Source organism: Colletotrichum lupini, chromosome 6 (genome assembly GCF_023278565.1).
Source record: "Colletotrichum lupini chromosome 6, complete sequence".
Taxonomy (NCBI): Eukaryota; Fungi; Ascomycota; class Sordariomycetes; order Glomerellales; family Glomerellaceae; genus Colletotrichum; species Colletotrichum lupini.
Window position 1 is genome coordinate 3,926,060 of NC_064679.1, and position 556,408 is coordinate 4,482,467.

At 43.5% G+C, this 556,408-nt stretch overlaps 141 protein-coding genes and 7 non-coding genes across 148 annotated transcripts, besides 1 other annotated feature; 65 read left to right on the plus strand and 83 right to left on the minus strand.

Annotated features, from left to right (window-relative positions):
• Positions 1-1,198: 1,198 nt before the first annotated feature.
• CLUP02_12661 (uncharacterized protein) lies at positions 1,199-2,341 on the plus strand (the record flags this gene model as incomplete). Its single annotated transcript, XM_049291625.1, has 6 exons — positions 1,199-1,329; positions 1,461-1,469; positions 1,845-1,992; positions 2,054-2,068; positions 2,145-2,171; positions 2,231-2,341. 6 exons carry the CDS (start codon positions 1,199-1,201, stop codon positions 2,339-2,341), a joined length of 441 nt encoding a protein of 146 aa, XP_049148771.1.
• Positions 2,342-2,976: 635 nt separating this feature from the next.
• On the minus strand, positions 2,977-3,255 carry CLUP02_12662 (uncharacterized protein; the record flags this gene model as incomplete). The annotated part of the gene is made up of 2 exons (XM_049291626.1): positions 2,977-3,046; positions 3,131-3,255. 2 exons carry the CDS (start codon positions 3,253-3,255, stop codon positions 2,977-2,979), a joined length of 195 nt encoding a protein of 64 aa, XP_049148772.1.
• Positions 3,256-30,773: 27,518 nt separating this feature from the next.
• CLUP02_12663 (major facilitator superfamily transporter) lies at positions 30,774-32,352 on the minus strand (the record flags this gene model as incomplete). The annotated part of the gene is made up of 2 exons (XM_049291627.1): positions 30,774-32,086; positions 32,157-32,352. 2 exons carry the CDS (start codon positions 32,350-32,352, stop codon positions 30,774-30,776), a joined length of 1,509 nt encoding a protein of 502 aa, XP_049148773.1.
• Positions 32,353-41,450: 9,098 nt separating this feature from the next.
• On the minus strand, positions 41,451-42,636 carry CLUP02_12664 (uncharacterized protein; the record flags this gene model as incomplete). Its single annotated transcript, XM_049291628.1, has 3 exons — positions 41,451-41,850; positions 41,899-42,436; positions 42,492-42,636. 3 exons carry the CDS (start codon positions 42,634-42,636, stop codon positions 41,451-41,453), a joined length of 1,083 nt encoding a protein of 360 aa, XP_049148774.1.
• A 1,171-nt stretch (positions 42,637-43,807) lies between these two features.
• On the plus strand, positions 43,808-44,107 carry CLUP02_12665 (uncharacterized protein; the record flags this gene model as incomplete). The annotated part of the gene is made up of 1 exon (XM_049291629.1): positions 43,808-44,107. One exon carries the CDS (start codon positions 43,808-43,810, stop codon positions 44,105-44,107), a length of 300 nt encoding a protein of 99 aa, XP_049148775.1.
• A 338-nt stretch (positions 44,108-44,445) lies between these two features.
• On the minus strand, positions 44,446-46,760 carry CLUP02_12666 (FAD binding domain-containing protein; the record flags this gene model as incomplete). The annotated part of the gene is made up of 8 exons (XM_049291630.1): positions 44,446-44,973; positions 45,033-45,381; positions 45,442-45,599; positions 45,665-45,766; positions 45,916-46,017; positions 46,085-46,195; positions 46,266-46,507; positions 46,583-46,760. 8 exons carry the CDS (start codon positions 46,758-46,760, stop codon positions 44,446-44,448), a joined length of 1,770 nt encoding a protein of 589 aa, XP_049148776.1.
• Positions 46,761-46,863: 103 nt separating this feature from the next.
• CLUP02_12667 (uncharacterized protein) lies at positions 46,864-47,136 on the plus strand (the record flags this gene model as incomplete). The annotated part of the gene is made up of 2 exons (XM_049291631.1): positions 46,864-47,015; positions 47,079-47,136. The coding sequence occupies 2 exons, from the start codon at positions 46,864-46,866 to the stop codon at positions 47,134-47,136; spliced, it is 210 nt and encodes a 69-aa protein (XP_049148777.1).
• A 120-nt stretch (positions 47,137-47,256) lies between these two features.
• Positions 47,257-51,671, plus strand: CLUP02_12668 (uncharacterized protein; the record flags this gene model as incomplete). Its single annotated transcript, XM_049291632.1, has 17 exons — positions 47,257-47,478; positions 47,537-47,583; positions 47,631-48,573; positions 48,641-48,774; positions 48,826-48,846; positions 48,899-48,977; positions 49,034-49,283; positions 49,341-49,509; positions 49,564-49,963; positions 50,020-50,028; positions 50,110-50,154; positions 50,224-50,293; positions 50,355-50,485; positions 50,555-51,065; positions 51,205-51,339; positions 51,423-51,522; positions 51,584-51,671. 17 exons carry the CDS (start codon positions 47,257-47,259, stop codon positions 51,669-51,671), a joined length of 3,354 nt encoding a protein of 1,117 aa, XP_049148778.1.
• A 1,939-nt stretch (positions 51,672-53,610) lies between these two features.
• Positions 53,611-55,830, plus strand: CLUP02_12669 (uncharacterized protein; the record flags this gene model as incomplete). Its single annotated transcript, XM_049291633.1, has 4 exons — positions 53,611-55,273; positions 55,372-55,607; positions 55,660-55,696; positions 55,766-55,830. 4 exons carry the CDS (start codon positions 53,611-53,613, stop codon positions 55,828-55,830), a joined length of 2,001 nt encoding a protein of 666 aa, XP_049148779.1.
• Positions 55,831-56,284: 454 nt separating this feature from the next.
• On the minus strand, positions 56,285-57,900 carry CLUP02_12670 (lactose permease; the record flags this gene model as incomplete). Its single annotated transcript, XM_049291634.1, has 5 exons — positions 56,285-56,919; positions 56,985-57,032; positions 57,095-57,166; positions 57,219-57,499; positions 57,572-57,900. The coding sequence occupies 5 exons, from the start codon at positions 57,898-57,900 to the stop codon at positions 56,285-56,287; spliced, it is 1,365 nt and encodes a 454-aa protein (XP_049148780.1).
• Positions 57,901-66,716: 8,816 nt separating this feature from the next.
• On the plus strand, positions 66,717-74,805 carry CLUP02_12671 (murein transglycosylase; the record flags this gene model as incomplete). Its single annotated transcript, XM_049291635.1, has 25 exons — positions 66,717-66,791; positions 66,865-67,152; positions 67,210-67,714; positions 67,767-67,883; positions 67,940-68,523; positions 68,611-68,671; positions 68,722-68,764; positions 68,868-68,985; positions 69,046-70,220; positions 70,276-70,341; positions 70,401-71,204; positions 71,271-71,411; positions 71,578-71,716; positions 71,816-71,864; positions 72,001-72,198; positions 72,274-72,288; positions 72,360-72,484; positions 72,513-72,632; positions 72,827-72,913; positions 72,962-73,031; positions 73,238-74,192; positions 74,293-74,437; positions 74,499-74,602; positions 74,674-74,736; positions 74,787-74,805. 25 exons carry the CDS (start codon positions 66,717-66,719, stop codon positions 74,803-74,805), a joined length of 6,066 nt encoding a protein of 2,021 aa, XP_049148781.1.
• A 2,136-nt stretch (positions 74,806-76,941) lies between these two features.
• Positions 76,942-78,056, plus strand: CLUP02_12672 (uncharacterized protein; the record flags this gene model as incomplete). Its single annotated transcript, XM_049291636.1, has 3 exons — positions 76,942-77,179; positions 77,267-77,895; positions 77,952-78,056. The coding sequence occupies 3 exons, from the start codon at positions 76,942-76,944 to the stop codon at positions 78,054-78,056; spliced, it is 972 nt and encodes a 323-aa protein (XP_049148782.1).
• Positions 78,057-78,831: 775 nt separating this feature from the next.
• Positions 78,832-80,189, minus strand: CLUP02_12673 (uncharacterized protein; the record flags this gene model as incomplete). Its single annotated transcript, XM_049291637.1, has 5 exons — positions 78,832-78,941; positions 79,000-79,573; positions 79,622-79,897; positions 79,966-80,028; positions 80,163-80,189. 5 exons carry the CDS (start codon positions 80,187-80,189, stop codon positions 78,832-78,834), a joined length of 1,050 nt encoding a protein of 349 aa, XP_049148783.1.
• A 205-nt stretch (positions 80,190-80,394) lies between these two features.
• CLUP02_12674 (uncharacterized protein) lies at positions 80,395-82,724 on the plus strand (the record flags this gene model as incomplete). Its single annotated transcript, XM_049291638.1, has 2 exons — positions 80,395-81,373; positions 81,442-82,724. 2 exons carry the CDS (start codon positions 80,395-80,397, stop codon positions 82,722-82,724), a joined length of 2,262 nt encoding a protein of 753 aa, XP_049148784.1.
• Positions 82,725-82,846: 122 nt separating this feature from the next.
• CLUP02_12676 (uncharacterized protein) lies at positions 82,847-83,413 on the minus strand (the record flags this gene model as incomplete). Its single annotated transcript, XM_049291639.1, has 4 exons — positions 82,847-82,977; positions 83,041-83,140; positions 83,259-83,279; positions 83,357-83,413. 4 exons carry the CDS (start codon positions 83,411-83,413, stop codon positions 82,847-82,849), a joined length of 309 nt encoding a protein of 102 aa, XP_049148785.1.
• Positions 83,414-83,596: 183 nt separating this feature from the next.
• On the minus strand, positions 83,597-84,331 carry CLUP02_12677 (glutathione-dependent formaldehyde-activating enzyme; the record flags this gene model as incomplete). The annotated part of the gene is made up of 3 exons (XM_049291640.1): positions 83,597-83,671; positions 83,731-84,185; positions 84,247-84,331. The coding sequence occupies 3 exons, from the start codon at positions 84,329-84,331 to the stop codon at positions 83,597-83,599; spliced, it is 615 nt and encodes a 204-aa protein (XP_049148786.1).
• Positions 84,332-85,070: 739 nt separating this feature from the next.
• Positions 85,071-86,258, plus strand: CLUP02_12678 (polysaccharide deacetylase; the record flags this gene model as incomplete). The annotated part of the gene is made up of 3 exons (XM_049291641.1): positions 85,071-85,280; positions 85,391-86,129; positions 86,185-86,258. Coding segments are annotated over 3 exons (1,023 nt in total), but the record flags the coding sequence as incomplete, so codon positions are not given.
• Positions 86,259-89,015: 2,757 nt separating this feature from the next.
• CLUP02_12679 (uncharacterized protein) lies at positions 89,016-90,169 on the minus strand (the record flags this gene model as incomplete). Its single annotated transcript, XM_049291642.1, has 4 exons — positions 89,016-89,243; positions 89,300-89,368; positions 89,424-90,029; positions 90,086-90,169. 4 exons carry the CDS (start codon positions 90,167-90,169, stop codon positions 89,016-89,018), a joined length of 987 nt encoding a protein of 328 aa, XP_049148788.1.
• Positions 90,170-100,996: 10,827 nt separating this feature from the next.
• CLUP02_12680 (uncharacterized protein) lies at positions 100,997-110,418 on the plus strand (the record flags this gene model as incomplete). The annotated part of the gene is made up of 4 exons (XM_049291643.1): positions 100,997-101,279; positions 101,340-103,843; positions 103,913-109,136; positions 109,190-110,418. 4 exons carry the CDS (start codon positions 100,997-100,999, stop codon positions 110,416-110,418), a joined length of 9,240 nt encoding a protein of 3,079 aa, XP_049148789.1.
• A 268-nt stretch (positions 110,419-110,686) lies between these two features.
• CLUP02_12681 (uncharacterized protein) lies at positions 110,687-116,337 on the minus strand (the record flags this gene model as incomplete). The annotated part of the gene is made up of 5 exons (XM_049291644.1): positions 110,687-111,352; positions 111,413-111,797; positions 112,238-112,292; positions 112,677-116,061; positions 116,128-116,337. 5 exons carry the CDS (start codon positions 116,335-116,337, stop codon positions 110,687-110,689), a joined length of 4,701 nt encoding a protein of 1,566 aa, XP_049148790.1.
• A 1,234-nt stretch (positions 116,338-117,571) lies between these two features.
• Positions 117,572-122,313, minus strand: CLUP02_12682 (RecF/RecN/SMC N terminal domain-containing protein; the record flags this gene model as incomplete). Its single annotated transcript, XM_049291645.1, has 3 exons — positions 117,572-117,808; positions 117,871-121,236; positions 121,285-122,313. 3 exons carry the CDS (start codon positions 122,311-122,313, stop codon positions 117,572-117,574), a joined length of 4,632 nt encoding a protein of 1,543 aa, XP_049148791.1.
• Positions 122,314-122,417: 104 nt separating this feature from the next.
• Positions 122,418-126,793, plus strand: CLUP02_12683 (fungal specific transcription factor; the record flags this gene model as incomplete). Its single annotated transcript, XM_049291646.1, has 12 exons — positions 122,418-122,509; positions 122,569-122,651; positions 122,712-122,981; positions 123,036-123,271; positions 123,342-123,871; positions 124,011-124,130; positions 124,193-124,354; positions 124,423-124,549; positions 124,615-124,697; positions 124,761-125,848; positions 125,908-126,592; positions 126,670-126,793. 12 exons carry the CDS (start codon positions 122,418-122,420, stop codon positions 126,791-126,793), a joined length of 3,600 nt encoding a protein of 1,199 aa, XP_049148792.1.
• Positions 126,794-127,634: 841 nt separating this feature from the next.
• Positions 127,635-128,152, plus strand: CLUP02_12684 (uncharacterized protein; the record flags this gene model as incomplete). Its single annotated transcript, XM_049291647.1, has 3 exons — positions 127,635-127,799; positions 127,864-127,975; positions 128,049-128,152. Coding segments are annotated over 3 exons (381 nt in total), but the record flags the coding sequence as incomplete, so codon positions are not given.
• A 1,396-nt stretch (positions 128,153-129,548) lies between these two features.
• On the plus strand, positions 129,549-131,745 carry CLUP02_12685 (endoglucanase B; the record flags this gene model as incomplete). The annotated part of the gene is made up of 5 exons (XM_049291648.1): positions 129,549-129,696; positions 129,747-130,088; positions 130,144-130,275; positions 130,329-131,503; positions 131,590-131,745. The coding sequence occupies 5 exons, from the start codon at positions 129,549-129,551 to the stop codon at positions 131,743-131,745; spliced, it is 1,953 nt and encodes a 650-aa protein (XP_049148794.1).
• A 3,689-nt stretch (positions 131,746-135,434) lies between these two features.
• On the plus strand, positions 135,435-135,644 carry CLUP02_12686 (uncharacterized protein; the record flags this gene model as incomplete). Its single annotated transcript, XM_049291649.1, has 1 exon — positions 135,435-135,644. One exon carries the CDS (start codon positions 135,435-135,437, stop codon positions 135,642-135,644), a length of 210 nt encoding a protein of 69 aa, XP_049148795.1.
• A 4,191-nt stretch (positions 135,645-139,835) lies between these two features.
• On the minus strand, positions 139,836-141,680 carry CLUP02_12687 (isoamyl alcohol oxidase; the record flags this gene model as incomplete). Its single annotated transcript, XM_049291650.1, has 3 exons — positions 139,836-140,162; positions 140,213-141,078; positions 141,131-141,680. 3 exons carry the CDS (start codon positions 141,678-141,680, stop codon positions 139,836-139,838), a joined length of 1,743 nt encoding a protein of 580 aa, XP_049148796.1.
• Positions 141,681-141,853: 173 nt separating this feature from the next.
• Positions 141,854-144,228, plus strand: CLUP02_12688 (uncharacterized protein; the record flags this gene model as incomplete). Its single annotated transcript, XM_049291651.1, has 8 exons — positions 141,854-141,907; positions 141,990-142,049; positions 142,475-142,772; positions 142,825-142,990; positions 143,056-143,403; positions 143,523-143,935; positions 144,012-144,145; positions 144,214-144,228. The coding sequence occupies 8 exons, from the start codon at positions 141,854-141,856 to the stop codon at positions 144,226-144,228; spliced, it is 1,488 nt and encodes a 495-aa protein (XP_049148797.1).
• Positions 144,229-145,499: 1,271 nt separating this feature from the next.
• CLUP02_12689 (uncharacterized protein) lies at positions 145,500-146,602 on the minus strand (the record flags this gene model as incomplete). Its single annotated transcript, XM_049291652.1, has 3 exons — positions 145,500-145,738; positions 145,806-145,881; positions 145,937-146,602. The coding sequence occupies 3 exons, from the start codon at positions 146,600-146,602 to the stop codon at positions 145,500-145,502; spliced, it is 981 nt and encodes a 326-aa protein (XP_049148798.1).
• Positions 146,603-146,725: 123 nt separating this feature from the next.
• Positions 146,726-147,304, plus strand: CLUP02_12690 (uncharacterized protein; the record flags this gene model as incomplete). Its single annotated transcript, XM_049291653.1, has 1 exon — positions 146,726-147,304. The coding sequence occupies one exon, from the start codon at positions 146,726-146,728 to the stop codon at positions 147,302-147,304; it is 579 nt and encodes a 192-aa protein (XP_049148799.1).
• Positions 147,305-157,344: 10,040 nt separating this feature from the next.
• Positions 157,345-159,357, minus strand: CLUP02_12691 (uncharacterized protein; the record flags this gene model as incomplete). Its single annotated transcript, XM_049291654.1, has 1 exon — positions 157,345-159,357. One exon carries the CDS (start codon positions 159,355-159,357, stop codon positions 157,345-157,347), a length of 2,013 nt encoding a protein of 670 aa, XP_049148800.1.
• Positions 159,358-160,235: 878 nt separating this feature from the next.
• CLUP02_12692 (uncharacterized protein) lies at positions 160,236-160,658 on the minus strand (the record flags this gene model as incomplete). The annotated part of the gene is made up of 1 exon (XM_049291655.1): positions 160,236-160,658. One exon carries the CDS (start codon positions 160,656-160,658, stop codon positions 160,236-160,238), a length of 423 nt encoding a protein of 140 aa, XP_049148801.1.
• A 79-nt stretch (positions 160,659-160,737) lies between these two features.
• On the minus strand, positions 160,738-161,597 carry CLUP02_12693 (uncharacterized protein; the record flags this gene model as incomplete). Its single annotated transcript, XM_049291656.1, has 2 exons — positions 160,738-160,810; positions 161,146-161,597. 2 exons carry the CDS (start codon positions 161,595-161,597, stop codon positions 160,738-160,740), a joined length of 525 nt encoding a protein of 174 aa, XP_049148802.1.
• Positions 161,598-162,506: 909 nt separating this feature from the next.
• CLUP02_12694 (uncharacterized protein) lies at positions 162,507-164,720 on the minus strand (the record flags this gene model as incomplete). Its single annotated transcript, XM_049291657.1, has 1 exon — positions 162,507-164,720. The coding sequence occupies one exon, from the start codon at positions 164,718-164,720 to the stop codon at positions 162,507-162,509; it is 2,214 nt and encodes a 737-aa protein (XP_049148803.1).
• A 1,048-nt stretch (positions 164,721-165,768) lies between these two features.
• CLUP02_tRNA218 lies at positions 165,769-165,871 on the plus strand. Its single transcript has one exon. It is a non-coding gene; the product is annotated as a tRNA-Val (tRNA).
• A 6-nt stretch (positions 165,872-165,877) lies between these two features.
• CLUP02_tRNA219 lies at positions 165,878-165,949 on the plus strand. The gene has a single exon. It is a non-coding gene; the product is annotated as a tRNA-Ala (tRNA).
• An 805-nt stretch (positions 165,950-166,754) lies between these two features.
• On the plus strand, positions 166,755-168,515 carry CLUP02_12695 (uncharacterized protein; the record flags this gene model as incomplete). The annotated part of the gene is made up of 4 exons (XM_049291658.1): positions 166,755-167,316; positions 167,382-167,953; positions 168,017-168,275; positions 168,352-168,515. The coding sequence occupies 4 exons, from the start codon at positions 166,755-166,757 to the stop codon at positions 168,513-168,515; spliced, it is 1,557 nt and encodes a 518-aa protein (XP_049148804.1).
• A 198-nt stretch (positions 168,516-168,713) lies between these two features.
• On the minus strand, positions 168,714-169,615 carry CLUP02_12696 (uncharacterized protein; the record flags this gene model as incomplete). Its single annotated transcript, XM_049291659.1, has 4 exons — positions 168,714-168,942; positions 168,998-169,278; positions 169,330-169,526; positions 169,585-169,615. The coding sequence occupies 4 exons, from the start codon at positions 169,613-169,615 to the stop codon at positions 168,714-168,716; spliced, it is 738 nt and encodes a 245-aa protein (XP_049148805.1).
• A 928-nt stretch (positions 169,616-170,543) lies between these two features.
• On the minus strand, positions 170,544-172,363 carry CLUP02_12697 (cofactor FMO1 FAD enzyme; the record flags this gene model as incomplete). Its single annotated transcript, XM_049291660.1, has 2 exons — positions 170,544-171,366; positions 171,429-172,363. 2 exons carry the CDS (start codon positions 172,361-172,363, stop codon positions 170,544-170,546), a joined length of 1,758 nt encoding a protein of 585 aa, XP_049148806.1.
• Positions 172,364-173,002: 639 nt separating this feature from the next.
• CLUP02_12698 (uncharacterized protein) lies at positions 173,003-173,348 on the minus strand (the record flags this gene model as incomplete). Its single annotated transcript, XM_049291661.1, has 2 exons — positions 173,003-173,155; positions 173,268-173,348. 2 exons carry the CDS (start codon positions 173,346-173,348, stop codon positions 173,003-173,005), a joined length of 234 nt encoding a protein of 77 aa, XP_049148807.1.
• A 456-nt stretch (positions 173,349-173,804) lies between these two features.
• Positions 173,805-175,514, minus strand: CLUP02_12699 (uncharacterized protein; the record flags this gene model as incomplete). The annotated part of the gene is made up of 9 exons (XM_049291662.1): positions 173,805-173,850; positions 173,918-173,947; positions 174,009-174,192; positions 174,283-174,373; positions 174,448-174,659; positions 174,725-174,775; positions 174,832-175,070; positions 175,134-175,147; positions 175,236-175,514. 9 exons carry the CDS (start codon positions 175,512-175,514, stop codon positions 173,805-173,807), a joined length of 1,146 nt encoding a protein of 381 aa, XP_049148808.1.
• A 2,104-nt stretch (positions 175,515-177,618) lies between these two features.
• CLUP02_12700 (uncharacterized protein) lies at positions 177,619-179,214 on the plus strand (the record flags this gene model as incomplete). Its single annotated transcript, XM_049291663.1, has 7 exons — positions 177,619-177,825; positions 177,884-177,920; positions 177,972-178,039; positions 178,105-178,195; positions 178,254-178,350; positions 178,413-178,676; positions 178,743-179,214. 7 exons carry the CDS (start codon positions 177,619-177,621, stop codon positions 179,212-179,214), a joined length of 1,236 nt encoding a protein of 411 aa, XP_049148809.1.
• A 254-nt stretch (positions 179,215-179,468) lies between these two features.
• CLUP02_12701 (uncharacterized protein) lies at positions 179,469-180,597 on the minus strand (the record flags this gene model as incomplete). The annotated part of the gene is made up of 3 exons (XM_049291664.1): positions 179,469-179,651; positions 179,713-179,810; positions 179,862-180,597. 3 exons carry the CDS (start codon positions 180,595-180,597, stop codon positions 179,469-179,471), a joined length of 1,017 nt encoding a protein of 338 aa, XP_049148810.1.
• Positions 180,598-187,632: 7,035 nt separating this feature from the next.
• On the minus strand, positions 187,633-188,691 carry CLUP02_12702 (averantin oxidoreductase; the record flags this gene model as incomplete). Its single annotated transcript, XM_049291665.1, has 4 exons — positions 187,633-187,641; positions 187,672-188,201; positions 188,257-188,419; positions 188,473-188,691. The coding sequence occupies 4 exons, from the start codon at positions 188,689-188,691 to the stop codon at positions 187,633-187,635; spliced, it is 921 nt and encodes a 306-aa protein (XP_049148811.1).
• A 7,600-nt stretch (positions 188,692-196,291) lies between these two features.
• On the minus strand, positions 196,292-196,429 carry CLUP02_12703 (uncharacterized protein; the record flags this gene model as incomplete). The annotated part of the gene is made up of 1 exon (XM_049291666.1): positions 196,292-196,429. The coding sequence occupies one exon, from the start codon at positions 196,427-196,429 to the stop codon at positions 196,292-196,294; it is 138 nt and encodes a 45-aa protein (XP_049148812.1).
• Positions 196,430-199,329: 2,900 nt separating this feature from the next.
• CLUP02_12704 (DJ-1/PfpI family protein) lies at positions 199,330-200,372 on the minus strand (the record flags this gene model as incomplete). Its single annotated transcript, XM_049291667.1, has 3 exons — positions 199,330-199,941; positions 200,004-200,090; positions 200,346-200,372. The coding sequence occupies 3 exons, from the start codon at positions 200,370-200,372 to the stop codon at positions 199,330-199,332; spliced, it is 726 nt and encodes a 241-aa protein (XP_049148813.1).
• A 301-nt stretch (positions 200,373-200,673) lies between these two features.
• CLUP02_12705 (fungal specific transcription factor domain-containing protein) lies at positions 200,674-203,743 on the plus strand (the record flags this gene model as incomplete). Its single annotated transcript, XM_049291668.1, has 7 exons — positions 200,674-200,770; positions 201,060-201,191; positions 201,465-201,659; positions 201,776-201,964; positions 202,034-202,302; positions 202,354-203,072; positions 203,125-203,743. The coding sequence occupies 7 exons, from the start codon at positions 200,674-200,676 to the stop codon at positions 203,741-203,743; spliced, it is 2,220 nt and encodes a 739-aa protein (XP_049148814.1).
• Positions 203,744-204,955: 1,212 nt separating this feature from the next.
• On the minus strand, positions 204,956-206,572 carry CLUP02_12706 (polygalacturonase; the record flags this gene model as incomplete). Its single annotated transcript, XM_049291669.1, has 6 exons — positions 204,956-205,266; positions 205,370-205,384; positions 205,441-205,835; positions 205,908-205,986; positions 206,040-206,217; positions 206,282-206,572. The coding sequence occupies 6 exons, from the start codon at positions 206,570-206,572 to the stop codon at positions 204,956-204,958; spliced, it is 1,269 nt and encodes a 422-aa protein (XP_049148815.1).
• A 2,452-nt stretch (positions 206,573-209,024) lies between these two features.
• Positions 209,025-210,419, minus strand: CLUP02_12707 (uncharacterized protein; the record flags this gene model as incomplete). The annotated part of the gene is made up of 7 exons (XM_049291670.1): positions 209,025-209,087; positions 209,184-209,258; positions 209,333-209,431; positions 209,499-209,586; positions 209,764-209,899; positions 210,027-210,133; positions 210,343-210,419. The coding sequence occupies 7 exons, from the start codon at positions 210,417-210,419 to the stop codon at positions 209,025-209,027; spliced, it is 645 nt and encodes a 214-aa protein (XP_049148816.1).
• Positions 210,420-210,653: 234 nt separating this feature from the next.
• On the minus strand, positions 210,654-211,894 carry CLUP02_12708 (uncharacterized protein; the record flags this gene model as incomplete). Its single annotated transcript, XM_049291671.1, has 4 exons — positions 210,654-211,393; positions 211,449-211,536; positions 211,586-211,643; positions 211,866-211,894. 4 exons carry the CDS (start codon positions 211,892-211,894, stop codon positions 210,654-210,656), a joined length of 915 nt encoding a protein of 304 aa, XP_049148817.1.
• A 311-nt stretch (positions 211,895-212,205) lies between these two features.
• CLUP02_12709 (uncharacterized protein) lies at positions 212,206-213,221 on the plus strand (the record flags this gene model as incomplete). Its single annotated transcript, XM_049291672.1, has 3 exons — positions 212,206-212,279; positions 212,312-212,555; positions 212,646-213,221. 3 exons carry the CDS (start codon positions 212,206-212,208, stop codon positions 213,219-213,221), a joined length of 894 nt encoding a protein of 297 aa, XP_049148818.1.
• A 1,504-nt stretch (positions 213,222-214,725) lies between these two features.
• On the plus strand, positions 214,726-215,589 carry CLUP02_12710 (short chain dehydrogenase/reductase; the record flags this gene model as incomplete). Its single annotated transcript, XM_049291673.1, has 2 exons — positions 214,726-214,871; positions 214,938-215,589. Coding segments are annotated over 2 exons (798 nt in total), but the record flags the coding sequence as incomplete, so codon positions are not given.
• A 457-nt stretch (positions 215,590-216,046) lies between these two features.
• On the minus strand, positions 216,047-218,007 carry CLUP02_12711 (uncharacterized protein; the record flags this gene model as incomplete). Its single annotated transcript, XM_049291674.1, has 4 exons — positions 216,047-216,205; positions 216,270-216,730; positions 216,787-217,684; positions 217,777-218,007. The coding sequence occupies 4 exons, from the start codon at positions 218,005-218,007 to the stop codon at positions 216,047-216,049; spliced, it is 1,749 nt and encodes a 582-aa protein (XP_049148820.1).
• A 981-nt stretch (positions 218,008-218,988) lies between these two features.
• Positions 218,989-219,189, minus strand: CLUP02_12712 (uncharacterized protein; the record flags this gene model as incomplete). The annotated part of the gene is made up of 1 exon (XM_049291675.1): positions 218,989-219,189. One exon carries the CDS (start codon positions 219,187-219,189, stop codon positions 218,989-218,991), a length of 201 nt encoding a protein of 66 aa, XP_049148821.1.
• Positions 219,190-222,464: 3,275 nt separating this feature from the next.
• CLUP02_12713 (major facilitator superfamily transporter) lies at positions 222,465-225,245 on the minus strand (the record flags this gene model as incomplete). Its single annotated transcript, XM_049291676.1, has 7 exons — positions 222,465-223,106; positions 223,241-223,641; positions 223,701-223,987; positions 224,041-224,279; positions 224,345-224,404; positions 224,456-225,079; positions 225,243-225,245. 7 exons carry the CDS (start codon positions 225,243-225,245, stop codon positions 222,465-222,467), a joined length of 2,256 nt encoding a protein of 751 aa, XP_049148822.1.
• Positions 225,246-228,681: 3,436 nt separating this feature from the next.
• Positions 228,682-231,358, plus strand: CLUP02_12714 (glycosyl hydrolase family 31; the record flags this gene model as incomplete). Its single annotated transcript, XM_049291677.1, has 2 exons — positions 228,682-230,286; positions 230,339-231,358. 2 exons carry the CDS (start codon positions 228,682-228,684, stop codon positions 231,356-231,358), a joined length of 2,625 nt encoding a protein of 874 aa, XP_049148823.1.
• A 589-nt stretch (positions 231,359-231,947) lies between these two features.
• CLUP02_12715 (uncharacterized protein) lies at positions 231,948-232,688 on the minus strand (the record flags this gene model as incomplete). The annotated part of the gene is made up of 1 exon (XM_049291678.1): positions 231,948-232,688. One exon carries the CDS (start codon positions 232,686-232,688, stop codon positions 231,948-231,950), a length of 741 nt encoding a protein of 246 aa, XP_049148824.1.
• Positions 232,689-233,510: 822 nt separating this feature from the next.
• Positions 233,511-233,840, minus strand: CLUP02_12716 (uncharacterized protein; the record flags this gene model as incomplete). The annotated part of the gene is made up of 1 exon (XM_049291679.1): positions 233,511-233,840. One exon carries the CDS (start codon positions 233,838-233,840, stop codon positions 233,511-233,513), a length of 330 nt encoding a protein of 109 aa, XP_049148825.1.
• Positions 233,841-234,302: 462 nt separating this feature from the next.
• On the minus strand, positions 234,303-236,137 carry CLUP02_12717 (serine carboxypeptidase; the record flags this gene model as incomplete). The annotated part of the gene is made up of 6 exons (XM_049291680.1): positions 234,303-234,547; positions 234,605-234,682; positions 234,738-235,115; positions 235,179-235,578; positions 235,625-235,827; positions 235,900-236,137. The coding sequence occupies 6 exons, from the start codon at positions 236,135-236,137 to the stop codon at positions 234,303-234,305; spliced, it is 1,542 nt and encodes a 513-aa protein (XP_049148826.1).
• A 1,392-nt stretch (positions 236,138-237,529) lies between these two features.
• Positions 237,530-239,348, minus strand: CLUP02_12718 (uncharacterized protein; the record flags this gene model as incomplete). The annotated part of the gene is made up of 5 exons (XM_049291681.1): positions 237,530-237,669; positions 237,730-238,013; positions 238,076-238,425; positions 238,475-239,145; positions 239,204-239,348. 5 exons carry the CDS (start codon positions 239,346-239,348, stop codon positions 237,530-237,532), a joined length of 1,590 nt encoding a protein of 529 aa, XP_049148827.1.
• Positions 239,349-239,496: 148 nt separating this feature from the next.
• Positions 239,497-242,453, plus strand: CLUP02_12719 (uncharacterized protein; the record flags this gene model as incomplete). The annotated part of the gene is made up of 15 exons (XM_049291682.1): positions 239,497-239,501; positions 239,586-239,788; positions 239,859-239,971; positions 240,036-240,074; positions 240,163-240,418; positions 240,567-240,662; positions 240,770-240,803; positions 240,938-241,019; positions 241,090-241,398; positions 241,460-241,536; positions 241,581-241,630; positions 241,744-241,948; positions 242,013-242,042; positions 242,106-242,247; positions 242,301-242,453. The coding sequence occupies 15 exons, from the start codon at positions 239,497-239,499 to the stop codon at positions 242,451-242,453; spliced, it is 1,794 nt and encodes a 597-aa protein (XP_049148828.1).
• A 222-nt stretch (positions 242,454-242,675) lies between these two features.
• On the plus strand, positions 242,676-243,780 carry CLUP02_12720 (uncharacterized protein; the record flags this gene model as incomplete). Its single annotated transcript, XM_049291683.1, has 6 exons — positions 242,676-242,781; positions 242,933-242,987; positions 243,021-243,066; positions 243,130-243,221; positions 243,474-243,696; positions 243,772-243,780. 6 exons carry the CDS (start codon positions 242,676-242,678, stop codon positions 243,778-243,780), a joined length of 531 nt encoding a protein of 176 aa, XP_049148829.1.
• A 493-nt stretch (positions 243,781-244,273) lies between these two features.
• Positions 244,274-246,317, minus strand: CLUP02_12721 (uncharacterized protein; the record flags this gene model as incomplete). Its single annotated transcript, XM_049291684.1, has 11 exons — positions 244,274-244,368; positions 244,423-244,462; positions 244,557-244,675; positions 244,726-244,774; positions 244,836-244,985; positions 245,075-245,104; positions 245,429-245,616; positions 245,697-245,731; positions 245,773-246,044; positions 246,141-246,217; positions 246,287-246,317. The coding sequence occupies 11 exons, from the start codon at positions 246,315-246,317 to the stop codon at positions 244,274-244,276; spliced, it is 1,086 nt and encodes a 361-aa protein (XP_049148830.1).
• Positions 246,318-248,090: 1,773 nt separating this feature from the next.
• On the plus strand, positions 248,091-249,383 carry CLUP02_12722 (uncharacterized protein; the record flags this gene model as incomplete). The annotated part of the gene is made up of 1 exon (XM_049291685.1): positions 248,091-249,383. The coding sequence occupies one exon, from the start codon at positions 248,091-248,093 to the stop codon at positions 249,381-249,383; it is 1,293 nt and encodes a 430-aa protein (XP_049148831.1).
• A 1,186-nt stretch (positions 249,384-250,569) lies between these two features.
• On the plus strand, positions 250,570-252,699 carry CLUP02_12723 (six-hairpin glycosidase; the record flags this gene model as incomplete). Its single annotated transcript, XM_049291686.1, has 1 exon — positions 250,570-252,699. One exon carries the CDS (start codon positions 250,570-250,572, stop codon positions 252,697-252,699), a length of 2,130 nt encoding a protein of 709 aa, XP_049148832.1.
• A 936-nt stretch (positions 252,700-253,635) lies between these two features.
• On the minus strand, positions 253,636-254,850 carry CLUP02_12724 (uncharacterized protein; the record flags this gene model as incomplete). Its single annotated transcript, XM_049291687.1, has 1 exon — positions 253,636-254,850. The coding sequence occupies one exon, from the start codon at positions 254,848-254,850 to the stop codon at positions 253,636-253,638; it is 1,215 nt and encodes a 404-aa protein (XP_049148833.1).
• A 2,049-nt stretch (positions 254,851-256,899) lies between these two features.
• CLUP02_12725 (uncharacterized protein) lies at positions 256,900-257,204 on the plus strand (the record flags this gene model as incomplete). The annotated part of the gene is made up of 2 exons (XM_049291688.1): positions 256,900-257,013; positions 257,070-257,204. The coding sequence occupies 2 exons, from the start codon at positions 256,900-256,902 to the stop codon at positions 257,202-257,204; spliced, it is 249 nt and encodes an 82-aa protein (XP_049148834.1).
• Positions 257,205-258,931: 1,727 nt separating this feature from the next.
• On the plus strand, positions 258,932-259,487 carry CLUP02_12726 (uncharacterized protein; the record flags this gene model as incomplete). Its single annotated transcript, XM_049291689.1, has 2 exons — positions 258,932-259,182; positions 259,277-259,487. The coding sequence occupies 2 exons, from the start codon at positions 258,932-258,934 to the stop codon at positions 259,485-259,487; spliced, it is 462 nt and encodes a 153-aa protein (XP_049148835.1).
• Positions 259,488-260,076: 589 nt separating this feature from the next.
• Positions 260,077-261,816, minus strand: CLUP02_12727 (uncharacterized protein; the record flags this gene model as incomplete). Its single annotated transcript, XM_049291690.1, has 1 exon — positions 260,077-261,816. One exon carries the CDS (start codon positions 261,814-261,816, stop codon positions 260,077-260,079), a length of 1,740 nt encoding a protein of 579 aa, XP_049148836.1.
• Positions 261,817-262,091: 275 nt separating this feature from the next.
• On the plus strand, positions 262,092-264,467 carry CLUP02_12728 (mutagen sensitive-59; the record flags this gene model as incomplete). Its single annotated transcript, XM_049291691.1, has 4 exons — positions 262,092-262,215; positions 262,365-262,502; positions 262,560-263,452; positions 263,529-264,467. The coding sequence occupies 4 exons, from the start codon at positions 262,092-262,094 to the stop codon at positions 264,465-264,467; spliced, it is 2,094 nt and encodes a 697-aa protein (XP_049148837.1).
• A 224-nt stretch (positions 264,468-264,691) lies between these two features.
• Positions 264,692-266,095, minus strand: CLUP02_12729 (uncharacterized protein; the record flags this gene model as incomplete). Its single annotated transcript, XM_049291692.1, has 4 exons — positions 264,692-264,711; positions 264,794-264,814; positions 264,926-265,901; positions 265,964-266,095. The coding sequence occupies 4 exons, from the start codon at positions 266,093-266,095 to the stop codon at positions 264,692-264,694; spliced, it is 1,149 nt and encodes a 382-aa protein (XP_049148838.1).
• A 2,352-nt stretch (positions 266,096-268,447) lies between these two features.
• CLUP02_12730 (uncharacterized protein) lies at positions 268,448-268,924 on the minus strand (the record flags this gene model as incomplete). The annotated part of the gene is made up of 1 exon (XM_049291693.1): positions 268,448-268,924. The coding sequence occupies one exon, from the start codon at positions 268,922-268,924 to the stop codon at positions 268,448-268,450; it is 477 nt and encodes a 158-aa protein (XP_049148839.1).
• A 740-nt stretch (positions 268,925-269,664) lies between these two features.
• On the plus strand, positions 269,665-270,477 carry CLUP02_12731 (acetyltransferase; the record flags this gene model as incomplete). Its single annotated transcript, XM_049291694.1, has 1 exon — positions 269,665-270,477. One exon carries the CDS (start codon positions 269,665-269,667, stop codon positions 270,475-270,477), a length of 813 nt encoding a protein of 270 aa, XP_049148840.1.
• A 131-nt stretch (positions 270,478-270,608) lies between these two features.
• On the minus strand, positions 270,609-271,249 carry CLUP02_12732 (uncharacterized protein; the record flags this gene model as incomplete). The annotated part of the gene is made up of 2 exons (XM_049291695.1): positions 270,609-270,878; positions 271,058-271,249. The coding sequence occupies 2 exons, from the start codon at positions 271,247-271,249 to the stop codon at positions 270,609-270,611; spliced, it is 462 nt and encodes a 153-aa protein (XP_049148841.1).
• Positions 271,250-271,918: 669 nt separating this feature from the next.
• On the minus strand, positions 271,919-274,884 carry CLUP02_12734 (Mov34/MPN/PAD-1 family protein; the record flags this gene model as incomplete). Its single annotated transcript, XM_049291696.1, has 8 exons — positions 271,919-271,955; positions 272,104-272,283; positions 272,336-273,678; positions 273,744-274,044; positions 274,067-274,247; positions 274,381-274,552; positions 274,634-274,686; positions 274,749-274,884. 8 exons carry the CDS (start codon positions 274,882-274,884, stop codon positions 271,919-271,921), a joined length of 2,403 nt encoding a protein of 800 aa, XP_049148842.1.
• Positions 274,885-275,676: 792 nt separating this feature from the next.
• On the plus strand, positions 275,677-276,362 carry CLUP02_12735 (uncharacterized protein; the record flags this gene model as incomplete). The annotated part of the gene is made up of 2 exons (XM_049291697.1): positions 275,677-275,698; positions 275,752-276,362. 2 exons carry the CDS (start codon positions 275,677-275,679, stop codon positions 276,360-276,362), a joined length of 633 nt encoding a protein of 210 aa, XP_049148843.1.
• Positions 276,363-276,616: 254 nt separating this feature from the next.
• Positions 276,617-277,158, minus strand: CLUP02_12736 (prefoldin subunit; the record flags this gene model as incomplete). Its single annotated transcript, XM_049291698.1, has 4 exons — positions 276,617-276,734; positions 276,792-276,916; positions 276,972-277,042; positions 277,098-277,158. 4 exons carry the CDS (start codon positions 277,156-277,158, stop codon positions 276,617-276,619), a joined length of 375 nt encoding a protein of 124 aa, XP_049148844.1.
• Positions 277,159-277,554: 396 nt separating this feature from the next.
• Positions 277,555-279,507, plus strand: CLUP02_12737 (vacuolar protein sorting-associated protein 4; the record flags this gene model as incomplete). The annotated part of the gene is made up of 4 exons (XM_049291699.1): positions 277,555-277,568; positions 277,721-278,719; positions 278,777-279,227; positions 279,286-279,507. 4 exons carry the CDS (start codon positions 277,555-277,557, stop codon positions 279,505-279,507), a joined length of 1,686 nt encoding a protein of 561 aa, XP_049148845.1.
• Positions 279,508-279,666: 159 nt separating this feature from the next.
• On the plus strand, positions 279,667-279,882 carry CLUP02_12738 (uncharacterized protein; the record flags this gene model as incomplete). Its single annotated transcript, XM_049291700.1, has 1 exon — positions 279,667-279,882. The coding sequence occupies one exon, from the start codon at positions 279,667-279,669 to the stop codon at positions 279,880-279,882; it is 216 nt and encodes a 71-aa protein (XP_049148846.1).
• Positions 279,883-280,413: 531 nt separating this feature from the next.
• On the minus strand, positions 280,414-282,175 carry CLUP02_12739 (NOSIC domain-containing protein; the record flags this gene model as incomplete). The annotated part of the gene is made up of 3 exons (XM_049291701.1): positions 280,414-280,647; positions 280,708-281,830; positions 282,006-282,175. The coding sequence occupies 3 exons, from the start codon at positions 282,173-282,175 to the stop codon at positions 280,414-280,416; spliced, it is 1,527 nt and encodes a 508-aa protein (XP_049148847.1).
• A 69-nt stretch (positions 282,176-282,244) lies between these two features.
• CLUP02_12740 (uncharacterized protein) lies at positions 282,245-283,575 on the minus strand (the record flags this gene model as incomplete). The annotated part of the gene is made up of 5 exons (XM_049291702.1): positions 282,245-282,293; positions 282,453-282,584; positions 282,699-282,721; positions 282,826-282,858; positions 283,189-283,575. The coding sequence occupies 5 exons, from the start codon at positions 283,573-283,575 to the stop codon at positions 282,245-282,247; spliced, it is 624 nt and encodes a 207-aa protein (XP_049148848.1).
• Positions 283,576-283,726: 151 nt separating this feature from the next.
• Positions 283,727-285,168, minus strand: CLUP02_12741 (TLC domain-containing protein; the record flags this gene model as incomplete). The annotated part of the gene is made up of 2 exons (XM_049291703.1): positions 283,727-284,215; positions 284,287-285,168. The coding sequence occupies 2 exons, from the start codon at positions 285,166-285,168 to the stop codon at positions 283,727-283,729; spliced, it is 1,371 nt and encodes a 456-aa protein (XP_049148849.1).
• A 975-nt stretch (positions 285,169-286,143) lies between these two features.
• CLUP02_12742 (uncharacterized protein) lies at positions 286,144-286,431 on the minus strand (the record flags this gene model as incomplete). Its single annotated transcript, XM_049291704.1, has 1 exon — positions 286,144-286,431. The coding sequence occupies one exon, from the start codon at positions 286,429-286,431 to the stop codon at positions 286,144-286,146; it is 288 nt and encodes a 95-aa protein (XP_049148850.1).
• Positions 286,432-287,201: 770 nt separating this feature from the next.
• On the plus strand, positions 287,202-288,676 carry CLUP02_12743 (glycosyl hydrolase family 18; the record flags this gene model as incomplete). Its single annotated transcript, XM_049291705.1, has 3 exons — positions 287,202-287,389; positions 287,458-287,814; positions 287,887-288,676. 3 exons carry the CDS (start codon positions 287,202-287,204, stop codon positions 288,674-288,676), a joined length of 1,335 nt encoding a protein of 444 aa, XP_049148851.1.
• A 279-nt stretch (positions 288,677-288,955) lies between these two features.
• CLUP02_12744 (ubiquitin-40S ribosomal protein S27a) lies at positions 288,956-289,476 on the minus strand (the record flags this gene model as incomplete). Its single annotated transcript, XM_049291706.1, has 2 exons — positions 288,956-289,045; positions 289,099-289,476. The coding sequence occupies 2 exons, from the start codon at positions 289,474-289,476 to the stop codon at positions 288,956-288,958; spliced, it is 468 nt and encodes a 155-aa protein (XP_049148852.1).
• Positions 289,477-290,499: 1,023 nt separating this feature from the next.
• CLUP02_12745 (40S ribosomal protein S26E) lies at positions 290,500-291,331 on the plus strand (the record flags this gene model as incomplete). The annotated part of the gene is made up of 4 exons (XM_049291707.1): positions 290,500-290,522; positions 290,719-290,846; positions 290,900-291,161; positions 291,232-291,331. The coding sequence occupies 4 exons, from the start codon at positions 290,500-290,502 to the stop codon at positions 291,329-291,331; spliced, it is 513 nt and encodes a 170-aa protein (XP_049148853.1).
• Positions 291,332-291,363: 32 nt separating this feature from the next.
• Positions 291,364-292,545, minus strand: CLUP02_12746 (methyltransferase; the record flags this gene model as incomplete). The annotated part of the gene is made up of 4 exons (XM_049291708.1): positions 291,364-291,435; positions 291,505-291,563; positions 291,703-292,279; positions 292,390-292,545. 4 exons carry the CDS (start codon positions 292,543-292,545, stop codon positions 291,364-291,366), a joined length of 864 nt encoding a protein of 287 aa, XP_049148854.1.
• A 549-nt stretch (positions 292,546-293,094) lies between these two features.
• CLUP02_12747 (cytochrome P450 55A1) lies at positions 293,095-295,081 on the minus strand (the record flags this gene model as incomplete). The annotated part of the gene is made up of 7 exons (XM_049291709.1): positions 293,095-293,207; positions 293,384-293,573; positions 293,678-293,836; positions 293,951-294,134; positions 294,220-294,332; positions 294,434-294,697; positions 294,803-295,081. 7 exons carry the CDS (start codon positions 295,079-295,081, stop codon positions 293,095-293,097), a joined length of 1,302 nt encoding a protein of 433 aa, XP_049148855.1.
• A 9,659-nt stretch (positions 295,082-304,740) lies between these two features.
• On the minus strand, positions 304,741-307,052 carry CLUP02_12748 (uncharacterized protein; the record flags this gene model as incomplete). Its single annotated transcript, XM_049291710.1, has 3 exons — positions 304,741-306,716; positions 306,944-306,966; positions 307,024-307,052. 3 exons carry the CDS (start codon positions 307,050-307,052, stop codon positions 304,741-304,743), a joined length of 2,028 nt encoding a protein of 675 aa, XP_049148856.1.
• A 292-nt stretch (positions 307,053-307,344) lies between these two features.
• On the plus strand, positions 307,345-308,343 carry CLUP02_12749 (uncharacterized protein; the record flags this gene model as incomplete). The annotated part of the gene is made up of 3 exons (XM_049291711.1): positions 307,345-307,522; positions 307,599-308,152; positions 308,188-308,343. 3 exons carry the CDS (start codon positions 307,345-307,347, stop codon positions 308,341-308,343), a joined length of 888 nt encoding a protein of 295 aa, XP_049148857.1.
• An 8,018-nt stretch (positions 308,344-316,361) lies between these two features.
• On the minus strand, positions 316,362-322,528 carry CLUP02_12750 (reverse transcriptase; the record flags this gene model as incomplete). Its single annotated transcript, XM_049291712.1, has 9 exons — positions 316,362-316,377; positions 316,634-317,271; positions 317,355-317,925; positions 318,024-318,037; positions 318,423-320,097; positions 321,589-321,605; positions 322,124-322,234; positions 322,285-322,389; positions 322,460-322,528. 9 exons carry the CDS (start codon positions 322,526-322,528, stop codon positions 316,362-316,364), a joined length of 3,216 nt encoding a protein of 1,071 aa, XP_049148858.1.
• A 1,374-nt stretch (positions 322,529-323,902) lies between these two features.
• CLUP02_12751 (uncharacterized protein) lies at positions 323,903-325,877 on the plus strand (the record flags this gene model as incomplete). Its single annotated transcript, XM_049291713.1, has 2 exons — positions 323,903-325,440; positions 325,493-325,877. 2 exons carry the CDS (start codon positions 323,903-323,905, stop codon positions 325,875-325,877), a joined length of 1,923 nt encoding a protein of 640 aa, XP_049148859.1.
• A 1,373-nt stretch (positions 325,878-327,250) lies between these two features.
• CLUP02_12752 (uncharacterized protein) lies at positions 327,251-328,621 on the minus strand (the record flags this gene model as incomplete). The annotated part of the gene is made up of 2 exons (XM_049291714.1): positions 327,251-328,253; positions 328,311-328,621. 2 exons carry the CDS (start codon positions 328,619-328,621, stop codon positions 327,251-327,253), a joined length of 1,314 nt encoding a protein of 437 aa, XP_049148860.1.
• Positions 328,622-331,307: 2,686 nt separating this feature from the next.
• CLUP02_12753 (uncharacterized protein) lies at positions 331,308-332,039 on the minus strand (the record flags this gene model as incomplete). Its single annotated transcript, XM_049291715.1, has 1 exon — positions 331,308-332,039. The coding sequence occupies one exon, from the start codon at positions 332,037-332,039 to the stop codon at positions 331,308-331,310; it is 732 nt and encodes a 243-aa protein (XP_049148861.1).
• Positions 332,040-332,071: 32 nt separating this feature from the next.
• CLUP02_12754 (uncharacterized protein) lies at positions 332,072-333,052 on the minus strand (the record flags this gene model as incomplete). Its single annotated transcript, XM_049291716.1, has 3 exons — positions 332,072-332,301; positions 332,440-332,707; positions 332,978-333,052. The coding sequence occupies 3 exons, from the start codon at positions 333,050-333,052 to the stop codon at positions 332,072-332,074; spliced, it is 573 nt and encodes a 190-aa protein (XP_049148862.1).
• Positions 333,053-333,898: 846 nt separating this feature from the next.
• CLUP02_12755 (NADH:flavin oxidoreductase/NADH oxidase) lies at positions 333,899-337,515 on the minus strand (the record flags this gene model as incomplete). The annotated part of the gene is made up of 4 exons (XM_049291717.1): positions 333,899-334,631; positions 334,706-334,789; positions 336,124-336,867; positions 336,923-337,515. The coding sequence occupies 4 exons, from the start codon at positions 337,513-337,515 to the stop codon at positions 333,899-333,901; spliced, it is 2,154 nt and encodes a 717-aa protein (XP_049148863.1).
• A 1,709-nt stretch (positions 337,516-339,224) lies between these two features.
• On the minus strand, positions 339,225-339,305 carry CLUP02_tRNA228. Its single transcript has one exon. It is a non-coding gene; the product is annotated as a tRNA-Gly (tRNA).
• Positions 339,306-340,373: 1,068 nt separating this feature from the next.
• Positions 340,374-341,612, minus strand: CLUP02_12756 (uncharacterized protein; the record flags this gene model as incomplete). The annotated part of the gene is made up of 1 exon (XM_049291718.1): positions 340,374-341,612. One exon carries the CDS (start codon positions 341,610-341,612, stop codon positions 340,374-340,376), a length of 1,239 nt encoding a protein of 412 aa, XP_049148864.1.
• Positions 341,613-346,413: 4,801 nt separating this feature from the next.
• CLUP02_12757 (uncharacterized protein) lies at positions 346,414-347,298 on the minus strand (the record flags this gene model as incomplete). The annotated part of the gene is made up of 4 exons (XM_049291719.1): positions 346,414-346,521; positions 346,583-346,694; positions 346,794-346,852; positions 347,071-347,298. The coding sequence occupies 4 exons, from the start codon at positions 347,296-347,298 to the stop codon at positions 346,414-346,416; spliced, it is 507 nt and encodes a 168-aa protein (XP_049148865.1).
• An 802-nt stretch (positions 347,299-348,100) lies between these two features.
• Positions 348,101-349,869, plus strand: CLUP02_12758 (uncharacterized protein; the record flags this gene model as incomplete). The annotated part of the gene is made up of 10 exons (XM_049291720.1): positions 348,101-348,230; positions 348,287-348,378; positions 348,647-348,676; positions 348,730-348,802; positions 348,858-348,894; positions 348,945-349,035; positions 349,086-349,122; positions 349,173-349,323; positions 349,376-349,446; positions 349,499-349,869. The coding sequence occupies 10 exons, from the start codon at positions 348,101-348,103 to the stop codon at positions 349,867-349,869; spliced, it is 1,083 nt and encodes a 360-aa protein (XP_049148866.1).
• A 5,743-nt stretch (positions 349,870-355,612) lies between these two features.
• Positions 355,613-355,690: a sequence feature (Short protein (CLUP02_12759, UQC87256.1) was converted to a misc_feature.).
• Positions 355,691-363,269: 7,579 nt separating this feature from the next.
• On the minus strand, positions 363,270-364,983 carry CLUP02_12760 (uncharacterized protein; the record flags this gene model as incomplete). Its single annotated transcript, XM_049291721.1, has 2 exons — positions 363,270-364,856; positions 364,969-364,983. The coding sequence occupies 2 exons, from the start codon at positions 364,981-364,983 to the stop codon at positions 363,270-363,272; spliced, it is 1,602 nt and encodes a 533-aa protein (XP_049148867.1).
• A 4,044-nt stretch (positions 364,984-369,027) lies between these two features.
• On the minus strand, positions 369,028-369,396 carry CLUP02_12761 (uncharacterized protein; the record flags this gene model as incomplete). The annotated part of the gene is made up of 1 exon (XM_049291722.1): positions 369,028-369,396. A coding segment is annotated over one exon (369 nt), but the record flags the coding sequence as incomplete, so codon positions are not given.
• Positions 369,397-375,260: 5,864 nt separating this feature from the next.
• Positions 375,261-375,518, minus strand: CLUP02_12762 (uncharacterized protein; the record flags this gene model as incomplete). The annotated part of the gene is made up of 1 exon (XM_049291723.1): positions 375,261-375,518. One exon carries the CDS (start codon positions 375,516-375,518, stop codon positions 375,261-375,263), a length of 258 nt encoding a protein of 85 aa, XP_049148869.1.
• A 915-nt stretch (positions 375,519-376,433) lies between these two features.
• On the plus strand, positions 376,434-377,327 carry CLUP02_12763 (3'-5' exonuclease; the record flags this gene model as incomplete). Its single annotated transcript, XM_049291724.1, has 1 exon — positions 376,434-377,327. One exon carries the CDS (start codon positions 376,434-376,436, stop codon positions 377,325-377,327), a length of 894 nt encoding a protein of 297 aa, XP_049148870.1.
• Positions 377,328-377,575: 248 nt separating this feature from the next.
• Positions 377,576-379,782, minus strand: CLUP02_12764 (major facilitator superfamily transporter; the record flags this gene model as incomplete). The annotated part of the gene is made up of 6 exons (XM_049291725.1): positions 377,576-377,875; positions 377,940-378,550; positions 378,618-378,723; positions 379,157-379,222; positions 379,285-379,605; positions 379,714-379,782. 6 exons carry the CDS (start codon positions 379,780-379,782, stop codon positions 377,576-377,578), a joined length of 1,473 nt encoding a protein of 490 aa, XP_049148871.1.
• Positions 379,783-380,131: 349 nt separating this feature from the next.
• Positions 380,132-380,220, minus strand: CLUP02_tRNA227. Its single transcript has one exon. It is a non-coding gene; the product is annotated as a tRNA-Gln (tRNA).
• A 946-nt stretch (positions 380,221-381,166) lies between these two features.
• Positions 381,167-381,238, plus strand: CLUP02_tRNA220. Its single transcript has one exon. It is a non-coding gene; the product is annotated as a tRNA-Ala (tRNA).
• A 720-nt stretch (positions 381,239-381,958) lies between these two features.
• CLUP02_12765 (hydantoinase/carbamoylase family amidase) lies at positions 381,959-384,908 on the plus strand (the record flags this gene model as incomplete). Its single annotated transcript, XM_049291726.1, has 6 exons — positions 381,959-382,756; positions 382,875-382,938; positions 383,148-383,517; positions 383,587-383,904; positions 383,958-384,785; positions 384,839-384,908. The coding sequence occupies 6 exons, from the start codon at positions 381,959-381,961 to the stop codon at positions 384,906-384,908; spliced, it is 2,448 nt and encodes an 815-aa protein (XP_049148872.1).
• Positions 384,909-385,659: 751 nt separating this feature from the next.
• Positions 385,660-386,994, plus strand: CLUP02_12766 (epoxide hydrolase; the record flags this gene model as incomplete). The annotated part of the gene is made up of 3 exons (XM_049291727.1): positions 385,660-385,984; positions 386,044-386,241; positions 386,294-386,994. 3 exons carry the CDS (start codon positions 385,660-385,662, stop codon positions 386,992-386,994), a joined length of 1,224 nt encoding a protein of 407 aa, XP_049148873.1.
• A 227-nt stretch (positions 386,995-387,221) lies between these two features.
• On the minus strand, positions 387,222-388,238 carry CLUP02_12767 (aquaporin rerated protein, other eukaryote; the record flags this gene model as incomplete). The annotated part of the gene is made up of 2 exons (XM_049291728.1): positions 387,222-387,854; positions 387,933-388,238. 2 exons carry the CDS (start codon positions 388,236-388,238, stop codon positions 387,222-387,224), a joined length of 939 nt encoding a protein of 312 aa, XP_049148874.1.
• Positions 388,239-399,553: 11,315 nt separating this feature from the next.
• On the minus strand, positions 399,554-404,792 carry CLUP02_12768 (uncharacterized protein; the record flags this gene model as incomplete). Its single annotated transcript, XM_049291729.1, has 8 exons — positions 399,554-400,182; positions 400,316-400,577; positions 400,951-401,387; positions 401,667-401,858; positions 402,301-403,136; positions 403,210-403,333; positions 403,426-403,497; positions 403,994-404,792. 8 exons carry the CDS (start codon positions 404,790-404,792, stop codon positions 399,554-399,556), a joined length of 3,351 nt encoding a protein of 1,116 aa, XP_049148875.1.
• A 1,899-nt stretch (positions 404,793-406,691) lies between these two features.
• CLUP02_12769 (uncharacterized protein) lies at positions 406,692-407,123 on the minus strand (the record flags this gene model as incomplete). Its single annotated transcript, XM_049291730.1, has 1 exon — positions 406,692-407,123. One exon carries the CDS (start codon positions 407,121-407,123, stop codon positions 406,692-406,694), a length of 432 nt encoding a protein of 143 aa, XP_049148876.1.
• A 345-nt stretch (positions 407,124-407,468) lies between these two features.
• On the plus strand, positions 407,469-410,833 carry CLUP02_12770 (uncharacterized protein; the record flags this gene model as incomplete). Its single annotated transcript, XM_049291731.1, has 8 exons — positions 407,469-407,938; positions 408,004-408,155; positions 408,234-408,494; positions 408,667-409,140; positions 409,202-409,292; positions 409,514-409,775; positions 409,835-410,434; positions 410,501-410,833. 8 exons carry the CDS (start codon positions 407,469-407,471, stop codon positions 410,831-410,833), a joined length of 2,643 nt encoding a protein of 880 aa, XP_049148877.1.
• Positions 410,834-414,649: 3,816 nt separating this feature from the next.
• Positions 414,650-414,814, minus strand: CLUP02_12771 (uncharacterized protein; the record flags this gene model as incomplete). The annotated part of the gene is made up of 1 exon (XM_049291732.1): positions 414,650-414,814. A coding segment is annotated over one exon (165 nt), but the record flags the coding sequence as incomplete, so codon positions are not given.
• A 4,905-nt stretch (positions 414,815-419,719) lies between these two features.
• Positions 419,720-421,066, plus strand: CLUP02_12772 (monooxygenase; the record flags this gene model as incomplete). Its single annotated transcript, XM_049291733.1, has 1 exon — positions 419,720-421,066. One exon carries the CDS (start codon positions 419,720-419,722, stop codon positions 421,064-421,066), a length of 1,347 nt encoding a protein of 448 aa, XP_049148879.1.
• Positions 421,067-422,424: 1,358 nt separating this feature from the next.
• Positions 422,425-423,662, plus strand: CLUP02_12773 (uncharacterized protein; the record flags this gene model as incomplete). The annotated part of the gene is made up of 3 exons (XM_049291734.1): positions 422,425-422,586; positions 422,652-422,982; positions 423,403-423,662. The coding sequence occupies 3 exons, from the start codon at positions 422,425-422,427 to the stop codon at positions 423,660-423,662; spliced, it is 753 nt and encodes a 250-aa protein (XP_049148880.1).
• A 1,938-nt stretch (positions 423,663-425,600) lies between these two features.
• Positions 425,601-425,906, plus strand: CLUP02_12774 (uncharacterized protein; the record flags this gene model as incomplete). The annotated part of the gene is made up of 3 exons (XM_049291735.1): positions 425,601-425,711; positions 425,768-425,832; positions 425,885-425,906. The coding sequence occupies 3 exons, from the start codon at positions 425,601-425,603 to the stop codon at positions 425,904-425,906; spliced, it is 198 nt and encodes a 65-aa protein (XP_049148881.1).
• Positions 425,907-426,992: 1,086 nt separating this feature from the next.
• On the minus strand, positions 426,993-429,035 carry CLUP02_12775 (uncharacterized protein; the record flags this gene model as incomplete). The annotated part of the gene is made up of 1 exon (XM_049291736.1): positions 426,993-429,035. One exon carries the CDS (start codon positions 429,033-429,035, stop codon positions 426,993-426,995), a length of 2,043 nt encoding a protein of 680 aa, XP_049148882.1.
• A 425-nt stretch (positions 429,036-429,460) lies between these two features.
• On the minus strand, positions 429,461-431,243 carry CLUP02_12776 (uncharacterized protein; the record flags this gene model as incomplete). The annotated part of the gene is made up of 3 exons (XM_049291737.1): positions 429,461-430,542; positions 430,611-431,033; positions 431,177-431,243. The coding sequence occupies 3 exons, from the start codon at positions 431,241-431,243 to the stop codon at positions 429,461-429,463; spliced, it is 1,572 nt and encodes a 523-aa protein (XP_049148883.1).
• A 1,912-nt stretch (positions 431,244-433,155) lies between these two features.
• Positions 433,156-434,586, plus strand: CLUP02_12777 (amidohydrolase; the record flags this gene model as incomplete). Its single annotated transcript, XM_049291738.1, has 1 exon — positions 433,156-434,586. The coding sequence occupies one exon, from the start codon at positions 433,156-433,158 to the stop codon at positions 434,584-434,586; it is 1,431 nt and encodes a 476-aa protein (XP_049148884.1).
• Positions 434,587-439,267: 4,681 nt separating this feature from the next.
• On the minus strand, positions 439,268-439,351 carry CLUP02_tRNA226. The gene has a single exon. It is a non-coding gene; the product is annotated as a tRNA-Thr (tRNA).
• A 2,486-nt stretch (positions 439,352-441,837) lies between these two features.
• Positions 441,838-443,007, plus strand: CLUP02_12778 (uncharacterized protein; the record flags this gene model as incomplete). Its single annotated transcript, XM_049291739.1, has 3 exons — positions 441,838-441,909; positions 442,176-442,475; positions 442,993-443,007. The coding sequence occupies 3 exons, from the start codon at positions 441,838-441,840 to the stop codon at positions 443,005-443,007; spliced, it is 387 nt and encodes a 128-aa protein (XP_049148885.1).
• A 6,968-nt stretch (positions 443,008-449,975) lies between these two features.
• On the plus strand, positions 449,976-450,589 carry CLUP02_12779 (mitochondrial carrier protein; the record flags this gene model as incomplete). Its single annotated transcript, XM_049291740.1, has 2 exons — positions 449,976-450,425; positions 450,491-450,589. The coding sequence occupies 2 exons, from the start codon at positions 449,976-449,978 to the stop codon at positions 450,587-450,589; spliced, it is 549 nt and encodes a 182-aa protein (XP_049148886.1).
• A 132-nt stretch (positions 450,590-450,721) lies between these two features.
• CLUP02_12780 (fungal specific transcription factor) lies at positions 450,722-453,927 on the minus strand (the record flags this gene model as incomplete). Its single annotated transcript, XM_049291741.1, has 8 exons — positions 450,722-451,053; positions 451,167-451,483; positions 451,543-451,855; positions 451,917-452,393; positions 452,450-452,531; positions 452,609-453,029; positions 453,144-453,214; positions 453,676-453,927. The coding sequence occupies 8 exons, from the start codon at positions 453,925-453,927 to the stop codon at positions 450,722-450,724; spliced, it is 2,265 nt and encodes a 754-aa protein (XP_049148887.1).
• Positions 453,928-459,924: 5,997 nt separating this feature from the next.
• Positions 459,925-460,086, plus strand: CLUP02_12782 (uncharacterized protein; the record flags this gene model as incomplete). The annotated part of the gene is made up of 1 exon (XM_049291742.1): positions 459,925-460,086. A coding segment is annotated over one exon (162 nt), but the record flags the coding sequence as incomplete, so codon positions are not given.
• A 1,984-nt stretch (positions 460,087-462,070) lies between these two features.
• Positions 462,071-462,220, plus strand: CLUP02_12783 (uncharacterized protein; the record flags this gene model as incomplete). Its single annotated transcript, XM_049291743.1, has 1 exon — positions 462,071-462,220. A coding segment is annotated over one exon (150 nt), but the record flags the coding sequence as incomplete, so codon positions are not given.
• Positions 462,221-463,885: 1,665 nt separating this feature from the next.
• On the minus strand, positions 463,886-464,716 carry CLUP02_12784 (uncharacterized protein; the record flags this gene model as incomplete). Its single annotated transcript, XM_049291744.1, has 5 exons — positions 463,886-464,137; positions 464,213-464,332; positions 464,386-464,436; positions 464,516-464,588; positions 464,652-464,716. The coding sequence occupies 5 exons, from the start codon at positions 464,714-464,716 to the stop codon at positions 463,886-463,888; spliced, it is 561 nt and encodes a 186-aa protein (XP_049148890.1).
• Positions 464,717-465,020: 304 nt separating this feature from the next.
• On the plus strand, positions 465,021-465,900 carry CLUP02_12785 (uncharacterized protein; the record flags this gene model as incomplete). Its single annotated transcript, XM_049291745.1, has 2 exons — positions 465,021-465,307; positions 465,402-465,900. The coding sequence occupies 2 exons, from the start codon at positions 465,021-465,023 to the stop codon at positions 465,898-465,900; spliced, it is 786 nt and encodes a 261-aa protein (XP_049148891.1).
• A 296-nt stretch (positions 465,901-466,196) lies between these two features.
• On the minus strand, positions 466,197-467,250 carry CLUP02_12786 (uncharacterized protein; the record flags this gene model as incomplete). The annotated part of the gene is made up of 3 exons (XM_049291746.1): positions 466,197-466,284; positions 466,486-466,721; positions 466,801-467,250. The coding sequence occupies 3 exons, from the start codon at positions 467,248-467,250 to the stop codon at positions 466,197-466,199; spliced, it is 774 nt and encodes a 257-aa protein (XP_049148892.1).
• A 4,594-nt stretch (positions 467,251-471,844) lies between these two features.
• CLUP02_12787 (CFEM domain-containing protein) lies at positions 471,845-472,653 on the minus strand (the record flags this gene model as incomplete). The annotated part of the gene is made up of 4 exons (XM_049291747.1): positions 471,845-472,081; positions 472,193-472,260; positions 472,341-472,376; positions 472,425-472,653. 4 exons carry the CDS (start codon positions 472,651-472,653, stop codon positions 471,845-471,847), a joined length of 570 nt encoding a protein of 189 aa, XP_049148893.1.
• A 1,704-nt stretch (positions 472,654-474,357) lies between these two features.
• CLUP02_12788 (glycosyl hydrolase family 12) lies at positions 474,358-475,289 on the plus strand (the record flags this gene model as incomplete). Its single annotated transcript, XM_049291748.1, has 3 exons — positions 474,358-474,851; positions 474,909-475,147; positions 475,210-475,289. The coding sequence occupies 3 exons, from the start codon at positions 474,358-474,360 to the stop codon at positions 475,287-475,289; spliced, it is 813 nt and encodes a 270-aa protein (XP_049148894.1).
• Positions 475,290-475,453: 164 nt separating this feature from the next.
• On the minus strand, positions 475,454-476,310 carry CLUP02_12789 (uncharacterized protein; the record flags this gene model as incomplete). The annotated part of the gene is made up of 2 exons (XM_049291749.1): positions 475,454-475,758; positions 475,830-476,310. 2 exons carry the CDS (start codon positions 476,308-476,310, stop codon positions 475,454-475,456), a joined length of 786 nt encoding a protein of 261 aa, XP_049148895.1.
• A 3,934-nt stretch (positions 476,311-480,244) lies between these two features.
• CLUP02_12790 (uncharacterized protein) lies at positions 480,245-480,403 on the minus strand (the record flags this gene model as incomplete). The annotated part of the gene is made up of 1 exon (XM_049291750.1): positions 480,245-480,403. A coding segment is annotated over one exon (159 nt), but the record flags the coding sequence as incomplete, so codon positions are not given.
• A 4,393-nt stretch (positions 480,404-484,796) lies between these two features.
• Positions 484,797-484,913, plus strand: CLUP02_12791 (uncharacterized protein; the record flags this gene model as incomplete). Its single annotated transcript, XM_049291751.1, has 1 exon — positions 484,797-484,913. One exon carries the CDS (start codon positions 484,797-484,799, stop codon positions 484,911-484,913), a length of 117 nt encoding a protein of 38 aa, XP_049148897.1.
• Positions 484,914-485,669: 756 nt separating this feature from the next.
• On the plus strand, positions 485,670-490,300 carry CLUP02_12792 (ankyrin-2 ankyrin; the record flags this gene model as incomplete). The annotated part of the gene is made up of 3 exons (XM_049291752.1): positions 485,670-486,994; positions 487,045-487,532; positions 487,833-490,300. 3 exons carry the CDS (start codon positions 485,670-485,672, stop codon positions 490,298-490,300), a joined length of 4,281 nt encoding a protein of 1,426 aa, XP_049148898.1.
• A 7,317-nt stretch (positions 490,301-497,617) lies between these two features.
• CLUP02_12793 (ankyrin) lies at positions 497,618-501,667 on the plus strand (the record flags this gene model as incomplete). Its single annotated transcript, XM_049291753.1, has 6 exons — positions 497,618-497,960; positions 498,027-499,390; positions 499,808-499,831; positions 499,890-499,907; positions 500,108-500,347; positions 500,408-501,667. 6 exons carry the CDS (start codon positions 497,618-497,620, stop codon positions 501,665-501,667), a joined length of 3,249 nt encoding a protein of 1,082 aa, XP_049148899.1.
• Positions 501,668-501,794: 127 nt separating this feature from the next.
• CLUP02_12794 (uncharacterized protein) lies at positions 501,795-502,673 on the minus strand (the record flags this gene model as incomplete). Its single annotated transcript, XM_049291754.1, has 1 exon — positions 501,795-502,673. One exon carries the CDS (start codon positions 502,671-502,673, stop codon positions 501,795-501,797), a length of 879 nt encoding a protein of 292 aa, XP_049148900.1.
• Positions 502,674-502,735: 62 nt separating this feature from the next.
• CLUP02_12795 (HET domain-containing protein) lies at positions 502,736-504,745 on the minus strand (the record flags this gene model as incomplete). Its single annotated transcript, XM_049291755.1, has 5 exons — positions 502,736-502,856; positions 502,918-503,013; positions 503,109-504,185; positions 504,254-504,565; positions 504,678-504,745. The coding sequence occupies 5 exons, from the start codon at positions 504,743-504,745 to the stop codon at positions 502,736-502,738; spliced, it is 1,674 nt and encodes a 557-aa protein (XP_049148901.1).
• Positions 504,746-508,730: 3,985 nt separating this feature from the next.
• On the minus strand, positions 508,731-508,961 carry CLUP02_12796 (uncharacterized protein; the record flags this gene model as incomplete). The annotated part of the gene is made up of 1 exon (XM_049291756.1): positions 508,731-508,961. A coding segment is annotated over one exon (231 nt), but the record flags the coding sequence as incomplete, so codon positions are not given.
• Positions 508,962-513,068: 4,107 nt separating this feature from the next.
• CLUP02_12797 (uncharacterized protein) lies at positions 513,069-514,966 on the minus strand (the record flags this gene model as incomplete). Its single annotated transcript, XM_049291757.1, has 10 exons — positions 513,069-513,224; positions 513,312-513,462; positions 513,643-513,668; positions 513,749-513,857; positions 513,920-514,038; positions 514,127-514,181; positions 514,269-514,336; positions 514,443-514,518; positions 514,579-514,792; positions 514,867-514,966. The coding sequence occupies 10 exons, from the start codon at positions 514,964-514,966 to the stop codon at positions 513,069-513,071; spliced, it is 1,074 nt and encodes a 357-aa protein (XP_049148903.1).
• Positions 514,967-515,015: 49 nt separating this feature from the next.
• On the plus strand, positions 515,016-516,263 carry CLUP02_12798 (uncharacterized protein; the record flags this gene model as incomplete). Its single annotated transcript, XM_049291758.1, has 1 exon — positions 515,016-516,263. One exon carries the CDS (start codon positions 515,016-515,018, stop codon positions 516,261-516,263), a length of 1,248 nt encoding a protein of 415 aa, XP_049148904.1.
• A 311-nt stretch (positions 516,264-516,574) lies between these two features.
• Positions 516,575-516,669, plus strand: CLUP02_tRNA221. Its single transcript has one exon. It is a non-coding gene; the product is annotated as a tRNA-Gln (tRNA).
• A 674-nt stretch (positions 516,670-517,343) lies between these two features.
• On the plus strand, positions 517,344-519,330 carry CLUP02_12799 (benzoate 4-monooxygenase cytochrome P450; the record flags this gene model as incomplete). The annotated part of the gene is made up of 5 exons (XM_049291759.1): positions 517,344-517,974; positions 518,050-518,473; positions 518,577-518,872; positions 518,970-519,071; positions 519,140-519,330. 5 exons carry the CDS (start codon positions 517,344-517,346, stop codon positions 519,328-519,330), a joined length of 1,644 nt encoding a protein of 547 aa, XP_049148905.1.
• Positions 519,331-519,695: 365 nt separating this feature from the next.
• CLUP02_12800 (2OG-Fe(II)oxygenase superfamily protein) lies at positions 519,696-521,243 on the minus strand (the record flags this gene model as incomplete). Its single annotated transcript, XM_049291760.1, has 4 exons — positions 519,696-520,292; positions 520,385-520,562; positions 520,605-520,690; positions 520,884-521,243. 4 exons carry the CDS (start codon positions 521,241-521,243, stop codon positions 519,696-519,698), a joined length of 1,221 nt encoding a protein of 406 aa, XP_049148906.1.
• A 2,953-nt stretch (positions 521,244-524,196) lies between these two features.
• Positions 524,197-525,900, plus strand: CLUP02_12801 (NCS1 nucleoside transporter; the record flags this gene model as incomplete). Its single annotated transcript, XM_049291761.1, has 1 exon — positions 524,197-525,900. One exon carries the CDS (start codon positions 524,197-524,199, stop codon positions 525,898-525,900), a length of 1,704 nt encoding a protein of 567 aa, XP_049148907.1.
• Positions 525,901-526,545: 645 nt separating this feature from the next.
• On the plus strand, positions 526,546-526,813 carry CLUP02_12802 (uncharacterized protein; the record flags this gene model as incomplete). The annotated part of the gene is made up of 2 exons (XM_049291762.1): positions 526,546-526,657; positions 526,710-526,813. The coding sequence occupies 2 exons, from the start codon at positions 526,546-526,548 to the stop codon at positions 526,811-526,813; spliced, it is 216 nt and encodes a 71-aa protein (XP_049148908.1).
• A 139-nt stretch (positions 526,814-526,952) lies between these two features.
• CLUP02_12803 (Asp/Glu/Hydantoin racemase) lies at positions 526,953-527,741 on the plus strand (the record flags this gene model as incomplete). The annotated part of the gene is made up of 1 exon (XM_049291763.1): positions 526,953-527,741. The coding sequence occupies one exon, from the start codon at positions 526,953-526,955 to the stop codon at positions 527,739-527,741; it is 789 nt and encodes a 262-aa protein (XP_049148909.1).
• A 100-nt stretch (positions 527,742-527,841) lies between these two features.
• Positions 527,842-530,725, minus strand: CLUP02_12804 (uncharacterized protein; the record flags this gene model as incomplete). The annotated part of the gene is made up of 7 exons (XM_049291764.1): positions 527,842-528,235; positions 528,296-528,387; positions 528,437-528,562; positions 528,617-529,475; positions 529,552-529,949; positions 530,002-530,088; positions 530,138-530,725. The coding sequence occupies 7 exons, from the start codon at positions 530,723-530,725 to the stop codon at positions 527,842-527,844; spliced, it is 2,544 nt and encodes an 847-aa protein (XP_049148910.1).
• Positions 530,726-546,723: 15,998 nt separating this feature from the next.
• CLUP02_12805 (uncharacterized protein) lies at positions 546,724-546,957 on the plus strand (the record flags this gene model as incomplete). The annotated part of the gene is made up of 1 exon (XM_049291765.1): positions 546,724-546,957. A coding segment is annotated over one exon (234 nt), but the record flags the coding sequence as incomplete, so codon positions are not given.
• Positions 546,958-556,408: the final 9,451 nt, after the last annotated feature.

Sequence of the window (556,408 nt, forward strand, 5' to 3'; positions counted from 1 at the left end):
TAAGATCTCAAGATTACGGCAGCATAGGCGACTGCTCACGATAGTAGCCGCCAACCCCATTCCATCGTCACCACTCGTAGTGTAGTCAGGGAACTTTACTCGTGCCACTTGCTTATTACTCAGACATCGGCAACATGGCAAGTCAATAGATTTGCGGGGCAACTGACCATAACTTTCCGTAGGGGGATAATTCTGCAGATCTTGTTAGACCTGGGCTCGCCTCGAAGTGTCTCCTTGCTAAGTTTACTTTCAGATCGGACTGAAGCCTCGAAACCAGTCGCGCAACATCCTGCTCAACTTGCACGTGTTCATCGGCTGCTAGCGGGAGAGCGATGGCCGCCGGCGGGCAGCGTACTTTACTGACCACCACATACCGCCCATGTCCTTCTTGGCACTCCAGCTAGTCCTCCAAACCTTGGGCAGATCGCCCCGGGGCTCATCTAACTTCCTAATCCAGACCAGAAACTCCAGCCGTTGGAAGCAGTTTTAGGCGGTTTGGCGGGCCGGGAGATCGAAGCTCGGCGCCAGACTTGGCCTCAGCTCTCCGCGCGCGGTTCACGCTCCCACCAGCCTTACAATGCATTGATGAAATGTTTATGGCCCCTCCTATGCCCCCTCTCAACGTGATCGTTCTCGTCAACTTTAATAAGGGTCCAATGCCAGCCTCATTATTCACCATCAGTCCAGACACTCTTGGCGGTATTGGATTCTGTATTTCCCATCCAGGTGATTCGTTCCACGGATTGTTGCATTGCGACGCCGTGTCAACTTGCTCGTGCCGATTAAAAGGCTAGCCCTTTTGAGACTTTTGGATCGGCGAAGATAATGGGCTTTGGAGCCGAGATCCGTCTGAATAAAATCTGACAAACAAAACACTTCTTGTCAAACAATGTAAACTTTGTATTTTGAACATGAGCCGTCACAGGATGGGCAGATTGTTGAGTTTGGGTCAAAAGAGGCTCTTTGCAGGAGAGGCGGGATAGAGTCCCAACTAGTTTTGGTTCTGTGTATAAAGCGGGAAGTCAAGGCAAATGCGGGGTTAAAACTGTCAGCCATCAAAAGGAAACTTATTCCGTGGTGGCCAGCAATCTACTTTGATGGAAAAGTGGAAGATAAGTCTAAAGCACGTAGTACTAGAGAGTATCATTGACGGAAATCATATTGATCTACATAAGAGCAGTTCTTGACACCGGCGAGCATGGCCGTGCCATCGCGCCGAACGAAACGGAACATGTGGCTCAACGATCCCCAACTACCAAGACAAGTCGACTTTTGCCGAGCCTCTGAGAAGGAACCCCTGCCCCCTGCCTCGATCAAGGCAGCTGTTTCGTCAAAGATGAGATGGGTGGGAGGTCCGCGGGACTATTCTTAGCCTCTCAGGTGTGCCGCAAGCAGCACCACCAGAACAGACTTCGTCGCATATGAAATCTTGACACTAAGATCTCCAATTTCGCGTATAGTTCCTACATGTAAGTATGGTTGGCTATGCTATTAGCATACTCAGTTGATAGGGATGCTGTGACTCGTTCTCGGGGGATCGCATATTGGTCCCACGCCGAACCCCTCTTCGATGTCTCCATTGCCGTGCAGCCTTGGCCTTTGAGACTTCTTGTTGAAACTTGAGAGTGAAAGTATATGCGGTTTTGATCAAAGCAAGAGGCTGTCTTAGTGATGGGCCACGAGCTTCGAACGTTCACATGCATTGAACGGTCCTGAAAGCAACATACTCTAACTCCTGTCTTCTATGAAATCAACGTGGCTGATGCCTATAAGTATTGGATGCAAAGCCGCTCCTAGGTCTAAGTGTTGGCGTGATTGACGGCTCATACAAACACAACTTTCAGGACATCGAACAAGACTTGGCTAGGAATATTCAACATGCTCGTCTCTTCCCTCAAAACCATCGTTACCCTTAGTGTTGCATTCTATGCCACCGCTGCGCTGGCGGCTCCCAACGTGCAGATGGGGGCTGATGTTCAAGAATTATCCGAGGTAAGTTGATGGAATCTATGAGTCGTAACAAAGTCGGATGCTAACGGGTCTGGGCAACTAGAGGAACGAGCCTCTTGTGAGTTCTCCCTGACGTGGAATGTACCCAGCTCAAGCCCTTTATTGGTGCTCGCAACTGACTAGGTTAACCACAGGAACAAACTGACTTTGACGCCGTCGCTGTAAGTTCTGACGCAAAGCTCATACTATGTTAGAGCACTGGCTGACTTCACCATCACAGGGACTCGGCGATACCATCGAGGCCCGTGGCAAGCCACCTCGCCGCCCCAACAACAACAATAATAACCGGAGGCCCGGCCGCAATGGAAAGCCCAGACGTCCCCCAAAATAAAGGAGATGGGCACGCACAAGTATCATGCTTCTGAGTAGGCCTCACTGGTAGCTAACGCAGTATGATTCGGGCTGGTCTCAATGAACGTCACTAGTCAATGGTCTCGGTGGACATGCTGCTATTATTGGGTGGGTGGAGAGAGAGAATTGGGGAGCTTTGACGCCACAAAGTGATTGATACAAGGTGGATTTTGTGTATATATGCTTGAGAAAGAAATTGAAGAGAGTGTTCTTCATCAAAGTCAAGAATGTTGGTGTAGGCATGGCTAAGAACGGCATCGATGCGGCCCCTCTTGACAGGTAAGTAAAGTACCTTGATAGAATGAAAGCGCAGCACACCTCACGAAGAAACTCTCATAATAACCAAAACTATGTGCATATATGTAGGATATCTGGATCTCTTGTTTCTACACTCGTGGGCTACCTATGTCCCCATCACTGCATGTATTAGATGCAATTATAGACATGAACAGATCACAACCAACACCTATCGAAACACTCGGTCACCACCTTACTCTTACGTTCTATCGCATATAGCCACGGAAGCCTGGCTATCTCGATGACAACACAAATTTGACCCTGGCCCACGTTGACACACTGGCGAGTGTCCCCCGCATCCGTAACACCCAAGGCCTGTCACACAATCGCCTCTGCCAGGATCACAACGGTCCCCTTGTCCTCTCGCTCTTTTTCGAAGCCATGGTTGCTATCATGTGTTAGCCAACTGCGACGTTTAAATTCGTGTAATCTTGAGTCAGGGGGTGGGTTTCTCACAGTCGGATCTTCTAACCAGGATGTGTGATATTCCGCTTCGAGACTCGATTCTGATACGAGGTTTTTCGGGTCCGCTGTTGGTGCAGCAGATACATGGGTGATTGTTGCCGCAACAATAAGAAGAGTTGAGAGCGCCTTCATTTTTCTAGGTGGGGAATTCGAGATGAGCCGATAGCAGCAAATCGTTAAGTTCTTGTTCCAATGATAAACAGTACACGTATCTAGAGTAATTCCGTAAAACTGATTATTTGTAGTAATGCAAGTCCTCTCTGAGTACTTAAGGCACTCAGTGATCCAGTGGGACCTGAAGTTATATAGCGACGCGCTCAAGCCTCGGCCGTGTCCGACGAAGTCTTGCTTCTGGTCACAGCGTGCGTCATCCGAACTACTCTGTTGCAGCCCATCACTTATCAACGGTGCAGTAATGTATTGCCGTTAGATTTGAAGTTCATAACTATAGCCGATTGGCCGTTGTATGAGCATTGACGCTGTGGTTATCGGGGACCATCAGATGTGTCTCCCCGGTCTAGGCATATAGAGTGGGAACAGCACGACTAGGCACGTACTCGACGCTAGAGAAACCTGCCCTAGATAACTAAAGGCGTATAATTTCTAAACGTAAAATTGCTACTACTAAAAGTCTGCCACTAAAGGCTTCACTAATGCACCGACGTAGCTCTATAAGGAAGAGGTATAAAGAAGATATCGTAGAGTCACTATAGGGGCATCGACGTATATAAAAAGAACGTTTATTTATTAAAAATAAGAAATAAGTACGAAGCTCGCTTTAATATAAAGGGTACGAGTAAAATAGGCCTTAGTAATTATATAACTAAGGTTATATAACGTATAATGAAGTTATAAATAGTTAAAGCTATTATAATATACCTCTCTAAATAAATATATATTTAAAAAAAGCGTACTTAACTATTTATATTATTATAAAAAAGTCTACTAAAAGTAGAAAACTAAATATTACTATATAAGAATTTATTTATAAAAAGAATTATAAAATAAATTGGTTTATATATAGAATTATAAGCGAGGAGTAAATTAGCTATAGATTAATATCTATATTCGTTATTATAAATAATTTTAAGGCTATATTATTAATAAAAAGTATAACTAAAGGACGGCTTTTTATTAGCTAAATAATTAACTTATAGGCTAAGGGTAGTAAATATATAAAATTTTTACTACTACTTATAGTACTAACTTTCCTTTTCTCTTTAACCTATATTTATATTATTATTATATATATATAACGTATATAATAAGTAAGCTACCTAGATAAGCGAGCTATTTACCTAACTATAACTATTTTATTTTCTACTTTCTACCTTACGTAACGCTATAATATAATTATAATATTATAAACTAACGAAACTTAGTTAAACTTAGTAATCTAAGCTATTAAAAAAACCCTAAAACTAAGTATTCGAGTAGTAACTAAGATCTATTTAGTCCCTCTTAGGACTTTAAGTACCTATTTAAAAAGTATACTTATATAATAAAATATTATACTAAACTCGTAAAAATTAACTACGCTTAAAAAAGAGAAGCTAGTTAAATATATTCTCAACCTAAATTCCTAATTATTTCCTCCTTATATTAATAATATAGAAAATATAGCTAATCGACTACTCGCTAATTACGACGTACCCCCTGTTAAGAAGTACTAAGTTTTTAACTTTATTAAGTACTAACTATAGCTCTAAACACAATTCTTTTATAAATACGATTATAAAAGGGCCTAATATAAAAACCTAAACGCAATAAACGCGTAGTTTTATTTTGTAATAAATATAATCGTAAAATACGGTATTATAAAATCTAATATTTATAACTTTAACAAAACTAGCTTTATAATAGGCTAGATTATATTTAGAATAGTCGTTACGAATATAGAAAGGCGTTTAAATACGAAAATAATATAGCTTAGTAATTATAAATAGGTTATAGTTATTTAGGCTATTAACTTATTAGGCTATAGCGTCCTACTATATATTATTATTATAAGTAAATATTACCTCTCTACTTAGTATATAGAATCCGGTTTACTATATAATTAGGTTATCGTAACGTTTAAAAATAGCTAAATAATAAATAAGAGAGGCTTAGATTAAGTAAAATATTTTAAAAAGTATATAAAACTACGTATAAAAAGTTAATATTACCTCTTTATTATTAACGGATATAAAAGTTATTACTTTACGGATTTTAAGTTATATTATAAAAAGAATAATATTATTATTTTTTATATACCGGCTTATTCGTCTTATTTACTATAGCCTTTAAATATTAAATATTTTAAGCTTTTAAAAACAGTATATAACTAAGAAATTAAAAAAAAGATATAATAAGGTAATACTTATATTATAAAAAAGGACTTCTTTTTTACGTTTTATAAGATATTTACGTAAGTAATTATAGAAAAAAATATTTAAAGAGGATTTAGAGGAGCCGGGCTTATATTTTTAAGTATAGAGAGTATACTATTTAAGCTTAATATAAAGTTATATACTCCGACGCTTCTAGGATCCCTCTTAATAATATTACTAACCTGGACTTCTTAAATACTAAATAACTTAATAGAAGTATTATTATAGTTATAACTTATTAAAAGTCGAATTACTTATTATTAAAATAGCTCCCTAACTTTAATTATCGAAGTTATTAAGTATTTATCAAAGGGGGCGCGAGGATTTATATACTAAATTACCTTATTAAAATTAAAATACTAGATCTTTTAAAAAGAGAATAACTTACTTAGCTAATATAAAAGGGCTAAGAAAATACGTCTTAGATAAAGAAGAAGTCTTATAATAGCTAATAAAAAAGACTTTTAGTTATAAAGAGAAGCGATAACTTAGATCGAAAAAAAAACGTATTAAAATAGTAGTCGTTAGCTAAGGATTAAGACGGGTTAACGACGATATAGCGTCTATAGGAATACTAATTATAATATATAAATATATTAAATCGCTAAAGAAATATCTAAAAAAGAGGATACTAAATAGTTTTAATTAAATTACTTTTCTAAGTACTACTTTTTAATTATAAATATAATATAATCGCAATCGAGTAAGTAGCTCGCTTATCTAGGTAGCTTGCTTATTATATACGTTATCCTTATTTTTTATTTTTATACCCGCATTCTTATATATACGTATTATTAAAAAAGGATTTTTATTAATAATATTATTTTTATTTAAATATTATTAAAACGATTAGTTAAAAACTATGCTTATATTACTATAATACGGGAAGTTAAGAAGTATAAGTACGAAGTTATAGCTTCGGGGGAGAGTAATAGCTCTTTTAGACCCCCTTATAAACCTAAAATAAGTAAATAATATTCCCTTATTTTATATTTTAATTATAATTCGGCCTTATTTATTTAATATTAATCTAACTATTTTATTAAATAAGTAGCGGCCTTATAGCTAAACGAGTTACTTAGGAGGGTAATAAAAATAAAGAGGGCTTACAGCCCCCTCTCTTATTCTTTTTTAAAAGTTAAAAAAACGTCCTCGTTTTTTAAAAAAATAATATAAATAAAAAGGATTTATAGCCCCCTCTTTTACTTTTTTTTTAAAAAAAAAAAGACTTTTTTTAAAAAGATTAGAGAAATAAAATAGGTTTATAACCCCCTCCCTTACCTCTTTTTAAAAAATATAAAGTAATTAACTATATATATAATACTTTTTTAATTATTATTATTTATAAAACTAATTTTTAATAGCGGACTTTTTTAGTATTATTCTTAGTACTAAGGTTTAATACGAGCTAGTACTTTTACCTCCTTTATTTATTTATAAATACCTCGGGTATATTAAGAGCGCCCTTAGTAACTATTTAAATAGTACGTATTTTTTAAGTTTACGTATTAGTAATAAATACTAATACTATTAAACTTATAAAAAGTCGGGTTATACTCCTATTTTTAAGGGGTATATATAGTTTTTAAGTATAAAGTTCTTATATTTTAAATAAGAAGTAATAAAAAAGTTAATAATAGCCGTAGCTATTAATATAGAACTATTTATATTTTATAAAATAAGTTCTAAGTCGTTCTCGTTCTATTTGTTATTTATAATCCGATATATAAACCCTAATTTATATAACGGCGGCGTTATATAAAGCCTTTAAATATAACGGTTTTTGAAGTAAATAAAAAAGTAAAGAGGTTTATATAAACGAGGCTTTAATAAGAGAGGTATTTATAAGCGCTCTCTTTATACTAAAAGCGTTATTAAAAAAACTTATTAAAAACGTAATAGTATTAGCTACTTTACTTATAAAAATAAACGGTATTTAAATTAAAATCGATACTTTTATTAGTTTATATATTAGAATAGGGTAGGGCGATTAGTCCTAGCGGTCTTTTTAAAACTAATTAAGTCTAGGGATTTACAGGAGAGCTAATTAGAGTAAAATATAAAGAAAAGGGCCCCGATTAAAAATAAGAACTTAGTAATACGGATTTTTATTTTAATTATATATATATTTTTTTAAAAATCAAACTAGAGTTTTTTTAATAATTTATTTTTAAATATAATAATATAAGACGATTAAGAAGTTTACCTTTCTAATTTAGTTAATATTATTCTTTTTCCCTCGGTTATAGCTCTATTAATCAAAACCGTATTAACCCGATTAAAAGAGGTATTTATATTATTTTTATAAATATTAGTAGTTTTTCTAAAGTACCGTACTACGAGAGTCCCTTATACCCTTTACATTTTTAATATCTCTCTAAGTATATAGCTTATATTAAAGTCTTTTTTAAATAAATATACGCTTATTCTTTAAAATAAATAGCCTCTTTTTAAATAACCTAACGGGGTTACTAAAGCGATTTTATATTCTCTAGTTATAAGCTATATTTTTTAATTCAAAACCGGGCCCCCCGGGCCGTTTTATTACTTTTTAAACGTCCCCTTATTTAATATAATTATTTTTTATATATTGTTTATATTTAAGAACGATATAAAGTACTCGAACTTCGTTTAAAAAGGTTTTTTATAAGATTATTAATTAGTATTTTATTTATTAATATATAAATTACTTAAAATAAGCCTCTCGAATACTTTTATTATAATTATATATTTTAAATATTAATATAATATAAGCGAGTTAAAATACGTTCCCCTTCTTTTATTACGAGTTTAATTATTCAATAATTATTATAATATACTTTTTATATATTACTAAGCTCGAGCGAAATATTTTTCAAAGCGTTTAAAAATAAGTATTTTTTTAGCTATATATTCTAGGCTTAGTAGTTCGGCCTCTATAATTAACGTAATTATTATATTTTAACGAGCTACTTTTTACTAAACAAAGCTATTAAAAAGGGAGATTATAAAATTTTATAAAGATCTTTAAGTCTTTTTATTATTTATAAACGAAGCGTTATGTATAATTAGTAATACTTAACTATTCCCTAAGATCCCGAAGTATATTATTAAGTATTATATATAAAAAAGGTATTATATAACCTAGTTTATAATAAAATAATATTAATAAGACGGGTTTATTAAAAATTAAAAAAGTAAAGTATATATAAAAATAACGTTAGGCCGAATTATAATTATCATATATAATATTAATCCGACCTTTTTTTAAAAAGACTTAGTCTTATTTAGGGATATAATCCCTAGGTTTTTTTTAATTAGGACTATTAATAATAGGGTTATAAAAGTAATAGAGTTAATAAGATCGAACTTCTTAACTACTCTCTCGAAATATTAATTATAAACTAAGTAGATTTTTTTATTTAATTAATTATAAACGACCCTTATTTTAAAATATTATAAAACTAGCTCCTAGTTTTTTATTTTATACTTCTTTTTAAGCCCCTTAGTTACTTAACTAGCTTTATAAACATAATTTTTATAATAAAGAACGAGAATATTATTTATATAAAAAAGAACTAGGACCTTTTTAATAAAATTTTAAAATAGGTACGGGTCCTTATTTATAAATAAAAGACTTAAATTTTTAAAAATTAATACTAGCTTTTTATATTATAATAATAGAGCGTTATGGGCGCTATATAAGGCCCGCTCGAGTTTAATATATATTCTTAGTTTATAAAAACTATTTAAAAGCTCGTAAATAATAGGGGGGTTACTTAGCTTTTTAATTATATTTAAAAAAGCGTTTATAATATTATATTAATAAATTTTTAAATCGACTTAGGTAGCGATAGCTATAGCTACCCTAAATATTTTAATAATTAGTATTACTATATATATATATTTTTTAAGGAGTATTAGTTTTAAAAGTCCCCTCTAATATAAACTTTTACTTTATAATAATCGAAGTAATTATTATTATTAAGTTTATAATTAAATACTTATTTAAGGGGTATCGGCTTAGAAGTAACTAATACCCTATTAATTACTTTTTAAGTATTTATTTTTTTCAGTTTTTAGATTTCTAACCGTACTACTTTTATAAATTAACTTCTTAAAAGTTTTAGTATTTTAAAAATATCTTTTTACTTCCCTAGAGGGGTAATTAATTAATCTATATAGATTTAGTTAAATTAAACTATAGTTAGTAAAACGTACTTCGTTTTATTAATTATAATATAAATATAATAATATAGCGTTTAATACCCCTAGGTTACCTCGTTAACTACTTTTTATTAATTAAGTATATACGTATTAAAAAAAGAGTCTTAGTTTCGTTTTACTTAAGTATAAAAAGAGTACTACTTAAGTTACTCTCGTTAATTCGGATCTTAAATAAATATTTTTAATAATTAGTTTTTTAACTTCTAGCTTTATTAAACATACCCGTCTTTTTTTTAACTATATATATTAGTTATATTAGAATTACTAACTAAGTTGTTTATTATTCTTATTTTTTAATATAGGCTTATTTATTAAAGGGGTTCGTTAGGGTTTAATTAAATAAAAAGATCTTTTTTATAAGAGCTTTAAGAAGTTTTTATTTTTATTTATATATATATTATATTTTTAATCTTCTTAATAGAAAGATCGATTTTTTTTATAACCTCGTTTATAACCTTAGTTAGCTAAGTAAGGTTCGTATTTAATTTTAAATCTTTAAAATTTAAAATTAGTTTAGGAATAAGTAGCTACTTACCTCGTTTATTTAAAAATAAACTAGGCTTTTTTATAACCTTATTTATTTTTTATAAAACGAATATAAGTAATAATAACTACTTTTTATTATTAATTAATATAGCCTCTTTTTCGTTTATAATTCTAAATAATTAAAGCTTAGGTTCGATTATTATAAGTAGCTATTAAATCTTATTTATTATAGCCGTTAATTTAATAAAACGAATTACGGTTTTAGTATTATTTTTTAAATAAAAAGCTATTTTATTAAATATTATATTCTAAATAATAATAACTCTTAAAAGCGAGGGGATTTAGATCTTATATAAGTTATAATTATTTAGTACGTAACTTATAAAGTACTTAATATATTCCCTTTATTTTATTTTAAAACGTCTCTTATTAATTCTCTTTTTATAATTCTTTTTAAGAGGGTACGCTCTATAACTATATATATTTATCTATTTTTAATAAGGACGTAAATTACGGGCGAGCTTTAGCATATTTATTAGTTATTATTATTCAAAATAATAAGCGAACTAGACTTTTTTAGTTTAAATTAATAATAGCTAGTTAATATATTACCTAGGGCTAATATTGTATAAATAAGCTATAGTTAATATAGCTTTTACTTAGAGTTCGTTTAATAAGCTAGTTATTAATATTATACTAATTACTTTATTAATAATTTCCTAACTAGCTCGTTCCCTTCTTCTATTTAGTTTTTTTATATATGAAGGAGTAGTTTCTAAGTCTATTTTTAGCTCCTATACCTAAATTTAAAAACGAGTTTTATTATTAATTATAATTATTATACGTTCTATATCTTATCGGATTTTATAAACGGCTATGCTCTTTTATATACGTACTTATTATTTAAAAAGGTATAAGACCCTAAATACTATATCGTAGGTCTTTATAACTTATAAAAAAACGAAGATCTTATTTAAATACTCGTTTTCAATTAGTATTAATTACTTATTTTATTTATAAATTAGTAAGTAATAGAATAGAGTAGGGCGATTAGTCCTAGCGGTCCTTTTTAAAACTAATTAAGTTTAGGGATTTATAAAAAAGCTAATTAAAATAAAATATAAAAAAAGGGCCCCGATTAAAAATAAGAGCTTAGTAGCGCGGATTCTTATTTTAATTATATATATACTTTTTAGGATCGAACTAAAGCTTTTTAAATAAATTATTTTTATATATAATAATATAAAACGATTAAGAAATTCTAGTACGTATAGCTTTAACGAGGTAATGCGGGATATTCTTATAAAGAATATAGAAAGTGAATATTTATATAGAAGCAAGAATATATGAATATAGGGGAAATAAGCGTATATAAAAGAGGTTTTTATAATAAAGAGAGTAATATAGTTAAATTACTATATAAGAAGTTGCTTACTTAACGAAAGGTCTAGGTAGGTAAATACACGCCTATATATAGGTATAAAAACCTCCTATTAGAATATTCCATTACTTATTAATTATGATATAATTAATAAGCGTATACGTAAGTAAATGCGTAATCGTAGTACGTAATTCCGCCTCGAGTAAATTCCAGATTATTTAGTTACCTTCCAGTACTTTTCATTGCTCACGTAAGCTTATATAAGCAGTATTGCTTACATAATCAATACCTATAATAATCTACAGAGATCGTAGATTAATATGGTATATAGTTTGCTTACGTAATATTGATAATAAGGCGAATAATAAGGTAAACAAAGTTACCTTCGTAACAGAAATTTACTTTTTTAATCTAGTTAAGACTATCCTCTTTTCTTTAGTTATAGCTTTATTAATTAAAACCGTATTAACCTAATTAAAAGAGGTATTTTGTATTATTTTTATAAGTATTAATAATTCTTTTAAAGTACTATATTACGAGAGTCTTTTATACTTTATACGTTTTTAATAATCTCCCTTTTTAAAAATCCCTTTTTTATTAAATAAGAGAATAAATAAGAAAAAGCCCGATTTAATTAAAAATACTTAAAATAATTAATTAAGGAAAACGGTATAATAATTAAGACGAATATAGATAATAGGACTCTAATTTAAAAAAAAGTAATTAAATAATTAAAATACGAAAATAAAAATATATAAAAAAGGGCTTTTTATTTAATAAAACGGGGGATATAATAAACTTTAAAAAGTAAACGAAATAAATAAGTAAAAGAAAATGCGGATACTTAGGACCGGATTAGGCCTAAGTATAAAACGCTATAATAATATAATAAAACGAATAATAAGTTAAGATTAAAACTAATAAAATACCTTAACGAGTATAACTAGTTATTTAACTAGACTTCTTTTTATTAATTGATATAGCCTAGAGATTTAATAATAGACTTATTTAAAAATACGGATATATTAAGCTAAGGGTACTTATAAAATTAGTTTTTAACTAAATTTATTAGTAATTTTAATTAGTATTATCATAGGCTTAATACGATATTTAATTAAAACTTTAATTATATATATAGTAAGGACTAAGAAAAACGGCTTAAATTACGTTAATTAAGATAATAGCTACGCTCTAGTTATTAAAACGGCTCCTCTCCTCTTTTTTTAAGCTCTATTTAAAATAAATAAATTAATATAAAATTATTAAAATTATAAATAGAATTAACGAACTATACTTTTAATAACCTCGGACCGTAAATATAAATAATTAATATATTACTTTTATTATTATTAGTACTTTTTAAGACGTCTAATTATATAAACTTAACCCTTTTATTTTAAATAAACTATTTACCGAACTAGCTTTTATAGTTTATTAAAACTTATAAGCCGCAGAGTTATTTAATAATAAAAAAGCTACTCTTTTTAACGGATTTATTTACTAATTTAATTAAAAAAAACTATTTATAGCTTAAGTTAGGATAGATACTTTAATTAATACCTTTTTAAATACTATTACTACTTAGATCTAAACTACAATGCTTTAAATTAAGGTTCTTATAATTCTTTAGCCTAATTTAATAAAAAATATAGGTTTTTATAAAATACCGTTTCCTAGTTAAAAAAGGACTATAGTTTTTAAAAATAATAATATCGTAAATTTTTTAAAAAAGTTCGAGGATTAATACGAGATTAATAAGGTCCTGGACCGATTTAAAAATAAGCTTATTATATATATTATAAAAAGAGTTTATTAAACTCTAGTTAAAAATACGATTAAAGGACTACCCTAGGCCTAAACTAAGGATTTTCTTTTATAAAAATATAGAAAATAGGATACTAACTACTTCTTAAATAAAAAAGAGTAAATTAAAAAAGTTACTAAGGGGCTACTTATTTTATTTTTTAACTTAAACTTTACTTAAGTACTATTTACTAAGATTAATAACGTAATTACTTTTATTAAGTAATAAGACCTTTATATTATAACTAATAAGAGCCTAATTAAGGCCGTATATAAGCGGTTTTATACTAATATTATAAAAAAAGTAATAGAGAAAGTTAGAGTTACTTTAGATAGTTTTATTAAATTAACGAAGTATATAAAGTTTAAAGTAGGACTTTTTAATATAATTATATATATAAAAAAATATAGCTTACTTTTTATAAATAATTAAAGTTAACCCGAGCCCTTATTACGACTCCCTATTTTTAAAAATATAATAATACTTAGTATTAATATCTAAACTATTAATAATATTACTAGCTAGTAATAGAGGTCTAGGTTACCTAAGTAATTATTAATAATACTACTAATTCTAACCTAGTTAATAAGATAAATAAGCTAAAGATTTATTAAAATAGCGTTTATTCTTAAGGCCCTACCCGTATATTTAATATAAGTACTACGTATTTTAATCGGCCCCTAATTATAAAACTTAGGGATTACTATTAGTATTACTATTAGTATTACTAAAGTTAATACTACCGAATTATTAGGGATTACAATTAATATATTCTTAATAAGGACGCTTATCTTATTATTTTAACTTAGGGAGCTTAGTACTATAAAAAGCGTAATAAATATAAACTTATAGATAATATTCCCTTTATTATAATTAAAAACGGAAAAAAGTACGTAATCGCTAATCGTATTACCCTCTTTTTTTATATAACGAATATATTAACTAAAAAAGATACTAAGTTTTTAGCTAAGTAAATTCTAAATTATTAAATCGGACTACCCTAATAAACTATACTTATACTCCTTTTTACTAATCTTATAAATACGGTTAAATATATTTACGTAATACGACCTAATCTAAGCTATTATAACCAAATAAACGTTTATACTATTTATAAAAAAAGACCCCTTAAGAATTATATTTTAATAACTAAACTATTTATTAAAAAAACGTATAGTATTAATAACCTAAGCTAGCTTTTATAATTTAAAAAAAAAACGGTTTCTTTTTTTGATTAAAAAAAAAATTATAAAGATTAATAATAATAACGAGGTTCTTAAAATAGTAAAGAATGTAACTTTTAAATTTATTTCTAAGCCCTAGCTTATTAAAGTCCTAATTAGTACTTATAATACTAATACTTAAGGAACTTAAAAATCTCTTTTTTATAAAATTTAAAAAATAATAATTATAAATTAGCCCCGCGATTTTAACCTTAGGGTCGAAGTTAAAAGGTTAATAAAAAAGAGGCTTAAGGCCCCGATTTCGCTTTTTATAAACTATTTATAAAAGATTATATTAAAATATATTATAATAATAATAATTTTAATACGTAATTAAGGGTATTTTAATACTAATAAAATCCTATTAAAAGCTCTAAGATCCTTAATTAACTTAATAAAAAATAAATAATAATAAAAAGATATTAAGAATTTTTTTAATAAGTATAATAAGAACCTCTTTTTAAAATCGAGTTATATAGTTAAGATTAGTAAAGTTAGAGGCGCTAATCTAATTTTTAAGTTTTTAACTTCCGTAATTTTAAACGCTTATTTATAATTAAAAATCTAAATATTTAGTATAAATTAGGATAATAAGGGTTCGTTTATCGTTACGATTCTAAATATTAGGGCGTAAGTTAATATTTTTTTAAAATAATATATTAAAAAAGCTAGTATTTCTTATATAGCAACGAAACTCTAAACATAAATATTTAAGTACGATTTAGCTAGCTAAATAACTTTTAATAGCTTCTACTTTACGGATATATAAATTAATAAGTTTACAATAATTACTTATTTCTTTATTAAGAACGAGCGAGAGATCTCTAATTTATTATTATTAGGTCTTCTATTTATATAAAATACTAAGCTATTTTTTAAATATAATAAGTTAATAATTACTATTTTAATTTATATTAAAAATACGAAGCTAAGGATCTCTATAGGGATAATTAAAACGAACGGCTTTTAGGACGTAAAAAATATTTTATTCTATTTCAAGTAATACGTAAAGGAAGTTTTTAAATTAACAAACTAAATATTAATAATATAATTAGGAATATTATTAGTTTTAATAACCCCTACTTAGAATCCGAATTAAAAAAAGACTAGCGTATTATAGTAATTTTAAACTAAGATTAAACTAATTAAATTATAATTATAGTTACGCTCTATACGATTTAGTTTTAAATTATATAAATTAGGAGAGTAATAGTAATTACTTACGCTAAGGCTAGAGATAGGCTAAATAAATTAGTTAATTAAAACGATTTATGTTTTTTAATGAAAATACTTATTTTTTAATAAGAGGAATTATATATTAAATAACGGATTAAGAAGCTAGGACGAGAAATACTTAAGTTATATAAAGTAATTAAAAAAGCTTTTTATAAAATTCTCTGCGCTATTAAAGTTAATATGATAAAAAAAAAAAAAGGATTAAAAAGTCTAGTTAATTAATAACGTACTTTTTAATAAATTAATACTTAATAACGATCTTTATTAAAAACTTAAAAAACTTAAGGAAGTTAAAAATAAGTTATAAAACCGATCGGGCCTTTATAAAAATATTATTATACCTAAGTTTTTAAATATAAAACTAGGCTCTAAATTAACGAACGATCGACTCTAAGCTATTCTTAAAAATTGTAACTACTTTTTACTTTCTAAATAAAATCTTTTTAAATAAATACTTTTTAATTAAAAAAAGTACCAACGTAGGACTTCTTTAAATACGGCTATTTTAACTTTATAATTACGCTATTATAATTAATTAAAACTATATTTTATAAAGCTTAATAAGTAAAAGGTATCCCTATTCTAAAGGCTTTATTATTAAAAACTTTCGAAATAATTTAAAAACGTATTACCCGAGGTATTATTAAAAAAAGCTATATTACGTATTAGAACCCCTAGTTCTTAGTAATAAAAAAAGATAGCGGTTTTTAATTAATTAACTTAGTAACTAAGGTCAACGCTATTATTTTTCGAGACGCTTAGTAACTACTTAATACTAACGAGTTCTTAAAGGAATTTATTATAAATTAGTTTATCTTTGTTTTAGAATTTTGTTTATAGTTATTTATTTTTTTATTTCTACTTTTGCTAGCTACTCGGGCGATTCTTGATATTAGTTATATAGTATTAATATATAATATTAGTAAATACTCCTACTATCTCGTTAAACTATTTTCTTTTTCAAATTTTTTACTTTTTTAAACTTTCCCTCCTATAAAGTTTATAATTACGGATTAATAGCGATATTAAGTATAATACTACTACTTTATAAGCCGTCTACTTAGCTAAATTTGCGGCCCTTTAAGTAATAGTAGCTCGTAACGGTAGTATTAAAAATACTATCGTTACCGTTATTAAAAATAGCTAGCGCCGACCTTACGTCTACTTTTTAACTTTACTTATATATATATATATATTCGTTACCTCGTTTCTTTTATTAAAATCGAAAAACGCTACTTCCCTCGCCGTTTATTATTATTATACTATTACTATTGCTATTACTATCGAATCGTTTATTTTAAATATATACTATCGAAATACTAAGACGCTAATAACTCGTCGACCTATAGGGATACCTTAGGGGATATACTTAGTAATTCGATCCTACTAGTATTATACTAAAAGACCCCGAACTATAGTAAGGTCGTCTTAAGGAATACGGATTAAATATTATTAACTTAAAGATCCGAAATATATATATTAATATAAGTATTACCCTTATTAGTACCTAACTAATATAATATAGCCTTAACGAAATACCTAATCGACTATAGAGCATAATTAATACCCTAATATCGTAGCGGTAAAATAAGAGGTTTAGAGAGATTAAAAAAGATATTTTAAAGTTATTAAATAAGTTAGAAAATAGGAGGTAGGTTTTGGCTATTCGGAGGGTAATTAATATATTAAAGCGGGATTATTAGTATTTATTTAGTAACGGCTACGGCCGGCTATAGTTAGTTCTAAGATCTTATTAAAATATATGATAAAAACTCGATATTAACCTTAATAAACTAGCTTACTTATAAAGGCGAAGATGGCCCCTAATGAGGCGGACCGGACCCCAAAGGGTTTTTCTTTTAGTTATAATTAAATCTTTTTAAATAAAAAGAGCTACGATCTAACGACCTTTTTAACTTTACTTAGGCTATATAAATACTATACCCTCTTATAGGGGGTAACGAATTTAATAGCTTAGTTTTATTAAATTATAACCCGTATTCTCTATAACCTAATTCTAAAATACTATAGCGCTTTTATTAATAATATCGTAATTAAAGGCCCGCAATCTCGTTATAATAATAAATATTTAACTAACTATCCTAAGATCCGGTAAGTCGTTTACGAGTACTTCCGGAATATTAATTAGGTCTTAGTTAATATCGAGCTAACTAGTTATACTATTTCTAAAATAAAGTCGTAATAATATTAGCTATTTGTAGTTATAATAAGCTACTTTTATAATATAAAAAGGAAACGGCCTAATTAAGCTAAAGTCCTTAAGATTCTTAAATAAATAAAATACTTAAATATCTCGGAAATTAGATCGTTTCTTAGTATTATTACCTTTTATTACTATTAAATTAAGTATTTTCTTTTTATAATAGCCCCGTTATACTTCTTATTTAATAAGAACTAATTTTTTTAAATAAGGAGCGCTATAAATTAAGGTTATAAAAACGCTTAAGAAAGTAATTATTATAACCCCTATTTTAGCTTTATTAAATTATAATACTAAAACTAGGCAGATTATTTTTATAATAGATATTAATATTAAAGAATAGGGTAATATACTTAGTTAGATTATTAATAATAAGTATATTATTACTTAATATAAGAGTAGGATATAGCGTAGGCTAGAACTTAATTATAACTTTAATAAACTTAAAATACGAGGCGTTTTAATAAGCTTAAAGCATTTTTATAATTATTTATTTAGGATTAACTTTTTATTAAAAACCGACGCCCGGGTCCTAGTTATTTAAATTAATAATATAATAAATAACTTATTATTAATAATAATAACGCGCTAGCTCTTTTAAATTAGACTTTTTAAGTTTAAAATTAAGTATATTAATAAGAAAAAGATATTATAGCGGATAGCTTTTTAAAAAAAACCCTAGCTAATTTAACTTAGTTAAAATAGAGCTTAATAAAGATATTAAGGACTTTATTAACGTACGAGTTTTATAAATACGTATTATAAAGAACTTTTTTTTTTATAATATATAGCTATAATAATACTACTATTAATTAAGTATAAGAAATAGATATTCTAGTTAATATACTAGTACTAAATAAATAATAATTAGATCTTTTAAAATAAATCGCTTATTCTTTTCTTATTTTAAAAAAGTTAGCGAGTATACTCTTTAATTAGTTTAGATATTTTAAATAAATAGTAACGTAATTTATTATATAAAATAAACTTCTATTTTAATAAGAGACGAAAACTTATCCTTAACTTACTTAAGTAATTAATAATAGGCACTACTAAATAAACCTAATTAATAAAATATATAATAAATCCGGGTACTAGGGATAAGAGGCTACTTATTTTTATTTTATAAAACAATATTACTAACTAAGAATATATACACTTAAGCTTAAGAGCTAATTACGACTTATAAAGCTTATTAAAAAGTTAAATTACGACGTTTTAATAACCCCTATATATTTACGGTCCCGATTTATAAACCCTTTTTTAAAGTCTATTTAAATATTTAATATATAAATAAATAAAAGGTTATTAAGGCGTATTATAAGTTTATAAAGTACTTAGAAGTACGGATTATAACGAACGCTACGTCAAAAAATATTATAAAGTTTATTTAAAAAGATATTATTTATTATTATAGGATTTATAGTACTCTAATTATTAATAGGGAACGAGAGAATATAGGTACTATTACCTAGCTTAATTAACAATATAGTACTTAATAAAAGGTTATATTAGCTTATAACCCTTATACTAACGGGCTCTTTAAAAAGGGTTACTAACTTATTACGTATATATTTTATATTTAGTTAAATTAAAAAAAAAGAATATTAAACTTATACTTATTACGGCCCTTTTTATAAATAGGATAATTATTAGAATATTATTAAGTTATATACCATTCTATTTTATTTATAATCGTTATATAACGACCCCGATTAAAAAAAAACGGTAATTTAGAGGGTACTTAATTAAGAAAATATATATATAACGGATTAAAAAGTCTAGGCCCGATTATAAGCTTTTACTTTTTTAATAAATAATTAAGAAGTTATAGTTAATAAGGTTACTTAATATTAAGCCTAAACCCGTAACTAATTTAACTCCTTATACTCTTTTTAATTAATAAAATTAGAGCTTAGTAATTTAGTTCTTATTTTTAATATTTAATAAAAAATCGATATATTAATTTTTAAAAAGCTCGATTATTATTAATAAGGACCTTTTTATATTTACTTAGCTATTCTAAACGGATTGTTATATTAATTAAAAACGCTTATTAATAACTTATTTATAAGGGCTATTTATATTAATAATCGGCTTAAGAAGTTTTTAAAGTCTTTAAAAAGCCTTTATTTATTACCTAACGAGTCTAATTTTTATAATAACTTTATTTCTAACTTAACTAACCTTTTATTTTTATAAAATAATATAATTAAAGCCGCGACCCTATTTTTTAATTATAACGATAATATAATAAACTTTAGGGATAAAAATACTTAATTACTTACTAAATAAACCTAATTATAAATAAGAGCCTCTCGGGAGGGGTAAATTATTTCTTATTATTACTAATCCTTAATATAAGCTACGAGTTTTATTTATTAAATATTTATTTTATAAAAATATTACTAAATCTTACTAATTTTTTAATTATCTCTTTACCTAGATTTAAAATAAAAATATAAAAGGATAATAAGAAGAGAAGAATTATTTTTTAACTATTATAATTAAAAACCCGACGACCTTATTTACTAACTATATTATCGTATTAAAAAAACCCTATCCCTCCCCTTAAATATTAAAGCCTAGTTCTTTATTTAATTAAGCCCGTTTAATATTTAGTTTAGCCTATATAGCTTCTTATTTTACTTATTTTATTTTAATATACTAATAACCCTTATAAATTATAAATACGTAGTTTTTAATAAGGTATATTAAAGGGGCGTTTTTAAAAATAAAATCGTACTTATTTTCCTTAGCCTTAGCGTTATTAATATAATTAAAAACTATATAAACTAAAATCTTAACTCTTTTAATGTTAATTGAGATTAAAAACGCTATTTTATTACTACTTATTATATAATAATAATAATAACCTTACGTAGGGTCGGCCCTAGACTATTTAATATCTTATTAATCTTAGCTCTTTTTAAAGTAGTATTTCTTATTTTTAAAATATATATAATTATTATATTAATCGTTGAAATAATTTAATAAAAAAACGTATTTAAAATAGGGGACTATTTTTTTAACTAGCTTATTAATATTAAAACCGATATATTTTTAAAAAAAACCGTATATAATAGTTATAAAATATAATATTCTAAATACTATAAGCCTAAATAAATAAAGAATTAATAATAAGGGTTCGTTTACTTAATTATTAAAATAGAGGGCTAAAAGGATTAGTATGATTATAATTAATAAAAACCTAACGGCTTTATAAAAACGATCTATTTATAATACTCCGTTTATAAACGTACTTTTTAATAACGTTCTAATTTATAATTAATTATTAAAATATCTAAGCTATTTATCCTTTAGTATACTTATTAACCTAAGGATTTATAATATAAAATTCGGTATAAAGCTCTCTAACTAATTTAAAAAGAGTTAACTAATTAATAGTTTTAAAAATCTAAAAAAGAGGAATATTAAATTAAAATAAGAATTAAAAAGATTAAATAGAGTAGTACTTATTATAGTTTATTTTTTACTAACCCCTTAGAACTTATAATCCTAAGTCTTTAAGGAATTAACTTTTTTAAAAATAAAAAAGAAATATTACTAAGGCTAGACGTTATAATAAGTAGTTTTAGTAATTTAATATACGTTATTAATAACTAAAACATTAAATATAATAAGTAAATAGATTATATTATTAAAAAAAGAAGAGAGACTAAGTAAAAAAGAATAATTACGATTAAGAAATTATTATTAAAAGAATAAATAAAAGGGATTAGAGGGATCGGGGGAAGGCCTTTATATACTCCCTCTTAGATCCGAGGTATTAAAAAGGAAAGTATTATAAGCTTCTTAACTAATCGACGCTAAATTATAATTATTATATAAAGAGAGGAAGGAATAAATTATAAAATTAGGGCCTTTTTATTATTTATAATTTAATACTTTTTTTTTTAATTAATAAAGGCTGCCTCGTAATTAATATAAAAGGGTAACTTTTTACTTAGCTACTTAACTTTTCTTTTTTCCCTTTTTAATTATTATTATTATTATTATTATTATTATTATTAAGTAGCCGTTTTTAACCTAAATATTCTTTAGTTTTTTCTTATATTTTTAAACCTAAGTTATTACTTCCCTATAACTACTACTAATTAAACCTCTTTTAAATTTTACTTCTTAATTTATTATATAAATATTAACTTAGCTATTTATAATAGCCTCTTTTCTCCCTATTGCTTTTTTTAAACTAAATAATAAAAAGAACGTAGTACGAATTTAGGGCTTAATTATAATAAAGAACTTTAAAAGCGATATTAAATACTAACTAAAAAAGTAGAATCTAAATAAATATATTATTTTTAACGAGACTAACCCTAGGATTATAATAAATACTAAGAGCTCTTAGTTCGTTAATTTTAATACGAATTACTAATATAAAGTATATACTAACTATTACTTAAGCCTAGTACCTAAATAAACTAGTTTTCTCTAAGTAATCCTAACCCCTTATAAATTTAATTTTCCTAATTAGCTTAGTATAAGGGATATACTTCCCCTTTTGAGGGGTAAACTTATTAACGGGCATTTTTAGGTTCTCGTCGAGGTAGTATTTTAACTAGCTAACCTCTTAACTAGTTATTTAACTAGCTATTTAGGTAGTAGTTTATATATTAATAGGTTTATTTAGTAGATTTGTTTAGTAAATTTATTTAGTTTAAATAGAGCTTTGGGCGATATTAGAAGCGATAAGGATAAAAAGAATCTTTATAAGCTCTAATATAAGTAGTAAATATTAACCTATTTAGCCCTTTCTTTAGAAACCTCCACGTCACTATTAAAGTTTAGAACCTTTATAATTAAGGGCCGCCTCTAACTATTATAATTAACTATTATAACTAACTATTACGGCTAACCTCTATTATTAACCTTTTTAACTAGCGCTACTACGTAATAAAAAGGGTAGCTTACTTATTCCGAATTATATAGTAGTTTTCGTATTAAAATTACTATATTACGTTAAGCGCGTACTTAGGGTATATTACGTATATTATATAATTAAAAAGTATACCGAATTATATAATTTCCCTTTAAAGCGTGATCCCGTTAAGGTCGATCTTTTGCGCCTATAAAGCTAGAAAAAAACCACTATATACTTCCCTTTTTTAATTAGCGCCCCGAGGCTTTTAAAAATTAAAAAAACGAGAAAACTTAAATAAAATAGAGCTATTATAAAGTAATAAAAGTCCTAACTAATTATTTTAACTTTTAAGGACGCTTATTATATAAAAACTAAATTTAAAAATACGAAATCGGATTTATAATAGAGGTTATAATACGAGACCTTATGTTAATACGTAATATAGTTATGATTAAAAAGGGATAGGAGAGTACTTTTAAACTAAATAAGACCTCTATTTTAATCCCTTAAACTTAAAAAACTATATAAAGAATTAGGACTTCGGCATACTTAGTAATCTTCCCTTTTTATATTAATAATCCGGGCTATTTTATAAGGATAATTATTAATTAATAAGATAGTATAGTTTATTAATACGATCTAAAATAAGATCTTAAGTATTTAAAAAGGATATTCGTTAATAATATCTAAGTACTAAAAGCCTTTTATAATTAGATTAATATACTTCTTTATATTTAATAACTAATTAACGTAAGCACTTACGTAGTCCTTATAATATAATAACTCAGTAAATAAGAATGCGGTTTATACGTATTTAAATAGTTTCGTAACGCGGTCTAATATAATGAGCTTAACTTAATTTATAACGTATACTAAATAATTTATAAATACTTTAAATTATTTAATAATAAGCTCTATATAGCTTAGATTTAGTAAATTAGCTACGAGTTTTAATATAACGGTTATTACCCTTTTAATATAATAAAACTCCTTTTAAAAAGGTTTTTTAAAAATATAATATATAATTAAGACTCTAAAAATAGGCCCTATATTAACTTAAATAACTCTAATTACGTTATAACCGATGCTTATAAAATACCGACTCTTTAAAAATCTAGTTTTTATTTATCTAGCCTTAGATTTACTAAATAAAATTTAAAAATCTATAACTTACGTAATTATAGTTATTATACTCTTATAAACCCTACGTATTTTAAAAAGACTAAGGATATAACTAAGAGCTTTAATTAAGAACTTACTATTTTTAAAAAGTTAACCCTATTATTTTAATCCTTAAAAATACTTAAAAATACCTAAAGATTTATAATAAGTAGCGACCCTAATTAGATTTTATAAATAATTAAATTCATAAAGGCTATTAACTAGTATTTAGACGCTGTTATTAATAATTAACTTATATACCTAATTAATACCCCTAAGACTTATTAAGTTATATAGTCCTTATTAAATATATTACTATTTAAGTTATTATTATACCTTAGCCCGGCTCTTAATAAAACTAATCTAAGTAACTAGGGAAATAGTTTTTTAAATATTTTAATTAGGGGCGGGGATAGCCCCGCTATAAAAATTCTAATTAAAATACTAAAAGTCTAATTAAAATAAGAAGTTATTAAACGTACCCTCTTTAACTATAATCGGACTATTTAAAAAAATAATAAATACTAATATTAAGGGCTAGCTAAATTTTATTAAAATCTCTTATAGCGTCGTAATGTATATATAAATAAAGCTAATATTAATAAGAATATGAGGGAGTAATAAGTTAATTAATATAATAACTTAATTATAAAAGCTATATATATAACTTTAGCCTATACTCCTTAAATACTATTATTAATAAAAAAAACTAAAAAGAATTAGGGTAATAAAAGTTAAAATTAGGAGATTATTAAAAAAGAATAGGATAAGAACGAAGTAAAAAAAGTAAAGTAAATAAAAAAAGTAAAAAAAATAAAAAAAGTAAATAGAGAGCTTAAAATAATTAACTATATATAGTAATTAAGACTAATTTAAATAATTTCTTTTTATAAAGAATTGGGGGAAAAAGAAATTAGGGGACGATTAGAATAAAATAAGGTAATTAGTCTTAGTAATCCTTTTTAAAACTAATTAAGTTTAGGAATTTATAAAAGAGCTAATTAAAATAAAATATAAAAAAAAGGGCCCCGATTAGAGATAAGAACTTAGTAACGTAAATTCTTATTTTAATTATATATATACTTTTTAAAATCGAACTAAAGCTTTTTAAATAAATTGTTTTTATATATAATAATATAAAACGATTAAGAAATTTACTTTTTTAATTTAGTTAATACTATTTTCTTTCCCTTAGTTATAGCTCTATTAATTAAAACCGTATTAACTTAATTAAAAGAGGTATTTTATATTATTTTTATAAGTATTAGTAGTTTTTTTAAAGTACCGTACTACGAGAGTCCCTTATACCCTATACGTTTTTAATAATTAAAGAGGTCTTATAAAACTTTATAATAAAGTCGGGTTACTCTTTATTCTAAGGTACGTTATAAAATAACCTATTTTATATTAGTAGTTATATAGTATTAATATTCTAAATAGCTTAGTCCTTTAATCCTTATTCCCTAAGTAGCTAGGACGAGCTTTTTAAATACTATTAATATAAAATATTTAAATCTAGAATACTAAAACTAAGCCGTATTTAATTAGTTATTTTTTAATTAATATAAAAAATATAAGTACTAAGTACTACGTATTAGAATTATATGAACGAGCGGAGACTAATTTTTAAATAGAAAATAGGACGAATAGGGCTTATATTTTAAAAAAACTAAATTAACCTTTTTCTCGAGCTATTTAATAATAACGTTCTTAAATTTACTACTAAACCGAAAAGTATAATTAAAACCTAAGTACTAAATACTAGTTTTTTTAGAAAAGTGCTTTTAATATAACGTTTATATAGAAGTTTTTAATAAAACCGATATTATAAAAAGTAAAGTACTTTATTTTAGGCCCCTTTAGTTTTATAAAAAATATTATATATAATCCTCGTTCCCTTGATAATAATAAAATAAGAGGCCGTTTTAAAATCTACGTTCTCTAAACTATTACTTTATTAAATAAAATCCGATTTTAAAAGTAATTAGTTATTAATAAAATAAATAGTATTATAATTATTTATAACTATATTTTTAAAAAAGAGGTATAAGTTAGTAAAGGGAATAGAAAAAATAATAAAATTACTATTCCTATTCCTTTTTATACTTAGCTTAGGGAGTAAACCGATATTAATAATTATAATTATAATATTTAGAAAGTAAGTTCTCTTAGAGTTCTTTTTATTATTTAGCTTATTAGTTTTAATTATTTTTTTAAAGCGACCTTAATTATTATTACTTTGTTTAAAAAGGGGTTTTATATAAATCTAGCCCTTTTAAGTAAGGTCGGTATAGAAATTAATATACTTTTTTTAACTTAAATAGAAAATTATTTTTTAAGCGTCGTTAGTACTTAGCTAAATATATTCTAACTTCGTTTTACTTATTAAAATAAGCTTTATTTTTATATAATTTATTAATTTTTAATAATAAGTCTTTTTATAGAGGTAGTTAGTAAACGAGTTAAGAGTCGCTTCGTTTTATTTAAAGAAATCTAAGTAATTTATTAATATTATAAATATTATAAAAGCTCGTGTATAACTCTTATTATATACTACTTTTTTATATAAAAAGTCGTTAAAATCTTAGTATAATACCTTATATTAAGGATCGCTTCTCTTTTTTATTTTAATTTAATAATTTTAATAAGCTCTTAGTTAAATTAGTTCAGAGTAAAGCGACGTATAGTTACGTAAAAAAAAGTTTTTAAAACGAGGGTATTTTAAATTTTAAATAGCTTAAGCTATGTTACTTAACGGTAGGCTAAAAAAAAGTTTTTAATTTAAGTTAATAAGTTAATACTAGAGTTCGCCCTACTTATAACTACGTTAAATTCTTTTTTTATAATTATAAACGAACTAGAGTTATTTAGTACGTATTTTTATTTAAAACCCCGGATTATAGTATAAAGGGAATAATTTAAAGAATTAATAAGCTCCTCTTTCGCATTTTTAAAAATTTCTTAAATAACTATGAAAAAGATTTAGTAATTTATTAATTTATATAATCTCTCTTTTTATAAATAAGAGATTATTTTAAATACGGTTTATTAAATAAAAAAAGCGTATTTTTTAATAAAACGTACTTAATTCGCTATTATAGTTTTTAGTTTTATTAAAATAATTAGTTACTTAATTTAAGTAATTAGTTATTTAATTCGAGCGTTTTTAATAAAAGGTTCGATTATAATCTCGCTTTTTAATTATTTAGTTTATTATTAAGTAAACTCCTCGAGTCTTTATTAGTATTTAGTTAAGGCCGTTTTATATACTTAATTCTAAATAGTATTTCGTATTTTAACGTATTCCTTAATTAAAAAAATAGACTTAGTAAAGAGTAACGGATTTAATAAAAAATTAAAGTCGTTTAGGTTTAATAAGTCCTAAACGTTTTTTAACTAAGCTTTAATTTATAAAATAAAGTATTACTTAGGCTAGTTTTATTAATAATTAAGCTTTTACTTAAAAATATTAATAATCTTTTTAAAAAATATTAATTTATTTAAAAATAAGATTAATAAATATAATAGGGGTTTAATAATATTATAAAAAAGGATATAATAAACTATAATCCTTAAGAAATAACGTTTTAATAAAAATATAGGGGTCTAAGTTAAAGCTAAGTTTATAATTATTATAGAGTTATTATAGGGGTATTAATATATATAAAAAAAACGGTTATTTATTAAAAATAGGAAATAGGTATAAAGCTCGTTCTAATATAGAGGGTACGAGCGAAGTAGGCCTTAGTAATTATATAACTAAGGTTACGTAACGTGCGGTAAGGCTATGGATAGTTGAAGCCATTACGATAGAAGAGGTGTATGCATCTTGTGATGAACTATGACTAAATAACTTCGAGCCAGTGGTAACACCGAGCTAAGCATCTGTTATGGAAACATGATTGCCGATTGATAAACCTAGTTTGGTAAGACGACGGCGAAAGTGTCGCTGCATGCAAGCTGGTAGGCTCAGAAGCATCATGCACGCTCGCTGCTACTAGTGATCCCCCGTCGGCAATCAAAAGTTCGGGCGACGCGCACATCAGCCGAAATCTTGTCGCTGAGACCCTGAGCCACTGTCATGAGGTGGTCGGCAATCGAGATAAGGAAGAAACGGCAGAGCTTAGGCTTTGGAAATGCCTGGGTATGCAGCGAGGAGGTGTCACGGCTTTTGATGATCAGCTTGTAAACGAGAGTGAGAGAAATAAGTACAGACGGACAATCGTGATCCCACGATTCTTCACTATTACGCCTCACACCGTTTCAGAGCGAAAGCCTGCTCATCCTAGTGCCACAACGCTTCGAGAAATGAATGATTGAGCGGAACATCCGTTGCAGGTAATTTGCAGAACTCTACGGCATGACGCACAGCTACGATGCATCAGGGCATATTGCAAGAAAAGATGCAAAAGACCGCTACGCCCTTACAGGCAGGTATGCCGCCACAGTATCCCTGGCAGGAAACTGAACCTAGATGCCATCGTGAAGTGGGGTGAACCCCTGGTCTAACAAACACAGAGCCCCAGTTGAAAAGCAAGAGAGCGGATAAGTCTTCGGGTTATTCTAGACCGAGGATGAATATGTGCCTTTTGATTCATAGGAACGGCTAAATTCTGATCCCATATCAGTCACAATTTCCTAAGTGCATAATTGACCAAGATCTTGAATTCCTTGAGGACTGGACCTTGCACTTGGCCTAGCAGTAAGATCAATGGCTTATCAAAGAGATTTCCGCAATTATGGAAAACCCGTGGAGGCTAATAATTTCGGAGAACCTACGAAAGTCACTCGATAAGTATGCTTTGCAACACGAAGACGGTACTCCTCGTTCAAATTGAAGGAGACATTGCCCTTTTCTTTTCTTTTTTTGAATCAACTGCTTAACACTAGCAAGCCCTGTTCAACTCCATCTTTCAGTCGTGTATGGTCAGTCAATTGAGATGAGTTGCCATCGGACAATCGAAACAACCCCTATCGACAGAAACAATGCCATGTTTGGCCATATAAGCTGGCCAATAAGCCAATGTTAGCCAAGACATGAGGCTGAATCAGCCAAGGCGCGCGTTTTTCAAAATCACATCATGCTTGTCTGCATGTGAACCGTACCATGTGGCTTCCGGGTTTAAGAAGGAAGGTGAGCCGCAGGATCGATCATCTATCAAGGCTGTCGACGGATACTCCCGGTCATGTAGCAAAGAGGGGTAAAGCATCCTAGGTTCCGTCGGCTATCAATCTAAGGGGCCTTTGTTCGGTGATCTACGTCAGCCAATGCCGGCGGGATGGTCATGCAGCATGCAAGTCATGGCCCTGTACCTCTCGACGACACTCCGAAATCGAAATAGCGTTGATCGAATGGAGCATCTCAAAGTGCATTCGCGTGGCTTGGCTGTCATTCCGGTGCCTTGGAGTTGGGCCACTGCCCCTTGAAGTGTCAAAAGGCTTAGCCTTAGGCATCGCTAGTACATATAACGTTAAGGTAGTGGGATGTAAGAACCGGCTCTAGAAGTTTCCTAAGTAGATGCGTACTGGTGAGTAGATATTTGTAACAAACACCCCGTTGAAACTTGTTCTCGCAACTGTGCCTGGTTCAAGTTGGCGATCTATTCTGACTCATCTTATCTCAAGTTTGGGTTTGTGGCTCTATTCCGGGATGAAATTCTAGTGAGGAGAATTCAGTTGCGGCATCAAGTGTTTTTGGGCAATTCCAAAGGAAACACGAAATGACTACAAACGATTATTTCAGAACCAATTGAGTCGACGTGCCGTGCCTGCTGGGAGCTTTGCACGTGAAGCCTCTCGCTCAAACGGGCCTGTCCGGCTATGAGAACCCCCTTCTGGAGTCGTGGTGTGGGCGGAAGTTCGACAAGGCCCCAGCCTCCCGAGTCCCGCGGTTAACCAAGGATCCTCACCCGAACTGTAAACCCAAGTGGGACCACGAGAGTGGAAATTTGGAGAAGAGGAGATGGCGGGGTCGCGAAAGACCCGTCAGTTTAGTTCATGGAGTAAAATCCTTGCTTCGAGACAACCGTCCGGTTTTCGTGCTCGGTCACCGTCCGAATCCTAGACGCGGGGCGGTGTGGAGGGCGTGGAGGGCCGAGTGAAGGCCGACTCCGGAATCTTCCCTCAGGTATCCGTATCTTAGTCAAGAAAAAGTGCGGGATCTGGGAAAACGCGGGGATTGGCCGGGCGAGGAGTGGGAATCGCGAGATTGGTTTTCACATTGTCGGAAGTAAAATGTGGTCGGCGTTAATGCTGACACGGAGGAAGTTGGCCATACGATAATTACTTGGCAGAGTTGAACTTTTCTCTTCTCCACTCACTTTTGCAGATTCTTCTTCCTGTGATTTGGGGAATTACTCCAATTCTACCCCCTTTTTGCAGCTTGAGTCTTGCGGCGTGCCCCGTGGCTGGAATGCTCAATCTCTTAGTGCGGACTTCACTCAGACTTCACAATAGTGGACAAGATGGTTGTGTGTTCAGTGGTAAATTTACTTGATTCGCTCGATGTGTTTCAATTCATTATGGCATTAATCCATTCTATTGACATAAGTCTTGCCACATACCGTGATTGACACGAGCCTCGAAAAGCATGGCAAGATTGTGGTTTTAGTGTACAATACGCTCTTTGGGGTATCTAACCGTATGGTTTCAACTTCACATAATAACTCGCAGCGCTTAGACAAGGTATCTGAAACCCTTGCCCAGCCTGTGCGAAGCCTCAGCCTCCTCCGCGCTGGTGTTGTTGGCGGTATCAGCCGCCTCGCTCTGCTCAAGCTCCTTGTTCAGCTTGTCAAGAATGACCTTGAAGATGTAGCAACCAACAATGGTGACACCGAACATGGCCGTAACGATACCGTAGCTCTTACGGAAGCCATTCTCCTTGAGGTTCCAGACGTACGATCCGGCGACGTTACCAAGCTGGGAGAAGGCATTGATCATGGCGATGGCAACGGCACGCTTGGCAGGGGGACGCGGGAATGAGGATGAGATCCAGGAGTAGAAGACGATGAAGCCGGCGTACGAGCTGGCCTGAAGGAAGAGAGCGACGTAGCGTGCGGCGACGTTGAGGGTCGACATGGAGATGACGAAACCGATGAGACCGACGCAGATAGGGCCGACAATGTGCCAGAAGCGCTCCTGAGTGCGATCGGCGTGCCAGGCGTTGATGAGGGAGATAAGGCAGGAGAAGGCCCAGGGAGGGGAGCTCATAAGCAGGGTGGGAACGTAGCCGAAGCCCAAGGTCTGGGTAAGGGTAGGGAAGAAGGCGTTGAAGGAGAGACCGACGACGTAGGCGGTGAAGGTCAGCATCATAATGTAAATCTTGACGTCCTTGACGGCCATGATGAGACCGTCAAGAGGGCCCATGTCATCCGAGTCGGCGTCAGCCTCACCGACATCCTCAGTCATACGCAGCTGGGCGACATAGAGCTCCTCCTCGGTGAAGCCGCGGGAGTTGGTGGGCAAGTCGGGAAGGATAAAGGCGGCGGAGATGGCGACACCCATGGTGACGGCACCCTCGATCCAGAAGAGCCAGCGCCAGGCAGCGTGGCCGAGGACGCCCTGCATGTTGGAAAGGACACCGGCGCCGATGAGGGCGGAGAAGGCGTTGGAGATGAGGTTACCGCAGAAAAGGATGGCGTTGCGGGTGGTGAGCTCGCGGCGGGTGTACCACTTTGACAGGATCATGAGGGCACCGGGCAGGAAGGCGGCCTCGATGAAGCCCAGGCAGAAACGGGTGGCGACCATGCCTCCAAAGTTTGTGGTGACGCCGGAGAGGGTTGAGATCATGCCCCAAATCAACATGGCGGCGGCGATGTACCAGGACGGGCGGGAGATCTTGTTGATGACCATGTTGGAGGGGATCTGCATGAGAATGTAGCCGACGTACAGAATACTGAGGCAGGTGGCGTATTCGTTGTTGTCCAGCTGCAGGTCATCTTGCAGACCGCGGAGACGGGCAGCGGCGATGTTGTTTCTGTCGAGGTAGTCTGAGGGTATGCCACGTTAGTTTACAAGTCCGCGATCAAGTGAGATGAGGTTTCGGTGAGTGAAACATACTCATGATGTAGATGAGCACAAACAGAGAGCATCGCATGTCAAGCTTGCGCTTCATGCTCTTCTCGACTGCCGCGCGACGCTCAGGGCTCATAGCCCGGGGCGCGTTGGGGTCGGTGTAGTTGTTCTCTACATTATCGACATCGGCGCCCTTGAAGTCGGCGCCTTGGGTGATCTTGTCGTTCTGAGTCGAGTCCATCTTTGCGACTGTCCTGTCGGATCTCTACACAACTAGGGGAGAGTGTGTTGAGGAAAGAGGATGGGAGACAGAAGAAGGAATCAAGAGGTCGTCTGGATTGACTCGAGATTGACTCGAGATTGTGTCTGGAAGGAGGATGATGGGAAAGCTATTAGTTATAAAGCGGTGGCAGGCTTCGGGCAAGTCCCGATCGTCGCGGGGAAACACTTAACCACTGCCCCTCAACAACATTTTTATGTGGGGTGAAACCTGCTTCACCCATCACAGCAAAAGTACACGCGCGTAAGAGGTAAGAATTTCGGAAAATGGGCCGGGATCTGGTACGAGTCCCCAGTCCCCCAGTTCAGTCTGGTTGCAGTCCAGATTCTCGGCCCAGCGTCGCGGCATGCGGCCGCTTGGAATGAACGCGATAGCTGCTGCATTGGACATGGAGCTTCTTCGGCCGCACCAGGATGACGTGGGGAGGGATAAGACCATCCGTGGGGAAGTTCAGGTCGGGGTTAACGGCGAAGTGAGTGACTTGGATTCTTGGAGTGGTTGAGGTTGACAACTCGAAACCCCCGAATTGAGAGAGCGCGCGCGTTACACGGAGCTCGTTCTCGCCTCCATCCGCGGGGAACGTCACCTTGCATCCCGGAGGCAACGAACCCGTCGAACCAGCTTCCAATTGCCCCGTTGCCCCCAATGGCTCGGGATTTGACGGTCAGCTGGAGTTCTGGAGGGCCCCGAAGTGGAATCTTTGGGATAATAGCGCTCCCCCAACTTTTTCTTGCCTGTACTCCAGTCCCCAGCTTCACCCCAAGGGGGAATCCCACAGTTTTCTTCTCTTGGCTCTTGGCTTTAGTTGAAAGTGGGAGAAGGCCAAAAGTCGCGCGAGTTTGGGGGTCAAATGTCTCTGATTCAAGGTAAGACCGAGGTTTCCACCGGATGGTCCCGCTAGCTAGCCACCAATTCGCGACAAGTGCCGGTTGAGATCCATCGCCTTGCGTCTGGCTGGCGTTGGAAAAGACTCAAGCGTGTCAAGCATTTTTCTCCGCGCGTGGTGGGACGGGGATTGGGGGAGGAGGAGAGATACAAAGTGGGCAGCGTGGGGAAAGGTCCGAATGAAATCGTCCAATGGAGTCCTCACCGACTGAGCACGACCTGTCTTATTACGGTCAAGATTGTCGGCGCTCTACTCCTATTCCGGGATATGTGGCCGGCAAGGGTTGCGTTCGACCAACGACGGGGCGCGGAGTCTTGCGGAGTTTAAACAATAGTGACGTGAGCGAGCCCGTTTCGAAATGTTCGAAATCTCCTGCCTTTTCCGAGGTTTGCTGCCCAGATGCTGTTAAGACTTTGACACCCAGGCAAGACACCAGGGTGGAAGAGTAGGAAACCAAGCAATTACCAGCTCACATGGTCGCAAACCTGGTCTGCATTCCTGAGGATGACGTTTCAGTGCCATTTCCTCTGACACCACAAAACGTGGTTCCCGACCGAGGACTTGGTCGAGATCCTCGTCGCAACGCTGAAGGCTGGCCTGGGCGCCTGGGGTAGCCTAAGTATTCCCCATGCACGTCAAAAGAAGATGTCGCCCAGAGACTTGGGACGAGGGTGGCGCTTTGCCAAGATTGAAGTTTCTTCCTTTCCCCAGTATATCCGTAAAGAGTGTCTTGAAAGCCGTTCGCCGAGCTTGGCGTCCTTGGCCCGAACGCGAACTCATCACGAAATTTGTCTCCTCGATTATAAATCTTTTCCGCTTCTCCGAACAAGAAGTATCCGTAGATGCTTGGGTAGGCTTGTTCGAGGCTGCAAGCCTCCTGGTTGTGTCGGCCCCCTTCTTTATGTTTCTGCTGCTCGCTCTGTATCTGGTGGGTGGCTTGAAAACCCGCATCAGCCTAGACAAGGAACTTTGATTCAACGCGCCGGGCACAATGCCTCTAGTCCGACCAGAACCCCGAATAGCATCTGTCATACTCTTGATGCGATAAAAAATGTCCGTTGCATCCGTTCACTAATAGTCACCTGCAAGAGAGTTATTCATTAGCTTCCATGAGGCATTAGACTCAGCCCTCAAAGATGAAATGCTGCACCCAGATAGAGTACCAAGTATGTGCCATCTGAATTGAGTGCAGATCTGTCTTTGTAGCTCTAAATAGTCTGTCTAAGATGGAGAGACTGGCTCAATATCAAGGGCATGTCCAAAGCCCTGGCCAATAGGTAATTACTGGGGCTGGAATTCGACATAGTCTCGGTTTGTCAGATTGGAAGTCCAATTCGACCGCGGCATACAGCCGACTGCGCAGGGGCCAATTAGGGGCCCTATTTACGATTATCGTAGCCAGCCTAACCTACGGTTAGAACCTCTTTTTTATACCTACTACGCAGATATTTATATAGTTTAATTAATCTCTTTATTACCTACGATTCGAACTAACTACCCTATAATAGGGATACTAATACTAATTAGTAATTAAACTTTACTATCGCAGATCGGTAAGGTATTTTGCTACGCAAAAGAGACGACTTTTTAATACTACACGGGATAGGAGATTCGTACTAATTAACCTTATAAAAGTAGATAAAAAAGGAGGTAATTCTCGAATACCGCACGGAATCGAGTAATTATAACCCTTTACTACTTACGAGAGGTCGACGTTTACTATATTAAACTACGTTAATTAATAGAACTACTTAAGTACCTAGCCTTTTACCGTCGCCCCGAGTAGCTTTTTTACTAAATAATTTTTCTATAGCCGGCCCGCGATTAAAAATTAACTAGTTAAATTAATAAAAATACGGTATAAAAAAGCACCGCGCGATTAAAAAAGGGGATCTCTAAACGTAAATATTCTTACTTAGTAGCAAAAGTAACCTTATAGGAGTTATTAAGCTAAGAGATCTATAGTATATAAGAAAGTCTATTATTATAAGGATCTTATAAGTACGACCTTAAGCCCGCAATTTAAACAACCTCCTCGTAGCTTCCTTAACTACTCCCCGGGTATTATTTAGGAATATAGTATAAGGGACGGTCTAATAAGAGAAGAGGGGATTTAGAGGTCCTAATAGCATCGAGCTAAGAGTATTACGGATCTTAGAAATTAACTAAAGAAGCTATTTAGAGATTATAGAGAGCACGAGGCTTAGGAGGCTAGAAGTATATAGGATAGCGGAAATTAATAATTAATAAAGATCCCGAGACTAATTACTATATCTTCTTACGGTAATATAAACGTCTACCGCTATTATTATTAAAAAGAACTACTAAAACCTACCCTTTTTTACTAAATAAAAAGGAGGATCTTAGTAAGTACGATAGCTAGCGATTTAAAAGGGTAGTAGTAATTACTAAAAATAGTAAAAACGAGAGTAATAATAAGACGGCGAGAGGAAGCGGGAATCTCCTAGACCTTAATAAATTCGTTAAGTAGTAAAAGTACGGATTTATTACGACCCGCGCGCGGATTAGATATATCCCTGTTAAGATTAAATACGCTAATAACTACTAATATAGGCACAAGCTAGAGTACGACCCTTAGCGAGTTAGGGTAAAAAAAAAGAGGATAAAACCCGATCCTAAATAGAATCCTAATCCCTTATAAATAAATAAATATTAACCCGGACTATTAAGGGACGTAGATATATAGAATTGCGGATTAGCCTAACGGCGAGTAAATTAATATAGTATTAATCTATTTAACTAAGGTTTACGAAAAAAAGGGGCTATAGGGGCAACCCCTATTTTACGAGATTGTAAACGACCTTAGCTACTAGCTAGACGAATAGTTTACGAGCGCAAGCCTAAGAATCGCAAAAGTAGTTAATAAATTCTTTTATAAGCAAGGGGTATTACTAGCGTAATTATAATCGCGAGAGCTATACGAAATACTAATAGTAATAATTATAAAAAAGGAATTCGTACTATAGAACTAGGTATAGGTCGATAAAGCGTATAATCGCTTTAACGAATTTAGAAAAAGGGTAAACGACCTAGATTTCCTCTCTATAATTATTAATAGAAATCTATCGTTATAAAAGGATATACCGGGGCAAAATATAGTACTAGAAGTACGATAATTAATAATTCCGCCTATTTCGATCTATAACTCGTTACTATTATTAATACGAAATTCGGTACCGATCGGTTAATAAAAAAGGAGGTAGACGACCCGAAGTTACTAATAGTACGTAGCGACGTAGGGTTCGTATATAGATACTAAAAATCTAGTAATAAATACGAGGCAATTTATAAACCTTAAAAAGATCTTCCTAAAAGAGAAATTATACTCTAGGGAGAAGTATAAGGTCTTATAAAAAACCCTAATAATGTTTTACGATTATTATAAAAAAGTTAAAATTAGGGAATACTAGTACTATTTAGTAATTAATATCGTACTCGTAGGCAAAGCCTCTAATTACTACTACGAAGCGGTACGTAATCTCGATTAAAACGACTTTTTAGTATAATTAACGCAATCCGAAGCCGCTTTAAGACCTATAATAGGAACCTAGAGCTCCTATTTAAGCTACGAGCGATTTCTTTCGTATCTATAGCTAGGATAATAAAAAGCAAATTGCGAGTAAAGATCCTTAAAGAGCTTATTAATCAAATCGATAAGCTAGCGAAAACTTAGCTAAATAAGGGTATAAACGAGCGGAAAGTCGAATATCTCTATACTATAGTCTAGTATATATTAGAGGTAAAGATTACCCTATACTAAGTACCTAAAGACTACGAGACGCTCTACTTAAAGCTAAGATCTAGCTTTAATATTAAAATAAGAATACCGCGCTAAACCTACCTCTAGGTATATAACGGCCCTTACTAATAATATTAGGTCGATCGAACGTATAATAAGAAAGGAAAAGAGGCTAAATACGGCAATCGCTAGTAAGGAGGCCCAGATTCGTTAAATAAGTAGAGATTTAACTTACGGGTAGGGTAATAGAAGAAGCAATACTATATTTATAAAAAGGATAGATATTAATTAAGTAACTACTCCGAGGAAAAGCGTACTAAATCGTACGAATAGTATAAAAAGTCGAGGGTAATAAATAGTAAAACTAGCCCTCGTTAGTTTAACTAATTCCTCGTTATATATAAGGGTAGATACGGGGGTATAGAACCTAGCGACGGTAGCTAAAGTAGCGGCTTAAAGTATATACCCCCTATAAGAGATTCGGAAAATAAAGAAGATCTTACCCCCTATATTAACGAATTAGATTACGACGAAATTAATAATATTAACTACTCTTTTTTTACCCCGTTAGCCTCTAGAGGATATACGAGGCTAAACGAATAGAGGGTAGTAAAAGCTCTTAATAAGCAGGCTTTTATCTACGGATAATAAGGGAAGGTCCCTTAGATAACGAATACGGAGGTAGCTAAAAGGGCGAATCTAATAGGGCCGAAGCCTATTTTCTTAACGATTAAGGAGAAGACGCTATCTCTCTTAATATTTAAAAAAAAGGAACATAGTACTAAGCAAATCTAGGGGTAGCTAGAGGGGTCCTTTTTATACTACTTAGATCCCTCGAATACTAAGCTCGTATAGGTATTCTATGCGAGCGAAAGGTATAGCCTAAATAATTTCTATAGGATTATCCTAAATACTAGGGTATTATAATAATTAACTAGAAAAAAAGGGTAATTCTAGGCGCTATAAAAGATCGCGCTAGTAACGCTTAATACGTTAATAGCGGGTATTATAAGGATTAGTTTCGGCCTAAGTAAGGAAATCGTCGCCCTAGGTATAATAGAAGTAGAGACGCACTTCGGAACGATAACTTTCTATATTTTGCCCGTTAATACCCTATTTCTCTTATATTTAAAAAACATAGATCGACTAGGTATTATATTCGATAATACGAGGAATAGAATCTCTAGTGGTAAGTACTTTGAGGTAATCGAACGACGATAGGGGTATGCGTTTATAAAGCTTATTAATAATACGAAGTCGATTAATTACCTAACGGAAAGTGAGCTTAGAAGACTATACTAGAGATTCGGGCACCCGTCGGTTACGAGGCTATATAACTTCCTAAAGTAATTAGGTAATAATAATATCGAAATAGGGGCGCTAGAGTAGTTAACGAAAGTATGCTATTAATACTAAATAAATGCGCAGAGCCTACGCAAATTTAAATTTAAATTGCGTAATAAGCTTAACTTTAACTAAGAAATCGTTATCGATATCTTCTATTTAAATAGTCGGCTAGTACTATATATAATCGACGTAGCTATATCTTTTTAAGTAGGGCAATTCCTCTGGGATTTATAAATAAAAATAGTATGGGTAGCCCTGCGAAAAAGCTAGATCGATATATACTAGGGACCGCTAGACAGTATTAAAACTAACGCCAGTACTAGCTTTAAATCGGTAGAATTTAAAAATAATACGACGACCTACGGTATATAACTAAAAGTCGTACCCGTTAAAGCGCACTATAGCATTAAAAAAATAAAGAGGGCATATTAATAATTAAAAAGGGCGTTCAGAATTATTAAAAAAGAAAATCCGGATTCTACTAACAACGAATGCCTCTAAATAGCACTTAAATATTATAACGATACTATAGGGCCTAACGGACTTATACTAACGCTATTAGTATTTAGAGCATATTTAAGAACGACCTTAGCCTCGCTACTATTACTAAGCGTAAGCTAATAAGCCCGAGTAGTTAAAAAAGTAATATAAGCACTGCGCGAAATAAATATAAAAAGGCAAGTTAACGAGGTAATTACTACGCGCAATAGGCCCGATATAGGGGATAATCTAAATATACTACTAAATTCGGATATACGAGTATAGCGCGAAATTACCTAATAGTAGACTAAGCTATATAAGTTAATTTCCGTTAACGAGCGCTCTTATATAGTCGCGAGAGATCGTAACTAACTACTCGAAGTATTAATTATAGTAGTTAAACCGTACTATATAGATCCTAACGAAGTAATTTCTAACTTATAAAAAGAAAAAGAGCTAGGGGAAACTATATAACCCGTAGTAGAGGCATAGGAAATTATCCTTAACGAAATCGTCGTAGTAATACTAATAGATAACGAGGAAAAGGATATTACTAAAAGGGTACTAATACTACTAGCGAGACGTCGCAAAAGACCACGACGGCAAGCCCTAATACGGCAATTTATTACTAATAACGAGGTAATTAATACTTTTTATATAGCAAAAGAAAAAGCTAATTTCGAGCTAGTAATTAAACTACGCAAAAAAGGCGTAATTATAACTATTAAAAAGCTATATAAGGGATTAGATCTTATCGAAGTAGACACTCTTCGCAATCGAGGGGTCTATTAATTTATCTTATACGACCTAGAAAAACATATAAACCTCTATATATTTAAATTACGAATAGTTCGTAAGATTAAAAAGAAAGGAATACCCTAGCCGTATAAGAAGTCTAAATACGCAATTTAGGGGTACGGCGACGTTAAAAAGGCGACGCTACTTATATAATCGCTTATTATATAGCGCTATAGCTAACGATTAATAATAGTACTAATAGTATTGTTATAGAAGAAGGGATACGAGATTTAGAGCCGTAATATTACCTAGGCCTATACCTAATCGGCCACAGGGCTTATAAGGAAAATCCTAGCCTATTTACTAAAGGAAATAGCTAGTAAGTACTTAGAAAGCACGATTATTAAAGTGCTTAAGCTATTATATAGGCTCGTAGAATCGGGCACCTATTAGTAGGCTACTTACTACGATTTTTATATTAATTAACTATTAATAGTTACTTCTACGTACGACCCGTGCCTATTAATTACGGAGTACGAAAGCGACTAATTTAGGATCGTCGGAATATAGACTAACGATATATTAGGCCTATCTAATATTAACTTTATAAAAAAGGAGGATGAGGAGCTTTAGAAAGCGGGCTTTATAGCGAAGCTAAAAGAGGTCCTTATAATAAATACCCCCCTAGTATTTAATAGCGGGATTTTTATAATCGAAAGAGAAACCGTCGTTTTTTAATAAAAGGGGTAGGGCGAGAAGATTAACCTCGTCGATCCGAACGTAACTAACGTTAAGAAGTAATATAAGGCTAAGCTCGCGCGAGGGGTATATATTATAAGTATTTATTAACTTAAGGTAACTTTTAATTACGCTAGGGTAGCGTAAGCTATAGATTTAACTAAATAAGACGTCGAGGTACTTAATAAGCAGCTTAAGTAATAGTAAACGAATCTTAATCGAAGTCTTATTTACTACCTAATCGACCTTATAACTAATAAGCTCTACGTCTTTATTAATAGGTTATTTACGAATAATAACGACCTTACTTCGCAATTAGGGTATATTATTATCCTAACTAACGAGAGTATAAGCGAGAGCGAATTTACTATATACGGCAATATAATCTACTACTTATTAACTAAAAATAAGTAGGTAATGAGAAGTATATTAGCGTCGGAGGTTTATAATATAATTAACGGCGTTAACCTCTCCTACGCGATTTTAACGACGCTAAAGAAGATTACCGATCGAATTAGCCTTCTACCTATTTTAATAGTTATTTATATAGATTCCTACTCGCTATATAAATGCCTTATTAAATTAGGAATAATAAAAGAAAAGAGGCTTATAATCGATATTATAGCCCTTAGGTAATCGTATAAAAGGCGCGAGATACTCGAGATTTATTAGATTAATAATAAAAATAACCTCGTAGACGCTTTTATAAAAGTAGTACTAAATAAGGGATTAGAGCAATTTATAAGTAATAAAAAAGTTATTATATAAATAGAGGGATAGGTTATATAAAAAGAGTAGAGAAAAGGGGGAAAAGGAGACGACTTAGTAGACGGGCCCGAGGTCGAATTATATCTCTAACCGTAGCGGTTAAATCGATAAAAGAAAGAGAAAGTTAGTATCGGATTAGAAGTCTAATTCGACCACGGCATATAGCCGACTACGCAGGGGCTAATTAGGGGCCCTATTTATAATTATTATAACTAGCCTAACCTACGGTTAGAACCTCCTTTTTATACCTACTACGTAGATATTTATATAGTTTAATTGATCTTTTCGTTACTTATGGTTCGAACTAACTACCCTGTAATAGGGATACTAACACGGTTTAAGTTACCTAGCAAAGTCCATCCGCTCATAGACGCGCTGAAAAGACTCCAACTTGGGCCCATTCATCTCTATGGGTCTAACGCTCAAGGCTGCATCAGAAAGGCTGTCTATGCCGTTCCCAACTCCTCCCAAGACCTCCCATTTTCGTTGGGGCTTGCCAGTTTCGCTGTGTGCCCGGGATGCTTGATTTGATGATGCCTGCTTCTGGTGCCTCTTGGTGCTATCGGCACAAGGGCCGTACTTTCGGCGTTGCTCCCGGAAGCCAAGCTTGATAATAACACTTTCCTTTTGAAATTCGCGTGCTCCTGCTTTCGTGATTCCGCTAGCAGCTAGACCCAATGCTCTTCTCAGTGTCATCCTGGCAGCTCCCGAATCATGAAGCTCGTCTTCCGCAATCCAGTGACTTTCAGCTCAGGATATCGTTGCGCCTGAATCGCCACTCATAAGCAACCTTTCAGCGGCTGCCTCATCATCCTCGTCCGACTCATCATCATCGTCATCCCCGCCCATCAAGTCAATGACCAGAACAGAACCCGAGCTAAGCGTGTCTAACTGGAAGCCAGCCTGCAAGACCTCCGGGGCATCAAAAATGCAACCGGCAACATCGAGGCTGATGTCAGCGTCCTTAAGCGCCAAGCAGACGAGTCGGAAGTGCTCGTGGTGCTGATCCGTAGCATCGTCTCCGTCCTTCTCGCCGTCAAAAATCAAGACCACATTGCGGTGGCTGAAGCAGAAGGTGTCGCTGACCTCGGGTCGAGTGACGTCTCTGAGAGTAGCCTCTAGTTTTGATGGTTCGGTCTGGGCATTGGCTGTGAGCCGTGTAAAGATGCTGCCGTTGAGGATGGCTTTTGCTGTGCTGGGTTTGGATGGGGAGAAGATTGTGACGTTTGGCGGCAGCACAGGTGCAGCAGGAGCCGAAGAAGATGCCTCTGGATCCATGGCGCCAGTTTTGAAGCTATTTCTGTGCAAAAGTGCCCTGCTGCAAGGTACTGACTGTGTTGTAGTGTGTTAGCCGTTAGCCGGTCTAAGAAACGAGGCAGGGACTGGGAGCGCCTGCAAAGTTTTCAGGGATGACTAATTTGATGTGCGGAGAACATGTGGGGTTCGCCGGTGCCGAAGAATACCGGAGGCGGTCCGATGCGGGTCTAGGAAGGCCGGCGGTGCAATTGTATCGTTCTTGGTCGTACATGCATCCTACGAATAAACGAATCAAGTAAGGCATCAGATTTTCAGATGTCGCTAAGTCTGTGATTGTCTTAAAGTGCTCTCGTCGGAACATTCTTCGGACTCCGCCTTTCCGAGTCTAGGCGACCCTAAAAGGGAACATGAAGCATTCAACAGAGGTTACTGCTGCTTTCCCTTGTTGAGTTCTGCGTAATAACGCGGTAATTTCAATAAATCCCTACGGAAGATTCAAGACGTTGGTGATTTGCCGTAAGAGAAGCAGCAATGAGACAAGGTGAGAATCATCACGTAGCACTTTCAAGGGTCTCGTAGAATTTAGCCTTGTTGCCCGCTTGACGAAGTTTTCTCACCATCCACCTTGAACCTTTTTCTAAATATGAGAATAGCGGGAATGCCATCTCACTGAGAAGTCGGATGTGTAGTGATCGGCAGAATGATGCCAAAAGGGTCCTGAAAAGTCTGGGGTTTGACGATCAGGCCGATCGCGAAGTGTATGATTGGACTGTGCCGTACCGTGTGAACATGAGTTTTAGAAAATTCCCACCATTACCGCCCGACAAGCGCTCACCCCGCGTCATCCAAAGTGGCGCAAGCTACTTTGAGCGACTCTCATGACAAGTCATGGCCTGAGGTGGTCATCTTTGGTTGCGAAAGTGATGAGGCGTGACGACATTGGGTAACTTGATCCTCGGCCAGGGACAATACAGGACCAGGCAAAACATTTAGCAGGGGGAATTATGTTCATGATCATTGCTTCCGGGAACCTGAGATGACGTAGATAACGTTGTGCTTTCGTCTGTTCCATCACACGAGCAGTGGCGGCCTTCACGGACTCAGAATCCTCAGTCTTCGAGGAGCATATAAACCCTCTAGATTTCTGTTGAAAACCTCGCACATCACCGAATTAAATTCCTCTGATATCAGACGGGAACAACCCTTCAAGTCCAATATCATCAAACGACTTAGTCGAATCGAAGAACCTACTACTAAGAACAATGGCCCCTGTTGGTATCCCTATTACAGGGTAGTTGGTTCGAACCGTAGTTGACGAAGAGATCAATTGAACTATATGAATATCTGCGTAGTAGGTGTAAAAAGGAGGTTCCAACCGTAGGTTGGGCTGGCTACGATAATCGTAAATAGGGCCCCCAATTGGCCCCTGCGCAGTCGGCTGTATGCCGCGGTCGAATTGGACTTCCAATCCGACAGCCCCAAAGTTCGTTTCACCTAGCTACCTAGTTTCATTGATAAGACTTGCACTAATAAAAGAAAGTCACAGCTCGAGCAGACGCTTTTCTTTCTCTCTTTCTCCTGCTTCCAAGGCAGCAAAGCGAGTTCTTTCTCAGCGGTCAAATAATCGACGCTCTTTCGACTCACAGGCAAGCTCATCGACGCTTGGCAATATGCCTGTCGTAGAGGTCGAAAATTACCTGACAGCACTGGCTGTCCGATGGTCAACTGCAAATCGAATTTGACTTGGATTGTCATGATTCAATATGTAAAAGTAGCTGTTGGATTGTCGCGAGAGCTGCAGGTAGTAGATACAGTGGCTGGCTTGGCCATGGCAGAACTCAATCTTGTTGTGTACCAAGGACTGCCAGGTAGGAATTGCCACATTCAAAGCCTCCACGTTGTTATTCAAATATCTACTTTCACTGAAGTATCGTATCACCACTTGCCCCAGAACCCCATCCACGTAATCATGCATTGGAAATAATTGTCTCTAACCCCTCTTGCAACAGTCTTGGTGTCATTCAGTTCTAGTTCGTTCAGTGAATGTACCTAAACTCTTCAACGTAAGTTGTATGTACTTCTAATGCTGTATATCGACATGATCAGCAATGAGGGCGACGATGTCGGTTGCGGAAGCATCTGGGCTGATGCAACCTAGAATATGCTGATCTGGTCTGACCAGAATTGCACCTCCCACAGAAAACCCACCTTTCGTATCGTACAGTTTTTGGTGACTGTCAGAAGTAAACTGGAAATCGACGTCCGCACCCCAAAGGGTAAGGCGAGAACTCATTTTGTTCCCAAGGGCCTCTTCGCAGTCTTCAAACCGTTGTTTCCAAGCTCCTCGACATGGTACAATGAGAGAGAATGTACCTACACTCGCCAGGTCAAGTGTAGAATAGCGTTGAGCTTCGATTTGCTCATTCGATAGCTCTTTCACATACGACGTGTCGATGGGCTGATGCGAAATTTCACTTTCATCATTCGGCTCGGTGAATTTGATCCAAGCATGTGGCAACCTGGCGCCAACCTGGAACTTTGGCGTAAAGTCCGACGCATTCGCAGGTGCCTTCGTGTCACCGTACACGTACCCAATGTGAATTTCAAGCTGAAGGGGATCATGTCAACGCCTATTTTTAAAATCCAATCTGGTGAAGATGCACTTACGTTGTCAAAATGTTCACGTTGTCCCTCGACTTTCTCGGCGATCAAGTTTTGCTTGGCCGGGTCGTGGATGGCTTCATACATCCGTTTCCGGGCCTCGTCGAGGTCTTCAACATCTGCCGTCCCGATGGCCTTGAGGAAAGAAAAGATAGACTTCCCATTTTTGACACTCTGAGCTGCCGCGATGACGGCAATTGGTCGTCTATCAGTCTCATAAGTGTCGAGAATCCGTGGATTCGCCCAACCCTGGTGTACGGCGGCGACCTTGTAGGCAAGGTTGTGCGCGTCCGCCAGGCCAGAGTTGAGTCCCAGGCCACCAGTAGGAGGGAATGAATGTGCGGCATCGCCAACCCTGCAACGGTAAGGGTTAGCGCGTTGTCATGGTGCAGGAAAATTCAGAGATGATACGCACAAGAACACGTTTCCACGACGGTATTCCTTTGCCACCTTGCGGCTTAATACCCATGGTCTAAAACTCTTGATCTGGATCGGTATCTTTTGTCCTATCGCAGCAGACACGGTGGCATGCGCGAGTTCTTCTGTCCATGTTTCCACCGGATGTCTTTTTGACTAGTCCAGCCAACGTCAGTAAATGAAGAGGCTAGCCTTCGGAATGAAAAATTTCTCCAACTTACATCAAAATTGCTGATCAAAACCTGGTTTCCATCTATATCATATGCAATGATAAAACCGGAGCAAGCAGGGTCGGCGATCCAATGCAGCATGCCAACACCATTCTTTACGATTGGCCGGAGATTCGCATTAAAGTGAATGGTCATCATTGTCTCATCTATATTCTCTTTGTAAGCTGAACTGCATGTCGCGAACAACAAGAAAACTTACATCCATCTTCCCCCTCAGTCTCAATCCCTAAAAAACGTCGGACTTGGCTTTTTGCTCCATCGCAGCCAACAACGTGCCTGGAGGTAACTGTCCAACGACGCTTCGTGGAGCGCTCTTCAACGACGGTCGTCACTTTATCGCCTCGCTGTACGGCAGTCGTCAGTATCTCGCCTTTGGAGTTTCTAAAAGTTCCCGAAGCTTTCTCTACTTACCTGCTCACACGAAATGAAACCAACCCCTTTTCGAATCTCAACATTTGGGTCGTTTTCTAGATGTTTTGCAACAAATTTCTCAAAATCGGGTTGCGGGATATTGTGGATCATCTTCAGTAATACACATGTTAGTAATTGACTTTGAAGTCGATGGGTGACGAAAATCCAATTACTTCCATACCTCAGGTGTACTCTCTAGGACACCAGCGTCCATCCGCTCATACGGAAGGACACCAATCTTCTCGCCCGTGAGGTTCGGCAAGAAATTGACCCAGTAGGCATCATCACGAGGTGACCCTAATTGACGTATCGCTCTTGTGTCAAGTCCATATTGTCTACATATTTCAAGGGTTCTCGGGCTCAATGCATGCGCTTTGGGTGCAGCCAGCCGTTCAGGATACTTCTCAATGAGAAGCGATTTCACTGTAAGCTGTTAGCGTTCTACCCCATCGAACTGGGAGAGCCCACAATTGCACAGGCCTACGTGCCAGTACTTACCACCATGTTTAGACAACATGTATGCTGTGAACAGACCAGTCGGACCACCGCCTGCGATGAGAACAGGTACCTCCACTGAAACATCTCCCACTTGAACATTGTCTGGTTTCAAATTACAAGATGAGAAGTCAACCTTGTAAGCGCCCTCTGGGCGTGATAGCTGGGCGATTTCAAGCATCATTCCCGCCGGCCAAACTGTTTATTATAAAAGACAGAACTATCTCTGCTGAAGAAACTGGGGAAGACGACAATACGGTCGTCTTTATTGCGGAAGACCGCCGATGGGATATGCTAGGAGGCTTCATCCCGAGGCGGAACGTTTTCCGACGGACGGCCTCCTATTCGCTGGAAGCGCTGGTCCCGAACGAGTCATTCCGATTCGTCCAATTTTCTGGGGTAAACGTCTGAGCGACATCGACGTTCATGACGCTTTGTGATCCTCTCACTGCTCAGAAACTTTGACCGAAGCTTCCTTGTCTCACAAACACCCCTCAAGGGCGAACCCCCTGCATGCCATGCCCCAGATGATCGTTCCGCTCAGCCCGCCGTACTAGTGAGCTGTAGCCTCATAGCCCCGAAGCCCCGCTCATGGTTCGCGTTTCTTTTTTTGTGCTTTCCTCTTTCAACGTTTACCAAAAGTTCCAAAACCTCTGCGCTTTTGCGATCTTATCAAAATGGAGACGGAGATCCCCACTGCAGCCTTTAGATCATCGGACAACCCGAACTCTGGTAACAATCTCAAGAGGAAGCGAAGGCCTCGTGCGCCGATAGCTTGTGGTACATGCCGGGCTCGTAAAGTCAAGGTCGGTCAAGCTCTGATGATGCCTTTAACGAACAGACATGTTGACCACATTCCCTTCAGTGTGATGGAAGTTCGCCATGCTCCAATTGTGTTCGTGAGTGTGTTGTCTTCCCCAGGTAGTCACTTTTGATGACTGACATGACCTCCCAAAGGACACGAATTCTCGTGCTCGTACAAAGAAGGACAGGAAGACCCGTATGTGAGAGGAACACGATGAGTTCTGGTTGGGGCTAACTCATCCCACAGACCGAGTAAAAGGTCATCCTCATACAATCCCACCGGCCGCCTGCAACAACGTTTGCAGCCTCAACCTCAGCTGATACCTCAGCCACAGCCATCATTGCCTGAGCATCTTCACCCATCACCAGTTAGCCTAGATGAACCAATCAAGCACGAGAACCCGATCCAGCTGAACCCACAAGAGCCAAGCCGCATGGATAGGGGCTCATCAACATCTTCGGAACAAGAAGTAGACGGCCTCGGTCAGGTCAATGAGCACACCGAGGGTGCCGAGTTTTACGGACCCACTGGGACATTTTACTTCCTCGCCCGGCTTCGCTCTCGGGCGAACACACAGAAGCAACCGGAAGCCGGCACGCACCGTAAGCAAAGCTCTATTGTAAATCTCCTGCACAGTTCGGATTACTCGACGCCTCCGGACTCTCGGATTCTCGGTCAGAACCAGTTTGCAAAGGCAAGTCCGCAGAGCAATGGCGGCAGGAGGGAGTCGTATCAGCAAGGCGTTGTTGCCGATGTCGTTCTTACCGCGGTGGATGCCGCGTTTGCGACTGAGCTTGAGCGGGAATGTGTCCGCCTGTACTTCCAAAACTTGCACAACATCCACCCGATCCTCGAGCAGATGACCTTTCTCAAAAGATGTGAGGAAGAAATATGGTCGAGGCTTTCGAGGCCAGATATGATAATCTCTGCACAAATGCGTCGGGAGGCGAGGTTTCTGGCACTGTACAATGTTGTCATTGCTATCGGCGCTATTACCGCGGGAGAGACGTCCTTACTCATGGAAGACCACACCAAAGAGTTCTTGGACCGGACTGGGCAAACCAGCGACGAAGAAGCACTCTACCCACCTATTCGCTTGGCAAGAAGATTCTTCGAAAGGTCAAGGCTTCACCTTGAAGACATTTGCGAGTCGAGTTCGCTTGAAACTGCGCAGACACTATTCCTCATGGTCAGTTCCAGGCAAAACGTTCAACGCGGAGGAATCCAGAGCTAGTTGACTGACTTGGAAGCTGCAGTCGGTATTCGGTCAAAATGCGTTGAAGCCACATAGCTGCTACATGTATAGCGGCATGGCGATAAGGACTGCGTCGGCCATGGGTATCCCAACTAATACCCGTTCCGAGACAAGCCCGGAAAGCTTGCTTTGGTGGTAGGCAATCGCGAACACGCTCGTAGTTGTATGCAGTGCTAATGTATTCAGGTCTCTTTACTCACACGAGATGTAAGTTGCGCACCGTACTCAGTTTTGTTAATTTGGAACGCTGACCATTCAGCGAAATGTGCTTTTCTGCTGGGCGTCAATCGGGACTACGTGCTCCGAGCTCTTACTCAATACCGTTCCCGAAAACCTCGGTGAGTCTGAGCCCGAACGAAAAGATCAAGTGCATGTTGCTAAGGCGATGCTAAAGCATTTTCCCAACTCGGCGTATTGTTTGATCAATCCTATGGTTGACTTGGCCAAGATCCTCATGTGGATGACGGACAACCTGGGTCTGCACAGTAGTCACACATCCTTCCAAAGGCTGTCACAGACTGCGCTCAACCTGGACAGGGAGTTGGATGACTGGAAGTCTGGTTTACCAAGACAGCTCCGATTTGACACATCATCACTGGAAGACAGCGAATTCGCCATGAAGCAAAAGACTGTCCTCAAGCTACGTATGCTTTACTCGCATGTCATGCCGATGCGCTAGCATTACTGATGTACGCGAACAGGATTCCTGAACGCCAGGATACTCCTTCACCGACAGTTCATCATCTCAAAGACGCAAGAAGCGGACCGTAACACCGTCGCGCGACATGTCACCTCGTGCGTCAAAGCTGCCACCGAGACCATCAAGTTCATGCACACAAGCTACCTTCACCGACCTTACTTCAGGACATGGTAACGTCCTTACACCCATAAGGCCTTGCACCCGAAGAAGCTAACTCGGAGTAGGTGGTACAACTGCATGTACCTTCTAGACGCCTGCATGGTCCTGCTCCACGTCCTAATTTCAAACATCTGTCCCTTCCCCGCCGAAGAGGTTATGGAAAACATCGAGCTGAGCCTCGACATCTTCAAGGCAATGAAGATGCTCGCAGTAGCCAGACGATGCGCCGATATTGTCAAAGAACTGCTCAATGTCGCCGCGAAAACACATTCAGTACAGCAGCGTCAGACGAGCGTGGCTACAGAAGACGAACCCGCGCTTAGGATGCATGATGACCTTAGCCAGATGATCCAGACTTCTCCTGCATTCATGTCAGATGGAATTGGCCTCCATCCTGGGGACACCGAGCTTGGAGACGCCATGATCCCCGGGGACTTTGATGCGAACTTGGTGGATCCGAATGTTGTCTGGAACTTTTTGAATTTTGAGCATTGGAATGCGTGGTCTGATGCAGCTTTCAGATGAACATTGTAACAACAGCATGAAATCAGGTATGTTACAGATAGCATATAATTATGGCGTGTAGAGCAAGGCTCTGCGGAAATACTTAGATGAGCAAGGAGCCCAACCAGTCTTCTAGAGACCGAAACGACCTTGTCTGTTTCCCAGTGAACCTAGATAAGCCTTTTGGCTGCATACGCATTGTATGCATGACATCGTCTCAGTGTTACGTTGGAGCATCCCTCAGCTTCCTGATTTGGGTGGGATTGGTGGAACAAGAAAGGCCGTCAGAAGGTGGGATATCAACTAGGTGCTGCATCAAGTCTTGGCAGTCCTCGATTCACCAGAATGTCAGAGTTGGACTCTTGGAGTTTGAGGGCGTCCGCAGGTCTTGGCGGACAAACTCATGATGAATTTACCACGACTAGTATTCATCGAATAACGCCAGATATTGCCACCAGTTTCGACTCACAGCAATGCAACATGGTCGCACGCAATAGCTCTTTGTTGGATCGACCAAGTCAGTCAACAGATACCTTACACGTATAAAACCAGATCCAAATTCGCGTCTCTCTCCGCATCCCTCTATGCTTGAGTCCTCGTTCTAGAGTTGCACCTATCATGCTTTCTATCACTATTCCAGGGCTAGTCGTGGCCATTAGCCTTGTTTCCGCTCAGTCGACCAAAACCACCTCGACCCGAACAACCTCAACAAGCACCATAAAATGGCAAGCCTCCGGAGGCGTATCTTGCCCACACCCATCGGTCAACACGAAATGGCCAACAGCCACTGGAAGCACCTCTTTCCCCACTGCCTCCTTGATTCCAGCCAATGCGGTATTTGATGGCAAGATGGCTCTGTTTGATCGCAAAGGTAGCTCCGGCGACTGCAAAGGACAAGCTGAGCAAGATGAGGCTGCTGCCGTCTTCATCTTGGATAGCGGGGCGACGCTGAAGAATGCCATCATTGGCCCTGCTCAGGCTGAGGGCGTACATTGCCGCGGTCCCTGTACCATTGAGAACGTTTGGTGGGAAGACGTATGTGAGGACGCGGCCACATTCAAAGGTACTGGACCGAGATACGTTAGAGGCGGAGGGGCGAAAGAGGCCAGTGATAAGGTCTCCCAGCATAACGATGAGTACTAAGAGCTGAGACACCGTGACACTTGATCTGAGCACACAATCCTAACATCGTTGAATCGCAGGTGAGGGATGGCTACACATCGACGGCTTCTATGCCAACAAATTTGGGAAGTTCTACCGGTCATGCGGCAATTGCAGCCAGCAGTTCCAGCGACATGTCAACATCACCAATTTTGTTGGAATACAAGGAGTAGTCAGTAAGTTACAGGAAGGATTAGTCTCCAGCCAAGAGCTGCGCGTTTTTAATCCTTGGAAGTTCTTCCGTGCTAACCACTATTAGTGGGGGTAAATCAAAACTATGGCGATACTGCTATTCTATCCAATTACTGTCTCGCAAAGATTAGAGTCATCTGCACACGCTACGAAGGTTGCGTCAAGCCGTGTGAAGCTGGGGAAATTGGCGAGGGAGCTCTGGCACCATACTGTGTCGTCAACGGTCAGGATTGGTCTTGATATTACTTCAATGTTCAAGTACGTTGTTGCCATGGACGTAACTGTCCAACCAGGATACTGCGTCCCATGCATCTGAAATGAAACATAAACACACTGAAACTATACTTATCGTGTTGCGCCCTTGAAAAGATTCAACCGAAGAGTTGAGCCCGGCACGACCGAAAAGGGAGCAGGACCGGACGGAGTGGGGCCGGTGCTCAGCTTACCGGGGCAATGTGCCGCGATGATCTCGGTCAACCCTCGTTGGCTTGGTCCTCTTCACCGAAACAAAGATGGCAAAGATGAACCAGCTTTTATCAGGCGACGAAGCCGCCAAAAACGAAGTCATGCGGCTGGTATAGTAAGCCCGGAAACTATATCAGGAGAACGAAAAGGCACTGATAGAGCGAGATCTCGCAGAAGCTAGAGTGACGGACCTATCTGAGGAGCTGGAACTACTACAAGAAGATCATGAACGGGATCGAAAGATTATCGCCCATCTCAGGTCCCAACGGAGGACTACAGTGGTACAACCGCCTGAGCAAGAAGGTTCTTGCGCTCTTCAAGGCGGTACGGGTGCATCCGGGGTGATATCGAATAGAACAACGTCTAGATTTGAGTCGACCGTAGTGGAGTTCCATGAAAATCCTGAGTTCCCTGACGCACCTGCTTTCTCCGGCGATGGCAATGCCTTCGACAGCTGGAAGGAAAATCTCCGCGACAAGCTGAACAGTAGCTCCTCTTCATATTCAACCGAGCCTCACCGAATCGCATACATCCGCAGCCTAAGACGGGCCGGTATAATAAAAAATACGATACCAATGTCAAACGGAACAACCTCGCAGCTTCTTAGCAATCGAGGTAGTTCTAGAGGCCCTTGAACAAGTGTACAGCGACGGAGAAGAGGAACCGAGCAATCATTTACTTACGTAAGGTAGCCTACGTATAGGAAGAAGGACTTTGAATGACTTCTATGTCGATTTTGCTCGTTGCGCAGCAGAGATCGGGTATGCGGGCGAAGGTATAATCCCACTGCTGGAGAATGCCATCCCTGATGAGTTGGCCCGGCAGGTCGTCTACTTGCGCGAACCTACGGACTATTACGACCCGGTAGACTTTTACCTGGACATCGACCACCAGGACGGAATTACGACAGAAGGTTTGCCGACCGGATAAGGAATTTCAGGGCGAATTCCTAACAGGAATAACCCCAGGGGCAACAACAGAGACCGATGGCCACTTCTAATAAGAGGTTTTCACGCCCCATAAGCTAATAAGCTATGCATACTGGGTTCTAGCCAAAGCTCACGCTACTGTGCGTGATTCCTCGGTATTGAGCTAGTAACTTGGTAACGGAAATGGGGATCTTGACGAGGTCTGGCGCGCTGCTGGACAGAGAGCGTTAATAACTGCAAGCTTGCGGAAACATTGAGGTTTCTGCTATGGTGCCACTACCGGTCTGGCCCGTCAGCACTATAACCTAGTTTGGAATTTATGTAAGGAATTTCGGTCAGTACGTTTTGCTTACTCACCACTAGCCTAAGGAAGGATCATACATAATCTGCTCGCAGTGAGATACTGGTTAGCCTGCACGTGAGGGAAGCTTGTGTTGCAGATCCGACCACGAAGCTCAAAATTGGATTCGTACTGATTATTCTGTAAGTTCGCGTCTTTTGTTATCGCCGTGAGGCACCGAGAGGGCCGAGCAGTTGTGATGTCATCAAAGCAGAAAGTCGCCGCGCCTTCGCGCCCTCGGCACCGCGGAGCTCCGTCATGGGCTTTGATCCACGAATTAATCTGAGAAATGGGGGAAATTGCTCTTTGTCTTAAGGAATACTTTCGTCGCTTTGATCCATTATGGTCGTCTCTCATCATCAGCAAAGACTATTACAACTCTCAGACTCTCGGCAATATCTGCACTTGCATTGCGCAGCTACTTAGCTATAATTTGTGGGCAATACCGTCAAACATACCATCGAAAGCTAAGGTAATCGAAAGCTAAAGCTCTCGTATTGTTTTTTTTTTTTTTTTTCAAAATGCCAAAAAGCACGAGAAATATCTCAAAAGAGACCATAAGCAGTCTCTCCGATGCGCCAACACCGCTTCCAGGCAAAGTCCTCCAAATCCGATCTGGAAAAGTCAAAACTCTCGTCGCCGAACCGTCCGGCATCTTCAAACAAGTCCAGCAAGGGCGCATCTTCATCAACGAGCACGGCATCGGCAATGACAAGCACGTCTACCCCATACACTGGAGTACCGAGCGTGCTCTGCACCAGTACGCCTCGGAGCACTATGAGTCCTGGCGGTGCGAGGACGGCTGTCCCAAACCGGAGCTCTTCGATTACGGCGCCTTTGGGGAGAACATAGTTGGCACCAACATGAGCGAAGAAAACGTTTGCGTCGGCGACGTCTACCGCATCGGCAGGGATGTCGTGGTTGAAGTGAGCGAACCTCGCAGCCCGTGTTACAAGCTAAACTTGCGCTTCGAATGGGGCAGAGCCCTGAAGCGCGTCAATCGCACGGCGCGAACGGGATGGAATATGAGAGTCAGAACGGCGGGGTATATATGCGCGGGTGACGTGATGGAGCTCATGGAGCGTCCTCATCCGCGATGGTCGATTCTCAATATCAAGCGCGTAATCCAGGGGAAGGACGTTGCCCTGCCTTTGGTGGCGGAGCTGTGCAACCTGAGCGTGGTGACGAGCATGGTCCGGGAATTTGCGTTGAACCGCTTGCAGTCGACGCCGAAAAGATACGCAGTCGTGGATATCACACCCGTTACTTCGCGAGTCAAACAATTCACCTTTCAACTCCGAGAACCTTTCACGATCAACGAACCCACCTTCAAAGAGTTCGCGTTTGCGCAAATTGAATTCGGAACGGATGATGAGAGGTATTCACGGTCATACTCGATTGTATCAGGCGACCTGAACCGGTTTTCCCTTGGCGTGGCCCACGACGATCATTCCAGGGGAGGATCGAGGTATCTACACATGAAGCTCCAAAGAGGTGATATAATCACCATGGCCCCTGGCGGGGTACCAAAGGCTGTAGAAGACGAACAGAAATGCGTGGAGGAAGGACTGGTGGACAGACGACTTGTCATAATCGGAGGTATCGGCGTGACAGCATTCCTCCCAAAGATTGCCCAGTGGAAGAAGGAGGACATCGACTACGAAGTACATTACGCAGCGCGAAACCGCGAAGAGGCTGCATTCCTGAACCGCTTCCCTGGCGAGAACATGACGCTATATGCTAAGAACGAAGGCAGACGCCTAGACTTGGATGTCCTGATTCCGGGCTCTGATAAGGATGGAAAACACACTACGAGAATTTACTGTTGCGGCCCAGAAGGATTGATGAAAGCCGCTCAGAGACGAGCTAGGGAGATGGGATATCCAGACCACATGCTGCATTTCGAAAGCTTCGGAGTGGATTCCGCATCAACGAGGGGCAAGCCTTTCACCGTTGAAGTGAATGAGCTCGAGTCACACCGGCAGAAGACATTGGACGTGCCCCCCGACAAGACGCTGCTAACAGTATTACGGGAGGCAGGCTTTGATATGACCTTCTTCTGCGAAATGGGCGGCTGCGGTGCTTGTAAAGTCACTGTTTGTGACGGCAAGGTTGATCACAAAGGAACGGCTCTCTACCCTGAAGAGAAGAAACGCAACATGCTCAGCTGCGTTAGTCGTGGAAGTGGACACATTAAGATAGAGTTAGACTAAGCTAGAATGCACATTCAATCGTAGGTTTATTTCTTGATAGTTATGCCGGCATGACTCTTCCTCGTGTAGTGCCCCAAGGTGGCTATGACATTGGTGGCGACCACATGCCAGCTGGGGTAAGCATCCCCTTGATCACCACAGCTCGAGGCCATCACGCACTTTTGAACCTGCTAATAGCTTTTGTTTTTCTTAGTCTGTCGTCGGCTTCAACCCTTGGGTTGTTCATCTTAGCAAGGAAGAGTATGGCCGAGATGTTCACGCATTTCGGCCTGAGAGGTGGCGCAAAGGGGACAATGGCGACATGCGTAAGTTTCCCTGACGAGTCCTGTCTCCAATATCTGACCAAACTCTTCATAGACCATTTCTTCTTTGCCTTGGGATCCCGAGCTCGAGTGTGCCTTGGTCGAAGTACCTAGGTCTCGCAAGCATCGAGTTCAAAGGTTCTGCTAACTCATTCGCGTAGATATCAGTCAGATGAAGATGGCCAAAGTCCGATCTCCAGACGTCCGTGACTGGGACCATTGCTGAGGAGGTGGCCATATAGCTTACCCCAACCCTCTCCCTATACTTCGATCTCGAGCTTACTAGCCCTAAGGTAATTTTGGAGGGAAAATGCTAGTAAGTACCCCACTACGAGTGATGTACTTGAATGGTTTGTTGACCATCGTTCCAGTTGGCTCGTTTCCCCTCCAGTAGTAATTGGCTCTGGGCTGGAAAATCTAAGTTCATGCCCTCATCGGGTCTGCTCTGACATGATTGAGACCTTTAATGCATCAACGTAAATCATCAACCTCATATTTAAATTGCTCAAGTTGGTATCTCATGAATAAAATTTCAAAAACCCAGTTTTGAAGGAATTTATCTCTTGTGTAATCTTGTGATCTGCTTACTCTGGCCTCTTTGCTGTCATGCCCTCATGTTCAAGTCCGTCCTCATTCGAGATTAATCACGTACCTGATTAGGTAAACAAAATCCGCTCGAACTAGACCTTTGAAGTTGCGTGCTCCGTTTCCACCACGTCAATAGGACCATCTCCCTTCCCATTCTCCGCAATCCGAACGTTCGCTTCTTCACCATCAAAGATGACGGCAATCTCCTCCAAAGCCTTGCCCTTAGTCTCCAAGAACCACCCATAAGCGACGCAAGCCTCCACAGCTAAGATAGCAACATAGACTATATAGAAGCGCCAACCAATGTTCTGGATGCCGATCGGGTTTACGTATTGGTTGACAAAGACGGCAGCTTTGGTCGAGAAGACGTATGTTGCCATGCCCTTGGCGCGGATGGAGTACGGCAGGACCTCCACAGAATAAGCGACCGGCAAGGGCGAGAAGGCGATGCAGTAGAAGACTTGGTAGATGAAAATCAGCGCCATGACGGCGATACCGGCGGAGCTGGCACTGGTTTCGGCGAATCGAGCTGAGGCGATGGTCCAACCGATAAAGACTACGAGCATACCGCAGGTCGAGATGCGGAAGAGGGGGCGGCGGCCGATGCGTTCCACGAAGAATGCAGTAGTCAGGGCAAGGCCGAAGTTCCAGATGTTGAGTAAGCCATTGACCAGAGCTTGTGTGTTCTTGTTCGTGATACCGACGGTGTCCATGATTCTCGAGAGGTCTAGTCCGCATCAGTCAACGTCCAAATCTCACTGAAGTAATGGGGAAGTTTCGTCTTCTACTTACAATAAGCAATCAGGCCGTTACCAGACCATTGGGAGAAGAATCCCATGCCTATTGTTAGCGTCAGTATGGAAATGGAACTAGATTCTTGTATGCTTGGACGCGATTCTTACAGACGACAAGAAACATGCGGTATCGGTTGCCTTTCGTCTTAACCATTGATGCCCAAGTTGTGCTTCCAAGTCCTTCAATGCGATTAGCAAATGCGTCAAGACTCCATGGGATCTCCAAACTTACTCTTCTCATTGTCGATAGCAGCTCTGATCTCTTCAAACTCCAATCTGACCAGCTCCGTCTCTTCGCCTTCGCCGTGGTATTGCTTCAAGGCCTCCATGGCCTCGTCCCCACGATCGTGTGAGATGAGCCAACGTGGAGACTCGGGAACAAACCAGATGGCTGCGAGCTGCACTACACTAGGTGCCATCTGAAGAAGAGACGGGATTCGCCAAGACCAGGTGCTAGGGATATTTCGAGTACCAAACGTGATCCATGCTGCCGCGATACTACCGACATACCAACTGCCAAGTCCACGTCGTCAGCCCTTGGTTCTTGATTTTCTCCAATTGATTGCTTAAGATGATAGTACATACCAGGTATTGCTGATGGCACTCATCAAGCCGAGGACCGCCCCGCGCGGGTTGTCGAAGAAGTCGTCAAAGTAGGAAACGGTCTGGAGGGAGTTCATCATCGAGCCATCGTATCCGCTCGTGGCGTACGAAACAACGGCGGCGGGGAAGAGGAGGAAGTAGAGCTTTCGGCGGGCGGCGGACTTGTACCATGTGGGAGACTCCTGGGCGAGTTGGGCGATGCGAGAGGGTTGGTAGCTCTCGCTCGCGGCCGCCGGTCCGCCTTGCTGGCGAGCTCGTCGGGCTTGCTGGTCTTGCCTCGGGGCAGGGAGGCGTTGGCGGAGGAAGTTCATTGTGGCAAGTAGTATCGTAGAAGAACACAGAAGTTGACAAGAACTAAGCCGGGAGAAAGGAGGCAAGGTTGGCTCTGTAGTGTAGATGAACTTATGAGTTGAGAACCGAGACCAGATAGCCGGGATCTTGCGTGTCCTTATATGCCCGTGACCAAGTTGTCCTGTCGAGGTGGGACGATGTCAACAACTCTTCTGGAACGCTTCGAGACTTTGCCAGGTTTTGCTCGTTGGATTGGTGTCAAGCAGTCTTGCTAGGTGACGGCGTTACGAAGTCGGCAGATGGGCTTAGGAGAAGAAGTATTCCGATCGAGCGATAGCACCACTGGCGCGGAAAGCTAGCCCTTCACACTCACACACGACAATGTTAGCAGAACCGTACGCTTGGGACGCAAAGGCTCTGCCTGCCGAAGAGGACTTGGGAACTATCGGGACAAAGACGGGGGTTTGGCAAGTCGGATGATGGGATGCGGAGAAGATCCGGGGGCTGGGGTAAAAGCAAACTTGGTCCCCACATCCGGGGCATCACGAGATGAAGTTGTCTGGACGAGTCTCCATGGGGAAACGAACCATTAGAAGTTGCGGATGAAGTCAAGCTCGCCTGACTCGTCCGATTGTTTCCGTAGAACGAAGGGCAGCAAACCCGTGTAAACTAGTGAGAACAACACCAGTTATGTAGCGTCGGCCGACGATAGTGTGGAGTACGTATGAGATGCCTGGCTCCTCTTTTTATCACGTAACAGGGATAGTAATCGCACCTCACAAAGTGCCCGTCACGTGCTAAATCACGTGTCTATCTTAGATATCGTATATATAGACCTTCTCCTTTTATCTATTTCTATTTTAATAGTTAAGCTACTTTTACTATACTCTATATACCTATTACTACGTGCTATAACTTATAATAGTTATAAGCCTAGCTCTTAGTTAAGACCTTATACTACGATAACGTACTTATTAATACGATTCTTACGATCTTTTTAAAATAACCGACTTACTCATACCTACTTTAGCCTAAGCTAAACTAACTAGCTACGATAGTTAGATTAAATAGTTTAACGTACTTCGTACTATAAGTAAGGGCGTTAAGGTTTAGAAGTACGTCGACCTAGACGCTCTAAATTCCGACGCATTCCTTAACCCCTCTATAGCGCTTACTTTGCCCTTAGAATTCGGACGATTAGTCGCAACCCGTAATAAAAAAGAACTACGAGCTTACTAAGCCCGTTATAAAGTATTCGAGAACGACTAAAAAAACTAAGAAATCCTTTACTAATAGCTTCTAAATATAACTCTTAGTACGAACCTTTTAACTTCTTTAAGTACGAGTAACTTATAGAACTAAGCCGGGTTTCTTTTTATAAAACTAGCTATACTACCTACTTTACGTAAATAAATCTATCTTTATACTATACCCGTAAAGAGGATCTATATACTTAAGAGTATTTAGAAATAATAGGAGCTCGATACTAAATACGAGTAACTTATAGCTTATGAACGTAATACTATTAATACGTATATTAAAGTCCTCGCCTAGTAGTTAGTAAAATTAGTTAATATTATATTATACGAATACGCATTTTAGAAAGCTATTAAAAACGGCGCTAAGTTTAGTATATAGCGAATCGTTAGATATCTAAAATAGGAATTTGCGCCCCCTAAACTAGTAGTAAAGAATGCGGTTCGAGAGGAATATTAATAAGCCCTTAATAAAGCAAGGACCGGAATTAACCCCTAATGCTAGTATAAGGAGTAGTAGTCCGCTTACTTTTAAGCTAAAACGTACGATATTTTAGAAATTAGTAAAGAGATCGCTATACTTAACTTCTTAGTTACGGTTAAGTCTAGACTTAACTCTATATAGGGCTAACGTATATATAAGACCTTTAGCGAATTAATAGCCTTCGGAACGTATACGAGGACCCTTGAGGAGATTACGTATATATTTAGCTTAGTAACCTAGGACGTATATACTAAACGACTTTTAAGTTAAAGAGGGGCTTACTCTACTTTTACTAAACGCTCTAACTTAGTTAACGACGTAAATAATAAGGGTAACGTTATATACCCTTATAATTACGCATACCCGTAGCGCCCTACGGCGTGCCGAAAATTAGAATAGGCACTTATAGGCCGAAACGCTAATAGGTTACTAATACGAATACTAAAGAGCTATATAAAGGAAGTCCTCGCCGCTATTAAATAAGTAAATAAAAATTACTCTATAGTAAGCTTAAGAAAGCTAGTTAGCTAAGGAACGATAGAACCCCTAAGAAACCTAGGTTTTTAAAAGGATCCTCTAACTAACCTATAGCGAGCTTATTAGTAAACTAGGACGAGGGCTACGTAGTTACTATACTTATAAAAAGTTAGGACTTAGAGGTAAACGTAATCTTTAGCACCCCTATAAGTAGCGCTCACCCCCTTTTTTAGAATACGGTAATAGATAGCTATAAAGTAATATATTTAGTTAACGATAAGAGCCTACTTAAACCCGAGAGTTACGTATTATTAAGTAATAAAAACTACGTTAAATTAGGAACTACTATATTACTTATTACCGCACGTAGTACTCGTATTATAAAGGGCGTCCTAGACGGACCTAAAAGAAAAGGAACCTGCGATCTAAAGCTTTAGAACGTCGCTTATATTAAGGGATTCTATATTAATATAGTCTTAGAGACTTTACTAAATAGAAGCGCACTCTAGTACTACGGTCTAGATTATACTTTATAATAGGGAACGCTTTATAAGAGCACTATTAAAAAGTAGCTTATCTAAAAGAATAATCTAGTCTTTTTTAAATATAAGCTCCTCTAATCCTATCCTTCTTTTATAAACCTTAAGCGTGTCCTATAGAGCTTAGTTAGTATTATGCTATTAGTTAGCTATAGAAAATTCCGTTATTTATATTAACGTACCCGTAAGAGGTCTAATAGCGCGCTCCTCTAGTACCTTAGAATAGGTTATCTCGGACCTAATGCTCTTTATTAATTATTATATAAGACTCGAGGTGTGCGTATTAAACCTTTATTATAAGTTAAGTATAAAGTATATATATTATCCGAAGCTAAAATAGTAGTTTTAAGAGGACTACCCTCGAGAAGAGCCTTACGGCTATAGTACTATATATACTAGGATCTCTTCTATTTCGAACTATTTTTTAGTAAACGATAATATATACTTATAGTTTTTAACGAATATAGTAAGCAGCTTAGGGGGTTCCCTTTAAGGATAAAAATAGAGGAGGAAGTGCTTTTTATACTATAGAGCCTCGAGGTAGCGATTTGTTATTAAAAAGGGACTCTAATCTGCTTTTTTAGAAGTAATAATAAGACCGCTCTCCTAATTATAAACGTTAGACGCGTATATAAGACGTAGTATAGCGAGCTAGGAATCGGAATAGAACTTTTATTTTTATATACGAAGGAACCCGTAGGTAACGCTAAAAGAGTAGGTTAACTCGTAATTACTAAAGCTCGTAAGATGCGCCTTTTTACAAACCTCCTTACGAATCTATAGGACGAAATAGTACTAGCGGTAATCTTTATTTATAATATTACCCCACGGGAGGTTAATAAAGGAGATTTACTTATTATAATAGAAATTAACTAGTAAAAGCGGTATTAACGCTAGTAGTAGACGGGTTATTAAGTACGGGATTCTAAACCGGTTACCCCGTATCTCGGTAGCTTCTATATATATAGCTACTAAGCATACCCTCTTTATAGGGATCGTAAAAGGGGTATATATTAGAAGGAGTTTAAAGTGCTTCCCCGCGGGCATATAGGATACTTAGTTAGATATATACTAGAAACGCATAACCTATATAGGGTCTAGGTACCCGCGCTCGAGTAGGTATTTATTACGAGGAATATTAGGTTTAATAAAGAAGTCTTTTATAATCCCGTATACGAAGAATAAGCTATCGTAGGTAAGTAAGTAAATCTAATAATCTAAGAGATATAAGAACTCTTTAATACTAATAATAAGTTAATTCGAGCACTCGGGGAAGTAGATCTAGATTTCGGAAATACTAGTACTTAAGATAACTCTATAGTCAAGGATAGTATTACTATTAGATTTTTAACTATTTAGGACGCTAAGTAACCGATAGACGTACTCTAGGGTATAGTAAATAAGGCTAAAGAGGCTAATATAGTCTTATTATTATTATTAACCCCTAAGATAACCCCCTTGCGCAAGCTCGGGGGTAGGGGTAAAAAAGGGGATATAATAACTAAGTTATAAACGGCTCTGCGCAGTCCATAGTCCTCCCTATAAGCGCTTATATATACCACAGAAGTTCTCGAGCTTTTAATTCCTAACGTCTCTTAGTAAAACGTTAGAGTACGTAGTAAACGAGGTACCGATCGTAAGGAAGCAATTCTTAATACTAAAGTCGACGTTAATAAGGAACCCTTATAATAAACCTCTATTATTATATAAGAATAGAGCTTATAAGAACTACCTTATTAAGTACTAAGTAAAGCTCTATTAGGTCCTAGATATTTAAACCGGGCCCGTAGACCTTTATAACGCTTTAATAGTAATATCTTCGCGACGCTCTTATATTTAAATATAAGAGACAGCGATTACTATAACCGTCTCTAGGACTACTTTTTCTTTACTTTTATACTTAATTAGTAAAAAGCTATAGAGGAAAGTAGTATAGGATATATAATACTTTATTAAGTAATAAAAAGAGTAGTTTATAGGACCTACCTAGAGCGCTCTAGAGGAGTTTAGAAACTACGACTTACTAAAGTTAACTTTTAAAGCTTACTAAAGAAGTTTAGTAATATTAAATATTTCCTACCGCAACTATAGAAGTTACTTAGGGATGCTATAGACGTAGAAATAAAAAAGCTAAGGGATATTAGTATATAAGAAGAGGTCGACCGTGATCCTAAATAAGGGATCCTACTTCTATTAAAGTGGGTATATACTTATAAGTACGACGTTAATAACGAGGTTAGCGAGGTAAAAGTACGTATATATATAAGGGGGGATATATAATTACTTAACCCCTTATAAAATACGTACGCTTCGACGCTCGCCGCAAAGGCCTTTAGGCTTATAATAGTAATAGCTACCTAATTCGATTTTAAAGTAGACTAGTATAATACTATTAACGCATTCTTTAACGCGCCTCTTAAGAGCGAGAAGCTAGTGATTATTAAACTCCTAGAGGGATATAAGGTTACTAATAAAGTAAACAAACTCTAACGCGCTCTATATAGTCTCTAAGACTTACTAATTCTCTAGTTCTAAACTTTTACCTCTATACTTTATAGTATAAATATAATATATAGCTACGAGGAGATCTATATTTACTAAACCGTAAATAAGAAAGTAATACTAGTATTCTACGTCAATAACTTTATTATTCTATACTATCGAGACGACCGAAAGGCGGCTTAGGGGATCGTTAATAATATAAAAGAATATATTAACCTTAAGGAGAATGGACCGATTAATTACTTCTTCGGAGTGCGGATTTTACGAGACCGTACTGCTCGTAAAGTTTACCTTATTTACGACGTATATATTAAGCGAGTTACTAAGCGCTTCGACTTTATAGATTTACTATATCTAGCTACCCCTCTTTTTTAAAAAGAGTTTAAACTAAACGAGGGGTAGGTAATAAAGGAGGAAATAAAGAGCTACTAAGAGAAGGTCGGGAGTGTGCTTTATATAGTTATTATAATTAGACTAGACGTCGCCTTTACTTACTCGTAATTATTACGGTTCTTAACTAACCTAAGCGTAACCTATATTAAAGTAATTAATTACTATATCCGATATCTCTATATAACGAGATATTTTGCGCTCTACTATAGTAGTATACCGAGTGCGCAATTATTATTTTTAGCTAGAGATACTAGCTTCGTAAATAACGAAGTAATACGACGATTATTTTAGGGATATATAATATTCCTTTTTAATAGCCTAATTTAATAAAAATTAGTACGCTAAGTAATAGTTACGACGTTAACTACCGAAGCTAAGCTTCTTTACCTTAAGGAAACTATAAAAGAGACTATAGCTTTAAAGCGCCTTTTTAAGGACATTGCCTTTGACCTAGGAGAAGTATAGTTAGTTAACTACGATAATTAGTAAACGATTCGACTCGTCGTAGGGGAAGGAGAAAGAATAGCTACTCAACTTTATTATATTAATATATAGAACATATAGCTAAGATAAGAGTACGCTAGAAGTAGCTTCGAGGTTACTTATATATTAATAGAAGATATATTAGTAAATAAACTTACTAAAAACCTTTTACGAGCTAAGTTCGAATATTTTTATATACTTCTTAACCTCTACGATGCGTAAGAAGCTATTATAAATAGCTAAAATAGTTAAAAATAATTAATTTGGGCTACGCTTAGAAAAACTTAATACCTAAAAGTAGATAATAGACGGAACCTAGAGTGCGGCCCGGAGGCCTAAAATAAATAAAATAACTTTACCCCGCAGGGTATATATATATAGAAATAAGACCCGGGCTTATACTTATTATTTAAACTCCTAGTTTATAAAGTACGTAATTACTAGGAATATAGCGTTACTAAGGAGGAGGGTTAGTATACGTATTAAGAAACGCGTTTTATACGCTTCGAAGTTTATAAAACTAAGAATAGCGGGGGTAGCGGGGGGCGCGGGAGCCGGAACGACTATTAAATTAACGACCTAAGGTACGGAAGCGGGTAATATAATAAGAGGTTAGTTATAAATAACTACGATAAGTACGAGAGAGGACCGGGGGCGCGCGTTAAAGAAGTCCTCTATATAAAAGCCGATATAGTTCTCGTATATCTTCTAGTTATTATATATCTAGCGGACGATACTACGGAGCTTAGTAATATTTTATTAAAACTATAGTTAGAAGTGCGCTTTTTAATAATAAAAAAGGATAATATACTTATAAAAGAGAGAGCGCTATTTATAATAGCCTTAGTAAGGGCTTAGGCTATCGGCCGTAAGACGACCGGTATATTAATATACCTTTTAGCTAAACGGCTATTAAAGTAGCGCGCATACTAGCTATTACTTCTTATAAAATAACGACTACTATCCTTAGTATTAATATACTAGAGGGCTATTTTAAAATAGGGTAAGTATTAGATCTCCCGTTCCTTAAGAGCCTCTTTTTTAAGTTTCTTAAGGACTAAGTATACGTTAAATAGGTTTAAAATAATAAAAAGAACTATACTTACCGTAGGGAGTACCTTAGCCTCTTAGCGTTCTCTTTTACTTTTTATTACCTTTTTAAAAAGAGCTAGCCTTGCGTTTTTTAGACCTTAGAATAATATTAAATATAAACTCTTAAAATAATAAACATACGATATACCCTTTTTAAAGGGCTTATTATCTAAACTAGTCTTATCCTTACTCTTAAACTCCGAGGGGGGAATAGGTAAAAGCCCGTTAAAGCTCTTATTATTACTATTTACTTTATTATTACCCTTATTACGGCCGCTAAAGAGAGCCTCGAACTTAATAAAGTCCTCGGTATCTTAATTAGTAGCTTTAATATCCTCTTAGCTAAGGAGGAAGAGCTCGGTAGCCGGGCCTTAGTAAGTAAATAAGAGGTTACGGGGGGGGGTAACGACCCGGAGGGGCTCGTTAATATTATTACCTATTTAAACTCTTAGTAAACCGTATAATATATATATAAGAGGTATTATAAAAATTGCGCGAAACTTATTATTATTTTTAAATATATTAGATATTTATATTTAGAATAAAATTAGTAAACGATTTAACGGCGTAGGCGCGCGCGCGTAGTAAACGGGGGTACTTATAGTAACTACGAAAGGTTAAAAAAAAAAGAAAAATAATAGCTAGGCAACGCTACGAGAATTTAAATATACGCAAGGCGGCTAAGTAGCCTCGCCCTTAGTAATTTATATACCGGAAGTAATAGAATATATACTATTCTAAGTTAGGATTCTATTTACTTTAAACGAAGGGATATATTTATAATAAACGCGGCTTAAAAAATACGTATCCCTTGCGCTTAATTTTCTTTTATTTATATTCGACTAAATTAGGCCTTTATAAGGGTATTTAGAGATTCTATCTTAGGTATAATAGCTCCCTAGTAGTAGTAATTAGGGGGTATGTTACGTAATAGGGATAGTAATTGTACCTCACAAAGTACCCGTTACGTACTAAATTACGTATCTATCTTAGATATCGTATATATAGACCTTCTCCTTTTGTCTATTTCTACTTTAATAGTTAAGCCACTTTTACCACACTCCGTATGCCCATTGCTACGTGCCATAACTCGTGACACTTTTCCACAAGATTGGCGAATCATGAACCTTCGGGGGAACTAGATGCTTCCCCCGGTCTGGTCTGGGCGCCATCGGGGCATCCAAAACCTTCCCCCTAGCGTCCTTTGAGTCCTGCGGCTGATGTCGTCCGTCGTCTAAGCTATGCGGGGCATCCAAATGATTCCCCCGAGTTGGGGAACGTGGGAACGTGGGGTCGGGGAAACGTCGAAGTCTGCCCCGAAGGTCCAACGCGGGGACTCTAAGTCGCGTGTTGGCCTTCGGCGGCGCGTATGTACGAGTTCGGTCAGCCTATGCTTTACTCAGAGATAATGGGACGTCATGGGGCCTGTTGTGTGGACCTAATGCAAAGACTCCGCAATGAAAGTGACGGATCGTACGAAGCTCTGGCTTGGAACCGTTGCGCGTATCCGAAGGATCCTATTTAGGAGCTGGACTTGCCGTTAGGGTCGGTTGGTCCCTGTCCCTTGATTCTGTCATCCTCGCTCATTTTGATTCAATCTGATTGCAGCAATGTCAAACGGAATCCTCAGAACGTCCGGCTCCAGCATTGTCGATGCTGAGGGCAAGCCTGTCCTTCTCCGCGGCGTAAGTGTCTACCACTTTATATCCAGAATGCAACTGTCCGAAGGCCCATTGCTGACTGCCTATCGCGATACAGACGGCCCTCGGTGGCTGGATGCTGATGGAGAACTTCATGAACGGCTTTCCCGGTCGTGAGCACCAGATTCGTGCAGCACTGCTGAAGGTGCTCGGCAAGGAGAAGTCCGATTTCTTCTTCGACAAGTTCCTCGAATACTTCTTCACCGAGAAAGACGCCGAATTCCTCGCCTCGATTGGCTTCAACTGCATCCGTCTGTCTTTCAACTACCACCACTTCGAAGATGACATGAACCCCTTTGTGATCAAAGAGGAAGGCTTCAAGCATCTTGATCGCGCAATTGAAATCGTAGGTTCCTCCAACGTTTCTCAGACTCTTCTTCCCGACTAATGTCTCTTCTTGTAGTGCGCCAAGTACAAGATCTACACAATTCTCGACCTCCACTCCGCTCCTGGTGGCCAGAACCAAGATTGGCACTCAGATAACCCGACCGGATACGCCGCGTTCTGGGACCACAAGCATTTCCAAGACAGAGTTATCAACCTTTGGCAGGTGATAGCGAAGCGATACAAGGGAAATCCGTGGATCGCAGGATACAACCCTCTCAACGAACCCGCCGACGTCGAGTGGACTCGCCTTCTCGCCTTCTACGATCGCATCGTCCCCGCCATTCGCGACATTGATCCCGAACACATTCTCTGGCTCGAGGGCAACACGTTTAGCATGGACTTTTCCGGCTTCGCAAAGGTGTTCGATAACTCTGTCTATGCGGTGCACGATTACTGTGGATTCGGCTTTCCCAACCGCATTGGTAGATACCAAGGTCTGGCAGATCAGGATGCCTATATCCGCCAGATGTACGACCGCAAGGTTGCTTTCATGAAAGAGCACAACGTGCCAATCTGGAATGGTATGAACACCTTTAGGTATGAATAGACAAATCGCTAACCGTCGAGGCGCAGGCGAATTCGGTCCAATTTACGAACGAAAGGAGTACAACCCAGACTTCGAAGAGCACAACGAGGAACGATACAAGATGCTCGACAAGCAAATGGCAATTTATACCGACGAGGGTATTGGTGAGACAACTTGCGACACGAGACCTTTGAACATTCGCTAACAGCTCCATCCGCAGCATGGAGTATCTGGGCCTACAAAGACGTAAACGTCATGGGCATGACCTACCTCTCCCCCGACTCCGCCTGGCTGAAGCTCCTCGGCCCCATGATCCGCAAGAAGCGCAACCTTGCCGTCGACAGCTGGGCCTACGACGACGCACACCTCCAGCCCAATCTCTTTGGCCCCCTACACAAGTGGTTCGAAGACAACGTTCCCGCACAATACAACAAGAAGTACCCGTGGCAGTGGCGCATGCACATGCACGTGTTCCGCGGCATCCGCGGCATCACCATGACGGAGTACATGATCCCCGAATGGGCCGATTACTTCAGGGACAAGACGTTTGAAGAGCTGGATGAGCTTGCTGCCAGCTGGAAGTACGAAAACTGCATTCAGCGAGAGAGGCTGAATGAGTTGTTGAGCCTCTATGCGCCGATGACGCCTGGGGACAAGAGGTTGGAGGGCAAGGTGATTCCCTCAGAGGTTGAGAAGGAACAAGGAAAGCCTAGAGAAACTGTATCTGGTGTTGGCGTATTTGAGCTGGCACCTGATGAAAAGAAGAAGCATCTTGCTCAGGCCAGTCTAACTCCAGTTGCTGTTGTTTCATAGCTTCGAAATTTTCATTAGCCTCGACATCATGATGAGGCTGACTGGGTTGCATACACTGGCGTTATTTGGGTTTCGTAGAATAATGACTACGGGTTCAACTCTTTTCGATTCACTTGCAATATGTACTACACCGATTTGAGTCAAGGAAGAATTGACCGTCATATTCTTCGCTATGCTTGGCATTGATAGGATTCTACAGCTTCTCAGGCGAGATCCTTGCTCTATGGGAATAGTCCTTATTTAAGGTAGTCCGCCATACGTCATCTGGGCTTTCCACAAACTTATGTTTCCTAAGCAGTCCCTCAGTCTATAGTCGCTGGATGAATCTGAACAAGCCACGAGCACTCGGCCCTCAGGCCGAACATCACGGACCGACCGGCAAGATCCCGGCGCCGCGCGGCACTAGGACAGCCGGGGAGTAGCGGGGAAGTTCCTCACGTAATGTCCCCTGGAGTAACTTGAAGCGTGGGCCTCAGCCAGTCAAATCCGCCAAAGAATTCCCCTTTTCTCCAGTGGATTTTCCAGTTCCATCTCCGCAAATCGCACAACTCACTCCCGTACCCTTGTGATCCCGATGCCGATGGGCGGCCGATCATGGATGACTCCGCGCCGTCTTCCTCCTTCTCTGCTGCCCATTACTTTCCGACACGACGCCGTGTATGGCAGGCATGCACCAACTGCCGGGCCCGCAAGACGCGATGCGACGCTGCCAAGCCAAAGTGCAGTCTCTGCGTGACGCAGAACGTGGAGTGCGTCTACCGCGACTCGAACCAGCCGCGCATCGAGCAGAATACCAGGATCTTGTTGGAGCGCATCCAGATGTTGGAAGATCGCTTGCTTTCTTCACCGGTATTTTCTGGACAACAGCAATCGCAGAGCCAGCAAGCTTCCCAACCGTCTTTAGATACGCCATCACCTCAAGCTACACGGCATGCTACAACTCCGCGATCGGCACACCATACACAGCCCGAGGCAGGTCCTGACTCAACGTCAACGAGGAACCAAACAGACGCGGTTCAGACAAGGAATGCTGATGCAGATGCTCAAATTCCAATCCCTTTATCCCATACAGCGAATGCGAACCATGTCTTTGAGTGGCCGATAGTAAAGCAGCTGCTATCAGAAACGGACTCGGCGTCACAACCGCCGCGGCCAGCTTTTCCGGGAGGGCTGCGCTCAGCGGAAGCAACTGACATCTTTTTCCGCAAAGATACAGGTACAGATTCTTCGATGTGCCCTCCAGAGTCTTGGAGATTATTCCAAGACCGGAGTCTGCCAGTATCCATCCATGCCGCTGATCGGTATCGGGAGGTGATCCATGAGTACTTTGCCGAAGTGAACATCTTCTTTCCTCTCCTCTCCCCGGAGGACATCATCAACACTTTAAATGAAGTAATAGCGTCTGAAAAGACTGCAAGTGTGGTCTCGCCCCTTACTGCGCCGGCCCGGTACTGTTTATTGCTGTTGGTCCTCTGCATGGGATCCTTCGTCTACACCGGGGACTATCGCATTTCATTGGATGAAAGAGCAGGCCGAGATGGAGGTCAACGCCAAAGACCCATAAGCTCGAGCATCATTGGAGACTTTCCGGACATCGATGAGCAGCTGTGGCGAAAAGCGCGACTTTTGCTGGGCTTCATTTCATCTGAAATCAGCCTTGAAGCAGCACAATGCACGATGTTGGCGAGGTCAGGCTCACGCTTGTATACTTAGCATTGTTCTACCTGAACTGACGGCTTGCAGCTTATATATGAATGCGAACGGAAGAGTAGCAGATTCTTTCCACTGGGCACATGCAACCGCCGTCAAGTGTGAAGCTCTCGCGAAAAGGTACTTATCTTGAGGACCTCACAAGTCCCGCCTGCAAGCAACTGGATTACTAAAACGGGAAACAGAGATGCCAGAGGCGCAGAAGGCAATGATGGATTCTCGGACGCCTTCCGTAGACTCTTTTGGGTCGCACTGATTTACGAAGGTGACTTTGTGTCCGAGATCTCAATCACATTACCCTCAGGTATAGCGAGATACGAAGAAGTCGTACCCTACCCGGCCCCCGAAACACCCAAGCAGCACAAAGAATTCACCATCAACCAGGCGACCCCGGAAGCCGAGGTGACGAGTCCGTCATCGACGTCTTTCTACAGGACCGAGGAACTTGTCGCCTTCCAAATCAGTACCAACGCGGCAATCAGGCGGTTTCTCAACCGGGTTAACAGCGTCGTCTTTGATAGCAAAGACCAGTTTCGCATGACGCGCACCAACTACGCCAACTGGCTACTGCGGATCACCGAGGATCTTTGGTCGTATCACGGTGCGCTTTACCGCAATCTCCCCGATTTCCTGCTCACGAGCCAGCCTAGAAGAACGCCTGGGCAACAGCCGGAAATTGCAACTTCTCCTATGACGCCCGGTATCATTCAAGTTGAAGAGTTGGGCAACAATCCGTGGAACGTGCTGAGGCTCAAGGGGCGGTACTATGCGGGGCAGTACATCATTCATCGCCCTTTCATCGAATACGTGATGTTGAACATGGCGCACTTCGAGACGCATCCGTGCCGGGAGGCGATATTGGAGCGGTGCCGAATGTGCCTTGAGGGTTGCAAGGGTTTCATCAATGTTTTCGACATTGATCCTGCCAACAGCATTACTGGCCTATTTGCTGCCGGAATGGTGTAAGTGCGAAGCCTTAGGCTACAGAGCACCACTACTGTAAAGGCTCGTTTCTGACATCTCCTTAGGACCTTCACCATGGTTACCATCCTCCGAGTGGCGACAATGTGCCCCGTCTTCAAAGAAATCCTGCCGGAAGATATCGAGGGTGCGATGTTTGTAGGAACGCGGAACTTGCGGCGATTCAGCATTAGCGTGAGGGAGTTTGAGTGGCACTTGAGCGTATTGGAAAGACTTGCGGCGTCTTGTAGGAATAGAATGAGTACTTAGGTAGCGGAAGACATATCGCTGCCGCATTTTGGAACGCTCGGAATTCAAAACGACATGCTCGGTGGATACTACTGTCAAGAAAAGTCTCACAAACTGTCGTTCTAGGAGAATGAAGCGTGAAAACTCCATAGAATTCTTCATGGGGGATTGCGGTGGAAATTACCTCAATCGAAGTCTTCTAGAAACCTCAATACTAAGCTTCTATCGCTGTACTGTTTCGCTTCTCAAATGTCGATCAGACGCGGTTGGTTCCATTTCCCTGGGTCAGACGGGTACATTCAAGAGTCGATTATTTGAGATGGCTGACTCAATAGACGTGAGTAAAGTTTCATCCGAAAGATAGAGCGATGTCAACGAGGATGCCATCCAAACTTGCGACGTTGCAAGTCGCTGTAAGCGAAACCAAATCCATGGGAACCGAAAGCGAATGGGCAAATGAAGATCTCGAAGATGAGAGAAAATATTCCCTACAGAGTCAAATAAAACAAGTGATGATCTTGTTGGTAAATCTACCTCATGCTTAAATAGCGACGAACATCCTGAGGATTCAAGCTGTCAAGAACAACGACTCATTAACCATTCTGACTTATCACACAAGTCATTCGCGTTGGTTTCGCATCTTCTTGCTCAAAATTCCTATCTCTTTCCTCATTCGTCCTACTCCTCACAACTTCACTAATCTACTGTTCAATCATCGATTCAATTTCGAAGCAAAGCAGAATTCTCGTCATTGACTTCAGCAATTCTTATCGAATATGAAGTTATCCGTAAACGCCGCTCTCTTGATCTTGGGGCTTACAGCGTCTGTCCATGCGAGTGCGTACTTCTTAAAGCTTTCAGCGCCAAGACGTCCATCTGCACTTACATGCTAATATAGATATCGACAGCTCCCCAGAAGAAGGGTGGTGGCGTTGCAGGCCAGGCCTGCACTGACGGGACATTCAAGGGAACTTGCTCTGCAGACGGTCGATGTGGGTTGGAAATCCCGCCCAATGAGTTGTCGAGCCAGATTGTGGCTGGCCAATGTGGCCGATGATTAGACCACTCTGCTGTTTCAATTACATCAAAGAGACAAACAAATAGAGCAAATGAATGTATTCAATGCCACATACACTGATTCCTTGAGCCGCACCTCTGAACCTGTGACTGTACTGGTGTTTGTGCGTGGCTTTTGCTAGATAAGACTCTCGGCTATTCTCGGCCAATCGCGGCTCTTGATGAGCCAATCTCCTGATGATATTGCTCAGTCGAGATCTAAGTCAGAATAATAGAAAAGAGAAAGAGCCGTTTCAGGGTCTTTGACATCCTTGCCTGTCTCATTATTGTGGTGAGTCACCTAGCAGCTCATTGGTAGAACACCGAAAGTGGCTGCATCGTTCATTATGAATCATACCTCGTCACCGTGATACTAAGAGTTCATTGGCAGACTCTTCCAGTTATAGTGGACCGTCTCAATCATGGCGTACATCCTTGGTCTGAAGGGGCTTAGTCCTGCGGCTCGGACTTCTGGGCCATCGACCACGGTGTTGAGAACCCGTGGATGTTCGGAACGCCGCCTAGTTTGTTTATGTGAATGCAAGTGATTATATAGATATGGGAATCATCCGAATGGAGCTTATTTCATTCCATCAATTCAATCGAAAAGACAACTTCAATTTTAGATACAACATCGGGATCCAGTTCCGTCCCCTCTTCCAACTAAGACCAGCCAGAAGCTAATTCCACTCAAACGACCACTTATCAATGCCGGGTGCAACAACAACAGCAACGAACACAGCAACAACTGCGCTACTTCGGAATTCGATGGACTCGCTCTCAAATCAGAACAACAACAACAACATACCACTTTCCCCGAAAGAGTCAATTGACTCTCACAGCGCGGTCATGCAACCATTCATTCCTGGGCAATGCCTATTCTGCCCCAATCTCTCAGCAGACTTCCCTGCCAGTGTAGCCCACATGCAAAAGTCACACGGCCTGTTTATTCCACATCAGCAAAATCTGCTCGTCGACCTGGAAACTCTCTTCAAGTACCTGCACCTAGTCATATTCGATTATCGGGAATGTCTACATTGCGGGACAAAGAGGACAACGGTACAAGCTGTACAGCAACACATGGTCGGCAAAGGTCACTGCAGGTTTGACCCAGCAAACCAAGACTCCGAATTTGCCGACTTTTACGACTTCACTTTCTCCGAGACCGAAGGCAACGAAGGAGGTGACTATGAGAGCGACAAAGACGAGTGCGATGTGCAGAACGAGCCGGCAAGCCCAAGTCAGCCGTTACAGGTCGATGAAGACTCTCTTCGGTTGCCATCAGGCAAGATCATATCCAAGCGGTCCTCGGACCAGACGGGGCCGTCTATCAATCACCTAAGGCGCCGAATGCGGACCCCACCTTCACGACTAGAATATGTCCAGGTAGAATCTGAAGAAGAGGAGTCCAGCGAGGGCCCGCTGCATCCTGGTCGGACACAAGCACTGTCTAAGAGAGAAAAGCGAGAGAAGGCGGTGATCGCGCATCAGCTAGCAAACATGAGGGCGAATGATCGAAGTGCACTGATGCACTTATCTGCATCGGAGCAGCGATCGCTGCTGGCGGTGCAGTACAGGAATGAGGAAAAGGTGCAGAAGGAGGAACGGCGCCGGCAGGGTAAGATTGATCGGAAGGGGAACAAGAACTTGTACGCGTACTGGAACACAGAAACGCCTGTTTACCAGTGTGGATAGATAAGGCGCTGTATTAAATCCCAATGGATGTCGGCATTGTCTTGTGCATCAATTTACCTGAAAAGTAACCATGTTTTGGTGGTTTTGCAGAATCGGAAGTGATTTGGCAAGCATTCTGATAGTCGCTGGAGATGGTCCCTGGGAGCCAGAATTAATGAACTCTGCTCGTGGTGGGCTTAACGATGTCGATGTAGGTTCGGAAATCACGCTTTTGAATCGAGATCTACGTCATGCAGTACACCGACTAGGTTGACCTTGCGTTGGATTGACGTGGATGGAGACCTGTCAAACTTCAGACAGATTGGCCGATTCCTGGATCTCCCACAAAAGAGGGCAAGAGAGGAATTCTTGTTCATCTGGCATCTATGCAATCGACTACCCTAGTAGTTGCCATTGAGCGGTAAGTGATTGGATGATACTATGGGCGGCATTCGCTTCGCACATAGTCTTGCTCGAACGCACTACATGTAGGGTTCTGTGGCCTTCTCAGCCAGATTGGAACGGCCCAACTTGGAATTCTGGGAAGAAATACGGGTGCTGAGTATTTTTTGTGAACTATGGACTTTCTCACTTACATCAGACAGCTTGGCGGCTATACCATGAGAAGACTGTGTAAAAATGTAACATATTTCGTGTGCCAATGAAGGCTAAATAAAAGATGACCTAGCGTATATCAATTCCTGTTAAGATCACGAAAAAAACTAGCGGGCAGAACGTCGCAGCTTTAGAATGTGCGATCAGTTCTCCGTGCACTCATACAGTGGAGATTACAGGGGATGGATGGAGGGGTTAACACGGTTTCTCTCCGCGTACAGGGGGGACTCCCTTGCCTTGTGGCTGCCAATTTTAAGATTGCCGGCTCCTTTCAGAGAGCGAGAGCGAACTGCGAAGTATCTCATGCATTTCGCTTCATGCATCATGAGTTCCTTCAGAGACAAAGGTTAATAGTTGTGCGCCGTGGAAACAAATGTCAGTACTCAACGTTGTCTTCCGTCCTAAGCCTTCTCTACCTTACCTTATGAACTCTATAGAGCCTTATAGAGCCAGTCACTCTGGTTTCGAGGTCAGGGGCACGAACGAGGTCCGACCAATTTGACAGATGCCGGTGTCAGCAGTAAATTGCATCGGTTGGAGTCTTAAATCCAAAAGTGGTCGATAGTAGAAGCAAGGTTACCTGCCATACTTGAGCTGTACTCTATACACACATTTCGCATTCACCATTTAACAGACTTGATAAGGCGTAGAATGTCCGACAGGCCGCTCTACTTTGTCCGTTGATGCAAACCAGTCTAGTGGATAGCTCCGTACAATCCGCAGGCCTCTATCGTTGGCCCTAATGGGTACTAGGTAACAAGGCCTAGGACAAAATTTGCGTCCCTGTCACCTTGTCAAGCACGTTTCGAATCGAAATTAAAGTCATGGGCGTGCGGCGCCTGTACCGTTCCCATCCCAAGCGCGCTACCGCATTCTAAGTACCTTATTATCGAAGAAAGTTAATTCTTTCTAAGTTATAAGTATAAGAATATAGTTTTAATAAAATAATATAGTACCTACTTAGTACTTAAATTAAGATGCTTTTTTAAGCTCGCTATAAAAGAAAAATAATTATATTACTAATTACTTATTATTAAAGTTTATAACTAGTATTATAGTTTTAATTATAATAGCTTTATTTATAATAAATAAAAAGTCTAATTATAAGTCCTTTAAAAACCTCTCCTTAAGGGTTATAAAAGCCTTTAAGTTAAGTTAAAATACTTATTAAAATATTAATAACTAAACTAACCTTACGATAATAGCTTTAATAAAAAACTAAAAAATAAATTAAAAAATAACGCTAAAATCTTTACTAATATTAAGTACGATATATAAAGTATAGTAACATAGTTATAGAGTATTATTAATATATTTTACACTAAAAAGGGTATTATTAATATTAATAAAACGAATAGGGCTATATTAATATAATACCTCGGCTTTTTCTTATAACTTAAGAATAATTACTTTAAATAGTATTAAAAATTTATTAAAAAGCTTTTTTAAATACTCTAGTATATTTATTATTATTTTTATAATAATAAGACTCCTAGTACTTACGTATAAAAGTAGGTTATTTATTTTTAAATAATAATATTAGCTTATTAATAAGCTATCGAAACTACGATTCTAGCGATCCCTTAATAAAAGAGAGGGTAGAATAGAGGAAAGGATAAGTAATTTATAAAAAGGGTTGAGGTTAAATAGTGCGGAATTCGAGGGTAGGGTAGCGTCTATATGTACTGTGGCAATCCTCTAGTAATGCAAAACGATGGAGTTAAATAGTGGCGCTACCGCATTCAGGTGGCACTTCAATTCGCTGAGGGCTTTGGAAGTGCGCCGCCCAGCCGGTCACGGCGTTTCAGCTGCCCAGGCCCGCAGAATAGGTGCATCTTAATCCTTGCAAAGATACAGCTTGCTGAGATTGACAGCTCACGGGATGCATGGCGGACCTGCTGGGGCGGCGGGGGCGGCAGTGATGGGACGAACAAACGTCGAGATCGGGCGGCTCAGGGGAGTAAAGGTTGTAGATACTAAAGAAACGCCGATGGCCTTCTTGGAGGGAAGGCTTATTGGGTCTGTCAGTGTGAGCTTGTCCTTCCCTCATCCAGTCCCAATCCCGAGTCTCTCTCCTTGACAGGTTTGGTGATATTCGTTCGTTCCATTCCACTTCTCTTCGCACTCCCTGTAAACCACTTCAAGATGCTTCCTACTACTTCACTTTTACTTGCCGGTGCTGGCATCGCCAATGCATACACCATTGCCGTGGCCGAGCCCTTCATGCGCAAAAACATCGATCCCGTCGTCATCCCGGGCCAGTACAAGAGCCACATGCACACCTTCTTTGGTTCCGACGCCGTCACCCTAAACACGAACACCTCTGCCGAGCTCCAAGCAGGTTGCTCAACTGCCGAGAACCCCAATGACTACTCTTCTTACTGTAAGCTGAAGCCCAAGCCTAGGTTCTCTTGAACCACAGCCATTTCCCCAATTTCAAGAAGATCTCTTGCTGACTTAAACTGTAAAGGGGTCCCAACTCTGTACGTCAAGAATGACACTGGCATGACCCCAGTCCCCTTCTCTCGCTTCAGCGCATACTACGTCGCCATCGAAAGCGCTGAGGTCGCCATCCCCCAAAACTACAAAACCGTTGCCGGAAACTCCAAAGGAACCACACAAGCCGACGTCGAGGACCTCGCCGGCATCCAATGGTTCTGTGAGGGCGATCCCACCGAAGAGGGCAAAGAGGTCGCGGCGTGGCCCACAAAGACGTGCTCCACGCACCTACAGACTCTCCTCCTCTTCCACGACTGCGTCAACGAGCAGACTCTCGAGTCGGCCTACTCGGGCACCCAGAACTGGAAGGACGGCTTCAAGCCCGCCAACCGGTGCCCCGGAGGCATGAAGCGCCAGCCGCAGCTTCGGTTCTCGATCCGCTATGATCTGCGCAAGGTGCTTCCAGACGGATGGAACGGCACGCCGCCTTTTGAGCTTGCGTGCGGTAACTCGTTCTGCTCGCACGGCGACTTTATCAACGGGTGGTTGCCCGAGGCTGCTACCAATATGCTCAAGGCGAACAGCAAGAGAGACTTTGCGGGTGTCGATGGGCCTGATGGAAAGTACAATGCTGGTTCCAAGTGCGGCGCCGAGAACGCGGTGAGTAATTCTCTTGACCCAATGATGGAAAGAGAGCAGGGCTGATACCAATACAGAAGGACGCCGATCCCAACAATGGCACATCCGATTACGATGAGAGTGTCAAGATGATGAGCGCCAAGCGCAGCATTGGTCAGCGCTCGCAGTCTCGTCGCGCCTAAAGAGGTATACCTAGACCTTCCTCGCAGGCAGACTATCATGAGTCACCCAGTGTGATCCCCTGGGAATACCAGTGGCCATCATTTGGGGGGTCATGAAGTGTACAAAGTCCTTCTCATTCTCCTGTACAATGTTGAGCTTTCATGTATTTATAAGTTACAAACTTCAGGTGCAGATGAATGACAACCAGAGGCCTTCTCTGTATCGACACACTTGGAAGTAATATTCCACAACGCTGGAAGAACAACAGCAAAGCATTTCTGCGATAGTGACATTCGTTGATAGCATCCATACCTCGCCAAAACCTAAGGGATGTGCAACGTTCAATTTACGGTGGAACGATCGGGAAAAGTACCCGTGGTCTCAGCCTCGTCATTGCATGTATAAAAGCTTGTCTTACAGCACGGAACGAACTCTGTGAGCTGATCACTGCAAGGGGTTAGTCTGAAAACTTTGCGTTCCAGGTCATCAGCTGGCAAAAGCCAATTCATTGGCGCAGCGCCTTTGAGTATGCTGAACAGGAAGCGATGGAATTTGCGGTAGCTTTTGATTTTTCTCAGGGATATGAGCATTCAATTACAGAGTATGGCCCAGAGCTGTCGATGCACAATAGGCTGACAGCGTGATGGTCATAGCAGAGTTTACTGATTCTACATCTAGACCTCCACGTACGTACAAGCTGTCTCTCTGCTTGGATCACCTCTGTGGAACAATATCGCGCACCCAGAACTAGAGACTGGTCAAAGACTCAGACTGTGTTCAGAGGATGTATATGCCTCATCCCATCAAAGCCGTCATAAGGACCAGCCCAGCAGCTATCACACACTTATAACTGGCGGCTGGGCCGTACTGCCTGGTAGAGCCGCTCACTGTATTGGTAATGGGAACTAGTGAAGCTGCCTGTTAGTTTCTTGACCAGAGGTTGACAACAAAATGAATACTCACGTGAAGCAGTAGTTGGCAGCGGAAGAACTACCCCCGAATTGAGCGATCCCAGAGTTGGGATCTGGTCTGGGTTCGATTCGTGCGCCGTCACTGTGCCGTGAAGGCTCGCCGTCAGTGACGTGTCTTTTCTCAGAGGCAGAGTCTCGTCGGGAGCCGAGCCGGATTGCAAAACCAATCCTTGAGGGTCTTGAGCAGCAGTGACACGTGTAGACTCGGATGGTAATGCTGCGCTTGGGAAGTCGGTCATGCTGAACAGAGAGTATTGAGGATCTATGCCAGCAGGTATGGTGATAACCCCTGACGCCCTGACATCCTGCACCACCTCCGACACCGGGCGTGTGATTGTTGCCACGACGGGGGTTGGACCACACGTTGTGCAGGTCTGAACTTCTGCGGTAAAACCGAAGGGGACATCTGCAGACGTCACCGTAGGTTTCGAGGGCATCCCACGATATGTCTCTGTGACAGCATACACCTGCTTAGCGAGGCCCGTGGAACAGAAAGTATCGTATTCGGTAGTGTAGGAGATTGTGTGCACGCAAGTATCGCATCCGCATTTGTTGCAATTTGGGGCCTATAGTTGAACGGTGACGGGCTGTCCCGTGACGGCTGGGAAGCGGACAGCGGGAGTCGCCATGCAGCTGCCGCATAACGGAGCGAATGGCTGCTTGGTGAAGCACTGGACGATGGTCGCAGTACGACACGCAAGGAGAGTCGACTGGGAAGAGACTTCCATTACCGTGATGTTGATGATAGTAATACTAGCGAAGAACGTAACGGAGCGATCCGTCCTTGGTTGCTGAATTAATGTATTCGAGTACAGTTTTTTATCGAGAAATAACAACGTTTTATGTTTGTCGTTGTAGCGGGAGGGTATGTGGCCAACAGACTTGCCAGACTTGGTTGGAGGAAGCATTTAGAAGCGAGCTGAGGAACAAGTGTGTGTGTCTTACTATTTAATATCACTGAGTACACATGCGGAAGTTCTGACAGCTTTTGAGCTGTAGCAATGTGGGAGCCGCCTAGTGGCTAGCTGAAGTATGGAATTTTGTTTCAATGGACATATCAGACTCAACCGTGATGTCGGGACGCCGACCGCCTAGGCCTGGTATTGCGGCGTTGTGTAAGACTATTCTCGGTCTAGCTACATACCTAAATCGCACCTCACGTTTCACGGCGTTCCAACTCATGCTTTTACCAATTACAATTAGTTCATTGTCTAACACTGAGGCTTGATGTCTCGTTGAAATAAGAGTTTTCTGTCCCGCGAAAATGAGATTTGATGTCTCATTGTAATATTGTGGAGTAGTATCTTCTCTTGGTGTTGATTGCTTCAATTACGAGCGACCTTTTGCTCCCCGGCGCTGAACCTTGACATATATGTATCCGGGAATCATGTCGTCTATTTTCTGCTATATCGAGGAGCTCTTACTGTCCTGTGAGTTAGTCATTAACATTATCTCAATCGCCATCATGAAGCCTCGGTCTATACTCAGCTTGCTTTTCCTTTCGCAAACCATCTCAGCGTCTGAACCATCCTTTGACCATGAGAATGGCTTGCCAGAAACATGGTGCTTCACTTACTTATCAACTTACCTGGAGCCTAGGAGTATAGCTGCTGGCTCAACAGGACTGGAGACGGCACTGAACTCAACTTCCATCGCTGACGCACCTTTGTCAACGGAAACAACCATTGGGCTTTCCACAAATCCTACACTTGGGGCTTCCGCAACGCTGAGCTTTTCTCTCGGCACCTCCCTCCCGGCTACGGAACAGATTGGTGCGCCGGCAACGACCCCGTTGACAATACCCACTTCGTCTCTACAACTGTCTTCGTTTTCGGTTGCTGCATCTGATACTTCGTTAACTTTGCTCACCACAACTTCGTCCGCCACTCTGACCTCCAGCAGACTAGCCTCACCCACTGCTACTAGCTCCGGCTCATCTACGTCGATATCCGCGCAAGCTGCTGAAACTGTGATCTTCTTCGTTGCTCCAGGCTCAACTTCGACTGTGAGACGAAATCTGAAGAAGAGGGTGATGGGTGGTTTCGTGAACCACAACACCAACGCAGATCGTCAGCTATGCAACACCGCAACAGTGTTTTCCTTGGTCGCTGGCGAATTACTAGATGGCGGCGTACCAGTGTATTACTCTCCAGGTGATAGCCATAAACCTCTCAATGCTATGGGGACGCGACCGAACAACGCCATTACAACAACATTCGACGTCCTTGATGGGGTTCTTCGATTTTACCATCCATCTCTCCCTGGTAGCCAGGCAAGCTTCTGTCAGGATGCTACTGGACAGGTCCATGTCACCTTTACGTCCCGACCGCCTGATTGCGATCCAGTTTCTCTCTTAGCATATGGAGGTAAGGTTCACCAATAACTTTAGCTTGTCCACCCTAACGATGACGAAGCTGATATTCACATGGGACAGTCGACTTGTGTCAAAACGGCCAAATACAACTTCTCGGCTTGCCTAGTCAGAGTACCTCGACATCGACTACAGCAAGTGCAACTTCGTTTGAAGTCTTGACCAGCACCACAAGTCGTTCTACCGCAAGTGTTACAAGCGGCTTATTGCAAGACACTTCTATATTTTCCCGCGCTATGTCGACAGTTTCTAGCGTCTCCGAGTCGCTCATATCATCGAATTCTGGTCCAAGTATCTTATCATTTATAACATTACCGACACGCGATCCTGAAACTCTTATCCTTCCATCACCGTTTCCTCTAACATTGTCATCGCCTTCGTTATCTCCATCATTCTCGTCATCCATGTTGTCTTCGCCGTCTCCAGCGGCCTCATTATCGCCCTCGTTATCGCCCCCACCGCCATCAACCACAACCTTCTCCACTCAGACTTCCACAAGGACAGAATCAACATCTTCCACATCGGCACGCTTCTCAAATTCGACAAGTGTTGAGGCATCAACATTCTCGGCGAGCATTTCCGACGCTTCTTCAAGCATCTCGTCCTCGCTCACAACCAGTCTGTCCTCCAGCTCATCCATCATAACTCCAATCTCGTCAACTACCTCCAGCTCAAGTTCTTCGCTCAGCAGCTCAAGCACATCTGCTACGCCCATATGTACACCTGGCGTCGAGTTCGCCGCCTACGTCTTTCCTCGAACTTCCGAGCCTTGTCAAGAGCTCCTGCGCGTGTACTCTGATTCGAGCAAGAGCGCAAGAGATCTGAACTTGACTACAGTCATGCAAGGCAGAACTCCTCTTGGCACAGGCTTTACTCCGCTCGTCTCATGGAGGACGAGCCCGAGTGACGAAACAGGTCCCACAAACATCTATGGAGTACGTGGCCCGGCGAACACGACGTGGAGCAATTCGTGTGATTTGATCCAACACCGAGGCTACCTAAAGTTCAACGAAGCAAAGATCTGGTATCTGACAATTGATGTGCCTGATGATTTCGGGTTTGTTTGGTTTTATGGTACATTCTCGTCAACTGTGCCCGGAGCTTACGGTGCCAGTGCCGGTCAGATCACGGCAGACTACTCCCGTCGAGCCAGGGTGACTGCTGCAAACGTCCTTGTACGTGACTCTGAGGTATACGTGCCTTTTCGCGCATTGTTCCTCAACGCTGGCGGTCCCGGTAGCCTCAACATGCCACTGCCGCCCGGCGTACAATTCGTATCGGGTTGTTCCGACACGCCTGCTACTCCCGCTTTCCCTCAGTGGGAAACGGAGAAGTGGACTCCGTAATCAGCACTATACTATCCATCATCTCGTCGCCTCATCCTGCGTGGCCAAGGGGCGTATATCTTTCTCAGAATCTCCGGTTTCTGCACTCTGACATTACCCTCTCGCTGCCAGGAAGCCTTCGTCTACATTCTCACCCCGATAGGCGACATGGCATAGCTATCTTCGTTAATGTTGCTTCGGTCTCTAGCCACGGATGCGGCTGGAGTGGCAGTTGTCCGCTTGCCGCTTGTGGTAGCGTTAGTCATTTGGTTGCCTATTAGTCAAGCTGTTAATTGTACTAAAAATAGAGATTTAAACTTCGTTCACTTCTGCCTACGGTGCTTTGCAAGCAATTTCGTATGTCTATTGCGCTGATACCGCCCTAGTGTGCGGCTAGAAAGGCCTTTAACCGTCGCCAAAGGAAGTCGTTTCCGCAACTGTTAGATTGCGTCAGTACGTTACTCTCAATCTTTGCGCCCCTTCGAAGTTTTGCCCCGAGATTTGGATGGAGAGCAATGTCGGTTTGATATAATTCGTTGTTGTCTATGATCAAACCGTGTATCTGTGAGATGACATCTATTTGTAGTTGAAAAGATAGTTTGTTAAAAGACGATGACTCATGGCCAGAAGTATCACATTGCCTTTTTGCTTACCATCGAATTGCTAAGGTGCTTTGGAGGTCGCAATGGAGGGAAGACCCAGATGTCCATCGAAGAAAATTTAGATAAGCATCAAACTACCTAGTAGGACCGTGAAATGTCAATATTACACACCGTCTAGTCGGTGTTACATCCAATTTACTCCAGCCGACAACACGAAGACACTAAGGTAGCAAGTCGGAGCATGAGCACCTAAATTCGGGATGTAAACATACCCTACCCGAAGAGATGAGTTTATTCAACAGCCAAACGAGGATTGCAGATGTATTTGCTCACTTTGAGGCCTTCAGAGCCTTTCAATCCTTGCCACTGTCGGGCGTCGCAGGCAGTGATTCTTTGTACCTCTCTGCATCGTCAGGAATTCTCACGACCGCGCTGCTCGTCCAGATATGCTTTCCCCTGTCCATCTTGAGTCCCAAGATCAGTCCCCCTTCGATGCTGACTGTTGATTTGGGTACTCCATTCTCATCATATGTGCGATGAAAAACCCGGCTCCCGCATAGCCGGCAGAAAAAGCAGTCCATGTGCCCGCCGCTCTTTGTGGGACGAGTCCAGACCTGCAGCTTCGACTCGAGATCATCCGAGAGCGGGAAGAGGCCATCAGCGGGGAAGATTGCCGATGTACCAAATGCTGAAGCAGATTGCTTGCGACATTGCGAGCAGTGGCAGCAGTAGATATCAAGGGGTTCAGGTGCTGGAGTCTTGAATACAACTGTGCCGCATTGACATTCCACGTCCATTTTGAGCCGAAGACGCTTGATGATGACTGACTGGATGATGTTGGAACTGTTGCGTTGCCGATTTCCTGATAATATGGTCTCGGCTGTGAGTAAGATGGATTTTAACCCATGGAAATGAAAGCTAGTCAGAACCCCAACATCAACTTTGAAGGATGTTGTGATGGTTGTTCAGGTTTGACACGCGAAGGGCGCCAGTGATCAGCTGGTTTCGCTTCACTTGAGTCATCATCGTTGATTGGCTGGCTTCTTGCATGCGCGTGAGCGCTCACTACCTTCAGCTCAACTTCTTGATTACTGAGATTGCCTAAGGTGTATGAATGTTCGCGAGGATGCGCCTCACTCACCCATTGGGTCCGTGAAGTGAGATTGAGTTTTTGTGAAATCAGTGAGACGCAACTGATGTGAGTTAGTTGTGAATATGAAATGAGTCAGCGCTCAGACATGATCTCAAGCCCCTGAGCGCTCCCTTTCGCCGGCCATGTGTAGTCTGAACTAGTGCCAACTTCAGCGCGTCAGTGATCGCTGGCGTTCAAGCTTTCTTATTTAGCCGGGACTAACAGTCGTATTGCAACATCACCAACTTCATCTGGTTAAGAATGATATCTTCCCCAGGTTCCGGGAGATCTCACCCTTGGCGACGCCCGGTGCCGCTATGCCGATTCAGCCGCTGTTAAGAAGCACGAGGACGACTTTCCCCGGCACCCAAAGAGATGGAAAATCTGGTTCTGTTCAATTTGCGGAGAAACCATCGTCGTCGGAATAGCAGCCGCCCTGATATACCCTAGTCAGCTCGGCCGGGGTGGCCCATCAGACCCCCGCCAAAAAATTCTCCCTTTTGACCGTGACCCTCCGTTCCAGATTAAGCACCCCGCGACCAGGAAAAGAGCCTAAATGAGACTGCTCAATCAATGCTGCCACCCGCTTCCCTCCCGCGCACTCATCTAGATTGCTATTGACCCAATGTAGTCGAATCGAGCCCCCTAGAGGCCCCTCACTGCCGGCCTCGCGCCGTGGTACTCTTGAATCTTGCCCCTGGGAGAAGCAAGGTTCGTCTTGAGCCACGAAGCGAACTCCCGAAGAGGTCGCACCCGGCCGTTCACCCCATGTCCAACAACCCCACAAAGGAGGTGTTCCCGTCCTTTTCGTTCTCTAGTCGTGACGAGATTGAAGTGCTTCGTGTGGGCTCATCATCGCCTGTTGAGCGCACCTGTTGAATAAGCATATATAGACGGCTGCCCAGCCAGGTCATTCCTGTTTTTGAAAGCTTGATGTCCACAACCATCGTTAGTCCCCTCGCTACTCAAAATTCTTCGACAGAAACATCGATTCGCCCATCATGCTTCTCGATACCATTGTCACCGGTCTCCTGATGGCCGCCAGCGCGGCCGCCATCCCTATCGAGAACCCCATGGAGCTCATCAAGCGCGCCCCGAGCGCTGGCGTCGTGATCCAAAAGTGCGCCAAGCCCGGCGTCTTCGCCCTCGCCTACGACGATGGCCCGTACCAGTACACTTCCCAGCTCGTCGACATCCTGAACAACGGCGGCGCCAAGGCCACTTTCTTCATGACGGGAACCCTCTACGGGTGCATCTACAACCAGCGCACCGCCGTCAAGAAGGCCTTCGACTCTGGCCACCAGATTGCCTCGCACACCTGGACCCACCCGTCCACCTTTGGTAGCTTGACCACGGCGCAGCTCACGACCGAGATGCAGAAGCTCGAACAGGCGATGGTCAACATCATCGGCAAGAAGCCTGCATACATGCGCCCGCCGTACCTCGCTACCGGCGGATCCGTGCTCTCGACGATGAAGACGCTGGGATACAAGGTCATCACTGATGATGTAGACTCTGGCGATTGGAACGGGCAGACGCCGGCGCAGAGCGAGGCCAAGTTCACTGCTGCTGGCGCGAGCGGCAACGGACATATCCCTCTCATGCACGAGACCTACGCAACCACGGTGCAGACTTTGACCCCGTGGTTGATCAACTGGGCGAAGCAGAACAACCTCAAGCTGGTTACTGTTGGTAAGTGAAGTATGTGGTCATATTCATAAAGCCGGTTAACTAACTTGTGTATCAGCTGAATGTCTCGATGATGCCAGCGGCGCGTACCAGTCTGGCTCTTTCACTGGCAACGGCGCGACAACTTGCTAGAGGGAAAGGTTATGGTGGAACTTTGACATCCTTTATTAGGGTGGCAATAGTTATCAGGAAATTTCGTGAACATATTATTCCGTACATATCTTTGATGCCTAGCGCATATCGAAAATAGGAAAAGCATCGGTTTCTTGCTACAGATATCCGGCCACCCACACTCGGCAAAGACAAGGTACTCTGGACACCAAAGTGATACGCCTGTATGTGTTTCAATGTCGCCCGGGCATACCTCACAATGACGAGTTTCCAAGCCTACCTCACATCAAAGGGCACTCCGTGCAAGACTCTTCCAGGTTTCGGACCATCTTTACTAAGTGGAGGCAAGGTCTTGCTTCCGTGAGACTTCCAGTGGGTAAACGCCCCTCAGTGGGCAAGCGTTGCCCTCAAAGTCATGGCGTGGGAGTAGAAAATGCATCTGCATTTCCTAAACTTAGCAATCTGGTGAATGATACAATCTCTCATCGGTCATGATACTCTGAACCCTATTTCCTATGTCACGCCTACATTTTCTATTGCTATTGGCGCTTCGCTGCGATGCTTTACGTGCACTCTCGGCAGTGTATACGAAGAGAACCGGATAGGAATAGTAATAATACCCATAAGAGTAAAAACACAGTTGGTTGGAAGATAGTCCTAAGAGGTAAGTCGACCCACCCCCTTTTAGCCACCCCCCCCTTTTGGCCACCCCATTTCTCCATCCCAGCCACCGCATTAAAACCCTACCCACGATTTTCAAACTACTATAATAATTATAAAAATCGTCTAAATATAATTCTTTTTTATATACTTATTTATTAATATATAATAGTCTTATATACCGAAAATAAAATTATTCGGGCTCTTAAGGCTATTAAAAGAGGTCTCTTAGTTAATCGGGCCTTAATTAAGTTCGGAGTTCTAAAGTTAACTCTTTATAACCGTAAGAGAGGCTATTAAATAAGGGTAATAGTATTCGTAGACCTCTAGAGGCTTCTTTTATAATAAGAAGACTAGCTAGCTTAGTAAGTTCGTATTTAATATAATCTAAGCGTTATACTAATTTATAAATAGTTTATAAAATTCGCTAAGTAAGTTTTAAGATCTTAAGGGGATATAAATCCTTTTAAAAAGAGATAAATAAACGCTTTTTTAAAGAGGAACTTATTAATTAAAGTTTAGAAAAGTCGTATTATCGATTCGAGGTATTTAAATAGGGCTATTATTAATGCAATTAAGTTCTAGTTTAGATTACTTAATATACTAAAGATTAGTAATATTAAATAGGCTAATAAGTATAATATAAATAAGACTAGTATCCTAGAGAGTAAGGGATTTAATAGCCTAGTTTTAAGTAAGGTAAAGACTATAGTAATATAAAAAAAAGAGCTTAGTTCGCGTACTTAGGTATCTATAATTAAATATATCTCTACTGATAATTAAGCTATTAAACTACTAATTATATATAAAAGAAAGTCGGTATAATAGTAGTAGTTTCTACTTAAACTTAACCCTTATATTAGTTAGGAGTTTATAATAATAAATAATAGCTAGACGACCGATAAGACTACCCTTAAGTAGTTAAAAGTAGTATTCTTATTATAAACTAAGACCCCCCCCCTTAGGGGGCTTAGTATACTTAATAAGCCTCGATTATTAGTTTTAAATAGCTATAAGAATTATATAATAATAGAATTTATATAAGAATACTATAGAAATAACGTCTATTTACTATTCTTACTACTATATACTTCTTATATCCTCTAGCCGTTAAATATAACTATTTTTAAACTTATTAAGTCTAAGTATAAGAAGGAGCTTAGTAAGGAGGATATAGTAAATAATTCTACTATTATTAAAAAGTAATACTTCTTAAGCTATTATTAAAAAGCTCGTTTAGCTAGTTTAACGTTATTAAATATACGAAGTAAGTAGAAAATAACTAGACTATATCCCCCTAATATAGCTAGACCACTTACTAATTTAATAATCCTACCTAACCTAGTTATACTAACTAAAAAGACCGTAGATACTAGGTAAATAATTAGTAATATTAAAAAAGTTATTAACTAGGTATTAGTAGCGTCTATTATTAACTAGTTAATACCTAAGAAGGCTAGCGAGCTTTATAATTAGTTAAAGTTATTTATAAAGCTTAGTCTAAACTATAATATTTAATAACTACTATTTAAAAAAATAAAAAAGGTATTTAGCGAGTAGGCCTACTATTTAGTAATATCTTAATACTATATTCGATTTCTAAAAGCTAAAGTTAACTAATTAAGGCTACGGAAAAAAAAGAGTATATTAATAAACCTAAATACTAAGTTTACGAATATTTAGGATATATAGAGAGCTTAAGAGGACTTTAATAACTATCTAGTTAATCCTAGTCGACTCGTAAGGGTCGAATTACTTAGGGAGAATAATAACTATATTATTATAGTAGTAGAAGATAGTTAATTAATTAAGTGTAGTTAGTAGTAATATTTTAATACCATGTTTTAATGGGGTGGCTAAAAGGGGGGGGTGGCCAAAAGGGGGTGGGTCGACTTAACACTAGTATAAGGTAAACAAAGGATTGGGTTTATCACACAGCGGGGTATTCTCTCATGCATGCTGATATATGCCCTTTATTCGATGCGTACCCTCTGCGCTGTATACATCTATATATCCAAGCTGGTCATTTGTTTCTTAGGCCCTTTATCATCCCTAACGAAGAGTGAAGAAGTCGAATCCCGATTCCTGGTGTAAATTTATACTACTAGGCTGCTTTTTTCATTGATAACACAAAGTCTCCCTCTCACACCAGTACCAGAACTTGGTTCCTAGAGACTTCTCCCCGCTTGATGGCGGCTTCATTCCCTCAGCGATGTCTCCCGGGATGCATCCAAATCTTCCCCACGGAATAATGTACGAACCAGACTTCTCCACCGAAACGTCTAGGGAACAAGCCGCGAATAGCTCACTATATGCGCCATGTCTGGGTCCTTTGAACACGACACCCTGAGACTCAATTAGCTTTATGGCGGGAACCACCATGCCAAGTACTTTGGACATACCATGATGACACTCATTGCTGCTGGAGCGTGCCTCTGCAACTCTGTTTTGACTAGTCCGGGGTTCACACTCTGTCCTTCAAGTCAGCATCCGTTGTATGTGACGAAGCGGGGAAACCAGGCTTACCACAGAGACGATGCCATCATCCTTCACTCGCTTCGCGAACTCATCGGCAAGAAAGACGCAGCCGACTTTCCCTTGCATGTAATCGCTCATAGAATCCCCAGAGAGCTTCGGCGCATCCGTTGCATCATCCCAGATTATACCACCCTTAGGTGCCCCAAGCGAAATCATACTAGCGACCCAGACCACTCTTACGCTCTCTTTTGGCATTCCTTCTAGTCGAGCGGTAGCCCGTAATCTCTCCTCCAGACACCGCGTTAAGAGGTATGGGCCGAGGGCGTTGGTGCCAATCTGGAGCTCATGACCTTGAGCGCTTGTGCTACCCTGAGGCGGCATCATGACGCCGGCGTTGTGTATCAGGACATCTAACCTCGACTCTTTTGCCAGGAAGGATTCGACGGCTGGTTTGACTGTTGTCAGATCTGCGAGATCGAGAACGAGCGGCTCGAGCTTGCCATTGCTCAATGGTTGAAGGGCTTTGATGGTCTTGATTGCTTCGGCTATCTTCTCACTTGAGCGGGTCGCGATGTATATCGTCGCGTTGGCTGCATAAAGAATCTTGCAGAGTTCCAGTCCAATGCCAGATGCTCCGCCAGTGATGATGAATAACTGTGTCTTGTTAATTTCGTTACTAACTGTCAGGGTAGTTGGTAAGTAACACGCACTCTGCCTGCTTGGTTTGGAAGAACCTGTTCTGTGAAAGTGGGTTTGGGTGGGAAAAGCTGGTTCATGTTGCGATTCAACATCATAAATTGCGGATGTGGTGATAGGGTCGAAATCAGACGTGGCGACTCAAACAATGCGGGAGGTAGAAATGAACCCCCGCAATACTCAAAATTCCCAGTTCTCTGATGTTAGAATATATCGGACCTACCTTACGAACTCCGGAAGATCGAACCGATATAATCATCTGGCTCACCCCAATCTCTACACAGCACGGCACACGTGTCGTGGTTTTTCTGATTAGTGCTTTTTCGTAAGCTATGTTGGTATCTACGAAAACACAGCCCCCGCCTTCAGGAACACCATGACCGCGCAATAATCACCGGTGCCTGAAGCCACATAAAATGCTCTGGGCGGGCGATCGGGCCAACGTCTTGGCTTGGTCCGACAGCGGGCAGAATCCGGCGAAGTTTCGAAATCGGGTGCAGGCCAAAGCCGACCCGGTTCGGGATTATGACAAAAGAAATGGCCCTGTAAATCCGAGACCACCGGATCCGGCACGGCGCCCCACATGGGAGGTCCCCGAAGGATGCGGAAGGATTCGATATTGATAATGCTCCTCACGACTACCGGCGTGCATAATGTTCCGCGAAATTTCTCAGCTAGTGGTTTGTCAAAGTGATTGCGATAAATCAACCGCCGGATTTCTTCCTAATCGAGGAGGCTATCTTGAAAAAGGAGGCCTCAGCGAGTGTCATTTATAGGCCTAATCACGGTCGAGGCGGCGAGGCCAAGAGTGGGTAGATGATGCCACCACAATGAACTAAGCTTCGGTATCAACAGAGTCTTTTTTTTATGAAAGATATTGTCATTACGGATTGGATCCATACGAAAAGCGACATGAGGATCGGTTCTGTCTCAAGAGAAGGCTTCGGACCCTACCGAGCCTCCGCCACAACTGTAATTTACAACCCGAATGTCAACTTATTGGAAGAGAACCGGAATTCTCTTGGTGTGACAACAGCAAAAGGCGAACGATCTTTCATTTGCAACAGCAATGCCTAAAAGGACCAACGGTCTTCATCCTTGCTGCGCACAGGCGGCACCGGTGATCAAGAGGGTAGGAATCTGTGGCAACGTCAGTCAGTGGTTTAGATTAGGTAGATAGGAGGCCAAGATTGTAAACTTACGGAGATCAGGTGTTCATAGTGTCCCAGACAGTGGCGATAGAAGCTAAGCATCGATGGCTTTTGCCCAAACATCGCTGACAAGCTTTACGCGAGTCAACTTCTCAAGGTTGGGTGGCGTCTCGTCGATCGTTAATGTTGTTTGGTACGTGTTCCCACGGTTTCTCAACCCGTCTTTGATGGAGAGGAGCAGCGCGTTCCTTGTCCAGTAGATCATGAGTTGAGTATTGGCCCGACCCAACCGGCGGAGTTCGTCACGGTCCCAGCTAGCAATGCAATCTTCCTTAGTAGTGAATCACGGATAGCCAAGCGTCTGCTTATATTTGGTGCCGAAGGAGAAGTCTGAACCTCTTGCGTTACAAGCCCCGAATCTCAGAGACTCGAGCTCCTTGTTAATAGGTGTGCGACATAGGGAAGAAGCTCACAGAGGCCAACTGCTATTAGGGTCTAAAAGAGGAATTACTAAAATCTGCCCTTCCCTCGAGGTATACTACTAGCGCTTTATATATACCTAAGCTACTCCTTTATTACTTAGTCCCCCTCTTTATACCTCCCTAAGCTATCCCTTAACTAATAAGGCCTAATTAGCGAGGCCTAATAGGGTGCTCCCTCCCTTAGGCTTTATCCCGAAGCCCGCTTATGGTTTATATACGCTACGTTAATCCCTTATTTAAGAAGTCTTTAAATATATAGTATAAGGGCGGGTATAGGCGGCGCCCGTCGGCCTAAGTATAGACCCCTTACTCTAGATAATAGCCCTATAATTCTATACCTAGGTTACTCCTATTTATAGGCCGTCCTTACGACCGCCGGTACTTAGGTAGTCGTCGCCCCACTTTTATTTACTAATATTAACCCCCTTCTAAGCTACTATAATTCCGAATTCCTTTTCTCTTTTTTTATTTATAGTTATCCTTTTTATATATAGTTTCTTATTTTTATTAGTATTTACGCTACTCCCTCGTTACGTAGATATTATGGCTAACGAATATCTCCTAGATCCCTATTCTCGTATACTCCCCGTACCTAAGTAAGTCTTTTCTAAAGTCGTTCCGTAGTCGTTACTAACTCGTTCTAGTATAACTATAGCCCCTAATCGTAGCGTCGCTACTATTAATAATAGAACGGTCGTTAGCGCTACGGGTGCGCTTAGTAACTATTAATAAGTATGTAATATAAAAAAGAAGCTTATAGAAGCTAATTACTATTAGGGTCTAAAAGAGGAATTACTAAAATCTACCTTTCCCTCGAGGTATATTACTAACGCTCTATATATACCTAAGCTACTCTTTTATTACTTAGTCCCCCTCTTTATACCCCCCTAAGCTATCCCTTAACCGACGAGGCCTAACCGGCGAGGCCTAATACTCCTAATTAACTTCGACCTTTAGAAAGACGTCATCTCCACGATAGTGCGGTCGACGAGGAGTTGGATCAGACGCGGCAATACTAGTATCGTCCCTATTAAGCTTCTTAGAAGGCTTGGCATCTTCTGTCAAGACTCCAATCTTGACTATGCTATCCTTGGTCTTCCTAGCAACAGCACGAGCGGGTTGAGGAACTAGTATATTAGTATCCCAGTTTGTGAACGCCAACTCCTAAATCTTGGCTCTTGCAGCCTCTTTCTCTTCCGCCGTATTAAGCCTCCACAAACGAGAACACTCGTGGTGTCTTTCCATTCAGATGTCGGGGATACTTTTCTCCGTCGCTGTCAGATCATCATAGCATTGCAATGACCACCCGACCTTGGATCTTTCATCGGACAGGGAGATGATCGGATATAGTGGATGAATGGCGTTCTCGGAAGTTGTACGAGGGGTGGAGAATGAGGGAGTATCTGGCGACATGGTGGGATTGTCGTGTGTGGTTCCGCGGAAAGCGTCGTGACTCAAAGATAAGAGGATAAGGTGCTTAAAATTGTTAAGAGGGCGTTGAGTTGTCGTGTCGAGTATCGACTGGCTGGTGACAAGCTACTCCTGCTGAAATATTTCGAACGATGCAAAAGCCGAAAATTACACCGACGGCGAGTTGGGTGTAGTGGGAGTTGAGAGTTTTGATGGAATGGAAAGAAAAGGACTTGAGTATCAGGCGTGGATAAAGCGAGGAAAGATGAGAAGAGAGGTGAGAGGAAACTAGGGAAGGTGAGAGAAGGTGAGGGAAGGGGGGAGGAAAGGTAAGAGAACACGGAAGGTGAAAGGCAGCGGAAGGCGAAAGGGAATTTATGAGATGAAGAAAAGTGAAGGCGCATCCAAGTTGCTTTCCTTCAGGAAGTCAAGCTCAACGCCGACACCAATCGTGCCATAGGCGAACTGTTGTACGAAACCGAAAGAGGTTGATAATAGGCCTTGTGAACAAGATAGCAGACAATTGCGACCATCGTGAAAAAGCTGTGAGGCGTTTGGCATGGACAACATGCCAGTCGACCCCGCCAGCATCAACACGAGTCTCGAACTCCTATCCTCTTCCTTTCTGAGATTTGCAACTTCAGCAATATCACCTGCCCGCCCTCGCCTTATCCCTAGTCTCTCATTTCATTCGTGACTCCACCGTTATCTTCGCTGCCATATCGACCACCACCAGACGCTCTGATCCCATTTTTGTCACGAAGTTATTCGATACCACTAAGGTCAGGCGACCTGATGATATCTACTCAGGATGCTGAGAGAGAGCAAGTGTGACGACCGGGCTCTCCCTGGATCCCCCGCTAGACGCGCAGAGCCATGGACCAAGGCTCGATGGTGCCTGCGAGAACGATCTACGATCCAACATCAAGATGTACGCGTTGGGTACCTTATCTTAAGAAAAGAAAAATTGTGTTTCAGGAGAAGTAGGAGGCCGACACTTCCCACACGCATCACCCGAGCGAGGCACCCACTATTAGTATCTTACCCAGTCCTATACCCTACTCCTAATATTACTTCTTATGCTTAAAACTACTACTTCTTACTTATAATAGCCTTATAGCTAAATATAAGTGCGCTACTCGTAAGGCCTTAAAAAGGCCTTATAAGCTCTTAATACGTAAGGAGCTTATTATTTAACCCCTTTTTAACCCCGTTATAAATACGTATAGCGCTATTACTATACTTATTTATACCTCTCTTAGCCCGACCCTACGCTTTATAAAAAAGTAAAGTACTTATTACTACTACTACCCTAGCGTTCTAATATACTAAAAGTACTTAATTAAAATATAATAAAGTATATTAGCTCCTTATTACGGCCTTAGATAATATTTATATTACTTATTTAAACGAGCTTAAGCTATATACCCGTATTATTATTTAAAACTTTTTTTTTTATTTTATCCCTAGCTTAGCCCGACCCGAGCCTAGGGTATAATAAACCCCTCATATTATTATAATAACTTAGGGCTAATTAGCTAATATATTTTAGTTTATAAGGGGCTTATAAAACCTATACCTAAAGCCCTTAGCCCTAGACCTCTATTTCTTAACTAGGATTAGAGCTAAGTAGCTTTTTAAAACTTAATAATATAATACCTTCTCTTTACACTAAGCTATTTCTTAGGACTTAAATCTCTTATTTTTTTATTATAGCGGACGTTAAATATATTATTATAGGCCTATTTATATACCCTAGTTCCGAGGAAGTTAAATAAAAACTCTTTTAATAAAAATAATAATTCTAGAGATACCTAAACGCGAATAGTATAAATTTACTAACTAAATAATAAACTTATTTCGTATTATACTACTTAGTTAGGGTTTTTAAAGCTTATTTCGAGCTTAATAACCCTAAGGTAGCGGATATTAATATAAGCTAAGTTATTTTAAAAAAAATTAAATTATAAATAGGGGCCGTACTACGGGCCTAGTACGTCGCTAGACCTAGCCCGGACCTTATTACTAATATATAAACTCTAATTATCTTTTTTAATTACGAGGTCCTAAAAGACTTTTAACTTTTTAATTACTTTAATAAGCCTAAGCTATTTCTACTATGCTAAAAGCCTATTACGTAATATATTAAAAACTACTTAGCTTTTTATACTAACTATTATTATACTTAGTCTCCCCGCTATATTTAGTATAGTAAGGTAAATTATAAAACTAAGGGCGCAGAGTACTTAAAACTTATTAAATATACTAATTATTATAGCCTATTCCGAGCTACGTATTAGAACTATTTTACGAAGCCTACTTTTAAAAAAAGAAAAATTATTCTTTTTATAAAGCGTTAGCTCTAAAGGGTTAGGTATATTTAAACGGGGCGCTTTAATAACCCTATACCCCCACGCTTTATAAAATCTAACCCCCCGTCCTAGCCGCTACTTAAAAAACTTAGTATAATTAGGACTATTATTATTAACTTAGACTTAGCTCCCTTAGCCTAACCGATCTCTTTTAATATATTTATAATAAGTAATAATAATATTAAAATAGAAATAAGAGAGGCCGGAGAGGCTAGAGGGATATAAGTAATAAACGAGCTATCCTAACTATATATAATATTCTTTTTACTTATAAAGCCGTAAGGTATTAAGGCCTAGGCCTAGGCTTAGTTTAAAAACGCTAAGTTCCCTATTAAACTACTATAATTTACCCTAACTTAGAATATAAATAGCTTAATATCCTCTACCTAGGTTTCTTTAAGTACTAGGATTAGAGTAATAAAATTTGAAAAAATTAACTACGATATTTAAAAATATATTACGTTTATATAACTTAATAAAAAAGAGGTATAATACCCCGAAGACTATAGAGCCTAAGCTAAATTTATTAATTACTTAGTATAATATTAATAAGGGCTTTATAATATATATTAACCTCCTTTAGGTTTACTAAAAGTATAAAATAAACGTCGTACTCGTATAAGAACCCTAGATAATAGAAAAGAAGTAAGCTAAACTTAATACGTACTTAGGCTATAATATCTTTTACTTAGTAAACTACTAGTCGGATGCCGATACTAGGCTAAGGGTATTTACTTATGCTTATAAATACCTAAACGCATAGTAATTAAAACCTGCGCTTATTAAAAATATCTTATAAACCTAAATATAAAGGTATATTATAATTAATATTTATTAGCTTAATAATAGGGTCGTTAACTTAATTATTACTACCCTCCTTAATTTTAAACCTCCCCCCTTTATACTTATTATAGGGGACTTTAATTCTTAGTACGAGATATAAGAGCTTAGAGTTTAATTAGAATTAATAAGAACCTCTATATTACGCTAAGTATAAAAATATAAACTTATTTATATTAAAGAAACTAGAGAAGTAATACGTAAAAATAAGAGAGGGCTAGGCTATATTATAAACCTAACTTTTTTTAATATTTTATTAGCTTAAGCTATAGTTTATTTATAGCTATACGTAGGTTTAGATTATAAGGCTATTCTTATAACGCTTTTATTATTATAGCTCCCTAAACCGGATTTATAGGGCTACTTAAGGGTATTAAAATAGGACCTCGTCCGCTTTATTTTTTTAATAAAATAGGGGCCCCTACTTATTATATTTAAATACGCTATCCCTGAGTAGCTTAATATTATCGTAATTAAAATCCTTTAGACCCTTAGTATTATACTAAATATTACTAAGACTATTACTAATTAATATAATTATAACGCCCTATAATAGACCTAGGATTATACCGAGGTACGCTCTAAATATTTAAAAGCTAGGTATAAATAGTAAAAGAGATACTACTCCCGAGGCTACTCTAACTATTTATTATATTCCTAAGTCCGGGATGCCTAATTAGCCTAGCTTAATATTACTAAACGTACTAAACGGGCTTATTAATCTTAGAAAATAGCGGATATAAAGAAGCTAGAGGACCTTTTTACAATTATAAAGTAATAGAACTCGGGCCTAGTTATAAAGGAGCCTTTTTTAAAAATTAATAATAAGGAAATAGTTAGTATTATAAATAAAATAGACGCTTTTTATTAGGCTTTCTTAGAGCGCTTTACCCTAAACGATAATATAAGTAACCTACACCTAATTCCTTTTATCCCATATTAAATATTACTTTAATAAATTATAGTTTCCCTCGCTGAGGCCCGATAATATACCTTTATATAAAGTATATTACTAAGTATTAATAGGATTATTATAAAGCTATTAGTAAGTTATTAAGGCTTTATTATAGAACCCGTTAGGGCCCTTTTTAAAGCGTACTTTATTTATAGCTACTACCCGGGTCTTTTTAAATAAGCTAAAGTTATAATAATATAAAAGAAAGGAAATTATAAACTCTTAAACCTTAGTTTATATAAACCGATCTCGCTACTATTCTACTTAAAAAAGGGGCTCGAGCGTATCTTTATAAGGCGGGCTACGTACTATATAGTATAGAACTTAGTTATTAATAAGTAATACTTTAGGGCTCTACTTAAGTAGAGCGCTGTTAACTTAGCTATATATACTATATATAATATAAAAGAGGTGCTTAAGAACGGCCTTATTACGACCCTAGTTATAATAAATACTAAAAGAGCGTTTAATACTATACTCTAAAATAAACTTATACTTAAGCTTTATTAATAAGGCTAACTAAAGACTTTTATTAAGTTCGTAAGGTCCTTTATAATATAGCGGACCGCTATTATTAAAATAAATAAAAAGCTTTTAAAAGAGTTTTTTTTTTATTATAGCCTTTTATAAGGCTCCCCTACGTCTCTCGTTTTATATATTCTCTACCTAACCGAGGTATTATTAAATAATCCTAATTATTACTTTAGCTATATAAATAATATAAGCTTTATAACGATCTCCTTAACCCTAAAAGAGAACGCGCTAATACTAAGAAATAAAATTATCTCTATACTTAAATAGGGTACTAAGAATAAAATTATTTTTAACTTAGTTAAATATAAAGTAGTATACTTTATATATAAATACTATAAAAATCGGCTATTAAAATAGCTAGTTATTTATATTACTAAGCTTATAATTATATTAATAGCCCCTACTAAAGCCGTACGCTAGCTCGGAGTTTAGTTTAATAAGACCTTCTCTTTTTATATTTACGTCGGGTACCGAACTATTATTATAAAGCGAGTAGCTAACTTTTTTTATAAGCTTAGTAAAGTTATTAAAGGCCTACTCCCTAAGTAAGCCCGGCTCGTAATAATAGCTCATATATTACTATTAATTATATATAGCTCCGAAATATAGTTCTTAAGCCGTACTAAGCCGGTTACTTTTTTAAAAAAAATATAAATAAGGACTACTCCCTACGCACTTTTTATAAATACTAGTTAAAAAAGATACTTTATTACTATTTAGAGGGTCCTCGCTTTTATTACTTAAATAATAACCCTAGCTTAGTATATTATACTAACGGACTTATTATTTAAAAAGTTAAGTTTTTTAATTATTATAGTTACTTTAAAGGGGGTAAAACTGCGCTCTACTACGAGGCTTAGTTATATAAATACGCTCTATTTATTAATATTATAGTTAGAAAAGAGAACCCCTTAAGGCACTAAGAGGGAAACTTATTTATAGTAGATATATATGCTCTTACCCCTATATTTATAACTAGTCCTCGTCTTCTTAAACCTACTTATATTATATAAAAATACTAAAAATATTATTATAGCCTTTTTTAAATAGATAGTTACGGAGCTTCTACTCTCTAACTTCGTAATTTATTTTAATAAGTTAATATCTAGCGAAGGGTTAATAAACTACGGGTATATAATATATTACGGTATTATTATTATTATAAAAAGCTTTAGCTAATTTAAAAAGCTTACTAAGGTTTTTAATACTAAAATAAAAAGCGCTTAATAGGGCTTATAATAAGCTTTACTTATTACTATTTTTACCCCTACCCCTATTTATATCTATTTTAATAATGTTTCTATTTTTAATTTTATTTCGGGCTATAGTAACTCTTTAACCAGCTCGGAAGTAGCTATATTAAAAATCGTTAGTACTTAATAAATAAGGGATATAAAGTATTACTAGTCCTCTATATATACCGGGATTTTTAAAAACGAGTTAGTAAATAGGCTTATTAAATAGAGCGCGGCCCGTAAGCTACTTAGTTTACTATTACCGGCCTTTTATATTAGTTTAGTAAAAACTACTTAAATACGAGCCCGTAAGTAGTATTAGTAATAATAAAAGGAGTCTAAGTAAACGCTTAAGCCTAAGTATATGAAAACTACTATAGTTTTTAAATACTCCCTAGAATTAGACTTATTATACCCTCTTTTATATTACTTCCTTACTATATAATCTAGCTATAACTATTTTTATTTTTATTATAAGTAGTTTAGTTACGAGGGTAATTTTAAATATAATTATAAGAGGAAGCTATTACTAACTTATATAATATACTATTTAAAGAATTACTAGACCTAGGCCTAATAGTTAGTTATTAATACTAAGAGAGATCTAGGTCCCTTACCCCCCTTAATAAGTTAGGCCAGAGCTTATTAATACGCCCTAATACGAGATTTAGTAGCGTTTAAAAAGTTCGAATAAGTAATATACTATTACGAAGCTTACTCTTTTTAAAAATAACGAGCCCGAGGTAACTTATTTTTATATTTTATTATATACTTACTAATAACTTCTAAACTATAGCTCTATTTTATCCCTTTTTTTTATACTTAGATTTCCTAAATAATTCGGGATAGTATAAAAAAATATAAAAATACTCTCGTAAGTAATTTTATTTACGAGGGAGGTTTTTAGTAATAACTAGGTACTATTTATAAATAGTATAGGGCTACTATAAAACCGCTACTTTTACTAAGTATAGGGACCCTTATTAGCGTACTTTTTAAAACTAAAAGGGCCGGATTAGTAATAGCCCGGCCCGGGTACGAGAAGAAAAGTATATATTAATAAATTATCTAACTTATTATATACCTATTAGGGGCGGCATAGTATATTATATGCCTTAGAAAGGCGCTCTGGTTAATCGGAGGTTATACTCCTGTTCCTGATAATGTTAAATACTACTACTACTATTACTACTACTACTACTAAGTAGGAGGCCGACTGAAGCTGTAGTTCCACGGTCAATGTCGCCGGCTTTAAGAAAATGATGACGCGAGATGCAGACATCCCGCGTGTTTCCGAGTAACATAGTTGAGGCCTACAATGATATTCGGCGTGTCTCGGACTTCGCATCTTTCGGCAGATACCTAGATGGCTCTGCTGGGCATGTGGATGAGGAGCACTAGTTTTGGACTAACTTTGCTGTGCGACCAATTGACCCCGCATACGTTACCTGATTGACGGTTGCACAAGACGGCCTCCCGCGTTGAGTTCTGCATGTTTCAAACAACCTTATCAGATTGGATAAGGCCGGTTTGCTCAAGACCGCCATTTGAGCCTGCCGGGAATCGTTCTTCGCCTGATATTACATTACAGTCTGTGAAAGACTGAGACCTACTTATCTCAGCACGCCAAAACATGTTTGGCCTAGCTACGAGCTTGTTTCACAAGCTCTGCCTCGTCTTATGATGTACATCTCCTGAGAGAATTTCCAGGCAGAGGGCTATTTGACGACAATGCCAGGAACCCCTGTCATGTCGGAGGTGGCTGATGAACTTCTGAGAATGGTTGATTTGAATGGGTTCCGAGGGAATTCTTATATTTGACGTCCCTGGACATCACTTACTTGAGCTTTTTCAAGCTCCCCACAACTATCATCTTTCAATTTCATACTGTACGACTTCGTCAAAACGTTCTTGCCAATTACTCATTCCTCTTCGACCAACGTAAAATGGCTAATCAAACTGATCTTCATTTCATCATTCAGCATGTTTTCCTGCCGCCCAAGTTGCCTCACGCCGATGACTTCAGCCCGGAGAACGAGAGTGCCTTGCTTCGAGTGGTCAAAGATTCGGCCACCGAGTTTATCGAACATGTTTCCAATAGTCAAAAGGCCTCCGTAAGGATTGCCATTGGTCTGATGGATGCCATGATACGCATTCATAAACCTTTGGGGAAGACGCTTGCAATTGAGCAGGACGGCCTATTCGAAAGTTTGCAGAATCTGGCAGATGGTATGACCTTTGGTAGTACCTGCTTGCGATAAGCTCATAAAGCTAACATTATCGAAGGAGAAATCATTTCGCTCAACGTCCGGGCTCAGAATGCAGGTGTACTCATCACCAAGGCTCACGACGCAATACACGTGGAGGCGTTCGAGCTGTCTCCAATCAATCAGGCAGTCATGTCAACCTTGGGTCGTCTTCGGCGGACTTTCCCCGGGACCGGAATCTCCATACATCTAGAGGAGTTCAGCCAGCCTGGCTGTCAAGAGACACTTGCTGACGCTTTGTCGACAATGAGCTCACAGCCTGCCCCAGGAACCCAACCATTAGCCAAGAAAGCTGGGCAGCTCCATCAAGAGCACCGCGATACCACAAGTCCGAAAATGGTCACCGAGCTCTTCATCTCGACTTTTCAAGCTATAGGGAAACCTCTTGACGGCACAAGAATCTGGAAGAATACCCGGGAAGAAGTCAACTGGAGCGATGCCCTTCTTCCTTGGCGTCGTTCCCCTACTTGGCTGCTGATTAGAGTCAGTCTGCAGCTAGCATTCGATCGCAATATCGACGGTACAAGTTGCAGTCTTTACAAGACATTTATGGCCTTTTTCATGGCCAAAGTGCTTCGTCACAGCATCGACACGGACATGGAACTCACATCAGATCTTATACTCGTCATGATCTCGAAAATATCCAGACGCATGGGCAAAATCTCAAATGGCCGGATCCACTCTATCGTTGATCTCGTACATCAGACAATGTTGCGAGCTAACCAAGTTCTCGCCGATCGTTGGAATCGCATTCAACAACGGACCTCGCCTGGTTTCGGCAGAGAACTGGCCGAACTCAAAACCTTGAACTTCGATGAAGACTCACACCTGCATCTGCCAGCTCTTGACAGTTTCCTAGCTTCTATCGACAGTCGGAGATGTCACTCGGAAGGTTTCGAGTTCATTCCGTCGTGGACTTTGATCAAGTATGACCCGGAAATCTTCCCTTCGGCCGTGCTACAACCAGACAGGGAACATTTGCATTTGCATCTAGTTGTGTTTGAAACATGGGTTGAATGTCATCTACAGGCTTGGCTGATAGGCGAGTCCAGCCAAGGCTACAATGGATCATGTACCAAGATACGAAACGTCATTGAGGGTTATCACGCTACCGCCAGCGGCCTTTACGCTGGAAACCCCGAGTCACTTTCCGTCATGCTGCTGACAATTCTCGAACTATGGGTTGCTTGCGACAAAGCTGCTGTACATCTGTTCCCGATGCTGAGAGACTACAACCCCGAAATTCCCAACGGCGTTCTACAGAATTTGCTTCTTCCGCTCAAAAGCCAGATAAAGAGACTTCACAACGCAGAAAAGTATCTACTCGATCGAAACCGCAGTTGCAAGACTGCAGCATCCGCTCCTAGCATCTACAACACCTGCGGCTCTCCACACTGTTTCCCTGTTCGTCATTTTCAGCAGTCTAGGGAACACCAGCGCCTGAAAGAGGAGATCGAGGCAAGAGCGCAACGAGACAGGGAAAAGAAAGTGGAAGAACTAAACAGAAAGAAAAAGAAGTACACAGATCTCATGGTCAAATATCGTACCAGCAATTGTGAGTATTATGATGGGTACAACCGGAGAACGGGGAGGTACTACACAAGCCACAGCGGTAGCTGCGCCCGCTGTTCGTACCACGATCAGGCCAACAGCTTGCAAATCGATATTCATGAATGGCCGCTGCCATCACGAGAGCTTGATGCAGAATCAGTCGTATTCGAGCTTTTAGTACCAGAATCATTCAGAGAATGGCGGGAGGCTGCCGTGTTCTTTCTGTTTGAGGTTCTGAAAGTTACGCCGCGAATGGGTAGTCAGATACGAGAGTCTTCTTACTCCTTGAAAGACTACAATGGTCTCTGCCAGTTCTTTCGAGGACAATCCACGCCACACTTCATCAGCTTGCTTTCAGAGGCCAAGCCGCACATGGCAACCCACCGGAAGACGGTGCATGTAGCAACTGCCACCGAAGATCAGGTCTGTCTGAGCAATGGACTACATTACGCCTACTACGATCATCGCAGGCATTGCTTCATGGAATCATTTGGAGGATCTGATATCATCCCCAAGGAATGCACTTACCAATTACCCGCGGCGTCGACGACGTTACAAAAGTTTCTTTTCCGGCCGTCAACATGCCCAAGTGGCCCAACGCCCAACACCGTCATCGCCACACTTCACGAGTGTCCTCATGATATGTCACTCGAGGAGTACAAGGCCCTAGCTTCAATTCCTTTGGGATACAATTTGCAATGGAAAAACATTCTGTTGCAACTGTTCGCTCCTTCGGTTGATTTGAAGAAGCGGGAGACTGCCCTGGTCATTCTTCAATGCATATCTCAAGCAGGACCGGGTGGTGATTTGGAGTACAGAAGAGCGCATGCAATTTGTCAAGACGAAAGATTTGCGAATACGCTACTTGACGGATTGGCCGAAGCTATCACTCGTTATGAGGAGAATTGGCAGTCCTCATCTGCCTTTGCCACTTTCACAGCCATCACTCGACGTATTCTAAGCCTTGCTTCATCAGTGAGTGTTCAGAAAAGATGCTTCAGAATACTCTCTCACGCACGGCGTACAACGTTTTGTTGGAGCCAGAGCCTGAGGGGGAAGGCTCAGGACTCTGACGACGACGATGACAAACTGGATTTCCAACGCCGGGCACTCGAAGTTGTGTTGATTTGTGCAGACACCTTCAACGTGGACAACCAATTTCAGCACGACATCTTCTCCGAAAGTTCCGCCGTCTCGACTTTCTTCCAGTGCTGCATCGCTATCCAAGAAGTCCAAATATTACTTGGATCTGTGGATGCGTTTGTTCGCCATCTTCATAGTCGTTGGCAACGAGCCTCCTACATTCACCACAGCTATCTAGCGAAGCAAATCTTGTCAGGCAGCAGTGCTGGACTTGATGATGCCATCAGTGCCAATTGGTCTAGCTACGAGCCTAGCTACCAGTGGAAGGCACTCTCTGAGACGCATAGCTCGTGGTTGACCAGTGTTACTGCGTCTACAACCAGTCATCTCGCTGTACAATTTAACCTTGTGACTGGCGAGCTCCTCGTCAATGGCCTTCCTCTCGACCATTTGCCTCAGAACTATCTCAGCCACCTGACATATCAGAATCTTTTTGGGCGGCTTTCCCTTGAGATTCTGCCCACGGCAAAACCTGGGATGACGTTTTCCTCGAAACGATACTACGCTGGCCATGCTGTCAGCCTAGGCCTTGACAATGAGGGAAATCTCTTGGTGCAGGCAACGCAGGGTCAATGGGAATTCGATCTTGTCCCAAAGAGTTGTTTTGAAGGGCTGTTCCCTACCAAATTTGCCAGCGACTTTGCTCATTGGTACAATTACGAGGATGGTTGCATCGAGTTTTGCGGCCTCAAAAAGCCATGGAATCATTCAACGTCCAATTGGAAGCTTCTGAAAGACAGATTCACCGGGACCTGGGTGCTTAGGCGTAATGAATTGTGTCTGGTCAACGTCAACAGTCACTCTGCAAGGCTTATCTCGAAGATTCTCGAGCCGTTAGAAGACCCCTTTTCGATCCACATCAATCATCACAAGGAGACTTCAATGATTTCTATAGAGCTACCTCGCGCTATGATGGAGTTCAGCCTCAAGCAAGGGGAGGCCTCCATAATGTCGAGACAATATCGTGGCATGTCGGTGGACCCAAATCAGGCAGTCGGAACTCTGATCGGTCTGAAAGACAAGTTGGTTCTCAAAGTCGACCAACTCCCACATCCTGCTCTCCCTGTCGGGCGCAAGATCATAGTGCTCGAAGGAAATCTTTCGTTCTTGAAAAAGGATGGCCATGTCGAAGTCACTGTTAGCAAGGGTTTTGCATCAAGGGTTCATGCCTACGACGTGGACGATACACTGAATAGGCTCGTGAGCAATGGCAGTCGACAGAGCAAGCTGTATCTCTGTTACCTACACTCCTTGACATCTTTTGTCATTCCGGATCCTCTTACGCACAGAACGGGTACCGAAGAGGCTTTGTCGATTCTCAGCTCTGCATCAGTCAGCTCTTTTGATGTGCTGACACCTGAGAACGCCAGACTTTTGACTGAGATTTCTCGTCTGACTCCATGCCGACGTTACTATCCAGTCAACGAAAGTGTCATGCAACAAGTTGACTGGAACTCGCAACTTGGCTCCTTATCCCAACACGGTCTATACCGGGAATATGTCGAGGCCATCTTCACGCAAAACAACCAATCAAAGTTCCTTTATCCACTACAGGATTTCGGGTCACCCGAGTTGAAACCCATGAGTTCCCGACTTCTAGCACGGGACAATATCCGAACGGCAATGTTTCGGGTATCGGGGTTTGGCGCTGAGTGTTATACTATTGATCAAGACGTTGTCTACGAACCACGGGACCGGTCCTGCTCCCCTCGAGGGTTTCGAGCATATTCGGCGTCCAAACTCGTCTTTTTCGATCAGCCGATCCTGTCAATGCCAGTGTCAAGGTCCATGGAAACCTATCTATGGAACTTCCTTTCCGAAGGAATTACTATACTGGGCCCACATTCACCTTTTTCGGTGGACGACATCACATACAATGCCGAATTACTGTCGAATTCCTATCAATTCATCGCGGAAAACTGGATTGCGCTACAGTCCAAGTTGAAGAGCATCAACAAGTATAAGCTGATGATCTGGCTGGCAACGATAGCCTTTGCAGAGAATGCAGACTTCGCGGTTATCCAAACCTTGGCTTCATTCAAGACAAGCAGCACTATCCACGCACTCTATGCACCTGTGTCAGATGGCTTTGATCTCTCGAATGGCAAGAGCTTCATGGATTCAACAGTGAGGCATGAGGTCATGAAAAATCTCAAGCCCTTCGATTCCTGTCCCGAAATGTGTATGCAGCAAATGGCCTACGAAGACGACCATTCATTCATGAAAAGGCGAGAGAGCGAATTCCTCAGCAACAGAAACATTGTTCTGGAAACCTTTCTCAACATGATAGAGTCTCAGTGGTCTTGTCGCGTTCCGAACCTGCCCGCCGGCTACAAAAAGACGAACAGTTGGCATCAATATATAGACGTGGGTAGTGCGATGGCAAGCATCAGGGCCCTTTTCCAAACCTGGTACGACAACCTTCAATTTGAGAAATACCTTCGAGAGGTAGCTTGCTTCTTGCCGACTGCAGTCAGCCCACTAGAATTGGCGGTGCCTCTGCTGGTAACAACAGACTGGCCCACATATGACCAGCCTCGGTTTCTGACCGAAAACTCTTTGTTCATGAATTCTCCGCCACCTTCACTGAGCGAGAAGGTTTGGACTTTGGATCACGATTCATTTAGCAAGCATTCCAAAAGAGGGTATAGATTACCCTCGCTGCTTTCCCGGCTTCGTGTTCGTCACCGCAAGCTCGGTCAGTACGAGAGACATTACGTGGAGGCCCTGGCTTCAAGCATGGAGGCTTTAGAACGTCGTCAGTTGTCGGAAGATCATTACCGCACATCGCCAGAAGAGATAGCGAAACTGGTGGTTTCTTACCTGTATCGCTGGCAAGCGATTGTTCAGGAGACGTACGAACTCATCGTACGCCGCCTTCTGAGCTGCGATGAAACAGGTTATTCAAGAGTACCCACCTTATTACCTGGCTTCTACCAGTATCCGAGACTCTCAACATCCACCCTTCTTCGCAGACTAAATCATCTACATCGTGACTCAACACCAACTCTTTGGAAGCTGGCATTGACGCAATTTGCCATCGCACTCACCCAGTTTCAACGAGCGAAGCGGATGCTGGGTTGCTTAGAAGACCCAGCTGCATTGGCGAATGAGTTGCGCAATCCTGGCCACACGAACTGGTCCCCTTTGAAGTACCCAGACACTCTGCTGCTAGAGATTGAGAGCGGCTTGATAGTCAGGGAGGTGCAGGAAGAAATCGCGGAAAGCATGAGAAGTCCGCCCGACGATGAGAATGCTGTCATGCAATTGAACATGGGCGAAGGCAAGTCGTCGGTCATTGTGCCGATTGTGGCAGCCTTTCTTGCGGACGGAACACGACTTGTTCGGGTTATTGTGGCAAGGCCTCAGTCAAAGCAGATGCTTGAAATGCTCGACTCGAAGCTTGGGGGCCTACTTCAAAGACGCATTTTCCATATGCCCTTTTCTAGGGCCGTCAAAGTCGGGCCCTCAGAGGCGATGGCTATTCAACACATTTTTGAAGAGTGCATGGATTCTGGAGGGATCCTGTTAGTTCAACCAGAGCATATTCTCTCGTTCCAGCTTATGGCGATTGAGACAGCCATTTCTGGGAGTGTGAGCGTTAGTCGAATGCTCGTCAGTTCCAAGGACTTTCTCGACAGAGTTGCTCGCGACATTGTGGACGAAAGCGATGAAAACTTTAGCGTCAAGTTCGAGCTGGTGTACACCATGGGTACTCAGCGGCCTGTGGAACATAGCCCGGAGCGATGGGTATGCATACATCAGGTCCTTGAAGTCATGAGGAGGTTGCTGCCTGACATCCACAAGAGATACCATGGCTCCTTGGAGGTTGCTGGAAGAAATCGTGGCTGCTTTCCTAGAACGCGAATCTTGCGCGACGACGCGAAGGCTACCTTGCTCAATCATATGGCTCGTCATCTCAGCGAATCTGGATTGACTGGACTTCCGATGGGAACCCAGTCTGCCTCCATTCAACAGGCGGTTTACACCTACATCTCCAAGACGAGCCTCATAGAGTCTGAAGTCGATGCGGTCGAAATGTCAGATATCTGGTTGCCAGCTACGCAAAACAGCATCCTACTACTACGAGGGCTCATTGCCGGCCAGATTCTCAGTTTCGTCTTCTGTCAAAAGCGATGGAGGGTCGATTTCGGCCTCGATCATAATAGGCGGCCACCTACACAACTTGCAGTGCCATATCGAGCAAAAGACAATCCCAGCGCCCGCTCCGAATTCAGTCATCCGGATGTCGTTATTATTCTAACATCGCTGAGTTATTACTATGGCGGCTTGACTGACTCCGATCTTTTCTTGAGTTTCGAGCATCTCGTTCGTTCGGACATGGCCGACATGGAATACCGCTTCTGGGTAGAGGACAGCCATCAACTACCTCTCGCATTCCATCAACTCCCTGGCATCAATTTAGAAGATCGTCCACAGTGCATCGAACAGGTATTCCCATGTCTAAGACATTCCAAGGGTGTTATCGACTATTTTCTTCATCATCTGGTATTTCCCAAGGAAATGAAGGAATTCCCGCACAAGCTCTCTGCCTCAGGGTGGGATATAGGAGAGAGGACAGCAAATGCGACGACTGGATTCAGCGGGACAAACGACTCGAGAGCCTTTTTGCCGTTGAGCGTCAAGCAGCTGGACTTACTGGATCAGAAGCACACCAACGCTTTGGTACTCGAGTATCTACTTCAGGATGAGAACTCCGTGGCAATGATTCCGGCAGCAGACAAGAACAGATTGAAGTCAGACGCCGAGACTCTCTTGGACATGGTTGTTGGGCTGAAACCCCCCGCTCGAGTGATTCTCGACGTCGGCGCTCAAATCTTAGAACTAGATAATCTCGGGGTTGCGAAAAAGTGGCTCGAGATGACGGAAGACAACGAGATGACACAGGCTGTTATCTTTTGCGATGAGCACGATACTATTTGTGCTGTGGATCGCAGGGGCCGTGTCGAAAGCTTCCAGACTTCCCCGTTCGCCACTCAGACGGACGTCTGTCTTGTCTTCCTTGACGAGGCTCACACTCGAGGGACCGATTTGAAACTTCCGGCAGAATATCGTGCAGCAGTAACTTTGGGGGCAAACTTGACCAAAGACAGATTGGTTCAAGGTGAGTTCATATGGCTTGCATGAGCTAGGATTATCACTAATAGTTTGTCCTAGCCTGCATGCGAATGAGAAAGCTTGGGAAAGGCCAGTCGGTTGTTTTCTGTATGTCCGACGAAATCAAGCATAAGATTGCTGCCCAGTCAGAAATTAGCGAGGCCTCAATTGAGGTGACTCATGTCCTGGAGTGGTCCATCTATGAGACGCTCATGGATATGGAGCGAGGCATTTGGCTGTGGGCAAACCAAGGTCGTCGGTACCAGCAACATCGAGTCCTGTGGGACAACTGCATGATAGAGGGATCCACGAACCTGACTGAAGATCACGCAGATCAGTTCCTTGAAGAAGAGGCACAGACTCTCGAGACTCGATATCGACCAGGTTACCAATTACCAGCCGGTTTGATGGGCGATGAAGGTACTGGCGATGCCATCACCGATAGGCTGCTGCAGTTTGGCCGTCACAATGCAGATTCTGCGACATTTCGAGAAGAACAAGAGCGGGAGCTATCGCCAGAAGTCGAGCAGGAGAGAGAAGTGCAAAAAGCCCCTCCTGCTTCGCCTGCGAAACATCACCTACATTCAGACCTCCGCGCATTCATTACTGGCGGAACGCTCAATTTGCACTCGGGGGCATTCATCTCTGCCTTTCAGTCTCTGTCAGAAACCAGCGCCGCTCAACGCTACGATGTGAATAAGTTTCCTCAGGGACTCTTGGTAACAACGGACTTTGCTCGAACAATCATTCCCATGGGAAAAAGTTCAGGTTATGTCTCGGATCTTTTCCAGAGACCTGTGCAGTGGGTTCTCACGAGGGCTCGTGGGACTGACACTGTGATCATCATCAGCCCGTTTGAGGCTCAAGAACTCCTAGCAGAGATACAGAACTCCAGCTTTGTTTCGCTGCATCTTTATGCCCCACGACCTAACCTCGGGTTCCGTCCTTTGGATGATCTGAATCTCTTCACCATCCCGCACCAAAGACTTCCTCAGAACTTCCCTATTCGACTTGTCACTGAGCTGAACCTATTTTCGGGTCAACTTTATGTCAAGTCAATGGATCAGTACCGGGACCTACGGCGCTTCCTCACGTTGGAATCGGATGACTCAAGGGTCGATCATGAGATTGAACTACCACAAGTAATCGATCAGGGGTACCTCGTGCAATTCATCAAAGTCGTTTTGATGAAGATACGGAGAAACTGTGAGTCAATTGACAAGACTCATGTGGGCCGAGTATTGGAGCAGAGGACTTTGGATGCTTCGGATTTCGAGGACGGCACCTAGATGCAAAAGTGCTCATTTGGGATGATAGATAGTCTTTCCTATCAAAGAAAGCATTCAGAACCTTGGTCTTTCACTAAGGTAGAAGGTACAAGTTACTTCAACATTACATTTCCTCCACTCTATCAATCAACCTATATGTATCCCGATACATAATCTCATTGATGTCCATGCAGAATGATCATAATTCTTCTTGCTTTATACAAGAGAATCTCCTCTTTCTTTCTTTGCTCGACCATCTCACTTGAGGGAACCTCTCCCCAGCCCTAGATCAAACTCGCTTTCCATCCTGATCGTATTCTTTCTCCACCCAAGAACCAAAGTCCAGCATCCCGGAGTTCTCTCGCTTCACAGCCGCGATATCGACCCCAAAGCCATCAGTGTAGAACCATCTGTACATGGCGCCGAACTCGGGGATCATCCAATGCAGGAATCTAACCAGAAACTGGAACGTCTCTGGGATTTCCGTCCCCTTCTTAGACTTGAAGATAGCACTAGCAGCTTCCAGCGTAAGCTCGTCACCAGCCAAAGGAATCTGCCTGCCGGCGAATTCTTGGGGATGAAGGAATGCCTTCGCGGCGGCTCGTCCTACATCCTTGACAGAAACCAGTTGGAGAGGCTTATCCTTGACCGCGACTCGCCATGATGTAGCCATGATCTTGATGCCCATTCCCGGCTCCATGTTTTCCATAAATGCAACAGGTCGAAGAATAGTCCAGTCCATCTTGCCGCGCGCTTTCTCAACCAGGTGATGCTCGATGCGATATTTGCTGACGAAGTGAGATACACTAGGGACGTAGTTGTCGTATGAGCCGTCTCCGCCTCTGTCGATGGAGCTATATGTGAAGAACTTGATGTTGTTGGATAGAGCTGCATCAACTAGCGCTTTGCCTTGGGCTTCTTCGAGTTCTGCCGATGCTCCTTTGCCAATGGCCGTCTATTTGTTCATTAGCAACACAAGATGATTACTACAACTGAGGTTTTCCGAGAAACTCACTTGTACACTGAATAAGCCCCAAAGCTCAGTATTAGAAGAGCTCAATGCTGCTTTGGCGTCAGAGAAGATTGCGGGAACGTCGTTGAGATCGCCCTGAATGACAATGACCCCACGAGATGCTAAGCTTTTGGCTTTAGAAGAAGCAACATTGCGGGTAACGGCGATGATCTTGTAGGTGCTTCCGGTTTCGGACTCTAGAAGTGCATCAATCACGGCGCCGCCTTGTTTGCCGGTTGCACCAGTAACGAGGATCGCCCTAGTTAACTGCGAATCACTAGACATGGTTGGAGAGATAATGTGTGGGTTCTGCTTGTCGATACTTGATAACAACACTTGCATGTATTGTCGGTATGTGATAGTAGTGGTAGACCTGTAGAACTTGATACTAGATGATGTTAGAGTTGTTGATAATCTTTTAAAAGAAATGGAAGAGCAAGGAGACATCAGCTGCTTTATATCTTTAAAACCACCAGGCATGAGAGCCAGTGTTCATCCTCGAAATAAACCAAATGCATATTCAACTTCGCCTCTTCGCTTCTCGCGACAGCTCAATCGCCGGACTTCTAAATGATTGCTCATCAATTTTATCTCGTGGTGGTTGCAAACGAAAGGATGCTACCCCTGGCCTAGTGTAGTGAAACGATAGGTCTCGCGTGCCGGGCAAACGGACAAAAGCGCGTTTCTGCAGGCTTCCTATCAGCTTAGAAATCCGCACCCAATGCTGTTATTCTATTGGCTAGAAACATCATGAGAATGACGCTGCCCGCCAATGTGCCATTCTAGGGTGTTTGGATTCGTCAGCTGCATGGGTCATATTAGTCTTACCGCATGTAGACCATGTAGCTGAGGGCTAACCCGATCGCTCGAATAGGGTATCGGTCTAGTGCCAAAAGGGTAGCTTAAATCGACGTGCATACAGGTATCTTTCTTTTGGGATTATAAGTCCAATGGGTTGGCGCTAGCCATGACAGCTCTCACGTGCAACGACATCATGAAAAGTCGATAAATAAACACAGGCGGGATAGGACTGGGTGAAGAGCAATTCCTCATGTCCTCGCTTGAAAGGATCTAGCAGCTGGGCATGTCATTTGCAAAATCAATGAGACGACATAAAATGTAGAAATATGACTAAACAATCAGAAAAGCCCTCCAGAAGTCTCCGCCCCGAACAGATTCACTCGGATCCCAGCAGCCTTTGGAGCAGAACACTCCGTCCCATTCACACAGACATTGAAGCCACAACAATTGTCAACCAGACACACACCACCTCCAGCACAGGGCGATGTCGCGTTACACTGATCATACCCAACGCATCTACCCGTCCGGAATCCAATACCCCCGCCCTCTAGAGTCTTGCCGCAGAGGCAGTCAGAGTCAGGGATGGAGGCTTCGGGTGGGTAGAACCGTTCTCCATCTTGCACGATGCAAGCGTTTGCATTCGGGCAGCATGCAAGTGCTGTCGGGTCCGTGATGTTGCGCTCGTACTCTGAGCCTGTTGAGGGTAGGGCCGTTATGTTTGCGAGTGAGATGGGTGTAGTGGAGGTTCCAGCCGTGAAAGTGAGGTTCAACGTCTCAGTCGAGATGAGAGAACGGCAGACTTCCGTCTTGATAGTTGTGACACCGTATCCCTCAACAATATCACCTAGACCCGATCCAGAGCCCGAAGTCGAGTTCTTGAACGTTGCGGCCGAGAAATCGTAAAGGTTCATAAAGCTGTCAATGACAGCCAGGATTCCCTTGCCGGCATCAGAGCCAAGTTGTAATCCAGCATCGATGAAGGGCTGCAGAAGCTCGTCGACGTTGATAACACTGCCGAGTTGCTGGAAGAGCAGACTCCACACCGACGTGAGAGGTGGACAACTCCCCACCAGAGATCCCTGCGTCAAATGATCCAGAGTCTGTTGAACAGACGTCTCACACTCCATGGAATCGCTCCCGCTTCCCGGGAATGCGCAATTCGCGACAAAGTCTCCCGTGGCATCTGGGAGAACAATGCATTGGGTATCACCTAGCGCGACTGATACTGGCAGATCAGCACGGGCAGGATTACCGCACTGGTCTTTGAGATGGAGAGTGATGTCGAATGCGTCTTGTGCCATCTCGGCCAACGTCCCTTTGAAAACGGGAAGACGGCGAGGATTTGTGCCGTTTACTGGGATATCAGTAGTGTTTGTACAGGTCGAATTTGTCAGGGTGTTCAGTTGCTGGAAGAAACCAGAGATGAAGACATCAATCTTGGGTGAGCAATTGGCCGAGGCAAAGTGCAAACCCTCGCTGTCGATGGAGAGCACGTTGCCGGCTTTGTCAAGGATTCCAAGTCTTGATGGGTCGGAGACGTCGACGAGAACTGGGTTGGTGGCATTGTCTATCAGGCGGAGGTACTGAACGGAGTGCGTAGTCTCATTGAGGTAGAACGCGTCGATGTACGGAGGAGTACGGTTAGTGACGTTCAGGAGAGACTCATGTAGCGATGCTGTAGGTGTTGGAAGGGCGTAGCACGAAGTCGCATTCTGCGCTACAATGACCGAGATACCCGTGAAAGCGGAGTCATGAATTGAGGTTGAGGTCGCCGAGGTACTCGCCGGCGCAGATGAAAACCCAGTCGTGGATGATGAGCTACCTGCTGTCGAGGCTGTACCATTGACAGTGCTCACGAACGTGGCGCCGCCGGTCAGGCTGATAGCTGTCGGTGTTATCAGACTCAAAGAGCCTGGCGTCAGGGTACCAAAAATGGTCGAACCGCCGACGACTGTCCACGTTGAAGCCACACCATCAATGACACTAGTAATGATTGTCGGAGTAGCGGTTGCCGTGGGAGACCCTGCTGTGGCGTCGGACGAAGCGAAGATGGTTGAGCCTCCGATTACTGTCCAAGACGAGGCGATGCCCCCAATAACGCTCGTGATGACAGTTGCGCCGGGTGGTAGTTCGCCCGAAGCAGAAGGTGGGCTTGCAATCGGACTGATGGTAGAGCCACCGATCACCGTCCATGAAGAAGCCACTCCCCCGATGATGCTGGTCACAACGCTCGCACCAGGTGGCAGATCAGATGAAGCAGTCGTAGCGCTTGGCACTGGACTGACTGTTGAGCCTCCAATGACCGTCCATGAAGAGGCGACACCTCCGATTATGCTCGTGACAACAACTACATCACCAGTTGTGGCCGGTGTAGGAGTCGAGCCCGTGGCATTTGTTGGGTTCACCATAGTCGAGCCTCCAATAACAACCCAGGTTGACCCGACCCCTCCTATCACACTCGTGATTACCGTGGCTGCCCCAGATACCGTCGGACTCGGTGATATCTCACTGGGGTTCACGGAGATGGTAGAGCCTCCGATGCCAGTCCACGACGAAGCAACACCGTCAATGATGCTTGTGATGATAGAGGGGGTAGCACTAAAAGTTGGAGATCTAGCGAGGGTTGAACCTCCGATGACCGTCCAAGTTGAGCCAACACCACCAACCACGCTTGTGATTACGCTGAATGCGCCAGTCTCTGTTGCAGATGGAGTCAGAGTAGGCGTTGGAACTGCGCTCCCATTTGACGGAATCCCAACAGTTGTGCCTCCAATCACCGTCCAGGTAGAAGCAACCCCTCCATTGACGCTCGTGATGATGCTAACCTCAGCAGCTTGAGAGTGGCTTGGCGTGGACGTGAGCGAGGTCGAGTTGGGAGAACCGACAAGAGTTGAGCCACCTATCACGGTCCACGTCGAAGCATCCCCATTGATGATGCTCGTGAAGACAGTGAAGGCACCCGGGGTGGTTTCTGGGGTCGGGAGTTGAGTCGGTGTGCTGCTGTTGGCGAAAGGGCCGCTGCTGGTGCTTCTGCCGAGCGTAACGACCCAAGTCGATGCCACCCCGCCGACATCACTCGTGATTGTGGTAACTGCAGGTGGAACAATGGGCGTACCGACTGTTGTTTGTTGGCTCGGAGCACCAGTAGTGCCAGAAAGCCAAGACAGACTCCAAGAAGACGATCCAGGAGCTCCAGTGATGGTCGTCGTAACCCCGTTGATAACCGAAGTGATTCCCACCATGGACCTTGTAGAACTCGGCTCAGAGGCGCTCCCAAAAACCGTCTTGACTGTCGTGTAGTTCCCGTTGGTAATCGTAATCACTCTTGGCACTGCTGCCGTCGATTCAACCGTCGTCCCAGGTTGCGTGGGCAAACTAACGGTAGAGTCTCCGATCAACGTTATAGTCGACACGAACCCAGATGCAGTCCCACTAGCGTCGCCGGTGATAGTCTTCGTCGTGGAAAGCGGGACAGGCCGACCACCGCTGTCGCCGTCACTCACGGATGAAAGACTCTGCGCGCTGCTTGGGTTTGGGATCTCGGAGCTGTAGATATAGATCGTGCTGACTTGCGTTTCTGTGACTTGAACTGTGGCGGTCACCTCGCCCCAACCACACGTCGACGCTGTCTCGGATGGGATAGCTGGGCCGGGGAAGGAATAAGAGTAACCCCCTTCGAAAGTTGCGTGGGCTGTTGGAATGGTATGGGAATCCGAGGCTGCCGTGGCTGATGCTGCGTTAGTTGCTCCGGGATCATCGACTTCAGTAGAGTAATCAGCTGCCGGCGTTGCCGTCGCATTTGCGTGGCAAGGTGCTCGAGGTGTTGGGTCGAGACTGAGAAGACAAGAGCACTGTGGCATATTAGTCCTCAATTCTTCACAATCAACAGGACTTGGCATGGGTAGAGTGCAACTTACCGCTGATGTTACGGATAGGGCGGGATAACTCGTCGGCATAGGATCCGGTAAACCCGGCGTCCCAGTGGCGTCACCAGAGTTCAGGAGCATGGAGCAGTACATCGTCCCGTTGTGCCGCTCCATAGCCCGGAGGAGGTTGTCGCCGTGGCATCCATCTGCCACAGCCATTGCCGCGCCTCCTGCGAGAAGAATGAGAGATGAGACAAACATGATAACGAATGATCTTGGGCTTCAGGCTAAAAAAGCAGAAAAGGCGGCAAGAGCGGTCAGATTAGAAAGGAGAAGAGAGTAATTGAGCGAGTGTTGAGGGAGGAGGCTGTCGAGCTTCGTCGGCCTCTGGTCCCGTTGGGGTTTCTCGCCGCCCTTACCTCCAGTATCTCAGCTCCCCCGAGACCTTTATACAGAGTGTAATGAGCTCGGCTCACGATACCTTCACTTATCGCAAACTGGTTCTCTCATGCCGCTATTCCGAGAATAGACCACAATGCCGAGACAAATGCTGGCATTGGACTCCTCACCATTTGGACCCCGGCCCAGTGCCTCGGTGAGAGACTAAAAAACAGCAATAGCAACAATACGAAGCACTATCGCTGTGATGCAATCGCTTCCAGACATCAACGATCAAAGCATCACGGTACGACTGACTAGGTGTCGTCCAACCCCGGGCCCAGCTCCTCCGCGGCGTACCATGGTGACCTCGTGCTGTTCAGCTGCATGCGCGTCCGAGACCGACGCGGTACGCCGTCAAGATCATGCAGGTACCAAACTGACATCCCCTAGCTGCACTACGGGTCTTGTTCAATCACCGTATTTTATCAAGTTTTTGGCTTCGATAGATTTTGATTCGTGTCCACGAGGGTCGATTTAATCGCTCCTTGGATCAGGCTGCTAGAGACTACTATCGTTTCAGCCACTCTCACAGTCAAGGCCGCGATTTCATCTCGTGAGAGTTCAAGAAACACTCTCGGCATGAGTGCCGTTCGCCAAGCGAATATTGCTGACTCACATCTCTATATCAAGCGGAAATTCGACCAAAACCTTGTGTTATCTCCCAGAATGAGACAGAGAAGAGTAAATGAGGGGGACAAGATCACGCACTTGAGGTTCAACAAGACCAAACCAAGAAGCGAAAGGCGACACAAACTAAAGGTAGAGGGGTTCACTCACAGCAATCACGCGCCGAGGCGAAAGATGAGAACTCACTCAAGTCAGACAAGATGTGTAGAACAAAGCCAGAAAAGCCTCCAATTTTCTTTTCAATCATTACATCCATGATGCGCCTCCCCTCGTACAGTCATTATACCGATGACACACAAAGAACCGACCCATGGCCACCCCAAGGGGCCGACAATATTAACAGGCATGATCAACTCAAAACGCGTGCAAAATAGCAATGAACCCATGATTCGTAAGACTCTCCCCTTCTCTCACTTCCCGTATTCCATCATCGCGCCATCGTCGTCTGTTGCGTGGCTTGCTGAATCTGGCCTTGACCATGGCCCTGCACCCGTGTCCGCACGATGTAGTCCTGGTTCTCGATCGTCACGCTCTTCGTCATATGGTTCACCTTGTAGACACCAACGAGACGGGCAGCCAGCTCGAACATGTTGTTTCGGAGCGAAATGACAATGAACTGGGCGTTCTTCGTGCGCTCTTTGATGTAGTTGGCAACGATTGAGACCTGAAAGTGACCATGTTAGCAAGGATGAATCGCAACAACTAATGGCGAGGGTAGGAACTTACGTTTCTGAAGTCCAAGGCAGCGTCAATCTCGTCCATGACGTACAGTGGCGTTGGCTTGTAGTGGTGCAGTGCAAAGACAAGCGCCAAACTGCTCAGTGTCTTCTCACCACCAGACAAGTTGCTGATGTTCTTCCACGACTTCTTCGGGGGCATGACACTGAAGAGGATACCTTCGCTGAAGGGGTCCAGGGAGTCGACCAACTCAAGCTCGGCGTTACCACCCATTGTAATCATTTGGTACATCTCCTTGAGGCGGAGAGAGATGGTGCTGAAGCCTTCCATGAAGCCCTCCAGACGCAGGCGACGGAGTTCGTCACAGCGCTTCTTGGCTGCGTCGCGTTGGTCGACGGCGGTCTGAAGGTCGGATGAGCGGGCGGCGTGCTCCTCGACACGGCGACGGTACTCGGCGAGAACACCGAGATCGACGTTGACGTTTTGTGTCTTCTCCTCGAGAGCGGCGATTTCTCCCTTCAGTTTCTCCTTGCTCATGTCCGCAAGCTCATCAGGAGTGTAAACGGGCAGCTCGAGTGCTTGACTGCTTGGTTGAGATGGCAGCTGAGACTCGTCAGACTCTTCCTCATCGTCCTCATCCTCGGCTTCGGCGGATGGCTGGGAGTCCTCGCCAGTGACAGCGTCCTGGGTCACTGTCTTGTCACCATCCGCTTCTGCGTCATCATCTCCTTCAGCAGCTGTCGGGGCAGGGGCGACCTTGGGTGCAGGGTTAGAGGTTCCGGTCAGGTCGTCCACGTTCTGAAGCACCAGCTTAGACAGCTTGTCGTTCCAGTACATGAGTCTCTTTTGGTTCTCAGTCAGGACCTTTTGGTTCTCCTCAAGCTTGTTGCGCATCTCGATCTCGCTGGCCCGAGTAGCATTCAACTCGGCGGTCTTCTCATCGAGCTCGGCCTTGACGGATGTCAGCTCTTGTTTCTTAGCTGCCAAACCCTCCTCGGCCTCGTCGACTTGGCCACGAAGAGACTCGGCCTTTTCGCCTTGGTTTTCTATCTCATGCTCGAGCTTCTCAAGGTCGCGAATAGCCACCTCAATGTCCTTGGTGGCCTTGGCGTGGTCTCTCTCGAGCTTCGTCTTTTGCTTCTCGGCCTTGACCTTGCGAACTTCGGCGTTGGATGTCTCCTCGTTTTGAGAGACAATCTCCTCTTTCAAAGAGTCGACGTTGGCTTTTTGCAGGCGAAGCTTCTCACCACCAACCTGCATGATCTTGTCTTGCAAAGCCTTGATCTCTTCCTCAACTCCAGATGTCTCGTCGTGGAGCTTCTCAACCTCCTTATTGAGCTTAGCAATTTCCTTGCGAAGAGCCGCAATGCGGTTATTATCCGAGGCGGAGGGTTGGTGCTCCTTGCTCAACTCCTTGATGCGACGATGGGCATCGGCCAAGTTCCTAGCCGCGCTGTTGATCTCAAGAGTGATCTTCTGCATCTTGGTGTCGAGCATAGGGATCTGATCATTGAGTTCACGGACTCTTGTCTCAAGCTCGCGCTGCTGCTCCTGGAAGTCTTGAAACTTCTCCTCGAGAACATCGCGATCTTCCTCAAGCTTCGAGACCTGTTCCTTGGAAGTCTCGGCAACAAGCTTCGAAGACATCAGACCTCGCTTGACAGTTGTACCACCACCAGACATGGTACCAGACTTGTCAATCAGCTCGCCGGCCAAGGTAACCACGCGCCATCTCCTGGCACCGTAAGCGATTCTGTTGGCCTGAGCCAGGTCGTTGGCCACAAGGGTATCTTGAAGGGCGTGGTAGAATGCTGGGCGGAACCTCTCCTCCTTGGGGTTGACCAGGTCAAAGAGGCGAGGCGCATTTTCGGGGGTTTGGATGGCATTCATGTCTCGAACTCTCAGTTTGTCCAAACACATAAAGTTACCACGACCCAAGTTGGTCTTGCGAAGGTACTCAATGCATTGCTGACCAGCTTCGACGGTGTCGGTGACAAAGTTGTCGAGGGCACCGCAGGCCGTGGAAATGGCCACATCGTACTTTTGGTCAATTGCGCCGAGGTTGCCGAGTCTTCCGTGGAACCCGTCGATACGACCGGACTCGCGCATGCGCATCAGAGCGGTGAGAACGTTGCCCTGAGTCTGCGTCTTAGACAAACTTGAGCGAGCCTCGTCCGCCTTCTGTCTGGCGTTAGACACCTTTGCGCGAATCTTGGGTTCGTGGGCATTGAATCGTGTCAACTCGTGCTCAGCCTCCTTTCTCTCTTCCTCCAGCTTGGCCTTCTCGGCCTGGCACTCTTTGAGCTCCTCAGTCTTGGCAGCGCGAGCATCCTCAATGGCAGCAATCTTTGCCTCCGTTTCAGAAATGGCCACAGCACCAGCGTTGGCCTTCTCCTCGAGGATGTTCATCTCGCTCTCTGCAACAGCGATGGCTGATTGCTTCTGGTTGATCTTCTCCTTCCAGGGCTCCAATGACTTTTGCTTGACTGCAATCTGGTCGGAGAACTTTTGAGTCTTGCCCTTGAGGCCCTCACGAATAGTCGCGAGCTCCGCCTCCTCTTCTTGCACTCTGATTTCGAGTGATGCGATTTCTTGTGCGCGGGTCTCAATCTCCTCCGCGCATTGGGCGATGGTCTCGTCTGCTTCAGTAGCGGACTTTTCGGCGTTGGCGATGGTCTTGTCCAGCTTCTTCTGCTTGTCGTTGAGGAACTTCTTCTTCTCGTCAAACTTGACGCGCTCTTGCTCGAACTTGGCCATCTCCTTAACAAGAGCCTCAGTTTCTTTCGCTTGCGCCTCAAACTCCTTGCTTCCACGAGAGTATGACTTTTGGAGCTCCTTGATGACCTTTTCGCCGCCATGATGCTTCTCCAACTCATCGTCGAGCTGCGCCTGCATCTGACTGATTGCTTCCTCAGTAACAGCAACGTTGTCGTTACACTCGCCAATGTAGAGTTGGTACAGCGCAGACTTCTTTGTTGTGAGCTCGTTCTCGTCGCGGATGTATGCAATAGCCTTGTTCTTCTTGTCTTCGAGGCCGTTCTTCTCCTTCTCAACGTGTTGAACGCGACCACTCTTCTCCATGCAGATTTCATTGAGAGTCTCAACCTCGGTGGCGGATTCCTCAATAGGCGTCTTGTACTTTGAAGTGCCGATGATATCCTCCAGGTATTCGAGAAGACCGTCGTCATGTTCGTTGGCAGCCTTCGGCTTCATCTGGGCTATGGACTCGACCTCACCCTGCAGAATCAGGAAACGTTTGTGGTCAAGGTCGATGCCGCGGTCGCGAAGGAGGGTGGTGACTGTGGTGAAGTTGGAGGCTTTGCCGTTGATGTAGTATGTGCTAGAGTTGTTCTTGAAGGCTTTGCGGGAAATGATGAGATCGGAATCGGGAATGACTTCATGTCCACCACCGGGCTACGTATGGTTAGCGACTATTCGCGCGAAACATTTGACGCAACTAACCTGATCCATGACTTCTCTGAAGTGCACAGAGACCTCGCAATGGTCCAAATTCGGGTGCTGGGCGGAATTGTGAATCAAGGCAGAAAGCTTGCCCTGACGCATCTTGCTGGCACGGAAGCCAAAGACGAACAAGAGGGAGTCAATAACGTTGGATTTTCCAGAACCGTTAGGGCCAACAACGGAGGAGAATGATCCATGGAAAGGACCGACTTCCTGACGACCAGCATAACTCTTGAAGTTGGTAAGAATCAGGTAGGAGATGACCAGGCGAGGCTTGGGAGTTGTGTCCTCGACCACCGGCACGGCCAGGGTGCGCGACTTCAAGACAATGTCCATCGGCTTCTCCATGACGGTGTCCATCGCGCGTACAGGCTTGAAGGTGGCCTGCGTCTCGTCTGCAACCGGTCTCTGCTCGTTGACTGAAGAAGCTGTGATGTCGGCGAGAGGCTCTGCATGGACCCGGGAGGGCTCGGGAGTAGCGGATGGCTTGCGTATGGATGCTGGTGTCGCAGACTTGGTGGAAGCTCTAGGCGCAGCGCTCATCCTGGGCTTTCTGGGAGACGGCTTTCTTGCTGAGGATGGCGGCTCTTTCTTGCTAATAGTTTGGTCGGGGTCGAAGATTTCGCTAGGCTCTATTGAGGGAGCGATGTCATGCGCCGAGGGGTCTTCGGCAATGGATGTCTCGTCCGCCCTCGATGGTTCCTCCACTGCTGAAGGCGCCTCTGCGATGGACGTTACATCTGCAACCGAAGCATCCTCCTCAAGCTTCGTGGCCTCCTCGGCCACGGTAGTGTCGGCATTCTTCTTAGGTCTGCCGCGGCGGCGAGGCGCTGTTGGAGCAGGCGTTGATGAGGGGGCAGCGCTCTTGCGGGCGCGTGTTGGTCGGCGCACTGGGCTTTTTGATGGCTCGGGGGCGAACTCTTCCTCGCTCTCTTCCTCTCTCTTTACGGTGGTGTTTGCGATCTCATCGTCGTCGGATGAGTCGACGATGGCCTGGCGGCGCGTCGCACGGCGTGGGCGGGCCGACATTATGCTTGTGGTAAGGTTGTAGGTTAGTCGTGTGTGAAGCGAATGAACGCAAAGGCAAAAGTGCGTGGGGTATCTCAATCAAGGTGACAAGAAGCCAAGCAAGAATGAAAAAGAAAACGCAGCAGGCGCAAAGTGGTGCTGCGGTAATAGAATCTGGTGATGTCGGATGCGAAAAGGGAAAAGGGAAAACGCAATTGTGTTGTTTGCTCCCACACTTTCCCCCACTTTGATTTGTTTGAATCGCTCACCGATTAGGTCGATTGTAAACAAACAGCCCACACCGCCCGCCCCCACCCGCCACAAGGCTGCGGAGACACGTCAAGTCGCGACTGTGGCTGGTGCTTCCTATCTTCCGAAGTGTGGCTGAAGCTCTACATCGATCTTTGCCCGGCGCAAAGCCGTCGCATTTCATCCCGCCAACTCAAAAAAAGACGACCAAAACACTCCGCCTAAACTGACAGCAAGCTTGTGGTCTCCAGTATCCTACAGAGGCATCGCTGATCCACCACACCTCAAGATGTTCGACTACACCAACTTCGATCACGTCTTTGGGGCGGAGCAGTTCCCTTACGATCGCAAGTCCGTTCAGGAAATCGACACCTACCGCAAGAGCCTCGATGGCGCCCTCTTCATCGACCGGGTCCTGAAAGCCTTGGGTCTCACCAAGTGTATGCTTCCTCCCAGTTGCTTCGAGATCTTCTATGACTGACGTTGGAAATCAGCCAAGATATATCCTCCCAAAACCGAGAATGCTCTGCGCACACTACACCAGCAATTATGCGAAGCCACCATGTCAGCGCACCACCGACTCTCGATCTTCTACTACATCCTGCTCGACTTTGACACGAGCCAGACTAGATCCCAGGCATCGTCAAAGTTCGCCGTCACGTCCGGTGTTCCCAAAAACTATCAGATCTTCATGAAGGGTCTTTGGCTTCTGGATCATCAACAATTCGAGGTACGCGCCTCTGACCAAACTATTGTCACTGGGCAACACTTCACTTACTAATTACTCGAACTACCAACAGAAAGCACTCGAGTATATTGCGCACCCTTCCCTAACTACCGACTTTGCCGATGAGATCATGACAGCGCTTGTGCGCAATGCCCCCGACGGCGACTACACCCTGCCTCTCTCATACTTCCACACTGTCCAGCCAATTCTCAAGACATCCGAGGCTCTCGAGCTTCTCTTCGACGCCATGTCAAGAACTAGCGTCACTGAAGCCCTCTACTTTTCCAGAACCCACGCCGATGCTGTCAGGGCACAGCTGTTCCGCCAGCTTGTCTCCAACGTGATTGGCGCTCCTGCGAACGAAGAGACAGCCGCAAGGTCAACTGAGCTTATTGGGTTGCCCTTTGATGCGGCAGAGGAGGCCTGGTTCGAGGACTTCCTTTCTCGCGAAGACGGAAAGAAGCTGAAGAGAGCGCGAGACACACTCCTCGTGAGAAAGCTGGTGACGGGTAGGCTAAGTGAAGCTGTGCAGGATAAGAATCATGGAGGTGGCTGGGGAGTGGTACTGGAAGGTGTTAAGAGCGGCCTAGGAGGCCGAGCAGAGTGATTACTTTTCTAACTTCTGAGATATTGACGGGTGTTCTATCCCACGACGGGGACGAGTGGTTGATTTCAGCATAGCGATGGCGTTCGGGCAATGCCCTCAAATTATACCTGGAATATCAAGTGAGACTGAAAAAAGGACTGGTCTTCATAAAGTTCACACTTCAAAACCTAATGACTTGACAAAGCGAGTTACTCCCGCGTCGGCGTCCTGCCATGCATTTGTTGAATTGCGACTGTTCACCTCGGTGACGCCAAGGTGTGATGGTTCCACCGAGATTACACCGAGAAATCCCGCGTCTGACTAAGCTCTGCGTCGAGTCACACCTTGCAGGTCACCCCCCGGCCGCCCGCACCGCCCGCCCACACCATGGAGTCCAGTCACTTTAGCTGCGTCAACCGCTTCCGCCGCCTTACGCCAAATCACCCGTCCTTCACCGTCTCTCATCTCGCGCGTTACAACTCACTTTTCATTCCCCCCTCGTGACGGCGATGTGCGGTGATGATGCTTCGCTCGCTTAACACCTCTCCATCTCTTGTTCCGTTTGGAGTCACCATTGCGTCGGGACGATGAGCAACCCCGCTAAAGGCGTCAAATTTGTCGGCTCCGACTCTTCGGGGCTTCCCTTGAAGCGGAAGCAGGTTCTGCAGGCCTGCGAATCATGTCGCAGAAAGAAGGTCCGCTCAAACCAAAAACGATTCCACTCGACTAAGACGCATTTCTTCTTACATGACAATTATAGAAACGCTGCATCCACGGGGAACCTCCGCCGTTGGAGCCCGCCCATGACGGGTGTGCGGGTTCTTCGCCGCCGGACAATGCTGGGTTGGTTTCCTAATCAGGCAACTTTGATGATCACCTTTGGCTGACTGAACCCTTTCTTCCCAGACAACATGTCATCGCCGGAACTGGTTCGCCAAGCAAACATCGTTACTCGGCGTCCGTGACCGCTGATGCCGTGCTGTCCACGACCCCTGTTCGCCGTGAATCTGCCACGGCGGGCCATTCAGAGCCAGCGCAGACTCCACAGACGCGCTTCGTTGGCGATCTTAACCCGGAGGGCATGTTCGCCGAGGCCGCCGACTCAGATCCGGCCGCTAATCCTACACAGAAGGCCGAGGTGGGTGTCTGGCTTCCGTCACTCAATGCCGCTTCGGCACAGTCGACCACCTCCGTTGTTTCGCGTCCGTCGGCCATTATCGACAAGGTCTTGCTGCCTTATGTCAAGCAGAATTGTCTCACCTGTGTTCCACCGGAGAAGGATTATAAACATCTCCACAAGGTGTACCGAGACAAAATCCATCCTATTTTCGGCCTTGTCCCAGACGAGGCTTTGGATGATGGCGATTCCCCAGCAGCTATTGTCATGCGACAAGTGGTATGCCTCGCCGCTGCCACTGACCCTGACATGAAAAGCCATCTGCGCCTCGCTACGCAAGGGAACAAGAGGCTCTCGTACCAAGACTTCTCCCAGACGTTGTCTAGCTCTATACGGGCCATCCTGGATACGAGCTTGATCTCGGACCGGACGATACACATACGTGCCTTGTGCATGCTATCACTGTATGCCCAGCCTTCAGGTGCTGATGAAGCAGATTTGCCTGCTCAACTTGGCGCCAGGGCCGCGCACCATTCGCAGACCCTTGGGCTGCACCTCTTTCACTCCAGCAACGACTCTCTTGATACCCTTTTTTGCGCTGTTTGGGCACTAGATCGTATCAACGCGGCGACCTACGGAAGACCTTGCGTCCTGCACGAGGGTGACATCGGTCCCGGGCTAGACGACTGTTTCCGCAGACAAGCGCCCTGCTTCCAACTTTTCCTATCGGTCGTGCAGTGGCTGGATAAGGTGATTGAGCTCTATCGTCCGGGTGTTATTGCTCAGTCGCTGGAAGCAAAGCCCTTTATCGATCTACCAGTCCTCGAGCCTATGATCCTCGAAGCCAATGCGTTGCAGGTTCCCACGCCGCTTCTTGGTATGTTCAAGAAGCTCTTCTCTCACCCCATGTCAGTATGCGATACTAACCCTCAAAAGCCACAATAGAGGTCTTCTACCACGCCGTAATCATCCTCTCATGCCGCTTATCCAGACCAGGACCCCCAGCACAATACGCATCATCAGTACCACCGCCCTCAGCAAACGCACGACGCTCTCTCGCAGCCGAGCGAATATCCTCCGCCATCCGCCGCGATCACCTCAGCCCGGTCCCTCTCGTCCCATATGCCCTCTCTCTAGCCCTCAGCGTCGAGTACCGCAAAATGCGACACAGTGCCCTCCCCATGTTCCGCGCCCGCGCCCGCAGCGCATTCAAGTCCAACTCGGAGCTCATGAAGCGGTTCGGCGACGTCTTCTGGAGCGCACGGGTCGTCGCGGGACTGGGCGAGCGAATCCTGCGAGAGATGGAGCGGGCTGCAAACTCCATTGCCCAAGAAGGGGGTGCGGCTTTGCCATCGGCTGCTGCTGTTGTTGACGTACCTGTGAATGGTAAAATCGACGAGCCTTTGGTGGTTGACGGGGCACCGGCCGAGCCGCCGTCGGCTCCCTTGGCTCCTGCGTCAACCGCCGAGCTCCCGGCGCTGGAAGCGATTGACTTTTCGATTGTCGATGCGATGCCGCATCTAGATGTCTTTGGCCACTTCGATCCGAGCTTCAACCTATCGGCAGTCGATAACGCTTTGGAGGCTAACCTCGATATAGGGCTGCCCCTCAACTGGGGTGAGTGGGATCAATTTGCTGGTTGAAGATTCCTCTCCACGTACCGATTCGAATGATTCCTTCTACCACACCAAGATTCAGGATTCCCCACGCCTCAGATGCATTGATGGCACAACGTTTGGCTGAGATATCCAGGCTATCGCCAGACCATCAGTCACGGCATGTTGTGGTGATTACCTACCCAATGACATCTTATACCCATTAACTCACGTGTCCGTGGACCGCGTTACAAGCTCACTCTACCGACTTGAACACTGCGTAGCTATATCACAGCAAACCAAAGGTCTAGGGGTTTTGCAGGATATGCATGGCTACTGATATCCTCCTCAAGAGGTTGGCGCACTAATACCGCCAAAGAGACTCGAGTTGCCCCGGAAGCATCGATGTGGTTTACATGTGTTCAAGACACGGAGCCCATGCAACCGTCAAGAACTTCAGTCCTTTGAATGTGGGAACAGTCTCATATACCAAGGACAATGCGGATGGCAAAATAGAATATCAATGTTGCTCCGTAGAATTCAATACCATACGATATCTGCCCTTGCATATTAAGTGTGGTTAAATCGTAAAAGCCACATCCACCAAACGATTTGCATCGTGAGGCTCCATCGAATCAAATTTTCTTTGCGTCATAGTTAATGACAGCAAGAGAACTAGATCGTGATTCGAAAGAAACAAAGATGAACTGTCTGTGGCATTATGTAGGACCACCAATCTTTGTGGGTACACTTGTACTCGAACTCGCAACCCTTTCGGGACCAATCACGCTTTACCATTCCGCCACTAGGTCATGGACACTTCGAACGCTGCTCATGCCTTTTCTCGCAATTCTGCTGCCTGAGTATGCTCGCGGCGGGAGGTTTGCGAAAATGTTGTGAATATTCCCATGAAGGTACGTACTCTAGCAGGAGTACGCAGATGCGCTTCGACCAATGAGCGGCCAAATGCATGATGCTTCCATGTCGATGACTAATCCTCTGAGATCTCCACTTTATTTTGCCGATGGTCCGGTCGCCACCATTTGCTGACCACCGGGAAAGCTTCAAAGCTCCACGAGGATTATCAATCGGCCATCTGTCGCACAAAGAGCGAGTCACTCTCGCAACCTCATCTATGAGCCTCTCGTATTGAATATCGCGTTGAATATGGCTCCGCCTTTGAACTTGCTAATCCGCGCTCTCGTGGCCTTCGAGGATGTGATTATCCGCCAAGTATGCGACTCCCTCCATCCTCCCCGCCCTACGCAGCAAGCTAACCTCGAATGTCAATCTACAGATCCTTAGAAGTCCTGGCTTCCACCGCGGCGTCGGTCGAATCCACCGATACGTCGACGAGAAGCGGAATGGGCCTATGCCGCATGAGCCGCTGCGCCAAGGACAGGCGACTGGTAGGTTCGAACTTGAGAGTCACGCTGGGAGGGAGATGGTTGAAGAGAGGGTAGCTGACGTGCTGAGTTATAGCGAATCCTGAAGACCGAGGCTTTTTGCAATATTTTATCGAGGAGCTGAAAAATCAGTTCCGGGGAACGACGAATCCGCCCCCGCCGGGACCGCCGAAGCGATGAATGAATCCATTTCAGAGAGCATACACTGCCGCGAGTTGGAAATATCTTCCGAGACAGAAGTGCACACTGTAATCTGGTCTGGTTTGGCGTCCGCGTGCAGGCCAAGTTAGTGCCGGCATCACATTATCAAAAAGCTACCAGACGAAGTCTCCGAAGCGAAGGATACAGCGATGCCTATGCGTTTCATTACTTGGGCCATAGAGGCAGCCCGGAACTCTACTCAACAAACACCTATTACGATACACTGGCCTTAGGATTGCCAGCGATATTGGGACACCCATCTTTTGGGATTACTGGGAGAGCATCACGCCGAGCCCGCGAGGCGCCGTCAGATCCCACCCAAAGATGTGGGCCAACATGATGGCTTGAGGTTGGCAGACTATAAGGTATCCATCGCGCCAGCTCAAGAAGGCCGAAGAAAGGGTAGGAGAACAGCTGCCCGCTGTGTGCCCAGATCACAACGACTCGGCGCTTTCGGGTGCGGGGCCGGCAAGTCGGGTCGATCAGCGTGCCGGGAGCCGTGTACAAAACATGAGCCGCAGAGCGCATTCGTCTGATGTTGACAAACTGCACTCCATGAGTCGGAAGAAACCGAGCAGCTCGCAGATATCCCCTCCCCTCCTAGGCGAATAATTGCCTTTTGGAGATACGTAGTAGCGAATAGCATGATGATCCGAAGAAAGGAAACAAGCTTTCCAGATCCGGGGCCCCTTCAATCTCTCCGACCCCATATTGTGAATCAAGTAAGTAGGCGACAACGGTCAAGGGTTGAACACGTCAAACCAATTAAGCATCTCAATACCCGCCCGCTTCGAAACAAGCGTAAATTGACTCCAACCGGCGACTGCCATCTGCGTAGCCCTGGCCCTGGCCTCTGATTGAGGGGTAAGTCGGAGAACGGAGGCAAGCAAGCAAAGTTGCCTCTTTCGGCCAGCGGTAGTCTACGTGATACAACCCTCCTTGGTGTCGTGATATTTCCTCTTCGGGCACTCTGAGAGCGACACTCCGCCCTCAAAAGAGAATGGTCTTCTCCCATATGCTGCAAACGGGCCCTTTCTGCATCTCACGTACCTTCCATCTTCTTGTTTCGGAGCAACTTCCGCTCTCTTCGCCGCCACCATTGCAGCTTTCAGCTCATTCCATTCGTTAAGATCGCGATCATGATCGCGTGGGATTTTCCACCAAGCGCAGTGATGCGTGTTTTGGCAGCTGGCCTGGCCTTGTAAGTCAATTTCGGTCCGTGATGATGAGTGGTTTTCTTGTATGTTTAAATGCGAACGCGAGGCAAGTGCTCTAGCATTTCGTGTAAAACCAGCCAGGCTCCCTCGAGACAATCCTGAGGGTGCATTTTTCGAAATTCTGTGAGCGTCACAACCCCATATCTTCATCTCTCGCGATGAGATCAGACATCAGCCTCACCGTGCTAGTGGCATTGGCCCAGATAACCTCCGCCCAACAAACGCCGTACGGCCAATGCGGTGGCAGCGGCTGGACGGGACCGACGACATGTACAGCCGGATGGCACTGTGAAAAGGCAAACGAGTGTAAGTCTCTGCCCAGGTCCCTCATGAACAACATCTAATTCCAGTGCCAGGGTACTCACAGTGTCTCGAGGGATCTGGCTCCTCGCCAACCACTCTTCTTACGTCAACTTCGAGGCCCCCTGCTGGAACAACGACAACTTCACGCGCGACAAGCTCATCTCATTTAACAAGCTCTATTAGATCTTCGTCTGCCAGCGCAGCGCCCACGGCTTGTTCTGGTTCTTTTAGCGACATCTCTGGGGCGGATTATGTCAAGGCTATGACCCCGGGGTGGAACCTGGGCAACACTCTTGATGCTATCCCTAACGAGGGATCTTGGAACAACCCACCTGTTGTCGAACAGACGTTCGATGATGTTAAGGCTGCCGGTTTCAAGAGCGTTCGTATCCCGGGTGAGTCTATATCCATATCTAATATGTGTCACCATCGATATTGACGGTACGGCAGTCACCTACAATGATCACTTCACCAGCGCAGCGCCCAACTACACCGTTGACGCGGCATGGTTGCAACGTGTTTCGGATGTAGTTGACATGGCCACTGCCCGAGGCCTTTACGTTCTCACAAACGTCCATCACGGTAAGAACACCCATTTCTATCCATCTATCAACAAACTGACGCGCCATGAATAGACTCCTGGAACTGGGCCGACGTGACAAAAGCGACCTCAGATGCAGAAATTCAAGCCCTGAATGACAAATTCTACAATCTCTGGCTCCAAATCGGCCGCAAGCTCGCCTGCAAGCCCAACCTCGTCTCCTTCGAATCCATCAACGAACCCCCCGCCACAACAGCCGACCACGGCGCCCGCATAAACACCCTCAACGACCTCTTCCTCAAAGCCCTCGCCGACAGCGGCGGCTTCAACACGCGCCGCGTCGTCAACCTCGTCGGCGGCGGCATGGACGCCACCAAGACGACGCAGTGGTTCAAGGCGCCCGCGAGCATCAAGAACCCCTGGGTGCTGCACTACCACGTCTACAGCCCGTACGACTTCATCTTCTCCGCGTGGGGCAAGACGATTTGGGGCTCGGACGCGGATAAGGCTGCCATGAGAAACGAGATGGCGATTGTGAGGGGGAATTTCTCGGATGTGCCGCTGGTGATTGGGGAGTTTGACGCGAGTCCGCTGAATACTGAGCCTGCTGCAAGGTGGAAGTGGACGGATCAGTTTGTGAGGACGGCGGCGGAGTTGAATACTGCTGTTGTGATTTGGGATAATGGGTTGGATCACCTTGATCGCAGTGCCCATGCCTGGCGAGACCCGACTTCGCTCGCCATTCTGAATACCGCCGTCAAGGGGGTGAAGAATTCCTTGCCGGATAGCACTACGGATGCATCAGCCACGACGCAGTCATCATCCGCATACATCTGGAACAAGGTTGGCACTGCGCTGGCGGATCAGACTCTCCCCTGGTTGTTCAACGGCAACACCCTACAGTCAGTAAAGACCAACACTGGAACCACGTTGGCTGCGAATACAGATTACACCGCATCAGCATCCTCAATAACCTTCAAGGCCGCCTTTTTGTCAAAGTATTTGAGTGCCACTGCTGCGCCAGGGAGCAAGGCGAACCTGACCTTGGCGTTCTCCGCGGGAGCGACGTCGCAGGTCGAAATCGTGCAGTGGGATGTCCCGGTGGCGAGTGCGACGAGCTCCACGGCCGTTGCGGGAGCCGACTTGAAGATCCCCGTCACCTACAAGGGACTCAAGACGGTTGCTGCTGTTAAGGCTTTGCGGAGTGATGGGGTTTACTTGTTTGATGACTGGACGCAGTATCTTGGACCGTTGCAGCAGGCTCATATTGTAAGTCATCCTTTCCAAACGGATCCTGGAAACCATGGTTCCTTTGGGTCGGGCTGTAGAAGAGCACGTACTGACATCGATGATAGACTTTCAACGGGCAGTGGAACTTTGACGGCGGCAACATCATCCTACCTTCTGCTACGGTTCAGGCTGTTATTTCCGCTGGGAAGGCGACAACGTTTACTTTTGAGTTTTACCCGAGGGTTCCTGGGAACAACATAACTTATACTTTGAACCCATGAGTAAATGTTCTGGAGCGAAGCTGTTTTCTAGGCTATGAGCTTTGAGCAAATCTGTCGGATTGGAAGTCCAATTCGACCGCGGCATCCAGCCGACTGCGCAGGGGCTAATTAGGGGCCCTATATACGATTATCGTAGCCAGCTTAACCTACGGTTAGAACCTCCTTTTTATACCTACGTAGATATTTATATAGTTTAATTAATCTCTTCGTTAACTATAGTTCGAACTAACTACCCTATTATAGGGATACTAATACTAATTAATAATTAAATTCTACTATTATAGATCGGTAAGGTATTTTATTATATAAAAGAGATAACTTTTTAATACCGTACGGGATAGGAGATTCGTACTAATTAACCTTATAAAAGTAAATAAAAAAGGGGGCGATTTTTAAATACCGTACGGAATTAAGTAATCGTAGCCCTTTATTACTTACGAGAGGTCGACGTTTATTATATTAAACTACGTTAATTAACGGAACCGCTTAAGTAACTAGCCTTTTACCGTTACCCTAAGTAGCTTTTTTATTAAACAATTTTTTTATAGCCGGCCCGCGATTAGAAATTAACTAGTTAAATTAATAAAAGTACGATATAAAAAAGCACCGCGTAATTAAAAAAGGGGATCTTTAAATATAAATATTCTTACTTAGTAATAAAAGTAATTTTATAAAAGTTATTAAGCTAAGAGATCTATAGTATATAAGAAAGTCTATTATTACGAGGACCTTATAAATATAACCTTAAGCCCGCGATTTAGATAACTTCCTCATAGCTCCCTTAACTACCCCCCGGGTATTACTTAAGAATATAATATAAAGGACGGTTTAACGAGGGAGGAGGGGATTTAGAGGTCTTAATAGTATCGAGCTAAGAGTATTACGGATCTCGGAGATTAACTTAAGAAAAAGGCAGTTACCCTAAAATAGTCCTATAACCTCTTACTAAAGTTATTATTAGCTTAAAAAAAGGCTAAAAAAGACGAGGATCTAAGGGGAAAAGAAAAGAATTTTCTAAAGGGCTACTAAAGGGCTTCTTTTTTATATTAGCTCCCGGCGCGAGATTACTAATTTTAAGAAATTAACTAAGGAAGCTATTTAGAAATTATAAAAAGTACGAGGCTTAAGAGGCTAGAAGTATACGGGATAGTAAAAATCGGAAACTAATAAAGATCCTAAGACTAATTATTATATCTTCTTACGGTAATATAAACGTTTACCGCTACTATTATTAAAAAGAACTACTAAAACCTACTTTTTTTTATTAAACAAAAAAGAGGATCTTAGTAAGTACGATAGCTAGCGATTTAAAAGGGTAGTAGTAATTATTAGAAATAATAAAAACGAGAGTAGTAGCGAGACGGTAAGAGGAAGTAGGAATTTCCTAGACCTTAATAAATTTATTAAGTAGTAAAAATACGGATTTATTATAACCCGCGCGCGGATTAGATATATCCTTATTAAAATTAAATACGCTAGCGACTATTAATATAGGTATAAGCTAGAGTACGACCCTTAGCGAGTTAGGGTAAGGAAGAAGAGGACGAAACCCGATCTTAAATAGAATCCTAATCCTTTATAAGTAGGTAAATATTAACCCGGATTATTAGGGAGTATAGATATATAGAATTGCGGATTAGCTTAATAATAAGTAAATTAATATAGTATTAATCTATTTAATTAAGGTTTATAAGAAAAAGGGGCTATAGGGGTAACCCCTATTTTACGAAATCGTAGACGACCTTAGCTATTAGCTAGACGAATAGTTCGCGAGCGTAAGCCTAGGAATTACGAAAGTAGTTAATAAATTCTTTTACGGGCGAGGGGTATTACTAGCGTAATTATAATCGCAAGAGCTATACGAAATACTAATAGCGATAATTATAGAGGAGGAATTCGTACTATAGAACTAGGTATAAGTCGATAGAGCGTATAATCGCTTTAACGAATTTAAAAAAAGGGTAAACGACTTAGATTTCCTCTCTATAATTACTAACGGAAATCTATTATTATAAAAGGATATACCGGGGCAAAATATAGTGCTAGAAGTACGATAATTAATAATTCTGCTTATTTCGATTTATAACTCGTTACTATTACTAACGTAAAATTCGGCGCCGATTAGCTAATAAGAAAGGAGGTAGACGACCTAAAGTTATTAATAGTACGTAGCGACGTAAGGATCGTATATAGATACCGAAAATCTAGTAGTAAATACGAGGTAATTTATAGACTTTAAAAAGATCTTTTTAAAAGAGAAATTATATTCTAAAGGGAAGTATAAGGTCTTATAAGAAACCCTAACGATATTTTACGATTATTACGAAAAAGTTAGAATTAGGGAATATTAGTATTATTTAGTAATTAATATTGTACTCGTAAGTAAAGCTTTTAATTATTATTACGAAGCGGTACGTAATCTCGATCGAAACGACTTTTTTAGTATAATTAACGTAATCCGAAGCCGCTTTAAGACTTATAATAGGAACCTAGAGCTCTTATCTAAGCTATGAGCGATTTTTTTCGTATCTATAGCTAGGATAATAGAGGGTAAATTGTGAGTAGAGATCCTTAAAGAGCTTATTAATTAAATTAATAAGCTAGCGAAAACCTAGCTAAATAAGGGGATAAACGAGCGGAAAGTTAGATATCTTTATATTATAATATAGCGTATATTAGAGATAAAAATTATTTTATATTAAGTACTTAAAGATTACGAGACGCTCTACTCGAGGCTAAGATCTAGTTTTAATATTAAAATAAGAATGCCGCGCTAAACCTATTTCTAAGTATACGACGGCCCTTATTAATAATATTAAGTCGATCGAACGTATAATAAGAAAGGAAAAGAGGCTAGATACGGTAATCGCTAATAAAGAGGCCTAGATTTATTAAATAGGTAGAGATTTAACTTATAGGTAGGGTAATAAAAAAAGTAATACTATATTTATAAAAAGGATAGATATTAGTTAAGTAACTACTCTAAAAAAGAGCGTACTAAATTATACGAATAGTATAGAAAGTTAAGGGTAGTAAATAGTAAAACTAGCCCTCGTCGGTTTAACTAATTCTTTATTATATATAAGGGTAGATCCGGGGGTACGGAACTTAGCGACGGTAGTTAAAGTAGCGGCCTAAAGTATATACCCCCTATAGGAAATTCGGAAAATAAGGAAGATCTTACCCCCTATACTAACGAATTAGATTATAACGAAATTAACGATATTAATTATTCTTTTTTTACCCCGTTAGCCTCCGGAGGATATACGAGGCTAAATAAATAGAGGGTAGTAAAAGCTCTTAATAAGTAGGCTTTTATTTATAAATAGTAAGGGAAGGTCCCTTAGATAACGGATACGGAGGCGGCCGAAAGGGCGAATTTAATAAAGCCAGAGCCTATTCTCTTAATAATTAAAGAGAAGACGTTATCTTTTTTAATATTTAAAAAAAAGGAATATAGTGCTAAGTAAATCTAGGGGTAGCTAGAGGGGTCTTTTTTATACTACCTAGATCCCTTAAATACTAAGCTCGTATAAGTATTCTACGTAAGCGAAAGGTACGGCCTAGACAATTTTTATAAGATTATCCTAGATACTAAGGTATTATAATAGTTAACTAGAAAAAAAGGGTAATTTTAAGCACTATAAAAGATTACGCTAATAATACTTAATATATTAACGGTAGGTATTATGAGGATTAGTTTCGGCTTAGGTAAGGAAATTATCGCCCTAAGTATAATAAAAGTAGAGACGTACTTCGGAACGATAACTTTCTATATTTTACTTATTAATACCCCATTTCTCTTATATCTAAAAGATATAGATCGACTAGGTATTATATTTAATAATATAAAAAATAGAATCTCTAGCGGTAAGTACTTCGAAGTAGTCGAACGATAATAGGGGTATATATTTATAAAGCTTATTAACGATACGAAGTTAATTAATTACTTAACGGAAAGTGAGCTTAGAAAACTATACTGGAGATTTAGGTACCTATCGGTTACGAGGCTATATAACTTCCTAAAGTAATTAAGTAATGATAATATCGAAATAGGGGCGCTAGAGTAGTTAACGAAAGTATGCTATTAATACTAAATAAATGCGTAGAGCTTACGTAAATTTAAGTTTAAATTGCGTAATAAGCTTAACTTTAACTAGGAAATCGTCGTTAATATCTTTTACTTAAATAGTCGGTTAGTACTATATATAATCGACGTAGCTATATCCTTTTAAGTAAGGTAATTCCTCCGGGATCTATAAGTAAAAATAGTATAGGTAGCCCTACGAAAAAGCTAGATCGATATATACTAGGGACCGCTAGACGGTATTAGAACCGACGCTAGTACTAGCTTTAAGTCGATAGAATTTAGGGATAATATAACGGCCTACGGTATATAGCTAAAAGTCGTACTCGTTAAAGCGTACTATAGTATTAAAAAGGTAGAAAGGGTATACTAATAATTAAAAAGGGCGTTTAGAATTATTAAAGAGGAAAATCCGGATTTTATTAACGACGAATGCCTCTAAATAGTACTTAAATATTATAACGATACTATAGGGCTTAACGGACTTATATTAACGCTATTAGTATTTAGAGTATATTTAAGAACGACCTTAGCCTCGCTACCGTTACTAAGTATAAGCTAACGAGCCTAAGTAATTAAAAAAGTAATACGGGTACTGCGCGAGGTAAGTATAAAAAAGTAAGTTAATAAGGTAATTATTATACGCAATAGGCCCGATATAGGGGATAATTTAGATATACTATTAAATTTAGATATATAAGTATAGCGCGAAATTACTTAATAGTAGGCTGGGCTATATAAGTTAATTTCTATTAACGAGCGCTTTTATATAGTTACGAGAGATCGCGACTAGCTACTCGAAATATTAATTATAGTAATTAGACCGTATTATATAGACCCTAACGAGGTGATTTTTAACTTATAAAAAAAAGAAGAGCTAGGGGAAACTATATAACCCGCGGTAGAGGTATAGGAAATTATTTTTAACGAAATTATCGTAGTAATATTAATAAATAACGAGGAAGAGGAAATTGCCAAAAGGGTACTAATATTACTAACGAGACGTTATAAAAGATTACGACGGTAAGCCCTAACACGGTAATTTATTATTAGCGACGAGGTAATTAATACTTTTTATATAGTAAAAAAGAAAGCCGATTTTAAGCTAGCGGTTAAACTACGTAAAGAAGGCATAATTATAATTACTAAAAAGCCGTATAAGGGATTAGATCTTATCGAAGTAGATACTCTTCGCGATCGAGGGGTCTATCGATTTATCCTATACAACTTAGAAAAATATATAAACCTCTATATATTTAAATTACGAATAGTTCGTAAGATTAAAGGGAAAGGAATACCCTAGCTATATAAGAAGTTTAGATATATAATTTAGGGGTTTAGCGACGTTAAAAAGGCGACGCTACTTATATAATCGCTTACTATATAGCGCTATAGCTAACGATTAATAATAGTACTAATAGTATTATTACGGAAGAAGGGATACGAAATTTAGAGCCGTAATATTACTTAGGCCTATACCTAATTAGCTATAGGGCTTATAAGGAAAATCCTAGCCTATTTACTAAAGGAAATGGTTAGTAAGTACTTAGAAAGTACGATTATTAAAGTGCTTAAGCTATTATATAGGCTCGTAAAATCGGGTACTTATTAATAGGCTACTTATTACGATTTTTATATTAATTAACTATTAATAGTTACCTCTATATACGACCGGTGCTTACTAGTTACGGAGTACGAAGGCGATTAATATAGGATCGTCGGAATATAAACTAATAATATATTAAGCTTATTTAATATTAACTTTATAAAAAAGGAGGATAAGGAGCTTTAAAAAGCGGGCTTCGTAACGAAGCTAAAAGAGGTCCTTATAATAAATACCCCCCTAGTATTTAACGGTAGGATTCTTATAATTAAAAGGGAAACCGTTGTTTTTTAATAAAAGGGGTAGGGCGAGAAGATTAACTTTATTAATCCGAACGTAACTAACGTTAAGAAGCGGTATAAGGCTAAGCTCGTACGAGGGGTATATATTATAAATATTTATTAGCTTAAAATAACTTTTAATTACGCTAAGGTAGCGCAGGCTATAGATTTAACTAAACGAGACGTCGAGGTACTTAATAAGCGGCTTAAGTAGTAATAGACGAATCTTAATCGAGGTCTCGTTTACTACTTAATCGACCTTATAATTAATAAGCTCTATATCTTTGTTAATAAGTTATTTGCGAATAATAACGACCTTACTTCGTAATTAGGGTATATTATTATCCTAGTTAATAAGAGTATAGGCGAGAGCGAATTTATTATATATAGTAATATAATTTATTATTTATTAATTAAAAGTAAGTGGGTAATAAGAAGTGTGTTAGTATCGGAGGTCTATAGTATAGTTAACGGCGTTAACCTCTTTTATACGATTTTAACGATGCTAAGGAAGATTACTAATCGAATTAGCTTTCTATTTATTTTAATAGTTATTTATACCGATTCTTACTCGCTATATTAATACCTCGTTAAATTAGGAACGACGAAGGAAAAGAGGCTTATAATTAATATTATAGCCCTTAGGTAATCGTACGAAAGGCGCGAGATACTCGAGATCCGTTAGATTAATAATAAAAATAACTTTATAAACGCTTTTACGAAAGTAGTACTAAATAAGGGATTAGAGTAATTCATAAGTAATAGAAAAGTTATTATACGAATAAAGGGATAGGTTATATAAAAAGAGTAGAGAAAAGGGGGAAAAGGAGACGACTTAGTAAACGGGCCCGAGGTCGAATTATATTTCTAACTATAGCGGTTAAATTAATAAAAAAAAGAGAAAGTTAGTATTAAATTAGAAGTCTAATTCGACCGCGGCATCTAGCCGACTACGTAGGGGCTAATTAGGGGCCTTATATATAATTATCGTAACTAGCCTAACCTACGGTTAGAACCTCCTTTTTATACCTACGCAGATATTTATATAGTTTAATTAATCTCTTCGTTAACTACGGTTCGAACTAACTACCCTGTCATAGGGATACTAACAAAATCAGTATTTATAAAAAGCTCGGGCTTGTTAAGTGTGGTTCTGTCTTCTTCGCAAATGTTCTGTAGCTTAATACATTCTCTGTAAATAGGTAGTTGACACTTATTTTCAAGCTTAATAGTATATACATAAAGGGCAAGGGTGTATTTGATCAGTTGTAATACAGATAAGTATTATATCACTACTATTCATCCCGTCTGTAGGTGGCTCAGTATATAGCGATACTCTACTACATTGGCAGTCTGCCGTTATCCAAGGCCATAGGTTTCGTCAACTCCAGAGCCCGGGCTATGTAGCCAGGTCATTGTCGTGATTCTCCAGTTTCCAGACATACAAAGCTAGGTGAGTGTCCTATGACATGCATAACAGTGCGAAGAGAGATCGGTAAGATTGTCGTCTATGTATTCGTGCACTAGAGAAGTTCACCTCCGTGCTTCAAGTGTTCCTTCTCGTTGCTGTTGTACGTTTGCTGAGCTAACACGTTCCCTCCCAAAACTTCTGGGGCACAGATGACTTAACCAAGGGGGAGATGATGTGCCTCGCGACTGAACACAGTCGCGTCGGCGGAATATCATGATCCGATGCCCAAGAGGTTTCAGTCTCGGCACAGTGTTCATCCAGCAGCTAGGGAGGAGGGATGTGGCAACGGGTGCCTCGAAGCACCCTGGTGGGACGGCTAGGAAGCAATGGTATGCTTAGGTAGCATGGAATAGGCATCTAGTCGCTCTGAAGTTTTTATCAGTACAATAACTCGATAGCGAACGGCGAGTTTTGGATTTCCACGCCACTTTAAACTTGGACGTCACAGGAAGAAATACGAGTTGCTGGTCTAGAATCCTACTTACTCAATCCTCAATAATCATCAACTAATGTCTCCAATCCGCCTCTATCCAAACACCGAACTTTACGAAACGAAGCGAGTGACCTCTGGCGGCGAGAAGCCTACCCCATGTCCCTCTTTCAAGAACCCATCATTGGCCGAACAGCCTGCCTATCTTCGGCATCACATTAGGATGACTCAGTTTGCAAGCCAATTTGGGTACCTGGAGCCGGGTAGTTAACACCAATCAACTCCAACGAGCCAAAGAGGAACTGCGCGTCTGCTACAGGATCTGCAGGAACAACTCGATCACTTGGAGGGGGAACTTCAGATGGCGTCAAAGGTGGGGGGAGAACTAAGCATGCCCGTCCATCGATGGACTGCATATAGTGAGCATTGATCCCAGGAGTTTGCCAGAACACCATGTTCGGATCATATTTCGACTTGATCATTGACAGCCTGGCGTAGTTGGCACCCCAAAAGGATTGGGTCCAATTCTTCTTCGCGACGCTTGCCTGCACAAGGAAAGTCAGTTATAGTTACTTCGTTGTCAGAATTGGCATACCTCGTTGATGTAGGCACCCATGTCTGGAGCAAGGGTTCGCAGTCCGCTGGCGCTTGGTCCATCAACGAGGTGAACCACCGCTCTCCTCCACCCCGGATTCGCCGAGGTATCTTCGCCAGAGCCTTGCGATGAACCCGGTGCAGTCATGAGTACTCCATAAGTCCCAAGGCCCCCCTTCAACGCGTTTATAATGCTTGGATTTCGAAGATGCTCAGGGGCTAAGAGGCGGCTGTCGTATGGGTATATTCCGTGATTTCTTGGCTGGGGTTTCGGACCCGTTTCGAGAACGAGAGGTCCGTATGTCGTATCGAAGAAGTTCCTATAGTTGTCGAAGTTGTAAGGCTTAGTTTGAAATGGCGTCATGTCGGGATATGATTGCATTTTGGAAAGGATTGGTCCCCAGACGGCATTAGCGTTGGCGATTCCGGAGGCATTCCCGGTATGGACGGCGTAGCACCTGACGGAGCTAACATCGACGTAAATAAAAGCGCTGATGCCCTTTTCTTGTAGTCTGGGCAACTCTCCGAATAGATATTGCATGGCGTCGCTGACTGGTGTACTTCCGGTCTCCGAGTCGAACACATCCAAACCTGTGATCGTCGAGTTGATGTACCAATTGTACCCAGTCATGGGAATATCAGCGTGTGCCTTCCAGGTGGCTTCGACAACTACACCAAAGGTCCCTCCGCCACCTCCTCGAATGGCCCAGAAAAGGTCTTGATTACACACTCTGTTTGCGATCCTGAGCTCCCCATCTGGAGTCACAATCTTTGCTTCAAGCCACTGGTCAACCCCGAGACCATACTGCGCAGTTAATGGGCCGTAGCCGCCGTTCTGTCCCCATCCCCCGGAAACAGCCACCCCAGCTGCAATTGCCTTAGTTCTCAAGAAAACATTGTCCACGGGAAACTTTCTTACCGGCTGCACCACTGACTGTGAAGAGTCCTGAGGGAGACACTGCGTAGTTGAGAGCCAGTCCGGCAACACCAGGCTGAAATGTGACAGCAGCTTGCACGCCCTGCTGGGGATTGATCACATTCGGCGCGTCGATAGAGTACTCAGGACTGGCAGCACCATCCATAGTTGGAGTAAAAGAGTCGAGAACGTTGACCTTGTTCATGAGGGATAAGTCAATAATAAGGCCAGATCCAGCATCGCTCCGGCCTAACTGATCGTGACCGGTGGTGATGACCGAAAGGCGAATGTTATGCTTCGAAGCGAATCGTACTGCTGCCTGGACAATAGATGCGTTCTCAGCTCGCACACGGTAATCAGGAAGCCTTCCATGGGCGTCACTACCATTCTGCTGGATGACGCCTGGAATGGCGGCTTCCCAAACCTCGGGAGCAGGCCAGTCGTGATCTGTACTCAGCTTTCGGCATCCTATTGGGGCTACAGTCGAGGAGATAGCACCAAAAACAAGTACCGATAGGTAAGTAACGAAGCAAGGAAGAAGTTTTGCCTTCATGATGAGGGAAATCCAAATGAGACTCAAATGTCGATAAGTGATAATGAATGCTAAAAGCGGGAAATCAACGTTCCTTATCTACTCAACTGTAGAGACAATCCCGAAGTTACCGGCAAAGCCTCGAAACATCTAACGCAGTATTTACAACACTTTGAACTTTGCCAAGGAATTCCATGGCTATGTCTCCCATGAATTATATCGATTGGGATTCTCGACACATTAGCAGCGTGCATCGCTGAACAGGGTTCTACCTCTACACTCGGCTTGTATGTACAAAATAGCGAGCCCTAGGACTAGAACGCCAGTTAGATCCACATTAGCAAAGACATATCTGGGTATCATACGGGTAGCTTGGCTATGAAAGCGTTGGTACAAAATTTATGTATATATTGTTAGGCTTCCGAACAGTTTTCCGCGCGCTATAGACGCCGCGCGCGGTGTCTCAACTCCGGACAATACTATGGTCTAACTCCCAACCCTAGACCGTTTGAATAATACCCATGCAAGTCCCTTGTCTTGTAGGACATCAGCCACTTGAACCCACTTCGCTAAACTATACCTCGTATTTCGTGTTCGCTATCCCGTATCGTATTCGCTTTCGCCATACAGGCGATTCGAAATAGATCCCTGGCAATTATTCCTTGCGTCGGCTGGCAGGTTAAAATCCACGTCAGCCGACGATTAGCGATCTAGGCGCTACTCTTGTCGCTCCAACTCCAAAGTAGGTAAGAACTGGAAAGTAATTACTACGAGTCGATGGATGCTAACAGCATGTTACGACCGAACATGCATAGCCAAGGCCGGGGATGCCCCACAGGCTTGCGGCGGCTACAGTGCGGACTCGCAACATTACCAACTTCTTCTCATCCAGCAATTCCGTTCCAAACACGGCATCTCACTCTCTCACCGGGCCCTATCCCAAAATGGAAGGTAAACATGAACGGCGCGAAGCCATGTCGGGCGTCTTTACCGCGAGAGTTGCATCTTCAGATCTTAAAGCATGTCGCAATGCCCACGGCTCACCGATCACGCCCAGTCGCGGCATAGCAGGCTACGCCAGCGTATCCAAAGATTGGCAAGATTACTTCGAGAGTCTAATATACAAGAACTTCATTCTGCGGCTCCAAGACCTCATTCCATTCAGGGAGCACATGTAAAGCCCCAGGAGGCGCGGCTATGTCCGGCACATCTGGCTTCGCCTTGAGGAGCCTCAGCCCGAAGAGGATGGCCCGGCTTTACCGTGGAATCAATCACGGAGCCCATTTGCTACAGCTGCGCTGTATCTATGGAATACTCTGGCGTCATGGGAAGTTGACCAGGCCGGAGAAGGATTAACGCTCTAGATAAGCTCCCATACACTGGCGAGGCTCATCAGATATAACAATAATACGCCAAAGGACGACGTCGATCACTATTCGAGTATCTTGAGACCGGGTCTCTTGCGTCGCATGATGAGGCCGAACCCTTCAGTCACACGAGCCTACTCTGGATTGCCCACATGGGTCAAGGTCAAAGTATCTCGATGCATTCCAGAGCTACCAAGGCCCTTTAGTCGTACGATGTCAAGCTTAGCCGTGTACGGTTATCGTTCGTGCAAGTCGTTACCAAGTTTCTTCTGCGGAGGGCAAATAAACGCAACCAGTGACCGGATTCTTTGGATCAAATCATCAAGAGTCTTCCTCGCTCAATGGAAATTCATTTTGAGAGGTGGCGGCTTTGCAGCGTAGGAGCGGAGAGACGCTGGCTTAAGGTAGGAGGTCTTCTCTACAATGCCATCTCTGCCACTCTCTTCTTCTGTTCTCATAGGATGAATAATGGCTCATGATTACATCTAGGTCTCAGTGACATGTGCCGGCACGGCCTTCCACCTTCGCTGAAGAAGTTTGCAATCTTGCACGGAGGGTCCAGCACCCCCTACTTTGCGCGTGTCTTCTATAGAGGAGTTGAAGTAGAAGAACTAGTAAGCTCCATGGTGCAAGGTTGTCTTCTTGTGGAACACTTGGCGCTCTGCTTTATCATTGATGCCGATGATTTCCTGAATAACGCACCTAATTTGCCGAAACCGAAGACGCTCACTCTAAATGCCGACATGTTTCTTGGAGAGAGCGGCGACATCGATGAAGCCATTGAGAGGCGAACAAAGATCAAGACGCTGCTTTTTTCTTTGGCTGCGTTGGCGGCTTGCTGGATGCCGAAGCTTGAGCTCATGGAGATTTGGAATGGTCGGGACAGGCAGGTCAGTATTCCGCTGCAAGGTCGACAGTGGGCTTGCTGAGATTACTTGAAAGAGTACTTAGGACGATGTTGTCGTTCATGACGATATTATAAAAGCTTGGGAGGCTACGGCGAGGATGCATGCGAGGGATGACCTGCGAAAGTCGGTAATACGGCTACCGGATGGCCCGTACACGTATTATGGTTCTGTTGTGCCGCACTTGGATTCGAAGGAGCATTTTCTTCACGAGGTCTCTGCTGCTCAGATGCAGTATAATCTTTTAAAACCGAGCTCGAAATGAGGAATTCACACGCATAGCACAATCGACATTAGTGCAGATGACCGAGAATGCGCTAGGTATTGATGCCACAAATCATCGCAGCCAAATCAGTCTTTCAGAGTCGCTAGTAGCACGATCTCGCATTTGGAAAAATTGAAAGTCACTAACGATACAGTCAGCTCTGAGGTTAGGCTCATACCGTGACAAAAATAGTCGTTGCCGGGTCTTGACCGGCATTGCCCCACATTTTCGGCTCGGGGTCAGGCCGCGTCTCGCCGCTGAACGTTCCTTCGGCTTCGCGAGTCCCCGAACGAGGCACCCGGTCAAACCTAGAAGCTCTCGGACCCCATTGCAGCTTATCTCGGGGGGCACCCTATAGCTCCTGCATCGCTTTTACACCATACGCATTTCCATCGGTGCGGTGGCCTTTACACCTCACCATTACATAATCCACAGCGTCTGGCGTTGGCATGATTCAGCGGGTGAGGGTATCATCTTTGGAACACCTCTGAATACGGGGAGATAAGGACAAGGCCTGCTGGGTTTGGTACCCGATAGCGGACGAGTTGGACGCAAAATGTATTTCACATGTCGCGAATTGCATAAAGACATACTCCTCAGTGTAATCCCTGATCGTCCTATTGATCCCAGCCTTCCATTTTATTAGACCGCCTTACCTAAGGTAATATTACTCTCAAGGTCCTCTCGATACGCCAATAGTGAAGCGCTTTTCTACAGGCGCACAACTGTGCGCTTGCGCAATAGTGCGCGACGCCATTGTCTTCCATCAGTTCCATAACCCCCGACCAACCAATCACAAGGCGACTTTGCGTACAACTGTGCGTTTGCGCACTTCTCGACGATGCCGCGTCTGATCTTTTTGCATTTGGCCTCCAAGGAGACTCCATGTAAGTGATGGCATGCCTGGCTGTACGTGGGTCGATTGACTGCGTGATAAGGAACTAATGAACTGTTTCTAATCATTTTCAGAACGCTGACAATTTTATTATCCCTCTTTTCCACTTCATCTTTCTCAGTACACACTCAAAATTCCTCAGCGTAACTGGCCCTCTTATGGCTTACACAAATCTGCCACGCTCCATATCATGTTTTCTCAAATGTCCATTCCAGCTTTTGCTCTTATTCCACGGCCTCTTTCTAGTATGCTTTTATGAACTCTTTTCCATTGAACACTCATCCCAAAAGATATCTTTCCAGCAATGCCGAGACGATGCCATTTCCGTAAAGTATACCCGAACTCCTCATCGAACCTTGGCTGTGGCCGCTCATACCCACTATCAGGATCCATTCGCCCATCCCGATGTCAGTTCATCCACTGCTCGACCCCGGCTCGAAGCTCTCGTGCTTCTTCAAGATCACTCCATGTTGGAAGATCGTCATTCTCAGGAAACACCCTTTCCTCGTTCTCACGAGGTCTACCTCTACCCAGTAGCCAGCGGTACAGTCTAGGGCACAACTCTTCCCGAACTTCCTTGTACAAAAGAGCCATACCCGGCGTCACAAAGAAGCCAACCACCGTCAGGACTTCAGCCCGGGGCCAAACTATCTCAACGATCAGAATCATGGAATGAAGAGGCATGTAGGAACATAGCCATGGTAGTAGACATACCGTTCTGTCTTTGAGATACATCTGCGACCTCACTTCGGCGATCCAGAATCATGGATCTAGACAAAGGCAGGAATTGCTTAGGGATCGGTCAGTCAGACTCCTGTCGCCTCCAACGTACGGGGTAACCTTACCTGTACCAAGCAGGCTATAGCCATCGTCACCAAGATCACTCGGAGGAAGAATCTCATCAAGACCTGGGTGGCGGTGGTCGAAGAGAGGACGTCCAAGCAAAGCACCACACCAGCTTGGATAAAGTGGCTGACTTCTTTGGCGTTGCCACAAACGACAATCAGCCAAGTCACTAAGAGAGATTCTACCGAGCTCTGAGGTCGCAGGACCGAGTCGTCGATCCCGCCGTTACTCCGAATACGAAAATGGCGTTGGGTCTCAATTCCCGCCGCAGCGGAGATGATGATCATGGATACAATATGAAGCGTCAGGCCATCAGAGAAGATGTATACTGCCCCAGGCAAGACACCCGCAAGTGCGAGGCCCGTTCTCAAGCGAGTTCGACGGTTCATCGGCAGGTAAAGGGCACTGACTGCGATGCCGTATACGATGCCAAAGACGAGCTGAGCAACCGTGGATCCAGACATCGAGAAGTTGGTCGTGAAAATTCCCACAATGAGAATGATGAGTGAGTTGGCGGCGCGACCCCTCTGCTGGATTTCTTCGTCTTGTTGCGAAGATTCATCTTGCCCATAAGCACGACGGTATATGCGCTGGAAGCATCTTCTTACTTCTTTGAAGTATGCAGCGAAGTTGGCGCTGGCGTCTCTGAGGATGTCGATGAACATTGTGTTAAGTGATCCTCTTGATAAAGTTATTGGCGATCGAGTCGATGGAACTGATAGCTGTACGGTACTAGTGTATCACCATCAGCTTCGTCATTGCTATATCGTGCCGCCATCCTCATAGCTATGTCGAGATGCGCTACTGATGCATCTCTATCATCTAGCGATGGCCTTAAGTGTCTGGGATTTGCCCAACTCACATCCTGCATGGTGGCCTGGTGCGTTTGCGGGATCACACCTTTAGCCCGCTCTGTCGGCACCACTCGGTTGCCTCTTGCTTCGGTCCACTGCATTGAATTTTCATCAAGGAAGAGAAGAGAACGCAATATTCACCTAGAATCTTTGATTTTGGACAATCTGACGATTTTGCGTTCACGTCTGGAGATGTGTTCAGGTTTTGTCGTCCTGGCTGTTTTTCGTGATGAATGGAATATGGGGAGCGTGGAACACTGGACACGAAGAAGAGAGAACGACGAGGGAACATACACCAAGCTGTTGGAGATGGGACAGCCAAAGACACCCAGACTTCGAACCCAGCACACAGCACTTGAGTCCCGTCGAGGTCACCCCGCTGGGGCGTTCCGTTGCACTTCCCCCTTCTCTCTCGTTATTGCCCTCTTAGCACCATTGTGGACGGGCTGCCTACTAACTCACCGACAACTTCGCCCCTCTCTTAGGTTAGCGATTATGTCAATAGGTGTGTGACATAGGGAAGAAGCTTATAGAGGCTAACTACTATTAGGGTCTAAAAGATAAATTACTAAAATCTACCCTTCCCTCGAGGTATATTATTAGCGCTCTATATATACCTAAACTACTCCTTTATTACTTAGTCCCCTTTTTTATATTCCTTAAGCTATCCCTTAATTAACGAGGCTTAATTAATAAAGCTTAATAAAATACTCCTTCCCCTAGGCTTTATTTTAAAGCTTATTTATAGTTTATATACGTTATATTAATCTTTTATTTAAAAAGTCCTTAAATATATAATATAAGGGTAAATATAAATAGCGCTTATTAGCCCGAATATAAACCCCTTATTTTAAATAATAACTTTATAATTTTATACTTAGGTCGCTTTTATTTATAAGCCGTTTTTATAATTATTAATATTCAAATAGTCGTTACCCTATTTTTATTTATTAATATTAACCCCTTTTTAAGCTATTACGATTCTAAATTCTTTTTTTCTTTTTTATTTATAGTTATTTTTTTAATATATAGTTTTTTGTTTTTATTAGCGTTTATACTACTCTTTTATTATATAAATATTATAGTTAATAAATATTTTTTAAATCCTTATTTTTATATACTTCTTATACTTAAGTAAATCTCTTATAGAGTCGTTCCGTATTTATTATTAACTCGTTTTAATATAAATATAGTTCCTAATTACGGAGTTATTATTATTAATAATAGAACGGTCGTTAGTATTATAGGTACGCTTAGTAATAATAGTAGTAGTAGTTTACTTAAAAAGCTTAATATCCCCTTTATTTACCTTAATTTTATATATATATTATTATTTATATATTACTTATATTAACTATTATAAACTCTTATTAAAAAGAAGAAAAAGGTAAACGCTAAGTAAATCGGGGTTAGCTAGGTACGCCCGCTTAAATAATATTTTAATTAGTATATAATCGCCCCGCTTGCGCTTTATATTCGTAGCTAATTATTTATAAATTTATTAATAATAAAAAGATTATTTTTTTCGTAACGACCCCTAGGATAATAGCTAGGGCGGCCTTTTTATATATAAAAGTAGTTCTTTTATAAATAAAAGCAGTCCTCCCGTACGTTATAAAAATTAAAAAAACGGTTTATAATTAGTGCGTTTATACTACTTAGTTATAACTATATAACCCCCTTTTTTTTGTTATTAATAACTAGTTTATTATATTATTAAGCTTATTAAGAACTAAGGTATGCTATTTAATTAAAACTCGTTATTTATATATACTAATTAACGCTATATTTTTAATATATTTAGTTAGCTCCTACGTATTTTCGTCGCTACTATATCCCTTTTACTAAATTAAGTATTATTACCTCCTCTTTAGCCCTCTATATTATATAATATTTTCTATTTTATAAAATAGCTCCCTATTTATATCCCTAATAAGTAAGGGTTTTTAAGGGGCTTTTTCGTAATATTAATATAGCTTAAATAAGGATATATAAAATATATTTTATATTACGTTAGTATATTTAGTTAGTAAGCGACCCTTACTATTTTAATTATTAATTTAATTTCGAATAGGCCTAAATACTTATTAGCTAACTTCTAGCTAAGACGCTACTTACTAATATTCTTTTTTAATAATAATACTTAATTACTTATTTTATATAATATATTTATCTTAGCTTTATTAACTTATTACTTATATATTTCGCGTACTTTTTATATAAGGGGTTATAAAGCTTTTTAATTAGTTTATAATCGGGCCGCACGCTCCTTAATTAAAATATTTTATATACTATCTTAAGCCCCTATTAAGATTAATATAGGGTATATAAATAAGAACCTAAGTAGGGCCTTAATAAGCGCTTTATAAATTACTAAGTACTAAGCGTTATTATATATAAACTTAACTAAGTAAAGACGCTATATTTAATTTAATTAATCCTAAGTATAAAAATAATAAAAGTACTATTTTAAATATTAGTTCTATCGTTCTATTTAACCGTCCGTTTATAAATAAAATATAGTACTAAAATACTTTTTATTATTAAGAAGTAATAAAAATAAGTCTAAAACTTATTTATAAATAACGACCCCCTATTAAAAACGATCCCTTTAAGTATTCTAAACTTAGTAAAGATTTTTATAAATAAAAGGTTTATAAATCCCTAAGTTATAAAAGTCGTCTTCGTAATAATATAAACGCTATATTTTATAAATCGGTTTATTATAATAAATATTATATTATAAGGGCGCTTTTTAATTAGCGTAGTTAATATAAATAAGCCTATAATAAAGTTTAGTAATATTTTTTATTATAACTTGACTAAAATAAATAAGGGGTATAATAAGTTATATAGCTTATAATAACGAGGCTTTATTTATTAGTATATTATATAAGTATTAATATAACTTTTTATATCCTTATTTACTCTATTTTAATAATAATAGCGTTTTAATAATATTATTATTCGCTTTATATTATAATATCTTACTATAAATATATTACAATATATTTTAATAACCTCTTTTTTTAATCCCTTATATAATAATATATAAACGCAGCTACTATAATATAATACCCCTTTTAAGTTATATACTTAGTTTTATTATTCTTTCTTTTTAACTAAATAAGGCCGTTAGTTCTTTTTAGTTTATTACTTATTTTTTATAAAAGCGTCCTTTTATTAAATAGCCCGTAGTTAACTTATTATTAATAACCCCTCCTTACTAATTACTATTTTAAATATTCTTATTATATTAAAATTTTATAAAACGAGTAGTTCGTAATTTATAGTTTTAATAATAAGGTTAAGTAGTTTTTTAAGTATTATATTATAACTTTAATACCCTAAGCTTATAACCTTATTATATTTCTTAAAGTACTTTTTAAAGTTCTTTTAAACCGGAGCTCTTAACCTCTTTTACTTATTTCTTTATATTATTATTAGTTCTATTTTTAAAATACTTATTATCCCTTTTACTTAAGAACCGCTCTCGTAGCTCGTCCTTATATACTTTATTATTATAATTTTAAAAAGCTTTTATATATTTTTAACGTTATAAAGGTCTTTTCTTATTTTTAATAATAGCTCTTTTATTTTATTATTATTATTATTTTTATTATAATTAGGTTTTTATAATAGTCTATTTACTAAGTTTTTTATACCCGGCTTAAACCTAATTTTAATATTAAATATTACGAGTTTATTTAGTTAGTATAGCTGTTTTTTATTTAGTTTTTTTTTTATATTTAAGAACTATAAGTTAAAATAATTTATAAATACTACGACCTAATCTTAGTTATAAGTAAAGTAGTATTATTAGTTTTTTAGTACGTTTATAATAGCTAATAACTCTATATTCTTTATATTATAGCAGCTCTTTATATCCGTTAATTTCTTTAACTTATAAATAATTAAGTACTAATTACTTTTAAATAATTACGTAATTACTAAATTAATAGCTCGAGCTAAAGCGTTTATTTATAATTATATAAATAAAGTAAGGTTAAAATATCGTAATATTAGTGCGTTAGTAAATACTATTAGTAGCCTCTTAAATAACTCTATAGCGGGTATTAATAACTTTAACTATCCCGGTTTTACCTTTTTTAATAAGTTTATTAAAAGTACCGTTATTTTAGCGTAGTTATTAATAAATCTATAATAAAACCCCGTAAATTTAAAGAACGTTTATATATTTTTAACGCTTTTTAAAAATAGCTAATTTATTATAATTTTAATACGCGCGGGTTTTATTTTTATACTTTTATTAAATATAATATACTTTAAAAAATCCTATACATAATATATAAAACTCGTATTTATTATTATTTAGATATAAGTTTTATTATTATAATTTTTATAATACGCTACGTACGTACTTTTTATATACTACGTAGTTATTATTATATATTAGGATATTATTTAGGTATACGATATAAACAGTATTAACTAGGCCGCTTAGAACGTTATTAATATATACTTAAAAAGTTATAAATACGTTAATTAGCTTAAAAGGTATAACTAAGTACTTAAACTACTTATATTTAGTATAAAAAGCCGTTTTCTACTTATTACCCTCGGTTATATATATATAATAATACGCATTTTTAAGGTCTAGCTTTATAAAAATAGAGGTATTAAATAGTTTATTTAGTATCTCTCTAATTAGTAATAGTAGCGTTCTATTTTTTTATATAATTTTATTAATCGCTTTATAATCGACGCAAAGTTATAGCTCTTTTCTTTTTTTAAATATAAAAAGGATAGGTACTCTTACTAAGCTTATAAAAAGGTATATTTAGCCCCTAGCCTCTACTTTTATTAAATAGTTACGTAAGATTTTAAGTTTATAATTTAATAGTAAGTAAATAGGTCCTTAAAGAATAAGCGCCGCGTTATTTAACTTAATATAATAATTATATAGTACTTTATTTAGTAGCGAGATAGCTTTCTTTTTTAAAAATAAGTTATTAAAATCTTAATAACGTAGTTTTTAGTCCTTAGCTATACTCGTTAGTACTACGTTATTATTTATAGCTAAGTTAATTATAATATATATAAGTATTATTAAAACTAAGTCGTTTAGTAGCCCCTTTTTTAGGGCGCTTAAGTAAATATATTATTTATAAATTAAATATTACTACTTTTTTTATTTTTAATTAATTAGTAAGTCGATATTTTCTAACTAAAGGAAACTAAGGATAAGTATAAGCGCCGTAATATTAGTTATTATAAAGCGATATAGCTATGTCTCCGTTACGTAGTTATTATTAATAATTTAAAGCTATAAGTAGTAGTTTTTTAGCGTCTCTATTTATTTACCCTTTATATTTACTAATTATAGTAATAAATAAATTCGTAAATTAGTATTAAAATTATTAAATAGCCCGATACTAACTACGTTCCTTTTTATTCTTAAATCGATAAGGGCGCTTAGCTTTTTTTATACGTAGTTTAAATATATATAAGTTAGGATATTTAAGCGCTGCCCTTATTAATTACTAGCTACTTTTTTTATTAAAATAGTATTTAAGCTTATTATTAGTCTGCGCTACTTAATTAGAATAAGGTTTAATTAATAATTAGCGGCCTTATACCCCTTTTAATTATATTTATAGTATATAACGCTCGGGTAATTATTAATAAGGTACTTAGTTTTATTATAATTATAATATTATTAATATTACTCCCGCAGTTATAAATAATCCTTTATAATATAACTAGTCTTTTTATAATTATAATATATAATATCCTTATTAAGTAAGTTATAGCGTATTTTTTATATATTTAACTTATTAATACTTTAGTATTTTCTTATTAACTCGTTTAAGTTTAAATTAAAATATTACTCAGAAGACGTTCGTAAGCTCCTTATTAATAGCAAGGATTATTTAATACGTTTTATTAGTAATACTAACTATAAATAAGTTTATAAAAGTTCTATTTATAATACTATTACGAAGTATAGTTCGGGCCGTAGCTTATTTATTAATATAGAGATCTTTTATTTTTTTATTAAAATATATTTTAGTTTTATTTCGAGCTTATTAATATAATTAACGAACTCGTTAACTTTTTATTTTTAGTTTTATAAGGTACTATTTAGTTATATATTTATTACTATTCTTTAATTAATAAGATTAAATAGGGTATTTTATAAAAAGGTCTCTAGTTCTTTTTATATAACTTAGTTTATTATAAACCCGGGGGTCTTTTAGTAATTGAAAATATAATATATTTAAAAGGTCTTTATATTACTATTTAAGTAGCTAACTATATATACTACTTTATTATAATTTATTCTTATTTATTAAGTTTATAAATTAAAATAATAATAATAATTAAAGAAGAAGCTTTATAAATCTTATACTGATTTATTAATATATAATAAGTTAAAGAGGGATAGTAGTTTAAATATAAACGTTCTACTTATAGTACTTATTTAAATTAAAAAGGAGTTAATAAATAGGGGTTTAAATAGTACGAACTCGTTATTTTATTATTACTTAAGTAGTACTTTAAATATAACTTTACTTATTAAACTATTTTTAGTCCGGGGGTTTACGTTCTCATTTATATTAAAACTAATATCCGAAGTTATTATAATTAAAACCGTAGCCCTTAGTGCGGGGGCTAAGCTATTTAAAAAGCTTTATAAGCGTTTTAAATTTACTTATTTTTTATATAAGCGCTCTTTATATATTATAATAAGGATTTTTTTTTTAATTATTATTCTTATTTTTATAATTTTATTAGCTTATTATTTATTATTCGGTTTAGGTATTAATAAGTAAGGGTAAGAGGTTTATTATTTTATTTAAAATTCGTTAATACTCTTAATAATACGGTCCTTTTACGTTACTACTACGTTATTTATCTTATTATACTTTATTTTTATATTATTTATTAAAAAAAAGGTAATTTTAAGGGGTTTAATAAAAAAGAGTCGTCTTTTTATTATTATTATAATACTAATTACGCTCTCTTACTACGTCTCGTTCTTATTAATATTTTAAGTTTTTAACCTAGTCCCCTTTATAAATAAAGATTTTAAATTATTAATAAGTATATAATATAAAAAAAAAACTTATAAAAGCTAATTATTATTAGGGTTTAAAAAATAAATTACTAAAATCTACCCTTCCTTTGAGGTATATTACTAATGCTCTATATATACTTAAGCTACTCCTTTATTACTTAGTCCCCCTTTTTATACTCCCTAAATTATCCCTTAACTAACGAGGCTTAACTAGCGAGGCCTAATAGATTAACTAAACATTAGAGATAACTATATCGCTATATAAATTAAGGACTGGGGCGGAAGTATATTAAGCCCCTTCCGGCATTATTATTAACGATTCGTTCTTAGGGAGGCCACTAGCTCTAGCGCCCCCTTTTTAGGACTTCGGAGCGAGGAGTAACTAAGCCGGGCGACTATACGTAGTACGGTACTATTAGTTTAATAGACATAATAGTCGTATTAGTAAAGAAGGTAGGATGGTTTCCTAAGCTGTCATTCGCTAGTATACGACATGCAGCAGTAGCATATTTCAGTCCTAGAGCTTACTTATATCTCTCTACATCTGCTAAGTATAAAACTACAGCCAAGCCATGCGGCAGAGTCAATAATAATCTTATAATTAGCTAGGGTTTGCGGTTTTTTTACCCAGTCACCATCCGCTATTAGGCACCCAACCGAGGCTATCCTTGATTTCTCATAGTAGCCCTTTTTCCGCAATACTTCTCCTTCCCCTCTTTTCGTCATCATCGGGTTATGACTATTCTAAACATTTGAACGCTTCGTTTGGTCGAAGATCATTGTTCGATAACCTATTATCAAAGTGCTATACGTAATTTCTCCCCTCTAAATTACAAGAAAGTCCTGCTTTTCCCGAGGTTAACTCTACTCTCTCGTAGGCATTGCAGTCTTCCACCTTAACTAACCTACTAGCATAGCCATTGCCCTACATAGCTATTAGGCTGGCTGATTTATTACGGCTGTGTGCTATATCTGATCTTATATAGCTAGTACGTATTTAGCCGACACGATAACTAAAAGGGCTATATACTAAGGACTGTAGTAAAGTAAAAGCTACGGATTCAAAGTCTAACATATACGGCCTTAACTTAATTAGCTCGGCGACCCCTAGTATAATAGCTAAATAGCTGTGGATATACTTATTAGGGACGTAGGAAGAAACGTCGAGCAAAGCGCGTAGGACTTATTACATAACTTCTCGGCTCGACTTACTAGCCTCGGAAATCTTATTAAGTAGTTATAACCCGAGCCCGCAATATCGGTTCTTTATAGACTTTAAGTAAGGTATTAATAGTTTAGCAGATTTCTTCTAAGATAATGCTTCGGACTATTATGTCTTAAGGACTCCAGCGTTTCTCTCTAAAAGTCATACGTTATAGGCTATGTCTTAACAAACTCCGAGAAACCTTCTCTAGCCGTCACCTCGAGCGGTTCTAGACCCTTTTAATCTGTTAGGGCATAGCTAAGAAAGAGGTTAAAGAGCAGCGACGATAACTCTAGCCGTAATAATAAAGACCCCAAAGCTTTTATAAGGAAGAGGACGAAGGGAGAGAGCACATAGTACTACTTTACCTATCCCTTCTAAAAACTTAATCCGAATAACTATCGATAGTATTATAGTACCAAACTCTCAGAGATCAGATACGTTAAGTAGCATTTACTACGACGTTACGTAAAGCTAATTTACTATCTATACTATATAGCATTCTTTAGTAACTACGAGGATCGTAATCATTACGTAAAGCAAAGGACATGCGTAACCTGTCACTCTTTAGAACTTAGACCTATAGGAATTAGTAAAGATCAGAAAGTGGCACTGCGTTATTAGTTAGCTAGAAGAGGTTTAACTAGAGAAGACTAGTAGTTTGAAATATGGGATATAACATTTCCTAACGTTCCCTACCCTATTTTGCTTTATATCGACGAGTAGGTCTTTAGATAGCCCTACTTCGAGCTAATCCTAGAGCGGTTGAGTATACTTATAGTCGATAAAGCGCATAGAATGCTACTCAGCCTATAGAACGTAAATAAAGACTTAATAACGTTAGGGATTAATGCTTATAAGACTCCTAATAACGAAGAACTTAGACTTATATGTCCCTATTATAAGGCGTTTCCTCAAATTATTAGCTTATCGAGATAGCGGACATGCTCTAGAGGTAGATAGACCTCGGTTTATCGCCTAAAGTAAGTCCGCATAGGCCAAATTATAAATATTATATCTCGCTAACGGTTTATCAAGGTAACACATTTTCAGGTCTTATATAGAATTGCAGCTAACCTGCCCTCGATATTACAAATCATTTAGTTCTAGGACAGATTAAATTAAATATTTAAGAGCAGATAATAGGTGCAACCCTATAGAAGCGCCTCTCCGAAATTTATTAATTAGCGAAGATTAAGAGAGGCGTCTAAGAATAAGATCTAGAGTAATAGACGAAGTTAGTAAGTAGAGAGAAATATACTTAATACTCTTCCCCGACGCGGAGGAAATACTAAATCCTTATAAGTCGTCCTAACTAAGAATATTTACCACGGTAACTTATATAACGCAGATTATGAATAGCTAGAATTCTATAAGAGCGTAAAGGCTTCTATAGTTAAGGGATACACGGAGTACTTAGATAGAGAAATGCCTCGACGTTTTCGAAGCCTACTTAATAATTCCGATCCCGGACTAGTGAAAGATAGAACAACGAGCCAAATTATAGATATTATTAGGGAAGCCTAGCGTTCTCTTTTCGAACGGTATATGTCCTTAAACTAGTTTAAAATTAACGGGGAGTAGGAGAAGATCGAGTATATGTCTATCGAGGGTTCTAAGCCTTCGGACTTAACTTTTAATGCTCGTACGGAACCCGATAAACTAGATATATTAACGACGGGGGTATTTAAAAGCATTATTCCCTATCCTCTACTATCGACGGGCTCAGGCTACGAGGCTCCATTCGAACATATCTCTTCTTTAAGAACTAACTTCTTAGACCCCGGCTAGCTTAGTCTTTTCAACCCTAATAAAGCGCCTATAAGTGGCTCGAACATCGCGAACAACCTCTTATTAGAGCTACTAACAACTAGTAGAGGCTTATTAATGTAGTCCCTAACTTTATTAGCGTAGCTCGGTTATTAAGAAGAACATAATTTCTCGTTACTACTTACGTCGCACTTCTTAGGTTTGGGATATCTATTACCCGAAGAAGCGGGCCATACCGGAATTGAATTAGCAAGTTATAGAGAGGACACCTCGAATTCGGCCGAGTCTTAACACGCTTAAAGTAAAAGATAGTAAGCTTATAGCTTAGTAGCAGGGTAGCGGTTAACACGCGGGTTGCAGTTAATAAGGAAAAAAGACTCGTTACTAGTCGTTAAGATTATGGCTTAAGTTGTGTAACAACGAGTTATATCAAAATATATAATAAGAAATGAAGTCAGGTTAGAATTCCCTTTTTATTTAAGCTCTATGCACCTTTTCTTTGTTTACGCGACTTTCGACTAAGGTAAAACCCTATGCTTAGACTATTACCACTTCAGCCGCCTCTCCTAAAAGATTCTTGTCTCCGAACATAATCTGATGAGGCTGGCCGTTTTCACGCACCATAGCGATGGCAAGGAGCGTAGTGGAATTGTCAGCCGAACTTCTTCGTAAAACGACCGGCCAGCTCATGCCGTCAAGAACCCAGACCTCATCCCCAAAGTGCGCAATACTCGTCGTCGTAATCACTCTTTGGCCGTCCGAGCTTGAAAAGGGCTTCCAAGGTAGGAATCCGTCATGGACTCTGTCGATGGCGCTTCCGAGAATATCAACCTGGGTTCCCGCAGCGACGAGCACTCTCCTCTCATTCCCGTGTCTGTCTTCCAAAAAGTCGAGAGTGGCTTTGGAGCTCTGACTTGTGCCTGCGCTGCATGCGGACGGTAGCTCCAAGGCGTCGATGAACTTTTGCCTCTCGATATCCTCCCGCTTATCCCAGTCTGGAACCCATGACGGGAGTGAATCTTTGCCTTCGGGAAGGTCTCGACGGTGTGCCGCCGTGCCTGCTTGTGCCAAGATATCGAGGCCCGCGTCCTCGTGCACCACAATCGCACGAGCTACGTCGATGAGCACTGCCTGGATGCTGTAGCTTGGCTCGTACCGGATTGGCACTTCGTTCTCGAGGTTGGCCAGTCCGACAAAGGCATAGAATTTGTCTTTTGGCTGTGAGGTCTCGGTGTTTCGTGCGTGCTGAAGAAGATAAGACAGGTTGATCTGATGTTTTTGCCTTTCCCATAGCTCTCTACCCTCGATTACCCTGTTGACGAGTACTCGACTAGCGTTCGTTGTCCTTAATCGCTGGACATGGTGTTCCATTCCTACTAAACTTGTCCTACTTCTCAACTTTTGCGTCGTCCTTGCCTCGTACCCGGGACAGCAAGGGTAGCGAAAAAAGCAACAGCCGAGGGTCCAAGGTACAGCGTACGCCGCAGCTTTTAGTACATGGGTTGTGCAAACGCATGAGGAGATGTAACAGCGGAACACATTCCAGGGTTTACCAGAGAATCGATCATCATAGAAGCAGATAGGACAGCACTCACAGGCTGCCCTCAATACGTTGCGAAGATGGTCTTTCATGGGCTTGATGCTGGCAAAGATTCTGTACCGATGCATGGTGTCATCAGCCTGATACCGTTTTTGCAGCGACTCCTTGCATGCGTTGACGGTGTCCAGTTGCATGAAAAGAGACAGAATAGGATGGAGCTGGTTCCATGGCATGGATACCTCGTCAGAAAATAGGAAGAAGACATCCGAGGCGACAATGAATTCCTGATAAACCCACGAGCGGCTCCACCAAGAATGATTGATCACACGGTAAATGGCTTCCCAGGAATCTGCTGGCCATTCTGGATTTACCCTATCTCTCCATCTTCCTGAGAGGTTTGGCTCTGGTGGCGGGTTCTCGTAAAGCATGTTTGATGATGGCTCGTACCCCTTCGTCGTCCTCGCCGCCGCAAGACCCGTCAGCCATTCGAAAACGGGACGAAGGTTCTTTTTCACCGGCATTGACACGTATACATGTGTAGCGTTCCGGTAGATCTCGCGCATAAAGTTGACTTGGTGCGACGTTTCTGGTAAATCGCTCTGATTGATGCAAATCTGGTCGACCCAGAGTCGCAGGGGCTGGTTCGGTGATCCTTTCTTCCAGAAGCTGGCAGCGTTCTCGATTCCTTTCGCGAGATTGGAGAATATGTTCATCTTTATGCCCTCGATCCAGACCGGCACTGTGTCCTTGGGGTTGCCCGAGTAGTATGAGATGGCGCAATATTTCCCGGCTTTTGCTAAAGAAATCGAATGGATCATGCGGTGCTTGTTGCCCCCAGTGAGATCAACATCGAGAAGTCGAATTTCTTCGTATTTCTTGTCCAAAGGTCGATACTTGAACTTGGCGTAGAAGTCTGAGTTTTCAGGCGTGTAAAAGTTTGTAAATGGCGCAGATTTGGATTTAGACTGCTTGGTCCGAGACTTTGGAAGCCTAGGCTCCGATCGCTCCATGTGGGATCAGTAAGGAAAGTGAAGTCTCGCTGATCATCATAAGGTGTCCAAGAGAAAGGTCTCAGAAGTGAAGGAGATCCAGAGTCTGGATCAAGAGAAGAAGGTGGTGAGCTAGTGATTTAGAAAAGCTAAGTCTGGCTGCTCGGGAGCTGTGGGGGAGCCAGTGCACTTGATCAATGCTATCATATGACTTAGTTGACTTGCTAGGTTGCATCTCTTTGGTTAATCTTCCCGCCTGTTTTCTGAACCCTGCATGATCGCGGCAAGCTGAAAGGCGGCGGCAAGAGTGAGCGGATTGATACGCTGATAGTCCGCCTCTGGAGTTAGACCAGCAGTACCCCATGTTCAAGCTAATCTTCTCTCGGACAGCCTAGCCTGGACCAATACCGATACCGCCTTGCTGCCTATCTCTGGTCCTTGGCGCGTCGTCCCGCAGCGTGGGGTCAGCCAGTGTAAAGGTCACCTTAGAGCGACACAAGAGACTGCAAGACGTTTCTTCAACTGTCGGCAGGTGATCACGCAGGTAAAGTGGAATATGGTGTCGAGAGCTGGAGCTGCTGAACGAGGATACTTCGTACCGAAGCGCTGGCACCCTGTCAATTAGCTTGTTGTGACCCCTGTCTTGGAAGCCTTAGCTTCGTTCATCGTTTGACTTGAGGTACCTATGTAGCCCAAAATGTGGCAGACCCTTGATGTCTAAATTGTCGACGAAGGGGTCGCAGGCGTATTCCCGATACGGTTAACTGCAGCGTTCACTTGAGGTTTTTCTCAAACATAAGCTACTCAGAGACATCGCTGGGGTGCGCTGCTTGCCCGTGTTCGCGTTGAAGCGAAGACCTCTTGCCGACCACGACAACGATTATTTTGATTTGTAGCTGCTAGATCTCCTTTCCAGACTCCAATGCGAGCTTCTTCAACTCTGCCACAGCTTCCTCCTCCCTGCCAACAGGGACAAATAAGTGATCATGATAATACCCGCTCACAGGGTTTACGCCCATCCCCTTAGTGGCCAACCTCGTCGCAATAACAGCCATGAACCCCACAGCCTCGAGGCTCGAGTGCACGTTGAGGGTAATCATCTTTGAGGGGAACGCATAATCCCACTTATGGGCTGTCGCGGTATCGAGAGTGGTGATGAGGGTGACGCCTTCGGACTCTCTAAACAGTAGTTGAATCTCAGAGAGGGGCGGTAGTGGGGTTTCCGCAGGAAGGGTGACGAAGACGTAGGTTTCCGGGCGAAGGACGGTGGTAAGGGTTGAGAGGAGGGTCTGAAGGGAGGTTTCGCCGACAGAGGTCGTCATTTTGAAGTTTTATGGTATGGTTTGATTGGCTTTGATGTATCCAAGGTAAGGCGAGCGAATGATTGGGCTTTATAGGCACTTAGACTGAGAACCCTTCGCAGAGCGATGTCGAAGTCTTGGCCGTGATGGTTTGGAAAAGCGGGGTGGAGGGACTATAGACAAACTTTTAGTCAGCAAGGGCGTAGGGGCTTGAAAGATGTCAAACAAAGAGCCACTAAAGATGTCAAAAACAAGCGTACGCAAAATCAATTGATTAATACAATTAAGCAAGCCTGCCAGAAACTCCAACTCCCTAATTAATAGACCGGGAACTCATCGGAGTTTCTGTTCGTTGAGAGAGACACGCAGCGCTTGCTATACACCAAGTAAAACTTTTGAGAACCTTCAACTAAAAACATAACAGATGCTCGCCTCAAACCCAAATTTTTGCGTCGCGAAACTAATACGCAGCTTCAGTCATCTCAAATGAATCGACAATAGAACAAACGCCAAGACACCCGCCCCAAAGAAAATGATCAACAACGCAAGAATAACAGCCCAAAACGTATTCCACTTTCTCTTCCTCACCCCCGCAGCCGCCAGCTCCCGCCGGTATCCCGCGACATCAAAGGATGTATCACTCTTCAGCGAGCCCCGCGAGCCGGGGCGCTCCGTGTATCGTACTTGGTAAGGCGACATGTACCCCTGCTTCTCGTACATGGGCAGCGTGAAATGACTCGAGCACGCGCCGGAGCAGGCGAGACCGTCGTGGCCGTAGCGTTGGTAGTGCAGGATGCGGGCGAAGTAGGTCATGTCCGGGACTGAAGGGGCCGCGAAGGTGTAGTTTAGGTTGTGGGTGAAGATTTTGGAGGATGGGGTTGTGGATATGGATGTGGATTTGCGTGTGAGGCTGTTGTTGCGCTCGAGTTCGCGGACGAATTTTGCTTTGGGGGGTAACATTTCTGCGGTATTGAGTTGGTTTGCGTTTGGACGATCGGTAGGAGGATGGATTTGGTATGCTGGTGAGGAAGACGTGGAAAGAATTCAGGAATTTTGTCGGGAAATTAGATCTTTTGATAGAAATGGAAACTGGTACGGATTACGAGAAGAAAAAGGGGCTGGGAGGGCCTGTTTTTTGATATTCGTGTAGGACATGTTGGCGGGTTGCGGGCTGGTGTTGCACGCATGCGGCCGTTTTTGTGTGACCTCTCGTGAAGATGTGATAATGCGATGTTGTTGCGGGTGGGTGCGGCAGTTGGTGGGGGGTTTTGGAGTTGACTGTGGAATGATGCGGATGCGGCCTGTTCATGAGAATGAATGCGGATAGCAAAGATATTGAATCACGTCAGTCACTCTTAGCTGCATTTAAAGCGTTCATCGAAGTAATAGAACTTCTGAAGTAAGGTAATCAAGGTGATAATGAAGAGATGCCTAGTACCTTAGTAGACGATAATACATCTATGACTATATGCCCTCAATTGAGCAACGTGATATGACCTAAAGTCGATAAAGAAGCGTAACGGCACCCCTTAACATTCAGTAACAATTATTCCATTCGAGTCAGCTTGAATTGTTGCCAGGCTAAAGCAAGCTTAAAGATGTGTTCAGCGAAAGTGGCCCACGTCTATGCGCATGCGTCGAGCTAAGAGATGAAATTGAATCCCGTTACATTCCAACGCCCCGCCCGTTTGTCTACCCAAACCTGGCGAAAGCAAAGATAAATCTTCAACCGACAAAAGAAATACCGCCGCGACTACCGGCAAACGACTGGAACATGCGCCAAAACGCCCTCCTCTAAATCTTGTGTGAGTGGTTCTCAAGCGCCATACACGCATGCAATGCCTCAATCCATAGCTCGCACAGCTAACTTCATGCATCAACCTCATCCTCTTCCAAGAATCCCAGCCCGCTGTCATACTTTCTCCTCTTTCTTCCCGATGACCGCCGCGCCAAATCCCCCGCAAGCAGGCCTCTCTTCGCCCCGGACTCTGACCCGCCGATAGTTCCATTATCCGGCCCCTTACCCTCCGCTCCGGCCTCATCCTCCGCCCCGGGTCCCAGAAACTCCCGGCTCATCCCAACAACCCTCTCCAGCTCTCCCCTCATCCCCTCAATAACCCCCTTCGCCGCCTCCCTCTCTCTCACCATCTCCCCCTCCAACCCCCTCTTCTCAACCCTCAAATCTTTGATCCCCTCATGCGCAGCCCTCAACCCAGCATTCACCCTCTCCAACTCTTCCCTCAACTCCCTGACCCTCGCATCCCGCACCGCCAGCGCCGCACCACCTCGCCTCGTCACCTCCGCAACCTCCTTCGTCCTCGCTTCCTCCGCCTCAGTAAGCCTCTTCCGCAACGACCGGCCCTGCGCCACCGCGTCCGCAAGCTTCGTCTCCAGCTTCGCTATGACGTCTTCCTTGGCACGCAGAACCCGTCTCCCAACCTCAACCTGCGCGTCCTTGGTCGCCATGGCGTCGCGGTTCTCGCTCTCCATCTTGCCTACGACGCCTTCCAACTCGCTGATGTCACGCACGTAGCCCGCCACCGCGCCCTTGAGCCTCTCGACGCTGACTTCAAGCTCGCTCACGCGGCCCTCCTTTTCTTTCAGTCCCTCCCTCGCTCGTTTGAGCTCGCTTTCGAGTTCACCCATCACGGCGACCCGCGCACCCAGTTGTTGGCGGAGAGAGAGCTCTAGCTCGTGGTACTCGTCTATCGACGCCTCATCCTCCTTTGCGCGTTTCGCGAGGTCGCGTAGGCGCGTGAGGAGAAGGTCAAGGACCTCTGCGCCGCGGGAGGAGAGGGGGAGGGTTATTTCGCCTGGGGTGAGGTACTCAAGCTCCAGGCGGGCGGTACGCAATGCGGCGGAGAGGGAAGTCACGATCTCAGCGCCGTCGGAGCCAGGGAAGCCTAGGGCGCAGAGGGATCCGTTGAGGTCCTGCAGCGCGGCGGTGCGGTCAGAAATCGTGCGTAGGAGGCTTGTGATTTGCGTCTCGATTGTAGCGATGGAGTAATCCGACGCCGTGTCTTCCGGCGGAACGGCGGAAAGCTTCTGGGATAGTCGCTCGGTGAGAGCAGAGTACGACTCCAACGTGCCGGTGAGCTTCGACATCTCTAGTCTCAAAGAAGCCAACTCCTCTTCGAGCCGCTGCTTTTCAGGATCAGGGAGGTTCGCTTGCACACCAGTGTCCGACGGCGCTGAAACCACCACTCTCTGCTTCCCCCGAAGCGAAGAAGGCGTAGCAGGCCCAGCCGCAACAGGGCTCGTCAGCGGCGGGGTCAAGAACGAAGATCTCACCCGCGTGGGCGTACTACACTCCATCTCCGCCATCGTCGCCTCCCCAAACACCGTCTCATCGGCATACTGCACTCTCTCCCCGCACACCGACTCCGCCTCGACGGTATCCGTCTCCATAAAGTCGTCGGCGAACGGGTCCCGCGCCGCGAGCGTCCAGTCAAAGCAGCTCTTCTGCCTCGCTGACGCCGAAGATCTGTCCGCTAGCTGGCTCCTGAGGTCATCAACCTCCTTCTCAAGAGCCCAGATACGCTCCGTGTCGAGGATGATGGTAGCATTCTGCAGCTCGTAGATTTCCGCATCCTTTTGACGGAGTTGGTCGCGGAGAGTCTGGAGCTGTTCTTTTGCTTGCTTTGCGCTGGCGCGCTTCTCGGCTGTGATGGTGTTCATTTCTTCGCTGAGGCCGTTGCGGCGGATACGGCGCTGGACGCGGCCCGAGAGTACTTGGCGGAGGGGGAGGAAGTGAACTTCGCCGCTTGGGGGCAGGTCTGTTGCCGCGCCGGAGGGTGGGTTTGGCATGGAGTGACGGCGGCGTGAGGAGGATGATGATGGAGTGGGTGCGCCTCCGCGGGATAGAGATGTGCGGTTGATCATTGGAGTGAGGCCTGTTGAGAGGGTGCGGGTTGTTCGTGGTGTTGTTGATCCTGATGGCCCTGGGTCTGAGAAGCGGACTCGGCGTTTTGGTGCCTTGCGTGGTGTTTGGGATTGAGCTGGAGCTGGTGAAGGCTCATGAGCGGGTGCGGGCATGCTCCGGCGTGTGCGCCGTAACGCGATGGGCAGGTCGTCGTTGGTCATGGTGAAGTAGCTGGACGTCCTCGGTGGTTGAGCACAGAGTACTCTGATGATACGGGTTTAGAGGAGGGGGTGAATGCGCATGGAAGCAGGCAAAGTCGCGATGTTCCTGTGCCGGAACAAGACTTGGGGATAATTACGGATGAACACTCCCTTCAATAAGAGCAAGGTATCGTTGAACTCTGTATCGTGTGTCTCGTATGCCTATCCACTCCCTTCCTTTCATACCTGATAATCGATGAGCATGTTGTTGATGCCCGGATGGAGCTATTGTTTACACACTTCCTATTTGAGACTAGCGGCTGAAGCTCACCCCCGGCATTGGGCCCACCTTTACCGGCCCCGCCCGCCCCGCGCTCCGCACCCGCGCGTTCAGCCAATCGTTCCCGTCCCAGCCGCGGTCGTCCCAAACAATTCTCGGCCAGGCCTGCGACCGTCTCGCGTGTTTGGCGGCGTTCCTTATTCTTATTGTTCGCATCCCTTTCTGCCACTCTCGAGTCGCGACTGACGCGGTTGATGATGCCCCTGGGCTCGTGAGGTCGCGGTTGATGATGCCCCTGGGCTCGTGAGGTCGCGGTTGGGTTCTTTCGGACGCGATCATTGGTCAGAGCTTACAGCTAGGGCTTGTTCTTGTTGCCGTTGGACAGTTGTGCACTCACTCATGACAACGTTCTTCAAGATTGAGAATGGCATCTGCCTGAGAATATTGGATCACTAGCTTGTTGCCATGGCGAGCTTTGCGATCCTGACTATCGTGTTCCTTGATACACATAGCGATAGCAAAGGTAGCTCCAGAAAAGCATCTTACAACAAGACGCGAATGTTGTTTTCTCGGTTCCCTTATCCCCCTGCAGTCCCCATTCCCACTCTTGGACCCATGTCCACGCCAAATCAACGGCAGTCGACCATTGGATGCCACCCTGCATCTCGGCCCGCCCTCTGCATCTACTTTCGCTTCACAAATCTCCACCACACTCACATCCCACCTCCCACGCACACAATTTTCTGCTGCTGCATTCATGTTTGCAAATTCTGGCCACCGCTTCAACAAGGTCTGGTGGTGTAGTTGGTTATCACGTCAGTCTAACAGTTCGAGAGATCCATTCTCCCGTCTGCCACACTGGAGGTCTCCGGTTCAAGTCCGGGCTAGATCATACCATGGGCGATTGGTTTAGTAGTATAATGACCGCTTAGCATGCGGTAGGTCCTGGGTCCGATTCCCAGATCGTCCATTGATTTTGTCTCTTGCTCGTCATAATGTCCTGGAGGTGTCAATAACTTTTTTCCTATGAACATATGGCGGGCTTACTAGCCCTGGGGTACTCTTGAGGTATCTGGGGCAAAGTGGTGGATTTCATGCTTAGTGTTAGTATTCATATTAAAATAGGTGGGTTAAGGCCAGCGATTTTGGTGGTGACGAAGTGCAAATGAACCGGCGGTGTGTTGATGTCGCGGAAGGCATAGAGAAAGGGTTGAGTGTGTGCCAACGATTTGATGTATCTATCGACCGTAGGTGGCCCCTGCGACGCTGTCAATGCAACATTAAGCAACTATCCAATCTCGAATCGGGTGTCTGCAACTCTAAACTCCAGGCCTTATCTCATACCATCATGTGATTCAGCCAGGTACTGCAGGCTCGGCTTCTTATCGAATAATGACGTCGAATAGTAGAAGAAAGTTTGCTGTAGCAGGATCCCGACCAAAACTCTGTGACACACCTCTTCTGCAGACTCAAAGGCAATTCAGATCCGGCATTTGATTTAAACTATCGACGCTGGAGGGCCTCCTGCATTATCAGCAAAGCAATTCTCATCACTACACACCACATCTGGGTCTCCGGAAACCTCAGGGGACGAAGGGAAGTTGGCCCACGGACGGGAATGCTCAGTCGTGGAGGCCTTCATTCTTGGGGACCTTCATTGGTGAGGACCCTCATTCGTGGGCCAGCTTCCTTTCGTCCTCCCAGGCTTTCGCCATTATGTGTGTGCAAAGATTTGAACTATCCTCGGCTGATTCTCCAAAGGCTTCATCATTGCAATGATATTGATCGTACCACACTCAACGACTCCATTTTCCGGATCACAGTTGTCAACTCAAGAAGAGAAATCGCGAAAAATGGCTCTCACACCCCGAATGGAACCCTACGCCCGCCTCCGTTACCGTCTCTACGAAGCTCTCCTCCTTCTTTCCATCATCCGTCCCATCGTCGGCCCACATGTCGTCTCCCAGCTCGGAACTTACACCACGCAGGATGTTCAAAGACGTTTCTTCAAAAACTTGGCATTTCTCTGCGACTACAGAAAGGGAGGAAGAACTGCAACTGCCATCGCCGTCGAGAACCGTTATGACTGCTACGTCTTCTGGGTTGCTTCAAACGAGGGCGCTGGAGATAAAGTAGTGGGTTTCCTTGAAGATGTACTCAAGACCTTGCGCGTGTTTTGTGAACCGATCAACGAACTGGATCGCGCCACAGCGGAGGTGGCATTGGTGGTTCGATGTACTGCGTTTGCCTCTGATCGACTCCGACAGGAAGCCAGAATTCTTCGTAATTCTGCTAGAAAGTGCCGTCTTTCTCTGGAAGATAGCGACGAGGAGATCGGTCAGTCATCAATTATTCCTCGCAGGCAATAATACCTACGGAGACTAAGGTTTTACGAATTCTAGATGCCCGGGTTGTCAAGTGGCTCCGACAATTTGAGAGTATGTCTTCCCATGCTACTCTGTGTCGGACAGCATACCGCTCGCGAAACGACGAGGAGATGCGGCGCATCGAGCAGCTCGGCCAAGATACCGAAAACGACCTGCGTCCGGAAAAGCTTGTCGAGGCGTTTCGTACAGTCAGACACATGATCGGCCGTCTAGCTGCCCGTATCCGCAGTATCAACCAGCTCCTCGATGACTGTAACCGTATGGAAGTACTTCTCAAAGTCTACCAAGTTGCGGCAGTCCAACGTCCCATTAGCGCGCCAGTGCCAGAATCGGATGCGCACACGACGTTGCCACGTATCCTGAACCGCATTCTACCCGAGACAGATGTCCAGCATGGATCGTGCCTGGACGTCCTTCAGCGACTGGAAACCCAAGTCAAAATTGAAGACCAAATCCAGGACAAGTTCAAAGAGGGCGCACTCCAGCCATGCGTCCACGCAGAGGTCCAGATGCTCCATCATTTCTATGACAGCGGAAGGAGGTACTTTTCGAATGACCGTTACGTCGCCTGCAGCAAGCCGGCGTGCGTTGGCTGTGAGTCTTATGCTCGTCACCATCCCGCTAGGGTCACTCTGCTTGACGCCCATCAGAAGGTATACCCAAATTGGGGAATGGTGAATTTGGTGGGCGGAAAGCAGGACCCTGGCTGGATCAACCAGCGGAAGATCATCAACGATGTTATTGGGGACTTGAAGGCTATGGTGATTGATCGTCTGGGCGAGCTACATGCGACGACGATGCAACGTCCAGACTCGTTTACGGAGATTACTGCGTCTTTGGTTGATGAGAGTGAATTTGGGTCGGAGACGGAGGGAGCAGATGATAGTGACGCCGGTCCATCTAGTGAAGGTAAGCGCCTTGGGTATTCTATGCGACGCAAAGCAAGAGTCCGATCGGCTGACATGATACGTTGCTTCCTCAATAGTTTTCAGCTTGGACAGCGCTATCGGAATACTGGATCTTTCAACCGAGTCTCAAGGGGCGGTTCAGATGGAACATAGATCTGGGGACATTGGAAATCTCGACAACGGCAATACGCTCCAAGATAATGAAGGCGAAGATGATGATGGCGGCGGTGCTCAGCTTTGATGTAGCAGGGACTAGAAATTTGACGCCAAACGAGTGTGTTTATATTCCTGCTATCTCCCTTCCGCACTTATTGTCTGTGTTGATTTTTTTACATGTTTGAATTTTCAAGTTTTTTCTTGTTCTTTTTTGTTTTTCCGGCTTCAAATCAAAAGAAAACGTCTTGCAGCACAAGGAGCCTGTAAAAAATAAAGTGCATGCTTAAAGCTTCGGTCGCATGGGTTTCGTCTGTACCATCTGCTGTGATGTCGTCTTGGACTTGATGTGCTTGTTCAGATTATCCATTTTGGAGTAATCCTTTCCACACCGGCACTGGTAATGCGGCCGCTTGAAATGAGTATCGTAGTGTTTCCTCATATCTCTCTGCCAGGCCATTCGCTTCGGGCACACCGGACAGATCACAGGTGTGCAATGGGTCCTGAAATGCTTCCTGACCAGATCATTAGTCCAACTGAGTAGTATTTGTTATTTTTGGAAGAGCTCACCTCCTAGCGCCAGGTGTGGAAAACAATATGTCACACCCAGGCCGAGTACAGAAGTAGACTCCATACCAGGAGTTTTCATCGTTCCCTAGGGGTATATCCTCCTCTTCAAACTCCGTCTGCGTGGTCTCTTTCCCTTCCTCGACGATGGGAAAGTCAACCGCGTCCTTTGGGCATACCAAGCCAATGAACGAATGTGTTGATACGTTTTGATCGTCAATCACTCTCGAACGATCCGGTTCAGTTCCAAACAAGGGGTACTGGCTGTGTCCCGAGCTTCCGCCCTAAAGAGCATTGGATGCACTGGGAGTACCGCAGCCCGCCTGTGGACCGACCGAACCGCCCGCGGGCAATTCTGAGGACATCTGACAGTAGACTTGGTCGGCAGAGAGCGCATCAGCATTGAAGTTCACGTGCTGAGCGGGCTCGGGCTGAAAGCCAGATATGGTCTCCTGCTTGGGATAGTCGTCTTCGGAGAGAGCAGTGAGGAACTCAAATTCCTGGCCTTCGTCAAAGGCCATCTCATCAAGGACTGGCGAATATCAGTAAATCGTTCTTGTAGACGAGTTCTGGGGCGTAGTGCATGTAACCTTGGTCTTTCCCGTCTTCAAAGTAATTCATCATCGCAAACTTCTCCAATCACTTTCCACAACTTCAACTCCTTCCACCTTGCCGAGTGCTGGAGGTGGCTATTTGCGCTATACATCTAAGGCGTTCTTATACCGACTGCTGCAGCCCATATCACGTCTCTGAAGCTGGATTTCACATGAGAAAGCTTGCCTATAAACATGAGATTGAGCCTTTCTTCTGTTGAGGTAAAGAGGGGATAATGTTAAACGTAAATTTGACGAGCAATCAGCAAAGGCTGCTATTGTAGGATTGTGCCAATAGGGTTCCCGGCGTATCCCATACTTCCGAGACGCATTGTGTTAATTGAAGGCTCCCAGTAGGCTGCAGACTTCCTGCTCCAATTGGCTGAACTACCTTTCCGTACTTCAAAGTAGCAGAAGTCATGACGTTCACGGGAGTTTCATTTGCAACAGTACTTTGGGTAGGCTAGGACTAGTATGAGCAATGCTACTGTGTATTACATGTGACAGAGATAAGGAGTGCCGACGTTCAGGCCAAGGTTCATCACATGGTCAAAGTCTAAATGCTAGCGGATCGATTTCCGGCAGCCCCGTACTGACTTTCAGAATCGAAGAATATCACCAACATTGAGGACAGAGACCTGTTCTGGAATATTGACGCATGTTGCTAGAACAGAGCGGCTGAGTCGGAAATGGCATTTCGCTTACGCCAAGCCCAAATCGGGCGCAAGAATCATTGCCATATTTCCTCTTAGCAGTTATGTTGATGATCTATAGATTGAAGTCGGACTTGGCTTACATCATAACATGCAAGCAATTTGATAGATGAAAACAAGGCGGACATCTCCAGCGGGCTTCAGGACACAAAGACTAAACCACATATCATGTCTCTTGCTAATGCATGTTCATTGATCATTACACCTACGGGTATCATCATCGTCACAGGGTCAGGTAGACGTCTATCGGTTCTGGTCAATCCAATCCTGCACCATGCCCCGGTAGTCCATCGGCGTGTAGCTCTCAAACAACTCGGCCCACATGCCGTCCTTCCGCGCCGTCTCCACCCCGACATCGCCGAGCAACATATCCCAATACGGCAATTGATCGAAAACCAGATCCGGATAACACCGACCGTGCCCGTACGGCGCCCGGTGCTGCGCCCACCGCTGGAACAACGCCGTCTCCTCAAAGACGCGGCCCGCGCGGCGGTCGACGTCAAAGTTGGGGATCCCGTTTTCAAAGTACGCCAGCATCCAGAGGCACTGCACCTCGAGGCGCATGATGTTGGCGAGGTTGCTGAAGGCGCCGAGGAAGACGAGAGAGCGGTCGTCGCGAGCGGCGAGGCCTGGGGGAGCGATGCCGCGGTAGAGGCGCCAGGGGGTGTAGGAAACCTCTGCTGACGCACCGGGGTTGAAGGACTTTGTCTTTGAGGATGTGGGGCTTTGGAAAGGGCCGTCTAGGAGGCGTGGGAAGCGCGCGCCGATGGCGGCGTCTGCCTTTGCGTTTGCGTCGTTCCAGAATGCTTCTTGTTTGAGTCCTAGAGATGTGGAGGGGATGCCGAGATCGGAATGGAGAGATGCAGGTTCGAAGTTGATGGTTGGCTTTGCTGAGAAGCCGGTTGATGTGACCAAGAGGTCGGCGGAGATGCTTGAGCCGTCGGTGAAGTGGATATTATGGTCGGATAGGTGATCGATGTCTTCGCGGTAGATTTGGACCGTGCCGTTGCGGACATACTCGAAGAAATCGTCGTCGAAGCTGAGGATACCAGAAGCAGTGCCGTACCTGTGGAAGGAATGGGATTAGTTACCAAGCCATTGACAACCATAATGAGCAGCTAAGCTTACCAGAACATGTTCTGCTCCGGCTGCAGCACCTTCGTCTTCTCGTCCGTCTGGTATCCGCAATCATTGATCGTGTCATGACGGATCAACTTCCAAAAAGTCTTGCTCAACACGCGGCCCACAGCGCTTTCATGCAGAAACCGTCTCACCCACGCGAGACCCGAGAAATCAGGAAACACGCACGGCGACATGAACGCGCAGATTCTTCTAGTTACAAGCCTTTCGCGCCAGACCTTGAACGGCCCGAGCTGCGTGAACGCCGGTGCAACCCACACAGGTCCGCGGCCGGAACGACGAATAAGCCACCGGACCTTGTGGCCTGTAGATGCAGCCAAGTGGACGGCGTCGTAGGCAGACTTGCTCCCGCCTAGGACTGCAACGGTCGTGATTTCGGGAGAAGAGAACAGTTCTGCTTTGGGACCAAGATCGGAAGAGTGGATGATGGGAGCGTTGAAGTCTTCGGAGCTGGTGATGTCGGGCATGTGCGGTACGGTGAGAACGCCCGTTGCGACGATGAGGCGTGTGCAGGTCACGGTCTTTGCTTCGCCGTTCTTTTCAACGTCGACGTTCCATTGCCCTTCATCTTCTGGGCGAGTCACCCGTACGACCTTTGTGTTCAACTGGATCTTGTCCCAGACGCCAAAGTGCTTTGCGTATGCGACGAGGTACTCATGCATGACCTTGCCAGGAACATGTTCGCCGATCTTGACCCCGAAGCGCTTGGGGTCCATAGGGAAGTCTGAGAAATCGATCGCCGAGACGAGGTTATTCGTCTTCAGGTTCGGGTAGATCTGCTCTTTCGACCAGACACCACCGACCGAGGCGCGGCCATCAAGGATGAGTATCTCGGCGGCTGGGTCATGCTGAAGGAGTGTCTTTGCAGCGCAGAGTCCGCTGGGACCTGCGCCGATGATGAGGGTATCGATTGTGGGCGCCATGATATCTGGTGATGAGATCCACGACTTGGAAAATATGGGAATCATAAAGATCGACAAAAGAATTGAGGGGAAGGGAAATGATTGCCATTTAAGTTACGACCACTAGGGTGATTGCAGCGTGCCACACGCCACCAGATAATCTCCAAAGGGGAACACGGCGGGAGCGGCGTATCCCCCGACCAGTCGGGAGAGTTTGGGCATCGCTGATCTCCTGAACTCTACCATGGAGATTGTTTTCCAAACAGGCCCAACTGAGTTTAGACAGTCAGCCCTGCCCGGCAAAAATGAGGACTTGGGGTTTAGCGGCACCAACGGCGCGGTGAGGGCTGAAAGTGGTTGTCTGAAGCTAACATCACAGTTGGGATACCTACGTCTGTGGACCAAAGCTATAAGCTGACAAGCCTAATTCCAAGCGGTTGGTCGAATCCAGAGGGGGATCTCGTATGGATACGGAGATTCAAGCTTCCTTAATCTGCGCCATCTTCGGCACTAGAGCTGCCGCTGGGCTCCCACACTAGGTAAGCGAACCACCATGCTGGATCAGCCACGCGACCCAGCAAGGGGAATGGAGACACGACATTAACAGGCCAGAGCATTCTAGAGGGTGAAGCGGCAGATGTTCCTGCGGCATGACAGTGCTTACACGCTGCGTTCCAGGCTCCAGGTAGTGGTCACGCTAGGTGAGGGTGCCGTGGGGCTGGGCCTCTGCGGCTGAGGTGAGACCGTAGAAGAGGATATGAGCGTGGCGTTCCCAGCTTGGAGCTTGGGGCGCCTAGCGCACGCCTTCCTCATCTACAAGGAAAAGCTTGGTGTGTTGTCTCAGTGTGGCGGATGGGATGAGGGGGTTCATGCACGTTGAGCTGAGGTGGTGGGACGGCATTTGTCCCCAGCCGGTGAAACTTACACGTTCCTCCTCATTTGATATGGCTGGAGGCGGTTGGATCGTGACTTCAGCCTGTAGTGTTTTGATCTTAGAAGCTACCATGACTCTAAGTGACTGCCTTTGGGATCCTACGAGTAGCCGAGACTGGCCCTAAGGTACGTGGCCTTTCATTCCTGGCTCTCCTGGAGCCGAAGTCGAGTCTGGACAGACGCAAGCCAAAACGTTACGCCGTTCGCCGAACCTGAGCTAAAAAAGAAATCATCGTTAAGAAAAGGGGAGAAGAAAAGAGGCTGATCACTTGCACGTGTCGTATGGAGTTCCGACGTTAGCTTTCGGATATCCCGCCGCTGGTGGGGGCTTCCTAAACCCCGGGAGCAAATCGCCAAGGGTTATGGTCCGTCAACGCTGTTTAGCCTGAAAATCACAAAGATCTAGATCTAGATTCTTGGTCAGCCTAATGGATGTGTGAATGAGTCAACGAAGCACGCTACCAAGGTCATAACTGCCTGCTGGTGGCAGTCTTGCTCCATCGGGATGGGATAATAGGTTCTCAACGTGTCAGTGAATCCCATCTAGCAGTGTACGTGACGACAAGATGTTTCCACTTCCTCAAGAATGAGAGTCTAATGTCAAATGTTACATTATATTATTACTCCAGGTACTTTCAGTACTTGATGTTAGCGAGGCGTCTGATCGATGCCCTCGCTACAGCATTAGTATTTTTATCGCCTGCAGGCCGTCCCCGGGCGCCCTCATTTGTACTCGTAGCAGAAAGGACCCCCGTGAATATCCATCATATCAGCAACAATCATATCCTTGCCGAAATTAGGGTAAGACAAGGGATACTGCAGAGTGATATTCTCGTAGGCGGGATTCGTGGTGTAATTGAACGGATAGCCAAATATCACATCCGGGCCGCCGATATCCGTCTTGCGCGCAGGCCAGTCTGCAACGTTGCAAGGGTTTATTAGTACTTGCAATTAGTCATAAACAAAAATGCGACTATCCAGTCAGACCGAAAAGGAAGTAGACGTACCTCTACGCTGCCAGTCATTCCAAACCTTATCCAAAGCGCCATGGATGAAGTAGAAGACGGGGTCTCCGGGAGAGGAGTACATGTCAGCACACTAACGGGTGAACACGGGTCAGCCAAGTTGTCAACCAGAAACCATCAGTCTAGCAGGTAGTCACGGCTGCTTACATCGCCAACTGCACCGCCAATGCCAATGTGCAAGCCCGCATGCAAAGTCATGCCGCTAACCTGCATGCTATACCCCTGAATGGCCAGGTTGAATTCGGAAAATGTGGCCGCTGCGAGAGTCTTGTCGATGACCTCGTCACTAAGGGCACTCGTGATGATGGGTAGACTGAAATCGCGGCGCAGGCAGTGGGGTGTTGAGGTGACAGATAATCCTTAGCCCGTCAGCATGGCGAGTTTCAAACTCAATCGTCGTCTGAGGCTAGACAACGCAACTTACCAAGGCCCATGGGGACGGTGTGGTTTGCAAATGGTCCTTCCACAATACAGCCTATCCACTCTGTTAGCCAGATGCCACTGTGCCAAGCTCTGGAGTGAAGAAGTTACCGCCGCCGCTTCTGCCCGGGATTGTAATCGGCTTCTGAACCGGGAACTCATCTTTATCGCTCACGTCTTCGATGTATGGTCCGTTGCCTCCGACGCCGTAAACGTTGTCAAATACAGGCGAGTTGACGAAAGTTTCCGCAGTATTGTCTAGGCTGACATCCCAGTACGGAAGTGCGCCGTCATATGAGCATTTGTTGCGTAACTCAGACTCGTACAGGTAAAGCATCCAACGATGCCATCTGGGCACTGTCAGTTGAAACGGACGTCAAACTTGATCCGAGCATTGCACATCTTCTACTCACGGGAGAAATGGGCCCTGTCACGATCAACCGTTAGACTTTCCAATTCTAATATAGCCTTACTTTGGCTAAAGCATTGAGGGTAGAACTTACGTTAAAATGCACCTTCTGCGTCATGTAGATATGCATACCCTGGAAATCATCGAAGCGAGACTTTGCCCCAGGCCAAAGATCGTTTCCCTCTGACGGCAGAGCCATTAGGCACTTGACGGAGCGAATGTAATCCAGACGTTGGTCCAGGGACAGCTGCCGCCACTCATGTCTGACGAGAGGGTTGCGGCAACATCCTGAGTGAGTTCCATTCGTAGGAGCGGCAGCGATTCCCTGCAGTTGGAAACCCGCAAAAGACGCGGCAGCCAAGATAAGTGACGAGAGAGACCACATGGCGGAAGTTTAGATGAAGACGACAGAGGCCGTTGCGAGAGACTCGTTGAATGTGAGGCTATCTTCACGCGCGACCAATCATGGGACTCGTCCGATCAATTGGGGATGGACTTCGAGCGAGCTTCTGAGATGGGCATCCGCAGCCTTTTGGTAGCAAAGCGCTAGGTCGAGAGGAACCGGATATCAACTTTCACCCCGAGAGATACTGGTCTTATCGGTCCATGTCGGGCCATGGATCGCGACCCTGGTTGCAGGACACCGGGTTGTGGGATGTAACCTTGCCATCGACTAAGTAGTGGATGTGGCAACGGAGCTTTCGGGAAGCGGTTGAGTTGCAACTTGCAACTTAGCCGGCCGACCCACCATCAATGTTTATCAGAGATATGATACTCGAAGGATCCCTTGGGCTGTGCCGCAATCCATGAGCCCTTCCTCTGTGCTGGATCGCAAACTTGACTCAGCTTCTCGTCACATGAATTTGAAGAAAAGGTTTCGAATCGCAAATCTTCCACAGGGAAGAATGAAATGGTTTTGCTAAAGGGGCTAAAATGATTCGTCGGTATGTCGGCCGCTCCTCGGGGGAGGACAGCGCCGAATGCTGGAAAAGACGAACATCCTTGCAATCTGCAGGCAAAGGAAAGGAACCTGCAGGATGCTTGCGTTAGTGTGTGGCGTCGAAAGAAGGTTGGTACACTATCCCTGCCAAGGTCTCCGTGAACATTCGTGCCTGGTTCCCTGTCCAATCGTACGAGCCCCGGGTCACGAAGCTCTCTCCAACCAACTCCGCGTTGCTAATAGCTAGAAATGCCACTTTGACGGGGCTCTCGTGCCTGATGTTGAGTTGACCCCAAAGTCTCAAACACATGGCGACTTCCACAATGCCATAAAGCTTCTCAAGTGAATTAGAGAGGCTTCATGGCAGAAGTGAGGTTTTCGGAATGCAAACTTGCAGTCGTGGCATCAAATCTGGAGTAGCTGTGTTGGTTCGTGGCGTTGGTGGAGCCATCCCGTAGGGACAGTATAAGCGACCCTATCACAACCACAACATGTAGGTAATCGTAAGATGTACACCAAAAGAGCAAGAAAATGTCTGCCGTTTGTTGGTTGTTGACTGTTGGTTGTTGACTGTTGGTTGTTGACTGTTGGTTGTCGTTGGCAAGGGTTTCTAGATTGGCCTTCCAAGTTCGGTCATCATCTCCGCTCGTTTTCTTTGGAGCCGAACGCAAGGTAACCGGATAAGCTGGCCGATTGGAATGATTTCTGACCATCACTTGGCAGATACGCCTCCATGTTGAAACCGACTGCGTTCTAGTTGGCCCTTCGGAATGTGGGAGAAATAGGCACGGTCTGGGAAAAGTCTCCTACGAATTGAGATCTTTATGCCAATATTCGATGGTTCATGGACATGTTGATATTGATTGGGTGCTACTGAAAATTCTTGACTAATCCCACAAACCCGGAATTAGTGCCTGTATTGATGAGCTGTTGGTTTTGATCATAATCTCGATGATACTGCAATTCAGACCTGGGTCGTCCTCACCAATTGCTTTCAAAGCTCTGGTACAGGCAAGTGAGGTAGATGCGATTCCGAGAGGATCTGTGGAGAAGAAGATTAGCAGAAGAAGCAGAGCGCCTCGTTCGCACCAGCTCAGGTCATGATATATTGCGCTGGATGCAAAGGCAATTTCACATTCAGATACATGCCAGTAGTGACTCGAAGCGCATTTCATAATTTACCGACGCAGGTACGGATACACCGGATGAGTTGGGTACACGGAGATCCATGTCCGAAGTGCATTCCTTGGTGAATCCTATGGTAGACACAACCAAGTCACATTTCGCGATGTATGTGTGCGGCACGGCGGTGATGAAGAGACTCCTTGGCTTGGTACTTATGCATTAGAAAAATCCCATCCCCTGGTACTCGGGCGGCCTGCAGTCTACGCATCTGCTCGATTGCAAATTCTTCCTTTGTTATTCTGGAGTCCAGACATGGTACTCGCTGTTTGAATTCCATTTCTCCTTCTCTTCTGTCCCTTGTCTTTCTTCTGGCGTTTCTCTTCTCTCGCTTTTCGAGTTTCCCCGCGGCTGCAATATCAGCAAGATGGCAGCGACAGCAGCAACCTCACCGCTTCACTTCACGGAATCTCCAGGATATGCTGGGCCCAAGATCTTGCAACTGAATATTGCGCTCATAGTTTGCACTTCTATAATAGTGGGATTGAGACAATATGTCCGCGCTTTCATCGCGAAAGCCTTGGGTTTGGACGACGTCCTGGCATTCCTCGCATGGGTTAGTCGCCACCTCACCGTTTGACTGGATGAAGACGAGTTACTTGGGTCTCTGACTGAGATTTGCGCACATCTAGGCAGTACTGACTTCAGAGTCTGCAATGGATATCTGGCGTGAGTTCATGTAATATCAAAAAAGACGATTCATAACTAATGCCATCTCAGTGGTGCAATATGGAAGTGGCGCGCATCTCAAGTATATCCCGAAGGCTGACTTCACAACATGGTTCGAGGTGAGTCTGAACTGACAAGTCTTCTTTCATCCCTCCAAAGATGCTCATAAGTTTTTTGATTGTAGGGAATTGTCACGAATGGTCTGCTCTACCTCATCGGTACTGGCCTAATGAGACTCTCAATCGTTGCCTTCCTGCCACGCTTGAGCCAAGACAGTATGCATCCAATACGATCTCACTACCAGTATCACTTGAAGCCTAATATCATGCACAGGAACCTTCATTATTCTATCCTACACGACGGGATTCTTCGTCATAGCGCAGACACTGGGATGTGTCATCTACCGCTTGACCCAGTGCAGCCCTCTCTCGTACGTCTCTCCTAAGTCACCTGTCATAAGGCCACCAATCTTTGACAGTTGTTCTTCTATAGGCATTTGTGGAAGCCGCCATTCTTTCCTGGAAAGAACTGTGTCCCGTCCGAATACCAAAACACTATGATGGTGGTGCACCAGATCGTCGGCTTGGTCCTGGACTTCTGCCTCATGGGCTTACCTATCTGGGTGATCTACATCAAGATGCTCTGGTCGAAGAGGGCATTTCAGGTGATATGTGTCTTCAGCGTCGGCATCTTTGTCGTGGCTACTGGCTGCGTTCGTCTGGCAATGATGAAGAAGAGTCAATTTCTCTCTGACCCGTAAGTCTGGCCTTGCAGGCCACTCTGCTAGGAACACCGAGATACACAGCTAAGAACAGTCGCTAGGACGTTTAACATGTCCACGATTGGTATCTGGACCAACCTTGAGGGGCATGTCGGCCTATGGGTCGCGTCCTTCCCAGCACTCCAGCCGCTCATCCGCATCGTGTCTTTCAAGCTGGGCTTCCGCAGCAAGCTACAAAGTTACGGAGGAGAGGGGCCATCTGGGACTGGCGGTGGTGGTATGCGTTCCAAGACAGGGCCATGGTTGAGTGTGCCCAGGAGCAAGGCCGGTTACATTCGCAATGGTAGTGGCTCCGACGCCGCTGATAATCACAGCGAACGGGGTCTTGTACCACATTACAAGGGGGACGACGGCACAGAGATGGACATCATAAATGCGACGGATGGTAAGGTATCAAGGATCCAGAAACAAGTTGAGGTTGAAGTCAGAGTGGACAAGGCGTTGGCTCGGAGCGAACGGCCGACTTACACATCTGGACAGGGTTCCAAGAGCTGGATCTCAACGACGACATAAGAGAGAGATCATGTCAATGCTATCACGCAAAGCCTGCCGATTCATGGAGTAACAAAATGTGTAAAAACTATTGCATTCAAATGGGTATATCTTAACTGCGGATGTTTTCTGAACCGGCCAAACTTCCAAGATCACATGTGTAACTCAGGCGCAGCGCACCTCTCATGGCTGCCTGTCAATCTGAAGCCACTTACATGCCTCTGCTGACTTCTGAATCGTAATAAATGGATCCAAGCCAGAGTCTCACACAATTCTTACATAGATGAATAGGTGTAACAGAGAGGGCCACTCAGGGTGTCCATGTAATCCTTGACAACGGGTTCGACGTCGATGAGTTCCAAAACGGGCATGGTATCTGTGATGGAGGCGGAGATGGTCTTGTCCGCGTTGTTGAAGCCTGCGTAATCGGCGAGGCGGGTAGCGTTACGGCCTTGCCACTGCGAAGGAAATTAGATACTGCATCTTGTGTAATTTCGCTCAGCTGTGTGCGGGACTTACCTTGGCCCAGGCACGGTCAACATTGCCGTGGTGGAGGAAAAAGAGAGGCTCGTTGGGCGAGGTGGCGGGACCCATGTCGCCAAAGATGATGCTGTGAACTGCAAATCTGTGAGCATACCTGAAGTCAGGTAAGAATAGAGATTACATACTCTGCGCATGCGGCAGTCCCTCGAGCATGGAGACCATATCGGGGAACCTGTCGAAACCGTAGATGGTGTTCATGGTCCTCGAGTTGTATGCTCCCGCCTGCATATCACCAATAATAGGATCGCCATTCGCGTCATTACCCTCGCCGCCGTTGAACTCGCGCGTGAAGCAGTGCAGTCGGTTTCCGGGCGTGTTCATATCAGGCCACCCCATAGCCAATGTCAAATTAGTGTTGGCAAACGGACCGTCGACGACGCACCGCTGAAAGCCCGGCACGTCACTACTTGTGCGCTTGCCATCGCCACCGAAGCCAGTGACGGGATCGAAGACGGGGGAGTGCTGCGTATCGAGCGCGTCGGCGTCGATGCTCCAGTCCCAGTAGGGCTGCGTTCCCTTGAAGCCGCACTCGGACCGGAGGAGATCCTCGTGTAGCTTGACGTACCAGCGGTGCCAGGGCAGGAAGTTTGCGACAAAGTGGATGTCGGTGTTGAGAGCGAAGTGGGTGTAGACAAGGTCGTCCATGCGCGTTGTGACGGCGTCGATGGCGGCGTATTTGGCTTTGGGGAGGTTGCGGAGGCACACGGCGGCGCGGATATACTCAGCTTTCTCGGCTGTGATGAGTTCACGCCATTCTTTGCGGACCTCTGGGTTTGTGCAGGTGGTGTCTGCGCGAGGGATTGCGGTTGCGGCGGCCGTTGCTGCGAGGGAGAAGAGGGTGAGGAGCGAGCTGGACAGCATCGTGGAGTGAAGGGATGGTTGAACGAGTGACGGATGGGTTGATTTGTAACGAAGGACGGCCCAAGCCACGAGCCGATAGGAGATGTGAGGATGGCGATAAAGCGAATACGTTTGACAACTGGTCAGGAGGTGGAGGAGAAGCCCGCATCGTGGCCATGACCACCTCTTATGTCTGCTGTCCTACGAGATGCCCTGCTTTGAGGCGGGTCCCTCCGCCTAGTTTTGGTCCCTACGTAGTGGATGATATGGATGGCGTTGCTCTAACTTCGGTGTTGACCCATGCGGTCCGGCTCTGATGTCACACGGCGGCCCGTTCTACGCTCTTGGCATGTTCGTGTTCAAAATGCGGCTCGTCAACCAAAGTAGACGTCCGGGATGTTCCTCTATTTCCCCGCGCTAGAATCAGTCAACCCCTTTCTGATGCCTTGGCATGTTCGTGTTCGCCTGCAGGGAGACTAACCGATGGGACTGGCTTCGGTTTCTTGACCCGGAAACTTGGTCGATTCGTGTTCCGCCGTTCTTCTCCCTGTTGAGAACCCACTAGGGCGTGGAAGCATAAACGGGATAAGATTGTGACTAGGATGAGGCGGATGGAGCTACTCCATACTAATGTCGTATTAATAGCCCATGGGGCCCCACGTTAAATCTCTGTCCTGGGAAGCCGATGACAAAGCTAGGAATTAAACGCGTTCAAAAGGCATTTTAAATGGCACACGTAGCAAAGCTTGAGTACAGACTAGTATAGCGGGATTTCTTGCGACCACCTGAAGAAATTTGGGACTTCTGTCTCAACTACCTTACTTTGCACCGAGTTCGTGCGGATATGGTGCTAACTGGCTACGGCCAAGACAAGTTCCCCTCAAGTGGAATCAACACAATCAGCTTCAGAATTCTCCAGCGAGAAAGCTTGCCAAGACGAAAGCTACACAAGTTGCTAGCCGAAGTTAACCATTAGGCCGGCCATGCCGTTATATATGCGCAGTCATGAGGTTCGGGAAGTCTTCCACGAAGGCCCCGGGTGAGCCGAGATTGGATATGTGGCGGAGGGCTTGTCTTGCTGGTGAGGCGGTGCTGTCCGTGCATGCTCACTAAGACTTAGGTTGCATTAGTCATATGTTAGTTACTTAACTTGTCAACCTAGTCGAAGACAGCAAAGTTCGCCTGCTCGGCCACATCGTGTAATGCCACATCGTGTAATGTCGGTGAAACTTCAAAAAAAATCACACAATGTCAAAAGCATACAACACCAGGTATTCGCTGGTCGTCACCGACCCAACTGCTAATCCGGCCCTCATTGGCTTATCTATGGGAGAGCGGACGGGATCCCGAGTTTTCCAATGGGTATGGTCGTATGTGACAGCCTGCGCGAAGATGACGGTACACAAACCAAGCATGTCGCACCAACGCTCGCAGAGAGAACCACAGTCGCGAGTTGCCCTTTGGATCAAAACATCATCATCTGCTGCCACTCCAGGAATATGATGTGTACACTTTAGATACAAGAAGTCTTAATCACTTGGCCTTTGGGGGGGGGGGGGGGGCAAATTCTGGTGGTAGCGGATAATCACATTGCTCCGGATTCCACGTTTGTCAAGAGACAGACTGCGCCAACCTTCTACCTTACTGCGAAAGAGCCTAACCTGCTGGGAGTGCGAGGGGATAACGCTCTTGAGCATGCTGCATACTTGGGATATATAGACGCGAAGAAACTCTATCCTGATGTCCAAGCCACCCCCCTTGAGAAATACATTGAGCAATTGATCGAGCGAAGTAAGCATCGTGTTCCAGTGTAGATGACCCACTGGTTGCAATTTTTTGAACCCCGATGGTTGTCCGTTCCTGCCACAATAGATTTCTTCAGTCCGGAGATCATGGAGACTTCCTCGGGCTTGAGATTGTCCAGGACCCAAGGACTGAATTCCTGTGCTTAGTATCGTCTATGCCATGCATACTCTGCGAACTTTGTGCAACCACTGAGAGAGGCAGTGAGTAATGTGGTTAAAGAAGTATGTGTGAACTTTCAGTCCGGTTCTTGGTTCGCAGCTTGCGCTATTTCAGATAGGAATTTTGTTAGTCTGGAACCGACTTTGGATTCTATCTCGATTTTGATTGGGTAGGGGAGAAAAGTCGTGATTGTCTCATGTTCCGGTACACAACGTTAAAACGGGTTGCCTTCCGCACAAATGGCGAGAAGAGACTTCTGAAAAGACACAGACTAGCCCGAAGTCCTTTACAAGTCGAATGACCGATTATCTTGCGTCGGTACTGCGGTTTGATACTGCTGAGGATCAAAGTCCCCTGTCAGGCAGCGTATCAGCCATCTTTTGGCTTGATGTTAGAGCCTATTACCCTAGACAAAACCTATCGAGTTGATGGTCAGTGGCTTCAAGCTAGTGCATCAGCAGAATCACAAAGGGTCCAAGCCCCGCCTCGTTCGAGCAGCCGAGGCTCGACAGCAGAATAGTCCGATGATACTCATTGATGAGGGTCGTGGGTTCAACCCCTACCTTATCTTAGCTCTACAGCCGTGAGCCCTCCTTGACTGGAAAAGTGAATTACTCCTGATGGTGACTTCTCGGTCTTGCCCCATATGTAAATCCCGGGGATGACGATTTCAGGACTCACCTCGAAGCCTACCTATTTGATATCGACCTATGTTGCTGCACCGTCTCAAAGCTATCACGTACCTGGCTGTTATGAGGGAAACCTTATCAGCACTGTGAACGGATACCTCATCTTACTTATTCCCTTCGCTTGATTTGCATTTTCATATCTGTTACCTTACTGTATCTTTTACTTCGACTATCACCTTCAATGCTTTGCGAGTCAGACGTCAAAACACATCGTGGTAGACCACTCGAGAGTTATGCGGAGTAGAAAAGCGGCTTACTCAAGCTCCACCACAGGTTACCCCTCGTTCGCGAGGTCTGGCTAGTATTCCACTCTAGACAGCATTCCACGATCCACAAAACGTCCATCATACGGACGCGCTTCAGCCACCGTTGATAGGACGCTGTCTTGGAGATGCTTTATTGGAATGAATCGCACCAATGTCACAGATACCCATGCTCACGTTATAAAGAGCTGAAGGGCTTCAAAAGAGCATAGAAAGTAGATGAACATCACAAGTATGGGCTGTTCAGGGTTGATGAGACAGATAACGGCGAAGACGGATAGACGCAGAAACCCATATCAGTCTATTTAGGGCGTGAAATATCATCTATGTTAAAGCCTGGTGTCCCTCGTGAGTCTTTTCTGCCTGCCAGCAAATTGGTCCCATCTTGTCACTTGCAGCGCACATACCCATTCAAATCAATCAAATAAATAAGTCAAACAAATAGTCAAATATAGGAATTTCAGTAAGTTAAACAATTAAATATCGTAAGGCCCTATATTTAATATATTTAATTAAATATAAGATTATATAAAAAAAAGAAAATCCGGGGCTAGGCTAATTAAAAATTAATATTCCTAACTACGCCCTATAGAAATTCGTAATTAAGAATATAAATACCTATAACAGGATTCGAACCCACGACTCTTTACTTACGACTATAAGTTTAGTATTATGTTACTTAACTAAATAAATTACTAGTAATTATTATAAAAAAAAACCTAAGTAATATAGAGCGCTAGATTTAGTATCTTATTATATCTAAGAATTTAAAAAACCTATATTAATTAACTAATACCCCCTTTTTTTTAATATTAATAAAACTAACGAAGTTATGCACTACTATTTCTAACCCTTTATAACTATCATAATTATTATTAAAATTAATTAAATTATATATTAATTAATTTACTATATCGTAATTAATTAATTAGTAATAAGTCGTATAATCTTTAATATATAGTAGCTACTTCGGATTATTTCGTAGCTATAGACCCTAACTAATGCTAGCCTCGTATTATCAACCGACTTTAAGAATTATAATAACCTTCTCGCTTTTCTAAAAATAATTTAAAAAGGGAAGACTTTTATTAATAACGATTTAATATTATAAAAAGGTATAAAGCTAAGGAAGTTATAAATCTGCTTAGAGGGGGTTTTTATTTAAAAAATCTATAATAAAAATAGTTAAAGTAAAATCTTTTAGTTTTATTATTATTATAACGAAATAGGTATTATTACTTATTTTAAAGTAATAGCTACGAGCTTAGTAATAACTTAAAGTTAAAATACTAAGTAATAAATCTAAGCTCTAGTAAGTTACTATATTTATTAGAATCCTTAGAGTATAACTCTATACTAAAAAGATAAAAACTTACTTTTAGTATTATTACAAAGGGCTAAGTAACGAGAATTAAGGAATTAGTAATTAAGTATATTATTAATAATAATAGCCTATTTATAACTTTTTAAGATTTTTACTTCCGGGCCCTCTTTTATTAATTAGATTATAATATTATTAATAAACTCTTATTATTATATAGAAGTATAAGAAAAGAGCTAAGTAAGATCTTTATTAAAAAGAAAAATATAATTAGAGTAAAGATCCGGAGGTTAATAATAAAAGTCTACTTATTATTTAATTTATAGACCTTATTAACGTAGAATATTATTATTATCGTCTTTATTTACTTTTTAAACTATACTAAGTAATAAATATAATACCTTATTATTTTATAATAATAGTATAGTACTTATAATAGGTCTAATATTACTTGGACTATAAAGTCTATAATAAACGACTAGGAATTAAGTAATTAAGTTAGGGTAATTATTTATAATAATACCTTAAATAACGATACTTACTTAGGTTACTTATATCCTATATTATTTTATATTTATAATTAAGAAAATATTCTTAACTAGAGGATTAAGTACTACGGTTATATCCTTAACCTCGTTAGTAGGGCCTTTTTATTTAATAATAATAAAAAAGTATTTAAGTAAGAATTAGATATATTAATTAATACTAAGTAACTTTAAAAAGATCTTAACCTTTAGTATATAAGGGGCCCTATTAGTAAGCTTCGGAACGTTATTAAATTTATTTACTCGTTATTTTAATTATATAAAGCCTTTTTTAAGATTAGTAATAAAACTAACGAGAATAATATTTTTTTAAGGAGTCGTTATAAGAGCTTATACTAATACTTAATAATAATATAAAATAGAATTTTATATACTTTATAATATAGCGCTCTTTATAAAAAAAAACGTAAATCTATACCTTCTTAATAACTAGTTAAGCTTATAGGGATCTAAAGTAACGGATCCTTATTAAGGACGTTCTTAATAATAACGACTAGTAGTTACTAGCCGAGTTAAAAATAGTACTTAAGCTATTTTATTTTTAAATAATAAGATACTAAGGCTAGAGTAAAAGAGACGGTTATAGCTATTTATAAAAAGTAATAATAAGTTTCGAATATTTTATTAATTATTTTAAAGAATAAAAAAGGTTATATAATAAGTCTTTTAAAAAAGAAATAAATCTTATAGCTTCTTAAATCGTAATATTATAATTATAATTAACGTAAATAATACTACCTCGTTAATAATTAGCTCGTTATTAATTTATATCCTAACCTCTTTCTTAACCTCTAACTTTAAATAGTATCCCTCGTTATATTTAGTCTAAATATATACTTAGGGAGCGAGCAGAGCTATTTCTTAGTATTACGAAGGTAACTTTATTTACCTTATTATTCGCCTTATTATCAATATTACGTAAGCAAACTATATACCATATTAATCTACGATTTCTATAAATTATTATAGGTATTAATTATATAAGCAATACTACTTATATAAGCTTACGTAAGCAATAGAAAGTACTAGAAGGTAACTAAATAATCTAGAATTTACTCGAGGCGGAATTACGTACTACGATTACGCATTCACTTACGTATACGCTTATTAATTATATTATAATTAATAAGCAATAGAATATTCTAGTAGGAGGTTTTTATGCCTATATATAGGCGTATATTTGCCTACCTAGACCTTTCGTTAAGTAAGCAACTTCTTATATAGTAATTCAACTATATTACTCTCTTTATTACAAAAACCTCTTTTATATACGCTTATTTCCCCTATATTCATATATTCTTACTTCTATATGAATATTTACTTTCTATATTCTTTATAAGAATATCCCGCATTACCTCGTTAAAGCTATACGTGCTAGACTTAGTAATAATTTTAACTCGCGAGGATACTTTTAATTATTAATTATTAATACTTAATAAGTCCTTAATAAGTATTATACTAAGTTAAGTAACTCTTTGCTCTATATTATAGTAATTATTTTTTACCCTAGATAAGGATTAAAATAGCTAAAGAAAAGGTAAAATATGCCTAAGTAGAGCTATTAACTATTTAATACGAAAAAGGAGCTTTATAATTATTAATTAAAATAGTATATAAATAAGATAGTAAGTCCTCCTCTTTTTTATTATTTAAGTTCTCTTCTTTTATCGTAATAGTTATAAACTATTTTTACTACCCTTATAATTCTAAAGAATATTATAAAAAACTCGTAGTACTAGTAATAATTAATATTTTAAATAATAAAAATAGTAATTAACTACGTGCCTAAGCTTAATTAATATTATTTATAGATTATCCCTTAGCCGGTCCTTAACCTAATTTAATAATAAATTAACTATTAACTAACTTATTTAATATTAAGTAAGCTTATACTTAATATCTTTATAATCTTTATAATAATAATAGACTACGAAAAGGTATTTAACCTTACGAAGTTAACTTTAACCTTATAGTAATTATTAATAAGATCTTTTATATTAAAAGAGGTCTAATATTTTAAGAACTAGCTTCGCGGTAGTACTATAGAAGTAGGAGGTTAATTTTTTAATTAGAAAAGCTAATTGAGGTTAAGTCTATAAGTTAGTATTATAAGGACTTTTATAATAGCTTTATTTAATTCCTGGTTAGGAAATTAGTTAAATTAATTAATTATTTATTAAATAAGTTAAATAATTAAATATAGCACGAGAAATCAATTAAACAATCAAATATGAACCTTATATTTGATTTGTTTGTTTGGGTATAAGCGCTGGTTACTTGTACTAAGTGCGTTTTGCGGGACAAAGTCTCACCCACAAAGGTGATTTTTCCCACACTGCAAAGACTCGTTGATCCATCCAATTATAATCCGTTGCGTTCATGACATCAAAGTGCCACAGGAGTCGAGACATTATGATCTTCATCTCAACGTATGCTAGATTCCTGCCAATGCAGTTGCGTGGTCCGTACTGAAAAGGCTGCGACGCATCTCGTTTATCATTCTCGAATCTTGCGTCTTCTCCGATCCAACCCTCCGGCGCGAACTCCTCAGGATTGGTCCAGTTCTTAGGACTGTTCGAGGCGGCATAGATCGGAATACTGACAAATGTGCCCTCCGGAAGAAATTCATTGTCAACTGTTGCACCGCCAGGAGGGATAATACGCGGATGAGGTTGTGGTGAAGGGGGGTAGATGCGCAGTGTCTCTTCGATGCAGGCAAGCAGATACCGACATTCGTTGACGCTGATCATTGTGATGTCCTCAGGCCTTTCGAACATCGTCCTGATCTCGGTAGCAAGCTTGTCGTAGACCCGTGGGTGCTTGAGCAAAAGCCAAACGAGACCTGCAAGAAAGTCAATTGATCACACGCCAATGCATTGGAACAAGATCTTGCTTACCAGAAAGGAGAGTAGCTGTCGTCTCACTTCCTGCACCAATCAGGATTTGTGAGTTTTCTTCTAGCTGGTGGTATGACATTTTGCCAGATTCATGTGCAGCAATCATCTTTTCCATGAAGTCCGGCACTGGAGGTTGTGTTTTAAGACGATGATTGACTTTTTCCTGAGTGGTGTCAATAGTCAAGCCAAAGAGACACAGAACAGAAGGGATTCAACCTTTTGTAGCGTGTTAAGAGTCGCGACTTGTGTCACTACTTGACTTGGAATCATTAACAGAGAAGCAGGATATTGAGCTAACTTCGGCAGACGGGCAACGACTTGATGCAGCGCCATATTCTTCAGTAATGAGAAGAATATGTTCACCCAGGTGTGCATTTTGGAAGACTCGAGACATTCAAAGGACTCGCCAAAGGCTGATTGCGCAAAGTTAGGCATTACCATAAGTAGGAATGAACATTGAGTGGGAACTTATCGTGACGTACTTAAGTAGCCGATGAAGTCAAATGTAAAATACTACGGTTGAGATATGTCGGATTAGAAGTCTAATTCGACCGCGGCATACAGCCGACTGCGCAGGGGCCAATTAGGGGCCCTATTTACAATTATCATAGCCAGCCTAACCTACGGTTAGAACCTCCTTTTTATACCTACTACGTAAATATTTATATAGTTTAATTAATCTCTTCGTTAATTACGGTTCGAACTAACTACTCTATAATAGGGATACTAATACTAATTAGTAGTTAAATTCTATTATTATAGATCGGTAAGGTATCTCGTTATATAAAAGAGACGACTTTTTAATATTATACGGGATAGGAGATTCGTACTAATTAACCTTACGGAAGTAGACGAAAAAGGAGGTAATTCTTAAATACCGTACGGAATTAAGTAATCGTAGCCCTTTACTACTTATAAAAGGTCGACGTTTATTATATTAAATTACGTTAATTAACGGAACTACTTAAGTAACTAGCCTTTTACCGTCGCCCTAAGTAGCTTTTTTACTAAACGACTTTTTTATAGCCGGCCCGTAATTAGAAATTAACTAGTTAAATTAGTAAAAAGAAATACTTACGTAACGACTACTTACTTAATTAATTAACATAACGAACGAGCTTAATAATACGGTATAAAAAAGCACTACGCGATTAAAAAAGGGGATCTTTAAATATAAATATTTTTATTTAGTAATAAAAGTAACTTTATAAGAGTTATTAAGCTAAGAGATCTATAGTATATAGAAAAGTCTATTATTACGAGGATGTTATAAGTACGACCTTAAGCCCGCAATTTAAACGACTTTTTTATAGCTCCCTTAACTACTCCCTAAGTATTACTTAAGAATATAATATAAAAAACGGTTTAATAAGGGAAGAAGGGATTTAGAGGTCTTAATAATATCGAGTTAAGAGTATTACGGATCTCGGATATTAACTTAAGAAGAAGGCGGCTACTTTAAAGTAGTCTTACGACCTCTTATTAAAGTTATTATTAACTTAAAAAAAGGCTAAAAAGACGAGGATCTAAAGAGAAAAGAAAAAGTCTTTTAAAAAGCTACTAAAGGGCTTCTTTTTTTATACTAGCTCCCGGTATAAGATTACTAATTTTAAAAAATTAACTAAAGAAGCTATTTAGAGATTATAAAGAGCACGAGGCTTAAGAGGCTAGAAGTATATAGGATAGCGGAAATTAGTAATTAGTAAAGATCCCGAGATTAATTACTATATCTTCTTATAGTAATATAAGCGTTTACTGCTATTATTATTAAAAAGAACTACTAAAACCTACCTTTTTATACTAAATAAAAAAGAGGATCTTAATAGGTACGATAGCTAGCGATTTAGAAGGGTAATAGTAATTACTAAAAATAGTAAAAACGAGAGTAATAGCGAGATAGTAAGAAGAAGTAAGAATTTCCTAGACTTTAATAAATTCGTTAAGTAGTAAAAGTACGGATTTATTATAACTAGCGCGCGGATTAAATATATCCCCGTTAAGATTAAATATATTAGTAATTACTAATATAAGTATAAGCTAGAGTACGACCCTTAGCGAGTAAGGGTAAAAAAAAAGAGGATAAAACCCGATCTTAGGTAGAATCCTAATCCTTTATAAGTAAGTAAATATTAACCCGGATTATTAAGGGACGTAGATATATAAAATTGCGGATTAGCTTAATAGTAAGTAAATTAACGTAGTATTAATCTATTTAACTAAGGTTTATAAGAAAAAGGGGCTATAGGGGTAACCCCTATTTTACGAGATCGTAAACGACCTTAGTTATTAACTAAATAAATAGTTCGCGAGCGTAAGCCTAGGAATCGTAAAAGTAGTTAATAAATTCTTTTACGGGCGAGGGGTATTATTAGCATAATTATAATCGTAAGAGCTATACGAAATACTAATAGCGATAATTATAAAAAAGGAATTCGTATTATAAAACTAAGTATAGGTTAATAGAGCGTATAATCGCTTTAATAAATTTAAAAAAAGGGTAAACGACTTAGATTTCCTCCCTATAATTACTAACGGAAATCTATCGTTATAAAAGGATATACGAGGGTAAAATATAGTACTAGAAATATAATAATTAATAATTTTACTTATTTCGATCTATAACTTATTACCGCTATTAATACGAAATTCGGCGCTAATTAGCTAATAAGAAAGGAGGTAGACGACTTAAAGTTATTAATAATACGTAGTAACGTAGGGATCGTATATAAATACCGAAAATCTAGCGGTAAATACGAGGTAATTTATAAACCTTAAAAAGATCTTTTTAAAAAAGAAATTATACTCTAAGGGGAAGTATAAGGTTTTATAAAAAACCCTAACGATGTTTTACGATTATTATAAAAAAGTTAGAATTAGGGAATATTAGTACTATTCGGTAATTAATATCGTATTTATAAGTAAAGCCTTTAATTATTATTATAAAGCGGTACGTAATCTTAATTAAAACGACTTTTTTAGTATAATTAACGTAATCCGAAGCCGCTTTAAGACCTATAATAAGAACCTAGAGCTCTTATTTAAGCTACGAGCGATTTTTTTTATATCTATAGCTAGGATAATAGAGGGTAAATTGCGAGTAGAGATCCTCGAAGAGCTTATTAATTAAATCGATAAGCTAGTAAAAACCTAGCTAAATAAGGGGATAAACGAGTAAAAAGTCGGATATTTTTATATTACAGTTTAGCGTATATTAAAAATAAAAATAATATTATACTAAATACTTAAAAATTATAAAACGCTCTACTTAAGGCTAAGATCTAGTTTTAATATTAAAATAAAAATACTATACTAAACCTGTTTCTAAGTATATAACGGCCCTTATTAGTAATATTAAGTCGATCGAACGTATAATAAGAAAAGAAAAGAGGCTAGATACGGTAATCGTTAATAAAGAGGCCTAGATTCGTTAAATAAGTAGAGATTTAACTTATAAGTAGGGTAATAGAAAAAGTAATATTATATTTATAAAAAGGATAGATATTAGTTAAATAACTACTTTAAAGAGGAGCGTATTAAATTATATAAATAATATAAAAAGTCGAGGGTAGTAGATAATAAAACTAGCCCTCGTTAGTTTAACTAATTCTTTATTATATATAAGGGTAGATCTAAGGGCACAAAACTTAGTAACGGTAGTTAAAATAACGGCTTAAAATATATACCCCCTATAAGAGATTTAGAAAATAAAGAAGATCTTACCCCCTATACTAACAAATTAGATTATAACAAAATTAATAATATTAACTACTCTTTTTTCGCCCCGTTAGCCTTTAGAGGATATACGAGGCTAAACGAATAGAAGGTAATAAAAGCTCTTAATAAGTAAGCTTTTATTTATAAATAATAAGAGAAGGTCCTTTAGATAACGGATATAAAAGTAGCTAAAAGGGCGAATTTAATAGGGCCGAAGCCTATTCTCTTAATAATTAAAGAGAAGACGCTATCTCTTTTAATATCTAAAAAAAAGGAATATAGTACTAAGTAAATCTAGGGGTAGCTAGAGGGGTCCTTTTTATATTACTTAGATCCCTTAAATACTAAGCTTATATAAGTATTTTACGTAAGTAAAAGGTATGGCTTAGACGATTTCTATAGGATTATCCTAGATATTAGGGTATCGTAATAGTTAACTAGAGGAAAAGGGTAATTCTAAGCGCTATAGAAAATCGCACTAGTAACGCTTAATACGTTAATAATAAGTATTATAAGGATTAGTTTTAGCCTAAGTAAGGAAATCGTCGCCCTAAGTATAATAAAAATAAAAATATACTTCGGAACAATAACTTTTTATATTTTACTTATTAATACCCTATTTCTCTTATATTTAAAAGATATAAATTAACTAGGCATTATATTTAATAATACGAGGAATAGAATTTCTAGCGGTAAGTACTTCGAAATAGTTAAACGACGATAGGGGTATGCGTTTATAAAGCTTATTAATAATACGAAGTTAATTAATTACTTAACGGAAAGTAAGTTTAGAAGACTATACTAGAGATTTAGGTACCCGTTAGTTACGAGGCTATATAACCTCTTAAAGTAATTAAGTAATAATAATATCGAAATAGGGGTACTAGAGTAGTTAATAAAAGTATATTACTAATACTAAATAAATGCGCAGAGCCTACGTAAATTTAAATTTAAATTGCATAATAAGCTTAACTTTAACTAAGAAATCGTTATTAATATCTTCTACTTAAATAGTCGGCTAGTACTATATATAATCGACGTAGCTATATCCTTCTAAATAGGGTAATTCCTCCGGGATTTATAAATAAAAATAGTATAGGTAGCCCTACGAAAAAGCTAGATTAATATATACTAAGGACCGCTAGATAGTATTAGAACCGACGCTAGTACTAGCTTTAAGTTAGTAGAATTTAGGGATAATACGACGGCCTACGGTATATAACTAAAAGTCGTACCCGTTAAAGCGCACTATAGTATTAAAAAGGTAAAAAGGGTATATTAATAGTTAAAAAGGGCGTTTAGAATTATTAAAAAGGAAAATCCGGATTCTATTAATAACGAATGCCTTTAGATAGTACTTAAATGCTATAATAATACTATGGGGCCTAACGGACTTATACTAATACTATTAGTATTTAGAATATATTTAAAAATAACCTTAGCCTCGCTACCGTTACTAAGCATAAGCTAACGAGCCTAAGTAATTAGAAAAGTAATATAAGTACTACGCGAGGTAAGTATAAAAAAGTAAGTTAATAAGGTAATTACTACGCGCAATGGGCCCGATATAGGGGATAATTTAAATATATTACTAAATTCGGATATATAAATATAGCGCGAAATTACTTAATAATAGGCTAGGCTATATAAGTTAATTTTTATTAACGAGCGCTCTTATATAGTTACGAGAGATCGTAACTAGCCTCTTGAAGTATTAATTATAATAATTAGACTATATTATATAGATCCTAACGAGGTAATTTCCAACTTATAAAAAAAAGAAGAGCTAGGGGAAACTATATAACCTGCGGTAGAGGTATAAGAAATTATCCTTAACAAAATCGTCGTAATAATACTAATAAACGACGAGGAAGAGGAAATTATTAAAAGGGTACTAATACTACTAATAAGACGTTATAAAAGACTACGATAGTAAGCCTTAACGCGGCAATTTATTATTAATAACGAGGTAATTAATACTTTTTATATAATAAAAAAAAAAGCCGATTTTAAACTAGTAGTTAAACTACGTAAAGAAAGCGTAATTATAATTATTAAAAAGCTATAAAAGGGATTAAATCTTATCAAAGTAAATACTCTTTACGATCGAGGGGTCTATTAATTTATCTTATACGACCTAGAGAAATATATAAACCTCTATATATTTAAATTACGAATAGTTCGTAAGATTAAAGGGAAAGGAATACCTTAGCCGTACGAGAAGTTTAAATACGTAATTTAGGGGTATAGCGACGTTAAAAAGGCGACGCTACTTATATAATCGCTTACTATATAGCGCTATAACTAACGATTAATAATAGCACTAATAGCATCGCTATAGAAAAAGGGATACGAGATTTAAAGCCGTAATATTACCCAGGCATATACCCAATCGGCTATAGGGCTTATAAGGAAAATCCTAGCTTATTTACTAAAGGAAATAGCTAGTAAATACCTAGAAAGTACGATTATTAAAGTACTTAAGCTACTATATAGGCTCGTAGAATTAGGTACTTATTAATAAGCTACTTATTACGATTTTTATATTAATTAACTATTAATAGTTACCTCTATATATAACCCGTGCTTATTAGTTACGGAGTACAAAAGCGACTAATTTAGGATCGTCGGAATATAGACCGATAATATATTAGGCTTATTTAATATTAACTTTATAAAGAAGGAGAATAAGGAGCTCTAAAAAGCGGGCTTCGTAACAAAGCTAAAAGAGGTCTTTATAATAAATATACCCTTAGTATTTAATAATAGGATTTTTATAATTAAAAGGGAAACCGTCGTCTTTTAATAAAAGGGGTAGGGCGAGAAGATTAACCTCGTTAATCTGAACGTAACTAACGTTAAAAAGCGGTATAAGGCTAAGCTCGTACGAGGGGTATATATTACGAGTATTTATTAGCCTAAAGCGACTTTTAACTATATTAAAGTAGCGTAAGCTATAGATCTAATTAAATAAAACGTCGAAGTACTTAATAAGTAGCTTAAGTAGTAATAAACGAATCTCGATCGAGGTCTTATCTATTACCTAATCGACCTTACGATTAATAAGCTTTACGTTTTTATTAATAAGTTATTTATAAATAATAACGACCTTACTTCGTGATTAGGGTATATTATTATCCTAGCTAACGAGAGTATAAGTAAAAGCGAATTTACTATATATAGTAATATAATCTATTACTCGTTAACTAAAAATAAGTGGGTAACGAGAAGTATACTAGCGTTAGAAGTCTATAGTATAATTAACGGTATTAACCTCTCTTATATAATTTTAATAACGCTAAAGAAAAATACTAATCGAATTAGCCTTTTACCTATTTTAACGGTTATTTATACCGATTCTTATTCGCTATATAAATACCTTATTAAATTAGAGACGACGAAGGAAAAGAGGCTTATAATTAATATTATAGCCCTTAAATAATCGTATAAAAGGCGCGAGATACTTAAAATCCGTTAAATTAATAATAAAAATAACCTTATAGACGCTTTTATAAAAGTAGTACTAAATAAGGGATTAGAGTAATTCGTAAGTAATAAAAAAGTTATTATATAAATAGAGGAATAGGTTATATAAAAAGAGTAGAAAAAAGGGGGAAAAGGAGACGACTTAGTAAACGGGCCCGAGGTCGAATTATACCTCTAACCGTAGTAGTTAAATTAATAAAAGAAAGAGAAAGTTAGTATTAGATTAGAAGTCTAATTCGACCGCGGTATATAGCCGACTATATAGGGGCTAATTAGGGGCCCTATTTATAATTATCGTAGCTAGCCTAACCTATGGTTAGAACCTCCTTTTTATACTTACTACGCAAATATTTATATAGTCTAATTAATCTCTTCGTTAACTACGGTTCGAACTAACTACCCTGTAATAGGGATACTAACAAGATGTGTTCGATTAGCACATTAACCGTACCACATCGATATCTTCTCATTCGGGCCCAGTCATTAGAATCTCCGGGTACTCACGTTGAACCATTGTACGAGGTCTATAGGCTGTTCGCTCTGGCTGATGCTGTGAAGTCTGTGAAACAAGAGGTCGACATACTCCTGCAGGATTGGTTCCTGTTCTCTCAAAGCCTTTTCGGAGAAACCATGAGCAAAAAGCTTGCGAATGTAGCCATGATAATGACGATCGGCATTGAGAATGACTGGCTCTCCTTTCCACCCCGCGTGATACTTCGGATCTTTTGAGAACTCGAGTTCTCCAGAGGGTTTATGGCCATATATCTCTTTCCACTGACTGGCGTTGATGAATGACAACCCATCTGGCGTGGTTCGGACGACAGGCCCGTACTTGTTATGAAGATCCAAAAGATCCCACGGTGTCTTGCCTTTGTAGTAGGACCAAATAACCCACAAGGGAGTTGCTGCTGCCAGTCGGGGACCTGGATACTTGGCGAGAGGGTGGAAAAATAGATTGTAGAAGATGAGACATAATTGGTACGTGATTATCTGAAGGATTGCCCGAGTTGTCAGCTGAGTACAGGGGAGTTGAGGTCAAGAGTTGGAGAGCAAGAGAAAGAAAACGCAAAAAAAAAAAACTACGGCGAGAGAGGGGAGAGTGGTGGTAGTACTGACAAGCGCAATCATAAAACCCATGAACATCCCGACGTGATGCAGAAGTGAAAGGTCAATACTGTTGTCAACTTGATTCTGGACAGCCATGATCGCTAGTGTGTGGTGTTCTCAATATTTTAGCCAGAAATGAGGTAGTCTACGTGGACAACCCTCGGTAATTATAATAATTCTACAACCAAGGAAACGGCAATGCATTCTTGCATCGGTCTTTACTGCTTCGTTCCAGTCCGTACTCCTCGGTTCGCGTTGGAGGCTGATCCCGTTGTTAGAGCAAAGTCGAAGACGATTACCCACAAAATGACGGTGAAGTGGTTTTGCGCTTTGCGCGATTCATCGACATTTCAGGGGTGGGTTGCATGCGGGGAACCTGGAGCGGACTTCATAGAAGCCGTTATCACCGCTAAAACCGTCTACAGCCTCGAAAAGTACACTACCGCTTTAACTCAGCCTACCATCACATTTTGTAGTCGCGTTCCGATGGCCCGTTCTTGTAGATCAGGTTCAGGCACTACGATATCGAGGGTGATAGCAAACAAGGTTTTACTGAACAAAGCGTAAGGCAGATCCGGACGGGCTGCTTAGTTGGCACAGAAGACTCCCAGATCTTCCAGTCTCGCACGACAATATTGCGATAAGACTAACTGTTGGCAGTGCGCATAGTATAAAAGTCGTGTGAAGCCGCTCGCGCCTCAAGGCTGACTGTAACACACGTAGCAATGCAAACGTGTGGCAGCACTGCCGTTGCTGCCGCGTTTATGGGTGTTTCGGGGGGGGGGGTTGTGATGAGGGCGCTCTGCAAGCAGTTGATAAGAAAAGAAAACAGAAAACTAGCCATAGTTAAATACATAAACTGTCATTTTGGCAAGAACTAAAGACCCAAGGCTTTAACAATAGCCTGCCCAACGCCGTAGGCAGACGCTGGATTCTGACCAGTGATTATAATGCCATCAGTAACTAAGTCAAAGCACCCACTTTTGGGCACCCCCCCCTTTTGGGCACCCCCAAAAATCCCTCCCAGCCACCATATTAAACCCCTACCTATTATTTTAATTCAATATAACAATTATAAAAATCGTCTAAATGCATTCCTTTTTGGCACACTTATTAATTAATAAGTAATAGTATTATATACCGAAAATAAGCTCTAATAAGTACTTAATACTATTAAAAACGGTCTCTCTATTAAAAGGGCCTTAATTAAGTTCGGGGTTCTTAAGATAATACTTTAGGGTCGAAGGAGAGGCTATTAAACGAGGGCAAGGGTATTCGTAGAGCTTTAGAGGCTTCTTTTATAATAAGAAGATTAGCTAGCTTAATAAATTCGTATATAGTATTACCTAAGTATTATACTAACTTATAAATAGGTTAAAGAATTTACTAAGCGAGTTCTAAGGTCCTAGGGGGATAATAAACTACTTAATAAGAGATAGATTAACGCTTTTATTAAAAAGAATCTATTAATAAGGGTCTAAAGAAGTTATTTAATTAATTCGCACCGCGTTAATAAAGCTACTACTAATATAATTAAATAATAGTTTAGATTACTTAATATACTAAAGATTAGCGGTATTAAATAGGCTAATAGGTATAATATAAATAAGACTAGTATAATAAAGGGCAAGGGAGCTAATAGGCTAGTCTTAGGTATAATAAAGGCTATAGTAGTACGAAAAAAAGAGGCTAGTTCGCGTACCTAGGTAACGATTATCGAGTATATCTTTACTAATAGTAGAGCTATTAAACTATTAGTTATTTATAAGGGAAAGTTAGTTTAATAGTAGTAGTTCCCTCTTTAACTTACCGCTTATAATAGTTAAAAGTTTATAATAATAGATAATAGCTAGACGACCGACGAGACTGCCCTTTACTAGCTAAAGGAAGTATTCTTATTATAAACTAAGACCCCCCTTATTAAGGGGCTTAGTAAGCTAAACTAGCCTCGACTATTAGTACTAAATAAGTATAGGAGTTATATAATAATAGAATTTATATAGGAGTGCTATAGAAATAACGTCTACTTATTATTCTTATTATTATACGCTTCTTATATCCTCTAGCTATTAAATATAGCTATCTTTAGGCTTATTAAGTTTATATATAAAAAGGAGCTTAGTAAGGAGGATATAGTAAATAATTTTACTATTATTAAAAAGTAGTACTTCTTAAGCTATTACTAGCTTACTCGTTTAGCTAGTCTAACGTTATTAAATATATAAAGTAAGTAGAAAGTAACTAGACTATAGCTACTTAATATAGCTAAGCTACTTCTTAACTTAATAGTCCTATTTATATAAGTTATACTATTTAAAAGGGGTATAGAAGCTAAGTAAACGACTAGTAATACTAGTAAACTACTTAACTAGGTATTAGTAACTTCTATTATTAACTAATTAATTCCTAAGAAGGCTAGCGAGCTCTGCAATTATTTAAAGCTATTTATAGAGCTTAGTCTAGATAATAGTACTCGACGACTACTATTTTAAAAAATAAAAAAAGCTTTTAGGAAGTAAGCTTATTAATTAGCTATATCTCGGTACTAAGTTTAAGTTCTTAAGGCTAGGATTAAGCGCATAAGGCCTAAAAAAAAGAAGACTATATATCTAGACCTAAATACTAAGTTTATAAATATTTAGAACGTATAAAAAGCTTAAGAGGACTCTAGCGACTATTTAGTTAGTCCTAATCGACTCGTAGGGGTCGAATTACCTAGGCAGAATTTTGATTATATTATTATAGCAGTAGAAGGTAGTTAATTAATTAATTGTGGTTAGTGTTGATGTTTGGATGCCATGTTTTGTTGGGGTGCCCAAAAGGGGGGGGTGCCCAAAAGTGGGTGCTTTGACTTACCATCTCTCCGAAAGGAGCATCAGCGGTGGCATATTTGCCGCCCACCTCCTTGATACGATCCTCAAGTAAAAAGTTCATCTCTGAAGTATATCCAGCCTTGCCCTCCTCAATATTGCTAAACCCGGTCACGTGTCTTCCCTCGAGCAAATAGCTGCCGTCGTGATTCTTGACGTTCACGATAGCTCCAGGCCCATGACATACAGCAGCAATAGGTTTGTTCTGTGCGGCAAAGTCGGCGACGAGTTTCAGACTCCCTTGGTCGAATGCCAGATCGAACATCGGACCATGTGCACCTGGGAAGAAAATGGCGTCAAATTCAGATGCCCTACCAGCATACATGGAAAGGCGTTCAGTGTTTTCCCAAGTGTGTCGATGATTCTTCAGGAAATTCTGAGATGATGGATCGTTGCCGAAGACCTTGACGGAAGCTGGATCAAGGGGTGCAATCCCGCCCTCAAGGGACGCGAAGACCAGCTCCACTCCAGCATCTTTTAGAACATCATATGGATGAGCGAGCTCGGGCTTTGTAGATATCCATTAGATCTGGGCGGGGAGCAAGTTTTTCAAGAGCGTCGGGGACCTACCAGATACCAGCCAGTGGGCTTGCCGCTCTTTGGGATTGTGCCACAAGAGGTGAGTACAATAAGAACCTTCTTGGTCATATTGAAAGGCTACTAGGTCATACGCCAATATTCGGTAAAAAACGAAGGACAACTGAACGTGCAAGGTCAATACATGTGCCGAGTCATGTTAAGCTGAGGTGAATAGAGAGTTTATGTATCATTTTGTATTTGTGTGATGATCCAGACTTGTCTGGGTCTTGCCTTTAGCCAGACGGAAGCTTGGAGTTTGAGAATCACAGATTGCCGACGCTCTCCGAAATCCGTTCGCCCCAAGTCCGACGCAATGATGTTGTGGATGCTAACAAGGTTTGCGATGAGCTCCAAGTGCATTCCGGTACTCTTAGACCCAACCATTCCCGGATTTTAGCTAAGTCCATTACCGGTATAGACACCGTTTTGCGTCCAGTCCATACAGACGGAGAAAATTAATTTCCGCCCCTAAGCTGCGTGCCTAGCAACGTGTATACGAAGCGATCGCCAACAATCACCAGCACTGCCAAGCAGATTTTTTTCAACCCATTGCCGAAGTGCGTCGACTCAGAAAGCTAGCCAGCGACAGTTCATTTTCGAACGATTTCAGTTTGGCAATTGCATCAAACAGCGTGTGCAATCAAGGAGAGTCGGTACGAGAATGGCAGACAAACATGAATCAGAGCCGGCCACGTCAGGCACCAACAATAGCCCAGAACGAGGCAACTCGAGAGAGGTCGCGGAGCGGAGTCCAGATCGTCAGCAACCCCTTCACAATGGAGAAGTTGCGAACCACAAGAGTGACGCGCATCGTCCGCCTCGTCCATTAGCTTGTATTCCGTGTCGACATCGCAAGGCATGTCTATACTTTCCATGTAACTGGTCCGGGTTGTTCCAGGCAGTAGATGATGCGTCTGTCTTGAGTGAAAGTGAAGACAGCGTGTGATTCGCTCAAGCTTTACGCAGGCTTGTCGTAAGTTGCTGTCGAGGCAGTAGCATCAGGTCGCCTGCACGCCTGAGATGAGACCTAAGGGCATTGACTAACAGTGAACCGGCGATCTGGTATCGCACTTTGCAGGTCAAATGCGATCACAAAACTCCAGACTGCTCCCACTGTCTTAGGTTTGGGCTGCATTGCACCTGGCCTCAGAGCCGACACCCAACACAACGTCGAAGGCTGTAAGTCCTGATCACACAATCTACCTCAGTTCCTCCAACGTGTATCATGGTGATTCCTGGTGTCCACTGGGTTGCCTGTCTGATACTCCGAACATGGGGACTTTTATTAACGTAACTCCGGAAAAAGTCTATACAATCATTCCGCCAAGAGATTGGCTCAAATGGAGCTTTTAGTGGAGGAGGTGTTAATGAAGAGTCGACCCGCGACGATATGCCGGTCCAATGACGCAGCGCCGGTCGAAATCAAACCAGAACCAAATGTATCATCGCCAGACAATGCGCTCGACTCACCGGATTCTGCAGTCTCTGCTTCGACAACTGGACTGACACTGCTGTGTCGGAGCGCCACCGATGTGAATTCGCCGACTGGACAATCCGACAAGCATCCATCAATGCCTTCCAGCACCTCCACTGAGGGGATGGCGCATTATGTGAGGGCTCCTCATCCGCAAGTCATCTCCGCAACAGGTAAGTCGGGGACCCCCACACCATGTGAACACACATCCTTGTGTCGTTCACTGACATATAACGAGTTCCGGAAACTTGATCATCACCAACATGGTAACAAACTGACGACTGTCCAGGTGCCTGCTCTCTGCTCTCACGTCAAGGTCTAGCACAGGTCGAACATCTGGTTGGCGACTCAAGACTCACCGATGCATTGAACGACCTCCAGCATCAATTTCAAAGCCTGCACTCGGCTTCCTACCTGCAGCCTGAGGATACGAATAACCCACTGCCCGACCATCAAGTCGTTGCTGATTGCGTGAATGGTAAAGACGCCATCATAATGCATCTAAGTCGCATGATGAGGAACCAAATTTAATTAAAGTGAGCCGTAGGATACATGGCAACGACGAACATGAGCATCAGGCTGTTTCAGGAGTCTGAGATACAAACCGCCATGCGATCCTATTTGCTTGGGCAACGCATCGAAGACCCTGGCTGGTGGATGGCTGTAAACGTCATGCTTGCCTATACCCTTCGCAAACAAAGTCGCATGCGCAACAAGGCTGTCTACAAGAAATACATTCACAATGCTCTGGGCATGATTCCCAATGTGCTCATTCGATCGCCTTCGCCATTGACAATCGGCTCGCTCCTATCCATGGTAAATTGAACGCGTCCTTCGTCTGAAGATTGCCCATACTGAATCTTCCAGGTCCTATTCTATAAGTTCACGTTCGAAAACCATGTTGCCCAGTCTCTTTCGGGTCTCGCTGTTCAGCTTCTTCTGATGTCTGGCTATCACCGTCCAGAAACCTTTCGCACAGCCTTCACTCCGTCTACTTTGAGCCCGTCAGATCGGCTTCATCGTCGTCGGCTTTTTTGGCAGGCTTATATTCTCGACCATGACCTTATGCTTCGTATTGGCCAGCCCCCACTTATCAAGGATGAATTCTTACTCGACCTACCAGAAGAGTACCCAGCAGATGGGTATAGTATGTACCACTTTCCTAATAACGCTTCTCTCAATTTCTTCTTGCAACAGGTCCGTCTAGCGAGGATACAAGGACGGATCTCGTCAGAGCTGTACTCAAGCGCCAAAGTCTCATCATCGGAGCTCGAGGCTCAGATTGTTCGTCTTGACTCTGAACTCGAAGAATGGAGGCGAGGCATCCCGGAGGTGATTCACCCTGAATGCTTCGAATGCCTTATTGACGGAGACTATAGACGGATGGCTTGTCTTACGACACTGCACTTCACGTACTTTCAACTGGTGGTGGCGATTCATTCCGCAGCGTTCCGTCTTCCATACTTAGGGGATCGAGAAGGCATCCAACCCGACAATATCGGTCCTTCTCTGGCTCTCTGCGTCTCTGCCTCTCGAGCGGCAATTTCACTCCTTGGATATCATCAGACAGAACATCCGTACACACCGTAAGCCGCACTATCTTATAGCCAGCTGACCCGACCTAATAATGCGATCCAGATACCTCCTTTACCAGGTAGCTTGGTCCGCAGACGTTCTATTCGTCAACATTCTCCACAATAAGATGGCTTCCAGTGCCACGCAAGACCTTAGTCTTCTCAGCGCTGTGATCTCCTTCTTTCAGAAGTACGATCCAGATCACCAATCGGTCATATTGTATCAAATTATTCGTATCATGGTTGACGTCGCTTCTTCTATCCTGAATGACACTGCTGTCCTTGCGACAAACCCGCTCTCCATCGGTCCTACATCACATAATGCACAGGTTTCAATATTCGCGCCTATCGATGGCGTGCCAACTACAAGATCAATGACCTCTGAAGAGTATACCAGCTTTTCTTCAGCAGATACTACCGCCATGAAAACAACAGCCGCTGTCCAGCCGGGCAACATTAGCAGCAACTGCGACGCAGCAGTATTCATTAGGGTTACCTCAGCGGCTGATATTGAACAGTACTCGCAGTTGGATGTGGTCAGCATGGCCAGCACAACAACACCCGAGGCTCCGTTCTTTGGCGGGGTTTTGGATGTGGCAAATTGGGGTTTGCCAATGGAGTATCATCCGCAACTTTGGCAATACCAGGAGATTCTGAACCACAGCCTTTCTGATCAGGATTAACGTTACTACCTATATTCACCTGCGGGCCAGTTCTTTCTATTTCTTTCTATTCTTGATCCCGTGACTCTTACGCAACACGTTGAGTCATTGTCAGCATTAATTCTATGGGGCAACTTAATTAGAGTGAGAGAATATGAGACTAGTGGTAGCCTCTGGGCTTCAACAGTGGGCTACACACGCCCTCGTGGCGTTGACACGCGCCACAGGCGGGTCAGTGCTATAGTTGTGTGGCAGCGGGATACACTGAACATAGACGAATAAAAATCATTGCTGGTGGGAGACTGCACGTTTTGACAGGTTGGACACGGGAAAAACCCATATCAGATGAGCTTACTGAGTGGCACCCCCGGTTCATGTGCGTGACAAGTTAGAAGACAACAGCTGTTCAAGTGCTCATCCAGATTTCCAGAGTTCTTTCACCCTACCGGACTTCACCCCGCTATGTTGCAGCAGACAAGACGGTTGTGCTGGAGCAGAAAGCAGCCGGAATCGGTAGCTGCAATCACTTGCAGACCTTGAACAAAAGACCCCTACTGCAGTCAAATTCAGCCGGACGAGGTCCACCCTCTTTAACAACTCTCATCTACCGCTGAATGCATCTCCTTTCTGGAAATACTTCTTCTCGATTGTGAGACTAACGTAATGTGTATTCAGTCAATGACTAGGTACTCGCCATCGATTCACTATCTCACGGCATACCAGAACCCGTCACGTATCGAAAGAAGTTATCCAAGCGTAATCTCTTTTGCTACATATAGATGCACGTTCATTACTATCTTTTCCTCTCATATTGATTCTCGTCACTTTATCATGATCATCAAAGCCTCGATCTTTTTTGAACTCAGTTTGCTGGTGTAAGTATAAGACATTTTGCCTGACATTTGGAACATTTTGTCAAATTTGTATTTATTTGAGGAATATCAAAATATGGAAAGAAAGAGATAAGCAGAAAAAGATGATCCCTGCTCCCCTGCGATCTTACAAGCATAGAGCCCCCGGGGAATTTTCATAGGCTGCCGCATTTAACTATAAGTTAAGTAGGCCGTAATAATCGGAAGTATAGGCTATAATTAGCCCCTGCGCAGTCGGCTATACGCCGAGGTCGAATTGGACTTCCAATCCGATAGTTAGATTAACTAGGAACCCTATCATAGCTGATGATATCCTTCCTCCTCCTTGATAGCCCTATAGGCAACCCTATCAAAGAAGAGCTCAGCAACTGAATCCCTCAGGTTCATTCACGTTGCTGCATCTATATCCTGTCGCAGAAATCGGGGGATCGACACTGATGTCGGTGAAGCTCATATTCTGTATCCGGACATCGTCACATCCGCCGTGAGCCCGACTGCATTGCAAGTAGGCGACGCGGCTTCCTTGGAGTGTGCCACGGAAGTTGGTGAAGCTTATGTTGGAGATATCGAACAAAGACGAGCTGCAATTGCCCTGCTGACCGTTGTAGGTGATGCATTGCATCACGTATATGGGAGCCTGTTCTGCGTCGTAAATGGTTACATTATCCCAACCTAAGGGAATAACAATTAGCTCCACCATCCTTGTCCCGGACGTCATGGGGATATTTATTTTGGATAGCTCTCCATAAGGTAGCTTTCACTGGCTTCAACTTACTGAGATTCTTGGCATCTGAGTGGAAAAGTCAGCTCATTCTCAACTCGACGTTGTAGGAAGTCACGCCTTACATCCTAAGCCACCGCCACCGCCATTTGGTGGATATCCGAGCTGCGTACCAGTCCACGTCTTGATGCGACCGGCATATCGAGATCCATGGGCCAAGACGTTTCTGACCGTTATGTTCTCGATGGCCTCAAACCGGCCAGCATACTGCCCAATGCTGCCAATAGCAACGCCCTGGCCGTCGTGGAATTCCACGTTTTCAATGAGAATGTTTGTAGAGTTAGCTTTGATCGCGATGCAGTCGTCTCCATTTTTGATTATCCAGCGACGAAAGTGGACATTATCCGAGAACATGGTGTTAGCCCCGTCGGTATTACGAGCCGGGTTTCTGTTGGAGCTTGTGTTGTTGACATAGATGTCTTGAAGGAGAACACGTTTGGACCGCGTGATTGTGACCGTCCTATTCCGAGAAGTTGATACAAGTCCACAAAGCTGTATAGAAGCAAAAGAACGGAACATTCTGGCAACTTACCACATTTGAGCCTGGACAAATCGAAGACCCTCAAAGACCGAGTCTTCAGCCCCGTCAAGCAAGAGAGCATGAGGTCGGTCTACTTCGAGTAAGACAGTTGCATTCGTCAACACCGTACAGAGCATGACTCACTGGGGTAATTCGACTCTCCATTGACCAAGTCATACCAAGTCTGGCCATTTCCATCAAACGTGCCATAGCCAAAGCCGTTCACATCGAGATGCTTTCCTCCAAGGACCCAGGCGGCGGTTTGATTTTGGTAGCCAATTGGCAGAGAATTCGCTAGCCAGTACGTTGTGTTCTTGCTCCACTGTATTTCAAGTCAATCTCTTAACGTCAAAAGACTACGATAAACCACGCTCATCGTCACATACTAGCAAAGTCCCTTTGATATCAATCTTGACGTTGTTTAGATCAACAGTTTTCATGACTTGGCCGATGTGATACGTGACGTTCTCAAAGATGATATGTCCGTCAGTCTTGCACTTGTCAAAAGCAGCAAGGATGGCGGGCGTGTCATCAGAGCCGTTACCGTTGACAGGCACTACACAACGTGTAGACTTTTCCTGTCGTCGATCAAGACCTTGAACCGGACCAAGCTGAGCGAGAGCATTGGCTAAGCCAGCTACGAACGCCACTGTCGAGATGAATCGATTGAAGAACATAGTGAGATGGTACAAGTAAGAGTTCAGTCGATGCTAGGTATGATGACAAAGTTTCTCGCATTTGTGGGTGAGGTAGACTTGAATTTATAGATATCCTGAATTCCTGACGAAATACACGAAGCCCGGATGAGTCGACTATCAGAGTCTAATTCAATGTTCATGACTTTGACAAGTGCCGAAATAACGAGTATCCATTCACCCGTGTACCAAAACGCATACATCGAAGGCCTCGGTCAGCCATGTACATCAAAGTCTAGACAGCTACAAGACTAATTCATCGGAGCAAAAGAGAGCGACTCGGTCAAAGGGAAAAGAAAGGATTAGTGCAAATCCGGACGATCAACCTGTTGCCCATCCCCAAAGAGGGCTGAAAAGGCCGATTTGACCAATTTTGATGACTTAGCCCAGAAGTATTTGAAGGCTCGATTAGGATGTGAGTCCTACCCAGATACGAAAATAACTGCTTTGGCGTCAGTAAATCAGAACACGAAAGTTTTCCGTGACTTTACTTGAGCACAATTAACGGAAATGAATCCGTTGAAAGATGCAAAATGGTTCGCGGAATAAGTTCATCACAGTGTGTCGGGACTAGATACTCCATCGAATATTGTGGTAAGGAACGCCAATTATTTACCAAGAAAAGCTTCACTCGTCCTTCTTTGTACCGAGCCTTACTCTTTCCCTGCAGGGATCGAGCAAGCTTCCCCGCAAAAGCTCGTTCCCACGTAAAGGCTTGTTGGCAATGTAGAGTTGCGCGGTAAGGCAGGGGAGCAGGGGTCAGAATTTTAATTCTTACTCGCAACAGGCAAGTTTGGATGATGACACCTCGTCTAAGGAGGTGCAAGTCTTTTCGCACAGGTTAGCGTAGCTGCCCATATTAAGAATTGCAAAGGGCGACTAGCTATAGCGGGAGCATTGACATGGCCGGATTGCTTGGCGTGCGGTACCACTTCCTTTTCCCCGAGTTTCGGTCAAAGATCAGTATCGGATACCGACAGGACCCTAATCGTGGGTTGGAAAAGCAATCATTGATCTTAGATGGATGTGCACATCATAGAAGACGATGCGATACCGACGAGATTCGGACACATGCTTGTTTATCTGACGGCGCCTCGATGCATCGGATCAGCCGTGACTCTAGTGAATCCTACCCCTGATTAAGCTTCGATTTTCCTCACGCCAACCTATCGCTCGATACAGGATCACCATGTACTTCCGACGTCTCCTCCACATCATCTGGCTCTTCACAGTTGTGACAGCGAAGTGGATCGTTCCGGGCGCCCGATGGCATGACACCGATGGAAACATCTTCAACGCCCACACTGGTAGGCTTGCCATTGATTAAGAGACTGGTAAGTTTTACTGGTTTGGGGAGTAGAAGGTTGAGTGGTAAGTTGAGGGCGGTGGAGTTTCCGTATATAGGTAGTTCTGACGATTTGGCAACGTGGACTTCGCCTACCTAGCAATGACAAGCTGGTCATCGGGGCTGTCATGACTCCCAAAGCTATAATGACATAACTTTGCGAACATTCTCGAGAAAGATGTCTCGGCAAGACCCGAACCTTTTCTGGCTACACTGATTTCGATTCTTAGATATGGGGCCTGTCACGGATTGAAAACTAGTAATTCCTGATATGCGCGCACCGGGTATCTGTTCCTCTATTCTATTCTCTTGTTTGAGATATTGCTACCTGGCCCTGACTTCGTCGTAGTTGTTATAAGGGGAATACGGGGCATGGGGTGGAACTATAGCCTCGAAACGATAGACACCGCTGTTAGTATTATCCTGCTCGAGAAGTTAGCGCCACAAAGACATGTAGCTTATCTTTTAACAGAAATTTGGTCGTAAAAGCAGTAATAGCCCCTTGCTGAATACAAAAAACGTCTAGATGAGACGCATTTTCATAGAAAGGCACTACCGTCGAAGTTTGGTACCACACAGCAGTAGCTCTTATACTCCGCCTCTAATTGACTTTCTGGAATTAGAGCAGAGCACACTTATAATGGAGTGTTTAAAAAAGACTAGACTCCTCTCTATATAAGCTTGCGGTGGCGGATCAAGGATGAATCTTTATCGACATAACGCGACCTTTCCCATGCGATTTCGGCTACCTCTTTGCTACCATCTACTGAGAGGACTGCTCACACATCCAGTTCCCGGTTCACATGATCGACGTCACTTTAATAGTGGCTGAATCTCAATAAAAGTTTCGTGGTAGGGCCAGGGAACTTTCAAGCATACTTGATATAGAAAGGTCAAACGACAACAAACTCTTGAGCGGATACTAAACTCGACCGGGCTCATTGATGATAGGAATTGGTCAATGACAGAAGAATTGATACGTTGTTTCGAAACGTGGAGACAGGTGTTCCCTAACTACATCCGTCATAATACTAGACTGACAACGACGTAGTCTCACTAGGAAGTTCCTTTCATTCAACAGCAAAGCTCTCAAGGCTCATGAGCGATTGCATTGCTGAGCTTAGGCGTACTGAGAAAAGTGCTGGCCTTATGCTGAAAGCACAGTGTCATGACCCTGGCCACACACTAGTATTTCCCTTCTTCTAGCCCTAGTTGCTGCAATAAGTTTAGAAAGTGCTGGAGGTAGACAAGCGCCTCGCCGCGTTGGAGTTCAGCCGCATCCATTACCAGCGTGTAACGTTCCAAAGACGCTACGGCCATTGTCTAATGAGGCTTTGATGTGGCAATGCTGCGTTGAACTCTCCCCGCGTTGTCCATGTGCAGTTTGCGTGCTCCACCACTGCCGCCAAATCTGGGCGCCGCGTTTCAGACGCGTCAGGCCCTTTGCTAGTTGAGGGAATGGTTTCGAGTGTGAACGCTTCCTCAATAACTGACAACTTATGAGGAAGTTGCGGAAATCATGGCAATCCTCTTCACGAGCGTTCTAAGACTTTCATAGCCAACTACTCTTGATTGTGGTGATGTCTGAATATCAATGATGCCTCCAGACACTGGGTGCATCATCTGATCGTGAGCATTCAGAACGTTACCACTCCATCCCTCACAGCACAGCCTTCCATATCATCACTTCATGTCTAGAGAAATGGTTTTGAGCCGTATCTAGTGCAGGTCTGCCAAGAGAGATGTTGTTTAGTCTGAGCTAAGGGGTTTTATGGGTTTCGCTGAAGTTACTGCGATCTATCTCTTCTTTCGCAAAGGGTATGCGAACAATACGACGCAAATGCCGCCTTGTCGTTCCTGCGAACACGAGTCTATTAATGTGGCCTTATTCGGGAAAGTGCAAGAACAGACTGATGTGACGCATGCAAGGTACACTAACGATAGTGCAGCTTTATCTTTGTCCGCTAACAAACCTCGCAGTGCATTCCAACCTAAGGTAGTCTCGGATATACCCATCGGCCTAGTTTGCATTAACCTGGTGCGGTTTTTGGTAAACCCATACAGCTATGTTGTTGGGCTTTAAGGCTTCACAAGCTATCAGCCTTCCGAAAGCGCTGATGGGTAATGGCTGGTGGCCAGCATGTTTTCCCACCGACAGATACTCAAATTGAAACCACTTACTGTCTACCGTCATGGATCTAGAGTACTGAATGGAATGATACACAATGAAAAGAAAGTTTGGCATGTTTAAAATGAAACCTATGAAACAGAGTCAAAAACGAGTTCAAGTCACACTCTAATAGGAAACAGATGAACTCAAGTCTAGATTAAAGCATTATATCCGGTGCTGTTCGGTAGAGGCTGGCTTTTGGTATAACCAAGGTTCTGTATTATCCGGCCAAGCAACAGTATCGCTCCAATGATGCCTTTGGCATGAGAAAGGACGTAGACAAGACTGGGAGAGTAGCCGATGGCGAGAACCATATTATACAGCCAAAGCGCCTTAAGTTTACATGTACCAATTTATCTTACTCCAGGTATGCAATCAGTGTTATTCAACTTATAAGCCTTCTTAAAGACCTTGATCTACGCGTTTTGATGCTGAACGTTTTTCAAGAATGTTATCCTGTTGCTAGCAATTTATGCTTTCATAAGAATCCTCAGCTGTCAAGGAGCTCATGTGATAGCACCGAGCTGTACCTGTAGGCCAACAAAAGCTCAAGTAACAAAGCTCGACTGATAGTTGTCTTGAGCAAATGGTTCCTCTCCTCTTTCTATCCGCCATCGATTTGTCGCCTCTAACGGCCCCGGCAATCCCTTGAACAACCACCCCCATTTCCTCATAAACCCTTCCGACATCTCCCATCCCGAGATATCCCAAGTCGGCGACCACGCAATCATACCACGTCGTTCCATTTCATCATCAGGAAAGCCCTCATATAGTCCCCCGACGCAGTCTGCCCACAGGTCGTCCTCATCAAAAGTGCCAGCGGCCTGGATCAAACTATCTCGCGCCTGCGGACAAGGAAACATATCGATCCAGTCACTGTGAAGCACTGTCTGTTGAGTGATAGTGGGTAGGAGTGTTGAGGGGAGAAGTCCAGGGTTGTTAGGGTAGGGAACGACGTGGAAGATTTCTTCTGCGCAGTCTAGGGGTGTGGTGAGGATGTCTGAGATTAGGGTGCGGTTGGCGGCCATGGCGCGTACGGCGTTGTATTGGAGGAGTGTGATGAGGTGGTCTGGGCAGAGGGGGAAGATGATGTGGAGTTGGTTCTTCTTAGATCTCTCTGGTAGAAGGGGATTTCTTGCGTTATATAGATGTTTGACACGGGATGCTGGGACTGTGGAGAAGGATTCCTGCTTGATATCCCAACATTCTACCACAGCTTCTGATTTGATGAGTGATTTGGCTGCGGCATCGACTGCTTCGGATTTGTTTGCTAAGGCTTTACGTTTGCCTACTCGGCTGTTAATTTCGATAACTGAGTAATACCTGGCGTGAGCCTCGCTTACGGTATGCTCTTGTGTTGAGTCTAGTCTGTGCTTTTCTTCTTGCTGCGGCATTTGTGGTCCCTGTCCAGTCGTCTTGTCCACTTGTCGCCTAAATCCGGTGAGCAAGGCCTATCATGATATGTCCGAGCGGCACGTACCTCGGCCAACTGCGGCATGGAGGAGAGTTCAATGCATGGTGCCGTTGTCATCGTGATTCTATCGGACCACGAAACCGGTGATGAACGATGCAAATTCCCTGAGGATCATGTAGGATGCTCGAAATCACGAGTCTGGCGCTCGGGAACGGGGGAATCGATGTCGACCATGTCAGCAATTGAGGCACAGACAACAGAGGCTAGTTGATGCTTTGATGAGATATCATTGGTCAGTCCACCAGATACCAACTCGAGCCGGTCAAGTGTCATGCAACCTGCTCACCTCCATGGCTGACAACTAGGAAGCCCCATATTTTATGCAGCTGGCTCACTTCCTCGGTCAGCATTTTCCTATTGGTCCATCAACTCACCCTCAACCCGGATATTGCATGATTGGTTATCGATCATGCAGGTTGCTCACAACGCTTGATACCTGCAAGAAGATCCGAGATCCAAGTATCCTGGAAATTGAGCAATCGAATGGATATAAATATGGCAGCACCGACGCAGAGTCTTTGTGTCGTCCAGATCATACAATTCAATCAAACACATTATATCACCTCCTTCTTACCATCATAACTCCATAACCCATACCTCAACTTCACCAAGGGCTCTTTTGCAATATGAGCTTCCATCCCGACTCTCTTCCTGACCTTGATGGCAAGGTCTTCATAGTCACGGGTGGTAACTCCGGCATGCAAGTCTAACCCTCGACTAGCTTATCTACAAGTTCAAATCACTAATGTTTCCACATCATAGGGGCTACTACACCGTATCCCACCTCGCAGAACACGGCGCTCACGTTTACATGTGTTCCCGATCCCTAGAGAAAGGCACAGAAGCCATTGCGAGCATCAAAAAAACATACCCCTCGGCCAATATCGACCTTTTACAAATGGATCTTATGAACCTCACTAGCGTTGTCGCAGCAGCCAAGCACTTCCTCACCCTTGAGACAACCCTACATGGCCTGGTCAACAACGCAGGTATCATGGCGGCACCATTTGACATGACAAAAGACGGGCACGAAGCCGAGTGGCAAACCAACTACCTGTCTCACTGGGTCTTCACAGAGCACTTACTCCCAGTAATGCTCAAGACATCAAGAACGCTTCCTCCCGGCAGCGTACGCATCGTCAACCTCACTTCATCAGGTCACTTAGGCGCACCCAAGACTGGCATCAACTTTGACAACCTGAACCTCAAGGATGAAGGCCCATGGCAACGGTACGGTCAGAGTAAAGTCGCCAACATTCTGCACGCCAAAACCCTGCACAAGATTTACGGCCCCGGCTCAGAGAATGACGAGGGCGAAATTTGGACTTCATCCGTGCATCCTGGTCTTGTTGAGACGAACCTCTCGACGTCGGTAGAGCCGTCCGAGAAGGGCGTGTTGAGCATCCTATCGGCCTTGCGTGTGTTCAAGATGTTTTGGTCTGCCGACAAAGGCTCGTGGAATAGTCTGTTCTGTGCGGCAAGCCAGGATATGAAGGCGGAGCAAAGTGGTATGTACACTGATATCTATCACCGGTGTGGTGAACCATGGTGGGAGAGTAGTGCGGCGAGGGACGAGAAACTCGCAGAGAGATTGGACAAGTGGACTAGGGATGTGATGAGTACAGAAGGATGGATTGAGTAATTGTGTCGTCTATTCTTCTCATTTGGGTTATGGTTGGTCTTGCATCTGGTTTCTTTCGATCGTAGTTAATTGAGCCTCTACACTAGGATTTCGGGTCCATTTATACACTGCAGTTTATAGCGATTGCTCCATCTGCTTCAACAGAGCAGCGTAAGACTGCACTGTCGAGGTTAATCGCACCTGAGGAGGAAAAACCCTCGTCAACGATTGGGCCGCACTGTGCGTGGCAAGTGAAGGCTAGCATTATACCGTGGCTCGTTGGGCGGCTTCGGAGTAGCGAATCCAGAAATGCCAGGATCTAGGAGGTTTGAATAACTAAGCGTAGGATGGATCATGCTTGGTAATTTTAGGGCGTCCTCGTAATTTTGAACCTTTGCTCAATTACTTGGGTTCTTTCCGCCAGCAACCAAAGCTTTGGTCATTCTAGCTGGCGTCTCAGTTGCTTTGACAAGTCGGCTACCGTTATCGTCGAGTTCCATAGGACCCTAGTCTCAGCCATCCTTCGTGGCCCCGCATACACCGAGACGTTCAGCACCCACCTATCTGAGTTCTCGTGGAGAATCAAAAGATTCTAAGCAACAATATATCTGTACATGGTTGATCAATGGGACATGTAGTCATTTTGGGAAAGCCGCCATGTGTGGCTCTCAATAGAAATAGACGAGGAATCCGAAAGTCTCCAAGTAGTATGGCATGTTATCCACAACCTTGATGTGTCAGTTGAAGAAAACCAGGATGCGATTTTAATTTCGGCTAATGATTCAATGCAGAAAACCTGACATTTGGAAACCTATCCGTGGAAAAACACATCCCTCCAGATACGCAGAGACTACCGGGCTGGTGCATCTTCGGTGAAGCAAGCAGTGTATTAGCGGCCTCTTAATAATCGCTGTTTCTTGCCGCTGATACGTACGGATTAGGACTTTTTGGAAGCAAGGCTCCTCCGGACAATTCTCCTGAGTTGTTGCATCTTCAACGCCGGCCCGGCGAATTTCTACATCCCTGTCAACGTCCCCCCAATAATAAACCCGCCGGCTTTGGCTTCCGATGATCTGCACTCCAGGCCTTGGCATCGAAATGTAGAAGTGTATCACTGTTATTCGATAACCTCGAAAAGAATAGGCACCGAGCAGTGATAGTGCGAAACCCAGTTCACCACCAAAGTCGTCAAAGAGAAGGACATAAACCAGGAAGCACAATCTTGGCAAAAATTCAAACACTTGGGTTCATAATTCGTTTCCAGTATTTGACTACAGGCGTGCAAATGAGGCAATGAGTCCACGCTCTCGCCAGAAGACAGTCCTCGTAACAGGGTAAGAGCGAAGCATGATCCCGATAGCCCTCACAGATCAACCAACAAAATCACTAGCTGTTCCACGGGCGGTATAGGTCATGCACTGTGTCAAGAGTTCCGGAAACAAGGTATCGTCCGCAGGAAAACTAAACAATCCGATGAATGAAGAGCCGTTGACGTGTATCAGGACTCTATGTCATCGCTACAGCTCGCAGAGAAGATGTGATCGCTGAACTAATTGCCGAAGGCTTTGACGCGCTGCAGTTGGACGTGGCGAGCGAGGAGAGCATAGCTGCCTGCCATACAGAAGTCCAAGATAGAACGGGAGGCAGGCTGGATATCCTGGTCAACAACGCGTAAGTACACGTCAAGCGGCACCCTTAACACTTCATTCCTTCATTCGATCGCACCCTTTGTTAAAGCCGCCGCTCGCGCAGTGGACGAATTCACATCTCCCCCGCCACAGATCTATCCATCCCAGACGTCCGCGCCAACTTCGACACGAACGTCTTCGGCATCATGGCGATGGTCAAAGCCTTCGCGGACGATCTCATCGCGGCCCAAGGCCTAATAATGAACATCTCCTCCTGCGCCGCCGTGACGCCGTACATGTTCGCATCGGTCTACTGCGCCAGCAAGGGCGCCGTCGCAAGCTACAGCCGCACTCTGAGGCAGGAGCTGCGACCGTTTGGGGTCCGCGTCATGGTCGTCGTGGCGGGCACCGTCAAGTCCAGGATCGCTGAGAAGCCGCAGCCCAGTCTCTCGCCGGGCTCGCTGTACGCGAAGATGAGCGATTTGTATGAGCGATACGTACACCTGAGCCAGGAGGAGGGGGCAACGGATACAGATGCTTTTGCGGAGGAGCTGGTTGGGAATGCGCTGAAGCCTGAGGGCTGGCTTTTCGGGCGGTCGGATTGGTTGTGGTGTGGTGGTATGTCGAGGAAGATATGGTGGGCATTACGACTGTTTGGGGAATGGGTCATTGATTGGCAGACTTGGAAGATGTTTGGGCTGGAGAAACTACAGAGATTAGTCGAGGATGAGAGAATCGCGAACGATGCAAAGCGCGACTAATTGTCATCGTGTTTCTAGATCATGGCCTGGGATAAGTGGTTGTTCGTTATGATGTCGGCTTACAAAGTTATACTAAGGATCATAGTAAAATGTATCTAATGAGAGGTTGGATGCTGAAGAAAATACGCAACTTACATCGCTAGTTTGAACGGGCAAGTGTTCGGATGACATTTTCGCTGAATAAATCTGATAGTACCAGGAAGAGTCGTTGTTTAACATTTCTAAGGGGAGATTTGCCCTATTAAAGGGCTTCTAAAGTATTTAGTACATCAGGTGTATCGCATGTCTAATAATTATTGTAACCTCCAGCCATTCTTTATCCGCCCAGCATCGACAAAGAATCATTCGTGAACTGTACCGCCAGGTAGCTGTGTCGCAACCAGGACATCGGAGCCAAATTTGCTTCTCCAGAACAGAGGACGTGCTGCAGAGAGACCCAGAAACAGACAAACGGAGTTCAATGCCCCGTAGCTTCTGATGGTTTCTCTTCCCTGGTCGGGTTTGCCGCTTCCACATCATCCTGGTTGCCCAACTTGATAGCCGAGCCTTCTATTCTAATCCACTCAATCCCGAAGGCTAGGAAAAAAGCCACACCAGCTGAGGCAACAGCGACGAACTTTTCAGCGACATGTTAGCGAACCTGGAAACGAGAAGTCGGGTGTTAGAGATAGGGGCCTCACGTGTGTCTGGGCAATGGCAGAGTTGTACGACTCCATAATGGGGTCGAAAAGCGAGGGAAAGTATTTGTCCACAATGGCTCGTACGTTTGCGATACCGCTCCGGTAAAGTAGTTGTATCTGGTCGTGACTCAGCGCAGCTCGCGAGGCGAGCTGGCTCTCCAGACGCGCGTGGAAGATGGCACCGGCAATGACCTGCGTGACGGTAGCCCCAAGGAACTGGGCAAAGATGTTGAGAGAGACGCCGATGGGCAGGAGGTCGGCGCGGTCCTTGAGCGCTAGTTGGACCATTAGAGATGGCATCTGCATGGAGAAGCCTACGCCCAGGCCCTGAATGACCTGGAATCCGATCCATTGGCTCGATGGGGTATTGGAGACGGTGAACTGGGTGTATAGAGCAGCTGCGGTGCACATCAAGACGGGCCCGACAAAGAACCAAGGGTTGTAAAAACGGATTTTGAGGGCTGTGGTGACGCGTCAGCGGCCATCATGTGAGCGAGGGGATTGGGAATGTACGAACCGATTCCACCTGCGCAAATCGTTCCTACGATTTGTGATATGACGGACGGCAGCACCCTTATGCCGCTCTCAAAGGGACTAGCGCCCTGGACTGCCTGGAACCACTCCGGGAGGTAGTAAGACGAGACGGATAGAGCACCTAGATGGCAGAAGGAGAAGATGACACTGAGCAGAACGGTGCGTCTTGTGACCAGCACACCAGGGATCATGGCCGAGTCTCCCAAGCGCGATTCCCAGATGCCGAAGAGACACAGCATGACGATTGATCCAACCAAAAGGCCAATAATCGTTGCCGACTTCCAAGAATATGAATTCCCACCCCACTGTAGGGCGAGGATCAACATGAATATACCGGGGACGAAAATGAACGACCCAGCGAGATCCAGACTCAAGATTTTCTTCATGGTGGTCGTTGGCTTGCCTTCTCGTTGCGACAACTTGAAGAAGAAGAACATGGCGAGCAGGGTGACGGCGCCACCGGGTAGATTGATCCAGAAACACCAGCGCCAGGTGACCTTCTCGGTGAAGGCGCCGCCGATGATGGGGGCGAGAATCAGACCCAGGGCAAAGCAGCTGCTGCACAGGCCGATGTATAACGGCCTACGCTGGCGTGATGATATGGTCAAGACGACGGTGAGCCCTCCGCTGGTGACCGCAGCTGCGCCGATGCCCGAGACGGCACGGCCGACGATGAAGACTTCGCTCGTAGATGCCCAGCCGCAAATGGCACTACCGACGAGGAAGACGAAGAAAAAGCCTTGATAGACCCAGCGGAGCGAGAACACACTGGCCATTTTGCCCGCCAAGGGGGTGAGCGAGCAGACCGCCAAGGTGTAGGCTGCCGGATACCATGATATGTGTGATGTGTTCTGAAATTCGGATGTGATGGAAGGAATGGCCTGGCAAGAGCAAAGTCAGATATTTGGCCGACTGGGAAGGAAGAGAGACAGAAAAAGCGAGAGCGATTGTGTGTATTGCCGGGGCGACGAACCGTTCCGATGACATAGACATCGAGAGCCATGACAAAGGCGCCGAAGCAGACGCCAATAAGAACCATGTATAGCTTGAAGCCGTGCAGCTCCGAGGAGGCGACGCCGAACTGCTTGATGTTGTCTGCGTTGTTCGTCGCGGACGCTGGCGCCGATTCTACCACGGCTTCGCTCGCCTCACCGTTTCTGTTTCGGCCATCTAATGGCGATGATACTGATGCTATTGCAGTCATCTTTGTCTTCAGCCTTCAGCTATATTTGTGTATGGAGCGCTCAGATAATAACGGGATATGACAAAAAGAAAAGAGCAGAGAGCGAGAAGCAAAAGAGAGGAGCGACAATATCTGCAACGATTCTAACGTCAAGAAACTTTTTTTGATTGAGACACAAGGAATATTGAATGAGGTTGGAAGGGAGAACCGATCGAAATTCGCCGGTTCAGCAGCATATTTGCCAACACTTGTCTGCCTGGCCTTTCAGGATCCAAGCGGCACAGCACTCCGGCGTTCAGCCCTTCATGAAGTCCCCTCAGCAATTGGCTGTTTGCCCAGTTTTCGTCCTCTGCTGATTCTTCCATTGGTGCGGCAAATTACAAGAGGTACTCTGGGTTACGACCCAACATGAATAGCCAAGACCAAGGCCTGACCCGCAGAACCACTACCTGCGGATATGGCGTATTCGATTCCGATAAAAACAAGGGAGAGAAAGGAATGACTCTTAAGATTTAAGAAAATTCTAAATCAATCATGTGAAGATAAGTAAGATTATGAACGGTCGTAATAGGGCTACAAGTACTGATATCAAAGAATAACCGCTTATTTCGTTTAATGACGAGAAGCCCGACTTATGCAAAAGGTAATAGCTACGTGGAGTGTCTTAAACATAGAGGTGAGAATCAGGCCTCTTGACGATCTTTGAACCACTACCGTTGAAGATTTCTTGACGGAGGTATGGAAAGACTAGACAAAGGGCGTTTGGGGAAACTGGTGCTCTGCTAGCTAGGTGATATTGCATCGATAACGCCGGAGTCAAACCGTGTATACCATCCAAAATTATTCTTCTCTAGGCTTTGATCTAGCGTGATTGCAGAATGCGACTGATATCAAACTGGAAGACAGCCCTGAGAAAGATTCCGGCCCCGCTCAGGTACGCTGCAGATCCCCGTGCCTGTTGGCAAGCCATATGTACTTCCCCTCTGTCCGTTCGTAATTACTCTATTGGGTGCACTGCACATCGTCGCAGCACGTGATTCGACCGACGTTGAGATCGTTGCACTGAATAGAACCACAGAAGTTCTTCTTAGCACCGCCTGAGCCGCAGGTCTTGTCGCACTTGATCTGTTGGCAAGACGCGCTAACACCGGCGGTATAAATGACGGCGGCGACGAAAGCAATAGTGATATTGGAGAACTGCATGTTGATGATGTGTTTCCGTAGGGCTGGTTGTATCTTGAGAGTTTCTTGGAGACCTTGCACTGCGGTCAGTCCGAGGATCTAGCTATTTTCACGACTCGGAGATCTACTGACAAGAGGGCGGTAGTGCTGATAGTTCTGGGGAATGATGATGAGTTGATGTGTACAAATGATATGGATTGTGGAATCCGGAGTGCTGAGCTGTGGATATCGTCTGTTTTATACTTGATTGACCGTTGAGAACAAGGAGATCCGGAGGGATTCTGAAGTTTGATACTAGTCACTCCCTCGAATGCATCGAGTGTCTAGCTGTTTGGAATGGCATACCCTGTCAACTATCTCAGTAGTATCACTCTTTGAAGAATTATCCAATTATGAAACTAACTCGGAAGCCATGCTTAGACATCGCAAACCCCTAGCAAATGCATTGCAACAGGATAGCGTATAAACTAAGCGAGCCCTTCCACCCCAGCCGCACATACCGGCGACTTACAGCTGTCAGACGAACATGAGACGATTGTATCGAGTCATGCCATAGCTTTAAACTCTTCTCTGAAACGCGAGCAGAACAAGGGAACATGTCGATTCAGCTGCCTAGCCGTGTTTTAAAAGTCCGCTGCTAGCTCGCGGTGTACGCAATCCCATTCCGCCTTCGCGTGTCAAGAACGTGACAAGAATAGAACCATGACCGGACTGTTGGTTCCCTGGAGACATGAATGAGCCTCTAAGGCCGGCATGGTAGGCCTGGAGGTTGCTGGCCTGGAGGAAGGGACGCGACTCAGAACGAGCAATCTGACTTTTGCTGGATCACTCGATGACTAAGATCATTGGGTCACTCTGGTGAATTGAGCAAGCAATGAGCCAGATGAGTCGACTTCACCAACAGGCTGGGGAGATGAACTGTTTATCTAGAACATTCTCAAAACTCGGTTGGTAGCATTCGCTGAGGACAGGTCGAAAATCTTTAATGTAATCTAAGTATTCACACAGAGACGTAGAGTTTTCAGTCCATCATCACGCATTGCCCAGAGTATTGACACCTTGAGTGTACGATCCCGTGAATAAAAACACCCTTTCTGGGCTTGCTCATGCTTCTGCTTAAGTACGAGTTAGGCCGCATAAAGTAAGACAGTCACCGTAACGATTGTGCTAGGGCTGCCAGACACCAAACATCTCTGGCGACAAATATCAGTTTGAATTTTATAAGCATCCAATCCTTAGTGTTGTTGGGATCTCTTTGTAATACAACAAGAAGGAGGCATCTTAGACCACGCTGCGTAGGTCAGTGTAGTTAGCTGGTGTTTCGCTGAGGTTGAGGACTCAGATCCTCAATTCGACAAAGTCCTAGACAGCATTAACGATATTAACCTCACATAGAATACAACCTACGGAGAACGTTTGGAGACACAACATTTTTATCCCCGATTATCAAACTATTTTGGATCACCCTATAGCAATTATGTGCCTCTTCCATGCCCCAACTCCAAAATGAGACCCTGGGCTGTTTCCGAAGAAGCTACGAGAAACAATACTTCCGCTCATGCACCTCGCTTTGAACGGGAAGTATTGATCACGGGTGCCTTTTGAATCTGTCAGCAGATCAACCTGCTTCAATGGCCCAGGGTGCATCGCCTCCAGATTAGGCAGGATTTTACTGGCAGGTGTACGAAGTCCGACATCTGTCTGAGCTAGAAATTAACGACATGTTCCGGAAGGTCATCTAGTACCAGTTTTCAGACGCAGAAACCTTGCAAGAGTTGGGAGCAAGGTAGTATGATGCGTTGCATCACACGAAACGATATGGCGAAAGCGTTCCCAATGGAACCAATTGGGTATTCATTCTCCCCGTATGTGCAACAAGTTGCTTGCCAATCTCCAAGACACCAAAAGCTGCTTTTTCAACAGCTTGCGTCCGAACCAAACGAGGCTTGAGATAGCTTATCTTTAATTCGAGGGATAATCGTCGGAAATAGGCAGATGTTCTAGGAGATGGTCAGATTCATAGAAGACAGTGACATCCGGCCGGCAGCAGACGATGTGAAGTTCTCATTAAAAGATTTCAAACTGGCCATCGGAAGGCTTCAAAAGATGGAACACTTCTCTAAAGTCATCATAGAAGTTTAGTCCTGGCAAATATTGTATGGATTGCAATTATGAGGTCTGAATAGACCACAGCTTGTCCTTTTACACATCCTCTCATCATTGAGAGGGTCAAAGCTGCCAGAAAGATAATGACTGGTTTCTCCGTCTAGCATAAGTGGCGAGGAAATCACCTTCAAAGTGGAAGAGGAGAATTCGATTTCTCCCCAGAGTATTGTTCTGGCCGTCAGAATTGAGTTTGTATCAGTAAGTTGAGTCATTGTCACTAAGCATCCGGTCGCTCACCAGGCCAGAACGCGTGCTACAAAATTGGTTGCTGTCCTCCTCCGACCTAGACGCGGCGTCCAATGCCATCAAGCAAACATAGGACGAGGCGAACCAGTCGTCCGATGCCTTTGGCTTATCATGTCAGTTGCCCATTTGAATAGCGTGAGAGGAAGCTGATGCATTCAAGCTCAACGCCATATGTAAGCCGGCCTGCAAGAAATGCTCGAGCGTTTCAACTCTCCAGGCCGCCGGTGGAACCCGACACTTCATCAGATGACCGATCGGATCGACCGTAAGCCCACTTTCCTAAGCACCCGGACTCTGCTAACGTGCAGGGCTGCCCTGCAACTACAAGCATGTTGCACTGATGTAGCAGTTCAAGAGAGCTCCGGACGTTTGCCAAAGACGCTCAAGGACCTTTACCAAGAGATATCCACAAACATTGAAGAATACGAAGCCTAGTCGGATCGGCGAACTACCCAAAATGCCCAGAGCTGGCTACTTTGCGGGAGGGAACAACCGTATCAGTAGTTTTCCTTGCAGCAGTAACCGATGCCCTCACGGCATGGGCTCAGTTGTACGTTCAGTTCGGTCTCTTGAAGCTGTTCTTCAGAAGACAAGATCACACGTCACGTAATGTCTGATCCTCCGTTATGCTATCGCACCTTGAGGCTGCATACTTGTGCATTCAGACAGACGAGGAAGGTAAAAGAAGAATTCGAGATGTCCACAAACATCCTCTTACATGGATAACCTCAGAGCGAGGCATCTCTGCAGACTGAGACTTTTCTTGGAAACCTTTGACAGTTTCTTAACAGTATCATGAAATGTGTTACCCCTGGTTTTGGTTGAGGAAACCCAGCCATCCTTGTTATGTTTCTCGTAATGCAACTAACCCCTCTCTCCTTTACCTACTGGGTACTAATCTCTTCAACAGATCCGACATTAACTTTAGTCACAGCAGGTTTCTTCTCATCCTTCTCGTTGACACTTGCCACCGACGAGACATCCGTGTCAGCTTTACAACCTGCATCCAACCCATCAACACTCCCGCTCGCACTCTCGTTGCTGGACGACGTCTCTGTGGACTCCTTGGCCAGCTCATCCGTCGTTACGCCCGAGAATGCCGGGGCAGGACGACCACCGACACGCTCCAGCAGCTCCGCCGGCAGCTTATCGACCACGAGACGAACAAGGTCCGCAATAGACGCACCGCCCGGGATCGTCATGACCGGCACGTCTACGCCCAGCTCCTTGAGGAACCACGAGCGCATCTTGACGGCGACCAGGCTGTCGACGCCCATCTCTACGAACAGCGTCGCGTCGTAGATGCTGTCGGCGTCGGGCAGGAACTTGAGCGCCTGTGAGTTGGCCTTGAAGGTGGCCAGGAGGAAGCTCTTGACCTGGCCCATGGTCTTCGCCGCCTCGAGTAGCTGTCGCACGGGCACGGCGTTGCCGTTGCCGCTGCCGCCGCAGCTAGAGAGCTTCTGTCCCATCTCAAGGATCAGCAAGCCGAGACGGGGGTTGCTAGACCAGTAGGCATGTTTGGCATGCTGAGTGGTGATGGGGACGATGCCGTTTCATCAACTCCAGAGTGTTGCTTTAAGTATAAGACAAGTTGCTAGAATACAAACACAAACTCTTCATTCTCCAAATCCGTCAAATTGTCAAACGCTCTCGCACCAACATTCTCCTCAGCCTGCTCCTCCCCGGCGGCAGCCATCTCGTGCCCATTATCCCCAGCTATCTGCGCAGCCTGCTCTTGCTTGGCCTTCTCAGCCTCGGCCGCGGAGAACAAACTGGTATCGATGATGACGGCGCTCTTTCCCATGGCCACACGGCGCTTGCTGTGCGAGCGGTTGAGGAAGGCGAGATAGAGGCTGACGAGGACGACAAGCACGACAATGACACAGTAGAGAACGAGATTGGACGTCAGGCCGCGGGTGTATCTGGGTGCTTCAGCAGGCTTGTAGAGCAACGGCCCAACGACGTTGCCAACTGATTGGCCAATGAAGAGGACGGCAGATGTGCACTTTCGCTTGGTGTCGCCGGCTGTGTTTGCGGCTGACCAGGAGTAGATGAGGGGTGCTGAACATGTGTGAGTCAAAGGACATCAAGTTGAGTGAGTGTGGGCTGGAAAGGCTTACTGATTCCCGGGTAGACAGAGATGAGATAGTATCCCACTAGTCGAGCCGCTTGCTGACCGCTGGTGGGAAGGACCATTAACATGACGCAGCCAGCAATGGGCGGGACGCAAAGCCCGGCAATTACTGGGCCCTTCTTATGGATCTTGGTAGCTATCCACGAGCCTCCGACTGTGGCGACGAGCTGGACGAAGCCAAAGGGAATGTTGAAGAGGATGGTCTGGAAGGAGTCAAAGCCAAAGGACTTGATGATAAGAGGTCCGAATGTGGAGATTCCACCAGACGGGATCCTGCCATGCATTAGTCCTTGTGATTACCTGTACAAAGGGGTGAAGACACTCACGAGATGGAAAAGACGAGTGAGAACCAGCACCACGTCTTGATATCCAACATGCTCTCCTTGAAATGATCCCATCGCCACTCACGGGACATGACACCCTGTTGGTTCATCCGGAGACGCTCAATGGCAATAAGCTTATCATGATCGTTGAGGAACTTGGCCTCGACGGGAGAATCGGGCATGTAGAGAAACATGATAACGGAAAAGACCACAGTGATGATACCGAAAAAGATGAAAATGATCTATTCGGACTAGTTAGCATTTGAGGTGTATGACTGCATGTGTATCGCTCAAGTTGAGGACCTACCTGGTACTCCTTGAGGGGAGAAGAGATGTGTCCAAGGCCGTAGGTAATGAGACTACCAAACTATGGGGTGTTAGCAAAGCCACAAAGGGGCTCGAGATCAACATTGCGTACCATGTTGGTGAAGCCGTTCATGGCATACCAGTAGCTAATTCTCAGCGTCTGCTCACGTCGCCGCCACCACATTTGCGTAATACCCACAAACGCCGGTGCAACACTGGACTCGAACGCCCCAAGAAAGAGTCTTGCAGCCAAAAGCCCACCAAAGTTATGCGCCGCCGCCATGCAAGAAAGAGTGATGCCCCAAAAGGCAACCATACAGCTGGTGAATTTGCCAACGGGCAACTTGACCAGCAGCCATGCGAGCGGAAATTGCATCACCAGTTGAGCGAGGTACACGACGGACCCGAGCCACGAGTATTGGTCCCCGACGAGCCCGGTATCTTCGATGAGGCCAAAGACGGAGGCGTAGGCGAGGGTGGACTTGTCGATGCCCTGGAGGAAGTAGACGAAGAGCATCAGGGGAAGGATGACGAGGTCGATCTTGCGCAGGACGCGGGCGTTGTCTGCGGGCGTGACCACGACGCGGTCCTCTGGCGAGGCGCCTGATTTGCCCAGTAGCTCTGCGGCGGCATCGCGGCGGTGGGTTGCCGTTTCTTGGTGGGCGGGTGCGTGTTCGACTTGGTCTACCGGGGCCTTGTTCTGGTCCTCGTTTGTCGCCATGTTGACGGGACTTCTCTGGCAAAGTGTCTCTAGCTGCAAAGTGATGGACTGATTCCACTTCAGGGGCGAAGGAAAGTTACGACGAGAACGCAGAACTTCAATGGAAAATGAGAGTAATATGCATGGTATTGAAGAGAGAACCCAGGGATTATAGATATGAGCGGCATTTGTCCTAAACCATGTCGGCTGATACACTGGCTGCGAGTCGGTCGCCGAGAAGGGGGCTCGACAAGGGTGCTAGTAGTTAGTGCGATTTTCTTCAGGCATCGGAACACGGTTCTAATAATAACGGCAGGGGAACTCGGCCAAGGTAGCTAGCAGGCCGTCCTGGAGCCGCTAAAGGCTTGTTTCCGTAGATGACGTTGAGGGTCAATTCCCCCATTGGCCTTTTTCTTTTTCGTATTACACTGAATTTTGATGCGACGGCACCACACTTTGCTCGATCAACTTCCTACTGTGACTGTTAGGATGATGGGCTTGGGTTAACGTCGTATATCACGTCTCTTGACTCGGATACTTCAGCGCGTAGAACTACGTCGTTGGACTAAGTCAAACTACCCACTTTTGGCCCACCCCCCCTTTTGGCCCACCCCAACAACATGGTCTCAAAACATCGACATTAACTATAGTCAATTATTTAACTACCTTCTACTACTATAATAATATAATTATTATTCTTACTAAGTAACTCGACCCTTATGAGTTAATTAGGATTAATTAAACGGTTACTAAAGTCCTCTTAAGCCCTTTATATATCCTAAATACTCGTAAACTTAGTATTTAGGTTTATTAATATACTTTTTTTTTTCTAAGCCTTATATACTTAACCCTTACTTTTAAAAATCGAATTTAGTACTAAGATATAGCTAAGTAGTAAGCCTACTTACTAAATACTTTTTTTATTTTTTTAAATAGTAGTTATTAAGTAGTATTATTTAGACTAAGCTTTATAAATAGTTTTAAGTAATTACTAAGCTCGCTAGCCTTTTTAAGAGTTAACTAGTTAATAATAGAGGTTACTAATACCTAGTTAAGTAGTTTTCTAATATTACTAATCGTTTACCTAGTTTCTATACCCCTTTTAAATAATATAACTTATATAAATAGGACTATTAAATTAAGAAGTAGCTTAGCTATATTAAATAACTATAGTTTAGTTACTTTTTACTTATTTTATATATTTAATAACGTTAAACTAGCTAAACGAGTAAATTAATGATAGTTTAAAAAATACCGCTTTTTAATAATAATAGAATTATTTATTATATCCTCCTTATTAAGCTCCTTTTTATAATAGGATTTAATAAAATTAAAAATAGCTATATCTAACGGCTAGAAAATATAAGAGGTATATAGTAATAAGAATAATAAGTAAACGTTATTTTTATAGTACTCTTATATAAATTCTATTATTATATAACTCCTATAGCTATTTAGTATTAATAATCGAAGCTAGTTTAGCTTACTAAGCCCCCTAATAGGGGGGGTCTTAGTCTATAATAAGAACACTTTTTTTAATTAATAAAGGGTAGTCTCGTCGGTCGTCTAGCTATTATCTATTATTATAAACTTCTAACTATTATAAAAGTTAAGTTAAAGTAAAAACTACTATTATTATACTATCTTTCTTTTATAAATAATTAGTAGTTTAATAGATTTATTATTAATAAAAATATACTTAATAATCGTTACCTAAGTACGTAAACTAGGCTCTTTTTTCTATACTACTATAGCCTCTACTATACTTAAAACTAGCTTATTAGCTCCCTTACCCTCTATTATACTAATCTTATTTATATTATACTTATTAACCTATTTAATAATACTAATCTCTAGTATATTAAGTAATTTAAACTATAATTTAATTATATTAGTAGTAGTTCTATTAATACGTTATAAATCTATTAAATAACTTCTCTAAACCCTTATTAATAAATTCTTTTTAAAAAAAGCGTTAATTTATCTCTTTTTAAGTAGTTTACTATTCCTTTAAGATATTAGAACTTATTTAGTAAATTCCCTAACTTATTAATAAGTTAGTACGATATTTAGAGTATACTAAATTCGAACTTACTAAGCTAATTAGTTTTTTTATTATAAAAGAAGCCTCTAGAGGTCTATAAATATTATTACCCTTATTTAGTAGCCTTTTTTATAATTTTAAAGTATTAACCTAAGAACCCCGAATATAATCGAGGCTCTCTTAAAGGAGAGACCGTTTTTAATAGTATTAAGAGCTTATTAGACCTTATTTTCGGTATATAATACTATTAGCTATAGATTAATAAGTATATAAAAAAGAAATACATTTAGACGATTTTTATAATTATTATATTAAATTAAAAATCGTAGGTAGGGTTTTTAATCGGTGGCTGGGAAGGAAATTGGGGTGGGCCAAAAGGGGGGGTGGGCCAAAAGTGGGTGGTTTGACTTACAGCACAGCGCTACAAATACTAGACCTCCACGCCTTCTGCGCATCTCTCAAGACGGGGGCGGTCAACGAGTGCCATATCACAGACACGAGATAGAGACTTTGCGAGGGCGAGTAGCGGGGAGAAACCCGAGGATTAAAGCATCACGAGTGGCTGAAAGGCTTGGTTGTCTCGTCTCCGGGTGGAGGTCATTAGCTGAACTCCACACATGGAGACGAAATCATACTCCGCGCGGGGGAAGTTGGGGATTTGTTGGGGGGGAACATTGGGGGGGACGGGAATATTGGTGCAACAAACTGCCCCAGATTGTGCCCCAGAGTCTCCAGATTACGAGATCAATCGCGTGAACAATGCGGAGGATGAGAGGGGGGGAAAACGCGGAGTTACTGAATGGCAGAGAGGAGCTGAGAACATCTGGAGGAGACTAGGACAATCAGACGAGAACTGGGACCGACTACGCGGCAACAAATTCGGAAGTTGGCCGACATCGCCGTCCATTGGCCGCAAGAAGTCCGTCTCTCAACTCTCTTCCGGCTTGTTGCCGTCCCCCGCAGCGGCTCGGCGGTTGTATTTCCTCTTTTGGGGCGGCATCAATGTCGGCTTCTAACTGCTTTTGGGTCGGCTCATAACACGAGACACCGCAATGATAATCCACCACGAGTCAGCATACTACAACTTCATTGGTCTCGTGCCTTGAGATGACAACGATGATCCAGCTGTTCCCCGTCGATATCCTTGGTCCCGTCTGGGGGATGTGGATTTCGGGGTGGCTTCGGGGGAACGCTGTTCTCGACTCTCCAATGACATGCTTGGGCTAAACGTAACTCGGGACACCATTTGCACGAGGTCAGTGGGTATGATGTTGTAGTCTTTGACTCGGATGCCGAGTCCGAGTCCTTTTCACGATGCAATTCGCATTATCAGGCGCAGACAAAGCTGTCAAATATCTTCCTTTTAGCCAAAAGTGAGAAATACTGCGACATCGGAAAGCCTCAAACTTTAAGAATACGTTCGTCTGCTCTCCCACAGCTTAGGGTCCCTCCTCTCATTTTCTACACAAGCAACATCACAGCTCCGCCCTCATTTCCCCTCATTGTACTAAGAAGGACATCTGGAACCCAACCCAGGCCAACACCTCAACTCGAAGAAGGTTGGGAGTTTCACGCTGGCAATAAGAAATTCAAGATGCTTCTCCAAAACGAAAAGATTCCCACCGGCTATGCGCCTCAAGAGGTCAAGGGTGCTGCTGCTGCATCGTCCATACAACTCAAGTCCTCAGAAGGCCATCCCGAGGACTTCACCTTCACATTCGAGATCGTGAGGTCAAACGTCTTCCGCACAACCATCACGTCTGAGACGCGCCCTGTCCCCCCTTTCCCCAGCGCACACAAGCCAAGCGCGGACCTGGTCCCGAAAGACATCCAGATCAAGACATCAGAAAAGTCACAATCGTTCACAACCTCCGACGTTAAGGCTGTCGTTGAATGGTCAAACACCCCTATCATCTCCCTCTACGTCGACCAAGATGACTCCGGCAAGCCCATCCACGCCGATCTCCCCTTCCGTTCATACGCCGCGGACGGGCCCGGTATCGCCCATTACTCCTCTTACAAGAAGCATACTCTCCATGTCGGACTCGGAGAGAAGGCGGCGCCCATGGACCTCGCCGGCCGCGGCTTCATCATCTCCGCAAGTGACACATTCGGATACGACGCCTACCGCACGGATCCGCTGTACAAGCACATCCCGCTCCTCATCAACGTCACGCCCGAGGGCGCTGTCGGCATCTTCTCCACAGCTCACTCTCGTTCGACCTGGTCCATCGGATCCGAGCTCGATGGCATGTGGGGTGCGTACAAGGTGCATCGCCAATCTCATGGCGGTCTTGAGGAGTACATCATTGTCGGCAAGACCGTCGCCGAAGTCGTACACTCGTACGCTGAGCTCGTTGGATTCCCCCTGCGTGTACCGCGTTACATGATGGGTTATATTGGCGGTGGCATGAAGTACAGTGCCATGGACACCCCGCGTGCCCACGACGCCATCATGGGATGGATCAAGAACTGCGAGAAGCACGACATCCCATTCTCTGCATTCCAGATGAGCTCTGGATACACTGTAGCTGAGCAGGAGCCCAAGACGCGCAACGTCTTTACCTGGAACTACCACCGTTTCCCTGATCCGCGGGCCTTTACCCGCGAGGCGCACTCCCACGGTCTCCGCCTGCTGGCTAATGTAAAGCCGTATGTGCTTGCCACGCACCCGGCGTACAAAAAGTTGTCCGAAGACGGCGCCTTCTTCAAGGACCCCGCTACCGGAAAGACTGCGGTGACGAGACTTTGGAGTGCTGGTGGAGGTGAGAGCGGAGAGGGAAGTCACCTGGATTTCACCAGTAACGCTGGCTACCAGTGGTGGTATGATGGTGTCGTTGGACTGAAGAAGGTCGGTATTGACGTCATGTGGAACGATAATAATGAGTACACTGTGCCCGACGACGAGTGGCAGTGCGCTCTTGAGAAGACGGACATAATTCCGATTCCCGAGGGCCTCAGCCGGAAGGATGTTGGTATTTGGGGTCGCGCTATTCACACCGAGCTTATGGGCAAGGCTTCTCATGATGCCACGATCGAGGGTAAGCCCGAGGAGCGACCTTTCGTTCTCACGCGTAGTGCCACAGCCGGAACCATGAAGTACTGCGGTGCTTCGTGGAGTGGCGACAACGTGACCGCCTGGGAGTCCATGAAAGGCGGAAACTCTTTGGCTCTGAACGCCAGCTTCTCCCTCCTTCACGTAAGCGTTATCGAATCCTGTTCATTTCAAACCCTGACTAACAGCTCCGCAGTGCTACGGCCATGATATCGGTGGCTTCGAAGGCCCCCAGCCTACCCCAGAGCATCTCGTTCGCTGGATTCAGCTCGGCGTCCATTCCCCGCGCTTCGCCATCAACTGCTTCAAGACCAGCGAGGCAGACAACCTCATCGGCGGTGTCATCGAGCCTTGGATGTACCCCACCGCGACACCCATCATCTGCGCCACCATTAAGCGCCGCTACGAGCTCGTCCCCTACACATACTCTCAGAACCTCCGCGCCCACCACACCGCCATCCCGCCACAGCGCTGGACCGGCTGGGGTTATGAGGCTGACCCGGAGGTCTGGACCAAGGCGATCAAGGACGGCGATACGCAATTCTGGTTCGGCGATGCCTTCATCATTGGTGGTGTTTACGAGCCTGGTGTCGATACCGCGAGGGTGTATCTCCCGAAGAAGGGCGACGGTAGCGACTTTGGCTTCCTCAACACAAATGCGCCATATGAGCACTTTGAGGCGGGCAAGTGGCACACTGTGCTCTCGCCTTGGTATAACTCCATTCCCGTCATCGCAAGGATTGGCTCGGCCGTCCCTGTTGGCAAGCCGCTCGATACCTCCTCGGTCAAGGAGACGGATCCAGAGTTCCCGAACCAAGCCAAGGATGACTGGCGCGGCGTGGAGATCTTCCCTCCGCCTTCGCTGCGTGGAGCCGCTGCTCAGGGGTCTGAGACGGAGCTGGGCGGTGATGATGTGAAGGGCGTGGTTTTCGAGAGTAGCTGGTACGAGGATGATGGTATCAGCCGCGAGGTGCCTGCCGAATTCAAGTTCACGATCCGATATGAGATTGTCGATGAGCGGATCTCGGTCGAGGTTAAGACTGTTGTTACAGAAGGCTCAAAGGAGAAGTGGAGTCCTCTGTGGCTCGAAAAGGGCGTTGATGTGCTGCTGCCCGTGGGAGAAGAGAGGACTGTGGTTGTGAACGGAGCCGAGGCTCAAGAAAAGTCCCTAGATGCTAGGGGCAGGAGAGTATGGAACGTGCCTGTTACATTGTAAACGCTATCCAGTTTCTTCGTTCCAACGGGATACGATATTGCAATATGAATTATGACGGCCCTTCAATTGATGCTGGTGTCCGGGATAAATCACTCGTAAAATCAATGCATCGCCGAACCCGACAATTGGCGTCTCAATTCAGTTCACATGTTTGGAAGGAATAATCCCACGGGAAGGACAGAATATATTCATGAGCATCGTAGTTTTATTGGGGGATATGTAATGTGGTATCGATGTTCTATGAGCCGAAGCACCCGTTCTAGCTCAGACTCACCCTTCCCAAGTAACTATTGAGTACTTTTGTTGAGTACTTAGCCAGCTTCATGCTTGGTTAATCCAAGTTCATCTCTCAACGATGAGCGTCTGCAGGATTGCAGCACCAGAAGACCCCTTCCGATGTAATCACTCCCGATTCATACCTGTGTCGATGTCAATCCATCCAATGACTCGATGACAGCAGATCTGCGTAGTTGGGACACCGGCCCAGTGTATAGTAGGAACACGAGCCTAAGCTATGAAAGGGACACGAGCCCAGCGCCGGTAGCTGTCGTAGTTGATGTGTCCATTGCATGTTGCAATGTGTGACGAGCTAGATGTACAGCGCCTCCAAGGACTTCAGACCAGAGAAGACGGCGCGCCATTTGCCGCTACGCTTCTTGCTCTTAGCCTTGCAAGCAACATCGATAGTGCGACGAGGGTCTTCGTAACCACTGTACTCAACAACAGCGTGCTGGATATTCTTGCACCAGGCTGATAGCTCAGATGAGACGCTCATTCTGTACAAAGGAGCTTTCATGTGGAGGACGTCAATGGTTGAGTTGAAGGAGACAACATCAGTAAAGCGAGAGGTCTGGCGGTTGTGAACCTCGATGTCGAAGCCCAAGCCCTGGTCGGTGTCCTCCAAGCGAGGCATGCGGACCTTCTGGCGGATAGAGTGTGCGATCTCACGAGACAGGTAGTTGGTTTGATTGTCGATGGCGTTGTAGTTGCTGATCGACTCCTCTTTGCCCTTGAGATGAAGCTTTGAGATTTCGCGTTCCTCTCTGTCCAGTCTGTTGCCGTTACCCTTGATTGGGCGGCGGTAGTCGTGGATGACTGCGTCGAAGTGACGAGGCTCGAGGTAGAACTCCTTCCAGATCATGACTTGGATCTCGCAAGGGAACCTGGCGAAGTAGTGGAAGCTGTCTGTTGGAGCTTGAGCTTCGACCTTGGCTTGGCCTGCGGCTTCGACTTGAGTGTCGGCCTTGTCCTTGGCTGCTGTCTTGAGATTGGTCATCTCGCTGACAGTGGAAGACTTCTGTGTAGGCTTGTTGCAGCGATGAGCACACATTGTGAATGTTGTTTGTAGATGAAGAGGAATTGGGTGAGTAGAATATGTGGGTTGTTTAATGTGGAATGCTCAAGAGACGAAGTCTGAAGAATGGTATATGTAGGATGGATGGATGAATGGTTGATCTGCTGGGAATTAGAGAAGGGGAAGGCATCTTTTTATGCCCTCTGACCGGGCGTCTGGCGGAAAGTTCGTAAATCTTGGACCCAACCTTGTCTATTAGCTTTCGGCCTTCCATGGTTCGGAACTGCGCGTGAGTCCATTGATGGCCGCCAGGCTACCTAGGCCAACCAAGATCGTGGGCAAACCACCCACGATTTTTGCCCAAGTCTCTTCCATCAAATTGAGATCAAAGGGGTAGTAGTGAGATGCACATTTCAGATACTTATGCAAAATACTTATGCTATCGTTTAGATCACGAGAGCAGTCCGATAGAACGCCTCATAATCTTTCAACCTAGAATAATTCCAATTAAAGCTTATGATGCTCTCTATTGAAACTTCCTTTCCCAGTTAGTCAAATGATCGTTCGAAGTACATAAGTAGATGCTCTGGATTGTCCCGAAAACTTGGTAGGTTCAAGTGAACTTCTTCTAACCGACTTTCCGGTAAATCCTCCAACTGAATGTAACCTACGACGGAGTTACCTAGAGATTGGAAAAGTTAGCTCCCTAACTTGGGTACATCGACACCTTTTGCATTCCACTGAACCACATCGGCCTCGAATCTAGGTTGACAACCGAAAGGGTATAGCTTGGGTTCACCTTTATCCCTTGTCCATACTAGTGTCACATGACGCATCCATATTTCTTTGGCTTTTGCCCTAGACACTGCGTATGTTCCACTTTTCTTCGTGATCAGAACCTAGCCAACGGAGATTGAGACGACTATAGTGCTCGCATGTATTCAGAAACCTCTTTGGTTCCATAATCCGATCCATGTCCAAGTCTGCATACAGCATACTCTCTTCATCTCCCGGGAGGTCCTTGGAGAGTTTCCTTCCATCAGGTTTGTAAACTGCACAGCATCCACCGCCCGGTTTGTTGCATAGCTGTCCAGAAAGTGTCTGCATCTTGTCAATCGTTTCTTGTGTGAGAACATCCGTACAGCGCAGCACGAAACATGAACCTTCAACCACGTGAGTTCGAGACATGCTTTGTTGTCCTAGTCTCGTGTCAGCATCTCCCTCACAGCAGATGTGACGCAAGTATCAATCAGTAGCGATTGGAGCTTTGATTGCTTTCCCGAACCCGCAGGCAATTGATTGTTAGCTTACAAATCGGGCGTATGCCTTTCAATTGCCGAGAGTCCGTGGAAGCGGGTGGAGAGTGCCCCTCATGCGGGTTTTTTTTTCCTCTTTGATACATCATTATCCCAAAACAGCATGTTTGAGCCGCTACAGTTTTTTTTCGCTCGATACTATAGATATGCCATTAGTCAATTGGCTAAACGTGGACTGCTCATTCTTAGTTCAATGTGTTGGAAAAGTCGGTTCGAGTTAGAATATCCATGAAACATTCTCCTCGGGCAAACCTATGTCCATCCTGCGGCTTATGAGTGAAAAGAGAGAATGATTATTACAAGCTTGCTACTTAGGGGACTAGGTCATAACGATTCACGGGGAAGAGATACCCTTCTTCGCCATAGTCTGTTTGAAGGCTTCCAGAGCAACCTCTGGTTGATAAGCAGGCACTTCATGACCCGCCTCATGAACCCTCAGCCAACTCAAGTTCTTGATGTTCTTGTACTCGCCCATCTTCTTGCCGTTCATTGTGAAATCCTTCATCTCTGCCTTTTCGAACTCCTCACCCCCGATCTTCTTCGCTGCGTTGTAATTGCCAATATAGTTGCAGATGAAGTCTATGGGCGATAGTTAGCAATGTTACAAACATCTCAGAAGAACATGCCGAGACTTACCAGCGTCACCAGACCAAATCAGAACTTGGACATCCTTCTTTGTGATATCTTGAAGCTTAGTGAGGAAAGATCGCTGACCTGGTAGCAGCTGAGTCAGCTTCAAATATGGTTAATTCGCGTTAAGTACACTTACCATCGCCGGTCGAGGTGAACTTATCGTATGGTGCTTGAGGGCACTCTTGGTACTCAGATTTGGCACCGATCGCCTTCATAACCTCAGGCTTCTTGATGTATGCCTGATAAGTTCCAGGAGGGAATTTGTCGTCCGCGGCTCTAACATCGTACACGTTAAAAGTCTTAGCCGCTTCGATGGGTGCTTCAACGGCGGCATAGCACGCATTCTCAGCGGCCACGCAAGCTTCGTTCTGTCCCTCAAGGCCAGTGCACTTTTCCATCGCAGGCTTGCAATCCTTCTCATAGGCCTTAGTGAGCTCATCAAACTTGGGCTGGTCGATGATCTTGTTGTACGTGTTGTTCACCGCATACTCCAGGTAATCCTTGTATTGGACGACTGTCACGCGTTGTCAGCATCCATCATCTCAACTTACGTCAACGCCGTGAAAAATTCGCATACCTGGGTCGATCCATCCGTTTCCGATACCGAGAGCGACAATCTTGATCTTCTCCCCTTTGACAGTGCCCTTGTCGATAGCGTCATTCTGAGTCTGAAAGTGATCGATGAACTCCGGGCCGTAGTGGCCGCCGTAAGACTCGGTGAACAGACCGAACTCGCGGCCCTTGTAATCGGGAAATTTGCTGTAGAAAGATTGCATCAACGCCCAGACTTTTGGCGCGGCCTTGACGGTGCTGTCTGTATCACTCGTGCCGTAGCTGAAACCGGCTCCGATTGGCTGATCCACATAGAGCTTTGATGAGCATGCCGCCGTCAGCATGGAACATGGGGTAATAGCATTGAAAGACAATGTGAGTGTGCGGAGACAGCACGGTAAGAGGACGAGCGCGGTTGTATTAAGCTTGTGGGGCCGTGTCAATCACACACCGGGACGGACGGGGACTCACCATATTGGCAACATTGTTCCATGAGTTGGGGTTCAGAATGGGATCTGCGCCGGGGGCCTTGTTGAAGGTGCATGGCCCGTTTTCTTGGAAAAGGCCGAGCATGGAGCTGCAGCCCGGACCACCGTTTAGCCACAGAGCGACGGGGGCCGTATTCGCATCTTTGCGAGCTTCGAAGAACCAGAAGAACATGTTTTGATCGGTACCTGAGGTATTTCGTCAGCATCTCTGGCGTCATCGCAAGGATGGTGAGAATTGAGGTGAGGAAGAAGACTCACCGACGTCGAAGTAGCCAGAGTATTGCTTGACGCCCTTGGTCGTCTCGCAGATTCCCGAGTCCTGGACGTATCTTGTTCTGGAGCTCGTCGCCGCATGCTCATAAACCGTGAAGTTCGTTCCCAAGTCAGACATAAGGCTGTAGGTCCTGTCGACGGAGTAGCTCTTGGGCGTCGCCAGCGCAACACTAAGGCTAGCCAGGCCTAGAGTGGCCACAGAGCAAGGAAGCGCAACTCTCATTTCGGCACCGCTGCTTCGACAAATTGGTAGAGACGGCAAAAAGATGTAGGTGAAATGATACCAGATCGCTGCGGAAGTGAGCAAAGATCTGGTGATGCAGGAGGTGGCAGGTGGACGGTATTTGAGCTCAGCACGATGTGTGGCAGCACGGGTTGTGGAGGGTGTAGCGCGGGGACGCCAAGTAGGACAGTCTTAGCCGATCTACGCAAGTAGAGTTCGTCGTACGGGCACCTCCAGGCTATAGCAGCCGCAGCTTTTGATACCCACCTCAATTACTAGATAGGCAAAAAACCACGCGTTCTCGGAGTCGGAGGTATTATTAAACAGCCAGAGTTGCTTCAATACCACGTAAAAAGAAACAAAGTCTGTAGGCTACTGCAGCGCGCCGATCGCGTCTGTCGGCAAACCTGGTGTAAAGTTCTCGGGAGCCGGCAGCTCGAGTGGATCCCACCGAGCGGGATAGACCGCAGTCCGAAGGGGCATCGCCAGCTGGGTACACCTACAGTAGCAGCTGCGTTCATTTTCTCCCTGTTTGATGGTGAGTTGTGCAGTAACATGCGGCCGCCCGTGGTGTAGCCTCGGCCAGACTGTCTCTCAACTCGTCGGGTGTTTCGTCCGAGCGCGCCATCTGATCAAAGGGAAACAAAGTCAACATTAGACACTGTTTCGCTGGCGAACGGAACAGTTCGCTTCCCAAGATTGAGCCTCATTTCCAGAAGAGAGAGCGCTAAATTGTTCGGCAAGCTTACAAAACAGATAACGAATACCCACTAGAGTCTAGAAATTTTTGAGTCGAAAGAAAAGAGCGTTCAGAAGTAAATTGGAGATGTGAGATGAGGTTCCGCAGAAGAGTCTCGCAGAAAGTTAAGCCCCTGGCGGCGATCACCAATCATGAGAGCCAACGCTAAATTACGGTTATCTGCACATGCCGCCTTGCGGCATGTTCTCTGAGATCTGTATTTTAATTGGAAGACGTCACGTTTTAATGCGAGGAAGATCCCTACGAGTTCCAAAAGTCAGCCATCACAGCCGTCTCCTTTCTGACGTTTAGGAGTCCTTGGGACGTTCTGAAATATGCTGGGTGAAAACTTGATCAACAGCGTACGATGCCTAGTTGAACCTTCGTGGGGCACCGGTGGTAGACTTTCGGAACCCTCGAATCCGTCCAGTTAAAATCACGATGAGCTAGTGAAGTAAGGCTGGCTGGCACCCACGCACCGAAAGCCACGCGATCTCAACAAGGTCACGAGTATCGTAGAACAAAACCAGGGGTTTATTACAGTCAGATATTATCATTACTATCCTTCTCGTATACCATATACTAACCCTGTTTCATGTACTCGTGTCATGCGATTGTCGTAAAAATATTTACAGAATGTGCAGATCTAGGTCTCAGACCTTAGATGGCTTTTCTTGGACAACCGGCTGTAAGTCAGACTTTGCGATGCTGTTCCTCTCACTATCGCTGTCGCGAGGCACCACACCGTTGTTCTCCAACTCGGTGATCCTAGCAGTCTGTTCGCCTCGCCAATCTGCTCCCGAGTCAGTTTTCCGATCTTGGTGTCGCGTTCTGTATGTGGTGATGAACTTACGTCTTGACTTCCAAGCTGGGACGCCAGCAGCAAACATCTCATCAATCTCCTCAAGAGATTTCCTAGACATCTCGGGCATGCAGAACCAACCCCAGACCAGGCCACAGGCTGAAATCGACCCGTAGATCAGGCCGACCCGGGAACCAAGGTTCGCCGGTTCCTGCAGCAGGTAAGGCAACGTGAAAGTTGAGATAAAGTTGCAAAGGTTAGCAGTCAGCCAGAAAAGCATGACCGACTTGTCTCGAAGTGTGATGTGGGGAATTTCGGTCTTAGTAAGCTGCAAACTGTATAGGATGTTAACCAAGTTTCTTATGGTCGCTATGCACGTTGATGAGGGTCAACTTACGGGCCTCCGAAAGACACGAAGTGGAAAATGGGAAACATCATCGTCAAAGCAACGATGCCTTTGTTAATATCGACTGTCGGGTGCGCAATCGTACCCAGCCCACCCATGACCATGAGAACTGCTGTTTGCATGAAGCCCATGTACAAGAAAAGCGGGCGGCGACCGGCCTTGTCGATGATGAACATGAAAGTGATTGCGGTCGCAAGCAAGAGGCCTCGCTTGACCATGGTTGCCATGAAAGGGTCGATGACCTTCAAGCTCTTCAAGAAGATTGTGCCGTACAAGTTGGAGAATGATGCACCTGAAAGTTGAGCCAGTGCAGCAGCGATGAGGCCGTTGACAGTACGACGCTAGACTACGCATTAGCGGATAAATTGTACCGTGGAACAAGTTACTCACCAAGTTCGTGCCCTTAACCAAGTCTTTCCACTTTCCAGTGGTCTCGCTCGTGTTGAGGGCTTCTTGGAGAAGCTTGGCTTCCTTCTCGGCGTCGTAGTTCGGCATCGCTCCGTAAAGATAGTCCAGGTTCTCAACCGCCTTGGCGTAGTTCCCCTTCCGAAGAAGCCACCGCGGGGATTCGGGAATCAAAACCCAGAAGAACAAGGAAAAGGCCGGAAAGATGAAACCAATGCCCACGGGAATCTTCCAGCAGTTGTCGTCCTTGATCTTGCTCGTAACATCGGTGATAATCGACGCAATGAATGCTGCAAAAACTCCGTTTACACCGTAGATAGCTGTAAGTGAGCCTCTAACCGCTGCTGGTGCGATCTCGGCTTGAAACATTGGAATGAGGAATGCCTCCATGCCGACGTGGAAGTTGACAATCATTCGGCCAGCGAGTAGCTGATTGTAATTCTTTGCAGTGTAGACGATGATGGTTCCGGCCATACAGACAATGTTGGTGAGAATGAATACCAGCCTCCGGCCCCATCGCTCGCCGATCTGAGCTCCACATATTACACCGACAGCGTATACGAGGAGAGGAAATGAGTTCATATAAGCCAGCTTGTTTGATGTGAACCCGAAAGCCTTCTTGGCTGGAATGTAGTCGCCGAACCGTTGTTCAAACGCTTAGAGCCCGTTGTCAGCTAGTCCTTCCTGGTTCTCATACCGTAATAAGATACTCACGCGTCATAGCCTGAATGGTGTTGAGTGTTGATCCCTCATATCCGAATGTGAATACACTCATGCCAAATACCAAGGTGACCATCAACAGATTAGATGTGATGTGACGTGTCACCTTGTAATTGTGACGGCGGAGGAAGTCGAGCATGATGGGCAATTTGTTGTGCGTATCCAAAAGACGGAATATTCAAGACCTGCTCAATTACTTTAGTCTCTTGTCTTGGCAATTGCCTTTCGCCCTCGTGCGAACTAAACAATAAAACCTCCCGAAAGTGGGCAGGGAGGCTTTCTCTTTTATGAAGTGAAGATCTATCTCCGAGTAGGAGGCGAGTGGGAAAGTCTGGTGGGTGGTGGTCTTACACCTCTAGGACTCACGGACAACCAGGAAAACCCAACCCAAACCCTCAGACCCCAGCTTTGGACCTTGGAGTTGGCGGTGCGAGCTTAAACGACTCTCGTCGGATGCCGTCGGGGCATCACGGCACCACCAGGACGCTCTGTCCGCCAAGTGTACTACACATCGTTTCAATTCAGGCCGGCTCCTTGCTCCTGAGGCAAACAACATCCCAAATTCCATTCTATATGACGGTCAGAAGACACCATACCTCCCCTTGCCATTGTCGAATCAGACCTGTATGCGCTGATCATGGCAACCAAGTGCCAGACGTCTTCTACGACGTTTCGGTAAACTGGAGACCTGGCCTGTCTCCCTACCCTCTCTCGACCCTCGCGCCTTGCGACCCCTCTCGTCAATGCTTCTTGGACAAAGGGGTACAGGTCTTGCCTTGATCCTTTCCGGGAGGCCCGCATGATTCAACTGATCATTTGCATGCAGATGCGATTTGACGGGACCGGCCCGTATGTATCGCCACTAGTATCTACGGCTAGAAGATACGCGGGGTACATTAGCACCATCTGAATTTTTGTTGTTTTTGAGTTAACGCCGAGAAACGCATCTCCAGCAGAACCCAGCCAAACTTACCCAATCCCACACTCTATTGATGAGGCTTTTCCCAGCTGTAGCCAGTGCAGGTCTGGCAATGAGCCAAGCTGGTATTTACTCCAAAGTCTACGCTGCACGCCAAATCATAATTCGCGAGAACGACTTGGCTTCTGTCGTCCAGACTTCTGGGCCACTGCGGCGATTACTACGCAACCTGAATGCGTATTTGATAGCTCCAATGCTCGCGGCTCCAGACCCGGATCTCTGGCTGTCTGGTAGGAATCGCCTCTGAGCATAGGGACTTGATAAATTTTAAAGCCGGTCTACCCACGGAAAAGCTCATTTCCTTCTCTTCCAGTGGCTAAAGTTTGATGCAATTATGGGACGAAGTCAGCCTCATCAGGAAACCACACCGATGCGCAGCGTCACAGAACGCCGACTCTCTGGTCTCAGGCCCCCTTCTCGGCCGACACAATGAAAATAAGTCTGGCCATACACCATTTTCACCACCCACCATTAGTAGCAAATAATATTATCACCACTTGGCATGCCGTTGAGGCTTATATCCACACCAAGAGATTCATCCTTCGAGATCGATGTAACTTGACACTGAACCCGTGTGATAGGCATTCCCATGTCTAGCACGTCAAAACAACGACAGTGCATGATTGGAAGGGTCGCAATAAGATGTGCCGATCCGTAGTCGTACCGGAAGATCTCGCTAGTATCCAATGCGAAGTTGCACGCGGGATGTTGAAGATACCCGCGCGCATACAACACAACATACCGACGAGATACAGCCTCACCATCGCCCAGCGGTGGGCCTTGACATTATCCAAGGCATTCATCTCGGTAATTTCTCCAACTTTTGTTTCTGTCTGGGGATCTCGCCTTCGGTAAAGGAAGCCTTGACCTTGTCTTGCTTGTCTTCCAAGACGACGGATAGGTGGCGCTTTGGCCCGCCGCGAAACGCCTCCGCGTTTCGGCGTCAAAGAGGGGACTACCCAGACTCGGGGAGCTCGAGGCTCCGCCTGCCCGAGTCTCGTCAGCCAATGGGTTTCATTCCTCGATCGCAAGTTGCTACAAATTGGAAGAGCTCAGGGAGACCGTCATGAAATTACCGGTACGCTTGTCGATAGGAGAATCTGTCATTATCCACCAAGGCCAAGGCTCCGTAAGGCTTGTTGTAGACACCCTCGTCATCTCGCTTCCGCTTTATGATATCCCCTTGACCCTTTCCCTTTACTCAATGAGTGTTTTTCTGATGGACTCAACTTTTCATCTCGTTGTGGCTAGACTGCAGTGAACCGTTGGAGATTGAGGATCAACTGCCTCCAACTACATATCCTGAGACGCTACAGAATGTTTCCTACGAGCGGGAGGCTCTGAGGTCGTACGACGAAACCTGCAGAGAAATTGGGTGACAGCCACTCGAAGGGTTCAGGTTGTTGTAGACAATAATACCGATGAAGTTCAAAACGCCGCACGTCAGATGAATATTGAAATCTGAGCTACTCAGAGGCCAGAGGTGGCCTTTTGTCGTGGGACCTGAAATCGTGATCAGACGTCCCAGGATACTGCGGGCACTAGGAAACACTAGGCGCATCCCCCCGGTTCCGCGGCACACGAGACCAGGCTAGAATAGCACAAGAGCACGAGGGCGTCAGGGATACTAGAGGTAGCATTGCAGATGTCAACGATCAAGGTCCAAGACCCCGCGCAGAAAGCCCGTGTATTCCTACCTTTCGGGGTGTTCTGCTCCAGAAATGGCACGGACACTGCCTTGAGAGATGGCCTTCAGCAGGGTCTTCGCGTGTGTACACAGCATTCGAGCCAAGCTTTGGATTTTTGACACTAACACAAACTAAGGTATCTTGGCGGTTGCATCTACAAGGCCCTGTTAGTGGCCTTCGTTAGGGTTCTCTATGTGATTCTATGTCTGTATGAGAGAGTCTCACATAGGCTGGGGTTCTCAGTCCACACTCGGAGGTCGGAACTCTTGCGTTACGAATACAGCAGTATTGACGCAAGTGAGTACGAAAGTATGGAATGGGCTTACGACGTTGTTTACGAAGCTGTCGGCAAGTTCAATTGCTTTCCAACAGTGTCTCTCTGGGCACATTGTCGCGTATGGCGTTGGTGGATCGATCAAGGTAGACCATACATCCCCCGATGTCTACAACGTCTGATGCCAAGCCACCAGGAAACATGTTGAATCAGAACCCCACTGCCAAGACCTTTGCAGCTTTCAATGTGGAGGTCAAAGAGCTGTCATTTGGTGACATCCAAAGCTTCATCAAAGCAAGCTAACAACTTTCCCACATCCCGCTCTTGGCTAAAAATGGGGCTTCAAGTGATTGCTCCATAATCAAAACTACGGGAACACCGGATCAGGATTTTGTTGCCCACAACAGCTCTTGTGGATCTGGTCTTGTGGAGGCGACTGTCTCCCGCGCGTTTGATGACGAGGGGTAGGACGGAGAAACAACCTAATGAGGATATTTCAACAAGCTGTAGCCTAGGAATTTGATCATGGGAAAGAGCACCTATCCCCCGTACATTATTGTCAGCCTCACGATTTGTATCGATGCCGGGCCGAAGGAGCGCATGTTCAAGGCCGAGGATGAATCTTCACCACGTTGAACATCACTTCTTGCCCCCTACCAGAAAGACTACATCGCCGTATTGGCCGATCGCAGCTGGAAAACACAAAGAGCTTCCTCTGCCACCTTATCTCTTCTCTTAACTGCCAAGGACCTTGCTTACATCTAACGCCTGATTCCAAACAGAATATGACTATGCCAAGGTCGTCCATGATGCCAACGGCGATCAGTACCAGGCTAGGTTCGGGCTGCTTAAACATCAATGAGATGATAGAAGCGGAAGTCATCGGATTCTTTCTTTTTACTTGCTAATTCACTACGTGTGCCACTACTTTGCAAATAATGATGTTACATTTGGTGTTGGACGCCGTGGTGCTCTCTAGTACCGTCTTTCAGATGACCGCTTTGCCAATGACTCGCCTGCTCAATGCGACGTTGCGAAAATGAGACCATCTCTTGGCATGAATGAAATACTGTATGAGATGAGGATCAAAAGCTTTCGGGAGATTTTCTAAACGGTCAAGGAGAGGAGAACAGGGCCGCCACACCGCGGACGGGAGTCTCACCACAAACGTAAATTTTGTAGTGTGTGCCTGGTCTCATCTGATGTGTGATACACCAACTGACTTGTGCGACGGACCTGACCCCGACCTTCAATTTGACGTCACTTGTTCAATGGAAAGCGGCAAAGAATAATCCGCAGGTGGACTTGACTGTCCTCCGTTAGCCTCTCTTCGGAGGTCGGTGCCCTGAGCAAGGCCGAGCGTCTAGAAGGGAAGGCTGAACTCGCCCAGTGCTTGGTCGTGATCCAACAGCAGTTCCGATTCGCCACAGCTCTTTGTTTGTGGTTTCAGCCCACCGGAACGACGGTCATACTTCCGGTCCATTTTCGATGTGTACGGTCCCGTCAGATTATTGCCACGTTGTCCGATGCTCAAGGCCTCTTCATGGTGAGCATCGCGACTTTAGCCTCATGAATTCGGATATTCCGGCTGATATTGTTACAACGGATATCACGGCTGCAGAATACATGATATTGTTGGCAATTGACGCCAATAGCGAAACCGAGAGTGCTCGGTGCGTTTTTTCCATAGAGTTGAGCTTCGTTCAATCGTTAAAGAGCTTTCGAGAGTTGTCAACTTAGTCCGAGTAACCAAAGTTAGCAAAACCGGAAGACGGATAAAACGGCTAGCCGGTCTGTCCATCATCAATCCTAAATTCCATAGTGTTCTTCAACATGAACTTACAACTTCGGCAATAACTAAAAACTTGTGTCTGACCGCAGCTTTACAAGGAAACGATAGACGCAGTCCTAAAAGTCGTGTCTCCTGCAATATGGCAAGTAGTTACCTCAATCACCTTGCATAATTACGTCCTGAGCGCATGAACTTCATCATCTACATTAACGATCTGTGTTTGATTGGTCTATCTATCATTTCACATGGTCTAGCTACGCAGCTGTCAAAGTGTCGAGAAAATACCAATAAGCTTTCTTCATGAGGGCTCCCCGGCCGAGTTCTTTCCAAATTACAGAGGCTCCATGTAATCTTCCCACGCGAAGTTCCATCCCCATTGATTTGTCCGAGGATTCAGATTGACATTGGGATGTCGATGAAAGGTAGCTCATGTTAATCAATTACTTTCATTTAGGACTTAGGATTTGCCAAGCCACTGACCCTTCTTGATTTCCCTGGAATCAAGCTTATTCATATATTTCTAGATAATGTTAAGGCTCAACAACCTGGAGGTTCGGCCGATCGGCAAACGAGAGTGGTTCCGTCCCTCCTACATAAGTATTGGCTTCGCGCACAGAAGAAGAGAGAATTCCGTTCATTGTAAGCTGATCGCCTTGACTGAACAAGAACTCATATATCGCCCAAGACTTGGCCAAGCAGGGCGCAAGGCCCTCAGGTATGATCAAGTTCTCAACTATTTGACATTCGAAACTTACTGAATCGACGTCAAGACACCAGGCCAACTTGGCTTATGGCTTAAAACCGCAACAAAATGATCTGGAGATGAAAAGATCTGTCCGGAAGAATATGCAGCTAGAGATATCAAAAAAGACCTAATCAAAAACATACAACACCAGGTATTCGCTGGTCGTCACCGACCCAACTACTAATCCGGCCCTCGTTGGCTTATCTCTGGGAGAGCGGACGGGATCCCGAGTTTTCCAATAGGTATGGTCGTATGTGGTGGTTGGATGAGATCGTGGGATTATTGAAGCCATCCAATACTGAACGAGATCGAAACATTCGTAGTGATGTGGCCCTCCACATACAAGAGCGTCGAACACTTTAACCAGAACACAAGCTATATTCTCACGTTGTAGTTCTCCGGCGATATCGGGAGCGCCTCAAATTCACCAGAGTGATATTATTAAGATGGAACGATCGCAGCATCGTGTCCCAGGAACACACAATTCTTGGATTAAAACGTTATCTAGCAGCTTTGATCCTCAGCAGAGCTCTCAGATTCAGCTGTTTCCTTTGAATCAATGGATTTCTTTGAGGATTTTCGTATTGGAATAAACATTATTCGGGTATGTCGGATAAGCGTATATATTTCCTTCTACCTTAGCGTCCACGAAGATTGTCCGAGATCGTACGAGAAACCCATAACTAGGCCAACAGCCATTCCAACAGTCTATCGTTCATCGGCTTTGGTGTCCCTCATCACCTTCTTTCTCTCTCTCAAAGGCAGACACAAAAATCTCGCAAGTAAGTGCAATGTTGCCAACATTGAAAAATTGAATCCGATTAGTGTGAATTTGGAACCCTCGCAGGGCCTAAAGTGCTGCTCCCCTTGCATCATGGCACCTTGAGCGAATGAAAGGCGGCAAGGCAAGGGCAATGCCAAGTTGGATTCTACGCCGCAGTTCATCGAGTTACTCATCCTTGCCTCCTAGTTCCAAAAGATTGTGCCGGTGAGCCTTGCGGGAACTTACCCGATCTTCGAGTGGTCTTGGCATTCCATTGCAGACTGGTCCAGATCGCAGTGCATCCGGATTTGAATCTACTTACATCAATAGAGTGTTGACATGTGGGTCAGCTATTATGGATTCCCCTGCAATAGCATGCTGCGCTGACGATCCAACTTCAGCTCCTGCAACTTCCAGTTTCTCATGCGCATATCTTGCGAGATATGATGAACGCCAAAGTGAGGCGACCAAGTCCATGATATATTGCTCATTGTTGATCTTAATCAGGAAAGAGAAGGCGAGATGTCTTGAAGCGCCCTGGTCGATATTTGACTCAGCAGCCTCGAACCAACGAGCACCAAATAGGCAGTCAGACTTTTCAGTGCCTGTTAGCCTCCCCGAGATTTCGCATCCTTGACATTGTTTGTCTTAAGGAGAATGAAATTTCCATCGCTTACTACAAGTTCCGACCTCAAACATCTCGCCAAAATCTTTGAGCACAACATCCGCGTCCTTGGCAAACCTCGATGAAAATTCTGGGAAGGACACTAATCAGTTCATTAAACATGTTTTAGGTCATCTTTCCAGCCGGGCTGGTCAGAACCCTGATAGTGTACCGCGCACCCCCACCGAACTGATCAGAGTCATTGTGGAATACTGTATCAGTGCGTACAGAAGACCGGGCGAGAGGGATCAACGCCAGGAAGATGATGAGAAGGTCAACGCGGGAGGCTAGAAACGGGCAGTACCTTCAATTCGCCAGATATTCTCCGACTATATCAACAACATTGTTCGTGACCATGTGTAGCCTCATTGCAAATACCAGGACTAACTATATGTATACGCGCAGGGACGAGAAGAAGCGGTCTTGTTTCGCCACCTAGCTATCGTGCAAAGTGATCCAAAAGCCTCCCTTGAGTTCGAGAAAGGCACAAAAAAGGCTGCGAAGCTTCTATACAACATCAAGGGTGCCTGTGACGAGTTGAACATTCTTATAACCATCGCCAATTATCAACAGGGGGTACAGAAGAAATTGATTAATCCTGATTATAGACGCACCCTGGATACTCCTGCCACTTGGGAGGATGAGACGGCAGCGTATGTGATGGACGACATTGACGAACTCGACTAGCTTGCCACGAAGACCGAAGACGCCGTACGTCAATTTTGTCAACATAGACGACGGTGGTTGCTAATCTCTGCATGTTTTGTAGTTGAAAACTACAATCACGATTCTCAAGAGCGGGACCGCAAATGAGCAGGGCAAAAAGGTGATGGTCTTTACACTTGTCACCGTCTTCTTTGTGACTTTTGATTTGTTGATGCCTTGGCCAATTCCGAATTCTTTGCTAAACGGGTAATTAGCTGCCTTTGTCATTCCTCAGCTCTCTGTTTGCGCTAGACGTAGAGAAGTTCCTCGAAGCCCCTGGGTAGTCTCTGATCATTATCTATCCCATCGACTACTACAAGGCGACGGTATAATAGTCTCTAGCTTTTCTCCAAATTCTCTAAGATATAAATCTTTTAATTTGCGGATATAGTAGAAATAAATCGGAATAATGCCTAATTAGTTCTTCCCCCGCACTCGGATATACTGTCGCCTTGTAGTAGTTGATGGGATAGGGCCCTCTCTCTATTTATCGATTGCGTTATGCTCACACTACCACGCTAGTTATCGTCCCTCTGCCCTTTGTCCTCGCTACGTACGGCCATGTGAAAGGTCGAGATCCATTCACACTTTACTTGTTGGACAAGGGAAATAGAATCGACACAGTGATGAGAGAAATGCATGCTCACAGGCGTCGCAACAGGACTACAACGGACCAATCAAACAATGTGTATAGAGATTGCAGTCTTAGTTCTTAAGGACGCGAAAGGGAACCCAAACTCTCTGGTTCCTTGGATAGTACCTTTGTAGTGGTTCAACGAAGTCGAGAACGTCATTTAGCACTATGGCGAGTGATGGATGTAGAAGGCGTAAATTCACCTAAGGTTTCATCCCTGTGTTGCAGCTCAGTCATTGATTAGATAGGTAGTATTAGTACGAGGTCTTCGCGCAATTCTTAACCACTTCTGGGAGTTAAACAATTGCTTGAAGAATTAAGCAATGAGTTTTCCGGGGCTGCTTCTACCCTTCTTAGGAAGTCATAACTAAGAAGTTATGTGTAAAGAAATACATAGAATGTCAAACGTGAGACGCGTTCGTCGATGTGGACGAAAGATGGTTTGCTTAGTCGTTTTCATGGACGCCTGTAAGCCAATTGGGAGCCGGTCTACACTAGGTCGTGTGGGGTAGGAAAGCTCTGGGGAAATTTTCAATGCAAGGCATCTGTGGCGGGCCTAGAGCTCTACAAGAAATCGCAGCCAAAGGCTCGCGCACTACTGGTCTTCAACAAAGTTCTCCCCGGCTACCAGCCCACGATGGGTCAATACGATCGCAAAGCCAAGTCGCAACCGAAACATGGGAAATCCTCAGACAGCGGTGCGTCGAAGGCGCCACCGCCGTTATCTCACGGCCGCCCGGGCTGGAGTGGGCCTGGTTACCTCCACAAGAGGAAGAAGCCTCAGCGTCCATCTGCAGCATCGGAATCAGCAGAGCCGCGGAGGCTGAATCACATCCTCCCGGTGGGACTGGAACAGCTAATGATCAACGTCTTCCGCACCACATTCCCCGCGTGCAACGACTTCGAGGCTCTGAAGCCGAGGCTGCAGGAGATCAATCGCGCGCTGCTCTCGAGGGAGTTTGACATAGCCTTTGGAAAGACCGAATATCTGGAGGCGTATGCGATCCGTTGGAGCCCCAGCCGTGCGCTGGTGTACGCGCAACTCATGGCTTGGATCTGTGGGGAGATGGCTGATGACGCTTACGTCCAACGATTTATTGGCGGTGACAGCGATCGTGAGCAGAAGGCAGCCAAGGTTGTATGTTTCGGGGGTGGCGCAGCTGAAATCATGGCTTTCTCGGGTCTTCTTCGTCATGTGCGACCATCAGCCGCAGCCGGCAGGCCAGAGTCATCTCCAAATTATGAAGATACCTCGAAAGACCTACAAACCCTACCAGTTCCAGAGCGTGAAACCTCACCAACACTCCTCAATATTGACCTGATCGACACCGCGGACTGGTCTGTTGTGCTCTCGAAGCTACATGAATGTCTCGAGACCCCTCCGACGCTCTCAAAGTATGCCAGCGCTGCGGCTCGTGCGTCAAATGCGTCGTTCCTCTCGCCCGGGACTGTTCGTCATACTTTCTCGCGCGCCAACGTGCTGAGTTATAGCACGGAAGACCTTCGCGCGGCTATCGGTCCTGGTCCCGCGCTGCTTACGCTTCTCTTCACCCTGAATGAGCTTTACGCAGCCTCGATATCACAAACTACCTCTTTTCTACTCAGGGTAACGGAGGCTGCTCCCAAGGGGAGCTTATTGCTTGTGGTGGACAGTCTTGGTGCATACTCCGAGACCGCTGTCTGCAACAGCAAGGAAGGGGAAGAGAAAAAGAAGTATCCGATGAGTTATCTCATGAACTACGCCCTTATCCCAAAACCGAAAAAGGAGGCTGTGGATGTTGATTCTGAAGGTGGAGAAGACAAGTCAACTCCTGCATGGGAAAAGGTCATTTCTGAGGATGGCGTCTTGTATGGGTTGCAACGGGATCTAGAGTATCCGGTCAGCCTGGAGAACATAAGATTCCAGGCTCACTTATTCAAACGTGTATGAGCATGGGAGAATCTCTCCTGCGCCTGCTCAAGTCGATGTACTGGTGCTGAGTGTTAAGGCAGACTGGCTTGATGTAAGTAGCTTCTCAATTTCTACTGCAGCCTCGGGGCTTCAGGTGGTTGATAAGAGAGCTGTCGATCCGACCACAACCACATCACAATCACGACCGAGAAACTAGGTCAAAGACAGAAACTCAATTCAAACTACTCAAGGCTCTCTTCTTTCGCGCGTTGATATGTTCGCACAGTATGACCGGTGTTTCCGCAAGGTAGACGCCACACCGTCGTTAGCCCGTCTCGAATCGCGGCTGGCAACTACTAGTTAGAGGGCGTAAGTCCTTCCAAGGTATCAATTGAGCATGACATAGTTATCTTTCTACATGACAATGAATAATACCACTTGGAAGCTCCACGACGGAAGAGGTTGTTAGAACTGAGCAAAAGTGCTTCTCGTATTCCTAGATTTGGACAGTCGCCACAAGAGTTCGAAACGTACCTGCCTCTTGTCTTGTTATATTCATGTTCTGCTTCGAAATCAGTCCGCGCCAGAATCCAGTGCCTCCACAGACCCTGAAGCTGCGTGTGTTGCTTTGTTACACTATGGCCATCGTCTGTCGGTAGGGTGCCATAAACCAGCGAAATGTCAGAGATCTTCATGACAAGGCCTGACTTCGGGTCTCGGAGTAGATTCCTCGGCAACAATGAGGGTTTCGCGAATAGATAGGGCGGAAACCGAACGGGGATGCGCAAACATGGTAAGCATGGTGTCTGGTCACTTGCAGCATGGTTGCACATTTCATCCGCGTATCGTTACGTTCCGAAACTAGCTATCTCCTTGCCCCGCCAAGTAGTGCTATTGTAGATCTCGGGATCGCGATACGTTGGGTTACTCCCGCTGACAAGCTCGGATAGCTCCGGTCCTTGTCAGTCGCTCACTTCAATCCCCCGTTCTCATAATCATCTCGAATGATCAATCGACTTCTTCGCCTTGTCTGCATGCAGGAGTGTCCTATTCCAGTTCTGATGACATATCGCCACCCCCAGATGAACAGCAACCACTGAACACCTCGGTCAAATGATATACGAAAGCCTTTTCGGGGCAACACATAAGAGTGCAGGAGCTACAAGGCACGTAGAAATTATAAATAGATCTTCCCGGACTGCACTGCAGGAAATCTTGACCAAAGATGATCAAGGCGGCCATCTTCATTCTTTTCGGCGGTATCGCCGCGGCCATCGACCTGACAAGCCAAGATTTCCGTATAAGCATCAACGACAACACCGGCGCAATCGACGAAATCACTGATCCGCACTTCGAAAATGTCATGAACTGGGTTAGTACCGGCTCTAACGCGCCCTGGCTTCCAGCCGGCAGCCGTTGGGGTCTAGGCTATACAGACCTGGGCCAAGACTCCCTCCATCGTAACTTCTGGAATTTCCCCCAAATCACGAAGCACGACAACACCATCAACGCAGTCTACAACGCCGGGCCCTTGGAACTTTCCGTCAGCCGAAGCATCAACCACGCAAATCAATCCTTCACTGAATCCTACACTTTCACAAACAAAGGCGCCACACCTCTCAAACTGGACAGCCGAGGAACAACGTCTTTGGCCATCTACACTCCTTTCAATGACCATTACACAAATACGAGCGATTGCGTCGAGGCGCGCTCGCATGCTCATGTATGGGCGTTTGGGGGTGCTTCTTGCTGGGTTAAGCTGAACCAAATGGGCGGGAAATATCGGAATCTTGGATTTGTCTTGACGCAAGGCGCGCTGGTGGGTTACAGTATCGAGGCCCGCGACCCAGTTACGCTGTCCAACACGCGAGGCGTGTTCCTACTTCACCCTTCCCTTCCAACTCTGGAACCAGGTGCGTCGAGCACAGTCGCGTGGAGGTGGTTCTGGCATCGCGATTGGGATGGTTTCTTCAAAAAGAGCGCCGCGCACTCCGAGCAGCTCGTGCGGGTCGAGACAGACAACTACACCTCTATCACCAGAGAGACGGGTTCCATCTCTCTCTCCGGTGCCTTTATCAATGCCAACACGAAAGTCAGTGGCCAAGCAGTGCAATGCGATGGCAATACCTGCTACTTCAACTTCACCGCCGGGCGTCCAGGCCGGATGAATCTTGTAGTCACCACGGAGAAGGGCTACAATTCCACAGTCTTCCTCAACGTCATCCCAAAATACCACGACTTGATTTCCAGCCGCGTTAAATTCATCATCGAGAACCAACAAGACCTCACGCCCGAAACTCCAGCAGAGGGAGCCTATCGCGTCTTCGATAACCAAGCCAACGCCATCGCGACATGGGATACATCCACAGACCGGAATCCCGGCCGCGAACGTGTGGGGATGGGGATTCTCATCGCACGCTGGCTAAAGAAGAACCCCGACAACGTTGAGTTGCGACAGTCTCTGGAGAAGTACTATACTTATGTGTCGACTAAGCTGCAGGAGGAAAATGGGTTTGTCCGCGATAGGCCGATCGGAATGGATGGCAGCAAGAAGCGCTTGTATAACTGGCCCTGGGTTCTCCAGTTTCACATTACAGTTGCTGCTCTCGACCTTAATTTGACCGGCGCAGTAGCTGAGAAGACACCACTTGAGCGCTTTATGCTCACCCTGGAGAACTTTTACGCTGAAGGCGGCGGCGCGTTGTACGCTATTGGCCTCCCCATTCTAGAAAGCCTGCGCGCACTCGAAAAGCACGGAAACGAAGAATGGCTAGAGAGAGCTAAGGAATTGTTCCTCGCCCATGGAGAGAATATCGCGAAACGAGGACTGGATTATCCGTCGTTCGAGGTCAACTTTGAACAGTCCATTGTCGCCCCCGCCGCTGTGATGCTCCTTGAACTCTGGCGCTATACAGGCAATGACAAGTGGCTGGAAGCTGGCAAGCTACATCTTGATGCCCTTCTACTCTTTGCGGGCAAACAGCCCGACTATCGCCTCCACGACGTCGCGATCCGCCACTGGGACGGCTACTGGTTCGGAAAGGATCGTATGTGGGGAGATACATTTCCCCACTACTGGAGTACGCTGAACGGCATCGCACTGCATCACTACGGAAAGGGCTTGAAGAACGACACCCTAGGCGAGGTAGCGGCGGCCTTGAAGGCGGCCAACGGTATCATTCGAAATAATCTTGCTTTGTTTGAGGCGGATGGGCGCGCATCGTGTGCGTACATTTACCCGACCTCCGTCAACGGCCGAGCTGGGAACTACAAGGATCCCTACGCAAATGACCAGGACTGGGTGTTAGCTCACCTATTGCAGATCGAGGAGGATGATGCCTTTGATAAAAAGTGAGTCGGTGCAACATAATGACAGAGGTTCAATGGCAACATGAAATCGTGGGTTTAGACGACGGGGTTATTCTTGCCGTATCAATAAACGCCATGTAGCCGTAGGGTGGATAATAATACTGTGGGTTTCGCTCGAACTTGCCTAAGTTTGACATATCTGCAGTTGCGTTGACTGTTGTGAATTTTGCGCTGCTGAAGGTTTGAGAGGGATCTTGGTAGGTAAGCGTCAGATGGGAAAAGTCAAGCAATGTATCAGGTCTTTTCGATGTTGAAGAAGTTGTTCGTTGCTTTTATAAGGTAAGTACCAGAGGTAAGAACGCTAGAGCCATTTCGGCTTTTTCGACTTATGATGTGTTGGTTCGCCTTACACCCTAGTCAAGTGGCAAGGCTGGCTGTCTGCCTGTCATTCAATGCCTGTGTTGGTATCCCTATTACAGGGTAATTGGTTCGAACCGTGGGTTGACGAAGAGATCAATTGAACTATATGAATTTCTGCGTAGGTGTAAAAAGGAGGTTCCAACCGTAGGTTGGGCAGGCCGCAAGAATCGTAAGTAGGGGCCGTAATTGGCCCCTGCGCGGCCGCCGTACGCCGAGGTCGAATTGGACTTCCAATCCGACAGCCTGTAACCAGTGATTGTCACGCCATCATCATTCCAATGAACAGGCAGCTATGCAGCCAAGAAGGCATCGTCGCAAAAGAGTGGGATATTTTGCTCTGCACCGCCCTGCATCTCGGCATACGAACACGACTCTGAAAAGGGCCAGCCAGCCTCGATCAGGCGAAACACAATATCCAAGGTCACAGCCGATGACCATAGTCAAGACATTCTCCAATGTCGCTCAGAATTCTCTTCTATCCTATCGATGATTACGCTGTTTAGGGCCTGCATCAGACTATGAGTCAACAATAACCAGTTCACCTAGCCTTCGAAAAGCCTGTCTAACAGGCCAGTACGAACAACTTCGACAGAATCAAAGTCGCTAGGCTGAGATTTGAAACATCCACAAGATGCATAAGCCCGTGTGTATCCTTCGCCGCCGCAGCAAGCACAAAATATCGACACCAATCGGTTACAAGCCCAGCCAGTATTCCTACAGCGAACAACGCTGTTTCTCTCACTTTCTTTGCTTCTGCGGCGCGCCTTTTCTCCCTTTCCTCGTTATTGACGCTCTCTTCGTCCTGAGACTTCGCGGCACCCTGAGAAAATAAGTTGAGGATGCAGGCAATGTTGATGATGAGAACCAATCCGTAGACAATACCAAAAAGAATGAGGCTGTCTCTGGTTTCGCGCTGTTGTCTCGTGTCATGGTTCTCTCGGTCTACAAAGATGCATTTCGCAAGGCGTATTGTGCCCCACAACATCATCAAGTGGCCGGGAGACAAGAATGCCAGGCCCATCAACATACTCGCAAGTCCCTCTGCTACTGTCTCCTCTTTCTTCGGAATTCCTGCACCAGTGGTCTCAGTTGCGGAAACTTCTTCAGCAGTCTGTACTCCTGGGATCTTGCTGGTAAAGCTTTTCAGGAAACCGGGCTTTTCTGACGTTGATACCGCTGTACTCGTTGAGGTGCTCGACCGCGTGGACTCTGTCGAGGGACGGGGGTTAACACTGTCCATTGCGTCGGTCGGTACAGTCGTGTCGGGTTTCTCTTTGATGGGTTGATCTTCGCTCTTGATCTTCGTCTTCTCTGTAACGTCCATAGCATTGCTCTTCATCATACAAAGAATGGCCCCTTGGATGATGACTGTAGCAACAACGTGTCCGATGGCAATGAGCTTGAGGTTTCGGTCCTTCATCTTAGGGACTTTGACGGCGGCAACTGCCACCAGGTATATAGCGTATGCGAAGCCTCCCAAGCAGACGAGCGTTTTGTGCTTGATCTTTCGGGTTGGATTAATGGGCGCATTGCCGGACATAACGCAGAACCAGATGTAGCACCCAATGACGTTACTGATCCATGCAATGGTACCGTAGGATAAGAAGAAATGAGGAAGATCCCCATCTATGGAGAATGTGCTGCCAAGCGTCATGTTGCATTTGACGTTCCCGTTGTTATCATCTAAGCAGATGGATTGGTAGCTGTCGGTACTACAGACCGTCACGAGCGAGTCCGCGTAGTTAATGGAAGAACAGCCTTTTGTGCCGTCAAACATAGTGAATCAATATTGAACCAGTAACGCCACTGTAAAGTTAGCTAGAGTTCTGGTGTGATTTGAGATGAAGGAAAGGGAGGTTTTGAAGCAAAGATAAATGTGCACGCTCTACTTCAATTCAGGCCTTAGGGCCTAGAGTTGAGCAACCTCCATCGTGACAGCGCCAGTCAGCCCAACGCCTAACAGAAGGAATGTGGCGAACTTCAAGGCAGAATCTAGTCGATCCAGTGTTGCCTGATCAGGACAGCCAATGATCGGTGTCGGGAGACGATGGTTGTCAGCTTTGTCGGGAGATCGACGACGTCCGGAATCGCCGACCAATGGCAGACTGCCCAGCTCGACCAATCAACTAAGAAGTGCATCCTTCGACGCAGCTCGCCCTGTTCCGGGCACATGATCCAGTTCACATCGCCAGCTAACAATCTTGCTCACTGCCACCTCCCAATGGGAAACCCTCCGAGGCTCTTATCTATTCTAGAAGGCCAGAAAATTTGTCAAAGTTCTTCCATTGGGCAACACTGAACACATCAGAAAGACGAACTGAATCCCAGCGATTTCTGAGTCTGTCTGTACTCTAGGGATTTTTGAGCGTAGAAACATGTTTTTAGTGGCTGTGTCAGATCAACTGGGGGTAGCGGCCTTGGCGCGGAAAGAAAAACATGAGTTCAATTCCCGTACGAATTGGGGTGTTTCACCACCACGTGCAGATATTGTTTTCTATATCACCAAAAGTTTTGCTATTGGGGCAGTACTATTTGGCTATTGGGGCAGTAACCCACTTTATTGGCCAATCAGAGCCTGCCTTCTGAACTCCAAACTTTTTCGCCCCGCTGCACCTGCCCACGGGCTACCCGGCGTAATTACCCACGGTCGCAATTACCTACGGTCGCAATTACCTACTTAATTACCTATTTAATCATCTTTTTTAATAAGTAATTGCGACCGTACGTACCCGCAGCTACTTTATGTAATTGCGACCGTGGGCAATTGCGACCGTGGGTAATTGCGACCGTAGGCAATTACGCCGGGTAGCCCGTGGGCAGGTGCAGCGGGTACGGGTGTGGGGTTATGGTCCGAGCTCTATAGCTATGAGCCCTCATTAGTCCAAAAAGTGGGTTACTGCCCCAATAGCCAAATAGTACTGCCCCAATAGCAAAACTCATCACCAAAATCGAAAGTGCCGCAAAGAGTTGAATTCGCCTAAATGGTCAACCTCAAACTGAGTTTACAATGTTGTAATTATAAGCGTTCAACTTCATGGCATCTTCAGATTGCCCACAAATATAACTGGGGAGAGCGGATCAAAGCTCGCATTCGTGTTCCGCGGAGCTGGCCGGGATAATTAAGCACATGGGTAATGCAAATGAACTACGGATACCACGGATACAGTTCAAAAGTCGTGACTTCTCTCGACCTACGCTAGAACGGGGAGATTGCTTTCCCTGAAGCAGATCTTCTGGCTCAATTTCCGCAATGAAAGGCGCAAGCTCGATGTCATAATCGCTCATGATATCAGGTCACGATAACATAACCCGCTTGGCGTAAAGCTCTTCATTAGCCATGCCATGCCACTTGCACTTCTCTTATTTGAGTAATTCAAGTTCCCCTTGACCTTCCGCGTACGATTCATTGGAAATTTATCCAATATGGCTTTGAGCGTCCTGACCTGAAGCACTTTTCGCACAAGCGTGTTGAGTTTTTAGGATCGTTTAGTCGTAGCTGATCTGTTTCCTATGTAGCCAAGAGAGTTTAGGAGCCACTTGCATCAATATAATATAATATGCCTTCGTGTAGCATCCATAGTATTCTTCATTGAGTATATTTCATTGAGTAAAGTTTCTGACGAGTCCTAAAATCCTCACAAACTGCCGAGAGTCCGAGCTTATCGTATTGAAGCAGTGAAATGTATCCGCACAGCTGTTAGTCCGAAAAGTACAAATCATGACCACGCTCTGGTATCGAAGCTTGATCAAATCCCGCTGCTCATTCACGTTTACTCATCCACCAGATTCCATCGACCAATTTTACGTCTTTTGTAATTTACCCACAATGAGACTCTTTACTCTTCTCTTTGCCGCAACTGCAAATGCATTTTTGCTGAACTGCAACAGTGGAACCGCCGGTGACGGAGGCTGTGAAGCGAATGGCCTTCACACCTATTGCGTGAGTTTGCTTAGGTCGGTTTATGCGCAGTATAGCGTGCTGAAATACCTTCGCAGTGTACCGAATCTTTCGAGACCCCGATCTATGTCAACGTCTGCGACGTCACCGTTCTGTCGAAGAATCCTCAAGGCAACAGTGACTGCAGGCCGACGGGGACCAACACGGTCGGAAGGGTTTATTGTGCTGCATAAGATCGGCTCGGTGAAGCATGCGGATAACTTAGTACAACTCTCCATATTATTCTAGTACTTAGACAAGAAGCGTACTAGCCTCGCGAAATGAGATTGGGTAACTACTAATCAGTTATATCGCTCTGCGTTGTCTGTCCCCAATCATAGCAATAATGGTGGCATACTATGTAAGGATGACAACATACTTGCCTCACGTTCAAATGCACTTGATGAGTGAGGAATTTCCACAGTTTACCTCAGATCTGCCATTGTACTATTGTACTAAGAAACAACAGGAAGGTTACATTGTGGCGAGCTCGTATCGCTCTAGCCTCTCTTTTGACAAAGTTGCACTTTCTCGCTTATTCGTTGATGGTTCTGCCTTTCCCGCTTATTATGTCTGCAGGTTGCCTCGACCACGCTGTTCCAAGGAACTCACTAGTCCCGAAGGCACAGTAGACTAAGAATGTGTGGGCCTGAGCTAAGGTTGAATCAACCTGTCGTCTACCGCTTACACGGCAACTACCTTTTATGACAAAAGAGGGGTAGTTCGTCACTCTCAATGCAAAGGCTGCATTTTCTAAAGTTTTGCCTGACGTTTTTTCCTCACTCTTTGTCAATCAATAGAATATACTGCAATTCCCCTTTTGAGAGAGTACCGGAAATCAGGGTGCAGCCTCATACCGAAATCGCTAGCCTCCTAGTCTAAGAGGACTCAGAACACACGAAGAAGGTGGCTGTATTCCGATTGGGGCTTTTGAGCTACTGCACAAGAAATGTTTTGACACCGGAAGGAACTGATGTACTGATCCCCCTTAACAAAGGGAGTGAAGCCTCGGCCCGCGGAGCCTCACTTTGAGCGGCAACAGTCCTACACAGATTGCCGCGGCGAATTCTCTGCATTATACCTCCATGGTCTTGAGCTGAGCGGGGTATCAGGCAGCAAGCTGTTCAAGCCCGCAGGTTGATAGAGAGGCTCTGGAACTAAGCAGCTCGACGTAGATAGCCTATCAAGACATGAAATAGAAATCGTGCCCTCATCCGCCACGGGAGCGGCCCGAGTTTGGTTTTCTGCTAAGCATTTTTCAACCTGAGCCGATCCAATCGGCTGCAACCGACCTGCATGGTGACCACCCACTTCTCTTTGCATAATCGCCCGATCAACTAGATGCTTTTTACTCTGATGGGCGCATCCAGTCTACATAATGCTTATTCGCCTCGTCTTGTGCACTACTTATTACCTCATGTCGACAGGGTCACGAAAGCAGGCTCTCAAGGTATTGTCGTTTTGTGCCGAGCTTCTTGCAGAAGGGTCGCCATACCTGGGCATTGAATGGCTCTCATATCGCATCTCGTGCTAACCGAGGTGTCATCGGGGGCCAAAAGCGACCCAAGTGCTGATGGACTGGATTGGAGGATTTGCCGACAGCCGGTGGGTTGCTGGAACAAAAGTTCGTCATTGGGATCGATGGGCTTCTTTTCCACCTGTGCAGATAGATGCCTTGAGAAGGTTGCAACGCCTCATAGCCTGTCCGGTCTGGCAACTAGGCGGTTGCTGTGCCTCTGAAGCGGGGGAAGCCAGTCTAGTATATGACCTAGATGGTGCGTAGTTTCGCGGATCTAGGTTAGAGCATAGAGGATTGGGAACAAATCTATAAAGGCCCTCTGTGTTCTGCATAGAGGTTGTTGATTCTCTCCCTCTTTACTAGATTTCAGTACCAAGTTACAAACAACGTTCAAAGCCCAAAATGCGCTTCAGTCTCTTCTTCCTGTCAGCCCTTGTAGCCAGCTGCTCTGCCGTGGCGATCCCCGGCGAGCACTCTCATGAGCATGACCTCGCCATGGACATGTCTCCTGTTCCCAGAGGCGTCTTAGACAAGCGCGACTCGTACGACTGCAAGGGAAGCTCCCTCTGCTCCTCTCTCAAAGTCGCCGCCTGCGACGACGCGGTGAACAACAAGCTCATCCGTAACAACGACGTCAATTATGGCGCTCCGGGGTAATTCCTCAACCCTTCTCATCTTCACAGCTTCACTCTGCCATTCAACCGGCTTTGATTGTATACTGAGAGACTGATCATTTTCTACGAGTAGGAGCGGGAGACCCAAGACGGGAGCTTGTTCCAATATCTTTGGCGGTTATGGATGTGGAGTTTTTATCCAGGGCAAGTCCGGTTGTGCTCGTACCGGCAACCAGATGTGGTATGATTACCAGGATATCCGCGCCAACGGCTGCAGAGTCTGTGGCTCCAAGCACTGGGGCGATGGATGTTTGACCACTATCAACTATGTCTCTGGCTGCTAGTTGGTTGATGATTTGAGCATACAGAGATATGTTGTGACTAGTTGTTCAGCCAGTGATTGGCGGAATCGGGATATAATGGATGAAATTGAAGGCTGATACGGCTTGCATGTGGAATCTGTAGCTGCTGCATTGAATAGTCTTTACTCTTCTAGCTTGTATGATTCGCGTACGGAAGTAGTAACGCTCTTTACATTTAGCGGATGCGGATTTTGCATTCCTTAATAAGAAACTATCTGAATGGGGAGAAAACACTGGCGTCCAATAGCGTTACGTCATTATTGACGGCTTATTCGATGCCTCAAGCGAGGCCGTAATAGGCAAGATGAACAGGGTGACCAGGGAGAAATAGGAAACATAATGGCACATGGTATTGGTGCAATCTAGGTAGGAAAGTGGATTATCAACACAAGAACCTCAGTATCCTCGACCTCTCTCTCTCTCTCTCTCTGTAGTGGAAACATTTCCTTTCTCCCGCTTTCCTGCTGCGAGACTCATCCATCCGTCAAATCCCTAGAATACGAACCACTAACTGTCTCCTGGGCTGTCTTGAGTTCTGTTTGGTCCTTGACCTCGAATCGTCTTTGCTCATTCATTTTTTCTTCGATATAGAAGAATGCATGGCAGCAGGATTCTCCTTTCTCGGTCGTCCTCGTCCTCTCTTGGGCGGGCTCTCCTGCAATGGCTCAGGCTCCGAACCTTTCTTGCTAGATCGTCCTCGTCCTCGTGCTTGCCCAGGTTGGCCTTTAATGGTTTTCTTCGTCGGTGCAGGTTCCGGCGCCTCCATTTTCGGGCGACCTCTTCCTCGCTTGGGCGCGGCCTTCGTCTCTTCCCCGGCCGGTAGCCGTATCGGTGCAGAACGCTTCTTCGTTGGCATAGACTCTGACCCAGTAGGATGGCCAGCATCGGAGGGTTTCCGGCCTCTGGATCTCTTGCTTGGTGCAGCTTCCGTGGTCGCCGATTCGGCTGAGCGTTTTGTACCGGCTATTCTGGCACTACGCCGAGGTGCAAAGGATGATTTATCATGGTCGTGGGTGATGGTCGTCTCGTTCTGCGTTCGGCGAGGACGGCCACGTCGTGCTTTCTGCGGTGGGTGGCTCAAAGCGGGTTCTCGCGGTTCCGGAGGTTTCTCTGCTGATGCATCTGCAGAAAGTCGGTTCCTGGCGCCTCTCTTTTCGGGTCCTTCCTTTCTTGAGCCAAGAGCCTCAGTTCGAGCTGACCGCGAGATATGCATCTGGGGCGAAGAGTAATCGGCACTGTGACTTTTCGGCATCTCACCGGGAAACCCAGGCATTCTTTCCATGCCTTTCGGGGTAACCCAATAGGTTTCCGGCTGTTCATCCCAAGGGAGTTCGTTGACCTCCAGCTCATCGAGCTCAGATGGTGTGAAATCCATGACCGAAGCGTCCAGCGAATCAGATTCTCTCATATTTTGCATAGGTGTAAGAACTTCTGGCTCTGGAGAAGGAGACTCGTGCCCCCATCTCCAAGACGTAACGCCGTCCTCATCGTACTGATCCTTCCAATCCCCACGCGCTTTCCACCGCTCAATGACATGGTCCACGCATGAACCCTGAGGCAGTTTATACTGATCCTTAAAGGACACGCGATCAGCTCGCTGTTTTTCTTCGGTAACTTCAAGCTTATACAAGAACCAAGGCCTGGATGTGAGAAATGACTCGGCCTCATGGGCAGTGGCGCCTTCTACAAGCGAAGGCTGCGGCTCGACAGGTACGTGCTCGCCACGTCGCAAGTCCTTTCGACTGAGCAGTGTGCATGTGATGAGGTCCTCTTGCACTCTCTGGCCGTCGGTGTCTTGGCCATTTTCCTGTTCCCATTTCCATCTCCATTTGGAAGGATCATCGTTGGGCTGCACGTTGCGCCCAGCAAATCCCCAGGCGGGGTTCCAGATGCCTAGTTTCTCCCAGTGCTTCTTCATATTGTGGCGAACGACGATAGCCTGCCGGCGGATGCCTTTCGGCTTGTAAAAGACTGGGCCGGGACATTGGTCCCAGATCCGCTTCTCTTCACGCTTTGCTTCTGCACGGTAGAGCTGTCCAGGAGTTATCTGAGGCCCCATGGCAAATGCAATCCACTTGATGTCGTCGTCGTCGAGCGGTCGCTCAATGAGTTCCCGAGGATCTTCTGCGGGAGCATCGTCTTCGTCGTATTCCGATGAGGTATCCGAATTGTACTGCGGAGGTTCGTCGCTCTCGAAGCGCTTGAGATAATGGGCGTGCAGATTGTCATTGGCAGCAAGGGCCTCAAGAAGAGGATTCGCGTGGTCCCGCAAAGCCCTACCCAGCTGGAGTCGATCCAAATAACGAGGCATAGCTCGAGACGATAAGTTGCTATGATACCGAAAAGAAAATTGCCAACATTGATGTGGTTGTGAGATGGAGATGGCAGGGTCTATGATGCGAAAGTTTGAGATGAAGGCTTGAGAGCTCGCGCCGGGAATGGGGGGTGAGGTGAGCTGGGAAGTTCTGGTTGTATTATCTAAGCAGATATTTTAGTGCCTAAGGCCCACTAGGTAGCCGTTGAGAGGACGGGTACCTTACCCACACTTACCCGACGGAAATAGAGCCGGCTCATCCGCGCGCTTAGATGGCCCAGTTTTCATCCTTGTCATTGGCCAATCCATGCCTCCATCACCAACCTCAAAGCGAGTCGCCTGGCCCAGCGGCCTTTTCGGCCACCTGCCGCGATGTTGGTGCTACCGTTGCACGATGTTGGTCCTGTATTCTAAGAAAAGAAGCAAGAGGCAGGATGCATAGAGGAGTTTTCGCCATTCCACCCCAAGCAAGGGCCTATGGATACGCTTCAACCTGTGTTCTTAAATGACCAAGGTAAGCGTTCATCTCGACACCCATCTCAAAGCTGTATGCTCTCTCTCACCTCTTCTTCGTTATTACCTTAATCATTGGGTTCTTCGTCATAATCTTTTCTTCGTCATCTCCTTCTTTTTCTTGGTTGTCGTTGGTCCAGACAGAATCTTCAGTCTGTCTCTTGACACTTGTGAGTAATAAGCTTACCCTCTGAATGTTGGACAATGCAAAAGAAATCCTGGCTAAGTTAGAGAAAGCGCTTCAATTTCTGTACCAAACGCCAAGACTCTGTTCCATTTGGTTCCGAGGAACGCGGTTGCCAGGGATGCATTGGCTCTGCCCGACAACCGGCCTTTCGTCTCCACCGCGAGCAACAGGCAACTCGGCCTGGAGGTTGGATTTCATGTACCATCCACTGGAGGCTACGTAATCACTAGACTGGGTCGAAAGGGCGATCTGGTTCTTACTCGAAATACTGTTTCAGAGCCAATGTGTCGGGAGCATGTCGCTTTCGAATTCGAGGAATCGACAAAGCTCGTGCACTTGTCTGTTAGGTCGAAGAAGCAAGTGCCTACCGTTTCTGTCGGGCTACTCCTTCAAGACTCTGGTATCCACTTGGATGCTGCACGCGACCCTCGACGTGGCTTTGAAGATGACACACCGGACAACAAAATCGTCGATGGTGAGGCCGTCATACTCTATGGGCAGAACTACAACATCCAGATTTCATCCTATAGCTTCGCGTTGATCTGGAGAATCATCCTTGATACTCCCAACAACAACAACCAACGCCTAGCAGAGCTCGCAGAAGCCACTTGCAAGCAATCTCTCTCCTTGTTGAAAGTCATGGGCTCACGCGACATGCCTACCGGGGCCGAGTTATCCGAACTGGTATCACATCGAATCACGAGACCACGAACATCGAAACAAGCCGTTGTCCGAGAGGATAAAACACGTCGCCGACAGATAGGCGAGGGAGCTTTTGGCAAAGTCTACATGAACCAGGATCAGGAGACTTCCGCATGGATTGCTATCAAGGTAATCCAACTGCGCAAGTTTTTCAAGGTCGACGGTTTCGACATCAACAGGGCTCGAGCTATCTTTCATAGAGAGCTCAGAGTCATGCAGAGCACCAATCATGTACGTTCTATCTTTGCTTACTCTCGTTGCGTTGTTTTCTTCGCATCTTGTATCAATAGACTAATCTCTGGTAAAGCCGAACATCATCCAATATCTGGGCTACGGCGAAGTCGATACTATGGAGCCTGAGATCATAATGCCATTCTGCGCGAGCTCTGCGGAAAAGATGTTCAGGCTTGAGATACCGGAAACACTTTATCAGGAAACTTGCTGGGAAGTGCTAGAGCAGATGCTCTGCGCCCTCGACTATCTTGCAAGCCTTGGATATGTGCACCGCGACTTGAAACCCGAAAACATTCTGTACGATGCCGACGTCTCCAACCCAGGCCATTATCTTTTCCGATTGGCCGATTTCGGACTTGCCAATCACCAGAAACTCGCACACACAATGTGCGGTACCGTCCCGTACCAGGCTCCCGAGCTGTGGCCGCGTATATCGAATCTCTCACAGATGCAGTATAAGCAGGACCACAAAATGGATGTGTGGTCCCTGTACGCAACCTTCGTCGCACTTTCAACCAGGATGAAGATGTTCCCACCACGCAGCACCGGTAGCCAGGAGCAGTTCTACAACCTGTCAAGGAACACACTCATAGACTCGGCCAAAACCTTTAAGGCTCTCGCACCAATGGCTATCCTTGAACCGGACCGTCGCGCCTCCGCTGCATGGATGTTGAACGCTCTCTTCGAAGGCCGAGGCTTGACGACGAAACCAGGGAAGATTGAGCCATACTATCCTCCAGGAAGTTCTCCTCCCCGTTCTCAGCAAGTTCAGCCAGCACCCGTCCGTCGGTGGTCGAGTAAGATGGACATCGACGATCCGCCAAACGTTCCTGCATCCCGGCCAGTCACCCGGCAAGGCGGTAGAATGGACGTCAACGTTCCACTCATCGTACACTCTCGTGCAGTCCTTGATCGGCGTGACGCCCAACTCGTACAACAAAAGATTCGCAAGCAAGGGGGAGGAGTCGTCAAGCGTAGAGCTAAACCTCGCCATCCTGTCACTATCCGGTAAATGATCTTTGCTTTTCTGTGTCAAAAGAGCGAGGATATGTAGCAAACTTTTCTATAATAAGGTAGGTAGGTTTATTTAGCAATTTTATTATCTCGTTAATCGATCAGACTTGGATCTGCCCGGCTTGTGTACATTAAAAATCTAGGACGAGAACTCATCAGGACTTTTGTGAATAAGGCTAGCCTGTAGTCACACCTATCGATCTGCGATGGAACATTTCCTCCTCAGTACACATAGTGCAGGACTATGGCGTTGGTCACATGTGAATTCAAACAGGACTACGAGCAATCCCTAATTACTAATACGATACGTCAATATCAACACACCCTCCACCTTTTCAGTATGTACTGTTCAACCATGTATCCTGAAAAGAAAATTAAAGCATGCCTGATGCCACATCTCCAGGCGAAAAAACCGGTTGATGCCCCCCAATTATTTCTCTCCTCCCTCCCAGGTACGCATATCCCCCTTCACCTCGCGGAAAATACCACGCCAGTTACCAATTTCGTTCTCCGTACGCTTACGCCTGCTGAACGCAGTACGTCTAAAGCTCACAAACCAAACTATGAACCAATACGACGCCGCCGCCATCGATGCAACAGCCGCAACCCACGCCATGGCCACAAACGGCCCGCCCGTCTGAATCTGCATGCCAAACGCAGCCATGGACTTGTTGAGCATGCTCTTGCCGCCGTAAATGAGCGAGGTGGTGACGATGGCGAAGGACGGGAGGACGAAAGCGCCGAGCATGGAGAAGACGAGGGAGACGAGGACGAGGACGCGCATGAAGCCGACGATGAGGATTGGCAGCGTGGCGAGGAGGACGATGCCGGTGGAGATTGTGCCGATGGCGAGGAGGGCCATCATTGCTTTTGCGCCGCCGCTGGCGAGGTCGACAACTTGGTCTAGTGTTCCTGCCATGGCGGCCACGAGGGGGACGGAGACGTTTGCGGTGCCGACGACGAAGGAGGAGGGGATTGAGTTGGTGATGTTTCGCAGGCCTAGTGACTTTCGCGTTAGTACAAAAATCTTCCTGACATGAGCAGACTGTTGGTAAAGTAGAGAAAACATACCAGCTCCTGTGTTATCGTAGCTTTCGCATTTGTCAAAAGTGACTTTGCTGTTCGGGTCGTTGTCATTGGCGTAGGTCGCTTCGCACATCTTTGTCAGGTAGAGCCGGTAGTTGTCCTTGACGCCCAACAGCTGCGTCAAGTTTCCCACGAGCTGGCCCTGGATATCCGAGACACCATCACCGACTGCGTTCGTCAAGTTACCAAGCAAACCTCCCAGAACACTCCCGAGGCCCTCCGTGATGCCGGTCGGATCGTTGGGTGCGGGGATGCCCGGGATAATGCTGCCGCCTCCATTTCCGCCGTTGGTGTTGTTGGCTGCCTTGATTTGAACAATGTCTTGACCGATTTTCGATGTGTTTAGCTACGATGTCAAATCAGTAAACTGTTTCTTTCTTGGGCATTTGCGAAACAGTCGCGACTTACCGACAACCAGTAGTTGTTGCCTCCATTACTTGTGTTTGTTCCAGCTGCAAGCAGCACAATAGAAAGTGCGACAGCGACAGCCGAAGCAATAATTGGAACGATGGCAGATAGCCGGCCTCCGATGCCGAGCATTATGGTAATTCGTTTGTTTACTTTTCAATTACAGTAGTAGTTAATAGCAAAGTTGTGGCGTTTAACGTGTCATTTAAAATGGGCTTCGATGCAGGGTGTCAAAGAACTTTTATGATTCTCTCAAACCTCCTTTCCCACCTCCATAGTTCTGACTCGGGCACTACCTCACCCTTAATATGCTCTCCACGGGCATCGAGAAACTTTTTCGATCGCGGAACCTGTCAGTACGTCATAAAACGTCCCGATAGACAAGCATCTTTGGGATGAAACGCTGGGATGAATCTTGAAAGCCTCAACGGTGCGATAACCGAAGTCGTCCAAGGGTTACTATCCACAAGCATAATAATCGCTGCAACGGCCAACGGCTCGTGAAGATTCCTAAGCAGTAGAACCTGTTGCATATTACCTGCGCGCAGGCAAGGTGGTGGCCCAACAGCGCTGAGTTGTCTGGGAGTTTCAGGGTTGTGGCTTGTCCCTCCGCGACGAGGGTCTTACCGCAACGGGCATTCGATGAGAAACTAACGTCATGCCCGCGCCGGGGCGGTCGCATTAACATCTAATGAATCGGTTGGCTCTCGTGGAAAGTTATCGGTAACGTTCTGCTATGCATATCATATTGCCTAAGCGTGCAACAAGCGGCATAGCATATAACGGTGCGTTTCCCAACGATACCCACGCTTTCTCGCCAGGCGTGGCCGGGATTGGGCTGTCTGCCAAACTCTGCAATACTCTAGGCCCCCTTGCCTTCTTGCTCCTCCCGTCGTTCAATGTGGTCCAATCATTCCTCCGACGTGTTCGTACCCGTATCGCAGAACGGAGCCGAAAGGACGTGCAGACCTGCTGGGCAGCACTGGTGTGCTGGTCTAGTGCACATCTTGCAGATCTTGGCCTAGGGTAGTCCTGCATTATCCGCATTACAAAGGTAAAATGCTGCCGTATTTCAACGTCAGTTCAGCAGAAAAGCATCCATCGTTAAGCTTTTAAAGGATGCACGTCTTTCCGTGGAAATCTCCCACTCACAAGTGTGCCCCCCTTTAACCTCTTTACGGCAGAAGTTGCCGAACGAATGTCCAAGGAGTTTCTGGAAAATGTGCCTGACGTGATAGCTCTGGTGAGCTGGAAGAAATTTGGGCCGCAAGTTTGCTGGTGTTAGAAATTCTGCCATGATCGTCTGGAATTCTGGACCATCCACCACGAACGACCGAGCGTGTGGAGATGCTACTCCCCGATGCGTCGTGATGCCACACTTTTGCGATAATCTTGGTTTCGAACGGCACTCGTAGCCGTTTTTAAGATTTGTCTTTTGCAGATTTTCGAGTTCGATTTTGGTCGACATTGTCGCCACTGCGTCAAAGTGATCCAAGTTGCATCCAGTATCCGTTTGCATGACGATGCTTCCATTTTCGCCTGGGACAATTGTTGAAAAATTCATCAAAATGTTTTTCTCAGTTTGAAGAATTCAATAAGGTCAAAAGATTGCCCCACAGGGTTATAGAGACTCTTGCTATGTGTAAGCCCGTCCGTATGCGTAATGGCTGGCATGGTCAACTTCCTCCTTTGAGAGTTGTTGCCTACACAAATCTAGAGACAGCCTTTTTCACATGATACCATAAGTCTTGTTACGGGTATCCAACGAGACCTTTTTCACAATGATCATTTCCTCCGGACTGGTTTAATGACGAAGTTGCAAGGGTGATGTAGAAGCTCACACCACAAGTTCGCGACATATCACAAAGTTCAAACCCTCTGTAGTAGCCAATGAACCTCTTGCCGACGGAAGCTGCGCCTGCTTGTGATACTGTAGCCAAAAATATAGCAGTTACCCAAAGGAGACAACACAGAAACGGAGTTCCCCACATTATCAACGGTCATGTCTACAGAACGACATAATCTACAGACTGTTCCCTGAACCCTTACATCACATTTCCATACACCATGCAAATGTCTCCCTTTCATCATTCACCCCTCGAACACCCTGGTACATCATCGAGATTTCAAAAAGAGCAATTCCCTACAGAGCCATCGGAGATTCAAGACTAAGAAGTAGAGTAGGTCGTCATTTCCTTCATAGACCCGAATACGATGGTTATCACGATGGTATCTGGATCAAGATCCAAGGTAGTATCTGTATTGCCCAATGGCATCCGCTCCTTCGGAAATGACGATTCAGGCCTTCAACGAGCCATACCCGATGAGAGCCTCGATGCAGTAAAAACCAAAAAGGTTCCTGCAGTCGGATAGAATCTGGCGTTGGCGGCTTGTAGCAAAGCAAATCTAAACCGTAGAGGCAGGATCTAGGATAGAGAGTGGATTCCAGCTAATGAATGTTCCCTTCTAGCACATCGTCCACGCTTAAGTCATCAATATCAGGCACCTCTCTTTCCCGATATCGACTATACCACTCAAGCAACTCCGGGATCGTATCAAAGGTTTTGTCATCCTCCGGGCCATAAGCAATGTACCGCCAGGCCCACGGCTCAACTTCTCCGTCTGAGGGCTTGCCCCGGTCCAGAATATGGCCTGATACGTCCACTTGGTCTCCCCCATTCCGGGTCCGGTCAATGCGCCCACGTACTCGGCAAGAATGCGAAGCTCTGGAGGAGCAGTGATGCTATCACGGACTTCCTCGAGACATTTTGCCTTCAGCGCGTTCTCTAGACGGGAGAAGTACAGCTCTCGGTCATGGCTGTTGGGAATAGACCCTCCATAACCGTCAAGATCGCAAAGCGATGCGAGTTCGTCAAACTTTGTGAGCATATCATCTGGGCTCGATATCAAGGTCTGGGCATCATTGCGGCTCAGGATGCTCCCAAAACAGTCTAACCTCATGTCTTCGGCTTCATTTCCCCAGTCTTCCGAGTCTATCTCAGCCTGCGTCGCGAGTTGCACTGAACATTTATATCTGCATCAGTCTCACTTCACGAAAAACCGTCCTTGATGTGCACGCACCGTAGACTTCAAGGGCTCGGCGGTTGCGTCCAGCTATGTGTGCGCGGTACCTTACGCATCAAGAGCAGTCTTGATATCCTCGCGTGTTGAGTACATAGTCTTAGTCTCGTCAAAATCATTCAAAATTCATAGATAGATCAGAGGGATTTCGAGATTTGCAGAGAATAAGGCGAGTGCCCATTTGTCAGGTTTCTGTTGGTGCAGTTGGTTTGGTGCAAGTGGGTCAATTGTTCATTGCTGTTCTAGGGCACATTTGATGATTCTTTCTATGACAGTGTATCCGTCCTTCCTAATACAGCCAGGTAGAAGATGCACCGGCTCAAAAGTCCGATCAGCTCCGTCTTCCACCATCCGTATCGGGAATGCCGGCTCTCTCCCCGATTGAGTCACCCGGTCAGCTTACTCGGGGATTGCCCAGCATACAGCAAGCCCATCAAAAGTAAACCCAAAGTGCCAAACCCAAGCAAAATAAAGCACCTCGACCGGCCCTCCCCGTCCATCATCCCCCCCCCCCCCCTTTACAACATCCTCACCCCGTGCCAAGCCCTTCAAATCCCCGCACCCGGTGTCCGTCATTCATCCCATCGCCCGATACCCCAGCGCCAAGCTCCTGCAAAGCCATGACATCCTCTCCATCCACCACCTCCGCCGCACCGGCACCGGCACCGGCACCCGCCACGGCACCGACCACAGCAGCGGCCTCCCGTCCCGCCAAAGCCACCGTAACCCTCCGCCCCGCAACAGAAGCCGACATCCCCGCCCTCGCATCCATTTCCGACGCAGCCTGCAAAACGGACTCGCACACCCAGCTCAAAGCCTCCATCCGCGGCGACGATGATTTCCCAAAGGGCATGCAAGACGCGCTGAAAGCCTGGATCGCGCACCCCAAAGTCGACGTCATTGTCGCCGAGAGCGACGGCGGGCCTGTGGGATGGGTCGGGTGGGTGAGACGAGGATTCGCGGGCGACACTGACCTCCCGCTGGACGGACCGGACGAAGAACCCCTGCCCGAGACATTCTTCACGGACGCGGAGCAGAAGACCAAGACGATAGACGACCTCGGCGAACTGACAAACGCATCAATGAACTACTGGGTCAAGCGCTTCATGCCCGAGGGCTGCAAATGCAGGTTCCTGTGCACCTACGTCGTCCATCCGCATCACCAGGGCTGCGGCATCGGCTCGGCGCTGATGAAGTGGGGCACCGACAAGGCGGATCGAGAACCGGGCGTGTACTGCTGGGTCCAGTCGTCCATGGGCGGACAGAAGGCGTTTGAGAGGCAGGGGTTCCGGGAGGTGGGCAGGTTAGAGGCGGAGTTGGATGAGTTTGCGGACGGGTTGAAGCCTGGCGGGAAGTTGGCGGGTGTCACGGGGAGTGAGGAGTTTTGGGGGCGGTATTCGTGGGTTTATATGAGACGGGATGCGAGGGCGTGATGCGTATGATGAGATAAATTGATAGGGTCAGGACGCCGTTAATGCGATGCATTATGCTAAAGACCCAAATTGGTCTACACTATAACAACCCAGCGCTGTGCAGTCAACACATCCTATGGCACATAGTCCGTCTACAACCCAACGAGCTTGCAAAACGTCATGAGACCCCACGCGCCAGCCAAGGGGTTCATCATATCCTGCACCATCATCGAGTCCGAAATCGCCTCGTTAAAGTCCTTCATCAGCGGTACCTTGGGCTTCGAGGCCCAGAATTGGCGCATGTACTGGTGTCCGTACGTCAGACCCGCGGCAAGCATGATGGGGAAGCCGACGGTGAAGATGCCCAGGCCGCGGGGCACCACGAGGGAGAAGGCGATGCCGCCGATGGCGGACACGAGGCACTGCCAGACAAGGGGCGTTAGCATATCGTGAATTTCAGGGAAGGGTGAGACTGAGAGTGAGTGAGAGTGAGAATGAGAATGAGAGTGTGTGAGAGTGAGACTGGAGTAAGGTGAGAGTGAGACTGAAAGTGAGAGGGAGAGAAGTGTGCTGGACTGTGAGAGGAGGGGGCTGAACGTACGCCAACGAAGCCTGTTCCGACGGTATATCTGATTTCCCAAAGCTGCTTCTCCGCCGTCCTGCTCCATTCCGCCGCCTTTTTGGCCTTGTCTTCGTACTTGAGTAGTCTGGGGATCGAGTCCGCCGAGTGCACGAGGGCAAACGCGCTGACGAGGGTGATGAGGATGCCCAGCATGTTTGTCGGGAACGCCATTTTGTAGTCACTTGTTGATATGTTTTCCCCTTTCGACGTTAATGCCTTGGTTGTGTTATTTCTTTCGGATATGGTCCTCTTCTCGTGACGATTTGTTGCGCAAGGTCTCGCTGGTGTTTATATGAAGAAAGGGGAAAAGCTCGACAGCTCACATGTAGGAACAATTCGCTAGACCGCGGCAGTGACGTCATGGCTCACCGAGCTACGACACCCGGCCAATGTACTCCGGCGGGCCTGTGGTGGAGGTGAGCTCACGAACAGGGACACGATCAAATTCATGGGACGGACAATGCAGGACCCACAACGCTCTGGCCTGATTTGGAATTTCATTTCAATCATTCCTTGCGAAACTCTGAGAGGGCCATGCTTGGCCCAGCCTCTACATAGTAAGCAGGTGTTCATGAGATAAAAGCTCATACAACTCTCCCTCTCGGTTAGGTATTCTGAGGTTAGATGGCCCGCGGTCTGGGCCTCGAGCTCGGATGAGACACGTCCAGCCGTGCTTCTCATCATATTGAGCCGTGACATTGTTCAATAGTATTGCCATGTGGCTCCGCATTGTACAGTCCGCGGAGTCCCGACCTTGTCATTCGTACTGGCTGGGTTGCTCGATGAGCATTCCCGCACCACATAGCTATCAGCTGTCCAACGCCCTCGCCATGCAACAAATCAAACGATGGCTCTGAACCCATACTTGAGCTGTAGACTGTAGCAGCATTGCTCCATGCATCTCTCACTACTGATACGTTATCAACAGTGGCAGCGGCTCATCGATTATACCGGCCGCCCTAAGCTGAACAAGCCAGTAGCTCTCTAACCACCATCAAGGCAAATTTTCCGATCTCCTTGTTTACCTCTTCGGTCGCAAGTCCTTCACGTAAAAGTCAAGCTTCTCCGAGTGGTAGACATGACCCGGCGGATTCTTCGCTCCAGTGTACAGGTTGTCAATGGAGTGCTGGTGAAAGGTTTCCGACGCCGTGCACTGCAGAATGTGAGGCAGGCCCGGCGGGTTTGTGAGGCGGAAGATGCCATATCTTATGCTGTGTTAGCCGTTGTTGTGTGTACGAAGAAACAGATGCGACTTACGATGGAGAATGCCTTGGAGAACACACAATGGCGATACTCTCTGGCATCATGACTTGGTACCCGGCCTGCGTGTGTAGATCTCGCGAACTCATGAAGCACGTCTGGGTGGGATGCGTATGAATCCAGCCCACTACCAAAAGATCCTCGTTGATGCAGTAATCCAGCATCGACGATTCGTTTTCCGTTTCGCACGTATCCGGTGTGCACTTTTGTTCGGGGATAAGAAGGCAGCTGATGAACAGTGCGTTGTTAACGGGTCGTCCACAAAGGATACCGCACATTTCGAGGCCTCTGCGAGTGTTCTCAGATGCAATGTTGAGGAAGGTATCCCTGAGCTGTGTTGGGAGGAACACGGGTCGGATAGGATCGCCATTCTCCAGGTAGGCTGCCGGCTTGAAGGCTAGCCGCTCCTTTGCCGCCGGTGGCATTACCTCCTCCTTGGCTGGCAACTCCGGAACGCCTCCCTGTAGCGCGTTGGCTGTTGACGGCGGTCTATAGGAGGTTAATGGCTCCTTGCTTGGCCTGATAGGAGGTGCTGCATCGAGCTCCTGGCGCATCATCGTGAAGTCCTCCTTTGGCGGTTTCGGTGGCTGAGGTGGTGGGGGCGTGTAAGTGCGCTGCGGTTCCAAAGGCGACGCCTCCCATTCCAGTGCCCTCGGTCGTGATATAGAAGGGTAATTGTAAGAGTAGCTTGGAGGAGCTCTCGGCGGGGGTACCTGGCCTTGGTAATTTGGGGCATGCGAAGTGCTGAAGGTATCTTCGTCTCTTCCCCCGTCGGTTCCATCAAGTCGGCGCCGAGTCGCTTCGATCTGTCTCCTTATATCCTCCTCCTCTGATGCGGCCGTCGCTGGGCTGCTGAATTGCTCCCAGTCCTCCCAGCGGCCACCCTTCCGGCGCTCCTGCTCTTCTTCGGCGCTAACACCGGCCTGCCGCGTCGCTCTCCTTGCAGCATCTCGTCTCTTGTAGTCTCGTTGCGCCAAAGAGACTGCAAGTTCCTGGTTATCGGCGGCATCGAGGATCTTAGCGTTTCCGGATAAGGTCGGGTCTCGGGCAGCAAACTCGTTGTAGCTTGTGGGTCTGGTGGTGAATTCGTCATCTTCTCTCTGCTTTGACGCACTCATCAACTGCCATTCCTTGTAATCGCGGTCGATTTGCGGCTTCAATTCCTCCAGTAGCCCGAAAACCTCCTTATTCTGGCGGTCGAACAGCGGCTTCGTGAGCGCCTTGTTCTCGGGTAACTTGGCATCGGGATGTGTTTTCAAGTGAGTAAGGACTAGTATCGAGTGTCGCCATAGCATCTGGTATGCTTTCCGTATGTCGCGATCTTGAAGCGCAAAGGTTGCCTAGATCGCATTGTCATTAGCGATCGCTGCGCAGGCAAACAAACAACCCGAAATGGGGCACAAACCTCTTGGAACAAGGTATCTGCAGATCGCGCCCAGTACTTGAAGGGAATTGTAGTCCTAAATTCGAAGTCCTCTGCTGCTAGAGTAATCTCCTTGATGCTCATGGGTCGCGCGGGCCTGGGACTCGAAGGGCCGTTCATCTTGGTGGTGTCGGAGGGGTTGGAGGTCTCCGGTCCGGCTTTCGCTGTGTATTGCGGTGCAAGCTCAGGAGTGTCTCGTTGGATATTCGGTCGCTGGTGGTGACAAACACCGTTCAGGGAGATGTTGGCATGTTTCTCAGAACAGAAGGCCAAGCGTGGCAGCCTTGAGGTAGCAAGCGGGTGACCGTTTGGTCAAAGACGTCTTGCGAGTTTCGTCCCAGGGACCGTATGACGAAGCGCTAGGGGAGCCACTCGTGGCTGAAGCCTGAAGCCTGAAGCACACGCCCAGCAGCACCCCGCCATGGATGGGGGGAAAGCCGACAAGGTCCGCACCAAATGGAGGGGCACGGGAGAGAGCTCGGGCCCCTTTCGAGTGCGCATCACGTGTACGATAGCTTCGACACGTGACCCAAACTACACCGAGTATCAGCTTATGTCATCGGGGTCACCGAAACTGGTGAACGAAAGCAATCCAAGGTGAGTAATAGTCAGGGTTCACGCTTTGTTGAGCTGACATTTGCGGGAGGATCCGGACCATTGTCTCGGATCCACTCCAAAATGAATGTCACTGAGCTGGGAATCCAAGAGATGAACTGGAAATTCGAAGTTTTCCATGATCCATCGCATTGCCACGATGCAATGAAAATTTCAAGCATCAGGGCCTCGTCGAGCTACAACACAAGCTGTACATAGACGTCACCTCGCCCGTATTTCCGTTCGATTTACGAGACCTCTCTCGTTTACCCGCCAACCCAACGGACACCGACAACTTGACAAGCAAGGTTGAAGGGGGCCAGACGCTCGCCTCACTCCAAGATCGGGAAATGTCGGAACCCGCTCAATTTTTCGTACTACTTTTCCGCCAACCACTCAGCTTTACCACGAATAAGGTAATTATCCAGCCAAGCTGGCAAGCTGGCAAGGTGGGAAAACCAAAGCAACCCGAATTGCGCCCAGGCGGGCCGGTGAAGCCGTTCCTCACGTTCCCTGGTCCTATCCGCATTGATCCTCTTGCGGCTCGGGTCTCAACATGGCACCATGCTCGACTGCTTCCACCGCCTGCTTGAACCGGGTCGCATGTTCCCTGACGTGCATGTTTCCTGTTGCTTGAGTCGAATACACGGCTTGCCCCCCACGCTCTTTTCTTTCCGCTGGTCGCCGGTGAGCGAGGGAGCCAGCCAGCTGCCAAAGTGAGATAGATCTTTGGCGGTCTGGAGACTCTATGTTCAAGTCCCTGTTTATTGTTACTGAGGCGGATGATACGTCGTCTTCCATTGTCTCAAGTTGCGGCCGTGGCGGTGCCGAGTCGTCAGGTTATCAGCTATCGCATCTTGCCATCAAGCCCAAATCTGACGGCGAGATGGCTTGATGTTTTTGCGGGAATGTGGAGGGCATGACCGCACTTGAGCTCCTGTTTTTTTCCCGCCTTGCTTTTGCAATTCGCAAGTGTTGATGCCAAATGGGGGTCGCCGCCGGGCATCTCCCGCAAAGACTGGGGACCCAATGTCGACTAGTCCTTGCCATGTGTTCGTCCGTCCGGCCATGGCAGATTCAGGGATGGCCACCATCTGAGCCAACCTGGCTGGACATGGAAGAATCTCCCGATGAGGCCACAAGGCTACAATTCAGTCGAGATTAAAGGAGAAGTTTTCCGCCTTTGTTGATGTTGAGATTTCTTAGATCTGCTTGATTATCTTCATCCATCTTCACCACAAATACCAGTGTTACATCCATCTACTCCATCTATAACCTCATCACCAAATCATCGTGAGACCTCACATACATCACCGCCACCATGTCTTCCACCACTTGCAGAAGTAAGCCGCCCTACTCAACACAGAACCATACCAGCAACTAACAACTCGCCCAGAAAGCATCGACAGCACCATGTCCCACTTCACACTAAGCATGGGCAAGGCCTCAGTCCAAAATAACGTCTCCCTCTGGACAACCCTCTCCCAATGCTACGCCGAAATCGCAAAGACCTTCGCCATCCAAGACGCAGAGGGCATCCTCTCCACCCCAGAGAGCATCTCCAAGGTCGTCCACGCAACCTTTGACCACGACGTCCACGGCCTCATCGAGCAGCACTCCTCCTCCATGGCCAGCTACCTCGACGACGCCACAAAGGCGCACATGCTCGCCCAGGCTATCGCCGGCATGGTCGCCTTCTTCCAGAAACTCGCCGCGCACCACCAGGGCCCCGTCACGCAGGCCAGCTTCGACCGCGAGGTCCAGCGCTTCGCAGAGTGCGAGCTCCGCTCCGCCATGATTCGCACCATTGAGGAGAGCCGCATCTTTGGGCGCTGCTACACGACCAGCCAGATTGCCGACCTCATCATGGGCGCCGTCGAGGGTAAAGTCAACGACGCGGAGTTTACGTCCGAGGACGAGTACCAGAACGCCATTGGCTGGGCGACCGAGTTGCCCGCGCGCAACATGGGTTTGCCGTGGGGCTTTTCCATTATGGCCCTGAACTAAGAGGGTAAGATGGTGCAGATGATCATGACTGCTGTAATGAAACTTTTGGGATCTCGCGTGGCGAGGGTATTGCCGCCGGGATAGGGTCGCATTAGCATGGCGTTTTTGTAAAGGAATCTTATCGGAGCATTGTTGGGTATAGTTCATAGTCCTGGTAGCTTTTTAATTGTATCACCACTCTCATCAGACCTTCATCTTGTTTGCCTTTTTCTTTTCCTGATCCCGTTCATCCACTGCTGTTGCCCTCACCCTGATCATGCCTTCTGTGCCTGAGCCGCCGCAGCTTGTGCGCTGGTCTGAATTTGGATGATGTCGCCCTTCTTCTTCTCCAGCTTACCCTGGGCGTCTCTGATCAATCCTTCATGTCTCTCGCTGGTAAATGTCAGTGAATAAAGTCTGCTGGATGAAATTCACTCGTGATGCACGTACATCTCCTTGGTGATGAAGTCCAGACGGCCCTTGACTGTGCTCTCGGCCTCCACCTTATCCTGCTTCAGCAACACGGGGCCGACCAACTTGTAGATCTGCTCGCCATCCTTGAGCTTGTCAAACTCCTGAAAAATATGTCAGCCTTGTGGTCGTGAATTTCAGCTCCTGAGGCTCGCCTACCTCTTTTACGCCAAGGTTCTCCTGCCTCTGAGCCTCCAACTTTTGCCTCGACTGGACGGTGGTCTGAAGTTCTGATGAGACATGAGTAAAGATTTCGCTACTAATTGCCTGTTTCCGATCGCGTACCCTGTTGCAGCGCCTGGTATTCCTCCGATAGCTTTTGCAGCTTTGCTTGCACCTCAGCCATGGTTGGGGTATGAGTATGAGTGTGAGGGGTTCACTGGAGGTGAGTGTGAAAATTGCAAACTAATGAGTTGGCCGGAGCGCGAAAACGTCGGAAACAATGCCGCAGATCAGTCCAACGATGTTGTAATGAGATGAGTGTGTGAATCAGATGCCGCCAAAATGCCAAGGCTCTGAGAAATAATTCGATCTGTTTCGACTTTTGCGCAGTGGTCTGCGAGAAGATACTTGGTACCTCGACTCAGCATTCGATGTGGTGACAGACAGTCGGAAAACCGTTTAGTCGAATATCAAGCAACCCACTTGGCAGGTATACGGGCCTCGGCGGGAAGTAAGTCTCAGAGGATGCGAAACACTTAAGCTTTTTGTGAGTCAAAGAATCTTTCTTTTTTTTCGTTCAATGCGAGATTTTCAGTAAGTTAATTTGCATCATTCTTTTCCTTTTGCTTACCTTTCAGCCTTTATGCTATGTCATATTTGGCCGCATAGCCTTCGACTGGTGGCCGTGAAAGCGTCATGCATGTATACAGTTGATACATCTAAACACATATTTTCATGTAACCCAGACAAGTCCCCCACCCCCACCACCTGCCCAAGGCACCCCGATTAGCGCAGCGATCCATCACGAACTGCCCAGGCAACGTCACAGAATCCAAGCCCACAAGTGCTTCCTCAAGGTTCCTCACCCGTCCAAACTTCCAACCCTCCACCCGTTTGCGCCAGGCACCGACGACCTCCTCGGGACCCTACCGATTCTTCCATCTTCCGACACCCGATCCCGAAGTGATTAGCCAAAGGCGCGGACGAACACGACGACGTTCACACCGAGAGAGCTTTCCCCGCTCTTTCCACTTCTCACGATATCCGACCTCTTCCACGCCGCTTAATCGCCGAGCTCCTCGAGAAACAAAAGCCAACTCACAGCCAACAATGTCGGGAATCACCGACTTCCTCGGCCGTGCCATTAGCACGGTCAAGCAGGCCATCGATGCCGATAACGCCGCCGAGTACGACAAGGCCTTTCAACTATACACAAAGTCGCTCGAGCTCTTCGTCCTTGCCGTCAAGTGGGAGAAGAACCCAAAGTCAAAGGAGCTCATCCGCCAGAAGACGGCCGAGTATATGGACCGCGCCGAGAAGCTCAAAACATACCTCAACGAAGCGGAGAGTAAAAAGAGCGGCGGGGGCGGGAACAAACCCGGTGCCGTGGGCGTTAATGGCGGCGGCAAGGGTAAGGGGAGCGCTGACGACGGCGATGAGGACAACAAGAAGCTGCGCAACGCTCTCAGCGGCGCCATCCTGCAGGAGCGGCCCAATGTACGGTGGGACGACGTAGCCGGTCTCGAGGGCGCCAAAGATACGCTAAAGGAGGCCGTCGTGCTGCCCATCAAGTTCCCGTCACTGTTCCAGGGCAAGCGTCAGGCGTGGAAGGGTATTCTCCTCTACGGCCCGCCTGGAACGGGTAAGAGTTATCTGGCCAAGGCGGTCGCGACGGAGGCAAACAGCACATTCTTCAGTGTCAGCAGTTCCGATCTCGTAAGCAAGTGGATGGGAGAGAGTGAGAGGTGAGTTGATTATCGGTTGCGCAAACACGCAAGCAGTACACTAACGGAACAAAACAGGCTCGTCAAGGCCCTGTTCAGCATGGCGAGAGAAAACAAGCCCTCGGTCCTGTTCATTGACGAAATCGACGCCCTCTGCGGCCCCCGCGGCGAAGGCGAGTCCGAGGCGTCAAGACGTATCAAGACGGAGCTGCTCGTGCAGATGGACGGTGTCGGAAACGACAGCAAGGGCATCCTGGTCCTGGGCGCGACCAACATCCCCTGGCAGCTCGACGCCGCCATCCGCAGACGTTTCCAGCGCCGCGTGCACATTGGTCTCCCCGACGTCAACGGCCGCGCGCGCATGTTCAAGCTGGCCGTCGGCGACACGGAAACGCACCTCCAGGCGGACGACTACCGCGTCCTGGCCGAGCTGTCGGAGGGTTTCTCGGGCAGTGATATTGCCAACGTGGTGCAGCAGGCTTTGATGGGGCCCGTTCGCAAGATTATCCAAGCCACACACTTTAAGCCGGTATGCTGCCTCGACTTCTGTCATGTGCTATAGATGGAATGATGCTAACTGTGTTTAGGTTGTTCACGAGGGCCAGAAGAAGTTGACACCTTGCTCGCCCGGCGACCCCCAAGCCAAGGAGATGACGTATCACGACGTCGACTCGGAGGAGCTGATGGCGCCCATCATCGAGCTCAAGGACTTCAAGCAGGCCTTGAGGGACTCGCATCCCACTGTTTCCGACGACGATGCCGCCAAGCAAATAGAGTGGACAAACGAGTTTGGTAGCGAGGGCGCATGAGCTGGGTCCTCTGGTTATTGTGGACGGGATGGGGTGGTGTTGATTTCGAAGAAGACTCTGGAGATTATCTCAAATGAGAACGAAAGAATGGAAAGAAACAGAAACTATTTGGGATGGTATGGGTGGTGTACACGGGGGGGGGGGGGGGGGGGGGGGTGGATGGGCTGTGGTCGAGAGTTGGGGGCGTCCTCTGGCGTTGAAACGGCCGGCATTTTGGGTTGGGGGAAATATCAAACGTATTACTCTTTTTTTGTCTATTGTTCCCTTTTTTTTAGTTTCTACTGCATTGCAACCTCCATTCTGCCCCCTTCTCGATACAACGTACAATCTAAAAAGTTGGCCTACCATGAAGATGAGAGAGGCCGGGTTATTTAGGATTTTAAGGGTGGGAGTGAGTACTTGAACGGGAGGCTTTTGGTCTGAAGAAATTATGGGTCTCTGACGGACTAGGTGCAGTCAGGTCAGACCCAAGCCAAGAGACTACTCAATCATGGAACTCTCACTGAGCCACATTCACTCATCATGGTAGACTGAACAAGGGGCAGACGGTATTCTGGGGGTATGGGTTCGGTTGTTCTTTCAACTGTACATACACACATATTGTAGAATGATGCATTAACATTTTTTCAAAGCCCAAAAACTCCGTTCAAATAAGCCCGGTTTTTCTCTCATTTCCCCCCATAAAACTCCCAAAACAGAAAAAAAAGGAACAGGGAAAAAAAAAAAGCCACAGGTAGATAACAAGATGAGAGAGAGAAGAGCCGGGAATGATGCCTAAGGTACTTGCCGCCAGACCTGCGTTTGAAAAAAAGAGCCAGAAGAAGTTTTTTTGGAACAAGGTTGGGGTAGATGGGGGGGTATGTGCAAAGAAGACTGAGGGTTGTACAGAAACCGACGTTCTCTTCTTTACTCATCCTTGGACTTGGACTTCTTCTTCTTCTTCTTTTCGCCGTCTGCCTTTTCGGGCTCGGCGGCGCCGGCCTCGGACTCGCGCTTGCGCTTCTTCTCCTTCTTTTCCTTCTTGTCCTTGGACTTTTCCTTCTTCTCCTTCTTCTCCTTCTTGACGTCCTCGGCGACGGCGTCGACCATTTCCGCGTCGTCGAGCGTGAGGTCGCCCTCGACTTGCTCCAGGACAGAGGCCTTTGGAATATTAGCATGGTAATTTAGAGAAACATCAAGAGAATGCAGTGAGTGACTTACCATGACGTCGGAGTTCTTGGCGGGCTTCTTGCCGGTGGCGTAGAACTCGAGACGGTCCTCGACCTGCTGGCGGAGGGCCTCGCCGAACTTGGTGTTGGGGTTCTCGGTGTAGTTGTCGATACGGCTGGCAATGGAGCACTTGTTGGCGAGGTAGCGGGAGATGCGGCCCTTGTTCTTGACGGCGGCCTTGCCGATGAAGCTGCTGTGGTAGATGAGACCGTACTTGGGCGTGTTGCTCTTGGTCTTCAGGGCGCGGAAGAGGGCCTTCTCGGCGCCGAGGATCTGCAGGGTCGAGGCCGGGTACTTTGACAGGTTGGTCAGGGAGCCGGCGTGGGAGATGAGCTTGGCGGCGACGGGGGTGCCGATGAGGGTCTGCAGGTTGGGCGCGACGATGGACATCTTCTTGTCGAGGTAGTTTGCGGTCGAGCGGCGGGCCTCGGCCTGCGCGACGACGGCCTCGGCGAAGCCCTTGACGATCTCGAGATCGGCGGGGGTGATGGAGAGACCCATGGAGACCTTTGCGGCGTCGATGATGGCCTGGGCCTTTTCGCCGTCCTCCTCGACGAGGGCGGCGATGTCGTGGAGGCGGTCGTCGGTGAGGGTGGCCTTGTCGCCGATGGCGAGGACGAGCTTGGCGTAGGTGAGGTTGTCCGACTCGATCTTGACGAGCTCGGGGAAGTGCCAGCCGTACCACTCGCGCACGCGCATGAAGAACTGGTTGACGCCCTTGTCCTGGAACTCGACGGTGGCGCTGGCCTGGATGACGTGGTTGTCGTTCTTGGTGGTGCTGAACTTGACCTTTGCGCGCGAGTACGAGTGGCCGAGACCGAGGCCGGCGGCGGTCGAGTCGCCCGTCTGCAGGCCCTTGAGGAGGCGGTCGGCGTGCAGGCGGACGCCGCGGAGGAGGTCGCCGGCGACCTCGGAGGTCTCAGAGGTCTCGCAGTCGATGCCGGAGAAGGTGCTCTTGATCACGGAGGCCAGGTTCTTCTCGGCCACGGCGATGGTGATTTTGCTCTTCTTGCCGCTCGTCTGGGGGAGGTTGAGCTCGAGGACGGACTTGAGGTGGTCGGACATGAGACCCTCGGAGATGTGGTTGATCTCGTCAAGTGCCTGCTTTCCGGTGCTATGAGAAGGGTATTGTCAGCAGGGTGTTCTTTATTCTTGTCTCCAATGCTGTGGTCCCGCATCCAAGACGCGCTCTCGAGAGATCCCCTCCTTCGCGCAGCCTCCAGCCTCCAGCCTTCAGCTACCACCAAAACCACCACTGCACTCAATTCGCGAAATTGGGGAAGTCGTACTCAAAGGGAGTGAAGTTGACCAGCTTGACCATCTTGCCAAACTTGGAGAGGTCGGCAATGGTCTCCTGGGCCTCCTTCTGGCGCAGGCCGATGCTGTCGGGCTGGTGCTCGATCTGGAACACACCGTAGCCCATGGGGGCCTCGTAGAGGAGGTAGTTGATCGCCGCCATTTTGGAAACCTCTGTCTATTTCTCTCTCTGATCTTGATGTTCGTTGGCGCGGGAGGGGGGACCGGACAATCAAGCCTCGCGGAAGTTATTGTGGGTGGGCAGAGGCGAGTCGACAGCGCTGGTCAAAAAAAGAGAGGTCGAAAAAAAGTATCCAGAGTCGGATTTTTTTCTTCAATTTTTCCTTTCCCCCCACTGGTGTCAATTGGAAATTTTTCTGGAGCTCCAATGCTGACGCTCGGGCCAGGCGTCTCGTCGGTGTGGGTGGTGGGAGGGTCACGTGGATGGCCTCCGGCATGAGACGACGCCGGCAGCCGATGGTGGGGCAGTGTCTGTGGCTGGGCTGATGTGGCTCAACACTTGATGTTGCTCAATGGGAGTGGGAGAGACAGCAGCAGTAGAGTCACTCCATCTTCACATGAGGACGCAATCATGTCATGGAACTTGTCTGCATACGTTCACCAGTTGATCTATATCCGTTCCTATATATCTTTATCTGTATGTATATGTGTTGCATTCAGCGAACTGAGCGGCTTGACTCTGGTGCTTCTATGGTTGTTAGTCGCAACCTCGAGAATTCTACGAATAGCTCAGCATTACCCCAATCAAGACCTTTTCCAATTAACTGAAAGCTTTCAAGTAATTCTCAAGACTCTGTATTCAATTTTGATGTTTTGCGGCTTCAGCTAGCCGTGTGGTTGCGGAGTTGTGAATTTTCTTGGTGATTTGGATGTTGATTCAAATTCAACATTGGAGTTATGTTTCAGTACGTCCGAAGACTCTCAACTCTTCACACTCAATCTTGGGAGCAAGTTTTTGGAACGTTCAATAATTCGTCCTATTCAAGTAAACCGCCCAGTCAATCCATCTGTTTTAACATCATTCATAAAGTCTTTCGTCCAGCTTCCTATCAAATAGCTAATCAATTACATGGAATGCTACAGCGCAGGCTCATCATCATACCAATCACATGCCACCAAAAAAACACCTCAAGCACCCTTCACTACCACCTCTACCAAATCAAATCCACCACCAAAAACCCACATGACTGATTCTTGATTCGCTCTCCCATGGCAGACTCTGTAAGCATCCCTCCCGAATATGCAGAACCAACTCCCGTAGCCCCCGAACAAATTCCAACAGGCTGTTAAACCGGAGGAGGAATCGTCTTCAATCCCGTCGCTTCCGGCATCTGGCGGAGGTGTTGTCGCGGGGTAGGTATTGGCCCAAGAAAGTCTAACGTCCAATGACATCATGAATCCAGATAGGTAGCGCCGAGTGATTCTGCCTGGCTTACACCGCCGCGCCTGATTGTCCTTGTTTGACTCTCTAGTTGTTTGAAGATTCGTAAATGTCACAGTGGATGCGATCGGATGAAATTGGTGATCAATGTTTGTTGTCATTACACATTAGGCGTTATTAAAATGAAGGATATGATACATGTACAAAAGTCCGAGCAAAAGGATGCTCGCCCCCAAAAAGTTGTACGCAGGTAGCTCAGAACCATAGCAATTCGCCAAGCCCATTTTCCGACCGTCTCAAAGTTGCCCTGCCTTACGCAGCGCGGCGGCTCCTGGTTCGTGACGCGATGCCACCCCCGCCAACCGCCTTAGCCACACCGTTCGCAACAGCCTGCGCAGCCTCCCCGCCAGCGGCAGCCGCCACGGGCGCGACGTCGATCTTGGACACCTCGTCAATGGTCTCCATGGGCTCAGCCTCGGACTCCTCGGCCTCGGAGCGGTCGTCCTGCTCGACGCCCTGGAAGACGTAGCGGTATCCGATGCGCACGAGGAAGAAGAGCCAGAAGAGGTTGAGGGACTGCAGGAGACCGAGCAGGCTGAAGGTGATGATCTTGGAGAGGAGGCACTTGTACTGCTGCGTCTCCCAGTTGAGCTCGTAGGGGCCGACGGTGGAGAACTCGGTGAGGATGGACCAGAGGATCTTGAGGTTGATGAAGTGGCGGAGGTAGATCCACGAGGCGAGGGACAGGCAGTACCAGGGACCCGTGATGGGTGCGTCAACGTAGTTGAAAGTCTTGGACATCTGGAGAGGAGGTTGTGTCAGTTGCGTTGCGTCGGCTTGGGGTTTGCACGTATCTTGCGAGTGAAACTTACTGCCATGAAAAAGTCGCTGATGTCGTGGGTCAGGTAGACAGCGATACCCATGTAGGTGAAGTGAAACTGGTAGCTCAGGCCGATGAGGGCCAACGTCACGCAGTGGTGCGCGACGAGCTCGTAGTAATCCTTGCGCGGCTTCTCGAGACCGAGGAGCATGACGAGCGCCTGCTGCGCCCAGTAGGCCGCCTCGAACAGGTAGTAGAACTTGACGACGGCCTCGTGGGTCTTGTGGGGGAACGTCTCGTACATGCCGGTGGTGTTGAAGTACCAGACGGGCGTGCGGCTCATGACGTACAGTCCAAAGGGGCCGAGGATGCCAAAGTAGACGGCGGTGTAGGCCTGCTCCATGAAGCGCAGCTGCTTTCCGCGGGAGCGGATGCCGAGGGACTTTGCGAGCGGGCGGAGGAGCTCCTGCATGATGAACTCGCGAGTGAAGGAGAGGACTGTGGCGTAGAAGCAGACGAAAGCGATATCCCAGAGACCCTTGCCATACTGCGCGGGCGCGTCGGATTCAGCGCCGGCGGCGGCATCGAGACCTTGCTGAGGGATCTTGTAGGAGAGGAAGATGAAGTGATGGATGATGTTGGACTCGGTGGGGTTGACGGCGTAGAGGGAGAGGAAGACGAGGACCATGACGAGGGGCGTGGTCCAGGTGTGCTTGACGGCGATGTGCTTGCAGCGGCGGAGGATGGCGCGGGCGCGGCTGCGCTTGGAGAGGCGGTCGAGCTGCTCCTGCTTGGAGGGCTGGCGGGCGTTGGCGTCGTGACCGTGGCCGTGGCCTCGCACGCTCGACTTTCTACGACGGCGGGTCGCGATCTGGTCTTTGCCGGCCGAGGCCGGGGCGGTAGACTGAGCCATGGGCGATTCGGCGGCAGTCATTGTCGCAAAGTTGTGGGATCGAGGTTGTTGTTGTACTGGTACGTCTGTTTGAGGTCCAAAAGGGGGGGAAGATCTACAGATGTTTTGACCGAGTAGAGAGACGACCAAGATAGGAGGGGGGCTTCAGGGCAGAGACGGGATGTCGCGTGCACCTTTCGCGATTGAGGCGTTGGAAGAGACAAGACTAGAGCCGACCAAGACCTGCCGAGCATGCAGAATTGAAGAAGTAGGAAGAAGAAGAAGTCGGGAGTAGGGCGGGAGGCCGGAAAGTCTGGAGGAAAAAAGGTTTATAGGCAGCGGACGGCCGGGGCGGCGGTCGGGGGATTTTTCTTGTGAAGCAATTTCCCCCGTGGCTTGCGCAGAGGCGGATTTTCGGATAGAGTGGGTAAGATCAATTTTACAGTACCTTGAGGCCAGACATGGGGGGGTTGATTCGCACCGGTACACCTTGGGATCCCGCGTACTGCAGTAAATCGCAGTAATTGCTGGCAGTGACAGACAGGCGAGTCGACGAATGGCGGCACCAGGTAATACGCGGGTGGTCTGCAACTGGCGCCTTAGGTAAGGCAGTATTGTCCTTTTCCGTTCTTTTCTGGCGATCCACCCTGTTGGGATCTTGAAGGAAGCTGCGTCTATTTGACTGGTACTCCATCACCCCCTATGCGAGGTGTTGCTGGGGAGAGAAAGACTTTTCTTTGTTCACCTCTCTTGATTGTCCACGGATTTGCTACTGCCTCCTGGGTGTAAAGATAAAGAAACGAATTGGCCATTCTGCCCGCAATGGCAGAGTGTAGACAATCGCTCAATTTGGAACGTGTAGGAGATCGGAGACTTGATGGAAACAATTCCCCGACACGCGCTGTCCGCGACGGGCTGGAGGACGCATGTCGGCACCTGAAGGTAGTCTAACTATTCTCATCATCACCAATTAATACAGACAGAGAAGATGGCTTCACATTGCAACATCGCTCATTCTCATATGCAAATCTCAAGAATGACTATATTGACAACAGTCATCGAATTGAAAACAAAACAACAATAGACCCTACGCCAGGGTCCAGAACCATCGTCGGTGCTCGGGCTCTCAACACTTTTTTTCGTCCCATATCGACCGTCCATCCGCACTTTGGGGCCATCCCATGACGATACAGGCGGTCTGTCACCGTCTCCGACATCCCGTTGGCAGCCCATTCCCGACCACCACAGCACGGAAGTGCCGGTGCTCAACGGGGGGAGGGGACGGCCCAGACATGTACTCTCCATCCCCACATGCGCGAATCCAGAGGTGCCGGGATCTAGGCGATATCCTTACCTAAGCTCGCTTGTTCTGCTCCCTTACATAATACGCGCTTGGATGGGAGGCAACCCTCGGATGTCTCTCAGCATCGCACTCTGCAAGAAAGTACTTTGCTCTTGCAGATCACCCGCCTGCTCAAGGCGAAGCGAGAATCCAACCAAGTTACCTTAAAATTAGGTACTTATTATTACCGGCGTAGAGGTGCAGCACAAATGTAGACTAGTCCATGCCCAGCCACAAACCGTGGCTTTGCCAGAGTGACGTCCAGGTTGCCAGCTCAAGCCACACAGAAGGGGAGCCAGCTGTGGGAGCTGACGACAACTCGCGCCTCATCCAGCTCCAAGCTCCAGTAACAGCGCGCAGCATTGCGCCGCATATTGGGGTCAACCACCCACGGCATCCATACAGAGTCCGGGATGCACAGGCACAGCTTGGAATAGAGGGGGGCCAGGAGGGGCAGTGTCGCACTCGTATTTGTGACCTAAAGCCCATTGCCTTTGGGGTTGTCCTACGCGGGGCCATTCATTCCAAGTCCCCGGACAAGCTGCATCACCGTTGCCGCTACTCTTTAGCTACCTTACCTTGCCTTACGTTGCATAAACCTGACTTGACCTAACAGTGACAAACACCTCCAGCGAGCAATAAGAACCGTCTGCCTCCCTCCTGCCGACCTGTTGTCTATAAACATCCCTTCCTTTACGGTCAATATCTTGGCAACGAACCTCGTCTGTCCTGTATGCAATTCGGACGCTCGACAACCCTCGTCACCTCTGCCATAGTCCTCTTGACCACCATCTTCTTGACACACGCCTACACGAACCTCTTCACACACCTACCTATTCCCTTTTTCACATCAAACACCACAGACACCATGGGCGGCGGTCCAGTCCAAGGCTTCCGCTCGGTCGCCTACTTTGTCAACTGGTACGTCATCAGCAGTTCTCTTGAGGACTCCCCTCGAAGCAAACGTAACTAACACCATCGCTTCCCAGGGCAATCTACGCCCGCAAGCACCGCCCCCAAGACCTCCCCGTCGAGAACCTCACCCACATCCTCTACGCCTTCGCCAACGTGCGCTCCGACACGGGCGAGGTCCACCTCACCGACGGCTGGGCCGACACGGACATCCACTGGGAGGGCGACAGCTGGAACGACGTCGGGACAAACCTCTACGGCTGCATGAAGCAGCTCAACCTCCTCAAGCGCCGCAACCGCAACCTCAAGATCCTCCTGTCCGTCGGCGGCTGGACGTACTCGTCCAACTTCAAGGCCCCCGCCAGCACGCCCCAGGGCCGCGATACCTTTGCCCGCAGCTGCGTCGACCTCATCAAGAACCTGGGCTTTGATGGGTACGTTTACCAGTCCCACCCCGGGTGTACTACCCCCAACTGATTAAACCAACCTGCTGACAAACGTGACAGCATCGACATTGACTGGGAATACCCCCAATCCCCCTCCGAAGCCTCCGACTTCGTCGCCCTCCTCCAGGCCGTCCGCTCCGCCATGGACAACTACGCCTCCACCCTGCCAGAGTGGTACCACTTCGAGCTGACAGTCGCCTGCCCCGCCGGCGCCCAAAACTACCAAAAGCTCAACCTCCCTGCCATGGACCCCCTCCTCGACTTCTGGAACCTCATGGCCTACGACTACGCCGGCTCGTGGGACACCACCGCCGGCCACCAGGCCAACCTCCAGCCCTGCCGACAGAACCCGCGCTCGACGCCCTTCAGCACCGCCGCTGCCTTGGCGCACTACACTTCCCATGGCGTGTCCCCTGACAAGATCGTGCTGGGGATGCCGCTGTACGGGCGCGCCTTTGAGAATACGGATGGGCCCGGCACGCCGTATTCTGGGGTCGGGGAGGGGAGCTGGGAGAATGGCGTCTTTGATTACAAGGTGTTGCCGATGCCGGGCGCGCAGGAGTATCATGACGAGGAGACGGGTGCGAGTTACTCGTATGATGCGGGGAGGAGGAAGATGGTCACGTACGATACGGTGCACATGGCGAGGAAGAAGGCTGAATATATTCGGGGATGGGGTCTTGGTGGTGCCATGTGGTGGGAGAGCAGTGCTGATAAGCCTGGGCACGAGTCGCTGATTGGGAACGTGGTTCATACGTTTAGTGGTCCGCATGGGTTGCTGCGGCGGGATAACTGTCTGACGTATCCCGAGACCAAGTATGACAATTTACGGAACGGGTTCGCAGGTTGAGGTGTAGGTTAGGTAGACCAAGTCACCAGAGAGCCAGAGTTGTGGGAGCCAAGATACACAGGGTCACGTCACGTCACAAATCATGGTGGAGAGTAAAGAGTGAGAGATGGTCATAGTGTGATGAAATTGCATCGTCATTGCCGGCCAGTGATGTGTACATCAACGCCCCCGTTTTGTGTGCGGCTTTCTGCCGACTAGAATGCTAACCCTGAACCGATCCTCCCAGAATTGTCGCTTTTTGTTTTCCGTAACCTCGCGCCCGCGAAACAAGAGAGAAATTTACTCCTTCTTGTCGAAGACGTAGGTGAGGTGGCAGCGGCCGCAGTACTGGCGGTCGTTCATGGCGGCCATGAAAACACCGGCACCGCACTTGAGGGAGTCAGTATTGAAACGACAGTATGATACACCAGAGGGAAACATACGGTGTCGGAGGGGCACTCGCGGCGAAGGCGCTCGATCTTGCCGTCAGAGTCAACCTTGTAGTACTTGAGGACAGCCAACTTGGTCTTCTTGCGCTTGTGCTTGATCTTCTTGGGGGTGGTGTAGACCTTCTTCTTGCGCTTCTTGGCCATACCACCACGCAGGCGCAGGACAAGGTGGAGGGTGGACTCCTTCTGGATGTTGTAGTCGGAGAGGGTGCGGCCGTCCTCGAGCTGCTTTCCGGCGAAGATCAGGCGCTGCTGGTCGGGGGGGATGCCCTCCTTGTCCTGGATCTTGGACTTGACATTGTCGATGGTGTCGGACGACTCCACCTCAAGGGTGATAGTCTTGCCCGTCAGGGTCTTGACGAAGATCTGCATGATTGCCTACTTGTCACGGAATGTTAGAATCAAATGCTTCGAAGTTTGGGTGGATAGCAAAGATTGCTGTCCGTCTCCCTCGGTCTCCTCTTCTTCGCCCCTTGTTTCCGGCAGAGTTGGATGTCGATGGCTTTGGTGGGTGGCGGCAGCGATTGAGCATTCGGCGAAGCGATTTTGCGGGCTCGACGAGCTCGCTCGCATGCCGTTAACCCTGCCAAAAGACTCTGACCCCTTCCGGTGCGCCCCCTCGATAACTCTCGAAAGACGCTGTCGATTTCGCGATTACGCCTTGCGAGAGTCGAGTGGCAGGCGACAGCGGAAAGAGAGTCCACAACTCGTCGAAAGACGAAATGCCAGAAAACGAAGGGAGAAGAAGAGGTGTAACGGGCTCATGGCCAACAAAGAGGGAGCAGAAGCATCTTCAGACGTACCTCGACAATATGTCTATTGCCTTCCTAAGCAGATCCTCAGATGGGTTCGAGTTGGGGATGAGGGAAAATTAAAAGGAAACGACTGCCGTCTGTCGCAGCGCACGGTAAATCCGTCCTGCGCAGGCGCTGGGTGGACCGGGTGGGGGGGTTTGCGAGACCTGGAAAACTAGCGAGACCACGTGATCCTGCTGGTCTGCGATTGGCCAACCATGGGGTCTGGAAATCGAATGTGTGGTGCGAAATACGATACGTACTATAGTCTTGAGGCGACTTGCCCGCGTAAAGTGCATCCTCGCCTAAAATTCCAGAGTGGGATTTTTCCAGAGGTGGGTCCACAAGCACCATTTTTCCGTACCGCACTCTCCAGCCCTGGACCAGCCCTCACTCGTACGCAACCTCCACCCACCACCACTTCGCAGCAAGGCACGTCAAAACCATTTCGCGCCCTGGTCGAACCCACCAATTGCGATTTTTTTGACTCAGCAAGCCAGAAAAGATCAAGTACGTCTCCTCGCAATTGATATACCCTCTTCTCCTTTTCTCTTTTTCTCTCCTTCACGGATCTACTAACACACAGTCAGACGTCGCCAAAATGGTCAAGAAGAGAAAGAACAAGTACGAAGATTCCCTCCTCATCCGCCCCATATACCGCGCTTCCCACATGCCTCTACCCTCACGTCCCGGCCGTCGACAACGGGTCACGATATCATGAACCTGCTCGACGACGCCGGCGACTGAGGCTCCAGATGGACACATGCGCAATGATACCCCTAAAGGAACACGATTACTGACTTGGTTTCCCCTCCTACAGCGGACGCAACAAGAAGGGCCGTGGCCACGTCAAGCCCATCCGCTGCAGCAACTGCTCGCGATGCACGCCCAAGGATAAGGCGATCAAGCGCTTCACCATCCGCAACATGGTCGAGTCTGCTGCCATCCGTAAGCCTACACCCTCTTCTTCTCAACACGTCCCAAAGACTAACAGGTATCAGGTGATATCTCTGACGCCTCCGTCTTCGCGGAGTACACCGTACCCAAGATGTACCTGAAGCTGCAGTACTGTGTCTCTTGCGCCATTCACGGCAAGATTGTCCGGTACGTTCGTCCGCGGGAGCGACGACTGCAACCCGTCGGTCTGGTTCACACCACGACCGCGGCGCGCAGGCGCTACAGAAGAACCTTGGCGCTACTCGAAGCTCCCATATCCCCCGTGCCCTGCACCTCGGCGACGCGGTCCTTCCCCTCTTGCGGGAGGTCGATTGCCGACCTGACGGTTGCTTTTGGGCCTTGTGAAAGACCCCCCAATGCTGACTTACTTTCCCAGTGTCCGTTCCGTCGTGGGCCGCCGCAACCGCGCTCCCCCTCCCCGCGTCCGCTACAACAAGGATGGCAAGAAGATCGTCCCCAACACCCCCAAGGCCTAAAGAGTTGTTTCTCTACTCGGGTACTCGGTGTTTCAGGTGTTTACAATGACGAGCAGTGGATGAAAAAGTTCTCCTTTCAGGCATGGTTTGGGAACCGGATTGGGCTTTATGATGATGTTCATCAATGGGAATCGGGCCATGGCCCTAGGCTAGCAAAGGAAATGCTTCATGACACTGTTCTCTCGCTCCCTGCAATACGTGCCATATGTCTTGTTCGTCGTGTTTGTTCTACCTGTTGAAACTCGAGTCAACTACCTACTCTCTAGTAAGCTCGAAGCCGACAAATCTCATATCGCTCCCCCACCAGCAGGGCCTCTCAATTCCCCGAGTCCCAATCTGCTCAGACACGACCGTATTCAACTTCCACTTACTCCCAGTCTGCTCCGACAACTCAGCCCACATCTTCTCCCACGTCTCCAAGTTATGCCTCAACGCAGGCTTATCCCAAACTCCCTTCAACTCAATCCCATCCGCATGACCCGCAGCATGACCCACAATCATCACCCCAGGCTCCTGCTTCAACAATCGAATCACCCGCCGCAGCACAACCATCTGCTGCTCCCGCGTCCACAGATGCAGACAAAGACCCAGGTGCGCGGTGTCAAACGTCCCCTCCATGGCGTTCAGCCTCGCGTCCCCGTCGTCCAGCATGTCTGCGTTGACGAAGCGCGTCTCGAGACGGTCCCGGTCGCGGAAGAGCTCGTACCCGGCGTCGATGTACCCTTGCTCCAGCTCGACGGCGACGATCTTGGACGAGGCGACGCCGTCGTGGACGAGGCGCCGGAGGTCCTGGCCGACGCAGCAGGCGATGTCGAGGTGGCGCGCGGATGGGTTGTCTTGGAGGCGGGCGAGGAGTTGCGGGTAGCCTGGGCGGTGGGCGAGGTTGAAGTCGAGGAAGTGGAATTCGCCGATGCAGGGGTAGGGGAAGACTTCCCAGATCTTGTCGCGCTGTGGATCGTGTTATGTTAGCATCAAGCTATATCCCAGCTTGTCTTGTGCTGGGATGGAGTAGTCGAGGGGTATACACAAGCGAAAGGGAGAGGAAAGGGAACATGTACCATGGCGACGACGTGGTCTCTGACCTCGTCTGGCGGGATGCCGGCGTACTCCTCGAGCATCTTGCGTGCCTCGGCGGAGATTTGGGCCTCGACGGAATACCATGGAGCCGCCTTGCTCCTGTCTCCCACGACGATTTGGCTGTTTGCGACTTGCATTTCGTTCATAACTTGGGCAGAATAGTGTAGTAGTCAAGAGATATTGCTTCAACACCTGACCTCAATCTCCATTCCCACCTCGCGTCAGACAGCCCCCTTTTAAAGAGCACAGCTTAACATCCCGACGGCACTCTCGCAACTCAAAATATCCTGCAATTACTCACCTCAAAAATCAAACTCGCCGAATTCGGCTCCGTCAAGCTTCAACATTGGGACGACGGTAGTCGATGCCAGTTTATTGCCGCGGTTTACCCGCGCACCCGGATCGTGCTGCGCCTTTGCGAACTGGTGAACTTTGCTTTGCCCCCTCCCTCCCGGTCGTCTGATGTCCTGGCTTTTATACTCCCCGCTCTCACCTCGACTTCACATGGAAGGAGTTTCTCGCTAAGTTCCTGAGAAGAGAATAGAAGTGATGAGATATTTCAAACTACCGAGCTTTCTATGCAAGGGCTTGATCGACGGCGACTTCGGCTTGTGGTCTTAACACCGTCTAACCTACGCCCCCCCCCTTTGAACTCCGTCCAATAAGATTGCCGTCCACGTCACCGGTCACCATGCCACCGGTAACTTGACTACTCCGACATCCTTGTGCAGGGGCGTATACTCGATATCCGGGATGGGCACGGCGATTCTCAGGCTGGGGAGCTTCTGGAAGAGCGTTGCTGTGATGGGATTCGTTAGCTCAGTGTGACTGGAGGAGGCCCATGGAAGAGGGCGAACGTGGGGAACGACGCGTAAACGTAAGGTTTTGCTTCTATGCACCAAGCTCAAGTCACATGTACGGCCAACATGACCTGTAGGATATGGATGGCAATCATAAGAGAAAAGAGAGGCTCACCAAAGACAGTCTCGAGCTCTGCGCGCGCAAGCGGCTCGGCGATACACCTGTGCGGCCCGAAGCCGAACCCCAGCGCGTGGTTCGGGTCAGGGGTCCGGTGCATGTCAAAGACGTCCGGGTCGGGGAAGACGTCTTCGTCTCGGTTGCCGGATTGGTTTGCGGCGATGATGCCCTCACCCGCCTTGATGGTCTACGTCAACGGTCAGCATGTCCGGACCAGGGCGCTTCACAAAAAAACACATGCACAAGTGAAGAGATTGACTGAGGTTATTGTGGTTAGTAGATAGCACGTACCTTGCCACCGAGGATAATGTCTTCCTTGGCCACCCGCTTCATCGCCATGGAGGAGCCGGTGTGGTATCTGCACAGCTCTTCGACAAAGGCCGGAGCGAGAGACGGGTCGGCTTTGAGTTGGGCGAGCTGACCTGGGTTTCGGAAGAGTTCGATGACGCCCTGGGGTGCCGGATGTTAGTTGAATCGTGGACCCCAAACACGCGGTCCGTTTGCTCCGAGAATAAAGACACTCAAGAGTCAAGACGGGAAGACGAGAAGACACAGGTGACTCACCAACGCAATCATATTCACCATCGTCGCGTTGCCAGCAACGAGCAGCAAGAAGGCGATTTGCACGGCGTCCGATTTTTCAATGTGACCGGGTCTGAGCTGCTCCACGACCAACTTGCTAATGAGGTCGTCCTTGGGCTCAATGTTGCGTTGGTCGACTAGCTTTGCGAGGTAGTTGAGAAGTTCTCTGGTCGATTTGTGTCAGTCATCATCGGTAACGAGGCGCGAGAGTAGGGAAATGGGGCGGCGGGGACATGTAAAGTTGGACGTACTGGTTTGCAGACTGAGCTTGCGACGCGGTACCGCTGCCGTTCGTGCGGATGGCATTCTGCTGGGTGATATATTCGAGGTCCTCGAACGGGACGCCGAGGATGGTGTAAATAATCTTAGAAAGGGTAGTTAGCAGGGCCTCAAGGTAGCTGCATCAACATGTCCGTTTTGGATACTCTCATCTCACTGCTCTTGGGTGTAAACCAAAGCACTTACATATGATGGAACAGGCAAGGCAAACTTGTCAATTAAGTCAACCGGCTCGTCGCACCCCTGCTCAACCATTTTATCTAGTAGACTTTCCACAGTCTTTTGGATATACGGCTTCATGGACGCGATGTGCTCCCGCACGAAAAGCGGCTCAACCATGCCGCGCTGCTGCATATGCGCCGGCGCGTCCATGTCGACAAAGGTGGGCTTGTTCGCGGCCGCCGCTTTCCCGCCGGCGCTGAGCTCGGGGATTCCGGCGCGGGTGCGTTCCTGTGTTGTGGCGTTAGCTCACTTGGACATACTTGATACTCCCGTTGACGTGTGAAAAAGGGGTAGTGGAAGGACGAAGGGCTATATAGGATGGAGAGATGGCACCTTGGAGAGACGCGTATCCGTGGCGACGGCGCAGACGTCTTTGTATTTCGTCACGAGCCATGCGAGGGAGCCGTCAAAGAGCTTCACTTGCGAGACGGGTTCCGTGGCGCGGAGGCGGGCGTATTCTGCGGGCGGTTCGAGGCCCGAGGCGCGTTGGAAGGGGAAACTCGGGGGCGTAGTTGTCGTCATTGTTTTCTGGGTGTGGAGGAGGCGGCGTGAAGAGAGTCGCTGGAGCTTGATCGCTGTTGAAGATAGACGAGGCAAGGAGGTCGAGAACATCGAGTAGTCGAGGTAATTCTGTCTGCGTGTAGAACACGAGGAGTCCTCTAGGGAGCCGGTGTCCTTTTGTATTTATATTTGCGTTCTTGACGGTGTTTGACGGGTCCCATCTTGTTGATTCATTCAATTCCAAATTCTACTTCTTGGGTGTATTCCTTGTTTCTGTCTTTCGTCCCCAGTTGAGTGGTAAGCAATTACGCCCTTCATCCATCCCGACCCTCTCCATCAGAGTCGTGGACGACGAGCAGTGTGGTCTGATCGTGAGCGACACTTCCCGACGTCAGCCCAAGGCGTGTAATACGGACAACCCGGTTGGTCGATGTATTACAGGGGGGAGGGGGTGAAGACCATGGTGTTGCATGTCAGGTCTACATTGATGTCAACGTCACAACGTGCGCGTAAAACAAACATGGCTTGCAAGGATCCGGAAACAGGCTTCCATAAGGCGAGCCAGGTGGACAGGCAGGTAGGCGGGCAAGCGGGCGGGAGGCTTAGTGATTGAGAGCGCCGCGGGGGACGGGGTGGTCCGCGGAGTTGTCGAATTTTCGGAACGCCAGCCCCACCACCGCAGCCCCGCCGAGACCCGGAATCATCGGGCGTTGTGGGGCCAGATTCTCCGGGTGGCTAGTCATGAGGACTACCGCATTAGGAAAAAACTCGGACGTCTGAGAGTACCGAGCTGCGAGTTTTGTCAACCAAATTTTTTTTTTTTTTTGGATATCCGCGGATGGTGTTCATTTTCTGGAGTTCCCTTCCTACCGCGATGGTCAAGCCCAACCGTGTGTTGAGTTAGAGGAAGAGAGGGGCCGGATGAGGGTTCTTTGTGATAAACTCTGTGCAAGCCTTTTTTTAGTTTTGCCTGGGTTGGCATTCCGGTGACCATCCCGCCGGCTCTTGAAGATGGGGCCCATGTATTGGAAGTTAAACTCTGTTACGAGTTATGGCACGCAGCAATGGGTATACGGAGTGTAGTAAAAGTAGCTTAACTATTAAAGTAGAAATAGACAAAAGGAGAAGGTTTATATATACGATATCTAAGATAGATACGTGATTTAGTACGTAACGGGCACTTTATGAGGTACGATTACTATCCCTATTACGTAACACACCCCCTAATTACTACCGCTAGGGAGCTATTATACTTAAAATAGAATCTCTAAATACCCTTATAAAGGCCTAATTTAGTCGAATATAAATAAAAGAAAATTAAGTATAAGGGATATACGTCTTTTAAACCGCGTTTATTATAAATATATCCCTTTATTTAAAGTAAATAGAATCCTAACCCGGAATAGCGCGTATTTTACTACTTTTAGTATATAAATTACTAAGGGCGAGGCTACTTAGCCGCCTTACGTATATTTAAATTCTCGCGGCGTCGCTTAGTTATTATTTTTCTTTTTTTTTTTAACCTCTTATAGTTATTATAAATACTCCTATTTATTATACGCGCGCGCCTGCGCCGTCAAATCGTTTACTAATTTTATTTTAGATATAAATATTTAATATATTTAGAAATAATAATAAGTTTTGCGCAATTTTTATAATATTTTTTATATACGCATTGTGCGGTTTACTAAGAGTTTAAATAGGTAATAATACTAACGAGCCCCTCTAGGTCGTTACCCCCCCCCGCGACCTCCTACCCGCTTACTAGGGCCCGGCTACCGAGCTCTCCCTCCCTAGCTAGGAGGATATCGAGGCTACTAATTAAGACGCCGAGGACTTTATTAAGTTCGAGGCTCTCCTTAGCGGCCGTAATAAGGGCAATAATAAGGTAAATAGTAGCGGTAAAAGCTCTAATAGGCTTTTACCTATCCCCCCCTCGGAGTCTAAGAGTGAGGATAAGACTAGTTTGGATAATAAGCCCTCTAAAAAGGGTATATCGTATACTTATTATTTTAGGAGTTTATATTTAATATTATTTTAGGGTTTAAAAAACGCAAAGCTAGCTCTTTTTAAAAGGGTAGTAAGAAATAGAAGAGAATACTAAGAGGCTAAGGCACCCCCCGCGGTAAGTATAGTTCTCTTTACTATTCTAAGCCTATTTAACATATACTTAGTCCCTAAGAAGCTTAAGGGAGAGGTTCTTAAGGAACGGGAGATCTAATACTTACCCTATTTTAAAGTAGCCCTCTAGTATACCGATATTAAAAATAGTAGTCGTTATTTTATAAGAAGTAGTAGCCGGTATGCGCGCTATTTTAATAGCCGTTCGGCTAAAAGGTATATTAATATACTAGTCGTCTTGCGGCCGATAGCCTAGGCCCTTACCGAGGCTATTATAGGTAGCGCTCCCTCTCTCGTAAATATATTATCCTTTTTTATTATTAAAAAGCGCACTTTTAATTATAGTTTTAGTAAAATATTACTAAGCTCTGTAGTATCGTCTGCTAGATATATAATAACTAGAGGATATATAAGAACTATATTAGCTTTTATATAGAGGACTTTTTTAATATGCGCCCCCGGTCCTCTCTCGTACTTATTATAATTATTTATAACTAACTTCCTATTACGCTGCCCGCTTCTATACCCTAAGTCGTTAACTTAATAATTATTCTAGCTCTTGCGCCCCCCGCTACCCCCGCTATTCTTAGCTTTATAAATTTCGAGGCGCGTAAGACGCGTTTCTTAATACGTATACTAACCCTCTTTTTTAATAACGCTATACTCCTAGCGATCGCGTACTTCGTAAACTAAGAGTTTAAATAGTAAGTATAAGCCTAGGTCTTATTTTTATATACGTATGCCCTACGGGGCAAGGTTATTTTATTTATTTTAGGCCTCCGGGCCGCACTCTGGGTTCCGTTTATCGTCTACTTTCGGGTATTAAGTTTTTTTAAGCGTGGCCTAAATTAATTATTTTTAACTATTTTAGCTATTTATAATAGCTTTTTGCGCATTATAGAGGTTAAGAAGTGTGCGGAAATATTCGAACTTAGCTCGTAAAAGGTTTTTAGTAAGTCTATCTACTAGTATATTTTTTATTAATATATAAGTAACTTCGAAGCTACCTCTAGCGTGCTCTTATCTTAGCTATATGTTTTATATATCGATATAGCGAAGTTAAGTAGCTATTTTTTTTTTTCCCCTACGACGAGTCGAATCGTTTACTAATTATCGTAGTTAACTAACTATACTTCTCTTAGGTTAAGGGTAATGTTTTTAAAAAGGCGCTTTAGAGCTATGGTCTCTTTTGCGGTTTCCTTAAGGTAAAGAAGCTTAGCTTTAGTAGTTAACGTCGTAACCGTTACTTAGCGTACTAATTTTTATTAAATTAGGCCGCTAAAAAGGAATATTATATATCCCTAAGATAATCGTTATGTTACCTCGTTATTTGCGAAGCTAGTATTTCTAGCTAGAAATAATAATTGCGCACTCGGTATACTACCGTAGTAGAGCGTAAGATATCTCGTTATATAAAAATATCGGATATAGTAGTTAATTATTTTAATATAGGTTGCGCTTAGGTTAGTTAGGAACCGTAATAATTGTAAGTAAGTAAAGGCGACGTTTAGTCTAATTATAATAGCTATATAAAGTATACTCCCGACCTTTTTTTAGTAGCTTTTTATTTCCTTCTTTATTACTTACCCCTCGTTTAGTTTAAACTCTTCCTAAGGAAGAGGGGTAGCTAAATATAGTAAATTTATAAAGTCGAAGCGCTTAGTAACTCGCTCGATATATACGTCGTAAATAAGGTAAACCTTACGAGTAGTACGGTCTTATAAAATCCGTACTCTAAGGAAGTAATTAATCGGTCTATTCTCTTTAAAGTTAATATATTCTTTTATACTATCGACGATCCCCTAAGCTACCTTTTAGTCGTCTCGATAGTATAGAATAATGAAGTTATTAACGTAGAACACTAGCATTACCTTCCTATCTGCGGTTTAGTAAATATAGATCTCCTCGTAGCTATATATTATGTTTATATTACGGAGTATAGAGGTAAAAGTTTAGAACTAGAGAATTGGCAAGTCTCGGAGGCTATATAGAGCGCGTTAGAGTTTACCTACTTTGCTAGTAACCTTATATCCCTCTAGGAGTTTAATAATTACTAGCTTCTCGCTCTTAAGAGGCGCGTTAAGGAATGCGTTAATAATATTATACTAGTCTACCTTAAGGTCGAATTAGGTAGCTATTACTATTATAAGCCTAAAGGCTTTTGCGGCGAGCGTCGAAGCGTACGTATTTTATAAGGGGTTAAGTAGTTATATATCCCCCTTTATATATATACGTACTTTTACCTCGCTAACCTCGTTATCGACGTCGTGCTTATAAGTATATACCTACTTTAATAGAAGTAGGATCCCTTATTTAGGATTATAGTCGACCTCTTCCTATATACTAATATCCCTTAGCTTTTTTATTTCTGCGTCTATAGTATCCCTAAGTAATTTCTATAGTTGCGGTAGGAGATATTTGATATTACTAAACTTTTTTAGTAAGCTCTAGAAGTTAACTTTAGTAAGTCGTGGTTTCTAAACTCCTCCGGAGCGCTCTAGGTAGGTCCTATAAACTGCTCCTTTTACTACTTAATAGAGTGTTATATATCCTATACTACTTTCCTCTATAGCTTTTTGCTAATTAGGTATAAAGGTAGAAAAAAAGTAATCCTAAAAACGGTTATAGTAATCGCCGTCTTTTATATTTAAATATAAAAGCGTTGCGAAGATACTACTATTAAAGCGTTATAGAGGTCTGCGGGCCCGGTTTAAACGTCTAGGACCTAACAGAGCTTTACTTAGTACTTAATAAGGCGGTTCTTATAAGCTCTGTTCTTATATAATAATAGAGGTTTATTATAAGGGTTCCTTACTAACGTCGACTTTAGCGTTAGGAATTACTTCCTCGTAATTAGTACCTCGTCTACTACGTACTCTAGCGTTTTATTAAGAGCTATTAAGAATTAAAAGCTTAAGAACCTCCGTAGTATATATAAGCGCTCGTAGAGAGGACTATAGACTGCGCAGAGCTATTTATAACCCGGTTATTATATCCCCTTTCTTACCCCTACCCCTAAGCTCGCATAAGGGGGTTATCTTAGGGGTTAGTAATAATAATAAGACTATATTAGCCTCTTTAGCCTTATTTACCGTACCCTAGAGTACGTCTATTAGTTACTTAGCGTCCTAAATAATTAAAAATCTAATAGTAATACTATCCTCAACTATAGAGTTATTTTAAGTACTAGTATTTCTAAAGTCTAGATCTACTTCCCCGAGTGCTCGAATTAACTTATCGTTAGTATTAAAAAGTTCTTATATCTCTTAGATTATTAGATTTGCTTACTCGCTTACGATAGCTTATTCTTCGTGTGCGGGATTATAAAAGACTTCTTTATTAAACTTAATATTCCTCGTAATAAATACTTACTCGAGCGCAGGCACCTAGACCCTATATAGGTTATACGTTTCTAATATATATCTAACTAAGTATCCTATATACCCGCGGGGAAGTACTTTAAACTCCTTTTAACGTATACCCCTCTTACGATCCCTATAAAGAGGGTATACTTAGTAGCTATATATATAGAGGCTACCGAGATACGGGGTAACCGGTTCAGAATCCCGCACTTAGTAACCCGTCTACTACTAGCGTTAATACCGCTTTTACTAATTAATTTCTATTATAATAAGCGAATCTCCTTTATTAGCCTCCCGTAGGGTAATATTATAAATAAAGATTACTACTAGTACTATTTCGTTTTATAAATTCGTAGGGAGGTTCGTAAAAAGGCATATTTTACGAGCTTTAGTAATTACGAGTTAACCTATTTTTTTAGCGTTACTTATGGGTTCTTTTATATATAGAGGTAGAAGTTCTATTTCGATTCCTAGCTCGCTATACTACGTTTTATATACGCGTCTAACGTTTATAGTTAAGAGAGCGGTCTTATTATTATTTTTAAAAAAGTAGATTAGAGTCCCTTTTTAACGACGAATCGCTACCTCGAGGCTCTATAGTACGAAAAGCACTTCCTCCTCTATTTTTATCCTTAAAGAGAACCCCTTGAGCTGCCTACTATATTCGTTAGAAGCTATAAGTATGTATTATTATTTACTAAGAGATAGTTCGAAGTAGAAGAGATCTTAGTATATACGGTACTATGGCCGTGAGGCTCTTCTCGAGGGTGGTCCTCTTAAGACTACTATCTTAGCTTTAGATAATATATATACTTTATACTTAACTTATAATAGAGGTTTAATACGTATACCTCGAGTCTTATATAATAATTAACGAAGAGTATTAGGTCCGAGATGACCTATTCTAAGGTGCTAGAGGAGCGCGCTATTAGACCTCTTACGGGTGCGTTAATATAAGTAACGGAATTTTTTATAGCTAATTAGTAGTATAATACTAGCTAGGCTCTGTAGGATATGCTTAAGGTTTGCGGAAGAAAGATAGGATTAGAGGAGCTTATATTCGAGGAAGACTAGATTATTCTTTTAGATAAGCTGCTTTTTAATAGTGCTCTTATAAAGCGTTCCCTATTATAAAGTACAATTTAGACCGTAGTACTAGAGTACGCTTCTATTTAGTAAAGTCTCTAAGACTATGTTAATATAAAATCCCTCGATATAAGTAACGTTCTAAAGCTTTAGATCGCAGGTTCCCTTTCCCTTAGGTCCGTTTAGGACGCCCTTTATAATACGAGTACCGCGTGCGGTAATAAGTAGTATAATAGTTCTTAATTTAACGTAGTTTTTATTACCTAATAGTACGTAACTCTCGGGTTTAAATAGGCTCTTATCGTTAACTAAATATATTGCTCTATAGCTATCTATTACCGTACTCTAGGAAAGGGGGTAAGCGCTACCTATAAGGGTACTAAAGATTGCGTTTATCTCTAAGTCCTAACTCTTTATAAGTATAGTAACTACGTAGCCCTCGTCCTAGTTTATTAATAAGCTCGCTATGGGTTAGTTAGAGGATCCTTTTAGAAACCTAGGTTTCTTAGGGGTTCTATCGTTCCTTAGCTAACTAGCTTTCTTAAGCTTACCGTAGAGTGATTTCTATTTACTTAATTTAATAGTAGCGAGGACTTCCTCTATATAGCTCCTTAGTATTCGCATTAGTAACCTACTAGCGTTTCGGCTTATAAGTGCCTATTTTAATTTTTAGTATGCTATAGGGCGCTACGGGTGTGCGCGATTATAAGGGTATATAACGTTACCCTTATTATTTACGTCGTTAACTAAGTTAGAGCGTCTAGTAAAAGTAGAATAAGCCCCTCTTTAACCTAAAGGTCGTTTAGTATATACGTCCTAGGTTACTAAGCTAAATATATACGCAATCTCCTCGAGGGTCCTCGTATACGTTCTGAAGGCTATTAATTCGCTAAAGGTTTTATATATGCGTTAGCCCTATATAGGGTTAAGTCTAGACTTAACTATAACTAAGAAGTCGAGTACGGCAATCTCTTTACTCATTTCTAGAATATCGTACGTTTTAGCTCGGAGGTAAGCGGACTATTACTCCTTATACTAACGTTAGGGATTAATTCCGATCCTCGCTTTATTAAGGGCTTATCGGTATTCCTCTCGAACCGCATTCCTTATTACTAATTCGGGGGGCACAAATTCCTATTTTAAATATTTAATAATTCGCTATATACTAAACTTAGCGCCGTTCTTAGTAGCTTTTTAAAATGCGTATTTGTATAGTATAGCGTTAACTAATTTTACTAACTACTAGGCAAGGACTTTAATATACGTATTAATAGTATTACGTTCGTAAGCTATAAGTTATTCGTATTTAGCGTCGAGCTCCTATTATTTTTAAATACTCTTAAGCGTATAGATCCTCTTTATAAGTACAGTATAGGGATAGATTTATTTACGTAAAATAGGTAGTATAGCTAGCTTCGTAAAAAGAAACCCGGCTTAGTTCTATAAGTTACTCGTACTTAAAGAAGTTAAAAAGTTCGTACTAGGAGTTATATTTAGAAACTACTAGTAGAGGATTTCTTAGTTTTTTTAGTCGTTCTCGAACGCTTTATAACGGGCCTAGTAGGCTCGTAGTTCTTCCTTATTACGGGTCGTAACTAATCGTCCGAATTTTAAGGGCGAAGTAAGCGCTATAGAGGGGTCGAGGAATGCGTCGGAATCTAGAGCGTCTAGGTCGACGTACTTCTAAACCCCGACGCCCTTACTTATAGCGCGAAGTATATTAAACTATTTAATCTAACTATCGCGGCTAGTTAGTTTAGCTTAGGCTAAAGTAAGTGCGAGTGAGTCGGTTATTTTAAAAAGATCGTAGGAATCGTATTAATAAGTACGTTATCGTAGTATAGGGTCTTAACTAAGAGCTGGGCTTATAACTATTACGAGTTATAGTACGTAGTAATGGGCATACGGAGTATAGTAAAAGTAGCTTAACTATTAAAATAGAAATAAATAAAAGGAGAAGGTCTATATATACGATATTTAAGATAGACACGTGATTTAGCACGTGACGGGCACTTTGTGAGGTGCGATTACTATCCTTGTTACGTGATAAACTCTGTTGGCAGGGCTGACAATCTCCTTGAACTACTTACGGATACTCGATAACGATAGATAGAACCGGGGTAATATACGATCAGCTTTAATCTATAACTACGTCCAGCCCTAAGCACAACCGAACCAATTCACCTTATATATATATATTAGTAGCTACTCTTTATTCCTCTCTCTAGTAGCCTTTCTGGACTTCAAGGGCCAGAAACCAGGACCGTTCCTATCAGAAACACACACGTCTCCCGCGAAGCAGGAAAGACAACACGCCAAGGGCCAAAGTCTCCAGTAGTATCTACCTTATCTTCTTCTACCCCTTCCTCATTCCCCTCTCTGCCCCCTTTTCCCTTTCCTTTCTCTGCTCTTTTCCTTCTCGTATTGTTCTTTTTCTTTTCCTTGCCCAACTTATTACAGCCCTCGTGAAGCATTAACTTATCAAAACAAGCCACGAGGCGGAACTCCTGGTCCTTAGCCGTCGTCGAGCCACTTTGTACTCACTTTTGCGGCTCAAACTCGCAGATGGAAAACAAAGGTACACGGGGGACCGGGAAGCCCGAGTCCGACGACACCGTCTCGGCTGGCTACATCAGACGCACCGTATCAACAACAGCAATCGTCAAAGTCTCTCGATCCCAAGCGGAGGCCCGTAAGTATAACACGGAACTGCACAAATAGCAAGGTAGAAGACCCTGTGAAGCCCGGCCTCACCATACAATCGCACCGCCCCGCCCCGCCCCGGCTAACGGAACGGACTCGGCGAGCCAGCACATGAGCCTCACTCAGAAGGATATGTCAAATTAGGCGGACACCAAAAGATTCCAGCACATCCATCCAAAAGGGAGCTGGAGAAAGCGTTGCAACATGATGCATCGTGGCCAAGGGTATCTCCCGCGAAGGAGTTCTGACGAGAATGGCGACGGGAGGGGGATATTATAGCTAAATAGCAAATAAAATCTGTACCATCTCTGAGATGTCTTGCCAACAATCATATCCAGACCGTGTGCTGTACGCTGAGCCGCGGCGTAGAATCCTTAGATCCCAGATGAATATATATATAGACTCAAAGTCCAAGATATACCTTCATCGTTCAGCAGAAAAATGCGACCCGGACACCGCCCCCGTCCCATGTAGAGACTCCGAAACGGACCGGCCTCATCAACGCCCTCTCCAACTCTTCTTCTTACATCCAGAAAAGGAGTCAATCATATTCTCCATCAGCAACGCCGGCCACTCCGGCAACGGCGCCTCAGTCTCCCAAAACAGCTGCTCGTGCCGCAGCCACCCCTCGTTCCACTGCGCCGACGTCCACATTTTATTGGCGCGCACGACCTTCTCAGCATCCCACGGCTCGCCGGCGTCAAAATTACACCGCACCACGGACCCGCTGCTGCCTCGCGCGATATCCCTCATCGCCTCGGGGAAGCCCTCGTAAAAGTACCCCAGGTACGACTCGTACATCCCGGAGACGGGATGCACGCCCGCCCTGGCCGCGTCCTCGCCCCGCCTCTCGAACCAGCCCAGCACCGGGTGGACGAGCACGAGGCGCCGGTCCATGGACTCGGTCCACGCCCGCTGCCACGCGGCGTCGCGCTGCACGACGGTCTGGAAGATGCGCGCGCACAGCTGCGGCGCCGGGTCGCCGTCCAGGACCAGGGAGAAGGACGCCGCGGGCATGCCCGCTGGCCCGAGAGCCAAGGCCTCCGTGACCCAGAGCGCGACGGTGGACGTGATGTCCCGCGACCGGAGCGCCCGCGTGGCGGCACGATTCTGGCGTTCGCACTGCTGGTGGGGCGTGTGCCATCTCTTGTCGACCTGGAAGAGGTTCCGCCACAGGTTCACGCGACGTTCGACCCGCAGGAGGGGGTTCTCCCAGCAGAAAGGGATCAGGCCTCGGGCGTGGCTCTCCGGATGCGCGACGGAGCGGTAGTCTTCCACGAGGACAATCTTGCGCACCTGCGCGCGCATGGCGGCGGGGATGGACCTGAGATAGCGGATGGCCGACGCGGCGGCCGAGAAGCGGTAGACTGAGCCGTCGGATCCGTGGCGGATGGATGAGAGCAGGCGCTTCTCCTCGGTGATCCACGACGATAGCTCCTTCAGGTCGGCGGCCTTGGGGATATCCCACTCCCTGACCGAGCAGCGCATGATGCGGCTCGAGCGGGTTTCCCCACCCGCCAAGCGGTTTCTCGAGATGTTCATGAGCCGGCACCATTCGAGTTGATTCCAGTCGTTCGGTTTCAGACAAGACGCGGCTTGGAGGAGGTCGCAGCAGAGCTCGAGGTATGAAGAGGGTGCCTCACCATAGGGACCGCGGCGAAAATGCGTGAAGCCCCAGGCTCTCCATGGTGTCCAGTCCTCATGATCCATTCGCTCCAGGACTCGAAGGAAGCGGGGGTGCTTCTTGGCCAGCTCGTCCAAGGTAAGTTGAGCTGTGGCCCATGACGGCTCGCCAGATGGGGACGACCCTGAGGACGAGACCCCGTCCGGGTCTTCAGTACTAGGAGGGTCGACGTGTACTTTGCTTGCAGCGGCCAAGTCGCTGCCGGAGCCGTCACTGTCGTTCTCCTCATGGTCGTGATTGCCCTCTTCTGACGTAGTTGTCCGCGCCTGTTGCTCTTGGAACCTCCGCCTCGCCAGGAAGCCTCCGGCAAAATGTAACAGTTGCTGCCTGTATCTGTCGAGGCAACGCCCAAACAGGCCGTCGAACCGAGCAGCGCGCATGCGCAAACCTTCAAGCATGGCTAAAGGGGACGGTCCAGATTCCGACGTAATGGTGGAGAACGTGAGGGTGTTGCTCCGCAAGGCTAGGTGGCGCATCTCGTTGGCGACGAGTCGACAGGCGTACATCAGGTTGAGATCGATGGGTCGCCCGTCGGCCCTCTTGAGCCTGCCACCGAGGAGATCGTCTGATTCATAGATGTATCCCCCCTCGACGATGATGTAGTGCTCATATATGAGGTCGCGGACTTCGCGCGGGATGGAGAGCAGTCGCGAGTCGGACCGCAATCCGCCGTGCGCGTGGTTCGGGATGTCCATCTCGTCATGTGTCGCCCTTGTCTCGCGACACCGGATTTCGCTTTCCGTCCCGTCGACTCGACGAAGACTCTGTGACAGAAGGACGCCTGGAGTAGCTGAAGCGAGTTGGACAATTGTGGTGGGCGTGTATGTGTGGGTTGGTGATTAGCTGAGACGTGTTGACGAAAGCGAGGAAGGGAAGCTAAGAGTAGAGGTGAGGTACCTTGGGTTGGGGGGGCACATGGAAACTCACCGCAATTTATAGCGCACTTCGCGCTACTTGTTATAGGTACCTTGGTGGACCGCAGGTGCCATGGGCACTCATTTCGGTTATTTTGCGCACCTTGCGGGCTCCCATCAGCGCCACTTCCTCTGAGTCACAGGCTGGAACCAACCTACCTAAGTAAGTACCTTGTTACACACTCCATCCACTCTTCCACCTCACTGCACATTCGCAATTGCTCGACACAATTTTTTTATTTAGAAAAACCTTTATTAGGAAGAAAAAACTAAAAAAAGACGGTCTGCTGTGGTGATAGCAGTGATTTCTAAGTACCTTGTTATCGAAGAAAGTTAATTCTTTCTGAGTCACAAGTACAAGAATACAGTTTTAATAAAACAGTATAGTGCCCACCCAGCACTTGAATTGAGATGCTTTTTCAAGCTTGCCATGAGAGAAAGATGACTGTACTGCTGACTGCCTGCCATCGAGGTCCGCAAGTGGCTTACGCATTATTAGCGGGCATGTCTCTTCTGATCGTGCAGTGGGCGGGGGAGTTGACGGGAGGGAGGGCAAAAGCTGGTGTCAGACTTACCGCTGTGGCTTCAACCGTGATGGCTTCGCCCGTGATGGGCGAAAAGTCTGATTATGAGTCCCTTGAAAGCCTCTCCTCAAGAGCTATAAGAGCCTCCGAGTCTGTAAGTAGATTGTCAGTTCTCCGATAGCGGTCTGGGACTCAATGAAAAGACGTACGTACTGAGTTGAAATGCTTGCCAAGATACCAACAACCAAACCAACCCCACGATGACGACCTTGACAGAAGACCTGGTGAACAACGCTAGAAGCCTCGCCGACTATGTGAAAGAGATCGCGTCAGCAAAGTCAGAGAGTCGAGATAGGCAGCGGAAACTCACCGTTGGGCACGATCCACGAAGCGTAGCAACGCGGCCGCAGAGCATCGCCAACATGTCCCACGCCAAGAAGGGCATCATCAGCACCAACGAGACGGACAGGGCCGTGTCTGTAGGTGGTAGAAGAGAAAACCAGTTAGTGCGCGTTCTCCTGGGACGTTGGATGTTCTGCCGCTGGCACGACGGGGAGGGGAATTGCCTACCGATATGGCGCCTCGGCTTCCTCCTACAGCTCGAGGATAATCGCCTTAGACGGCATTGGAAGTCCATCAGAAAGCTCTCTCGAGTGCTCCGGCACATCCACCGCCATCTCCGCGATGGCAAGACTCCCGGCGCCCACGCACAAGAGTGGGTTGCCTACCTCCAGACACTGCCAGACACGGGAGATCAGAAACGGGCGGGAAGAGGGGCGAAGATGATGGTCACAAGAGAGAATTGTCACTTACGTAGCACCAGCCTACCAACAAGCTGTCGAAACTGCGATTCTGGCGATCCCTTGACGAGGGAGAGGGTGGAATGGAGGAAAGGATGGGTGACTTGTCTCGAAATCTCAGCGTCAGCGTCGGTCTTCCAAGGTATTGTACGACAAAAATGACTTACGAAAAGGGTTGAGGTTGAACAGTGCGGAATTAGAGGGCAGGGTAGCGTCTACATGTACTGCGGCAATCCTCTAGTAATGCAAAACGATGGAGTTAAACAGTGTGTGTGTGTGTGTGTGTGTGTGTGTGTGTGTGAAGAAGAGCAAACGAGACCGGGGTCTCAGAAGTCCCCCTGATGAGCATGCACCATATCCTTGAAAGATGCAAAGTCTGCATGGTTCGAAGTCCATGTGAATTGTTGGATGCCGAAATGGTTGATGGCCCAGCGGGACGCTTGGGCGGCGCCCTCAGTAAGCAGACCCTCCAGGGTACACATGCCATTGCGGGTTCGCTTGCCGCCCCTGAGGTCCTTGAGAGAGAGTTGCGATCTTTGCTCTTGAAGGTCTGGGCATGCGTAGAACAAGTGGCCGACGGTTTGTTTATATCACGAGTTATGGCACGTAGCAATGGGCATACGGAGTGTAATAAAAGTGGCTTAACTATTAAAGTGGAAATAGATAAAAGGAGAAGGTCTATATATACGATATCTAAGATAGATACGTAATTTAGTACGTAACGGGCACTTTATAAGGTGCGATTACTATCCCTATTACGTAATATACCCCCCAATTGCTACTGCTAGGGAGCTATTATACCTAAGATAGAATCTCTAAATACCCTTATAAAGGCCTAATTTAGTCGAATATAAATAAAAGAAAATTAAGTATAAGGGATACGCGTTTTTTAAACCGCGTTTATTATAAATATATCCCTTTATCTAAAGTAAATAGAATCTTAACCCGGAATAGCGCGTATTTTACTACTTCTAATATATAAATTACTAAGGGCGAGGCTACTTAGCCGCCTTATGTATATCTAAATTCTCGCGGCGTTACTTAGCTATTATTTTTTTTCCTCTTTTTAACCTCTCGTAGTTACTATAAGTACCCCCGTTTACTACGCGCGCGCGCCTACGCCGTCGAATCGTTTACTAATTTTATTCTAAATATAAATATCTAATATATTTAAAAATAATAATAAGTTTCGCGCAATTTTTATAATACTTCTTATATACGTATTATACGGTTTACTAAGAATTTAAATAGGTAATAATATTAACGAGCCCCTCCGGGTCGTTACCCCCCCCTACGACCTCCTACCTACTTACTAAGGCCCGGCTACTAAGCTCTCCCTCCCTAGCTAAGAGGATATCGAGGCTACTAGTTAAGACGCCGAGGACTTTATTAAGTTCGAGGCTCTCCTTAGCGGCCATAATAAGGGTAATAATAAAGTAAATAGTAATAATAAGAGCTCTAATAAGCTTTTACTTATCCCCCCCTCGGAGTCTAAGAGTAAGAATAAGACTAGTTCGGATAATAAGCCCTTTAAGAAGGGTATATCGTATACTTATTATTTTAGGAGTTTATATTTAATATTATTCTAAGGTCTAAAAAACGCAAAGCTAGCTCTTTTTAAAAAGGTAGTAAGAAGTAAAAGAGAATACTAAGAAGCTAAGGTACCCCCCGCGGTAAGTATAGTTCTCTTTACTATTCTAGGCCTATTTAACGTATACTTAGTCCCTAAAAAGCTTAAAAAAGAGGCTCCTGAGGAACGGGAGATCTAGTACTTACCCTATTTTAAAGTAGCCCTTTAGTATACCGATACTAAGGATAGTAGTCATTATTTTATAAGAAGTAGTGGCTAGTATGCGTACTATTTTAACGGCCGTTCGGCTAAAGGGTATATTAATATACTAGTCGTCTTACGGCTAATAGCTTAGGCCCTTACCGAGGCTATTATAAATAGCGCTCCCTTTTTCGTAAGTATATTATCCTTTTTTATCGTTAAGAAGCGCACTTTTAACTATAGTTTTAATAAGATATTACTAAGCTCCGTAATATCGTCCGCTAGATATATAATAACTAGAGGATATATAAGAACTATATTAGCTTCTATATAGAGGACTTCCTTAACGCGCGCCCTCGGTCCTCTTTTATACTTATCGTAGTTATTTATAACTAACCTCCTATTACGCCGCCCGCTTCTATACCCTAAGTCGTTAACTTAATAATTATTCTAGCTCCCGCGCCCCCCGCTACCCCTACTACTCCTAGCTTCGTAAACTTCGAGGTATATAAGATACGTTTCTTAGCGTATATACTAACCCTCCTCTTTAGTAACGCTATACTCCTAGCGATCGCATACTTCATAAACTAAGAGTTTAAATAGTAAGCATAAGCCTAGGTCTTATTTCTATATACGTATACCTTACGGGGCAAGGTTATTTTATTTATTTTAGGCCTCCGGGCCGCACTCTAAGTTCCGTTTATTATCTACTTTTAGGCATTAAGTTTTTCTAAGCGTAGCCCAAATTAATTATTTTTAATTATTTTAGTTATTTATAATAGCTTCTCGCGCATCGTAGAGGTTAAGAAGTATATAGAAATGTTCGAACTTAGCTCGTAAAAGGTTTTTAATAAGTCTATTTATTAGTATATCTTTTATTAATATATAAATAACCTCGAAGCTATTTCTAGCGTACTCTTATCTTAGTTATATATTCTATATATCGATATAGCGAAGTCGAGTAGCTATTCTTTCTCCTTCCCTTATAACGAGTTAAATCGTTTACTAATTATCGTAATTAACTAACTATACTTCTCCTAGGTTAAGGGCAATGTCCTTAAAAAGGCGCTTCAGAGCTATAGTCTCTTTTATAGTTTTTTTAAAGTAAAGAAGCTTAGCTTCGGTAGTTAACGTCGTAACCGTTACCTAGCGTACTAATTTTTATTAAATTAGGCCGCTAAAAAGGAATATTATATATCCCTAAGATAATCGTCGTATTACCTCGTTATCTGCGAAGCTAGTATCTCTAGCTAGAAATAATAATTACGTACTTAGTATACTACCGTAATAGAGCATAAGATATCTCGTTATATAAAGATATCGGATATAGTAATTAATTATTTTAATATAGGTTGCGCTTAGGTTAGTTAGGAACCGGAATAATTACGAGTAAGTAAAGGCGACGTCTAGTCTAATTATAATAGCTATATAAAGCACACTCCCGACCTTCTCTTAGTAACTCTTTATTTCCTCCTTTATTACCTACCCCTCGTTTAGTTTAAACTCTTCTTAAAGAAGAGGGGTAGCTAGATATAGTAAATTTATAAGGTCGAAGCGCTTAGTAATTCGCTCGATATATGCGTCGTAGATAAGGTAAACCTTATGAGTAGTACGGTCTCGTAAAATCCGCACTCTGAGGAAGTAATTAATCGGTCTATTCTCTTTAAGGTTAATATATTCTTTTATACCGTTAACGATCCCCTAAGCCGCCTTTTAGTCGTCTCGATAGTATAAAATAATAAAGTTATTAACGTAGAATACTAGTATTACCTTCCTATTTGCGGTTTAGTAAATATAGATCTCCTCGTAGCTATATATTATGTTTATACTATAGAGTATAGAGGTAAAAGTTTAGAACTAGAGAATTAGTAAGTCTTAGAGGCTATATAGAGCGCGTTAGAGTTTGCCTATTTTATTAGTAACCTTATATCCCTCTGGGAGTTTAATAATTACTAGCTTCTCGCTCTTAAGAGGCGCGTTGAGGAATACGTTAATAATATTATATTAGTCTGCCTTAAGGTCGAATTAGGTAGCTATTACTATTATAAGCCTAAAGGCCTTTGCGGCGAGCGTCGAAGCGTACGTATTTTATAAGGGGTTAAGTAGTTATATATCCCCCCTTATATATATACGTACTTTTACTTCGCTAACCTTATTATCGACGTTATGCTTATAAGTATATACCTACTTTAATAGAAGTAGGATCCCTTATTTAGGATTATAGTCGACCTCTTCTTATATACTAATATCCCTTAGCTTTTTTATTTCTGCGTCTATAGCATCCCTAAGTAACTTTTATAGTTACGGTAGGAGATATTTAATATCGCTAAACTTCTTTAGTAAGCTCTAGAAGTTAACTTTAGTAAGTCGTAGTTTCTAAACTCCTCCGGAGCGCTCTAAGTAGGTCCTGTGAACTACTCTTTTTACTACTTAATAGAGTGTTATATATCCTATACTACTTTCCTCTATAGCTTTTTACTAATTAGGTATAAAAGTAGAGAAAAAGTAGTCCTAAAGACGGTTATAATAATCGCCGTCTCTTATATTCGAATATAAGAGCGTCGCGAAGATATTACTATCGAAGCGTTATAAAGGTCTGCGGGCCCGGTTTAAATATCTAAGACCTAACGGAGCTTTACTTAGCACTTAATAAGGTAGTTCTTATAAGCTCTGTTCTTATATAATAATAGAGGTTTATTATAAGGGTTCCTTACTAACGTCGACTTTAATATTAAGAATTACTTTTTTATAATCGGTACCTCGTTTACCGCGTGCTCTAACGTTTTACTAAGAGCCGTTAGGAATTAAAAACTCGAGAACCTCTATAATATATATAAGCGCTCGTAAAGAGGATTATAAACTACGTAGAGCTATTTATAACCCGGTTATTATATCCCCTTCTTTACCCCTACTCCCGAGCTCGCGCAAGGGAGTTATCTTAGGGGTTAGTAATAATAGTAAAACTATATTAGCCTCTTTAGCCTTATTTACCGTACCCTAGAGTACGTCTATCGGTTACTTAGCGTCCTAAATAGTTAAAAATCTAATAGTAATACTATCCTTAACTATAAAGTTATCTTAAGTACTAGTATTTCCGAAGTCTAGATCTACTTCCCTAAGTGCTCGAATTAACTTATCGTTAGTATTAAAAAGTTTTTATATTTCTTAGATTATTAGATTTACTTACTTACCTATAATAGCTTATTCTTCGTGTGCGGGATTATAAAAGACTTCTTTATTAAACCTAATATTCCTCGTAATAAATACCTACTCGAGCGCGGGTACCTAGACCTTATATAAGTTATGCGTTTCTAGTATATATCTAACTAGGTATCCTATATACCCGCGGGGAAGTACTTTAAACTCCTTTTAACGTATACCCCTCTTACGATCCCTATAAAGAGGGTATACTCGGTAGCTATATACGTAGAAGCTACTAAAATACGAGGTAACCGGTTTAAAATCCCGTACTTAGTAACCCGTCTACTACTAGCGTTAATACCGCTTCTACTAGTTAATTTTTATTATAATAGGCGAATCTCCTTTATTAGCCTCCCGTGGGGTAATATTATAAATAAAGATTACCGCTAGCACTATTTCGTCCTATAAATTCGTAAGGAGGTTCGTAAAAAGGCATATTTTACGAGCTTTAGTAATTACGAGTTAACCTACTCTTTTAGCGTTACCTACGGGTTCTTTCGTATATAGAGGTAGAAGTTCTATTCTAATTCCTAGCTCGCTATACTACGTCTTATATACGCGTCTAACGTTTGCGGTTAAAAGAGCGGTCTTATTATTACTTCTAAAAAAGTAGATTAGAGTCCCTTTTTAATAACAAATCGCTACCTCGAGGCTCTATAATATAAAAAGCACTTCCTCTTCTATTTTTATCCTCAAAAGGAACCCCCTAAGCTACCCACTATATTTATTAAAAGCTATAAGTATATATTATCGTTTACTAAGAAATAGTTCGAAGTAAAAGAGATCCTAGTATATACGGTACTATGGCCGTGAGGCTCTTTTTAAGGGTAGTCCTCTTAAGACTACTATCTTAGCTTTGGATAATATATATACTTTATATATAACTTATAATAGAGGTTTAATACGCATACCTTAAGTCTTATATAGTAATCGACGAAGAGTATTAAGTCCGAGATAACCTATTCTAAAGTACTAGAGGAGCGCGCTATTAGACCTCTTACGGGTGCGTTAATATAAGCGACGGAATTTTCTACGGCTAATTAGTAGCATAATACTAGCTAGGCTTTATAGGACACGCTTAAGGTTTATAAAAGAAGGATAGGATTAGAGGAGCTTATATTCGAAGAAGACTAGATTGTTCTTTTGGATAAGCTACTTTTTAATAGTGCTTTTATAAAGCGTTCCCTATCGCAAAGTATAATTTAGACCGTAGTATTAGAGTACGCTTCTATTTAGCAAAGTCTCTAAGACTATATTAATATAGAATCCCTCGACGTAAGCGACGTTCTAGAGCTTTAAATCGTAGGTTCCCTTTCCCTTAGGTCCATCTAGGACGCCCTTTATAATACGAGTACCGTATGTAGTAATAAGTAGTATAATAGTTCCTAATTTAATATAGTCTTTATTGCTTAATAGTACGCAACTCTCGGGTTTAAGTAGGCTCTTATTATTAACTAAATATATTACTCTATAGCTATTTATTACTGTGCTCTAGGAAAGGGGGTAAGCGCTACCTATAGGGGTACTAAAGATTACGTTTACTTCTAAGTCCTAACTCTTTATAAATATAGTAACTACGTAGCCCTCGTCCTAGTTTATTAATAAGCTCGCTATAGGTTAGTTAGAGGATCCTTTTAAAAACCCAGGTTTCTTAGGGGTTCTATCGTTCCTTAGCTAACTAGTTTTCTTAAGCTTACTATAGAGTAATTTTTACTTACTTAATTTAATAGCGGCGAGGACTTCCTCTATATAGCTCCTTAGTATTCGTATTAATAACCTACTAGCGTTTCGGCCTATAAGTACCTATTTTAATTTTTAGTACGCCGTAGGGCGCTACGGGTATACGCGATTATAAGGGTATATAACGTTACCCTTATTATTTACGTCGTTAACTAAGTTAGAGCGTTTAGTAAAAGTAGAGTAAGCCCCTCTTTAACTTAAAAGTCGTTTAGTATATACGTCCTAGGTTACTAAGCTAAATATATACGCAATCTCCTCGAGGGTCCTCGTATACGTTCCGAAGGCTATTAATTTACTAAAGGTCTTATATATGCGTTAGCCCTATATAGGGTTAAGTCTGGACTTAACCGTAACTAAGAAGTCGAGTACGGCGATCTCTTTATTAATTTCTAAAATATCGTACGTTTTAGTTCGGAAGTAAGCGGACTACTACTCCTTATACTAGCGTTAGGAATTAATTCTAATCCTCGCTTTATTAAAGGCTTATTAGTATTCCTCTCGAACCGCATTTCTTATTACTAGTTCGGGGGGTATAAATTCCTATTTTAAATATCTAACGATTCGCTATATACTAAACTTAGCGCCGTTCTCGGTAGCTTTTTAAAATACGTATTCGTATAGTATAGCGTTAACTAATTTTACTAACTACTAAGCGAGGACTTTAATATATATATTAATAGTATTACGTTCGTAAGCTATAAATTACTCGTATTTAGCATCGAGCTCCTATTATTTTTAAATACTCTCGAGCGTATAAATCCTTTTTACGGGTGCGGTATAGGGATAGATTTATCTACGTAAAGTAAATAGTATAGCTAGCTTCGTAAAAAGAAACCCGGCTTAGTTCTATAAGTTACTTATACTTAAGGAAATCGAAAGGTTCGTATTAAGAGTTATATCTAGAAGCTACTAATAGAGGATTTCCTAGTTTCTTTAGTCGTTCTCGAACGCCTCATAACGGGCCTAGTAGGCTCGTAGTTCTTTTTTATTACGGGTTGCGACTAATTATCCGAATTTTAAGGGCAAAGTAAGCGCTATAGAGGGGTCGAAGAATGCGTCGGAATTTAGAGCGTCTAGGTCGACGTACTTCTAGACCCCGACGCCCTTATTTATAGCGCAAAGTGCGTTAAACTATTTAATTTAACTATTATAGCTAGTTAGTTTAGCTTAGGCTAAAATAGGTATAAGTAAGTTAGTTATTTTAAAAAGATCGTAAGAATCGTATTAATAAGTGCGTTATCGTAGTATAGGGTCTTAACTAAGAGCTGGGCTTATAACTATTACGAGTTATAACACGTAGCAATGGGCATACGGAGTGTAGTAAAAGTAGCTTAACTATTAAAGTAGAAATAGACAAAAGGAGAAGGTCTATATACACGATATCTGAGATAGACACGTGATTTAGCACGTGACGGGCACTTTGTGAGGTGCGATTACTATCCCTGTTACGTGACAGTTCACCTGTGCGACAGGGACACATCTTGGTTACGACGTCGGGGCACTGCGAAACGTGTCAAACCAAATGGCAATCAGGTTGTGTTTTTTTTTTTTTTTTTTTGCTGAATGCAGACAGAGTTCGGGAACATCGTACCTTTCTCCAAGATAAGTATGAATTGAGTCCAATGTGCCCGGTGCGGCACTGGATCAAGATGCTGCTCTGGGCATGGGTGAGGTCCTTGTGGATCTCGAGACTCTCCTTGCCCCATTTCCCCTTGACCGCGACCGGAGTGCGATTGAAGTCTGAGCGAGATTTTGACATCTGGCGTTGCTCGCAATAGTCTCGCCAGAGCTCTGCACAAAACAGGTTGGATTGACGCTGGACATATTTCCCAATGGCGATTTTCCGGTGCATGATGTCAAGTCTACTCCACTCGGGGCGCTCGAGGTTCCTGGTCCTTGTCGTATGATCATATTCGGTCCCTACTTCGCTGGCCACGGCTCTGGCATAGTAGTATGCGACTCTGTAAGGTTGTTTGTCAAACTTGTCAGACCTGTGTCTGGAATAGAAGCGGTTATGCAAGCTCTCCATCAAGCCCGGGTCGTCTCCATCGAGTGCACGGGCACGTTGACACGTCGCGAGTCTTAGGAGATGAACCGTGATGGGCTCAATATTCAACTCCTTCTGGAGAACAGCGCCAGGTGTCGAACCGAAGGCCCCAGCTAGCATCCGAAGACATTGTGCCTGCAGTGAATGAAGCCGGTCGACGAGAGCTTGCGTGAGATGATACTTCATCATGTGGTTGTCGCCAAAGAGGAACCATGCCGCACAGCCATAGGAGATGATCGACCTGACGCTAGTGAGATATATCTTCCTCATCTGATGAAATCCTGGTCCCCACGTTGACTGGTGCAGGCCGCGCAGCGAGTTCATCTTCGTCTCAACCTTGCGCTCAATCTGGTGGTGCCATGCGTTAGCTGGCTGCCTCTGTGTCATGGTTCGTTGTGGCAATTGAGTGAGTGGCATGGTGAGAAACTTACGCTATCAATATGATCGGCCCACGTCAGTTTGTGATCCACCTGAATACCCAGTATTCGAAGACCGCCAAGTTCCTCCTCCTCCTCATCATCATCGTCGTCGTTTCTAAGCGCTGGGTCTTGTCGCTTCGCTGGGTCCTGTCGCTTCTTCCTCAGAACCGCCCTCTTCTTTCTCTTTGTCAACCTTTCCTTGACCAGGCTGTCCTTGGCCAAGTTGGGAATGTTGGGAACCCCCTCGTACGGCTCACCTCGATCACCAGGCTTTCGAAAGTGCATGACACTGTACTTGGCTGGAGAAAAGTTGATACCGCGCGGTGCGGCCCACTCCAGAACTCGCTGATGCCACTTCTCGATGAGCTCGCAATTTCTCGCATAGTCCTTTGAAGTAACAACGATGTACGTATCATCGACGTATGAAAGTGCAAAGACACGGTCTTCCTTGGGGTTTTCCTCGTCAAACATCTCGATGATCCGCGCAGCAAAGAAGGTAAAGAGAATAGGCGATAGTGGGCTTCCCTGAGGAATACCAATGTCAACGTAAAACTCCATCGAAATATAGCCCGGCATTCGGAGCCTGGTTTTTCGATCGGAGAAGAACGATGTGATCAGAGCCAACAACCACTCGGGAATTCCCATGGCGCGCATGATGATGATCAATTCTTCACAACTGACATGGTCGTAGGCTCCTGTAATATCAAGCCCTAAGAGAGTCGTCTTCAACGCAGCAAGCCACCCGTCCATCACCGCATTGGCAATGAACTCAACGGCCTTGGAAGTGCCTTTGCCGACGAATCCATACTGGTGGGGTGGAACCAGTCCGAGACGGACTGCTATTTGCCGAAGAAGGTCTGCAATGAGCCGCTCAAAGACCTTGCCGATAGTGGAGAGCAGCGCCACGGGGCGCCAGCTCTTTGGTGTGGCATAGTCAGACTTGCCCTCTTTTGCAAGCACGACTGTGATGGAAGCCTTGAAGCAGTCGGGGTAATGACCCAACCGCACGCAGGCATTGAAGAGGTGCGTGAGGTAGGGCAACAGGGAGGTGCTCGCGTACTTGAGAGCATCGCTCGTGACTTCGTCAGGGCCTGGACTCTTGCCGGTCTTGAGGCGTTTGATGACATTGGCGACATGATTCTCCATAATGAGTGGAGGCTTGTCATGTCCCATTATCTTGATGAGCCTCTCAATCTCCTTGCGTTTGACCTCGGCCTTCTTTTGGGCGGCGTGCCTAGCCCTGACTTCAGCTCTGGCTTTTCTCTGACCCTCAGTCTTGGCTCTCTCCCTGGACAAGGCAGCAGCCCAATGGGCTGGGTCGACCCCAGGCGGAGGTGCAAAAGAGGTTGAGTCTGATGCAGGGGAAGAAGGACCTTGCGACTCTGCTGGTGTGGCGGGAACGCTTTCGGAAACGCTTTCGGGAAGGGATGGTGTGGTGGGCGTGTTGCAGCATACAGGCGTCGAATCAGGGCCCCCAGCAGGACTTGCTGGAGCGGCCGGAATCTGGCACCCAGTGTGCAGCAGATTCGACGTCCCACCCTGCGGGACCTCGTCAGGGGGACAATCGCGCGTTTTCTCCCATATCGAATCCCGGAAAACCTTGGCATTCTCCTCTGAGCTACCGCAAATGGTGGTCTGATTGTTTACGGTAGATTTGAACATGGGCATATGCGGTGGTCGCTGCATCTTGCTACGACGTTGCGCCCACCTCACCAGCGACCATAGCCCTGGGTCCTGGAAAGACTGAATGGCAGCTCTGCACCGCCAATGCTTCCTGCCTTCGAGTCTCATCAGACGATTGCTTTTGCTGTGGAGGGCTTCAAGAACTTGTAGCTGTTTCTGGTATGGTCGCTTTCCAACTGTCATCCGGCGCAATTTGCTCATGGCAATTCTCTCTTGTGCAAGATGGTCTCGTATAGCGGGTGTAAGCGGTAGTTGTTTCCGAGGCGTGTTTGGGTTCCGCACTTGACTCTCGACGCAAGTTTCGGTTGCAAGCTGAACAGCGTTGATAATATCCGAGGCGAAAAGATTGATGCGCGATGGGGAAGACAGGTCCGGCAAGGATTTGTCAGAGTCTCGCAGAAGACGCAGTGTAGCGCCCACCTTCTTCCTGAATTTCGCTTTGTCCACACTGTTCATGCGATCAAATTTCCACTTCCTACTACCGTCCTGACTAACTCGAGCGTCCAGAGTGGTGTAGATGACACAATGGTCCTCGTGGAACCCACGAGCATCCTCAACTCGGACCTTTGGATTTCGACGACGGAGTTCCTTTCCAGCCCAGACCAAGTCAATGGTTGATTGTTTAGAACCACTCCGATATGTAGGGATCTTGCAGACGAGGCAACGCATCCCTGCTTTCTTTGCCGCTGAGTTGAGAGTTCTGCCATGTGTATTCCCTTTTGGCCTTTTCCCCTTGGGGTCAGGAAGAGACCAGTCCTTATGATGGGCGTTGAAGTCGCCAAGGATGAAACAATTGTCGAGGTTCCGACATGCGGCAAAAAAGTTCTTCATGATGAAGGACTTGCCCGGCTTGCGGTTGTAGACGTTGTAGATCTTGATTTCGCTGTCGTTATCAAGACGGAGCACCAACATGGCGATGTATCCCTCGCCGTGCGGCACATCCCACTCAACCCTCCAAGAGTTCAAGTTGATCGATTTGTGGACGTAAAATGCCACGCGCCGGACGCCTTGTTTCTGCTTCCCCTTTTTGTCGAGGGATGGCTTGTCTTCGTGGTCGATGATGCCCCAGTCGCTTCGATATTCGTAATGGTAATCTGATAAGTCGACCCACCCCCTTTTGGCCACCCCCCCCTTTTGGCCACCCTATCAAAACATAGTATTAAAACATCGCCACTAACTATACTTAATTAATTAACTATCTTCTATTACTATAATAATATAATTATTATTCTCCCTAGGTAATTCGACCCCTATGAGTCGACTAGGACTAACTAAACGGTTACTAAAGTCCTCTTAAGCTCTTTATATATCCTAAATATTCGCAAACTTAGTATTTAAGTTTATTAATATACTCTTCTTTTTTTACGGCCTTAATTAGTTAATTTTAGCTTTTAGAACTCGAATATAGTACTAAGATATTACTAAATAGTAGGCCTACTTACTAAATACTTTTTTTATTTTTTTAAATAGTAATCGTTAAGTATTATAGTCTAAACTAAGCTCTATAAATAACTTTAACTAATTATAGAGCTCGCTAGCCTTTTTAAGTATTAATTAGTTAATAATAGACGCTACTAATACCTAGTTAATAGCTTTTTTAGTATTACTAGTTACTTACTTAATATTTATAGTCTTTTTAATTAATATAACTAGGTTAAGTAGGATTATTAAATTAGTAAGTAGTCTAGCTATATTAAGGGGATATAATCTAATTACTTTTTATTTACTTTATATATTTAACGACGTTAAACTAGCTAAACGAGCTTTTTAGTAATAGCTTAAGAAGTACCGCTTTTTAATAATAATAGAATTGTTTACTATATCCTCCTTATTAAGCTCTTTTTTATACTTAGACTTAATAAGTTTAAAAATAGCTATATCTAACGGCTAGAGGATATAAGAAGTATATAGTAATAAGAATAGTACATAAACGTTATTTCTATAATATTCTTATATAAATTCTATTATTATATAACTCCTATAGCTATTTAAAACTAATAGTCGAGGCTTATTAAGTATACTAAGCCCCCTAAGGGGGGGGGTCTTAGTTTATAATAAGAATACTATTTTTAACTACTTAAGGGCAGTCTTATTAATTATCTAGCTATTATTTATTATTATAAACTCCTAACTAGTATAAGGGTTAAGTTTAAGTAAGAACTACTACTACTATACCAATTTTCTTTTATATATAACTAATAGTTTAATAGCTCGATTATTAATAAAAATATACTTAATTATAAATACCTAAGTACGCGAACTAAGCTCTTTTTTTTATATTATTATAGTTTCTACTTTACTTAAAACTAGGTTATTAAATCCCTTACCCTTTAAAATACTAGTCTTATTTATATTATACTTATTAGCCTATTTAATATTACTAATCTTTACTATATTAAGTAATCTAAACTATAACTTAATTATATTAATAATAGCCCTATTTAGATACCTCGAATTAATAATACGACTTCTCTAGACCTTAATTAATAAGTTCCTCCTTAAAAAAGCGTCTATTTATCTCTTCTTAAGAGGATTTATATCCCCTTAAGATTTTAGAACTTACTTAGCGAATTTTATAAGCTATTTATAAGTTAATATAATACTTAGATTATACTAAATACGAACTTATTAAACTAGTTAGTTTTTTTATTATAAAGGAAGTTTCTAGAGGTCTACGAATACTATTACTCTTATTTAATAGCCTCTTTTATAGTTATAAAGAGTTAACCTTAAAACTCCGAACTTAATCGAGGCCCGATTAACTAAGAGACCTCTTTTAATAACCTTAAGAGCCTAAATAACTTTATTTTCGGTATATAAGACTATTATATATTAATAAATAAGTATATAAAAAAGAATTATATTTGGACGATTTTTATAATTATTATAGTAGTTTGAAAATCGTGGGTAGGGTTTTAATGCGGTAGCTGGGATGGAGAAATGGGGTGGCCAAAAGGGGGGGGTGGCCAAAAGGGGGTGGGTCGACTTAGCTGGAACACCTCGACTGGAGGGTCTTGTATGGCAAGGATGGCGGGGACTCGATCCAAAGTGGATCCGTGATCCGCCAGAAAACGGACACGCTGAGATTCTCTGCGTACGTTGGCCTGCAGTATGTCGAGGTGTTCCAGGGTGTAGTGATGGGCTTCCGTGCTGGTGGAAAGAGAGGCAAACGTGTGGCGAAGCCCCGGTATGGTGGCAACCGCGGCGGCCTGGGGGTTTGGTCAGACTTGTTGCAAGCAAGGTACGTCGTTCAACTTACCGGACTGGAAGGTATCTGGACATGTTGCCCTTCCGCGGAGGGACTCGATGCTGAGGGTGGAGTGGGTATTTGTGGCTGGCTGTGCTCGAGGCAAGGAGACTTGCACTACATTTGCAAGGATGGTCAGCCTGTCATGTGACTTTTTGGAGCCAGAAACCTGAAGAGAGAGACTCACAGCATCTGTATTCGTCGTCAAGGTCCGAAGACGACGGGCCGTGCGGCCTTGTGAGCGAATGGCAACCATGCTCTCGCCGCGATCTCGTGCGAGAAAACTGCCGTCTACACATACGGGCTGATGACTGCGTTAGTCTGACCAATGCACACAATGAGGGTCTTCACGTGCACAAATACCAAGTTCGTAACACGGGAATATTCATTTGCGGAAGAAGAGCAGCCTCATGTTGGCGACTGTCTGGCCGATGCTTCGAATGCAACGAAGAAAGATTTGACGGACGGCGTGGCGCCTTTCGACCACCAGAGATTTCTCAGACAGCTGTGGTAGGACGAAAAGATGAAGGAAGACAAAATGCAATCTTGAGTCGAACGGAAAGAGGCGATGGTTGTGTCATCGAAGGCTCGAGACAGGAGCATGGCCGACATATATGGCTGACTCCTGCTCGAGCTGATTGTGACAACGGGGTCCATTGGAAGACGCTCTGTCCGAATAGGAAGATGGAGGAATTCAAATCAGAGGCAGAATTACCGAGTTTGTTCCCCTATCCGAGGAGTTTCAAGTAGATACGTACCTAATCAAGGGGACGGAAGCTTCGGTTTGCTCGCTTTTCCCGGTATCCGTAGCCAAGGTGGGCACGGTACCTACACAGTATGTATGTGGCAATCACTGTTGATGGTGGCAACTGCTCATGTTCAAACTTTTGCAGCTACGCCGTAATTACCCCAAGAAAAGCAAGCACTGCCGCTTGCCATATCTCTCGTCGCTTTGGCAATTTCGCGTGACGCGACCTTGTCCCTGCCGGCCCATGCAGGTGACAGGTCGGTGGAGTGCGAACCTGATAAGGTGGGTTCTCAAGATCTCCAAAGTTAGGTCTAGAGTACCTTAGGTCTAAACCCCAAACCTACCTAATGTGAGGTAGAGTCCTAGACCCATGAGAGACCCACTGCCACCCAACTGCCACCGAACCCCCATGTAAGGTACCGATCTTATCAGTACCTCACTGATAGGAAACGGGCAGTTTGCCCACTTCCATCAGGAGTAAGGTACCTATCTTAGGTACCGTGGAAAAGACACGGTGCTAAGGTAGTACGTACCTTCCATTGTTCATCGTGGTGTCGTGTCCGAATCAGTGACCATTTGCCCACACTACTCTCGCCACCTGCGTTCCTTTTTTTGGATTGGCTGTTTATTCATTTTCTTATGGCATTTTCTTTTTCTTTTTTGGAGCCCAAGGTACTCTGGTGGTCGTGCACTTCTGATGAGTTGGCTGATTCGTTTCACCAGATCTTACCTTCAAGTCGAATAAAAGAGGTTCCCACCTACGGTAGCAGGTACTCTGGCATCGAAAACATCAATTCACCTCACCACACGGACAACACATTCTTCAGCTACTCATACTTCCAATCAGTCTCTCATTCTACTCTCACTGCTTTATCTGCCACCATGAACTATCCCCCGTACGGACACAATCCCAATTCCTATGGATACAATGGGGACGTGTTCGCCAACCCTCCCGGTCAGAATGGCCCTCAACATAGCGGAATGCTGGGCCAGCGTCAACATGTCTCTCATCCGCAACCTCTTCATTCCCACAATCAATTTCATAGGGGCTCTCCTGGTCAGCTGTCTAGCCGTGGCGCTACCTTCGGAATCGAGCCTTCTATGAATATTGTGCCCGACATTCTGCGGGTTCCGTCCATGCAGCAAAAGTGCACCAACAACTACCCTCAATCGCCCAATCACTTCCCTACTGGCTTCATTGCATCCAGCAGCACAACCTTGGCCCCCTACTCTCGCGGCCCTCCCCATAAGCAGGATCTTGCCGATCAGAACGCTACCATGCACTGGAATGATGCCAGCCTCGCGACTGGCACTTCCTATGGCGGTCCTATTAGCCCAGCTCCTCCCCATGTCTCCAGGGCCTCTTACCAGAGCCCTACTCCTCTCATTCAAGAGCCTCCAACTCCACACAATACAGCAGAAGATGCAACCATGGGGCTAGCGTCCGATGCCACAACCACCTTTACCCCCACGACAGTCATGCCATTGGAGACCCAGCCGGGCCATTCCAGTAGCCACACCAGCTCATCCAACAGGACCGCGCGTGTTGTGTCTCCGGTTCAACAGGCCGCTGCCAATGCGCCGTCGGTCGGAAGCAGTTCCGCGACCAAAGCTACTATCAGTGATGGTCGGGCACCGGCTCCTGGCTACACCCCTGACCGGGCTCAGGTTCCGGATCAGAATCAGGCTCAAGACCAGGCTCAGGCTCAAGGCGAGAGCCAGACTCGGAATCGGAGTGCGAAGAACAGCAAGTCAAACCGCAATACCGGCGCTAGGGCTGTCAGAAGACCCCAGTCCGACGTGGACCGATTGACACGTTTGATCGAATATCAGTTTGAACAAGGCTTCAAACGTCTGGGGCTACGTGCTGAGCCACGTGAAAGCGAGAGGAAGGACAACAGCCCAGCAAGAACACAACGAACCGCCAAATCTGTCAAGGTCAAGATCGAGCCACCCAATGCCCTTGCTGCCTTTGACCAACACCGGAGCGCCATCCTCGGCCAACTATCCACGCATGACTCGGTGTACTCACGAGTCGATAAAATCGAGCGGGGAAAAGAAAAGGAAGTCATGTGGATTACCTTCAAGAACCTCTCGGATGCTCAGGCCTTTAAGCCAAACGCTGCACATCTAACAGCCGCGACGAATGTGACTGTCACCAATTTCGTCCTCTACCCCGAGTTCTATTGGGTTAGGGCCACATTGCACGGCAAGAAGATTACACGTGAGATGATCCAGGACGATTCGGGTTTGCGTTGGTTCGAGGATTTTGGTATCTACCATACGATGTTCAAACCAGCGGTCAACGGAAACGCGGTCTGGCTTCGTTTCACTGATTCGACCGTGGCGTGGAAACTAATCGAAACTGCCGAACAACAAGGAGACGACCTTCGCATCGACTTCTGCTCAGCCAAGATCGAGTAGGTCACCTCTTCAACTTCCCTGCTGAAATTTAGCTAATACGTACCCCAGGGCTGTTGATGTACGCTTGAAGCCCTTTTACTGTTACAAGTGTTACGAGCCGGGTCACATGGAGAATCAGTGCAACCAACTGCACTCTACTTGTGGGAAATGCGCTGGTCAGCACAAGACATCCGAGTGCGCCCCAGGGACCAAGTTCCGGTGTCCCAATTGCGGAGATGAACACCCTGCCTGGTCCCCGCAATGTCAAGATTCTGAGCGAATGAAGATGCTGGCACGTTGTGCTACCTTTGGCATAGATGAGCCGTTCTGGGCACGGGATATGCGCCAGGCACAAAGGCTATCTGAGATGGACACGTCACAGCACTATTCGCCATCAGAATTTTCAGATTCCATGACCTTCTGCGATGACAAGGTACAGTGGACACGGGGTTGAAAGCCCCTGATTTCGCCTGCCGGGCCTGCTGGGCCTGCCTCAGGCCGAAGATATGTGCAAACATGTTGGACCCATGGCAGTCGCGGGCGAGGGGAGGCCCCCTGCCGAAGGAGCTGCACAAGGCTCAAGCAGCAGGAGTTGCTGCCAGACGAGTTGAGAGGCTTATGTCAGCAATGTCGTTGAATTTTAGGGTTGGATCTGTCACACACTAATGCGCACTAGTCATACCGTCCCCGCGGGACGCATGGCCCGGTCCTTCCATCCCACGAACCACAATGCGTACCTACCTTCCTTGATCCACAATCGATCAGAGCCCCAGCCGCCTCCACGCGATCATGTATACAGTGCTTTTTGAACTCGATTCGCACATGCCAGATACGTTCCGTGTGCGGCCGCGGAAGAATTCGCACATGAAAGCCTCTCCATGTTCCAAACACCACAGCTCGAAAAAGCTGTGACAGGTCGCGTATTTTGTTAAACAATGGACCCTAAATCCAAATTGTACCTTGCCGATGCCTTTTACAAGAATAGGATAAATGAGGTCCACCGCCAATTGTTTGCGCCCATCAAGTCGGAAAATATCACCCCACCAGTCGGAAAAGTAAAACAAGTGTAAATAATCTTGGAGGTGCACCGAAACATACCCAAGGTAGATGCTGCGGCCTAGATGATTAACTACATTACTCAGGAATGGTGGCCCCTGTACCTCGCATGTTAACGAATGTGTGATATCTCGCAAACTGCTCAGAATGCTCATCAGCCGGTGGGGGAAGTGGTCGGGAAGCCTCAGTGATTAATATAATAGCCTATCGTTCCGCGGCCATGACAACCTCAGCTGAAGAGCGGAAGGTTCGAGCTAGTCTCTGCCTTTTGCTTTTTGACTTTAGCTGCTCTGCCTCACTTTATTGCCTCTCATCGAGACTGCGCCCACCTCTGCGACCTATATATCCGGTCAGCATTGTTCATTACAACATGTGTCGTTTAGTGGTATGATTGCTCCCTCGGGTGCTAGCAGTAGTATCGCATGTATTTTGACGTGCAACCTGAAGACAAATCGTGTCGAGACCCAAATCGTGCTTGAACATCAGGCTTGAGGGACCGGAGAGTGCGACAAAATGGCAAGGAATGATGTGAAATATTTACAATTCGTCTTTTAAATACACAGACCACGTCCGTAGTCCGCAATGTAGATACACAGAATAAGAATACAACGTCGATGCAATGCGGCCAAGCCACGTCAACCACGGTACCCAGCCCACATCCAACCACTACACGCCATCATCCCATCTCACTCTCGCAACGCCTCGCAACAAAGCCTTCGAAATGCAATCACCCAGGCGGAAACATGCCTCCAAGCAAAGCGCACGCTCCGCTTACAAGCACTGCGAGTACCACTCATTCGTCTTGGTGCAAGTCAACCCGGAAGCACAAGCAGTGGGCCCGGAGTATCCAGTCCCACCGCACTGGCTCCACTTCGCCGCCGCCTCGGACCCGGACTCCTCCGCAGCAGCCGCGCTAGGCTCGGCAGCAGTCTCGGCGCACGTCGCGACGGGAACGTCGGCAGCGGAAGACGAAGACGCAGGCGTCGGGGTAGGCGTAGGCGTAGGCGTGGGAGTCGGCGTGGGGACGGGTGTCTCGGCGACCTCCTCCTCCTCCTTGACAATCGGCGCAGCAGAAGCAGAGGCAGACGCAGTAGCGGAGGGCGTGGCAGAAGTCGAAGCAGCACCAGAAGCGACAGCACCGGATCCAGAGGCCGTCTTGGCCCATCCGCGCTTCTGCGAGAGCTCGTACCACCAGTTGCGGTACATCCACCCATCGAAATCCGTAACCTCCATAGCGGACCCGGCAAGCATGATGAACTTGCTCTGTCCCGTCGGCTCCCAGTCGTAGAAATCATCCAGTCCAAAAGTATGTCCCATCTCGTGCAGCAGGATATGAATGCTCTCCGAGTCGAGGTTGTTCAGCATATACTCCCTGCCCACCTGCTGACCCCAAGAATACCCGAACCCGCCCTCCAAACCGTCCGTGAGCTGGAGCGAGCTGTCAAAGTGGCGCGCCGCACCGCCCTTGCACCCGCTGTAGTCGCCGTCGAGGTGCGCGTCGCGGTCGCAGGCCGGGTCGCACGCGGGGATGCCCTGCGGGTCCGCGAAGGAGGTGTACACGTCCAAGCCGTCGGTCGAGCCCTCGAGCAGCGCCGTGTTGTTGGTGGCGTAGCCGACGATGTTGACGTCGATGTTGGCGTAGGGGAAGCCGTCGAAGCCGTAGAGCCACTTGAACCACTTTTGGTACTGGGCCGCGTAGGTCGAGGCGAGCTTGGTGCGCTGGGCGGCCGTGATGGGGGAGTTGGAGTCCCAGCGGACGCAGACGTTGATGGAGCTGCGGGTGTTAGGTCCTCTTATTTGCGTCGGATGTGAAGGCGAAAGCGGTACTCACCCGTTGTTGGCCATGATCTGGTCCCATCCCCAGTTCTTGTTGCCCTCGATGGCGCCGTCGTACGTCTTCTCGTAGTGCGCCCACACCTCCTTCAACGCGCCCGAGAGCTCAGAGGGGGGGTTCCAGCCCGTCTGGCGCTTCGTGGGGCGGTTGCGCGCGCGGACCTGCGGGGCCGAGGCGGCGGGGGAGGTGCCCTCGAGCATCTTCCAGACGGAGCCGTCGAGGTCGGACTTGGCGGAGGTGGAGGTCAGAGCCAGGGCCGAGGTGGCGGCGAAAGCGACCGCCGCGGCGGTGGATGCGATGGATGGCATTTTGGACTTTTGGGTGGTGGGTTTAAGTTGGAGGCTGAGAGTTGGTTGAATTGAGGGATTCGTCTGGATGGAGTTTGTGGGACAAAGGAACGATGAGTTTTGGTTTAGGGAGAGTGTATGACTTGAAAGAGTGTCAAAAACGAATGTGAGGTCAAAGTCTGAGTGGAATATCAGAACATGAACCAGCCAAGTCCTGCAATGCACACACAGCGAAAGAACGAGGTTGAGAAAGAATGAAGGTGATGACAAGAGAGAGAGCGCAAGTCAGCAACGAAGGAAACATGGTCGACCATTGGATATATGTACCATACTCGGAGCATCTTTCCCAATCTAAGTGCGCGGGATACATTAGACAAGGGGGTGGAATGGCCTAGCCGAAAGATGCCAAAAGCACCTTACCCTTTCCCACCTCTATTTTTGCTCAACTCTCGTAGTCTCCACGTACTTCAATCAAAGAAGATGTCCTTCTTACTCGTTTTCGTCTATCGATACAAACAAAGCCCACTTCTTGAGTCCGCAGCCTCGAAGATCTGAATTACTTTCTATTGAGCACAATCATTTCATCATGGCAACTATGAAGTCTTTGACAAGGTCTAGAGTCTTGACTCTCTCCCCCAGCCCGTATTCCACTCCCTTCAAATGTCGCTAGCTTTGCCTTACCTAACCTCAACAAGGACCTTATGTGCGGGTGTGGGGGCCGGGATGGACCATGTTTGGTTGGTCGCTCTCTGAACGACACTTCAAGACCAGATTAAAGGACCGTTGCGCGCGGTTGCGGCTAACCCTTTCCAAGAGTCTCCTTTAAGCCCACTTAACTCTGTGAAATTCCGCGTAGAGCTGTCAGCACTCTGCAGGCTGCAGATTGTTTTTTCAGATTGAGACAAAAATTGTCCACCGCAGCCGAGCCTGTGGAAAGACGCTGCGCGTCGGGAATAGATTCGCGCCAAGGCGCTAAGGAGGCGCATGTGGTCCAAGACAACGGTCCAGAGCCACTTTGTAATCATCCTCCACTTCCCTCGTCTGTCAGTTTGGGACTGGCGTGAACAGTCCAAAATCCAAAGGGGAAGGGCTCGCCTTACTGGTAGTAGTACAGCGGAGGAAACGCCTTTTCGGGGTTTGCAAGTCCGTCAGCGTTTCCATTCTCTCTCTAGTTTTCACACTTTTTCATTATTTTTCGTGTTTTCGTATCGTTTTCCCTTTCCATCTGACGGTATGACTAGAAATTCCGACCAGGCTGTAAACTTTTACTCGTGTATTGAAATTTGACAGTGTTCTGTCAAAGAGAGGTGCACTCTCGGCCTCTACCACTCTCGGTCTCTTGGGTCCTTACTCTTTTCAAATCTCCAACGTCCAGGACTCCAGTCTCTCAACCGCGGGCGCGGGATCCACGGGTCCGCAAGTCCGGCTGTCCGGCCCCCTTGGCGCGTTGGCATTCTCGCAGAATCCATACCCAGGTTTATACGAACACGCACCTCCGTAGAGACCATCATTCGAAGATCCATCAAATAAAGAGAAATTGGGAACCGCAAAAACGGTGCAATCTCTCCCATGAAGCGATGCAATCAACACCAATTAAGAATTAATTTCTTGACTCTTCCCAAGTTCCGCCCTCTTGCCACGACTCGACTCACAACGCACTGGGCTTCAACCCTTGAACCCCAAAGTGCCAACCTCCCCCAAGTCTTGAAGTTCCAAAGTGCCCAGACAAGCCCCCGTAATAAATCCGAAGCACATCCGTAGCGTGATTTGGTGCTGGCTCGTGTGTTTCCGGTGGGATGGTACAGCCCCATGCCACTGACGCCTCCCACTGGGCGGCATCCCACTGGTGCGAAAATTAGTTTCGGAAACCACAAAATCGGGAATCGAAATCGAACCAGAGTTGCAAAGACATCTTGGCGGTGTTCTTTGTAAATGATCCCGGGATTCAGGGATACCGGTGGGCGGACAGACAAACACGCCCCCCTCCCCCCTTTAGTCTAACAACGATCACCCCCAAACGGTTCTTGAGATTTGTCTTGGGCAATTGCATCATTATGCCTAACGCTACTTTATTGTTTCCACACTTACGGATACTAGTACCATCACTACAAGGTACCAGAGGTTGCAGTGTCAACGGAGACGCCGGAAGTCAGGAACGTTGCGGAAATAAACAACTTTTTAAGCTTAGCTTTAGCCTGAGAAACTAAGAACCTTCGGCACCATACAGAGACGAGAGTTTATTTTCGCTTCCTGTCGAATTCTCGCGTCAGCTTAGATAAGCGCGCGCGCACTGCTAAAAAGTGCAAAGCAGCAAAAGTCTAATGTCTCTCCGTAATGCTGACGCCAAGTGCCAATGCCAAAACCTAATGTTTAAAGAAAACAAGTTCCTGAACTCCACTTGTGAAATCGAAATAAAGGAGATCCGCCAGACGAGCAGACAAAAAATTCAAGAAGAGGAGACGCGAGAAGGAAGAAGAGAGAACACAGTCGGAGGAGTCGACGAGTCAACCTCCGAACGCAGCAAATCTGCCCCAAATCTGAACTTCCCAAAACCCGCCCCCACAAGCCGCAAGTCTCTATCTTCATGATGATTCCCCCCACACCGAAAGGCCTCGACGCCCAAGTCCTCAAAAGTCAAGCCACAATCTCAACCTCTGCATCATGTAAGGTGAAGCCACAACTGACCCTCAACCCAAGCACCCCAGCCTCAATCCTTAACAAGCCAAACACAGACAACAGGCTTCCCCCCCGGCATCCCACTCCGTTCCCCGTCCCACCCAACCTCCTTCACACTCTTCTTCATCATCTCCTTATCGTCCCCCGAGAAACACAACCCCTTATACCACCGTCCGTTCCCGGCCTGCACGATCTCGAAGCACTTATTCTTCTTCGGGTTCGGGTTCGTCGCCCCGAACCCCTTCAACACCTCCGCGAGCGTCGTGTTCACGGGGACGTGGAAGGCGGAGAACTGAATCCGCGCGTTGAGGGGCAGCTGCCACGGCGGCGTGCTCGTCCGGAAGACGTGGATTTTCGTGTGCGCGGCGGGGAAGAAGTAGTTGTAGCCTGGCTCGCAGCCCGTTCCGCCTGTCGAGTTGGAGAGGTGCGCTGCTGGGTTGCGTGGGTCGAGGGTCGGGAGGGCGGTTGCTGTGCGCGGGGTGTAGGTTGCTTGGCCGCTTGGTTGGAGGGGGTATGTTCCTGGGTAATGGCTTCCTTGTTGCTGCATGCCGGCGCCGGGCCAGGCGTAGGCGGTTGAGCCCGGGTAGGGCTGGTAGGATGTTGTGGTGGCGGGATAGTAGTACGTTCCGTAGGGTGCCGGGGATGGGGCGCCGTAGCCGGCGTGCGGGATGTAGGGCTCGCCCCAGCGCGGGAGGGGCATGCCTTGGGGGCCCCAGGGGGGGCGGCGGCCTTCCATGTCTGGGCCGTTGACGGGGTTAGACATTTTGTTTGACGTGTGGGTGGATCAAGGTAGGATCAGGTGTGGTTTGGCTGCCAGGTGTTTACCCAGTTTCCGAGCACGGGGTTGAATTCCGTGATCCAAGTGCCGGGGACGGGGCCTGCGTGTGACGGGTCCCAGAGATGGTGCGGGTGTCTTTGGTATCCGTACACCGGGATATGTGCCGGATGATGGTGTGCGCTATTGGTCTGGGCGAGAATAAGGCTGCGAGAAAATCTGTCGTTCAAGTCTTGGCTGGTATTTGAGTCTGGAGATGTGAAGAAACCAAAAGTCAGCAAAGGTGGGAACATGGACGCTTCTTATATATCCTTCCCAGACATCACATATCTCGGGTTGACTGGCAGTGAATAACCGCCACGCATGAGGACAAAACAAAGTGACTCACCCGAATCCGACCGCTCGACAAACTGCCCCTCCTCGTCGTTGCCGTGTCTCCGATCACCGCGAGTGTCACGCTGAAAAGCAAAAATCTCAGTGCTCCAGACGATGTTGTTGTGCTGGTCAAAAAAGGTGCCGACGATGAGGTAACCCCAAAACGGCGGGTCGCGCGAGCAGTGCCAGTACTGCGCGATGATGAGCTTGGTTGCTGGGTAGGGCAGGTACTCTGGTTCCTCCTCGACGGGAGGCTGATGGGACGCCACGGTGACTGCTAACTAGGGAACTTTGTGTAATTGAGAAGACGAGTTGGATACTTGTTGTTGTAGTGGCCAAGATATGCTGAGCTCGGAGGCTACGGGAAGACGAATGCGAATATTGACGAGGAAGAGTTTGATCAGTTATCTTGGTCTAGATTTATGTGACATTGAGCAGTGGTGTGAATCAGTGACTTGAGGCTTGCAAGAGATGAGACCAATCTATGTGAAAAGTCACTATCAATGTCTAATCAGACGACTATCGGTGACTGATGGTGATGCGCGGCAAACAACTTCCCATTCCCACTTTGAGTCTATCAAAGTTGAGATGAGCATGATGGGTGCTGGTACACGACGGTGAATCATTGCTATGGCGCAATGCTCGGGTTGAGTTAGCAATGGCAGCCGCAGTCTTCTGCATCAATTCAAGTTCGACATAATCACATGAATATGAAGTGGAAGTTGCAAAGTCTTGATTGATGGTGATTTCAGTGTTATTCGATTGGTTGATTGTGTGCTATGAGCTTCTCAACAGCCTGTGGCGCCTGTCTTTCGGTTGTGGCTGACCGTGGCTGACTATGGCTGGAGCTGTTGTGGACCTCTGTCTTACGTAAGCTTAACAAACAGGGGCACTTTGGACTCTCAAGCTGGCTCGCTCCTTCGGCCCGCAAGCTCATGTTCACAGTTCAAGAGCCCAAAGGAAGCCAGAGTATGGGCAAAGCCTAAGAAGAGTGAAACAGTACTTCGACCATCATCCAGATCCTGATCTCGACTTTGCAGCTGTCCATCAAATAACGCGCCAACCCATCATGGTCGGCCAAAATCAAGCTGACTGTCGGGTCTCCACCACGTCATTTCGCTAGGCCCTCGTAATTTGATGACCGTAACCGTATCATTTTCCCTGGCCCGAGATACCGTGAGCGAGGCTGAGGACGCTGATGAATGTGACACTTCCTCCACCCAAAGGGAAGGACCGCAACATCGTCGTGGTTTCGGGATTTCATCGCGTAGCTTGGGTGCGGGTAGTGTCCTAGTGAAGAGGTATGCCGTTGCGGGGCGCCGTGAATAATCCATTTGCCGATCTCTGAAGCTCTGGGCTGCAACAGTCTCATCATCGTACCGTCGAGCTTGGAGCCCATGTCAATAGAGAACCCCGCAAATGCCGTGAGCTGAGGAGTCGGAAAAGTCCGAATGTCCAAGTCGTAGACCGCCTCAGTCCTCAACCTCGACATCCTCCTCAACAACCCGCACAGCACCGCCCTTGATGCTAGCCGCCCCCTTGACAGAGTTCTTGAGCTGCTCGACCTCCTGCCTCACCAACTTGCGCCGCTCCACCTCCGTCACAAGACCCTTGAGGTACACTTCCGCCTGCACGGTCGCGCTGTACGACATGGCGGTCCAGCTCCACACGTTTCTCCTCTCGGCGTCAGCGCCAGCGGCAAGCAGCGTCCTCAGCACGAGCAAGTTCCCGTTACTGCTCGCGAAATGCAGCGCCGTGTTGCCGTCTAGATCAGCCCTCTGCACGGCGGCGCGCGCGCCCTCGGGGACGTACGTCAGCAGGATCTGCAGCACGGTATCGTGCCCTCCGCGGCTCGCTTCCATGATGGCGTCGCGCCAGCGTATGTCGCGGCGGAGGATGACGTGCGGGGTCCGCTCGCAGAGGAAGTGGACGACCTCGGTGTGGCCCGCGGCGGCGGCGAGCATGAGGGCTGTTTGGTGGTGCTCGTTGAGGGCCGGGTCCGGGTGTTCGTGGCCGTGGTCGACGAGGACTTTGGCGATGGGGAGGTGGCCTAGGGAGGCGGCGAGGTGGAGGTTCGAGTTGGAGAGGGCTTCGGGGGATGGGTCTGGGTTGTGGAGGAGGCGGGGGTGGGATTTGAGGATTCGTTTGACGAGGAGGGGGTCGTTTGCTGTGATGGCGCGTCGGACGCGGAGGGACGGTTCGATCCTGGAGGCGGAGAGGTTAGCTGGAGTTGTTCACGCGTAGCTGATGTGCGGGGAAGGAAGATGGGAAGAGCCTACATGATGGGCGGGATTGAGATCGGTCGGGACGGGTCTAGCGAGCGTGATTTGGTCGAGGAACTGAAAAAGTCGACGGCGGCATAGCTGGTGTTAATGTTGTGCTGCTATTGCTACCGTGTCTCCAAAAAAGAGAGATGATCGGTGGTGGTGATAGCTGGAGGTGAGGTGACGGATGTGGAAAAAAGAGTGGCAGGTGAACGGGCGGGAAAGAAGGTGAGTTGGGACGAGATTGCCAATAGGGGGCGGCTGATGACAGGCCACTGTCCGGATTTAGTGCACGGCGCCTGGAATGTCCCTGTCGGTAGCCTTGTGAACAGAGCAGACGGGAAGACAGGGGTGCTTCAGGTGTAGGGAAGCCATGGAAGTACGGAGTACATACCTGCCAAGTACCTGACAAGTACCTCATTAAGCGACTCGTCTACGCCCGTTGACCCCGGTGGAAAATCGGCGGGGAAAAGGCGGGGCAATCGGCGTCACTGCCGAGATTACCTTGATTTTCTCTCCGGTCTTTCGGCTTCGGCTTGTGTTAGGTCGTTGCCTCACTTCCCACCCACTACCATAGGACCGAGCACTTTTGCTGTTGTTTTTTCATTAAGAGGAAGTTGCTAGTGCAAGAAGATTCTGGGGTTTGCAATTGAGTTTGGGCACTTGCAGCGCACATACCCATTCAAATCAATCAAACAAATAAGTCAAACAAACAGTCAAATATAGGAACTTTAGCAAGTCAAACAATTAAATATTCTAGCCCGTATATTTAATATATTTAATCAAATCTAGAATCCAAGGGTGGGCCCGAATATACTAATAATATACTAAGAAAATATAGGAAAAAAGGGGCCGCCCAGACCCGGATTCGAACACCGGACCTCCGGAATTAAAGTAGATCTACCCTAAAAAATCCGGCGCCTACGGCGCCGTATCTACTAAACCATTTATACGTTTAATATTCCTTTATTTTAGCTCTATTCTATAATAATTAATCAGTTAAATCAATTAAATATTTATCAAATATGTTAAATAATCAAATATGGCGCGAGAAATGAGCCAAATAATCAAATACGAACCTCATATTTGATTTGTTTGTATGGGTATAAGCGCTGGGCACTTGGACTCCCGCGCATGATTCGACGCGTCTGATGTTGATTGTCTGATGTATCCCGGGACCCCGTCTGTGTGTGCAGCCAATTGACATTTAGGTACCATGCAGGTATCGCACTTGATTGCATCTAAGAAATGTCTAGAATCTGTAAACGACAAGATAGACTCACCACGTTTTACATTGTTCACCAATCAGCTAGTACCCGGGATTCATTTGACTGATTCTACCGAATACTCTACCTAGAACATCTGTTCTATCATTCTATCCTCTAACGCCGAACAGTATGCGTCCACCCTCATCTAGACTCTAAGCAACATACGGCTTTCCAAAAGGGTGCAAATCCAACCCCTCAATATCAATATACCCAAACTTGCTCCCGTCCTCATTCTTCCCCATCGCCTCCGCCCACTTGCCCAGAGACTTCATAAACACATCCTTGTACTTCTCCTTGCTCACGTCCAACGGCTCCTGATCCCGTCCGATAAGCCTCATCTGCGTGCCCGCCAACATGTTCGTCAGCCCGAAATCCTGCTCCCCCAACAACGTCTCAATCGCAGCCGACGCCTCGCCAGCGATAATCTTACGCGGCAGATCCACCTCGTTACACGCAGGTCTGGCCAGCCCGATGCCGTGCACCGTCTTCAGCGCCCCCACCATGGCAGGCACAGTCCTCAGCCCGCCGGTGACGTACGCTTTCGTCTTGGTGAGCTGCGGGATGATCTTCTCCGCGAAATCCAAGAAGAAGGCCTCGCGCTTCTTGGTGGACTCGCGCTTGTGCTCGAACGCGAGGGACTGGTACGTCCCGCCGGACAACTCGACGAAGTCGAAGGACGCGGCCTCGAGCGCGGAGCAGAGGTCGCGGCAGTCTTCGGTCGAGAAGCCTTCGTCTTGGAACTCGACGCTGTTGACTTTGATGCCGATGCTGAAGGACGGGTCGGGGACGCGGGCGCGGATGGCGTCGGCGATTTCGAGGATGATGCGCGCGCGGTTGGTGAGGGAGCCGCCGTACTGGTCGGTGCGCTTGTTTGTTGTCGGGGAGAGGAATTGCGCGAGGAGGTAGCCGCTGTTCAGACGTCAGTCAACTGCCCAAGATGGCACTATACAAAGGGGGAACTCACTGTGCGCCGTGAAGCTCGACTCCGTCAAAGCCAGCCTTGTACACGTACTCAGCCGCATGCGCAAACCCACCAATCACTTTCTCAAAGTCCTCCTTCTCCATCGCCCTCGGCTTCGCGAATCTCATACCCATGACATCCCCCTCAAGCTGCACGTCGCTCGCCGAGATGGGGTGCGGGTTAATCTTCTGCTCGACCTGTCTGCCGGGGTGACTAAGCTGCGCGTGCAACAGACTGCCATGCGCCTTGGCCCCCTCGGCCAACTTGCGGAACCCTTCGAAGCGCTCGCCCTCGAAGGGTGCGTCGAGCGGGATGATCGGGTTGCCGGCGGCCTCGAGCTGGTCGTAGTCGAGCATGACGTTGCCGGAGAGGAGGACGCCGAAATCGCCCTCGCCCCAGCGACGGTAGAGGTTGATGAGCTCGGGCGTGGGGATGCCGCGGTTCGTCGGGGTTTTGGGGTCCCAGGTCGAGAGGCGCTCCGTCATTGCGCCTTTGAGGAAGCGGTTCTTTGCGACTTTGCCGGAGAAGGCGAATTCGAGGGGTTCGGCGAGGGGTTTGGGGTCCACGGCCTCGGCGGCGTATCTTGAGGGTGCCATCTTGGTGGTTGGTGTGTGTCTATTGTGGTGATGGTTGTTTGGGGGAGGTTTGTCGTGAAGTCTAATGCTGGGGGGGACGAACGTGTCTGTGGGCAGCTTTGTTTTTGATGCTCTAAATCTTAAGGTTTCGGAAGAAAGACTGACGCAAGGTGAGGAGGGGCGGTGGTTTTTGTAATGTCTCAATAACTCGCATGTCCACTTCTTCATGCACCTTGTCTTGTTTATTCAGCTTTCTGGTTCGCAGCAGCGGAGCCCCAAACTGACGTCCACGGCTCTGAAACACTTTTGCTTTGTAATTCAATCTGGTTTTCTCCCCGCCACGCCACCTCATGGACCGATCAACGACACTCTGCTCCACTCGGCATTTGGAGTCTGTGTTGGACTACGAAGATGCCCCTGGCCCATCCAGGTCTTTCGAAGAATGTAACCTAGAAGAGTGCACCATTTTTCTACAATGGAATCGAAGTCTGCATGCCGGATGACTCACCAAGGATTCATCTTCTTCGATAACAAGATATTTAGGATGCAGAACCTGACGAAAAATCCCAATTGCATTCTACTCAAACCACCAAAGTTCCGTGAACCTGTTCATCGCTCCAACAGCAAGCCACTTCCCTTCTTCTTGTCAAAAATTCACGTCCTCGGCTCGGCCCCTCCATCTCGACCATCAACCCGTTCCAAAATTGCCCCTCACAGACAGCCCCAAAAATGCACTAGGGGTCGTGTGCGTCATGGTGGGGAGCTACCGCAGGGGTCTCCCGCGTCATGAATGGCTCAATTGCCGTGTACGCAGCATTTCGGGGAGACTAAACACACCACTATGTACGTCTACGCCCACCTTATGCCAGCATATGCACGCAGCAGCAAGAGGCGGTCGCCCAATCTACAGCGCGATTTGTGCCGTTTCGAGAAACCTTGGTGCTCCTTTGGAATCCTTCTAGGCTCGCTATTCGTAAGATCTTGGTAAACGTGACCCATCCGGCGTGCGCCCCCATTCCGCCAAGCTTTGCGCCAGATTTCTAATCCGACGACGGGGGAAAGGCGGGGATTGGACATCCCAACTCTCCACGGAGTTTGTCGGATCGGGTCAATCTCTTTTCCGGCCACGCACTGCTGAGTCAAGTTTGCTTGTGCTGAATCAGGCGCTGAATCAGGGATCACTTCCACGGCGTTTGAAATGGGACGATTCCTTTCAAAGTTTGGCCTCACTTGATGAAGCCGGATGACCTCATTGGTCTAGAACGTGCGGTCTGGCAGATCTCAGTTCCCTAGGGCGGTATTCCTTGGGCGTTACTCCCTAGGGCGTAACAGCTCTTGGCGATTTACATGGTGTTTGATTCTCAAATGCCGTCGCCTTCGTTCTCGTTATCGCTTACCCAAGATGTGCAGAGGAGGGATATGAACCCCGCGCGTCATCGTCCCAATTACCAACTTGCTTTAAGGGAATAAACAATTTTCTACAGTTCGGCCCGGCCCGCTAAGACTATCTAGTTTTCTGTCACAGAACAAGAGCTGTGATCCCACATGATGCAGTCTACCCATCCCGTAAAAGAAAGAAGACTCTGCATTTCAACTATATGAGATACACTCAACCTCAGTCCTTCGATATGTCAAAATACCACGGTGCGAGGCCCCGCAGCTCGGCCGGTGGACAAAAATCACGCAAAAGCATTTTCTTCAAGCCTCTCCGGCCAGAGAGGCAAAATGATTGCGTCGAGGGGGAATCGAACCCCCGGCTCCCCGACGCTGCTGGATGGCAACGGAGAATTTTACCACTAAACCATCGACGCTGACGATGATTGGATCTTCTTGTGAGGTTGAGGGTCCGCTTGTGCTCAAGGAAGGCAGGTGGTGATGTGTGGTGATGCGGTCGGCCACGATGTGGTTGAATAGCGAGTGTCGGTACTTTGCAGGTTGGTGGAGAGGATTAGTTTAGATCCATGCAACTGACGAAAAACATTCACCCCCCCTCCCCCTGTGCGGATTTGATCGTTGGGATTTTAATTTCGGAGGCTTTCTATTGTTAGGTGTCATGTAGGATTGTATTGCTTTTTTTTCCTACCTTGAAAGTGGGAGGTGGCGTCTTGGCTGGTAAATGAGAATTGCAGCCCCCAACGCGCGGTCCATAACCTTAATTTCAACTACAGAGCTGACGTAATATAGTCTTCTTAGTCATGTAAGTTGAAAATGATGGCGTGAGGGGAATAGTATGAACACGACGTAAGCCACATGTGCACACATGGAATTATCAATTTTAAGATTTAACCTGAAGTCTCGAAAGAATTTCGCTGATTAAGTGCAATATGCCCCTCCATGCCTTCTCAGGTGATTGGGCTCGAGTGTCAACAGCGTTGATTTGATTTGCGTGATAATTGCTAGACTTCCCAGACAGGGTCGATTACTATAGTACAACTACAATACAGATTGAGTGAGGAAGTGCATGTTTTTCAACTGAGTTATGATAACTTCCACAACATCAGGGTGGGTTCTTCAGGGTTGCAGTCCTTTTCTACGGGTGAGCGACTGCTGCACCAGTTCCCTTTCGTTTGGCAGAGGCCTTGGTTTTTCATAACCTTTGTTGAAGTGTACCCCGGCCAGAAATGAAGACTTGCAGTCACTCAAAGTCTATGGATACAGAAATACCTCGCCAATATTGGCACATGATTCACTTGGCAGGTGTGATTCTACATTATGAAGATATGGGACTCTACTGGTAGACTTGTGTAGCTACCAGCGGAACCAAATGCCATGGTAACAGCCGTTTCAACAGCCTTTGTGGTTGTTCAGGCTGACACTGCTTGAGAACACGTCATTCAAGCTAAGATCGATCATGCTATGGAGAAAAATGCCAAAATCCTCTATCCACCTTCCTTGGAGTCCAACAGGGTTTGAAACCAGTCAAAAATGACTTGATTGTGCTGTTTGAAAGCCCCAATCCCACAGTGCTCGCCAATCCCATCTTCCTCCGTGAAATGATGCAAATACGCCCACTCCCCCAACGCCTCCGCAAGAACTGCCGCCTGACCCTTGAAGAACAGATCATTCTGCGCATCGCCCACGAAAACAGGCGTCCGGACCTGATCCACCACAGGCTCCATGCGATAATCCAGCGACAACGTCACAAAGTCGTACGCGGACGCGGTGTTGAACGCCCACATCCCATGCCCGAGACCCCAGCGCAGCGTCGCGGGTACCTTGGGCTGTAGGAACCGCTTCGCGTACTCGTCAAAGGCCGCTCTGTCGCCCGAGTCGTAGATCGCCATGGCTTCTGCGCCGAGGGTGGCGTTCACGACGACCGGCCAGTCCCAGACGCCGTCGACGGCGAAGATTGCGGCGAGGCGGTGTTCAAAGGCCGCGGCGCGGGGGGCGAGGTAGCCACCGAAGGAAAACCCGAGGAGGCCGATCGAGGACGGGTCGACTACCTCGGGCTTCTCAAGGAGCCAGTCTACAATGGGGGTAATTACTCGCTCCCAATCGTAGATGAAGCCGATTTCCTGGTACCGCCGAACGGAAGGCATGCCTGGCCCTTCGTAGGTGAGGACGTTGTATCCCCTCTCGAGAGCGGCGGCGCCCATGGCGTGGTACATCTCCTCCTGGGACCCATCATACCCGTTCCCCATAATAATCGTCGGGCGCTGCGTCTCCTCCTCGTCAGGCGTGAACCATATACCCGGGATATCAAAGTCCGCCGTCTCAATCGTCACGCGCTGATTCGGCACCGTCAACAACGCGAGACCTTCATCGAACGCGGCAGTCTGGTTGCCCCACAGCTCGTAGATGCGGGGATCCGACGCGTTCTCGTGGAGGTAAAAGTCGGCGCTACGAAAGTACGTCGCCGCGGCGAAGAAGGCGCTGCGGGCGGAGACGGGAAATTTTGTTTTCGCGATGCTCCTTGCGCGGTCGAGGACGCTGTAGGCGAGGGCGGCGAAGGAGGTGGCGTAGCTTGCGAAGTCGCCAGGGATGATTTTGTTGGCGGTGGTGAGGACTTCGCCGAGGTCGGCGCCGTCGTAGACGGATTGGCTGAGGGCGCGAAGGATTTCAAAGTGGAATGTGTGGTCGGCGCTGAGCTGGTACATGGAGTAGTTCGAGCTTGCCATGACGGGTAGTTTCTCGCGGAGGACCTGGCTCGAAAGTGTTCATGAAGCGAATCAGCTTCACTGGGCGTAATGCATGGTGTCCTGATTCTGTGAGGCTCAGCTTGCAATTTATAAAAGACCAATTCCCATGATCAACATAGTAACCCCGCAGTTGTCAGCAAATGTGAATAGTAGGTGCAGCTGGACGGAGGCTGGATCCTTTCAAAAGTGCGATTGCCCATCAACTTGGCTGCTTGCGAGGGTGACGGGAATGTAACATCAGCGGAGGCATAGTAAGTCGATGATATCTGACAACAGCCCCCCGATTGTAGCGTATCGAATCAAGACTGCAGGAAGCGACGTCAATCTCAACGAGTTGGATCAGTGGGATTGGCTCCTCGAATGCAGGTGAGTGGCGGGTGCTCCCGGAGGATCAAGCTTCGGAAGGGGGGCGCTTGGCGTAAGCACTGCGTCGTCGGTCAGCAATATCACAGGTGCTAGCCTGATCAGCTCCGCTCAAGGCATTATCCACTCGCTCCTAATCAATCAGCGTAGCAATCCTAACCCATCGAAGTACTCAACAGTAAAACATGGCTAAATCTCTGTTGAGGCTTGTCGAGGGTGGTATTAATTGCGATTCTGGGCTCCTACGGATCATGCTATTCCTACCGACATGCAGGCATTTCAATATATCGACAGAAAATATGCGTTCAGTGGGTTTTACATCAAGTTTTCAGCTCCTCCAGCGAGTGTTCCTGACTCCAAGTATCAAGGTGTGAAATTCCACCATTATGCTTATGGAGTTTGGGGCATCTCACCATTCAGAAGTCAAACCATTGGTAGCAAGATACCAATATGTTACATGCAAGAGGATCAGAAGGAAAAGAGAGGTAGAACGTTATCATTCAAAAGTTTGCCCTGCGGGGCCTTACTTCGGTAGCCCCGAACTATAACCACATCAAAGCAAACATTACTATTTAGCCGGCTGAGGAAAGCGGAGGGACTTCGACAACGGTCAAAACCGCTTATCGCGCTTCGGGAATACTCAGGATAACAAGGGTTAGGGTTAGGGTTTCAGTACTCGACCATGCAGAGTCAGCCAAGACATCATAAGATTCTTTCGCTAATCACTCTATGCGATTACCAACTCGGTACGCTTATTAAATGAAAACGAAGAACTAATGAAGTCTTAGCCTGCAGTTGAGGAAGCCAAAGCAAACTTTTCTGCCATTGAAATCAGTCAGACCTAAAAGCTGTCATCAAAATGACGCTGAATGCTTGGTAGCAACAACATGCGTTGTTTGAGGCAACACCGTCCGGACAAAGATGTTCGGACGGGATGACTAATTCGACCAATCAGCGAAGACACAAAGTCTCTTGATGGGGAAATACTCAGCATCGATACTAGTATGACCTTCCGGACCAGCATGTAATAGTCTGTTCGCGAACAAGCACATGTGGCTCGCAGCTCACGGACCGCCAAAATGACACATGCAGGAGCGGAACCCAAATAGTCTCAAGATCAATCCTGCGTAATTTCGGATCTAGTGTTGTGAATCTCGGGCTTGTATTCGCTCTAAAGTAAGCTAAGAAATAGTCAAGACACGAATGAAGTCTGAAGCACAAGTAGTAGAAAGTGGCTTTACTACTCTATGAGGAGCAAAATTTCAGATGGGTCACCTTCGCCCAAGCTTCCATAGGTTTTGTAGTCTCAATATGTGTGTATCTGGTCTGGATGTGACGAATCTAGAAGCACATTGAATCTGCCACCGCAGCGCTGGGTCTAAGACAACTCGGACAGTCAACTTCTAAATTCACTCGAATAATTCTTGGAAAATCGCGCGCAGGCTTGGAGAAGAGACTCAACGGATATGAATTTACTGATCGACAAGACAGGAGATCTGGGTACGATGATGCGTATCGCATCGAGTTATAATCTCGAAGTCACTGTCAATGATCTTATGTGACATACTAATTGGAGCTTTTCCTAGCAGCGGTATGCAGTAACACTACTTGGTAAGTCGACCCACCCCCTTTTGGCCACCCCCCCCTTTTGGCCACCCCATCAAAACATAGTATTAAAACATCGCCACTAACTATACTTAATTAATTAACTATCTTCTACTACTATAATAATATAGTCATTATTCTCCCTAAGTAATTCGACCCCTACGAGTTAACTAGGACTAACTAAACGGTCGCTAGAGTCCTCCTAAGCTCTCTATATATCTTAGATATTCGCAAACTTAGTATTTAGGTCTATTAGTATACTTTTCTTTTTTTATAGCCTTAATTAGTTAACTTTAGCTTTTAGAACTCGAATATAGTACTAAGATACTACTAGATAATAAGCCTGCTCGCTAAATACCTTTTTTACCTTTTTAAATAGTAGTTATTAAGTATTATAGTCTAGACTAAGCTCTATAAATAACTTTAACTAATCGCAAAGCTCGCTAGCCTTCTTAAGTATTAACTAGTTAATAATAAACGCCGCTAATACCTAGTTAATAGCTTTTCTAGTATTACTAGTTACTTACCTAGTATCTACGGTCTTTTTAGTTAGTATAACTAGGTTAGGTAGGACTATTAAATTAGTAAGTAGTCTGGCTATGTTAGGGGGATATAGTCTAGTTACTTTCTACTTACTTCGTATATTTAACGACGTTAGACTAGCTAAACGAGCTTTCTAATAATAGCTTGAGAAGTGCCGCTTTCTAACGATAGTAGAATTATCTACTATATCCTCCTTACTAAGCTCCTTTTTATACTTAGACTTAATAAGTTTAAAAATAGCTATATCTAACGGCTAGAGGATATAAGAAATATATAGTAATAAGAACAGTAAGTAGACGTTATGTCTATAGCATTCTTATATAAATTCTATCGTTATATAACTCCTATAGCTATTTAGAATTAATAATTAAGGCTTATTAAGTATACTAAGCCCCCTAAGTGGGGGGGTCTTAGTCTATAATAAGAATACTATTTTTAACTACTTAAAGGCAGTCTTATTAGTCATCTAGCTATTATTTATTACTATGAACTCCTAACTAGCATAAGGGTTAAGTTTAAGTAGAAACCACTGCTATTATACCGACTTTCTTTTATATATAACTAGTAGTTTAATAGCTCGACTATTAATAAAGATATACTCAATAATAAATACCTAAGTACGCGAACTAGGCTCTTTTTTTCGTACTACTATAGTCTCTACTTTACCCAAAACTAGGCTATTAAATCCCTTGCCCTCTAGGATACTAGTCTTATTTATATTATACCTATTAGCTTATTTAATATTACTAATCTCTAGTATATCGAGTAATCTAAACTATAACTTAATTATATTAGTAATAGCCCTATTTAAACGCCTCGAATCAATAGTACGACTTCTTTAGACCTTAATTAATAAGTTCCTCCTTAAGAAAGCGTCTATTTATCTCTTCTTAAGGGGATTTATATCCCCCTAAGATCTTAGAACTCGCTTAGCGAATTTTATAAATTATTTATAAGTTAATATAATACTTAGATCATATTAAATACGAACTTACTAAGCTAGCTAGTCTTCTTACTATAAAGGAAGCCTCTAGAGGTTTATAAATACTATTACCCTCGTTTAATAGCCTCTCTTACGGTTATAAAGAGTTAACTTTAGAACTCCGAACTTAATTAAGGCCCGATTAACTAAGAGACCTCTTCCGATAGCCTCAAGAGCCCGAATAACTTTATTTTTAGTATACGAGACTATTATATATTAATAAATAAGTATATAAAAAAGAATTGCATTTAGACGATTTTTGTAATTATTATAGTAGTTTGAAAATCGTGGGTAGGGTTTTAATGCGGTGGCTGGGATGGAGAAATGGGGTGGCCAAAAGGGGGGGGTGGCCAAAAGGGGGTGGGTCGACTTATGCAAATAGCGGAGAACTCTCTGGAGCGATATGAGCGGTCTTACTCTAGCTCTAGCTTTCTGCATATTCGCACTAGACTCAACATGAACCTAGATAGCAGACGCTGTGCTCCGGAACTGTGTCGCATCAAAACTACTCGAAGATGATCAGGGGGATAGTCGCAACACCAAGCTCTGCGCTAGTGCATTATGGCACGCCTTCCTTAGTACCTAGAATCTAAAGGTAGTACACACCAACCGCGCGCACTTCGGTCCTGCTTGGGTTCTACTGGAATTACCTACTCTAGTACCATGACAGCCTCATTCCTTAAGGTGTGGAAATGTGGAATCCGCAAACAAGCTCGAAGTGGGAGCCGGATTCATATCCGAGCGCCTGGGGTTCGTGCCAAGACTTTGACCAGTGCCACACACCTTGCAGGCTTGTTTACGCATAGGAAGTTTCGAAGTAGGAGTTTTTGCCGCTGTTCCCTCTTACAGCCGAAGCTTCATGTCGGTAGACCCGAGAATACTGACGGCGTGCTTGGGAAACCCATGTAGCTGACTAGCGCCCTCAACAAAAACCCCCGTTCACCACCATATGACGGCTGTCGGCCTCTACCTGAGACAATGATCTTCCGGGTCCCGCTCTCATCGGATACATCCAGGCGGTTCAGAGGGCGGGAACGAATTCTATTCAGTGGATACCATCTGGGGTCATTGTTTACTGGTTTAATTATACCTCATGGTTCGCATATGGGTCCATCATGAATATTAAAAGTGGCGAACAGTGCCCTGGGCGATTATCAACATTCTCAAATGACGGGAAGAAGACATAGGGTAGGGCAAGCTTAAACTGCTCAGTGACTACCCTGTGACGATAGGAAACTTCAGGCAGAAAACATTTCGCTCAAATTCATTAATCCTGCATCCTCTGATCTACGGGCTACAAGGAACCTTTTTCTGTCCAAGTACCAGGCCATTATCTGCGCACCCCTTCGAAAGAGCCTGGAGTCTGTCAAAGTCGGAGGAGCGAATGCAGCAGAACTAAGAGCCATTCATCAGCTACAAACACCATCTTAGTTCTCGCCACTAGATGAACACTTACGCCAGGGGAAGGGAGGACTGCGCCTTTTACTGCATTGCAGAAATTGTTGCTCGGGGCTGGTTTTCCCTCCACTGTCATGCAGTAGTACGTCCCGTATTGTCCAGTTCCCTGCCTGTGTGTTGCGCAAAACGCGTTAGCATGCGCATGCAGGATCTAACGGATCTAGCGGATCTAGAACCACGGAGATCTAGCCGGGTGGGGGAACGCTTACCCGAAGACAGTGGCTGTGAGAAACAACACGGTAGACATAAGGGTGGTTGAAGAGCGCATCTTGTATCTGATGCAAGTCAATGATGAATAGTCCGTAAGGATGCAATGTGATCTTTCTAGCAAGCTGAAATGCCGAAGAAAAATTGAGTTTCGGAAAGAACGGTTGATCGAAAATTGGAAGGTCGGATATTTTTGACTACTTCTCAATAACACTAGGGAGTCTCCCATGCCGCGTTTATATGCCAATCCACAGATGAGTGAATCGTGTTCACCTTCACCCTGGAAACATTCCTCTGACGACTATCGCGCGATTGTTTGAGTCCAGGTTCGATCTGCCCATCCATGCCACCCCGTAGGGCCCCTGAAGATATGGCCGGCGGGGAGGAGAGCCGCGAACATCTCGGCCGACTCTGAACGGGGCTGTCGAGGAGGTCGACGCAAGGTCTGAAAGGTGATCCCAAAACAGAAACCGCGATTCCAAAAATCGGAAGAACCTTTGCTCGCATAAGACCCTGAGTGCTCGGATGACGAAGACAGAAACCCGGTTCCAAGTGATCGGACCCGTGGCGGTGTCACGTGGCTACGCCATCTCCTTCCATTGTTCCATTGTCGACGGATCCGGAGAGTCAATTCCTGGATTAAACCCAATGCTCCCGGTCCAAGCGAGAACGAGCCGTGACGGAACAAGTTTGCCGTGGGCAACGTCGGGGATGGAAAGAGGCAGAACACGAGTCAGGTCTGGCTGGTAAGCCACCATCCTACCGTTGCATGGCGCGTTTGACCAAAACTCTATTCGTCGAGAGTTGACGGTATTTGTTCATCACCGCTTGGACATTCCGCGCACACGCACGGCACTAGGATGCCACGTGCGGCAGCTATCTATGAGAGCGTGCGCAGGAATCCCTTAGATTTCCATACATGAGGAACAAGATCCGATTGATCCCGCTCCCCAAACAGCAATGCTAAAGTTTCCCAATCAATGCCCATCTTTCCCTGTTGCCCCGTGCCGTTTCACAGATTTCCCCATCACCCCCTCCCGCCTCACCGGACTGAAGAGAGCGCACCATCTTTTCCTCCACAAGGACAAACGAGCAAGTGTCAACGGAAGCATCGACCAGTTTTCTCGTCGTCGTCAAGGGACCTCGAAACATTGATTCATCGCGGGCCTCCGCTTCGCCCTGTTTTCACTCACGCACCTCCGCTTCCGCTCGGCACATCTAGGATCGGCTTCTCCGGGCTGGAAACTAACAATAATTGTCTTAATGGGGCCTCAATAGCAATTCGCGACAGCACGCAGGAGCTGGAGCTATGGAGTTGGAACGCGTCGAGGCGGTGATGCGCCGCGTAAGCATCAATCATGAGGCGGAGCCTCTCGCCGGAAAGGTCGTCAGCATCATCGTCGCCATGATATCGGCCTGTCTGCTTGCTAGTCTTTTTGGTCAGTGCTTTCATGACAAACTCGACGTCGAACGTAATGTGCTAACATCTCGACAGTGATGAGATGGACATCAGTGAAGGACTGGAAGGCATTACCGTGGACGATGTGGCGTAAGGAGCCCTCGCGATCATACGCCTTTGTCCATGAGGTTTACTAACTTTCAAAGTCGTTGTACTTATCTACTTCTTCTCCTTTCTGTTTGTATTCGGCACTTCAATCCTACAATTTGGATTCGGAGCCGATCTGAACTTCGACACTTGTTCCGCCGCGACACTTTTCTGTTTGGGGGCATATGTGTCTACCAAGGTAAGCTAGACTCATCGCAACTCTCAGTGATATCTTTGACTAACCACGGAATAAGTTGGTAAGAGCGTGTCAGTCGCGTGCACTAGAGCGGTATCTAACAAGGTGAACAGTTCATCTACCTCTCCATGGTTGATAGGGCAGTAAGTGAATCTGTGCGACATATTTGACTCCTGTGACTCACATCAATGTGTAGCACATCATTAGACAAACCAGAAAAAGGCGCTTAAAGTCGAAACTCTATCTTTTCAACTCATTCGGCATGTTGGGTACGCTTCAAAGCTTCTATCACGCATATTCTTTTTGAACTAATTTCCCTGCTAGGCGTGTTCGTCCTGGTTGTTATCATGAACTTTATATTGTATGCATGGATAACTCTAGAAACTCTGCTCCGGCTAATAGTCTCCCCAGCCGAATTACTCATTTCGAGAATGGCATCTGCATTATTGGGATGGAACAGCCAGTATTGCTGCCACTTATCTCTTTCGACGCAGCTGTGAACGTGAGTATACGTTCAGCTCGTGGTACCCACCTTGATCTAACGTAAACCAGGTTTATCTCACAATCTTGTTTTTACTTCCTTTACTGAGTAAGCCACTAAAGACACAATTACGTTGTACGGTTGCTGATGCTGCTCAGGTCTACACTCCGTGAAATACAATTTCTGGAAGCCATGGACATTGGACTGGCGTAATCGTCGTATCCCCAGAGCTCCACCCAATGTTCGGCTACGAAAACTCGTGATACGCACTTTCATTGGTTCTTGCTGCACTCTTGTTAGTAGTGTGACGTAAGTTCTTCACTGATGGTTTGACGAGAGCTAGCACTGACCAGGATTACAGAAATCTGAGTGATCTCATGGCTTTGAATGGGGAAGTGGCATGGCTGTGCTTGCTATGCTGCAACACCGATAGTAAGTGTTCGCGTGGCGCCTCACGTAGACAAGTCTGACCAAGGCCTATTAGTATTTTTCTCGGCCCTAGTGATCAACTGGATTACGTCACCCAGCCAGGAGTCGACCTTACGAACCCTAACACGACCATCGCGCGGCATATCCACACTAAGGGATGATGCCGTTACTATCCCGCTTGATCCCGACGGCAACAGCACGAGCACGAGAAAGAGTTGGGAGCAGAGGCGATCAAAAACGCCGACAACAATCGGCCTCGAAACAGCAGAAGCACTTGATGACGCCGATACAGAACTAGGCGAGCGCTGCGTGCGAGACGACGACGAAGCTGACGCAGATCAGACATTCGAGAGGGAAGGGAGGCGCCTGGAAGATGACGACGATATTGAGATAAGTGCCGCCGAATTACGAGGTGCCCAGGCATGAGCAGCGAACTGGGCGTTGAGATCACGACGAAATTTTCGAAAAGTTCACGTCCTGTCTTTTGATTCAAATACAGACAACTGGCGATGGGATAGAATGGAGTTGGGTACACGTACGAATGCGGAATGGGAATCGGTGCCATTGCGATATGGTATCACGGGCACACTTTTGGCGCGACTTTGGCATATCGCCCTATTATACGTACGAATTTCTGATGATGGCGATCTCATCAAAACCGAGAGGATTTTCAACATGGGACAGTCAAAATAATCTGATGAGCATATGATGCCAGAGTTTCCGAATGGCGACTCACACACGTAATACTTCATAGGTCCCAATCAGTGGCAATATGATGACATTGGGGCAAATTCGGCAAGCCGTATACCAGAGACATGAGAAAGACGGTGCTAAGTAGTTGGGGCATATGTGTAGATATGGGAATCTGATAAGCAGGTTCTTCGTGAGTGATATTGCAACAGATGAACATCAACGCCTTGGAGATAGGAATAGTTTATCTCAAGTACATAGCCGGGTTTGTGGGGGTAGGCCCCCAGATGTAGGTTTGCATCAGGATGACGAGCAGTGTGTTCCAACCGGATCCAAGACGGGAATTGAGATTTCGATAACTCTATTTCCTTCTGCTGCACTTCAATCAGACGAATCGTGAGTCAGATACCAATGGCTACAATCTTGTTGGCATTGTCATTGGTCGCGCACAATTGAATTCGTCCTTCTAAGTTGAGCTTTAACCTAGGTGTCGGATTAGAAGTTTAATTCGACCGCGGTATATAGCCGACTGCGCAGGGGCTAATTAGGGGTCCTATTTAGGATTATCGTAGCTAGCCTAACCTATAGTTAAAACCTCCTTTTTATACTTACTACGCAAATATTTATATAGTTTAATTAATTTCTTTATTAACTACGGTTCGAACTAACTACTTTATTAAAGAAATATTAATATTAATTAATAATTAAATTTTATTATCATAAATCGGTAAGGTATCTTGCTATATAAAAAAGACGACTTTTTAATATTATATAAAATAAGAGATTTATATTAATTAACTTTATAAAAGTAAATAAAAAGGGGCGATTTTTAAATACTATACGGAATTAAGTAATTATAGCCCTTTATTATTTACGAGAGGTCGACGTTTATTATATTAACTTATATTAATTAATAAAACTATTTAAATAACTAGCCTTTTATTATTATTTTAAATAGCTTTTTTACTAAATAATTTTTTTATAACCGGCCCGTAATTAGAAATTAACTAATTAAATTAATAAAAGAAAATACTTACGAAACGACTACTTATTTAATTAATAAGTATAATAAACGAGCTTATTAATATAATATAAAAAGTACTATATAATTAAAAAAAGGGATCTTTAAATATAAATATTTTTAATAAGTATAATAAGAACCCGTATAAGAGTTATAAAACTAAGAAATTTATAGTATATAAAAAGGTTTATTATTACGAGGATTTTATAAATATAACCTCAAAGCTTATAATTTAAATAATCTCCTTATAGCCCCCTTAACTACTCCTTAAGTATTATTTAAAAATATAATATAGGGGACGGTTTAATAAAAAAAGAGGGGATTTAGAGGTCTTAATAGTATTAAGTTAAGAGTATTACGGATCTTAGAAATTAATTTAAAAAAAAGGTAGTTACCTTAAAATAGTCTTATAACCTCTTATTATAATTATTATTAATTTAAAAAAAGGCTAAAAGGATAAGGATCTAAAGAGAAAAGAAAAGAATTTTTTAAAATATTATTAAAAAACTTCTTTTTATACTAGCTCTTAATACGAGATTACTAATTTTAAAAGATTAACTAAGTAATAAAAGGGATCGCTAATAAGTAATAATTACCTAATTATAATTAAGTTATAAAAAAGACTATTTAAGAAATATAAAATATGGTATAGAGAAGTAATAAAGAAAAAGATTTTTAAAGTATTTAGCTTTATTAAATACGAGTAAAAAGGGGGTATTTTTAATAAGTCCTTAACGTTTATAATTTTATAAAAAAGAGGGCTTAACTTTACTAACCATACTTAATAACTTATATAGCTTTTTTACGAGCCGCTTAGCGTTTATTTTTAACTATTTTTATAAAATACTATTTTAAAAAGAATAAGTTAAAAAAAAAAAGCTATTTAGAAATTACGGAGAGTATAAGGTTTAAAAAGCTAAAAATATACGAAACGGCGGAAAATTAGTAATTAATGAAGATCCCGAGACTAATTATTATATCTTTTTATAGTAATATAAACGTCTATTATTATTATTAAAAAAAGGAACTATTAAAACTTACTTTTGTATATTAAATAAAAAGGAGGATCTTAATAAATACGATAACTAGCGATTTAAAAAAGTAATAATAATTACTAAAAATAATAAAAACGAAAGTAGTAGCAAAATAGTAAAAGAAAGTAAAAATCTCTTAGACCTTAATAAATTCGTTGAGTAATAAAAGTATAGATTTACTATAATTAGCGCGCGGATTAAATATATTTTTATTAAGATTAAATATATTAATAATTATTAATATAAATACGAGCTAAAGTATAACCCTTAGTAAGTTAAAATAAAAAAGAAAAGAGAGGAACCTAATCTTAAATAGGATCCTAATCCCTTATAAATAAGTAAATATTAACCCGGACTATTAGGGAATATAGATATATAAAATCGCGGATTAGCTTAATAATAAGTAAATTAACGTAGTATTAATTTATTTAACTAAAATTTATAAGAAAAAGGGGCTATAGGAGTAACCCCTATTTTATAAAATTATTAACGACCTTAGTTACTAACTAAATAAATAGTTTATAAGCACAAGCCTAGGAATTATAAAAGTAATTAATAAATTCCTTTACGTACAAGGGGTATTATTAATATAATTATAGTTATAAGAACTATACGAAATCCTAGTAATAACGATTATAAAAAAAGAATTTATATTATAGAACTAAATATAAGTTAATAAGGTATATAATTACTTTAACGAATTTAAAAAAAGGGTAAATAACGCAAATTTCCTCTTTATAATTACTAATAATAATCTATTATTATAAAAAGATATATAGAAATAAAATATAGTATTAGAAGTATAATAATTAATAATTCTATTTATTTCGATTTATAGCTCGTTACTACTATTAATATGAAATTCGGTACCGATTAACTAATATAAAAAGAAATAAACGACCCGAAGTTACTAATAATACGTAATAATATAAGGATCGTATATAAATATTAAAAATATAGTAATAAATACAAAGTAATTTATAAACCTTAAAAAGATCTTTTTTAAAAAAAAATTATACTCTAGGGGGAAGTATAAGGTCTTATAAAAAACCCTAACGATATTTTATAATTATTATAAAAAAGTTAAAATTAAGAAATACTAGTATTATTTAGTAATTAATATTATCTTTATAAATAAAGCCTCTCATTATTATTACGAAGCGGTACGTAATCTCGATTAAAACGACTTTTTTAGTATTATTAACGTAATTTAAAGCTATTTCGAGACTTATAATAAGAACCTAAAGCTCTTATCTAAACTATAAGTAATTTCTTTCGTATTTATAATTAGAATAATAAAAGGTAAATTACGAATAGAAATCCTTAAAAAGCTTATTAATTAAATTAATAAGTTAATAAAAACCTAGCTAAATAAGGGAACTAATAAGTAAAAAATTAAATATTTTTATACTATAGTTTAGCACATATTAAAAATAAAAATAACTTTATACTAAGTACTTAAAAACTACGAGACGCTCTATTTAAAGCTAAGATCTAGTTTTAATATTAAAATAAGAATATTACGCTAAACTTATTTCTAAGTATACGACGGCCCTTATTAATAATATTAAGTTAATAAAACGTATAATAAGAAAGGAAAAGAGGCTAGATACGGTAATTATTAATAAAAAGGCCTTAATTTATTAAGGGAATTAATAAGGACGTATAACGAATTAATATAGACGCATAGCTCTTAGGGACGCATAATATTTTTTATTTCTAATTAGTCTAAAAATTTATTATTAGTATACTTAGATTTTATTACTTTTTTTTAAAATACTTAACCCTTTTTATAATCTTTTTTATATAATTATATTTTAAAAGAGCTTTATTACGAAGCTATTATCGACTTAACGCGTCTTACGTCCTTTTTCTTTTTAAAATTATACTAGTTTATATATTATAAAATAGCTCCTTTGATAGTTTACGTACCGAGCCTACGTTACTAAGCTTAATTTAATAGCTTAAATAATTAAAGCTATTTTATAAAACACTAACGCCTTAATAATAATAATATATTATCGTTTCCTATTTTAAATAGAAACTATATTAATATTAGTTAGTTCTATAAAATTAGTAATCCTTATATATATAATAACTTAATAAACGATATTTTATTTAAGCTATTATAAGAAACGCGACTATTATTTTACTATTTATATTAATATATTAAAATAGAACTAACCTTTTATTTTAATTAGAAATTCTTTAATAAAACTAATACTCTTTAGCCTTTTATTATTCCCCGATTTTTATTAGTACGTAGTCCTCCCCCTTTTAATAAAGAGTTTAAATAGCTTATATTTTACTTTATATACTATTTTTTAAAGAGAATATAAACTACTTAGTATATTACCCTCCCCTAAATATTACTAAAGCCTAGTCCCTCTTTTTTTTTTAATAAATCTTAATAACTTACTTAGCTTATTATAAAATAGTTTAATAATATTTTTTAGCTTATTATACGAGTTATTAAGACTAATAAAAGGTTAATAACTAGCCTTATTTAATGATATAAATAAAGCCGTTTATAATAAAAACGTAGGGTTTTTAAACGAACTTATTACCCTATTTATTTTTATAATAAAACCCTTTTTTAAATCTATCGTCTTTTTAAACTATAGCTTCTTATTATACTTAAAATAATAAATCCTCTTTTTCTTTTTTAAATAAAACCCTAAACTTATTAATTCCTAGCGGCCTAGAGCTAATAGTAAATACTCTTTTTAATTAAGTTAATATTTTTATTAAGGCTAATAGCTTTAATATTATAAAATATTACGGGTATAAGTAAAAAAAGAAGAATATTTAGTATATATTTTAATATAATTAATATAAATATCTTAAGCCTAGCCGTAATATAAGTCTAAGGTAATAAAGATCCTAAAAATATAACTATAAATAGAAATTAATTACTAAGGCTAAGGTTAAAAAATAGTAATTATTATAATAATATAAAGATCTTTAATATAGCTAATATAACTATAGGCCTAGTTTTAAAATATTTATATACCTTTTTTATTATAAGCTTATTTAGCTAGTTAAAGATATTATTAAAATTATAAGCCGACGGGTTAGGATTTAGGTATATAACGTACGCACTATTATTTAAAAGTAGTTCTTAAAGTCCTTATTTACTTAGTAAAATATTTATAACGCTAGGGCTCGTATAAACTAAAAGAAATTAATAAGATACTTATCAACTATAGCGTTAATTAAGCTATTTAATAAGCGAAATATCTTATATATAGTAAAATAGGTAAATAACGAGCTAAACTACTTTATTAGCCTTATTTAGACCTTTTTTTATTATTTCTAAATATAGAAGTGATTTTTTAAAATAATTAGTTTTGATAATACTTATAATACTAATTACTTTAAGCTCCCTCTTTTCTAAGTTATTAAGTAGACCTATTTTAGATCTATTTATAACGCCGCGTTTAGCCTTATTAATAATAAAAAACTAGAGGGTTTCCGGTTTTTTTTAATAAGTATTTACTAACTTATAAACTAATACTTAGTCCGTTACCCTATTATTATTATTATAGACTACGATAAATAAATAAAGGCTATACTAAACGAGTAGTTCCCGGACGTTTAGTAATAACTTTATATTTATTATATTAATTTTAATATTATACTTAGGGCTAAGTAAAAGTAAATTAAGGACTATAGCTATAATAATAATAGTAATAAGTTTAATAATAAGGGATATTAGTTATTAATATAAATAATAGTTATACTAAATAATAAGGATAAGTAAGGCTTATATTAATACGCTTATTAATAAGCCCCCCCCTTATATATATTATAAGGTCTTTATAATATAAAAGCTTATTATTTTCGCTAAGACTAAGCATATTTTTAAAAAAGCCTAGACTAAGCTTTATAAAGAGTTTAATAACTAATGCCTAATCCTCTAGTACTTCTACGTAATATACTTGTTTTTAAGAGTATAATAGGCCCGTTATTTTATTTAAAAATACTAAAACTTTAGTACTCGCGTTATTTTTAGTACTAAGTTAAGTAATAATAATATTAAGGGTTATTTTTTAAATAGTTTTAATTACTTATATTAACTTATTAACGTTATATAGGATATAATTAATAATTAGGAGCTACGCTTTTATTAAGCTTATATAGAGGATAAAGTACTTATAAACTAAGAGTATATAAGTACTCGTTTTAAGTACTTAAGTAAACTTTAAATAATACTTTTTTTAAAATATCTTATTTTAATTAAAATATAAAGCCGGCTTATAAAAAAGGTAATATTATTTAATAAAAAGCTATTTTTAAACCCCCTCGGATTTTATAATTTAAACTATACTATTTTAATTAAGCTAAGTATTTTATATTACTATAAAATCTATGTTAAAATATTAAATTTAGCTACTTTTAATAAATCAAAAGTATACCTTTAATAGCGTCTTTAAAAGACGTCTTTTTTAGATTTATATTACTAAATCTTTAACTTTGAAATTATTATATCCCTTTATTATAAGCTAAAAAATATAATATAGCCTATTTTATTATAATTAGCCTTATTTAAAAAAGGCTAGTTAATTAGTTAAGCTCGTATTATTTATAATAGCTAAGGTATTAATAATAAAAAGCAAGGCTACTTATTTAAGAATAAAAATAAGTTAACGCTAATTAGGTTTATAAAAAAGATAAGTTAGCTAAGTTAAAGCTAGATATTAAGCTTATTTTAATAATAAATAAGGAGCTAGTTTAGCGTTTTTGATAAGGGGAGGATAATAAGGAATTATATAAATAAACGGCCGATATAGCTTAGTATTTAAAAAAAATAGAGCTAGTAAAAAGTAGTTTATAATAATAATAAATTATTATAACTATGTTAAAAGAGGTAGTTAAGTAGACGTTATTATGATTTACTTTTTATATATTTTAAATATATAGTACGAAAAAGCTTTACTTATTTAAGATTTATAAAAGCTTAGATTACTAGCTTATTTAAAATTTATAAATTTTAAATAGGTAATATAGTAGTTCTAAATAAGTATAGGGGTTATAATAATATTCTTATTTTTAAAAATCTTAAACTAGAGCTTAGGTTAGAGAGGATAGTAAGAATAGTTATATTAATATAGTTACCCTTATTACTTTTATAAAAAAGCACTATTTTTTTAAACTAATTAAAAATAGAGAATATTATGCGTCCCTAAGAGCTATACGTCCGTATTAATTCGTTATGCGTCCCTATTAATTCCCTTTATTAAATAAGTAGAGATTTAACTCGTAAGTAAGGTCATAAAAAAAGTAATATTATTTTTATAAAAAAGATAGATATTAATTAAATAACTATTTTAAAAAAGAGCGTGCGAAATTATATAAATAGTATAAAAAGTTAAGGGTAGTAAATAATAAAACTAGCCCTCGTTAGTTTAACTAATTCCTTATTATATATAAGGGTAGATCTAGGAGTATAAAACTTAGTAATAGTAATTAAAATAGCGGCTTAGAACATCCGCCCCCTATAAGAAATTTAGAAAATAAAGAAGATCTTACCCCTTATATTAACGAATTAAATTATAATAAAATCGATAACGTTAATTACTCTTTTTTTACTTTGTTAGTTGTTAAAAAATATATAAAGCTAAACGAATAGAGAGTAGTAAAAGCTCTTAATAAATAAGTTTTTATTTATAAATAATAAAAAAAGGTTCCTGAAATAACGGATATAGAGGCGGCTAAAAAAGTAAATTTAATAAAATAAAAGCCTATTTTTTTAATATCAAAAAAAAAAGACGCTACCTCTCTTAATACTTAAAAAAAAAGAATATAATACTAAATAAATCTAGGGGTAGCTAGAGGAGTCCTTTTTATATTACTTAAATCCTTTAAATAATAAGCTTATATAAGTATTTTATATAAATAAAAAGTACGGCTTAGATAATTTTTATAAGATTATTCTAAATACTAAAGTATTATAATAATTAATAAGAGGAAAAGGGTAATTCTAAGCGTTATAAAAGATCGTATTAGTAATACTTAATATATTAATAATAAGTATTATAAAGATTAGTTTTAGCTTAAGTAAGGAAATCGTTACCCTAAGTACGGTAAAAGTAGAGACGTATTTCGGAAAAATAATTTTTTATATTTTACTTATTAATACCCTATTTCTCTTATATCTAAAAGATATAAATTAACTAAGTATCATCTTTAATAATATAAAAAATAAAATCTTTAGTAATAAGTATTTTAAAATAATCGAACGACGATAGGGGTATACGTTTATAAAGCTTATTAATAATATAAAGTTAATTAATTACTTAACGAAAGATAAGCTTAAATAATTATATTAAAAATTCGGGTACCCGTTAGTTATAAAGCTATATAACTTCCTAAAGTAATTAAGTAATAATAATATCGAAATAGGGGCGCTAAAGTAGTTAATAAAAATGTATTATTAATACTAAATAAATACGCAAAGCCTACGTAAATTTAAATTTAAATTGCGGAATAAGCTTAATTTTAATTAAGAAATCGTTATTAATATTTTTTATTTAAATAGTCAGCTAGTCCTATATATAATCAACGTAACTATATTTTTTTAAATAAGGTAATTCTTTTAAGATTTATAAATAAAAATAGTATAAGTAGTTTTGTAAAAAGGATAGATCGATATATATTAGGGACCGCTAGACGGTATTAAAACTAATATTAATATTAGTTTTATATTAGTAGAATTTTAAAAAAATATAATAGCTTATAGTATATAGTTAAAAGTCGTACTTATTAAAGCGTACTATAGTATTAAAAAAGTAAAAAGGGTATATTAGTAGTTAAAAAGGGCGTTTAGAATTATTAGAGAGGAAAATCCCGATTTTATTAATAACGAATACCTCTAAATAGTACTTAAATACTATAATAATACTATAGGGCCTAATGGGCTTATATTAATATTACTAGTATTTAGAGTATATTTAAAAACGACCTTAGCTTTATTATTATTACTAAATAGAAGCTAACGAGCTAGAGTAGTTAAAAAAGTAATATAAGTACTACGCGAAGTAAGCATAAAAAATAAGTTAATAAGGTAATTATTATATATAATAGGCCCGATATGGGGGATAATTTAAATATATTACTAAATTTAGATATATAAGTATAGTACGAAATTATTTAATAATAAACTAAGTTATATAAATTAATTTCTATTAATGAGCGATTTTATATAGTTATAAAGAATCGTAACTAGCCCCTCAAAGTATTAATTATAATAGCTAAACTATATTATATAGATCCTAGCGAGGTAATGTTTAATTTATAAAAAAAAAAAGCTAGGGGAAACTATATAACTTATAGTGAAGGTATAAAAAATTATTTTTAACGAAATTATTATAGTAATATTAATAAATAACGAGAAAGAGGAAATTATTAAAAGGGTACTAATATTATTAATAAGTTATTATAAAAAGATATAATAATAAGCCCTAACGTAGTAATCTATTATTAATAACGAGGTAATTAATACTTTTTATATAATAAAAAAAAAGCCGATTTTAAGTTAGTAATTAAACTACGTAAGAAAAACGTAATTATAATTACTAAAAAGCCGTTTAAGGGATTAGATCTTATTAAAGTAAATACTTTTTATAATCGAGGGGTCTATCGATTTATTTTCTATAACTTAAAAAAGTATATAAACTTTTATATATTTAAATTATAAATAGTTCGTAAGATTAAAAAGAAAAGAATACCCTAATTATACGATAAGTTTAAATATATAATATAAGGGTATAGTAATATTAAAAAAGCGACGTTACTTATATAATTACTTATTATATAGCGCTATAGCTAATAGTTAATAATAATATTAATAATATTATTATAAAAAAAGGGATACGAAATTTAGAGCTATAATATTACCTAGGCCTATACTTAATCGGCTATAGGGCTTATAAAAAAAATCTTAGCCTATTTATTAAAAGAAATAGCTAGTAAGTACTTAGAAAATACGATTATTAAAGTACTTAAGCTATTATATAAGCTCGTAAAATCGGGTACTTATTAATAAGCTATATACTACGATTTTATATTAATTAATTATTAATAATTATATTTATATATAACCTATATTTACTAATCTCTAAGTATAAAGGTAATTAATTTAGGATTATTAAAATATAGACTAACGATATATTAAGCTTATTTAATATTAATTTTATAAAAAAAGAGGATAAGGAGCTTTAAAAAGCGGGCTTTATAATAAAGCTAAAAGAGGTCCTTATAACGAACGCCCCCTTAATATTTAATAGTAAGATTCTTATTATTAAAAAAGAAACTATCGTTTTTTAATAAAAGGGGTAAAATAAGAAAATCAACCTTATTAATCTAAATATAATTAATCTTAAGAAGTAATATAAAGCTAAGCTTACGTAAGGGGTATATATTACGAATATATATTAGCCCGAGATAACTTTTAATTATATTAAAATAATATAAGCTACGGATTTAACTAAATAAGATATTAAAGTACTTAATAAGCGATTTAAATAGTAATAAATAAATCTCGATCGAGGCCTCGTTTATTACCTAATTAACCTTATAACTAATAAGCTCTACGTCTTTATTAATAAGTTATTTATAAATAATAATAACTTTATTTCGTAATTAGAGTATATTATTATCTTAGTTAACGAGAATATAAGTAAGAGCGAATTTATTATATATAGTAATATAATTTATTACTTATTAACTAAAAATAAGTAAGTAATAAGAAGTATATTAGCGTTAGAGGTTTAGAATATAATTAATAGCGTTAACTTCTCTTATATAATTTTAATAATATTAAAAGAAATTACTAATTAACTTAGCTTTTTATCGATCTTAACGGTTATTTATACGGATTCTTATTTGCTATATAAATACTTTATTAAATTAGGAATAACGAAGGAAAAGAAGCTTATAATTAATATTATAACCCTTAGGTAATCGTATAAAAAGTACGAGATACTCGAAATTCATTAGATTAATAATAATAATAACCTTACTAATGCTTTTATAAAAATAACCCTTAATAAAGGGTTAGAATAATTCGTAAGTAATAAAAAAGTTAATATATAAATAAAAAAATAAGTTATATAAAAAAAATAAAAAAAAGGGGTAAAAGGAGACGACTTAATAAACGGACCCGAGGTTAAATTATATTTTTAATTATAGTAAGTAAATTAATAAAAAAAAAAAAGTTAGTATTAAATTAAAAGTTTAATTTAATTATAATATATAGCTAACTGTATAGGGGCTAATTAAGGGTCTTATTTAGGATTATTATAACTAGCCTAACCTACGGTTAGAACCTCCTTTTTATATTTACTACGTAGATATTTATATAGTTTAATTAATCTCTTTATTAACTATAGTTTGAACTAACTACCTTATTAGAGGGATACTAACACTAGGTTAATAATGCGATACCTACAGTCCATCGACGCACTCAACGACTCTAGAATATCCCATGAACCGTCACCCGCAAAATTCAGCTTATTCTGCCACATCACGGACTCACCTTCTTCAGGGTCTCGCTTGTGCCGGAACCGTCACAGCACACACCCAGTTGTCTCTGTCAAGTGCCGAATTTGCACGCTTTCTGTGCCTCTGCATAAATCAGCATGCTGCGTGTCAAAAATAGGTTTCAGTAACGTAGTTATGACGAACCGGCGAAAGCGAGGATTGACACGAGTGCGAGCAGGGTCTCGGTGAGTTGCATTTCAGACGGCTGATAGGTGGAATTACTACCCTTAGAGTTTGGAAGAATATTACGTCAAGCTTCTCGGGGTTTGCTGTGGTTCGATGTGCCAGGATCCTCGAAAGCTTAATGAGAACAGAGGTTATAGACCCGGGAAGAAATTGTCAGCAAAGGACGGCTTGCGGTTTTCGTGACTTTATATCCGAACAACATCCATACGCGCTATGCGGAACATCTCCAAGGATTCTTGACCAGTCGAGTTCATCTGTCGCACAAAATGTTTCGCGTGGGCTTCTCTCAATACTGCGATCAAACTCACAACAGTGCAGACGAGAGGTGCCTTGAAGCGCGTGGCTGTGACAATCAAACGCCGAAAGGTGAAGACTCCACGTGAGCTCCGACGTATCTCCATGTGGCCTTGAGCAATCAGCGCGGTAGCGAAGCAAATACCCGGGGTACCCCAAGTTTTCGCATTGCGTTCGGAGCTGTAGGCCGAACTACTCAGACGTCATGTTACGAACAAGGCAGGGTTTGCTAGCTTGCGACTAAGGTAATGGCATGGGATATATAACTGGTAGGGCAAGGCAAGAAATTGGCGTTCGACCACGTAAAGTCATGAGAAGAGTAAATTCCAATATTTCTTTGTAACATTTTGACACCTGTCTCATCTTTGCCTCTTTCTTTTGGTGACTGTACTGAGCCATGGGAATTATATTTGTTGTATCCCCATGAATCACATCACTCCGAGTCTGCAACATGTTTCATAGCGTGAGAACTTCCTTGAACCTCTCGGGGCATGTACGTTAGACAGCTAAGTGGGAGTGGTCATGTGTTCTTTCACCTTGGCAACTAGCAGTTGGAACCGTCATTACCACGGAGCATCTGACGCGCGTAGATGAGGCCGATGCTAATATTAGCAAAAAGACTGGAATGTAGTAAGAGCATGAATAAGGTGACCGTTATCTTTCAGGCTAATGGCCTCCGTGGTGTCTTCTGTTGAGACAGAATCCGAAGCCATGGAGGGAGAATGTGTGCAAGTATGTTTCGAGAGCGCAAGCGGACAAAATCGCTCTTAACAAAAGTGTGGAATAACCAGATGAGCGACGTCCAAACTATAGAAGAACTGAACAAATCTCAGAGGAAACACACTATCACTGCAATATTCAACCCTGTCAAATTCCTAGAGAGTTCACTTAGGAGACGTCGCGATTAATTGACCAGACCTCTGCTGAACCTGGTATTTTGATTGGATCGATAAGAAAGAAGTACACCGACAGCCGGGGTTCCGGGATCCCTGTCACCCCAAGAAGACATGGTATTAGCTGATGATCATCCCTTTTGGGCCCCTCATACAAAGTATATACTATGGAACCACTACAGTCGCAATTCCCTCGCCCAACTCCTCCTTGACATTCCTTACTTCCACAAACTCTGTGTGAAGAGATGTGCCACCGTCAGGCTTATCACGTCTGAAGAACCCAACCACTCTTCCACGCACAACGTGCCCGTTCATATTTCTTTCTTCAGTCTTGGGCTCCGTCCAGATATCCGCCACCCTCTTTTCGTTTGGCGGCAGAGGCGCGGAGGGTGAGACCGGGACCGTAGGTCGCCCGGCAGGGTCCAGCGAAATGCCGTGTTCGAGCTCAATGACCCTCCGTGCCACGGCAACTAGCGTCGCCATCTCCCACAGATTCTCTCGCGGGAGCCCGAGGATGGGCATCAGCCGGAGTAATTCCAGCCGCGTCTCCAGATGACGACATGTCGTCGTAAAAAAGAACAACATTGGCGTGTACCCCGTTTCGAACATGAACTTGGACGTTTTGGCATGGACGCCTTCCAGCTTCGAGTGTTCTGATATTTGAACGACCATTTCGGCGAGATTTTTTGCCAGTTGGCTGTAATTTGGCACGTACTTGTCGTAACCAGTCAAATTATTAGTAAACGCCATATTCAGCCAAATACGGCAGCACTCGTATCGAGTGAAGAGGAAACCGCGCAGCATGTTTGGTACGTAGTCTGGTTTTTCCTCGAAAGCCTTAGTTGTGGGCGAGGACGTGTATTTGCTTTGGTTGTTCAGCTGGGTGAAGAGAATGCTCCACCGGTCGAGCATACTATTGACGTATTCTTGCCGCGCTAGTAATTTCGGGGGAACGCCATTTCCCGTTGGCGACAGGGAACGAAAAGGATATCCTTGCTTCATGAGCTGGAGAGTTTGGCAGTAGAGATCGTCAATCATCAACTGGGCGTCTTGGAATGAGGAAAAGCTTGGGGGCATAGGATGTTCCAGTCCGCTCAGGTCCGGGAAGTCGGCCTTTTCGCCGCTGAAGAAGAATGAGTACTCTGTGAGGCGTCGGAAAAGTGGGAGAAGATGCTCCTTGGTCCAGGGGAACTCGCTGTGGGTATTTCGAAGGAGCGCGACCCCATGCTTGCAGTGCTTAATAGCGGCTTCGCGCCCAGACTGCAGAAATTCGATGCAGATGAACAGGAGGCAGACAAGCAGGACCGTGGGGTGCTTGTCCTGCGTCTTCATGCCAATCAGCTCTCTCATGGCCGCATTGTAGTGGCGCACAGCAAAGCTGTAGTCCCGCGGGGCAACGATCTCGTCAGTCCCGGTGTGGAACTGCTCATAGAGGTCGCTGATGGCTAGGATGGAGTGCGTTACCGCCGGCTCAAATGTGCTGAACTGCATGACTATGTGCGTCCAGAAGTAAGGATCCACGGCCCCTGAGAGGAGCGGCCCCACGGCTTCAGCAAAGTATTGCAGAGCGCGGTTGTCGCTTGGAGAACTGACTCCCGGAGAGGCGCGACTTGGCTGGACCGTCATGACCACAGACGGACCCGAACCCGGGGAGCTGGATGAGACATCTGTCAAGTCGGCGACGTGTGGGTAGCCATCGCATTTGCGGCCAGTCGCGGTACAGCGCTTGCAGGATGGTCTGCTCTCATCGCACTTGATTTTACGTACTCTAGCGAGCGTTAGACGACGCGCCAACTCATCTTGGAAACCTTACTCTCGGGCTCGTCTCCCGCGACCCAATCGGACGGCAATAGATGGAACTTACTTGCAGGTTAAACATCCCGTCCTAACCTTTCGGCTACCTTTCCGAGCCATAGTTCCGCTAGAAACATAAGACAACCGGTACGAATATCCGTAAAGGCTCGAGCCAGCCTTGTTGTCAGTCTGTTGGTCTCAAGTCCGAACCAGCCACTGACGTGGTGCGCGTGCCGGTCAGGGGCAAATGACCGTTGGACGCCCTCGGTGAGCGGGCAGCCTGATGAGAAAGAACTTTGGGAGTCCGAGGGCGAGGTGCAGGAATGCGAGCGGAGACAGCCCGAGATAATATCTGTGCCCACCAACCTCGGAAGACAAATTGTGGGATACGCCAGGGCGAAACCGAACCCACCAATGTGAGCGTGAGATTCCCAAAGAATCCCTGCCGTCAGCATGGGGTAGGATTGAAAGCCCCGCCTAGGACGCGGTGTAGCTGATTGTCTAACCCAGTTTGGGCCTAACCGTCTTCACAAACAGGCTGCAAACGTTTAGGCAACGATTCAAAAGAAAATTGTCTTGGTGTGACGGTTCATCGTCGAAGCATTGATGACGGGTGTAGCCGCAGCTTGCTCTAGCTCATCGGGAAGGTCATGGTGCTAATTGATTGGATCATTTGGTGGGAACACGCAGATTTGTTCCTGACTTGTTGAGTGGATACAGGCATCGGGGTTTAGATCTTGTTTCGTTGGAGGGGCACTGCTTACCTTTGTCGTGATAATTGAGGGGAAATGTGAACGGTTGTGTAACAGTCTTTCGGAAGTGAGAGGTGGCATCACGATCCGACTAAATGAAGACTATGAAATCTGTTAACGAAATCTCTATAGCTCCATGTCAGCTACATGGCCCATAGAAATATCCCACATAGTTGGTCTTCCATGCGTCGCTTCTCTCCATGCATCCGTCGATCTGACTCGACCTGCGTACGCCGCCAAGATTCCGGGTACCAGATCTTGCCTCCCGCAATCTTGAAGACGGGTAACTAGCGGGACCAAGTGAGCATCTAGGATAGTCGGGCTGTTAGTATCCCTATTATAGGGTAGTTGGTTCGAACCGTAGTTAACGAAGAGATTAATTGAACTATATGAATATCTACGTAGTAGGTATAAAAAGGAGGTTCTAACCGTAAGTTAGGCTAGCTACGATAATCGTAAATAGGGCCCCTAATTAGCCCCTATATAGTTAGCTATATACTACGGTCGAATTAGACTTCTAATCTAATACTAACTTTCTCTTTTTTTTATCGATTTAATTACTACGGTTAGAAGTATAATTCGACCTCGGGCCCGTTTACTAAGTCGTCTCCTTTTCCCTCTTTTTTTTATTTTTTTTATATAACCTATCCCTCTATTCGTATAATAACTTTTCTATTACTTATAAATTACTCTAATCCCTTATTTAGTACTACTTTTATAAAAGCGTCTATAAAATTATTTTTATTATTAATCTAACGGATCTCGAGTATCTCGCGCCTTTCGTACGATTACTTAAGGGCTATAATATTAATTATAAGCCTCTTTTCCTTCGTCGTTCCTAATTTAACGAGGTATTTGTATAATAAGTAAGAATCGGTATAAATAACCGTTAGAATAAGTAGAAGGCTAATTCGATTAGTAATCTTCCTTAGTATTATTAAAATCGCATAGGAGAGGTTAACGCTATTAACTATACTATAAACCTCTAATATTAGCATACTTCTTATTACCTACTTACTTTTAGTTAATAAGTAGTAAATTATATTACCGTATATAGTAAATTCGCTCTCGCTTATACTCTCGTTAACTAGGATAATAATATACCCTAATTACGAAGTAAGGTCGTTATTATTTATAAATAACCTATTAACAAAGACGTAGAGCTTACTAATCGCAAGGTCGATTAGGTAATAAACGAGACCTCGATCGAGATTCGTTTATTATTACTTAAGCTACTTATTAAGTACCTTAACGTCTCGTTCGGTTAGATTTATAACTTACGCTACCCTAGCGTAGTTAAAAGTTACTTCGGGCTAATAAATATTTATAATATATACCCCTTGCGCGAGCTTAGCCTTATACTACTTCTTAACGTTAGTTATATTTAAATTAACAAGGTTAATCTTTTTACCCTACCCCTTTTATTAAAAGACGACGGTTTCCCTTTTAATTATAAGAATCCCGCTATTAAATACTAAGGGGGTATTTATTATAAGGACCTCTTTTAGCTTCGCTACGAAGTCCGCTTTTTAAAGCTCCTTATCCTCCTTTTTTATAAAGTTAATATTAAATAGGCCTAATATATCGTCGGTTTATATTCTGACGATCCTAAATTAGTCACCTTCGTGCTCCGTAACTAGTAAGTACGGGTCGTACGTAGAGGTAACTATTAATAGTTAATTAATATAAAAATCGTAGTAAGTAGCTTATTAATAAGTACCCGATTCTATAAGCCTATATAGTAGCTTAAGCACTTTAATAATCGTGCTTTCTAAGTACTTATTAGCTATTTCCTTTAGTAAATAGGCTAGGATTTTCCTTATAAGCCCTATAGCCGATTAGGTATAGGCCTAGGTAATATCACGGCTCTAAATCTCGTATCCCTTCTTCTATAATAATACTATTAGTACTATTATTAATCGTTAGCTATAGCGCTATATAGTAAGTAATTATATAAGTAGCGTCGCTTTTTTAATATCGCCGTACCCCTAGATTACGTATCTAAACTTCTCGTACGGCTAGGGTATTCCTTTCCCTTTAATCTTACGAACTATTCGTAATTTAAATATATAGAGGTTTATATATTTTTTTAAGTCGTATAGAATAAATCGATAGACCCCTTAATTACGAAGAGTATCTACTTTAATAAGATCTAATCCTTTATACGGCTTTCTAATAGTTATAATTACGCCTTCCTTATATAGTTTAACCGCTAGCTCGAAATCGGCTTTTTTTTTTACTATATAAAAGGTATTAATTACCTCGTCGTTATTAATAAATTGCTGCGTTAGGGCTTGCCGTCGTGGTCTTTTATAAAGTCTCGCTAGTAGTATTAGTACCCTTTTAGCAATTTCCTCTTCCTCGTCGTTTATTAGTATTACTATAACGATTTTATTAAGGATGATTTCCTATACCTCTACCGCAGGTTATATAATTTCCCCTAGCTCTTCTTTTTCTTATAGGTTAGAAATTACCTCGTTAGGATCTATATAGTACGGTCTAATTACTATAATTAATACTTCGAGTAGCTAGTCGCAATCTCTCGTAACTATATAAGAGCGCTCGTTAATAGAAATTAACTTATATAGCCCAGCCTACTATTAAGTAATTTCGCACTATACTTATATATCCGAATTTAGTAATATATTTAAATGATCCCCTTTATCGGGCCTATTGCGCATAGTAATTACCTCGTTAACTTACTTTTTTATACTTACCTCGCACAGTACCTATATTACTTTTTTAACTACTTAAGCTCGTTAGCTTATACTTAGTAACGGTAGCGAGGCTAAGGTCGTTCTTAAATATACTCTAAATACTAATAGCGTTAGTATAAGTCCGTTAGGCCCTATAGTATTATTATAGTATTTAAGTACTATCTAGAGGTATTCGTCGTCGGTAGAATCCGGATTTTCCTTTTTAATAGTTCTAAACGCCCTTTTTAACTATTAGTATACCCTCTCTACTTTTTTAATACTATAGTACGCTTTAATAGGTACGACTTTTAGCTATATACCGTAAGCCGTCGTATTATCCCTAAATTCTACTAACTTAAAGCTAGTGTTAGCGTCGGTTTTAATATTATTTAGCAGTCCCTAGTATATATTAATCTAGCTTTTTTATAGGGCTATCTATACTATTTTTATTTATAGATCTTAAAGGAATTACCCTGCTTAGAAGGATATAGCTACGTCGATTATATATAGTACTAGCCGACTATTTAAATAGAAGATATTAACGACGATTTCTTAGTTAAAGTTAAGCTTATTACGCAATTTAAACTTAAATCTGCGTAGGCTCTGCGCATTTATTTAGTATTAGTAGTATACTTTCGTTAATTATTCTAGCGCCCCTATTTCGATATTATTATTACTTAATTATTTTAAAAGGTTATATAGCCTCGTAACCAATAGGTACCTAAATCTCCAGTATAGTTTTCTAAGCTTACTTTCCGTTAGGTAATTAATCGACTTCGTATCGTTAGTAAGCTTTATAAACGCATACCCCCATCGTCGTTCGACTACTTCGAAGTACTTACCGCTAGAGATTCTATTCCTTATATTATTAAATATAATACCTAGTCGATCTATATCTTTTAAACATAGGAGAAATAGGGTATTAATGGGTAAAATATAAAAAGTTATCGTTCCGAAGTATATCTCTACTTCTACTATACCTAGGGCGACGATTTCCTTACTTAGGCTAAAACTAATCTTCGTAATACCCGCCGTTAACGTATTAAACGTTACTAGCGCGATCGTTTATAGTACTTAAAATTACCCTTTTCTTTTAATTAACTATTATAATACCCTAGTATCTAAGATAATCTTATAAAAATCGTCTAGGCCGTACCTTTTGCTTATATAAAATACTTATATAAGCTTAGTATTCGAGGGATCTAAGTAGTATAAAAAGGACCCCTCTAGCTACCTCTAGATTTACTTAGTACTATATTCTTTTTCTTTAAATATCGAAAGAGATAGCGTCTTCTCTTTAATCGTTAAGAGAATAGGCTTTAGCCCTATTAAATTTACCTTTTCGGCCGCCTCCGTATCCGTTATCTAAGGGACCTTCTCTTACTATTCGTAAATAAAAGCCTATTTATTAAGAGCTTTTACTACCTTCTATTCGTTTAGCCTTATATATCTTCTAGAGGCTAACGGGGCAAAAAAAGAGTAATTAATATCGTTAATTTCGTCATAATCTAATTCGTTAGTATAGGGGGTAAGATCTTCCTTATCTTCCGAATTTCTTATAGGGGGTATATACTTTAGGCCACTACTTTAGCTACTATTACTAAGTTCCGTACCCCCAGATCTACCCTTATATATAACGAGGAATTAGTTAAACCGACGAGGGCTAGTTTTACTATTTACTACCCTCGACTTTTTATACTATTCGTACGATTTAGTACGCTCTTTTTTAAAATAGTTACTTAATTAATATCTATCCTTTTTATAAATATAATATTACCTCTTTTATTACCCTACTTATAAGTTAAATCTCTACCTATTTAATAAATCTAGGCCTCCTTACTAACGATTACCGTATCTAGCCTCTTTCCCTTTTTTATTATACGTTCGATCGACCTAATATTATTAATAAGGGCCGTCGTACGCTTAGAAATAGGTTTAGCGTAGCATTCTTATTTTAATATTAAAACTAAATCTTAACCTCGAGCAGAGCGTCTCGTAGTCTTCGGGTACTTAGTATAGGGTAATTTTTACCTCTAGTATACGCTAAACTACGGTATAAAAATATCCGACTTTCTACTTATTTATCCCCTTATTTAGCTAGGTTTTTACTAACTTATTAATTCGATCAATAAGCTTTTTAAAGATCTCTACTCGCAATTTACCTTTTATTATCCTAGCTATAAATATAAAAGAAATCGCTCGTAGCTTAGATAAGAGCTCTAGGTTCTTATCGTAAGTCTCGAAGCGGCTTCGGATTACGTTAATTATACTAAAAAAGTCGTTTCGATCGAGATTACGCACCGCTTTATAATAATAATTAGAGGCTTTACCTACGAGTATAATATTAATTACTAAATAGTATTAATATTCCTTAATTCCGACTTTTTTATAATAATTATAAAACATTATTAAGGTTTCTTATAAGACCTTATACTTCCCCCTAGAGTATAATTTCTTTTTTAAAAAGATCTTTTTAAGGTTTATAAATTACCTTATATTTGTTACTAGATTTTTAATATTTATATACGAACCCTGCGTCGCTATATACTATTAATAACTTCGGGTCGTTTACCTCTTTTCTTATTAACCGATCGGCGCCGAATTTCGTATTAATAGTAGTAACGAGTTATAGATCGAAATAGGTAGAATTATTAATTATCGTACTTCTAGTACTATATTTTGCCCCGGTATATCCTTTTATAACGATAGATTTTTATTAGTAATTATAAGGAGGAAATCTAAGTCGTTTACCCTTTTTTTAAATTCGTTAAAGCGATTATACGCTCTATCGACCTATACCTAGTTCTATAGCACGAATTCCTCTTTTATAATTATCGCTATTAGTATTTCGTATAGCTCTCGTAATTATAATTACGCTAGTACTACCCCTCGCCCGTAGAAGAATTTATTAACTACTTTTATAATTCCTAGGCTTATGCTCGCGAACTATTTGTCTAGCTAATAACTAAGGTCGTTTATAATCTTATAGAATAGGGGTTGCCCCTATAGCCCCTTTTTCTTATAAACCTTAGTTAAATAGATTAATACCGCGTTAATTTACTTGCCGTTAGGCTAATCCGCAATTTTATATATCTACGTCCCTTAATAATCCGGGTTAATATTTACCTACTTATAAGGGATTAGGATTCTATTTAGGATCGGGTTTCGTCCTCTCCTTCCTTACCCTAACTCGCTAAGGGTCGTACTCTAGCTTATGCCCGTATTAATAATCGCTAGCGTATTTAATCTTAATAAGGATATATCTAATCCGCGCGCTAGTTATAATAAATCCGTACTTTCGCTACTTAACGAATTTATTAAAGTCTAGGAGATTCCCGCTTCCTCTCGCTATCTCGCTACTACTCTCGTTTTTATTATTTTTAATAATTACTACTAGCTTTTTAAATCGCTAGCTATCGTACTTATTAAGATCCTCCTTTTTATTTAATATAAAAAGGTAGGTTTTAGTAGTTCTTTTTTATAATAATAATAATAGACGTTTATATTACTATAAGAAGATATAGTAATTAGTCTCAGGATCTTTACTAATTACCGATTTCCGTTATCTTATATACTTCTAGCCTCCTAAGCCTCGTACTCTTTATAATCTCTAAATAGCTTCCTTCCTTAACCTACCTCTTTTAGGGCGGTATTCCGTAAGAATAGTCGAAAGTAGACGCCGGGCGGCTTATAGAGGAGCTATATAGGCTATTAAAAACTATATAGGCCGTTAAGTACGGTTAATAAAGTTAAGCCCTCCTTCTCATAAGATTATATATTTCGAGGAAATTACTAAAAATACCTACTTATTACTCGTACGTAGTAGGGTTAGATATTTTAAAAATCTTATCTTTTACGGCCTCTCGGTACCCTATTTTATATTTTTTAAATAGTCTTTTTCGTAGTTTAATTATAGTTAAGTAATTATCGCTTACTAGCGATCCCTTCTATTACTTAGTTAATTTCTAATCGCGGGCCAGCCGTAGAAAAGTTATTTAATAAAAAAGCTACTCGGGGCAATAGTAAAAGGCTAGTTACTTAAGTAGTTCCGTTAATTAACGTAGTTTAATATAATAAACGTCGACCTCTTATAAGTAGTAAAGGGCTATAATTACTTAATTCCGTACGGTATTCGAGAATTGCCTCCTTTTTCGTCTACTTCCGTAAGGTTAATTAGTACGAATCTCCTATCCCGTGCGGTATTAAAAGGTCGTCTCTTCTACGTAGCGAGATACCTTACCGATCTATAATAATAAAGTTTAATTACTAATTAGTATTAGTATCCCTATTATTAAGTAGTTAGTTCGAACCGTAGTTAACGAAGAGATTAATTAAACTATATAAATATCTACGTAATAGGTATAAAAAAGAGGTTCTAACCGTAAGTTAGGCTAGCTATAATAATTATAAATAGGGCCCCTAATTAGCCCCTGCGCAGTCGGCTATATGCCACGGTCGAATTAGACTTCTAATCCGACACGGGCCAACAGCTTAGCCAAAAAGCCATACGTCTCCCTTATAATAAGTGTCGCTAATCTCACCAAAGACCTCCAATACTTTAGACTCTACTAAGACTACTTAATCGGCTTCTAGCGCACTTTCTATATGTTTCTTATGGCTGCACTATTCGTTAGCTTTCTAATCACACATACAAGTGCTATAGATTGGTTGCGCGAACTTATAACTCGGCTTTAAATTACAATACACTCCGGTAGTCCTCGGGGATTTTACTAACTAAGCTTAGTTGCTTAGTAGCAATATTAGGAACTCCGTATTCGCGGGCTTTCTTATTAAGTAAGTCGACCCACCCCCTTTTAGCCACCCCCCCCTTTTAGCCACCCTATCAAAACATAATATTAAAACATTACCACTAACTACACTTAATTAATTAACTATCTTTTACTGCTATAATAATATAGTTATTATTCTCCCTGGGTAATTCGACCCCTGCGAGTCGACTAGGACTAATTAGATAGTCGCTAAAGTCCTCCTAAGCTCTTTATATATCCTAAATATTCGCAAACCTAATATTTAGATTTATTAACATACTCTTCTTTTTCCGCAGCCTTAATTAGTTAACTTTAGCTTTTAAAACTTAAATATAGTACTAAGATATTACTAAATAATAAGCCTACTCGCTAAATACCTTTTTTACTTTTTTAAATAGTAGTCGTTAAGTATTATAATCTGGACTAAGCTTTATAAATAACTTTAACTAATCGCAGAGCTCGCTAGCCTTTTTAGGTATTAACTAGTTAATAATAGACGCCGCTAATGCCTAGTTAATAGCTTTTTTAATATTACTAGTTACTTACTTAGTATTTGCGGTCTTTTTAGTTAGTATAACTAGGTTAGGTAGGACTATTAAATTAGTAAGTAGTCTAGCTATATTAGGGAGATATAGTCTAGTTACTTTCTACTTACTTCGTATATTTAACGACGTTAGACTAGCTAAACAAGCTTTCTAATAGTAGCTTAAGAAGTACCGCTTTTTAATAATAGTAGAATTATCTACTATATCCTCCTTACTAAGCTCCTTCTTATACTTAGACTTAATAGGTCTAAAGATAGCTATATCTAACGGCTAGAGGATATAGGAAGTATATAGTAATAAGAATAATAAGTAGACGTTATTTCTATAGCATTCTTATATAAATTCTATTATCGGATAACTCCCATAGCTATTTAGAACTAATAGTCGAGGCTTATTAAGTATACTAAGCCCCCTAAGGGGGGGGGTCTTAGTTTATAATAAGAACACTGTTTTTAACTACTTAAGGGCAGTCTTATCGGTTATCTAGCTATTATTTATTACTATAAACTCCTAACTAGTATAAAGGTTAAGTTTAAGTAAAAACCACTGCTACTATACCGACTTTCCCTTATATATAACTAATAGTTTAATAGCTTAACTATTAATAAAGATATATTCGATTATAGATACTTAAGTACGCGAACTAGGCTCTTTTTTTCGTACTACTATAGTTTCTACCTTACCCAAAACTAGGCTATTAAATCCCTTGCCCTTTAGGATACTAATCTTATCTATATTATACCTATTAGCCTATTTAATATCGCTAATCTTTAGTATATTAAGCAATCTAAACTATAACTTAATTATATTAATAATAGCCCTATTTAAACGCCTCGAATCGATAGTACGACTTCTTTAGACCTTAATTAATAAGTTCCTCCTTAAAAAAGCGTCTATCTATCTCTTCTTAAGAGGATTTATATCCCCCTAGGATCTTAGAACTCGCTTAGTAAATTCTATAAGCTATTTATAAGTTAGTATAATACTTAGATTATACTAAATACGAACTTACTAAGCTAGCTAGTTTTTTTATTATAAAAAAAGCCTCTAGAGGTTTATAAATACTATTACCCTCGTCTAGTAGCCTCTCTTATAATTATAAAAAGTTAACCTTAGAACTCCGAACTTAATCAAGGCCCGATTAACTAAGAAACCTTTTCTAATAGCCTTAAGAGCCCGAATAACTTTATTTTTAATATACGAGACTATTATATATCGATAAATAAGTATATAAAAAAGAATTATATTTAGACGATCTTTATAATTATTATGGTGGTTTGAAAATCGTGGGTAGGGTTTTAATGCGGTGGCTGGGATGGAGAAATGGGGTGGCCAAAAGGGGGGGGTGGCCAAAAGGGGGTGGGTCGACTTACAGAGAGGGAAAGGGCTTGGATGTCGTGCACCTTGGCCAGACGTAATCTGATTTGCGCTTCGTGTTCTCGCGGCAAGAGATGGGGATAACGTTGGCACAGCCAGTAGGAGATTTCCAGAGAACTTGTCAACGGTCTGTCGAGACTTTCCCCTGTCAGAGTTGGAACCTCATAAGAGTTGTTATTGTCAGAACATTTGCTTCTGCTGGAGGTGCAAAGAAAGACTACAGCTAATCAGGCTGAGAAAGCGATGGGTTCCTCGCTTGGCCCTTCGGATTGACTGTCAAAAGATAGTCTGCAGAGAGATTCTCATTTCGGTGTAGATTGACCAGCGCGAGTTGCATGTCCAACTTCTGCTTCCCCGAACCTCTGTGCCCAAATGTACACGTGAGTCTAGTCATGATGGAGTACAAAGAAAAGGGGAAAATATGAAGAGTGAATTCTGATCGGTTATCAGCCACAGCCGCGGCTTCCTCAGTGGTCGACATCATGCTAGTAGGATGCGATTGGAGCAGAATTCCAACCTCAATTTGATAGATGGAGGATCAACAAGCCGTATATAGATGTTTGAGCATGCAATCTTCGGCAATTCTAAATCGGGCTGTGAGCAACTGTCTGACATGCATACTCTAAGCGGGGTAGCGATACCTCAACATCTGATGATTGGTGATTGGTGACGGAATGCATCCAGACTTTACATCACTCCTATTGGATCCGGATTCGCGATGCGCTTTCCGAGCAGACGACAAGTAACAAACAGATAGACACTGAGAAGGTTGAATGTATTTTGGTATTCAGCTTTCTAGACCTTGAGAGCCTTTGTGATATTAGAGCCTGATTTCAAGGGCTGGTTTACTTTCGGACTTGCGTGCCCGGCACCATCGGGTATTTTAGCATCAATGGTAAATTCTTCCATTAGGGTTCAAAGTTGCCACAGGGACATGAATGAGACAGAGTGTCCTGATTTTCATGGTTGATTCACAGAAGACACCTTAATCTCATACTTCCTGCTAACCCCTGACTGATTTGAAATGAATCACAATCTGAAGCCACGCCGTTGAACTGACAAAGAATCGAGAGAGGTGACGAGGAGTTTCCATCGGGGCCAAGGTCCAAGCAAGTTCGTTGGAACTAAGACACGCATCAACGGGGAATAGGGACGGGTCCGCGCCCACCGGTTGTTGAGAACTAGACCACTTTAGTGTTTGCGCCCAGTAGGTGCCATCTTCACGCATTTGGAAAATTCGAAATTGTTGTGGTAGTGACGTCGACCATTTCAGGACGCCTATAAGAAAGCCAGACGAGGCGCAAAGTCACATCAAAACTTTACTCGACTACAGCTTCCAAGACCAACTTCACAACCCAATTCCGGCTGCCCGAATGGAAAAGCAGCATCACCAACGATGGCAGCATCAACAACGAATGAGATTAAGCCAGTCGGCTCGAGTCCCGGCTCTGCATCGGCTTATGATAGCAATTCGATGACACCCCTCGCATACGATCTCGTCAATACGCCAGAGGGTATTTCTATCTTGGTCGACTATCTCAGCGGACTGCCCAATGACGCGGTCCCATCGCATTATGTTGATCTCGAAGGCGACAACCTCAGTAGGCATGGCATCATATCCATCCTCCAGCTATATGTGGCTCCGAAACAACACACATACCTCCTCGATATCCATGCTCTCGGTGACAAAGCTTTCTTGACTCCGGGCGAGAGATCAGGCAAAACAATCAAGGGGTTCTTGGAGAACCCCAACGTAAAGAAGGTCTTCTTCGATGTTAGAAACGACTCAGATGCTCTGTTCCACCACTTCAGGATTGATCTGGACGGGATACAAGATCTTCAGCTTATGGAGTTCGCCTCACGTTACAACAAGGCAGGATTTCTCAGCGGATTAGCAAAATGCATAGAGAGGAATGCCCCATTGACGCCCGAAGAAATCTTCGCCTGGAGAGCTGTCAAAGTGTTGGGACACAATCTGTTCAACCCACAGTCGGGCGGAAGTTATGCTGTCTTCAACCAGCGACCATTATCTCCGGATATTCTTCGCTACTGCATCCAAGATGTCCAATACCTGCCTCGTCTCTGGGCTGTGTACTATCAAAAGCTGGGAAAGGATTGGAAGCACGCTGTGGAGAAGGAAACGAAGAACAGAATCCTGAAGTCTCATGCATTTGACTATAATGGCCAGGGCAGGCATATGACGGAGCCACCTGCTGATTGGGTTGTGAGAAACCCAGAAATCACTGCCAATATTCACACTGAACCAACTACAATAACGAGATACACGTAGCATCGATTTCAATGGAATGGATGGCGGGAATCATCGGCGGTAGAAGATTGTTTGATCGGCAATTACGAAAGTTCTCTCGTCATATTTCTGCATTGCATGCATTTGGATTTGGATTTCAGGCAATGCGGTTGAAGGCCCCGTGCTAGACAGCCAGACATGCGAATCTTTGATGTGCTTGGGCATCTGATTATCAGCCGGATGAGGTATGACGGAGAAGTGATAAATCTTGAGAATGAAGAAGTCATGTTCTATTCAGCAACACCAAATTTACTGAGAGTCCGTAGCTTTGCTCCATATCTCCAGAGCAACAAAGGCGCTGGCACACCAATCACCACTGCAATGATGGCTAGCAAACTCCCACCTAGGCCATAGCCAAGATTCCTGAACAACGCCGGGACGAACAGTGGGAATGCGAATGCAAACATGGATCTCATGAAGCAACAAGCCGCCGAGGCCGAAGCAGTGTGAAGAGCATAGCAATCGGCGATGTAAGCCGATATGCATTGGTATGATACCATGCTGCTGCCGATAGTGATGGCTATGCCCACCTACAGATGGGTAGTGTTAGTACGACAGACCAAATAGTGGTGGGGATCAGGTAGTGTTTCTTACGTTGGGAAGCATGAAGTGCATCTTGTTTTGCGCAGTCCAGGCGAAAAGCATTATCCCACAGGGCGTAAGAAGAGAAGCGGGGACCATTAATGGAATGCGAAACTCCGGGACTCCCTTCCCATCCTTCTCAATACCTCGACGTCGTTTGAGTCTTTGATAAATCATGTCCATTGTTGGGGCGGAGATCAAAACACCGATCAATGCTCCGACGGCAATAGAGATGTAGTTCAGGCTCGCTTGCCCTTTGTGCATGCCATAGTAATGCTCCCACAGTTTCGGAAAGCTAGATATGATGAGATATAGTAGTCCAAAATTGAACGCCTGATAGAGCGCGAGGCTTTGTATAATGGGCTGAGTAGCGAGCATGATCCATGGGCGAGATAGGCTGGTCCTGAGGATGACAGCGAGTGTGCGCTCCTGCTTTTCCCACTCCGTTTTAATAGACATATCGTTGTAGAGCTTACGCAGTCGCTTGGCCTTCAGGTGCAAGAGTCGTGGGGCGTATGTCTCTCTAAGAAAGATAAAGGCGATGACTTGCACCGTGAAGTTCAAGATTACCACGGACCAAAAGGTCCATCGCCAGGTAGCGTATTGAGAGATATACCCACCCGCTGCACATTCAGAGATCATTAGATTTGCACTTGATGTACTTCAGTGGTATCTGGGTGATCAACGTACCAATAGGGCCGACTGCGAGTCCTAACACGGGGGCGAATTGCATGAATGCAATTCCCTTCCCTCTCTCCTCTGGCTTCCAGCAGTCAGCTAGTACGCCACTGCCCATCTGACGAAGGTGTCAGCAATTTTTACAACCTTTCAGAACCAGAAAGATATACCCCTATAGTCGCACTGCCGCCTATCCCAGCAAGGAAGCGAAAGGCGAGGATCTGCTCCTTTGATGCTGCAAACCCGCAAAGGGCAGTCGAGACAATGAAGATCAAATTCCCAACTCGTACAATAGGGGTTCGACCCCATATCTCCGAGCAAGGAGACAATACGAAAGGTCCTAGTGCGTATGTGAGGAGAAATATTGAGAGCACTAATTGCCGCTCCACCTCATTGGTGATGTGCAGGTCGTGGCTGATCGGTCCTAGAGCTGGGGCGGCTATCGATGAGGACAGGGGAGATAGGAACGCGAACGATGATATGATCAAAGATGTCTACGACTTCTGTGAGCTTGTGCTAAATATCTTGGGGTTTGCCAGAGTGATACTGACTGTCCATTTCTGTCTTCGGTTCCAGTTCTTGGGATTTGCTGAGTCTTCCGGCCCATCCCAAGTCACCTACAACAGCGTATTATCGTCAATCCAATGCAGCTAATGTGTATCGATCCACAGAGGCTTACAGGTGAGTATGTAGAGATGCTTCCGTCACTGCTTTCGTGTAGTCTAGATTCCGATGTTGAGGGCGTGGCTTTGGCATCGCTGCCATGTTTCTTTATGGTTTCATCTTCGCACAAGGTCGTCAAAGAGTTGAAAGAGAAGAGAGTTGGTCCTAGGGCTTGTTCAGTATCCTCGTTGAAGGCTTGTCGAAGATTCATGGCAAAAGTAGCAAGGAACAGAAAAGTGCCATTAAAGATTGGGTGAGAGAGCACTGTCGAGATGATCTGGCTAAGACTTTTATCACCGAGATTAATCTGCCACCTGAGCACTCCAGACTCCTTATACTACCATGCCACTGACTTCCGTGGCTTGATGTTCACCACAGGTCATAGCATATTTACCATCTTTGATATGGATCAATAATACGGGCCGCAATCCGCAACTTCCCCAACCACATCTAGGGCTGAGCTAGACACTTGGGCGTATCTCAGCTCTATGGAGCCCTTCGTAAAGCTGCCCATTCGGGCCTTTCGGAAGCTCTCGAGGTCAAGCCATCGCACAAGGAAGAAGCTCAGCGCAATGTTCCGTTCCCCGGAAAGACGGTGTAGGCCGAGCAGGGGAAGGACCTGCTTCTTCACCAGACAACCTTCGAGCGCGCTACGATTTCAACTGGCGCGAACTATCTCACGCCACGGCCCGAATGGCTCAAAACAAAGGCCACAAGCGCAGTTCCCCGTGTTTTACCCCTGTCCTGGGCTCGGACCATGAATAATCACATTGTTCAAATCTCGATGCCCAGTTTATGCCACGAGATTTATGGAACCCAAAAAGTTTGCGCAACACAATACATCGTCAACAGAGATGAAAGAAAGGTCCATCCAGGATTCGAACCTGGGCTTACGGAAGGAACTGATTTTTGGATCAGAATCCGACGTCCTAACCAACTAGACTGATAGACCACTGATGATTGAGAACTGTTGATCGCTGGGTTTCCCGCGCGGTTGCGACGTTCATGTTGCGTGTGGTTGGGGGCTGAAGCCCTCACTGTGGACACATCGTGAAGTGGATCTCGGAATCGTAGTAACCTCAGAGGTGCAAGGTGGGCATCTTAGCTCGAATTGTGGAATCCTTTTGAACATTCGACATCGAAAACTGGAATGAAAACCTTTACTGGATCAAAGGAGTTGGCATTGAGTCGTTCAGTTCCGAGTACCCGGGTTTAGTTGAACAGCAAATCCCAAACAACGCCACAAAGCAGAAATAAGATGTCTCTCCGCATTGCAGAGGCGTTTAGCTGTCAGCTGTACTACCTACGCGCGTAGCGCTGAGCATAGAATTTCAGCTCGGCGCCACAATTCCAGGTTGACAGCAAATCTCAAAGAGGAATCCGGTCACGCGACGCAGCCGTGCTTTTCATGTCTGATGGTGTGCTCTGAAGATGGGAATAACATCATTTGTGTACCTAGGGTCAATCAATGGACTCGACAGTTATGAAATCTGCACTGCCTTGCACAACGTCAGTGCAACTTCCGTCGACCATGCCTATTTGCTCCAGTACTAACAGCAAAGTGAATCTGGCCGCATCCAAGCTCTGTATATTAATCTATGCAACGTAGCAGATCAATTACGCTCCTCGTCCGCTCAGCTTACGGTAATGCTCTGTTGCGGCAACGATCACGGTAGGTGCTTCAGGGAGCTCCGTGGGTCCTGAGCCATTGCCACAAGCTTGGGCTAGGTCAAAGATACACCAGAAGAGCGACTAACAAACACAGGCGAATTAATAACCCTGTTAGAACAATAACAAACGACGACAGGTTTGTTGTGTGGATTGTGCCTTCAGAAAGTAAGAAACACAATAGTCATCGTACTTGAAGATACTCAACACGCAAGATTACAAGATCCACTGGGCGATTGGTTTAGTGGTATAATGACCGCTTAGCATGCGGTAGGTCCTGGGTTCGATTCCCAGATCGTCCATTTCTTTTTGCAAATTCCATCATCTTTGCTGTCCCCGTCTTTTGGGTGTCAATTTTTCTTGCCATTTTGAACATTCTCATCAAAAAGGAATTACGGTACGGCAGAAAGCATATTCGCAGATCCTTTGGGATGATTGGAGTTACATCCGGAAGGTTAAATGCAGTGTGTGGGGTACACCAGCCGGACGTCGATCGCCCTTCCACCCGCGCTTGGAGACATCTCGAAAGGGACGTGTTCTCATGATCCTCCGAGATTCAAGGGGCACGGTTCAGACTAAATTACTTTATTTTCTTATTTAGAAAACCAAGGTACTTTTGTTTAGCTTGCACGATCAGACTTCACCCGGACAGCCGCCGCTAAGTTAACCTCGAAAGCTTAGCGATCAACCAGATTCATTAATATGGTGCAATATCCCGGCTGGATGCTGCACCGTTCGAGCTTCTGGCGCTGCACCTCTGTCTACTATCGCGTCTCATCGTTGCAGCAACTTGATCTCGACATGGTCGGAACCATTGCTGCTTCCTAGCCTTTGCGGAGCTTAGTGATGTGTCCCGAGAATCTTTCCTTCGCGGCCCAGGCTGATGTCTCCGGTACCTTACTTTGCTTATATGATCAATTCGAGTTGCACTTGCACCTCTAGGTATTAATAACCTTCTCGTGAGGTGGGCTAGATAATGGACTCACGGCCGACCCAGACCCAGCCCACTCGAAAAAAAAAGCATGATCATGTTTCCCTCCCCAGCGATCCTTTTTGTCTTTGTCTCTCTAGCATCCGCTCACAGCCGAGTGACAAATTTCGTAATCGACGGTGCATCCTACCAAGGCTTCAACACACGATCCTCGAACCCCGACATCCTCGCGGCATGGAGCACGACAGTCAAGAATGACGGTTGGATCAGCACCGAGAGCTACGGTAAATCTGACATCGTTTGCCATATCAATGCGACCAACGCTCAGGGCCATGCACCCATTGCTGCTGGTGACACCATTGACTTTCAATGGCAAGGTTGGCCCGAGTCACATCACGGTCCCGTCATCACGTACCTTGCTTTCTGCGGCATTGACAGAGGGTCTTGCGAGTCTATCGACAAGACAAAGTTGAGCTTTTTTGCGATTGACAAGGTCGGACTGGTTGATCCGAATGCCAATGCCACGAGTTTTGCGACGGCGTGGGGAATCTGGGCGAGCGACATCCTCATCAGCAATAATGCGACCTGGGCGGTGCAGATTCCGCCGAAGATCCAACCTGGTTACTATGTGCTTCGACATGAGATCATTGCACTCCATTTTGCTAGGTATCCAGGGCAGGGCGCGCAGCACTATCCCCAGTGTATCAACATTGAAGTTACTGGCGGCGGGAGCGAGGAACCCGCTGGGACGTCGGCCGTGGATTTGTATCAAGCGGCGGAGGATGGGTTGATCTATGACATCTCCCAATCGCCCACTGGAACGTACAAGATCCCGGGGCCGACGATGTACACTGGCGCAACGGCTTTCGTCTCTCAGACTGGGGTGCTGGTCCGTTCATCGACAACTGCGATACCCGGCCAACCGATCGCAACTCAGAGTTGAAGAAATCGAGCACAGGAATCGTCGCTAGGTTGGAGGCGTGACTGACTGATGAGTATCTAAAAAGCTCGTTCTTCTGTCGTTCTGGGTAGAAATGGGGCTGGTGGAGACGCGCAGGCTGGATGCTGTCGGTGTGTCACAATAGGGCGGTAGCTAGCCCATGACATGTTGCGTAAGGTAGAGTTTGACACAAAATGACACAGGTCGTCCAGTTTCTTTATCCTAGATCCATATATACTGTCGTGAAGGGCGTTCAAGGCGTAGAAATATGCCAAGCGAAGGATGTAAATGACGGCTAACCGACTAGACAACCATCGCTGCTGATTGTTTCCATCCATAGCTGACGCTGCGCCGGTGCGGTACCCCCCGGTTTCGGGCGCATTTGCCGGAGACAAGGTCCGGGGCCAACGCCTTTGCCTATCGCTCTTCACTCTCCTACTTCAACCCAATTGCGTCTGCCATTTGCAATTCACTGAGACCCATTGGCTCCCTCGAACAAGTTATCTCGTTACTCTTGTCTTGAATCTCGTAACAGCAGTCATTCTCACCATGATTGCCCGCCTGAGGCCAGTAATCATGCCCATTCCCCGCCGGGTGAGGTCACTCTTAACCGCGCGGGGTTCCTTATCTGGACTCAAGATCAACACCGACCGCCTTCAAGAGTCAATTCATCATACATGCCAATGGGGTGCAGCGCATCGATATGGAAAGTGAGTTTTCTTATTTCCAACTCTATTCAACAATCAAGTCGGTCTCAACGCTTACCATCATGACGGCAGGGGTGCGACAGAGACAGGCATGGCCAGACTGGCGCTGTCCGACGACGATGCTCGCGTGAGAAAATGGTTCTCCGATGAGGTAGCAAACCTTGACTGTGAACTTGCAATCGATGAGATGGGAAACATGTTTGCGAAACGTCAAGGAGCGCTCAAATCTTCCGCTCCGATGACAGCCATGGGGAGCCATCTTGATACCCAACCCCGCGGTGGCAGATACGACGGCATTCTGGGCGTTCTAGCCGCCGTAGAGGTGATGAGAACACTAAAAGACAACAACTTCAAGACGCAATTCGATGTTGGCATTGTCAATTGGACCAAGTAAGTGTAGCAGTCACTCTGAAAAAAGCCGCATAATGTCTGACGAAAACCAGCGAAGAAGGCGCCCGTTTCCCGAGATCAATGATGTCCTCCGGCGTCTGGGCAGGTGAAATCCCTCGGGAAAAGGCCTGGGACTTGGGCGATATCTTCGACCCTTCTGTGACCGTCAAGTCTGAGCTGGAGCGACACGGCTACATCGGTCCGCTCGCCTGTTCAAGCGACGCATCAACTGGTTACCCTCTGGGCGCGCACTTTGAGTTGCACATCGAGCAGGGCCCCATCCTCGAGGAGACCGGCAGGAAGATCGGCGTCGTGCAGGGCGCGCAGGCGTATCGCTGGTTCACCTTCACTATCACGGGCCGCGACGCACACACGGGCACCACGCCGTTGAAGTCCCGCAGAGACCCGTTGCTCGCAGCGTCCAAGATGATTGCTTCCTCCAACGCCATCGCAAAGGAGCTCGGGGCGCTGGCGTCGACAGGTGTTCTCAAGATCCCACCCAGCTCGTCGACCAACACCATCGTCTCGGAGGTTACCTTCACCCTTGATATTCGCCACCCCGAAAACGCAGTTGTCGAAGAGGCGCAGAGGCGTTGCATCGAGTCGTTTGAGAAGATCGCTGGGGAGGATGGCCGCGGGGTCGAGGTGCAGTGGACGCTCGATACCGATTCGCCCGCGGTCAAGTTTGACAAGGAGTGCATCCAAGCCGTGGAGAATGCAGCGATTGGTCTTTTTGGGCCGGACGGCTGGCTGCCGTTGACCAGCGGCGCGGGGCATGACAGCGTTTACACGAGCAAGCGGTGCCCGACGACAATGATTTTCGTCCCTTGCAAGGACGGTGTGAGCCATCACCCCGAGGAATATTGCAGTCCGGAAGATTGGTCAGTGGATGCGCCCTTGGTGTCGTGAGAAGTGTGAGCTAACTTTGCTGCAGTGCGAATGGCACTCAAGCCCTGCTTGAAGCCGTTGTAAGCTACGACCATCTGAGAGCTAGCAGAAAGTGAAGTTGTATGAGAGGTCTTGAGAAGTAGGAATTGACAGAAAGCCATTGGAATCATCTTTTTGACAGAGAGATGTCATTTCGCTCATGCAAACGAAATGTTTTTCATGGAGAGTATGGTTGAGGTGAGCGTCTGTGAATGAGCACTCAGTGAGTGAGTAAATCCGAGCACTTGCCTTCACTCCTGCATCGAACTCAGCGCATGAATGTCCTCGGCTTGCCAAATCAAATGACAACAGGCTTCATTTGTAAGAAAGCTTTAATTTATCAGCACGCCCTTCATGTTGATTGTCATTATCGCGCCTTTGCGACGCGACGATCTCACTTCAGACCAACCAGGCTCATCCATGATGTCAGACCCTCAGAGACCATCAGTGAGTGAGTTTGGGACTTTGGTGCTTTTAGCGCTGTAGAAACAACCGTGCTGGACCTCGGAGACCCCTCACACTCCCGGTGCAACAAGACAACCATACATATCTTATGGGCACCGAAACAGCGAACGTGGATTAGTAAGACTGTAGCAAGTCACGACCACCCAATTGTGACGCCATATGCACATCCGAATCGTCCAACTAAGGGCGTGTTTGTTGACCATCGGGATAAAACATCGTCGATGAACCAGCCTGTCCAGCCTCATCGAAGCAGCCAACGAAGCAATTGAAGAAGGCACATCTCCAGACACCTTCTACAGTTGGCAATAATTCACGCCGCAATTCCGAGTAGAAGCTTCACAGGGTCAAACACAAAACCACACCATGGCATCCGGAATCAAGCCGTACAAGATCGAGGTTCCACAATCAAAGATCGAGGAGCTCCACGCCAAGCTCGATCTCGCAAAGTTCCCACCAGAGTCTGCGCTCACCGAAAGCTGGGACTATGGCGCCCCGGTCTCAGAAGTGAAGAGGTTGGCCGAGCGCTGGCGGAACGGCTTCGATTGGCGCGCTGCAGAGGCCAAGCTGAATGAGTTGCCGCAATTCACGACAACCATCTCAGTGGATGGCTTTGGCGACCTCGAGATTCACTTCATCCACCAGAAGAGCAAGCAACCTGGAGCTGTGCCGCTGCTATTCTCTCACGGCTGTATGTTTCACCTCGCCCACTCTTCACACGTATGTCGCCCATGACTGACTTGAGATCAGGGCCTGGTAGCTTCCTTGAGGTCCTCAAGATTCTCCCGCTGTTGACGACGGACAAGAATGGTCTTTCTTTCGATGTTGTGGCACCGTCTCTTCCTAACTTTGGTTTCTCGGAAGGTCCGGACAAACCAGGCTTCCGCCTACCTCAGTACGCCGAGGTCATGCACAAGGTGATGCTGAAGCTCGGTTACGAGCAGTATGGTAAGTGTGCATGCTTGAACAGCTATCTGACCACGAGCTAAGAATAATGTAGTCACTCAAGGAGGCGACTGGGGCTTTGGAATCACCCGGTTCATGGGCCTACTTTACCCAGACCACGTCCTCGCATCCCACATTAACATGGTCTCCGCGAGCCCACCGTCCTTCTTCAAGAACCCGCTACAGTACATCAAAAATCTCTTCCCTTACTCTGAGAAGGAGAAGAAAGGCATTGAGCGAAGCCAGTGGTTCCAGAGAGAGGGTCGCGGTTACAACCTTGAGCAGAGCACCAAGCCGGCGACCTTGGGCCTCGCGTGGGCCGACTCGCCCGTGGCGCTACTATCCTGGATTCTTGAGAAGCTGCATGACTGGACTGATTCATATCCATGGACCGATGACGAGCTTTTGACTTGGATTTCCATCTACCAGTTCTCGACGGCTGGGCCCGAGGCCAGCGCGCGGATTTACTACGAGGTTGCGCACCCTAAGCCGCACACGGAGCATATTGCGTGGGTTCCGCGGGTGAAGCTTGGGTTATCTATCTTCCCCATGGACCTAATTGTTCCGCCGATGAGCCATGCCAAGACGCTGGGTCCCGTTGTATTTGCCGTCACGCATGGTGATGGTGGGCATTTCGCTGCTCATGAAAGGCCTGAGATATTGGTCAAGGATTTGAGGGAAATGTTCAGCAAGGGTGGTGGTGCGCACGATGTTGCAGAAGTGCTGTCGAAACAAAGTCTTCGATCAAAGTTGTAAATTAGTTTGGCAAAGTCGCTATGACTTTTACTTCTGGAATTGATCCTCAAACTCTTAATTTCATCTTCTTTTCAGGATGACCAGTTTTCAACCCTGTGAGAAACCAGCCCCGTAAGGTTTTTCGTCCCTTATGCCCATTAATTAATTATATTTTTTAAACGCCATGTAAGAAGAATGTGCCATGCTGGCAACACATAATCAACGTTTATACATGGAGGATATTATCATCAGACTTCATGACGATGGGGTACTAAGCTGTGAGGTAGCCCATGGTTTCCCGAGTTAGCCGCAGCTAAATCTTTCGGGTCTGCTGGTAGATCCTGGCCAGGGTTGGCCTCTTCATAGTGAGCCCATTTCACAAATCGGTAATACGCAGCTGCAAGAGCGGCTCCCATGCATGGCCCAAGCCAGTAGATCCAGTGATAGTTTGGGAACGACCTGCCTGCAACGGCGCACCCAAAGCTGCGGGCGGGGTTGAGGGAGCCACCAGTGACCCAGACACCTATTTGATTATCAGAAACTCGTCTGGTGAGATTGAAGTAGAAAGTCTTCTTACCTGGAATGAGAATCATGAATAAAGCCAGCCCGACACCGATTGGTGCGAGGAAGGTATCGCGAGACTTCTCCACGGCCAACATGAAAACAACGATGACGAGCTGTGCGGTAAAGAACATCTCAAGGAAGAGTCCCTGGGCAACAGATGTCCCAATGCCAAGCAGCGAGTTTGCCTGCGAAACTTGGCCCGGAAACATGGCTTCGACCAGTCCGCCGGCGCACATCGCGGCCAGCATCTGAGCCGGCACGAGGAAAGCGGACCGCATCCACGGCAATTGACCGCCGAGAGAAAGGCCGAGAGTCACCTATTCTCGTTCATCAGCATGCGGCTCAACTAATGTGGCAGGCTATGGTTGTGTGCTCATGAAAATATATGCACTTACCGCAGGATTGAAGAGGCCTCCGCTGATGCGGTAAAAAGTCCAAACATTGACCAGCAGAGAGAGACCGTACGATAGAGCGATGAAGACTACGCCATCGCTGCTTAGCGTGCCATCGCCGGCCGAGGAAGCCCCCTGCTTGATCACCATGATGTTGCCGGCGTACGCAAAGTACAGGAAGAAAAAAGTGCCGACGAACTCGCCCGAGGCGGCAACGAGGTGGCCTCCCATAGCGCTGAGATGTGTTTGAGGGATTTCGTGGTGCTGCCCGTTGGCATGATCATGGTGGCGGTCCTGGGGTTTCGACATCTTTAAACTCTCCTCTCTCTATCTCCCTTCTGTTTCTGTTTTCCTCTGGCCTCTGAATCAGTTGCTTGCGTCGATGCTGGTAGCGCTATCACTATCAAGGGACATGGGTGGAAGGGAGAAACATCCGAGTGCAAGGGAGGGGACCCTTTTGAACATGTATGATGGCGACATTGTACCTACTTTAGGCATGGGGGAATAACAGCCATAGGGGGTAAACACAAAGGAATATCACAAAACGCCGCGCCAGAAATTCTCCGTTGGGGGTTTAGATCAACGGGTGTGGCTTGGAACGTGGTTAACTGGAAGCAGCTCTAATGACTCTTCGTGATGCGGTGCGCACGTCAGTGGTACCCCCATGGTGAGACATTTAGCCTGGCGCCCCCAATCATAGGTGCATTCGTTGAAGCTGCCGTAAGCCGCAGACGTGCTGGAATCTCTTAATCTGCCGCGCCGCCGTTCCCTTTCCAGACTCGATACGATGACAAGCGACCAGGCCGCGCGCCCGCCTTCATTACCCCATCATCGCGCGTTTGATTTGTTGACAAAGACTGAAATTCCTAAGTCTCACGCCTCGGTCGTCGCTCTTATTCTGCGTGGCTCTCTCCTCGTCTGGGACATTCCCCACGCCATCCACTTACGTGTGCTCCAGAATGCTCCATCTCAAGAAATCCGAAATAGAAAATCTAGCGTCCGTCCGCCAATTTTGTTAGTGTCTGGAACTAGGAGTCCCAAAAGCCTCCGTGCCGTCAACCGGTCAACGGAAACAGGCAGTAGGCAGAGAGGTTCGAGAAATTGTTTTGATGTTCGACAGAGGATTGCGTTGGTGCTTGTACCTGTTGGACACACTCTCATTTACATCAGATTGGTGCGACTCGGTTCAAATTGCCTTGTGTAAGTAGGATTCATCATTGAATTTGATGCTGGCTGCGCCGGTTAACAACATCGTATCACTTTGAAATGTTACGCCGAATACGAGATAGTCAAGATTCAAATATGCACTAGGAAGGCAGTTGCCGAAGTGCTGTGGGCCGTTCGTAAATCACTCACTCTCTTGTTTGCGTCATAGAGAACATGAGTACGGAGGAGATAACTTCCGTTATCAAATAGCGCTAGCAATTTAGTGAATAGCAATGTTTGCTCAGTTCTCAAATAGATGGTATGGGATCTCTAGTCGCTTTTTCTATCGGATTAGAAGTCTAATTTGACCGCGGCATATAGCCGACTGCGCAGGGGCCAATTGGGGGCCCTATTTATAATTATCGTAGCTAGCCTAACCTATAGTTAGAACCTCCTTTTTATACCTACGCAGATATTTATATAGTTTAATTAATCTCTTCGTTAACTATAGTTCGAACTAACTACCCTATAATAGGGATACTAATACTAATTAGTAGTTAAATTCTATTATTATAAATCGGTAAGGTATCTCGCTACGTAGAAGAGACGACCTCTTAATACCGCACGGGATAAGAGATTCGTACTAATTAACCTTATAGAAGTAGACGAAAAAGGAGGCGATTTTCGAATACTATACGGAATCGAGTAATTATAACCCTTTACTACTTACGAGAGGTCGACGTCTATTACGTTAAACTACGCTAGTTAACGGAACCGCTTAGGTAATTAGTATTTTACCGTCGCCTTAAGTAGCCTTTTTTATTAAATAACTTCCCCGCAGCCGGCCCGCGATTAGAAATTAACTAGCTAAATTAGTAAAAAGAATTCCCCGTACGACGACTACTTACCTAATTAACTAGCGCGACGAACGGGCTTAATAATACGGTATAAAAGAGTATTACGCAATTAAAAAAGGGGATCTCTAAACGTAAATATTCTTACTTAGCGACGAAAGTGACCTTATAGGAGTTATTAAGCTAAGAGATTTACGGTATATAGAAAAGTCTACTACTACGGGGATTTTATAAGTATGCCCTTAAGCCCGCAATCTAAACGACCTCTTTATAGCTCCCTTAACTACCCCCCGGGTATTACTTAGGAATATAGTATAGGGGACGGTCTAACGAGGGAGGAGGGGATTTAGAGGTCCTAATAGTATTAAGTTAAGAGTATTACGGATCTCGGAGATTAACCTAGGAAAAAAGCGGCTACCCTAAAGTAGTCCTATGACCTCCCGCTAGAGTTATTATTAGCTTAAGAAAAGGCTAAAAAAACGAGGATCTAAGGGAAAAGAAAAGAATTCTCTAAAGGGCCGCTAAAGGGCTTCTTTTTATACTAGCTTATAATATAAAATTACTAATTTTAAGAAATCGGTAACTAGTAAAGATCCCGAGACTAATTACTATATCTTATTACGGTAATATAAACGTCTGCCGCTACTATTATTAAAAGGAACTACTAGAACCTACCCTTTTATACTAAACGAAAAGGAGGATCTTAGTAAGTATAATAGCTAGCGATCTAGAAGGGTAGTAGTAATCGTTAGAAATAATAAAAACGAGAGTAGTAGCGAGACGGCGAGAGGAAGCGGGAATCTCTTAGACCCCGATAAATTCGTCGGGTAGTAAAAGTACGGATTTACTACGACTAGCGCGCGGATTAGATATATCCCTATTAAGATTAAATACGCTAATAACTACTAATATAAATATAAGCTAAAGTACGACCCTTAGTAAGTTAAGGTAAAAAAGAAGAGGACGAAACCCGATCCTAAATAGAATCCTAATCCCTTATAAGTAGGTAAATATTAACCCGGACTATTAGGGGACGTAAATATATAAAATCGCGGATTAGCCTAATAGCGAGTAAATTAACGCGGTATTAATCTATTTAACTAAGGTTTATAAAAAAAAGGGGCTATAGGGGTAACCCCTATTTTATAAGATCGTAGACGACCTTAGCTATTAACTAGACGAATAGTTCGTAAGCGCAAGCCTAGGAATTGCGAAAGCGGTTAATAAATTTTTTTATAAGCGAGGGGTACTACTAACGCAATTATAATCGCAAGAACCTTACGAAATCCTAATAGCAACGATTACGGAAGAGGAATTCGTAATATAGACCTAGGCATAAGTCGATAGGGCGTATAATCGCTTTAACGAATTTAGAAAAAAGGTAAACGACCTAGATTTCCTTCTTATAATTACTAATAGCAATCTATCGTTATAGAAGGATATATAGAGGCAAAATATAGTACTAGAAGTACGATAATTAATAATTCTACCTATTTCGATCTATAGCTCGTCGCCGCTACTAATACGAAATTCGGTACTAATCGGCTAGTAAGAAAGGAAGTAAACTACCCGAAGTTATTAATAATACGTAGTAACGTAGGGATCGTATATAAATACCGAAAATCTAATAGTAAATACGAAGTAGTTTATAAACCTTAAAAAGATCTTCCTAAAAGAGAAATTGTACTCTAGGGGGAAGTATGAGGTCTTATAAAAAACCCTAACGATGTTTTATAATTATTACGAAAAAGTCGGAATTAGGGAACTATCGGATTAGAAGTCTAATTCGACCGCGGCATATAGCCGACTGCGCAGGGGCTAATTAGGGGCCCTATTTATAATTATTATAGCTAGCCTAACCTACGGTTAGAACCTCCTTTTTATACCTACGCAGATATCTAGATAGTTTAATTAATCTCTTTATTAACTACGGTTCGAACTAACTACCTTATAATAGGGATACTAACATTAATTAGTAGTTAAATTCTATTATTATAAATCGGTAAGGCATCTCGCTACGTAGAAGAGACGACTTCTTAATACCGCACGGGATAGGAGATTTATATTAATTAACCTTATAGAAGTAGATAAAAAAAGAGGCGATTTTTAAATACCGTACGGAATTGAGTAATCGTAGCCCTTTATTACTTATAAGAGGTCGACGTTTATTATATTAAACTACGCTAGTCGATAGAACTACTTAGGTAACTAGTATTTCGCCGTCGCTTTAAGTAGCCTTTTTTACTAAATAACTTCCCCGCGGCCGGCCCGTAATTAAAAATTAACTAGCTAAATTAGTAAAAGGAATTCCTTATATAACGACTACCCGCCTAATCAACTAACGCAACGAACGGGCTTAATAATATAATATAAAAAAGCACTACGCGATTAAAAAAGGGGATCTCTAAACGTAAATATTCTTACTTAGTAACGAAAGTAACCCTATAGGAGTTATTAAGCTAAGAGATTTACGGTATATAGAAAAGTCTACTACTATAGGGATTTTATAAGTACGCCCTTAAGCCCGCGATCTAGACAACCTCCTCATAGCTCCCTTAACTACCCCCCGGGTATTACTTAGGAATATAGTATAGGGGACGGTTTAACGAAGGAAGAGGGGATTTAGAAGTCCTAATAGTATCGAGTTAAGAGTATTACGGATCTCGGAGATTAACTTAAAAAAAAGGCGGCTACCCTAAAGTAGTCCTACGACCTCCCGCTAGAGTTACTATTAGCCTAAGAAAAGGCTAAAAAGACGAGGATCTAAAAAAAAAAAAAAGAATCTTTTAAAGGGCCGCTAAAGGGCTTCTTTTTATACTAGCTTACGGCATAAAATTACTAATTTTAAGAAATCGGTAACTAGTAAAGATCCTAAGACTAATTACTATATCTTACTATAGTAATATAAACGTCTACCGCTACTATTATTAAAAAGAACTACTAGAACCTACCCTTTTATACTAAATAAAAAGGAGGATCTTAGTAGGTATAATAGCTAGCGATTTAAAAGGGTAGTAGTAATTATTAAAAATAATAAAAACGAGAGTAGTAGCGAGACGGCGAGAAGAAGTAGGAATCTCCTAGACCCCGATAAATTCGTTAAGTAGCGAAAGTACGGATTTACTACGACCGGCGCGTAAATTAGATATATCCCTATTAAAATTAAATACGCTAGTAACCGCTAATATGGGTATAAGCTAGAACACGACCCTTAGTAAGTTAGGGTAAGAAAGAAGAGGACGAAACCCGATCCTAGATAGAATCCTAATCCTTTATAAGTAAGTAAATATTAACCCGGACTATTAGGGGACGTGGATATATAGAATCGCGAATTAGCCTAACGGCGAGTAAATTAACGCGGTATTAATCTATTTAACTAAGGTCTACGAGAAAAAGGGGCTATAGGGGTAACCCCTATTCTATAAGATCGCAGACGACCTTAGCTATTAACTAGATAAATAGTTCGTAAGCGCAAGCCTAGGAATCGTAAAAGCGGTTAATAAATTCCTCTATAAGCAAGGGGTACTACTAGCGCAATTATAATCGCAAGAACCTTACGAAATCTTAATAATAACGATTATAGAGGAGGAATTCGTAACATAGACCTAAGCATAAGTCGATAGGGCGTATAATCGCTTTAACGAATTTAGAAAAAGGGTAAACGACCTAGATTTCCTTCTTATAATTACTAATAGCAATCTATCGTTGTAGAAGGATATATAGAGGCAAAATATAGTATTAGAAGTACGATAATTAATAATTCTGCCTATTTCGATCTATAGCTCGTCGCCGTTACTAATACGAAATTCGGTACTAATCGGCTAGTAAGAAAGGAGGTAGACTACTTAAAGTTATTAATAGTACGTAGCGACGCAGGGATCGTATATAAATATTAAAAATCTAGCAGTAAATACGAGGTAGTTTATAAACCTTAAAAAGATCTTCCCAAAAGAGAAATTGTACTCTAGGGGGAAGTATAAGGTCTTATAAAAAACCCTAACGATATTTTACGATTACTACGAAAAAGTCGGAATTAGGGAACACTAGTACTATTTAGTAGTTAATATCGTACTCGTAGGCAAAGCCTCTAATTATTACTACGAAGCGGTACGTAATCTCGATCGAAACGACTTTCTTAGTATAATTAACGCAATCCGAAGCCGCTTCGAGACCTATAATAAGAACCTAGAGCTCCTATCTAAGCTACGAGCGATTTTTTTATATTTATAGCTAGGATAATAGAGGGCAAATCGTAAGTAAAAATCCTCGAAGAGCTTATCGATCGAATTAATAAGCTAGCGAAAACCTAGCTAAATAAGGGGATTAACGAGCGGAAAGTTAGATATCTCTATACCGTAGTCTAGCGCGTTTTAAAAATAAAAATAACTCTATACTAAGCACCCGAAAACTACGAGACGCTTTACTCAAGGCTAAGATCTAGCTTTAATATTAAAGTAAGAATGCCGCGCTAAACCTACCTCTAGGTATACGACGGCCCTTACTAGTAGTATTAAGTCGACTAAATATATAATAAAAAAAGAAAGGAAGCTAGGTACGGTAATTGCTAGTAGGGAATCCTAGATTCGTTAAATAAGCAGAGATTTAACTCGTAAGTAGGGTAACGGAAGAAGTAGTATTTTATTTATAAAAAGGATAAATATTAGTTAAGTAACTACTCCGAGGAAAAGCGTACTAAATCGTACGAACAATATAGAAAATCGAGGGTAGTAAATAGTAAAACTAGCCCTTATCGATTTAACTAATTCCTCGTTATATATAAGGGCAGATCCGGGGGTACAGAACCTAGCGAAAGTAGCTAATTTAGCGGCCTAAAGTACCCGCACCCTATAAGAGATTCGGAAGATAAGGAAGATCTTACCCCCTATACCGACGAATTAGATTATAACGAAGTCGACGATATTAACTACTCTTTTTTCGCCCCGTTAGCCTCGGGAGGATATATGAGGCTAAACGAATAAAAAGTAGTAAAAGCCCTTAATAAGTAGGCTTTTATTTACGGATAGTAAGGGAAGGTCCCTTAGATAACGGATATAGAGGTAGGTAAAAGGACGAATCTAATAGCGCAGAATTCTACTCTCTTAATATCTAAAGAAAAGAGATAGGGTACTAAGTAATTCTAGGGGTAGCTAGAGGGGTCCTTTTTATACTACTTAGATCACTCGAATACTAAGCTCGTATAGGCATTCTACGCGAACAAAAGGTACGGCCTAAATAATTTCTATAAGATTATCCTAAATACTAGGGTATCGCAATAGTTAATAAGAGGAAAAGGGTAATTCTAGGCGCTATAGAAAATCGCACTAGTAATGCTTAATACGTTAATAATAGGTATTACGAGAATTAGCTTCGGCCTAAGTAAGGAAATCGTCGCCCTAGGTACGGTAGAAATAGAGACGCACTTCGGAACGATAACTTTCTATATCCTGCCCATTAATACCCCATTTTTCTTATATTTAAAAAATATGGATCGACTAGGTATTATATTCGATAATACGAGGAACAGAATCTCTAGCCGTAAGTACTTTAAAATAGTCGAACGACGATAGGGGTACGCGTTTATAAAGCTTACTAACGATACGAAGTCGATTAATTACTTAACGAAAAGTAAGCTTAAACGACTATATTAGAGATTTAGCTACCCGTCGGTCGCGAGGCTATATAACCTCTTAAAGCATTTAGGTAATAATAATATTAAAATAGGGGCGCTAGAGTAGTTAATAAAAGTATATTACTAATACTAAATAAATACGCAGAGCCTACGCAGATTTAAATTTAAATTGCGTAATAAGCTTAACTTTAATTAGGAGATCGTCGTTAATATCTTCTACTTAAATAGTCGACCGGTCCTATATATAATCGACGAGGCTATATTATTCTAAGTAGGGTAATTCCTACGGGATCTATAAGTAAAAATAGTATAGGTAGCTCTACGAAAAAGCTAGATCGATATATACTAGGGACCGCTAGACAGTATTAGAACCGACGCTAGTACTAGTTTTAAGTTAGTAGAATTTAAGGAAAATGCGACGGCCTACGGTATATAGTTAAAAGTCGTGCCCGTCGAAGCGTATTATAGTATTAAAAAGGTAGAAAGGGCGCACTAGTAGTTAAAAAGAGCGTTTAAAATTATTAAAAAGGAAAATCCCGATTCTGACGACGACGAATGCTTTTAGACGGCACTTAAATGCTATAACGATACTATAGGGCCTAACGGGCTCATACCGACGTTTTTAGTATTTAGAGTATATTTAAGAACGACCTTAGCCTTACTACCGTCGCTAAATATAAGCTAGCGAGCTTAAGTAGTTAAAAAAGTAATGCGGGTACTGCGCGAGGTAAGTATAAAAAAATAAGTTAATAAGGTAATTACTACGCGCAATGGGCCCGATATAGGGGTTAATTTAAATATGCCCCTAAATTCGGATATACGAGTATAGCGCAAAATCACTTAATAATAAGCTAGGCTATATAAATTAATTTCTATTAATAAGCGTTCTTACGTAGTCGCGAGAGATTGCGACTAGTTACTCGAGGTATTAATTACGGTAGTTAGATTATATTATATAGATCCTATTAAGGTAATTTCTAGCCTATAAAAAGAAGAAGAGCTAGGGGAAGCTATATAACCCGTAGCAGAGGTATAGGAAATTATCCTTAACAAAATCGTCGTAGTAGTACTAATAGACGACGAGGAAAAGGAAATTGCTAAAAGGGTACTAATACGTCGCGGGAGACTACGACGGTAAGTACTAACGCGGCAATTTATTACTAGCGACGAGGTAATTAATACCTTTTATATAGTAAAAAAGAAAGCCGATTTCGAGCTAGTAATTAAACTACGTAAGGAAGGCGTAATTATAACTACTAAAAAGCCGTATAAGGGATTAGATCTTATCGAAATAGATACTCTGCGCGATCGAGAGGTCTATCGATTTATCCTTTACGATTTAGAAAAGTATATAAACCTCTATATATTTAAATCGCAAATAGTTCGTAAAATTAAAAGAAAAGGAATACCCTAACCGTACGAGAAGTTTAGATACGTAATTTAGGGGTACGGCGACGTTAAAAAGGCGACGCTACTTATATAATCGCTTACTATATAGCGCTATAGCTAACGATTAATAATAGTACTAATAGTATTACTACGGAAAAAGGGATACGAGATTTAGAGCCGTAATATTACCTAAGCATATACCTAATCGGCCATAGGGCTTATAAGGAAAATCCTAGCCTATTTACTAAAGGAAATAGCTAGTAAGTACTTAGAAAGTACGATTATTAAAGTGCTTAAGCTACTATATAGGCTCGCAGAATCGGGTACTTATTAATAGGCTACTTACTACGATTTTTATATTAATTAACTATTAATAGTTACCTCTATATACGACCCGTGCTTACTAGTCGCGGAGTACGAAAGCGACTAATTTAGGATTATCGGAATATAAACCGACGATATATTAGGCCTATCCGATATTAACTTTATAAAAAAAGAGGATAAGGAGCTTTAGAAAGCGGGCTTCGTAGCGAAGCTAAAAGAGGTCTTTATAATAAATACCCCCCTAGTATTTAACGGCGGGATTTTTATAATCGAAGGGGAAATCGTCGTTTTTTAGTAAAAAGGGTAGGGCGAGAAGATTAACCTCGTCGACCCGAACATAATTAATATTAAAAAGCGGTATAAGGCTAAGCTTATATAAGGGGTATATATTACGAGTATTTATTAGCCCGAAATAACTTTTAACTATACTAGGGTAGCGCAAGCTATAGATCTAACTAAACGAGACGTCGAGGTACTTAATAAGCGGCTTAAGTAGTAATAAACGAATCTCGATCGAGGTCTCGTTTACTACCCAATCGACCTTATGATTAATAAGCTCTACGTCTTCGTTAATAGGTTATTTACGAATAATAACGACCTTACTTCGTAATTAGGGTATATTATTATCCTAGCTAACGAGAGTATGGGCGAGAGCGAATTTACTATATATAGTAATATAATCTACTACTCGTTAACTAAAAGTAAGCGGGTAACGAGAAGTATATTAGCGTTAGAGGTCTATAATATAGTTAACGGCGTTAACCTCTTTTATACGATTTTAACGACGCTAAGGAAGATTACCGATCGAATTAGCCTTCTACCTATTTTAACGGTTATTTATACTAATTCTTACTCGCTATACGAATGCCTTATTAAATTAGGAACGACGAAGGAAAAGAGGCTTATAATCGATATTATAGCCCTTAGGTAATCGTACGAAAGGCGCGAGATACTTAAGATCCGTTAGATTAATAATAAAAATAACCTCGTAGACGCTTTTATAAAAGTAGTACTAAATAAGGGATTAAAGTAATTTGTAAGTAGTAGAAAAGTTACTGTACGAATAGAGGGATGGGTTATATAAAAAGAATAGAGAAAAGGGGGAAAAGGAAACGACTTAGTAAACGGGCCCGAGGTCGAATTATACCTCTAACTATAGTAGTTAAATCGATAAAAAAAAGAGAAAGTTAGTATCGGATTAGAAGTCTAATTCGACCGCGGTATATAGCCGACTACGCAGGGGCTAATTAGGGGCCCTATTTATAATTATCGTAGCTAGCCCAACCTATAGTTAGAACCTCCTTTTTATACCTACGTAGATATTTATATAGTTTAATTAATCTCTTCGTTAACTACGGTTCGAACTAACTACCCTGTAATAGGGATACTAACATTTTCTAATAAACATATTCATTGCTAGATGTAGATAGGAAGCGCGACCCGGGTCTAGGAAATGATCGCAAGTCTTTAACACTAAATACCTTACGAATATTATTCATTGTGTAATGCTTAAGGGTGTGGCTCAAAGATACCGAAACATGCAGCAGTCCACAAGTACGACCATTGTAGCAAGTGCGACTTTCATTTGGTGTCCTATGTCATACATCCGGGGAAATCATGTTGTTGTCGCGTAATTGTCCTTTTCGGTTCTGTTTTGGGGGCGACAGCGATGAGTTCGAAAATAGACTCAAGCATGCCCTTGTTCCGCTCGAAACACCAGGGCAGAGTGAAAAGATGAGCTTACGTCAAAGTGCCGACAAAGAGTTTGATCAAGCTGTAGCTTGCAGCTGATAGACCGGTAGTCTTTATTTCGTGCCAGCCAGATTCCAGCCCACTAAAATCGTAAAAGAGATGGCAGGAACCGTTTACATATACTTAGTATCAAGTTGTGGTTTACATCGTGTGCCTTGCCTCATTTTGTGCCCTTGTGGTTTTCGTTGTGACTCAACTCAGCTTCACACCGCTCTCTGTATGTCTTGTCGGCGATCTAGAAGGTCTGGAGGATAACCTTTAGCTTGTGACTCGAGAATGATCGACATCTCCTTAGCCATCCTCGAGACCGAGGACCCGGTTGCCATGATCCGCGACGCTTCTTTATACAAACGAGGCACGCTGCGGCCGCTGTGCAGGAGACCGACCCCAGCAATGTGAGGTCTTTTATGATTTCTGACCTCCAACCAGCCGTTCAAAACATCTATGTCAACGACTTGGTCGAGTCGGATGATCTCCGTATTGGATGTTCCGGTGCTGGCCCCACTTCCGGCGGAATTAGGATCTTGTTGCTAAAAAACATCTGCGTACACCACCATGTAGAGCACGCAGATCAAGACGCTAAGGATGTCGAGTACTGTTGCCACTCTCATAGTGCGAAAGTATTGAAGAACCTGCGCTGCGTAGTACAAGCAGTGTCTTGCTCTGCTGACATTCTGCGGTATGATGTTCAACAGTTCGGACCGGGCTTTGCTGTGACCTGCATCTGTCGTCTGCCATTTGCCGTAGGGATTGAGTAGCCGCAACGGTGTGACTGAGCAAATGCAAAGGACTCGGGAGAGCAAAGCAAAGTCATTCGAGTTGGTTCCGGCGTCCGTTTCGCGCAACATCTGAGAGCATCCTGCCTGGGACAAAGCATCGAAGGCTTTCTGGGAGAGCATCGTCCCCATTCCTAGAGCTAGACCGGGTTGACTAGCAGTACTGCCGACAGAGCCGAGTCCCATAGCTCGAAGCAGATCGCTCTCGGCAGCTTGCTGAACGATGGCCGAGAGCAGTATTGTAGACTTGGCCGGCTGCTCTAGACTCGCCGGCGCTACATCGCCGAGACCAACGCGTGCAAGTAGAGCACAAATAGTTAATGAAGGCTGCGGTGGCGGGAGAAGGTGCCACTGCTCGTGACTCGATGACCAGTACGCATCAGCTGTGGGTACCGGAGTTTGTAGCTCAGCAATTGGAGCAGAGGAGGAAGCATGAAGAATGTCGCCTGGAGACACTCCGACACTTTTTGTGTGTAAGTTTCGTAGCACGAGGGTAGTTCAGCGAAGGTGACTTACTCCAAGTGAAGTGTATGATCCTTCGTTTGGCTTCGGCTCGTATCCACTGGGACCATGCGTGGTTCGCGTCCTCAGCGGATGTATGCGTGTGCATCAAAGTGCCCTCTCGAGACAGCAGTTGGCGACAAAGGGTGACGAGGATATTCCGGTAGAATTGCACCTCGATGACAATGCTCCGCTCACCCGAGAGCCACTGGCTTTGATGGAACAACAATAGAGATTGCGCACAGGTCAAAACGTCATTGCTCGATAGCTCTTGAATCTGCAATTTATTGAATTGTCACATTAGTACCATGCCATGAAAAAAGCTCCAATGATGGGCCTTACATCTCTTTTCAGCATGTGCTGGGCAATTAGCTGCAAACATGATCGTGATGGTGGTGCGCTAGGGAGTACCGACTGCCAAGACACAACACACTGAGTACCAGCTCCCACGTCTCGGGTGACGCCTGAAATGTCGGTTTATGTAACAAAGGCATTCGCGGATGAAAGTGATCAAAATACAATTGCATGTATGCATCAAGGTGTCGCAAAGATGGAAAGTTGGCGTCAAGCCCTTGGGCTTCGTGCTGTGGCAGTCGGGCTTTGATGGCTTGGAGCATGTATGCTCGCGTTTCTGCTGTCATGGGAGGTACATGAGGAATGTACTCAGCGATCAAGATGTCTTCCTCCTCCGCTGTCAGGTTGCCTGGCTCAGTAATGACCTCAACGGCCTCTACACCTACTCTTTGTGTTGCTTTTGCACCGAAGCTATTTTGCACGCTCTGGTCATCCACAGGTTCAACGACGGTAGCCAAAGCAGTGTCTCCGAAGCAAAAGTCTGTTGATGTCCCAACTCCGAGAGAAGTAGCCGGTGAGAAAGGAAACAGAAATTGGGCAGGGGTCAAGAGGGCGTCCCATAGGAGGTCTGGCTCGAGCGGAGGAGGGTCCGAGACGCAAGATTGCGAAGTAATAGGCTGCAAGTTCTGACAAGGCGGAGTAGGGGCAGGGGATACGTCGCCATCGGCTACAGGCTGCGCAACGAGGATAGTCTCGTCATCGCCAGAAATTGGTTGGTATGAGCAGCGACGACCTTTGTTTGTGCAGTTGGTACAAGGTGCTGGCCTGCAACCATCGCAGCGTTGTTTAGCTTTGGCGCAGGCTTCGCACGCACGACGTTGGTCTCGTGAGAGATGACCGTCGTTGTTTTGCGTCCATTCAACGAGGACTGCAGTACCATGTGTGCGGACATGCCGTTTCAACGTGTCTCTTTTTCCCGCTGAAAGTCAGTCACAGACGTTACAGGAGAAGAACTGGACACAGCCTATCCAAGACACGGAGGATACACACCTTCGAGAGAAGGCCCTCTTACAGATACTGCATGCGTGAGAACGACGGCCGGAGTGGCGGTCCAGATGTCGACTTAGATGCTCGCGCCGACGGAAGGTCTGCCCACATTCGGGACACAGCAGTGATGCGGAGGCGGAGGAGGAAGACGGGGAGGATGAGGGGCCGTTGCCGTCACCGACACCGTCGGCAGCGCCATCGTTATCGGCATTGCTACCTAGATTGGCAACTGCGGAGGTATGCGATCGCATGTTGAACAATTTATTGAGGTGTGAAATCTTGGTATGTCTGCGGAGCATGATGGGGAATGTTGGGGTTCCGAGATACCGCGGCAGCGGCGGGGGTGGGGGATCCCGAAATATGTGGAGAATGGCGGCGGGGCCGTGAGGGTGGAGGGATGCCGATGAGAAACTCCCGTCTTGCACTCTACCAACCGCCACCGCAACTCGCGAATGTCACAGAGGGCGGGACTCAGTTCGCCTACTCAATCAAGCTTAGTCCCGTTCACATTAATAGATGGAACTGCCTCAAGCATGTCAAGAAGTCGTTAAAGCTGAGACGTTATGATAGGCGTTGTATTGCAAACTGCTCTGACGCCCCGATCTGACTTCTTTGTGTTACTTTATTTTGCAATGTTCAGAAAAGTATATCCGATGTACCCAGTTGCAGTGCAGTTACCTTGGAACCCGTCTCCTTCTCGACCGCTTGCGTAGCTGGGCTTACATCCACCGTCCACGGCTTGATCGGCGCCTCATCGTGCAAACACCAGATCACCTTCTTTGGCTCTCCTAGAAGCTTCGATACTTGCACCGCGAACTGCGCCGCAGATCCATCAAACGGTCTTCCGTTCAAGTTCGCCCGTCCAGCAATTGCTTGAATGAGCACGTCTGGCTGTGGTTGCACCGTCTTCAGTATTCCATCGTACCCGCCCAGATGTCCGTTCCACAGCAGTGTCTTGCCCTCCCCGAACAGGAAGTTGTACATTAGCTGCCCTCCGTCAAAGTGAGACATGCATTCCCTCGCCGGGCCGTTGACGTAGTCTACGAAAGAGCGCATGCCCGAGTCCATAGCATCGCGAGGCATGTGGTCGCCGATCTTGAGGAGGCCGTATTTCATACCGAATGTGATATCCAGTGTGCAAGCGTACTGGCTTGCTCCTCCAACATACTCCTTGCCTGTATCCATGATTGCAGGCACATCGGCATGCGAGCCACCAGGCATGAGACAGTGCAGTGAAGGCCAGACATGGACGGAGGCCGCGGCCAATCTAGCATCCGGAGCTGGAGGAGCGCCTGGTGGCCCAGGAGCGATGTCAACTTCACCACGAGCTGCAGCTTGACGGCACTTGAAAGGAAAAAGAGGGATGCGCTCGCCACCAGATACCGGGATCAACTGGTCCTCGGGCACTCCAGCTGACCGAAGGACGTTAATGGCTTCGCCGTTAGCAATAACATGTGCTCCGGTTTTGATTGCGATCCTATCGGCTCCGGGAAGACTAAAGGACACCTAGTGAGTCGGCTTGGTGGAAAAATAATAGCGACTGTAATGCGAATTAGTGTGACACTCACTGGTCAAAATGTGCGTGGGAGATGAAGACGTAATCCGCTTCATCCACATCGTCGATAGCCAACACTTTGGGCAGAACATCTGGACGCTCCAGCCATGTGTCCAAGAAGATGATGAGACCGTTGACTTTCACGCGAAACGTCGTAGCACCTGGGTAATTAATGAGCCTAACGAATCTCGGCAGTAATTCAGAGACACTGAATGTGGCGGCAGCTTACCGAACCACTCGATTGTGGCATCCATGCTTAAGCTTTTGCCTGTCAACGCCGTGAAGTGGAGAAGAAAGCAAGCTGTAGTTCAGATTAACGTCTGGATTGAATCTGAATTATGCACCTAATATAGCCAGGTTGGAGCCACAGACCCTCTGATGGCCAAGCCCGGGGACCCCCGCAACTCCGCACCGCGAGGCGAACTTATTCTACAATCCAGGCTTTGCAGAAACTATCGGATCCCATCCAACGCCGCCCTCGCAACTACCTAGGCAACTTTCAGGATCCTGTCGACAAGCCGTGTCCAGCCTTCGTCTCTGGCTTGCGCTCGCTCCTTGGATGTCCATCACACAGAGGAGTCGGTAAAGCAAATCCATTGTCACGCTACCTACATCATATCCTTTTCGATTATCAGCACATCGGCTCAGTCTATAGACACAGATCTCCTACATGCACTACTTCTCATGCGATACATAGTCTACCTTCACTTCGGCTTTCAAACCAATAGTCTCTAAGGCAGAAATAAGCCATCCCATCGCGGTCATAGCCATTCCGACGAAGGTAATCATCATCTTACCCGATAACGTCGTCAAATCTAGCGAAGTTACGGTCTCACTGGCCTCCACCATCTTAAACGCGCGAGTGTACATCTCTGCGTCGAATGTGCGCGCTAAAGCGGCGAGTTCCCCATCTGACGGCACGTCCTGCTCAAATGTTGCTTTGTAGAAAAGTTCGACAAGATTGGCGGCATCAGTCAGCGCCTGGTTTGCACCCATGCCTCGGCCAGGCGTCATGGGGTGCACGGCGTCGCCGAGGAGAACCACTCGCGAATTTTTGTCAATACCGTTTCGCCAATCCGTCTTCGGCTTGACAGTGCTGGTCACAAGGCCCGTCCGGACAGCCTCAGTCGCTGATCGCATGATGAGTTCTAAAGGTTTGCCATAGCCAAGGTCGTTTTGGAAGTAATCTATGAGGTGAGGAATGATCTTCTCGGGATTCGAGCCGGCCTTCGCTATCAGCTCGTCTCCCCGGGCCCTCGGTATACCGACCGACCAGAACAAGGTGTATGACTCTGTGCCGCTGGTACTTGGGTCCTTCTGGGGGTCATAGACGGATGCAAATCCAGCAACATCTTTGCCGCCCAAGAACATTACCGAGCCAGATTCGACGAGCGACTCGGGCAGCTCATCTCGTACAGATCGTGAAATTATGCCGCGAGACTGGATCAAAGTCATGCTGTCTAGCTTGATCTTGTTGTTAAGGCCAACCTGTCGGTTGACCTGGCTGTTGCTGCCGTCTGATGCGATAAGAATGTTGGCCTGCTGTGAAGCCTGGCCATCGAAGTGTAGCTGCACGCCGCATCGCTCACCGGGCATCAGCTCAAAGCGTGCGAAGGTGTGGTCGAAGTGAACCCGCCCTTGAACTAGTAATGGCTGTAGAAGAGCACCACGCAGTCTTTTCCTAGGTAAGTCGACCCACCCCCTTTTGGCCACCCCATTTCTCCATCCCAGCTACCGCATTAAAACCCTACCCACGATTTTCAAACCACTATAACAATTACAAAAATCGTCTAAATATAATTCTTTTTTATATACTTATTTATCGATATATAATAGTCTTATATACCGAAAATAAAGTTATTCGGGCTCTTAAAGCTATTAAAAGAGGTCTCTTAGTTAATCAGGCCTTAATTAAGTTCGGAGTTCTAAGGTTAACTCTTTATAACTATAAGAGAGTTTACTAAACGAGGGTAATAGTATTCGCAGACCTCTAGAGGCTTCTTCTATAATAAAAAGACTAGCTAGCTTAATAAGTTCGTATTTAATATAATCTAGGTATTATACTAACCTACGAATAGCTTATAAAATTCGCTAAGCGAGTTCTAAGATCTTAAGGGGATATAAATCCTCTTAAAAAAAGATAGATAAACGCTTTTTTAAAGAGGAACTTATTAATTAAGGTCTAGAGAAGTCGTATTATTAATTCGAGGCGTCTAAATAGGGCTATTATTAATATAATTAAGTTATAGTTTAGATTACTTAATATACTAGAAATTAGCGATATTAAATAGGCTAATAAGTATAATATAAATAAGACTAGTATCCTAGAGGGCAAGGGATTTAATAGCCTAGTTTTAGGTAAAGTAGAGACCATAGTAATACGAAAAAAAGAGCCTAGTTCGCGTACTTAAGTATCTATAATTAAGTATATCTCTATTAATAATCGAGCTATTAAACTACTAGTTATATATAAGGGAAAGTCGGTATAATAGTAATAGTTTTTACTTAAACTTAACCCTTATACTAATTAGGAGTTCATAGTAATAAATAATAACTAAACGACCGATAAGACTACCCTTAAGTAGTTAAAAATAGTATTCTTATTATAAACTAAGACCCTCCCCCTTAGGGGGCTTAGTATACTTAATAAGCCTCGACTATTAGTTCTAAATAGCTATAAGAGTTATACGACGATAGAATTTATATAGGAATACTATAAAAACAACGTCTACTTACTATTTTTATTACTATACACTTCTTATATCCTCTAGCTATTAAATATAGCTATCTTTAGACTTATTAAGTCTAAGTATAAGAAGGAGCTTAGTAAGGAGGACATAGTAAACAATTCTACTATCGTTAGAAAGCGGTACTTCTTAAGCTATTACTAAAAAGCTCGTTTAGCTAGTCTAACGTCGTTAAATATACGAAGTAAATAGAAAGTAACTAGACTATATCCCCCTAACATAGCTAGACTACTTACTAATCTAATAGTCCTACTTAACCTAGTTATATTAACTAAAAAGACCGTAAATACTAGGTAAGTAATTAGTAATACTAAAAAAGCTATAAACTAGGCATTAGCGGTATCTATTATTAACTAGTTAATACCTAAAAAGGCTAGCGAGCTCTATAATTAGTTAAAGTTATTTATAGAGCTTAGTCTAGACTATAATACTTAATAACTACTATTTAAAAAGGTAAAAAAAGTATTTAGTAAGCAGGCCTACTATTTAGTAGCATCTTAGTACTACATTCGAGTTTTAAAAGCTAAAGTTAACTAATTAAGGCCGCGAAAAAAGAAGAGTATACTAATAGACCTAAATACTAGGTTTGCGAATATCTAGGATATATAAAGAGCTTAAGAGGACTCTAGCGACTATCTAATTAGTCCTAGTCGACTCGTAGGGGTCGAATTACCTAGGGAGAATAATAACTATATTATTATAATAGTAAAAGATAGTTAATTAATTAAGTATAGTTGGTGGTAATGTTTTAATACCATGTTTTAATAGGGTGGCCAAAAGGGGGGGGTGGCCAAAAGGGGGTAGGTCGACTTATGGCTCGACTCTTGGGATACAATTTGAGATCGCCGAGGCGAAGACGAACTGCGAAAGTATCGGGATCAACAATGGTAGGCGCTTCCGCCTGATCACCAGCCCAAACCTCGCGGATCAATGACCAGAGCTCAAGGTCGGAGACTGTCTTCAGAGCGTTAAGGCTATTGGCGCTGATGCGGAGCTGATACCCGCCACGCTCTGAGTTGAATGCAATTGTGTCGCGTTCGAAGACCTGGACATCGAATCTCCCAGCTGGATCTTTCAGCAAGCCGTTGGCGACGGCAAGTCCAGAGATTCCTGCGCCAATGATGGCGACTCGAATTTTGCGATGCTTGCCCTCGTGAGGAAGAAACTTAGACGAAGCCATGGTGGGTTAAAGTGAATGAAAGACTTATATGTGTAACAACCAACCGCGGTAGTCTGAATGATGAGAAACGTTTCTTCCCATATGGGAAGCCATGAGGTCTGTTTTGAAATAATTATCGCCTGTGCCAGGAGGTCCGTATTGTGACCTTGTCGAATTGCTCTAGAGGGACGGCACAACACCACATCGGAGTACCCCACAATGCGGAGGCGTCCGTATGAAGCAAGGAACCTTGGACGGCGTCATGTTCTTTTCCCCACCGTAAAAGCACCCACCCGCCGGACGTGGGCTTGTTGTGTGCCGCCAACATCATCCAATGTATTCGACGTCTTGAGAAATACAACAGCCATGTCAACAATCAGCATTTCAGGAATAGCCGTACCCCGCCTATGCTTCGGAGTGGGAACCCTCATGAAGTGGGCACCTGGCCACACTCATCCACTTCCTACAGACAGCAGCGTCGAAATTCAACAAGCGATTGACGCGGGGTTCCGTCACTTCAACACTGGCGATATCTACACCAATAATGACAGCTTTGCCGAAGTCCTCCGCCGCAGCAATCTCAAACGCTCCGAGATCTTCCTATCCCTTAAGATCAATACCTACGCATCCCTAGGATGTCGAGGCCGCGATCACATGATCCAGGCCGTAAAGCAGGAGATTGAGCGGTTTGGGACACTAGAAGGCTATGTCGACATCCTGCAGCTGCACTTCCCGCCCCGCGGTTATGATGGTAACATGACCAATCGCGATGCATGGCGTGTGCTGGAAGATCTTAAGGATCAGGGAGTTGCTCGCATTATTGGTGTATCGAATTGGTATGTCGTCAATATCACAACGACGGGGCGTAACCCGATCAAAGCTCACAAGCGCGATTTTGTAGGACCTTGCCCGATTACTACGACATCTTCAGCGCCAGCGACCTCAAACACCCTCCACAGCTCAATGAATACGAGTTTAATCCGTTCTTGCTGTCTGATCCCAAGGTCCGGCAACTCCGCGAGTTCGAGGTCAAGCACAACATTGTCCCAATGAGTATTAACGCCGTTACCCAAGTCTCTGGGAAATAAATCTCCCAAGCTAACAGTCGCGCAGACTATGGCCTTTTGACAGCCGTCAGCGGTCGCTTGCCCACTGAAGACAGCACAGCACTGTTGCAGAAGTTGGAAGAGCAGTCAAAGCAAACGAGGCTGTCCACAGCTGAGCTGCTGCTCAGCTGGGCATACTACCGGCTTGGCGGCATTTTCGTGACATCTACATCGAAGGCAGACCGCGCTAAAAAGACCTTCGCGCTCCTTTCGGCCAAGCAAGCGCCTGTTAACGGTCAGATCTACGAGGAGATTGAGAAGGCGGCAACGCTGGATGGTCCTGAAGGTAAGGTATTCTATGGCCATCCTCACATGGAGAAAGCTCGCCAGCAAAATATGAATGCTCAGAAATAGGATCCATAGCAAGTAGCAATTACCATTATCTATATCTATCAACTAAAGAAGGCAGCTAGGAATCACCAGCCGACATACTCATTGAACCCCAAGTGAGCCTCCAGAACATGGGCTTTCACAGGCAGAGTTCGTTGAATTTGCCTCTTGTACTATTTTAATGTATACTGTAGAAGTCTCACGACATGGCTTCAACCCCGCGTTTATACTGTCTTCTACAAGAGATTTCAACTACCCCACCGCCACTTACCATGTGAGTTTCGGCACCCCACCACATCCTGCAACGTCACTAGTGTTTCCCCACGCCCTCATCCCCCAAGAGCCATACGTTATAAGCTTTGTCTACATTACGAATTTTCAAACAAAGCATCTCCAGGCGAAAACTGTCATGTCTCTCCTTGTGCTCTTTGGTTCTCTCACGCTCCTTGCCATCAGCTGGCTGCTCAGTCACATCCTTGCATGTCTTTCACTCCCTGGAGCGTACGGGCCTGCCCTTGCCAGATGGACTGATGCATGGTACATCTGGAAAATATGGCAGGGCAAGTATGAGGCGTACGACATCGAAGCACATGAGAATGGCTGTAAGTGGCTACTATTCCTTGGCTCTAATCACTTCCTGGCCCTTGCTGATGACCACCAAAGCCAGGAAAATCGTTCGCATCGGGCCTCGCATGTACAGCATTGACGACCCGGCCATGGCTCGCGTAATCTATGGCATCTCATCTCCCTTGCTGTCAGGCCTCGCCGGTCAGGCCTCGTCGGTTAAGGGATAGCTTAGGGGGGCATAAAGAGGGGGACCAAGCAACAAAGGAGCAGCTCAGGCATATATAGAGCGCTGGTAGTACACCTCGAGGGAAGGGCAGATTTCAGTAATTCCTCTTTTAGACCCTAACAGCAGTTGGCCTCTGTGAGCTTCTTCCCTGTGTCGTACACCTATTGACACTTGCCAAAAAGCGGATGGTACGATGCCTGGGGAGACCCTCGCATCCCGAACCACAATCTCTTCAGCGCGCGCGATCGCGCCGTGCATGGCCTCATGCGCCGCAAAGTCGCCAGCATGTACTCCATGTCGACAATCAAGTCCTACGAGCCCTATGTTGACAGCTGTGTTGCGCTGCTTCTGAAGCGTTTCGACGAGTTCGCCGAGAGCGGAGAGACGTTTGACTTGCAGCAGTGGATGCAGTGCTATGCATTTGATGTGATTGGTGAGATCACGGTGAGTTTGGTGGTCCGCTCATTTGCCCGATTGCATCAATTTTCTGACTCTTATACCAGTTCGGCAGACGAGTAGGTTTCTTGGAATCTGGCGGGCAAGATATCGACGGCATCATGCGAGGTCTAGAAGACGCCAACGCGTTCTCGACACTCTCAGGCGTCAACGCCGTCTTGTTGCCCATACTTCTCGTCCTTTATGGTAACCCTGTTCGTGGTATCGCAAGTTTTGCGCGAAAGCTCCAGTCCGAGAGCGATGATATTGACATCAAGGAAAAGCATGGCGGAGAGACCTTCCTGACAAAAGCTCAACGACTGCAGAAGGAAGACCCGGAGGAATACGAAAGATTTCGTGTTCAAACGCTTACTTTGACAGGAAACGTTGCAGCTGGAAGTGACACCACGAGCATTTCTCTAACCAGTGCGATGTACCATATTCTCACCACAAATGGTGTCGCAAAGAGCATGTACGAAGAGCTCGATTCTCAAGGCTTCTGCTCTAGCCTCGATGAACACATCACTTTTGACCAAGCCCAGCAACTTCCGTACCTCCAGATGGTCATCAAAGAAGCCCTGCGACTCCATCCAGCCGTCGGCTTGCCCATGTGGCGCGAGGTCGTAGGGTCCGGTCTGGACGTCGATGGAACCCATTTTCCGCCTGGGGTAACTCTTTAAAGCCTTATTCAACATGGCACAGCCGCATAAAATTGTTCTAACTACTTTGAACAGACACTCATCGGTATCAATCCCTGGGTAGCGCACCGGAACGCAAAAGTCTTTGGCACAGACGCCGCAGACTTCATACCAGAACGGTGGGATCCCCAACACGCCTCCTCGGAGACGTTAGCGGCCATGGAGCAGTACTACCTGCCTTTCGGAGCGGGCGCGAGGACCTGCATAGGGAAGCATATATCAAGCCTGGAGATGGTGAAGTTGATCCCAGAGCTAGTCAGGCGGTATGAGTTTAAGTGTCTTAGTGGGGAATTGAAGACTGTTAATAGGTGGTTTGTAAAGCCACAGAAAGTACTCTTTAGTGTCAGGCGGAGAGGACTTAGATCTTGAAATTGAACAGCAGAGGATTTATGTTTAGCCTTATAGGTAAGAGGAAGTTAAAGTCCCTGACCATTTGCGCGGCAACCTTGGTGCAATGGTACATGTAAGGTCTCCATGGCCGGGAACTCGTGGTTTGCAACAACGCAGTGGTTCATCGCTGCCGAACAACCTCCTCATCTGACTTGCATAGCACCTTAGGAAGGGCTCGGAGACTACTATAGGGAGTCTATCTGTCGCGGTGGCATTCCTGACTGTGCTTTCTGGGATGTGTTGATGGGATGAGCATGCTGTAAGCGTTGTGTGCTCCTCATGTGGGTGTTATTTGCGAGCCTTCTCTGACGACAAGTCTTCTATAGGACTTGGGATGCGCGAGGACGTCAGCGCGATGGTGGATAAGTATGGTACCTGGAATGACTACTGGGAAAACAAGAAGCCGAAGCTCCGCAACATTACTATTCCGATGTATGCCACTGCCAGCTTCTCAACTGGGCTATATATCGAGGGATCAGTCAGAGCATTCTCGCTCTCTCGATTATCTGAAAGTTATACTTCTTCCATCTGGAATAAGGCTGTTAGTATCCCTATTATAGAGTAGTTAGCTCGAACCGTAGTTAAGAAAGAGATTAATTAAACTATATAAATATTTGCATAATAGGTATAAAAAGGAGGTTCTAACCGTAAATTAGGCTAATTATAATAATTATAAATAGGGCCCTTAATTAGCCCCTGCGCAGTCGGCTATATATTATAGTTAAATTAGACTTCTAATCTAATACTAATTTTCTTTTCTTTTTATTAATTTAATTACTATAGTTAGAAATATAATTCGACCTTAGGCCCGTTTACTAAGTCGTCTCTTTTTCTCCTTTTTTTCTACTCTTTTATATAACCTATCCCTCTATTTATATAGTAATTTTTCTATTACTTACGAATTATTCTAATCCCTTATTTAGTACTACTTTTATAAAAGCGTTTATAAGGTTATTTTTATTATTAATCTAACGGATCTTAAGTATTTTATATTTTTTATATAATTACCTAAGGGCTATAATATTAATTATAAGCCTCTTTTCTTTTGTTATTTTTAATTTAACGAGGTATTTATATAATAAGTAAGAATCGGTATAAATAACTATTAAAATAGGTAAAAAGCTAAGTTAATTAGTAATCTTTTTTAGCGTTATTAAAATTACGTAAGAGAGGTTAACGCCGTTAATTATATTATAAACCTCTAATATTAATATATTTTTCGTTACTTACTTATTTTTAGTTAATAAGTAGTAGATTATATTACCGTATATAATAAATTCGCTTTTACTTATACTCTTATTAACTAAGATAATAATATACCCTAATTACGAAGTAAAGTCGTTATTATTTATAAATAACTTATTAATAAAAACGTAGAGCTTACTAATTATAAAGTTAATTAAGTAATAAATAAGGCCTTAATTAAGATTTATTTATTATTACTTAAGCCGCTTATTAAGTACTTCGATATTTTATTTAGTTAGATTTATAGTTTATACTATTTTAGTATAGTTAAAAGTCGCTTTAGGTTAATAAATACTCGTAATATATACCCCTTATATAAGCTTAGCCTTATACTACTTTTTAATATTAATTATATTTAAATTAATAAAGTTAATCTTCTCGCCCTACCCCTTTTATTAAAAAATAACGATTTCTTTTTTAATTATAAAAATCCTATTATTCAATACTAGGGGGGTATTTATTATAAGGACCTCTTTTAGTTTTATTATAAAGCCTGCTTTTTAAAGCTCTTTATCCTCTTTTTTTATAAAATTAATATTAAATAGGCCTAATATATTATCAGTTTATATTTTAACGATCTTAAATTAGTTACTTTCGTATTCTAAGATTAGTAAGTACGGGTCGTACGTAGAAGTAATTATGAATAGTTAATTAATATAAAAATCGTAATAAGTAGCTTATTAATAAGTACCCGATTTTGCGAGCTTATATAGTAGCTTAAGCACTTTAATAATCGTGCTTTTTAAGTACTTATTAGCTATTTTTTTTAATAAATAGGCTAGGATTTTTTTATAAGCTTTGTAACTAATTAGGTATAGGCTTAGGTAATATTATAGCTCTAAATTTCGTATCCCTTTTTTTATAATAATACTATTAGTACTATTATTAATCGTTAGTTATAGCGCTATATAATAAGCGATTATATAAGTAGTATCGCTTTTTTAATATTATTATACTCCTAAATTACGTATTTAGACTTTTTATATAGTTAGGGTGTTCTTTTTTTTTTAATTTTATAAACTATTCGTAATTTAAATATACAGAGGTTTATATACTTCTCTAGATTATAGAGGATAAATTAATAAACCCCTCGATTATAAAGAGTATTTACTTTAATAAGATCTAATCCTTTATATAGCTTTTTAGTAATTATAATTACGCTTTTTTTACGTAGTTTAACTACTAGCTCGAAATCGGCTTTTTTTATTATTATATAAAAGGTATTAATTACCTCGTTACTAATAATAAATTACTACGTTAGGGCTTACTATCGTAGTCTTTTATAACGTTTTATTAGTAATATTAGTGCCCTTTTAGTAATTTCTTTTTCTTTATCGTCTATTAATATTACTATAACGATTTTATTAAGGATAATTTCTTATACTTTTATTGCGGGTTATATAGTTTTCCTTAGCTCTTTTTTTTTTTATAAGTTAGAAATTACTTCGTTAGGATTTATATAATATAGTTTAACTATTATAATTAATATTTTAAGTAGCTAGTTACGATCTTTCGTAACTATATAAGAGCACTCGTTAACGAAAATTAATTTATATAGCCTAGCTTATTATTAAATAATTTTACTCTATACTTATATATCCGAATTTAGTAATATATTTAAATTACCCTTTATATCGGGCTTATTATATATAATAATTACCTCGTTAACTTACTTTTTTACGTTTACTTTGCGTAGTACTTATATTACTTTTTTAATTACTTAGGCTCGTTAGCTTACGTTTAGTAATAATAATAAGGCTAAAGTCGTTTTTAAATATATTCTAAATATTAATAGCGTTAGTATAAGTCCGTTAGGCCCTATAATATTATTATAATATTTAAGTACTATTTAAAAATATTCGTTATTAGTAGAATCCGGATTCTTTTTTTAATAATTTTAAACGCCCTTTTTAATTACTAGTGTGCCCTTTTTATTTTTTTAATATTATAGTATGCTTTAATAAGTACGATTTTTAGTTATATACTATAAGCTATTATATTATCTTTAAATTCTACTAACTTAAAGCTAGTACTAGCGTTAGTTTTAATACTATTTAGCGGTCCCTAGTATATATTAATCTAGCTTTTTTATAAAGCTACTTATACTATTTTTACTTATAAATCCTAGAGGAATTACTTTATTTAAAAGGATATAGCTACGTTAATTATATATAATACTAGCTAACTATTTAAGTAAAAGATATTAATAATAATTTCTTAGTTAAAGTTAAGCTTATTACGTAATTTAAACTTAAATCTGCGTAGGCTTTGCGTATTTATTTAGTATTAATAATATACTTTTATTAACTATTCTAGCGCCCCTATTTTAATATTATTATTACTTAATTACTTTAAGAAGTTATATAGCCTTATAACTAAGGTATACCTAAAACTTTAATATAGTTATTTAAGCTTCCTTTTTATTAAGTAATTAATTAACTTTATATTATTAATAAGTTTTATAAACGCATACCCCTATTATTATTTAACTATTTTAAAATACTTATTACTTAAGATTTTATTTTTCGTATTATTAAATATAATACCTAGTTAATCTATGTTTTTTAAATATAAGAGAAACGGGGTATTAATAAGTAAAATATAGAAAGTTATCGTTCCGAAGTACGTCTCTATTTTTATTATACTTAGGGCGACGATTTTTTTACTTAGGCCGAAACTAATCTTTATAATACCCGTTATTAACGTATTAAGCGTTATTAATATAATTTTTTATAGCGCCTAAAATTACCCTTTTTTTTTAATTAACTATTATAATACCCTAGTATTTAGAATAATCTTATAAAAATTATCTAGGCCGTATTTTTCGCTTATATAAAATACTTATACGAGCTTAGTATTCGAGGGATTTAAGTAGTATAAAAAAGACCCCTTTAGTTACCCCTATATTTACTTAATACTATATTCTTTTTTTTTAAATATTAAAAAAGATAGCGTCTTCTTTTTAAGCGTTAAGAAAATAGGCTTTAGCCTTATTAAATTCGCCTTTTTAACTACTTCTATATCCGTTATCTAAGAGACCTTCTCTTACTATTTATAAATAAAAGCTTACTTATTAAGAGCTTTTACTACCCTTTATTTATTTAACCTCGTATATCCTCTAGAGGCTAATAGGGTAAAAAAAGAGTAGTTAATATTATTAATTTTATTATAATTTAATTCGTTAGTATAGGGAGTAAGATCTTTTTTATTTTCCGAATCTCTTATAGGGAGTAAATACTTTAAGCTACTATTTTAGTTACCGTTACTAAGTTCCGTACTCTCAAATCTACTCTTATATATAATTAAAAATTAATTAAATTAACGAGGGTTAGTTTTACTATTTACTACCCTTAACTTTTTATACTATTTATATAACTTAATACGCTCTTTTTCGGAGTAGTTACTTAACTAATATTTTTTTTATAAATATAATATTACTTTTTTTATTACCCTATTTACGAGTTAAATCTCTACTTATTTAATAAATCTAAGCCTCTTTATTAGTAATTACCGTATTTAGTTTCTTTTCTTTTTTTATTATACGTTTAATTAACTTAATATTATTAATAAGGGCTATTATATACCTAGAGATAGGTTTAGTATAGTATTTTCATTTTAATATTAAAGCTAGATCTTAGCTTTAAATAGAGCGTCTCGTAGTTTTTAAGTACTTAGTATAAGGTTATTTTTATTTTTAATACGCGCTAAATTATAATATAAAAATATCTAATTTTCTACTTATTTATTCCTTTATTTAGCTAGGTTTTTACTAGCTTATTGATTCGATTAATAAGCTCTTTAAAAATCTTTATTTACAATTTACTTTTTATTATCCTAGCTATAGATATAAAAGAAATTACTTATAACTTAAATAGAAGCTCTAGGTTCTTATTATAAGTCTCGAAATAGCTTTAGATTATATTAATTATACTAAGAAAGTCGTTTTAATTAAAATTACGTACCGCTTCGTAATAATAATTAAAGTCTTTACTTACGAGTACGATATTAATTACTAAATAGTATTAATATTCCTTAATTCTGACATTTTCATAATAATTATAAAATATTGTTAAGGTTTTTTATAAAACTTTATATTTCCTTTTAAAATATAATTTTCTTTTTTAAAAAGATTTTTTTAAGGTTTACAAATTACCTCGTATTTATTATTATATTTTTAGTATTTATATGCGATCCTTACGTTACTATATATTATTAGTAATTTTAAGTCGTTTAATTTTTTTTATATTAGCTAATTAGTACCGAATTTTATATTAATAATAGCGACGAGCTATAGATTAAAATAAGTAAGATTATTAATTATTATACTTTTAATACTATATTTTACCTCTATATATTCTTTTATAACGATAAATTATTATTAGTAATTATAAGGAAGAAATTTGCGTTATTTACCCTTTTTCTAAATTTATTAAAGCGATTATACGCCCTATCGACTTATACTTAGTTTTATAATACGAATTTTCTTTTTATAATTATCGTTACTAGTATTTTATATAGTTCTTATAACTATAATTATACTAATAATCCCCCTCGCTCGTAAAGGAATTTATTAACTACTTTTATAATTTCTAAGCTTATATTTACGAACTATTTATTTAGTTAATAGCTAAGGTCGTTTACGATTTTATAAAATAGGGGTTATTCCTATAGCCCCTTTTTTTTATAAACCTTAGTTAAATAGATTAATACTATATTAATTTACTTATTATTAAGTTAATTTATAATTTTATATATCTACGTCCTTTAATAATCCGGGTTAATATTTACTTATTTATAAGAGATTAGAATTTTATTTAGGATCGGGTTTTATCCTCTTCTTTTTTATTTTAACTTACTAAGGGTCGTGCTCTAGCTTATACTTATATTAGTAGTTATTAATATATTTAATTTTAATAGGGATATATTTAATCTACGCACTAGCCGTAATAAATCCGTACTTTTACTACTTAATAAATTTATTAAGGTCTAGGAGATTCTTTTTTTTTTTATTATCTTATTACTACTTTTATTTTTATTATTTTTAGTAATTACTATTACCTTTTTAAATTACTAGCTATTATACTTATTAAGATCTTTTTTTTTATTTAATATAAAAAAGTAAGGTTTAATAGTTCTTTTTTTTAATAATAGTAATAAACGTTTATATTATTATAAGAAGATATAGTAATTAGTCTTAAGATTTTTATTAATTACCGATTTTTATTATCCCGTATATTTCTAGCCTCTTAAGCTTTATACTCTTTATAATTTCTAAATAGCTTTTTCTTTTAATTTACCTCTTTTAGGGCGGTATTTTATAAGAATAATTAAAAATAAATACCGGGCGGCTCGTAAAAGAGCTATATAAGTTGTTAAGAACTATATAGGCCGTTAGGTATAATTAACGAAGTTAAGCCCTTTTTTTTATAATATTATAGACTTTAAGGACTTATTAAAAATACTTATTTATTATTTATATATAATAGGATTAGATACTTTAAAAATCTTATTTTTTATAGCCTTTTAGTACTTTATTTTATATTTTTTAAATAGTCTTTTTTATAGCTTAATTATTATTAAATAATTATTATTTACTAGCGATCCCTTTTATTACTTAGTTAACTTTTTGAAATTAGTAATTTTATACTAGGAGCTAATATAAAAAGAAGCTTTTTAGCGGCCTTTTAAAGGATTCTTTTTTTTTTTTTAAAATCCTCGTTTTTTTTAGCCTTTTCTTAAGCTAATAATAACTCTAATAAGAGGTTATAAAAATTATTTTAAATAGCTACTTTTTTTTTAAGTTAATCTCCGAGATTTATAATATTCTTAATTTAATATTATGAAGACTTTTAAATCCCCTCCTCCCTTATTAAACTATCCCCTATATTATATTCCTAAGTAATACTTAGGGAGTAGTTAAGGGAGCTATAAAGAGGTCGTTTAAACTACGGGCTTAAGGTCGTATTTATAAGATCTTTATAATAATAGACTTTTTTATATATTATAAATCTCTTAGCTTAATAACTCTTATAGGGTTACTTTCGCTACTAAGTAAGAATATTTACGTTTAGAGATTCCCTTTTTTAATTATATAATACTTTTTTATATTATATTATTAAGCTCGTTTATTATACTAATTAATTAGGTAAGTATTTATTATATAAGTACTTTTTTTATTAATTTAACTAGTTAATTTTTAATTATAAGCCGGCTATAAAAAAGTTATTTAATAAAAAAGCTACTCGGGGTAATAGTAAAAGACTAGTTATTTAAGTAGTTTTATTAATTAATATAATTTAAGATAGTAGACGTTGACTTCTCGTAAATAATAAAGGGCTACGATTACTTAATTCCGTACGGTATTTAAAAATCGCCTCTTTTTTTATTTATTTTTATAAAGTTAATTAGTACGAATCTCTTATCTTATATAATATTAAAAAGTTATCTCTTTTACGTAGCGAGATACTTTACTAATTTATAATAATAGTATTTAATTACTAATTAATATTAGTATTTTTATTATAAAATAGTTAGCTCGAACCGTAGTTAATAAAGAGATTAATTAAACTATATAAATATTTACGTAGTAGGTATAAAAAAGAGGTTCTAACCGTAGGTTAGGCTAGCTATAATAATTATAAATAGGGCCCTTAATTGGCCCCTGCGCAGTCGGCTGTATGCCGCGGTCGAATTGGACTTCTAATCCGACAGAGGCGTATTGCCATCTACTTAAATTGTTAAGACACTGCAAAAGGTTGCGCTGGACTGTAACTTAAGAATGGCATGACATGTACCAGCAAGAGAATCTCGATGACTTGCAGCGATTCTTCGACAAGTACATGCTGGATAAACACAGTGGCTGGGAGACTACGCCCAGGACCCGACACTAGCTGCTGGGTTACAACCGTTCAAGCGTAGTCAATCAGCCTGCTGCTCAATTTCCGCCAGCGAACTTCAGGTACGAAACCTTGTTCCTTGATGCGACGAATAGATCTCTAGGGCACCGAAAACCCTCGTCTAAGAGCGTGGTCGAGTATCAAGCGGATTCGCCTTCTTCTCTTATGGGGTGCTTGCAGCCCCAGACCTCGGCCGCTAGTCTCATAGATCAAGGCCAGGGCCAGGACCCGGACCAGGACCAGGGTCTCGCGTCTTTCCCCCTCGGCCAGATCCCCATGTGGTTCAGAAGGGTGTCAAAGCATCGTGATCTGGGGTATTTGTGCGGGGTGAAGCGAACGAAGCGGAGCTATTCCCAGCGACAAGATCGAACTTCAATGCTTGCGTCGAATTTCAAAGTGGCAATATGGTTCGTGATCATAACACGCCGGATAGCTTGGGAGAATCATGATTTTGGGTGCTGAACGAAACTGCATCGGTGGTCCTAGTTTCTGTGGATCTTGCAGAATTTGCTAAATCGCGGCATCTAGAGTCGGCAGTCATGAATCTCCACCAATTCCGACTTTCGGAACCACTTAGACTTGAAGTTGCCGGTGGAGGCTTTAGTATGCACTCTCTGTATTATGGCCTAACCTCATGACTTCGTGACAACAGCTTCTCGTTTCTCGGTCTATTCGACGACAACACAGTTGGCTTCTTCACGAGTACCATTCAAGAGCCCGCAAAATGCCATTTCTAAACCCTCAGCCCAAGATCATCATCGCCGGTGCAGGTATTGGTGGCCTCACGGCAGCACTGTCCCTCCACGCCGCTGGGTTCACAGACATCCACATCTTCGAAGCAGCGTCACAACTCACAACTCTTGGCGTCGGGATCAATGTGCAACCCTCCGCCATTCTCATTCTCCGTAATCTCGGACTCCTGGAAGCTTTCGAGAAGACCGGCGTCAAGACGCAAGAACTGAACTTTTACAACCGTCACGGCCATGCCATTCTCAGCGAGCCACGAGGTCTCAAGGCAGGCTATGCAGTGCCGCAATTCAGCGTTCATCGCGGCGAATGCCAAATGCTGCTTCTGAGTGCCGTCAAAGAGCGTTTGGGCGAAGGGGCGGTCAATCTCAATCACGCTCTGACAGGGTTCTCACAGGATGAGAAGAGCATCACAGCAGAGTTTTCGCAACGGCGAGACGGTGCGCCGGCAGGACAGTCTAGCGTCACTGGCCATATTCTGATAGCCGCTGACGGAATCAATTCGACCGCGAGAAAGGTTCTCTACCCCAACGAAGGCCCGCCACGATTCTCGGGCCGCATGCTTTGGCGCGGCTGTATCGAGCGTGAGCCGTATCTCACAGGAGCATCAATGGTTTGGGCTGGTCACGCCGATCAAAAGTTCATCGCCTATCCCATTAGCCAGCGCTCCGCAGATAAGGGCAAGAGCCTTGTGAACTGGATCGCCGAACTCAGGATAAGAGACAAGGATGATGAGGATCTCACGCCGCCAAAGACGGACTGGACAAAAGCAGTCGACAAGTCTGTGTTTGAGGGGCCGTTTCAAGGTTGGCGGTGCGGCGGGCTCGAGATGAAGGATCTCATCGACGCAACCGAGAAGGTTTTTGAGTTCCCTATGAGCGATCGGGACCCTGTTGAGCGTTGGAGCTTCGGCCGCCTGACTTTGCTTGGTGATGCTGCGCACGCAATGTACCCGATTGGCTCTAACGGCGCATCGCAGGCTATTATCGACGCGGAGACTCTTGCGAAGCAACTTGTTGAGAACCAAGACGATGTGGTGGCGGCGCTGAAGGCGTATGAGTCGGAGCGGCTGCCAGCCACGTCCAAGATCATCATGGCAAACCGTGGAAATGGACCGGATCACGTCTTGCAAATATGCGAGGAAAGAGCACCCGATGGTTTCGGGAATGTCTACGATGTTGTCCCGAAGAACGAACTAGAAGACATTGGTCGGGTCTACAAGAAGGTGGCTGGGTTTGAAATGGAAAGTGTGAATAAGAAAGCACAGGAAACAGAGGGCATTAGTGAGAAACTAGGATTAAAGAGCCCAGCTGAGTGGATTTAGGCCTCAGAGCTAATCAAGCGTTGATGTTTGGCACCTCCTAAAGAAATCTCAGTTGACATTGACAGAAATGACAGCGAGTTAAGAAAAGCAAAGATATTACTGGCCGCTCTAGAGACCCATTCCAAAGCTATCTGAGGTGCATTGCAATTCAAAACCCTTCTTGGAGTCATGCGGGCTTCTATTCGATGCCGTTTGAGACGACGAGTACTAGTAGTCAGGAACATGCAGTAAATAGTTCTGGGGAGAAGCGGACCGGGGGCAAGTTGCCAGAGCCTGAACATGACTTGTCAATGTCTCTGGTTCCCGGCGTACATCAACGACCGTTTAAGGTATGATGGCGCAAGTCCAGACTCCCGCACCTGAAGTCAACGTGATGCTGCGGAGTGTCTTAGACAATGGTTGAGGTGTGCAGGCGCCACGGTATCATTAGTTTTGGTCTAGTCTCTCCCTGCGCGGCAGCTGCATCCAATCCCCTCTCGTTACCCAGGACATTCACAATCCATAGCATCTTGGCCGTTGTCACTGCAGTCCGAGCTACAGGTAAGGAGTCCGGCAGTCAAGTGACTTTGAACCCCGGCTTGTGCCACCATTTGGCCTGCGCACATCCTGTCGCGGCATTTCAAGCGGCCAAGTTTGATTCATTTGCCCTGAACAGGCCACTAAGTGGTGCATGAACGCATACCGCGGAAGGCTTACCTGTTTCTTCTAAAGTTCTATCCTTCAGTTGTCCTCTCTTCAAATGTGACGTATTTCAAATGCACTGCACCTACGACATGCATGATCTCGATCTCGGTACAGCATCACATCAGTGCTTCAGAAATACGCAAGAGGACTCTCCAAACTCTGTTCGCTGAAGCTTGGACAGAAAAGAAGTCAAGATAGAGTAGAGAGTGGGATTTAACCTTCAAACTTTCTGCCCAGGCTTGAAACCACAAGGCGCTCGATGTCACATGTATAAACATTCAATCCGAGTCGAAAGTGTTCAAAAGGTGTTTTGGCTCAACTGAAGGGATGTGTACAAAGGATCAAGCTAACTACCGGAATCTCTTTCCCGGGAGACATAGTCACCACCTATAATTCACTGGTCAAGAGAAAGCCATAGATGAATTTGGGATCTATCATCTGCAACATTTTGCTTTTTCCCCTGCCTCCCTTTTGAAGAGAATCACGCCAGTGACGGAATGGTCCAAGCTTGGGAGGTTGGCTCCTTCTAGTGGCCCGTGACTGAATGTCTTTCTTTTCCGCTCCCGCCGTCTTTCCGAAATCCGACCATCTTCTTGGTGTTTCATCTTTTCAATGCCCCATGACTTTACCACGGCTACTACCTCGCTGTCAGAATGGCGTCGTGAAAGGACACCATGGATAATACGTTGCCGTCGTCAACCATACGAGCAATTGCGTCCTTGGTCGTCCTCTTTGTTCTCGCGACGACCTTTCTCGCTCTCAGGATTTACGCGAGAGTCTCGGCGTTGAGAAGTTGGCGGCTGGGGACGGACGACTATCTCATACTTTCGGCGTGGGTGAGTACGGATCTTTGCGTAATTAATCCCGCGATTTTCTTCTGTTCTTCTAATGCCATGTCTAGGTTCTGTTCACATGCATGATATATCTTCGGGTCGCGCTTCTAAGTGCGTCCACGTTTGCGGGGATACTGAACGTCCCAAAGTACAGCAAGATCAGTAAGGCAGCCGGGGTAATGTCAAACATAGCGTGGGCGCTAAGCAAGACATCGTTCGCCTTCACGCTCATGCGTTTGATGACGGGGAAGCTTCGATGGATGCTGTGGTTCATCATCTTCTCCATGAACCTCTTCATCGCGCTGTGGCTCCCATTCTTTCTGAACCCATGCGGCCCTGGCGGACCGGAGCCATGCTGGCCACGGGAAATGTCTGTTCCGTTTGGGATATTTGTCAATGGTGATTAAACTCATGTTGTCTTTGTCATATGGTTCTTTCCAGGATCGAGGTGGTTGACCTTTCTCTCTTAAGCATATTCGGCCTTCTTAGACATTTTTCTTTCCTTTTTACCATGGAAAATTATATGGCCTCTTCATCTTAGCACTCACGAACGGATTGGCATTTGTGTAGCTATGAGCATGGGTATCTTGTAAGTTTCGGTTCCGCATTTGGTGCATCAATTCTATGTCTTGGATTTTGTCGATTAATGTTGTCTGCAGCGCTGGAGCTACTGGGATAGTCAAGGTTTTATATCTATTCGGACCACAATCACGGAGTATATTCGACTCCGGAAGTATATGTAAGTTTTGACACGTCCGGTTATGAACCCTCAAGAATCAACTTGGAGGTCATATCAGACTGACCCTTTTCTTCCCCTAGACACGTTGAGCACCCTCTTCATCTGGGAAAGCGCTGAGATCTCAGCCACAATCATGGCAACATCAATACCCATGTTGCGAAAACTCGCCGTCAACATCTCAACCAGATACTCTTCTCGAGGAAGTAGCGAAAACACCATGCTGTCCGTTTTCCAGCGCCAGTTACGTATAGCTGGCCTCAGTAATGATGCTGAGAACCAACACGCTGACCAACCAACCAATTATACTGGCGCTTCCTCTACGAACTATTCACGGGCTTGAGGAACGCATTCTTAAGTACGATTAGGACATAACACAACAAGCACAGGCTACCCTAGTTCGATGTTTAAACTTAGTGAAACTTGGAAAAGATTGATGTTAATAGCTGCACACCCTATCATACCTTCATAATACCTCAACCTCTCTCAAGTAGCCTTCCAACGGGCTGATTCAGATTAGCTGGAGTCAAACATAAAGAAATTAGACCTTAAACATCCAGTGTACGAAGCATTCCGTCGTCAACCTATCAAACCCTCTTAGGGATCGGAAGATACCGCAAAGGCGACGTGCTCTCGACTGAGCTTTTCGGATTCATGTTGGCTTTTTCGTAACTAATTTAATTTGACTATTTTGACAGATTTTCATTAAGTTTTGGAACAGAATATAGAAGAGTCGCTCAATTGTTACAGAGTCGCATTGTTTTTCCTGATTTTGAATTCTATGATACGTGCATTAGCTCGTGATCGTTCTGGAAGCTCTTGATTTAAACTTCCTGCTTCATGCGAGCGCAAATCCGCGTCATTTGCAACAGCTAAGACTATTTCCACCTCACGTTATGCGTCGATGAGTAGATATCTGCGGAATAGTGAATGAATTATCGGCGTTCATCTCAAAATCTGAAGTGCCTTTCAACACGCGATTTGAGGACACTTTTCAGCTCGATAAAACCGCAATCCCCCGACAGCACGGCAATCGCATATTGATGGTGGGGTTCTTATGGGCGAAATTGCACCTAAGTACATGTAGTCCTCTTTCCCAGAACGAATGTACATGTCGCGCTGTTGCATAATACCTTGACTCGGAGGGGTCCCGGATATCCGGACCACACACAAGGAATATCAGCTATTGGTTTGGATGCTGATGTGGTAGACCGGAGACTCCGTCGCCAAGGCAGGCAAAGATTGTACCCACTGGAGAATTCTGGTCTGAGCGGTATTTGCGCCCTGGAAATGGAGAAGATCTGACGACACAGCCTCACTCATGACTTCCTACACGACATGCTCTGTTGGTTAAACACAACAGCGATGTCGGAAGGAACTTGATCTGTTGCGGGCGCTCTATTGCTCTGAGCCAAGTTTGCGAACCATGTTGATGTCTACAACAGCAGCCCAATACGCATTTGTCGTATTCATAGCTCATTCATTGGCCAATCCTACGTAGTATGTTATCCCTCTCATCGAGTCATGCTCGAGCTCCATCGGATAGGTCGGCGGTGCGGTGAACGACCTCGTCTCGATCGCCAGGGCTTTCTCCATACAACAAAACCGGGGTCTTCTTTCGCTCTCGGGGTGTAGATGTTTGAGTAATGCGCGTGGATACTAAAGCCTTTGATTGTTACGAGTATACATAGTGCCGGTGGTTGCATGACTTGTACGGAGTATCCCACCGGGTAATTTTGCAGCCCCCATTCTACGAAAGATTAGCCCAGACTGAACGACTAGCAGATAAGCCAGCAACCTGCCATACATGTGTTTGAAGACTTGTTGAATATGAGCAAAGTCTGTAAGTAGCTACATAGAACTAGAGCTCGGCGATTATGACCCAAAGTGGCACCTTTCACATCATATCACATCATACCACATCATACCGCTAGGTCATATCTTACAACTGGCTTGGGTTCCTAGCAACTAGCCCGGTAAGCTAACAAAATAGACTTTGGTTCGCAAGCTCAATCTAATAAGCTTCCATGGATAAAGTCAACTACGTAAGGAAGAACAACCTAAGGAAGCGGAACTAACGACCTCGGGCTCCGACAGCTGGGACTTTACGATAATCGGAGACATACATGCTAGTGCTATTAATACTGCACGTAGCAAGCTCCTCAGTCCAGCTTGGATGAGTAGATCGCATCTTCCACGAACTATAAGTTGAATCTTTCTCTCTTGAACCTCTTGCATCCCGTGCCTTTACTACCATAACCGTCTTTACATAAACCACAAAATGAAGTTCCTTACGCTCGTCATCGCCCTCACAGCGCCCCTGGCCGCACACGCCTGGACGGGACACGTCTACAGCACGCAGGCTGAATGCATCGGTGGCTGCCCAGCCAAGGTAAGCTTCCTTTGAAGCTATTTCACAGGCTCTCGGATACTGATTCTTGAAAACAGTGTCAGTCGGGGGGTGGCGCTTACGATGGTTGCTCCGGCGGAGGCGGCGCCACTGCACAAGATTTGTAAGTTGCTGCCATGAGAGAGTCTCTACGGCTTGCTAATATTCTGTTCAAGTGTCTACTGCAACTGCAAGTAGATACGGCGATGTTCAAACTACCATAGACTATCACTCTTCGTGCATAAAAGACATGGACATTTCCGCTCTATCATGGTTTATAACATTCTCCACATGACTCAAATTATCTCGTTGATCGAGAACTGTGTCCGCATCAGGTTTCTGTCGAGATCACTTTTGCTTTAATTTAAATATCGCTGCCTAGTGACAATCGAGGTGTTTACGCCTTGAGAAGGAAGGGCACACCAGCGTCACGGCCATTTGAGCCTACAATTGCCATCGTGCTTGAGTGAAAAACTCGCCACCTAGATTTTTTGCGGGAGTGCGTGAACTTACTTCTTTCAAAGTTTCCCATAATGCCATCAAGGTTCGATACATTCATTGCTCAAGACCCATTCTCCAAGTTATTGCTACATTGACTAACTTATCCGCTGGATGAAAACTCAGCGCCACCTTTTGAGCCCAAAGGGCTCTAGAGGAGGAACTAAGAAAATATATAAATACACTCTGAAGTCGTTCTCTATCTGACAAGAATAGATTCTCTTGGACACTTGACACGATCATGGATAAGACCAGCAGCCGCGGTTTCGTGATTCTCTTCACCGCAGTCATACACTGTATGATGACCTTTCTCACGGACGTCACTAATAAATGGCACTTTGGTGCTCGGGAAGAAGACAGAGAGCATACTAGTGTCATGAGAAGTAGGTGGAAGTCTTTTACCTCCTTCTGTCGTGTTGTTCGAAGGATGCTTGGGTGGTTCCACCCCTGAGAATAACGACAAAAGGATTAGTGTTAGAATTTCCCCTCTAAGCGCCCGTCACAAGTGCATCTTCGGGCGTCCCAGCAGCTTTCGTGAGAAACAATGATGAAGATTGATGCCTTTCGAGCAGCACCATTTTCAGAGGCTGTTTAAGACTCTAGGCGGAAATTTCTGAGTTTACAAGGTCGATTGCAGACATTATACAGGACAGCCGACAGGCATTGGGAAAGGGGGTTGTGATATAAATCGGCTCCAGTCCCTCCTTTTCTAGTACCTATTTACTAACGTACACTGCTTGCTCTCTAGTACATCGCACTAGCCCAGATCCCATCACCCCCAAACTTTCAGAAACGCATGTGAGCTATCTCTCGCTGATGCTCGCGCCACGCAGCGACAGGGTCCCAGCCCTCATCAGCCGTAGTCTTCACACTCTTATCCTTGGCGCCATACAGATACGGCTTCTCGTTGGCATAACACGCCGTCTCCGCTTCATCCGGCAACGTCCCCTCGAGAATATACCGCTTCGCAATCCCTTCCGTGCAATCAGACGTATCCCTTGACGAGTGCCCATACCCATGATGCGCAATCAACCTCGCGTTCCGCCCCATCTCGTTCAATAACCTACGCCCGTTACGCAGCGGCGTGGCCGGGTCATACGTCTCCGCAATTAACAGGATCGGGTTCTTGAGCGTGTGATTTAGGTCCCCGCGGTAGACGTCCACCGGCTCAGGCCAGTACTTGTGGACCTGCTGGCAAGGAAAGACATCGAAGAAGCGCGAGTTGCCCGCGACCCAGGACTGAGACGACATGTTGGCCCAAAGGGATCCCCACCAGACGAGACCGTCGGGTGGCAACGGCGCGTCGTAGGCATCTGCGCAGATGACGATGAAGGCGAGTTCATCCGAGGCGGGCCGCTTATTGGGTGTCGCGGGGAGCGTCGGGTCGTATTGCCAGGCCCGCTCTTCCAGGTACGCAGCGGCCAGGGTCGAGTTGCCCTGATCGAGCTCGTATAGCATCTGTGCGAGGGCCGGCCAGCTCTGGGCGTTGTAGAGAGCCGAGTAGATTGCGGCGACGAGGACCGAGTACGTGACGAGAGACGGGCCGCTTTCTTCGGTGTACCCGATGGCAGGGCGGTCAATGAGTGACGTGAGGAGGGACATCATGCGCTTGTCCAGATCCTTCAGCACGAGGGGCTCCCCGCTGCTGCTCTTGAGCTTTGCCAGCGCGCAGTGATCCGGTCCGGCGTTGATGCATTCGCCGAGAAACCCGTCGTACCAGGCATGGGTGCCGTTGTCGAGCGCGGTCCACCCGAAGCCGCCTAGTTCGCGGTGATCGCGGACGTATTCCGTCCCGTCGAGGATCACCCGACCGACACTGTCCGAGAACATGTTGGCGTATGTCTGTCCGATCCCCGTGCCGTAGCTGACGAGGTATCCCGTCAACTCATCCTCGTCCAGAGCTTTGCGGATCTCCTCCAAGTCGCGCGCGACGATGGATGTGCCCATGAAGCGGCCGAGGTCGCCGTGGACTTCCCAGCAGGCCTTGAAGGTGGCGTCGTTCATCGCGTCGGCAATCTGCAGCTGACGCTTCGGGTCGGCGGACACTTCGATGTACTGGCCCGTCAGAATGGACCAGCGGTCTCTGTCGACGTCGTAGGGGAAGCAGGAGATGGAGGGGCGGGTAATGTTGACGCCTCGCGGGTCCCAGCCCAGCACGTCGAATTTGCCATCGCTGAAGCGCTTGGTGTACTGCTCCGCGACTCTCCAGCCGTACGAGGTTCCGCTGCCACCTGGGCCGCCGGGTTCGATGACGAGGGTGCGCTCGCTTCTGCCGCCGGGGGGTGGGTTTCTGGTGCCGTTGTCGGGCTCACCTACGCGGGCTAGACCCGAGACCTGGTATTTGATGATTGCGAGTCGAACGATCCGGCCGTCTGACTTGTTGGTGTAGTCTAGTGGCACCTCCAGATATCCGCAGAGGTAGATGCCTCGGCCGGAGAAGGGGTCACTATCATTGCCATCAACGGAGACGGTCTTGTTTCCCCAGCTCCAATTGGATGGGTCCGGATCAAAGGTTTTCGACCACGTCTCCTCGGGATGAGCGTCATCGAGTTCCGGCGGGACGGTAGCATTTGTACAAGGGATGAGCTTGAAAGGATCTTTGGGTAGAGGGAACCGACCAAACGGGGATTCTTGTACTGGGATCGGGTTTGGCACAAGCTCCCCTCCGTGGTCCTGGTCTAGACGGTGTTTTCTTGTGAGGTGAATGTTCAACAAACCGACAGCCAAGAGAACACCGGCGAACATGAGCCGTTGACGTAGTCCCGGCTTCCGAGATGGGGGCGGGGGTGCCGGCCGCGGCTGGGCCTCTGCGAGCTGTCTCTTCTCCATGTTTGCTTTCGTTGTGACGGACGCAGTCAGGCACACACACCTCCAGGAAGACGCATTGAGTGATTTATAGTTGGGAAGAAAGAGTGAAAAGAAATTTGCTGATGACAATGGTGACGAAGAGCACGCGTTCGTGAAGACGTTGCCCTGTGAGGGGTCCCGATCCTTCAGGTGACAATCGTCTTCTCACCTTCCCGTCTTGGCGGGTTTACCTATCGGCCGAGAGGGCCCACATTTGCCGAGTTCGGCTCCGGACATTCGGCCGGGAAGCCCCGGCAGGCAGAGAATCAGCACCAATCAACGAGGACCCAACAAAGTGACAACCATTCCGAACAGTGAAAATGAATTTGTACAATTGGTATCTGGTGATCATTAAAAGAAACATACAGACTCATAAATATGAACTAAGAAAGCATCCCGGCCTCAACTCAGACATCCGTCTTCCGGTCATGCGCAAACGGGGCTTCTTTTGACTCCTTGCCCGATGAGTCGCCTCTGCCAAATGGCTTCGTCTCGCTCGAATCCAAATCCACACTGGCCCTCCATCCCATCCACCACCGACCGCTAAACAGCTCTTCCATCCTCTCCATGGGGATGCCCTTCGTCTCCGGCGCCCACAGGCCGAGGACCACAAGGCCAACGCCGCAGACGACCGCCCAGAAAACGTACGCGCCCCATACGTCGAGGCTGACAAACATGTTGGGCGTCACGCGCACTACAGCGAACTGGAAAAACCAGTGCAGGGCCATGTTACTGGCATAGCAGACGCTGCGGATGCGGGTCGGGTAGATTTCTGTGCCGTAAAGGTATTGTACCGTGCACAAGCCGATGGACCAGCCGACGGCATAGACAAAGACGGAGGCGATCGCGGCATCGGAGGCCGGCTTGTTCGTACCGTCGATCCAGATGGCCATGTAGATGGCCATGTATACGTGCGTGATGCACTGCAGAAACAAGCCCGTGATGAAACACCGGCGACGACCGAAGACGTCAACGAGACCCCAGGTAAAGACCATTGTAAACACAAGTTTGACAGCGCCGTACGCGCCACTAGTGATGAGGGAGGTATTATCCCCAACAACACCGGCGTACCGGAAGATCTCAGGGATGTAGTATGTGATGCCGTTCCCGCCAGACCACTGCGCGACAGTCTGCATGACGGCACCGAGGAGGAAGCGCGTGCGGTAGGTAGGGATCGTGGCAATGTCCTTGATGATGGCCCATGTCGAAGAGTCGGCGAGGATCTGCTGCCGCGTGCGGATCTGTTCGTGGATCTCGTCGTATTCGTGGGCGAGAGCTTGGTCGCTCGGGTCGGCGTGCCGGAGTTTCGCGAGCACGGCGAGCGCTTCGTCGCCACGGTCTCGGGAGGCGAGCCAGCGCGGGGTGTCGTCGAGAAAGAAGGAGGCGATGAAGGCTATGCCTACGGGGATGAGGGGGATGGCGATGACGAGGCGGTACTGCAGCCTCGTCGCAGCGAGGGTCGCGTTCGCGGCGTAGTTGATGAAGAAGCCTAATTCACGGTAGGTCAGTACATTGAATCAACGGGATCGCAGAATGTCTTCCCGGGGGTGGCCTTACCAATGGTGAGGAACGACAGTAACACGACCATGTATATGCTGACGACCATACCGCGCGACCTCGCGGGCGCAATCTCGGAGAGGTACAGCGGCGCAACAACCGTAAGTCCTCCGGCGCCGAGCCCGCCCCATATCCGGGCGAATAGCATAAACCCCAGGATGCCGGACGAGAAGACCTGCATCAGGCAACCCGTCATCCAGACAGCGATGAAGAGCTGCCACGCCCTCAATCGTCCGAGGCGGTCATTTACGGCGAGCGCGATAATGGAACCGAAGGCGGCGCCGAGGACACCAAACGACGAAATGTTGGCCTTGCGGTCAGCCAAACCGGACTCGTTGCCCTTCCAGAGGCTCGAGACGAGGCCGAAATCCTCCTTGAAGGACGCCAGGCCCGTTGACGCGCTGAACCCGCCTTCATCGTAGCCTACGTGGGGAGCTAGTCAGCGCACCGTGGATTTTGGTGTTGATTTTTGGTGTGTGTGGACGGTGGAGTAAAAAAAGGGACGGATCGCCTGTCAAGGTCGGACGGATGTTGACCGCAAGATCTAACGGGAACTGATTACTTACCCTTGGGAATAGACCCGCACGAGATAACGATGATGGTAAGGAGATAATAGGTGTTGAATTGGACCATCTTAAAAACCCCTGCGACGCCCTTCCTTTGCGTCGATATCGAAGGGATTTGGGACGGGGTTGGAACGAGAGGTTTTGGTTGCGGGCGCAAACCAAGAAAAGAGTGTATGCAGTTATGAAATGCAAAAAAAGAAGAATTTTTCAGTCTCTTTCGTATCAGTCGTAATTTTTGCCCCCTATTTTCCGACACGCAATCTCAGACGGGACGAGCTCGCACCACTACCCCCTCCGATCCCTCGCCTCACTTATGTGTTTTCTCGGGTTCGCTCCTTCGTAGACACTTTGCGCCCTCGAATCTCGTTCCCGTGTGACGGAAAACCGTCGTCGTCTGCTCCAAGACAAGAAAACGCGGGGTGTGGGTGAGGGGGTGACCTCGATCCTATCCCACGGGGTAAAAGACGGCTGCGCGGCCTGGGCCTCCCTTTCGATGGGAAAACGGCCCAACGGGTAACCCTCTCTCGACGTTCTCCGGATTTTTGGATGGGCCCCTGGTGTGTTGCCCTGGTTCAACTGGTCTCGAACCCCACGATTTCGTTCGGCGGGCGATCGCACGGCGCAAGGAGAGAAGACGCGAGAGGGGATCTCGTGCAGCAAAGAGTGTGGGGGTGAACGGTATGGGTTCAGTACTCGGTAGGACTTCAGACCTCTTCGCAGGAGGACATCGGACGTTGACCGAACGAAAAAAGGTCGCAGGAGTGGGAGGCCGGCGAAGGGTGAAAGAAGAGCCTGGAGGAGAGACTACAGATGATGGAGGGGGGCAACAATCTTAGTAATGTCACTCCACAATCGGCCGGGAGTTGCGTTCATCCAGTTCCCAAACTCTCAGACTCTCTACTAGAGTCTCCCCCAAGAGTCTGCTAGAGTCTCCAAGAGTCCAATCTCATCACAGCCCTTCCCTCCCGCTGCGCCGCACAAGTGCCGGACTTGGGCTAAGGCAAGGGACCAATGTACCCCCCAACGTCAAGTTCGCAGCAGAGCTACATGACTTAGCCTACTCCGTACATTGGCGTCGAGACGGTATTCCCGGGGGGCTTCCGGCCGGGTTCCAGGCTACTCGTCCATCCCATCTCTCTTGCCAGCAGCCTACCGCTGATCTCTCTCTGCTACCGGCACTCTCTGTCAGAGTCTCTCTCAACTCTCGGTCAACTTCCGACGGCCCTCGCAGCCGTACGTCGGTGGTCCGCGCCCTGACTCGTGGCGAACAGCGAGCCCAGAGTGACGCTGCCACGCTGCTTGCTTGCTTGCTCGCTTGCTCTCTCTTGCACTACGGATACCTAGTACGACTAAGGGCACCTAGCCACGGCAAGTATCCGTAGCCTCTGCAGGCATTCTCTCTCCACGTCCGTGGTAAGTTTAAGGCGCCGCTGTCCAATAACCCGAGGGCTTGGAGGCCAATCATCCCTCCACTTTGTGACTTGACACCGCTGCATGGCCTTCCGTCGGTCAGGTTCCACGGGTGCATGTGTGTGCTGAAAATAGGTGAAATAATGTATGCGTAAAGGTAGTTTGGAGTTACACGGTGACACCTACGTGAAAGTCCGTAGTAGGAAAAGACACCGCGCACATCGCCGTCCCGTCCGCAACTACACCACATCACGCAAAGCCGCATCTGCGCTACCTTGTGGTATCGGTCATCCTCCGAGCCCAACGCACCACCAAAAACTCAACCACCAAAAACACCACACAGCAGAGGCCTGCCATCTTTTCTCGTTCTCTCTCTATTTTCCCACTCCGGTCTCCTCTTCCCTCAAACTCTCTCCATCTACGGGTCAACAATCTCCACTATCGTTCCTACTACTTGCTAACACCTGCATGCTCCTCCTGCTGGAGAACGGAGGCGGGCGCGGACTGGAGAACCACATCTCCTCTTTCTATTATACGGCCGGCCATCTTCCTGAGGATGCTGCAACTCAATGATCCACACAACGACGTGCCGGGCCTTCGGCGGAATCTCACCAAGCGCAATGGGCCGACGTCCATATGTGCAGGCGCACCGCCGCCGTCATCGCACACCTGTTGCTGCTGCTACTCCTCCTCCTATGCCGTTGCCGACCCCCATCGTGGTAACAGTTGCGGATGACAGAAACCCCGTGTTGTCGGTCCTGTCGCCAGTTTGTTCACGCGAGGAGAAGAATTCATCCCTTCCATACCATTCTCAGCCCTCAACCACCCCCGGTCCTTTAGAGTCCCATCAACTCCTCCTCAGTAGCAGTAGCAGCAGCAGCAGTAACGCCCGCAATATCAGCAACCTCTCTCACCTCTTCGCCTCCACCCGGGCCTTCTCATCTCTTACACATAGGGTCTCCCTCACCATGCTACAAACCAAGCCCATCCTCCAGGCCCGTTCCACTCTCCTCCATCACATCAAGTCCATCATGGCTCTCCTCCAGCCGATCATGGCACCAACTACACGGCACAAAGACGACAAGTTAATATCCAGAGTCGTCGCCGCCAGCACCACTCCCGCACGGCGCAGGCTGACTCTCCCGGAGCGGATCCCTCGCGGAGCGTGGGACTCACATATGCACGTCGTCGACCCGGCCGCCTACCCCTTGGCAAAGGACGCAGTCTACTGCCCCAAAACGCACCGCCTTGACCACGCCCTCGCCTTCGAGTCCTCCGTCGGCATCGACAATATCGTCCTCGTACAGCCATCCATCTACGGCAACGACAACACTTGCCTCCTCGACGCCCTTCGTGCCCTCGGCTCCCGCCGCGGCAGGGCGGTGGTGGCTTTCGAGCCAGGCAGCCTGTCTCAGAGCACCCTGGCAGAGTGGCACAGGCTCGGTGTAAGAGGCGTCCGGATCAACCTCTCCTCGGTGGGCAAATCCCTCAACGCTGTAGAGCTCGACTCGTTACTACGTCGATATGCCCACGACTGCAAGCCTCTGGATTGGGTGATACAGGTGTACATGCCCATGTCCATGATCGAGCTGCTCGAGCCCATCGTCCCGACCCTCGGCGTGAGAGTTTGCATCGATCACCTCGGGCATCCCAATATCAAGGACATGCCATCACATAACCCGTACGACATGAAGGGCTTCAAGTCCCTAGCCAAGCTGCTCCGAGCCGGGAACACCTACGTAAAGTTATCGGCGCCGTACCGGCTGAGCTCTAAGGCAGATCATAGCGATCTGGAGCCGATTGCGCGAGAGGTGCTTCACCTGCGGGGCAAGGACAGAGTCATCTTTGCGACGGACTGGCCGCATACCCGGTTCGAGGGCCTGGATATCCGGCCCTGGATGGAGACGGTGCTCGACTGGTGCGGGAAAGATGATGTCTTGGTTGACAGGTTATTCAGGGGCAACGCGGAGGATCTATGGAATGCCCGTCACAGCAGATGATGCGCCACATCATCGATATGGTTTGCTCGGCTTACACGTTGGAGGAGCCTGCATTTTCTTTTACTAGCATAGCGTTGTTGCATGAGTTGTGTGGCTTTCTCAGCGGTTCATTGCAGAGCAACAATTACGTCGGCCTTCGACGCGACACGAATTTATGACCATAAGAAATAGAATACTTTGTAATAATGGCCTTGGCCAAAATCAACTTTTTACCTTGTCACGTAATCCGCATGATCTAGTGATACGGTGATTTACGGTGTGGTCGTTTGAGCTCTATGTTCGGTGTAAGTCCGCGATTACAATAGTCTTGACTAACACGGAAAACACCGCAACTTTAGGATAAGGTTTTCCGTTGGATACTTGATTCACATTATCGCAACTCCCTCTCTATCCCTGCAAGTCTATATGTAGCAGCGCCTGTGTAGAATACTTTAAACCAACTAAACGCCGAGGCAACGAGGGAGTCGACCCTACCCAAATCACAGAGGTTGGAGGGCTGGCTCTGACAGTTCACCACCAGTAGCTCCAGTTTCTGAGAACGAAATGACAACATGAGGGGGCATGGCAGCGCCGCCAAACCCTGAACTTGGAAAGAGACGGCCCGATAGTTCGGTGTTGTGTCCGCTCCTCTCGGCCGCGGGGCTAGTGGGGCCGCATTCTCGATTCTGAGATACGGCGTTGAAGATCAAGGGGAGACAATGAGCCAAAGAATCTCGAATATGCAGTCTGTATGGGAAATTATCAATCTGGTGATATTTCTGTCTGGTGCTCGTGTTTCCTAGCCGAAGACCGCGAGATCAACAATCCCACGCACGTTTTAAAGTGTCCAGGTTGTCGGTCGACAACTCTCGATATGCAATTCTCGCTTCTCAGCAACTGGCGGCCTTTGCACCTACTTCCACAAACCTGGGTTTGACACTGCATGCCCGCTTACCGTCACCGCCGGCGAGCAACAACGCCACTTCGGCGGAACGCATCCCTCGGACTGCAAGGTCAACGAAGCAGCCCGTCTTGGAGGGGCTTCTAGGTCGGTGACGACTGGTAGGGCCGGGGGCGGCTCCACTCGCGGACGTGGGACCGATTCTGGTACAAGTCCGATTCTCGAGCTTACTAGAGGTGGAAAGGGCATGGTGGCTGGGACTTTTGCCGGTGGTCCTTCCTGAAAGCACGTCTTTTCTCTCGTGGCAAGGTCTTATCATGGGCCATGGCCAAGCAGGATTACGGATATGCATCACTGAGTAGAAGTTTGTTCACGGCGGGTGACCGATGTGAGTTGTTTTGCGGCATCTAGGCGGGATGATTTAGACCGAGGACTTGTAGTTGCGGAGAGCACGGCTCGCAGTGGACATGTAGGATGGGGAGAATGTCATCGGTCACATTCGAGATAAGCTAGCCTGATCGTATCTTCATCGACTGCTTCTTACTTGGTGCGAATCCGAACTCGGTCGAGCAGAAATGTTGCTCGTGTGCTCTAAGATATCCAAGACCCTCATATCAATCATCATTTCAAAACACTGTGGTAGATTCGTCCGAAGATGAGGGAAAACTACGGAAAAACGAGATTACACACTCCCAACCCCACACGATGCCCATGGGGGACTCTCAAAGGCAACAAGAACCCCGGATTTCCCAAGCAGCCGGTCAAAATTGCCGGATATGTACGGATTTCAGTATGTATAATGAAACCTACTGTAACGTCCCCCAGCTTTCAACAAACTTGGCTCGCCACCAACGGTCAACTTCCGCATGTTGTGTGACAAGGATTCTGCAAGCTCCCTCCTCTTGGAAACTCTTGGGACTAGGCGAAGTGGCATTTATTTTCCAGAGACGAATCGGGTAAACATAACCTCAATATAGGATACAAATGCAACACACCCTATCTCAATAGGCCGATCCCCAGCCGAGGGACGGGAACAAAGGCTTGTTCTTGGCCATTTTGACTCGTGTGTCTTCATAACCCTCCATATGATCCCCGGGAAAGTATGAGCTTTGCGGGGCCGGAACCGTTTCAAACTCGAACCTGGAGATGGCGACTAGAGACTTCCATCAAGATTCCATCATGCCTATTGATACAGCGCGAAAATAGCACAAGAGAAATAGTCTCCCTTGACTTCAAGTCCGATACTCGTATCCTACCTCTGCGGTTGAACTTTCACCCCTCCGCCAATCTTACACCTCTTTCGAAAAGTTACCAGATACCCCTCCTCCCCGGTGTCCCACAACGATTCGACCGGGGCCCCTATAAGACGTTTCCCCTCCTCCCCACAACCCTCTTGCAGATCCCCTCCATCCGAGGCACGAACGAATCGTTGATAAGTCGACCCACCCCCTTTTGGCCACCCCATCAAAACATGGTATCAAAACATCGCTACTAACTATACTTAATTAATTAACTATCTTCTACTACTATAATAATATAGTTATTATTCTCCTTAAGTAATTCGACCCTTACGAGTCGATTAAGACTAACTAAACGGTTATTAAAGTCCTCCTAAGCTCTCTATATATCCTAGATATTTATAAACTTAGTATTTAGGTCTATTAATATACTCTTCTTTTTCTATAGCCTTAATCGGTTAACTTTAGCTTCTAGAACTCGAATATAGTACTAAGATACTACTAAATAATAGGCCTACTTGCTAAATATCTTTTTTACCTTTCTAAATAGTAGTTATTAAGTATTATAGTCTGGACTAAGCTCTATAAATAACTTTAACTAATCGCAGAACTCGCTAGCTTTTTTAAGTATTAACTAGTTAATAATAAACGCTATTAATACCTAGTTAATAGCTTTTCTAATATTACTAGTTACTTACCTAGTATCTGCGGTCTTTTTAGTTAGTATAACTAAGTTAAGTAGGACTATTAAATTAATAAGTAGTTTAGCTATGTTAGGGGGATATAGTCTAGTTACTTTTTATTTACTTTGTATATTTAATAACGTTAGACTAGCTAAACGAGCTTTTTAATAGTAGCTTAAGAAGTACTACTTTCTAACGATAGTAGAATTATTTACTATGTCCTCCTTACTAAGCTCCTTCTTATACTTAAACTTAATAGGTTTAAAGATAGCTATATTTAACGGCTAGAGGATATAAGATATATATAGTAATAAGAATAGTAAATAGACGTTATTTTTATAGTATTCCTATATAAATTCTATCGTTATATAACTCCTATAGCTATTTAAAACTAATAGTCAAGGCTTATTAAATATACTAAGCCCCTTAAGGGGGGGGGTCTTAGTTTATAATAAAAATACTATTTTTAACTACTTAAGGGTAGTCTTGTTGGTTATCTAGCTATTATCTATTACTATAAACTCCTAACTAGTATAAGGGTTAAGTTTAAATAAAAACCACTACTATTATACCGACTTTCTTTTATATATAACTAGTAGTTTAATAGCTCGACTATTAATAAAAATATACTCAATTATAAATACTTAAATACGCAAACTAAGCTCTTTTTTTTATATTACTATAGTCTCTACTTTGCCTAAAACTAAGCTATTAAATCCCTTACCCTCTAGGATACTAGTCTTATTTATATTATACTTATTAGCCTATTTAATATCGCTAATATTTAGTATATTAAGTAATCTAAACTATAACTTAATTATATTAGTAATAGCCCTATTTAGATACCTCGAATTAATAATACGACTTTTCTAGACCTTAATTAATAAGTTCCTCCTTAAAAAAGCGTTTATTTATCTCTTTTTAAGAGGATTTATATCCCCTTAGGATCTTAGAACTCGCTTAGTAAATTTTATAAACTATTTATAAGTTAGTATAATACTTAAATTATACTAAATACGAACCTACTAAGCTAGCTAGTCTTCTTATTATAGAGGAAGCCTCTAGAGGTTTATAAATACTATTACCCTTATTTAGTAGCCTCTCTTATAGTTACGAAAAGTTAACTTTAGAACTCCGAACTTAATCGAGGCCCGATTAACTAAGAAACCTCTTTTAATAGCCTTAAGAGCCTAAATAACTTTATTTTTAGTATATAAGACTATTATATATTAATAAATAAGTATATAAAAAAGAATTACATTTGGACGATTTTTGTAATTATTATAGTGGTTTGAAAATCGTGGGTAGGGTTTTAATACGGTAGCTGGGATGGAGAAATGGGGTGGCCAAAAGGGGGTGGGTCGACTTACATTGTACCCCAGGACTTGCAGATGCCCATCGCCGAGAGGCCATCTGCAAGTGCAGGCTGGAACTGCACGTGGGCACGGCGTCAGGTTTCTTGCTGGTCACATTATCAAACAGGGCTGGCTGTACTCCATAGAGAATTCTGTATCATCGTCGTCTGAAGGGCTTGGCCTCACTCAGTCAGTGGCTCCTGCGATACATACAGCCAGCCAAACCTGTAAGTTGCTACCGGCTCTAGACACCTTATTGACAATTATCAATACACATGATAAGTGTATATATGCTAAGCTTTGTAAAGGAACCAAAGAGACGAGTTATTAGCAGTATGCGTTTTTGCCTGGTCTGTGGATCTAGATGGTTGTACCCACGGACGTGCCAATAGAGTACCTACCGCGAGGAGCTTAAAGCTTGATCTGTAACTCAGAATACCTGCCATAATGTTGACAACTCAAGAATTGAGGATTTCTATCGCATACCCATTTCTCTATGCAGGTATGCGCGATTGGCAAAAGGAATGCCCCCTCACGGGATTGAACCGTGGACCTTCGCATGCGGTGCCGAAGTACGAGTGCGACGCTCTACCACTGAGCCAAAGGGGCTTCTTCAAGCTGACACAATGAAGCCTAATTTGGAACTATGAAGATAGTAGTCGTCGCCAGCGAGTTCTCTGTCGTGTGCTTCAATGCAGTCAGTCTCCAGAGTCATTCAACGTCGTAGTTTACAACGATAAGACAGACAGTCCATCACAACCGGCCTCACCGTCCCCTCGGTAAACTTCCAGCCATCCTGGCCCCGGACCATCACCGACATAAACTCCCCAGAGAACAAGCTTTCCTCCGTCTTTTCTATCCGCACGAATACCCTCAGTCCCTCGGTCCACGTCCGCGATAACAACCTCGGCCATCCCCCGTTGGCGTTGCCGGTAAACCGGAAGTATCCACCATGCACCATCGAGTATCGACACATGGGCGCGCACATCAAAATACCCATAATCCCATCCGCCCACGGGCGTCTCGGCCAGAAAGAAAGGAAGTTGCCCAGAAGAGTGTCCACTTTTGCGGTGTTACTCACCGTCCAACCTCGTGCAAAGTTACGATACACTCGGCCTTTGGGCTTTACAGCGAGACTAACAGCGAGCATTTCCTAAAAATCTGCTGCTCTTCGGGCCCTTTTCTCTTTTCCCCATGGAACTACCCGTAAAGCATCGTCCGCCTGGCCCCGTGCGCAAAATCTTGTTTCTCACTAACGCTGGACGAAACTTAACCAAACTGAGCATTAGACGCAAAAAAAGACCATTTCCATTTTTATCCTGTCATCGCAACTCACGAAACTTGGCAAACTCGCTCACGCATTTCCATATGTTCAAACTGGCCGGGACCCCGAAACACCACCCTCGGTAAATGTCCCGTAAAAGCCCCTCCCTCTATGGAGTATCAAACGCCCACAACGTCGGAACGTCGTTCCGACTTATTCAACCTCGGACCCTGGCCGTTTAATCGTACGGGTTATGGGAACCGTCTGATCCATTCATCCAGAGAACACCGCACCACAGTTTCGGTACGACTGGTTCTCTACTCGCCCTCACTATCCAGGTCCAAACGCTTCAGAGTATTTCCTAAAAATGGAAACACGACTTACAGCTGGAGGCACGGACAAGTGAGAACAAAGGGTGAGAGACGGGTGCGAAAGAAACAGTACATGCGCACAACACCTCACCTGTCTCTACGTCTAGGGCCCCGGCACTTCGGCCCTCCGGCTCTGATGATACCCCGAACGACATCCGCTCGCCCAATGAATCCAACATCCCTCCCATACCGCTATGCCGCAAATACCACATGTCAAATCTATTCCCTTGGTCCCTAGGCTGCTCGGTTCACAACCTGGCTGGCTCTCCCCATGTAACCTCCGGACGCATCTTGCATATACGCGCTAGTCCCCCCAGATTTACCATGAACGGAAATCCAGAACCCATCCATAACCATTTCCCTTCCTCCCTATCCCACTTCCTCCGCTCGCTCGCTTGCTCACTCACTCTTCTGTACTCCCACGCCCCTCGAGAAACTTTGAAGTGCAGTCCGGCATGATACGATCCTCTGTCCGCGATCCTCCATCGTCACACAGCTCGGAAGTTGACCGAGAAGCACTTGCGAACCCTGAGAACCTTCGTCAAGCACAATGAGGGGCAGATCTGTATGCGTATCATCAGATCACCGTTCTCGTCACGGTCAAACCCCCGTCCGACCCCGCCGAGCCTAACCGCACCGATGATCAAACGCCGTTGATCATCGTCGACGTGGCGGAGGACGCGCCGAGCCGGGCCCAGCTTACACAGCCCTCCCGACTCCAGTTCCTAACCCCAGTTCGCCAGGTGCTCCAGAGAATCAACTTCTTAGGAGGAAAAGCACGCACGGAAAAGTGACCCATCGACACGGATACAATCTTTCAGCCATCCTGCTTATCCATACACCATCGATAAGACCACCAAGATTTCCAAGATGCCAACTCTACCCATCAACCTTGGCTCAACTCGGACGATGCCCGAGATTCTCAGACACCATTTCCAAGAAAGCATCGCCGTCACAACCAGATGAGAGACAAGATAAACACCCCCACGTAACAAAAAGGCAAACCGCTCTGAGCTCTCCCTCCGGCCAACGCAAAAACCGACCCAGCTCGGAACATGCCCGAGTGGAGCCCCCTCTCAGCGCCCATCCTCCAGGGCCCGGGTGACCGTGCAGCTTCAACCACTTTTTCCAACCGGTCACTCTCCGGTCCTTCGGGGGAAAGAATGGGGTATCGCGCGCAGGAAATGGGCCGATGAAGGCCGGTACAACCAAACAACGGGGCTTTCTTTTTTCGCCGCGAACGGTGGACCATGGGGGGAAAGCGAAGGAGGGTCTATGGTTGCTCGTTATATCATGACGGCATTCCGGACTAGGAGAGGAAATGGAGCGACGAGTGACGACGACACGAGACGCCAAACGCGAGCGAGATTGCCGACATTCACCGAGGTCTTTTCGCTTCGGTGTTGAGGGAAGGTCTGGCTCTGAACCAGACTAGATCAGATCAGATCATTGCCCACACAATGGAGCAGTCCGGCGTCTTGACCAAGATCGTGGCGGGTGGTGTTGCGGGGGTTTCAGAAACGCTTGTTACTGTGAGTGGAAGGCCTCATCATCCATGCTCCCCGAGGACTAAACATAGAACACGTGTGTTGGTTTTACGCACTCACTCACTCACTCTCTCACTTACACTCTCACTTGCATTTTCACTTACATTCTTATTCTCACTCACACTCACTCACTCTCACGTTCCATACACAAACGTACAAACATGTTGGGCACACTCGAGCGGTCACGCGCACATGAGAAGAACAAGCATACAGAAAAAGGTCTAACACCAAGTCTCTTCGACACGATATAGTACCCAGCCGAATACGTAAAAACACGCCGCCAACTACACTTCAAATCCGCCACCAACGCAACAACCTCAAGACCCAACCCACCGCCCGGCTCCCTCGCCATCATCCGCGACACGATCCGCACCTCGGGCGTGAGGGGCATCTACTCCGGCGTCCAGGCCCTCGCCGCCTCCAACGCCGCCAAATCCGGCATCCGGTTCCTCGCCTTCGAAACGACGCGCTCAAAGCTCGACGCGCTCTCGGGCTCGGAACCCCAGCCATCAGGACCGGGAAGGAAGCCCCGTGCCGCGTGGATCAACGTCGTAAGCGGTCTCAGCGCCTGTCGGATTGGAAGTCCAATTCGACTGCGGCATACAGCCGACTGCGCAGGGGCTAATTAGGGGCCCTATTTATAATTATCGTAGCTAGCCTAACCTACGGTTAGAACCTCCTTTTTATACCTACTACGCAAATATTTATATAGTTTAATTAATCTCTTTATTAACTACGGTTCGAACTAATTACTTTATAATAGGGATACTAATACTAATTAGTAATTAAATTTTACTATCGTAGATTAGTAAGGTATTTTACTACGCAAAAGAGACGACTTCTTAATACTATACGAGATAGGAGATTTATACTAATTAACCTTATAAAAGTAGATAAAAAAGGAGGTAATTCTTAAATACTACACGGAATTAAGTAATCGTAGCCCTTTATTACTTACGAAAGGTCGACGTTTACTACGTTAAAATACGTTAATTAATAGAACTACTTAAGTAACTAGCCTTTTATTATCGCCCCGAGTAGCTATTTTACTAAATAACTTTTCTATAGCCGGCCCGCAATTAGAAATTAACTAGTTAAATTAGTAAAAGGTAATACTTATATAACAACTACCTACCTAATTAATTAGCATAACGAACGAGCTTAATAATATAATATAAAAGAGTACTGCGCGATTAAAAAAAAGGATCTTTAAATATAAATATTCTTATTTAGTAACGAAAGTAACCCTATAGGAGTTATTAAGCTAAGAAATCTATAGTATATAAAAAAGTCTATTACTACGAGGATTTTATAAATACGACCTTAAGCCCGCGATCTAAATAACCTCTTTATAGCTCCCTTAACTACCCCCCGGGTATTACTTAAGAATATAATATAGGGGATAGTTTAACGAGGGAGGAGGGGATTTAGAGGTCCTAATAGTATCGAGTTAAGAGTATTACGGATCTTAGAGATTAACTTAAAAAAAAGGTAGCTACCCTAAAGTAGTCTTATGACCTCTTATTAAAGTTATTATTAGCCTAAAAAAAAGCTAAAAAGATGAGGATCTAAGGGGAAAAGAAAAGAATTCTTTAAAGGGCTGCTTAAAGGCTTCTTTTTATATTAGCTCTTAATACGAGATTACTAATTTTAAAAAATTAACTAAATAATAAAAAAAATCGCTAGTAAGCGATAATTACCTAACCGTAATTAAACTACGAAAAAAACTACTTAAAAAATATAAAATAAAGTACTAAGAGGCTATAAAAAATAAGATCTCTAAGGTATTTAACCCCACTGCGTACGAGTAATAAATAAGTATTTTTAGTAAGTCTTTAAAATCTACGATTTTATAAAAAAGAGGGCTTAATTTCGTTAATTATACTTAACGGCCTATACGGTTCTTAATAGCCTATATAGCTCCTTTACGAGCCGCCCGGCGTTTATTTTTAACTATTCTTATAAAATACTACCCTAAAAGAGGTAAGTTAAAGAAAGAAGTTATTTAGAGATTATAAAGAGCACGAGGCTTAGGAAGCTAAAAATATATAAAATAGCAGAAATCGGTAACTAATAAAAATCCCGAGACTAATTATTATATCTTCTTACGGTAATATAAACGTCTACCGCTACTATTATAAAAAGGAACTACTAAAACCTACCCTTTTATATTAAATAAAAAGGAGGATCTTAGTAAGTACGATAGCTAGCAATTTAGAAGGGTAATAGTAATTACTAAAAATAATAAAAACGAGAGTAATAGCGAGATAGTAAGAAGAAGTAAGAATTTCCTAGACTTTAATAAATTCGTTAAGTAGTAAAAGTATGGATTTATTATAACTAGCGCGCGGATTAAATATATCCCCGTTAAGATTAAATATATTAGTAATTACTAATATAAGTATAAGCTAGAGTACGACCCTTAGCGAGTTAGGGTAAAGAAAAAGAGGACGAAGCCCGATTTTAAATAGAATCCTAATCCTTTATAAATAAGTAAATATTAACCCGGACTATTAGGGGGCATAGATATATAGAATTGCGGATTAGCTTAATGGTAAGTAAATTAACGTAGTATTAATCTATTTAACTAAGGTCTATAAGAAAAAGGGGCTATAGGGGTAACCCCTATTTTATAAGATTATAAACGACCTTAGCTACTAGCTAGATAAATAGTTTATAAGTATAAGCCTAGGAATTATAAAAGTAGTTAATAGATTCCTTTACGGGCGAGGGGTATTATTAGCGTAATTATAATCGTAAGAGCTATACGAAATACTAGTAACGATAATTATAGAGGAGGAATTCGTATTATAGAACTAGGTATAGGTTAATAGAGCGTATAATTACTTTAACGAATTTAAAAAAAGGGTAAACGACCTAAATTTCCTTCTTATAATTACTAATAGAAATCTATTATTATAAAAGGATATACCGGGGTAAAATATAATATTAAAAGTACGATAATTAACAATTCTACCTATTTCGATTTATAACTCGTTACTATTACTAACGCAAAATTCGGCGCCGATCGGCTAATAAAAAAAGAGGTAAATAACCCGAAGTTACTAATAGTACGTAGCGACGTAAGGATCGTATATAAAAACCGAAAATCTAATAATAAATACGAAGCAATTTATAGACCTTAAAAAGATCTTCTTAAAAGAGAAATTATACTCTAGGGGGAAGTATAAGGTCTTATAAAAAACCCTAACGATATTTTATAATTATTACGAAAAAGTTAGAATTAGGGAACATTAGTACTATTTAGTAATTAATATCGTACTCATAAGTAAAGCCTCTAATTATTATTATAAAGCGGTACGTAATCTCGATTAAAACGACTTTCTTAGTATAATTAATATAATCCGAAGCCGCTTTAAGACCTATAATAAGAACCTAGAGCTCCTATCTAAGCTACGAGCAATTTTTTTTATATTTATAGCTAGGATAATAGAGGGTAAATCGCGAGTAAAGATCCTTAAAGAGCTTATTAATTAAATTAATAAACTAGCGAAAACCTAATTAAATAAGGGGATAAATAAGCGGAAAGTCGGATATCTCTATACCGCAATCTAGTATATATTAGAAATAAAAATAACCCTATACTAAGTACCCGAAAACTACAAGACGCTCTACTTAAGGCTAAGATCTAGCTTTAATATTAAAATAAGAATACCGCGCTAAACCTACTTTTAAGTATATAATAGCCCTTATTAATAATATTAAGTCGATCGAACGTATAATAAAAAAGGAAAAGAAGCTAAATACGGTAATCGCTAATAAAAAGGCCTAGATTTATTAAATAAGTAGAGATTTAACTTACGGGTAGAGTAATAAAAAAAGTAATACTATATTTATAAAAAGGATAGATATTAGTTAAGTAACTACTCTAAAGAAGAGCGTATTAAATTATATAAATAATATAAAAAGTTAAGGGTAGTAGATAGCAAAACTAGCCCTCGTTAGTTTAACTAATTCCTCGTTATATATAAAAGAAGATCCGGGGGTACGGAACTTAGTAATAATAGCTAAAATAGTAGCTTAAAGTATATACCCCCTATAAGAAATTTAGAAAATAAAAAAGATCTTACCCCCTATACTAATAAATTAGATTATAACGAAATTAATAATATTAACTACTCTTTTTTCGCCCCGTTAGCCTCTAGAAGATATATAAAGCTAAACGAATAGAGGGTAGCGAAAGCTCTTAATAAGTAGGCTTTTATTTACGGATAGTAAGGGAAGGTCCCTTAAATAACAGATATAGAGGCGGCTAAAAGGGCGAATTCAATAGGGCCGAAGCCTATTCTCTTAATAATTAAGGAGAAGACGCTATTTTTCTTAATATTTAAAAAAAAAGAATATAGTACTAAGCATATTTAGGGGCAGCTAGAGGGGTCCTTTTTATACTACTTAGATCCTTTAAATACTAAGCTCGTATAAGTATTTTATGCGAGCGAAAAATATAGCCTAGACGATTTTTATAGAATTATCCTAAATACTAGGGTATTATAATAATTAACTAAAGGAAAAGGGTAGTTCTAAGCGCTATAAAAGATCGCGCTAGTAACGCTTAATACGTCGATAGTAAGTATTATAAAGATTAGTTTCGGCCTAAGTAAGGAAATTGTCGCCCTAAGTATAATAGAAGTAAAAACGTACTTCGGAACGATAACTTTCTATATTTTGCCCGTTAATACCCTATTTCTCTTATATTTAAAAAATATAGATCGACTAGGTATTATATTCGATAATACGAGGAACAGAATCTCTAGTAATAAGTACTTCGAGATAGTTAAATAATAATAGGGGTATATATTTATAAAGCTTATTAATAATATAAAATCGATTAATTACTTAACGGAAAGTAAGCTTAGAAAACTATACTAGAGATTCGGGCACCCGTCGGTTACGAGGCTATATAACCTCCTAAAGTAATTAAGTAATAATAATATCGAAATAGGGGCGCTAAAGTAGTTAACGAAAGTATACTACTAATACTAAATAAATACGCAGAGCTTACGTAAATTTAAGTTTAAATTACGTAATAAGCTTAATTTTAATTAGGAAATCGTCGTCGATATTTTCTACTTAAATAGTCAGCTAGTATTATATATAATCGACGTAGCTATATCCTTCTAAGTAGGGTAATTCCTCTAGGATCTATAAGTAAAAATAGTATGGGCAGCCCTACGAAAAAGCTAAATTAATATATACTAAGGACCGCTAAATAGTATTAGAACCGATGCTAATACTAGCTTTAAGTTAGTAGAATTTAAGGATAATACGATAGCCTATAGTATATAGCTAAAAATCGTACCTATTAAAGCGTACTATAGTATTAGAAAAGTAAAGATGGTATATTAGTAGTTAAAAAGGGCGTTTAGAATTATTAAAAAGGAAAATCCGGATTTTACTAACGACGAATGCCTCTAGATAGTACTTAAATATTATAACGATACTATAGGGCCTAACGGACTTATATTAATGCTATTAGTATTTAGAGTATATTTAAAAACGACCTTAGCCTCGCTACCGTCGCTAAGTATAAGCTAATAAGCCTAAGTAGTTAAAAAAGTAATACGGGTACTACGCGAGGTAAGTATAAAAAGGCAAGTTAACGAAGTAATTACTACGTATAGTAGGCCCGATATAGGGGATAATCTAAATATATTATTAAATTCGGATATACGAGTATAGTACGAAATTACTTAATAGTAGGCTAGGCTATATAAGTTAATTTCCGTCGACGAGCGCTCTTATATAGTTACGAGAGATTGTAATTAGCTACTCGAAATATTAATTATAGTAATTAAACTATACTATATAAATCTTAATAAAGTAATTTCTAACCTATAAAAAGAAGAAGAGCTAGAGGAAACTATATAACCCGTAGTAAAGGTATAAGAAATTATCCTTAATAAAATCGTCGTAGCGGTACTAATAAACGATAAGGAAGAGGAAATTATTAAAAGGGTACTAATATTACTAGCGAAACGTCGCAAAAGACTACGACGGCAAGCCCTAACGTAGCAATTTATCACTAATAACAAAGTAATTAATACTTTTTATATAATAAAAAAAAAAGCCGATTTTAAGCTAGCGGTTAAACTACGTAAAGAAGGCGTAATTATAACTATTAAAAAGCTATATAAGGGATCAGATCTTATCGAAGTAGATACTCTTCGTAATCGAGGGGTCTATCGATTTGTCCTATATAACCTAGAAAAATATATAAACCTCTATATATTTAAATTACGAATAGTTCGTAAAATTAAAGAAAAAAGAATACCCTAGCTATACGAGAAGTCTAAATACGTAATTTAGGGGTACGGTAACGTTAAAAAAGCAACGCTACTTATATAATTACCCACTATATAGCGCTATAGCTAATAATTAATAATAGTACTAATAGTATTATTATAGAAGAAGGGATACGAGATTTACAGCCGTAATATTACCTAGGCCTATACCTTATTAGCCACAGGGCTTATAAGGAAAATCCTAGCTTATTTACTAAAGGAAATAGCTAGTAAGTACTTAGAAGGTACGATTATTAAAGTGCTTAAGCTACTATATAGGCTCGTAAAATCGGGTACCTATTAGTAAGCTACTTACTACGATTTTTATATTAATTAATTATTAATAATTACTTTTACGTACGACCCGTGCTTATTAGTTACGGAGTATAAAGGTAACTAATTTAAGATTATCGAAATATAGATTGATAATATATTAGGCCTATTTAATATTAACTTTATAAAAAAAGAGGATAAGGAGCTTTAAAAAGCGGGCTTCGTATCGAAGCTAAAAGAGGTCCTTATAATAAATACCCCCTTAGTATTTAATAATAAGATTCTTATAATTAAAGAGGAAACCGTCGTTTTTTAGTAAAAGGAGTAGGGTAAGAAAATTAACCTTGTCGATCCGAATATAACTAATATTAAGAAGTAATATAAAGCTAAGCTTGCGCGAGGGGTATATATTACGAGTATTTATTAGCTTAAGGTAACTTTTAATTATATTAGGGTAGCGTAGGCTATAGATCTAACTAAACGAAACGTCGAAGTACTTAATAAGCGGCTTAAGTAGTAGTAAATAAATCTCGATCGAGGTCTCGTCTACTACCTAATTAACTTTATAACTAATAAGCTCTACGTCTTCGTTAATAAGTTATTTATAAATAATAACGACCTCACTTCGTAATTAGAGTATATTATTATCCTAGCTAACGAGAGTATAAATAAGAGCGAATTTACTATATATAATAATATAATCTACTACTCGTTAATTAAAAATAAGTAAGTAATAAGAAGTGTATTAGCGTCGGAGGTTTATAATATAGTTAACGGCGTTAACCTCTCTTATATAATTTTAATAATACTAAGGAAGATTACCGATCGAATTAGCTTTCTACTTATTTTAATAATTATTTATACCGATTCTTACTCACTATACGAATGCTTTATTAAATTAAGAACGACGAAAAAAAAGAGGCTTATAATCGATATTATAGCCCTTAGGTAATCGTACGAAAGGCGTAAGATATTTAAAATTTATTAAATTAATAGTAAAAATAACTTTATAAACGCTTTTATAAAAGTAGTACTAAATAAGGGATTAGAGTAATTCGTAGGTAGTAAAAAAGTTATTATATAAATAAAGGGATAGGTTATATAAAAAGAGTAGAGAAAAGGGAGAAAAAGAGACGACTTAATAAGCGGGCCCGAGGTCGAATTATACCTCTAACCGCAGTAGTTAAATTAATAAAAAAAAGAGAAAGTTAGTATCGGATTAGAAGTCTAATTTAACTACGGTATATAGCCGACTGCGCAGGGGCTAATTAGGGGCCCTATTTATAATTATCGTAGCTAGCCTAACCTACGGTTAGAACCTCCTTTTTACACCTACTACGTAGATATTCATATAGTTCAATTGATCTCTTTGTCAACTACGGTTCGAACTAACTACCCTGTAATAGGGATACCAACAGCGCCGGCGCAGCAGAGTCCATCGCCGTCGTGACGCCAGGCGAAGCCATAAAGACGAAAATGATCCACGCCGCCGCCACCCCCTCCTCTTCCTCTTCCTCGTCCGCAAAAAACCGCTTCGCGAACCGCGGCCTCATCGGCGCCGTCAGGATCCTGCTCCGCGAAGAAGGCATCCGAGGCCTATGGAGCGGCCTCGCGCCCGTGCTCTGCAAACAAGGCACCAACAGCGCAGTCCGCTTCACGACCTTTGCTATGCTCCAGGAGCGCGTCGCGGCGCGGTGGCCTCAGCTCGAGGGCGGCGTCGGGAGTACCCTCGTCTTGGGCGGTGTGAGCGGTGTGTTTACGGTGTACGCGTCGATGCCGTTTGATAATATCAAGACGAGGATGCAGAGCGTGCAGAGTGCTGACGTGCGGTATACTGGTATGGTAGACTGCGCTGCGAGGATTCTGAGGAGTGATGGGGTTTTTGCGTTTTGGAGGGGTACGTCGCCTAGGTTGGTCCGGTTGACTGTAAGTTTGATGCCATGTCTGGGAGTGATGGTGGGAGTGAATCTGGCTAATGTGGACATGTACAGCTTTCGAGCGGCATCACGTTCACGGTCTATGATCAAGTGGTGCGTCTGATGAAGTCGGCGCAGACAGACCGCAAAGCCAGCGACCTGCAGCGCCTGTAAAGAAGGCCAGGCCGTCGCGAAAACATGGATGGCGGAAATCTTTCTTTTTGTTCTTTTCTTTTTCCTTTAAATTCTGGTAAGTGATAGTTGATGCATAAGTGAACTGGCTTTCTGCTGGCTTTATTTTTGTTGCTATTCATCTATCGCGCCGACTCTGACGCTCAACGGTTCTATAGAAGACATGGTCTGGAAGACCTGCGGGTCAATGGCAAAGGCCTCGGGGCCGAGGGTGTCGACAAAAGGGAAGTTGTATATCTGCTCTGGGGAGCTGGTGGCCTCCGGGCCGGGCGGCACGGACGTCGGGGGCATGTTGTTCTCGGCGCCGGCGCCGTGGCGGCTCTGTTGCGGGATGCCGTAGGTTGCCATGGGCGGCGTTGCGGCCGTCTTGGGGAGGCCGAGGGCGCCGATGTCGATGCCTAGGCCGACGAGCTCGCGGGTGATGAGGTTGAGGGCGCTGCTGATGACTAGGGGGCGGGGTGTGGTCAGTCAGAGTTGAGGGCTCAAAGTTGGATCCTGTTCCCCTTCGGCTGGAATATGTCGAAGTGGGATGAGGGAACGCCTCAAAGCCTTAACTCACCTGGGTTGATGCGCTTCACGGACGCCAGGATACGGACGCAGTACTCCAGTCTCCGCAGCGCTTGCGTGTCCTCGACGCTGGACTGCACCTGGAGCAGGAAGATGGACGCGGCAATGTACACGCTATACGAAAGGGAGAGCACGCAGTGGCTGATGCCGAAGGAGCGGCAGAAGAGGTCAAAGATGGCGATGATTCCCGTCGCCGAAGTCACGCACTCGCCGAGGTACCGCTGCACCGGCTGCAGGTTATCGCCTACTCTTCCGCGCTGAGACAGCATGGGACGGTAGAGGAGGATCTTGAAGGTGCGGTAGAGGACGCTAAGGGGAGGGTGCAAATGTCAGTATCTTTCGCTTCAAAGGGGGACGACGGGACGTACTTCAACGTGATGATGTGCGACGGCGGCGCCAGGGCTGGGAGAGCCGTGGGTTCGATCTTTAGGTGTGGAGGCAGCTCATCCCACCACTGACGCAGGGCGACTTCTTGCTTGGCGAGACAGTCCTGCATCTCGGCCTGGCTGTTGGGCCGCACGGGGTCGTACATGTGGACGAGGATCTCGTTAAAGGTTATCGAGAGACGGCACATTTGCATGAAGCACGAGGTGGAGTGCGCCGCCGCGGGGGGATACTTCCAGCCGCCTTCCGGTACGACGCCAAAGGGCGTCCACGACTCGTTCTCGGCCGAGTCGTCAACTATCATCTCGCCAGTCAGCACACTCCCTTCTGCAGAAAGCACCAACAGAGAAAAACATACACATAATCTGCGGCGGCGACACAGACGTCTGCTGCAACGAAGGCGAGCGCCCGAGGTACAGACTAATCATCTTGTCCCAGAAATAGCAACTCCAAAACAGGCGGTGGCGGATCTCGACATCTTCGTCCGCGAGCTGGACGGAACCGGGGTACCGCTGCCCGTCGACGCAGATGCCGAGGTGGTCGATGATGCGGAACGCGAGGCCGCTGTACGTCCAGGCCTGGGCGCTGTTGCCCACGCTGCACTCCTGCGCGCTGAGGAGCAGGAGTGTCTGGACGGTGGGGATGGAGCAGACGCCCTGGCTGAGCTCCTCGAAGACCATGCTGCGCGCGTGCTTGCCGAAGAGGGCGCCGCCGTCGTAGAACTCCTCGAGCCTGTCTTTTGTGGCCGGGTCGCTTCGGCCCCAGCGGATGGAGTGGGAGAGAACTGCGTTCATGAGGGTGTGGGAGTAGTATGGTCCTAATGTCTGCATGTCACCTGGTAGAGATGTTCAGTTTGGAAATGCCAGGAGAAGAGTCAGGGGTTGTCCTCACGAGTAAAGGCAGGTCTGTAGATGAAGTTGAAGAGAGGTTGGATCCAGCACCAGTGAACATTCAGCAGATATTGGAACGGTTCCTAGGTAAGGATCAGATCAGCTCACACGCCACTTTTCCGCGGGTAGTTGACCGGAGGTTGGAGGAGGAAGAGCATACCGGTATATCGGACATGTTCTCGAGCGCCCTCTGCTGCCAGGCGTTGGCTACAAGCCTCTCACGCCTTTGCATGGCCTGGTCAGATGTCGACTGCTGGTCCCTCGAGCCAGACGGCCTATCACTCGGCAGCTGGAAGAAGCTCGTGGAGCCATGATACGTAATGGCGCCCTTGTCGTCGACCTTGAGGCCCTTGAAGCTCTCGCTCACAGACTCTTCATCCTGCGACTCAAAGTGGTGAGGGTCCGTCATGGGCGACTGGCCCGCTGACGGCCCGATGCTAGGCGATGATGTCCGGGAGGGTTCTGAGGGTCCTGCTCCCGCTCCCGCTCCGGATGGTGCGTGAGCTCTCGCGGCGGCAAGCTGTGCTTCTAGTTCCTTTATGCGATGCTCCAGCCGTGATGTGTATGACAACGTTGGGTTACTTTTTCATCCGACATGGTCAGTATATTCCACAAGAGTCGCCGGGATGTAGGGGGAACATGAGGGATCCCAGGCTGCAGGTGAGATCGGGGGCTTAGCAAAGGGGAAAACTCACAGTTTATAGACGCACTCATCCGCGCGGGCAGCACACCGATTACACGTCGGCTGCTCTCCGCCACATTTTACCTGCCGTCAATCCCGGGTCAGCATCAACTCAGGCCGTCATGCTCCGATCCGTTCGCGCCGCCGCCGTGCCGGAAGTTGTGCATGATGTCCGTCGCCCGGATTCGCTCTTCCCCCCGCCCTTCCGTGCCGTGATGCCGTCGTCCCACACCCATTCGCCCCCAACCCCGTCCTCTTGGGAGTCGATCCCCCCGGCCATGTCGTGTATCCCAAGCCTTGGTTACCTCAGGCAGGATCATCAAACATTGCCTGAGCCTCCGCTACCCTCCGCGGATCCGAGTGGTGGGCAGGGGTACGGGTTGTGGCGCGGAATGCGGGAAATGAGGCGCACCACGGCGGAGGGGTGGTGGTGGTGCGGCGTGCCGAAAGAGAGACAGACAAGGTGGGGGATAAGAGAAAGGACTCAAAAGAGCGCGCAAGAAGAATACAGAAACACAAAGAGAAGAAAGCGGAATGAAACGTACCTTGCGACGACGACATGGTTCGCACGAAAAGGCGCTCTTCTTGATGGCCCTCGTGGAGGACATGGTGATGTTCCATGGGCTAATTTTCTGCCTTGCCCTCTCTGCTGTTTGCGCCTGGTCTGAGGTGGTTCCCTCCCCGAAGTTAATGCGGGACGGAAGAAAGTTGAAGGGCGAGGATATTCTGCCAGCAGCTCCCGCTATTCTGCCACTAAGTGTAGCTACGGCCGCCACACGACTACCGGTCTTAGGCATATACGTAAGCTAGGCTCTATATAGTTAGTATTTAAATAAATTAGACTAATTAAAGGCCGTTAATTAACTTATAATTAATTAAATTATTTTAGTAAAAAGTATAGTAATTAACGAATTAGCCTAATTCGACGTAATTAACGAAGTGGCCTAATTAATTATTAATTACTCCGTATAGCCTATAGCCCGTAATTTAATAACTTCCTCTACTTTAGCCTTATACTCTACTTTAGCCTCGTACTTATTAACAAGTCTATTTATCTTACTTTTTATTATAAAATTAATATTATAAATATAATCCTCGTTAACTAAATCTTATAATATATTTAATTATATAAGATTACTAATTAATTAAAATTATAACTTTATAAGTATTAATAGCCGAAGAGCTTTTATAAAATTAATTATATTATTATTAATTATATTAATTACTTCATTAATAATAGCCCGCTAGTATTTTTATTATATTTTTATACTAAGCTCGTACGTATTAAAATTATATATAATCTCGAGGCCTTATTAAGTAAAAGTAGTTTTATTTAGTACTAAAAGTATTATTGATAATAACAGTGCTAATATAAGTACTACTTTTGCGCGTTTAGTAATTTCCTTATATTCGAACGTAGAGGGCTTTTATTTAGAAGAGGTACTTTAATTAACGGCTAGCTTTTTTAATTTACTTATTATAATTATTATAATACTTATTATAGAGCTCTATAAATAACCCTTACCTCGGACTTATAGAGGATTAAGTAGGGGGATAAAAGTATTATTATTAATAATAAGCTTTAAGCGTTACTAGAACTAGTATAAATAGATCTTTTTTAGTAGTATTAAGGTATTATCCTTAATATATTACTAAAAAACGTAATAATAAAGTAGCTTATAAATAGTTTAAATTAAGTAATATACGTACTCTTTTAATAGCTTTTTTAATAAACTTAAATTTAGCTATTTACTTAGCGTACTAAGTTCTTATAAGAGTTATTTAAGGGTATTATAATATATATATAAACGTACCTTTTTTTGAAATAATCCCGTAATAATATTTAATATTTTAGCCTAGTGACGGGTTTAGTAAGCGCTAATTATAGCCGCTTAATTTATTTAAAAAATAACTAAGTTATTAAATATAGTTTTAAGGTTACTCGTATAGTAGTAAACTCGTATTTTAATACTCGTATATAAGGATTTAATAATTAACGTAGTTAGGTAACCGAAGTACTTAATTTAGTTAACTTAAATAAGTACGATTTTTTATATTATAGCTTAAGCTAGGTATTAATAACGTAATTAATTATTACCGTAGGATACTTAGTAATTTAAAATTTAAATAATTAGTCGTAGTATATAATTATTAATTAGTTATAGAGGAGATTATTTTAATTTATAAGGAATTGTTAAAAGTAAGGGTTATATATAATTATACTAATTTTATTTTTTATAGCCGGGCCGAAGTAATACTAAGTCTAGGTTAATACGTTAAAGTTAACGTATTAGTAATAGAGTACGTATAGTACTATTTTAAATTAAGTATTATTATTAAGGGTATTAAGTAGAGTAATCTTACGATTTATATACGTAATTTATAAAAAGGGAATTTCGTAAGCCCGGAGTAATACTAATAGCTAGTTAATAGTTTAATTATAGTTAGCTTTTTTTTTACTAAATAAAAAATAGCTCGTAACTTAGAAAGTATAATTATTATTAGTTACTCCGTAAATATTAAATAATAGTATATTAAATTAGTTAGTTTTGTATATAGAATTTATTAATAGAATATTTAGATATTATTAAAGTAGGGAAATTATAGTAATAGGTACGATAAATAAGTTTATAATATAGCCTATATTATTATATTAGAAGCGGTACTAGTACTTTATTGAATTACGTAATTAATTAAATAACTACTTAATAAGGGTCCTACTACTTAATTTATTATAGTAGTAAGTAACTAATATATTAAGTATATTACGGGCGATAATATTATTATAATTGCTACTTTTTAATTATAAGCTTAAAAGGATTTAAATAGGTCGAATACCCTTATTTTATTAATTAACGATTTAGTCCTTCTTATTACGTAGTAGCGCGCGGTAGTAATATATAAAAGCGTTAGTATTATTGAATAGGTAGTTATAGTAGTTATAGAAGTTATTAACGACAGGATAAAAGAGCTAATTACCGTTTAAAAAGTTAGTAATAATTTATTAATAATAGTTTATAAATAAGGTTAAAGATTTATAATACTTATTTAAGTAGGTTAACTTTACGAGGTATTACTATTTTTAATTATAATACGGGCTATAAGTATAATAATAAGTAATAGTAATTAGTACCTTAGTATTATAACCTAATATATATAACTAAGACTAGGGCCCGCCCCGCAGGCTTATAGTAGCTATAATATACTATATATATAAAAGTACGGGAATATAAAATAACTCCTATAGAATAAAAAAACTATAAATAAGTTATATATAAATAAGAAGTAGTAATTACGTAATAAAGTAATTATTATAATTACTCTAAGTAATCGCTTATTAGTATTTACTAAGCGATTACTTAACGAATAAAAATAATTATTAATAAAAGATATATTTATAAGCGAACTTATATATAATATAAACTTAAGCTAAGCTTAAGGATAGACTTCTTATAGCTTTTTTAATAATTAACTTAGTATTAAATCTTATAATCGCTTTTAACTATTTTTATTAAGAACTTTTTTTAATAAAATTATAATTAATTACTAAAGCCTTATTTATTTTATAACTTATAAATATAGCTTTAGGGAAGCTATTTATAACTATAATATTATTTACTTAATATTCATAGCCTTAACTTTTATTAATATACTTATTATAACTAGCTAGTCATAATACTTCAATTACTCTTATTTAATAAGTTTATTTTATAAAAAACTAACTAAATAGTACGAATATATTAACTATTAATAATAATAATATAGCGTAGCTTATTAAAATAGTTATACTTACTATTTAATAATTATATAATATAATACTTAAATTTAAAAATAAAAATAAGTAGTTTTATATTTAGTTTATAATACCCCGACCTCCCTTAGTACTTAGAGCTAAGTACCCTAAACTAGAACTTTATAATAGGTCCCCGGATACTCTCTAAGGATTCTTTATTTAAACTAGGGCTTACTTACGCTATTATAAACCTCTTTTATTATTAAAACTAATAAAGTTTATTACGTAGCTTTATTTTTTAAAAAGAATACCCTTACTTAGTTCGAACCCTTTATAAAAAACTATTTTAAAAACGAATATAATATTTAAAATAAAAATACTAAGAAGATCTTTAATAATTATAATAAGTTTAAAAAAAGACTTAAAAAAACCTTTAGTAACTTTAATAAAAAACGAATTACTAAATAAAAGTTTATAACTTTTATATAAAAGGGATTAGTTAGTAAGTATATATTTAAATTTAAATAAATTATTTCTAAGCTTAATTAGGGTAATAAAATACTTATAATAACCTTCTATTACGGCTTAAAAAAAGAAGTTAAAAATAACTTCTCTTATTAAAACCGACCTAATAAACTTTATAATTATATTAATATAATAATTAAAATTAATAATTAACTTTATAAACAACGCTTCGAATATAAAAAATAAAACGCCTAAAATAACCGATCTAAGCTTAATAATAAACGTAAATATAAACTAACGATTACTATAACTAGGTACTATAACGGACTAATAGACCTTAATATTATTAAAAAAAAATAACCTTAATAAAAAAAGGACTTTAAATATTATAATTATAATAAGCTAGGATATATAGCTAAAAACTATTAATAACCTAAGCGTATTTAATATTAACCTATTTTAAAAAAGCGAGCTAATATTATAAATAAGGAAGTTCCCTATGAATAACTCTTATAAATAGTTTATTATAATAATAACTACCTTACTTACTAAAATAATAAGGAATAAATAAAATAGTACCCTAAATAACCTAAAAATAATAAACAATCTACTTTATTACTTATTAAAACCCTAGTAATAGTAAAAAAGAAAAAAGAGATACTTACTTATCGACCTTATATTTTTAAAAGAAATAATATTAAATACTTTATTATACTTTTTTAGATTTATAAAAATATAAAAAAAAGGGTAAAACGGACCCTATTATAAAGAATACTCTTAACTTTTTTAAAAAACGAATTAAATGAAGACTCCTAGCTAATATAAAAAAGTAGCTCCTTAAGCTTAAAAAAAGAGGACCTAATATAAAAGAAATTATAAATAGCCTCGTATATATAATATAATAGAATAAAATAAATTAAAAATAACTTATTAAGTTTTAAAATAAGCTCGATTTAAATAAAACACTAACTAAGTTTATTTATATAATATAACGAGTAAATATTAATAAGAAATTTATTTATAAAGTTAAAAAATAGCTTAAGGACCTTATATATAAAGATAAGATCGAAGTACTTAAGAGACCGACTCTTAACTTTAAAATTATTAATAAAAGAAAAATCGATTTTAAAATTAAAAAAAAAGATATTAAAATAGGAACTAATTCTTTTTATTTTAATAAAATAGAATTATTTTATAATTTAAATAAACCTCGTAACGTTACTTAATAACGTACTTAAATAGAAATTAATTATAAAATACTATTTAATATTAACGATATTAGTTTCAAAAAGGACGACGATAACCTATAATATAAATATATTTATTTATTTAAAAATAACTAAGTTATTTAGTTTTATAAAACTAGAGAACGTAAAAAGGTTATAATAACCCCTTATATAAATAAGGATTACTTTTTATTTAACTTTAAGGACCCTTTTTATAAAGAATTATTTTAAATAGAATACTTAGATAATAAATACCTTTAGTATTTTATATTTAAATAAAATAGTCGTTTTTATTTATAAAGACATAATAATAAAATTATTAAGGATATTTATATAAAGGATTAACTACTTAATTAAATATTACTAAGCTTTAATAATAATAATAGAGCTATATTTAGTTTAGACCCTAACTCTTTTATAAAATATTTTAATAGCGAATATATAAAATAAGAAGATTATAAATACGATTAATATTAAATTTATTATATTAAAAAGGCTAAGGCCTAGAGAGAGTATTAAGAGAAATATAAATAAAAAACCCGTTTGAAAAAAAAAATAATAAAAAACTAAAAAAGCTAATTATAAAAGAACGACGAGAAGCGAAAATAAAAAAGAAATTTTTATATATAATTATATAATATAATAATATATACTTACGAGTTAATTTTAATATTTATAAACGAAAATTAAGTATTATTATTAATAGCGGCGTATAAAAAACCTATATTTTATTCACAATACTAAATAAACTTAATTTATTATAAGTATATAAAGATAAACTATATTAATTATAAATAATAAAAAGAGAACGAGTTAATTATAATTATAAATATATTAATTAAGAAACTATATACCTCTCGATATATATTAATAATTAATAAAAGTAATTATAATATAATATTATAAAAATCGGAAATATCAACGTTATTTTAAAACTCTTATAGTTATAAGAATATAACTTATAAATAAATTAAATTACTAACTAGATCCTCTAAGAAAATTCAGTTACTAAATAACTTAAAAAAAAAAAAAGTTTAAACAGATTTTTAAAAACTACTAAAGAACGAGAATAAATACGATATATAGCTTTTATTAAAATAATAAAAAGCTCTAAGAAGCTTATAACTAATACTAACGATTAAGGATCGTAATAATTTTAAATTATATCTAAAAAATACTAAATATATATAAAACCATTTATAAAACTTAAAGAAATAGGATTATTAAAATATAATGATTAAAATATAAAAATCGAATTTAAAAAAGGAATATAACCTAGGTTCTATTTAATATGTTTAATAAATTAAAAAGAATAAGAGTATTTTAATAAATATATCGATAAGAAACTCGAAAAGGGATATATTTAACTATCGAATTCTCTTACCAAATTCCCCTTATTCTTTATATTAAAAAAGGATAAAAGATTAAGACTTATTATTAATTATAAAAGACTTAACGAAATTATAAAGAAGCATTACTACTCCTTACTATTTATTACTAAGCTTAAAGATCTATTTTATAAAGCTAACTAGTTTATTATTATAAAGTTTAAAAAAATATTTAACTAAATTTAAATTAAAAAAAGAGATAAGTAAAAAATAATATTCCGAACTTATAGAGGACTTTTTAAATACCTCGTTATACCCTTTAAACTTACTAATACTTTAATAACTTTTTAAATAATAATTAATTACGTACTCTAAGAGTACGTTAATATTTTTATTATTATTTATATTAATAATATTCTTATTTTCTCCTTTAACTTTAAAACGTATAAAAATATATTTATATAGTATTTTAAAAGTTCTAAGACGCTAAGCTGTATACCGAACCCTTTAAATACGAGTTCTATATATAAAAAATAGACTTCTTTAAATATACTATTATATTAAAATAAATTTATATATAAATAGTAAAAATAAAAGTAATTAGGGACTAGCTTATACTATAAAACGTTAAGGACGTATAAAGATTCTTAGGATTCGTTAGTTTTTATTAATAATTTTTTAAAAATTATATTAATATAATTAAACTTCTTAATAACTTAATATAAAAAAATACCCTATTTATTTAGGATCCTAAATATAAAAAAGTATTTATTAAAATTAAGAATGTAGTTATTTTTAAACTAGTTATTATAATCTTAGACCCTTAAAAACTTTTTAAACTTAAGACTAACGTTTTAAATTTCGCTATAAGAGCGGTCCTAAGATAACGAGATAAATAAAAAAAAGCTTTATTTATATTTTTTTTATTTTAAAATATTTATAAAATAGAATTAAATTAGTAAATTTATAATAAAGAACTAATAGTAATTATTAAAGTATTTTAAAAATAAAAACTATAGTTATTTAGAACTAAGTACGAAGTTATAGTTTATATAAATTATAAAAACCTCGTAAACTTTATAATAAATAAGAATTTAAATAAATAATAAATTAAATAGAGCGAATTCCTATTTAAGTATAACTTCTAAATTATTTATTAAAAAGGTTTAGAAAATAGTAAAGTAGACGCTCTTAATAAAAGACTTAATTATAAAATTACGGTTTTTAAAGAAATATAAGTTATTTTTAAATAAAAAAGGACGGTAGTCTCGTATTAATTACGAAACTTTTTATAATAGCTAAAAAGATTAATACTAGCCTAATTAGGAAAATAACCCCTAAGCTTATTATAGAAATTTATAATATACTAATATATAGTTATTAAGGAATTATTAAAACGTAAAAACGGATTCGTTAGTATTATAATAAATCCGCTATACGTACTAAAATTACGGAAATAATTAAGGACTACGTAACTTATAAAAAAAAGAAAAATAGCCTATATAAGCCTTATAGCGAGCTATAACTATTATAATTACTAATAAAAATATAATAATTAATTATATAAGACTTTATTATTAAACTATTAAAGTTTAGAAAACTATTTATTAAAATATAATATATTAATATCCTAGTTATAATTAATCGATTTACTAAGTTCGCATACTTTATTCCCTATAAAGAATTAAGTACTATAAAAGACCTATTATATATATTTATTAAAGTTATATTTTCGAATTATAATTTACTAAAAGAAATTATTTTTAATAAAAATAAGCTATTTATTTTAAAGTTTTAGAAATCCTTAATTTCGTAACTTAGTATAAATTATAAACTATTAATATTATTTTATTCGCAAACCAATAAATAAATAAAAAAGATTAATTAAATCCTCGAGATATACTTTTATTATTATATAAACTATAATTAAGATAATTAAATAGTACTTTTATTAATAGCCTAGTTCGTATATAATAGTATAGTTAATAAAAATATAAAAAAGTCTCCGTTTTATTTTAACTACGGATTTTAGTTAATAGTATATAAAGAAGTATAATAAGGACTATAAGCTATAAAAGCTATAATAAACGTAAGTAAACTTAAGGAAATTTATAAATAAGCCTTATTAAACCTCGAGTTTATATAAAAAAGAACGTAAATAGATTAAAAATTAAAGGACTATTTTTAAAAGAGGGGAATAGTACCTATTTTTTTTTATTATAATATTAAAATAAAACGACTAAGTAATAAATCAGATTATAAAAAACTTAGACTTTTTAAAATTATTAAAAAAGTCTTATTAATTAATTACGAATTAAGATTATTAAATACGATATAATACTATCCTATTTTTTATATCTTATTACTTAAACTTATATTAAGAGGTTTATATATAAAAGATTATATTATTATTAAACTAAACTAACTAGAGTACGAAGTTAAACGAATTATTAATTATAGAGTTAAGAATAAAATACGGGAATTCTTAATTAAATAGAAAAACTATAAATACGAAGAAAATATATAAGAACTTATTATAAATTTTTAAAACTCTTAGGAATCCTTTTTAAAATACTAAAGTTAAAATTAAAACTAGAATTCTTAGCTATTATAATATCTTAGTTAATTATTTTAAAAGTATTATTAAACTACGCCTTTTGCGTAGTAATTAACTTATCCTCGTTAATAATATTAAGAAAATTAAAAATTGCTTTTCCTTTTTTAATTACTAATTTTTTTTTTAAAAAACGATTTAATTTTAATAAAAACTAATCTATTTTAGTTTACGTATAACATAAGGCCTCTACCTATTTTTTTTTAAAAAAAAGCTCTTTTACTTCTTTTTTATATTTTAACCTATCGGCTTTAAATAAAAAACGATCTATTATAAACATAATTAATATAAAAAATACTAATAAAAAAAGAAAGAAACTTACGATTATATATAGTATTAATAGTCGCGTTATAAGAATAATTACGACATATATACTTATAATACCTTAATTTACTCTCTAATATTTTATATTTTCGCCCTAATAAATAATAAAATAAGTAAAGTATTTTAATCTTAAATCCTCGCTCTTTAATTTTAAGAATAAGCTTTAATTAATAATATATTAAAAATCTAATAAATATCTTAATATTTTTTAAAAAACTACTTAACGAGCCCTAACTTAAGCTATAATAACTTACTTATAGGTTTATAAAAATAAAACTTTTAAAAAAGAGACCTAATATTACGACTTAATATATATAACTAAGACTAGGGCCCGCCCTATAGGCTTATAATAATTATAATATATTATATATATAAGAATATAAGAATATAAAATAACTTTTATAAAATAAAAAAACTATAAATAAGTTATATATAAATAAAAAGTAGTAATTATATAATAAAGTAATTATTATAATTACTCTAAGTAATCGCTTATTAATATTTACTAAGTAATTATTTAATAAATAAAAATAATGATTAATAAAAAAAATATTTATAAATAAACTTATATATAATATAAACTTAAGCCGGGCTTAAGGATAGACTTTTTATAGCTTTTTTAATAATTAACTTAGTATTAAATTTTATAATTACTTTTAATTATTTTTATTAAGAACTCTTTTTAATAAGATTATAATTAATTACTAAAGCCTTATTTATTTTATAACTTATAGATATAGCTTTAAAGAAGCTATTTATAACTACGATACTATTTACTTAGTACTCGTAGCCTTAACTTTTATTAATATATTTATTACGACTAGCTAGCCGTAATACTTAGCAGAGGGCTTATATTAAATAATTTAAATTATAAAACTAGCTTTATAAGTAGCCTCGTTAAGTATTATTTTAGCCTTAAGTAGGCTAGAGAAGCGCTGGCTATAAAGTAAGTAGTTATACTCTACGTAACCGTAATTATTATAATTAATAATATATTAATAAATAAAAGAATTATTAACTTTACGATTATTCTTTTTTTATAGCATATTAACGTTAGGAATAGCTTTAATTAATAGCGGTAGCGACGGCGAGGTTAACGAAGTAGTAGTTATAGGTAGGTAGGTAGGTGGGTAGGTAGGTGGGTAGGTAGGTAGGTAAGTGGGTGGGTATGGGCAGCTGGGCTCCGTGGTCGGAGGTAGGGCCTGCCGCAGCCACACTTGGTGGCAGAATAGCGGGAGCTGCTGGCAGAATATCCTCGCCCAAGTTGAACTTTGGGCCCTTGTTGTGGAGAAGGGGAATAGCGAGATCGGGCTGGACCTATGTGTCTGTGGTCTGCTTGAGCCTTGTTGGCGGTGCTCCTCTTCCCAACGGATATGTGCGCTTGCAATTGACCATTTCGACTGCGACGGGACCGTAAGGTGACTTGGGGGGGGCGCTTCGGCCGGGTCGGGAAAGTCGGGAATCGCGGGACCGGGCCCCACTCTTCAGCACCTTCTCTGCTAATTTTCCGCCCTAAGGCCAACTGTGACGCGCCTGAGACGTCCCATGAGCGAATTAGAATCCACCGCGATAATCTTTTGGCCAATCGATAGCCTCAGCCTTGTTGAAGGGGCCCACTACTTTCCCTTGGTCAGCGGCTTTCCCCGATACGTCTCTCCGATGATCGCCCCACTACGAAAAGTGGATATTGTTCACCGAGATTCGGTCAGGCTCCCTCCACCTTCCAAGGTGTAGGTCCTGTTCACCGATACACCGAAACACCAAGAGACTTCCAACACACCCTCCTTGCATTCCCAACCTCTAAATGCACTTCCCACTTCCTACTTCCTACTTCACTTTCTCAGTCTTGTGAGATGCGCAATCAATCAAAGTGAGGCCTTCCATCTTCGCAGACATGGCAGCAAAGGCTAGGGTCCAGACAGCCGGGCACGCCAAGCCCTTGCTGCGCCGTAAGATTGCAGCAGAGACTTGACCTCAAAGGGGACGGGTCTCCGGACCTCTCTCCTTCTTGATCGAGACTCGGCTGAAAAAGCATGAGCTTCACATAAATACAAACCTCACAGCCCGCTATCAAGATGAGCAGAGTTCAATCGTCATCTCCCAAAGACACATTCGACCGCTGCACAATCCCACCGTAGACCACATCATTGCCAGCCCATGACCAGCTTCGAGACTCCTATAAACGCATCACAGTTTCCCAATGGCCACCTCGACGATAACCTCGTCTCCCACGCGCTCCCCGCCCTGGTCAGCTACTCCGGCCCGCGAATGCCTCATTCCCCGCGAAACAATCAGCTGGAACAACTATTGCGGTTTCTACGCGACTTCGTGGGGCGGGTGCCCTTCTGGCTACGCACCGGCTTGCAGTACGGCCGTGGACACAGCCGACCCCTTTGTATCGAAGCGGACGGTCACCGAAGGAGACCAGGCAACCTTGACATATGAGTGGTGGCTGAAGAGCCACTCCCAAGTGATATGCTGTCCAGGGTAAGAGAAGCGCGCCCTTTTGCGAAGGATAGAGATACTCAAGCACGCATTAATCCACGATTTTCTTTTTTTTAACCCAAAACGCAACTACTAGCACACTGCCGTGGTCATGTACGGAGGGAGCAAACTGCATCTTGACCACGACGGCCGGCTTCCTCGCCTCCGACCCGGCCCAGACCTCGCCATCTCCGATCTACGCCTACGGCATCACATACTCTGTGGAAGTACGCGAGTCCGTGGCATCCACCAAGAGACTGGCCAATTACGAAACATCGTACTATGGAGACGGGAAACCTGTCAGCGAGGCCTGCGATGAAAGTTCCTGCCTCGGGGCGTTCACGGCGCCAGAGTCGAGAAATATCTATCCCTACGCGTCCCCGACGACCACGCGCGGGGATGCAGCAGCTACGGACGGGCCGTTCGTCTTGCAGCCGCCGGAGAAGATGGGACAGCTCGGCCCACTGGCCGTTGTTGCGATCACGGGGTTGTTGGGGGCCGTGCTGCTGACGATCGCGCTCTTGTCTCCTTTCATGGGTGAGTATTTTCGCCGCAAGGAGGGGCAGAAGCAGTCGCGAACGATAAATAGCCAGTAGATATATTATCTGTTTTTTTCAAAGTCACATAATGGACATAGTAAGAGCGGGGCATTCTGTGGCCACAGTGGTTGTGGAATTCTTAATTAATGGTATCTTCTTTCTCGCTGGTGGGTATCTCTTCATGTGGTTTTTCTCCAGCAAAAAATGCAATGGGCTCCAAATGTCAGTACCTCTCTACCCTGTCCCAGAAATGCAAATCCAGTAGTCCAGTCCCTGTGCTCTTAACGCCTCGCCATAAAGACCGCTCAAAAGCGCAGAAAAAAAATCGAAACGCCGGACGATGCTTTGATGCATTACACCTGCATCATCTCACTTTCATACCGTGTCCTCTCGTTGGTAAATTCGAACCAGGCTCGCGCGAGCAGACCAAACTCGGACATCCTGGTGGAGAGGTTAGCATCAATGAACCGTATGATGACTGGGAGTGAAAAGGTGGTGGGGCAAGGTATGAAGTGAGGGTGAAAGCAAGATGAGGCTAGGGTGAGAATGAGGGTTGGAGTGAGATGGGGAGTGAGTGCGATGGGGAGTGAGTGTGAAAGTGAGAGTGAAGATGTCGGATCAAAGAAAGGTGGCTCGACTTACATGATGAGTCCCAGCAGGAACGCCAGAGCAGCCTCGTACTGAATGTACGGATACGCGTAGTACCCGTTGGACTTCTTCGACTCGATCTGGATAACGAGCAGAATCCAGCAAATGGTGGTGCCCAGCGTGAAACACAACTCCATGCCAAAGTGAAAATGCTTCGGGATGCCGCCCCGGTAGGCGTCCCTCTTGCGCCAGATGACGGTGATGAGTGACCAAATGAGAAGAATACATGACTGTGAGGGCGGTCAGCTGAGTCTCAGATATCGCGACATCTCATGTATCCTCAACACATGCTAAAAGACAGAAACTCACGATTGGTACAGACAGCCACAAGCTGTAGAAAATAGGATCCGCCGGACTCGTCGAATCATTCAGATACTTGCCCCTCCGCGAGCAGTAAATGTTGATATTCAAAAAGATGACGACCAAGGGAACAATGATGGCGAGCTGGCGAAGGACGTAGTACATGTACGTGCACCGCCTCCTCTTGCGGTTGAAGCGCTCGTTCTCGGGCGATTTGGCGCTGCCGCTGGATCGACAACTTCGGCCGCCGCCGGGTTGTTGGCCGTACCAGTACTGCTGTTGATGTTGCGAGATGCTCCGCGACGAGATCGATGCGGCGTCGTCGTTGTTGTAGTAGTATACTTGGGTGACCTGCTCGTCGTTTCCGTACATTTGGCCTCCTGGCGGTTGGTTGTATCCCTGGCTGTAGGGCGGCGCTGAGTAGCCTTGGTGGGTGTAGGCGCCGTTTTGGAGAGACATGGCGGGCGAACTGCGTTTCGGTGGTGGATGGATGGATGGCTCTGTAGGTTTTCCCCCTTTTCCTCTAATCCCTTTCTTTTACTCCGTCTCTAGTTCCCTCCTCGGTGTTGCTGAGAAGTCGTCTTTTGGTGTCTCCTTCAATATGTGTGGACCTCCAAGCGCAGAATCAACACCACATGCCACAGCTTGTTGGCGCAGGCATGAGTGGACTTTTATGGGGACACGAGTGAGTGAGTGAGTGGTGTGCGAGTGAGCGGCTGGGTGGACGTCTGGAAAAGGCTCCGAGTGGGCACGGAAAGGAAAGGCGAAAAGGCTGAAGAACCGGATACCGAAAAGAGCTCACACGCCGGAATATGTACGGCGGGCTTCAGCGACCCTTTTAGTCTTTCCAAGGGCGTGGGTGTGTGCGAAAGAGTTAATGAAGGATATGAGAGGGAAAAAGCCCAGAGACCGCCGAGATGCTCTAATTGCGCCTGACCCTCTCCCAAGAAAGGACGAGAAAAACTCAAAACAGGAGGGCGCGAAAATAAAGAGTCAAGACTTCAAGGAGGAGGGAAATTGGGGGCCAGCAGAAAAGAATACGGTGCTGTGTGGCCTGGCGAAAAGCCTGGGCATTCGGCCTGGGCAGCAGCAGAGAGGAACGAGGAGAATTAGAATTTACTCCTGTACGAAAAATACACACACCCAAGCACACATGAGAGTCTTGGCAGTCTGGCACTCTGTACTCTGTGAGAGACTGGAGAGGTCTCAAATGTGCTGCTCGCCAAGTCGCGCTATCAGCTCACTGACTCCAGAATTGGCCACAGAGGCCGTCTTGGCCCGCCTAGGCTCGTAGGGGTGAGGAGAATACCCATTCACATTTCGCGATGCTGTTGTCTTGGCGGTCTTGGCCCCTGGGCGACTGTTCCTTGGAGCTTGGGGGGAGGCCTTGGAGGGGCGTGTCCCAGCTTGAGATTCACTTCGTTCAGTTCCATCCCTTGGCACACAGAGCGAAGGGGAACTTTGCCAAGACATTGCCAGCAGAACAGAGCGGCGAGCCACATGTTGGAGCGCCTTGGGGGCACATTGGGTCCTGGGATGAAGCAGCAGCGCTTGTCAGCCTGCCACAGGCTGTTTGTTCGGTTATAATTGTCGGGATAAGGGGGGGGGCTGTTGTGCTCTTGGGAGATGTTACAGCCAAACCCGCCAAGAGGACTGCGGCCTGCCGCGCTCCCACCAAACAGAATTCTCAGACTGACAGGGCAGACTCTAGCTAGGGCTCCCAAAGACTCGCAGGTCCGCAGGCGCCGAGAGGGAACGGTGAAGGAGTGACACGCGCTGGCCTAGCCACCTAGCCTCCTGGGCAGCTCGTTGAGCCGGCGCTATAGGTCTTGTGGTGTCTTGGTAGTTGAGGTTATCAGTATTCCGTAATTTGGTAGCACAGCGGAACCGTACCTAGCACCATATCACAGGCGCCTCAAATATCGAGTCTAGTGATGCTGAGCACTGCAGGCAGAGCTCTCGCTGCCAAGGGACTTGGTGTCTCTTGGGAATTCTTGTCTCGGACGCAATAGTCTGACTTGTCGTACAGTGATAAGGTGGCAGTCGAGTGGTGAGATTTCGCCATGCCTTTTGGCGCGCCTGTCCGACTCGGCATACCTCAGCAGCGCCGTGACCGGTCCAATTTCCCATCCCGCCGTGCCAATTGCCATAAAAGTCTCCTGTCCTCCACCAAGCTCCTGGGCAGCACGGGAAGAAGTCTCAAGAAACATTACCGTTCGTCACTTCGTGATGTGGGAGATTGGCGTTTAGTCATGGATCGCAAGGGTTTGGTGGTACAGAAAGGATCATCAAAGTTCTGGGCGGGCACTTTTGGCGGCGCAAACGGTCCTGGGCTCTTGGAAGGACACATCCATCCGTCTATCCTATGGGGGCCTTTTCCCTTCCATCCTGTTGGCCGTCATCGATAGACAATGCGCCCTGCAACCGTCGTGCAGCTTTGCTCCATCTCAGCGCGTACGAGTACCGAGACATTTGCTTTTTTCGCCTGTTTGCAGCAACGGTTCACTCAACGACGCCGGCGTTCGAGACTGAGCTGTCAAGAGTGAGACCGAGACCGAAAGGCTCGTCGCTGTGTCTTTCCCGCTTCTCATCTTCATTACTGGAATGGCAAGATAGCGGGCAGGATGTGAGATGCCACAGCAAAGAAGTTGACGAAAAGCAACCATCACGCAGTTGAGTTTCCATCTATCGATACCAAGTCGCTGCCAAGTCGAGAAAAGTAAAAAGATGAAATCAACGAAAAGCAAAGAGCAAAGGTTCCCCAGAAACTCTCGTCTAGATTTCCAGGGTTCAATTCAGGGGGGGTTTGGGGAGGATCATTGGCACTGGGCATCCACGCAATCCCTCATTTCCTTTCCCCAAACCTTGCAAAGTTGCCCCGAATTGCTGCTGAAAAGGTTGGCTCAATGATCTATCGCGCCAGCCAACAGTGACTGTGCACGACCCAGACACCAAGGAAACATGAAGTATGGCTTTCTTGGCATGCCAAGCCATCACGGCAAACCGCGACTCAGGTCAACTCACTCTCACTCTGAGTCTTCATTCACTCATTCACTCACTCAGACCAGTTCGCCTCATTCAAACTTCAATGTCGCCTTTGCCCGTGCCAGCGCTGATCTTCTTGACCGCTTGGCACGGCACGGCAAGCAGGCCACGCCAGGAAAATGACGAGCTTGAAGCCAATCCCCCAGAAGGTGGTATGAGATTGAGGATCATCTCGATAAACTTCCACCGCCATGCCCGCGGGCGCGCTCACCTGATCATTTCCATAGTCTGCGATACCCCACGAGTAAGACACAGTGACTCGGATTTTCTCCAGGTGATGCTCCGGGGGATCGTCGTCGGTTGCTCGACTGTCAACGTCGTTCAAGGACTAGAACGACCAAATGTCCAATACTGAGAGCGATCTGCGGCTGGGCCCGTACGACGGTGCTCAGTAGCTCCGACGAACCTTGAAAGCGTGAAAGCGGTCTCGAACTCTCGAGTGGTACCGTGTAGTCTTGGTGTTTTGCTATCAGGTATACTAGGTGTTGATGCCACGGCTGGGCTTCTTCTTGACCGAACCACAATCAGTCACGTATAGTTCTTGACAATCTCATCAATGGCGCGGACGGCCTGCCTTGGTGTTTTCCTGGTGCTAAAAACCCCCCCTTCGGCTTCGCATGGTACCGGTTACGCCGCGCTACGTCGTTTGCCTTGCCCAGAGCGTTGGCGGTGCTTCGGCCAAGGCTGCTCGTCCCACGCAAGGGGATGTAAAAAGGGCGATGGAACAATTGGAAATACCAATGCTGGGCGCGCACGCACGCACGCAGTAATCGTCGCGGCCGAGTCGGCCAGATTGGCGGCTTGGCGTTTCTGTGGAGGGGCAGCGCAGCCCTTTTTCACTTTTCACTTTTTTCTGGTTTATTTATTCTCTTGGCGGCGCTCTTGTCCTGGCATCGCAGTGAACGTGCCGAGTCGGAGATTTCCGTACCTCGTTGCCGGTACTAACCCAGGTCCGAATGTGATTTATTCTTCAGTCTTTTGATACAATGCATTTGCGGCTCAATTGCCGGTGGTGAAAATCTTGGAAACGGCATAAATATCCGGTGTGCAAACTTACTTACAGTACGGTCGTTGGTACCGGTCTAGGTTGGATCTCACACTCTGAGACCTCCAAGAATCTTTTCCCCAGAACTCTCGGGTTCCACCACTTCTTGGGCGTTTGAAGGTCATGCGGTTAGCAGCGGCATTGGCATCAGACTGCTTTCTGATCTCATATTGCTTCAAGAAGACGGCAAATGGTGAGTTCAGTAAGTATTAAGTCGTACACCATGATGCAACGCGGATGTATTCGTTTGCTTCAGAAGGGCACAATGAAAGTACTGCTTTCCTGCCTGTATGGGTGATGTGTCTGTTGGAAGAGCCCCTGTGAGAAATAAACAAGAAACCCATAGTCAATATGTCTGGTGGAATTCCGGATGAGCAATGAGGCGTGAAAATGTTGTGTTCAGCCATCCAGTCGCTCTTCCACCTATCTATACATCATTGTGGCAATGGTCTCATTGACACGCATCTGTAGGATTGCCTATTTTAACCTCCTCGACGGCGCCTGCAGAAGCCCTGCCGGGAATAGGCCCCGAGTGCAAGCTGGCCTGTTCATCACGCCATCTAAAAATGAAGACTCGGAAGAACTGTCGGATGTCAGGCGCGCAGGCCGTGAAAACACCCACGCCTATCTCAATTATCGACCACGTGAGATTGGTAGCGAGTTTACTAATGCAATCCGGCCGTGTGAGTAAGAGCGAACTGCCAGGCGTCAAACTTGATGGAGGCTTTGAGGTTTACCTGTAAAATTGTGTGCTCCTTGATGGTCTTCGGTGAGGAGTCTCAATTTAATTGAGCTGGCGGCTGTAAGACTGCGATAAGACATAAAGTCATGTCGTCAGATAGTTCCTGATCTCTGGTCGGGGTTGACCTTGAAGAGGACTTACAAGAGACCTGAGCTGAACATAGCCATCAGGCTAGACTTTTTCTCCCATTTTAGATTTAGGCTTTGGATTTGTCCAAATATCTAGTCCAACTCGAATGGCACCATAGCTATTCCGATGTCGACGATGTCCATACATTTCCCCTCGCTTTGAGAGTCTTGTCTCCGAATCATCCAAGCAAGGTGAACGGGGGTACATTGAAAGATGCCGAGGAAGAAGAATATCACACGAATGATCAAGTTGAATGCTTGCGTTGCCCAGAGTGCGATGCTCAGCCGCTCAAAAGGGAATATACGCTGATAGAGGAAGAGGACGGATGCCTTTAGTAGAGTTATCATGTAGTGTTAAAGGGTTTGCATAACGTAATATCCCTATAGATGGACTCTTTAGGCACTATATTGAATGCCAGAAACAATCATGAAGCTACTTACTTTGAAGTAGTTGGTCATTTGATCGGCAGTCAACGACCACATGTTTTGTCCAGCGCCGTTCCTGCCCTCTAGGATAGAGGATCAGTCATCAAGAACACTCGCGCGATTCGGAACGACTATTCTATCAAGCAAGTGCAGATCGACCTACCGCACACATTCATCGGTACGAAGAGAGGAGAAATGTCTATGTTCCGTCAGCCATATGGTCCAAATAAGTTGATTAAGCTCACACTCACATATGTTGCCAGGCTCATCCAATCACCAGGTCCCCACGCAGAGACACCTGCAACCTTGACAGCCACTCGCATAAAGATTGGCAGAGAAGCCAGCACGAAGAAGACCGCTAAGGTAGGGACTTGTATTGAAACACAACCATTGACTTCTGGAAGCCCACATGCTGTCCAAGTATAGTTCTGGGTGGCTAATGAGACCTGGTTAACTCGTAGCTCGCACCACCGCATGGAACATGAAGTCTTCCGTACTTACCTAAGGCATCAGCTGGCAAGCAGTTACTCGTAACGCAAGCATCCATGAAACTCATGTATTCCGTGTCATTTCATAGACATGGGTGGTTTGCCGTGAGACAAGATGAGATGCTCAAGCCTTGAACGAGGCATGATTGCTGCCGTTGGGTATCCCGTTAGTCATATGGGAAGGAGTCTCAAGTTTAGACGGTTTGGCATACAGGGCATGATGGAAGTTTGTCAATCTACGGTGCCTGAGCTGCTACCACTCCGGAAAGGAGAAGAAGACACCACGGTAGCATGCGAAGTGGATGCATCGCGATCAAAGATATAGTCCCTCAAAGGTGAAGCTCCTGATGCGGCTAGTGAACCCCGTCCGCCAAGCGAGAGACAAGAATCCAACGGACCATTCGCAGGTATAAGCGGCCAAGGATATTGTGTTTAGTCGGGTTGAGTTACGGCTTGCAGTATTAGGGTTGTCAATGATGGGCGAGGTGGCTTGGGGTTGATTGCCATGGTCGCGTTGTTGCGATTAGCAATTTGTTTGACGCGCCGATCGCTCACAGTTCCTGACCGGGCCATTGGGATATCTCATAAAGTTGGCATGCGAGGTGGCTTACACTCGCATAATTCTTTGAAAGAAATTCATCCTGAGAAACCGGAGAAGGTCTAGCGTTGTTAATTCGCAGTATAGTACCGTGTTATCTGTTTCCGGTGGGCATATCCTCATTGTATTTTGGGCATAGACTCGTCCGGATTAGCGATGTGCCGATGACCTTGTTGTTGTCTTGACTTTCTTGATCAAAGAGGACCCGAAAGTGCGGTTCAGCTAGGGCTCAAACTACAGACCAATACTTAGCATCAAACTCATCACCAAGTTGCAGATTGTCCTTGCCACCTTCAGGGTTCCGTCTCGGATTGCTCCGGGCGTGGCCCACTTTCACCGAGTTTGTCCATCGGACCCGGTCCCCAATCTCCGGCCGATTCAGACTTAGAATGGGTTCTCCGACTGCGCCGTTTGGGGATTTCCTACCCCAGTCGTTGAAAGCCAATTTTCCGAACGCCTTCACTTGAGGCGACTTATGTCCCTCGTTCCATGGTCAAAAACGAAGAAGGCCATTGCCAAGACTACAGCCCAGCCGCCTTTGTCACCCCAATTCGCAACGGCCATCTGAGAACATTGTTGACCAAGATTGTACGGCTATTTTGCGTTTACTTTCCAACGGAGGCCCTGCTCATCCTCAACAGTTGCCATGCCTCAGCCAACATCGATTGCTTTCATGTCTCGATTCGTTGGCCTACTCTCTTGCTCATCACAACATCGCCGCGGAACAAGCCCCAGAGAAACATTGACGTCAGCCAACCGGTCCAGCTGCCGTAAAGTCTTGGTAGGGAACCAGAGCTGACGCACGCAGTGGAGTCGCGCGGTCCAGCACTGCCGCAAGGCCCAACGATGGACCCCTGAGAGTTGTCTTGTCAGCAACTGACAACAAACTCTGGGGCCCTGTTTTCTCCAACTTTAACGCTTCCCGTCCCGTCCGCTGTGCTAAAGACGCGCCGTCTCCAACTACCCCTCACACCATCTTCTCAGTTCATCTCATCTCGTCCCATCTCATCAGCCGCTATATTCATAGGATTTACGAGGTGTTGAAGGTCTTGTCAAGGCTAAAGGTCTAAAGAGAAGCCATTCACTCGCCTCCCATGGGATCCTGCTGTTCGACATCCGACGACTCGTCACAGCACGAACTCCAACAAGCACGCCCCGCCCCGCCGCCTCAAAACCAGAACAACATGCCGCCGCCGCGCGACCACATCGTCACGCTCGAGAAGAAATGGGGTTACCACGCCATTGACGGGTATGAACTAAACAACAACACTTGGGGCCTCGAAAGCGCGACGTCGGGCTCACAGCGCACGCACTACGATGGCCCCAGCCCGCCCGGCGCGTCGGGCGCCCAGGGTGTTTCCTGGTCGACGGACTGGGAGTGGCAGGGCGGCGAGCACAACGTCAAGTCATACGTCTACGGCGCGAGGCAGTTCCAGCGCCGGCTCTTGAGTGAGATCCAGGCGCTGCCGACGGAGGCCGAGTGGCATTACAGCACGTGGGATGTAAGGGCCAATGTGGCGTATGATATCTTTACGGATCCCGATAAAGACCACGCCAACAGCAGCGGAGAATTCGAGGTTATGATCTGGTGAGTTTGATGATTGGTGTCTGAATGTGGTCAACCCGCTGATAAGTGAATGTGTAGGTTGGCAAAGTTGGGCGGTGTGTGGCCCATCAGTGAGTCCAAGGCGCCCATCGCGCATGTCGAGATCTGCGGGCATCAGTGGGAGGTCCACTTTGGTTACAACCACGGCGGCGCGATGAAGGTGTACAGCTTCCTGCCCGTCAATGGCCCCATTCAGCACTTCAACGCCGACGTGAAGCAGTTTTTCAACTTCCTGAGCCACCAGTTCCAGTTCCCCCAACACAACCAGTACATGCTCGGTAAGTCTCTTCCCCATCCTACCTGTTGGGCCACTCGAACTCCAGGCTAACTGAATGGCCAGTTTACCAGCTCGGTACGGAGGCCTTCACCGGCGGTCCTGCACAATTCGTTGTGCCCAAGTTCATTGCCGATGTCATCTAGGTATAGGCACTAAGATACGGCCCATGATATTTGCTGCTTCATGATACCAGAAAGAATCCGTCATTAGACACGTATGCCTTGAAAGGAGGCACTCAATGCTTCTATAGTCTATAGTAGTAATACACATACAGTACAGTTTGAGGGAAGATGATTTAGCAACGTCTTCAAGGGTAACACGCAACACAGTGGTCAACACCGGCAGTTACCAACAGCCTAGCGTACTGCCGATGCAAGAACACCGCGGGCCCAGGTAGCGGAGCATCATTACCGTCGCTCACCCCGTTGAGAAGTATTGACTTGAGCTTGAAGCTAACGACTCGGGCCTGTCGGTCGAGGTCCGCACCTAGGCTTATGATACTGTCCAACTCGCGTGGGCCATCAGGCGCTACCCTGGGGGAGAGCCCACCCCGCAGCAAGATGCTGCTTGGAGACTTTTCGATGACAATGAAGTCGTCAGCAAAAGCCGTGCCTATTCAAGTCAGTGAGGGGAACATTAGAATATGGGCAAGACGCATGGCCAATATCGGGAATGAGACGTACCGACTGGGTAAGTGCTCTTCAATAGCTCCTCTTTCTCCCAGAGGTCCCCTGCATTCGACTCGTCTTTACGGGCCATCTCCATGATTTTGCGTTGAATATTGAATGCTTGTGTATCAAAGTCAGCTTCTTGCCATATCGCCCTCACCGCTACAGGCACATGCTCACCATATCGTCCCCAGACACCAGCAGAATACGTCTCCACAAGCTTTGAGCCTCCACTAAGCGCGTCCTCAACAAGATCCGGCCGCAACTTGTCAAATGGAACTGTGCGGTAACAGCAGTCGTGAAAGTCGGGATTGTTGTTTGGATTAACCTTTTTAAGAAGGGAGTGTTGGAAGATGGGGTCGTTGGCCGGGGTAAAAGTGTCGTCGAACGCGCACTGACGCGTCCAGAGGTGAAAACCAGCGGCGCCTGTGATGGTGGCACCTGCGGCGAACTTGGAAAAGGTCGCTAACCTGGCCTTTGAGAAGAAGGAAGCCATCAAGACGCGGTTCAATCAGGAGTTGGAATGAATGAAGTTGATTTGACAATGCGAATCATGCAAGATGAATTAGATGGATGGGAGGGGGGGCTACAAAATGGGGATCGTGACATTAAAGTCAATTCCTACGATCCAGGTACGCGGTAGAAATCCAGAACCCTTTCTCCGGGTCGATCCGTCCCATAACCCCGGAGCACAATTCTCTTCAAGTTTGGATCGGACTTCTTACCTCATTTCCAAGGGGTCTCGCGCTTTCGGCTTTCGGAATTCGGATCTGCCCAAGGGGGACACTTTTCTCTCACTGTTCACTAAACCAGAAGAGCGCTACTCTGCCGACGGGAGACCCACTCGGGCTCCGAGTCCGCCGGGGTTTCCGAGGGCGCCGAATGTTACCGGCGGATGTCGAATGACGCCGAACGATCGGACCCGTCAAATAATCAGATCTACCGCCTTATCGTTTAGAAACTTCACGATAGAAGAGCCGCATTCTCTATTTTATAAAGTTGTCAAGTGTGGGTCTCTGGCTTTAATTGTTGCAAAGTCGTAAAGACAGTCTTGCTAATGACATGTAACTACACAATGTCCCTTGATTGAAAGTTCAGGGGCTCAAGGGCGAGTCACATCCTAACGAGCATTCACAATAGAGACTCAACATGTATCCAATGCTTTGTGTAACTGTTGGTATCCCTATTACAGGGTAGTTAGTTCGAACCGTAGTTAACGAAGAGATTAATTAAACTATATAAATATCTACGTAGTAAGTATAAAAAGGAGGTTCTAATTATAAGTTAGGCTAGCTACGATAATTATAAATAGGGCCCCTAATTAGCCCCTATATAGTCGGCTATATGCCGCGGTTAAATTAAACTTCTAATTTAATACTAACTTTTTTTTTTTTTTATCGATTTAACCGCTACGGTTAGAGGTATAATTCGACCTCGGGCCCGTTTACTAAGTCGTCTCCTTTTCCCCCTTTTCTTTACTCTTTTTATATAACCTATCTCTCTATTTATATAATAGCTTTTTTACTACTTATAAATTACTCTAATCCCTTATTTAGTACTACTTTTATAAAAGCGTTTACGAGGTTATTTTTATTATTAATCTAACGGATCTTAAATATCTCGCGCTTTTTATATAATTACCTAAGGGCTATAATATTAATTATAAGCCTCTTTTTTTTTATTATTCCTAATTTAATAAAGTATTTATATAGCGAGTAAGAATCGGTATAAATAACCGTTAGAATAAGTAAAAGGCTAATTTGATTAGTAATTTTCCTTAGCGTTATTAAAATTGCGTAAGAGAGGTTAATATTATTAACTATACTATAAACCTCTAATACTAATATACTTCTTATTACCTACTTACTTTTAGTTAACGAGTAGTAAATTATATTACTATATATAATAAATTCGCTCTCGCCTATACTCTTATTAACTAGGATAATAATATACTCCAATTACGAAATAAGGTCGTTATTATTCGTAAATAACCTATTAATAAAGACGTAGAGCTTACTAATCGTAAGGTTAATTAGGTAGTAAACGAGACCTCGATCGAGATTCGTTTATTACTACTTAAGCTACTTATTAAGTACCTTAACGTCTCGTTTAGTTAGATTTATAGCTTGCGCTACTTTAATATAATTAAATATTATTTTAAGCTAATAAATACTCGTAATATATACCCCTCGCACGAGCTTAGCCTTATACTACTTTTTAATATTAGTTACGTTCGGATTAACGAGGTTAATCTTCTCGCCCTACCCCTTTTATTAAAAAACGACGGTTTCTTTTTTAATTATAAGAATCCTGCTATTAAATACTAGGGGGGTATTTATTATAAGGACCTCTTTTAGCTTCGCTACGAAGCCCGCTTTCTAAAGCTCTTTATCCTCTTTTTTTATAAAGTTAATATTAAATAGGCCTAATATATCGTTAGTTTATATTCCGACGATCCTAAATTAGTTACCTTCGTATTCCGTAATTAATAAGTACGGGTCGTACGTAGAGGTAACTATTAATAATTAATTAATATAAAAATCGTAATAGGTAGCTTATTAATAAGTACCCGATTCTACGAGCCTATATAGTAGCTTAAGTACTTTAATAATCGTACCTTCTAGGTATTTACTAGCTATTTCTTTCGGTAGATAGGCTAGGATTTTCCTTATAAGCCCTATAGCTAATTAGGTATAGGCCTAAGTAATATTACGGCTCTAAATCTCGTATCCCTTCTTCTATAATAATACTATTAGTACTATTATTAATCGTTAGCTATAGCGCTATATAATAAGTAATTATATAAGTAGCGTTGCCTTTTTAACGTTATTATACCCCTAAATTACGTATCTAGACTTCTTATACGGCTAGGGTATTCTTTTCCCTTTAATCTTACGAACTATTCGTAATTTAAATATACGGAGGTTTATATATTTTTCTAAGTCGTATAGGATAAATCAATAGACCCCTCGATCGTAAAGAGTATTTACTTCGATAAGATCTAATCCCTTATACGGCTTTTTAGTAATTATAATTATGCCTTCTTTACGTAGTTTAACTACTAGCTCGAAATCGGCTTTCTTTTTTACTATATAAAAAGTATTAATTACCTCGTTATTAATAATAAATTGCCGTATTAGGGCTTGCCGTCGTAGTCTTTTACGACGTCTTACTAATAGTATTAGTACCCTTTTAGTAATTTCCTTTTCCTCGTCGTTTATTAATACTACTATAACGATTTCGTTAAGGATAATTTCTTATACCTCTACCGCGGGTTATATAGTTTCCCCTAGCTCTTCTTTTTTTTATAAGTTAAAAATCACCTCGTTAGGATCTATATAGTACGGTCTAATTACTATAATTAATATTTCGAGTAGCTAGTTACGATCTCTCGCGACTATATAAAAGCGCTCGTTAACGGAAGTTAATTTATATAGCCTAGCTTATTATTAAGTAATTTCGCACTATACTCGTATATCTAAATTTAGTAATATATCTAGATTATCTCTTATATTGGGCCTATTATACGTAGTAATTACCTCGTTAACTTACCTTTTTATACTTACCTCGCGCAGTATTTATATTACTTTTTTAACTACTCGGGCTCGTTAGCTTATACTTAGTAATAGTAGCGAGGCTAAGGTCGTTCTTAAATATGCTCTAAATACTAATAGCGTTAGTATAAGTCCGTTAGGCCCTATAATATCGTTATAGTATTTAAGTACTATTTAGAAGTATTCGTCGTTAGTAAAATCCGGATTTTCCTTTTTAATAATTCTAAACGCCCTTTTTAATTACTAATATACCCTTTTTACCTTTCTAATATTATAGTGCGCTTTAACGAGTACGACTTTTAGTTATATACCGTAGGCCGTCGCATTATCCCTAAATTTTATTAACTTAAAGCTAGTACTAGCGTTAGTTCTAATACTATTTAGCGGTCCTTAGTATATATTAATCTAGCTTTTTCGTAGGGCTGCCTATACTATCTTTACTTATAGATCCTAGAGGAATTGCCTTATTTAGAAAGATATAGCTACGTCGATTATATATAGTACTAGCCGACTATTTAAATAAAAGATATCGACGACGATTTCCTAGTTAAAGTTAAGCTTATTACGCAATTTAAACTTAAATCTGCGTGGGCTCTGCGTATTTATTTAGTATTAATAATATATTTTTATTAACTACTCTAACGCCCCTATTTTAATATTATTATTACTTAATTACTTTAGGAGGTTATATAGCCTCGTAACTAACGGGTACCCGAATCTCTAGTATAATCTTTTAAGCTTATTTTTCGTTAAGTAATTAATCGACTTCGTATTATTAGTAAGCTTTATAAACGCATACCCCTATTATCGTTCGACTATTTCGAAGTACTTACCGCTAGAGATTCTATTCTTTATATTATTAAATATAATACCTAGTTAATCTATGTTTTTTAGATATAGGAGAAATGGAGTATTAATAGGTAAAATATAGAAAGTTATCGTTCTAAAGTACGTCTTTATTTTTATTATACCTAGGGCGACGATTTCCTTACTTAGGCCGAAACTAATTTTCGTAATACCCGCCGTTAACGTATTAAGTATTACTAGTGCGATCTTTTATAGTACTTAAAATTACTCTTTTTTTTTAGTTAACTATTATAATACCCTAATATTTAGGATAATTTTATAGAAATTATCTAGGCCGTACCTTTTACTCGTATAGAATACCTATATAAGCTTAGTATTCGAGGGATCTAAATAGTATAAAAAGGACCCCTCTAGCTACCCCTAAATTTACTTAGTACTATGTTCTTTTTCTTTAGATATTAAGAGAGATAGCGTCTTCTTTTTAATTATTAAGAAAATAGGCTTTAGCCCTATTAGATTTACCTTTTTAGCTACCTTTATATTTATTATCTAAGGGACCTTCCCTTACTATCCGTAAATAAAAGCCTACTTATTAAGAGCTTCTATTACCCTCTATTTATTTAGCCTCGTATATCCTCCGGAGGCTAATAGGGTAAAAAAAGAGTAATTAATATCGTTAATTTCGTCGTAATTTAATTCGTTAGTATAGGGGGTAAGATCTTCTTTATTTTCCGAATTTCTTATAAGGGGTATATACTTTAAACTATTACTTTAGCTACCGTTACTAAGTTCTATACCCCCAGATCTACCTTTATATATAACGAGGAATTAGTTAAACCGACGAGGGCTAGTTTTACTATTTACTACCCTTAACCTTTTATACTATTTATATAATTTAGTACGCTCTTCCTTAAAGTAGTTACTTAACTAATATCTATCCTTTTTATAAATATAGTATTACCTCTTTTATTACCCTACCCGTAAGTTAAATCTTTACCTATTTAACGAATCTAGGCCTTTTTACTAGCGATTACTATATTTAGCCTCTTTTCCTTTCTTATTATACGTTCGATCGACCTAATATTACTAATAAGGGCCGTCGTATACTTAGAAATAGGTTTAGTATAGTATTCTCGCCTTAATATTAAAACTAGATCTTAGCCTCGAGTAGAGCGTCTCGTAGTCTTTAGGTGCCTAGTATAGGGTTATTTTTATTTCTAATATATACTAGATTGCGATATAGAGATATCTAACTTTCTATTTATTTATCCCCTTATTTAGCTAGGTTTTTACTAGCTTATTAATTCGATCGATAAGCTCTTCGAGGATCTCTACTCGTAATTTACCCTCTATTATCCTAGCTATAAATACAAAAGAAATCGCTTATAGCTTAGATAAGAGCTCTAGGTTCTTATCGTAAGTCTCGAAGCGGCTTTAGATTGCGTTAATTATATTAAAAAAGTCGTTTTAATTAAGATTACGTACTACTTTATAATAGTAATTAGAGGCTTTACTTACGAGTACGATATTAATTACTAAATAGTATTAATATTCCCTAATTCTAACTTTTTTATAATAATTATAAAATATCGTTAGGGTTTTTTATAAGACCTTATACTTCCCCCTAGAGTATAATTTCTCTTTTAAGAAGATCTTTTTAAGGTCTGTAAATTACCTCGTATTTATTACTAGATTTTTAGTATCTATATGCGATCCCTACGTCGCTACGTATTATTAATAACTTTAGGTCGTCTACTTCCTTTTTTATTAACTAATCGGCGCCGAATTTCGTATTAGTAATAGTAACGAGTTATAGATCGAAATAGGTAGAATTATTAATTATCGTACTTTTAGCACTATATTTTACCCCGGTATATCCTTTTATAACGATAAATTTCCGTTAGTAATTATAAAAAGGAAATCTAGGTCGTTTACCCTTTTTTTAAATTCGTTAAAGTAATTATACGCTCTATCGACCTATGCCTAGTTCTATAGCACAAATTCCTCTTTTATAATTATTACTATTAATATTTCGTATAGCTCTCGTAATTATAATTGCGCTAGTAATACCCCTCGCCTATAAAAAAATCTATTAACTATTTTTGCGATTCTTAGGCTTACGCTTATAAACTATTTATCTAGTTAATAACTAAGGTCGTTTACGATCTTATAAAATAGGGGTTACCCCTATAGCCCCTTTTTCTCATAGACCTTAGTTAAATAGATTAATACTACGTTAATTTACTTACTATTAGGCTAATTTACGATTCTATATATTTATATCCCTTAATAATCCGGGTTAATATTTACTTATTTATAAGGGATTAGGATTTTATTTAGGATCGGGTTTCGTCCTCTTCTTCCTTACCCTAACTTACTAAGGGTCGTACTTTAGCTTATACCCGTATTAATAGTTACTAACGTATTTAATTTTAATAAAGATATAGCTAATCCGCGCGCTAGTTATAATAAATCCGTACTTTTATTACCTAACGAATTTATCGGGGTCTGTGAGATTCCCGCTTCCTCTTACCGTCTCGCTACTACTCTCGTTTTTATTATTTTTAATAATTATTACTACCTTTTTAGATCGCTAGCTATTATATTTACTAAGATCCTCTTTTTTATTTAATATAAAAGGGTAGGTTTTAATAGTTCCTTTTTATAATAGTAGTAATAGACGTTTATATTATTATAAGAAGATATAGTAATTAGTCTCGGGATCTTTATTAATTATTAATTTCCGCTATCCCGTATACCTCTAGCCTCTTAAGTCTTATACTTTTTATAATTTCTAAATAGCTTCCTTCCTCAACCTACCTCTTCTAGGGTAGTATTCCGTAAGAATAGTCGAAAGTAAACGCCGGGCGGCTCGTAAAAGAGCTATATAGGCCGTTAAGAACCGTATAGGCCGTTAAGTATAGTTAACGAAGTTAAGCCCTCTTTTTTATAAGATCGTAGATTTTAAGGACTTATTAAAAATGCTTACTTATTACTTATACGTAATAGGGTTAGATACCTTAGAGATCTTATCTTTTACGGCCTCTCGGTACCCTATTTTATATTTTTTAAGTAGTCTTTTTCGTAGCTTAATTACGGTTAGGTAATTATCGCTTACTAGCGATCCCTTTTATTACTTAGTTAATTTCTTAAAATTAGTAATCTCGCGCTAGGAGCTAGTATAAAAAGAAGCCCTTTAGTAGCCCTTTAGAGAATTCTTTTTCCTCCCCTTAGATCCTCGTCCTTTTAGCCTTTTCTTAAGCTAATAATAACTTTAGCGGGAGGTCGTAGGACTACTTTAGGGTAGCTACTTTCTTTTTAAATTAATCTCTAAGATCTATAATACTCTTAACTCGATACTATTAAAACTTTTAAATCCCCTCCTCCCTCGTTAGACCGTCCCCTATACTTTATTCTTAAGTAATACCCGGGGGGTAGTTAAGGGAGCTATAAAGAGGTTATTTAGATCGCGGGCTTAAAGTTATACTTATAAGATCCTTATAGTAATAGACTTTTTTATATATTATAAATCTCTTAGCTTAATAACTCTTATAAGGTTACTTTTATTACTAAGTAAGAATATTTACGTTTAAAGATCTCCTTTTTTAATTACGTAGTACTCTTTTATACTATATTATTAAGCTCGTTCGTTGCGCTAATTAATTAGGTAAGTAGTTGTTATATAAGTATTACCTTTTACTAATTTAATTAGTTAATTTCTAATCGTAAGCTAGCTATAGAAAAGTCGTTTAATAAAATAGCTACTCGGGGTAACGATAAAAGGCTAGTTACTTAAGTAGTTCTATTAATTAACGTATTTTAATATAATAAACGTCGACCTCTCGTAAGTAGTAAAGGGCTACGATTACTTAATTCCGTGCGGTATTCGAAAATCGCCCCCTTTTTCGTTTACTTTTATAAGGTTAATTAATATAAATCTCTTATCCTATACGATATTAAGAGGTCGTCTTTTTTACGTAGCGAGATACCTTACTAATTTATAATAGTAGAATTTAATTATTAATAAGTGTCAGTATCCTTATTATAAAGTAGTTAGTTCGAACCGTAGTTAATAAAGAGATTAATTAAATTATATAAATATCTGCGTAGTAGGTATAAAAAGGAGGTTCTAACTATAGGTTAGGCTGGCTATAATAATCGTAAATAGGGCCCCTAATTGGCCCCTGCGCAGTCGGCTGTATGCCGCGGTCGAATTAGACTTCTAATCCGACAGTAACCTTTTTACAATGACAACTCTTGCGCCGGTGGTTTCCCTTTGCCAAACGCCCATGTCTGAGTCTGACCACCAGCGCTGTTTGCCAACCGGTTAACAACCAGTCACATGTGCTCGTGTGGCTCGCAAGTCAGTCTTAGATTCAAAATCAATCGATTCGGTATGAGTATGCAAAGATGACATTTCCCGGCAAATAGTGAGATCAGATATTTAAGCAAGGACTGCCAACAATGCCAATGGCGCCTGTATATTGCTATTGTGTCATCAAACCAAGAAACCATTTCAATATAAGCGGTATTACACTTCTCAGAAACCAATACAACTCCAGCACGGAACTTAAACATTTCGAAGATTCTCACAAATTGACTAGAAAGCAGTTGGCCTAGGATGCCTGGCTATGCGACGATCTGCCCGAGAGGCGGCAGTCCCTCATTCAAGCGGGGCATCTGCGAGCATTGTGGCAAGACTGGACTACCAGATAACTTACCAAGTAGCGAAGATTGAAGTCAATGGTTCCTTTGATACTTCCGATCACTTTCGTCAGGATATCATAAGCGATGGGACTAGAATAGGCTTAGGCGTGATGACGAATTAGTGGACATCGTGGTCGCTATAGAAAGTGATTAGAGGAAGGTTATCTATTGAGCAGGATAGCCCGGCGGCCCTAGTTTTACCAGTCAGTATTAGATGCAATAGAGCAACAAGTTTCTACTAATAGTGATGAGCAACTGTATTCTCCGTGCTTGATCAGAGTGACAGAAATTGAGCTATCGAGAGTTTGGCAAGCATTGAGACCGCCCAGGAGGCACGGCTATGCAAATTGGCCCGGTAATTATACAAGCCGTGAACAACCATGAACATATGATTTCGATGATGGTCTATACTGGCGAGAATATATACTTTGTATCTTTGATAACTCAGGCGTTGACCAAACATGTATGGCGCCCACTTTTCATCCGTAGACCGTCATGCCTCTGCATGTTCTCAACATATCTGCATGGTACTTTTCCAAAGGCTGTGAATCTGCATGCTGACATGCAATGCTGCCCAGCACAAGCGGGGATGCACCACGTGATGCATGCACCGTCACGAGACGGTCAGCCGTGTGAGAGACTTTTCGGGTCACCAAAATCATAGGGAAGCTGTCGAAAAGCATGAGACTCCAGATCAAGTCAAAACAACTGTTATTACGAACCTACATGTACTCAATAGCATACTTCGCGACGGTGACAGAACCCTCGTCTGGCAGCTTGATACAAGATGGAGGCCGACCAGTTGGTCGTCAGACTCGACGATTTGAGGGCCATCGCCGATGCCACCTTTCGATTGACCTTTAGCTTCACCAAAAACGACGGCAAGTTGAAATCGGAGATCCGGGCCGTTGCCAACGAAATACAAGACATCGCGGGCTTGTTGCATCGACTTTCTCTGTTAGCATCAGGACTTGAAGAGACTAAGAACCATGATTCGGACATCAATGCTGCCCCGCCCCCACTGGTCTCATGTCGCACCACTTTAGAACAACTAGGGGGATCGCTAAGGAGACGAACAAATAGATCGGACGACGACGGATGCGAACAGAAAAGGTATGCCTATGTCAAGTGGCCATTTACGAGGGCCTGGACAACAGATCTCCTGAATGAACTGAGTGAGCACAAGAAGACAATTTCAGAAGGATTGAATGGAGAATCAATCAAACATCTGTTACAGTTACTATCAAAAGGGAAGTCTGTGGCAACCATACGTGACGAAGACTGGATATCCGAAGTTTTCACCGACTTTCTCCAATCCTCTGGGTATTTCCAAGGCATCTATATGGTCCTCAATACCTTTCTACGCGTCCGAGAGGATTCATACATCAAGATACAAGATCGATACAAACACTTGTCAATACAGTCGAGCTTTTTCCAAGGAGAAGACTTCGAAAATTGGCTTGATAAGGGAGGATCACACCTTCTCTTCACAGCTCCTCCGGGCGGGGGGAGAACCGCCTTCACCGGCGCACTAGCACGGGAAACCTTTCGGCGACGCCGTGCACGAACTGTTGTTGTACCCATCTACTTTGAGCTTCTAAGTGGATGGACCAGATGGACCACGGATATGAACATACTTGGCACCATCGTTGCTCTGATCGCGCGCCAGAATCAGGGCGCGTTTGAAGTCTTACGCCGATATCGTCGCGACCTAAATATCCAACCGAGATGGGCAACAAATGGAGCGAGCATGGAAGGACTGAAAGGTGTTCTTTGGCAAATGTCAACTTTCTTTGAACATGTCTTGGTCATTGTAGACTGCTCAAAGTCTGGCGGAAATGGCATCATATCGATGATCGCCTCTTTGATAAAGACTTCCAACGAATCCGCACCGAACTTTAGTTTGGCAGTGGTTTGTCAAGACCTCGAGTTTGTTCGGGAGTCTTTGAGCGAATCCGTCACTAAATGTGACATTGCACCATCCATGGCCATCTTGCAGGCTTTCGCTGCCACCGAGGTAGAAAGACGAGTCAGGACCGGGGCTCTGCGGTTCCAACGGACAGCAATGAAGGATGCCACGATCCGCAAACTCAGCGTTGGTGACGACCATGTGTAAGACAATGAAACACTCACGAACCGTACAAGGCTAATAATCAAGACAGCTTCTGGAAGATCGCATATCAACTCGACCACCTCTGCTCCTTGCAGTCCCACTCTGAGCAGGTTGAGTTTCTGGAGAAGCTCCCATGCTCGCTGCACGACACCTACCGCTTAACGCTGGAAGAATTTCAAAAGCGGACGCCAGAATCTCGAAGCTTGATCCTCAGGGCTTTACAACTGACGAAATGTTCGCGCCACAAACTGAGTGCCCAAGAGTTCTGCCAAGCACTTTCAGTTTCAGGCATTTCCGGGCTAGATCCTGAGATGTTGGAATATCCGGAGGTGGACGAATCAGAGATTCTGCGACAATGCAGTCCTATGATCATAAGATCGCTGGATGGCAACAAGTTTGTGTTTGCGCACGATTCGATTGAAAGCTTCCTTACGCATAGATATATCGACCAATCCAGCGATTTGGCCGCATATTGTCTCACGACTTCCGGAACGAATCGGCTTCTTGCTACCTGTGCACTCAAGTTCCTGACCTTAGGTCACTTCGCTCGACTTCCAAGCTTATCGTTGTCAGAAGTGGATTACATAAGGACCAGGAACGAGAGATACCCCTTTTACAGGTTCGCCGCACTGACTTGGCACAAAATTGATGTCAATCATTGGAAGGACCCGGAGTTGGTCGTGGAAGCCATGGCGCTTTTCGACCCCAAACAGACAACAAACTTCAAGGCTTAGTGTCTTGAGATCTGCCGCCAACACAGAATGAACGGCGACTGTAACAATTGGAGAGGACGGAAAGACAGAGGCATAATCAGGAGGCCCCCATCTACCTGTTCAGAAACTACGGAAGTCAACTCTTCCGCCGCAACATGGTCGAACAAAGATTTAGGAGATAGTACTTCAGATACCCCACCTCATCTGGGATCATCATCCTCCGCAAGTCCTCCGCTGAGGAAGAAGATGTCCAAACGATCTTGGGCAGCAGGCCAGACAAGGCGCCTTGCACGTGTGCTAAGGCGAGGCGACTTTACTCCATTACACATGGCTGCTCTCCTGGGCATCGATGCCGTCTGCTCGGAGTTGATTCGAATTGGAGAAAATTACAATCGACCGAGCAAGATAGGGACCCCTTTGCAGTGTGCGATTGGAGGTACTTTACTCATTGGTGACCACGATATCCCGGCGGGCAATTCTCCATTGCCACCATGGCTCAGCCGACCACGTAAAAGCACTATTGAGCTGCTGATCAATGCGGGAGCGGATTGTACACGAGAATTGCCTAGTCAGACATACCCTTGGAGCACTGTCGGTGCTTTGGCCCTGAAGACCTCAGAATGGGCTAGGAATTCTGAAATCTTCGCGGTTGTCGTTAGAGGAGGTGCTCAACTGCACGATGACATTATCGCTGTGTTCAGGTCGATCTGTCGCAAGTGGTCAAAGCATAAAGATGCAGGAGCCAAGGAACTTATTCAGGACATCTTGGAAATCTTAAACGGAATGGTTGAGAAGAAAGAGGGCGAATCGCTGGCTTATCTCAAAGCTTTCCAGCAGGCGGTTTCGGAAACCACTGACATCGACATACCACTGCCTGTCTCGCAAGGCATCTCCGATGACATGCTTGTCCAACAGATGTGGAAATCAATCGACGATGACAACTTGAAAGCGATCGAGGATCAATCTCAAAGCAACACAAGAATCAAGGACCTCCTAAAAGGCGACATCTTGACGAAACTGCTCGACTTCGCTGTCGCATGCTCAGCTGTCAACTGCTTGGACCACTTGCTCACGAATTACATGGCCGAAAACGGCCCAAATGACTGGAAAAGCAAAGCTGTGCTTTATTGCGTCGAAGATGGAAAGCAAGAAGTCCTCTTATGCTTATTGAAGGATGGTGCTCAAACCATGAGAGCCAATGCGAGAGGAAGCACCATCTGGCATCTCGCAGCTGCCAAAGCTACCTCAACTGGAATTCTCAAAATCTTACTTGAAAACAGTGACGAGGAAGAACGAAAAGATGCCTTGAGAATGTTGAATGAGAGTGGCCGTACCGTGCTTGCCAAAGCGCTAGTCAGCAAACAGTACTCAAACGCCTCTATCATCCTCAAATACTGCGGAAAGGATCGTGCGTGCCTCAAGAGCAGACATCCATCACTACCTCACCTTGTGGCGGGTATTCAGGATAGCGTCTTACTCAAGGAGTTGCATGATTGCGAAATGTTCGAATTTGTGGCTAAAGATACGCCTCTCAATTACTTCCATATAATAGAAGATTCAGCATGTGTGGAAGCGACTCGCCAACTCCTGGAAATATTTCCCTACCCTTGTTCCGACCAGCCTCCAACGCCCTTGAGGATATACCTGTCAAGATACGACTTGAACACCTACAAGAAAGAACTTGTAACCCTTCTTGTCCAGAAAGAGCTGTCTGCCGCACCTATCGTCAACGGTATCCATACCTGGCAGTGGTTCTGCAAAAGCGTGCAGGGTTATTTCAGAAGAGCATCAGAAGCTGAGGCCTGGGAAGTTGTCGAACTTGTGAAGCTCATGGTCCATCTCGGTTGCATGGACGATTATGAAAAAGCTAGAGAAACATCTGGGCTGGTAGAGATCGTTCCTCTCTTTGATGTCGACTCATTGCCGAGGGCGTTTACACCTGACAACGACGCTGTACTTGCGACTGAAGAGATATTCGGCATTGTTCATGACACAACGACCTTACCTCAGTACTACAAAAGTAGTGGTATGGATATCAAGGTCATCAAGTGGACTATTGCTCACAATTCTTGGCACCTGTTTCGTCGTCTTATCCACACGGATATTGATGTTCATAAGAGGGACAGGAGAGGAAACTTGTTAGAGTACGTGTGCTCTCACGGTACCGAATTCAACGGTCATAGGATGCTCGCGAATCTTTTAGAACGAGCTGAGAAAGATCGTCTGAACGAGCTGAATCCCGACAGAAACCTTGGTCTCTTACACCTACTAGGAATGCCATATGGCAAGGAGGACTTATCTTCAGATAGTAGTCCCTTGTTCAGTCCTAGTTTTATCCCGATGGAGAACTTCAGTCAACCACAAGGTTCAGCTTGCCCAATGCGTTTAGGGCCGGGGGGATTCGCGGCATTGAGGACACCACGCGACAACCCAAAGTTTAGCATACTCCAACGACTGCTTGACGAGCACATGGATCGCCAGCTTCTGTCAATAGGTGTACGACACAGGGAAGAAGCTCACAGAGGCCAACTGCTATTAGGGTCTAAAAGAGGAATTACTAAAATCTGCCCTTCCCTCGAGGTATACTACTAGCGCTCTATATATGCCTAAGCTGCTCTTTTATTACTTAGTCCCCCTCTTTATACCCCCCTAAGCTATCCCTTAACTAACGAGGCCTAATTAGCGAGGCCTAATAGGGTACTCCCTCCCCTAGGCTTCGTCCTAAAGCCCGCTTATAGTTCGTATACGCTACGTTAATCCCTTACTTAAGAGGTCCTTAAATATATAGTACGAGGGCGGGTATAAGCGGCGCCTATTAGCTTAAGTATAGACCCCTTATTCTAAATAATAGCCCTATAATTCTATACCCGGGTCGCTCTTACCTATAGGCCGTCCTTACGACCGCTAGTACCTAAGTAGTCGTTGCCCTACTTTTATTTACTAATATTAACCCCTTTCTAAGCTATTATAATTCCGAATTCCTTTTCTTTTTTTATTTATTTATAGTTATCCTTTTTATATATAGTCTCTTATTTTTATTAGCGTCTGCGCTACTCCCTCGTTACGTAGATATTATAGTTAACGAATATCTTTTAGATCCCTATTCTTATATACTCCCCGTACCTAAGTAAGTCTTTTTTAGAGTCGTTCCGTAGTTATTACTAACTCGTTTTAATATAATTATAGCCCCTAATTATAGCGTTGCTATTATTAGTAGTAGAACGGTCGTTAGCGCTATAGGTATACTTAGTAGCGGCCGCGGTAGTAGTCTACTTAAAAAACCTAATATCCCCTTTACTCGCCCTAACTTTATATATATATTACTACTTATATACTATTTATACTAACCGTTATAAACTCTTATTAAAAAGAAAAAGAAAGCGAATACTAAAAAAATCGGGGTTAGCTAGGTACGCCCGCTCCCCTACTCTACTTACGTTACGCATAAGACGCTCGATCTAAAAGCCGAGTATTATAATTAGCTAAGTCGGTAATTTATAGCCCCTAGTTCGCTCCTTTATCTAATACTTCTCTAAGATCTAGCGTGCGTTATATTAAGTATACTGCGCAGAACTATTCTTATAAGGATACGGTAAGCGCTTAGTACTATTATTACTCCGTTACTTCTCTTAAGTATTATATTAATAGCGTCTTAGGTCCTTAAGTCCGCGGAATTTATAGTACGAACCTTTTAGAGTACTATACTCGCTTTTAACGGCGACGTTTATAATTCGGAGGTTTATCGCTCCGTTATCGCTCTATTATTGCTATTACTCGGGTCGCTAATATTACTTTATAGCTCTAGTAGACCTATTAAATCGCCGCTAGTAATGCGTAGAGGGTGCTTAAGCGCGTTAATAAGGAGGCCCGCTCGACCCTCGTTATTAATAACGACGATAATAAAGTAGCTACGAGCTCCTCCCGCGCTACGTTTTTATCCCGCGACGACACTATAATTACACTACTTCGTACTATTTATAATAAAGTACGCCGCTCTAATAATATTCTAGCTAGTATATAGTCGCCCCGCTTGCGCTCCGTATTTATAACTAATTATTTATAAATTTATTAATAGTAAGAAGATTATTTCTTCCGTAACGACCCCTAGGATAATAACTAGGGCGGCCCTTTTATATATAAGGGCGGTCCCTTTATAAATAAGGGCGGTCCTTTTGCGCGTCGTAAAGATTAGGGAAACGGTTAGTAATTAGTACGTTTGCGCTACTTAGTCGTAGCTATATAGCCCCTTTTTTTCGTTATTAGTAACTAGTTCGCTACGTTATTAAGCTCTTTAAGAACTAGGGCGCGCCGCCTAATTAAAACTCGTTCTTTATATATACTAATTAACGCTACGTCTTCGATATGCCTAGCTAGCTCCTATATATCTTCGTCGCTACTATATCCCTTCTACCGGATTAGGTATTATTACCTCTTCTTCGGCCCTCTATATTATATAATATCTTCTACTTCGTAAAATAGCTCCCTATCTATATCCTTAATAAGTAAGGGCTTCTAAGGGGCTTCCTCGCGGTATCGATACGGCTCGAGTAAAGATATATAAAATATATCGTATATTTTATATTACGTCGGTACGTTTAGTTAGTAAGCAACCCCCGCCGTTCTGACTATTAATTTAACTTCGAATGGGCCTAGATACTTATTAACTAACTTCCGGCTAGGACGCTACTTCCTAATATTCTTTCTTAATAGTAATACCTAGTTGCCCACTTTATACGACATATCTATCCTAGCTTTATTAGCTTATCGCTTATATATCTCGCGTACTTTTTATATAAGGGGTCGTAGAGCTTCTTAGTTAGCTTATAGTCGGGCCGTACGCTCCTTAGCTAAGATATTTTATATACTATCTCGAGTCCTCGTTAAGATTAATATAGGGTACGTAAGTAAGAACCCGAGTAGGGCCTTAGTAAGCGCTTTACGGATTACTAAGTACTAGGCGTTATTATATATAAACTCGGCTAGGTAAAGACGCTACGCCTAATCCGATTAGTCCTAAGTATAAAAGTAGCGAAGGTACTACTCTAAGTATTAGTTCTACCGTTCTGTTTAACCGTTCGTCTACGGGTAGAACGTAGTACTAAGACGCCTCTTTATTACTAAAAAGTAGTAGAGATAAGTCTAAAACTTACTTATAAATAACGACCCCCTGTTAGAGACGATCCCTTTGGGTATTCTAAGCTTAGTAAAGATCTTTATAAATAAGAGGTCTGCGAATCCCTGGGCTATGAGGGTCGTTTTCGTAGCGATATAGACGCTATACTTTATAAATCGGTTTATTATAACGAGTACTACGTCGCAGAGTCGTATACCTAGCTTTATTATTACTTCTTCCTAGCTAAGCGAGGCCGTTAGTTCCTCTTAGTCCACTACTTATCCCTTATAAAAGCGTCCTCTTATTAAGTAGCCTATAGTTAACTTATTATTAATAACCCCTCCTTACTAAATACTATTTTAGGTGCTCTTATTATATCGGAGTCCTATAGAACGAGTAGCTTACGATTTATAGTTTTAGTAATAGGCTTAAGTAGCTCTTTAAATACTATGCCATAACTCTAATACCCTAGGCTTATAGCCCCGTTATGCCTCTCGAAGTACTCCTCGGAGTTCCCTCGAGCTAGAGCTCCTAACCTCCTTTACTTACTTCTCTATACTACTACTAGTTCTATTTTTAGAATACTTATTATCCCTTTTACTTAGGAGCCGCTCCCGTAGCTCGTCCTCGTATACTTTATTACCGCAACTCTAAGGGGCTCCTATATATTTTTAGCGTTATAGAGGTCTTCTTTTATTTTTAATAATAGCTCCTTTACTCCGCTATTATTACTACCTTCGCCGTAGTTAAGTCTTCGTAATAGTCTATTCGCTAGGTTTTTTATACCTAGCTTAAACCTAATCTCGATATTAAACGCTACGAGTTTATCTAGCTAGCGTAGCTATCTCCCGTTTAGTCTCTTTTTTATATCTAAGAACTATAGGTTAAAATAATCTATAAATATTATAACCTAATCTCGGCTATAAGCGAGGTAGTATCGCTAGTTCCTTAGTACGTTTATAATAGTTAGTAGCTCTGCGTCTCTTATACCGTAATAGCTCTCCGTATTTATTAATTTCCTCGACTTATAAATAATTAGGTACTAATTACCCTTAAATAATTACGTAATTACTAAGCCGATAGCTCGAGCTAAAGCGTCTATTTATAACCGTGTGGGTAGGGTAAGGTCGAAATATCGTAGTATTAGCGCGTTAGTAAATACTATTAGTAGCTTCTTAAATAACTCTACGGTTAGTATTAGTAGCTCTAATTATCCCGGTTTTACCTTCCTTAGTAAGTCTATTAGAGGTGCCGTTATCTTAGCGTAGTTATTAATAAATTTGCGGTAAAACCCTGTGAATCTAAAGAACGTCTATATATTTTTAATACTCCTTAGAAGTAGTTAATTCGCTATAGCTTTAGTACGCACAGGTTCTATTTCTATGCCTTCGTTAGATACGATATACCTTAAGAATCTTATATATAATATATAGAACTTATATTTACTACTATTTAAATATAGGTTCTATTACCGTAGTTTCTATAGTACGCTACGTATATACTCTTTATACGTTACGTAGTTATTACTATATATTAGGATATTGTTTAGGTATACGATATAGATAGTATTAACTAGGCTGCTTAGAACGTTATTAATATACGCCTAGAAAGTCGCGGGCGCATTAGTTAGCCCGAAAGGTATGACTAAGTACTCGAACTACCCGTATTTAGTATAAAAAGCCGTCTTCTACTTATTGCCCTTAGCTATATATATATAATAGTACGCGTTCTTAAGGTCTAGCTTCGTAAAAACGGAGGTATTAGATAGTTTATTTAATATCTTTTTAATTAGCAGTAGCGGCGTTCTATCTTTCTATATAATTTTATTAATTGCTCTATAGTCGACGCAAAGTCGTAGCTCTCCTCCTTTCTTAAGTATAAAGAGGATAAGTGCTCTTACTAGGCTTATAAAGGGGCATATCTAGCCCCTAGCCTCTATTTTTATTAAATAGTCGCGCAAGATCTCGAGCTTATAGTTCGATAGTAAGTAAATAGGTCCCTAGGGAATAAGTACTGCGTCGTTTAGCTTAATATAATAGTCGTATAGTACTCTATTTAGTAACGAGATAGCCTTCTTTTTTAAAAATAAGTTATTAAAGTCTTAGTAACGTAGCTTTTAATCCTTAGCTATGCTCGCTAATATTACGTCGCTATTTATAGCTAAGTTAATTATAATATGCGCGAGTATTACTAAAACTAAGTCGTTTAGTAACCCCTTCTTTAGGGCGTCTAAGCGGATATATCGTTCGTAAATTAAATACCGCTATTTCTTTTACTTCTAACTAATTAGTAAGTCGACATCCTCTAGCTAGGGGAAACCGAGGATAAGTATAAGTACTATAATATTAGCTATTACGAAGCGATATAGCTATGTCTCCGTTACGTAGTTACTATTAGTAATTCGAAGCCGTAAGTAATAGCTTTTTAGCGTCTCTATCTATTTACCCTCGACGTTTACTAGCTACGGTAATAAGTAAATTCGTAAATTAGCGTTAAAGCTATTAAGTAGCCTAATACTAACTACGTTCCTTTTTACTCCCGAATCAATAAGGGCGCTTAGCTTCTCTTATACGTAGTTTAGGTATATATAAGTCGGGATGTCTAAGCGCTGCCCTTATTAATCGCTAGCTACTCTTTTTATTAAGATAGTATTCGAGCTTGTTACTGGTCCGCGCTACTTAGCTAGGGCAAGGTCTAATTAATAACTAGCGGCCTTATGCCCCTTCTAGTTATATTTATAGCACATAACGCTCGGGTAGCTATTAGCGAGGTACCCGGTTTTATTATAGTTATAGTACTACTAATACTACTCCCGTAGTCGCGGGCAATCCCTTATAATATAACTAGTCTCTTTATAATTATAATACGTAGTATCCTTATTAAGCGAGTTACGGCGTATTCCTTACGTATTCGACTTATTAGCGCCCCGGTGTCTTCCCGCTAGCTCGTTCGAGTTTAAATTAGAATATTGCCTAGGGGACGTTCGTAAGCTCCCTACCGATAGCAAGGATTATTTAATATGTCTTACTAACGATACTAGCTATAGGCGAGTCCGCGGAAGTTCTATTTATAATACTATTACGAGGCATAGTTCGGGCCGTAGCTTACTTATTAATATAAAGATCCTCTATTTCTCTATTAAGATATATTCTAATTCTATTTCGAGCTTATTAATGCGGCTAACGAACTCGTTAACTTTCTCTTTTTAGCTTTACGAAGCGCTATTTAGTTATATACTCACTACTATTCCTTAGCTAGTAGGATCGGATAGGTTATTTTATAAAAAGGTTTCTAATTCCTCCTATATAACCTAGTTTATTATAAAACCGGGGGTCTTTTAGCGGTTAAAAATATAGTATATTTAAGAGGTTTTTATACCGCCGCTTAGGTAGCTAACCGTATACACTACTTTATTATAGTCTATTCTTATTTATTAAGCCTATAGGTCGAAGCGATAGTAATAATCGAAAAGGAAGCTCTATAAATCCCGTACCGATTTATTAATATATAATAAGTTAGGGAGGGATAGCGGTCTAAACGTAGACGTTCTACTTATAGTACTTATTTAAGTTAGGAGGGAGCTAGTAAATAGGGGCTTAAGTAGTACGAACTCGTCGCTTTATTATCGCTTAAGTAGCGCTTTAAGTACGGCTTTACTTATCGAACTATCCTTAGTCTAGGGGTTTACGTTTCTATTTATATCGAAGCTAACGTCCGAGGCTACTATAACTAAGATCGTAGCCCTTAGTACGGGGGCCGGGCTATCCGAGGAGCTCCGTAGGCGTTCTAAATCTACTTATCTTCTATATAGGCGCTCTTCGTACGTTACGATAAGGATTTCTTCCTCTAATTATCGTTCTTATTCCTATAGTTCTATTAGCCTATCGCTTATTATTTAGTTTAGGTATTAGTAAGTAAGGGTAAGAGGTTCGCTATTTTATTTAAAATTCGTTAATACTCCTAGCGATACGGTTTTTTTACGTCGCTACTATATTAATAATTCTATTACGCTTCGTTTTTATATCGTTTATTAAGGAGGAGGCGACTCTAGGGGGTCTAATAGAAAAGAGTTATCTTCTTCTTATTATCGTAGCGCCGACTACGCTCTCTTGTTATGTCTCGTTTTTATTAGTATTTTAAGCTTCCGGCCTAGTCCCCTTCGTAAGTAGAGATTTTAAACTATTAATAAGTATACGACATAGGGAAGAAGCTTATAGAGGCTAACTACTATTAGGGTTTAAAAGAGGAATTACTAAAATCTACCCTTCCCTCGAGGTATACTACTAGCGCTCTATATATGCCTAAGCTGCTCCTTTATTACTTAGTCCCCCTCTTTATGCCCCCCTAAGCTATCCCTTAACCGACGAGGCCTGACCGGCGAGGCCTAATAGCTTCTTAGCAAAAGGGGTAATTTTTCAGCCTTGAGTACGCACATAAGATATTATTATCTTAACACGGCACGCCTTTTACTTTTACGCAGATCACCAGAGACTCTCTCTACCTCTAACAAGTTTAGGTAGACTCCTATAGCGTGGGCATGCGCGCATAGCTACACGGATATCATCGACCAGATGGCTACATCCTCCTGTTCTAAATCTATTTGGGACTTCCAGGTTGAGGTGACATTGGGTGTTGAAGCAGCTCCCTCATTCACGAAGCCCTACCGTGGCCTCTGCGCTCTGCACCTTGCGGTACTTGCCTCGGCAAAGACTGTATCGTTTCTGCTGAATCACGGTTTTGCCTCAGACCTTGACATCACTGATGCACAACTGCATACCCCTTTACACTTTGCCACAATGTTTGGGCAGCTGGAAACCATCAAAGAACTTGTTTCTCGGGGGTCAAATATCAACGCTAAGGACTGCGACGGATGGACCCCCTTGCACTTCGCAATCCATCTCGAGAAGAAAGACACTGTTGAGCTCCTTCTGGAGCTCGGCGCGGCCCATATGGAGACGAAGAAAGGAGAAACGCCGCTCGATTTTGCTTTGTCAAAGGAAGAATTTTATACCAAACGAGTTCAAAGGTCCATCCAACAAAACCTGAAGACTGGCGCAGAAATTCACTGTGACAAGCAATGGCTGGCCTCTCTCTCTCGGACCATGGAAAAGGCCATCATTGACGGCGATACTAAAATTTGTAGAAGACTTCTTAAGGAAGGTTGCCCGGTGGACATTAAGATGAGATCTTGCCATACTTGCACAGCTCTCATTTTCGCTCTGTCACGTAATGAGGTGTCTGCGAACATCGTCGACACTCTGGTGGAACACGGAGCAAGTTTCCGTGGAACTACCTGTGCCCGCCATACGTGCGGAAATTTCAAGCGACACGGAATCCGCCATTTCAGCGACTACACTTCAGACAACTCCTCATCTTCCTCATCCTCCTCATCATCTGATAGTGATGATAACACAAAGTACCGGCAGTATGCCTGGCCATCGTTTGGATCTACCAGTCTTGACATGCTCATGTGGGAGGATGATTTGTTCGAGAAAATTTCAACATGGCTATGCTCCGTTCCGGAAGAGGACATGATATGGCTCATTGAAAATTCCATAGCCGTCCATGTAGCTGTGGATCGCGGCAGCCTCAAGGCTCTACAGGTTCTCTTATCTCACGCTGCTAAGATCGGTGATGGTCTTCACAGAAACTTGGCTTATGAGCTTGTGAACAGGACTGGATGGCATTCTGGGCCCTACGTAGCCTCGCCTCTTCAGGACGCAGTCGATGCTTGCAACCTGGAGCTTGTCCGCCTTCTTCTCGAATATGGAGCAGAAGTTGACAAGAAAACCATAGCGAAGGGAACTGCCCTTCATCAAGCCGCGAATCAGGAAAGCATCGAGCTTGCACAACTTCTTTTGGAGCACGGGGCCTCGCTTGCATCCAGAGATTATAACCGTGGATTCACCCCTCTGGAAGAAGCAGTTCAGTCTGGCAACACCGAAATGGTGAACCTCTTTTTGGATCGTGGGGCATCTGTCAGATATCCTCAGTATGCTGACACATGTCTGGTTTGTGATTCGACGGAAACTGCGGTTCTGATGCTAAAATCAGGCATCCCTCTTCAAACGATAGGAAGGTATGGCGTACCCCTCTGGGCACCGGCGTGTCTGAAAATCCGGCTTGCGACCTTTATTTTCAACTCCGATTATGGCCATGCGATAGCATCCGAGGTGAATGCACCAAAGCTTTGGCAGATTCTATCCTACGCCTACTACGTTGGAGAGAGGGGTCGTGTCCGGCGATTTCTTCGTCTGCTGTGTCGGCGAAGTGGACACGGATCCATACAAGACATGACTGAGTCCGATGGAAAAGAAAACGAAAGATCATATGGCGTGTTGTGCCTCTTTGCTGATCTCGGACTCGTTGAAGAGGCCAAGTTGCTGCTGGACTTGGGTTGCAACATTGAGTTCGAGGGAGCTTCGACTGGCACTGCGCTAATGGCAGCAGCTCATGGGGGTCGGCTAGACGTAGTCAAAATGCTCGTCTATGCAGGAGCACGGATATGGTACGAGAAGGATGGATTAGGCAGGAGTGCAATAGTTGCAGCTAAGGATTTCCCAGAAATCGTAAGTTGGCTGTTGGTTGGAAAATTTACGGAGCAGGCGAAAATTGAGGTGGCCCCGCCTGACTGGGTAACGGACCAACAAAGCGAGATTCGCCCCTGGAGCGGATATCGTCTTGGCAAGTTTTCTCTGTCAGGAAAATACGCTCGGCACTGGGGAGATTCGAGTTTGAGGTGGTTGTCGTGTTTGGATAAGGCACGAAGGAACTTGCGGGGGAAAGTTGTCGTATCAAGGTCATGGAACAGAGAATACTCATAGGAAACGAGTGACAATAGGTAAACCTGAATGATTTTCTAGGATAAGAAACCGTCACATGCCAGGATTCGTCTGCCTTGCATCATGCAGTGCTCCCGAATCAATGTGGTAAAACACCAACAATGCATGCGGAAAAGACCTTAACTCGGATTAACCGGCTGACAGGTACGACACCGACAGCAGACAAAGGTACGTAAAATGGCGGCAAACTTTCCAAGACTGTAGCCAGTGCGCCTATAGTCGTTAGATCAACCGTGACAAGACCGTAAGTCCGGTCCAGCGGACTGTAAGTCCAGACTTCCAACGACTGTCATGCAGGTCGGTAAAGAAGGAACGAATCTAACCCGATCGATCCTTGCAATTTTTTTCAACTGCCGTAAATACGAGCGTGATCCCGCTCTTCTGAGACTGTGTTCTAATTGTAACCATCTTTCTCATTTTTGAGGTCAAGCCGTGGGTACCTAGGTAGTCATCAAGATGGGCAGCATATTCTCGAAGACTGCGCCCAAAGCACCGGCAACAGTGGCTACAGACACGATCATCCCCTTGAACCCCAATGATGACACTGCCCTGAACAGAGGCATTGTCATGGGCTTCATGATGCGCTTTGATAACGTCTTGAATCCAGAAAGGCTGCACTCGTCACTTACGAAGTTGCTAGGCCGTGAAGGATGGCGAAAGCTTGGTGCTAGACTAAGACTGAACGTAAGTTCTAATCTCAAGTATTCGAAAATGCGTCGAGACAGCTTTTCACATATGCGGCAGTCTCAGAAAAAGCTTGAGTACCATGTGCCTGAGCTATACAACTCCGAAAGACCAGCTATTGCGTACTCGCACCAGACGTACGACTGCAGCATCAAATATGATCCGCTCGCTTCGCGGCTACCGAAAGCAACTTCAAGGCCAGCAGTCATAGGAACTCCACCAGAAAAGTTCCAGGATTTAATGCGAAGATCAGATGGCCCCAAGTCGATGCAAGACTATATCTATCGCGATGAACCTCAGCTGAGTCTGCACATCGTCTCCTTCGATGACGCGACGCTTGTCAGTTTGACATGGCTGCACACGTTATGGGATGGGATCGGAAGGCAGGAACTTCTGACTGCGTGGACTGCCATTCTCGAGGGTCGCGACGACGATGTCAAAGTCTTCCACGGGTTTGACACAGATCCCCTGGCAGAGCTGGGAAAGGACACTGCAGAGCCATTCGTTCTGGCTGATCAGCGTCTTTCAGTCTGGGGACTGGCCCGAATCGTCCTGCAGTATATTTGGGACATCCTCCGTCATCCTTTTGAAGAATCTCGCATTGCTTGTATACCGGCAGCTTACATCGAAACACTCAAGAAAAAGGTCAACCAAGAGTTGAGTGAACAGAGCACCGGCCAAGAAAAGTTATTCGCCAGCGAGGGAGACATCGTGACCGCCGTTATCGGCCGCCTATGGTCGCAACATTTGCCGGCGAATACCAACAAACCGATTGTCCTCGGAAACGTCATCAATATACGTCCTGCGCTTGCTCAGGACATTCTTCCAGAAAAGACCGCATTTATATCAAACGCCACATCCCTGATCCTAACCACCATCACCGCGGAGGACCTCTGGACAAGGCCGCTGAGCTACACGGCTGCCGCGATACGACGATCCATCCGAGAGCAAGGGACTAGAGCGCAAATTGAAGCTCGCAAAGCCCTAGAAAAGAAACATTCTGCAGCTTTCTTTGGAGACAAGAACATGCATCAGATTTTACTGTCAAACTGGGGCAAAGCCAGATTCTTCGAAACAGACTTTTCTTCCGCCGTCGTCGAGCCTCACTTAGTCTCTGTTGCTCAACCGCACAAACTTGGGCGCCCCTCGCTGATTCTCAATGCGAACTATGTCAGTGGCTTCCCACTTAGATTTGCGGGTCCGATAATTGGCAAGGACCTAGATGGCAATATTTGGTGGGGTGGCATGTTGCGGACTGGTCTTTGGGATAGAATTGCGCAAACCTTGGAAGATCAGGGTTGGTATTTGGTAACTAAGTAGTCTGCTTGATTCTATCTGCACCACGTCACTATCGCAGATCTATGTCTTGTCTATATCTAGATAGCTGGCTTGTTGTGCTCGAATTATGTCTGCTCGTGGGTTCGCCTCGTTTCGTGCCCAATTTACATCATTGTTTTCCCAACAATAGTTTCAGGCCCTTCAAAGCTTGTTCGTTAGCCGTGAACAGAATGCCACCGGCCAAAACCGTTCGTCCTAGTCGCATGACTGTACCTCTCCAAAGGCCCTTTACTCCATCCTCGGCCATGATCGCTCGAAATGACTCCATTGTGCCCACGGCTTTGGCCTGTTGAGCCTTTGTCTTGATCGTGTCAAAGGGTTGCGTCGCTACGGTCGTGACTGTGCCAGCAAGCGCGCCGTTGGCAAAGCTCATGATCGGACCCTCAGGGCTGATTCCCTTGCTACGCTCGAAGTCTTTGATGATACTATAGCTGCCGAGGCGAAATCCCGTGGTGCCGATTTGTTTCAGGGTTGTGGTTATATAGCCGCGCCAAAGAGCCTTCAGAACTCCTTGTTCTCGCGTCAGAGTTTTGATGCAATTCACTGCACCTGTGAATCGTCGCGTTGTCTTGGCATCGTCGATGAGCGCTGTCTTGATGCGCTCGCTCGGTGTGACAATGATCGTGCTGCTGACGATCCCAGCTACCATTCCTGACGCGATACTTTGCATGGGTCCTAGCGTACGCGTCTTCTTGTCTTCAAATACGGAGCGAATGCTGTCGAACGCGACGAACCTCACCGCGTCCTTCCCGATAGACCCTACGATCATCGTGCTGCATCCCTTGTAAAGCGCTGGCAACCCCTCATCGCGCGCAACGCGCAGAACAATCGCGAAGGGGTTCCTTGTCCCTTTCTGGTGCCCATAGAGCTGTACTCGCGTCTTGGCGAGCTCAAATGGGTACGTGCAGGCGGCTTCTACACCGCCGGCGATGCCTCCCGCAGCGAGTGAGAGTAGCGGCGATGTCTTGCCGTCCGCCGGAGCGACCATCGCAAACCCAGATCTACCCCGGGGGCGTATTGATTTTCGAGTTTTTGTTGAAACGAGCACTCTTAATGTGTACACAAAGCAAGACAAAAGCAAGCCGGCTGGTCGTAATCTTTGGACTCAATGTCGGAGAAATATGTCGATGATTTAGGAGGATTGGGACGATCGTCCCGGCCCGGTGTTCGCCTCGGTTAATTGTCGGCCTCATCAGGACGCTTATCGCCGGATGCTCTCCAAGCTAGGTTACACCTTAGCGGCGATCCAACACCACACACTGAAAACCGCGGACTCATTTTTCAAGGTGTCGATACACCTGACGCGCCTTACACACCGCAGATTGTCACTAACTATGCGAACATGACCAATAGTGGTAGGTAGTTCATCAACTTATCATGGTCCTCTTCTCGTAAGCCTCGATTCCATGAGAAACGTAACTACAAGATGGTCAATGTTCGCTTTTCTGCTCCCTCAAACCACGATGACTTTCCCCGGTCAAGAAAAGCACCAACGCGGTAGAACAAAGACGGAGATCTTTCCATCAATATCAGTCCCCTAACATTCTCGCCCACTTGTTCTGGGTGCCGTTCACTTCTGAGACCGAGAAAATACAAAGTGTCTTGACTCCGCAATACCTCATGATGTTCCTGGCTGTATTGGTCGGCGTCAAGAAATATGTACCCGACCCATTCGTCCTTATAATTAAGCCATCTAGGACCATCAGAATCTTTACCATGACTGCCTGCAGCTCTGGTAGCCAAGCACGGACCCGAGATGGTTAGAGACCCCGAGGTAACCCTCCCGTAAGGATTCCCGGGGGAGTTTAACGTGGTTTCTGCACCAATGATATCCACGAGGCTCTCTCCGGTTTGTGCAAACGCAAAGTCAACGGATCCTTGCACGGATGCCCATGACCATGACGGAGCCACCCATTTCTCTGGTCGGGATTTCTGAGATTTGGGCAAGAAAATATCTAGTGCCCCTCCCTGCCGCCAAAGCAAACTTCTCTCCAGCTGCTTGTGCCATAGGCCCGCCAAGTAGCGACCTAGCCTACCATTCAGTAATGTGTCGAATTCCCGGGCCATTCCTTCTATTGCAGGGAGTCTGTCTGCTGGATTGGTAAGATTCCGGGATGAATAGTTCTGCACAAGGCCATCCCAAAACGATGCAAAAACTCCTTCTCTTTGGAGCCAAGGGGTGTACATGGGAAAGAAAGGTTTCATCTTGATCTTGTCAAGCAAAGAATGAGGACAGATGTAATGGATCCTGGAGGAAGTAAAAACCAGCCGCCGAGGAGCCAGTTCCCATTCTTGGAGAGCCCATGCCCGGCGACTGATAGGCTCGTCTTTGAACTGAACGCTGGTGTCTAGAATGACTGATGTGTTCTGGGTATCCTCGTGTGGAGGCTTGACAGGAATCTGGCATTGATGCGCGGCTATAGAAAAGAAGCCATCGCCGGAGTCTGGGGCATTGGCTGCGACTATTGTGATGAAAGAGTTCTTGTAGATACTGGCCATTCTGGCGACTCATATAACCAATCTTCGTCAGAGTCTTGGAGGATACATAATGCATCGATCCAAATGTACTGCATATGGAGTCCTTGCGCTACTCGAAGGGCATCTTGCAGACTGAGAGGCAGTGCCGAAGGAGAGAATCCTTGCTGTCGGTCGGCCAATGTCGCCGAAGTGATTGTGAACGTATTCGATTTGCCCCAACAGTATGACAAGGCGGCGTATTTGGGATTCTTGCCAACTTCTGCTGTGTTTTTGATCGTGATCAAGTTGTTAGCGTGATTACTGAGGTCGACGAGTCGTGTTGGTAGCTCTACCTCCCCGATGGGGAAGCAAGCATGGTCCGCTTGGCATTGAAAGATCTCTGTTTGGGCCATTTGCCAGTGACTTGGGACTGATTGGTCTTTGACACAGTTAGAGATGTTTCTCAGAAGACCCTAGTTTCATGTCACCTACCGCTACCATTTAGAAGCCTGCAACTTATACTCTGTGGTTCTACATCTCGCGGTTCTCGTTCCGAGGCATCATTGCCATGTACACACTCTTGCGGCGAGATGGTGCCTGCATCTTTTCTTATAAAAAGTAGTAAATACTTCTCGTAGCCCTTGAGGATCACTTTAATTGGTGGTTTGTTGAATGATCTTATTTTCGCGGGCTTGGGCCGTTTTGCGAGCTTCATCATGACGCTTCCCTGACACTTCTGGCTACCATTGATCGCCTTAGAGCAGAAAGCTCTATGCAATATCATACATAGACTGCAAGTTTCCCTCGAGGCTGAGATGTCAGCTAAATTGCCCACCATGCGGGACCAATCAAGGTCGTCCAGATCCGAGGGTAAAGTAATGGTTTATGTTAGTATCCCTATTACAGGGTAGTTAGTTCGAACCGTAGTTAACGAAGAGATCAATTGAACTATATAAATATCTACGTAAGTATAAAAAGGAGGTTCTAACTATAGGTTAGGCTAGCTACGATAATCGTAAATAGGGCCCCTAATTAGCCCCTACGTAGTTAGCTAAATACCGCGGTTAAATTAGATTTCTAATTTAATATTAACTTTCTCTTTTTTTTATCGATTTAACTACTATAGTTAGAAATATAATTCGACCTCGGGCCCGTTTACTAAGTCGTCTCCTTTTCTCCCTTTTCTCTACTCTTTTTATATAACCTATTCCTCTATTCGTATAATAACTTTTCTATTACTTATAAATTACTCTAATCCCTTATTTAGTACTATTTTTATAAAAGCGTTTACGAGGTTATTTTTATTATTAATCTAACGGATCTCGAGTATCTCGTACCTTTTGTATAATTACCTAAGGGCTATAATATTAATTATAAGCCTCTTTTCCTTCGTCGTTCTTAATTTAATAAGGCATTCGTATAGTAAATAAGAATTAGTATAAATAACCGTTAGAATAAGTAAAAGGCTAATTCGATTAGTAATCTTCCTTAGCGTTATTAAAATTGTATAAGAAAAGTTAACGTTATTAACTATATTATAAACCTCCGACGCTAGTATACTTCTTATTACCCGCTTATTTTTAATTAATAAGTAATAGATTATATTACTATATATAGTAAATTCGCTCTCGCCTATACTCTCGTTAGCTAGGATAATAATATACCCTAATTACGAAGTAAGGTCGTTATTATTTATAAATAACTTATTAACGAAGACGTAGAGCTTATTAATTATAAAGTTAATTAGGTAGTAAACGAGACCTCGATCGAGATTTATCTATTACTACTTAAGCCGCTTATTAAGTACCTTAACGTTTTATTTAGTTAAATCTATAACTTATGTTACCCTAGTATAATTAAAAGTCGCCTTGGGCTAATAAATATTTATAATATATACCCCTCGCGCGAGCTTAGCCTTATACCGCTTCTTAATATTAGTTACGTTTAGATTTATAAAGTTAATTTTCTCGCCCTACCCCTTTTACTAAAAAACGACGGTTTCCCCTTTAATTATAAAAATCTTATTATTAAATACTAGGGGGGTATTTATTATAAGGACCTTTTTTAACTTCGCTATAAAGCCCGCTTTCTAAAGCTCCTTATTCTCCTTTTTTATAAAGTTAATATCGGATAGGCCTAATATATCGTCGGTCTATATTCTAACGGTCCTAAATTAATTACCTTCGTACTCCGTAACTAATAAGCACGGGTTGTACGTAAAAGTAACTATTAATAGTTAATTAATATAAAAATCGTAGTAAGTAGCTTACTAATAAGTACCCAATTCTACGAGCTTATATAGTAGCTTAAGTACTTTAATAATCGTACTTTCTAAGTACTTACTAGCTATTTCTTTTAGTAAATAGGCTAGGATTTTCTTTATAAGCCCTGTGGCCGATTAGGTATAAGCTTAAGTAATATTATAGCTCTAAATCTTATATCCCTTCTTCCGTAGCGATACTATTAATACTATTATTAATCGTTAATTATAGCGCTATATAGTAAGTAATTATATAAGTAGCGTCGCCTTTTTAATATTACCGTACCCTTAAATTATATATCTAAACTTCTTATATAGCTAGGGTATTCCTTTCCCTTTAATCTTACGAACTATTTATAATTTAAATATACGGAGGTTTATATATTTTTTTAAGTTATATAAAATAAATTAATAGACCCCTCGATCGCAAAAAGTATCTACTTCGATAAGATCTAATCCCTTATACGGCTTTTTAATAGTTATAATTACGCCTTCTTTACGTAGTTTAACTACTAGCTCGAAATCGGCTTTCTTTTTTACTATATAAAAGCTATTAATTACCTCGTCGCTAATAATAAATTACTACGTTAGGGCTTACCGTTATAATCTTCTACGACGTCTTATTAATAATATTAGTACCCTTTTAGTAATTTCCTTTTCCTCGTCGTTTATTAGTACTACTACGACGATTTCGTTAAAGATAATTTCTTATACTTCTACCGCAGGTTATATAGTTTCCCCTAGCTCTTCTTCTTTTTATAAGTTAGAAATCACCTTATTAAGATCTATATAGTACGGTCTAACTACCGTAATTAATACTTTAAGTAACTAATTACGATCTCTCGTAATTATATAAGAGCGCTCGTTAATAGAAATTAACTTATATAGCCCAGCCTATTATTAAGTAATTTCGCGCTATACTTATATATCTAAATTTAGTAGTATATTTAGATTATCCCCTATATTAGGCCTATTATACGTAGTAATTACCTCGTTAACTTACTTTTTTATACTTACTTCGCGCAGTACTCACATTACTTTTTTAATTACTTAGGCTCGTTAGCTTATGCTTAATAATAGTAATAAGGCTAAGGTCGTTTTTAAATATACTCTAAATACTAATAGCGTTAATATAAGTCCATTAGGCCCCATAATATCGTTATAGCATTTAAGTACTATCTAGAGGCATTCGTCATTAATAAAATCCGGATTTTCCTCTTTAATAATTCTAAACGCCCTTTTTAACTACTAATATACCCTCTCTACCTTTCTAATACTATAGTGCGCTTTAATAGGTACGACTTTTAGCTATATACTATAAGCCGTCGTATTATCCCTAAATTCTACTAACTTAAAGCTAGTATTAGCGTTAGTTCTAATACTATTTAGCGGTCCCTAGTATATATTAATCTAGCTTTTTCGCAAAGCTACTTATATTATTTTTACTTATAAATCCTAGAGAAATTATCTAGCACGTATAGCTTTAACGAGGTAATGCGGGATATTCTTATAAAGAATATAAAAAGTGAATATTCATATAGAAGCAAGAATATATGAATATAGGGGAAATAAGCGTATATAAAAGAGGTTTTTGTAGTAAAGAGAGTAATATAGTTGAATTACTATATGAGAAGTTGCTTGCTTAACGAAAGGTCTAGGTAGGCAAATACACGCCTATATATAGGCATAAAAACCTCCTACTAGAATATTCCATTGCTTATTAATTATGATATAATTAATAAGCGTATACGTAAGTGAATGCGTAATCGTAGTACGTAATTCCGCCTCGAGTAAATTCCAGATTATTCAGTTACCTTCCAGTACTTTCCATTGCTCACGTAAGCTTATATAAGCAGTATTGCTTACATAATCAATACCTATAATAATCTACAGAAATCGTAGATTAATATGGTATATAGTTTGCTTACGTAATATTGATAATAAGGCGAATAATAAGGTAAATAAAGTTACCTTCGTAACAAATTACCCTACTTAAAAGGATATAGCTACGTCGATTATATATAATACTAACCGACTATTTAAATAGAAGATATCGACAACGATTTCTTAGTTAAAGTTAAGCTTATTACGTAATTTAAACTTAAATTTGCGTAGGCTCTGCGTATTTATTTAGTATTAATAATATACTTTCGTTAACTACTCTAGCGCCCCTATTTCGATATTATTATTACTTAATTACTTTAGGAAGTTATATAGCCTCGTAACTAACGAGTACCTAAATCTCTAGTATAGTCTTCTAAGCTCACTTTCTATTAAGTAATTAATTAACTTCGTATTGTTAGTAAGCTTTATAAACGCATACCCCTATTATCGTTCGATTATTTTAAAGTACTTATTACTAGAGATTCTGTTCTTCGTATTATCGAATATAATACCTAGTCGATCTATGTCTTTTAGATATAGGAGAAATGGGGTATTAATAGGTAAAATATAAAAAGTTATTATTCTAAAGTGCGTCTCTATTTTCACTATACTTAGGGCGACGATTTCCTTACCTAGGCCGAAACTAATCCTCGTAATACTTACCGTTAACGTATTAAGTATTATTAATACGAACTTTTATAATACTTAGAATTACCCTTTTCTTTTAGTTAATTATTATAATATTTTAATATTTAGGATAATCCTATAGAAATCGTCTAGGCCGTACTTTTTATTTATATAAAATACCTATACGAGCTTAGTATTTAAAGGATCTAAGTAGTATAAAAAAGACCCCTTTAACTACCCCTAGATTTACTTAGTACTATATTCCTTTTTTTTAAATATTAAGAGAGACTACGTCTTCTCCTTAATTATTAAGAGAATAGGCTTCGGCCCTATTAGATTTACCTTTTTAGCCGCCTCTATATCCGTTATCTAAGGGACCTTTCCTTACTATTTATAAATAAAAGCCTACTTATTAAAAGCTTCCGCTACTTTTTATTCGTTTAGCCTCGTATATCCTCTAGAGGCTAACGGGGTAAAAAAAGAGTAGTTAATATCGTCGATTTCGTTATAATTTAATTCGTTAGTATAGGGGGTAAGATCTTCTTTATTTTCCGAATTTCTTATAGGGGGTATATACTTCAAGCTACTACTTTAGTTACCGTCGCTAGGTTCCGTACTCCTAGATTTACCCTTATATATAATAAAGAATTAGTTAAACCGATAAGGGCTAGTTTTACTATTTATTACCCTTAACTTTCTATACTATTCGTACGATTTAATACGCTCTTCTTTAGAATAGTTACTTAACTAATATCTATCCTTTTTATAAATATAGTATTACCTCTTTTATTACCCTACCCATAAGTTAAATCTCTACCTTTTTAATAAATTTAGGCCTCCTTATTAGCGATTACTATATCTAGCCTCTTTTCCTTTCTTATTATATATTTAATTAACTTAATATTACTAATAAGGGCTATTGTACGCTTAGAAATAAGTTTAGCGTAGTATTCTTACTTTAATATTAAAACTAAATCTTAGCCTCGAGTAGAGCGTCTCGTAATCTTTAGGTACCTAGTATAGGGTTATTTTTACCTCTAGTATATGCTAAACTATGGTATAAAAATATCCGACTTTCTACTTATTTATCTCCTTATTTAGCTAGGTTTTCGCTAGCTTATCGATTCGATTAATAAGCTTTTTAAGGATCTTTATTTATAATTTACCCTCTATTATCCTAGCTATAAATATAAAAGAAATCGCTTATAGCTTAGATAGGAGCTCTAGGTTCTTATTATAGGTCTCGAAGCGGCTTTAGATTACGTTAATTATATTAAGAAAGTCGTTTTAATTAAAATTACGCACCGCTTCGTAATAATAATTAAAGGCTTTGCTTATAAGTACGATATTAATTACCGAATAGTACTAGTATTCCCTAATTCCGACTTTTTTATAATAATTATAAAATATTATTAGGGTTTTTTATAAGACCTTATACTTCCCCCTAGAGTACAATTTCTCTTTTAGGAAGATCTTTTTAAAGTTTATAAATTACCTCGTATTTACTACTAGATTTTCGTTATCTATATACGATCCCTACGTCGCTACGTACTATTAATAACTTCGGGTCGTTTACCTCTTTTTTTATTAGCTAATCGGCGCCGAATTTTATATTAGTAATAGTAACGAGTTATAAATCGAAATAAATAGAATTATCGATTATCGTACTTCTAGTACTATATTTTACCCTAGTATATCCTTTTATAACGATAGATTTCCGTTAGTAATTATAGGGAGGAAATCTAGGTCGTTTACCCTTTTTTTAAATTCGTTAAAGCGATTATACGCTCTATTAACCTATACTTAGTTCTATAGTACGAATTCCTCCTCTATAATTATCGCTATTAATATTTTATATAGCTCTCGTAATTATAATTACGCTAGTAATACCCCTTGCCTATAGAAGAATCTATTAACTACTTTTGCGATTCCTAGGCTTATGCTCGCGAACTATTCGTCTAGTTATTAACTAAGGTCGTCTACGATTTTATAAAATAGGGGTTACCCCTATAGCCCCTTTTTCTTATAGACCTTAGTTAAATAGATTAATACTACGTTAATTTACTCGCCGTTAGGCTAATTCGTAATTCTATATATCTACGTCCCTTAATAATCCGGGTTAATATTTACTTATTTATAAGGGATTAGGATTCTATTTAAAATCGGGTTTCGTCCTCTTCTTTTTTACCTTAACTCGCTAAGGGGTATACTTTAACTTATACCCGTATTAGCGGTTACTAGTGTATTTAATTTGAATAAAAATATATTTAATCCGCGCGCTAGTTATAATAAATCCGTACTTTTACTACTTAACGAATTTATTAGGGTCTAAGAGATTCCCGCTTCCTCTTGCCGTCTTATTACTACTCTCGTTTTTACTATTTCTAATAATTACTACTACCTTTTTAAATCGCTAGCTATCGTACTTACTAAGATCCTCTTTTTTATTTAATATAAAAGAGTAGGTTTTAGTAATTCCTTTTTATAATAATAATAGCAGACGTTTATATTACTATAAGAAAATATAGTAATTAGTCTCGGGATCTTTATTAGTTACCGATTTCCGCTATCCTATATACCTCTAGCCTCCTAAGCCTCGTACTCTCTATAATTTCTAAATAGCTTTTTTCCTTAACCTACCTCTTTTAAAGTAGTATTCTATAAGAATAATTAAAAATAGATACTAGGCGGCTCGTAGAGGAGCTATATAGGCCGTTAGGAACCGTATAGGCTCTTAAGTACGGTTAACGAAGTTAAGCCCTCTTTCTTATAAAATTATAGATTTTAAGGACTTATTAAAAATACCTACTTATCGCTCGTACGTAGTAGGGTTAAATACCTTAAAGATCTTATTTTTTATAGCCTTTCGGTACCCTATTTTATATCTTTTAAGTAGTCTTTTTTATAGCTTAATTACGGTTAGGCAATTATCGCTTAGGTATTTCCTTTTACTAATTTAACTAGTTAATTTTTAATCGCGGGCCGGCTATAGAAAAGTCGTTTAGTAAAAAAGCTATTCGGGGCGATAGTAAAAGGCTAGTTATTTAAGTAGTTCCGTTAATTAACGTATTTTAACGTAATAAACGTCGACCTCTCGTAGGTAATAAAAAGCTACGATTACTTAATTCCGTACGGTATTTAAAAATTGCCCCCTTTTTCGTCTATTTCTATAAGGTTAATTAGTATAAATCTCTTATCCCGTGCGGTATTAAGAGGTCGTCTTTTTTATATAGCGAGATACCTTACCGATCTATAATAATAGAATTTAATTACTAATTAGTATTAGTATCCCTATTATAAAGTAGTTAGTTCGAACCGTAGTTAATAAAGAGATTAATTAAACTATATAAATATCTGCGTAAGTATAAAAAGGAGGTTCTAACCGTAGGTTAGGCTGGCTACGATAATCGTAAATAGGGCCCCTAATTGGCCCCTGCGCAGTCGGCTGGATGCCGCGGTCGAATTAGACTTCTAATCCGACAGTTTAGCAACGGGCGCACAACGGCTGCATGCCAGTCAACGCCGCCATTTCTGAACTAAACAGACTTGAATCGGGGGAAAATAGACCCTTGTACCGAATTTATCAATTCGAAGGTGGCGTTGTAACTTGTAAAGCCGGGTCAGCCACTACCCATAGTAAGGTAAGCAAGGATATCCAAGTTTCTAGCTGGCTTCGGGCTCAACTACAGCCCCGGAAGAAGACCTAACGTTCTTCAGAACTTCTACTGTACAGCTTCTGAGAAGAAGACTTGAAATGGTAATAGGAAATGCCGACGGAACTTACGTGCTTGGAATAGATTAGGCTCAGATGTTGTCGAAGCTTAACGACACGGAGCCTCACACTTCCATACCCCTCCATACCCCTCCATACCCTTCACCTCGTTTAGGCAGCAGTTCTCCTATCCTGTCTCCGCTGTTAATTTGCTGACATTCTTCGGACCACCGACCAACAGTCTCAGTTACCTACGCCACAAAACCCTCCATCCAAGGACCTCTATGTTTAAGCTTTCAGTGTTCTAAGAATCATGCTCCATATCGATGAATGCGTTTTGGATCGACTAACACAGACTCTAAGTAGGCCTGCGCGTTGATGTGTAGTTTCCGAGCCCCTCGTAGCCTCAGTTATGTACTCTCATGTATTTGCTCGTCGCAATTTTAGACCCGCGCATGTTTCTCATGATGCGCGACTGCGTCTTTCACACGTATGGTTCGTGCTTCTGCTCCTGCTACGGCAATGATATACACACCCACAGCTGCTGTGGGTGGCTCTGCGCCTGCTTCCGCAAACTTGGCCATGAGTATCTCACTCGTCTACTTTACTCATGTGTGTGCTTTTCGTCGAATGGCCTGGTTTCACCGGAGTCTTTGTCGTCGTGGACGATACATATTACTTCAGACCCAGATGTGAAATGATTGCTCGTCGAAAAGCTTCGCTGAGATGAGCGGGTCTTGTAAGTTATTGAGTTGGAGCCATGGGAGCAAAGGGCCAGGGGTACGCCATCGACCCAGACTTGAGGATAGAGCTACCAAGTATTCCCAATCCAAGTTTCTTACTTGCTAGTCGTGAGTATCAGAGTGATACGGAACCTTGTTTTCATACGACGCTTAGTAGCAATCGAGCCCATGAGTTGGTGAGGCTTAGAGGGAGGGCCTTTAATAACCTCCCGGCAGGCTCACGCTTCTTATTCAATACGCCTTGATAGATGATATTCCTCTACATACCGGCTACGAGCTGAATATCTCGGCCTCAGCTAGCTGTTGATGGTGGAGCAGGTGGACCTAGAATTCCTTTGGTTGCGGCACGGCCATCTACGACGGTTAGGCAGCAGCATTACAGAAATTTTCACTGTAGCATCGAAATGGGATACCCCTATGTTGAGCTGGCTGCCTCCGAGAATGATACAGTCAATCCAGGGCTCAAAGTTGTTTATCTCTATTACTTGCCTTTCAAAGACAAGATGCAATGTTAACAATGGACCGAAGGCATGTTCGTGGACATCACTCACGCGGTGCGCTTGGACCCCTGAATGCGGATGAGGTTATGTTGTGGGTTGTGAAAAGTCCGCCGAGTACCACTGTTCGCTTCATGCAGCTTGAAAACGCAGGATCTTATCTTATGGATTCCCTGCGTCAATGTTAGCCATATATAGCCGTTTACTGGGTAGGATGCTCTTTGCTGCAGGTAGTGCAAGGCGCTTTTTGACCCTTTCTACCTTTGGGACACTCCAGGGCACCCCCATGCTGGACCACACAAGCGACCTAGAAAGCCTTGGAGAAATGACGGTGATGCTCTACATTTTAAGCAAATCGGCATTTGATCGAACCCATTGAGTGACTACTTGGGGGTTCTTCTACCTTAAAGTAACGAAGTCTGGGTTCTTGGCTGCCTGCTTCATCGTGTAATACCAGCTTCCGAGGATGTACTAACTTTGGTTGCCATGTCCACTATGTAAGGTTCTGGCAATACAAGTTGGTAATAGCTTCCAATTCATCTCAATATTCATGCGACGCGTCATCGCTCAAATGTACTTTCCTGGTGCCTGGAATCGTCTTCCGGCGGCGTCTTGGCGACGCCCAGTTCCCAAGATCATCATCCCGAATCCAACTGCAGACAACTTATCCGCAGCAAGGTAGAATTAAGTGCAAATATCATGAATGGCAATACGAGAAAGTGGGCGAGTTCCGGCAGCACAGCCTCTGTGTAGTCCAAAAAGGGAACTGAGACACCATGGATGCCATACCAGAGAGATAGCCAGCAAGCTTCGGAGCTTGATAGCCCAATGAAGAGGTTACTGGAGTGATCCGGAGTATATGGTCTACCCCAATTGGCATTTGCCCAAGCTCGCGCACTTTTCTTTGGCCAAAAGTGGCAATTACCCCTAAAGCATGCATCTAAGTCATTGAGCAGATTGCCTCCCCGTTGTGATGAAGACTCAAGAGGTGGTCCACGTACCAAGGGAGGCTTCAGGAGCAGCAGTCAGGAGTCCTCGAGCAATAATGAAAACGAGGTATAAATCCATGGAAGCATCCCACCATATATCAGCCAGATTCATCAATGCCACAATACAATCAATCTCAGTGTCGATCTCTTAAGACGTTATCATGTTCTCACTCAATCTCGAAAGCTCGCATTTAGGCTCCGACCTGCCACTGCGGATAACGCTTTGCCTTCTTCACTTCGTCTTTGGATCCATCTTCTTTGATATCATACACTGGATTGCCCACCGGTCCAACAGATCTCGCTTCCGAATACTACGACTACTTGCCAAGGCTCACTCAATCCACCATCAATACTTTGACCGTAATCTGAGATTCAACGAGCGATTCCGTCATCGAAATATTGTCTGGCATCTATCACTTGAGGTGTCGTGTCAGATGATTGGCAGCACAATGAGCTGGCTTCTCGGCCCTTTGTTCGTGCGCAAGGCTTCACTTTCCCAGTTCCATGACCTGATCATCATACTCTCAGTCCAAGCTGGTAGAGCAGCCGTAGTGGCATGGAACTCTGGGAACGATTCAAATCATATTCCTTACCCGCGGCTTCCGAAAGACCCTTCCACCTTCTTTGTTGGGCCTGAGTACCATGCCCTCCACCACATCGAACCTCTTGCCTACTTTGGGTCAATGGTGCGCCTGCTCGACTGGTTCCTCGGTACCGGGGTCTCACTCAGGGGCCGGCGCGTAACGATGACGGGGTCTAGGGGAGCCCTCGGCCAGGCCCTAACGAAGCAGCTTCACCTTCAAGGTGTTCGATGCATTCATACCCCCCGGTTTGGAGTCGACTGGACGTACGACGACTATTCCTACTTTGAGTCTATCCTTGCAAACACCGATATACTCATTCTCGCCCATGGATCCAAGAACGACGACAATGCCCATAAGGCAAATTGCGAGTCCCATGTTGCTATCATAGAACTGTTTAAGAAATTTTGCGAGCGGCGAAAACTTGGATTACTGCCAGAAGTTTGGTACATTGGTAGCGAGGCCGAATTTCATGGGGCATGGACGAAAGACATGGAGGGCTACACACAATCGAAACGCGCATTCGTACCACACGCCCAAAGATATTATGGAGACGAGTTCTTCAATTATCGACACATAGTTCCGGCAGCTTTTACCTCGAGAATGGGACGCGGCTTCATGTCTGCTGATTCGACCGCCAAAGTGGCTCTGTGGTGGATTTGTACAGGCGCACGTTACGTTCCAGCTACATACACCGGGTTCGCATATCTCAATTTCTTCAGGTTCAGACTGGGAGGCCTCGCTATCGGTTCGCCAAAAGGCACATCTCGAGGAGCTTCTGAGATATTGCGCATCATTGATGGAGGAAGGGCCAAACTCTGGCCTTGACAAGAGCCATCCAAGAAAACATACATGTAGAGACTTCACTCTGTATTTGTATTAGTTCTGTAAAGCCTCGGCACATTTTTTAAGACAAAGTTCATCTTCAATCTTCCAACAGCTCCCTTTTCAATCATCCTAAAGTTTCGGATGACTTTCGTAGCTTGAACCCACATCTCAGAAGCCAAGATGTCAGTTGCGGGTCGTGGGCAACCAACGTTTACGTCTAGTATCCACACGAGGGCTTCAACCACCCACCTCGAGCCCACATCATCGTCTCGTCGGCGCGCCAGACCCAAGGAAGTAATTCCAGTTCGATTGGTCTATTAGTCTAGTTGGTTAGGACGTCGGATTCTGATTCACAATTGAAAATCAGTTCCTTCCGTAAGCCCAGGTTCGAATCCTGGATGGACCTTTACGTTTTGCCATTCATGATAGAAGTGTATTGAGGCGTCATATTGTTCAAGTTTTGACTCTGTGATCGTATTCCAGGATTAGTGTTTGGCGGCCTACGAGCGTCGCAAGGCTGGAATCCTCTAAATCTTTTGTTCTCGCCTAAAGAGAACTATCTGGCGGAGATGATGTTCACTTGCAATATAATTACCATGGTGTTGAAACTCTCATCTAAGTTTAACAGCCGCAGTTGCCCCGGAGCTCCGAACCCCCGATTAGCAGGTCGGCATGCGGATTTCCGTTACGTATGACACAGAAAAAACGGGAGCCGTATTCGGACTGGGTACTCCAGACGAAACAGAGCACCCTAACTACGAGCTTCAGTTGAGACTTCTATGTGATAGGTTGATGCTACTATATGAGATGGTTTTTTTTTTTTCGAATCCCGCGGCTTTAGCCGAACTAGTCATATGCCGGCAGGTTTTGAGTTTACTCGAGGATGGGGAAGTACGGCGGGAAGCACGGCACCTGCTAGGTTAAGGTTACTGATGCTATCAACTTCAGGCGAATCTCGCAATGTTTTATGAACCAAGGTAAGCCGCGGTCAACTCACAACTTGAACGTATCTCGGAGCCTCCAGAAGGTAACTCTGGCCAAGATCAACATACATAGCAGACTAATCGAAGTTCTTGCACAATGCACGCAATCGATGTTCTTCAGTCTCTAGAAGCCTGCGGGCTCTCCTTCCTCGTCGGAATCATCCTCCATGTCTCCGTCTTCCGGTCCGGTGAATGGGATCTCTCGGCACAACGCATCATCACGAACTTCACACTCGCCTATGTAGCAACTGTCGGGGTCACCATGGCGTTGCCGTCCTTGATCCCCATGGTTTCTAGAACCTCATTGGAAGCGACCAGCTTGGCCCAAGTCTCCAAAGTTAGTGCTATACTCTTGTCTTCACTTACGGCAGGCATCTACACGAGCATGTTAGTCTACCGAGGCCTATTCCACCGCCTGCGTGAATTTCCCGGCCCCTTTCTTGCCAAGTTCACAAATCTCTACGTCACGTTCAAGATCTGGAACCGGATGCACCTCCATGAGGACGTGCGAAAGCTACACCAGAAGTACGGCGATGTGGTGAGGATTGGCCCGACCGAACTCTCGATCAACAAGCCCGGCGCCATCGACGCCGTCTTCCTGGACACGGATTGCATGAAAGGACCATGGTATAATTTGCTTCATCCCATGGTCTCAATGCAAATGGTTCGCGATAAAGAGGCGCATTCTAGACGACGAAAAGCGTGGGAATACGGCTTCACCTCGAAATGTAAGTCATTATAAAGACGTTGACAGAAGTGACCGATATCGATGCTAGACGAGACTGATTAACGGCACCACGCAGCACTTCGCGATTACGAGCCCCGCGTCCTCAAATACACCGACCAACTCCTCGCCGGCATCGAAGCCAGCGCAGGCTCCAAGTCCAACGTATCCCTGTGGTTCAACTTTTACAGCTTTGATGTCATGGGCGAGTTCTCCTTGGGCCATGGGTTCCGCATGCTTGAAGATGGCGTCGCGCACTTTTACATGAACTCGCTGCACGACGAGACCAAGGCCGTCGGGCGCTTTACGCACGCCATGTGGGCTCTGCCGCTGTATCGCAAGATGGCGATTTGGAATGCCGGCGTCAAGAAGTTCAAGACGTGGATCTCGGGCCAGGTGCAACAGCGGATCCAGAATAAGCCCGAGAGCCCCGATATATTTACGTGGGTGTTGGAGGATTACGAAGCTAAGAAGGAACACTCCGTCCAAGATATGCTTAATTTGTACGGAGACTGTATCTTAATTACAGTTGCTGGAAGGTAATGCTCTCGCAGTGATCCCATTTTCTCGGGCCACGGATTATTGACTCGCCTTGATGGTATTTAGCGACACTGTGGCAGCTGTCCTGTCATGCCTGTTCATGGAGCTGGCTCGGCATCCGAAAGAGTACCGGAAGCTGCAAGACGAAGTCGATGAGTACTTCAGAGGACATGACAAGCCTGAACATGCCGCCCTTTCAAAGCTACGATATCTTCAAGCCTGCATCGATGAATCATTACGTCTGCATCCACCTGTGCCATCGGGTGTCCAGCGAATGACGCCGCCAGAGGGTCTTCAAGTAGACGACGTCTGGCTTCCTGGAGACACCATTGTCTTTGTGCCCTCGTATACACAATACAGAGGTGAGTCACTCTCAAAAGTTGAGCAGCAAAAGTTGCAATTTGATTTGTCTCGCAGTACGGACGTGAATGGGTTACTGATAAACTTGCCAAATGATAGACGCCAGGTTCTTTGAAAGACCAGACGACTTCATCCCAGAACGATGGATCGACCAGCCAGAGCTCATCAAGAATGCCTCAGTCTACGTGCCATTCTCGACAGGTGAGTTTCCAACTGCCTCTTTCCCATCGAGTGAGCTAAACGGCGACCTTGCTAACTTCACTCTCAAGGACACGACGTATGTATCGGGAAACAGCTCGGCCTCCTAGAGACGCGATTTGTGACTAGCGCCATCGTGCATAAGTACAACTTGCGATATGCACAGGGGCAGACAGGGGAGATGTTCCTGGAGGGCAACAAGGACACGGGTACGCTGACCGTTGCTCCGCTCAATGTGGTATTCTCGCCGAGGAAAGCGTAAGCGTGGGGGTTGGTTCGGCGAAGTTGTCTCATCTCCCGTCTTTATATGCAGCTTGCAGAAATTTCCCGGTCCGGGGAGGTTGGTTGTCAACTTGTCAGGGTCTCAACACTGCACAGGGCATGCCACTGTTGGTTGCATGGGTGCATGATTAATGGGATGTAGTATGTAGAGTGTACTATTGTTCTCCTATATGTTCCTTGGCGTAGGTACCTACACCTACCAGTGCTACCTGTGTGCAGATATTTGCAGACTCAACTGCGAGCGTGAGGTTCAAACTTGGAATAATATGATGTGTCGAAAGAGAAATGCTCGCTGTCATGCCGTGCTTACCAACATCGCTGATGATTCCGAGAGAAAAATGCGCATTAAGCCTTGCCGTACGTCGCTCGTATCCGTCGCTCCAAATGCTCCCGACTGGTAACAGGCTCGGCACTTTCGTACCCCTTTCTTCTCAAAACCTCCAAAAACTCGGCACCCGCACCGCCGCCGCCGCTATCCCCTCGGTCCTCCTTGATGGGTGCCAACACGACGTGGCGATCAGGCTGTATGAACACGGGTATACTTAACCTCGCGACATTCTCGCTCGCGGACCTGGGAAAGGCGACCCTGTGCACCGTAGACCGCAGTCTCCCTGCGGTCCAGAACTCCAGAGCGTCGCCTATGTTGACGACAATGGCATTGGGGATGCAGGGGACGTCAGCCCACGCGGAGGGCTTGTTTCCTCCTCCTCCTCGCAGGACCTGAAGGCCGCCCTGGTCCGAAGGCTGGCGGAAGAGCAGGGTAAGTGAGCCGTAATCGGAGTGGGCGCCCGCTCGGATATCTTCCGAGTTAGAGGTTGGGGCGTCGTCTGGAGGCGAGGAGGTGGTGGTGGATGATGAGACCTCGGATACCGGGGGGTAGTTTATGAGACGCATACGACAACATTCGCCAGTATGGGCCTTTGATAGAAAATCTCTTGGCATCTGAAGTGAAGAGTTTAGTTATACCCAGCCCCTCATTTTGATGGCTCCTTCGCGGTAGGATGTCATTGAAACACTTAGATGGCAGCACTCACGCCTAATCCAACTGCAAGTCCTTCCAAAAGAGTCTTTGCGAGGTTGTCGCAACCCGCAAAGAAGGCCGCCATTGTCTCTCGGCGGGACTCCAACTCGGTTGGAAGCAGCTGCGTCGTTTTACCGGGGTCTGATAGGTAAAAGGACTCTTTAACGTCGCCTGGCCCTGCTCCCGAAAGCCTGTTCCACCCCACAAACATCAACATCTGAGCGTGATCTCACTGTTTCTTTACGAAAGGGGAAACACCATAAGCATGGTAGATGGGGCTGAGCACAACATACGTTTCTTCTCTCATACCGGTGTAACCCTAAGCGAGATCAAACCACGCAGTCAGCACCGCAAAAGATTAATCGCCGATCATATTCGTCCAACAACATGTACATAAATCCATCCTGTTTCTACGCCCTCTCGTTCCCCGTTGCTGAAAGAGAGCGAAAGAGAGACGGGCAAGAGACAGGACTATTCAGGCGAGGCGCAGAATACAAAACAGGAATACTCACCAGGTCGCCGCTGCCGTTGGCGTACACCAACTTCTCTTCAAGGGGTGAGCTGAAGAAGCTCTTGGCAAGAGCAAACATGTCGGCTGCGACGTCGTCGCGCAGCTCGTGGCCAACAACGTAGAAGAAACCGGGATCCTTGCCGACGCGCATGAGGTCGGCCGCAAGGTCCTCGACCGAGTCGAAGGACCGCAAGTCAACAACTGGTAGCGCCGCCTCCGACCCCGCCGGCGCCGCGGCCACGGTCATGGTTGGCTCGTTGGTTTTCGGCGCACCGCGCAGACGCGCAAACTGGGGTTTGCAAGACGGGGGGTGTTGGACAATGGTATTCTTGTAACACCCTTCTCGCTCTAGAACAAACATAAAGATTACGCAGGGGATGCAGATGTGGACAGTGGACTTTTAGTACAAGCAGGAAGCGTCTGTGGTTTCTGATAATATCGCGCGTAATATGCCTTTGAGAATTTTCGTCCGATCCGAGTTGCGCGCCCGACAGGAGGCAATGAAGCGCGGGTATTAAAGTATGCAGGATGAAATGAATGATGTGTGCGGCATGGGCGAACGCCACTTTCACAGCAGATAGTGATAAAAATGTCCAAGCTCCTCGAGTTAAGTAACAACTCTTGGTTGCGCATTTTCCCTTTCTCTCTAGCAGAACGAACCCCTCTTCCGACGGACCGACCTCGAGATAACCTCGTGGGGAATTGGGGGTTCCGCGGTCTCGGAGGCGGTTAAAGCTGTAGAATCAGAAGAAACAGCGGCAGATTCTCCATCTCAGAGCCCGCTCATTTTGCCTTTTTGTCACTCTTTTTGCCCGTCTTGAGAGGAGCCCCGCCGCGGGAAACACACGTGGGCTTGCTGGGTCTCGGGGTCCTCGAGGCGTTCGACGGGCCAAAGAGAAGGGGAGAGTGACCGCCCGTACAGACGCCAGACGCAACCCTAAACTGGGTTAATTCCTCTCTTTTGGAGAATGGACGGCGGGGCCGGGGGTTCAAGGCCGCGGTTGACGATCGATATGTGTGACGAAGAAGCGGCAGTGCCCGCGCGTGTGGCCCCATGACCGGTCCAGTTTCCCATGCAGAAAAAGGCTCCGCAGAGAACGACGAAACATACTGTGGAGATAAGCGCAATCGTGATCTCGATTCTTGACTGAAGCCGTCAAAAGTCATGTCTCAAATGAGGGGTCTAAAGGTGATGGAACGGGCGATGGTGTTGCTCGAGCCAATCGCGATTCGTTACCATTTCCCGAGCCACATAAATTTTGCGGCCGAGACAGCGAGACAGTGGCTGTTGAGCTGTTGAGCTGTAGAATGCCAGAGTGCCAGAATGTGACGGTTCCCTCGACTTTCCTGTTTACTGCGATGTACGGGATACATACCATGAGGGAGAGGAAGTCTGATTGGTATCTGTACGGAAACGATATCTGGCGATGTGCTTGAGACAACGCCGCAACGGTGTAGGAACACGCAATGCAGCCTACTTCTCCGTAGACTTACATGGTCGAAATCTGAGAGGGAATCAGGTTGATGACCCTGTCTTGAATGTCTCATATGATAGGCCTGCGTCGGTCCGCTCTGCTCCAACACGCCAAGCGAAATTGAAGAGCAAACAAAATCCCATTCCGCCTAGCCCATCCAGACCCAACACGTAATAATCCTGCTTTCGTACCCACAACGTAAGCAGGAGGAAAGAAAAGAGAAAAACACCCCCGGCGTGAACTAGAACCCGAAAAGACCCTTACACCAATTCTCTTTTCCCCTCCCTACCGAGAGCCTGGTCCGCGCCCCCTTCTGCCCTGGGCTCTATCCACATTCCCACACTTTTGGGGCCAGGGATCATCGTCACCGCTGCAGGTTCTGCATGGCAGTGGAGGGGCGGGCACGTCGTGGATCGTGAAATTGACCGCGCATCCCACGAGGGGAAGAGTCCAAAAGGGACGGCGGGAGGGGGTCATGTAGTTTGAGTCTAGGTTCTCTTCCAACTGCATGATATCAAACGCGATATTTGTCGTAAACCTGGAAGTTCAGCTTACGAAGTATTACATGGCGTCCCCTCTAGCTTCTACAAACCTTGCCTCTAGAGTCTTTTCCCCCCTCCCAAGGTCCCCAACCCCCAACCATATCCTCCCTTTTCGCCATAGATGTTCCCATAGCCTCCGTCACCTTTCAAGTCCCGCTATTCGTAGACCGAGGTGCTGATATCTTGTTTCAAACGACTGGAGCAAACCCGGCCGCCCATCTACAATATTGCGCCGGGATGGTTGGAACCCCCTGAAGTGGTATCATCGGTGAAAGCTGACCCTGCACTTGGTCAGCCAGGGCTTCGCAGGCGCACCCTCCATCATGTATGGCAATCCATACACAGTAAGGTAAGACCACTTCTCTCTTGCTCTTGTCTTTTTCCTCTCCTGTCAGCCTGTCGGTGGCCCGTTGGGCAAGTCGCTAACCACGCCTCTGGGATTTCTGTCTCGCCCGCTTGCTCAACCCTTTGCCCGGGACAGGTTCCGCGTCCAGCATCCAGCTCCTCCAGACCCAGACTCCCGGTACTATCAAGTTCCGTACGTAGGCATTGAACATGAAATGGAAACGCTCGAGAGACACATATATCAGCCGTGAAGGACAACCCAAGTCCCGACCACACTGTGTCTCTACACATTGCCCTGCCTCCTCCTTTCATTCCAAGTCCCTCCAACTTTTTAACCTTTTGCCCGTTACGCATTGCACGTAACTGAACACCCCACGATCTGTGCGACGTAACTAAGCTTTCCGTACGAAACTTTGACAAGCTAGACGCTAAAAAATCGAACCAAACAAAAGAAAAAGGCCCGCCTCGAAATCGTCCGGTCCGCTTACGGTCTGGCCTAGCGCCCTCCCCGTCTCCCCTTTCTAGATCTCTCCCGCACCGCCTCACTCCTAAGTAAGGTCCGTCTCATATCTTCATTGAAAGAGGCCAGACTCACTCAGGAACCCTACCTACTGTACTGGCCCCCATCCCATCCCGTTTCTTCCTGAGCGGGCCCCTTCCCCCATCTTCCCGCCTTCCACATTCACCCGCCTCTTGGTCCCCGTCCTCTTGCCAAACGGGCGGGCATACACACCGCAGTAGTTCGCAGAGCCGGCGTCGCGGCGTACATCACGCATTCCTCAAGTGAACACCACCAACACCTTACAACAAACCGCTTCCTCAGCGGTACATCCCAGCAGTGAGAAGTTGGAACTAGACAGGGAACTAGCAACAAGAATCTGTTGTGATCATCGACGGTGTCCCACGGTGCCCTTCTCGGGCTGAACCCCCCACCGGCGCCAAAACAGCCAAGATGACGACCGCAACGGCCCTCCTCCGCCGCGTCCAAGTCCCCCGCGAGACGGACGTGGCAACGACAGCCTACATGAACCGCGACACCCGGCCCCTCCCGCCCTCCCGCCGCACCTACGGGCCCTGGCAATTCGTCGGCCTCTGGGTCGTCACCGGCTCCTTCAACATCGGCGGCTGGACGACGGGCTCCTCCCTCATCGCCCTCGGCCTCAACGTCTGGCAGGCCATGTTGACCGTCATCATCGGCCACTGCCTCGTCGGCCTCATCTGCGTCCTCGCCGGCGGACCGGGCGCGAAATGGCATATCGGCTTCTCCATCCTGCAAAAGGCCTCCTGGGGCATGCGTGGCGCTCTCTTCCCGCTCGTCCAGCGCATCGTATTATCGTTTATATGGTACTCTACACAAGTCTACTGGGGCGGACAATGCGTACGCACCTTCATCGCCTCCATGGCCCCGTCCTTTAACAACCTCGACACACCCCTCGCCAACGGCACAATGACGGTGGCAGACTTCATCGGCTTCATCATCTTCTCCCTCCTCTGCCTGCCCCTGATCTACATCCGCCCAGAACGCTACCACATCCCCTTCGCCGTCGCCGCCTGCACCGTCATCCCCACCGTCTTCGTCCTCTTAATCTGGTGTCTCGCCACAGCCCGCGGCGCCGGCCCCATGCTCCACGACATCACCTCCACCGCCGGCGTCAAGCAAGCAACGGGCTCCCACCTGGGCTGGATGCTCGCCCTCGGCATCTGCACAAACATCGGCGGCATCAGCACCCACATCTTCTCCCAGTCCGACTTCACGCGCTTCGCCCGCCGGCCCCGCGACCAGCTCGCCTCCCAGCTCGTCTTCGTACCTGTCAACACCATCCTCGTCGCCTTCGTCGGCATCGTCTGCACCTCGTGCGCCGCCCAGCTCTTCCCCAAGACGCAGGGCACGCTCGTATGGGAACCCTACCGCTTCCTCGACGCCCTTCAAGCCCACTACGACAACAGCGCGGGAGCCCGCGCCGCCGTCTTCTTCGCGGCCCTCGCCTTCATCTTTGCCCAGTTCGGCATCGCCGTCGCGGAGAACGCACTCTCCAACGGCATCGACCTCTCCGCGCTGCTGCCGCGCTACTTTAACCTCCGCCGCGGCGGGTACCTCACCGCAGCCGTGGCCTTTATCATGCAGCCATGGCAGCTCCTCAACGGCGCAAGCAAGTTCCTGACGGTGATGGGCGGCTACGGCGTCTTCCTGGGTTCTATGACGGGTGTCATGTTTGCGGATTACTACCTCGTTCGCGCGCGGCGGCTGAAGCTGACAGACCTGTACGAGGCGAGCAGCCGGAGCGTGTACTGGTACCGCGGGGGCGTCAACTGGCGCGCCGGCGTGTCGTGGACGGTGGGCACGTTCTCCCTGCTGCCCGGGTTCGTGCAGCGAGTGCAGGATCCGACGGTTGAAAAGGCGGGGTGGTCGCACCTGTACTACCTCGCTTGGCCGTTGGGTTGTACCCTTGCCGTGGTATCGTATTGCCTACTGCATGCTGCGTTCCCGATTCGGGACCCTCATGCGGTTGACGACGCGGACTATTTTGGTACGTTTGGGCCGGCGGAGAGGCCGGTGCTGGACGGGGAGCAGCTTCCGTCGTCGTCTTCCAAGGCGTCTGATAGAGATGATTCGACTAGCAAGATTCGTGAGGAGCCCGATGAGAAGAGGGTGTAAAGGCGGATAGGTTTTTGAAGGACGTGTGTTATGATCACGAGCCAGCTCTTGTCGTTTTCCTTGTTATAGCGCGCGGGATACCTTTTGTTGTGCATGCGGTTTCTGCCCGAATAGAATATACCATAATGGCTCTAATGACTTACCATCAATTCTCAGTTCAGGTGTGAGTGAGATGAGATGTGACGTGTCGGAAGAGGCGATGAAGCGGCAGCCTGCCGTCGACCCAATGTGTATGTTCCACTCGACCCATCATGAGTACATAACTCTAAGAAGGACCTGTTTTTCGTGCTAAATGTGACGGTTCATCTGCAAGTCTTCCTAGCGTTGCTGGTATTGGTTGCAACTCACACTGCAAGCATATTTCACACCACCAGGATGATAAGAAGTGAACATGTTCAAGAGAATGGGGTGGGTGGCCATCATGCACACTTATTGGATCCAAACCACCACTCAATCAATACCCTGGTTTCTACCTTCAAGCCCCTAGTAAGCCCATCAATCCACATTGCGCCAATTCATCATCTCGCCTCGTGAATCGTGACATCCCCCTCCTCCACCATCCCGCGCCATCATCCACCTCAAAGAACCTTAAAGAACTTTCCCCTGCTCAACCCCATTCATGTAGATAGCGTAAAAGAGGGCAAAATGACCCAAAAGGGTCAAACGGATTCAAATGGGTCCCACATCGTACGAGCCCTGCATGGAAGATCGTCCCCAAGTGCCGATGCGGGAGACAACAAGAAGCAAAAGACGCGGTGTTCCACCGCACAAAGGCGGGGTTGCGGGCGGATGAGCTGCTGAATCCATAGATGAACCGATTCGGAACCCAGCGACTGCGACCAGGGCACTTGGCCGCCTGTGCGCTTCAATTCCTGAAAACGGCATGTCAATAGAAATGAAAGCTGTCTATTGAGTGTCAATAACGTCAAAGGTCAGGTTGATAAAAGGCAAAATTCATCCCGTTTATGCGCGTCGGGTCGACATACTAATACCTAAATCCATCAATATCCCGACCCTTGCCTCCTCTTTGTTCTCTCAAACGGACAAACATCATGGCGCCGGCAATTGACCAGCCCGTGAGACTCCTATGCATCATCCCTATATCAACAACAGGCATGACAGACGACCTCGCACGTGTATATCACTCCACGGCAACCCTCCAAATTACCTTTGTGGACGGCCGCGACCTCGATGACTGCCCTCCGTGCATCGAGAACCACGCGCAGGCCATATCTTCAACCAACGCAGTTCTCCCCCGTGCGATAGAGTACATCTCCAACCACAGCCCGCATGCCGTCCTCGTCTGCTGCTTCTCAGACCACCCGCTAGTATACGCACTGGAGGAGCGCTACGGTGACGAGGTTCCCGTCACCGGAATATTCCAAGCCGCGTTACAGGAAGCCACAGCAAGTGGAGGCAAGTTCGGCATTGTTACAACATCGACCTTATGGGAACAGCCGCTGAAAGACTCTGCTGATGACCTCGGTTTCGGGACGTATTCCACTGGCGTCGCAGCGACTGGCTTGAGCCCACTTGAGCTGGAGAGCTTGGATCGGGATTTCGTGATCGATCGCATTGCTACATCTTCGAAGCCTTTGATTGATAACGGTGCCGAAAGCATTATCCTCGGCTGTGCGGGTATGGCGGTATTGGAAGACAATATACTCTCGGCTCTTCCACCTTCGATCAAGACGATTGATGGTGTTCGTTCAGGGATGACGATCTTGTCGCGGCGGATTGAGGAGACGGCTTTAACCAAACCAGTGCTTTCTCTCCTCGACGATACCAAGACTAAGATTGCGGTAAGCAGCACGATGAGGGACAGGCAGCAGATATTGTGACGTAGGAAGGGCCCGATGTGTAAGATCAAGGGCTAGTAGCCACTATGAATGATGTCGATATATTGATATGGTGATAGATCTGGCAGGAATTAACGCAAAATCAAGTCGTTCCCCAGCTCTCAATTGCGCCGGCCCAATCAATCTCCGCCCCGTCATTGAAGGCATTGTTCCACATGTTGCCGATAAAATCTGCTTGAAAATTGTAAAAGGAAGTATTTGGTAACGCATATTGCTCGAGAAACCCTGGGTGCTGCTGCTGTGGTGGCGGCTGGGGCATCAAGTCCATGACCCGTGGGTCATTCGTTATCTCGGGCTGATGGTGCATGACCGGCGCTACCGATACTGCCGGTACTGCTGTCACTGTTGGTATTGCCTGGCTCTGTCGAAGAAGTATCTCTTCTAGTTTGTGAATATACTGAAAGATTCGTGCGCCTGCTTGGCTTGCTGAAGGAAGAGACGGTGCGAGGCTCTGAAGAAATGTGGCCATGGAAGTCCTGACCAGTCAGCATACCTTACCTAGATATAGGACAAGGGGTATGCGGGCTCCAACGTACATGACTTCGCGAAGTTTGTAGTACTGCCAGTCGACCAATTGGCGGGCAATGAAGCTACTAAGCAAGTGGGCGACTCCTGCCAACTCTTGCAGCTGCGTAGCAATATCAGCACAGTATCGGTCAAGTAAGAGAGGAGCATACCATGGGATATCCGATTGCCCGCAAGTACTCCACCGGCACCAGAGTAATCTCTTGTATTAGTTCAAGCGCAGCGCCACAAGCATCTTCAAATTTGTTGTGGCATGCGAATGCCGCCATCCGGAGTAGCTTCGAGTTGATGTTAGCCATAGGACCATTTGCTATGCAAAGATCCGAACCCACCTGAAAGGTACAAGCGATATTGGCCACTTGAAACCCACATAGGTTTGCCTCCACGTCTGTGGATGCCGGATAAGCGCTGGTGGCATATAGAGGAAGATTGCTCTTCTTTCCAAGAACCAGTTGCAACATGTCGTCGATGTTTGGCATAAGTGGTTCGTGTTGGATTGGACCTCTGTCGAGCGTCTTTAGTCGATCTTTGCGCATTCGGACAATGACGTGTTCGAGTACGCGATACAGGTCGGTGATGTAGTTCCAGCCGGTGAGCCAGCTGCCATGGCTGAATCGGGTCTTCTCGGTCTGCCCTGACGCATCTATAATCCCGGCTAGGCCGTTGACCTGCTGCGGATATGCAACAGCGCATTGTAGTTCGGGGCACCGAACCACATGGCCGTCGATCAGCGCTGCATGGACTTCCAGGCGGTACATTGACCAGAAGAACTGCCGCCTTACATGCTTCTCCGGATATGTAAGATTCGAGGGCCAGCGCGCTTCAAAATGGAAGGTGTGCTGAGCTACTAATGTGTGGTAACGGCCCAGGCACTCATGGAATAGAGGGTCGTCCTTGAGCTGTGTGGCGGCCAGGGATAAAGTGCCAAGAACCTGTAAATACTCAAAGGCTTCGGAACTGCGGATGTCGCGATTTCTCTCCGGAATCGCCCTTTCTGCATCCTGCATGTAGGCCTCGTGATGCTCAGGGAGAAGAGGAGTGGGCGTATCCGGGTTGAATAAGGCGCCATCTCTGACGTGACACGAACTCAATGCGCATATGGCCATTAGCCGGGCGAAAGAAGCCCTGCTAGATGACAGGCTGGTTGCCTCCCATTCCTTGTGTAAGGACACCTCGTCGAAAAATGGAAATCTTCAGCCAATGTTAGCTTGTTCATTGTAGCGCAATAGATGCAGACCAAAAAGGGACGAGGGTGGGATGAACGCACACTGGGTATACAGCGTCAAAAAAGATGACGATGAGTCGATAGATGAGGGCCCTGCTCCCGTGGCGACTCTCGTCGTAGAACCACCTATCGCCATCGGCATCGTCAAAGGATTGAGATTTGTTATTATTATTCACTGAAGACGACGGCGACGTCTTTGATTTAACGCCTCGCTTGGCTGCAACACGGTTCCATGTGCAGGTCGCGCCGTGTTCGATGCAGGTCAGACAACTTGGCGTGCCACCAGGACTGGCGACGGAGGCGACCCCGCCTCCGTCGGGCACGGGCTTGCATTTCCGTCCTCGGCGATGGCAGAAATCGCAGGCCTTTGTGATGCGGCGACGCTTGATGCTGGGCTCGCTGTGCCGTCTGCTATCACCGTTTAGCAGATCGTCGTCTTCCTGTTTCTGGCCCATGATTCGAGCGAGCGCTGGACGCGTCGAATCTGGTCACGGGAGTCCCATCCGGCGGCGCGATGGCGAAGGACAATAGGCAATCGGGATGTTGGGCGGTGGATACAATATCCGTACGGATATCTTTCTCACACGAGGGATAACAGGTCAGGGAAAACCGGGTTAAGTTTTCCTACTGTCTGAGCCACGGTGAGGGGCCGCGCACCCCAAGGAATCCTTCTCTGTTCCTCCCTGGTACGGTTGACGGTCCACCGTCTGGCTACACGTGTGCTAATTGCCGATGAAATGGATGGATTCGCTGAAGAAATGCAGGCCCGATCTCGGATATGTAGATGAATGCGATCCGGAGGGGCACAATCGGCGGGAGGATGCCGTCTCTGTACAACCTCGAAATGGGGGCGGTTTTTCTGACCGGGCTGAAATGTGCTGGAGGAAACAGGCTGTGGCGGGGTTTTTTTCTGCGTTCTCCTTCTTTGCGTCCGAGGAGCGATCGGAAACATCAAACGTAGAATGAGATGAGGAGAACACACGGGCAGATCGAGGTTGAAATTGACACGGCCGGGAGAGTAGTGGAGGTGGAGGGGGAGGGGACGTCGGGTGGACGTGGACTTGGAGCCGCGCCCCAGCGAGCAAACAGTCAATCTGACTAAGCCGATACGTACTCTTTCTTTGTGGCACACGCAGGGACGGGGAAGAAGGAAAGAGCGCTGCGAGGGAAGGTACGGCAGACTGCAAGAGGCACTCCGCCAAAACACTTTTTTCATGTATTAAAGCAGAAATCGTATTTTACAGTTACCCCACTACCCAGGATAGGGTCTAGACTAGTGTAATAACTTATAAATAGGGGTTATAGAGATTTACGGCTTAAGAGATATTTTAATTTCGTAATATATTAGACCGTACGGTAGTATATAAAATCGCACAATATCGTACCCCGATATAAAAGTTTTTCTTCTCTTTATAACTTTATTATAAAAATAACTACTACTTTTTACCCTTTTATAAGTAAAAATCACTTTTTATTTAAGTTATTAAACTAATAGCTCGCTTATAGATATTATAATATAGATTTATAATAACTTTTAATCTCTATATAAGACGTTACCGAACTAATCGACCTTATAATACCTCCTCGTAAAGCTATTCCGAAACGACCGATCGATAATAATACTTATATAAGCTCTACTCTTTTTATATAATAAGAACGTATAAACGTATAAGCCTCGATATTAATAAAATCTCTTTTTACGGGCTTAAAAGAGCGGGAACGAAGTATTTAATAAATAAAAAAAGAGCTAAAGTAATTACTAATAATTAATATCTCTATTATATTATATAAAGCATCCTTTTTTAAGAACGAACTTAACGGTTTCTAATTAACGACTTATATTAATATCTAAGTTATTAAGAAGTTTATTAGGAAAGTTTAGTTTAATCGCTTCTTAACGTTTATTTTATATTAAAATATAATACAATTTATTATTTTATATTTTATAATAAACTAATAAATTCTTTTAATAGAGTAGATAGTATTTCTAATTAATATATAAAATCCTTATAATATCTTAGAGTACTATAAAGTAGCGTATAAAGCTATAAGTTTAGAGAGATTCCTTTTTAAAGCTACGATCTTATATAAAAAAGATAATTATTAACTTTTTATTATTTTTTAAACTAGAATTAAGTTACTAGTTATTAAACCTTAGTTAGTAAAGAAGGGAAAAGGTTATATAAAGCTAATTATAACTAAAACTTTAGGTAAAACGACGTATAGAAATGTTCCGAAAACACGGCTTTTAATAAGTATTAGTATTAAACTAACGATAAAGATTAAGGAGGAATTATTAGTTAAGTAAGAAAAGAAGATCGTTAAGAAGGAGGTAAAGGCTAAAAAAAAGGTTAAAAAGGATAAAAACGATAGGAAAAACGAGATTATAATAGTTCGATAAGAAGATAAAGTTTACGATAGTAAATAACTTAGTATACTATAAGGATAGAAACGAGCATTCTCGTTAATAAATAGTTTAGAATAAACTATAATTATATTTATAATTCCTCTTTATCCTTAGTATTACTCGTAATTACGAAGCTATTTAATGCTCTAAAATTAATTCTAAAGTCTTCTAATCTCTACTTAACTTATATAATACCGCCCTATAGTTTACTAAATAAAGTAACTTCTAGTTAGAGCTTATTGCGTATATATTACTTTAGATAAATACGAAAATATTAATACGCTTTAAAATAAGGATAATTAGCCTCGCTAAACTTCGTACTTTTAGCTAATATAATTAGGGAGCCCTTAATAACTAAGGTATAAATTTATAAGGTAGCTTAAAGAAGATATACGTCTAGATTATTACTATTTTAAATAGCGTTTAATAGTTATTAAACTTAGTTTTAGTTAATCGGCTATATAAAGTCTTATATAGTTCGTAACGTAGGTTAATAATATAGTTACTATAGCTAACTAGAAATAACGTAAGGGCGACCTTTTTAACGACGAATTCGATAAGAGTTCTAAATTTATACGAAGTTAATAAAATTAGAACGAATTAGTAGTATATACGTAAATAGAAGTACAATCTAGTTAGAGAGTATATTTATATAGAATAGCCCTTAGAACTTAAGTAGTTAGAAGTATTCTTATAAACGTAAGTATACTTATATATACTAAAATATATATTACTTACCGACTAATATACTAATCTACTTTAATAAAGACGATTCTACTAACTCTTAATCTTAACGTTATAAATACTTTTGCTAAAGATCTAGCAATTATAGAATATAATTAGACTTTCTATTATTAAACGGTATTATAAAAGGTAGTAATAAATACTAGACATAAGAACGGTTTCTTTTCCTTAGTCTAAACGAACTCGTAATAACATAAATCCCCGTTATTAAATAATAATAAGATATTATATAAATATATTCCGGGACGTATAAGTAAAAACCCCTATATAGAACTATATAATAAACCGCAAATAAGCATTAATACTAGCATAGATCTCAAATCTAAATAGTAAAAGCTTATTATACGTATTTAAAAACTAAATATAATTTAGTTTAGGAGTTATAAACCCTTTATAACGGTACCTCATCTTACTTAACTAATCTTAAACTTATTATAGAAAGGTTTTGTAATATATAAAGTATAGTTCATCTCGGCTAATAATATAAGCTTATTAGCGAACCTATATATAAAAATACTTTTTACTATACCCTTTAGCATAGTAAATAACCTCTAGTATATTAGAAAAGAACTTTTTTAATCATTATTATATAATTACGAGCTATTTTAGTATTTATCGTTATTAAAGCTAATTCTATTAACGAAGTATTAATAATCCTATAGCCGTAATTATAAATCCTTTAGACTAGAGTTAAAAAAGGATATTTTTATTGTTTAAGCATTATTAAAAAAATAATTCTTAAATACGAATTAATAGATCTTTAGAAAAGACCGTACGCTCTTCTCGTTATAAGTCCTATTTCGTAAGTTAACGTTTAAAAGTTCGCTTTATAATTCTAGTACTAGAAACTGTAAAGATATGTATAATAATTATATTATAGGTCTAATTACTCTCTAACTTTATAATAATTATCGTTTAATATAATAAAAAATTAATACGCGGTCGTACTATTCTAAAAAAAGTAGTAATATATAAAGTAAGAAACTAAAAAAGAAATTTTAAATAAGGGGTAAATATTTATATATAATTATAGCGATGTATAGGGGTATCCTTTTGCTTACTAGGTCTTATAAGTATATATATAGAAATATAGACGCTTATGGGGATCTATAATACTAAAAAGGATAGAAAAGTATATAACGATAATATATAATAAATAAAAGTTCTATAATTTTATTAAAAACGTTAAACTTTGGGGGGAGCCTTTATATAGTTAGTTACGGCTTTTTATAGGCTAAACTAAGCGCGTATACTCTAGTTTATAGCTAATAAGTACCCTACGACTACGTAAGGGCCTTACTACCCGGGTATTAAGCTTAACCGTACTATATCTTAATATATACCTATATAAACTCTTATACTATACTATATAAGAATATCAAATTAATTATTTTTTACTTAGAGTCTATATAAGTTAGTAACGCTCTTTATAATCTTATATACTATTATATATACCCTCTTCGTTATTTTTAACTTACTTAGCTACTTATTTAAGGGCTTTTGTTATCGTATAGAGGTATATAGTAAGGATAGTACCTAGAGACTTAAGTAGAGCGCCGATATAGACTTTACTACGGCCTTTATAATTATAACTACGCTTAACGACCTTAGTAAGCGTATTACGAGTTAATATAAACCGTTAGTAAACTATAAATAGATATAAAGTAGTATAGAGTAACGTATAAGTAATAACGAGAGGCGTAACGAGCGTATACTCGTATATAGTAGATATATAGTTATAACTAAAGTAGCCCTTATTTATAAAAGTAATATAATTAGTAAAAATGCTTTTACTAGCCTTATAACGGGCGCACGACTTAGTACTAGTCTTAGCGTTACTATATACGGTCGTTTAGATAGTATTAGTAGCCTAAGTACGAGTTATAGTAATATCCGGGGGTATATAATAGCTATTCTTAGTAATCTTAGGGTTAAGCTTAATTTAACGCTAGGGCTAGATTATACGGGTTAATATAGTAATATTAGATAGTATAGGGTAGTATATACTAACTTATATAATACTAAGATTATAGATTTAGTAAAAAGTTTTTAAAAAGGAAGATAAAGAGCTTATAAATAATATAAGAATTTATATAATAAGGAAGCTATTATATAGAGGTATACGTATTAATAAGGAGGTAAGAGGTTATTTTATAGGACGTAAGGTTATTAAGGTACTACGTAGGTTAATATACGGGGACCGTCGGGAGCTATATACCCTTAATACGGGCTAGAACGCTATATTAAGCGCTTATTATAAGTATTATACGGCGTACGTAATTATTAAAAAAGGGAGTATCTTATACGAAATTATTAGTATATATACGTAAATAGTTAATACTAAAGAAAAAAGTAAATAAAAAGAATTAAATTATAAATAGGTATATACGCGTAATTATACTTATAATTACACATATATTAGCCTAAAAAGAAGTACAATCATTAATTAGTAAAAATTGCACTAGTAATTGCGCATAAAATTGCCTAATTATACCTAATTAATATTTCTAATTAGTAAATTGCGAATATTATACTTATAATTACGTATATAATTAGGTAATAATAATAAAAGTAAAGTAGAAAAGGGTATAAAGTATAATAAAGCGAAATATAATCGCTAATAAGTAACTATAGGGGCGTAGGCAGATTACTTACCTTATTTAAAGAATATTAAGTTAGTTAAGAGGAAAGGGAAATTAATTAGTAATAGAAATTAGTAAAGAGGATATGCCCCTTAGCTACCCTACTTTCGCTAAGTAGTATAACCGCCCTCACGTGACTACTATTACCTACGGTTATAAGCAATTCCTTATAATAATATACGGGATTTATTATAATATTTATTTATACGTACGAAAAAGTCGCGCTATTAATACCTAAAATTTACAGTAGCCGTAGGTCTATTAGAAAGAACGGTTTTGGCGGAGTGCCTCTTGCAGTCTGCCGTAGGAAGGCCCGCGGTGTGTTGTTTCCTCCTTCGCGCGATAAGGTAACATCGACCCGCGCCTGCCTTCCGGTGCTTCTGCCTTCCCCAATTAGCCAACTTAGATCACGGGATCAAGGTGCTCCCGTACAGTTGTACCTCGCGTTGTTGCCCAATGGAAGTTTTCCAAAAACGGCACTTCGGTACGTACTCGCCGATGGCGCAGCCAGAGGTGGCTGTGCCGCAGCCACTGATCGCATGGCACCCCCGTCACAGTGTCCTTTCTTTGTTCCTCAATTTCAATATTCCATCTTTCCAACACGTTGCGCTGTTGGTTCTACACCGCATCTCTCATCCCCCCGGATCAGGCCCGGAGATAAGCCCGAATTCCACCCCTGGTTCTGTAAGTGGACAGATTTGGCCGTGGGGGTGGTTTAGCTCACCTCGCGTCTTGTGTCTTCCCTTGGTATTGCCCTTGAAGATGTCAACCCAACATGAGCTTTCGACTCTTTGGTGTCGTACTGACTGCGCCGACTGAGACACGCCAACGTCATGGGATCTGTGGCAATCCTGAATTATCGAGCTCCCATTCACTGTCAAAATCCTGGCTGATCAAATAAGCTCACCCAAGACCGCCTATCAGTCAGGCGTAGAATCATCTAGACGCGTTCGAGAGAAACCAACGCCAAGTTTCATCTTGAGACCAACACTCGAATGGCGCCGATCACTTCTTAGCACAGACATGGGCACGGGCAAGACATTCACAGACGATCGAAATGTTTGTGGGGTGAAGTGCGACGGCAGGTCCAGCCTGAATCTTGAATTCTAGCCCCCAGTGAAAGTCCATCGCCCGATCCGCTTGTGTGCTGGCTGCGATGACACCTCACAACCAGCGCCATTTATTACTCACTCAAAGAAAGCGCACGCATATTATTGGGTTGCCAGTTGATCAATCTTGGATACCACATGGTTACAGAGACTCAGAACCTTTTCTTTCATGCACATAATGGTTACGTAGCATGCACCTCGCACTTCCTTCTTGGCACCAAGTGTTCTTCAATCAACCAGATAACCAGAAAACAAGAAGCTGAACAACATTCCAATTCGCCCCTTACTTATTGCGTGCGGCAATCTTGCACAAACATCAACCAACAATGAATAGCGGTCAGGCGCGATTCTTAGCCCTGCAATTACATTCAAGCTGAACCCTCATCCCACTTTGCGCAGGATAAACGCCCAGGTGGGAGAGACAAGGGTGTCACTTCTGAAGTCTACGCCGCACTTGGCTCCCGTTGATCTCGGATAACTTTGGTGTGCACTGGGGTATAGGGAGATTCCAAATTCGTAAAATGCGACTAGACACAATCAAGATCGAATCCGCCTCATCTTCACAGTTTTGAAGAGAAAAGAAAACGTCTGCTTTCGCAATTGCCGCTGATACCCATCATATCTCTTCAGGTCATGCAACGTTACTCGCCTCTTCCTATGTACCTCTCTAGAAGCACCGAGAGTCGATGGCAAAGGTGATTCCGACATGACCTCAATATCACACTTCGGACAGAAGGCGTATTGCCAGTTCTGTTCAGACTGAGTAGGACGGCACCAACTTGCCGGTAGTGTCGGATTGGAAGTCTAATTCGACCGCGGCATACAGCCGACTGCGCAGGGGCTAATTAGGGGCCCTATTTATAATTATCGTAGCCAGCCTAACTTACGGTTAGAACCTCTTTTTTATACCTACGCAGATATTTATATAGTTTAATTAATCTCTTTATTAATTACGGTTCGAACTAACTACTTTATAATAGGGATACTAATACTAATTAGTAGTTAAATTTTACTATCGTAGATTAGTAAAGTATCTCGCTACGTAAAAAAAACGACCTCTTAATACCGCACGGAATAAGAGATTCGTATTAATTAACCTTATAGAAGTAAACGAAAAAGGGGGCGATTCTCGAATGCTATATAGAATTAAGTAATCGTAGCCCTTTACTACTTACGAGAGGTTAACGTTTATTACGTTAAACTACGTTAATTAACGGAACCGCTTAAGTAACTAGTTTTTTACCGTCGCCTTAAGTAGCCTTTTTATTAAATAACTTTTCCGTAGCCGGCCTGCGATTAGAAATTAATTAGTTAAATTAGTAAAAAGAAATACCTACGCGGCGACTACTTACCTAGTTAATTAGTACAATAAGCGAGCTCAATAGTATAATATAAAAAAGTACCGCGCGATTAAGAAAAGGGATCTCTAAACGTAAATATTCTTAGTTAGTATAGTAGGAAGCGTATAGGAGTTATTAAGCTAAGAGATTTACGGTATATAAAAAAAGTCTATTACTATTAAGATCTTATAGGTACGACCTTAAGCCCGCGATCTAGACGACCTCCCCGTAGCTCCCTTAATTACCCCCCGAGTATTACTTAGGAATATAGTATAGGGGACGGTTTAATAAGGGAGGAGGGGATTTAGAGATTACGGAGAGTACGAGGCTTAGGAGGCTAGAAGTATACGGAAAAGCGGAAATCGGTAATTAGTAAAGATCCCGAGATTAATTACTATATCGTCTTACGGTAATATAAACGTTTGCCGCTACTATTAGAAAAAGGAACTACTAAAACTTACCCTTTTATACTAAATAAAAAGGAGGATTTTAATAAGTACGATAGCTAGCGATTTAGAAGGGTAGTAGTAATCGCTAGAGAGGGTAAAAACGAGAGTAGTAGCGAGATAGTAAGAGGAAGCGGGAATTTCCTAAACCCTAATAAATTCGTTAAGTAGCGAAAGTACGGATTTACTACGACCGGCGCGCGGATTAAATATATCCCCGTTAAGATTAAATACGCTAGTAACCGCTAATATAAGTATAAGCTAGGGCACGACCCTTAGTAAGTTAGGGTAAGGAAGGAGAGGGCAAAACCCGATCCTAAATAGAATCCCTATCCCTTATAAGTAGGTAAATATTAACCCGGACTATTAGGGGACGTGGATATATAGAATTGTAAATTAGCCTAATAGTAAGTAAATTGACGTGGTATTAATCTATTTAACTAAGGTCTATAAGAAAAAGGGGCTATAGGGGTAACCCCTGTTTTATAAGATCGTAAACGACCTTAGCTATTAGTTAGACAAATAGTTCGTAAGCGCAAGCCTAGGAATTGCGAAAGTGGTTAATAGATTTTTCTATAAGCGAGGGGTACTACTAGCGTAATTATAATCGTAAGAACCTTATAAAATCTTAGTAGCGACGATTATAAAGGAGGAATTCGTAATATAGACCTAAGTATAAGTTAATAGGGCGTATAATCGCTTTAACGAATTTAAAAAAAAGGTAAACGACCTAGATTTCTTTTTTATAATTACTAATAGCAATTTGTCGTTATAGAAGGATATATAGAGGTAAAATATGGTACTAGAAGTACGATAATCGATAATTCTGCCTATTTCGATCTATAGCTCGTCGCTACTACTAATACGAAATTCGGTACTAATTAGCTAGTAAAAAAGGAGGTAGACTACCCGAAGTTATTAATAGTACGTAGCGACGTAGGGATTATATATAAATACTAAAAATCTAGTAGTAAATACGAAGTAGTTTATAGATTTTAAAAAGATCTTCCTAAAAGAGAAATTATACTTTGGGGGGAAGTATGAGGTCTTGTAAGAAACCCTGACGATGTTTTACGATTATTATGAAAAAGTCGGAATTAGGGAATACTAGTACTATTCGGTAGTTAATATCGTACTCGTAAGTAAAGCTTTTAATTATTATTACGAAGCGGTGCGTAATCTCGATCGAAACGACTTTCTTAGTATAATTAACGTAATCCGAAGCCGCTTCGAGACTTATAATAAGAACTTAGAGCTCTTATCTAAGCTACGAGCGATTTTTTTTATATTTATAGCTAGGATAATAGAGGGCAAATTGCGAGTAGAAATCCTCAAAGAGCTTATTAATCGAATTAATAAGCTAGCAAAAACCTAGCTAAATAAGGGGATTAACGAGCGGAAAGTCGGATATCTTTATACCGTAGTTTAGCGCGTTTTAGAGGCAAAAATAACTCTATACTAAGTACCCGAAGACTACGAGACGCTCTACTCGAGGCTAAGATCTAGTTTTAATATTAAAGTAAGAATGCCACGCTAAACCTATTTCTAAGTATACGACGGCCCTTATTAATAGTATTAAGTCAACCGAACGTATAATAGGAAAGGAAAGGAAGCTAGGTACGGTAATCGCTAGTAAGGAATCCTAGATTCGTTAAATAAGTAGAGATTTAACTTATAAGTAGGGTAATAGAAGAAGTAGTGTTTTATTTATAAAAAGGATAGATATTAGTTAAGTAACTACTCCGAGGAAGAGCGTGCTAAATCGTATAAATAATATAGAAAATCGAGGGTAGTAGATAGTAAAACTAGCCCTTATCGATTTAACTAATTCCTTATTATATATGAGGGCAGATCCGGGGGCACGGAACCTAGTAAAAATAGCTAATTTGGTAGCCTAAAGTACCTGCACTTTATAAGAGATTCGGAAGATAAGGAAGATCTTACTCCCTATACTAACGAATTAGATTATAACGAAGTCGACGATATTAACTACTCTTTCTTTACCCCGTTAGCCTCGGGAGGATATACGAGGCTAAACGAATAAAAGGTAGTAGAAGCCCTTAATAAGTAGGCTTTTATTTACAGATAATAAGGGAAGGTCCTTTAGATAATAGATATAGAGGTGGGTAAAAGGACGAATTTAATAGCGTAGAATTCTATTTTTTTAATATTTAAAGAAAAGAGATAGGGTGCTGAGTAATTCTAGGGGTAGCTAGAGGGGTCCTTTTTATATTACCTAGATTACTCGAATGCGGAGCTCGTATAAGCATTCTACGCGAACGAAAGGTACGGCTTAGATAATTTCTATAGGATTATCTTAAATACTAGGGTATTATAATAGTTAATAGGAGGAAAAGGGTAATTCTAGGCGCTATAGAAAATCGTATTAATAACGCTTAATACGTTAATAGCGGGTATTACGAGGATTAGCTTCGGCTTAGGCAAGGAAATCGTTACCCTAAGTACGGTAGAAATAGAGACGTACTTCGGAACGATAACTTTCTATATCCTACCCGTTAATACCCTATTTCTCTTATATCTAAAAAATATAGATCGACTAGGTATTATATTTAATAATACGAGGAATAGAATCTCTAGCCGTAAGTACTTTAAAATAGTCGAACGACGATGGGGGTATGCGTTTATAAGGCTTATTAACGATACGAAGTTAATTAATTACCTAACGGAAAGTGAGCTTAGATAACTATACCGGAGATTTAGCTACCTATCGGTCGCGAGGCTATATAACTTCTTAAAGTATTTAAGTAATAATAATATCGAAATAGGGGCGCTAGAGTAGTTAACGAAAGTATGCTACTAATGCTAAATAAATGCACAGAGCCTACGTAGATTTAAATTTAAATTATATAATAAGCTTAACTTTAATTAGGAGATCGTTATCGATATCTTTTACTTAAATAGTCGACCGGTCCTATATATAATCGACGAGGCTATATTATTCTAAGTAGGGTAATTCTTGCGGGATCTATAAGTAAAAATAGTATGGGTAGCTCTACGAAAAAGCTAGATCGATATATACTAGGGACCGCTAGATAGTATTAGAACCGACGCTAGTACTAGTTTTAAGTTAGTAGAATTTAAAGAAAATGCGACGGCTTATAGTATATAGTTAAAAGTTATGCTCGTCGAAGCGTATTATAGTATTAGAAAGGTAGAAAGGGCGCACTAGTAGTTAAAAAGAGTATTTAAAATTATTAAAAAGGAAAATCCCGATTCTAACGACGACGAATGCCTCTAGATAGTATTTAAATATTATAACGATACTATGGGGCCTAACGGGCTTATACCGACGCTTTTAGTATTTAGAGTATATTTAAGAACGACTTTAGCCTCGCTACCGTTACTAGACGTAAGCTAGCGAGCTTAAGTAGTCGAAAAAGTAATGCGGGCACTGCGCGAGGTAAGCGTAAAAAAGTAAGTTAATAAGGTAATTACTATGCGCAATAGGCCCGATATAGGGGTTAATTTAGATATACCCCTAAATTCGGATATACGAGTATAGTGCGAAATTACTTAATAATAGGCTAGGCTATATAAATTAATTTCCGTTAACGAGCGTTTTTGCGTAGTTACGAGAGATCGTAACTAGCTACTTAAGGTGTTAATTACGGTAGTTAGACTATATTATATAGATCTTATTAAGGTGATTTCTAGCCTATAAGAAGAAGAAGAGCTAGGGGAAGCTATATAACCCGCGGTAGAGGTATAAGAAATTATCCTTAACGAAATCGTCGTAGTAGTATTAATAGATGATGAGGAAGAGGAAATTGCTAAAAGGGTACTAATACGTCGCGGGAGACTATGACAGTAAGTATTAATGCGGTAATTTATTACTAGCGACGAGGTAATTAATACTTTTTATATAGTAAAAGAGAAAGCCGATTTTGAGCTAGTAGTTAAACTACGTAAGGAAGGCGTAATTATAACTATTAGAAAGCCGTATAAGGGATTAGATCTTATCGAAGTAGATACTCTGCGCGATCGAGGGGTCTATTAATTTATCTTCTACGATTTAGAAAAGTATATAAACCTCTATATATTTAAATTGCGAATAGTTCGTGAAATTAAAGGAAAAGGAATACCTTAACCGTACGAGAAGTTTAGATACGTAATTTAGGGGTACGGCGACGTTAAAAAGGCGACGCTACTTATATAATTGCTTATTATATAGCGCTATAGCTAACGATTAATAATGGTACTGATGGTATCGCTGCGGAAGAAGGGATATGAGATTTAGAGCCGTGATATTACCTAGGTATATACCTAATCGGCTATAGGGCTTATAAGGAAAATCCTGGCCTATTTACTAAAGGAAATGGCTAGTAAGTACTTAGAAGGTACGATTATTGAAGTACTTAAGCTATTGTATGGGCTCGTAGAATTGGGTACCTATTAGTGGGCTACTTATTACGATTTTTATATTAATTAATTGTTAATGGTTATTTTTACGTACGACCCGTGCTTATTAGTCGCGGAGTACGAAGGTAATTAATTTAGGATCGTTAGAATATAAATTAACGATATATTGGGCCTATTCAATATTAACTTTATAAAAAAGGAGGATAAGGAGCTTTAGAAAGCGGGCTTCGTAGCGAAGCTAAAAGAGGTCCTTATAATAAATACCCCCTTAGTATTTAACGGCGGGATTTTTATAATCGAAGGGGAAACTATCGTTTTTTAATAAAAGGGGTAGGGCGAGAAGATTAACCTCGTTAACCCGAACGTAATTAATATTAAAAAGTAGTATAAGGCTAAGCTTGCGCGAGGGGTATATATTACGAGTATTTATTAGCCTAAGGTAACTTTTAACTACGCTAAGGTAGCATAAGCTATAGATCTAACTAAACGAGACGTCGAGGTACTTAATAAGTAGCTTAAGTAGTAGTAGACAAATCTCGATCGAGGTCTCGTTTATTACCTAATTAATTTTATAATTAGTATCGGATTAGAAGTCTAATTCGACCGCGGCATATAGCCGACTGCGCAGGGGCTAATTAGGGGCCCTATTTACGATTATCGTAACTAGCCTAACTTATAGTTAGAACCTCTTTTTTATACCTACGCAAATATTTAAATAGTTTAATTAATCTCTTCGTTAACTACGGTTCGAACTAACTACCCTATAATAGGGATACTAATACTAATTAGTAGTTAAATTCTATTATCGTAGATCGGTAAAGTATCTCGCTACGTAAAAGAGACGACCTCTTAATACCGCACGGGATAAGAGATTCGTACTAATTAACCTTATAGAAGTAAACGAAAAAGGGGGCGATTCTCGAATACCGCACGGAATTAAGTAATCGTAGCCCTTTATTACCTACGAGAGGTTAACGTCTATTACGTTAAACTACGTTAATTAATAGAACCGCTTAAGTAACTAGTTTTTCACCGTCGCCTTAAGTAGCCTTTTTACTAAATAACTTTTCCGTAGCCGGCCTATAATTAGAAATTAACTAGCTAAATTAGTAAAAAGAATTCCCTATACGACGACTACCTACCTAATTAACTAGCGTAACGAACGGGCTTAATAATATAATATAAAAGAGCACTACGCGATTAAAAAAGGGGATCTTTAAATATAAATATTCTTACTTAGCGACGAAGGTAACCCTATAGGAGTTATTAAGCTAAGAGATCTACGGTATATAGAAAAGTTTATTATTACGGGGATCTTACGGGTACGCCCTTAAGCCCGCAATCTAGACGACCTCTTCGTAACTCCCTTAACTACCCCCCGGGTATTACTTAGGAATATAGTATAGGGGACGGTTTAACGAGGGAGGAGGGGATTTAGGGGTCCTAATAATATCGAGTTAAGAGTATTACGGATCTTAGAGATTAACCTAGGAAAAAGGCGGCCACCCTAAAGTAGTCTTACGACCTCCCGCTAGAGTTATTATTAGCCTAAGAAAAGGCTAAAAAGACGAGGATCTAAGAAAAAAGAAAAGAATCCTCTAGAGGGCCGCTAAAAGGCTTCTTTTTATACTAGCTCACGGTATAAGATTACTAATTTCGAGAAATTAGTAACTAGTAAAGATCCCGAGACTAATTACTATATCTTATTACGGTAATATAAACGTCTACCGCTACTATTATTAAAAAGAACTACTAGAACCTACCCTTTTATACTAAATAAAAAAGAGGATCTTAATAAGTACGATAGCTAGCGATCTAAAAGGGTAGTAGTAATTACTAAAAATAGTAAAAACGAGAGTAGTAGTAAGACGGCGAGAAGAAGCGGGAATCTCTTAGACCCCGATAAATTCGTTAGGTAGCGAAAGTACGGATTTATTACGACCGGCGCGCGGATTAAATATATCCCCGTTAAGATTAAATACGCTAGTAATTACTAATATAAGTATAAGCTAGAGTACGACCCTTAGCGAGTTAGGGTAAAAAAGAAGAGGACGAAACCCGATCCTAGATAGAATCCTAATCCCTTATAAGTAGGTAAATATTAACCCGGATTATTAGGGGACGTAGATATATAGAATCGCGGATTAGCTTAACGGTAAGTAAATTAACGCGGCATTAATCTATTTAACTAAGGTTTATAAGAAAAAGGGGCTATAGGGGTAACCCCTATTTTACGAGATCGCAAACGACCTTAGCTATTAGCTAAATAAATAGTTCGTAAGCGTAAGCCTAAGAATTATAAAAGTAGTTAATAGATTCCTTTATAAGCGAGGGGTACTACTAGCGTAATTATAATCGCGAGAACCTTACGAAATCCTAGTAGTAACGATTACGGAAGAGGAATTCGTAACATAGACCTAGGCACAAGTCGATAGGGCGTATAATCGCTTTAACGAATTTAGAAAAAAGGTAAACGACCTAGATTTCCTTCCTATAATTACTAACGGCAATCTATCGTCATAAAAAGATATATAGAGGCAAAATATAGTACTAGAAGTATAATAATCGATAATTCCGCCTATTTCGATCTATAGCTCGTCGCCGCTACTAATACGAAATTCGGTATTAATCGGCTAGTAAGAAAAGAGGTAGACTACCCGAAGTTACTAATAGTACGTAGCGACGTAGGGATCGTATATAAATATTAAAAATCTAGCGGTAAATACGAGGTAGTTCATAGACCTTAAAAAGATCTTCTTAAAAGAGAAATTATACTCTAGGGGGAAGTATAAGGTCTTATAAAAAACCCTAACGATGTTTTACGATTATTATAAAAAAGTCGGAATTAGGGAACACTAGTACTATTCGGTAATTAATATCGTACTTATAGGTAAAGCCTCTAATTATTACTACGAAGCGGTACGTAATCTCGATCGAAACGACTTTTTTAGTATAATTAACGTAATCCGAAGCCGCTTCGAGACCTATAATAAGAACCTAGAGCTCCTATCTAAGCTACGAGCAATTTTTTTTATATTTATAGCTAGGATAATAAAGGGCAAATCGCGAGTAGAAATCCTTAAAAAGCTTATCGATCGAATTAATAAGCTAGCGAAAACCTAGCTAAATAAGGGGACTAACGAGCGGAAAGTCGGATATCTCTATACCGTAGTCTAGCGCGTTTTAAAAACGAAAATAACTCTATACTAAGTACCCGAAAACTACGAGACGCTCTGCTCGAGGCTAAGATCTAGCTTTAATATTAAAGCGAGAATACCGCGCTAAACCTATTTCTAAGCGTATAACGGCCCTTACTAATAGTATTAGGTCGACCGAACGTATAATAGGAAAGGAAAGGAAGCTAGGTATAGTAATTACTAGTAGGGAATCCCAGATTCGTTAAATAAGTAGAGATTTAACTCGCGAGTAGGGTAATAGAAGAAGTAGTATTTTATTTATAAAAAGGATAGATATTAGTTAAATAACTACTCCGAGGAAGAGCGTACTAAATCGTACGAATAATATAAAAAATCGAGGGTAGTAAATAATAAAACTAGCCCTTATCGATTTAACTAATTCCTCGTTATATATAAGGGTAGATCCGGGGGCACGGAACCTAGTAAAAGTAGCTAATTTAGCGGCCTAAAGTACCCGCACCCTATAGGAGATTTAGAAGATAAAGAAGATCTTACCCCCTATACCGACGAATTAAATTATAACGAAGTTAACGATATTAACTACTCTTTCTTCGCCCCGTTAGCCTCGGGAAGATATACGAGGCTAAACGAATAAAAAGTAGTAGAAGCCCTTAATAAATAGGCTTTTATTTACGGATAGTAAGGGAAGGTCCCTTAGATAATAAATATAGAGGTAGGTAAAAGGACGAATCTAATAGCGCAGAATTCTACTCTCTTAATATCTAAAGAAAAGAGATAGGGTGCTAAGCAATTCTAGGGGTAGCTAGAGGGGTCCTTTTTATACTACCTAGATTACTCAAATACTAAGTTTATATAAGTATTCTACGCGAACGAAAGGTACGGCCTAGATAATTTCTATAGGATTATCCTAAATACTAGGGCATCGTAATAGTTAATAAGAAGAAAAGGGCAATTCTAGGTACTATAGAAAATCGCACTAGTAATACTTAATACGTTAATAGCGGGCATTACGAGGATTAGCTTCGGCCTAGGCAAGGAAATCGTCGCCCTAGGTATAGTAGAAACAGAGACGCACTTCAGAACAATAACTTTCTATATCCTACCTATTAATACCCCATTTCTCCTATATTTAAAAAATATAGATCGACTAAGTATTATATTCGATAATACGAGGAACAGAATCTCTAGCTATAAGTACTTCGAAATAGTCGAACGACGATAGGGGTACGCGTTTATAAGGCTTATTAATAATACGAAGTCGATTAATTACCTAACGGAAAATAAGCTTAAATAACTATACTAGAGATTTAGCTACCCGTCGGTCGCGAGGCTATATAACCTCTTAAAGTATTTAGGTAATAATAATATTAAAATAGGGGCGCTAGAGTAGTTAACGGAAGTATATTACTAATACTAAATAAATGCGCAGAGCCTACGCAGATTTAAATTTAAATTACGTAATAAGCTCAACTTTAATTAGGAAATCGTCGTCGATATTTTCTATTTAAATAGTCGACCGGTCCTATATATAATCGACGAGGCTATATTATTCTAAGTAGGGCAATTCTTACGGGATTTATAAATAAAAATAATATAGGTAGCTCTATGAAAAAGCTAAATCGATATATACTAGGGACCGCTAGATAGTATTAGAACTGACGCTAGTATTAGTTTTAAGTTAGTAGAATTTAAAGAAAATGTAACGGCCTACGGTATATAATTAAAAATCGTACTTATCGAAGCGCACTATAGTATTAAAAAGGTAAAAAGGGCGCACTAGTAGTTAAAAAGAGCGTTTAAAATTATTAAAAAGGAAAATCCCGATTCCGATAATAATGAATACCTCTAGACGGCACTTAAATACTATAACGACACTATAGGGCCCAACGGGCTCATACCGACGCTTTTAATATTTAGAGTATATTTAAGAACGACCTTAGCCTCGCTACCGTTACTAAATATAAGCTAGCGAGCTTAAGTAGTTAAAAAAGTAATACGGGCACTGCGCAAGGTAAATATAAAAAAGTAAATTAATAAAGCAATTACTACGCATAATAGGCCCAATATAGGGGTTAATTTAAATATGCCCCTAAATTTAGATATATAAATATAGCGCGAAATTACTTAATAATAAGCTAGGCTATATAAATTAATTTCCGTTAACGAGCGTTCTTGCGTAGTCGTAAGAGATCGCGACTAGCTACTCGAGGTATTAATTATAGTAGTTAGACTATATTATATAGATCCTATCGAAGTAATTTCTAGCCTATAAAAAAAAAAAGAGCTAGGGGAAGCTATATAACCCGTAGTAGAGGTATAAAAAATCATCCTTAATAAAATCGTCGTAGTAATACTAATAGATAACGAAGAAGAGGAAATTGCTAAAAGGGTACTAATACGTCGCGGGAGACTACGACGGTAAGTACTAACGTAGTAATTTATTACTAGCGACGAAGTAATTAATACCTTTTATATAGTAAAAGAGAAAGCCGATTTTGAGCTAGTAGTTAAACTACGTAAAAAAGGCGTAATTATAACTATTAAAAAGCTATATAAGGGATTAGATCTTATCGAAGTAAATACTCTGCGCGATCGAGGGGTCTATCGATTTATCTTTTACGATTTAAAAAAGTATATAAACCTCCGTATATTTAAATTGCGAATAGTTCGTAAAATTAAAAAAAAAGGAACACCCTAACTATACGAGAAGTTTAAATACGTAATTTAGGGGTACGGCGACGTTAAAAAGGCGATGCTATTTATATAATCGCCTACTATATAGCGCTATAGCTAACGATTAATAATAATACTAATAGTATCGCTATAAAAAAAGGGATACGAGATTTAGAGCCGTAATATTACCTAGGTATATACCCAATCGGCTATAGGGCTTATAAGGAAAATCCTAGCCTATCTACCGAAGGAAATAGTTAGTAAGTACCTAGAAAGCACGATTATTAAAGTGCTTAAGCTACTATATAGGCTCGCAGAATCGGGCACCCATTAGTAGGCCACTTATTACGATTTTTATATTAATTAACTATTAATAGTTACTTCTACGTACGACCCGTACTTACTAGTCGCGGAGTACGAAAGTAACTAATTTAGGATCGTCGGAATATAGACCGACGATATATTAGGCCTATCCGATATTAACTTTATAAAAAAAGAGGATAAGGAGCTCTAAAAAGCGGGCTTCGTAGCGAAGCTAAAAAAGGTCTTTATAATAAATACCCCCCTAGTATTTCACGGCGGGATTCTTATAATTAAAAGGGAAACCGTTATTTTTTAATAAAAGGGGTAGGGCGAGAAAATTAACCTCGTCGACCCGAACGTAACCGATATTAAAAAGTAGTATAAAGCTAAGCTTATACGAGGGGTATATATTACGAGTATTTATTAGCCCGAGGTAATTTTTAACTATGCTAGGGTAACGTAGGCTATAGATCTAACCGAACGAGACGTTGAGGTACTTAATAAGCGGCTTAAGTAGTAGTAAATAAATCTCGATCGAGGTCTCGTCTACTACCCGATCGACTTTACGATTAGTAAGCTCTACGTCTTCGTCAATAGGTCATTTATAAATAATAACGACCTTACTTCGTAATTGGGGTATATTATTATCCTAGCTAATAAGAGTATGGGCGAGAGCGAATTTACTATATACGGTAATATAATCTATTACTCATTAACTAAAAGTAAGCGGGTAACGAGAAGTGTGCTAGCGTCGGAGGTCTACGGTATAATTAATAGCGTTAACCTCTCTTACGTAATTTTAACGACGCTAAGGAAGATTACCGATCGAATTAGCCTTCTACCTATTCTAATAGTTATCTATACCAATTCTTACTCGCTATACGAATACCTCGTTAAATTAGGAACGACGAAGGAAAAGAGGCTTATAATCGATATTATAGCCTTTAGGTAATCGTACGAAAGGCGTAAGATACTCGAGATCCGTTAAATTAATAATAAAGATAACTTCGCAAACGCTTTTATAAAAGTAGTACTAAATAAGGGATTAGAGTAATTCGTAGGCAGCAGAAAAGTTATTATACGAATAGAGGGATAGGTTATATAAAAAGAATAGAAAAAAGGGGGAAAAGGAGACGACTTAGTAAACGGGCCCGAGGTCGAATTATACCTCTAACCGTAGTAGTTAAATCGATAAAAAAAAGAGAAAGTTAGTATTAAATTAGAAATCTAATTCGATTATAGTATATAGCCGATTGCATAGGGGCTAATTAGGGGCCTTATTTACGATTATCATAGCTAGCCCAACTTACGGTTAGAACCTCCTTTTTATACCTACGCAGATATCTAAATAGTTCAATTAATCTCTTTGTTAACTACGGTTCGAACTAACTACCCTATAATAGGGATACTAATAATTAATAAGCTCTACGTTTTTGTTAATAGGTTATTTATAAATAATAACGACTTTATTTCGTAATTGGGGTATATTATTATCCTAGTTAACGAGAGTATGGGCGAGAGCGAATTTATTATATATAGTAATATAATTTATTACTCGTTAATTAAAAGTAAGTAGGTAACGAGAAGTGTGTTAGTATTAGAGGTTTATAGTATAGTTAACGGCGTTGACCTCTTTTACGCAATTTTAATAATGCTAAGGAAGATTACTAATTAAATTAGCTTTTTACTTATTCTAACGGTTATTTATACCGATTCTTACTCGCTATACGAATGCCTTGTTAAATTGGGAACGACGAAGGAAAAGAGGCTTATAATTAATATTATGGCCCTTAGGTAATCGTACGAAAGGCGCAAGATACTCGAGATCCGTTAGATTAATAGTAAAGATAACTTTATAAACGCTTTTATAAAAGTAGTACTAAATAAGGGATTAGAGTAATTTATAGGTAGCGGAAAAGTTACTATACGAATAGAGGGATGGGTTATATAAAAAGAATAGAGAAAAGGGGGAAAAGGAGACGACCTAGTAAATAGGCCTAAGGTCGAATTATACTTTTAACTATAGCGGTTAAATTAATAAAAGAAAGAGAAAGTTAGTATTAGATTAGAAGTTTAATTCGATTATAGTATATAGCCGATTGCATAGGGGCTAATTAGGGGCCTTATTTACGATTATCATAGCTAGCCTAACCTACGGTTAGAACCTCTTTTTTATACCTACGCAGATATTTATATAGTTTAATTAATCTCTTCGTTAACTACGGTTCGAACTAACTACCCTGTAATAGGGATACTAATAGGTAGATTCTGATTGAGTTTCGGCATTAATCTGAGTTATACTTGAATCACAGTGACAATGAGGATATATTGATCTGATTTTGAGAATGAACAAGGGAAATGAAAGTTCGAAATGAACAAGGGAAATGAAAGTTTGAAATGAAATCTTCATAGCTCCTCTCTTCTCGAGCATCAGCCTACACTAAGAGCTTCGAAAGTCAAAATCTGTTGACGTACCCGTATAATGGGATAGTTAAGTACTCAACTTATTATCCAGATCTAGAGGCATTTCACCGAGACGGGTATCCTTCGGAAAAGGACGCATGTCCAGCATAGGGGAGATTGGAAATCCGCCAGTCGGGCTTGGGTATTCTATACATTTGTCGATAACTTTGGGATCAAGGCTCATTACCGTGCCAATCCGCTGTGTCTGACCACGCAGTCTGGCCAGTTGAAGCATTGGATCTATATTAAGCGACTCAGGTCTTCTAGCTTAGAAGTTGTGTGTGACGATCTTCACCCGGGCATGATTCTGTGATTATGACCTAAAAAGAGAATTGATGTTGTGCTAGGTAAGAAAACTGTTACCTAAGCCTTGCGCAGTAGAGTAATCAGATACTAAGGCAGCTACTGTTCTAACTAGACCGTCGGCACACAAGTCAGCAGGGCAGGGTCTTCCGGCCTGCACGAAGCCACATGCATTAATCGTATATCAAACTGCGTTTATGTATGAAAGGACGAAGCCGTTGGGTATAGCCCCTGAGTCCTCCGTTGGCTGTAAGTGTATCTGGCGGAAGAGTTGTTCGTATGGTCCATTCGCCTCCCAATTGCCCCTTATGCGCCATCATACTACGAGAAAATCAAGCGAAATATTCAGAGAGCAGCTGATTTTCATGACGATACTTTCTTTGACGGGAGACGACTAGAACGCTAGATCAACCACTTTCGGGCAGCAATAATATCAAAGTTCGACTAGGTATTCACACTCACTTGTTAAGCCATTTCCAACCTAACATCGGAATCATTGATTACTCGGACGAGAAATATCATTCATCGCGGACCTTGCCGCCAAGAAAGCCCCTATTGTAACCATGCCATGGAGTATGTCCTATTGGCTCAGCGGGCTCTAGACATGCACTTTGCCTGTCTCATCATTGTTACATGGGCAAATCCTTTGCTGAGACGCATATCCTTTTTGACTACCGCCAGTGAACCCTGAGCGCCGGGCCGGTGGGCAGCAGCTCGGCTCGAACGGACAACTTCCCCTCTTCATCGGCTAATCGAAAAGAGCCCAAAGCATCCCGCTGGCAGCTTGCCGGATCCTTCTGAAGAGGAACGGAATGTTACATGGCCTAGTTTGTTTTTATGAGACTCACCGGGTCATCGGAGGCATTAATATCATTTCAACACAAAGATTCCACTCCACTTACTCGGTTCACATATCGTTGCTCCAATGAGGTTTTTCTTTTGAACAATTATTACAGCACGATGAGTACCGAGCTATGCAGACTCTTTACCCAGAATCGTAACCTTCATTTGACCCGAGCCGAAATGCCTGCCGATATCCAGATTCACTAGCTAATGTAAACGTAAGTTTCTAGCTAGTGAATCTAGATATCGGCAGGCTTTTCGGCTCGGGTCAAGGAAGCTTACCCCACCGGGAGGCTTGTGTGCGTAATGTCGATCCCTCTTCTTTTCGGATGACGAATGTCAGCCTAAACAACAGAAGAATTTTGAGCTTCTAATTAAACCTCCCGAAAAAACAAAGTTAGGTTTCAAATTGTACATGAGAAAGAAGTCTAGCCCGGAACGTGATTTTGAATTTGCTCGCAAGGCTCAAAATCGTTCTTGATCGGAAGAACTCTGCTGCGTCGACTATACCGTCATTCGCGGGATCGCTAAAGGTCATCTGGACGGTGATATCTGTGTAATGAAAATATGAAAGGAACCGAGAAGGCTGCGATGTCACGGCTTTCGAGCAGTGGCTACCCTTGTGGGCCTGACTGCCGTTTTCTCTCTCATGAGATCAGACAGAAGTAACAGAAGTATGTGTGGCACCGAAATGTAGCTACAGGCCTCATCTATACACTGTTCCAGCATGCTCGAGGTGTGTTTGTGGTCAGTTACCTACCTAGTCCATGGGGAAATATACCTCAGTCTCTGGTATTCTCGTTTCCGGACGCTTTATCGTGGTCGAGATTGCCTGCTTGCTGAGATACGCAAACTTCAGCGAAATGCGATAAGTGCCTCAACTTGAATCAAGATGAGTTGCAGACTATACCCGCTTATAGAGAGCTATCGTTGCGCATCAGAATGAAAAGTATGCTCTCGGAAGTGATCTCGGAGATGATCTTGCCAAAGCTATGAATCGAGCTATGTTGATTATTGAATCACAATGAGTTCTGTTTGTCTGATTACACCACGCTGGGTGGCAAAACGACACTAATGGAGTAAGTAGGCATGGCCATCCCTGACCCAGACTGCAACGGTCACTGGTCAATTCGGAAGCTTCTTTACAGTGTATTACTCCTCGATCCACTATGGAATCAGCTGGGAGTAATTTACATGTTTGTGACAAAAGTCTAGTGCCAAAACCTCTGCAGCTTCTCGACTACCTTGCGATGCAGTCACTGACCAAAGCGCGTCAACGCCCAGGTGTTTCTTGGGCACTAAACTGTCTGCGGCAATAATTCCGACTTGTCATTGCCTTGACTCCGCGACGGCCTCGCAATTACTCCTTTGAATAAAGAGGGGAATACGGTCCTGCGTTTGACCATGGCTACTTCTTCGACTCGAGGGAAGAAACTATCGGATTAGAAGTCCAATTCGACCGCGGCATATAGCCGACTGCGCAGGGGCCAATTGGGGGCCCTATTTACGATTATCGTAGCCAGCCTAACCTACGGTTAGAACCTCCTTTTTATACCTACTACGCAGATATTTATATAGTTTAATTAATCTCTTCGTTAACTATAGTTCGAACTAACTACCCTATAATAGGGATACTAATACTAATTAGTAATTAAACTCTACTATTATAGATCGGTAAGGTATTTTACTATATAAAAGAGACGACCTCTTAATATTATACGAGATAAGAGATTTATATTAATTAACCTTATAAAAGTAGACGAAAAAGGAGGCGATTCTTAAATACCGCACGGAATTAAGTAATTATAGCCCTTTATTATTTACGAGAGGTCGACGTTTATTATATTAAACTATGTTAATTAACGGAACTACTTAAGTAACTAGCCTTTTACCGTCGCCCCGAGTAGCTTTTTTACTAAACGACTTTTCTATAGCCGGCCCGTAATTAGAAATTAATTAAGGAAGCTATTTAGAGACTATAGAGAGCACGAGGCTTAGGAGGCTAGAAGTATACGGGATAGCGGAAATCGGTAACTAATAAAGATCCTAAGACTAATTACTATATCTTTTTATAATAATATAAACGTCTACTATTATTATTATTAAAAAGAACTACTAAAACCTACCCTTTTTTATTAAATAAAAAGGAGGATCTTAGTAAGTACGATAGCTAGCGATCTAAAAGGGTAGTAATAATTGCTAAACATAATAAAAACGAGAATAGTAGCGAGACGGCGAGAAGAAGCGGGAATCTCCTAAACCTTAATAAATTCGTTAAGTAATAAAAGTACGGATTTACTACGACCTGCGCGCGGATTAAATATATCCTCGTTAAAATTAAATACGCTAGTAACCGCTAATATAAGTATAAGCTAAAGTAAGCCCCTTAGCGAGTTAAGGTAAAAAAAAAGAGGACGAAACCCGATTTTAAATAGAATCCTAATCCCTTATAAATAAGTAAATATTAACCCGGATTATTAAGGGACGTAGATATATAGAATTACGAATTAGCCTAACGGCGAGTAAATTAACGTAGTATTAATCTATTTAACTAAGGTCTATAAGAAAAAGGGGCTATAGGGGTAACCCCTATTTTATAAGATTATAAACGACCTTAGCTACTAGCTAAATAAATAGTTCGTAAGCATAAGCTTAAAAATCGTAAAAGTAGTTAATAGATTCCTCTACGGGCGAGGGGTATTACTAACGTAATTATAATCGCGAGAGCTATATAAAATACTAATAGCGATAATTATAGAGGAGTAATTCGTACTATAGAACTAGGTATAGGTTAATAGAGCGTATAATCGCTTTAACAAATTTAAAAAAAGGGTAAACGACCTAGATTTCCTCTTTATAATTACTAACGGAAATCTATCGTCGTAAAAGGATATACCGGGGTAAAATATAGTATTAAAAGTACGATAATTAATAATTCTACTTATTTCGATCTATAACTCGTTACTATTATTATATACGAAATTCGGCGCCGATTAGCTAATAAAAAAAGAGGTAAACGACCTAAAGTTACTAATAGTACGTAGCGACGCAGGGTTCGTATATAGATACTAAAAATCTAGTAACAAATACGAGGTAACTTATAAACCTTAAAAAGATCTTCTTAAAAGAGAAATTATACTCTGGGGGGAAGTATAAGGTCTTATAAAAAACCCTAATAATGTTTTACGATTACTATAAAAAAATCGGAATTAGGGAACACTAGTACTATTTAGTAATTAATATCGTACTCATAAGTAAAGCCTCTAATTATTATTACGAAGCGGTACGTAATCTCGATCGAAACGACTTTTTTAGTATAATTAACGTAATCCAAAGCCGCTTTAAGACCTACGATAAAAACTTAGAGCTCTTATCTAAGTTACGAGCGATTTCTTTTATATCTATAGCTAGGATAATAGAGGGTAAATTATAAGTAAAGATTTTTAAAGAGCTTATTAATCGAATCGATAAGCTAATAAAAACCTAGCTAAATAAGGGGATAAACGAGCGGAAAGTCGGATATTTCTATACCGTAGTTTAGCGTATATTAAAAATAAAAATTACCCTATACTAAGTACCCGAAAACTACGAGACGCTCTACTCGAGGCTAAGATCTAGCTTTAATATTAAAGCGAGAATACTATACTAAACCTATTTCTAAGCGTACGACGGCCCTTATTAATAATATTAAGTTAATTAAACGTATAATAGGAAAAGAAAAGAGGCTAGATATAGTAATTATTAATAAGGAGGCTTAGATTCGTTAAATAAGTAGAGATTTAACTTATGGGTAGGGTAATAGAAAAAGTAATATTATATTTATAAAAAGGATAGATATTAGTTAAGTAACTACTCTGAGGAAGAGCGTACTAAATCGTACGAATAGTATAGAAAGTCGAGGGTAGTAAATAGTAAAACTAGCCCTCGTCGGTTTAACTAATTCTTTATTATATATAAGGACAGATCCGGGGGTACGGAACTTAGTAACAGTAGCTAAAGTAGTAGCCTAAAGTATATACCCTCTATAAGAGATTTAAAAAATAAAGAAGATCTTACCCCCTATATTAATAAATTAGATTATAATGAAA